At 45.2% G+C, this 553,843-nt stretch overlaps 9 protein-coding genes, 3 long non-coding RNA genes and 4 pseudogenes across 28 annotated transcripts; 8 read left to right on the top strand and 8 right to left on the bottom strand.

Moving 5' to 3' along the window:
• Positions 1-411: 411 nt before the first annotated feature.
• Positions 412-38,345, bottom strand: LOC104682870. Its single transcript, XR_004056993.1, has 3 exons — positions 38,006-38,345; positions 21,853-21,943; positions 412-840 (listed from the first exon to the last, which is right to left on the bottom strand). It is a non-coding gene; the product is annotated as an uncharacterized LOC104682870 (long non-coding RNA).
• Positions 38,346-38,597: 252 nt separating this feature from the next.
• On the top strand, positions 38,598-74,810 carry BRPF3 (bromodomain and PHD finger containing 3). Of its 4 annotated transcripts, none has more exons than XR_004056855.1 (13): positions 38,598-38,936; positions 42,256-43,729; positions 46,599-46,755; positions 49,234-49,365; positions 52,004-52,132; positions 52,432-52,744; positions 53,474-53,776; positions 55,779-56,285; positions 59,650-59,743; positions 64,193-64,290; positions 67,304-67,397; positions 70,946-71,100; positions 72,467-74,810. XR_004056855.1 is itself a non-coding variant. In XM_030928989.1 (13 exons), the coding sequence occupies exons 2-13, from the start codon at positions 42,282-42,284 to the stop codon at positions 72,648-72,650; spliced, it is 3,618 nt and encodes a 1,205-aa protein (XP_030784849.1). In that variant the 5' UTR covers positions 38,598-38,936; positions 42,256-42,281; the 3' UTR covers positions 72,651-74,810. The 4 variants fall into 4 exon arrangements, 2 of the variants coding, with proteins under 2 accessions (XP_030784849.1, XP_030784850.1); XM_030928989.1 differs by having other exon boundaries at positions 67,300-67,397; XM_030928990.1 differs by having other exon boundaries at positions 38,610-38,936; positions 42,270-43,729; positions 67,300-67,397.
• Positions 74,811-78,776: 3,966 nt separating this feature from the next.
• LOC115896931 lies at positions 78,777-90,934 on the bottom strand. Of its 2 annotated transcripts, none has more exons than XR_004056857.1 (5): positions 90,841-90,934; positions 90,481-90,662; positions 87,677-87,846; positions 79,723-79,850; positions 78,777-79,156 (listed from the first exon to the last, which is right to left on the bottom strand). It is a non-coding gene; the product is annotated as an uncharacterized LOC115896931 (long non-coding RNA). The 2 variants fall into 2 exon arrangements; XR_004056858.1 differs by having other exon boundaries at positions 87,677-87,857.
• Positions 90,935-114,567: 23,633 nt separating this feature from the next.
• On the top strand, positions 114,568-158,214 carry PNPLA1 (patatin like phospholipase domain containing 1). Of its 4 annotated transcripts, XM_030928992.1 has the most exons (10): positions 114,568-115,148; positions 136,384-136,541; positions 138,050-138,115; positions 139,184-139,393; positions 140,358-140,418; positions 146,959-147,567; positions 151,073-151,157; positions 152,360-152,485; positions 155,997-156,102; positions 156,818-158,214. In XM_030928992.1, exons 1-10 carry the CDS (start codon positions 114,944-114,946, stop codon positions 156,866-156,868), a joined length of 1,677 nt encoding a protein of 558 aa, XP_030784852.1. In that variant the 5' UTR covers positions 114,568-114,943; the 3' UTR covers positions 156,869-158,214. The 4 variants fall into 4 exon arrangements, with proteins under 4 accessions (XP_030784852.1, XP_030784853.1, XP_030784855.1 ...); XM_030928993.1 differs by lacking the exon at positions 155,997-156,102; XM_030928995.1 differs by lacking the exons at positions 155,997-156,102; positions 156,818-158,214 and having other exon boundaries at positions 136,384-136,618; positions 138,049-138,115; positions 152,360-152,489.
• Positions 158,215-159,817: 1,603 nt separating this feature from the next.
• BNIP5 (BCL2 interacting protein 5) lies at positions 159,818-181,151 on the bottom strand. The gene is made up of 12 exons (XM_010389683.2): positions 180,975-181,151; positions 174,323-174,936; positions 172,595-172,711; positions 171,000-171,064; positions 170,484-170,721; positions 169,286-169,417; positions 168,197-168,258; positions 167,366-167,606; positions 166,392-166,523; positions 165,231-165,295; positions 163,449-163,703; positions 159,818-161,450 (listed from the first exon to the last, which is right to left on the bottom strand). The coding sequence occupies exons 2-12, from the start codon at positions 174,930-174,932 to the stop codon at positions 161,415-161,417; spliced, it is 1,953 nt and encodes a 650-aa protein (XP_010387985.1). The 5' UTR covers positions 174,933-174,936; positions 180,975-181,151; the 3' UTR covers positions 159,818-161,414.
• Positions 181,152-198,427: 17,276 nt separating this feature from the next.
• Positions 198,428-232,605, bottom strand: ETV7 (ETS variant transcription factor 7). Of its 5 annotated transcripts, XM_030929030.1 has the most exons (9): positions 232,192-232,605; positions 230,224-230,359; positions 219,201-219,365; positions 216,766-216,891; positions 214,652-214,882; positions 212,266-212,408; positions 209,606-209,706; positions 209,368-209,492; positions 198,428-198,552 (listed from the first exon to the last, which is right to left on the bottom strand). In XM_030929030.1, exons 1-8 carry the CDS (start codon positions 232,195-232,197, stop codon positions 209,375-209,377), a joined length of 1,026 nt encoding a protein of 341 aa, XP_030784890.1. In that variant the 5' UTR covers positions 232,198-232,605; the 3' UTR covers positions 198,428-198,552; positions 209,368-209,374. The 5 variants fall into 5 exon arrangements, with proteins under 5 accessions (XP_030784890.1, XP_030784889.1, XP_010387987.1 ...); XM_030929029.1 differs by lacking the exon at positions 198,428-198,552 and having other exon boundaries at positions 208,892-209,492; XM_010389685.2 differs by lacking the exons at positions 198,428-198,552; positions 219,201-219,365 and having other exon boundaries at positions 208,892-209,492.
• Positions 232,606-235,445: 2,840 nt separating this feature from the next.
• On the bottom strand, positions 235,446-294,037 carry PXT1 (peroxisomal testis enriched protein 1). The gene is made up of 5 exons (XM_010389688.1): positions 293,683-294,037; positions 289,522-289,641; positions 271,263-271,440; positions 244,844-244,974; positions 235,446-236,734 (listed from the first exon to the last, which is right to left on the bottom strand). Exons 3-5 carry the CDS (start codon positions 271,312-271,314, stop codon positions 236,630-236,632), a joined length of 288 nt encoding a protein of 95 aa, XP_010387990.1. The 5' UTR covers positions 271,315-271,440; positions 289,522-289,641; positions 293,683-294,037; the 3' UTR covers positions 235,446-236,629.
• Positions 283,067-340,279, top strand: KCTD20 (potassium channel tetramerization domain containing 20). 4 transcript variants are annotated; one of them, XM_030929031.1, is made up of 8 exons: positions 283,067-283,169; positions 321,486-321,691; positions 325,632-325,905; positions 329,670-329,772; positions 330,141-330,261; positions 332,681-332,878; positions 335,661-335,771; positions 338,023-340,279. In XM_030929031.1, the coding sequence occupies exons 2-8, from the start codon at positions 321,532-321,534 to the stop codon at positions 338,313-338,315; spliced, it is 1,260 nt and encodes a 419-aa protein (XP_030784891.1). In that variant the 5' UTR covers positions 283,067-283,169; positions 321,486-321,531; the 3' UTR covers positions 338,316-340,279. The 4 variants fall into 4 exon arrangements, with proteins under 4 accessions (XP_030784891.1, XP_010387991.1, XP_030784892.1 ...); XM_010389689.2 differs by lacking the exon at positions 283,067-283,169 and adding an exon at positions 294,112-294,260; XM_030929032.1 differs by lacking the exons at positions 283,067-283,169; positions 325,632-325,905 and adding an exon at positions 294,116-294,260.
• A 4,780-nt stretch (positions 340,280-345,059) lies between these two features.
• LOC115897243 lies at positions 345,060-345,195 on the top strand (annotated as a pseudogene).
• Positions 345,140-398,403, bottom strand: STK38 (serine/threonine kinase 38). Of its 3 annotated transcripts, none has more exons than XM_010389690.2 (14): positions 398,084-398,367; positions 391,413-391,545; positions 376,455-376,506; positions 375,189-375,311; positions 373,100-373,183; positions 369,080-369,203; positions 366,697-366,851; positions 358,676-358,778; positions 357,756-357,817; positions 351,059-351,176; positions 349,588-349,711; positions 349,021-349,116; positions 347,945-348,039; positions 345,140-347,151 (listed from the first exon to the last, which is right to left on the bottom strand). In XM_010389690.2, the coding sequence occupies exons 2-14, from the start codon at positions 391,541-391,543 to the stop codon at positions 347,021-347,023; spliced, it is 1,398 nt and encodes a 465-aa protein (XP_010387992.1). In that variant the 5' UTR covers positions 391,544-391,545; positions 398,084-398,367; the 3' UTR covers positions 345,140-347,020. The 3 variants fall into 3 exon arrangements, with proteins under 3 accessions (XP_010387992.1, XP_030784895.1, XP_010387994.1); XM_010389692.2 differs by having other exon boundaries at positions 345,150-347,151; positions 391,413-391,548; positions 398,084-398,403; XM_030929035.1 differs by lacking the exons at positions 391,413-391,545; positions 398,084-398,367 and adding an exon at positions 385,231-385,350.
• A 23-nt stretch (positions 398,404-398,426) lies between these two features.
• LOC115896936 lies at positions 398,427-418,322 on the top strand. The gene is made up of 3 exons (XR_004056867.1): positions 398,427-398,484; positions 413,619-413,718; positions 418,264-418,322. It is a non-coding gene; the product is annotated as an uncharacterized LOC115896936 (long non-coding RNA).
• A 25,681-nt stretch (positions 418,323-444,003) lies between these two features.
• Positions 444,004-453,132, top strand: SRSF3 (serine and arginine rich splicing factor 3). The gene is made up of 6 exons (XM_010389693.2): positions 444,004-444,258; positions 446,506-446,713; positions 448,576-448,710; positions 450,865-450,903; positions 451,424-451,510; positions 451,666-453,132. The coding sequence occupies exons 2-6, from the start codon at positions 446,508-446,510 to the stop codon at positions 451,691-451,693; spliced, it is 495 nt and encodes a 164-aa protein (XP_010387995.1). The 5' UTR covers positions 444,004-444,258; positions 446,506-446,507; the 3' UTR covers positions 451,694-453,132.
• A 2,393-nt stretch (positions 453,133-455,525) lies between these two features.
• Positions 455,526-456,035, bottom strand: LOC104682879 (annotated as a pseudogene).
• Positions 456,036-495,599: 39,564 nt separating this feature from the next.
• LOC115897238 lies at positions 495,600-495,725 on the bottom strand (annotated as a pseudogene).
• Positions 495,726-527,166: 31,441 nt separating this feature from the next.
• Positions 527,167-533,429, top strand: LOC104682940 (annotated as a pseudogene).
• Positions 533,430-536,874: 3,445 nt separating this feature from the next.
• On the top strand, positions 536,875-545,396 carry CDKN1A (cyclin dependent kinase inhibitor 1A). The gene is made up of 3 exons (XM_010389694.2): positions 536,875-536,995; positions 542,114-542,563; positions 543,794-545,396. Exons 2-3 carry the CDS (start codon positions 542,119-542,121, stop codon positions 543,841-543,843), a joined length of 495 nt encoding a protein of 164 aa, XP_010387996.1. The 5' UTR covers positions 536,875-536,995; positions 542,114-542,118; the 3' UTR covers positions 543,844-545,396.
• The last annotated feature ends 8,447 nt before the right edge of the window (positions 545,397-553,843 follow it).

A 553,843-nucleotide genomic window follows, 5' to 3' on the forward strand; every position in this document is an offset into this window, starting at 1 on the left:
AGAAGCTGCCAGACTGTCTTCCAAGTGGCTGCATCATTTTGCATTCCCACCAGCAATGAATGAGAGCTCCTGTTGCTCCACAACCTCATCAGCATTTGCTGTTCTTAGTATTTTGGATTTTAGCTCATCTAATAAGTGTATAGTGGTATCTTGTTTAAATTGCAATTTTCTAGTGACATATTATGTTGAGAATCTTTTCATATGTTTATTTGCCATCTACATGTATTCTTTGGTGAGGTTTCCATTCAGCTCTTTTGCCCATATTTTAATCAGGTTGTTCATTTTCTTACTGCTGAGTTTTAAGAGTTCTTTGTATTTTAGACATACTGCCTTTATCAGATAGGTGTTTTGCACATATTTTCTCGTAGTCTGTGGCTTGTATTTTCATTCTCTTAATGGTGTCTTTGCAGAGCAGAAGTTTTCCATTTTAATGAAGTCCAACTTATCTATCTTTCTTTTCTTTTATGGATTGTGCTTTGGTGTTGTATCTAAAAACTCACTGCCACACCAAAGTCAACTAGAGTTTTTCCTATGTGATATGCTTACCTGAATGAAATGTTTAGCTTTTTCATTCTTCTTCACAGTATAACCCTCTTCTAACTTCATTTCAAAAATTTGTAAGCCATTCATTCTAGTTTTTCCGTATTTTAGCAGCCACATTACTAAATCACTTATTTCTCAGGTTCCAGTTTTCTTCCCTCTTGGGAAATCATCTCCCTGAGTCAGCAAAGGCCCATTACTTTTTTAGTTTTCTAGTGTCTCCAGTCTCATAGTTGTGTTCTCTGACTTTTGGATAGTCATCACTCTCCTCTTTAATCCTCAAAACATTGCCATGGAGTTCTAAAAGGAAGGAGAGCAAATGATATGGAGGTAGCAGTCGCCGATTTCCTGAACCAACCTCAGGAGATAAATGAGCAAACACTTCCCAAACTTTGCAATTCCCACCTGTTTGGCCCAAATTTATATGAAGTGCTCACTTGTCAATTAATAGCTTCTTCACTGATTTTTCTTGCAGCCTTAGTAAGGAAACTTCTTTTTTTTTTTTTTATTTTTTCTTTTAATGAGACAGGATCTTACTATGTTGGCCAGGTTGGGCTGAACTCTTGGCCTCAAGCAATCCTCCTGCATCAGTCTCCCAAACTGCTAGGATTACAGGTGTGAGCCACCACGCCCAGCCAGGAAACTTCTATAAGAAAAGGTTTCTGTTACAGAATGTATGTATTTATTTTTTATTTTTAAGATAGAGTTTTACTCTGTCACCCAGGCTGGAGGGCATGGCACAGTCACGGCTCATTGCAGCCTCAACCTCCCAGGCTTAAGCAATCCTCCCACCTCAGACTCCTGAGTAGCTGGGACTACAGGCATATGTCACCATGCCTGGCTAATTTTTTTAGTTTTTGTAGAAACAGGGTCTTACTATGTTGCCCAGGCTGGTCTTGAACTCCTGGACTTATGCAATCCTCTCGCCTTGGCCTCCCAAAGTGCTGGGATTACAAGCATGAACCACTACACCTGGCTCTCTGTTAGAGAATTTAAACTGACAACATCTCTTGCATCAAAGAAAATTTAACTAGTTTTTCCCATTTGCCTTTTCTTTGTGTAACGGAGTTCTGAATGGAATCAGGAATAGTAATTTGAGTTCTAAATGGCTTTTAACAATCACACTTTTATTTCATTTAAAACAGTATTTGTAAGAAATGTACACTGCACTCCAGCCTGGATGACAGATTGAGACTCTGTCTCAAAAAAAAAAAAAGAAAGAAATGTATTTGATAGACTTGTTAGGTAATTGATTTTGTAAGTAACTGCAGATTCTGATTAAGTATGCTTTTTTTTTTTTTTAAGACAGGGTCTCGCTCTGTCACCCAAGCTGGAGTACAGTGGCTCCATCTCAGCTCACTACAACCTCTGCCTCCCAGGCTCAAGTGATCCTCCCACCCCAGCCTCCTGAGTAGCTGGGACTACAGGTGTGTGCCCCCATGCCCAGCTAATTTTTGTATTTCTTGTAGAGACGGGATTTCGCCATGTTGCCTAGGCTGGTCTTGAACTACTGAGCTCAAGTGATCTGCCTGCCTTGGCCTCACTTACAGGCATGAGCCACCACAGCCAGCCTAAGTATGCTTCTTATAAAGATAACCCATCAAATCATTTGTAGTGTTTCTGTCTGAAATGTTTAATTTAGATAAGCTGTGATGAAGAGTGAGTATGAGTTTCCTAGGGCTGCTATAACAAATTCCTACAAACTGGATGGCCTGAAACAATAGAAATGCATTCTCTCACAGTTCTGGAGGCCAGAACTCTGAAGTCAAATGTCAGCAGAGTTGTGCTCCTTCTGAAGGCTCTAAGGGAGGAAGAATTCTTCCTTGCCTTTTCCTAGCTTCTGGTGGTTGCTGGAAATTCTTGGCACTTCGTGGTTTATAGCTGCATCACTCCAATCTCTGCCTGTCTGCACATGGCTGTCTTCCCTCTGTGTGTGTGTGTCTTTAAATCTCCTTCTCCTTATAAGAACACCAGTCACTGGATTTAGGGCCCACCCTATTCCAGTGTGACCTCACCTTAACTCGATCATGTCTCCAAGGATCCATATAAATAAGGTCACAGCCACAGGTATTAGGGTTTAGGATTTCAATTCAACACATAACAGAGCGAAGCTATAAGGCCTAGGGCATAAGAATAAAATTCAAAGGAGATATGCTAGAGAGAGAAAAACACAGACTAAAACATGCTTCAGGAAGAAGAATTGGAGGTATGCGTGGTGTGCGGTTATTGCTCTGAAGACAGGCTGCTTCAGTCTGAGAAAGTGCCTCTTGTAAATATACATAGAGAAGCGTAGTCTAAATATGCTTGACTTTAGCCTTGAAAAGGATAATTAAGAAAATAGCAAACCCAAATCATCAATATTGACTAACGGAAATTGTCAGAGAGAGTAAAAATTTAAAGCATAATTGCAGCTGAACATGGTGGGGTGTGAGAGGTGAGGTCTCATAACTGGCCACCAGTCAAGCAATAACAGGCAATGCACTGCCCCTACCTTAATTTTTCTTTCATTTTGTTCCTGTTTCTGTTTTGCTTCATTATTGATTGATCAGACATCTGGTAAACATTTATCATTGATATTATTGATTGGCATTTCCCTCCACCATTTGCTCAAGTCTCCAAAGTACTGGCTGTGCTATCACGGCACACAAGTCACCTGGGGAGTGCAGTGGAGAAAGACCTTGGGTCTGCACACGGATATTGTGCCTTCTGAGTAAGATTGGGAAGGTGAAGCTAAAACCTGCTGGTCTTGCAGTGTCTCAACTCTCTCACAGTGTTGGAGATTACAGTGGGTGGCTTTAAATGTCAAAGGTTATTAATTATAATAACAATACAATATTTATCATCTTTTGAATCGACAGATTTTTCAAATTCACTTATTAGTTCTGGTAGGGTTTAAAAAAATTTTTGGCCCCCCTATATCCCATTTCCACCTACACCTTACCTATTATTTTATTGTGAAGACTTCCTAAGCTTCCTTACGGGGTAGGAGGTAGGACTTTACTACAGGCCACATTGAAGACTGGCTGAAATAGGGAAGAGGTGAAAGCATCTCTCCAGGCTGGGCACAGTGGCTCACTCTTGTAGTCCCAGCACTTTGAGAGGCCAAGGTGGGTGAATGGTTTGAGCCCAGGAGTTCGAGACCAGCCTGGACAACATGGTAAAACCTCATCTCTACAAAACGTACAACAAATTAGCCAGGTGTGGTGGCACCCGCCTGTAGTCCCAGCTACTCGGGAGGCTGAGGTGTGAGGATTGCTTGAGCTCGGGAGGCAGAGTTTGCAGTGAGCAGAGATAGCACCATTGCTCTCCAGCCTGGGCAACAGAGCCAGACCCCGTCTCAAAATAATTTTTTAGAAAAGCACCTCTTCATAAGACATGCCCACCAGTGCCACTGACATGTCAGTTTACCACTGCCATGATAGCACCCAGAAGTTACCACCCTTTTCCTACAAATTTCTGAACTCACCCCTTAATTTGTATGTACTTTAAAGTGGGTATAACTGTGACTGCAGAACTGTCGCTGAGCTGCTGCTCTCAGCACACTGCCTGTGGGGTAGCCCTGCTCTGCAGGAGCAGTCATGGAGCTATAACCCTGCCACAGCTTCAATAAAACTGTCTGCTACCATCGGCTAGCTCTTGAACTTGAATTCCTTCCTGGGCAAAGTCAAGAACCTGCCCTGCATCACTTATGCAAATAAAAACAAACACTATTATATATTCTTATTCATTCCTTTGTTACACAAAATGTAGCATGTATGTTTTACACACTGACACACACTGCCAACCTGACCTTAGGGAGGTGTACACCAAATCACATCTTACTGTATTTTGCCAAATGCCTTTTACTTCAAATACCCACCAAAATATTGAGTATTATTATTTTTGAAAAAAAAAAAATCAAACCCAGAAGACACAACAGGTACACCTTTCCATTTGTTCAAATCTTTTATGTCACTCAGAAAATCGCACATTTCTTGTGTTAAACTTGTTCCTAGAAATTTTATCTTTTTGGTTACTATTGTTAAGTAAGACTTTTTCTATTAATCTATTGATTCCTAAATATTAATTTTGTAATCAGTCCCCTGACTAAAGTCTCTTATTATTTATAGTATTATTTATAGTAGTTTTCAAATTGGTTCCCTTGGGTTTTCCAGTTGAACCACTATATTATTATATCACTGTATTTCAGTGCTTGTGTTCAAGTAATCCTTATTTTATGTAATACTGGTCCCAAAGTGCAAAAGTAGTAATACTGATAATTCAGATATGCCAAAGAGATGCCATAAAGTGATTCCTTTAAGTGACAAGTTGAAAGTTCTCAACTTAATAAGAAACAAAAATCATATGCTGAGGTTGCTAAGATCAATGATAAGAACAAATCTATATATTGCCAGGTGCAGTGGCTCACACCTATAATGCCAGTACTTTGGAAGGCCAAGGCAGGAGGACTGCTTGAGCCTAGGAGTTTGAGGCCAGCAATGGCAACATAGTGAGACCTTGTCTCTACAAATAAATAAATAAATAGCCAGGGATGGTGGTGCATAACTGTAGTCCCAGCTTCTAGGGAGGCTGAGGCAGGAGAATTGCTTGAGCCTCAGTCCAGGTTGCGAGGAACCAAGATTGCACCACTACACTCCAGCCTGGATGACAGAGTGAGACCCTAAAATTAAACCTTTTAATGTGAACAATACAGGCCAGGTGCGGTGGCTCACACCTGTGATTCCAGCACGCTGGGAGGTTGAGGCGGGCAGGTCACTTGAGGTCAGGAGTTCAAGACCAGCCTGGCTAACATGACGAAACCCTATCTCTACCAAAAATACAAAAATTAGCTGGGCATGGTGGCAGGCGCCTGTAGTCCCAGCTACTAGGAAGGCTGAGACAGGAGAATCGCTTGCGCCTGGGAGACGGAGGTTGCAGTGTGCCAAGATTGCGCCACTGCACTCCAGCCTGGGTGACAGCGAGATTCTGTCTCAAAAAAATAAAAATAAATAAATAATGTGAACAATTAAGTGGCATTTAGTACATTCACAATGCTGTGCAGTCACCACCTCTCTCTCTCCAGCTCCAAAACACTTCATCACATTCCAAAATAAATCCTGCAATCTCTAAGCAGCTACTCCTGATTCCTTCCTACCTAAAGCCCCTGGCAACCCCCAAGCTTTCTACGAATTTATCTATTATGGATATTTCGTATAAATGGACTAATGCAATTTTGAATGCTAGCTTCACTTAGCATTATACTTTGAAGGTTCATCCACATTGTAGCACGTATCAGTACTTCATTCTTTTTTTTTTTTTTGGAGACAGAGTTTTCACTCTGTCATCAGGCTGGAGTACAGTGGCACAATGTCAGCTCACTGCAACCTCTGCCTCCCAGGCTCAAGTGGACCTCCCACCTCAGCCTCCCCAGTAGCTGGGACTATGGGTGTGTGGTACCACACATGGCTAATTTTTGTATTTTTTGTAGAGACAGGTTTTCATCATGTTGCCCAGGCTGATCTCGAACTCCTGAACTCAAGTGATCCACCAGCTTCAGCCTCCCAAAACGCTGGGGTTACAGGCATGAGCCACCGTGCCTGACCCCTTCATTCCTTTTTAAGGCTGAATAATATTCCACTGCATGCACATACCACAAATTTTTTATCCATTTATCCATTAGTGGACATTTGGGTTATTTCTACATGTTGGCTACTGTGAATAGTTCCATTATGAACATTTGTTTACAAGGATATGAGCATTTATTTTAAATTATTTTTGGAATATAGCTAGGAGTATAATTGCTAGGTTATTTGGTCATTTTATGCTTAACATTTTAGGGAAATGACAAACTCTAAGAGTTATTTGACTCAAATTAGGGGAGAGCAAATTCAGGCTGAAAGCACAGGGGTAAATGGATACTTCCTTAAAGGGAGATGTTTCAGTGGGGTTTCCTAGATCAATGCAGACATAATCATATTTACCATTTTTATAAATCTTGGAGAAGGGGTACAAAATTAAGTGAGTGTAACGATAACATAAGATGAAGTGCAGGGCAAAAGGAGACAGCCCTCGGGAAGGTGTCATGAAGCTGTATCATTGTTCAGAACATTAGAACAGTATGAACAAATGCGGAGAAAAGAGCACCACTACGGTGTGAGAATATGAATGCTGATACTCATGATACAGAAAACAGCTCTCAGTCATAATTGATTGTTCCCATTAGGAATACCTTTAGTGAATTACTGTACATGACCAGGAAGAATACTAGACAAAAGAAAGGGACAGTTTTAAAGAAAACTTGCAGTTATAACTCAGGCATACAAAAAACTGTAACTCTGTTTTTATTCTTTTAACTGATTCCACCCTTGCTGAGGAGTAACCGTTTTTTTCTGCAGCAATAAACACAAATTCTTGCCAACAAAATGTTCCTGTGTCATTCTGGAGTACAAACTGGTCTCTCCAGGTTCCCCAGGCTCTTTCGTGTTTATCTCAGTGTGGCATTTTTTATTGGAATAACAACAGACAATGGATTTGCCTGCTCTATCAGCTAGTTTAGACCAAAATGACTGCAAATGTGTCTAATTACTTCTTTGTTAAAGGATGTATTAGGCAAAGGGACTCAAGATTAAAAAAATATGAGACATGAGAGTCTTTCAGTCATTTTAAATATGAACCACTATGAACAGGAAGAGGCTCTTCCATGTTGTCTCTGGCTCTCTAACTAGACCCCTTTTAAGTGTTAGAAGGTAGATATCCAAACACAGAGGGTGAAAGCCTTTGAAACACCAATGTCAGGCTGGGCAAGGTGGCTCATACCCATACTCCTAATGTTTGAGGCCAGGAGTTTGAGACCAGTCTGGGCAACATAGGAGATCCTGTCTCTACAAAAAATACAAATGTTAGCCAAGCGTGGTGACACACACCTGTAGTCCCCAGCTACTTGAGAGGCTGAGGCTGGAGGATCTCTTGAGCCCAGGAGTTTGAGATTGCAGTGAGCTATAATTGTGCCACCAGACTCCAGCCTGGGTGACAAAGTGAGACCTTGTCTCCAAAAAACAAAAAACAAAAAAAGTAAGAGAAAGAAAAGAAACACCAATGCCAAATATTTCTAAAATTTGTATGGAACCAAGAAAGAGCCTGCATAGCCAAAGCAAGACTAAGCAAAAAGACTAAATCTGGAGGCATCACACTACCTGATTTCAAACTACACTATAAGGCCATAGTCACCAAAACAGCGTGGTACTGGTATTAAAATAGGCATATAGGCCAATGGAACAGAACTGAGAACCCAGAAATAAAGCCAAATATTTAGTCAACTGATCTTTGACAAAACAAACAAAAACATAAAGTGGGGAAAGGACACCCTTTTCAACAAATGGAGCTGGGATAATTGGCTAGCCACATGTAGGAGAATGAAACTGGATCCTCATCTCTCACCTTACACAAAAATCAACTCAAGATGGATTAAAGACTTAAATCTAAGACTTGAAACTATAAAAATTCTAGAAGATAACAGTGGAAAAATCCCTCTAGACATTGGCTCAGGCAAGGATTTCATTATCAAGAACCCAAAAGCAAATGCAATAAAAACAAATATAAATAGTTCGGACTTAATTAAACTAAAGAGTTTTGCATGGCAAAAGAAAGAGTCAGCAGAGTAAAGAAACAACCCACAGAGTGGGAGAAATCCTTCACAATCTATACATCTGACAAAAGACTAGTATCCAGAATCTACAACAAACACAAACAAATTAGCAAGAAAAAAACAAACAATTCCATCAAAAAGCAGGCTAAGGACACGAATAGACAATTCTCAAAAGAAGATGTACAAATGGCCAACACACATCTGAAAAAATGCTCGACATCACTAACGATCAGGGAAATGCAAATCAAAACCACAGTGTGATGCCACCTTACTCCTGCAAGAACGGCCATAATAAAAAAAAATAAAAAAAACCCAGTAGCTATTGGCATGGATGTGGCTATCAGGGAACACTTTTATACTGCTGGTGGGAATGTAAACTAGCACAGTCACCATGGAAAACAGTGTGGAGATTCTTTAAGTAACCAAAAGTAGAGCTACCATTTGATTGAGCAGTCCCACTACTAGGTATCTACCCAGAGGAAAAGAAGTCATTATACGAAAAAGATACTTGCACGCACATGTTTATAGCAGCACAATTCACAATTGCAAAATTGTGGAACCAACCCAAATGCCCATCAATCAACAGGTGGATAAAGAAATTGTGGTATATATGTGATGGAATACTACTCAGCCATAAAAAAGATTGAATTAACAGCATTTGCAGTGACCTGGATAAGACTGGAGACTATTATTCTAAGTGAAGTAACTCAGGAATGGAAAATCAAACATTGTATCTTCTCACTGATATGTGGGAGCTAAGCTATGAGGATGCAAAGGTATAAGAATGATACAACGGACTGTGGGGACTTGGGGAGAAGAGTGGGAGGAAGGCAAAGGATAAAAGACTACAAATATGGTGCAGTGTATAGTTAGTTCTTGAGTGATGGGTGTACCAAAATCTCACCAATCACCACTAAAGAACTTCTTCATGTAATCAAATACCACCTGTATCCCAATAACTTATGGAAAAAATAAAAATTTTAAAAATCCATTCTTTTGGCTTATGAATACATTTTCCTCCATCATCGAGAATGTATTATCACAATTTTGTGTTTTTATTTAATACTTTTTTCTGATAAAATGTTATAATTATTTGCTAGATTAGGGCAAAAAATGTTTCTGATATAATTATAGTGGCCATGTAAATGTAATAGGATGATGCTCTCTTCTCATACCTTCTTAAACCATAACAAATGGGAGAGTCGAGCTATTTTATCTTTCTACTAGTAACTTATACAAAATTCATTATCTTTTGCTCATTTTACAGTGGCAGATTGCTAAATATTGTGCCAGATAAAGAGGATTTTTAAAAAATGATAGGTTTGTGACCTGGAACACTTACAGACTGGGCGAGAGACTGGACAGTCAATAAGCACATAATTAGTTTTATATGTGAAGATATGATAGACACAGCTCTGGAAACATACTTACACAGTTCTATAAAAGCACAGAAGAGGGCATGTAACCCAGAACTGGGGATGGGGTGGGGAAAGAGGACTCAGGTAATGCATGGTAGAGAAGTGATGTTGGAATTGAGTTTGAAGGATACATTGTAGGGTGCCAAGTGAAGAAATGGTGAAAGACATTTTAGGCATAGGACTGACTTAAGCAATGGCACAGAGGCATAAAAATAAAGCATGATCATAGAATTTCAGAATATTCAGCAATATGCAGCACAGAACATGTGTTGGAAGAGGCACAAGAGGAGGATGGAGAAGTCTTTTTCAATATGTAGCTTTAAATCATTGTTTTTTTAAATCAGAAAGCTTTTGCTGAATTATAGTTGTTAGTATTTGTTATATTCCCTGATTTTTTAAAACCCTGGGACTCTTATTACATAAGTGTTGGCTCTTCTTTATTTTCAAGAGGAGAGATCTTCAATATTGGTTATTTTCTCTCAAATCCTTTTTTATCTTTCTTTTTATTTGCAAATTTTCTTTCTTTTCACATTAAGGCATCATCTATTGTGTTTACTCTACTTGTGTTTCTTTTAATTTGGTTTTCATTTATGAAACAATCTTTTATGTCTAATTATTTTCTCAATTTTGTCACTCATGCTGTTTTTCTAACTCTGATTTAGGGTTTTTTCATCCCATGTATTATTTTACTTGAATGTCTTTTAGCTTGTTTTAAAGTAACAAGTTACAGTTTTGATCTATTGCATACGCTCATCCTGGCGTGTGTTCATTAGTTGTAGGCATGTTATCCTATATGTTATTCTACTTTTATTATAATAATTTTGTATCAAATTGATCTGGATACTTTATGTTGCATTTTTTTTTCTTTTTTTTGAGTCAGAGTCTTGTTCTGTCACCCAGGCTCCCAGACTGAAAGGTAGTGGCAAGATCATGGCTCAATGTAGTCTGGAACTCCTGGGCTCAAGCAATCCTCCCACCTAGGCCTCCTAAGTAGTTGGGGCTACAGGTGCACGCAATGACGCCCAGGTTTTTTGTTTGTTGTTGTTTTTTTTTTTTTGGTAGAGACAGGGCCTCGCTATGTTGCCCAGGCTGGTCTTGAACTCCTGGCCTCAGGTGATCTTCCTGCCTTGGCCTCCCAAAGCACTGAGATTACAGGTGTGGGCCACTGCACCCAGCCTCTGCTGCTCATTTTTATGAGAGCTTTGTTTCTCTGAACTTTTAGAAGGCAGTATGGTTCAGATAAGGTGTTCCAACCTCAAAGAGTTCTTTCTTCTGTTTTTGTGTACTGTTCAAATAAATGGCAGCTTACTAGTTCTTTCTTCTGTTTTTGTGTAGTGTTCAAATAAATGGCAGCTTACTTTCTGGGATTTCCTGGCTCTATCTCCCTGACCCTCCAAATTTTGTTCTGCTCTTCCTTGTTTCCTTTGGTCCTGATATTGTCCCTGTCCTGCTGAATTTTAATTACACTCCCCAGTTTCTCTTCAGTGTGGAAGTCCTGTGAGGTCAGTCTCATGAGAATAAGGCGCTATACTTCCACAGCCTTCTCAGACTTTTCTGGGGATGGCCTTACACTTGCCAGTTAGTGGAGTGAGCAGAACTCCTCCTGGTTTCTGTGGCTGTTCTCAGAATGCCCTAGTTCACTTTCCAGTAATACCTTTTTGGGAACATTTTGGGGTTTTCATTTTCTCAGGTCCCCCAGGCACACCATCTTTCCTCTGCTTCCTCTCACACAGATGCTGATACTGTGGAGGTTTGGGGCTGTTGTTTTGGCCCACTCCCTGATATTTTCTGGGTTTGTCACCTAGTTTTTTTTAATAAGTATCATCTACATGGTTTTGGTTTCACTATCTAGTTACTCTGTCTTTATTTGAACACTAGGGGAAATTCACTATGCCAATCTCACACATTGTGTGATTCCATTTATATAACATTCTTGAAATGACAAAATTATAGAGATGAAAATCAGATTAGTGTTGCTAGGGCTTAGGGATGTTGCACAGGGCAGTAATGGGGAAGAGTGTTACGGTGATAGAATAGTTCTGTATGTTGAGTGAAGTGGTGGTTACATGAATCTATACATGTGATAAAATGGTACACACCATTTTATTTTTACCAATGTCAAATTCCTGGTTTTGATACTGTACTATAATTATGTAAGATGTAACCACTGGGGGAAACTGGATGAAGGATACACCAGACCTCTCTGTACTATCTTTGGAATTTTCTGTGAATCTATAATAACTTCAAAATTTTAAAAATGTTTAAAACAGGAGTGAAGTATTGATACATGCAATAACATAGATGAGCCTTGAAAACAGTATACTACATGAGAGAACCAGGCACAAAAGTCCACACATTGTATGATGCAGATTACATGAAATGTCCAGAACAGGCAGATCTATAGACAGAAAGCAGATTAGAGACTGCCTAGAATGGGAGATGAAGTCAGGGAGAGGGCAGAGTAGGAAGTGAATGCTAATGGGGATGAGGCTTTTTCTAAAATTCTAAAATTAGATAGTCATGCTGATCACTCAACTCTGTCATGCTAAAAAGTCACTGAACTGTATATTTTAAATGGGTGGATTTTGTAGTATGTAAGTTATATAACAACTCAATAAAGTTGTTTTAAACCATTAAAACTAGTACCCAGATGTAATGGCCCACCTCTATAATCCTAGCACTTTGGGAAGCCAAGGTGGGAGGAATGCTTGAGCCCAGGAATTGAAGACCACCTTGGGTAATATAGTGAGACCCTGTCTCTACAAAAAATAATTTTTTAAAATTAGCCAGGCATGGTGGTGCATGCCTGTAGTCCCAGCTATTCAGGAGGCTGAGGCAGAGGATCACTTGAGCCTAGGTGTCCAGGCTGCAGTGAGCCATGATCGCACCACTGCAATCCAGCCTGGGCAACACAGTGACACCCTGTCCCAAAAAGTTTTTTAAATACTGTCCATACCAAGTATTGGTGAGGATGTAGAAAAGTTAGAACTCTCATTCACTGTTGATGGGAATGTAAAGATGATAAAACTGCTTTGGAAAACAATTTGGAAGTTTCTTAAAGAAAAAAAAATTGAGCATAAGCCTGCCATATGATTCAGCCATTCCACTGCTAGGAATTTATCCAAGAGAAAGGAAACATATGCCCATAAAGACTTGTTCTTGAACGTTCATAGCAGCTTTATTTGTAATGGTCAAAAAAATGAAAACAATCCAAACGTGCATCCATGGGTGAATGCATAAATAAACTGTGGTATAACCATACAATGGAATACTACTAAGTGATGAAAAGGAATTAACTATTGATACATGCCATGATATGGATGAATCTCAAAATAATTATGCTCAGTGAAATAAGCCAGACAAAACAGTAATACTATATCATTTCATCTGAATATCATTGGTTACCAGGCAGGGAGGCAGAGGAAAAAAAAAAAAAGGAATCACACACTTTTGGAGCAAGCTTTTTGGAGGTGACTGTATGTTCATAATCTTGACTGTGATGGTTTCATGGGTATATACATATGTCAAAGCTTATACATTATATACTTTAAACAAGTGCAGATGATTTTATACCAAGTATACCTCAATAAAGCTGCTTTTAAAAAACTATGCTACCATCATCTTCCTAAAATCAGCAATCATGTTTTTAATTCTCAAGAATTATTTCTTGTTCTTTGTTAGTTTCACATTATAACTCTTTTTTAAATTAAAAAAAAAAGCTGTTATCTTTGAGAATATGAATTATTTGTTGTTGTTTCTAATCTATTTCCTGAATTGTCTCTGGTGTCAGATTTTTTTCTATTTTTTTTTATTTTGATTTTCCAATTGTATGCTATAGACCTTTCTCAATGTCTGGTGATCTTTGGTTTTCTACTCATATTGTAAAAATAGAAAAGAAGACATCTCACTGAGGACCAAGTATATGGGAGGCCTGTATTGCTTTGGGTAAAGTGCAGGAATCTTGCTTTACAATGAAGTTCTCAAATTCCAGAATGAGAAGGGCTTTAGGTGAGGTGCCGACATCACACTAGCTGCCTCCAGACTCTGTGTTCTATTCTTTTTAGAAAAATATTCTGTGCTGTCTGTGCTAGGACTTGGGTAGAAGGGATTGTCATTTCAATTACCCTCCTGTGTTTAGCCTCAACATTCACTTCCACTTTCATTACCCACTGAAGCAGTCTCTCTCCTCCCTTATCTGATGAAGCTGTCTCTCCCTTGCTTGAAAACACATCTATCCCCTTTCTTTGCAAGAGAAAGACAATCCTCTCTAACTCAAGGCAAATCCCAGTAAGCTTTTAGAGATAAAAGTTCAAGTCAAATCTAGGAAAAGCTTTACACACAAAAATAAATATAGGGATATTGTCCATTTATAGCAGAACTGGATTCTGTGTCTGCCCACCAAATAAGGAGGAATATACTTTTAGTTTGGGACTGAATTTACTGATGTGGATGTCCTTACGATTTTGGACTCATTATGCTAGCAGCAGGGCATAGTTCTAACAATATGCTCAGCTGGTTAACCAAAACTCAGACCCACCCTGGTGTTCACCTGACAATGCACCACACTAAGTTGAGGGGCCAGAAGTTTCTTGAAATAATGCAGAAGTACATAGGAAGCTCCTTCCCTTAGCATTTATGAGCCAGTGGATCCAACAGTGTTCCATAAATGAGTGGCAATTGTGAATGCGATAGGAAATCTGTGACAGGCCTCAACAGGAATTACAGCAGAGGTCCCTAGAGTAATGGAGCAAAGTCACTGCCTCATAAGCAAGTGATTCTTTTCACTTTGGAAAACTGCTCTAGCCATGCTCTGGGAATCTGGGGGAGTCCAAGGGCTAAGGTCAAAACTGCCCACTGTGAGTTGTCTCAGCTACCTAGCTATGAAGTTGGGCATTCTATGCAACATTTTAGCATAAGCTATAAGAGGTATAAAATGTAGAATGAGGCTCCAGCCATAGCTGAAGATACAATAAGCTGTCTGAATATAAGTAACACATGCTCCCACCATGCCTACTCTGGCAGCTTGCCTTAGAGAATAGCAGAATGCCCTGCTGAAGAGCCAGTTGTGCCAGGTGGGACAACACCTCATGAGGATGGGGCAATGGCATGCAGGATCTATTATATGTTCTGAATCATGAACCAATGTATGCGTATGTGTGGCTTCTCCTGTAATTAGAATATACAGGTACAGAAACAATGGGGTGGAAGTGGGATCGTACCTTTCACGATTAAGTCTAATGTGTTTATTACTCATCAAATTATTGCTTCTCTTCTCCATGACTTGGGGCTCTGCTGACTTGGCATTTGGGGATCCAAGAGATAACTGCTTCTATAAGAAGACAAAACAATGTTTCCACTGCTGGTCATGTGGGGCTCTTATACAACAGGCAAAAAAAAAAGAAGGTCATGATGTTGACTGGGATGACTGATCCTGAAAAATCTTGATCATCGTGGGAAAGAAGGCTGCTGCTTCAAAGTGGGGATGGGGAAATCTTTTTAAAATTTTGATATAGAGTCTCACTCTCTCACCCACGCTGGAGTGCAGTAGCACCCTCATGGCTCACTGTAGCCTTGACCTCAGGATAGGAAAATCTTAATAGAACTCAGGTCTGCTATTCTAAAGGAGGTCTTAAACAACCATATCCAGTGGAAAAAGTTAATGGAAGACTGCTATATCCCTGTAAGGACAGATTTACCAAGGAAGTAATTCTTATGAGGTGAGTTTGGTAAGAAACTCCAACTTACTGAGTTCTTTTATGAAGGCAAAGGGAACGTGACACAAATTATGGAGAGGAAAATTTATACATATCAACCACAGCCCCATAAGCAATTACAGAATAGGGACTATCACCTCTACCCATATTTCTTTCCTCATTGGGTATATATTTATACATTTTAATAAATTTTAAAATTCTTTATCCCCACTTATACTATTTATATTTGGTATGTAAAAGTGTTTATACAATTTCTTTTTTTCTTTTTAAAAATATCAGGTTTACTGAGGCCTAATTTCTTTTTTTTTTTTTTTAACAGGGTCTCACTCTGTCGCCCAGGCGGGAGTGCAGTGGTACGATCTTGGCTCGCTGCAACCTCTGCCTCCTGGGTTCAAGCGATTCTTGTACCTCAGTCTCCCAAGTAGCTGGGATTACAGATGCCTGCCACCACGCCTGGCTACTTTTTGTATTTTTAGTAGAAATGGGGTTTCATCTTGTTGGCCAGGCTGGTCTTGAACTCCTGACCTCAGGTGATCAGCCTCCCAAAGTGCTGGTACTTACAGGCATAAGTCACAGCACCTGGCCAAATTTTTTTCAAATATTTTAAATCAGCAATTGATTGAATCTAAAGATTCAGAACCTCAGAGGGAGACTATGTTGTCTTAAGAAGACTTACTGATTTGATTAGCTCAAGACATTTTAAAGTATGCATGGTAAAATTTTAATGGTAACCACGAAATAATAAAATTAGAATATATAATTTCCAAACCAATAGAGAGAAGATACATACAAAAGAAAGAAAAGAAAGGAAGAAAGAGGGGGGAAGGAGGGAAGGAGGAAAGGAGGGAGGGAGGGAGGGAGGGAGGGAAGGAAGGAAGGAAAGGCAAAAATCTAAAATGAGACAAGAAATGTGTATATGTGTGTGGTGGGATGAATATAGTGAAAAGGGGACAAAGCACATAGCAAGGTGATGGAAATAAGGCCAAATATATCATAATTACAATAAAGTTAGTGACCTAAAAGTGCCATTTAGGACAGAGATACTTAAATTTGAAATAAAAACAAAGTCCAATAATATACTGTACAATAGGCTCACTTAACGTAAGTCAACAGAGAGGTTGAAAGTAAAAAGATGAAAAAGACTAATCCAGACAAATACTAACAAAAGAAAGCTGAGGTAGTTAGTATTAACATTAGAGAAAATGGATTTTAAGACAAAAACATTATTAGGAAGGAAGAAGTTTGTTATATAATTTTAAAAATATGCCAGGGGTTTATAAGTACGCAAAAAATTGGTTAAAAAAATAAAAAAGATTTGAATAACACAATTAATTTGTTTTGTTTTGTTTTGTTTTGTGTTGTTTTTGGAGGCAGGGTCTCACTCTGTCACTTAGGCTGGAGTGCCATGGTGTGATCTCGGCTCACCGCAACCTCCACCTCCTGGGTTCCAGTGATTCTTCCACCTCAGCCTTCCCAGTAGCTGGACTACAGGCGTGTGCCACCATGCTTAGCTAATTTTCGTATTTTTTGGTAGAGACGGGGTTTCACTATGTTGGCCAGTCTGGCATGATTAGTTTTTGATCACACAATAGAACACAATAGACCCCTCATCTAAAATTTAGGAAATATTCATTCTTTTCAAGCACATGTGGAACATTTATAAAAATTAAATACCTACTAGTCCATAAAGTGTCAGCAAATTTCAAATAATTGCTATAATAATAACATTCTCTGATAATACTATAATTAAATGAGATGTTAATAATAAAGAAAAAGGCTGCCTGTGCTGGCTCACGCCTGTAATCCCAGCACTTTGGGAGGCTGAGGTGGGCAAATTACCTGATGTCAGGAGTTCAAGACCAGCCTGGCCAACATGGTGAAACCCTGTCTCTACTAAAAATACAAAAATTAGCCAGGTGTGGTGGTGTATGCCTGGAATCCCAGCTATGTGGGAGGCTGAGACACGAGAATCACTTGAATCCAGGAGGTAGAGGGTGCAGTGAGCCAAGATCACACCACTGCACTCCAGCCTGGGTGACAGAGCGAGACTCCGTCTCAAAAAAAAAAAAAAAAAAAAAAGAAAGAAAGAAAGAAAGAAGAAACTCTCCATGTATTTAGAAATTTAAAAACACACTCCTAAAAATGTCAATACTCCCCAGAGTGATATATAAGCTTAATAAAATTTCTACTAAAATCCCGCAAGGTTTTATGTAGAATACACAAAATGATTCCCAAATTTATGTGAAAAGGCAAAGGAACTAGAATAGCCAAAATAGTTTGGAAAAAGGAATAAAGTGGGGGAACCAGTCTTCCCAATTTCAAGAGTTTTGTAGAGCTACACCTATCATGACTGCGTGGTATTGGCAGAGGGAGAGATACAGATCAATATAACAGGATAGAGAACTCAGAAACAGACCTACACAAAAATGTCTAACTGATTTTTGACAAAGGTGCAAAAGCAATTCAATGACAAAAAGATAGCCTTTTCAACATATGGCACTGGAGTAGTTGAAGATCCATATGCAAAACAAACAAACAAAAATCCATGAACTTTGAAGTAAGTCTCATACTTTCTACAAATATTAACTCAAAATAGATCACAGACTTAAGTATAAAGCATAAAACTACAAAACTTTTAGGAAAAAAATTGGAGGCCAGGCGCGGTGGCTCAGGCCTGTAATCCCAGCACTTTGGGAGGCCGAGACGGGCGGATCACGAGGTCAGGAGATCGAGACCATCCTGGCTAATATGGTGAAACCCTGTCTCTACTTAAAAATACAAAAAAAACTAGCCAGGCGACGAGGCGGGTGCCTGTAGTCCCAGCTACTCAGGAGGCTGAGGCAGGAGAATGGCGTACAAAACCCGGGAGGCAGGAGCTTGCAGTGAGCTGAGATCCGGCCACTGCACTCCAGCCTGGGTGGCAGAGCAAGACTCCGTCTCAAAAAAAAAAAAAAAAAAAAGAAAAAAAATTGGAGAAAATATTTGAGACCTAGCACTAGCAACGATTTATTAGATTTGACACTAAAACGTAATTCATAAAAGGAGAGATCGATAAATTGGACTCTATAAAAATAAAAAAACTGTTGTTCTCTCAGAAACCCTGTTGACAAGATAAAAAGAAAGGCTAAAAACTGAAGAAAACCATATATCCAACAAAGGACTAGTATCCAGAATATACTCTCAAAAGAACTCTCAAAACTCAACAGTAAAAAATAATCCATTAGATGCCAAATGAGCACATATAAAGATATTTAATATCATTAGCCATTAGGGAAATGCAAATTAAAGCCACAATAAAATATCAGCATATACTCTCTCTAGTTAAAATAAAAAATTTTGACAACATCAAATGCTGGCAAGTATGCAGAGAAACCAAATCATTCATATATTGCTGGTGGGAATGTAAAACAGTAGAGTTGAATTGAAAAACAGATTGGCAGTTTCTTAAAAAAAAAAACAAAAAACAAACTAAATGAAATATGACTCAACAATTACACCCCTAGGCATCTATCTCAGAGAAATAAAGACTTATATTCACATAGTAACCTGTATATGAATATTCATAGCAGCTTTATCTGTAAATCCTTAAACTAGAAACAACTCAGATGTTCTTCAGTGGGTGAATAAAGAGTGGTACATCCATATTATGGATTATTCCTTAGCAATAGTAACAAATTATTGATAAAGGCAATAATCTGGATAAACCTCCAGGGAATGATGCTGAGTGAAAAAAAATCCCAAATGGTTATATACTGCAAGGTTCCATTTATACAATTCTTGAAATAACAAAATTATAGAAATAGAGAACAGATGAGTGGTTGCCAGGGCTTAAGACAGTTATAGGAAGGAAATGCACGTGGCTGTAAAAGAACAACACAAGAAGAGATCCTTGTGGTGATAGAGTTGTTCTGTATCTTGACTGCATTAATGTCAATAAGATTGGAGCTGCATTTAGAATGGTGGAGTAAGGATCGCCAAAAACTGATTTCTCCAGAAAAGCAATGAGAGCACTGGCAAAAAAATTGTTAAAATCAACATTTTTAGAACTCTGAAAATTAACCAAATGCTCACAAAAGTCTGAGGAGCATTTTTTCTCTCTCACACACACACACAAATGGCTAAATCTCATAAGAAGAACAAGCTTGATGGCATTTTAACTTGTCCTATTGCCATCCCTCTTTCTGCAGTTCCACAGTAGCCTTGGAAACCAACAACCTTCAATCATGGTAACTCTGAAAACCAGCAACCTAGCAGTCACTGAAGGGGGCAGAATGGGCTTGGAGTTCCCCTAAATGCTCATCTTCCATGAGTTATTCTTTGACTTGTCTGGCAGTTTCCCAGAAACCACAGGGGCTCTCAGGGTTGGTCTTTATTGGAACTGACTCAGGGTTAATTCACTGTGAACAGCCTTTTCTTTGGAGTATTTATTGAAAACGATTAGTGGCAACTGTTTAACATCTTGGGTGCCTGAGGTGATAACAGTTGAGGGAAGAAAAGATTATAAGGAAAAACTGAGGAATAAGAATTTTTTTTTTTGAGATGGAGTCTTGCTCTGTTGCCCAGGCTGGAGTGCAGTGGCACTGATCTCCGCTCACTGCAAACCTCTGCCTCCTGAGTTCAAGTGATTCTCCTGCCTCAGTCTCCTGAGTAGCTGGGATTACAGGCATGTACCACCATACCCAGCTAATTACTGTATTTTTAGTAGAGACGGGGTTTCGCCATGTTGGCCAGGCTGGTCTCGAACTCCTGGCCTCAAATTATCTGCCCACCTTGGCCTCCCAAAGTGCTGAGATTACAAGCATGAGCCACTGTGCCCAGCTGGATTAAGAAATTTATAAGTGTGTTTGGAAAGCTTATCAGATTCCTGGAAATGTAGACAACCACATGCATGTACAGGTGACCACACGCATGTACAGGCTGTATTCCTGCCCAGAACGATGTGTGTACCCAGGAACACACTTTGAGAAGACCTTAATCTCTAACCACTGGCAGACCTTGAGGTTCTGCACAAGCAGAAAGTAAAGACTAAAGCAGAGTTGTCTAGTGTATGGTAGAGCTTTATGGATATATCCCAACACACACACACAGACCTTTGGCAAAGGCTGGGAGACTTATCAATTCAAAGCATTTAAGAAAATATCTGTCCATTTATTACCTGATCACTAAGCTAAACAAGCAGAGACTATAGTGGCCAAACGTTATAAAGAATACAGACTTTACAGAATTAATTTAGGAAAGTAACTAGACAAACAGAAGCAAGAGCAATTGCAACAATAAATTCTGGGGAGGAAGGGGAATCTGATTTCTGGAGTTGTCACATTTTATTATTTAAAACAACCAGTTTTAAATAAAAGTGTATGAGATATGCAAAGAAACAGGAAAAATAACCTATACACAGTGGGGGCTGGGTCAGGGGAAGCAATGAATAGAAACTGTCAGGAAGCCCTGATGTTGGATTTACTAGACAAAGACTTTAAATAGGATAGTATAAAGATGTTCAATTAAAGAAAACTATATCTAGAGAACTAAAGAAGAGCATGAGAATAATGTCTCACTATAAAGAAAATATTGATAAAAAGATAAAACTATAAACGAGGACCAAACAGAAATTCCAGAGCTAAAAAGTACAGTAACTGAAATGAAAAATTCACTAGAAGAGCTCAATAGTAGATTCAAACTAGCAGAAAGAAGTATTAGCAAACTGGAAGAAAGGTCAATTGAGATGCCCCAATATGAAAAACAGAGAGAAAAAGAATAAAGAAAATGAACAGAACTTCAGAGATCTGTGAAACACCATGAAGTGTACTATCATACATATAAAGGAAATCAAAGAAGCACAGGAGAGTGACCTAAAAATAATACTGGAAGAAAAAAAGGCCAAAACTCTCCAAATTTGTGAAAAACATTAATCCTACACATTTAAGAAGCTCAGCAGACTCAAAATAAGATAAACTCAAAAAGATTTGCCCCTAGACACATTATAGTCAAATTGTTGAAAGCAAAGGACAAAGGGAATCTTGAAACTAGTGACAGAGAAGTAATTCATCACATATAACGGATCCTTGGTAAAACTAACAACTGATTTCTCATTAATGTCAATATCTTGATTGTGATATTTTCTATAGTTTTACAATTAGGAGAAATTTTACAAATTGGGAGAAACTGGGTAAAGCATACACAGGATCTCTTTCTATTATTTCTTACAGTTGCATGTGAATCTATAATTATCTCAAAATTTAATTTAACATACTCCTGAAACAATACTTGAGTCCAAGATGAAATTGTAATAAAAGTGTAAAAAATATTTAGAAGTGAACAATATTAAAAATACTAAGTATCAACACTTGGGAAACAAAACAGTAGTGGTAATTCAAGGTAAACTTATATAGTCTTGTATGCTTATATTGGAAATTAAATCCTGAAAATGACATAATTAAGCACCCAACTGATGACAGTAGAAAATAAAGAATGAACTCAAAGAAAGTAAAAGGAAGCATATAAAAATTATTAAAGCAACAATCAAGAACATACAATAGCCAGGCATAGTAGTGTATACCTGTAGTCCTGACTACTTGGGAGGCTGAGGCAAGAGGATCATTGGAGCCCAGAAATTTGAGTCCAGTCTGGATAACACAGTGAGATATCATCTATAAAAACAAAATAAAATGGTATTTTAAGAAATAATCTTAAAAAGTACGATAGAGGGGATCAATACCAAAAGCTTGTTATATAGGGAAGAAACTAATAAAACTGACAAACTACAGGGGGTGGGGGGAGGGGAGAAGAGAGAGGGAGAAAAAAATGTTAGTAATGCAGAGGGGGACATAACTACATATGAACTATAGACGAAAAAAATGTTTTTAAAACTTAGATGAACAAAATCTTAGGAAAACATACTTCAAGAAGAAATAAGTCCTATGACCAGTAAAGAAACTGAAGTTAGTAAAAATCTTCTTACAACGCAGCCATCAGGATTACATAATTTATATGATCTGAATGTCCCCTAAAACTCATGTTGTTTCACGTTGAAGCAGTCTCACCAATATAATAGTATTAAGAGGTAGGTAATTCGTCTGTGTCAAAACAGGGAGGATAATAAAACAAAGAGGTAACCCCTTTAGCTAATGATTAATTCATGAAATGGAGTCCTCATGAATGGGATTAGTGACTTTATAAAAGGGCCCATTCCTTTTGCCCTTTCATCTCTTCTGCCATGTGAGGACATAGTGTTCATCCCCTGAAGGAGGCAACAACAAGGGGCTAACTTGAAAGCAGAGACTAGGTCCTCACCAGACACCAAACCTGCTGGCACCTTGATCTTGGACTTTCCAGCTTCCAGAACTGTGAGAAAATAAATTTCATTTCTTTGTAAATTACCCAGTGTCAGGTATTTTGTTATAGCAGCAGAAACGCAGTAAGACAGTGAATTCTACCAACTTTTTAAGAAACAGTTTATTCCAATCTTATAAAAACTCTTACAGAAAATAGAAAAAGAGAAAATAAGCCCAACTCACTTATGAGGTAAATAAAACTTGATTCCCTAAACAATCAAATTATAGACAATCTCACTTTGGAGCCTATATGTAAAAATATTAAAGTATTAGCAAACCAAATCAGTGAGATATTTTAAAAAGGTAATATATAATGACAAAGTCAGGCTAATCCAGGGATGCAAGAATGGTTTAATATATATTATATATTTTTTGTAAGTAGAATTTTCCATTGCTAAGAGAATGGTTTAATATTAGAGAAACAATTCTTCACATTACAGATTAAAGGGGTACTTGATATGGAAAAAAACAAACTCAGCTTCTCCTACTATATCCTTACAACACAGAACACTTCTGTGACTCCAGATGTGCAGGGGTTTATACCCACACATCAAGCAACCAATCCGTTCTGCAGCAGATAACATCTGAGTGTCTTTTAGTTCTATTTGATTCTGACATTATCTACCTGGAGTTCTCTACCCATAGGTTGAGAGATCAGTCCCACAAGACTTCTCTCCACTTTGGATGCAAGTTACAAGCATAGATTGTGCTTACATTGTGCGACCTGAGTTTCTGACCAATTGGCTATAAATTGAGGGTTCCCATGACTCCCTCCTGGGGTTTGATTAATTTGCTAGAACAGCTCACTCAGCTCAGGGAAACATTTTACTTACATTTATCCATTTATTATAAAAGATATTGCAAAGGATATAGATAACAGCCAGATGAAAGAGATGCATAGGATGAGGTATGAGAGAAGGGGCATGGAGCTTCCATGCTCTCTCCAGGCCTGCCAATTTCCAGGAATCCTATCTGGAAGCTCTCTAAACCCAGTCCTTTTGGGTTTTTATGGAAGCTTCATTACATACACATGACTTATTAAATCATTAGCCATTGGTGATCAACTTGAGCTTCAGCTTCTCTCCCCTCCTCGGATATTGGGAGGTGGGCTAAATATCCCAATTCTCTAAAAATGCCTTGGTCTTTCCTGTGACTTGCCCCCATCCTGAAGCTACCTATGAGCTGACAGCCACTAGTCATCTCACTAGCATACAAAGCATCCCCTTATCAATTATGATTATAACCCCCTTATCATGAAATGCCCTCCAGAGATTTCAAGGGTTTTAGGGGCTGTATGTCAGGAAACAAGAATAAAGACCAAATATATACTTCACAATATCCCAAGGAGAAAACCAATTATTATCTCAATAGATGCAGAGAAAGCATTTTGTGATGATAAAACAATTAAAAGTAGAAACAATTTTCCTTAATTTATTAAAGAGTATCTAACATACCTTTATAGAAAACATCATTCTTGATAGGGAAATGTCAGAAGCATTCCTCTTAACTATGTAATCAGGGCTGGACATGGTGGGAGGCTGAGGCAGGAGGATTGCTTGAGCCCAGGAGTTCAAAACCAGACTGGGCAACATAGTGAGACCCTGTCTCTACAAAAAATATACAAATTTAGGCAGGTGTGGTGGCATGTACCTATAGTCCCAGCTACTCAGGTCGCTGAGGTGGGAGCATTGCTTGAGCCCAGGAGGTCAAGGCTGCAACGAGCCGTGATCACACCAGTGTACTCCAGCCTGGGTGGCGGAGCAAGACACTATCTCCAATAAATAAATAAATAAAATAAGTAACAAGATAAAGATTTATACTATCACTTTTTCTATCCAAAACTGTGCTAAAAGTTGGAGTGGGGTAGTGGAGACAGAGACAAAGACAGAGACGGAGACAGAGACAGAGAGAGAAAGAGAGAGAAATGATACCATATATATCCAGTGGACCCCAGTCTCTGGCTGGTCCCTTTAGACCCAGGCACCAGGCCTGCCTGCCCACTGATTCAGATACTAGGCCATGCTGTCCAGGGACTCCAGCAATAAGCCTTCTCATAGACCCCACCAGTTGGCCTGCCCAGAATCTCTGAACAAGCTGACTGGTGAAGGGCTTTCCTTGCTGAAGCCAGTGTGCAAAGACTGGAAGAGACGCCTACTTTTGCAAATGCACAGACATCAACACAAGGCAATGAGGATCAAGAATAATCAGGAAAACAAGATACCACCACCAAAGGAACAAAATAAAGTACCAGTAACTAACTCTAAAGAAACAGATCTATGAACTGCCTGACAAGAAATTAAAAATAATAATTTTAAAGTAGACCAGTGAGCTACAAGAGAATACAGACAACTAAGCAAAGTCAGGAAAACAAGACATAAAGAAAATGAGTGAGATGTTCAACAAAGATAGAAACCATAAAAAGAACTAAACAAATTCTGCAGCTGAAACACACAATGACTGAACTGAAAAAATTCCATAGACACCTTCAATAGCAGATTCCATCAAACAGAAGAAAAAAACCTGTGAGCTCAAAAACAGGACATTTGAAATTATTCAGCCAGGGAAACAAAAAGAAAAAAATAGTGGAAAAGAATGAAGAAAGCCCATGGGACTTGTGGAATACCATCCAGTGAACCAATGTATGTATTATGGGATTCCCAGAAGAAGAGAAAGATAAAGGGACAGAAATAATATTTAAAGAAATAATGAGAGAGAGCTTCCCAAATCTGGAGAAGGAAATGAACATCCAGGTCCATTAATCCCCCCAAAAACCCAAATAGTTAACGAGATTTTTACCGAGACACATTGTACTCCAATTCCCAAAGAGAGAATTTTGAAAGGAGCAAAAGAAAAAGACTTGTCACATCCAAAGAAACTCCATAACACTATGAGTGAATTTCCCAGCAGAAACCCTGTAGGCTAGGAGAGACTAAGATGATATATTCAAAGTGATGAAAGAAAACAACAACAATAAAAACTGCCAACTCCAGCAAAGCTATCCTTCACAAATCAAGGAGATATAAAGACTTTCCCAGACAAACAAAAGCTAAGGGAGTTCATCACAACTAGACCTGCCTTACAAATGCTAAGGAAAGTTCTTCAAAGTGAAACAAAAGGACATATGTCAAAGATACATCTGCACTCAACTATTCACTGCCACACTACTGACAATAGCCAAGATTTGGAATCAAAGTTTCCATCAATGGATAAATGGACAAAGAAAATGTGATAAACACACACAATGAAATATTATTCAGCCTTAAACAGAAGGAAATCCACCAGGAATGGTGGCTCACACCTGCAATTCCAGCAGTTTGGGAAGCTGAAGTGGGAGGACTGCTTGAGCTCAGGAGTTGGAGTTCAGTCTTGGTAACCTAGTGAGACCTCATCTGTACAAAAAATTTAAAAAAAAAATAGCCAGGTGTTGTGGCTCACACCTGTAGTCTTAATTACTTGAGAGGCTGAGGTGGGAGGATCACTTGAGCCTAGGAGATGAATCCAGCCTGGGCAACACAGTAAGACATCGTCTCTAAAAAATTTAAAGAAGGAAATGCTGTCACTTGTGACAACATGGATGAACCTTGTAGGGTCCCCAGTTTCCCCTTTCTTTCTTTGTTCTGACTCAGAGACAGAGTGCCTTGACCATTCTATGGCCTGGCGAGCTGCATGTTTTCTCCTTTGGGCTTGAACCCAAGCTGGGACCTTGAACATCTCCATGAACTGATATATTTGTTTAGGTTGTTGTCCAAAACACTGAAACATCAACATATTGCTAAATATGTAGAAAATAGCCTTGGCCCTGAGCTAAACTCCTTAAAACCCCATATAAGCTTTATAACCCAATCTCTTTGTTGACATACCTAGGTAGAACATCTTTTTTCTCACTGTCCATCATGAAGACTGCTGATGTACTCTGCATGTAAGTTCCCCTGATTAGTGCTTTGGACTGATCATTCTGGCATTTAATGCTTCTTTCTTTGGAATCCCTACTCTCTCCATGTCAGGATGGTTTGGCCAGTCCCTTGCAAGAACTTCTCTGCTGCCACTTTTGTGGGAACTTCAGCACTGGACTTGACTAGATAGAACAAATGTGGACGGCATTATGCTAAGTGAAATAAGCCCGAGATAGGCTTGTGGTAATCATTTCACAATGTATACAAATATCAAAACATCATATTGTATACCTTAAATATGTACAATTTTTACTTCTCAATTATGTCTCAGTAAAGCTGGGGGGAAAAAGAAATTAAAGGTCTAATGTCTGAAAGAGAGGATTAAAACTATTATTCACAGATACATAATTCTATAGAGAAAACTCTTAACCTGCCAAATTATTAGAAACAATAAAGGTTAGCAACGTGGCTAAATACAAAATGATATGCAAAAATAAATCATATTTTCAATACAACTAACAGGAGAAAAATTTAAGATACTACTTACAGGCAGTAGTGGCAATGATCAGGCTGGATAAAATTTGCTTTCTAGCTTCCTCCTCCAGTCTTCTGTCAATTCTGTGAGCCCTCCTTAAACCCTAGAATTTCCAATAAATTCTTTTTGTGCTTGAGGCACAAAAAGGTTGAATTAATTAAAAAAAAATTTTTTTTTTTTTAGACAAGAGTCTTGCTCTGTCACCCAGGTTGGAGTGCAGTGGCGTGATTTTGGTTCACTGCAACCTCACCTCCTGGGTTCACGCAATTCTCATGTCTGAGCCTCTCGAATAGCTGGAATTACAGGCACCCACCACTATGCCCTTCTAATTTTTTGTATTTTTAGTAGAGACGGGGTTTTGCCATGCTGGCCAGGCTGGTCTCGAACTCCTGACTTCAAAAGATCTGCCTGCCTCGGCCTCCCAAAGTGCTGGGATTACAGGCGTGGGCCACTGAGCCCAGCCTTGACCCCACCTTTCAAAAAAAATTAGATCAGTTGAATTATTTTTTTTCATTTGCAAGCACACATCCTGTAACCACACTATTTGATGTTTTATTTATTTATATTACTTAGTTTTATTTTATCTGAGACAAGGCCTAACTCTGTCACCCAAGTTGGACTGCAGTGGTGCCATCATGGCTCACTGTAGCCTCAACCTTCTGGACTCAATCGATCCTCCCACTTTAGCCTCCCAAGTAGCTGGGACTGCAGGTGGATGCCACAAGGCCTGCCTAATTTTTGTATTTATTTTTGGAGAGACAAGGTTTCACCATGTTGCCCAGGTTGGTCTCGAACTCCTGGGCTCAAGCAATCTGCCTGCCTCAGCCTCCCAAAGCACTAGGCTTACAGCTATGAGCCACTGCACCCAACCTTATTATTTTAATGAGATATTTGGACTAAAATACATGTGTTGGGGTCCCCAAGATCGCCCCCAAGTCCAGTGATTTTCTAGAAGGAATCACTGGACTCAGTAGTATACAGCTGTACTCATGACTGTGACACATTGAAAGGATACAGAGCAAAATCAGTAAAGGGAAAATACACAGGGAGTGAAGTCCAGAGGAAACCAGGCCCAGGCTTTCATGAATCCTCTCCCAGTGGAGTCACTCTTATCGGTTAGAGTGGTGGAGAACATGCCTAAAATCCAAGTCTCCAGATGCCAACTATGTGCCTGGTCTGGTTACCATCCTTGAAGGATCTGCTTACAAGATTGGCTCACTGTAACCTTGAACTCCTGGCTCAAGTGATCCTCCCACCTCAGCCTCCTGAGAAAACTGAGACTACAGGCATGCACTACCAGGCCTGGCTAATTAAAAAAAAAAAAAAAAAAGAAAATTGGAGATAGGGTCTTGCTATGGCGCCCAGTCTGGTTTCAAACTCCTGGCCTCAAGTGATCCTTCTACCTCGGCCTCACAAAGTGCTGAGATTACAGCATGAGCCACTGCACCCAGTCTATATTTCTTTTTCATGTGTGATATGGTCTGGCTGTGTCCCCACTCAAATCTCATCATGTAGTTCCCATAATCCCCATGTGTCATGGGAGGGATCCAGTGGGAGGTAACTGAATCATCCGGTAGTTACCCTCATGCTGTTCTTGTGATAGTGAGTGAGTTATCATGGCACCTGATGGCTTTATATGGGGCTTTGCCCCTTTTGTCCATTCTACTTATTGCTGCTGCCATGTGAAGAAGGATGTGTTTGCTTCCCCTTGTGCCATGATTGCAAGTTTCCTAAGGCTTCCCCAGCCATGCTGAACTGAGTCAATTAAACCTCTTTCCTTTATAAATTATTCAGTCTTGGCATGAGAACAGACTAAAACAATATGAGTTATCTTTCTTGGAATTAGTAATTCTCTGATTTAAAATTTTTATTTTCTATGTATACATTATTAAATCCATCCAGAAACTCTTCATCAATATTGAAAAACTTCCTCTCATATGGTCAAATGTATGTGTTTATCCATTCCGATTGTTTCTGGAGTCCTTTGTCTTCCTACTCCAATGGTTTCATTTTAGACCTGCCACACAATTCTCTTCCTTGAATTTCCCTTCATCATAATCCATAATCCTGGGGATATCTTTTGCTTCTTTCTTATACTGAATCCTGTATTAGTCCATTCTCACATTGCTATAAAGAAATATCTGAAACTGGTTAATTTTATATATATGCGTGTGTGTGTATATATATATATATATGAGGTTTAATTGAGTCACAGTTCTGTAGGCTATACAGGAAACATGGTGGCATCTGCTTCTGGGGAGGCCTCAGGAAACTTACAATCCTGGAGGAAGGCAAAGGGGAAGCCCACACTATACATGGCTGGAGCAGGAGGAAGGGTGGAAGCAGGAGCCACACATTTTTAAACAACCAGATCTCACGAGAACTCATTATTGTGATGATAGTAACAAAGGGAAGCAGAAAATCTATCCTCATGGTCCAATCACCTCCCACCCAGGCCCCACCTCCAACACTGGAGATTACGATTTGACATGAGATTTCGGCAGGGACTCAGATCCAAAGCCATTTCCTGGATCCCATGTATTTTACTTTTCTTGTTTCTTTTCTACCTCATTTTTTGTGAAAAATGTTATGCAGTTATTTCCTGAGAAAGTATAGATAAATGTGAAATCTTGAATGTTTGCAAATGTCTATACTATTCTCACGCTTGATATTTTGGCTGGGCATAGACTTTTCTATTGGAAACATTGTTTCTCAGCATTTGAAAGAGTTTTTTTAATTGCCTGATAGCTTCTTGATACCATTCTGATTCCTAGTTCTTTGTATCTGACCTGCTTTCTCTCTCCAAAAACTTTTTGGATTCTTTCCTTTTCTATCACTAGTGTTCTTGGTTTAGATATTTTTGCATTTATTGAACCAGAGCACTGGGGGAGCCTTTCATTCTGGAAACTCACCACCTTCATTTCTGGGAAAAATTCTCATCTCTTTCTAGAACTACTGTAAATGGAATGTTGAGCTTCTTAAATTCATCTTCAAATTCTCTTTTTTATTCTCTTTTCTGTCCTATTTTCCATCTCCTTTTCTCTCTGGGAGAGTTGTTAAACCTCACCTTCTAACTCTTCCATTACAGACTTTAAAATTTTTTCACATTTTTAATATTCAAGATTTGCTCTTTTCTGACTCCTTCTTTTCTGTCCCTTCTTCCTTCTTCCTTCCCTTTCTCTCTCTCTCTCCCCTCCCCTTGCTATCTTTATTTCTTTGAGACAAGGTCTCTGTCACCCAGGCCAGAGTGCAGTGCTGCGACCTTGGCTCACTGCAGCCTCAACCTCCTGGACTGAAGCAATCCTCCCGCCTCAGCCTCCCAACTAGCTGGGACCACAGGCACATGCCACCACACCTGGCTATTTTTTTTTTTTTTTCTTTGTAGAGATGAGGTTTCTTTATGTTGCCCATGCTGATCTTGAACTCCTGGGCTCAATTGAGCCACTCACCTCGGCCTCCCAAAGTGCTGGGATTACAGGTGTGAGCCACAGAGCCTGGCCTCCCCATCTTTTTTTTTTTTTTTTTTTTTTTTGAGATGGAGTCTTCCTTTGTTGCCCAGGCTGGAGTGCAGTGGCACTCTCTCTGCTCACTGCAACCTCTGCCTCCCTGGTTCAAGCAATTCTCCTACCTTAGCCTCCTAAGTAGTTGGGATTACAGGTGCCTGCCACCCCACTGAGCTAAATTTTTTGTATTTTTAGTAGATATGAGATTTTGCCATTTTGGCCAGGCTGGTCTCGAACTCCTGATCTCAGGTGATCCGCCCACCTTGGTCTCCCAAAGTGCTGGGATTACAGGTGTGAGCCACCACGCCCAGCATCTTTTTTTTTTTTTTTTTTTTTTTTTTTTTTTTTTAAATGAAGACGGGGTATTTCTATGTCACCTAGACTGGTTTGAAACTCCTGGCCTCAAGCGATTCTCCCACTCTGGCCTCCCAAAGTGCTGGGATTACTAGGCATGAGCCATCACCCCTAGCCAGCTACTCTTTGAGGCTCATAGAGATTTCTGTTTGTTTTCTTTGGTTCTCTATATTGTCTGTTTTCCCCGTTCTTTTTTCTTGGATTCTGACCTTCATGATACTTTCCTCATATATCTGTTGGTTTTTGATTGTTTATTCAATGTTAAGAGGTAATTTTTTTTAAAGCTGTTTAAAACTCTGTGTTGGGGTAGGGGTGGGGAATGCTTGATACCAGGTGAGCTTCAGCATAAGGCAAAAGGTGACAGCCTGGATGTTTTAGTGAAGATGTTCCATTGCCAGTATTCATAAATAGGTCTTTTCTCCATCTTCAGAGAGGAATCATGGAATTCTCTAACATTCTGTAATCCATTGCTTCTCAAACCTTAATACGCACATGAATCATGTAGGGAGATCTTAAAATGCAGATTCTGGTTTGGTAGATCTAGTGTGGGCCCTAAAATTCCACATCTTTAACCAACTCCCTGGAAATGTCAATACTATTGGTTCTTGGACAATAATCTAAGTAGCAAGGTTCTGGCTGTGGGTGGTGGCTCACCTCTATAATCCCAGCATGTTAGAAGGCCAAGTTGGGAGCACTGCTGTTCAAGACCGGCCTAGGCAACAAAGTGAGACCCTGTCTCTTAAAAAAAAAAAAAAAAAATATCGAGGCATGATGCTATGTACCTGTAGTCCCAGCTACTCAGGAGGCTGAGGTGGGAGGATCGCTTGAGCTTGGGAGGTTGAGGCTGCAGTGAGCTGTGATCACAGCACTGCATTCCACCCTGTGCAACAGAGCAAGACCCCATCTCAAAAAACAAAAACAAACAGCAGCAAAGTTCTCAAATAAACCTGGATTCCAGTGTTTTGCAATGTGATTGAGGGAAGAGGTAGGACCCCTAAGAATTTTGATCTATGAAACATTTATTTCAACTAAAAGGATGGACTGACTAGAAATGTTTTCATGGAATTTTCTCTTAGCCCCATTCTAGACCACCAGATTCCAGTAATTTGCACCAGATTCCCCCTTCCTCATCAGTCTAGGGAAGGACATGTGATGGTGATGATTGGGGCTGGGGGGAGCATCTTATTATTTAGTATGTAGGGTTTCCCTTTAATTTCCGTTTTCAGTGTGACACTTCATCCCTGTCTTCATTGGTTCCTGGTGGCCCCACGTCTAGAACTTCTTTAGTTCAATTTCTTGAGATAGTAAATCTCATCTGCTGTTCTTTTCCCTCATTCTCTTTGTTGTTGTGGATTTCATTGTCTTGTGGATTTCTTTTATTCTTTACTAACATTATTGAAGTTAGGGGAGGGAGTGGAGACAAATGCATGTGGTCAAGCCAGACATTTTAACCATCCAATCATTAAACTTTTCCAGACATGTCCCACTCATTGTGGACTACTCTTTCTACAGTGTACAATGTAAATTATAAATTGAATTTAAATTTGCCATCATTTCATTGTTTTCTATTTGTTTCACCTTTACTATATTTCCTTTTCTTTCCTTGACTTCTTTTAGGTTGGTCGAATTTTTTATTCTTTTTTTCCTCTGTACTAGTTTGTGAGTTGCATCCTCATTTTTTCATTCTTTTAATGTTAATGATTAGTCTAAAAATTGCAACAGGTATGCTTTATCTACTTAATTGTGGTAAAATTTATGTAAAATAAAAGATAGCTACTCTACAGTTTAAGTTTTGGCAAAGGCATGTACCTCTTTCTCCACCACTGCAATCAACTTACAGAATGTTTCTATCACTCCAAAAAGTTTCCTCATGCCCTTTATAGTCCCTCCTCCCCTCCACATCCAGGAAACCACCAATCTGCTATCATTATAGAGCAGTCTGCATTTTCCAGAATTTCATATAAATGGAAACATATTTTATTACTACAGGTATTCTTAAGTAATCAAAAGCTAATATTAATCCTTTAACTTTACCTTTTTCTCAGAGAGTATTTTAATCCTGGAATTCAATCCTCTAATTCACTGCTTCTCAACTTTAATATGCATATAAATCACTTACAGAAATCCTGTCAAAATGCAGGTTCTAGTTTACTATGTGCTATTATTTTTGTGTATTTTCTCTCCCTTTAGTAAAATTATGCCAAGAAGATGGCTACTTTTAGGGCTGGTACTTCTGCTAAAATATGGAATTATATTTTATGGTGTCCTGGCTTCACTCACAGTTAAGAGTTTAGGATTTAATAGAAATCCTAATTAAAGGTTGAAATGATAAGACATTAGATCAAGTTGAACAATTTATACTTGTCACGTACTACTTGCTTTCATGCTTGCTTGGTTTAGCATTCCACTGAGTATACGGTAAAATGTTCTAGCTAGAATTCAAGTTCAAAGAGGATAATGCAAGCCATACTGGATAGCTAATTTAAACCACACTGTATCACACTCAAGCCTGACTAGAACTTAAAGCACGGAAATTGAAGTCATTTCCCAGTTCTAAAAATCACCAGGGGCCGGGCGCGGTGGCTCAAGCCTGTAATCCCAGCACTTTGGGAGGCCGAGACGGGTGGATCACGAGGTCAGGAGTTCGAGACCATCCTGGCTAACATGGTGAAACCCCGTCTCTACTAAAAATACAAAAAACTAGCCGGGCGAGGTGGCGGGCGCCTGTAGTCCCAGCTACTCAGGAGGCTGAGGCAGGAGAATGGTGTAAACCCGGGAGGCGGAGCTTGCAGTGAGCTGAGATCCGGCCACTGCACTCCAGCCTGGGCGACAGAGCGAGACTTCGTCTCAAAAAAAAAAAAAAAAAAAAAAAAAAAAAAAAATCACCAGGGTCTCCTGCCCCTTCATGTCTAGCTCCCTACCCAACAGTCTTCATGCTCTGACTTTACCTTACCAGCCTTCTCTCTCATATCCCTCATTTTTGGGTCAATGGGTAACCCACTGTTTCCTGAATCAATCTTATGGCATTCCATGTGTTAAAGACAAGACAGCAGACCCCAAATGGAGTCATTCATGCTGAGAGGTTCCATGACACCAAACCAAAACCTGTATTTTAATGTAAGATCTGACCCTTCAAGAAATCAGGAGAGAGATGACAGTCAAATCCCATTAAACCAACAAGATTTCATTTATATTCCTATAAAGAAAAATAGTCTTGACCGATCTGCTATTTGCTCATTGTTCCTGATTCATTTCACTTTTTTCTGCCTATAAAATTCACCTACTTGTTTAGCTCATAGGAGCTCCTTTCTATTTTGTAGACTGGATGTTGCTCAGTTCATAAAGAGCTAATAAAAGCCAACTGGATCTTTGGGACTCATCTGTTGAAATTTTATTCTTTGATGCATTCTTTCTTTTCGCTCATGCTGGTGGCTCAGCCTGGACCACACTCCCTCTACCATGTTTCTAGCTGACACCTACCGGAGAGCTTTCAGGTGGAGCTCAGATAGCACTTTCTTCACAGAGCCTTCCTTCTTCTCCCAAACAGACGAGCTCACCCCCTTCTCCAAACTTTGCCACTTTGTTTGCATCTCTCTTGAAGTGCTTATATTGTGGCACGTTCCAGTTATAAATACCCTTGCTTTACACTGCGATTAGAATGTAAGTGCCTTCAAGTCTGAAAGCATACTCTTTTCACCTTTGTGGCCTTTACAGGCATAAAATAGAACCTTACCAGCAGCTCATAAATAATAATTGAATAAATACGTATTTCAGTGTGACCAAAAGAGGTTCCAGAGAACTTGAGCTGATTCCATCATTTCTTCAATCCTCAGGTTCCTACCTCCAATAGGAGCTCCCGAGCGACCCTTTGCCACCTCTTAATTTGCAATGATTGTACCAAACTGTGAAAACCTCCCAAGTTTGAACTTAGATTCTTCTTCAATCTTCTCCTTTATTCTTATGTTCAATCAGACAAAACAGTTGCTTTGTCATCTGATATCTGATTTGACCCTTCCTTTTCCTCTTTCTCTACCACATTTTCCATCATTCTGCTTAATGCCTTTTTATTTTCATAGTGCCTAATTACCTATAGTAAATTCTTCCAGGTTTACTGGATCTCCTGTTCTACTTTCTCCAATACATAAAGAGGATAACAACAACATTTTATAGAGTTAGTAAGTTGATAAATAAGATACGGTGTGCATATTGGACCTAGTTTGTACATGTACCTACTATCTCTTTGTAGAATCTTCTCCTGCTCATGTCCTCTGGTTTCAGGAGTTGATACATGACAAGCAGCATGTCCCTCTGGCCACAGTTATTGGCTCAGGATGGCTGAGAAATTGCAAGATACACTATGCTGATGACATAATTTGAGTCCCTTGACTTGATCTTGTCTATAGCTAGATGCACCCCTGGGCTTTCTGGTTATGAGAGTTGATTTCCTTTATTAAACTCACTTAAGCTGGTTTTCTGCTAAGTGCAACAAAGATCTTTAATAAATGAAGTATGTAAAGCACTAAGCACAGTACCTTGTACATAAGTGTTAGGTATTATTTTTATCATCCCTGTCCCCTTGCCATACCTCCTACCAAATTCAACCTTTTTCTTATCATCTGCCCATACATACCAGCTAGGATAATTTCCTTACTATTTCCTGCATATTTTCCCTTTGCCTGGACTGTCCGACAGGACATTTTACACTCTTTTCACCAATTCACATCCATCATGATTTAGAACTTGGCTTAAAGAAATCTCCCATTCTCCAATAAGCCTTCTTTGAGTAATGGTGGCTCCATACTCTTCACTGCCTTATCTATTTTTTCTTGTATGTGTTTTCCACTTATTTCTACTGTTCTGGATCGCACACTCCTCAAGGCAAGAAAAAATATATTCTATCTATACTTGTGATCATTAGTCCCTTTATAGATTGAGATTTTGTCATTATTTTCCTAAGAAACTTGTGCAGTATTAGACACACTCTAAGTGGTCAATGAATATGTTTTAGAAATACATAAATGGAATTAAATCTACAGGGTGTGGTACGTTATTCTATTTAAGACCTGTTGTTAACCTAGCTAAACTTTTCCCATTTTCTAAGCAAACTTTACATTCTTAAACCATTTTAATTAGTGTAAAAGTATCACAATGATTCCAACCTCAAATATTCCTCCCAACTGTGGTTTCAGAATCCTTTCAGTCAACTATCTAAGGAAGGAATATTCTATTAATTTAACAATCAGTCAAGGCCTATTTTTTTTCTCATCATCCACATGTTATTAATACAGTGGGTATTGTGTCTGACCCTTGAGAGGTTTCTTGGCCTGATAAACTAATGACAATAGTGAAGCATTAACAAAGATATCCTGAGATGCTGAAAAAAAGTGTGAGGGGGAAGTGTGAAAGAAAGAAGTGGGGAAAAGGTGATCTTTTTTTGTACTCATGTTTCTTTTAGTTTTAAATGGTAAAACTTTCTCTTAACCCAAATAAGTTGATTTCTATTTACAGCTGGACGATTTTTAAAAACAACTATTTGGAATCAAAGGTCCGCGCCCCTGTTTGTTGAATTTAATTGCTGTACGGTTTATTGAAAAGGTCAGGGACTAGTGAATTTAAACCGTTTAAAATAGCAAAAGATTAAAGTGAATTAAACGTAGTGCCTCTGGGATTTCTGATATATGTTCCAAATTTGTTTTTAATAACATAATTGTTCCATGTTACATTTAATATTCCATAACAGGGAACTGGTTACCTGTGCAGTTATGCTCGTAGAAACCAATTCCAAATGTCAAAAACTAAAGTGAGGGCAACTGTAATGTTATCATTAAAAAAGTAGAAATTGAAAATGGAAGAGAAACACTTAGGCTGAATAAGGTCTTAATATGAAAGCTTTAAATAGAAAAACCTGAAAAAAATCACACGCATTAGGTTGACTTAATGCCTTTTCAACAGCATTTAAATCATTATTTGACTTACAAATGGAAACCAATGCGCTTTCTCAAGGTATTTATCCATTCATTTTAGCGGAAAAAGATAGCTCCTGATCACACGAATGGGAATTGTGCTAAATAAATGTTGAGAACATCCATCAAGAAATAAAAGTTACTAGTCATATATATAAATGATTATTACATTTCATGTTTTAAAAGAATAAGAAATTCGATATTGTTTCTGTTAGTTTTCAGACTTTTGTTTTCTTAACTAAAAGTACTGTAATTGCCTCTGGGGCTTTCCCTTCCACAATTAATCATCTTTTTCTTCCACACCTTCCCTCCAAATGATTATTCCCCCTAGCTTCAGAACACTTGACATTAATTCATACTATTTCATCTTCACAGCTTTCAAAACACTGCCCTGCCCCTGCTTAGCTCCACAAGCCACCCCCCCTTGCATTTAAAAAATTGGTTAACAGAAGCATTTTTGTACTATCTCTTTGCCAGAAGGTGCTATTTACTTGGAAACAAATTAGCTTCCTTAATCAAACTTTTGAAACTCTCTATATTTAAATTCCTTAGTATAACAAACATCTATACTTCAAAAGTAGCAGTATGTTCACTTCAAACATTCAGAAAACTTGGATCCTAAACTTTATCCTTCATCCTCTTGACTCTAGAATACATGTCCTTGATCACCAGAACCAAGCAAGAAATTGAGTCTCACTAGCTACACCACAAGTGCTGGCAAACACTTTCAAACTGTCATTGATCTCCACATTTACAGGCAGCTTATCCATACGTCCTTTATAAACATCATTATTTTTGGTGCTTAAGACTTCAGTCATATGAGGTAAGCTTCCCAGTTTATAGGCAAAAGGAGGTGGCAATGGAGGCCTTCTCTCTCTCTCTCTCTCTCTCAGATCAAAACAAAAGCCAGTTTGGTCTGATGCTGCCATTTGTCAAGCATCTTTTAGAAAGCCGCCTAGTGCATTGAATTAACCAAGTCAGGTTTAAAGTGTTTCCCATGCCCACAGTGACAGACCAGCTATCAGGCATACTTAAGCAGACTGTCAAACTTTTATGTTTACTCTTTTTAAACGGAAAGTCAGATTTTTTTTTTTTTTAAACGAATGTCTGGTGCGGAACAAGACGCTCACCTGTACACAACAAAGGCAGGTCTTTCCCGGCTGTCCTCACTGGGGGGAGGGGACGGACAATCGCTAGACCTTTGTCCTCAGGTCCTGGGCATGGGGGTTGGGGGAGAAGCGACTTTCTGGGAGTCGTATAGGCACCTGCACCCAAGAAACTACAGACCGGTTTTGACCTCAATGACTGCCCTGGCTTAACCTTTGGAGAGGCCCTTTAGTTCGGGTAGGGGGCTTGCTGCTCCAAACAGTAGCCACGTCACCCACAAGGACTGGGGAGGAAATGACTGACTGCTCAAGAGTCAGGGACCCCTGTCTCTCCCAACTAGACCCGAACGTCCACAGCCCTCTTGTCGGGCTCGCCCCGTGGCGGGCAGGGCCGTCGTGCGCAGGGATCGCGGCGGGTGCAGACCCGGTCTCTGCTCGGTGTCCCCGCCGCGCCCGCACCGCCACCGTGAGGCCGAGCCGGGGACGGTGCCCCGTGGCGGCGGCGGCCCCTCCGCGCTCCTCTCCGCACCGCCCCGACCGCCGCCGCGCCGGGCACGGGCGGGGGGATTTTTTTTCCCGTTTCCCCCTCTTTCGCGCTCTCGCTCCTGTTCAGCGGGAGAGCCCGCAGAGTCAGGGAGGGAGCGAGGGAAGGGGTGGAGGTGGCGGGGGGAGGCCGGAGGGGCGGATCCTGCCTGGGGGCTGATCCCTCCCTCCCCTCGGCCGGGCTCCGTGGCGGCAGCGGCAGCAGCGGCGGCTCCATTCCCCTCCTCCCCCGGGAGCGGCGGCGGCGGCCGGGCCGGGGCCCCAGCGCGGGCCGGGAGGGGGCACTGCGGAGGCCACGGAGGCAGGCGCGGGAGGAGACCGCGCTCCGCTTCCCGGGCCGCGCCGACCTGCTCGGCTGCCAGCCCGCCCGCGCCCAGGGGCCCCGAACGGTGGGGCCGGGCAGGCGGCTGAGGTAATGGGGGCGGCAGCGGGGCCGGACAGAGCGGGGGCGGGGGCAGCGGGGCCTACGGGGACCAGGGACTGCACGGGGGGAAACCGGAGAAGCGGGGGGCTTTCCGAGCAGGGCGGGGGCGGTGCGAAAGCTCTCTCCTGGAGCGAGGGCGGCGGCAGGGAAGGAGAAGGCGGGTGAGCGGGGGAGCTGAGAAGCGAGGACCCCCTCCCGCAGCCGCCATCTTGTCTCCCCCCAAGCCCTGGATTCCGAGCCGCCAAGCCCCGCCCCCACCATGCCTTCCAATTGGCCTGGCCAGACGAGAGTTCCGCCCCTTGAGCGTCCCTTGGTCCCCTGGGTCCTTCTGACGGGCAGGTGAGGCGACCAATGGGCTCTCGCCTCTCTGCCCCGCTCATTCGCTGGCGCTTGCTTTCTCTGTCTGAGGGTCGGACTCCACGTCAGGCTGTCTCTGGTGCGCTCGCCCCCTCCCCTCTGAGGAGATGTTATTTCCCTCCTTTCTTCTCCGAGGGGTCAAGATTCTTCTGGAAGAGGTGCCCCCTTAAAGGAGCAGGAGCCTTGGCTGGGGTCCTCCTTGTCTCTTGAGTAGCTTGTGTGGGGTGCAGGAGATACAGTTTGATTGCAGAAGATCCTCATTCTTCGGGGACCTGGGTGGGGTGGGCGAGCGGAGGGTCGGGGGTGCCGAGAGGAAATCTGGGGGACAGGGGATGTTGGAGATATGTTGGAGGTGTGTATGTGGGAAGGGCTGTGTAGGTTGATAAACTCCCGCCAAAAAACTCGTCTAGACTGTAAGCTCCTTGTGGGCGAAACTCATTTCATTTCCCTCAGCAGCAGCCTTTCCTCCTCTAGAGTTTCTCCCCGGTGTTTGGAGGCGTGGGTGGGACAAAACACGTCTGTGTAGAGTCTTGCGTGGTCGAGAGATGCTTGAGCAATCGAGGAGGTGGCAGGTGGGGAGGGAGAAGATGGAGCGGCTTTCATGAAAGGGGGCGCCGCATCGCCTGTCTGCGCTGTTTGGGGTCGGTGTGGAGGCAGATGTCCTCACCTCTCCTAGGGCCTCGGTGCCTTTGGAGGAGTGGGTGACGAAGCAGGTCTGTTGGCTCTGTCTGCCCCCAGGGACTTGGCATTTTTAAGGAATCCAGTGGCCAAGGGCCTCTGGAACCCGGACAGAATTGCTGCGATGATTCTGTTTCCTTTGGCTCCAAATGGGGTGTGCCAGCCCGCCTGGCACTGCCCCTCAGCCAGATTGGTTTTTTGTTTGTTTCAGTCACACTTTGGGATTGGAAGGCCTTTCAAATAAGGATGTTAATAATACCTTATTAACAAGTAGCACCTTGAGAGCTAGATTGTATTACCTTCATTTTACTGATGGAGTATGGAGGCATAGAGAGCTTAAGGGACTTTCTCCAGGTTACAGAGGGCCAAGATTAGAACCTAGATTGCCCCAGAGCCTCTTCTTGTACCAGACCATAGCACCTCTGTGGTGTTCTTAATTCCCACTGAGAGGAATTGAGCATTGGAAGATCTGGGTTCAAATTGTAGCTTTATCACTTACTCGCTTTAGGTTGAGTGACATCTTTCTGAGCTTCTGTGTAGACAATAGTAGCTACACCATCTCCTAAGGTAGTTGTGAAAAATATTAAGAGGGCCTTGTAGTTTGGAAAAAGTGCTTTTATTATCACCGTCCCTACTTTATATAGATGGTAGACCCTGCAACCAAGGTGATGAATTGTTTTTCTCTTTGAAATCTTCTCCCTGTTCATATCCTTCCAAGTCTGCCCACACCATGGGGCCCTGTATCCCCAAAGGTCTCTCCTGGTGGTGACAGCCTTGGTAACTGCCTACCGCAGCTCCTTATGAGCTTGTCATCCAGAGAATGATTTGGGAAACTAGGACTTTCTCTTGGCTGTATAAGGATAGACTAGATATAAGTGTTCTAGGAGAGACTTTTGAGGTAGCAGAATGCATTGAGAATTTGCCTCAGATACTGCCCAGATCATCTTGGCCTTAGGTGAATGAAGGTCCTAGACAGGCCACTACAACTTCAGAGATCTCTTGGAGCCACTCTCAGAGCTTCTAGGGTTTGTTTCTGCCTTAAAATGTACTAGTTGGTGTATCCTGGATCGGGGTCCCCAACCCCCAGGCCGCAGACTGTGGCCTGTTAAGAACCAGGCCGTACAGCAAGAGGTGAGTGGCGGGCAAGCAAGCATTACGACCTGAGCTCTGCCCCCTGTCAGATCAGCGGCTGCATTGATTCTCATAGGAGCGGGAACCCTACTGTGAACTGCGCATGTGAGGGATCTAGGTTGCATGCTCCTTATGAGAATCTGACTAATGCCTGATGATCTGAGGTGGAACAATGTTCACCACCCACCCTCATCTATGGAAAAATTGTCTTCCACGAAACCAGTCCCTGGTGCCAAAAAGGTTGGGGACCGCTGTCCTGGATGCTGCCTTTTGTAGGGAATACCCTGCATACTGTGGTTTGAAGCCCTTAGACCATGTGTTATAGGCATTTCAAATGCCTTCACCCCTTCACCTCTAGGCAGGGTCAAGGAGTAGGGTTTCTGATCGTGGTAAGATGTATTGGGAGAAGACTCTAGACCTGTGACTTTTGATCCTCTGATGGGGCCCATTGTTCAGTACAGAGCTTGACAGTGGATGCTGTTCTTGTTTTCTTTTCTAAACCCTTAACTACTCATGACTTTTCCGTAGTTAGCTGTTGCACAGCTTTATGTACATCATTAGAACATTTAGATCTTTCCCCATGTTACACTGTAATAATCTGTTTACTTTTCTGTCTTTTCAGTTAGACAGGGCTTCTTGAGGGCAGGGATCGTGTGTGTTTGATTTCTCCTTTCATTCAACTAATACTTATTGAGTGTTTACTTAGGAGCTAAGCACTACTCCAGGAACTGGGGATACAGCAGTGAACAAGACAAACAAAAATTCTTCCCCTCATGGGGCTTGCATTCTAGTGGAAGGAAGGAAACAATAAACGTAGTAGTAGGTAAATTATGTAGCATGGTATAGGATGATGAGTGTTAAAGGGAAAAATAAAGCAGAATGAAAGGTAGATTGCTGGTGGAGGAAAAGGATTTGCAATTTTAGATAAAGTGGTCAGAGAAGGTCTCACTGAGTAGTGTTGTTCACTTGAAGAAGTGGAAGACTCAAAGGAGGTGAAGGAGCAAGCCATGTGGATGCCTGAGGGGCAGGTTGTTCAGACAGAGGGAAAAGCCAGTCCTCTTGGTGGATGCTTGATCATATAGGAGGATGAATGGGTGCTTAAGGGCATCCAACTCATAGTCTCCTGGCCTTCTCTCCTTAGGCCTGTCCTCTCAGTCCCCAGGTGCCATGAGGAAGCCTCGTCGGAAGTCCCGGCAGAATGCCGAGGGCCGGCGCTCCCCGTCCCCCTACAGTCTGAAGTGCTCACCCACCCGGGAGACCCTAACATATGCCCAGGCCCAGCGGATTGTCGAGGTAGACATTGATGGACGCCTGCATCGTATCAGCATCTATGACCCACTCAAAATCATCACTGAGGATGAGCTAACTGCCCAGGATATCACCGAATGCAATAGTAACAAGGAAAACAGTGAACAGCCTCAGTTCCCTGGCAAGTCCAAGAAACCCTCATCCAAGGGCAAAAAGAAGGAATCCTGCTCCAAGCATGCATCTGGTACTTCCTTCCACCTCCCACAGCCTAGCTTCCGGATGGTGGACTCAGGCATCCAGCCAGAAGCACCCCCACTGCCTGCTGCCTACTATCGCTACATTGAGAAGCCACCTGAAGACCTGGATGCAGAGGTAGAGTATGACATGGATGAGGAGGACCTTGCCTGGCTGGACATGGTGAATGAAAAGCGGCGAGTAGATGGGCACAGTTTGGTGTCTGCAGACACCTTTGAGCTGTTGGTAGACCGGCTTGAGAAAGAGTCATACTTGGAGAGTCGCAGCAGTGGGGCCCAACAGTCACTCATCGATGAAGACGCTTTCTGCTGTGTGTGCCTGGATGATGAATGTCATAATAGCAACGTTATTCTCTTCTGTGACATCTGCAACCTGGCAGTACACCAGGAGTGCTATGGCGTCCCCTACATCCCTGAGGGTCAGTGGCTATGCCGCTGCTGCCTGCAGTCTCCCTCCCGGCCTGTGGATTGCGTCCTTTGCCCTAATAAGGGTGGCGCCTTCAAACAGACCAGTGATGGGCACTGGGCCCATGTGGTATGTGCCATCTGGATCCCTGAAGTCTGCTTTGCTAACACCGTGTTCTTGGAACCTATCGAGGGCATTGACAATATCCCGCCTGCCCGCTGGAAACTAACCTGCTATATCTGCAAGCAGAAAGGGCTAGGTGCAGCCATCCAGTGCCATAAAGTGAACTGCTACACAGCATTCCATGTGACATGTGCACAGCGGGCTGGGCTCTTCATGAAGATTGAGCCCATGCGCGAAACCAGCCTCAATGGCACCATCTTTACAGTGCGCAAGACTGCCTACTGTGAGGCCCACTCGCCACCAAGTGCTGCCACTGCTCGGAGGAAGGGCGACTCCCCTAGAAGCATCAGTGAGACTGGCGATGAGGAAGGGCTAAAGGAGGGTGATGGAGAGGAGGAAGAAGAGGAAGAAGTGGAGGAAGAGGAGCAGGAAGGCCAAGGCGGGGTAAGTGGCCCCCTCAAGGGAGTGCCCAAGAAGAACAAGATGAGTTTGAAGCAGAAGATCAAGAAGGAGCCAGAGGAAGCAGGCCAAGACACACCCTCCACTCTCCCCCTGGTCACTGTGCCACAGATACCCTCTTACAGGTAAGCATGCCCAGAAGCGCTCCTTAGGGACTCATGGTTTCTTTTTGGGTTGGTGTTGGCCCTGTGCCAGGCCTTCCCTAAACACAGTTGGACACGATTCTCTTCCCCAAATTTAAACTTTTTTTTTTGACCCCAGGCTCACCTGGCCTGGTTTGTGGTTTTGATTGTGCCCTCAGAGTAATGTATTTCCTTTAGTTCAAAGTGAAATAAAACACTTAAGTTACTTAGAAACTCAGGTGACAGGATATCTTAGACAGTATTTTTCAATAGGGGCACTAAGTGACATTTTGGACAGGATAATTCTTCATTATTAGAACTGTCCTGTATGTTTCTAGATGTTTAGGATCTCTGGTCTTTGTAAATGCCATTTGCATCCTCTCCCCCATTGCCTGGTCTTTGTGACAACCTCAAACACTCCTCACACATGTTTTCAAAAACGCTTGGGGAGGGTAGAACTAATTACCCAGTGAAGAACCACTGTTTCAGAGGATTGGCATGGCCATCTGCTGTCCAGCAAGTTCTGTCCTGGGTATGAGGCGGTGGTGGTGTGCAGAGAACATGGTATTCCTCCTCTTGAAGCTTTAGATTTAGGGATAAGAGGATCATTCAGTTCAGCTGTGTAGCTAAGCTCTGTGGACCCCCATTGAGTCTGTAGAGAGCCCATGGTACCTGTTTTAAAATATCAGAGAGGCATCTGGAGCCATTGGAGGGATGGGAGCTTAGCAGAGAAGCAAGAGAATAGGGAAGATTTCCTAGCAGAGGCTTATCTTGGGTGGTGTTCATTAAACAGTATACACTGTTAGAGCAGGAAGGAGTCTTGGAGATTGTTCATCTGATGTAGTCCTTGCACCTTCTCCCACACCCCCAGATGAAGAAACTGCGAACACGGGAGGTAAAGTTGTTCACTCCTTTATTCATTCAATGATTTATTTTATTGAGCACTTAATACATGCCATGTCCTGTTCTAAGGGATGGAACCAGGTGGAAAGTGACAGACCCTATACCACAAGAGCTGGGTCTCATGATGCCTCTAGGTTGCATTCCTGTAGTCCATCTCTCTTGATGAGAAGCGTAGAGAGAAAGGAGTGCTGGGGAAAGAGTTGTATGAGAGCTATGAATAGGCAACCAGACTTGCCAGGCTGGGAAGAAGATATAAGTGCAAGATCGGAAGGGGGAGGCTCTTAGTGCCAGCTATTACCCAAGTTAGAATTTCAGTGACTCTGAATGTGTTTTCTAGTCACAGAGCTGTTCTAGGTTATTCTTTTTCCTGAGGTAAGTGGGTGGATGCTTGGTTCCCATCTGTAGGGAGGTTTTACCCTGAGGCTAGAATATTTGGTTGACATGTAGGTTGTTCTAGATGCCTCTTGCTGGGGCTAGCAGAGCTTGCTGACTAAGAACCAGACAAACCGACATTTGAAACCCATTTCTATCACTTAGTACCTGTGTGACCTTTGGCAAGTTGTTTAACTGTGCTAAGCCTTAGTTTATTTGTAAATGAACCCACCACATAGAGCTGTTGTGAGAAATAAATGAGATAATATAAGTAAAGCACTTAGCACAGTGTCTGGCAAATAGTAAGTGCTCAATAAATGGTGACTGCTGCTGCTGCTGCTATTTTATTATTACTATTCTTTTCCCTACCTGCACAAATGCTGTTGGGATCCTCCATGGCCAAGAGGTTGTAGACGGAGGGTGCTGCCTACATCTGGGCAGGTGTGCTTGGCATGGACATTGGTCGGGATCTCTCCTTTGGGGAAAGGCCTAGTTCTTGATTTTATAAGCTTGGCTTTGGGGCAGGAATATCTAACTGTGGAGAGGAGCAAGGCCTAGGTGAGCAATGTCCTGCCCAACATACCCATCCTTCTAAGGTGTCAGCTTATTTAGCTGTGCTTATCTTTGTTTCAATGGAGTGGCATGAAGAGAAAAAAGGAGAGGAAACATCACAGGAGCACTGAGGCCTTGTTTACCCTGTGGATAACCAGTCTGGGGATGTACCATGGTATAGCAGAGAGATCGTGGATTCAGGTCCAACCCAGATCCACCTTCTTATTAGCTGCATTAGTTACTTTGACAGTTTATTCAGCTTCTGTTCCTATGCTGCCTTTCCATCTTTTGTGACATGGGGATAATGATACCCACCTTGCAATATGGATATTAAAGACAGATATTATAGGCTTGCATTAGTTCCTCTCCTACCCCTTTTCCTCCCCCAAGGAGTTACTGGCTTAAACCCTAACCTTAAGACTTTTGAGTAGTTTAGCCAGCTGCATTTTCACATTTCCCATCCTCTTACATCTTTAGGTCCATTTTTTTTTCATTTGGTTCAAAATTAAACAATATTTTTAGGCTGCTGAGGTTTATACCATGAAAAACCAGAGGTCAAACAACTCTAAGGGGTTGCATTGGGCTCAACCTGGTTGTGGGCTACTCCCTGGTTTGATGGGACTCTCAGCCGCAGAAGGCAGGAAATAGTGGCCACATTAACCATAGCTTACCCAAGTTCCTGTTCCCTTTCACTGCTTTTATAAGAGGAGGGTGGGGGTATTGAGGCATAGGCTTGTTTCTCAGTCCATACCTGGAACGAAGAAGTCTAGGACCATAGGAAACGGGGTTCTGGGAGAGGGTTCTTTTGGAGGATTAGGACTGCAAGGCAAGAGGTGGAAAAGCAAATGAAATACCTCATGCTGAATCTGAGCTGCTTAACTTTACTGTCCTTTTCAAGCTTTTCTCTGAGGTGAGGTATTTGGCCATTTTATTCTGTCTTCCTGTATAAGGTTCAGAAATGAACCAGGGTCTGGATAGGATGCATGGGCTATAATCTGGGCTGCCTACTGACCCTGTCTTTCACTTCCATGTGCCTCTACTCAAGGTTGAACAAGATCTGTAGTGGTCTCTCCTTTCAGAGGAAAAACCAGTTTATGCAGCGGCTTCACAACTATTGGCTGTTGAAGCGGCAGGCACGGAATGGTGTCCCTCTTATCCGGCGCCTGCACTCCCATCTGCAGTCCCAAAGAAACGCTGAGCAGGTAGGTGCAGTGGTGATTTGAGACTAGTAGAGGGAGATGGAGAGTGAAGGAAAAGGAATGGTGGTTGGGGTGGGGCTGGCATCCCTCCTTGATCCCTCCATGGAGCCTTTGTCTACCTGTCTGGGTGGCCCATCCAGGAACAACCCCCAGCGCTACAGAGATCTTCAAGCAACTCCTTCTGAATGGACTGAGGCTTGACTTTGTAGAGAATTCTAGGGGAGAGTGGAGAGCACGCCCAGCTTTCCATGTATGTGGGGGAAATCCTGTAGATGTGGCAGAAAGCAAGAAGTAGGCTGAATGAGAGCCAGGGTGGCCACATTGTGTTAATTAGGAAAAGGCGCCCTTTCCTCAAGACATTATACTGCCATCTGCCAAAAAATGTTTCATAGTAAATACACAAATTTACGATCTAAGTTGTAGCACACAGCCTGTCCAATTGCGGTGGCTGTTAGCCATTAGCAACTGGAGTTTGCTGCATGTTTAATGTTTTCTGCTCCTAATTTCCCTTATTTGAACTATTTAGTTATTTCTCCCCCTTTACCTGTTCTATTCCTTCTGCCTTTAAGTGTTCCCACACTGCTGCTCCAGAGATGAAGCAAAGGTTTATGTGAGTCTGGTGCCTTCTGCATTCTGTCTGATCTCACTTTTGCCTTTTGTAACTAAACTCCTGAAGTATAAGCCTGTATCTGGCCCCCCTTGAACCTTTTGGTCCACCTGCTTCACTGAAGCCTCCCCTAAAACATCAGCTACCTTGTCCCAGGAAGTCTTTCCTTATATTCTCACCTGATTGATCATTGGGCTGCATTTGACACTACAAATCACTTTGTCTAAGAGCTTCTCTGTGATACCATTTCCTGCTGCGTCTACCTCTCTGACTGTACCCTATGCTGATCCCACTTCTTGCTCTTTAATGGTAACATTCCCAGTGGCTCTGTTATCTGCTTGTTTGCTTGGAGAACATGTCCACTCTCATAATTGACAATAACTGTATAATAGCAGCTCCAGGCTTTTTGTCTTGTCCTCATCCCTTTTTTCTGCCATCAGTCCCTCAGGGACATTTCCATGTGGATGTGGTTAACTTATAACTCAAATATTGGACATTAATTATCTTTTTTCCTCTCAGTAAACTTATTTTCCCATCATTATGGCTCTCCCCTCCCTCCTGACTCATATCAAGAGTTCCCTACCTTGGAGTTACTTTTGACTCTTTGCTCCCTAATGGGCCACTGTTGTTCATCCGTTAAGCTGCTTTGGGGGCTTTTTCAACATGGTTTTTTGTCTTCATTCTGCAGCTCTCCTGCTCATCCATGCCCTCTTAATCTCAGCAATAGCTTTCTAGGTGATCTCTAGCCTCTAATTCTTTCTTTGCTCTACAACTGGTAGTTTCTTATTCACATGCTGTTGGGATCCTCCATGGCCAAGAGGTTGTAGAGGGAGGGTGCTGCCGACATCTGGCAGGTGTGCTTGGCAGGGACATTGGTGGGGATCTGTCCTTTGGGGAAAGGCCTACTTCTTGATTTTATAAGCTTGGTTTTGGGGCAGGAATGTCTGACTATGGAGAGGAGCAAGGCCTAGGTGAGCAATGTCCTGCTCTTCCATTCTCTTACTTCCTCTTCCAGAGTATACTCCTCTTTCTAGGCAGGCGAAGTTAAGGCTCTTTTGCCTTACATTTGAAGCTTCTTATTAGCTGTATCCTTGGCTTTTGTAGTTCTCCAGCATCTCTGTTCTGGCCAGCCTGTTTTGCTTACTAAGCAAAGAATCACTAATTCTGCCTCTACATTTCTACCCCTTTCATCCCTTTGGTTCCAGGAGAGACCTTCCTTACTACTTTGTCCATCCATGTCTGTCACCTACCTATATGTAAAACTCTAGTAAGAGTCTTCACCAGGAAGCTTCTCTGATCTAACCTCCACCTACTCAGATCTTCTATTTTGTATCCTCTTAGCATTTATATTACTAGTTTTTATTATCTTTATGCTAATAGGCCCTTGTGCTTCAAGCTCTAGGTCTCTTCCCTTCCCCTGACTCCAACTGTAATCTTTTCTAGGGCAGGAATCATAATTTCTTTGTTGTTGTTTTACCAAAGTATGTTCAAGCTTATAGTAAGAACCTCACTTTGTTTTCTAGCCAAGTGAAAGCTCTAGGGTGAAATTCTTTTCACCCCTGAGGTCAGTTTTCTTATGAAATTCTTTCTGACCCAAAGGGCCATAGCTGTTCTCTGGTATACCTGGGGGTAGGGGGAAGTAGTCCCAGATCCTACTCCAGCAAAGGTTATTGCTTTATAATGAAGAAACAGTGCTATAATACTGGGGCAGCTCAGGAAGAAGGCATGAGGTAGAGAAGGGTGGAAGGGCTCTTGGAACTGTGGGTCAAGGAAGGGGACAAGACTTTTACCTGCTGCAGCCCCAGGAGGTGTGAACAGGGAGAGGACTTTTGCAAGAAGGAGGTTCCTAGTCCCTGTTCTCTTCCTTCCTTCAGCGAGAGCAAGATGAGAAGACAAGTGCAGTGAAGGAAGAGCTGAAGTATTGGCAGAAGCTCCGGCATGACTTGGAGCGGGCGCGGCTGCTGATTGAGCTGATTCGGAAGAGAGAGAAGCTCAAACGGGAGCAGGTAAGGAGGAGCCCCCAGCCCTAGAGCCCTAGTTCAAGGTCACTTTCTCCCACTATTAGTCTAGTATTGGGAAATCTGGGAGCCCCTGCCTTTTGCTAGCTTTCTTTCTCCCCTCCCTACCCAGGATTGTAGGCTCCAAGAGCTGCCTACTTTGTATTAGCTGTGGTGCTACTGATGGTTTCTATATTTTGGATTTCAGCTCCCGGTGGCCTCAAGCATAAGCTTAATATCATATGCCTGGGCCCGTCCCTGGAATTTCTGATTCAGGAAGTCTCAGAGGGAGCCTGGCCTTGAGGATTTTGGAAAGCTTCTTAGGCCATTCTAATGGGCATCATCAGTTGAAAGCCTCTGGCCTGGGAACTTCTGAGGGTTCCCACTTGACCCTTAAACACTTATGGTCTTGAATCATTTAAATTTTCTATTTATCCTCCGTTCTAGGAGATTTTAAGCCCCTGAGCATAGGAAATGTTGAGGTAGGTAGTGTAACATAGTGGTTTAGGAACACGAGCTATGGCCCAGACTTCCTGGGTTTAAATCCTGCCTCTTCTACTTACTACCTGTGTGACATTAAGCAAGTTCTTTAATCGCTTAATACATCAGTTTTCTCACCTGGAATATGGGGGTAATTATAGAGCCTACAACCTAAGGTTGTTTTGAGGATTAGAAGGCTTAGTCTATGTAAAGAATTTGGAACAGTGCCTGGCACATAGTGACAGAGAAGTGTCAGCTGCTGTCATTATTATTATCATCATCAATTTTTTGCTTCCCTGCAGTGTCTACTGCACATGGCAGAGAGCAAATACTATTTTTTTTTTTTTTTTTGAGACGGAGTCTCGCTCTGCCGCCCAGGCTGGAGTACAGTGGCTGGATCTCAGCTCACTGCAAGCTCCGCCTCCCGGCTTTACGCCATTCTCCTGCCTCAGCCTCCCGAGTCGCTGGGACTACAGGTGCCCGCCACCTCGCCCGGCTAGGTTTTTTTTTGTACTTTTTAGTAGAGACGGTGTTTCACCGGGTTAGCCAGGATGGTCTCGATCTCCTGACCTCGTGATCCACCCATCTCGGCCTCCCAAAGTGCTGGGATTACAGGCTTGAGCCACCGTGCCCGGCGCAAATACTATTAATTGAGTAGATGAAAAGCCAAAACTGTTCTCTCTGGGCTAGGAATAGCAGCTGTCACTCACATGCTTCAGAGGCCCAGGTTAAAGATGTTCCTTTCTTGCCGGACACAGTGGCTCATGCCTGTAATCCGAACACTTAGGGAAGCAGAGTCAGGAGGATAGGTTGAGTCCAGGAGTTTGAGACGAACCTGGGCAACAGGCAAGACCTGTTCTCCATAAAAAGGGGGGGGAAAAAAGATGTTTCTTTCTCTTTCTCCAAATTCTAATTCATTGTTCAGCCTTAGCACAACTCCTTTTCTAGCAGGCCAGTAGCCTGAGTTTCCTCCTCATAGCCTGGGCAGCTTATGCCATATTTACCATGGATGGCCATGGAGGACATCTCAGGACCTTCTTCAAGGGTTCAAAATGTCTATGCTATCCCAGGCATGATCCCACAGCTGAACTTCTTATCTCATCTCTGGTTCAGAGAAATGAGAGAGAGAAAAAGGCCCTGGTCCTGAGGAAGTAGGCAGGCCTGTTTTGATATAGCCAAAAGGTGGGAATTTTCTATAGTCTTAATTTGTGGCTTCCCAACTTTTCACATTAGGGCATATGTAGAAAATAGCATTTGTACAGCATACTACTGTAAATATATGAAGCTACTTGGCACTTGCGGGGGCAAACCTGGAGGCCCTGGTGACCCCATGCTGACCCAGATGCTCCAAGGGCTAATGGAATCAGTATCTCAGCACACTGAATGGGAAGTTCTGGTTCAAGCATATTTTACATCATCGTGTCCCTTGGACTAGTCAGACTTGGGTTCAAATCCTATCTCTATTCTCTTCTAGCCAGATAACCTTAGACTAGTAACTCTTGCATCATGCTGTCTCTAATCCTCAGATTCCATATATATATTTTTTTAATTTGTATTTTTTTTCTTTGAGTCCTTAGTGATCCTTGTTCTGATCTATATTTGTAAAATGGGGATAATAATTTCTGTTTCAGGGTTATCATGATGATTAATAGAGGTAATACAAGTATAGAGTTAGTGTGGCATAATGGTCAAGAGCACTTACTGTGGAACCACTGTCTGGTACTAAATTCCAACTCCGTTCCTTATTAGCTATGTCTTTAGGCCCGTTATTTAGTCATTCTGTGCCTTAGTTTCCTCTTTGTAAAATACCTCATCTGTTCCTACCTCATATACTCATTTATTTTACATAAAATGGTTAGAACATTACCTGGCATTTAGTAAGGGCTTTATTAAGTAAGTGTTAATTATTGTAATTGTAATGATAATTATTATTGTTACTATAAATTTTAGTGTGGTGTTTGGTACATACGAAACAATCATAAGATAGTAGCTGTTGGTATCATTATTCCTAGGCTGACGGTTGGGTGATAGCTCCTCATACTGGTCAGCTTAATATTCTATGAAAATTTGTTTTACATGATTGGTAAAAGTCAAGCTATCACGAAAAAGTTTCAGCACAGTTTTGCAGGGGATGTCCTGATCTGATCTCACCCCACCTTCCCCACAGGTCAAAGTCCAGCAGGCTGCCATGGAGCTGGAGTTGATGCCATTCAATGTTCTGTTGAGGACAACACTGGACCTGCTGCAGGAGAAGGATCCTGCACACATCTTCGCAGAACCAGTCAACTTGAGTGAGGCAAGTTCCCCCACTTTCCAAGTAGTAAATTCTTCCTGAACTGGAACAGGGTCTGAGTAGGGTAGGAAGGAGTTGGGCCACAGGGTGTACAAAACCAGGGGTAGGAGGGTGGGTCTGGCGAAGCTAGTAGACTTGCCCTTGATGAGGGGTCAGCAGGCCAGGGTGGGCCAGGACCATAGGACTCTGAGTTAGCCTGGCCTGGCCGAATCAGAAACCGAGGAGGCCAAGAGTATTGGTGAAGGGTGTGCCTGTTTGGCTAGTAAATGGTTGTTGTAATTGTACAGGTTTTATATGTTTAGGTTCCAGATTACCTGGAATTCATATCCAAGCCAATGGATTTTTCTACTATGAGGCGGAAGCTGGAGTCCCACCTGTACCGCACCTTGGAGGAGTTTGAGGAGGACTTTAACCTTATAGTTACCAACTGCATGAAGTATAATGCTAAAGACACAATTTTCCACCGAGCAGCTGTCCGCCTGCGGGACCTGGGAGGGGCCATCCTACGGCATGCCCGGCGGCAGGCAGAGAACATCGGCTATGACCCCGAGAGGGGCACTCACCTGCCCGAGTCACCCAAATTGGAAGACTTTTACCGCTTCTCCTGGGAAGACGGTGAGAAGCCTGGATGGGTGGGGAGGAGAGGGGCCAGGAGGAGGCACAGGACCAGAGTCTACAGAGTGAGGGATCAGGGTGGTCTTTGGGGCTATAGGTAGACTCCAGGAGCAAAGCTGAGGGTGAGCACAGACTGAGGTATACCTTTGTGGCTAGAATAGTTTTAAGGGTTAAAGTTTAACTAATGCACTCAGAACTTCTTAAGTGGTAGAAAAGGGGAATCAGGTACTAGTGGTCTGTTTGAAAAGCTTAAAGCCTCATCAGAGGTCTTCCTTTCTTGGATCCCCTCTGTATGGCATTGGAGCATGGGACAGGGAGAGTGCATTGCTGGTGTGTGTCTGGCTCATTCAGAAGATTGCAGGTGGAGGACCAGAAAAATGGAATTGCCTCTGAGCCCCACACGCTGCCTGTCCCTGCTCTCTGCTTCTCGATGGCAGCAGCCAGTCACTCAGGCCAGGGTATTGCCAAGCTGCCTCATGCCTGCTCCATGGAGCCCATAATCGTGACTGTGAACTGCTTCCTGCAGACGTTTCCCAGATTCTGACCTTGTCCCTGTGGCTGCCTTCTGGGCAGTGGTGTTGCAGGGCCAAGGCCCACAGTGACGCTGCTGGAAGCTGCTGGCCCAGGCATTCCAAGAGAGAGTTTTGCATCCGAAGGATTCGGCCCCTTTCTCTTGCCCTGTGCTGGGCAGGTCCTTCAGCCCCTTCTGTCCTCCCTTCTCCCTGGCAGTGGACAACATCCTCATCCCAGAGAACCGGGCCCATTTGTCCCCAGAGGTGCAGCTGAAGGAGCTGCTGGAGAAACTGGACCTGGTGAGCGCCATGCGGTCCAGTGGGGCCCGCACCCGTCGTGTCCGCCTGCTACGCCGGGAGATCAATGCCCTTCGGCAGAAGCTGGCACAGCCACCACCACCACAGCCACCATCACTGAACAAGACAGTATCCAATGGGGAGCTGCCAGCAGGGCCCCAGGGGGATGCAGCTGTGCTGGAGCAGGCCTTGCAGGAGGAGCCAGAAGACGATGGGGACAGAGGTGAGAGATAGTCACAGGCAGGCAGGGGGTTGGAGGGTAAAGAGAGATAAAGGCTAAGCTGAAATCTAATAATGGGGTATCCTTTCTGAGTTTAGATCTGACCCTTACAGGCAAGCAAAAGCCCTTGGAAGGGTCACATTTCCATGTATATGCAGGGATGATGTTCAAAATATTTAATAATCAATAGAGACCAAAATTTATCCATCTCAGTAAATGTTGGCTGTTATATTGGAGTGGGCTCCCAAAGGCCTCTGATGTGGGTATTTAGTTGCTGGACTGTGGGGAGTTTCCGGTGCTGCAGCCCAGCAGCTGTTTATTAGCCAATTAAGTATGTCAGTATTTTGCACCTGATACAGCCGTATTGTACATACCAGTTAAATATCCGCCTACCTTGTATCATCATGTGGAGAGACTCTTAGAGCAGGTTAGGTTGGGGTGTGAGGGGATAGCAGAGAAAGAAAGACCCCGGGCTTTTGAGCCACCTCATGGTTTTTACCCCATTTGGCTGAATCTATAGGCCCATCTCAAGTAGAGAGGCCAGACTATAAAAGATAGTTGGTTTCCACAGATTTTCTTAATCTTGAGAAAAGACAAAAAAGAAGAAAAGACAGCTGGGGAAGTGATTCTCAGAAACCCAGGAACGTTATAAGCTAAGCTGCTTCTCATTCTTCCCCTTCACTGGGGATGGAATTGTCTCCCTCATACCTGCCTTCGGATCTGAGCCTACAGGTTGGGAGAGCCTGTCACACACACAGTTCAAAAGGTTGGAAGTTACTTCCAATGAATAGGGGCCCCAATCGTAGGTAACAGCCCATTTTATTTTAGGTTGGCAGAGAATGGGGACATGGTTGAGAGATCATATTTGACATCAGAGGCCTTTGTGTCCATTGTAACTCCTCTGGACTCCCCATGTGACAGTCAGCATGCCACTTGTATCCCTACTTCTGGGGCTGTGGCAGTGCAGAGTTGTGCCCAGTAGGCCAACAGCATCGCCTAGAAAACTAAAAAAAAAAAAAAAAAAAAAAAAAGTCGTAGCCTCACCTCCCGTAGATTCAGTTAGGGATATCTGGGCTTTGGCCTGGAAGTCTCAATTTTTAAAAGTTTCAAGGTGGTAGGTGAGCAGACATGTTTGGCAACCACTGATTTAACTTACTTGGTCTCTGTTTTTCACATTTTTGAACTTTTTCTGCATACTGTACTTGCTGTCACTTGGGTGATGTGAAATAAAATCGATTGACAGATGAGAAAACTCTTGAGTCCAGTGAGAATTGTAGATACCTAATCTGTCAAGCTGAGACTTACCTATTTATTGATTAAGCATGTGACTTTCTTGGGTATAGAGCAATGGTTTGCAATCCTCACTTCATTAGACTCACCTGGTAAGCTTTAAAAAACAAATAGCCTATCGTTACAAATTTGGTTTCGGTTGGTATGGGATGGAGCCTAGGCATTGGAATTTTTAAGAAACTTCCTATGTGATTCTTATACACAGCCAGAGTTGAGAACTACTAGTGTAGATAAAACTTATTTCTCCTGGGGATGGGTACAGTGACTCATTGCTGTGATCCCAGCACTTTGGGAGGCAGAGGCAGGGGGATTGTTTGAGGCCAGGAGTTTGAGACCAGCCTGGGCAACATACTAAGACTCTGTTTCTACAAAAATTTTTTTAAAAAATTAGCCAGGCATGGTGGTGTGTACTTGTAGATCTAGCTACTTTGGAGGCTGAGGCAGGATCATCACTTGAGCCCAGGAGTTTGCAGTTGCAGTGCTCTGTGATCAGACCACTGCACTCCATCCAGCCTGGTCAACAGAGCAAGATCCTGTCTCTGAAAAAAAACAAACCTAATCCTCCTTTCTCTTTGCTTTAGATCTAAAACCTTGAATGCATCTCAAGCCTTATAACAGCCCATGCTTTTGGTCCTTGGTTATCAGTGTCAGTATCTAGCCTGTAGGAGCAGACTCTTTCTAAAATGTTCAAGCAGGTTCTCTTTTTTTCTAATAGATGACTCCAAACTGCCTCCTCCACCAACCCTGGAGCCCACTGGGCCTGCACCTTCCTTGTCTGAGCAAGAATCCCCGCCGGAGCCCCCAACTCTGAAACCCATCAATGATAGCAAACCTCCAAGCCGGTTCCTAAAGCCCAGAAAGGTGGAAGAAGATGAGCTCTTGGAAAAATCACCGCTGCAGCTAGGGAGTGAGCCTTTGCAACGCTTGCTCAGTGACAATGGCATCAACAGACTATCCCTCATGACCCCTGACACCCCGGGCGGTACCCCACTTAGTGGTGTGGGTCGCCGCACATCAGTCCTCTTCAAGAAGGCCAAGAATGGGGTTAAGCTACAGAGAAGCCCAGACAGGGCCCTGGAGAATGGCGAGGACCATGGTGTGGCAGGCTCTCCTGCCTCTCCAGCCAGCATCGAGGATGAGCGCCACTCCCGGAAGCGGCCAAGGAGCGGGAGCTGTAGTGAGAGCGAAGGGGAGAGGTCCCCCCAGCAGGAGGAAGAGACAGGTGACCCTGCCTGTGACTTCTCTTGATACTTCGCATCTGCTTTTCTGCTTTGCCTTGCCAATCAGCACCTTCCCCAATTGGCCATCTCTCTAATGGCCCCATTGGACAGCAATAGTAGCATTGAGGGCACCATAGCTCACAGTTGGGCCTGGCATGTGAGTAGCAGCCAAGGGAAATAGGCTTTGAGCAGGTATTTTCCAGAGAGCCAGATTGTGTCTGGGACTCTCATTGGCCCTGAGGGTAAAGCAATGTTGTATAAAGTAAAATGATTCTTACCTTCATTTCAGTTCATTCATCAAGTATTTGTGTCAGGCACCGTTCTAGGCATTGGGAGAAAAAATCAATGAGCAAAACAGACAAAAATCTCCTCTCTCATGGGGGAATACATTAAAAGCAAATGAGTAAACTGTATCTTGTATTAGAAGCTTTGGAGAAAGATCTAACAGGGAAGGAATGCTGGGGTGGTCTTAGGGTGGCCAGGTCTTCTAGGGAGGTAACGTTTGAGTAAAGATCTGAAGGAATTGAAGGCATGAGCTATTTGTATGTCTAGGGGAAGAACATTCCAAAAAGATAGACTAGAAAGTACATAGGCCATGGAGGTGGGAACATGCCTACATGTCTGAGGAACAGTGAGGGAACCAGTTTGGCTACAGCAGAGGGGGTGGAGTGGGGTGAGGTGGTGATAGAGGTAGGTAATGGAGGTTCCATTACTAAAGAGAATTTTTTTTTTTTTTTTTTTTAGTGGCGATAGGGTTTCACCTGTTGGCCAGGCTGGTCACCTTACCCCAAGTGATTTACCTGCCTCAGCCTCCCAAAGTGATGGGATTACAGGCGTGAGCCACCGTGCCCCACCTAAAGTGTTCTTCATATACATCCAGCAAGAGCAAGAGCTAGTCATGAGTAGGTGTGGGGAAGTAATAAAATAAGTCAGACTTAATTCCAGCTCTGGAAGGTTCACAGGCCACTGGGCAAATGAGTTTCTCAAAATGTAGAGAAATCACAGTGGTGAACAGTATGTTGTTATTGTCAGGTGAGAGGTAGCATTGCTAGAGGTGTTCAGGGAATTTGAGCTGTAGGAGTTGGCCTGAGCTGGCCCTGTGGGATGAGGGCAGACTGGCAAGGAATGGTTATGAAGGCCTCAGGCCTGGGTGTGTGGGAACAAGGAGGAGGACAGAATCTCTGTGAGGGACAGCTTAGAGAGGGGCTTCCCAGAGCATCAGGAGCCAAGACTGGATGGGTAAGATGGGACTGAATGTGAAGGACTTTGAAGCCGGGCAGAGTACTTAGGTCTTGGTGGGTTAGGGAAGACCCACTTTCTTGGCAGGGAGGGCTGCTCTTGGCTTTTGCTCTTTGTGTCCCTCATGTACTTTTATGTGGTGACTTTGGACTGTGTGGCCAGCACTTGCTTTTCTGTCCTCTTGCCTGACATTTTGTTTTCAACAATACCTTCCCATCTCATCTGGCCAAAACTTTTCTGTGTCAGGGGAGTAAGTTGGTATATAGAGGCAAGAGCCTAAGGCCTGGAGTTAGGCATACCTGCGCTCAAATCCCCAATTTCTTACTGGCTGTGTAACCACAGGAAAATTAGTTAACTTCTCAGCCTGTTTCCTTATTCCTAATAGGGGGTTTCTGATACCTACCTTGCAGGGTTCTAAGAACTAGAAATACCCTTTATAAAGCACTTGGCATATAGCAGTAGATGGTAGCAGTTACTGTCATCCTCTCAGCTGAATCAGGCTTAGCCATACAGTGTTGAGAACACTGCATTAAAAGAATGAGAGATCCTGCTATTGGGAAGTAGCTCTGTACATGAGGCCCATCCAACCTGAGGGGGCCTGTTGCTTGGAGATACTGCTAGAATCCTGTCTCTCTCTCACCATCCCAGTTGCCTGGCACTCAGGAATACTTCTACACAACCTTAGTTGAATCTCACAAAAAGAGGTGTTGATCCTTCATAAGTGAGGCACCCAAGACACAGATGGCTTCAGTGATTTAAATTGTGGTAATAATGTTAGAGGCAGAGCCAGGTCACAGGATAGACATTGTGGCTCAGACACCTGCTCTTATAGAAGGGACTTGCCTCACAGTTTTCTAGTTAAGGTGTCTGTAATTTACAGCTTTCAAATCAGGTGCCTGGTCCATCTCTGCACACCTCTTGGCTCAGCTGTTAGAATTATAGGACTTTTAGTGTGGTTGGCAATTAGATAAAGGCCAGGCACAGTGGCTCATGCCTGTAATCCCAGCACTTTGGGAGGCTGAGGCAGAAGGATTACTTGAGCCCAGGAGCTCGAGACCAGCCTGAGCAATATGGCAAGACCTGGTTTCTACAAAGTTAAAAAGTTACCTGGGCATAGGATGCATGCCTGTGGTCACAGCTACTCAGAAAGTTGAGGCAGGGGATCACTGGAACCCAGGCTATTGAGGCCCCAGTGAGCCTTGTTCACACCACTGTACTCCAGCCTGGGCAACAGTGAGACCCTATCTCAAAAAATAGAAAAATAGATGTGGATAGATCGGAGAGTAGAAGCCTTCACTTCAAGGTCACATACCTGGGATGACCAAACAGCCTTCATTCGCCTCTGAAGGACTCCCCACTGTAAACAGACCTTCTCTCATATATACTGAATAGTAAGTAAGTAAGGTATTATCTTCACTTCACAAAAGGAGGGTCAAGAGACCTCAAAGAAAGAGAAAAGGAACCTGTGTTTCAGAGCCCAGCCTAGAACCCCAGGTTCTGACTCTCCCTCCCAGGAAGTTCTGGGCTGCTTTAGTTCTGCTGAAGAGTACCCCCATCCTCAATTTGGATTAGCCCTGCAAGGTATCTCAGGGTGTGGTTGACAAAGGGCCCTTATCCTTCTCTAGTCTCTCTTGACACGACCCCCAAAGAATCAAACTAGCTATTGCCAGCTATGTGATGCATAGGTTATGTGAGTGTTTATCTGAAGAGGCAAGGTGGGTGGGCTCCTGAAAAAGGCAGAGAAGATTACCTGATAATTGAGATTTGAAATTAGAAGCAAATCCAGGGACTTGTGAGCCAGCCAGGGTGGGAGAAGTCTTAGTATCTCCCTGTGTAGCCAAATGACAGTAGCTGAGTGAGCTGTGTGCTATGGTTTCCTTAAAGTAAAAGCAGAAGGATGGGAAGGAAATTGCAGTGTCTGCTCCTTGCCCTAGCCAGCAATATTTCCCCCCAGACTTTTGTCTTGATCATATCTTCTTTATCACCCAAGACCCATTTCTCACAGGGAAAGGAATAGCCATCCTTTCCACTCCTCACTGAGCCCTCCTGAGGTGGCTGTCTCACCCTGTAGCATATGTTGGGAAGGGGGATTTCTGCACTCAGACTCACCGTGTGTGTCCTTGGCAGGCATGACCAACGGCTTTGGAAAACACACCGAAAGCGGGTCTGACTCGGAATGTAGTTTGGGTCTCAGTGGTGGACTGGCATTTGAAGCTTGCAGGTAAGAACACATTTCCCAAAGCTTTGTCAGCAGCTCTGCCACCCCTCCTTTTACTCTCCATTCAGCTACAGGTTGAACCTCTTCCTGCTTACCTTTTTCTCTCCCCCCACTCCTGCTATTTCCTGAGGCCTCTTATCTGTAACTCTGGGAGTTCCTAGGAAACAGGGTGACCCTTGACTCTCAGGTCTGATCTGAGAGAGGAAGAGTAGTGCTGATGCTTTACAGGGTTTGTGGGACTGAATTTGGACTCTAGAGTGTAGGGAAAGCTAAATCTCGTATTGCTCAGTGAAATTAACATTTGAGCCAAAGTCCCCTGCTGCCCCTACACACATACTTAGACAACCCAGCCTGTTAAAGACTTGGTTTTGCTCTTTGCCTTTTGGGGTGTCATAGCCTCTTTATAGAGGTGTGGTGTAGGTATATGAAATGACCAAGTAGGAAATTTAGAATTGCCTTTTTTTTTTCTTTTGAGACGGACTCTTGCTCTGCCACCCAGGTTGGAGTGGAGTGGCTCGATCTTGGCTCACCGCAACCTCCGCCTCCTGGGTTCAAGTGGTTCTCCTGCCTCGGCCTCCTGAATAGCTGGGAGTACAGGCACATGCCACCATGCCCAACTAATTTTTGTATTTTTAGTAGAGATGAGGTTTCACCATGTTGGCCAGGCTGGTCTTGAACTCCTGACCTCAAGTGATCTGCCTGCCACAGCCTCCCAAAGTGCTGGAATTACAGGTGTGAGCCACCGTGTCTGGCCTGTTTTATTCAGACAAAGGCCCCAAAGCTCTTCTACTATCCTTGAGCTGAAAAGGGATGGACTTCTTCCCATTCTTTTATCTGAAGGGAGGATTTCTCAGACCAGAATCTTAAAGTTTATTCCAGGCCCAAGAGTTTATGGAGCCCCTGTTCTGTGTTCTGTGTTCTGCAAGACACCAGGGTTGGGGGGGACTCTTCGAAATGAGAAACCCTTTGTGCCACAAAGGAAAAGTGACTTGTCCTGAAGGCTAATGTCATGACCCCACCACATGACTGCTGAATGGATCTTAGGTTCAGCGTAGGGGAGGAAAGGTCCCAGGGCAGCACCAGAAGACTATGTCTTTGTGTTTGAAGTGCTTCCAAGGCAGACTGGGCATGTGTTCTTTTAGGCATTCAGTCTGCCTGGGCTGTGGGACTACTGGTAGGGCTGAGGGGGTCCCCAGCTACTCGTTGGCCTGGACTGGTTCCCTGCTGTGGTTTCTTTGCGATTCCCCTACCCCCAGCCAACCCTCAAAGTTGCCCTAGCTTCCTATTGCAGCCTCCAGAGATACAGGGAAAGTAGATGGAAAAAAGTTATCAGGCACAGGAACGAGAAAGAGATTTCATAATCTTACAGGATGCTTCTGGCCTGGCCCTGGGTTGAAGTTCCTGACTCCCTTCAAAGATAAGGTACCTGGAAGCCCAATTTGTTGGGGTCAGGGTAGGATTGGACCCATCAAACTATCCTTTTTTAGCTTTTGACTAAATGTGGAGTGTGTGTTGGCCCCTTCTTCTATGACGGGCATTCTTTTCAGCTATGAGCCATAAGAGCAAGCAAGGCCAGGCTCTGGTTAGCCTGCTGATTCAGGTGGTGTGTTTGCCTTTCTGCGAACTCCACTGCAATGCCCTTGATTTATCTGGGGCTCCTTGGAGGAAGTGTGTATTAATATTTTAGGGTTTAAAATTTGGAGATTCAAGGGCTTCAACTGCAAGCGTTGTTTTTCTTTTTCCCCCCATACTGTGGTAATAAGTACATAAGGGAAAACCTTATTTATTAGACCAGAATCATGTAATCCCAGAATTAGAAATAATCTTGAAAGAACTGGTCACTAACCCATCCCCCACACCTCCTTTTTCACTTGCCCCTTGGTTTATCTTTTCTGACGATTTTCTGAGCAGGTTGGTGCTACACGTGCTTTCTATAGGTCACTCATTCAAATATTGATAACTGAACACCTACTGTGTGCCAGGTGCTGTTCTAAGCACTAAGGTGCCTGTTGTCATGAAGATTATCTTCTAAGGTGTCTGTTCTCATGGATATGGATGTTAAATCAGTAAATAAGATAATTGTAGGTTGGGTTGTCTCCTTAGGCCTGGGTAACTTGGAGAAAGGGCGGAAATGCAGGCCATGATTGAGTCAGTTGTGCTTTTTTCTACAAATCAGGAACATACAGACCTATTGTTGGTGTTGCATCCTATTTTATTGAGCTCATCCTTCTGAGAGCTCATCATTCTATAGTACAGTATTAGCAGTTTGTAATACTTTAAGTAAGACATTAAAATTTACTACCCTTCGTATGACAACAACTACAGCTGCTATTTATTGAATGCATGGTATGTGCTGTACTGAGAGCTTTATGTGTGTTCATTCATTAATCTTTACAACAACACATGGGGAGTGTAAGCCTCAGAGAAGTTAAGTAACTTGCTGAAGGTTACAGAACTGTTAACAAGAGCTGGGTTTTGAACCCAGATAGGCTCCGAGAGTTTAATTTCTTAACTACTTTGCTGTGCTCTCTTCTGTTGTATTTGAAGATGTCTCCCCAGATTCTTTTTTTTTTTTTTTTTTTTTGAGACGGAGTCTCGCTCTGCCACCCAGGCTGGAGTGCAGTGGCCGGATCTCAGCTCACTGCAAGCTCCGCCTCCCGGGTTTACGCCATTCTCCTGCCTCAGCCTCCCGAGTAGCTGGGACTACAGGCGCCCGCCTCGTCGCCCGGCTAGTTTTTTTTGTATTTTTAAGTAGAGACAGGGTTTCACCGTATTAGCCAGGATGGTCTCGATCTCCTGACCTCGTGATCCGCCTGTCTCGGCCTCCCAAAGTGCTGGGATTACAGGCTTGAGCCACCGCGCCCGGCCGTCTCCCCAGATTCTTGATGTGAACTTTGATTTGTTTTTCTTTTTCTCATCTTGATGTGAACTTTGAGAGGCTTTCCTGATAAAATTACTAGCACTTTACATTTGTACAAGGCCTCAGTGTCTCTAATACGTTGGCAGATTTCTGTAGGGTAAGTGGGAACTAAATCCTAAATGTAAACTGGGTATTTTTTGTTTTTTCCCAAACAGTTCCTAGTTTGACTAGCAATAAAAACTACCAACTTAACTACTGGTTACTGAAAAATTATGATTCACTGGGTTTTGGTTAAGCAAAGGTTTTCTTAGCATACAGTCCTGATAAAGTCAGTTCTGATTCAGTAAAACAGGAGTACCCTACTCTCCAACCAGTCCCTCCTCCTGGCTGCTGCTTATCCCACCAGGGGTTTCTTTAAGCATTTCTGCTTTTCTGCAGATTGATGACCTATTCTTTAAGCATTTTATTAGTAAAAAAAATTAAAGTTATATAGGAGTAATATTTTTTGAAGTTTGGATGGAAAAAAGCCCTAGCCATATCATTTTTGCCCAGAAGCTGTGGTGTACATTAGAACTGCATGGGGAACAATTTGAAAATACTGATGTGTGGGTGGGCTTCAGTTACAACATTGCTTTGGTATTGCTATTCTAATTTTTGCTTATCACTTTTTAGTCTTTGTGTAATATATATTTTGCCTGTTTGAAATAGCCATGAAAAAAAATTTTTTTTTTTGAGATGGAGTCTCGCTCTGTCGCCAGGCTGGAGTACAGTGGCGCGATCTTGGGTCACTGGAACCTCCAACTTCCAGGTTCAAGTGATTCTCCTGCCTCAGCCTCCTAAGTAGCTGGGAGTACAGGCACGTGCCACCACGGCCAGCTAATTTTTGTATTTTTAGTAGAGATTAGGTTTCAGCACGTTGGCCAGGATGGTCTTGATCTTCTGACCTCCTGATCTGCCCAGCTCGGCCTCCCAAAGTGCTGGGATTACAGGCATGAGCCACCACACCCAGCCCACTTTTTACTTTAAAAAATCCACTTCTCTCTATCCAAGAAAAACTTCACACATAAACCATTTGGAAGTGAGAAGTGCATTTTTTTTCCAATTTAAAAATGTCTTTTCTAATTAAGGAAGTATGACATGTCCACTTTAGAAAATTTGGCAAAGAGGAAAATTTTTGAATCTCAAAAATAAATTGGTTTCTAAAGAAGACGCAATGTGAACCAGAGCAAAGAATTCTGGGCAGATGTAAGATGGCCCCTGTCATGGCAAGGCTGCTTAGACTCTGGAAGGATTGGCAGATGACTGGTGTGACCTTTCCTTTGGATGAAGTCCAAGGTTCCTGAGCAGGGAATGAGCAACTCCTTCCAGGTTCAGTCCTTCCATGTAGATGAAATGGTTCCTCAAAACCTCATGGGAACTTTGCAGTCAAAAACATGGGTTAGTGTGAGTTTTTAGGGGAAGGTGAGAACTGTCCTCCCTGAAGAGTTTTTGTAGCTCCACTCCTGTCAGAGAGGGGAGAAGGGAGAAGGGGATTGGGCGTTTTAGTCATTGAAATTGCTCATTTCACCCCTCTCTCCCTGCTCTGTGTGCAGTGGTCTGACGCCCCCCAAACGCAGCCGTGGGAAGCCAGCCCTGTCTCGAGTGCCCTTCCTGGAAGGTGTGAATGGAGACTCTGACTACAATGGCTCAGGTGAGGAGCAGTGTTCAGGCAGAGCTGAGGGGGCCAGGCCTTCTGAGGAGCCAGCTCTTCAGGCTGCTGCACTGCTGGGGCTCTGTACCAGGCAGCCAGTCCCTGAGCTCCCCCAAACTCTTGGGCCCTTGGGCAGGGAGATGGCCCTCTCCCAGGCCAATCATACTCTTTTTTTTTTTTTTTTTTCTTTTAATTGCATCTTAAATTTGAATAGGTTATACATGCCCATAGTAATAAAAATCAAAAAAGTACAAAAGAGTGTATAATGAAAGCTAGCACTCCCCTCCCTGGAACATCAACTGCTAGCATTTTCTTTTATATCTTTCCAGAGGTAATCCATATGTATACAAGTCAAAACTTGCATGAATAATTAAGAGTGAGTAGAGAAGCCTAATATGCACATGTTCCTCTAAACCATTCCTTTTTTCCAGCTAGTAATATATCTTGGAAATCCTTCTGTGCTTTTTATTGGCTTCCCAGTGTCCCATTATATAGGAATGCCATCATTTGCTTAGCCAGTCCTCCAAAGGTGGACTTTTAGATTGTTTTCATTTATTATCATAACCAGTGTTGCAGTGAGCAACCTTATGCATAGATAATTTTATATCCATAGGGAGCCTATCCATAGAAGTGGAATTACTGAATTGAAGGAAGTGTATGTTTGTAATTATCATGGATACTGCCTGTCCCCATTCACAAACGTTATCAGTGATAGCCTGTATCACTGAATCTCGCACATACATAACCCTGTAGTTTTATGGGCCTTGTCTCCTTGGACAAAGGGAATAAAGGGCAGGGCAGGACCTGGGGGAGAGGCCTGGGGTGGGTGCTCAGGTGGGACAGGTACAGAGCAGGCTGTTCTCTGAGCTCACCTCTGTCCAGCCCTGCTCTACAGGGGTGTGTGCTCCCTGGATGCCCTGTCTTTGAAGTTTCCATCTAACACACAGGCTGCAGGGCTTCTCTTCCTTCTTTCCTTTACCCAACTACTTTATTTTCCCTTAGCATCAGTTTCTTTCTCGTATGTGTGTTGATGGATGCATGCCTGTGTGTTTCATTGCTTTCTGTAATTGTCAGTGCCCAAAAGGCCGGGCTCATGTCAAGATGAATTTGTACAGCATCTCACACAAAGCCAGGAGTGGATTGGCACACTTTGTGCTTCTGGTGGTGACATCTTATTCTTACTTTTAAAACCACATGCTTATTAAAATGATGCCAAAGGATATTGACCTCCCGTAGTTCCATCACCGTTAACATGATTGTCTTCATTTCTCTGTGTTGCCTTCTGTTTATTTTAGGCACATTTTTAACAAAATGCTGATCCAAACACATGCACTTTTGTATTCTACTGTTTTCAATTTTTTTTGTACTTTCTTCATGTTGACACATAATCTTTATATATCTCATGTTATTGGAACAATGTATCTAACAATGCATTATAATTTACTTAAGCATTCTATTGTTAGGCATTTGGGTTGTTTCCAGCTTTTAACATTATATGTAATGTAGTGAACCCATATTTTTGTTTAAAATCCTTTTATTCATCTTGAAAGTTATTTTTCTTAGAATAAATTCTCAGAGAAGGAATTTACTAGAACAGGTGGTTCATACATTTTTTAAATGGCTCTTCAGACATACTGCCAAATTACATTCCATAAGGATGGGTTTGGTCTGCAGTTGCATCAGTAGTATGTGATTGCACCAGTTTCTATTCAGTCTACCTCTTTGGTATTGGATTTTATCTTTTTATTGTTACTGCTAGTGATTCAATAGGTGCAAAATAGTATCTTATAATTTTAGTGCATTTTTTAAAATTACAAGTAGAGTTAAGCACAGTAGCTCACACCTGTAATCCTAGCACTTTGGGAAGCCGAGGTGGGAGGGTTGCTTGAAGCCAGGAGTTTGAGACCAGCATGGGCAACATAGTGAGATCCTATCTCTACAAAAAATAAATAAATAAAATTTTTTAAAAAGTGAGGTAGTAATATTTCTTTAGAAATTACAATTTCCACTCTGTTAGATTTGGACTTTTTTCTTTGGTTGAGTGTGGTCACCTGCCCATTCCAGTGTATAGATGGGGGGAGGGGAAGAGAGGTTCTTCTGTGTGTTCAGAAGCATCTGTGAAGCACTCATTCACATGTGCTAGTGCATTGAGTGCAGAGCAAAGTAAGATGAAAAGATGTAGTGCCTGCCCCAGGGATACCCAGTATCAGGTTCTGACAAAAGAAGACATGCGAAGGACTTGCAGACCGCTTAGCTCTGCTAAGTGCTGTGCATCCAGGTGACCTAGGTGGCCAGGTGTGACCCTGTCAGAAAAGAGCTCAGTTAGCAAGTAATTTTACCAGGATGTCTTCCCTGGCATCTTTGTCCATGAAGCCTCCATCATGAGGACTCCCCACTCAGGGAGGTGCAGAGAGCAGTATGTGGCATTGCCCAAGCTGGATTTTGGCCCTTCTCCCTAAGGCTGTGAGGATGAAGCAGTTACATTTTTCCAGGGAAAGCCATCTTAGGGGTTCTAGTTCAGAGGTCAGTAAACTATGGCCTATTGCCTATTTTTGTATGGTCCATGGGCCAAGAACGGTTTTTACGTTTTGAAATGATTGAAAAGAAAATCAAAAGAAGAATGATATTTCATAACGTGAAAATTACATGAAATTCAAATTTCAGTGTCCAAAACATAAAGTTTTATTGGGACATAGCCATGCTTATTCATTTATAGATTGTGTATGTGACTCCTTTCATGCTATAACAACAGCAGTGTTGAGTAATTACAACAGATGCCGTGTTGCCCACAGAAGCTAAAATATTTACTATTTGGCCCTTTACAGAACTAGTTTGCTGACCCCTGATCCAGTCTAACTTCTAAGGAAAGGAGAGGGAAAAGGAAGGGTGGAGGGGATGTTGTGACTCATTCCTGGGTTGCCCCAGTCAAATGGAGGCCACAGGCAGGCCTTTTGGGTACCATTCCAAGTCCCCTTTGGGTGCTGTCTCCTCCCCTCCCCCACCCCCCAGGCAGAAGCCTCCTGCTGCCCTTTGAAGACCGCGGAGACCTGGAGCCCTTGGAGCTGGTGTGGGCCAAGTGCCGAGGCTACCCCTCCTACCCTGCCTTGGTGAGTCTGCCCCAGACGCCACCCTCCTACCTCCCCTGCCTTGCCTTGGGGGCTAATCTGATTGGATTAAGCCAGCAGAGTATGGTGGGAGTCAGAGTGTCTTTAGCTGTAGAAGGGAGGGGGGTTTTGCCCCAGCCTGAGTGGGTCAAACTAGCAAGGCTCCCAGCTTGGGGCACTAAAAATAGGCTAAAAGTATGCAGATGAAGGCCAGGGTTCTTAGAGTTTTAATAGCATTTAATAGCATTTATTTATTTCCTTATGCATAAAAGTAACAGGGCCCATTTTAGAGAATCTTTAAAGCTACTGATAATGCTTAGACGTTTTATTAAATATTTGTCACGCTAAGTCCTTGAAATACTGAGGAAAGTATGTAAATACTTATTCCATTTTCTAAGGAAGAAAACTGATGATTTGTGGTCATTCAGCTAATAAATGACAGGGTTGGAATTTGAGCCCAGGGCTTAAAATGTGTGATGTCAAAGCCTGTGTTCTGAGCTACTGAGTTCAAAATCATCCACAGTCCTGTCTATTCAAGGATAACTTGGGGTGTATATCCACTTACTCTTTTATAGAAAATGTATAAATATGCATATATATGAGACCATACTGCTTTTAGCCTCCCTTTCACTTAACAGCATATCATGAACATGCCCATCTTATGCCATTAAACATTCTTTGTCAACATCACTTTTAATGATTGCATCGTCTTCAGCTGTATGCATGTACCATATTTTAACCATTCCCTAGTTGGTCACTTAGATTGTTTTGAATTTTTCACTATGATAAACAGTTGGCAATAAACATCATTGTAGCTTTACCCTTGTGCACATCCATGATTATTTCCTTACAGTGAATTCTTAGGAGTCCCTTCTTGGGGCAAAGTCTATGCAGAATTCTGATACAAGTTGCCAAGTTGCCGGAAGTTCATTTTGGTTTATACTCACACCAACAGTAACTAAACTTTTCATTTCTTTCATAGTAGCAGCAGCTAAAAATTCAATTTTTGCCACCTTGATTGTTATTTCTGAACTCTGTCTCAGTTGGGGAGGTAGTGTCCATCTGGCTCTGGAAGATACCACTGATACTAACTAAACCTTTGAGGCATGTCAGAATAATCTGGGGAAAATTGTAAAACAATACCCATATCAAGTCACCTCCACCCAAGCACTATCAAATTAGACTCTCTGAGGCCAGACTGAGGCAGCAATATTTTTTAGAAAACATCCTAGATGATCTGTAGCCAGGATTGGGAACTACCCCACCAACCTCTTACATGTATACAGGACTCTGGGTTTCTCCCAGCCCCTTCATATCTGTGACTTTAACAGCAGCCTTTTAAGATAAGGAGAGGAGGAATTCTGATCCTGTTTGGTCAGATAAGGAAATCATAGTCCAAAGAGGTTGTATTAATACAATTTGTTGGAGCCATATTGGAAACTATGTTGCCTACTCTACACCCTTCTTAGCAGTAGCAGGCCGAAAAATTCACACTGATCTAGCAGCTGAAGAGTTAGGGCCTGGGGCTGCCTGCCTTCACAGGGCTCTCTGCCCTGCCAGCAGTGAAACTACAGGACTCCCAGCTCAGTCATTAAAGAAGTGATTAAGCTGTGCAGGTTTGGATTTAAAAAACAAACAGAATACCTCACAATGCAAAAACACTAGTCTAAAATTCATCTTTTTTTTTTTAATTACCCTCTTAATTATACATTTTCTGTCATGATTAAAAAAATTCAGCCACCACCTGAACACAACCTGTGTTTTTATTTTGGTGTATGCTCTCCTAGTCTTTTTCCTATGCATTCTTCAGTATGTATTTGCATCCATAGATAGTGGATATAAAGTTTTTAATTTTTTCTGGCTCTTGTCTGTTTTTTTCCTTGTCTTTTAAACAGTTTTTCTTTTTTTTTTTTTTTTTTTTTTTGTAAGAGTAATATACTGCATTATAGAAGTTTGGAAAAACGGGGAAAAAAACAACACAAACCCCACCATTCTAGTGTTGACTCCAAGCATTTTGTATCGTTCTTTCTATTTATTGTTCACATATTCATATTATAGTTGTAATAATAGTGTATGTACACTTATGTTAAGTTTTATCACAAGCTTTGTTACCATGTTGTTTTACATTTGCATAGTATTCATTGAATGAATGGACCATTTATTATTTTGGGACACAAAAGCTCTCCTCAGATGGCAGACTTATCCACCTTGCTTTTGCCCTCAGGAAATTTTTCACAATCTACCCTCTGCAAGCACCCTGGGTTCCAAGGCAGGAACCAGCATGCCTTAGTCAAGAGGAAGCATATCAGAGTAGCCTCACTGTCTTGTTTGGTAATCAAGGAAGCTTACACGGGCTTGTATGGTGGTTCTTGTTAGGACTCTTTACTTCAATCCCAGGAGGGACAGACAGGCTGGGAGAGAGAGTTTTGATCAAATTACACACCTGGTGGGTGGGGTAAGGTGGTTCTTCCTTAGAGTAAACGCATAACCAGAACAACTGCTTTCAGCTGCTTATCTTAAGAGGGATGTCGTGAAATTGGCAGACATGCAAAGGTAAATAATGAGAGCAGTTTATTATGAGAAGGGGCCCAATGGGACAGCATATGGGAAGTAAGATTGCTCTGTCTCTGGAGAAGGCTGCTTCCTCAGTAAGTTCCCAGTCTTTGCTCCCAGAGCTATTAGCTGTCTGCTCTGGAAGCAGGGGCTGCGTAGGAGGCAGTGGGCTGTGGAGGCCCAAGCCTTGTCTGGTTTTAGTCCCAGTGTGGTTTTAGCCAGCTACATCCTGCTTCTGTGCTTGGTGTTTTCCTCTATCAGCTAACACTTGTCAGCAAACTTCAGCAAGAGATTGAAATGAGATGATGTGTGAATAATTAGGAGCTCCGGAAACTTTGAAAGTGCTCACTAGACCTGGATTTTGATTGTTGTGTTGATGCTGCCAGGCATTTTGCTGAGCACCTGCCTTCTCTGAGCCAGGCAAGGCGGGGCTGGATGCCAGAAGCAAACCTGAAGAAGGGCCCAGCTGCTGCCCTTGTGGAGCTTGTTGCCTCAAGGATTAATGCTTCCAGTGGCCCTTGTTTCCACCCACATCATCCCCCCTCTCCATCAACCTCCAAGCTCATTCTCTAGCTATACACTGAGCCTCCTCTTTGATCTTACCATGGAGGTGTCACAAATATATCTGGTCCATGTATCAGGAAGGATTGTAGTCAGACAGAAAGGTAGTGGGTAACCAGAGACCTTGTTAGAACCAACTGGATGGCCTTCCCGACGCAGAGCCTTCATGCTGTGGTACCTAGGGAAGGCCCCCGAGCATTTGAAGTGAATTGCAAAGGTACTAAAGGGAAATTGGCAGGAAAAAAAAAGTGACCTCTACTCTTCTGTCCTAAGGGACATTGGAGGAAGGGGTTTGCCTGTCTGGTCTGCACATCAAAGATATCCCACTCAGACCTGATACTCCCCTGGTGTAGGTGCTTCAGCAGTTGGTCCTGCAGCAGGGGCGCTGCTCACCCTGGCCTCCCTCACTGAGTGCCCATCTTCTATTCTGCCTCCAGATCATCGATCCCAAGATGCCCCGGGAGGGCCTCCTGCACAATGGCGTTCCCATCCCTGTCCCCCCGCTGGACGTGCTGAAGCTGGGAGAGCAGAAACAGGCAGAGGCTGGAGAGAAGCTCTTCCTTGTCCTCTTCTTTGACAACAAGCGCACCTGGTTAGTGGGTGCTGCTGTGAGGGGGCTGAGGGGCACGCCAGGGGTCTGTGCTAGTGAGGTACACAGAGGGGCCATGGATGCAGTTACCCTGGTCTCCACCCAGGTGAAGGGGAAGGCATTACTTGCCAGCAACAGACCTGTACTTGCCATGTTAATAGTAACTGAGGGGTGTTGCAGATCAGATTCCCTGGGAAACACTCTGAGGTCGAGACTTGCATCAGGAGGCTTATTGAGGAGAGCTGTGGAGTGGGAGTGATGCAGCACTGGGTAGAAGTTGCAATACAGCCCACTTGCTGTCTCACCTCATCCATTGGGCACATCTGGAGCTGGGTGGCTCAACAAGATAGAGATGTCAGGAATTGGGGCTGTGCCTTTTTGCCCTGTGCCAACTGGTAATTGAATGCCACTGCCCCGAGGGAGGGGTGTGGCCTGGGCCAGAGGCTTCCTTGGTGGAGGGTGATTCCTAGTGAGGGACTCAGATGAGAACCTGTCGGCTTCCCACACTTCCAGTAGCTTCTGGGAAGCATGTTTCCATCCTGAGGGGGGTTCTGGCCAGTGGAGTGTCCACTACAGGAGACTTGCTCATTTATGGTTTACAATACTTAAGGTTTCTCTTAGCACCAGCAAGAGAGTGCTTTCACCTTAGCTTCTATAGAGTGAGGAGGGAGAACTAGCTAATAAAAATAGTGATAATAGTAGCTGCCATTGAGTGCTTACTCCATGTACTTATGCAGATTGCTTTATATATCTGATCTCTTTTAATCCTCATTTAAGTCTTCATTAGTCCCCTCATAATCCATTTTGCAGATGAGGAAGTTGAGGCTCGGAAAGTCCAGACCCTGTAGCCAGAACTGAGATAAAAAACAAGATCTTGTTCCAAAGGCTGTATTCTTAGCCACATGTTATATTCACCTGGGAAGCTTTAAAAACACACACACAGTGTGCAGGACCCACCACAGATCAGTTTATCAGTTCCTGGCATCAGCTGTACTTGCTAGCCATTGCCCCCTAATTCTCCAAGGCAAGGTGAGGCTCAGAGCCCTCCAGGGTGGCTCAGCTGGCCCCAGAGGGCAGCAGGTGGGCCTTTCTTAGCCTATGGACCCTGACAACTCTCCAAACAGTGAGGGCCCAGAGAAGGACCTAGCTGCAAAATTGATTTCATGCCATTCCCCCACCCTACTCCTGCATATCCTGCTTGCTGCACTGACCTGCTAGGTTCTTGGTGGCCTCCTGCATGGAGTCTCCCAATTTACTTCCCTCTGCCCCGTAGTCTCTACCTGGTTTTGCTGGTCCTGGCCAAGTGGGGCCACAGGAGCCCCCTATGAGACCCACTACTGCCCAGCCTCTTACTGTGCTTGCATTTCAGGCAGTGGCTTCCAAGGGACAAAGTCCTGCCCTTGGGTGTGGAAGACACCGTGGACAAGCTCAAGATGCTGGAAGGCCGCAAGACCAGCATCCGCAAGTCAGTGCAGGTGGCCTATGACCGTGCGATGATCCACCTGAGCAGAGTCCGGGGGCCCCACTCCTTCGTCACTTCCAGCTACCTGTGAGGGCGGGGCTGGGCCTGCATCTGCTTGCCCTGCCTCCGTCCCGCGGGGCACAGAGAAGCCTCTTCTGCCCCTGCCAGATGTATGGCCGGCAGCTTCCCCCTTTCATGGTAGGCCAGGGACTGGGCTTCCTCCCCACTAGGGGCAAGGCCCCAGTTTTGACCAATTGCATGGTTCTCCTGGCAGGCCTGCTGTGTGCCAAAAACTCCCACCCAAGGTCCTTCAGGGGATTTTTTACTGAAGAACCAGTTAGAAGTAGAGCTGTGAGGCTTGGGCCCAACTTAGGAGATGGACCCTATCCAGATGGCAAGAGGTCCTGGGCTCCTTCTTGAGGGGCTGCCTGGCCCCCTCCATCCTACTCCCACTAACTACACCTCAGGGCGGGTGAGGTTCTGACACTGATCCCAGAGATGCTGTGGATATGCCAGGGTCCCAAGGGGAATCTCCCCAAGCTCACTGTCTCTCCCGCTTATCGCCCATTCTCACACCTCTTCCCTGTCCCATCTTCTGCACCCATTGCTCACCTTTTCTTTTTCTCTTGTGCCAAACTGACAGAAACCGTCACCACACTGGTCTTTTTCTTTAATGTCTCATTCCCCTTGAGGCCAGCTGCTATGCCAGGTGGTGTCTCTGCCAGGCTCCTCAGGGCCCAGACAGAGGCCAGCCCACAACCTGTGACCCCCTCCCCCAGGACATCACCTCCCACCCACAGACCTTCCCTTTTGCTGTCCACACAACTTCCCAGCTCTGCGAGTGTGCCCCCTGGATCAAGGCGGGTCCCCTCTTGTTTTCCTTTGCTGCCACGAGGTGGTCCAAGCCTCCAGAGTGGGCTCCTGTCAGGCTGGGTGTGCGAGTGTCCATCTGTCCACGTGGACGTCGAGGGTGGTTGGGATGGAGCTGTGCCCATCAGCGGGGTCTGCCCTCTTCCCCCTTTTTTCCTCTCTTCTCTCCTCATGGACTTTTTCTGCAATTGCAGTCTTAAGCTTCACTCTCCACCACCCGGATGGCATGGCGCCTGCCACCAAACATCTTCCTGGCCTGTGCTCTTCCCTGCCCTGCCTAGCCTCTGCTACTCCCACTTCCCAACTTCAGGGAATGCATTACTTTTATTTCAAACTCTCTGCCTCCTTCCTTCTTTCTCTTCAACCCCCTCCCCACCTTCACCTTCTCAAAAATGGAAGGAAAAAAACTGTGAACGGGGAATGCTGACTGACAAACCAACACAACTTTCAGAGGCTTCAGTGTCTGTTCTCTAGACATTTCTTTTCACCTCCTGAGCACCAAAGTTGCAGGGCCAGTTGCAGGCCGCTGACTGCCATGTTGATTTTTAACCTGATATTCTTTTTAATTGTTTTAAATTTTTCATAGGGGAGTTTTGGACAAAACAAAGTCACTGGGGAGATCACTGCCATTTTTACACACTTGACTTTTTAAAAATACAACCAACCAACCACCACAACTTCTTATACATTTGGGACATGAGCCAGAGTTTAAAAGGGAACCAACAAAACACTATAACTTAAAAGGATGGGGTTTTGGATTTTGTATAATAATAAAAACAATACAGCATATGGCTAGGGAAGGACATGGTGTATATAATTGTAAAATACTGTTCTAAATTATTCAGGCCTATAGTTTCCATTATTGGAGTCCTCCATTGTGTGGCCACACAGTGTCGTTGATTTAAAGGAGCCAGTGCTTCCCCTCTCCCCAGGTAGTTGGTCAGCTGTGGACTCTGTGACCTTTGTCTAAACCTGTGTTGTAAGATCTTGGGACTTTCTCCCTCTCTTTCTATGTCTATCTCTTCCCCCCAACACTTTCTCTTAGTCTCTCTTTATTTTTCAGTATCTGAATCTTTTAGTCTCTCTCTCTGAGTCTCATTTTTTAAAATGCTCTTTTAGAACGGGAAACGGCTCAGATCCTGCTGTGGCATGGGGCCTATGTGTCTCTGTCGCGTCTGCTGTGAAGCACATGATGCTCTATTTATTGTAGAAAGTGACTTTATTTGCTTTCTAGAATTGTTTATAACAGATGGTATAAGAGAGGTAATAAACAGAGAAAAATCTATGCTTGTAAAGAATACAAAAGTTAATTTTACCTACTATAATATGACTGTCTGAAACTTATTTTCTCTCTGAGAAATAAATGTTCTAATGGGCAGTAGTTGCTGTGTTGTGTTTAATCAGTAGGGACCTACCCCCTACCCTTCTCTTCCTGTTCCCTACAGCCACCTCTTCAACAGGCCAGGACCATTAAGAATGGGGTTGTTTAGCTGTTGCAGTTTCCTAGCTAGTGAGGGCTGTATCTTTTTATTTTTATTTTATTTTTTTTTGAGACAGGGTCTCTGTTGCCCAGGCTGGAGTGCAGTGGCATGATCATAGCTCACTTGCAGCCTCAATTTCCTAGACTCAAGAGATCCTCCTGCTTCAGCCTCCCCAGTAGCTGGGACTACAGGCAGGTGCCACCATGCCCAGCTATTTTGTGTTTGTTGTTGTTTTTAGTAGAGATGGAGTCTCACTGTGTTGCCCAGACTGGTCTCAAACTCCTGGACCCAAGCAATCCTCCCGGCTTGGCCTCCCAAAGTGCTAGGATTACAAGTGGGAGCCACCATGCCCAGCCTCTGTCTATCTCTTGGACCCCTGGGAGCAGTGTGAAGATGTTCTCTGACTTTGCTTCCCTCCTGCACAGCGCTGGCACCTTCTGGTAGCTATTGGAAGGTCTGTCCTACCTTCCCATGCCTCGCCTTCCCTGAGGCCATGTTCCTTTAGGAGCCTCTGCTCCTCATTCAGAAGGAGAGTGACTCTTTGCACACACCTGGCACCTACTTACAAGCTTGCTGAACTCGAGACTCTAGGATGCTCACACCTCCTGTTTCATTGCTGCTGTTTTAATTCTATAGATGGGTAGCTGGGGCACATACACAGAATATAGGTCTCACTCCTCTTAAAGCTGGAAGGCATCCTTGAGCCTACCTGGTCTTCATTTTAAAGACAAGGAAACAGACCAGCAAAATGAAAAGACCAAGGTCAGCCAGCTAAGAAATTGTGGCAGAATTCTGGGACAAGGATCTGACCAAGGCTTTCTTTATGGACTCCACAGCATTTCAAGACTCCACTGGCCTATTCTGTATCGTGTTCCTCTCTCAGTGGCTGTGGCTTTGGCATTTCTGGGTGGGAATGTCCTGAAAAGCAGAAGCAGAGGGGAGTTCCCAGAGACAAACTACTTAGTTGCTGGGCATAGAATAGCTTTTCCCCTGTCCCTACTCCTATCCCATTCTGGTCCTACCTGGCTCCTATGCTTGTCTCAGTGGTGTGGCTGAGGACTCAGGGGTCTCTTGATCACTTCCTCCATGGGGCCTTTGACAGCCTTGTCACTGAAGTCAAAAAAGTGTCGAAGTTCTCGTTTTGGCCTAACAAAGTACGGCCAATGTGCTGATAATCCTTGTATTATGTGTTGGGGCTGCAAAGACACACAGCCCTGGTCTCAAGACACTCACAACCTGATTTATAAGATACGTCTCACATAACTCCGCATAAGACCAGTGTGAGAGTCTCAGACATGTGGAAGCGTTTAGGAGAGACATGTTTGGTTGGGGAAAGCTTTCAGAAGCAGCAGTTAATTCAAGCCTTGACAAATGGGGTTAAGAAAGACTTTATGAATTGTAAGTTGAATTAAAAAGACATTCGCAAAATATTTACAAAATAGGGTGAAATTACAAGCTCATTCTATAAAACATTTTAGAAATAAAAGTGGCCAGATGGGTAGGATTTTAGCACGCGAGGCTAAGAAGCAGAGGCAAAGTCATGGCTCAGAGAGAGATTGTGCATATTCCAGCTCCAGTGACTAGCTGACCTCCCATGTGACTGGAAGCCGCCGAGGTGGCGAGCAGTATATTGGGCTTAAAAGCCCTGTCACTGTCCCTCACTGTGTGACCCTGGGCCTCTCTGAGACTCATGTAATAAAGGATCCCGAAGACAGGGCAAGGTGGGTGCCATTCATATATGGCAGGTAGCAGCATTCATTGAAAGATTTGAACAGGGCAGAGACTTGACCGGAGCTTGGCAACTAACTAAACTCAAAGTTAAAAAGCAGGAGTGTTAAGACAGGATACTGGGTGGCTGCTGGAGGGATCACTGTGGGTTTTGAAGGGAGGAGAAAGTATAGTTTTTTGATGAGTTTGTGTTGTCTATGGGACATCTAAGAAAAACCTCCAGCAAGCAGATGGGAGTTGAGCCCAGAGTTCAAGAGAAAGATGGGAGCAGATGAAAGAAATGTGGGCACACTGGAGACCACCTGGGCAGTTAGAAGAATGGCCAAGGTCAGCAAGGAAGGCGAAGGACAGACCTGAGGAAAGCCCCTTACATTTAAAGTCTGGGATTGGGGAGAGGGAGAGACAGCACTTTTGAAGGGTCTGTTCTCCAGGGAGGGCCTCACAGGGAATGTCAAGCCCTCATGCCACAGATGGAAGGGAGAGGCAGGTCAGATGTGCTCAGCATCACAAAGCAGGAAAAGACAGGGCTGGACCAGAACTCAGCACCCACCCAGCCCTTTCTGCTCTCCACAGACTTACATATTACTCAAAGTAGGCAAAAGTGTCCTTAATGAATTTTATCAGTGTTGGAATTGAAATTCATGAACTCAAGTCTAAAATGATACTGTGATATTGGGACGTGTGTTGGAGACACTCTGACTTTCAGAATAGAGAATCCCATTCTCCTAACAAGTTAAAAAAAAAAATCATTGAAAGCATTTGCCAAAATCCCTGGGCAGCTTGGCTGCTTCCATTAATGTATTAGATGCCATTAGCACCTGAGTGTGAATGTGCCGGTGTGTCAGATGGGCTCTCCTGACCTGGCTAGGCTCTGAGCTTCACTTTGAGAGAAGAGCAGGGGCTAGTGGCAAGACTGCCAAGATCGCAGCAGTGCTGAAGGAGAGATGGAGGGTGTGGGCCTTGACTACCCGGAGTCTGCAGGCCTCCCACAGTGTCTGCAGTAGGGCAGTAAGTGTGCAGGTTTCTGGTCCTGCTGGCTGCAGCCATCTGGCCTCTACTGAAGCTGGGATGAGGGAAGGAGGTCTTTGGAGGAGGGAAGTGGTTTCTCCAAAAGGTGGGGCAGAAGTTTCTTACCCTGTGGTGAGGAAGAAGGGCCAGGGAGTTACGTGCTGGGCTAGAGCTGGAGGGGAGTGTTGGCTCCGCCCTGGTGATAGGGGAGAGCGGCAGGGAAGTGCTGGGGAGAGAAGGGCCGGGCCCCTGGTGAGGGCGCGACATTCAGGCCTGGCCCACGGACCTAGGTGAGGACAGGCACTCTTGTTTTTGAGCCCAAATGTTGCATTTTCCAAGACCACTCTGACCCGCCACGCCCCCGACCCTGGGCCTATAAAAACCGCGAGACCCTATCGGGCACACACACAGGCGGCTGGAGGTCACGGGAGCGGAAGAACACACCGAAAGGCACCAGCAGATGCGGACAGGATATCCACGGCACGAAGACGTGGAATTTGGCGGAGGGGCGGGGGGGGGGGGGCGGTCGGAGTCCAGCTGCCGGGCAGCCCAGTTCCAGGGGAAGACCACTTTCCCACTCCATCCTCCCTCTGGCCTCCCCATTCACCTCATTAGAGCTACCTCCACTCAATAAAACCTTGCACCCATCATCCAAGCAAGCCCACAGGTGATCCTATTTTTCTGGTACACCAAGGCAAGAACCCAGGATACAGAAAGCCCTCTGTCCTTGTGATAAGGCAGAGGGTCTAATTGAGCTGATTAACACAAGCTGTCTGCGGGTGGCTAAACTGGAAGAGCACACTGTAACACACACCCACTGGGGCTTCCGGAGCTGTAAACACTCAAACCTTAGACGCAGCAGTGGGGTCGGAGCCCACGCTCCCCATGACCTGCCTGTCTGCATGCTCCCGCTAGGGGTTTGAGCTATGGGGCACCAAAGAAGTGAGCCACAACCCCATGGCATGCCCAGCGAGGGGGATAAGGGAACTTTTCCCATTTCACTGGCACCTGGGGTGACCTTCTGTCTGCCCTTTCCCTTCGAGGGTGGCAGAAGGTAATCGGGGATAGAAAGAAAAAACGTGTGTGTGTGTGTGTGTGTGTGTGTGTACGTATACATACATATTCTCTTCAACTTTAATAATAAGGCCAGAACTCACGGGCTACACGCAGTCAAACACTCTATTACTGAGCTCTACCCCCATCACAGGCTACACAGCGTCAAAAAAGCTAGTTGTCCCCAAATTTCAGAAGGGCTGTGGTGCTGTTTCCGAGATCATTTTGTGTCCTTTGCTTGACACCCGTAAGGCTGGTTGGAAGAGGGTGGATTCAGTTGAACTCCTGAAGCCGTGTCTCAATCCCTTCCTCTTCCTTTTGCCTGGTATTCGTCCCTTTGGGGGATGCAGAAGCCATACTGGGGATGCGACTTTGATGGTTCCTCATGGGCAGGGAGTGTCAGGTAAGGACCCAGGGGTAGACCCCTTCCCTCCAGCTTCACAGTCCTGGGTGACACCTGAAAGAGATTTTATCTAAGCTGGTCATGAAAGATTATAAAATTTGTGGGGATTTTTGTACGTAATGTGGGAAAATTTTTAAGTGCAAAGGAGACATTAAGAACTACCCTTATTCTGACCACGCAGAAATTACCATTTTAATGTAATTCCTTATGGTCTCTTGTTTTTCTAGGTAGAGCATGTATTTTAGTTTCTTGTACTGAGTAGTTGAGAAGTCTGTTAGCTCTCTGACATGACTGTGGAAGTTCATGGTGCAACTGGAATGCAAGTCCTCCCCACGCCTCCTCAGCCTAAGTCGGGCTTTTTCTCGCTTGCTGTGGATTGTGGACTGGCCTAAACCAAGCATTGCCTGTTTGTTTTTCTGTTTTGTTAAAATATCGCTAGTCTCCATAGCATTTGAAATTAGATGGGAGCTACGTATCTTCATCCTGACAACTTTGCTCTCTTGGGTCAATTTCCATGGAATTCAGTCCTAGACCAAATTCTGCCCCATGTACAAACACCTAATGAGTGAGGAAGCTACCGTATGGCCATATAATTCTCCTCTTGATTGAGAAGTTCCCACCTCTGCTTTCGGGTACAGCCATCAGCATTCAGGAACGAAGATCACTCCACAGCAGATACAACATGCTTCCGAGGGCAGGACCAGTTACTGGAGTAGTCAGGTCGGGAGCAGGAGGAACAGAGCTGGAACTTTGAGTATTTGCATGTTTTAGACATAGTTTTACATACAGTAACTCTGGCACAGAAATCTTAAGTTTAATCTCTATGAGTGTTTGTATGTATACCCACCCATGAAACTGGGACCCAGACCAAAATACAGAATGTTTCCAGTGCCCCAGAAGGTTCCTCATGGCCCCGCCCAGTCAGGACCCCCTCTGCAAGTGTAACTACCATCCAGACTTGCATTGCCGTGAGTTAGTGTTGCTTGTTCTTGAACTTCAGATTAATGGAATCACACAGCTTGTGCTCTTTTGTGTCTGGCTTCTTTCATTTAACAATATAGCTCTGAGCTCCACCCTGTTTTGCATGTAGCTATAGTTTGCTTTTTGTTGTTGCTGAGTAATAGTCCATCATCCAAACACACAGCAGTTTGTGTATCCATTCTCCTACTGATGGGCACTGGGTTATTTCTGGTTTAGGGCTGTTATAAATAACACTGCTGTGAATATTCTTGTACATGTCATTTGATGGACATAAGTGCTTGTATGTCCCAGGAATGGAATTACTAGGTCATGGGGCAGATATATGTTTAGCTTTAGTGGATTCTGCCAGTTTCCCATTTGGTGTTCAGTTTACATTCCCACCTGTATTCATCTGATCTTGCACAGCTCCCCACCTGTATTAGTCTGATCTCTCCCAGCTATAAATACATACCTGAGACTTGGTAATTTATATAAAGAAAAAAAGAGGTTTAATTGGCTCATGGTTCTGCAGACTATATAGGAAGCATGGCTGGGGAGGCCTCAGGAAACGTAGAATCATAGCCGAAGGGGAAGGCGAAGCAGGCACATCTTACATGGCCAGAGCAGGAGGAAGGGAGCAAAGTGGGAGGTGCTACACACTTTAAAACAACCAGATCTGGCCGGGCGCGGTGGCTCACCCCTGTAATCCCAGCACTTTGGGAGGCCGAGGCGGCGGATCATGAGGTCAGGAGACCGAGACCATCCTGGCTAATATGTTGAAACCCTATCTCTACTAAAAATACAAAAAATTAGCCAGGTGCTGTGGCGAGCACCTGTAGTCCCAGCTACTCCAGAGGCTGAGGCAGGGGAATGGCGTGAACTCAGGAGGTGGAGCTTGCAGTGAGCCGAGATCACGCCCCTGTACCCCAGCCTGGGTGACAGAGCAAGACTCTGTCTCAAAAAAAAAAAAAAAAAAAAACCAGATCTGAGTCATGATCCAATCACCTCCCACCCGGCCCTTCCTCCAACGCTGGGAATTAAAATTCAACGTGAGATTTAGGTGGGGACACATATCCAAGCCATATCAGAGTGTAGTTCCTCCACATCTGTGCCAACACACAGTACTGCCGGCCTGTGGCGTTTGCTCCAGATCCGCTTGTTGAGTGACTTCCATTAAGCTCCACTGTGCAGCAAGGCCTCTGTTTTCCTTTACAGTACTTTCTGGCTTTAGAGGGACAGTTAGGAACTGCCAAGGTGCTTTTCAACTGGGGAATCTTGATTGAGAGGATAGTGACGGGGGAGAGCTCCCTGGAGTGGATTTGCTGCTGATCCTGTCCTGGACGCCAGGGCATGAATGCACCTGGCTGTGCAGCCCGGGCTTCTCGTAGCACCCACTTCCGTACTATGGTGCCACCCAGATCCCTGCATGGGCTGTTTGGGAAATAGGGTCACACTGGGCAGTCCTTTTTAGTTCAGAGCAACACAACCTTTCCCACCTCATCCTCCCCGTCACTGCCATCGGGCTCTGAGGACCCACTTCTGCTCGACGGTTGCTTTTTTATTTTCTGTTTTTGTTTTCTTGAGATAAGGTCTCACTCGGTTGCCCAGGCTGGAGTGCAGTGGCTCGATCACAGCTCACTGCAACCTCTGCCTCCTGGGGCTCAAGCGATTCTCCCCACTCAGCCTCCCAAATAACTGGGACCACAGGTGTGTGCACCACCATGCCCAACTAGACTAATTTTGGTAATTTTTGTAGAGATGGGGTTTTGCCATGTTGCCCAGGCTGGTCACGAACTCCTGGGCTCAAGGGATTTGCTGGCCTTGGCTTCCCAAAGTGCTGGGATTACAGGCGTGAGCCACTGTGCCAGGCCTGAGGGACCCATTTTTGAATACAGACCTCAGCCTGTGTCCTGAGGTGTTAGAAAGGACCCCTGCGCATTGCACCCATTGTGTCCTTGTCTACTGGCTGATGCCCAAAATTCTACCCTTAGTGCTTCATGCTTTACCTCTCAAGGGCATGATCCTTGGGGACATGGCAGTGACCCTGGTTAGAGTGGGCCTGTTTTCCTTTAAGTGACTGGTATCCCAGTGTGAACAAAGGATGTGTGAGCAGGTTTTGATAAGGCAATACAGCAAGGACACTGAGTCCTTGAGGACAAGGTTTAAAAGGAGATGAAAAGGGCCTACTTGCTGCTGGCTGACCTTGGTGCCACAGACGCACATTTCAGTCATCAAGGATGAAGGCTCAGAAGACTCTGAAGCAACTTCAAAGGAATCGCTTGGATCACAGGTGGGGTGAAGGTTGGAGATAAGAAGGCAGGGCCAGGGAAAGAGACCCAAGGGAGCCTCGTTTGGAAGCAGAGCTCTGGAAACAAAAGACTGCAGAGCCAGGGTCAACCTGGGCAACTGTTTGAAGCCGGCCCCATCCTCAGGTACAAGAAAGAGCATCCTCTGGGTCTAGGCCTGAGTTGTGTGCGGAGGACACAGGCTTTCCTGGGCGGGCCCTCAGGCTTCTGGCTCCACTCGTGCCTGTGGCACACACACAGGTTTTGATAGCCAGAGCCTGGCCAGTCCTCCTTTTTCTGCTCCCTGTCCCTCCCGGGACCAGGACTTGGCCTCTCCCCTCCACCCTCCCTTCTCTTCCTCCTTCCCCTGTCTCCTTCTCTTTAAATTTTGTGATTTTTAAGTTCAATTGATTTATTGTCCCTCCTTGTCCCCAGCCTCCCAGTTCTCCTCCCCAGAGGAAACCAGTTTCACCAGTTGCATGTGTAACTTTCCAGTGACACTTTATGCACACGAGTGATGTGCATGTCCCCTTTCTCTCTACAAATGGTAGCATACTTTTTATACTGTTCTAGGCCTCATTTAAAATTTTAAAATTAAATATCGAGTAGATACAAAAATAGTATAGAATATATATACATTTTAAACACACTCACAATACAATAGGCCAGCATGGGTACCCACGCCCTGTTCTAGACAAAGAAGCTGGGCTTTTGAAACCATGTACCTCTCTCCAGCCCCACCTCCTCTTCCCCTAAATACTACCATGAACTTTACGCTTATCCTGCCCTTTTTGTCTCTTTATAATCCTACTGCTTGTTTATAATAGATTACGATAAATATGCTATATTTTTATACTAAATAGGATAAATGTAATAAACAGATAAAACGGACATAAATATATATAACACATTAATATGGTATACCGCCTCACTTTTTTGGATTATGAACAGAATAGTTTTCTACAGCTTGCTTTTATTTCACCCATAATTATAGTTCTGAAGTTCAGTGTACTGATATGCATGTCTGGAGTTAGTTCATTTTCACTCTTGTATAGAATTCCATTGCACGGAGATACTATGATTATCTTCATTGGACTATTTTGTTTATTAATAATAATTATTATTGTTTTCTAATTTATTTTTTGAGACAGGGTCTCACTCTGTTGCCCAGGCTGGAATACAGTGGTGCAATCATGGCTCACTGCAGCCTCAACCTCCAGGGCTCAAACGATTCTCCTACCTCAGCCTCCCAATTAGCTGGGACTACAAGCATGAGCCACCACACCTGGCTAATTTGTAAAACTTCTTTTATAGAGACGAGGTCTCACTGTGTTGCCCAGGTTGGCCTTGAACTCTCAGCCTCAATAATCCTCCTGCCTCAGCCTCCCAAAGGGTGGCTTATGCCTGCTGGGATTACAGGCATGAGCCACTGTGCTTGGCCTCACTGGACTATTTTAGGACATTGGATTGCTTTCAATTTTGGGCTTCTAGGAACAGAGCTGGTACAAATGTTCTTAATTGTTTCTTCTGGTGTGTGTTGGGGGGAATGTTGGGGGGTGGGGGGTGGGTAAGAACTTCTCTAGGGCATTTGCAAGGTCACTGGGAAAGTACATTGTCAACTTCAGTAGATAATGCCAAAGTTTTAAAAAGTGGTTATAACCATTCACACACCCGCTAGTAGTTTGAGCATTCCCCTGGCTCCACTTCCTCACCAACACCTGCAATTATCAGCTTTTTAATTTTGCAGACAGTTTTGTGTGAAATTGTAACTCACTGTGGTGTTAGTTTTCATTTCCCTGGTTATGCATGCTGCATTGTTTTACTTAAAATATATCTTGGTGACTATTCCATATCAGAGCAGTGAGGACTTCCTCCTCCTTTCTCGGCTGGAGAGTGTTCCATCGTCATATGAAAATCTTGTGGTCAATTTAACCCATTCCCTATTGATAGTCACTGAGTGGGCTCCAGCCTTTTGCAGTCGATTCTGCGATGCATAACTTTGTGTATAGATAGCAGGGCGCAGCTGCACATGGGGGTGTGGACATGTAGGCTTTTCACAGGAACTTCCTGAGATGCTTAGAAGAAAAGGAAAGATAGTGTTTGCTCCCCCTGGCCCTGTGCCTCCCTATTTTCAACAAATTCCCTTAATTCCATCAGTGCCCCAGGGTCAGAATGGCATCTGTCCTGTCCTGATTGTACTGCACCATCTTTTCTCTCAGGTGATGATGCTCCTCACCCACCCATGTCCCTTCAAGCCACCCCCACCTCCACATAGACTCCTCAGGAATTGTCTCTATCCGGCATCTCTTACTTTTTCTCTTTTTTCTTCCTTTCTCTCTTTCTCTCTTTCTTTCTTCCTTCCTTTCTTTTTCTTTCTTTCTTTCTCTCTCTCTCTCTTCCCTTTACTCCCTCCCTCCCTCCCTCCCTCCCTTCCTTTTCTTTCCTTCTTTTCTTCCTTTTTTTTTTTTTTTTTTTTTTTGATCAGGGTCTTGCTCTGTCACCCAGGCAGGAGAGCAGTGGTGCAATCATGGCTCACTGTAGCCTCAAACTCCTGGACTCAAGTGATCCTCTTGCCCCAGCCTGCCAAATAGCTAGGACTGCAGCTGCTCGCCACCATGCCCATCTATATTTTTTGTAGAGACAGGGTCTTGCTATGTTGCCTTGGCTGGTCTCAAACTCCTAGGCTCAAGCAATCCTCCCTGCTCAGCGTCCCCAGTCACTGCCAGACAACCTTCTTATGAACATCCCCATCTCGAGAATTCAAGTTAGTATTAACTGAGGGATTAGACTTTGCCTGGCCCTGAAAGAGAGAAAAATAAACTGACCGCCACTCTAGAGAGTGTTTAGTCTCAAAAGTGGGCACAGTAACACACACACACACACACACACAGACACACACACACACACACACAAAACCAACCAACCAAACAAAAAAACAGGTAAAGGCAGAGAAATCCCAACCCATCCCCTATGTGCTATGCCCTGGGCAAATCCTCTGATACACACACAAAACCAACCAACCAAACAAAAAAACAGGTAAAGGCAGAGAAATCCCAACCCATCCCCTATGTGCTATGCCCTGGGCAAACCCTCTGATACACACACAAAACCAACCAACCAAACAAAAAAACAGGTAAAGGCAGAGAAATCCCAACCCATCCTCTATGTGCCATGCCCTGGGCAAACCCTCTGACATCCCTCAGACTCAGCTTCTTTCTCTATGAAAAGGGACAATAACACTTACCTCTTGTGGGTGTGAGGCAGATGAGGGCCAATGTTAATAAACCACTCACATTCATGCACTCACTAGTCCAAGCTTTCATTGTTATCAAGGATAATTCTAATTCAAGCAGCTATGAAGAGGCTATGACAGACACAAAATCAGCCAGACGGGAGCCCACATTGCAGGGCAGCCCACATCGGAGGGCGTCCTGGAGGAGGAGATGATTGAGCTGCTTCTATCAAGGTAGGCATTGTATAGGCAAGTGGGAAAATGTGCATGAATGCATGGTAGGGGATGGTGTGAAGATTCTTGAAGGAGAGACCTGCAAAATCAGAAGCATGGAGAGTGAGGGAGGAAAGATTTGGACATGTTTGGGAACCAGTGTGTAAGTGGGGAGAGATGTGGATTGTAAAGGGTGTGGGACCTACTGCCCGAGAGGTGGCAAGCGCTCCATCTTTGAGAACTCAGTGGGCAAAACGAAGTCCTGGGGTGGGCCCAGGAATTGGCCCTGCACCAGAAATTCAGATGCACACTTGTGTTTGAGAATTGCTATTTTCATCTGAGGAAGGAGGTGCCGCCCAGGATGAAGGGATGTGGGGTTCAGTAGAGCAGGACCCTATTACCAGAGAGCCCAGCAGTTAGTCTGCAGGGGGCTTTGCTCTGGGAGGAAGCCTGGGGGCTGGTATCGCATTTGACTCAAGATACTCACCTCCCCCAACTCTGCTTTGATGTGGTATCCTGCAGGCATAAGGACTGCCATGGGCTGGTGCCTGGGGCATTGCATGAGAAACAAAAAGATGAATTGCATGTGCCCTCCAGGAAGTTTGGAAGCCGGTCTGGAGAGTGGGAAGCCAGGGCTGACTAAACATCTATAGCAACCATTTCCAGCTAAGAGCTTTAAACTCATTAGTCTCAATCTCCCAACAGTCCACAAGGGTTGGAGGCATTATGTAATTGTCATGCCCCTTTCCTGCACAGAGTGAGCCCCAGAGAGGCTCAGTAGCTTGGGCAGGGTCACACAGCTGGGAAGTAGTGGAGCTGGAATTCACAAGTCCATCTGATTCTAGAGCCCATGCAGTGTTTCTTTCTCTCCCTTCCTCTTCCACCTCCTCTTTCTCCTCCTCCTCCTTCCTCTCTCTCTCTTAGATATTGCATTTACATGGTCGCAAAACCAAAGGGTACAAAAGGATATACCGTGATAATCCTCCTCCTACTATTTCCCAGTTTCCTTCCTAGAGAAAACTAAGGGTACTCGTTTCTTGCAACTAGCTTTAGAATATTCTGTTCCTATATAGATGAGTATATTTCATAGATATTCTTTGCCGTTTTTTAGACAAAAAAAAAAAATAATAATAAAAGATGGCATCCTATATGTACTGTTTGGCACTGAGGTTTTTTTGTGTGTTTTCTTTTAACTTAGTATTTATTGGTAGTCTTTCTGTATCAGTTCATAAAGAGCCTTTCCTTATTCTGCTTTATTATCTGCATATTCAACTTATCCTCTATTTGGTTGATGTAGAGGGGGCTTCCGACCTTACGCAGTTACAACCCATTCTGTGTGAGCATCCCTGACTTCAGGTGCAGAAGGCATGAGCAGCACATTTGTCAGATAACACATCTGTCAGATAACACCCTAGAAGGGGAGATGCTGGTGCCACTCATTACCTTCTCCTCAAATCTGCTCGCAGACTTAACCATAATGACATTTCTTTCTTCTATAATCTGGCTGCTCAAGCATGTTCCTCTGACAGCACTTTCTCCCACAGACTCTGTTGCCAAACTTGGGTCTGCCCACCGGGTGCAGCAAAGCCAAGCACTGACATTGGGATTTGCAGCAAGAGAAAGTGAGGTATTTACTGCAGGGCACCAAGGAATGAGAGTCATGCCCATGCTTAAGTCCCGAACTCCTCAGTGGCTCACAGGTAAGGGTATTTAAAGGCAGGGAGGCAGAGGTTACAGGCAAAGTCATAAATCAATTCATGGAGGCTGTGCATCGGTATGACCTAAAAGGGTGGGACATCTTGAAGCAGGGCCCGCAGGTCATAGGTGGATTCAAAGACCCTCTGATTAGTGATTGGTTAAGGAGGCAAAGCTTTGTCTAAAAACCTGGGGTCAGCAGAAAGGAATGTTGAGCTCTGGCCTGTGGGCGTGACTTCCTCCAGGCCCCTCAGGAAGAAATGTTGAACAAAGAATGGTGGTCTGAGTTCAGTCCTCGGCTCCCAGCTGAAGTCTCCGTGCTAGTGGATGGCATTTTCCATTGATGGGGGCCCGGGTTTCTGAAAAACAACTCAGAAACGTACATTAAGATGTTATCTTAAGTTTCAATAGGGAACTAAGTATTTTGTGACTAACTTCCTTGGCTATTTTCTTAAAAAAGCTATTATTACCTTCTTGCTTATCATGTTCATTTACTCTCAGGACTAGCTAGGTGCCTGGAATTTCCCTTGAAAGAACTCAAGATTTTCCTTTATTTCCATTCCTGGCAAGGGAGGTATGCCTGGCAGGCCCTTAAACTCTGTCTCAACTCTGACTCTCTGGATGCTGGTCCTGCCTTCTGGGCACTGCTACGGGGAGGGGTGGGTGGCTCTGCCCCTGTGCCCAGCACACAGTAGGTGGGCGCTCAGCATGTGGGGAGCTGCATCTGCTCTTCTGGGGCATTGTCATTTACCTTCAAGGAGCATTTCCTCATTCGGTCCTCACAACAGCCTTGTGGGTACCTGGCAGGAACCGTCATCCCCACGTTACAGGTGGGCAAACAGGGGCTCAGGAACATCCTGATTTGGCCTTGGCCTCATTGGCTGAGGAGGAAATCCAGGCCCCCTGACTCCCCACACAGTCTCACTCCTCGCCCCGCCCCTCCACACTGCCTCCCAGCGGCTGCTGAAATGCAATTAGTCAAGGAAGGACCTGCTTTTCCGCTTTATACTGTCTTGTTATTCCACACACAGAAATACCAATGGCACAGGGCCATCTCAGCCTGTTTTTGTTTGCCAACAAACATGAGAAAGATTAGGATATCTAGCCAACATTTTGCGAGCCCTCACAACACTGCAGGCAGGTCTCTGTGCACATATGTGCTCATCTACTTCTCAGAAACAGAGGGGTAGGGGCTGGTATCACCCCTGCGCACAGATGAGGATAACGAGTAGCAGGGAGCAGAGCCAGGGTTTAAACAGATCCCACGGTTTTGGATTTTTTTTTTTTTTGACAAGGTCTTTCTCTGTCACCTAGGCTGGAGTGCAGTGGTACAGTCGTTGGTTCACTGCACCCTCTGCCTCCCAGGTTCAAACGATTCTCCCATATCAGCCTCCCAAGTAGCTGGGATTACAGGTGCATCCACCACCACGCCCAGCTAATTTTTGTATTTTTACATGTTGCCTGGCCATGTTGCCCAGGTCGATCTTGAACTCTTGAACTCAAGTGATCCACCCACCTTGGCCTCCCAAAGTGCTGGACTTACAGGTGTGAGCCACCGTGCCCGGCCAGATCCCATGTTCTTAATTCCTCCTATCAATCAATTACATTAGTTATATGATACTGATAAATTGTCATTATCAATATAATTCGAGCCTCTGCTGAAATGGTGGTGATCTACTTGGTATGATTTCAGAGACAACAGGAAGGTCCTTTACGCATAAGAAACTAGACGCCTTCCCACCCAGCTTCGAGTCACTCACAATTGCACAACTCGAACTCCATCCTTTTCGCCCATAGCTTTGAGCCCTGTTGAAACAAGATCCTGCCAGGTGTTTCTCAGTCTTCTAATGCTCAGGCCTGCTTTTCGTGACATAAACAGCTCTGTCCCTTTCTGTAGTTCTAATTATGAAAACAAAAGGTTCTTCCCACATGTAAAATTACATAGTACTCTTAAATATGTCTTCTCGAACTCCATTGCCCCATCCCAGACTCAGGACCAGCCTCCGTGCGCTTACTGCTGTCTCTGCTTTCTGCACTCCCTGCAGATTTTAGCTCCCATCTCATGTCCTCTCTCCAGCTCCTCCTGCCCCCTGCATGTTGGTTTCACCATCCACCTACCAGCCCCGCCGATGGTGCCCTGGCCTCCTAGTTCTTTGACCTCCTCTCCCCAGTGATCTTCTGGGGCTCAGCACTCAGGTTCACGGTCAAGCTTGAGCCCTCCAGAGAAGCCACTGTCAAACCTCTTTCTGGCTCCTACCTTGAAGCCATCGCCCCCTCAGGGCCCTACAGTCTACTGACCTCACCCCCGTTCCAATCCCTACTCCCTCCTTTACCAGCCTAAATTCCAGGGTTAATTATTCTAGTCCCTACCTTTTCTATACTCTCCCCTCTGCACCCCAAGCTGGACTGTACTCGCTTGGCAAAACCCCAATCCAGTTAGATCCAGCTCTCCGCCAGCTCTGCCTGCTCTACTGTGTGTCTTACTTGCTTGTTTTATTACCTCTGACGCCCCCACCAGCATGTTGACCCCACGGGGACAGGGGCTACGTCCCTGCTACTCTGCCCTAGCAGCCAAAGAGTATCTGGTACATAGTAAGTGCATATTCATTAAAGTGTAAAGTTGAAGAACGATTTTTTTCCTGGGTATGGAGAAGGATCTGAGAGCAGGTTTACCATAGTATCTGGAAAAAAGTAGAAGGTGGAAGTTGCATTGTGTCCAAGTGGGCTAGAGGAGGGTCGAGGAGGCAGGTATGAGGGCGAAGCCCAGGGGCTCCTTCAGTTTGCCCGAGAGAATGCCACCATTCTTTCCTAATTAGCTCTTTTTGGTCTGAGAGAAGATCTTAGAAGAGTATTTCATTCTTGGGCTCTAATCACAGGATTCTGAACCTTTACTAAACTGTTGCTTCCTCCAGTCTTGGTTACTCAAGGCTCCCGAGCCAACTTTTGGATGGCTGTGATTATCTGGGATGTCTCAGGAGTGACTAACCACTTACCTCTTCCAAGTTTTGAATTTTACAACAGGAAATTGAGCCCAGAGAACAGAAGGACACATGGGTGCTGCTGGTAGAGCCGGAACTGGAACCCAGATCTGCCTCCAGTCCCGGGCTCATCTGCCACCGTGTGCCATGCCCTCTCTCTGTTGTCACATGCAGTCACTTGCCTGATTGTCCACACCCTTAAAAGAAGCAGAGAAAATGTTTGGTGTAATCCACACTGAACACTCAGATGAACAATGCTGTGGGAGGGAGGGAGGGAGGTGGTTAAAAAAAAAAAAAGTAAAGGAGAAAGAAAAAAATGCAGCGGAGAACAGATTGAAGGACCCGACAAGGCTCTGGTGAACCTGCAAAACTTACTTCCTGGGCGACAGCATAGTTCTCGGGACTCTGCATGCAGCACCTCATCTACTCCTCCAGCAACCCTCTGAGGAAGGCTGTTATTATTATGTCTATTGTATCGAGACAAAAGGAAGTAAGGAAGTTGTGTAACCACACACATTGTTAGGAAGTGACAGAGCCTGAATTCAAACCCTGCTTGACTCGGGCTCATGCTTTATAACCTTATTCTTTAGGTGTCTTAAATGCTGCACCAAAATTGCTTTTCAATTTTTTTTTTTTTTTTTTTTTTGAGACGGAGTCTTGCTCTGGTGGCCAGGCTGCAGTGCAGTGGCGCGATCTCAGCTCACTGCAACCTCTGCCTCCTGGGTTCAAGCGATTCTCCTGTCTCAGCCTGCTGAGTAGCTGGGATTATAGGTGCATGTGACCACGCCCAGCTAATTTTTGTACTTTTAGTAGAGACAAGGTTTCGCCGTGTTGGCCAGGCTGGTCTTGAACTCTTGATCTCAGGTGATCCGCCCACCTCAGCCTCCCAAAGTGCTGAGATTACAGGTGTGAGCCACTGAACCTGGCCAACTTTTCAATTTAAGCAAACCTCCCCCCCCCAAAAGACTGAGTCCTTTTGAGAAGAACTTGATCTTCTGAAACAGGATGGGTGTGGGCAAGGTCGGCACTGCTTGTTGCACTGGATGCTGGCTGCATATCTGCCCCAGAGAGGCCCAACAGGGAAGGTGCAGAGACCAGGGGAGAGGGAACTTGTTCTCACAGAGTCCCACTTCATGCCATGTGTTTCCGTCCATTAGTGCTGCTTAATTTTCGCTAGGGGCCAAGTCATGGGGTCCCACAGCTAGGAGGTGGTGTAACCTGCACACTTTCTCCTCCAAGAGACTTCCCAAGGCTTGTGTTACACAGGACATGATTAAACGTTACTAATAAGGCATTTCTGGGTCATGAGCTTGGGTTGGAAGTCATCTCGGTACATCCCGGCTCTGACCTTACATTCTTCCTTTTATTTCCTGAGAACTAAAAAATATTATACACACTGGAGTTTCCACTGAGATGAATAAAAGAGTTGGAACCAGCTTATCATCAGGTTTTGACAAAAAAGGAAACAACTTGTTCTAATTTGCCAAACCTTAAGTCAAATACAGTTCTATTTTTAACCAAATTGTCCACAGGATTCCAAATTTGGCATTTTTTCTTTTTAAAGATTAGTGAACTGATGTGGAGTTTCTAAACAGAGGATGCCCAGTGTGGCAGAAAATTAAACAATGGCCTTGGTGTTGGGACTCGTGGGTTCTGGGCCTGGCTCTGACTTAAGCTTGTGCTGTGACTTGGAGCAGGTCACCAGCCATCTCTGGACCTCAGCTTCAGTACCATGGAAGTAAAGGGTTTGTGTGTGATGAACTCTCTAGGCTCCCCTGAGATCTAACTAACATTCTAGGATAGGAACATGGGCTCTGGACTTAGACCATGAGAGTTTACATCCCTGTTTCATCACTTACTAGCTGGTAAGTGAACAAGTTGGACAAGTTGCTTAACGACTCTGAGATCCAATTTCTTCATATGTAAAACAGAGGTTGATATTATCTCTGTCCTAGGGTTGCAAAGACAGAAGGAGAAAATTCATATAACTTGCTTAGCACATAGTTCAGGATGAACAGAAAACGTGTTCGATAGTGGTTAGTCATTACAATGATGAGTTCTTTATATGCTATTACAAATAAAGGAAGAAGCAGACCATAAAAATCTGAGCCTCCGGCCGGGCGCGGTGGCTCACGCCTGTAATCCCAGCACTTTGGGAGGCCGAGACAGGCGGATCACGAGGTCAGGAGATCGAGACCATCCCGGCTAACACGGTGAAACCCCGTCTCTACTAAAAATACAAAAAATTAGCCGGGCGTGGTGGCGGGCGCCTGTAGTCCCAGCTACTTGGAAAGTTGAGCCAGAATGGTGTGAACCTGGGAGGCGGAGCTTGCAGTGAGCTGAGATCGCGCCACTGCACTGCAGCCTGGGTGACAGAGCAAGACCCCGTCTCAAAAAACCAAAAAAAAAAAAAAAAAAAGAAAAAAAAAATCTGAGCCTCCGCCAATAAATATTTATCAAGCACATATTCCTGATTTGCGGTGAACGCTTTTGGTTGGCTACCCAAACCATTCCCAGCCCCTTCCTTGCCATCTGCAACCACAGAGATTGGAAATCCAGATATTCTCTTTCCTGGCCTTGTTCTGCCATGTGATCATGCTTTGGCTGTGAGATGTGAGCTACTGGGTGGCTTCTGGGAAGTCTTTTGTTCCCTGCTAAAGTGACAGTCCCAAGAGAAGAGCCCCCTGTGGTCCTTTCTGCTTCTCCCACCTTAAATATGAATACTGTATGTTATTTGGAGCTGTGGCAGCAGTCCTGTGATCATGAGGCACAGTCACAGGAAGGAAAGCCCAAAAGCTGAGAATATCACGGTGTAAGGCTGGAAAGAGCCTGGGTGCTGGGTGACATAGCTGAGCAGAGAAACCAACCCCAGCAGTTATTGGGTGTTAGACTTTTTGCTCTGTAAAAATACCACCACCACCCATGCTTATTTAAGCCAATGACAGTTGGGCATCTTATTCCTTGTAGCTGAGTTCATCCTCTCTCATACATCATTCGACAAATATTTATTAAGTGTCTACTAGTGCTAGGCACCATTCTAAGCATAGTTCGTAAGAAGAGATAACCATCTTTAAGGTTTATAATCTATTCAGGTAGATAGGCAAGTTGCTGTTTTAATGCAATAGAAATGTAAGAGGCAGGCTGGGTGCGGTGGCTCACACCTGTAATACCAGCACTTTGGGAAGCCAAGACGGGCAGATCACGAGGTCAGGAATTTGAGACCAGCCTGGCCAATATGGTGAAACCCCGTCTCTACTAAAAATCCAAAAATTAGCTGGGTGTGGTGGCACATGCCTGTAATCCTAGCCACTTGGGAGGCTGAGGCAGGAGAATTGCTTGAACCTGGGAGGAGGAGGTTGCAGTGAGCCGAGATCACACCACTGCACTCCAGGCTGGGTGACAGAGCAAGACTCTGTCTCAACAAAAGAGAAAAAAAAAGAAATGTAAGAGGTGGTACAACTGAAGTCTCTATATGTTAGCATGAGGGTACAAAGGAGGGGGTAGACTGTTCTGTCTTTGTTTATAAAGGCTTTTTTTTTTTTTTTTCAGACAGAGTCTTTCTCTGTCGCCAGGCTAGAGTGCAGTGGTGCGATCCCAGCTCACTGCAACTTCTGACTCCCCGGTTCAAGTGATTCTCCTGCCTCAGCCTCCCAAGTAGCTAGGATTACAGGCATACACCACCAGTCCAACTAATTTTTGTATTTTTAGTAGAGCCAAGGTTTCACCATGTTGACCAGGATGGTTTCGATCTCCTGACCTTGTGATCCATCCACCTTGGCCTCCCAAAGTGCTGGGATTATAGGCATGAGCCACAGCGCCCGGCCTTCAGAACAAAAGGCTTTCAGAACACATACTTCGTTTTGCTCACCAATGCATCTCCAGCAAGGAGAGAAGGCAAAGGGGCCGTTTCTAGTAGGGTAGGGAACCAACAGTTCTGTCTCAAACTTCCTTATCTTGGGTCTCCCAACCCCCTCACTTCATCCCTGATACTGCCACTATTCATTCATTCATGTAACTAAGCATTCATTCATTGCATTAGTCAGCTTTGGCTGGATCTTTTTGTTTTTTTGGAGACAGGCTCTTTCTCTGTCATCCAGGCTAGAGTACAGTGACGCCATCATAGCTCACTGCAACCTAGAACTCCTGGGCTGCTGGGGTAGGCTTCTCTGCTTAGCAATGTCATAGTAGATGCTTAATAAATATGTGTTGAGTGTGGTAACTGTCACTTCTGTTCTTCCTGCACAAAGGATGATTGCTCTTCTATGTTCTTTTGAAGCTAGGTGTAGCTATGTGACTTGCTTTAACCAGTAAGATGCGAGCAGGAGTGATGCATGTCAAGTTCAGGTGGAAGCATTTCAGAGCTGGCACAGGTCTTTTTTTCTCTTCCTCCTGTTGCCAGTGAAGGTTTAATTGATACCATGGCCAAATATATAGACTTGTTATTCCAAGCTACTGGCAGTTCAAGATTGTTTGTTACCACAACATAGCCAGGGGGTGGCTCACACCTGTAATCCCAGCATTTTGGGAGGCAGAGGTGGGAGGACCGCTTGAGGCCAGGAGTTCGAAACCAACCTGGGCAACATAGCGAGAGACCTGTCTCTAAATAAAAAAATGTTTTTTTTTAAATTAGCCAGGCAAGGTAGTGCAAGTCTGCAGTCCTAGCTACATGGGAGGCTGAGACAGGAGGATTGCTTGAGCCCAGGAATTCTAGGTTACAGTGAGCTATGATGGCATCACTACTTCAGCCTGGATGACAGAGCAAGACCCTGTCTCCAAAAACACAAAAAGACCTAGCCAAAGCTGACTAATGCAATGAATGAACGGTTAGTTAAATTAATGAACGAATAGTGGCAGTGTCAGGAATGAAGCAAAGGGGTGGGGAGACCCAAGGTAAGGAAGTGTGAGGCAGAACTGTCAGCTCCCTATCCTAATAGAAACTGCCCCTTGCCTTCTCTCCTTCCTCCAGGCAGAGACTGTCACTGTAGAGATGGAAAATGCCAAATGAGGGTTTTCCCAGCCCCCCCTGCAGCTCAGGCATGGATGCATGACCCAGTTCTAGCTGGCAGATCCTGAGGGCTTTCTAGAAAGAGTTTTTTTCTCCCCAATAAAACAAATAGTCTTGTTGTGTAATCCACTGCACATTGAGTTTTCTGTAACTTGCAGCCCAAAGCAGCCTAACAGAGACAGCACTGATTGCTGCAGTAACACAGGGAGAGATGAGGCAGCCCTGAACACAGACCTTCACGGAGGGGAGAGAGAGGTGGGGATGGAGTAAGGAAGGCAGGAAGCGGAATCGGTAGGACTTGGTGAACGATTGGGTTCAGGGGTTGGGCTGTGTGTGTGCATAGCAAAAGGGGTCAAAAAAAAACCCGGGCTGGCCGGGCGCGGTGGCTCAAGCCTGTAATCCCAGCACTTTGGGAGGCCGAGACAGGCAGATCATGAGGTCAGGAGATCGAGACCATCCTGGCTAACACGGTGAAACCCTGTCTCTACTAAAAAGTACAAAAAACTAGCCGGGCAAGGTGGCGGGTGCCTGTAGTCCCAGCTACTCGGGAGGCTGAGGCAGGAGAATGGCGTAAACCCGGGAGGCGGAGCTTGCAGTGAGCTGAGATCCAGCCCCAGCACTCCAGCCTGGGTGACAGAGCGAGATTCTGTCTCAAAAAAAAAAAAAAAAAAAAAAAACCCGGGCACATGTCAGGGAGCCCAAGGGAAGAGACAGGTACTTAATGAAGACACCAACTCCACAAGACAGTCTATCCGAGGACCGAAGTGTGCTGTAGGAGTTGTGAAAGGAGGGCTGAGGACTCAGGGGAAGCCTCGTGGAAAGAGCAGGACATGAAGCATGTCTGGGCTTCAGATTTGAGTGGATAGAAGAGATGGTAATGTCTAGGTAGGCCCTTCCTGGTATATCTTAGACCAAATGTTACAGCTAGTACTTCACAGAAAATCTTTGCCTTGCAATTTTCATTTTTAACTTTGTTTCAACCATTTTCATCTGTTGGACAGAAAGGCAATAGAGGGCTGGGCATGGTGGCTCAGGCCTGTAATTCCAGCACTTTTGGAGGCCAAGGCTGGTGAATTACCTGAGCTCAGGAGTTCGAAACCAGCCTGGGCAACATGGTGAAACCCCATCTCTACCAAAATACAAAAAATTAGCCAAGCGTGGTGGTGTGTGCCTGTAGTCCCAGCTACTCGGGAGGGTGAGGCAGGAGAACTGCTTGAACCTGGGAGGCAGAGGTTGCAGTGAGCCGAGATTGGGCCACTGCACTCCAGCCTGGGAAACAGAGCAAGATTCTGTCTTCAAAAATCAATCAATCAATCAATCAATAAAGGCAATAGAGGGGAAATCCAGTTCAATACCAAATATACTATGAATGTCAACATCATTTAAAATATGGCTACTCAACACAGCATTGGGTGGATACACTGTAGATCATTTTACTACTCCCTTACTCTGCAATGTAGCTTTACAATGCTTGAATAGTTAAAATAATGCTGCAGTGAGCTCTTTTGTTTACAGTTAGGTTATTTCCTTAGAATATATTTCCACAAATGGGATAACTAAGTCAAAGAAATATTGAAAACAGTGAGTCTCACCTAAGACACAACTGTTATAATTCTTGATAATTTTTTTTTTAAAGACAGAGTCTTGTTCTATCACAGACTAGAGTGCAGTGGTGCAATCAAGCTTACTGTAGCCTCAAATTCCTGAGCTGAAGCAATCCTCCTGCCTTAGCCTCCCAAGTGGCTGGAACTACAGGAATGCATCACCACACCTGACTAATTTTTTAAAAAATTTTCGGTAGAGACTGGAGCTTGATATTTTGCCCAGGCTGGTCTCGAACTCCTGGCCTGAAGTGATCCTCCCGCCTCAGCTTCCCAAAGTGCTTGGATTACAGATGTGAGTCACTGCTCCTGGCCAGAATTCTTGATAAATAGCAAATTGCTTTTCAGAATGGTTCTATCATTGCACATGAGAATTTTGTTCAACATTTAAAGTGCAAGACTGGCTCACCTGAACCAGGAAGAAGTTAATGTGTCTTTCGGCTGTATTCTCACCATGTGAGCTCAGCCCTCAGCACTGTCCTCATCTTAGATTCCTTACAGTCAGGGTATGCTGCTCCCATTCTGAGGTCGTATGGTCTGAATATAGAGCTAAAGTTGTAGCTACTGAGCTAGAAAGCAACATGTTTTCTCACCTTAAAAAAAAACCAAACAAACTTGCAAGCCTTTATTAAACAGCTAAATAACCATTAAATAGCCAAGTAAAGAATGCATCATGAATTGTTTTTAAAAATAAACCTTTAAGTAATACTTAAATTTCTTAAAAACTAATTGCTTCTGTTCTTTTCTGACTAATCATGAATTCTTTTCAATCACATTCTAATCTCATCCTGGTCTTGGTTCCCTAATTGATTAGATTGGGCCATCCTAGGATGGGTGGGTGGCTCACACCTATAATCCCAACGTTCTGGGAGACTGAGGTGGGAGGATTGCCTGAACCCAGGAGCTCGAGACTAGCCTGGGCAACATAGCGAGACCCTTTCTCAACAAAAAATTTAAAATATTAGCTGGGCGTGGTGGGGTGCACCTGTAGTCCCAGCTACACTGGAGGCTGAGGCAGAGGATCGCTTGAGCCCATGAGTTCAAGGTTGCAGTGAACTATGATCGCACTACTGCATTCCAGTATAGTCGATGGAGGAAGACCCTGTCTCAAACAAAAACAAAAACAAAACAAAACAAAAGAAAAAGAAAAGAATGTGCCATCTTAACTGGAGTGGACTTTAAAAGTCCTTGCAGGCTGTAGGGACGGGCCTAGCTTTCTCAACCAGGAATTTGTTATTGTGGCCATTGGGTCTACCTAACTCTGAGCCTTGGATTCAGGCCCCTCTCAGGGGCTGAGACCTCTCTAGGCCATTAGTAGACAGACAGGAGCGGCTGCTTGGGTGAACTGGATTATCATTTCTCTCCTTCTGGGGCACAGGACAGCCCTGGGCATTGAGAGAGGAGCACGATCCAAGTAGAGACTGCAAAAGGATGTTCAAAGGGATAGCAGGGGCTTGTCTCCAAGTTTAATGCATCAAATACCTGCATCATTGAAAACAATGACATAGTGCCTGGACAATGAATTGCAACTTCTTTCTCAACTATGGGACTAATCATAACTCAATATAATCTGTCACTTTACTTTGCTGAATCTTATTTCCTCTTCTATAAACAGAGGCTTTAAAAAAATCGAATGCCTGTAATCCCAGCACTTTGGGAGGCAGAGGTCAGGAGTTCGAGACCAGCCTGACCAACATGGTGAAACCCCTTCTCTACTAAAAAAATACAAAATTAGCCAGGTTCAGTAGCTCACGCCTGTAATCCCAGCACTTTAGGAGGCTGAGATGGGTGGATCACCTAATGCTGGGAGTTCGAGACCAGCCTGACCAACATGGAAAAGCCCCATCTCTACTAAAAATATAAAAATTAGCCGGGCATGGTGGCTCATGCCTGTAATCCCAGCTACTTGGGAGGCTGAGGCAGAAGAATTGCTTGAACCCGGGAGATGAAGGTTGCAGTGGGCCAAGATCGTGCCATTGCACTCCAGCCTAGGCAACAAGAGTGAAACTCCGTCTCAAAAAAAAAAAAAAAAAAACCAAAAAAAACACAACAAAACGAAATTGGCCAGGCATGGTGGCACACGTCTCTAATCCCAGCTACTTTGGAGGCTGAGGCAGGAGAATCACTTGAACTCAGGAGGCAGAGGTTGCAGTGAGCCAAGATTGTGCCACTGCACTCCAGCCTGGGCAACAAGAGTGAAACTCCGTCTGAAAAAAAAAAAAAATCTAACTGACAGCATTGCTGTGAAAGCCAAATGAGATGATTCTGTGAAGGTCTCTGAAATAGCAGGCTGAGAAATTAGTAGTAGTAGTTTTTTCATTAATAACAGTGCCGCTAACATCTCTATTGCAGTTTATAGCTTACAAGAGTCCTTCTCAAACTCTAACATGCATATGAAACACCTAGGAGTCTTGCTGAAATGCAGATCTTAGATTCAGTAGGTCTGGGCTTGGGCTGAAATGTTGCCGTTCACATACCACACTTGGAGTACCAAGAGTTTCCAGCAATTTGCAAACATGAAAATTTCTAACAGTAGGTTCCTAGCAGACTTCTAGTCACCAGTTGTTTGTGTATCTCACTTGTTATACGGTCAAAATAGCCTGGGCCTTTAATATCCTACAGGTGATATAATTGAATGATGCAGAGTTTTAAGGTAGGAACTAGGGTCTACACAAGATTTTCCTAAGTGTGCTTGATATGTCAATAGATGTTACTTTAAAAAGATGTGGTCAGCCAGGCATGGTGGCTCACACCTGTAGTCCTAGCACTTTGAGAGGCCAATGCAGGAGAATCCCTTGAGCCCGGGAGTTCAAGACCAGCCTGGGTAACATAGGAAGAACCTGTCTTAGGAAAAACAACAACAACAACAACAACAAAAACATGTAGTCACATACATTTGGCGAACCTTAGGTTAAACAAATCAAGCCAAATTCTTTACTTCTGTTATCACTTATGATGCTCTAAGAAGCTACCCCCACATTTATTTGTTTATTTATTTTTGAGACAGAGTCTCGCTCTGTCACCAGGCTAGAGTGCATTGGTGCAATCTTGGCTCACTGCAACCTCCACCTCCCAGGTTCAAGCAATTCCTCTACCTCAGCCTCCCAAGTAGCTGCGACTACAGGCACGTGCCACCAAGCCCAGCTAAATTTTGTATTTTTAGTAGAGATGGGGTTTCACCATGTTAGCCAGGATAGTCTCGATCTCTTGACCTCATGATCCACCCAACTCAGCCTCCCAAAGTGCTGAGAGTACAGGCGTGAGCACCGCGCCTGGCCTACCACATTTCTGAGGTTTGATAATTTCGTCTGAAATAGACAGTAGACAGACTAATAGGAGAAAAAGCATACCAATTTATTAACATGCAGATGAATGGGAGTCACACAAAGCTTGAAACTCAAAGAAGGGCAAGATGATTAAAGCTTAAATACCCTCTTCATAGGGGAGAGGAAGTAGGGGGATGTAGGCAATTTTAGAAGAAGAATAAATGATTTTTAGGGGAGATGAATAGTTCCAAAGAACAGAAAATAGCCTGGGACAAATTTTGCCTGAGCTCTGGGTGTGGTGTCAACTCTAGTCTTCCTTTTTGCAATATGCATCAATTTCCTCCAGTAGGTGACATATGTGGGGAAGGGATTCACAGCAATTAAGTATCTTTCAGAGGAACCTTTAGGTAGAGAACTTCAGAGAAAACCCTTCCCTGCATTTGCTGCTCCCCAGGTACTCTTAGTTTGAAGTCCAAAACAGCATATTTTAGGGTATCATTTTCTGAACCCTAACATACTTTCTTTCTCATATTAGTAACATAAAATCCAAACAGAAATTGCTTAAATAAGGATATTTTATTTTTCTCCCAATACAAGAAGTCTGGCAGCAGGGAAATTCTAATTAATCCAGTGGCTCAGGGACATGATTAAAGACCCAGATTCCTTCTATCTTCTTGCTCTGCCATAGATGGCACAGCACGTAGGCCTAGTCCTCAGTATGGCTATCCTTGTGACCAGAAGTTGACTGTAGCAAAATAAACATTACATCCTGATGATGGCCAAAGGCAAAAAATGGGTTATTGCTTGTTTTTTTTCTTTCAGATGTTGTATTTTTCAGTGCTAGAATTCCCACTGAGGTCTTTTTACAGTTTTTATCTGCTGAGATTTCCCATCTTTTCATTCATTGTGAGCATATTTGCATTTACATTCTTGAAAATGATTATAATAACTGCTTTAAAATTTTTGTCTGTTAGTTTTTATATCTGGGTTATCTCAAGGTTGTTCTCCATTGATTCCTTTTTCTCTTTTGTATGGGTCACATTTTCCTGCTTCTTCTTTTTTTTTTTTTTTTTTTTTTTTGAGACGGAGTCTTGCTCTGCCGCCCAGGCTGGAGTGCAGTGGCCGGATCTCAGCTCACTGCAAGCTCTGCCTCCCGGGTTCACGCCATTCTCCTGTCTCAGCCTCCCGAGTAGCTGGGACTACAGGCGCCCACCTCGTCGCCCGGCTAGTTTTTTGTATTTTTTTAGTAGAGACGGGGTTTCACCATATTAGCCAGGATGGTCTCGATCTCCTGACCTCATGATCCGCCCGTCTCGGCCTCCCAAAGTGCTGGGATTACAGGCTTGAGCCACCACGCCCGGCCTTCCTGCTTCTTCTAATGTTAAGCATCTTTGAACTGTCTCCTGAATATTGCAAGTGTACAGTGTAGGAACTCTGGATTTCTTTCGGTCTTCTAAAAAGTATTACTGTTTGTGCTTATTTGTTTTAGCTAGCAGTTAACTTGGCTGAACTCTCAAACTGCAAATGCTCTTCCCTCTGCTGAATAGGAGCCGAAATCTTTATTTTATTTTTTTATTTTTATTTTTGTAGAGATGAGGTTTTGCTACATTGCCCAGGCTGGTCTAGAACTCCTGGTCTCAAGCAATCCTCCTGCCTCAGCCTCCCAAAGTGCCTGGATTACAGGTGTGAGTCACTGCACCTAGCTGGGAGCTGAAATCTTAGTTTAGATAATTTAGCCTTAGCCATGCAGCTTGGAGTCTGTCCCACACATGTGGGGTTCAGAGATTTGAGCAGAGTCTACACACAGAATTTGAGGCTACTCATTTGTGGCTCCTTCTCCTTTCCAGGATTTCCTTCCTCACTTTCCAGCTGTGTAGTCACCAGAACTCTGTCCTCTGATTTTTCATGCCAGTACAAGTGTGAGCTTTATATCCTAGTTTTATCTACCCCACATGTCCCTGACTAGGGGCTTCCCTCAGCAAAAAAACTACACACAAAAAAAAATTCATTGCTATTCCCTTCTTCCAAGTATTGACTCCCCTCCAATATCCATGACTTTTGATCACTCTTCAGGGTTTTCATAGTTGCTTTTCATAATTTTGTCATGTGGGAGGTTTGTAGTCCCATGGGAGCTACTCAGCCACTACTGAATGCAAAATTTTTGTTAGTGTCTTTTTAAGGAGCGAAGACATCTTTCTCAGAATTCCCCAGCAGGTTTATTCTCTGTCTTATGGGCCAGAATTGTTTTCATCTGCTCTTTCTTAAACTCCTTTGTTCTGGGGTCTTTTTGTCCTGGGGAGCTTGGCTGCCCCGAAGAAGGTAAACAGAATTAGGACTTGTTTAGTTAGGAAGAAAGGGACCAGAATCCAATGAAACTTGCCACACAGAACTTTGCAGTGCCTTTAATATGAAGGTTTGCATTGTCGCTCTCCAAGTGCTTACCCCAATCTCACCTGCAATCGTCCTTAAACGTACTTATTTGATTTAGAAGTCTTTTATCCACAGAGATTTGTCAGGACTAGTCTGAACTTCTGGAAGCAGCAAGGTTTCAAGGCCACCCTTTGGTTACAATGCTCAGTGTGCTACCCCACTATGGCAGTCTGGCCAGCAGGCTCTGAGTTGTATCACCATTTCCAACTCATCATGTGTTATGAACCACAGCAATGGTTCAGAGCAAAACTTGAGGTCTGAACCAATTGCTGGAACAGACCCTCCTGGTGACTAAGTATTTTCTCAGTTTTACACAATCTGTTCCTAGAAGGTGGATTTCTCATGAAAAATCCAAAGACAAAGGGTCTTTCCTTGGAACTACAGCTAAATTTAGGACTCAGGGCTTTATTCTGCCAATTATATTTAAGCTAAACTAAGCTGAGGAGGTCGTCACTTTCATGGGGTTATTGCTTTGCAGGTTATCTAGGGAACTCCTCCAAAACCGTCAATTATCTGCTGAAAGCACTTAAAACTATGTTTAAAGAAAAAAAATATTGAAAAGGATATAAATATACTAATAAAGACTATTTTGATAAAGAAAGATCCCTGTAATCCCACCACACAATGGCTTTCATTGTACGGTCCCTCTCCACACACCCACATTTTTATGTGCTATATTTCCTTGATTGTAAAATGCTATCAGTTTTAAGATCCAACATTTATTTAGTAAAAGTTTTTCAGGAGAAAAAAACACTGCAAGAATCTAATAAGAATGACCATTAATACTATGCAGCCATAAAAAAGAACAAAATCATCCTTTGCAGCAACATGGATTTAACCAGAGGCCATTATCCTATGCAAATTAACTCAGGAACAGAAAACCAGATACCACATGTTCTCACTTATAAGTGGGAGCTAAACAGTGGGTATTCAAGGACATGAAGATGCAACAGTAGACACGGGGACTACTAGGGAGGGAGGGAGGAGGGCAAGGGTTGAAAAACTATTGGGTACTATGCTTAGTACCTGGGTGACAGGATCCATTGTACCCCAAACCTCAGCATCACAAAATATACCCAGGTAACAAATCTGCACATGTACTCCCTGAATCTGAAATAAAAATTGAAATTATTTAAAAAAAAATGAATGACCATTGAGGCCAGGCTCATACCTATCATCCTAGCACTTTGGGAGGCTGAGGCAGGAGGATCACTTGAGGCCAGGAGTTTGAGACCAGCCTGGGCAACATAGCGAGACCCCATTTCTACAAAAAATTTAAAAATTAGGCAGGTGTTGTGGTGTGCACCTGTAGTCCTAGCTACCAGGAGGCTGAAGCAGGAGGATTGCTTGAGCCCAAGAGTTCAAGGCTGCAGTGAGCTATGACACACCACTGCACTCCAGCCTGGGTGACAGAGTATGACCCTGTCCTTAAAAATGTAAAATAAGGATAAAAAATAATAAAATGGCAATTGATGGTGAGATACATCTTAATATCAGAAACCTTACAATGTGAGGGGAAAATATGTGCCTTAGGATTGAGAAATATATGGAAAAAGTATATTTATTTTACTTTACTATGTATCAGGAAGTGTTTTAAATTATTTAATTTTTGAATCAGAAGCACATTCACATGGTTGAACATTCAGAAGGTGCAAAAGTATTGTCAGGGACATGTTTCCCAGCTCTCCACCTCTTGGTCCCCTCCCCAGAGGCCACCAATGTTTTCAGTCTCTTGTGTCTCATTCAGAAGTAGTTTATCCTTATATCTGCAAGTGAAGTCTTACGTTCTTTGCTCCCTGTTTTACACAAATGGTAGCATATTATACACCCTCTTCTGAACCTCATTTTTTACCTAAAATATCATACAGATGAATCCACATCAGGTCTGTTTCAATTATTTTTCTTTTTCTAAGATTACATCCTAAGCATTTCTCTATCTTTCCACATGATTGTTTTCTGGGGCAGGGAGGAGGGTGCAGGCTGTGTCGCCCAGCCTGGAGTGCATGCAGTGGTGCCATCACAGTGCACTGCAGCCTCCACCTCCCGGGCTCAAGCGATCCTCCTGCCTCAGCCTCCCAAGTAGCTGGGACCACAGGCATGCACCACCACACCCGGCTAATATTGTGTGTGTGTCTTTTGTAGAGGTGAGGTTTTGCCATGTCCCCCAGGCTGGCCTTGAACTCCTGGGTTCAAGCAATCCTCCCTCCTCGGCTTCCCAAAGTGCTGGGATTACAGACACGAGCCACCAAGCTTGACCACGATCATTTTAATGATCATTTTTAATGATTGTTCAGTTTTGTGAGGTGACTAGACCACAATTTAATAAAAAATCCCTGTTGTTGGACGCTTAGGTTGTTTCCAGTGTTTTGCTATGACAGAGAGCACTGTGATGACCATCACTCATTCAACAGATATTTTTCTGACCACCGTGAATGGCGATCCTCCTGTTTACCAAAGTGTCTTCCCCAAGGGGCTTACAGTCAAACAGCAGGAACAGCCGGCGAAGTAAATAAGGCACAGAAGTGCTCCCATCCCGCAAAGAGCCTCTGAGGACAGTCTCGGCTCCCACGTGAGGAAAAGGGAGGAAAGTGTTGATGGGTTTACCTAGGTGTTCAGGCCAGTGTAAATTAACAAGTTAGGTTACAATTCATTCATCAGGCTTGAGAGTTTGGTGAATGTGTGTCCACCTTAGACGCAGTTCGAATCTTCATGCACTGACCATATCACTGTCCTAGGTCCTAGCTGCACTAAACTTACAAAAGTGAGAAATAAAGAATAAGAACAATTAACACTTTGTAAGCACTTGCCATGTGCCAGGGGAGGCAAGTTTAATTATTTTCCTGTTTTCTAGATGAGAAAACTAAGGCACAGAGATGTCAAATAACTTGTCAAAGGTGCAACTAACATAGCTGTGTCTTGAACTAAAGACAGCCGGACTCCCTAAGTGGCCATACTGTACCGCCCTGAGAAAGGCAGCTGGACTTAACCCTGGCGGCACATCTTGTCTTTGCTCCATGGATGCTGACCCGATCCCTTTCTCTTCTTTAAACCAGGGTAAACTCAGGGTGCCTTTATTTCTCATTTATTGGATGAACATTTTCCCAGGAGGAGCATGGCTTTTTTTCCTCTGGGGAGAATCACCTGCCAGAACCTTTGAGATTGGGATTCTCATCCTCTACTCAGGAGAGGGTGCAGAGGTCCTTCCAACCCTGCAGCCAGGCAGTGTGAGGACAGTGAGTGCCTAGGGGTGACCTAGACCTCACACAGTTGGTCCTGGGGCTACAGAAGCCCAGGCTGATCCTCTGGCTCAGACCGTCCCACCTTCCATCCACTTTCCCCTGCCCCCACCTCATCCCACCCCACTCCTGTCCCACAGACAACCCACCCATGCCCCCTGCTCCCACTCTGCCCTCAGTCTCCAGACAAAGCAAGCCTAAATCTCATCAGCCAGGCGGGGCTATGCAGCACATGTAATGAAACCTCCTGCTCCATTTCTAATAATTCAATTTCTTCATAGCTATTGGAACAAAAGGCCCTCTTCACCTCAGAATATTCCAAATGCCAAAACAAATAGCAGTGCACGGAAAATGTGACCATCCACAGCAATTCTTCTTTGTTTACTGCAATGGAAGTAACAATGAAAACAACATAAGAGGCTGGCAGTGAAAAATAGGTTTCCCTCCACTCGCAAGCCCCAGTCCCCTCCTCAGAAGTCACCATCCTCAGCAGTTTTATTTCTGAAATGTTACATGCATATACATAGAGAAGCTCTTCCCCTGCCTTTTAGACATAAATGGTAGCATACTATATTGCTTGAATCCTTGTTTCTTTATCATTATTCTTCCTTCTTACCAATATATCTTGGAGAACTTTCCCTATGAGCACACCCAGGTCCACAATTATTCTTTTCAATAGCTGTAGAGAATTGCATTATGTGGCTATACCATCATTCATTTAACTAGCCTGCCATTGATATACTTTTAGGTTATTTCTGGATCTTTGCTATTACAATTGATGCTGTATTTCAAAATCCTGTGCATATATTTTTGGAGGACTCCTATGAGTATTTCTGTAGAATAAATTCCTGCAAGTATTGATTTTTAAATAGATGGTGCCAAATTGCCCACCAGACTGCAAGTTTTTAAAGGAGACTGAATGAATAGCCTAGGCTTGACGGTCAAATCATTTAAAATAACCAAGACTTTATTTTATATGGGAGAGAATCCTGATGCCTTTAAAACATAAACCATTAACACAAAAACATAAACTATAAAAGAAAAGAGTGATACATATTATTACATTAAAATTTAAAACTGTGTTTTTTTTTTTTGAGACGGAGTCTCGCTCTGTCCCCCGGGCTGGAGTGCAGTGGCCGGCTCTCAGCTCACTGCAAGCTCCGCCTCCCGGGTTTACGCCATTCTCCTGCCTCAGCCTCCCGAGTAGCTGGGACTACAGGCGCCCGCCACCTCGCCCGGCTAGTTTTTTGTACTTTTTAGTAGAGTCGGGGTTTCACCGTGTTGGCCAGGATGGTCTCGATATCCTGACCTCGTGATCCGCCCGTCTCGGCCTCCCAAAGTGCTGGGATTACAGGCTTGAGCCACCGCGCCCGGCCAATTTAAAACTTTTGTATCATCAAAGACACCATTAAAATGTTGACTAAAAACCGCACACCGGGAGAGGATATTTGCAAGGCAGTCAACGGAGCCAATATTAGTACCAACGTCTACATGTTATTAACAAAAAGACAAACACTCCCCCTGCCCCGCGTTCCCAAATGGAAAAAGGCTAAGAACAAGCCATTCAGAGAAAAGGAAACTGGAACAACCAGTGAATGAAATGGTGCCCAGCTTCACCAAAAAATAAGGAAAATGTAAATTAAACAACAGTGAGATAGCATTTCACACCCTTCAGACCGGCAAAACATTTCAAATCTGGTAATAACAAGAGAAGTGACGTGATTAGGTCTCTTATACACACTCCGTGGGTGTGGAAACTGGCACGCCCCCTCTAGAGAGCAATTGAGCAGCTCCTTGTAGAAATGCCCACTGTATTAACCATGCTTTCTCATTTTGTGAATTTTTTTTTTTTTATTTTGAGACGGAGTCTTGTACTGTCACCTAGGCTGGAGTGCAGTGGCGCGATCTCGGCTCACTGCAAGCTCCTCCTTCCGGGTTCACACCATTCTCCTGCCTCAGCCTCCTGAGTAGCTGGGACTACAGGCGCCCGCCACCACTAATTTTTTGTATTTTTAGTAGAGACGGGTTTCACCATGTTAGCCAGGACGGTCTTGACCTCCTGACCTCGTGATCCGCCCGTCTCGGCCTCCCAAAGTGCTGGGATTACAGGCATGAGCCACTGGGCCCGGCCTATTTTGTGCATTTTTGATGTTCTGGCATTTGTGGTCTCACTGATGAGGGAGAGGCTGCCCCTCCCAGGGCTACCCCATTCTTAGAGATAGCAGAGGGCTGGGGTGGGTGGGGCAGCAGTGCCTCTCATATGTAAACTAGCCTGTCCAGAGCCCATGCTCTGATCCACCCTCTATCTGGCTCTTATACTCCAAGAGGCAAAAATCACCCAAAGCCAGGCACCAGTCAAGTAGAGACCACCCCTATGACCCAGAGCCCGCCACCTTGATTTGAACCAACCAGTCCTAAGCTGCTTCCCTGCTCCGACTTGCCTTTCCCATGGAAAACACCGTAAAGGCTCTGGGCTGTGCTCTCCTTTCGTCTCTTCTGCCCCCTGAGCGAACCTGGGGCTTCCCCATGTGGTCCTGCATGGCAAGGAAATGTAAGTACGTGTAATAGAAATCTCTTCAATGGCACTAGCCTCTCCATGTGGTAACTCAGTCACCTTCATCAACTGAAATCCTGTGGGTACCATTGATAAACCCACATTGTGACCTGAGAAATTCCTGTGCAGGGCCAAGGAAGGATGTACACAAGAGCATTCACTGTGGCATTGCTGGTTACAGCAAAACACTAGAAACAATCCACATGTCCATCAGGAGGAGAATGATACGTGTTGTCCCATGGTCTCATAATGGGTCACCAGAAGGCAGGAAAATGGAAAAGACTGGAGCCAGGGATCATAATACTGAGTAAAAACAGCAATTTGCAAAATAAATGCAATGTGTTTGTTTATGTGAAATTTTAAAAAAGATTTATAAAACAAGAGTATACATTGTTTATAAAACATATCCATGTACTGAAAGTATAAAAAACATGGAAGGGAAAGAGTCCCTTCAACCTGGAACACGGTTCTCATGGGAAGGAAAGTGAAGGATGATACTATGAGGAAACAGTTTGAGGAGGTTTCACCTTTACTTGTGATGTCTCATTGCTTTAAAACCAGGGAAATAGCTGAGCCAAATGTAGTAAAATGTCTGGCTGGTGGGTATATGAATGTTTGCTGCACTGGTTTGGGTACTTTATGCTAGAGCTCTTTCATTATGAGAAAAAAGATACTATTTAGGGTGCATGAATAATCTCAAGGTCCTACAAAATACCAACAGCTCAGGAAGCCAGCAGGCTTCTCAACTGTGCCCATCTCAGCTGTGTCAAACTTTCTCCTCTTTCCTTACATCATATCTTTAAAACTTCCTGACCTTTTGGAAATGTTTAAACACTTCTACCCCCATCATGGATATGTCTACATGTTCGGTCAAGTATTCAAAAATTAAGTCACACACCTCAAAAGGCCAGTGCTACATTGGAGGGCTGTTTAATTAGTTATCGGGACCAGGCATGGTGGCTCATGACTGTAATCCGAGCACTGTGGGAAGCTGAGGCGGGCGGATCACCTGAGGTCAGGAGTTTGTGACTAGCCTAGTCAACATGGTGAAATCCCATCTATACTAAAAACACAAAAATTAGCTGGGCGTGGTGGCACATACCTGTAATGCCAGCTACTTGGGAGACTGAGGCAGGAGAATCACCCGGACTTGGGATGTGGAGGTTGCAGTGAGCCAAGATAGTGCCATTGCACTCCATCCTGGGCAACAAAAGCGAAACTCCGTCTCAAAAAGAAAAAAAGAAAAAAGTTATCAGACCCCCACTCAGCCCAGACAAAAGGCTAAGAACAAGCCATTCAGAGAAAAGGAGGGGTAGGGAAGAGAAAAAAAAAAATCTACTTCTCGGCTTCTAACAAAAATAAGTTGGTAAACAATTTCTAAAAGTATATAAAAATTTTCAAATTAAGTTCTTCAGAATTTTCATGAATCAGAGTTATTTTACCTACAATAACAAAGTATCTATACCTTAAAGTATTTCTTTTGTTTTTACTAAAAGCAAAAGGCATTATTTCATTCATTCTCTCAAAATAAGGGCTACATTTTACTAGCAATATTTAAGAGCCCTTGCATTGGCCATGAGGTTTTTAGCAGCAAATATCAAGGGAACAGTGACTAAAAGCAAAGACATTGAGTTATCTGTCATAATAGGAAGCACACGCACGAATGGTGTGGGGGTTGGTGCAGTCACACAAGAATCTCATCCAGACCCAGGATTTTTCTTGCTTTTTCTTATACGATTTTTGGTGCCTTAGCCAGCGTTCAAATTTGCCCTCGATAATACCCACCCTCTGGTATCCACTTTTCCTAGATTTTACCAGGGCTGGTCTGGGTGACCAATAGAATATAGCTGAGATTACATCAGAGGTTAGGTTACAAAAAGGCTGCAGCTCCTGTCTTGGGTTCACATGCTCTCCTTCCCTTGTTCTCTCTCACTCTCTTCATCTCTCACTGAAGAAAGTCAATTGCCAAGTCATGAGCCACCCAATGGAGAGGCCCACTTGATGAGGCACTAAAGCTTTTGTCAACATTGACCAAGAACTGATACCCACTGGCAACCAGAAAGGTGGGTTTGGAAGTAGGTTCTTTAGCTCCAGTGGGCCTTGAGATGACTGCGACTCTGGCTATTAGCCTGAATGCAACCTTGAGAGACAATAGCGAGAACCACCTGCTAAGCCATTTGCAGTTTCCTGACCCTCAAAAATGGTGTGAGATAATACATGCTTGTTTGAAAGTGCCATGTTTCAGGGTAAATTGTTATGAAGCAATGGATAACCAATACACTCAGTGTGTCTGCCACGTTTCCTCTGATGGAGGTAAAACAGCTGTTATAGGTCCACACACCATATGCTCCCAGGACAGTGTCTCTGGCAGGAAGAAAAGGGGATGGAGCTACTGGGGTCTTCCTATGTGCCTTTTACCTTTTATCAAGGAGGGAAATCTTTCCAAGAAGCAATCCAGCAGAGTCCCTGTTACTTCTCATGTCTGGGGGTGGGGTCTGATGATCACCGTGAGCTCATGATTCACTCTTAGCTGAAACCGAGGACCAGGACTTTCAGCTGCTTTACAGGGAGGTGAGCAAGGAGCAAGTGGGCCAGAGACGGCTGCTGGTAACCAGCAACAGTCTCTGCCAGCCTCCCACGGGCTCCGTTTATCTGATTGTTTGCACCTGGCATCTTTATCCTCCGTATTTACTGTAAGCTGGACGTTAGGCCTCAATTAGATTCAGGTGACATCGTTTTGGCATGAATATTCACAGGTGATGTTGTGACCTTCCTACTCGACCAAATCAAGAAACTACCAGGTTCTTCACTAAAGTAACATTTTCAGGATGTAAGCAGAGGGTGATACCCCATCAGGCAAAAGCCAATCTGGAATCTATGTGCATCTTTCTCCCCAGTATCTGTCCTGGGTGGCTTTACATATCTTAAACTTATGGGAAGTCCAGGTTCCTCTAGAAATTCATTTTGGGTTGTCTTGTTGGAAGTGTGTGTGATAAGCAATCTGTTTCTCCCACGTGATTTCCTAGGATGGATGAGTCATACAAGCAGTGTTAACTTCGTTAAAAAACACCTGCGAAGATCATGCGATGACTAAAAATCAAATGCAGAGATGCTGGAAAGCGATTCTTCCTCGATGTCATTCGCTTGAAGTTCTTAGGGTATGAGCAGAAGGTCAGGAACGAGGGCGAATGAAAGGAACCTTCTCAGGAGTTTAGCACCCAGCAGAGGACAGGCTGAGGCCTGCTACTCACCAGCCCTTATTAGCTGTGGAGACCGGTCTGCCAGGCTCAGTCTTTGGGGTCCAGGTTAGCAGCTCCTTCACGGCCTTCCCAGGCACAGTCACGGATTTCTGGCTGACGTATTTGCATGGAGGAGGCTGTGTGGCACTGCTGTCTCCACGTCCACAGGGAACAGAAATGTATGTGCATTCGTGGAAGTCAGCCAGGTCCAAGGAGGTGGGGACAATGGGGGCCATGTCGGGATGTGCTGTCTCTGAACGGGTGGTGTGTCCCCAGTGGCCCCAGGTGCCTGCAGCTCATGTACAGCAGGTGGCCTTGCTTTCTGTTTCACTGGGATGACCCAGAAAAAGAAACTTATCCATAGCTGTCTTCCCCTCAACATGACCCCATGCCCTCCTCTACCGCTTACCCTTCTCTGCTGCTCAGTGGCAGGGGTCTCTGTCCTTGGTTCTGGTGCCATTTCTGCCCCCGCATGGACAGTGCCCATGTCTTGCTGTCATCTCAGATGCATCTTAAAGTAAAATCATCCTCCACCCAGCTTCCTCACATCTATCCCAGTTTCCCTAACTCTGCTGAAGACAGCCCTACTCCTCCCTACCCCCAGGCTAAAAGTGAGGCCTCAGCTTTGACTCACCCTGCCCATCCAACCAGTCCCTCGTCCTGAGAGTCTTCTGCAGCAATAACTTCATTAACTTGTCTTCCTGCAGCTGCCACCCTGGCCTGGCCACCATCATCCTAGGACACTGGGCCACCATCCTCCTTCCTCATTCTCCAGCCCCATTCTCATCTTCCTTCCAACGCTCTGCTGCTTGAGACCTCTCCAAGCTCCTCCTCATGTCGCATGTGGATCAAGCCTTCCCCTTTGGACCCTCCCTTTCTATTCCACCATATCTCTGGGGTCTATCTGTTCCAGAACCCTTGACTTTTACTACCCTCTGATAACCTCAGACGTGCCGTGTGCCAGGCATCCTACAGCCATTACCTTTAGCCTTTACAGCTACTGTGCAGCATAGGAATGACAGTATTGTCCCTTTCACAGATGAGAAAAACTGAGGCCCAGAGAGATCATGCACAGGTCATACTGCCTGTAAATAGCAGAACTGGGATCCAACGTCATGACTCAGAAGGGCTCTCATCCAAAGTCCTTCATCCTGTGAAACAGGTCCCATTACACTTCCCTCCTCTACCAGGGACTCTTGCTGTGCCTTGTCCCAGTGCCCTGCCTGCTCCTCCCAGCTGCCTCCAGTCCCGCAGCCCACACCTCCGCACAGCTCCTCAGATGTTCCAGCCCACACTGCTCAGCCCTGCCTCTTAAATTTTCTGGCAGGAATCTCAGCCCTGCACAGTTTAGTACTTAATTATAGATTGCCTTGTACGGTTCTCTGCTTATTTCACATTTGCCTGTCTTGTTCCCAAGAAGCCTGCAAATGTCTGATTTGGGGATGGAGCTTCTATGTTCTTTTGTCCCCCCAGGGCCCCGACACAGCATAGGACTGGGCACACAAACACTCAGTGGAGCTGACTTGACCTCCCAGGAAGGGGGCAGGGTCTCTGCTGTACAAAAACTGACTGGACTCCACCCTGACACACCCGCCCCCACCCCAGCAATATGCCTCAGATATCTGCACACACACGCACACATGCATACACACACACGTACGCACACACACTTTTTCTAATCTAAAGCTCTCTTTTCAACCTGAGGCAATGATATGCCTGGAATTACCTACCCAAGACGGAAAACTCCCTCCTAACTGAAGCCTGGCCTTGCGCTCATTGTGGAATTCCCATGCAGATCAGTGAGTCCACTAGAATGGTGCGAGCTCCCCGGAGCGGGGAAGCCACTGATGTCACATCCTGACAGAGAGGCTGGAGCTGGATTGGCACTTGGTGGAGGCCTTGGTGCCTTGATTCTGATTCTGGTCCTGTTGCTATGTGGTCTTTGAGGGGAGTGGGAGATGCAATCTTGCCGTCTTTGTTATATCTCCATGAGGGGACATTTTGTGGGTGTGAGGATCACTCCTCCCCATCAGGACCACATGATACAGCTCCTCAGGGGACAGAACCGCAGTCCCTAGAGCTAACCCTGGTCCTCTCACACCACCTCCCTTACCAAAATGTCTGTCTGCCCTGACCCTGACATCCCCACAGGTGACCTCCCCAGCTGCTCCTCCTTGGGGTTAAACATTGCTATCTCAAACTTCTCATTTCTGAGCGGGAGGAAGAGCACACAACACGAAGCCTCACACACTTAGAATGATCTAGATTTCAGGCTGATTTCTTCCTGCACACTTAGAAGATAGCATGAGGGCTTGGGGCTTCGCGAGAGGGTACTGACCAAGGTCACAGGGTCCGTGAAGGGCCCAGGAGCAGAGACAGAGAGAGGTGCAGAGGCAGTGGTGGGTGGGGCTCCCAAAGTCAAACTTCTCTTACAATTTTACCCAGGGCCGATGCTAACATGTAAATAAACAGACAAGTGAATAAACAAAGGGGTGTTTATATAAGAAAAACAAATAAAAATGCTTGTGTAACACATCACACATACCACACAGCCTGAAGGAGCCCAGGAGGGGCATCTCTTTGGGGATGTCCTAAAGAGACAGGGTGGGCACCGTCCTCCTGGAGGGAGGCGGGCTTGGAAGCCCTTCACTGCCGTAGGAGCATGTGAGGGAGGTGTCCACCGATAACCATCACGGAGGTTTTGCAACTGAATGTTGCAGCTGAGGACTGGGCAGAGCCTGCCTCCGTGGGCATGGCCCTGTGTCGGGGAGCAGTGAATGCGCCCTGGTGTACCACGGATGGGCAGAGGGCTGAGGATCCTGTGCCTGAGATGAATCTAGCCAAGAAATGAAGCCAGCAGGGGTCTCACAGGATCAGGACCCTGCTCACACACCGGGGGGCCATCTGCATCTCATACTGGGGCCCCTTTCCAACCTTTGGGGCTGCCTCCTGGCGGAGCTTAACAGGCCGAGGCAGCTTCCTGAGCAGCCTGAGGTTGCTCCAGCTGGGTAGAGACGGCCACATTCCAAGCTCCAGGGTGGCAGGGAAGCTGGGCAGGGAGTTCCTACAGGGAGCGGCAGCCCAGGCTCGGGCAGGCAAGCACTGAAGGGTGGTTCCTCCTTCCGCGGAAAGCCAGAGGCGGAGGAGATGGAAGAACAGGTGTTCAAGGGGGACCCAGATACCCCTCACTCCATCTCCTTCTCGGGCAGTGGATTCCTCTCCTTCTACCAGGCCGGGGCCGTGGATGCCCTGCGGGACCTGGCACCCCGGATGCTGGAAACAGCCCACCGCTTCGCGGGGACATCGGCGGGTGCTGTGATCGCCGCCCTGGCCATCTGCGGGATTGAAATGGGTAAGGCCTGTGTTCTGGGTCCCCTGGGAAGTCTCTTGGGGGATTCCACAGAGACAGAAGGAGCCTGAGGGAGGCTGGGGATGCTTTGGGGGACAAAGCCAGGCCTGGGTGGCAGGAAGGGAAGGGAAGAGCTGGTTGGAGTAGGACAGCAGCAGCTGTGACATTTGAAGTTTGGGGTCTGCAAGTCCCCAGTCTCTGACCTGCAGGGTGAGCCTGGACCCCTGTCCCTCTCCCTCAGTGCCCTTACCTGTGAGATGCTCTGTCTCCCAGCGCCTGGGAGAGTGAAGGGCAGTATCTCCCTCAAACGTTGACCATGGTGCTGTCAGAAGCTACACCGCAGCACAGTCATACATTGGGGTTCAGTGTTGCTCCTGCCTGGCCTCTTTCAAAATGAAAATACCCTTGGGAGAGGCAACTCTTCAAATCTCTATCACCCTGATTGGAATGTATTGTCCACCATTTCCAGGTGGCTGGAAAGACAAACGCCCCGAGGCTGGAAGGGTAGACAGGAGAGAGCCCAGAGTGGGAGAAGAATAGGAAGGGGTGGGGAGAGAATATAGAAGCTCCCACTTCACCTTCTGCCCTGCTGGTCCAGGAGCCCCAGTGAGAAGGACTGCTATACTGCTCACCCGGAGACAGAAACTGTCCCAGGCAGCAGATGCGTCTAGCAGCCCCGAGGAACAGGCCCAACAGCCTAGTGGGCTACCTTGGAGAGGCATTTATTCATTTACGCAGCTCCTGTTCTAGACGGGGCCATGTTCCAGGCACTGAGGACAAAGTCCCTGCCCTTCTGGAGTAGAAATTCTGGAGAAAAAAACAGATAACAAACATCGAAACAAGGCATCTTCTAGGATAAAGTCGGGAAGTGATATGATCCATGAATAAAATTAAAGCAGGAAAGGGACTGAGAATAAAATGGAGACTATTTTAGGAAGGTGGTCAGGGAAGCCTTTCTGAGGAGGTGACATTCAAGCCTAGAGCTGGGTATGGTGACAGAACAAGCTACTGGGAGCTCCTGAAAAGGAGAATTCCTGGTGAAGGAGCAGCCACAAAGCCTGTAGTATGGAAAAGGTGGTGGGAGGTCAACATGGGCCAGGTCGTGTGGCCTTAGTGGCAAGCTCTGATCTCACCTAAGAGAGGGAGCACAGGCGGCTGTGACAGCGGGTGGGGAGGGGCAGAGAGCGTGAGCTCCTCACGTGGGATCCCAGCTCTGCCGTTTCATGATGCGTGCCCAAAGCAAGTAATTGAACGTTCTGCGCCTCTGTTTCTCTATCTAGAAAAGGGAGATCCTAGTCGCGCCTGGTTCCCGGCATTGTTATAGCAGCCGTCTCCAGCCTTTTTGACACCAGGTACTGGTTTTGTGGAAGACGATTTTTCCACACACCAGGGTTGGTGGGGGATGGTTTCAGAATGATTTAAGCATATTGCATTTGTTGTGCAGTTTACTTCTATTATCATTACGTTTTAATATATAATGAAATAATTATACAACTCATCATAAGGTAGAATCAGAGCCCTGAGCTTGTTTTCCTGCAAGTAGACAGTCCCACCTGAGGGTGACGGGAGCCAGTGACAGATCATCAGGCATTAGATTCTCATAAGGAGTGTGCAACCTAGATCCCTCCCATGCACAGTTCACTAGAGGGTTCACGCTCCTGTGAGAATCTGGTGCCGCCACTGATCTGACAGGAGACGGAGCTCAAGCGGTAACGTGAGCAATGGGGAGCCACTGTAAATACAAATGAAGCTTCCCCTGCTGCTTACCTCCTGCTGTGCAGCCTGGTTCCTAACAGGCCACAGACCAGGGGCCATGGCCTGGGGGTTGGGAACCCCTGGTTAGAGAATTGGCTGAGCTAATATGAATCCCTGCTTAGAACAATACCTGGCACATGGCAAGTGTTCGGAATGTGGCAACCATCTGATTAGGCTTCTTAAGATCTCTGACCGATGGGCAGAGTGTGTTTGAGGGAGCAAGGTGGAAACTAGATGAGGGAAGAGATTGGGTTCAGGATGTGCTTTGAAAGTAGAGGCCATGAGACTTGCTGGAGGGCTGGCTAGGCTGTGTGAGGGAGAGGCTGCAGACAATAGCCTCCTCCCAGCCCAAGCAGGGTACTTCCTGGCTGGGGACCTCTATGCTGGGTGGAAAGTCTTTATTTTAAAGAATAGGCCGGGCGCGGTGGCTCAAGCCTGTAATCCCAGCACTTTGGGAGGCCGAGACGGGCGGATCATGAGGTCAGGAGATCGAGACCATCCTGGCTAACATGGTGAAACCCCATCTCTACTAAAAAAATACAAAAAAACTAGTCGGGTGAGGTGGTGGGTGCCTGTAGTCCCAGCTACTCGGGAGGCTGAGGCAGGAGAATGGCGTAAATCCGGGAGGCGGAGCTTGCAGTGAGCTGAGATCCGGCCACTGCACTCCAGCCTGGACGACAGAGCGAGACTCCGTCTCAAAAAATAAATAAATAAATAAATAAATAAATAATAGTAATGCCCATTCACTGAGTACCTCTAATATATAAGATTTTTTTTCTTTTTAATATCTCACAAGTAATAAACACATTTTTCTCACTGGACAAAATTCAAACAATGTGAAAATGTTTAAAGTAGAAAGTAGAAAGAGGCCAGGCACGGTGGCTCATGCCTGTAATCCCGGCACTTTGGAAGGCTGAGACAGGTGAATCAGGAGTTCAAGACCAACCTGGCCAATGGCAAAACCCCTTCTTTACTAAAAAAATACGAAAATTAGCCAGGCGTGGTGGTACACACCTTTGGTCCCAGCTACTCGGGAGGCTGAGGTGGGAGATTGCTTGAACCCCAGAGGCGGAGGTTGCAGTGAGATCGTGCTGCTACAATTAGGTAACAAAGCCAATTTAGGTAACAAAGCCAGACTCTGTCTCAAATAAATAAATAAATAAATAAATAAATAAATAAATAAATAAAGAGTAGAAAGAAAGCCTCCATTTGCCTGGGTGCCCGTAATCCCACCGTCCCTCCTTTAGCCAGTGCTAAGGGCTAGGCATGGATCTTTCCAGATCTTTTTAACACAGTCTTCTGTGAATGTAGCCGTTAATGGCTCTTCCACAGTGAACTCCAGGCCTTCAGAATGGGGCTAGGGTGACAACCCCCACTCTGTCCTGGAGTCACAGAATTCCTGCCTTGGAAACACCTGGTGCAGGGATTCTCCTTCCTTTTCCAGGCACCTGCGTTGCTCATCTACTCTCACTCTTCTGTCTTTATGTCATCTTAAAATATAGCATCTGGGCGCAGTGGCTCATGCCTGTGATCCCAGTACTTTGAGAGGCCAAGACAGGAAGATTGTGTGGGTCCAGGAGTTCAAGACAAGCCTGGGTAATACAGGGAGACTCCATCGCAAAAAAAAAATTAAAAAATTAAAAAAAAAATAAATAATAAAAAAAGAAGAAAAAGAAAGAAAGAAAGAAAAAAAGACTTTTCAGAACTAATTTAACTCATTCAGTTTGATGAATACCGCTGCAAGCCTACTTGGCCAGGCTGTGATGGTCATGGACAGCAGTGGTGGGAACTAAAACCTATAAAAAGGACATCAAGCAGTGGGGTGTAATCAAGGACTGGACTGTGGGCTGCTCATAATGATGGCAGAAGTCCAGGGAAGGGTGAGGGAGGTGTGTGTGGGACTCACTCTGTCCACTCAGCAGTACGTTTATGAGACTTGTCAGTGTCACTCCAGTCTAGTTCATTCACTCATTTTAACTGCCATACAATTTACTCTTAACTAGCACTTCCTTTATATCAGGCACCATTCTACCTCTGGCATATTAACTCATTCAGTCCTCACAATAGCCCTCCCAGGTGAAAACTGTTATGATCCCCATTTTACAGAGGAGGAAACTGAGTCACAGAAAATTTAAATAACTTGCCTACAGTCACACGGATAGCACTTGGTAAAGCTAGAATTTGAACCCAGTCTAGCCAGAGTCTACATTCTTATCCTTTAAATTGCCCTGCTTAACAATGCAATGTTAAGGGGTGCGGAGACAGGGTCGGGGAGTCTCTCTGAGCAGGTGGAATTTCCACACAGAACTGAAGTGGGTAAGAGAATGAGCCCAAGAATATCTTGGGGACAGCATTCTATGTAAAGCAAAAGTCCCTTCGTTAGTTAGAAGCCGAAAAGGAACCAGGGCTAGGTCTCCGGTTTTTCTTCAAGTCTCTGTATTCCTATGCCACAGTACAGTTAGTCATTTTATTGATGGATATGACCAATTTCCTTGTTGTTACAACCATGGTTGTTTGTGTCTCCCATGCTCACATGGAATGTATATCATTCTAGGGTATTTGTGTCATTAACTTTGTTATTGACTTTGATAAGTTACTCTCCAAAGCAGTTGTACCAATTTAATCACAAGCAGCAGATATGAGTTCTAATTTCCCCACAATGTCACACTTGAAAATCTTATGCCAATCTAACAAATGTGAAATTGTATCTCATCTACTGTATTTAATCTACCTATCCTGATTGCTAGTGATGTTCAGCATCCCCACGTACTTATTGACCACCAGACGTTTCCTTTTCTGCAACTTGCCTGCTCACCACATTTCCTTGCTTTTTCCTACTGAGTTATCTTTTTTCTTTAATGTGTAGATGTTCTTTGTATTTTCTGTACACTTATCATTCACCAGTTATTCACAATGCACCTCTCTTTTCCCACTCTATTTCTTGTATTTTTATTTTGCTTTGATGTCTTTAGTTACTCAGATTTTAATTTTAATACTGTCAAATGTATCCATCTTTTCATCTTACAATTTGGGTTTTGTTTTTTTTTTGAGACTGGGTCTCATTCTCTCACCCACATGGGAGTGTAGTGGCACATTCATGGCTCACTGCAGCCTCGAACTCCCAGGCTCAAGTGATCCTCCTGCATCAGCCTCCTGAGTAGCTGGGAACACAGGTGCATGCCACCATGCCCGGCTAATTTTAAAAATTTTTTCGTAAAGTCAGGGTCTCACTATGTTGCCCAGGCTGGTCTTGAACTCCTGGGTTCAAGCGATCCTCCCTCCTCAGCCTCCCAAAGTGCAAGGGTTACAGGTGTAAACCACTGCACCTGGCCATCCTCTTATATAATATGTGTTATAAAATATCTTTATCACAATTATTTCTTCTACATTGACTTTCAAAAGTTTTAACGTTTTCATATTTAGGTTAATTCCTCAGGAATTCATTTTGTTGATGGTTGAGGTAGAGATCTAATTTTTAAATTGTTTTGCCATGTGATAGCCAATTAGAGGCTATCTCGACACTTACTTGAAATGCTGCATCTGGAATATTCAAGTGTCTCTTCTATTCTGTTGGCTCATTTGTCTATTTCTGTTTTAATCATTATAGTCTTATAATAAGCGGTTCGTCACCTATGACAAGCAATCTCCTCCTTTTCCTCCTCCTTTTTTCTTCTTCAAATATTGCCTCCATTATGTTTGGCCCTTTCCCCGCCCCATGTGAAAAGCTCTGCTGAGCTTTTGACTGAAATTGCATCTTCCCATTTATAAATACAGTTGATCTTTCTATTCTGGTCTTTTATTTGTCCTTCAGTAAAGATGTTGTGTGTTTTATTAGATTTATTTTTCCCTTGTAGTTTTATTTTTTATTGCTATGGGAAATGGGATCTTTTTTTTACCTATAGCATTTTCTTCCTTCCTTCCTTCCTTCCTTCCTTCCTTCCTTCCTTCCTTCCTTCCTTCCTTCCTTCCTTCCTTCCTTCCTTCCTTCCTTCCTTCCTTCCTTCCTTCCTTCCTTCCTTCCTTTCTTTCTTTCTTTCTTTCTTTCTTTCTTTCTTTCTTTCTTTCTTTCTTTCTTTCTTTCTTTCTTTCTTTCTTTCTTTCTTTCTTTCTTTCTTTCTTTCTTTCTTCTTTTGAGACAGAGTGTTGCTCTGTTGCCCAGGCTGGCATGCAGTGGTGTGATCTCAGCTCATTGCAATCTCTGCCTCCTGGGTTCAAGAGATTCTTCTGCCTCAGCCTCCTGAGTAACTGGGCTTACAGGCACCCCTCACCACACGCAGCTAATTTTTGTATTTTTAGTAAAGACAGGGTTTCACCATATTGGTCAGGCTGGTCTCGAACTCCTCACCTTAAGTAATCCACCCACCTTAGCCTCCCAAAGTGCTGAGATTACAGGCATGAGCCACCACACCCAGCTAGCATTTTCTGAGGCCCTCCTCAAGGTCATGTCCCTACATTTGTAGCCAGCTTGGGGCTTTTCTGTCCTGAGATCCTGTGTTTTTTTCCTGTGAAAGCTGAGGTGGCAGAGGTGCATCTTCTGGCATGTATGCCCAGTTTTGCGACCAGGCCAGTTCAAGTCACATGCAAATGTTTGTAAAAGCACTTAACACAGTGCCTGGTTTTTACTAGAGAGGTGGTAACCTTCATTAATCCATTCATTCACCTAGGAGGGGTGGTCTCCGTGATTGCCACTGGGGGGTCCAGAGTTTCCAATCTTGTCAGAAGTGGGGTTGGAAACATGCCTTGAAGCTGCATTTGCATAATTTTGAAAAATAAAATGTTTCTTATTGAAGAATAGTGATTTGGCAGACTTAAAACCCTACTCCCACTTAAGCTACTTCTTGGCACCTTTCTCCCCATAAAAAACTGGCAAGCCAGTCTGTCCCTCCGTCCTTCCCTTCCTCCCTCCCTCCCTCCCCCTCTTCCTTCCTTCCTTCCTTCCTTCCTTCCTTCCTTCCTTCCTTCCTTCCTTCCTTCGTCCCTCCCTCCCTCCCTCCCTCCCTCCCTCCCTTCCTTCCTTCCTTCCTTCCTTCTGTGTTAGTTGAACATATACTAGGCCCTGCAGAGGATGTGAAGATATAACACAAAATGAAACTCTGATCCTGCTACAAGGAACTTACTCAAACTTAAAGGCAGCTACCAAATAGTTATAATGCAAGAAAGTTCCAATTGAGCCTGGTGCGGTGGCTCATGCCTGTAATGCCAGCACTTTGAGAGCCGAGGCGGGTGGATCACGAGGTCAGGAGATCGAGACCATCCTGGCTAACACAGTGAAACCCCGTCTGTACCAAAAATACAAAAAATTAGCGGGGCATGGTGTCGGGTGCCTATAGTCCCAGCTACTTGGGAGGCTGAGGCAGGAGAATGGCTTGAACCCGGGAGGCAGAGCTTACAGTGAGCTGAGATCGCACGCCACTGCACTGCAGCCTGGGTGACAGAGCAAGATTCCATCTCAAAAAAAAAAAAAAAAGAAAGTTGTAATTGAATGTTAGAGAATTATAAGGCATAGGAGTGCAGAGGGATGGAGAAAACACTTCCAAACATGGAAGGCCTCATAGAAGTGGCATTTGGGCTAGTCCGTGCTTGAAAGGTGAGTAGAAGTTGGACAGGTAGAGACAGGTTGGGCAGGAACCAAGGCTTCCAGCAAAGACATAGCATGACAACACAACAAAGCCACGCAGTGGGGAAACGTGATGCCTCCAGAGCATGGTAAATAGTGCAAGTCAACTGACGTCGGGAATTGAAAGGTGTAGCCTCTCCTGTGGTCCAAGTGCCCCCTGCCATGTCTGCACTCCAGCTAGTCGGAAAGGGAAAAGGGAAGGGCACAGTCCTTTAGAGCAGGACTTGGAGGTGACACATGTCCTGTCAGCTACATCCCATGGATTGGAATTTAGTCACATGGTCACACCTGACTGCAAGAGAACCTAGGAAATGTAGACTTTATTTTGGGAGGCCATGTGGCCAGCTAAAATTCGGAGGTTCAATTATGAAAGAAGAAGGGGAAAATGGGTATTGGGGACAACTAGCAGTCTGCGCTGCAACAACCATAATCAATGGCATGAGGATCCTGGAGAAACTCTGCCCCTGCCTGAGACCAAGACCATGACTTCATAATCACAAAGTTGGCCAGGTGCCGTGGCTCGTGCCTGTGAGCCCAGAATTTTGGGAGGCTGAGGTGGGAGAATTGCTTAGGGCCAAGAGTTTGAGGCCAGCCTGGGCAACAAAGTGAGACCCTGTTTCTACAAAAAGTAAAATAATTAGCCAGGTGTGGTGGCTTATCCCTACAGTCCTACCTACTCAGGAGGCTGAGGTGGGAGGATCCCTTGAGCCCAGGAGTCTGAGGCTGCAATGAACTACAATTGTGCCACACTGCACTCCACCCTGGGCGACAGAGTGAGACCATGTCTCTAAAAACAAACAAACAAACAAACAATCACAAAGTCAAGTCCAGTTTGTTGTCTGGGAAAAGGCTCAGCTCTGGCCCACCAGCAGCTGCCCTTCTGGCAGTGGGAGCATGAGAGCTTCGGTCTTGCAGCAAGGGGCCTGGGCAGTGTACCATGGCACCTACTGTTCCCCTGCCTAGAATGACCCTCTGCCCCCGTTTCAGAGAGAAAACCTTCTCCCCAGACACCATCCCATTTTACCCCACTCCATCTCTCTTTTCCATGATGTCCAGTTTGCCCATAAAATCTGTCCACCTATTCTAGCATTTGATGTTGTACAGTCTTAACTGTTACAGATACGGTGTCTCATTTCATCAACTAGGTTGGTTGAGCAATCTGAGATCTTGTGGGTCCTATGGCTCCCACAAACTGCTCATAAAACAAGAGCTCCTTGATAAACTCCTGGTGTTTGCTGGCTATTGACCAGTGTGACACTGAATGTGTCTTTGCAATTTGTATTTTGTAGTTTCCCTGGCTCTTGGATGATTTTCTGTAGTTATGGATATGGATAATGCTAGGATATTACAGTGTCAAGGTCAGCAAGTCCAACTCCCTCATTTTACAGGTAATTGTATTTAGACCCTGGGAGAGAAAATGACTAGTTGGAGACAGACCTCACTTAGGTCACTAGTTTCCAAACTGTGTTCCAGGGATCCGTAGGGTTGTGCAGATGGGGAGGAAAAGCAGGGGAGAGACACATCGGAAGCCCTGGCTGCACTAGTACAGCCCTGCTGTTGTCCATCTCATACATGGGGGATCTTTCTAAAATTATATTTGAAGAAAATCTTCCAGTAATTTCTTTTAAAGTTTGAGAATCACTGTTTGAGCCTGGTTCCCACAAGATGCAGACAAGGAGGTTGAGGATCAGATTTTGGCTGAATTATGGTGATGAAATAGATGATTCATTCGCTCATTCATTCTAGGTCCTGGGGATCTGGCGGTGAACAAAGTGGATGTTCACCCTCATGAAACTGACATTCTCTTGGTGAAATTAAACCGTAGAAAATTAAACATATAAAAAAGGCCAGCATGCGTGCTCAAAGGAGAAGATAAAGCAGGGAAAGGATGGGAGAGTGACACAAGGGCACAGTGTTGGGTGGGCTGGCCTGTGAAGGCCCCTCTGAGGTGGATGAAGCTAGGAGAGAGCCACGTGCACTGAGGGCAAAGAGTTCCAGGCTGAGAGATCTGCAGGGGTAGTTACCCCCCGGTGCAAACATGCTTGTGTTCTCAGAAAGGAAGGTGGCTTGTCCTTCTGGACAGGAAACAGGCTTCAAAGGGATCTTGCAAAACACGAGAGATCCAGAGGAGCTGTATGTTTTGCCCCCTGCCCCGCAAACGTGTGCACAACAGGACCCAGCACAACTGCTCCCGTGGAGACAGGGCACTGGAGAAGTATTTTGATCGGCCTCCCACACCCAGGCCAGTGCTACCTTTGGCAGCTCCTGCCCGTCCAATAACTGAAATTCTCCTGGGGTCCTGGAGCTGAGGCTGGCTGGTTATAGTCATTGATAGGTGGCTCAAGGTGTATTCTGGTCCACTGGGACTGGCACTGGGCTTCCTCTGTGAGAACCTCGCTTTAGTAACTCCTTTCCTTGGTCACTCATGCACCCGTCTTTGTCACTCAGTTGAGGAATGAGACATGGTCAGGATTGGTGGAGAATACAGTTCCCAGGAAGGAGGAGGGCTGGGGCTGAACTTCCAACTCTGCCCCTGAGTTCCGTGGGTTTTTGGCTGGCCAGGGACCCATCTTGCCCTTGGTTTTGCCATCTGTAACTTGGATAATTGGAAACACATCCCTTGGATATTATGGTGAAAGACAAAAGAAGTCATGGATGCATTCCTGGCCCAGTGCTTGGCAAATATTAGTCACAAAATAAGTCTTTGAAAAATGAATATTGAATGAATGGATGAATACGTGAAAATAAAATTACCTTGAAATAGAAAAGCATAGATAAAGCAGCACTTTCCAAACTCAAGAATGTCCCAGAGAACGAATTAAATTTTATTAAAACAAACAGGCTGGGTGTGGTGGCTCACGCCTGTAATCCCAGCACTTTGGGAGACAGAGGCAGGCGGATCACGAGTTCAGGAGATCAAGACCATCCCAGCCAACATGGTGAAACCCTGTCTCTACTAAAATCCAAAAATTAGCATGGTGGCATGTGTCTGTAGTCCTAGCTACTCAGGAGGCTGAGGCAGGAGAAATGCTTTAACCCGGGAGGCAGAGGTTGCAGTGAACCAAGATTGTACCACTGCACTCCAGCCTGGTGACACAGTGAGACTCCGTCTCAAAAAGAAAAAAAACAAAAAACAAACAAAAACAAAGATGACTGGAATCCAGCCTGGTCTGAGCAATGTTTTCCATGGTAATCATGAGCTCATCTGCACAAGGACTTGGTTTTTCTGCGGGAATTCTGTGTGGCCCCAGCAGTGGAAGGACCCATCTCAGCTAGTCTACACTGGCTCTGGCCAAACACCCTAGGATTATTGCTGACTTGGGAACACTTTTCATGTTAATTACTCTGTAGGTTGTATCAATTCAAGCTCTAAACCATATGTAATACAGATTTGGGTCTTCCATTTTTATGGGAGACTGTGTTTTTTCACCCAGATCCCTGTGCAGACACAAGCCACTGGCACCTTGCAATACCCAGGCAGCCTTTGGAGGGTCCTAGCTTTAAGCAGAAGTCTCAGTTCACCCAGCCCAATAATGCAGTCCCTGTCCCTGCCAGTTTCTGGTCTGGTAACAGTCCCCGCAGTTACCACATCATCAGTTTTCCTTCTCATGTCACTGACTTTCAGTTCCCTCTTCATTTCTTCCTTTCTCGTGAGTTCAACCATGTCTTACAACTTTGTTTTATATTTTATTTAATATTGCGTTTTTTATTGTTATAGTTGTTGTTTTTGTTGTTTGAGACAGGGTCTCTCTCTGTCACCTAGCCTGGAGTGCAGAGGTGCCATCATAGCTCACTGTAACCTCGAATTCCTGGGCTCAAGCGATCCTCCTGCTTCAGCCTCCTGAATAGTTGGGACTAGAAGCACGTGCCACCATGTCTGGCTAATTTTTTAATTTTTTTGTAGAGACAGGGTCTCACTATGTTACCCACACTGGTCTTGAACTCCTGGCCTCAATCGATCCGCCTGCCTCTGCCTCCCACAGTGCTGGGATTACAGGCATGAGCCAAAGCACCTGATCTCTTGTTTCTGAAGCTGGAGAGGTTCCTCTTTAGCTCAGCCCACCATACTACTGGAGCTGGAAGTTCCTTAAGACCTGAATGAGAACCTCCATTTTTTCCTGTTGCAGGTGTGTAGGTGAGTGTAAGTGGGTGTGTACGTGTATATGTTGCCCAGATGTAACTTGGATTTCAGTCCTGGCTGCTGGGTACACTTTCAGAATCAAAATGTCTTCATTAAAAATCACTCCAAAAATTAGTTATCTGAGATGGCAGTGTTTTCTCTAAAAAGGTATTCTGCTCAAATTCACATCCTAGTGTCTTTCGAATAACAGCTATTTACCAAGCACTTAGAATGTGCCAGGTCCCGTGCTAAGTGCTTCATATGCATCATTTACTCTAATCCCCTCACAACCTTATGAAGCAGATACTATATTTATATTCACTTTACAAATGAGGAAACAGGGATTTAGAGAGATTAGATGATTTTCCCAGGTTTATACAACAGAGCCAAGACTGGTATTTCTCTAAATGTCTACATTCTACATCCTCTCTAATCATGATTTCAGAAATTGCTTTGCAAGCAACATGACAGATTTCTTGCTACACTCCATGGGTCAAGCAATTATTTATACATTGGTTAAGAAAGTGAGATCAGGCCGGGTGCAGTGGCTCATGCCTGTAATCCCAGCACTTTGGGAGGCTAAGGCAAGTGGATCACCTGAGGTCAGGAGTTTGAGACTAGCCTGGCCAACATGGTGAAACCCTGTCTCTACTAAAAATACAAAAAATTAGCCAGGTATGGTGGCAGGCACCTATAATCCCAGCTACTCAGGAGGCTGAAGCAGGAGAATCACTTGAACCCAGGAGGTGGGGGGGTTGCAGTGAGCCGAAATCGTGCCATTGCCCTCCAGCCTGGGCAATAAAAGCGAAACTCTGTTTCAAAAAAAAAAGAAAAAAGAAAGAAAGTGAGATCGAATGGCATGACAAATACAAAAGGACTTTTTATACAATATTATGGAGATGGTGTCATTGTGTAGTTGTTGTTGTAACTCCCACTACCATGTTGGACCCAGTATCTTCCATCTCACTCAAAGGAACTTATGCTTTACATGTTTAAATCTCTCCATCCAAATGGGTAAAGATTCATTTCCCCCAAACAATCCCTTGGACTTTTTAGTAGAAGAACATTGAATGGAAGATCTGGTAAAGCTCTGAATGTGTTCGTTACACAGTAGGAACATCTATTTGGAAAACAACTCACGTAGGTGACATATGTTAATCCATCCCCCGGTATCAGAAGGTGCTAACTGAGCTCCTGTGAGTGCAAGACACTGTATCCCCAACAGCCTTGCTTGATCTGTGTGTATGTGTGTGTGTTATTTAATTTAATTTAATTTTTTTGAGACAAGAGTCTAGCTCTGTTGCCCAGGCTGGAGTACAGTGGCAAGATCTCAGCTCACTGCAACCTCCACCTCCCAGGTTCAAGCAATTCTCCTCCCTCAGCCTTCTGAGTAGCTGGGATTACAAGTGCCCACCACCACGCCCGGCTAATTTTTGTGTTTTTAGTAGAGACGTGGTTTCACCATCTTGGCCAGGCTGGTCTTGAACCCCAACCTCGTGATCCGCCTGCCTTGGCCTCCCAAAGTGCTGGGATTACAGGCGTGAGCCACTGCACCTGACTTGATCTGTTTTGTTTTGTTTTGTTTTTGAGACGGAGTCTGGCTCTGTCGCCCAGGCTGGAGTGCAGTGGTGCACTCTCCACTCACTGCAAGCTCCGCACCCCGGGTTCACGCCATTCTCCTGCCTCAGCCTCCCGTGGAGCTGGGACTATAGGTGCCTGCCACCGCGCCTGGCTAATTTTTTGTATTTGTTTTTTTTAGTAGAGACGGGGTTTCACAGTGTTAGCCAGGATGGTCGATCTGTGTTTTTAAAAATTTTAATAATAAACTTTTTATTTTGGAATAATGTCAGCTTCACAGAAAAGTCGCTAAAATAGTACAAAGTTCTGCATATCCTTCACCCAGTCTCCCCTAGTGTTAACATCTTACATAACCATGGTCCATTTGCCAACACTAAGACATTAATATTGGTACATTCCTATTAACTATACTGCAGACTTACTAGAATGTCACCAGTTTTTCTACTAATGTCTCTTTTCTGTCCCAGAATCCAATCCAGGATTCCACACTGCATTTGGTGGATCCATTTTTAAACCCACTCACTTAGTATTAAAATAGCATTGTTTTATTTGCTTCACTTTGGGCTCAAATTCAAGAAAAACAGTTGAGCTCTTTTTCCAATTCTAGGGGGAAGACAGCCAAACAAATGGTAAATAAACCTCCAGACTTTTTTGGTTCCCCTGAGTTAGGAGTTCACCCTTGAATCCTGTGGGTAACCCAACTCTGTAATCATGAAATCAGCACGTAAGGAAGAATCTCCTCAGTTGGGCGTGATGGTGCACCTGTAGCCCCAGCTACTCAGGAGGCTGAGGCAGGAGGATCACTTGAGCCTAGGAGTTCAAGTCCAGCCTGGGCAATGTAGTGAGACCCTATCTCTAAAAAAAAATTAAGAAAGAAAAAACAGAAAAAGAAAGAATCTCCTGCTATGCCCTAACTCAGAGTCTAGTATGCATCCCTATGGGAGCACAAGTTAGAAGCAGGGTTGATAGAGCACACTGCCTGTGGTTTGCCCCATCAGACCTGAAGTCCAGCTGAGTCTTAAGACTAGGGGGTGACTCAGTTCACAGCTGTGGCATCATCCCAGTGTCGCCTTGGTAGTGCAGGGAGAATCTATAGGCCAGGAGAGGCCACAGCCTAGATGGGAGGCAGTATTAATTCCTACCTTGGAGCAGGATCCCAAAAGGACTTCTGGGTCCACCAAAGAAAACAGAGAAAAGAGCAGGGGTAATGGCCCTGAATACATGATCATTTCCAGGGAACTTTCTAGATGCATTCCCTCTCTGCCTGTTTCACCTCAGGGTGATCAGTAAGAACCTGCAGTGGGATGTTGGAGGTTGTGCCTGAATTCTGGGGGGAAAAACTCATAGTGGGGTGAGGGCTGAGGCCCCAGGCCCTCTACCTGAGGGCAAGCAAAGAGTTCTATGGATACCTTGCTAGGAGCACAGGTGATGAATCAGCGGAAGACATTTCTGTTTCCATGACAACTGGATATAAGCCAGTCTGAACTTTTAAATCCAATTCTTTAGTAAACTCTTAGGGTTAGAAGAAGGTCTATGTGGAGGATTGTTATTATCCATTAAAAACATTGTTTTGTTTGGTTTGGTTTGAAGTGCTAAATAGGTCAGAGTTGTTTTGCTGTTGGTGAAAGCCTATAATGCATTCAGGACAGAGAGAAAAATGTGAGTTTTCACATACATTCTTGTTCTATTTCTGCAAACAGAAACTGCGTGACCTAGGTCCCAGGGTACGTCCCTCCTTTATCCATCCATCCATCTAACCAACCATCCATCCACTCATCCATCCGTCCGGCTGATATTTATTGAGCCTCACCTTTCTCCTGGGCAGGATTTCTTACCTGTAAAATGTGAGAATTCATTGGGACTCCTATTTCTGACCTAGGATCCCAGAATCTTAGGAGTCTCAGGGCAGTGTTTTGGGGGCTACCTTCCTAGGGCAGGTGGGGTGATGGGACAGAGTCTCAGAACAGCCTCAACCCAGAACAGCCACATTTTTTGTTGTTTTATATATTGAGTTTCCACTTAAGATTTCTTTTGAACAAAGGCTCCCTAACTGAAAACTCACTGCCCCAAAGGGTCTCTGTAAACCTTCCAGTAGTGGCACTGTAGCTTCAAGCCAAACTGTTTTTCAATCAATACCCCTGCAGTGTAGGGCATAGAAATAAAATGGTAAATAAACCAGGGTCACTGCTCCTTGGAGGCTAGCTGTCACTGTGAAAATAAACTGAGATAATAGGTGGGAAAGCCTGCTTAGGGAAATGATTGTTGTTAAGATGATAACAATTATTATTATTACGTTGGGGTCGGGTATTCAAGATATACCCACAGGAAAATGCAGATTACAATTCAGTCCGCAATTAGGGACCAGATAGGAGCAGCCAGTTCTCAGGTGCTCCATGCTGGGATTCTGAGCATTCGTCGGCGCCTCCCCAGGGGCTGCTGCGCCCCCTGCTCCGCGCTTGCCCACCACGCACGCTGCTCTGGGAGCAGGGCCGGCGGCGGTGCCTGGCAGTGATTGGCTGAACCGGAGGTTGTTGCTAGGCTACCAGTGTGCCCTGAGCCTGGGGCCCCGCAGTCCCATCCTCTGTGGCGGATCCATCCCTCACTGCAGACCTAATTGCGGCCCCCTGTGAACGGCATCCTCAGCAGCTTAAATTACCAGCCCCAAGAGCCCGTCTTTCTATGATTTTTCATTTAGCAAGAGGCCACATGGAGATGGGGAAGAGAAGCCTTCTGTTTTCATCCTCTGGGTCATCTTGAATAGCGACTTCTCTCTCTGGGCCTCAAGATCCCGCTTCAGGTCTAGAGTTCGTTCATTTATCCATTATTCATGCCTGCGTGCATGTTTCTTAAGTGCCGACCGTATTCCAGGCACTATATTGAGTGCTAGAGACAAAGGAATGAACAAGACAGAGACCATCCTTGCCCTCGTGTAGGGGGAGCATTATCCACCTAAACAAATAAACACATGTACAATTATCCCTTTTCTTCCCCTTTGATGATTTTTCTAGCCCCTCTTTCCCCCCTACTATATCTGTAGGATCCCCCAAGTTGACAGGAGAGGGAGTGTTCTCCCAGTCAGGCCTACACTATTCTGAAACTGGGGCACACCCTCTCGCTCCACGCTCGTATTTTGCTCTTGTGATTCCACACTTGAGCCTGACCACAGCTTGATAAGGATGTGGCGGCCGGGATCACTCTCTTCTGTTCAGATGAGTAGGCTGAGAGTCCGAAACATCCAAATGCCTTGTCACATAAGGAATGATTGCCATACCCAGTGTTTGAGCATTTACTGTATGCAGGCACTTTAAAAGCTGTCTGCCTCTTCATAATCCAGTAAGGTAGGTATTCTTAGACTAATTTTACAGGCAACAAAGTTGAGGATGAAAGATGTTACTTAAGTGGCCAGTGATGATCTAGATAGCATGTGGTGAAGCTGGGATTTGAACCAAATCTGCCCGGCTCCAAAGCCTAAGCTCTTTCCAAGAAATGGATGTGGTCACGGAAAGACTCTCTGATAAGCTGGGCACAGTGGCTCACGCCTGTAACCCCGCACTTTGGGAGGCTGAGGTGGGAGGATTGCTTGAGCTAGGGAGTTTGAGACCAGCCTGAGCAACAGGGCTAGAGACCCTGTTTCTACAAAATAAAAAGAATTATCCGGTATGGTGGCACATGCCTGTAGTTCCAGCTACTCAGGAGGCTGAGGTGGGAGGATGCTTTGAGGAGCCTGGGCAACAGAGTGAGACCCTGTCTCTAAAAAAAATTTTAAATTAAAAAAAGAAAGAGTCTCTGAGTGGCTGAAACTTGGAAATATAGCTTCCAAGTGCCCTTCAAAAATCTCCCGGTCTCAACATCTTTTTACATTTTATTTTTTAGAGGCAGGGTCTCACTCTGTCATCCAGGCTGGAGTGCAGTGGTGCAATCATGGCTTACTGCAGCCTTGACCTCCCGGACTCAAGTGATCTTCCCACCTCAGCCTCCTAAGTAGCTGGGACGACAGCAGCATGCCACCATGCCTGGCTAATTTTATTATTATTATTATAATTTTTGTAAAGACAGGGGTCTTGCTATGTCGCCAGAGCTGGTCTCAAACTCCTGGGCTCAAGCGATCCTCCCATCTCACCTTCCCAATGTGCTGGGATTACAAGCATGAACCACCACACCCAGCATTGACCCAGCATCTTATTTATTTATTTTTCTTGGCACATTAGACTCATAAAACCTGGTGAGCTGACCACACTAATCAATATTGTTAACTCTGCTGTCTATCCATCTATCTGGGATGATCTTGCCTTCAAGCTTTTATTGGGTAATTAAGTCAAGTAGCTCTTCCTTGGGGGCATCTCCATTGCTCTCAGGTTTTTGTATTCCTTTGTTCACATACTGAGAGGCTTGATGGGCATAGAGTATGGCCCATCTCTGCCCTGGAGGAATTTCCAGCCCTCAGGGGAAGTTTCTGAAGACCTTCCTATGGGCAAAGCTCAGTGATAGGCTATTGTCAGAGAAGGAGGAGAACTAGATTTGCCCTCAGAGAAACCCCTGCTCTGAGCAGAAGTGGATGTGCCTAGGGTGGGCTGAGGGGTGGGAACAGTCAACCGTGAGTACCCTGATCAGGACACACTGGGTCTGCGGTGCTGCTTCTAATAATCTTCTTGTGGTTAGTATGGGACTCTGTGTCTCAGAGCCTGGCAGCATGCAGCTCGGAAGGAGGCCTTTAAATGGGAGAAAGTGCTGGAAAATATGGTAATACATAAAGAAGTAAGCTAAATTTATCCCCTCTCTCAGCACCCAGCAATTGCTGTGCTTAACACTTAACTTTCTACCAACATGGATTTGTTTAACCAGATTAGTTGCTGGGTGAGAGAGAAAGGAGAGAGATAGACAGAGACAGAGACAAAGAGAGACACAGAGAAAGACAGTCAGAGACTTTGAAGACAGACAGGAACACGCACACATACACACCCACCCCCCTACACACACACCTGGAGAGAACTAAGAAGATGCAGAGCTAACAGTATTTTTTGGTGTGTGGCTTCAGCCAGCAGCAGCAGAGCTAGACTGAGAGAATCAGACAACTTCCTGCCCTCTTCCTCCCAGGCTACATGACTGGCTAGAGCATCGATAATTTCCAGATAGCACCATTTTCCGATGTCAGTTCTTTGGAATGTCGACACTGTTTCCATTATTTTGTCCAATGTTTTGTTCCTGTCACCCACTCCCACCACTGAATAGGTGAGTTGACTGTAGATGAATAATATACTAAAGCCACCATTAAAGTAAGCATTATAAGACTTTAAATATGCATGCCTTTGACCTAGCATTCTCACTTCTAGGAATTTATCCTAAGGAAAATAAGTATCTGGATAAAGAAGCTAGCATGAGATTGTTCATTGCATCATTTATTTAGAAAAGCAATGAAACAAACTAAATAGCCAACCACTCTTGGTTTCCTGATCAATAAATAATGGTATAACCTTACAACAGCTTTCCATACTGCTTTTAATATTAGAGCATAGGCTGGGTGCAGTGGTTCATGCCTATAATCCCAGCACTTTGTGAGACCAAAGTGGGAGGATTGCTTGAGACCAGGAGTTCAAGACCAGCCTGGGCAACATAATGAGACCCTATTTTTACAAAAATAAAAAAATTAGCTGGGTGTGGTGGCACATGCCTGTAATCCCAGCTACTCAGGAGGCTGAGGTGAGAGGATTGCTTGAGACAGGCATTCCAGGGTGCAGTGAGCTATCATGGTGTCCAGTTTAGGTGACAGAACAAAACTTTATTTGAAAAAACAAATTCGGTCATAAATGAATATTTGTTGACCTGGAAAAACATTCACAACAGATTAGGTGAAAGAAGCAAATTACAAATAGTATGTATTGTATGACCCTTTATAAGTATGAATAAAAATAAACTATATAGTTTAAGGAGACAGACCAAATGTTAGTCACTAGGAGGAGGGATTCCAAGACATTTTAATTTTTTTTTCTGCTTATCTGCATTTTTAAAAGTTTTTCCATAATGAGCATGTCTGATTTTTGTAATAAGAACAAATTTCCTTGCTTCCCTCCCAAGGGTGGCTTCTGCTGGGAGATCAGGCGTTCCTGGCTCCCAGGTATCATGGGAAAAGCCATTGACCCTTGCAAGGTGTTAAGCTGCTCACTAAGAATTCCCTGCCCCGGCTTGACTCCCCATCCCAGCTGGTCTTATGGGCGAGACCTCAGTGATCCAACACCTTGGTATCCAAATGAGCAGTTGCTGCATCACCTGTGAGTGGGTTAGCCTCTGCCCTCCCTTGAGGCCAGACACTGTTTACCACTGTTGGCACATGGTAAGTCTAACCTTACTAAAACTGTAGGGCCTTTCTGCCTCCCAGGAGCACCCTCCCCTGTAGGAGGGTGACAGCTATGATGCTCCATTGCTCAGGGCGGTCCCTACTACACATAAGCAGGTGTAATTCCGAAGGTTGAAAAAAAAAAAAAAAAAAAAAAAGGCTGTCACCATGGCAACCCAGGCTTGCTCAGCCTCTTCATTCCTGAGATCAGTCCAAATCCCAGGGAAAGAAGGTGGGGTATGGAGTCAGAAAAATCACTGCCTGGCTGCCTGACCTCAGGCAAGACGCTTAGCTTTTCTCTGTGTGAGTTTCTGCATCTGTAAAATGGTGCTGAAGCTTCTTATCTTACCTCCAGGACTGGGGTGAATAATCTGTGAACTGTAAAATACAAGAGGAGTAGGGCATCCTTAGTTTTGGCTTGTCCCCAAATTGCCATGTGACTTTGGGCAAATCACTCAACCGCTCTGTGTCTCAGCTGCTCTGTTTATAAATAGGCGAGTAAGGCACACTGATTACTTCCCAGATGTATTGCGAGGTGCCTGTGAGAATCCCAGAATCTCAAAACTGGAAGGAATCTTAGCCCTATCACTCATGCAGGAATCTTTTTGATAAACTCTCTGACAGAGGTACTTATCCAGCCTCTGCCTGGTTACCTCCCATGGCAGAAAACTCATGACCACACAGCTTCCCTTGTAGCCACTGCTACATGACACTAACTATAAGAAAGTTCTTCCCTATAGCGTATTATAGCACGTTTTATAAATAAATGTTGCTTAAAAAAGCAATCCTTTCCAGAGCTATTTTCATTCCTGATTTTCCCAAATGCTTGCACTGGATAGAGATGAGCAGTGGTCAGCAAAAAGCAGGTGTGGGCTCAGCTCCAGAAGAAGCTTTTGGCTTAGCATAGTAGAAGGAGCCCAGGCTCTGGGGTCACACAACCTAGGTTGAAAGGCTAACTTTATCCACTTACTAACTGGCTGACGCTGACCCTGGGAAAGTTATATTGCCTATCTGAGCCTCAGTTTCCTGATCAGTAAAAGGAAGATAGAAATACCCACCTCCTAGTATTGCTGTGGGAATTAAGCAAGTTATCACTTCTTATTAAGCTGACAACACAGACTTCCCTGGTGGGATTCTGGGGACTTGGGGTGGGGAACATTACACCCTCTTCTGCCACCCTGAATAGCACATCTGCCCTCTGAGCACATGGCACAGGCGAGCTTTACATACTCCATATCTCAGGGTCATCTCTCTCTCAGACCTGGACCAGGGCCATAAAGGAAAGATGACGCAATGGTTTCAAGACAAAGTTCACCTCCTCCACGCGATTCACCGGCCCAAGGCCAGCACCCCCTCCCTGCCCACAGACTCAGTGGGCACTAAGCAAGTATCCCAAGGCATCACTTGGGAACAACTTCCAACTGCACCAGTGTTTTCATAGGAATCTCATACAGGATCCCAGAAATGTGGTCTGGCAGTGGACTTCCAGGCAGAGTGACAAGAAGTTGTGGAAAGCTATTTGTGTTTGGGCTAAAGTGCTCCTTTAGCTGTTGATAAGAAGGTATCTGTCACGTAGCGACTCCTGGACAAAGGTCAGGACGCCTGGGTCCAGCTCCACCATCGCCTAGCTCTGGGCTCTCTGGAGCCAGCGACTTCCTTCCTCAGGGTCTTGCTTTCCTCACGTGCAGGACAGCAGGCCAATTCCCGGGGCTTTCCCAGCTCCCAAATTCTAGGTTTCCCCATTTGTTGGATGAGTTGGAGAAACCACCCTAGACCTCCCTTGGCCCCTGGCCACTGGGTGGCACCGACCACCCCCTCTTCTCTGCTTCCTTCGCAGATGAGTACCTCAGAGTCCTCAATGTGGGTGTGGCCGAGGTGAAGAAATCCTTCCTGGGGCCCTTGTCCCCATCCTGCAAGATGGTGCAGATGATGAGGCAGTTTCTGTACCGGGTCCTGCCCGAGGACTCCTACAAGGTCACCACGGGAAAGCTCCATGTGAGCCTCACCCGCTTCACGGACGGGGAGAGTGTGGTGGTTTCAGAGTTCACGTCCAAGGAGGAGCTCATTGAGGCAAGGGGGCTGCGCTGGGAGGGAGGGCCAAAGAGGGGGCGTGGGAGGGCTGCTCCTGCTCTCTCTCCACCGCCCAGCCCGATGCCTCACCCATCTGCCTCACTTCCCTGGTCCTTCCCTTGCTTCTTGCCCCCAGTGTCTCCCTGTGCAAGGTGCAGTGTTAGGTGAGATGGACACAGAAGCCCAGGACATACCAGGCTTGACCACCACCCTCAATGCTTCACCTTCACATCCGTCCTGCCCGGCCCTCTGCGCTAAGCCTAGAGCTTCACAGAGGCCCAGGTGTGACCTGCAGAGGGCCTGGGGCGCTTTCAGGGCCTTCCAGGCTGGGCTGCCCTGCGTCCTCCTTGAATTACTCCCAGTTTGTGAGAACAGTCAGGGGAGACAGGCCCCCATGTCCCCTTTCTGCCCCCTCACTTCTAGTGGCCCTTGATAAGGGATTGAATTGCTACCAAATCAGTTATCACTTAGAAAAGTGCATGCTAATCCTGAGTGCACTGCCCTCAGCTCATTAATATGCACTTTAGTTATGAACAATGATTGCTGGAGAGGGCTGCAGATAGGTCCCATTGTCTTTCGGGACAAAGGGGTTAAGCTGCATGGCTTCTACCCCACATCTCCACTCTCCTTCCTTCCCCACATACAGGGCCTTTGCCTCTGCATCTGCATCCCATACTGGCCTGGCAGTAATCCTGGGGATGAGGGATTAATAGGCAGTGTGCATGGACACCTCCTCCACTCCTCACGGCCCCTGGGGTTTATCAGCAGCTGGTTCTTCCAGATCTGCCTCCTCACACCCACTCCCATTCCGACTTCATCGCCCACTGCTGCAGTTTTCTCTCCCCAGCCCTCTCCCCCACCTTCCATTCCTACCATGCCAACCCTAGCAAACCACACACAAGCCAGACCTCTGGGCCTTCACACCTGCTGAAACCCACTCCCTCCTGCTAGGGCACTTGCCTTCATCCCCTCCCACCCTGCCTGCACCCCCTCTTGTGGAGCCACGGTGCCCATGCTCACCTCCACCAAGCCCCTGTCACCCCACTGCACCGTCACCCACTTGCTCACTCCCCCTTGTAGGGCATTCCCAAGGATGGGCCTCTCAGCCTCCTTTGCTGACACACATTAGTGGTTGTTGAATCCCACTGGATTCATGAAAGTTCAGCATCAGAAGGAACCCTGAAGCTATTGAGGACCCCGGCCCGCTTTAATGCTGGGATGTCAGGGCCAGACGGACCAAGTAGGTTACCAAGGACCCCATAAGTGAGAAGCAGACCAGGAATTGAACCCGGAGCTTTGCTTCCCAATGTGGCACCTTCACTTAGGATTTAAGGAGGTCCAGGCTGGTGGTGGATGGCCCAGCAGCTGATAGACGAGCCATCCCCACCCCGCCCCTGGGCCTCCGGCATCTCAGCCCTGTTCTCTCCATACAGGCCCTATACTGCAGCTGCTTCGTCCCTGTGTACTGTGGCCTCATCCCCCCGACTTACCGCGGTGTGGTGAGTGCTCCAGCATGGTGACAAGTGAACCGGGATCCAGGGGACCTCGGGTCCCTGTGACTCACACCTGGGGGAGCAGGGGGGTGGTCTCAGAATGCAGTGGGAGGACCTAGAGTTGGAGAATTTCTCGTGTTGTTACTCAGAATTCCCATTGTAGATGGCTTTCTGGGCCTTTAAGATGAACTTCTCCAGCTGGGGTGGGCTCCTCTCTGGATCCGCCTACCCATGCCGAACCCGGCAAATCAAGGTTCCCTAGGCTTGGCAGGCTCTCCCAGACTTCTCGGAACAGAGGAGATGGACCCTGAAGCGCTGGGACCTGGAACCTCAAAAGATGAGGATGTTTTCTGAGGCCCTCTAGGCCAGGGCCTTACAGACTTTCATGTGCCCGTGAATCACTCGGGGTCTCGTAAAACTACGCAAGTTCTGATCCAGGCAGTCAGCAGCAGGGCCTGAGGATCCGCCCCTAACCAGCCTCAGGTGCTGCCCATGCTGCTGGTGGGTGGGCCACACTCTGAGTAGTGATGGTCTAGCTCATGCCCCTTCCTCATTTTATATGCAGAGAAAGTTAGGGCCAGAGACTAGGATTCAGGTAGTTGATGGAGCCCGTATTGCACGTCAGCCAGCCTGAGAGTTAGAGTCTCAGTATTTGTCGTCCTTCATTCATAGGTGAGAAAACAGAAGCCCCAGAAAGGACAGGGCTTGTGGATGAACAGGTGGTGGGGCTGTGGCAGAGGGGCACGTCTCCTGCTTTACCCAGAGTATGGGTCCCCTGCACACAGAGCCCTGGGAGCCCCAGTTTCAGCGCCACTAAGATAGTGGAGGGAGGATCAGTGCAGGACAGAGCACCGGGCTGGGAGTCCAGAGGCCAGTGCGGACTCACCAAGTGACCAGGGGCACACCACACACCCACCAGGACCTCCATCTCCAGGCTTATCCTGAAGGGTCTTCTGGACCTTCCTTGATGGGCCCTTGAAGCTGGTACCATGTCCCATGGGCCATTTCGATGTACTCCGAGTGGGGCTGAGAACTCTGGCCCCAGGTGAGCATTTCTCACTCTGCCCTACACAGAGGTACATCGATGGGGGCTTCACAGGCATGCAGCCTTGCGCCTTCTGGACCGACGCCATCACCATCTCCACCTTCAGTGGGCAGCAGGACATCTGTCCCCGGGACTGCCCCGCCATCTTCCACGACTTCCGCATGTTCAACTGCTCCTTCCAGTTCTCCCTGGAGAACATTGCCAGGATGACCCACGCATTGTTCCCCCCGGACCTGGTGGTGAGAGGCAGGAGGGGTCTGGGGAGTAGGGGAAGGTACCAGGGACTAGGGGTGGGGTTAGAGAGCCACTGGGGCCCACTCAAATTCCATCTGAGTCTCCTCCCCTCAAATGATCCCTTAAACTTCCTCCTAGACCTGCCTACTGGCCTTGCTTCTAACTAGCTGTGTGACCTTGAACAAGTGCCTTAAGCTCTTCTGGCTTCAATATTCTCCCCTGTAAAGCGAGATGATGTCAGAAGTGCTGATAGAAATATTAACTGAATCCTTCCACTCAGACAGTTCATGTACCAAAGCAAGGGTCGGCAAACTGCAGCCCACGGGCCATATCCAGCCTATGGCTTGTTTTTGTACAGCCTGTGAGCTAAGAAAGGGGTTTCCATTTTTAGAGAGTTATGGGGGAAAAAAAGAAGAAAAAGAAAAAGAACATTAGGCAGAGACTGCCTGTGGCCAGCAAAGCCCAAAATAAGTATTTACTATCTGGCCCTTTACAGAAAAGGCTTTGTGGGCAATATCTCATGTAATCCTCTAGCATCCTCTGTGACCAATATTATTGCTGTCCCCATTTTGTAGATGAAGAAATTGAGGCTGTGAGAGGTGAGAGCAACACAGCCAATAAGGGGCAGCCCAGAGACCTGAACTCAGGCTCCAAACTTTGCTCTTCATATGGCCCCGATGCACCTCGTCTGGTTCTGCCATGAGCACCCAACACTTTCCTGCCCAGGGGAGGCTGAGGATCCACCATGAATAGTGTCACTCATGAACGCAGCATCACGGGGGCGTGTGACCAGGAATTGCTCCCCAATTCTTCTTAGCAGATAGTGAGGGATGGGACACTGGATGGGTACGTTTTGAAAAGTCCATCAAATAAAGTTCAAGAGCAATGGGAGTAGCAGCCCTGGATGGGGGGACTGTGGCCCCTTCATCACCGCAGCCTTGGTTATTCTCCTGGTGCCCCCGCCCCCAGATCCTGCATGATTACTACTACCGAGGGTACGAGGATGCAGTTTTGTACTTGAGGCGACTGAGTAAGTACTGGTGGGGCCCCAGGCAAGGGCAGTGTTGGAGGGTAGGGAGAGTTCAAACAGTAGAAGGGCTGAGTGGAGGGGTATTCCCCCCAAATTTGTGACCTGGAGACGCCCTTCACCTGGGAGAGCTGGAAATGGGAGTGGGGATCTAACAGGCTGCATTGCCCAGCCCAGACCGCTGGGTCTAGAAAGTAGGATCTCCATGTAAAGGAGGCTTTGGGGTTAACTAAGGGCACAGTGTCTAGGACAGTTGTACATGTATGTTTATGAATGTAAAAACTCTTATTTAGGAAATCCAGAGTTCAGATCTCCCTGGAGAATTCCATTTTCATGTCATTTCATTCTCTTCCACTTTATTCTCTTTCCAGTAAAATCGCATTATTAAGGTAGAACTGGATGTCACTAGTTTATATTTGTGTAAGACTCTGAGTGACCAGCAAATCACAGAGAAGAGCCTTTGCCCTGCGTAGGTTTGGAATGGTGGTCCCTCTACCTATATATTCTCTGTGCTTTATCAGGGTGGAAGAAACAATTCCAATGACATGTCTTTTATGGGCTAACTCCATGGCAAACATCTTTGTTACAAGAAATGAACAGAACTGGATGTGGTGGCTCATGCCTGTAATCTCAGCACTTTAGGAAGCCAAGGCAGGAGGATCACTTGAGCCCAGGAATTTGAGACCAGCCTGGGCAATTGTGAGACTCCCATGTCTACATGAAATTAAACAATTAACTGGGCATGGTGGCACATGCTTATAGCCCCAGCTACTTGAGGTCAAGGTGGCAGCGAGCCATGACTACACCACTGCACTCCACTCTGGGAGACAGAGTGAGACCCTGCCTTTTTTTTTTTTTTTTTTGAGACAGAGTCTCGCTCTGTTGCCCAGGCTGGAGTGCAGTAGCCGGATCTCAGCTCACTGCAAGCTCCACCGCCCGGGTTTACGCCATTCTCCTGCCTCAGCCTCCCGAGTAGCTGGGACTACAGGTGCCCACCACCACGCCCGGGTAGTTTTTTGTATTTTTTTAGTAGAGACGGAGTTTCACCATGTTAGCCAGGATGGTCTCGATCTCCTGACCTCATGATCCGCCCGTCTCGGCCTCCCAAAGTGCTGGGATTACAGGCAAGACCCTGTCTTTAAAAAAAGAAAGAAATCAACAAAAGCTTTGCCATATTTAGAATCAATTATTTTCAGAAAAAGGGATCACTAGGTCAAAGGGTTTACCTAATGTTACATCAGAAGCATTTTCCTTGTTGCCACACGTCTTTGTGACTGTCTTTTTTGGCAGTTGTATAATATTCCATCATAGCTGTACAGAAAAATGTGCTTGATCATTCCTTTGAGTTTCCAAATGTTTGTGATTATGAGTAATTCTGTGGCAAACTTTTTGTGTATGTAGCTTTAAAAAAATACTCTGTGGGTGAGATTAAGGGGTTGGATGAGATTTTCTTCCTAGGAGGTGTTCACTTATTTTTCCCTTCTTTAAAATTCCTTCCTGCTTCCCAAGCTTCCATTATCCTGTCTCTACTTTCTCCTGGGTCCTTTCTCCCAACAAGGGGGGTGGACAGGCTGGACAGACAGGAGAGCAGGATGGAGAAAACCTGGGCTCTAGAGGCAGGTAGCTCTAGGCCCCCACCTCACCCATAAGCTGTGTGACCTCCAGATAATAGCTTCCCCTCTCTAAGGCTTGGTTTTCTAACCTATGAAAAAGGGGGTTTAGATCCTAGCTCCTGACACCTACTAACTGTGTGATCTTGAGCAGGTAATTAATCTCCTGGGGCCTCAGTTTCCTCATCTGTAAAAGGGGCCTAATCATGGAACCTTATGGTTTTATTTTGAAGATTAAAGGAGCGAAGCCACAAGACCTTAGCACAATGCTTAAATAAATGGTAGCTCTCATGAGAAGTGCTGAGTCCTAGCCACGGTCAGTCCAGCCTACTGCTGGGTGAAACCTGATGGTGGCACTTCAGGAATCCGCCCCCAAAATTGAACCAGTATATGGATGGGGGCAGGTTTCATCAATGGCCCTGGAATCACTCCAAGTAGGAACAGATACAACTCCTAAGGGAGAAAGGGTCTCGTGCTGACTACCAACTATTTTTGCTTCCTCTTCCAATTTGCCAGTGTATGGCATGGCTTTTTCAGCATAGATTTCACCTCCACCACCTTAGTCCTCTTGGATTTGGTGGGAGTGGATTTTTCTCCCTGCATCAGATGTAAACAGGAACTACTGACACATACTGAGAAATTGCAGTTGGTCTCCAGAGCCACACTCTTATCCCTTCCTGCCATCTGGGAACAGAAAATGGGAGTCCACCCGGCCTCCCTCAGGCTGCTTTCTGGGTTGGGGGGTCACCTCCAGTAGGAAACTACACCCCAAAAGGTGTCACCCTCCACTCCTCAGCTCACATTCTCACAACCTCTTTCTCCTCCCTCCCAAGGGAGGAGAATTAATTATTCCTGCTGCCAGGCAAGCCACTCTCTCTACACTCGGCCCATCCTGGCAGCGGCCTTCTGCCAAAGGGAAGGGCAGTGCACGCTGGCGTGCTTGAAAATCCACATTCCCCACACAGATGTATGAACGTGGGTGCTGAGTGAGGTTGGAGCTCAGAGGATGCCATGTCTAAAATATCCATCCGGCATTCAGGCATGCCTGGCCAAACCTCTCTTCCGCCTTCCTCCCTGACTCCCTTCTTCCCTCTCACAGTTTGGTAAGTGTCTCCCTCTCTGTACACACACACACACACACACACACACACACACACCCCTGTGAAACCATCACCACAATTAAGATAGTGAATAATTCGTCATCCCCAAAATTTCCTCATGCCCTTTCATGATCCCTCCCACCTTCCCTCACCCCCTGCCATTCCCAAGCAACCCCGATCTGCTTTCTGCCATCACAGATTAATTCACTACAATGTGAACTCTTTTTTTAAAATCTGAATTCTTTCACTCTGCATAATTATTCTGAGATTCATCCATGTTGTTGAATGTATAAATAGTTTGTTCCTTTTTACGTTCTGTGCCACTGTATGAATGTACCACAGCTCATCTACCAAAAGAGTTGAGTATACCACTGTATGCATATGCCATAGCCCATTTACCCATTCCCCTGTTGATGGACATTTAGGTCATTTCCAGATTTGGGCTATTATGGATAAAGCTGCTGTGAACACTCATACATAAGTCTTGGTGTGGACATATGCTTTCATTTCTCTTGGGTAAATACCTAGAAATGGAATGACGGGATTGCGTGGTGCATGCATGTTTAACATACATCCACAAATATTTTAATTGTGGTAAAAAAAAACACGTAACAAATTTTAAGCACGCAGTTCAGTTGTGTTAACTATGTTCGTATTGTTGTGCAGCAGATCTCTAGAACGTTTTCATCTTGCAAAACTGAACCTATACACACATTGATCAACAACTCCCCCTTTTGTCTTCCTCCAGCCCCCAGCAACCACCATTCTACTTTCTGTGCTGATGATTTTGACTACACTAGGTACCTCATATAAATGGAATCATGCAGTATTTGTCTTTTTGTGACTGGCTTATCTCACCTAACATAATGGCCTCAAGGTTCATCCATGATGCAGCTGTAGCATGTGACAGGATTTTCTTCCTTTTTTGAGACGGAGTCTCCCTCTGTTGCCCAGGCAGTGGCACGATCTTGGCTCATTGCAACCTCCGCCTCCTGGGTTCAAGCAATTCTCCGGCCTCAGCTTCCTGAGTACCTGAGACTACAGGCACGCACCACCATGCCCGGCTAATTTTTGTGTTTTTAGTAGAGATGGGGTTTCACCATTTGGCCAGGATGGTCTCGATCTCCTGACCTCATGATCCGCCCGCCTTGGCCTCCCAAAGTGCTGTGATTACAAGCGTGAGCCCCCGCTCCCGGCCGATTTTCTTCCTTTTTAAAGCTAAACATATTCCACGTTTTCTTTGTCCATCCATCTGACAAAGGACACTGGGGTTGCTTCCATCTTTCAGCTGTTGTGGATAATGCTGCAGTGCCCATGGATGTATACATGTCTCTTCCAGATCCTATTTCAATTCTTTTGGATATATAACCAGAATAGATGTTTGACTTTTTAATAAACTGCCAAATGGTTTCCCAAAGCAGTTGTACCATGTTTCATTTCTACCAGCAGTGGATGAGCGTTCCCATTCCTCCAAAACTTTTGGTCTTTTTGATTAACACTCAGAATTTTTCATTTTAGCCCTTCTAAGAGGTGCATGTCAGTAACATATTGTGGTTTTAATCTGCATTCCCCTAATGACTAATGACTTTGAGCATCTTTTCATTTGCCTGTTTGCCTGCCATAGATCTTCTTTGGTGAAGCATTCGTTCCACTCTTTTGCACATTTCTCACCTAGACTCTTAATAAGCTTTGTGTTTTTAGGGTAGTTTTAGATTTACGGATAACCTGTGAAAATAATACAGGGTGTTTGTCTCACATCTGTTAGACGTCACAGAATGGTACGTACATACCATGGTATTCAGTCCAGTACATTCGTTACAACTTATGAACCAATCTTGATATGTTTTTAAGTAAAAGCCATTGCTTATTCAGATTTTCTTAGTTTTTACCTAATTCCTTTTTCTGTTCCAGGAACCCTCACCCAGGGATCACATTACATTTCGTTGTCACATCTCCTAGGGTTCCTCTTGCCTATAACAGTTTCTCAGACTTTTCTTATTCTTTTTTTTTTTTTTTTTCTTTTTTTGAGACGGAGTCTCATTCTGTCACCCAGGCTGGAGTGCAGTGGCGTGATCTCAGCTCACTGCAAGCTCCGCCTCCTGGGTTCATGCCATTCTCCTGCCTCAGCCTCCCGAGTAGCTGGGACTATAGGCGTCCGCCACCATGCCCGGCTAGTTTTTTGTATTTTTAGTAGAGACGGGGTTTCACCATGTTAGCCAGGATGGTCTCGATCTCCTGACCTTGTGATCCACCCGCCTCGGCCTCCCAAAGTGCTGGGATTACAGAGACTTTTCTTATTCTTGATGACCTTGACAGAGTTGACTATCGGTTAGGTATTTTGTAGAATGTCCCTCAGTTGGGGTTTGTCTGATGTTTTTCTCATGATTAGGCTGGGGTTGTGAATTCTGGGGAGGAGACCACAGAGGTAAGGTGCCATTCACGTCGCATTACCTCACGGGCACATGCTGCCAACATGACGTATCCCTGCTGATGTTGACCGTGACCGCCTGACTGAGGTAGCGTCCATTGGGTTTCTCCATTGTAAAGTACTCTTTCTCCCTCTGTCCTTACTGCAGTCTTTGGAAGAAAGTCACTGTGCACAGCTCATACTTAAGGAGTGAGAAGTTATGCTCTACTCCCTAAAGGGTCAAGTATCTACACAAATTATTTAGAATTCTTCTGCAGGGGAGCTTTCTCTCTTCTCCCTGATTTACTTACTTAGGTAATCACATGTTGGTATCAGTGTGGACTCACGCGTATGTTACACTTTGGGTCATTGTTCAATACTACTTTATTTTTTTCCTCAAATTGTTCCAGCTTTGGCCATCGAGAGCCCTTTCAGTCGGCTCTTTTACACATTTTAAAAACTGAATTGTTTGTTTTCTTATTTTATTTTATTTTTTTGAGACGGAGTCTGGCTCTGTCGCCCAGGCTGGAGTGCAGTGGCCGGATCTCAGCTCACTGCAAGCTCCGCCTCCCGGGTTTACGCCATTCTCCTGTCTCAGCCTCCCGAGTAGCTGGGACTACAGGCGCCCGCCACCTCGCCCGGCTAGTTTTTTGTATTTTTTAGTAGAGACGGGGGGTTTCACCGTGTTAGCCAGGATAGTCTCGATCTCCTGACCTTGTGATCCGCCCGCCTCGGCCTCCCAAAGTGCTGGGATTACAGGCTTGAGCCACCGCGCCCGGCCGAAAGTATAGTCTTCCTTTTACCTTTCTCAATGAGACTTACAACCACAGTGACCTTCTCAGAACTAGCCTCAGCTGGTTGCCTCCCCTGCCTAAGAGTCGTGCTACAATAATGCTTGCCATGAAAACCAAGGATCTTAGCTGCTGCCTACAGCCCTGACATGGTCTGGCCCCTGCCGCCTCCTCAGCCTCCTCCCCCAGCACGGTCCCCTCACCCCACGCTGACCTTTCAGGCCCACCACCTGGTGTGTCTTCAAACTTTGTGGCCTTTGTGTGTGCTGTTCCCTCTGCTGAAACACCCTCACCACCCCGCCCTGACCATCCTGGGCCACGTGCCCTTCAGATCTCTGCTCACTGCCAGTCCCTCAGATGACCTGCCCTCTCTCACAGCACCACACTCCTCTCTTCCTGCACTTGCCTCAGTTGAAACTCTAGATGATTTGGGTGGGCAACGCCTGCTCCCCCACACTACACCATAAGTGCCAGGAACCATCACGTTTGTTTTCACTCACTATAAATTCAAGTAAGTACAGAAAGACCTTTGAAAAGCACTGATCCTGTTTAGGAAAATAACTCAAGAAACCATTTTCACAAAAGCCATGCTGTTGCCTGGGCTGAGTAACACCCCATGCTGTTGTTTCTCCTAGATGCTGTTTATCTTAATTCTCCCTCCAAGAGAGTGATTTTCCCCCGGGTGGAAGTGTACTGCCAGATAGAACTCGCCCTTGGCAATGAGTGCCCTGAACGCAGTCAACCAAGCCTTCAAGCACAGCAGGCCAGTCTGGAAGGAGCCCCACGACCTCACACGGAGTGGGTTCCCAAAGGGGATGGAAGAGGCGGACATAATCCGCCTGCGTCCCCACCTGTGCAGACACTTGAATCCACATGTGAGTCACCTGTTTCAGCACCAGTCTCTCCACTTGAGCAGCCACCTGCACAGCCACTGGCCTCTTCAATGCCACTTTCTCCAACTATCATGCCACCTGTATCATTCTCAGCTGTGCACAAGCCACCCAGTTCCATACCTGGCTCATCACTGCCCACCACACCACCTGGACTGTCACCTGTGTCACCTCAGCAGCAGGTACAACCATCTGGATCACCACCCAGATCTCTACACTCTCAGGCACCCACTTCACCCAGGCCATCCCTGGGGCCTTCCATTGTGGGGACACCTCAAACTCCACCCCGAGGTTCTTTTTCAGCCTTCCCTGCTCAGCCACCTGTGGAGGAACTAGGCCCAGAACAGCCCCAAGGTATGGACCCTGCTGGCTTCTTACTGCTTTCTCATTCCTGGAGCCCCTCGGCAAGAGAGCAAGGACACCAGGGCCGATAACTGCTTCTTTAGGGGTGCATGGATGAAGTTAGCAGTGAGCTTTAGCGTCTCTGCCCATTATGAGGACAGTCCGCCACAAGGGGGCAGTATAAAGGACATTGGTTCATTCCCTTGGTGCAGTGCTTCTCAAAGTGTGGTCCCCGCACCGGCAGCAAAAGCATCACCTGGAAACTTGTTAGAAATTATAATCCTCAGGTCCTATTGCAGACCTACTAAATCACCAGCTTTGGAGGTGGGGCCCACCTGTCTTTTTTACAAGCTCTCCAGGTGATTATTTTGCCTGCTCACATTTGAGATCACTGGGCCAGTAGATTTTTACTGTGAAACCTGCTGTGCTGGTGCTACTCAAAGAGTGGTCCGCAGACCAGTCCAGCCCTCAACTGTGTGTTACTAGCCCACCACGGAGTGAATGCAGAAATTAAGAGTAATCATTTAGAAACGTTTATAGCACTAAGGTATTGCCACAACATCCTGGAGCTTGACCATTTTTTACTAATTCATTTGCATTATATTTCACAAAAGTACGAGTTTGTTATAGACTACAAAGAAATTTTTTAAAAACTGGTCCCTTACTACTACAGATGGTTTCAGAAGCACCACTATACAGGCTGCAAAGATAAACCGTTCTCAATTCCTTACTCAGGAAATCTCCCTTTCAGCAGAGGAGATAACACAGATACTAAGCTCAAAAATACAGTCGGGGCTGGGTGTGGTTACTCACACCTGTAATACCAGCACTTTGGAAGGCCAGGGTGGGTGGATCACCTGAGGACAGGAGTTCAAGACCAGCCTGATCAACATGGTGAAACCCCATCTCTACTAAATACAAAAATTAACCAGGCATGGTGGTGCATGCCTGTAATCCCAGCTACTTGGGAGGCTGAGGTAGGATAATCACTTGAACCCAGAAGCTGGAGGTTGCAGGGAGCCGATGATTGCTCCATTGCACTCCAGCCTGGCCAACAAGAGTGAAACTCCATTAAAAACAAAACAAAACAAAACAAACAAACAAACAAAAACAGAAGTATACTGTGTACTATATAACTAACAAAAACACAGTGTTGGAGGGTATTTGTAGAGAATAAGACCACTTCTCTCTGGGGGAGCATGAAAAGCTTCTTGGAGGTGACAGGTGAGTTTAAATGGGCAGGATTTTGAACATCATGGTTTGTGGGACATATGGGATGGAGTAGAAAGAGCATTTCCGATTTTGTTTATTTAAGATGCTCAGTTGCAGTGCAGGGATGTGCAGGGCACTTTCAAGGTACTTTAGGAAGGAGAGGACATGTGTGTGGCCACCATGGATGGTCTGGGTGGGGACAGAGGGACAGAGACCCAGATGAGGGACTGAAGCCAGATTGTAGGGTGCTCATGGTCCTCAGCCAAACTTCCAGAGCTATTATAGTAAACGTCACAGATCAGCAATGTCTCCTCCTCTGGGAATTAGCCCCAAGTTGGCAGAGATGCCCTTTCCTTGGAACAGGTTTACTTTGACTCTTTTAATGAGATAGAAACAAAAGGCCATTAAGAAAATGAGGCTGTGGCTCATGCCTTTGAGAGGCAGAGGCGGGCAAATCACTTTCAGTCAGGAGTTTGAGACCAGCCTAGCCAATGTGGTGAAACCCCATCTCTACTAAAAAACAAAAAATTAGCTGGGCATGGTGGCAGGTACCTGCAGTCCCAGCTACTCAAGAGGCTGAGGCAGGAGAATCACTTGAACCAGGGAGGCAGAGGTAGTAGTGAGTAGAGATCTTGCCACTGCACTCCAGCCTGGGCGACAGAGTGAGACTCCGTTTCAGAAAAAAAAAAAGAGTCAGAAAATTGGTCACAGTGTTTTACCTGCTCTCTTGTTTCCTGTTGAATGCAAAACATTTGTTTTACATTAATCATACCTGTGCATGAAGGTGGCCATCTTCATGTACCTGAGCAGTCCTGGGCCCCAAATTGGCATCCTCACTCATATTGGGGGTAGATAGAGGGCATATATAGTCTAGTGATTCTCCACTGGGAGTGATTTTGTCTCCAGGAGACATTTAGCAATGTCTGCAGACATTTTGGTTGTCACTTAGTGGTTAGAGGCTGGGGACACTGAAAAATACCCTGTAATTCACAGAATAGCCTCTGTACAAAGCGCTAACTCTTAGTGTCAATAGCATGTACTGAGATTGAGAAACCATGTTATAGCCTACAACTGAGCCTCCACGGTGACATCCTAGGCCATCTATGCAAATTAGGCAGAGCTGAGGCGCCCTAGAGCCAGCTTATCCAACATGCGGCCCAGGATGGCTCTGAATGCAGCAGTCTGTAAAAAATTCATAAACTTTCTTAAAACATTGTGAGATTTTTTTTTGGATTTTTTTTTTTTTTTTTTTTAGCTCATCAGCTATCATTACTGTTGATGTATCTTCTGTGTGGCCCAGGACAATTCTTCTACCAGTGTGGCCCAGGGAAGCCGAAAGACTGGACACCCTGTCCTAGAGCGTAGTAGTATCAGTCATTTAATGATGGCCATTGGTGGCGTTGGGGAACAGGAAAATTGTGAAAAGCCCTAGGAAAATCCAAAAACAGAAGGACAAGCCTCATTGTGAATAGATTTGGGAGAGTTAGGGACATACAACAGGCCTCTAACAAAATAACTTCAGAGGAACCTACATATATTTTATATTACTTTTATTTATATATAATACATAATTACATATTAACCTTCATATATTATGTACCCCCATACTCATTAGAAACATGCAAAAAGCTCACTTAAGAGCAATGGTTGCGAAACTATTAATACTCTGTTCTAAGAAACAAGCAAAAAGCATTACATGAAGCATGTGATGGAAAGTCCAGCCCCCTCCAGGGGATTTTCCTGAAAATCTTCCCTAACACACTGCTTTCTGTGAGGGAGCTATTTTTTTCTTTTCCTTCTTTTTTTTTTTTTTTTTTTTTTGAGACAGTATCTCACTCCCAGCTCACTACACTCTCAACCTTTGGGGCTCAGGTGAGTCTCCTGCCTCAGCCTCCCACGTAGCTGGAATGACAAGCATGCACCACCACACCCAGCTAATTTTTGTATTTTTAGTAGAGACAGGGTTTCACCATGTTGGCCAGCCTGGTCTCGAACTCCTGGCCTCAAGTGATCCACCCATCTTTGCCTCCCAAAGTGCCGGATTACAGGCGTGAGCCACTGCACCTTCCCCTGGGAGTGGTTTCTGATGTTCCACCAAGGGTCCAAGTCAGCCCCTCCACAGATGCCGCAGGCCTGCATTTCAGTCAAGTCCCACAACATGACTGGTTGTAAAGACGAGAATTTGAGGACAAGAGAGTTCTTTGCTGTTTTTAAACCTTCTCATGTACTTACTATTGCTATTTCAAAAATGACTCCATATCCCCCCTCCCCATCTCACTCCCGTTTCCTTTATTTGTACTTTTAGCTGTAGCTCCTCTTGTCTCTTCAAATCCAAAAAGCGCCGTGCCTCTGGTTCACGTGAAGGAAACCGTCAGCAAGCCTTATGTCATGTAAGTTTCTCCTTCGTGGAGCACGCTCTTTCCTTTGGGCGGGAGAAGGGAGCCCAGCTAAGCCATATCTTCCACCGCCTTAGCTGCCCCAGGAACCCTGGGATCCTTTTCTGGTGTGTGTGATTGTGTGATCACAGGTCCACCCCTTTATGTCTCACAAAGCCGCCTTCTCTTGTTCAGTGAGGGCGGCGTGTGGGGAAGGAGCCCGTCCATGTTGATGTCATTCTCTTCTCCTGCACACTGGGAATGCACCTTCTCTGAGTGCGGTGTGAGAATGCGCAGCCCCTGCCCTCGTATTTTATTCTCCAGTGATACCACAGTTCAAGAAGGCCTGCAGGCATCCTACCTCCCAGCCTTAGGCAGCTCCTGCATGGCATGAATTAAGAATCTCTATCAAAGGCCTTCCTTACTCGAACTATTTTCTATTAGCCTCATAATGACCGGATAGTCCTGGACTGTAGACTGTCCCCAGAAAATCTTTTTTATTATGCACATCAAGTGTCTGGGTTGTGCAACATACACTCCATTGTATCTTTGCAATTAACTCTGAGAGGGCCTGGGGTTCTGCATTTTTTTTAAAACATCCCTGAGGATCACATTACCCAGGCTCCCTTGCTGGCTGAATGCCGTTTGTACTGGCAGTGGGGGAGGCACCGCAGGAGATCAGAAATTGGGTCGAGGGTATTTCTCCCCACAACCCCAGCCCCGCTCTCATCCCTCCCTGCCTTGGGACCACTCTGGCAATGGCTGGGTTTCTCCATGACCACAGCTGCAGGTATTGAGAGAGCAGGGCCCGAGGCATTCTTGCTTTTAATGTTTGCACTCTCTCTCACATCAAGCATATTAAAATTTACCTGCTTCCCACATTAAGTATAATTTTAACCATAAAACTTTTTGAAAGAGTTTGTATGAATTTAACAATTTTGAGCTTAGGCATAAGTTATGCATTTTGTTCACATAATTTAAACCTTTTTGCATTTACATATAGCTATATAAAAGTCTGAGTTTCAGTTGACTCATGGGCATGATGTTACTTAGATAAATATTCATTGATTATATTTTTAAAAGTTTGCTGGGAAATCCGATGCTCAGCCAGGGTTGAGAACCACAGCACGGGTGTGTCCACTTGTGGAGCTGAGTAGGCCCGGATGTTGCAGGGCCCAGGCCAGGCCCATAATGAACCACTTAATCTCTTTGCCTAGGGAGAGCCCTGCTGAAGACTCAAACCGGGTGAATAAGGTCTTCAAGAAGAACAAGCAAAAGACAAGTGGCACCAGAAAAGGTTTCCCAAGACATCCGCGATCCAAAAAACCAAGCGGCAAAGTGCAGTGAGCATGACTAATGTTCCTTAAATCCCATGGAGAGGAGCAGCTTTGGGAACTGTGTTCAGGGAGATTCTGAGAAATGGAGGGGAGAGTAGGGGAGTAGTGGAGGGGTGGGAGATTAGGCTTTGGAACAGACACATCCGACATAAAATTCCTGCTCTGCCACAACTCCACTCAGGGATCATGGTTGGGACACTTGCTCTCCCTGAGCCTCCATTTCCTGTAAAATGGGGATGATACCACTTCACAAAGTTGTGAGAGTTTAATGTGATCAATGATGTAAATTGCCTCATAGAATGCAGAATGTGTAATAGCTCACAATAAGTAGATATTATGTTTACATAATTCCCAGAGGTTAGCTGGTTGCCTCTCCACTTCTGAAGAAATGCTACTTAAAAACAAAACTAGACAGGCCAGTCATGGTGGCTCTAAACCTCACCTAAACCAAGTTTTAATTTTTTTTACTGAGTCATCATATTTTAATTAAAGGCTCATGCAGGTATACAAACACACTCCCAAATTCAAATGACAGCCTCAAATTCAAACCAAGCCAGGTATTATTTACAATTATTTCATTGGGTTATCAATGTATTCTCTGAATTGGCCAGGCATGGTGGCATGTGCCTGTAGTCCCAGCTATTTGGGAGGCTGAGGCGGGAGGATTGCTTGAGCCTGGGAGTTGGAGTCTGGCGTGGGCAACACAGTATTCTCTGAATGGAACAGACCCACACTGCTATTTAATTTGCTTCAAGTCTTTGTTGGTCAGAAAAACCTCTAATCATTCTGAGCAACATCCTTCCTGGTTGTTCTTGTCCCAAGTGGGGTCCCTGGATGGGCACAGGGATTTATCAGACAGACAAGGGTCAGAGGCTCCCCTGGTGGCCAAAGACCCACCTCGAAGTCTAAGCAATGCACTAGGTGAGTGGTGGGAAGCAGTATGGTAGGAGGAGATTCTCAGAGCTGCCGCAGGAAGTGGAACAAACCACATGTTCTTTCTGGATGACAGGTAGGTAAGGACTGTGCAGGACGGCAGCTAGAGGTCCCTGGGTTTATGGGATCAACAATCCCAGCCTGGGATTCTTCTCACTCATTCTTGATCTCTAGCCCCAACGCTTTCCTGACCTTTGAGTGTCCTTATCTCTGTCTCTAGGAGCTCATGGTCAAGTTCGGCCGTGGGAAGCCAGGCAGGTCTGCGGTGGGTGTGGGGAGCCTCCCTGGGGCTAGGAGCACTATCTGGAAGCCAAGCCCAGGTTCCAGTTCCTTGATTCCAGGGCCAGCTCTCTTCCCACTGCAGCAGAGAAGCAGGTACTGTAAAATTCAGCAAGAGCCACTTTGGTCGACAAACCTTCTGGGAATGAAGGTGCTTTACAAAGAAACAGGCTGTGATAGAAACAAACAAGACAACATTCATAAACTGTGGGAAGCACTGTTGTCATTGGGTCACACCTCCTGCACCAGGCAGGTGGTTGTCTGCTGCGTTCCTTCACAGAACAGATGATGAGCCTGCCTGGAGGTGGCAATTTACCAACTGATGGTCTTAAGCAATTTCAAAGACTGGGGTAAGGGGTAGAAAAGAGAAGCTCAAAAATGTTAGGGATACAGAAGCGGAGAGTGATTCAGGAAGAGGAGAAACCTGCTCATTTCCTCCCAAACTACAACAACTGTCACATCCATGGGCTAGTCCTGTGCAAATTTCCAGTCCCCAGCTGATATCCCTGCTGACAAGCAGAGAGAGGCTAGAACAAAAGCTAAAGTGTAGATGTCCCATACACTAATCAGTGTTGTTTTTTAATCAGAGGTCGAAATTCATGCTCTGATGCAAATTGTATTAGTCAGTTATTGCTGCTATTATAACGTTGCATAACAAACAATCCCCCAAATCTCAGTGGATTACAAGGACAAACATTTGTGTTTCTCTTTCATGGGCCTATGTGTTGGCTGGGATAGCTGTATTTAGCCTGCAGGCTGGGTTAAGTCTGCTCCAGGCCCCTTTCATTCTAGGACCAGCCGTGCTGCCAGACTTGCTCTTCTCCTGGAGCATGGGTGGGTGTACATATCAGGCTAGCTTTCCTCTGCTAGCCTTGGCTCTCCTCCAGTAAGAGTTCAGTGGTCATCTGACTCTGGATTGTGTCGCTGGCCTCAAAGTGAAGAGATGGACTGAGAAATTGAGAGGCTGCCTACAGGCTACAAGTGGAGAAGGAGGACCCCATCTTGCCCCCAAATCCTCCTAATTCCTACCAAGTCTGTGAGACGCTGCAAGTTTCCACCGTAAGAGATCCTTTTCTTTGAGTTTCTATGGAATTTCCCCCATTACAATGTGAGTGTAATAATAACAGCTACAGCTTACATAGTACTTATGTGCCCAGCACCATGGCACAGAGAGGTTAAGTAATATGCCCAAAGTCACACAGTTGGTAGGTGGCAGAGCCAGGATCCCAATCCAGGTTGTCTGTCACCAGTGTCCTGATGTTCCAACTCAGTGATACAGCCTACGAGGGTGGTAGGAGCACTGGAGGGGGAGTCAGAAGTCACAGAGGTTAGCACTGGTTTCTCCTTTCTGGCAAGTTACTTAGTGGGAGTTTCAGTTTCTCTCTATAACATCGGCCCTGCCTTCAACCCATGGTTATTTGGGACTTAAATGAGAGGCTGAATGTGGAAGCGTCCTGTGTAATTCTGGTAATAAAGACATGTCAGGACCTTATGACCAGTGCCCAGGCCTGTATGGCACATTTGGGAGGGTCCCGGGCAGTGTGTAGACTGGGGCACCAAGACAAAGGAACAGAGAGAGGGTATCTGAATGAGTGGTTCCTCCTAGGAGCTTTTAGGAATGCAGATTCTTGGGCTCACCCTGCACTTGCTGAATAAGAAACAGGGCTGTGGCCCAGCAGTGTGTATTGTTCATGGTCCGCCAGATGACTGATGCACACTGGAGTTTGAGAACCACTGGATTACTATGGAAGAGAAGCACAGAGGAGAGGCAGCTAATTCGCTCTGTTAGCTTGGGGATCTCAGGGAACCTGGTGGAGGTGTGGAAGAGGAGCAGAAGTTAGTCAGACTGAGGATGGGGGTGTGGGAAGGTATTCCAGGCGCATGGGATGGCCCAGAACAAGGAAATAGTCTATGCAAGCAGTTAACTGCGGTTGCAAGGATGGAGGTAGCGGAGAGGCCTGGAAGTGAACTTGGAGATGTGGTGGAAGGTAGGTCAGGTTGGCTTGAATGACCGGCTAATGAGGCTGGACTTCCCATGTGGCACTGGGGAGTCAGTGCAGGGTGTAAGCAACAGAATGATAGATTTGAAATTTATGGAGATTTGAAAATTATCCAGGAATGCACAAGTCCACATCCCAGTGTTTTTCTGGGCTCTGCAAGTGTTTTCCTCCATTTTCCTAGAGAGGGCAAGTTACTTGCCCAAACTCATACAGCAGGTGGAGGTAGGGCTTGGAAATGAGGCCTTCTGATTCTCCCTTTTGTCTCCCTTCTTTTCACCTGTTCTTCCTCGGCTTCTCCTATCCAGGTCTGCTCCCTGCCCACTCCACTTCCCTCTGCTCTCCACTTCTGAGACAGTTTGGCTCACCTACAGACCTCATCCCAGCCGGATCCAGGAATGCAGCTGCCCTGAGGTGTGGAATTCCTTAGGATGACCTTGGAAGACAGACACTGCTTGTTCTGTTCTGGGATGCTGTGGTGACTCCTGGGTCTCATTGATCCAACTCCTCTTCTTCTCCCACCTTTCCCTTCCTGGTCACAGTCAAGGTCAACACTAGCCCAGGCAGCACCTTGTGTACTAAGAAAATAGCACTCCTTCCTGGAGAACCTGACTACCAGCCACTGGAAAATTGTCATAATATACTGATTTTGTTAGAGTAAGATACTTGACTGACAACTGCTAAAAAACTACAAAGAATATGCAAAGACATGCATAAGTCTACAAATCACCTACCCCCTTTGTATGGCACTATATCCTTGTATAGCGTAAACTCTGCACAACTGTACTCAGCCATCCGGAGACCACTCCAGCCCTACCCCCTTCCTAAAAAAACAAGTATCAGTTGAACTTTCATACATAGAATTATGTTTCAAACACTCTTGTATCACCTCCCACTGGAGATTACATTTGCGAGCAGCAAAAGACCCTTGGGTAATGAAATAAACCCCCTAACTGGCTTTTGGTGTAACTTGAGATTTCCAATTTCCATGCATTGGCTATAAAAAGCCTGGCTACTTGCTCAGGGCTGCCCAAGGTGTATGAACCTGTAAGGGTGATCCTTGGTGGAACTAAGGTTAGGGAAGTCCTAGACGGGGGACTCAGAAATGACAAATCTGTCCTTTTCCTAGGAAGCTGTGAGCCATGAGAGACAACTGGAGCTGGAATGGGAAAGAACCTGAGGATCCTGAGGCCAAGCCTACTTCTCACTGCTGTCGGGCACACTCCCCTGACTCTAGGCCTTTTTGAGGACCAGGGACAAGACCTACTGCCAGTCCCAGTGGTGCACAAGATCTGTTTCCCTTCCAGGGTGAGCATCTCAGCTTCCCTGCGATCCTTTCAACCCTTCCACTACCCTACTCTGGACGGACTGATGGACACCAGCACTGATCCACGCTCATGGACCTTCCTCCCAACCTTGGCCTGAGCTTGCTTCTTTGAGATGGGCCAGATCATTTCTAGTCTCCCCAGGATCCTGCCCAAGGGCAAAACTCTTGGGGGCCCACCAGGACTGAGCCAACGACACACTCCCTCTTTCCTGTGGTGGCAGGAGCCCAAGTTCTATTGTCTGGTTTTTAATTCCCACAGTGTACTAACGGCTTGGCCTGAGCTGGTCACTGGAATCGCTGGCTGAAATTGCTCAGGCAGCCCAGGCATCGAGATCTTTAGAGCTCCCTCGGGATTTTGTGGTGCTGCGGTGTTGAGATAGGCTGCTGTGGAGCCCTGGGTGGCTGTAGAGGAAGAAGAAGGCCAAATGTCCCTCCCCTGCAGCCAATGCAAATGAGGGCTGACTCTCTGTCTGCTGTTCACACCTCAGTGAAAATGTTCCATGAGGAAGACAACTTCAGCCTCAATTTTTCCAGCCTGTCCAGAAAATAATTGCCCCCCACCTCCCCAGAGAGCAGACAATCTCCAGTCCCCGCCGGGCCCAGCGAGGAAACCCCAGCTGCCCACAGGCCTCAGGTACATTTGCTTACCAAATCCTGAAATGCAAAACCCAGAATGAATGGGTGGAGGACGATGCTAAACTGGCCTTAGGAGCCTGAGGATGCCATATGCAAATTTAAGCCTGGTGGGGTTGGGGATTTAGGGGCTTGGGGCTCAGCTGCGGCAACAGACCCCACTTAACATGGCCATTTCAGGGAATAAAATGTACCTTTGAGACCCTGAAAAGGGTCAGAGTCCCAGGGGTCTTGCATCCTCTGCCTACTCTGGTTGATCTGTGACCAGACCAGTCAAAGGAAGCAGCTGGAGGTGTGTGCTGGGGGGAGACTGACCAGAGAGGCCCGCCTGGCCGCAGACCTTTCTTCCAGGAGTGGCCTCCATGTTTGCAGAAGCCTGAGGCCTGGGAACTAGTGGGAGGAGAGTGTCCTCTTTTGCATAGCCCAGGAATGCTTGTTCCCTGGGACCCATGGAAGACTCGAACTTAATCGTAATTATTGTTTCAATTCAAAGTCTATATTTAGAGCTCAGATGTTTTTAATGTCATTTATGTTAAAGTATTAATACATCCACTTGCATATTTCCCTTCACTTGGGTTAATTATTTTTCTTGTTTTGAGGTAATTAAAATAATTGTTCTTACATTAGTTTCAGAGTTGCCAGATAAAAGAGAGGACATTTTATTAAATTTGAATTTCAGATAAACAATGAATAATTATTTAGTAGGAGTATGTCCTCAATATTGCAATTATTTATAATTTATCTGAAATTCAAATTTAACTGGGTCTCCTGTATTTTTATGTGCTAAATCTGGCAACCCAAACTAGTTTCTTTCTCCGTTTTCTCTTTTTTTTTCCTAATCAACACGAATGGATTGTTACATGTCAGCCGCTGTGCTTTGAAACTGGGAGGCCTCGCTTGTACCTGGGGCAACACCAGAATGCTGTCTTTTTTTCCAGACAAGCTCCTCTGACTGATACCCACAGCACAACCCCGCTGTAACCCAGCTAACACCTCCAGTTCACACCTCCAGTTCACACCTCCAGCTCAACCAGTTCTCAGCTGACCCCAATATCTCTGACTCACCCACTTAGGCTTCTGACTTCTCAGAGGGAGGGAATTAGGTTAATTATGTTGTGATGTTACTTGCCCACCTTTTTAAAGCCATGCAAAGCAGCAGGACCTCCATGCACCTCAGTGCTCTTATAAAAACCATCTGCGTTGCTCTACATACTTGCCAGCACTTGGGGGAAAAAAACAAAAACATCTATGTTGGGAGTCGAGGGGCCCCACCCCTCCACAGCATGGTGCCCTATATTCATATTGGCACAAAAGCCCCATAACCAGTGGGGCCTGTGAGCATCCTGAGGGCAGGGGTTGTGTCTTTTGCGTTTGTGTATTCCACACAGTTAGCACCAGAGCTGGTACATAGTAAGTGCTCAATAAACATTGGTTGAATAAATGAACTAATGGATAAGATCGTAAGTGGAGGGAAGGGCACTAAAATAGGAGTTATCAGAGCCTGATCCTGGCTGGGTTCTCTCTGTATCTGCCTGTGTGACTGTGAACAAGGCGCTTCCCCACTCTGAGCCTCTGTTTCCTCATCTGTGAGAGGAGGATAATAATGTTGCCTCCTCCTGCTATCCTTGGAGCATTAGGGTGAGCCTTCGGGGACTGAGGAACAAATACTCATGTGTCACCTGAGAGAGGAGAAAGAACATCATCAATATCTGTCCCTGGAGACCACATTTTATGGACCAAAAACCTGGTGCTGTATTCTAACAATTTTTTATCTTGGCTCTGAGTGATAGAATTTAAATACCAGATTTGGGGGACTAATAAGAGACAAGGTAGAATCAGTACTGCTCCTGATTTTCCTGGACATACTATGAACTGTCACATTGAGAGTCACTGAGTTGTAGAATGTCAGGTCTGGAGGGCAAGTATCTTGTCCTCAGGGTCACCCAGCCTGGGGGCAGCTAGACTAAAACCCAAGTCTCCTGACACCCAGGGCCCAGGACACTTTTTTTTTACTGCATCAGCGAGCTGGCACTCCAAGGATGGGACACCTGGAGGGGATCCAGGCAGGGACAAGGAGGCCAACCCCACAGCCTTGCAAGCACCAGACTGTCATAGATGTGGCAGGTGGGTATCCGTCTTGCTTCCATGATGAATAACCCAGATCACACCTTTGTGCAAGTTAATTTCTTTATTTGCTCAGATAACACAGTTCAAAAATGAGACTCAGATGCCAGCATCAGAAGCACATACCAAATATTCATAGGGCTTAAAGAACATCATTCCGAATAAGAAACTATGTACAAAAGGTTCCTGACCTTCATTTCATAACTTATTCTGACCCTTCATATTTGGGTGCTGTGATCGTGAACACTGCCTAAAACAAATCCACAAATAGCTCACCTCTCCCCCACTTCTCAGAAGCAGCAATAAAAACTAAATGGCTTTCCAGATAGGCTGAATTGAGCTTATGGAGCCAGTGCCTCAGGTTGGAGGCCAGTCCCATGTAAGCACCCAGGGCCTCTCTGCCCTAGGCTGCTCCTCCTCCCCAGTCCTACCCCATGGTGTGACAGCAGGTTCAACACGGCAATACCATGTCCCCAAGGGTCACAAGATCTCACTTGCCATCCAGGTTTAACACCCTTTCCCCCGTGACCACATGTTCTGGGCAGTGTCCAAGGGTGCCGGCTGTCTGTCTACAGTCTTGTCCTTCCTGCACATAGATATGAACATGTGGCAAATTTCACGCCTGAGTCAAGCTGTTGAAACTGTTGAGTCGTACAGAAGGCAAAGCCTCTGGCACCCCCACACTTCACCTTTGTGCAAATACAAAAAGCAGCCCTTTCTCAAGACGTGTTACTGCTACCAGCTGCAAAACTGTCATCATAAATCTACAAACACACAATGTCTAGGATATGAATAGCACCTCCTGGAGTATGGTGCTCTTGAGCAGTGTAGCCCTGTACAACAATCCATGGCAGTCTAGCCCATTGAAGCCCTCCTCCACTTCCTGAAAACTACCCAAAAGAAGCTATAGTACATACATGGACATGGCACTAGGTAATTTTCAGAACTCTTCACACTTATTTTCTCACTGACTCCTAGCCAATCCCATGAGATGGGAGAGGTGCAAGGTCTCAGCTCCATTTCTCTAGTCACAGAATGTCAGAACACAGGGTTAGAAGGCTTCTGAGAGACCAAGGATCCGCAGTCTCTAGGTCTTTCCATCTGGGGCCTGCAGATTTCCTGGGAGGCATCTGCAAGTCCATATGAGCACGAAGAACTGCCAGTCAACTGAAGAAATGATGGGAAACACTTCGAAGCACATCTGCTTGGATGCATGTGAATGTTCTGGTTGGAGATTAAATAAAAATTTAGTTTAAAAACTAGACTCGGTTAAAACAAACATCGGAGAAAATATCAGTAAGCCTTCTGGGTGGGATTCTAGACTCCAAATTCCGGAGAGGAGTGGGGATGTGTGGAGGGTCACGCAGCAATTCTGGGGTAGGTCCAGCAGGTGGAACCCTGGTCTCCTCACTCCCAGTCCAGTGCTGATTTCCCCAGACATGGCCTCTGTGTCTTGCCTTGTGGAAGAATGCTTTGTGCTTCTCAGATACTAGGGTATGGACACAGAATGGTTGTCTGCTCTTGTCTTCCATCACGTTTGTGAAGCAGGGATTGGGACACCACAGAGCATCTTCAGGGTCTCCTGGCTAAAGCTGCAAACCATTCAGCTAGTTCAAGAGAATTTGAGTGCAAGACACAGCTTTCAATCTGGACTTTGAATCTCAGGACTTGTGATGTCCTGGGAAGAGAAAAAGAACATAGATATTAGCCACAGCTCAATTATTTATGGGTTCACTCTGGAAACAACAGACTTCCCATTATCCCATTGACACCCCACCCCAGCCTCCATCTCTGGGTCTTTGCTCTTGCAACACCTCCTGCTGACATTGCTCTCCTGATCCTTTCTCCCCAGACAGCCCCCCCATTCTCAAAGGTCAAAATCAGCACCTCCACCTCCTGGAAGGCTCCCAGGACCAACTTGCTTCATGGGCCTCAGTTACCACTCATTTGGCATTTGGTTGCTATTTAATTTTGTCATCAAACAGTTGTCTTTTCCATTGGCAGACGAAGCTTTGAAGGCAGAACCTTCCACAGAGCCTCACAGCACTTGGCACAACTAAGCACATAGGAGGCTGTCAATAGCTACCAGTTAAATGAATGAATGAATGAATGAATGAATGAATGAATGAATGAATGGTTAGTAAAACCAGAAGATGGAGTCAGGGCAACTGAGGATGTCAGAACTGATGTTTCTATAGTATCTTTCACAAATAACTCAGATCAACCTGTAAGCTATTACCTAACCCACCCTAGAGGGCAAATTATCTGTAACATTCTTATTCTCTCAGAGAAGACAGTGAGGCCAAGAAGAGAGACAGGTCTATGGTAAGGAGGATTTCCCACCAGGAAGATGAGCCAACATAGAGCAGAGCATTCGAATGACAAGATACAACTATGATGAAATAAGCCAGCTCTCTTGAGAGACTTTTCAAATGGCTTCTAAAGGTAATTCCAAGAAAGACAGAAGTGTTTCGGGTGATAGCAGCATCATCGCAGAAGGGTCTGGTCTCCCAGGGGACCACTTGGATGTAGAAGTTTTGGTCCTGTTTGTCCAACACCAGCAAACAGAACATTTCATTCCTGTAAAGTCACACCTTCATTCAGTGGCTTCTGCACTGTGGATCTGGGTCAAATGTTTGTAAGCAGGTTATGTTAAGTGAATTAGAAAAGGATGAAGAAATCTTTATCAGAGTCCACCAGAAAATATGAGAGATCAGAATTTTTTAAAAATCAGGCCAGGTGTGATGGCTCATGCCTATAATCCCAGCATGAACCTTGGCCTTGGGAGGCCAAGGTGGGAAGATTGCTTGTGGCCAGGAGTTCAAAACCAGCCTGGTCAACATAGTGAGAACCCATCTCTATACAAAAAAAATAAATAAATAAAAAATAAATTAGCTAGGCATGGTGGCATGCACCTGTAGTCCCAGCTACTTGAGAGGCTGAGGTGGGAGGATCATCTGAGCCCAGGAAGGTTGAGTCTACAGTGAACAGTGATTATACCATTGCACTCCAACCTGGGTGACAGAGCAAGACCCTGTCTCAAAAAAAAAAAAAATTAGTGACAAGCATCATCTCTGAAGGGAATATCTCAGGGACTTGGAGGAGGGGAAATTATTAGGGAAAGCATAAATGCACTCAGAACAGTGAAGGTGACGTCAGGAGAGAGGCTGTTCATTAAGCAACCAAGGCCAGGTCAGTGAGTGATCGCCTCCTGGAAGCCTTCCAGAACCAACAGCCCATGGAGCCTTCTTGTCTACCTCAGCCACCCCTTATTTGATAACCTTAGTTTATTATTTACATTTTATGACAGCCTAGAATTGAGAAGGCAAGCAACAAAGCCCACAAAATAATAACAAGGCAAGCTAAGATCATAGCCCGTCCAATATGCCATTCTATCAAAAAAGCATGGAAATGTACATGTAATTGAAGACTAAAGCCAAATAAAGAAGATGCTAATTATGGAGTAAAATCAGTGAAGTTTCAGAAAAGAAAAAGGTCGTCATGGTTTAGAATTGTCTCAGAAGGCCTCAGTGAGGAGATGGCATTTGAGATAGACCCCAAAATTCTGAACTGAGCAGGGGAGGGGAGAGGAGAATAAATAGATCCCACTGGAGGCCAGCTGTGAGCCTGCTGTCACTTATGCCACATCGCCATTGTCTTCCCTGCCCTCTCTCACCGGCTGGTCCTCCCTGTATGGGAACCGGGTGCAATTGTAGTGGTCTCTTAGGCCCATGAGGATGCAGATGGCGTGGCTGTTGTTGCCAGCAAATTTGTTAGCTAAGCTAACATCAAACTGGTAGAGTCTCCTGGCGCGGTTCCTGTCCAGCTTAGAGGAGTGGGCCACCTGGCTGCGCAGGGTGGCTACCAGCTTGCTGAGGGAGGAGTCCGAGAACTCATAAAAAAACCTCTTAAAGCTGGGGTGGCGCCTGATCTGGAAGCGGAAATGAAAGCAGGTCATTAGTGTTGCTGGCAGTATCCCTCCCGCCAACTGCCCCTCCTGCAACTCCATGCAGCCAGGCGGGGCACCTCCTCGTCCCTGGGATGAGCTCCGCTTGTTACATCCCTCCACTGCCCCTAGCCTCTCAGAATCTGTTCTGCAAGGTACAGCTCAAAGCAGCAGGACAAAGTAGAGGGCAAGGGTGGAAGTACAGGTCTTTAGACTCAGATAATTCAGAAGCAAACACCCCACAGAGCCTTCTCATCTACCCTAGCTACTCCTTATTTAACAAGTAATCTTACTTTATTATTTAAATGTATGACAGTCTAGAATTGGGATGCTTGAATTGCACTTACTAGGTGTGTGAGCCTCTGGTCATCTGTAAAATGTAAAATATCCACCCAGCCCCAGGATTGCTGGGGGGGATTGGAGGGGGAATGAAATGAGAGAGTTTACAGAAACGATTTAGTGCTGAGTAGATGTTAGAGGAGTTTTAGTTCCTTCTAAGCCTCCTCCAACAAGCTCCTTTCTGTTAATAACTAAATGAGTTCCCCAGAGGCAGACCCAGACACAAGGACTTGGGTATAGGCATTTTATTCATTAAATGATCCCAGGAAATGCTGATGGGAGAAGGAGACCTGGAACAAGAACAGGAAGGCGGCCCAAGGGGTGGCAACTGGAGCTTAATCCACTCAGGGCACCTTGGAAGCCAGCTGAGAACACGTTCCTCAGTTATACCCCACAAAAGCGAGGGAGCTGGGGTCTCTATCCACCGATTCCCACCAGCCATTGGTTGAGGGCTGCTCATGGGGAAGTGGAGGCTGTTAATTGTGCCCCCGACATGGGTTGCAAAATGGCCCTGTGTCCTCAGGTACAAGGAGGCAGGAGCTGGCAGCTGGACGGGCCAGTGTGCACTCTGGTGGTGAAGAGAGGCACTCAGAGCATCCGCTATGCTGATTACTTATCTTTAACCTGAACTCTTCACATGTGATCTGTGTTTGTCTCTCCAAATAGACTGTGTTTTCCAAGGGTGGGGAATCTTCTGTTATAGACTGCCTATCAGAGGAGGAAAATCAACAAGCTTGAAAGAATGGGAGACCAAATAAATGCTGAAGGGTGTGGCAAGACCAAGAGTGAACCCGGAGACCACAGAGAATGGAATCAGCTGGGCGGGTGGGGCCAGGTGTGGGCGGAGGAGGCTTCTAAGGATGGGGGACATGAGCCGAACTTTAATAGCTGATTTGGACAGGAGTGGTCCTGGCTGGGGCAGGGAGGCCAACACGAGCATTGTGTTATTTTAAACAGTTCCCTCATCTGCTACATGTCTGGCGCTTTCTACATACGCACTAAACTTGGTCAAGGAGGTAATCATCTCTCATTTTGGAAAAGAGGAAACCGAGACTCAGAAAGGTGAAGGGACATGCTCAAAGTTGCCCAGAGGTGCAGACTTGGGGATGGAACCCAGGTCTCAGCTGTGGGTAGATGAGGCCCTGGGGTTGGCTTGTGCTGAGTGGTGCTTACCTGTTGCCCCAGCTGGCCATCCACTTCTTGGAGAAGCTCCACAAGCTTCTGGATGATGATCTCCTCTAAGGAAAAGAAAGGAGGATTGAGTGACTGTCGACTGGGTGATGCCCAGTTCCCTTCCAAAAACAAAGTGCTGCAACGACACATCCACCTGGGAAAGACAGTATTTTCTCTCTAAAACCCAGCACACACATTAGTTATGATGGACCAAGACAATTCTTGCTTTAAACTAGAGCTGGAGTGTGAGAGCCTTGTTTGGGTTCCCTTTATAGAAACAGAAGGGACTTTGGCTTGCTGGGTCTCACCTGTAACCACATTCAGCTTCATTTGATAGGTGGGAAACTGAGGCCTCCCAGTGTCCCTTATCTAGGCTACAGAGTAGCACAGTCAAGAATGGGAGTTTGGATGAGGAGCAGCACATCAGAATGCAGGGAGGGGACATGCCAGGGCTACTGACCCATTAGGAATGCACCCGTCCACTTGGGTTCTAAGCAGCGATGTGCCAGGGCCTGCTCATACTAAGTTCACTGTAAATATTCAGGAAATTTGTGGACTAGTTGTCTTGTTTTGTTTTAGACAGAGTCTCACTCTGTCACCCAGGCTGGAGTGCAGTGGTGCGATCTCGGCTCACTGCAACCTCCGCCTCCTGGGTTCAAGTGATTCTCCTGCCTCAGCCTACCGAGTAGCTGGGATTACAGGCACACACCACCATGCCAGGCTAATTAATTTGTGGACTAGTTGTTACAAACTGTTAGCAGCTTGAAATCAGCCACAGTAAAAATATTTATGCCATGGAAATCTGCAAATGCTACAAAGTAGGGCATCCTCCTCCCAATGGAGAGCCTGTCTGTCAGCACACCACTGCTTATGAGACCTGGAACAAGCTAGGAATTTCATATGAAACATTCAAGCAAATGAATGGGGGGTTTTAATTACATCCCACAGGATAGACAGGTGTCCTCTACCTGCAACTCTGCCCCAACAGCCCCAGTTTAAGGCCAAGCCTGTGCCCTCTGCCCCATCCTAGAGTCTCCTGGGGTCTTTGCCTGCTGCCTTCCCCATTCCTTCCTCAGAACCCTCCCCTATTCAGCCTGTGAACTCCATGTGGAAGAGAAGTGCCCGGGAAGCTGTCCAGGTAAGCGCAGGGGTGGTACTGACTAGATTCACATGTTCCATTCGGCTGAGATGCCCCTTCTGGCGTGTGGCCTCTGGCCTGGGAAGGTGCTTCTGAGATCACAACTGGCTCCCCTTCTGCGGGCAGGGGCTCCCGGCCTGCGAGATCTTCTGGATCTAGGGCAAAAAAGAGTTGTTGAGCGTTTTGCAGAGAGCTGAATCTAGTTCCTGACAAGATGTTCGGAGGCACGGGCATCAGTGGGGGCTGGTTTCCAGGCTCCTCAGTGGGTTTCCTGTCCCCGGCTCTGTCGCAGAGGAGTTCGTGGTGCACTCCTGGCCTTCTCCAGAAACCTGACTTTTGCCCACCAACCCTTTCTGCCTCCTCAGTCTAGGAGGGGCTCAGTTAAAACAGGTGTGCCAACAGGGTCCACCAAACGAACCCTTTCCCTCTGCCAGGTTTTCTGGGTCTCTTAGCCTGTCTGAACCTCACTTTCTCCAAGTGTTAAGTGGGAGTGATAAGATTGACCTCACAGGGCTGCGAGCAGGTTAAATGAGATAATATGTGTGCAAGTAGCACGTAGTAGGCACTCTGTGATGTCAGGGGAATTACCGTCCACCAGTGACCCTCATGCTTTGGTGGAGTGAAAAAACAGGCCCACACCATCTCCTACTTCATCAAACCCAGGTCTCTGTGCTTTTCTATGAATTGGCCAGGTGATTCTGATGCACAGCGGCACGGATCTCCCACCACATTTGTTGTTAAGTGTTTGCATGTGGAGAGGGAGGGGAGGGCGTGTGCTGTGAGCAGGGGCTACTGGGGGTGGGGTCCTGCTGGCAGCTAGCCCCTCACCTCTCCCCACACTTCCACACCCCCCACTCTGCTCAGCAAGGAAATAAGCAGGGCTTTCAGCAACAGTGGACATCCCCCACTATGCCAGCCTGTCAGCGACAGACAGGCCACACAGCAGCCCTGCCCAAGAGGAAGCCTCTGTTACCATGGCAACACCAGGCCTGCTCACCAAGGCTGCTGGAGGTGGAGGGCCGATGGCCACCGACACACAGGGGCAGAAAGCTGGGCCTCTTGGGCCGTCGGGCCTCCGGGCTGGCAGCCCCTGCTGCCCCGGGTCTCCTGGGTTCCTTGGAGCTGTGTTTCTTATGGTAAAACGCTCTCCTGAAGCTCGACTTTTTTTCTAAAGATTTCCTTCTGCAGTGTGGGGCCGGGTTTTCTGTACCCACCTCTTCCTCCTGGACTTGAGGTTGCTGTGGGGGAGATGAGAGAAACTGAGTCGGGGCCCCTGACCTTGAGGAGATCTCAGGTGAGCTGGGTAAAGAGACCCACGGCGGGCTAGGAGGTGTTGCCCAGAGAAGAGTGGTTGATGTTCAATGCTGGGGAAATATGTGTGGTCTGGAGGGGGCTGGGGAAGCTTCAAGAAGGAGAGACGGGGTCCTGGTGCAGTGGCTTATGCCTATAATCCCAGCATTTTGGGAGGCTGAGGCAAGTGGATCACCAGGGGTCAGGAGTTCGAGACCAGCCTGGCCAATATGGTAAAACTCTGTCTCTACTAAAAATACAAAAATTAGCTGGGTGTGGTGGCGCATCCCTGTAGTCCCAGCTACTCAGGAGGCTGAGGCAAGAGAATCACTGGAGCCCAGAAGGTGGAGGTTGCAGTGAGCCATGATCGAGCCACTGTGCTTTAGCCTGAGCGACAGAGCAAGACTCCGTCTCCAAAAAAAAAAGAGGGCCTGGAGTAGGGCTTTGGCAGGACACAGAAGAGTGCGGCAAGGACAGGGAAGGCAGGGTTGGGGAGCCCACAGTGAGGTCAGGGTTAGGTAGGGAGCGTCTTCCTCACCTCCTCCCCGCGCTGTTCTTCCAAATCTTGGAGCATGGAAATGATCTTCTGAATGAATTCTTCTGAAAAAGATCAACAGGCATGGTTACACTTCGGTGCTAGAAAAGCTCTTCTGTGGTCAGTCTTCATTTCCTAATGCCCTGGTGGTTCCCTGGGTGATTCTCCAGGGGGCTAAAGAGCTGCCAGAGGTGGCCTGCGGGTGGAGCTGGTTTCATGGGATACATATTCACTTTACCGATGAGGGCCTCTAAACAGACGCCCAGGAGGAGCCCCTCAGGGCCATCTGGAAAGGCCCCTTCCCTACAGGTGCCCTCACTCTGCACCTTCTCCCTGTCCAGGCAGAATCCCCCTTCAAGGCATATTTTCTATGAAAAGCGAACAAGGCAGAATGGCAGGGGGTAGGGGGCAGAGATCTTTCCAGGTCTTTTCAGACCTGCCAGTGATTTTATATATATATATATATTTCTAGACCTGGCTCTGCCAGTGGTAGAATAATAATTACAGCGATGGCAGCTGCCATTAGCTGAGCTTCCCTCCTAAGGCTCCTACCCCCTCCCTATCCTCTTTACTTCTGAGCTCTGCTCTCAAGCTGGGTCACCCAACAATGACAATAAGAACAACAAATGGCACCTAACATGTATTAGCCACTGTCTAAGACAGGGGCTGTCCTAAATGCTGCTGACAATTCTAGAAAGTAGGTACTTGCTATCCCCATTTCACAGATGAAGAAACTGAGACCAGAGATGAAGTAACTTGCCCAAGTCCACACGGCTCAAAGGGGTCAGAGCCCAGACTCAAACCCAGGTCCATAAGATCACCCCATTGGCTGAGCACTTGTTGTGGGCCTCCCATTGCCTCCTGTCTGCCTCATCAGGGCGAGCACCAACACTATTGCCATTTATCGAGGTTTAGTCAGGCAGCCTGGCTTGGGCCTGGGCTCTGGGCCCCAAGCTGCCTCCCAGCCTGCTGTACTCAAAGGGAGGTCTGGACAGGTCACTGCCTCTCTCTGGCTCTGTGTCTCTTTGCAAGTAGGGGAGTCAGAGCAGAAATTTTGCAAGGGGTGTCTGAGAAAAGGAGAGGAGTACTGACTGTATTCCGAGGCTCTGTCCAGCTGAAGCTCCTCTCCAGGTCCCCAGCTCTCTGATGGGGTGGGAAGCACGAAGGGACCTGCAGCCCCAGCCTCTGTAGATGGAGCCTCCTGGACTTCAGGCTCTTCCAAGCCTGAGAAGCAGAAGGAAAAAGGGGGTGTGTTTTGTCGGTCTGCGGCTGTCAACTATGCACAAAAGCTAGCACAGACTCTAAAGTGGGTTCCGGGGCTGGATCACACTAAGGCCTTATGGGGCTGGAAGACAGCTGCTGGGCAGGGCTGTGTCTCTGATTTACTGGCCCAGACCAAGCTCCCTTATCCCTTTGTGCTTCCATAGAACTGGCTTTCCTGGGCTTTGTTGCCCTCTCCTCCCTCCACCGTTTTGACTTGATCCACAAGTTGAATAGTAGAGGCCTGTCATGTCCCATGACATGAATCAATGAATCACAGCCAGAATCCCCCTGCATGAAAATATCTCCCACATGGCCTGAAATTCCCCTCTTTGGTGTTAGGCATCACCCCTCCTTTCTAAGATGTAAAGTTTCCTGGCCAGGATGACCTAACAGGATGGCCTGTTCTCCCTGATGCCCAGGAAGAAATGACTCATCTGATCCTTTCCCCCTCTAGCTCTGGCCCCATCATCCATGGGCCACGTGACCTTGAACACATTGTTTTACCTCCCAAAGCCTCAGTCCCTTCATCTGTAAGGTGGGGATAATAGTTGTACTTCATCTGATGGCTGTGAGGACTGATTGAGTTATAGATATGCAGCAGGGAAATGTCTCACTTTACAGGTGAAGAAACTGAGGCACAAAGATGGGGAATGACATAGACAATATGCTAGAACCCAGGTCTCCTGCCTCCCCTGCTCCAGCTCCTTCCTGCACACACTACTTCCCTCCCTGCCAGGGCGCAGAAGCTGAGGCAGCCAAGAAATGTGGATGGTTGGGGAATCACGGAACATAATTTCCATCAAGGGCTTCTTGGGGTTGCCTAGACCTCGCTGAGGTTTTGTGTGTGGAGGTGACCCGCTGGCATTCTTTCTCTCTTCCCACAGTCATCCTCACACCGCTCAGGGCAGAGTGCAAAAGTCAGACCAGGAGCAATGCAACCTTTAAAGTGGCCAATTCCATCCCCGGGGAAGGTTCCAGAGCTGGAGGCAGCTGCAGGGTTGCTATGGCAACTGCAGAGCCTGCTCACCATAGCTGCTGGAGATGGAAGGCCGATGGCCGCCAACACACAGGGGCAGAAAGCTGGACTTCTTGGGTGGCCGGGCCTCCGGACTGGAAACATCTGCAGCCCTCCTCTTGGCCTCCTCGGAGCCGTGTTTCTTAAGAGAAAAGGTGCTCTTGAGGCTTGTCTTTTTCTCTTGGGATTGCTTCCTAACAGCTAGTGCTGGGTTTGGCAGGGCCACCCCCAGCTGTGAGATCAGAGATTGCTGTTGGGGAGAGGAGAAAAACTGAGTCAGGTTCATGACATTGAGGAGAGGGGGAAAGCTCTCTGGATGCAAAGTGAAGCGTAGCCAAGCTGCAGGATGGCCCCAGGAGAGGGGAGGCAGCAGAGGCCAGAGCAGGGGGAGGGCTGACTTCTGAAGCTGCAGAAGGAGGCTTCAGGGAAGGAAGGGACTAGAGCCCGGCCTGTAAGGACAGGTGGAGCTTGACAGAGGAGGAGGAGAAGGCAGAGAGCCCCTGGAGACCTGCAAAGTTTACTCCTCACCTCTTCTTCCCACTGGTCTCCCACTCTTTTGAGCAATTCCACAATCATCTGAATGATAGCATCCTCTGGAAGAAAGCAAATGCATCCGGTTATTCTTTCTAAATGCACAGACAACTCCTTCTAAATTACCGTCTTGGACAGTTCTCTTAAACAACTCTTTAGGCCACACAGTGGAGGGAAAGCGCCACATCCCAGGGGCAGGTCCTTCTGAGAGAAGGCTGGAAGATCCACGGGGAAGGCACTGAGCCAAACCATGACACTTCATGCAGGAAATTTCAGGTCAGCCCTTTAGGCATTCAACTTGTGCCCCACTGTTTCCTCTGAAAGTCACAGATCTTGGAGCATCTACTTTGGGTTCAGTAAGCTGTGTGACCTTGAATAAGTTTCTTAATCTCTCTGGGCCTTTATCTCTCCCAGTGAAATGTGGGTCATAATTTTTGTCCTGCCTCCCCCAGAAGGCTGTCAGGCTGTCATATGAGGGACTGGGCTTGAGAACACTTTGCAAGGCTAATGCTGATCTTCCAACCTGCAAAATTCCAGTGGGAAAATGGTGGATACCTGGCCTCACTAAGGTGGAGGATGAAAGGGCATCAGCAGGCGTGACACAGAGAGAGCCTGCCGTGCTGATGCCTCAGCCACACCCCCATGTCTGCACAGAGAAGCCACTGATGGTGGAAATGGTTTCCTTTGATACTCCGGTCAGCCTTTTCAAGGACAATGTGCCCACACCGTCCTCTGATAGGTACCAGCTGATGAGTTTACGTGAAAAGAGATGCAAACAAGGTTCCCTGTTCCGAGGCTGTCTGTGGGTTTGCCTTTTTTTTTTTTTTTTTTTTTTAACTCCTAACTTCCCTCTCTCACTTCTCTCTCACTTATAAATTGTTTGGCTTTTGTTGCTTGACTCAGCTACCAGCTGGTTCCCTCTCATGTAAGAAAACAATTAGCTGCAAAATGACTAACTCAATGCTTTTTAGTTATTCTTTGACACATGTATAGCTCCTTCATTTCACATATTATAAAATATGCTCATCTTTTTTACAGGGAATTAGATGAATAGGGGATTATTCTCAATTTATTAGGAGCACTCTTGGTATTGTGGTTTTGTGTGAGACTGTACTTATTTTTTGGAGATACATGTTTAAGTATTTAGGGATGAAGCATGATTTACTCCAAAATGATTCAGCAACAAAATGATACGCACACAAAGCAAACTGGCAGAGTGTAAACAACTATGAGTATACAAGTTGTGGCAGAGTGTAAACAACTGTGAGTATACAAAGCATTGAACTATACTTTTCACTCTTCTATATATTTTTTAAAGTAAAATACATTTTAAAAGACTAAGAAAAGTTCCGTTTTCATTAACACATAAGGCAGAAGCGTTTGCCAGCAGCCTTTCCAATTCCTTAGCCTCCCTTCTGTGAAATTCTAAAATAAGCAAACGTGGCCAGAAGCACCAAAGAGGCAAGAAAGGCCAGTGCATGTATTTTGAGAGCCACCATCCAAGGTCTCAGTAATCATTCAGAACAATCCATCTCATTCAGTAACAGCCACCTCAGTCAGAGGCAAAAAGGTCACTAGAGATTCCGACTCACTATCAGGCTTTTTGAGCTCCTCTTCTTGCTGGTGACCTGTGGCGTGGGGAGAAACATCCAAAGCTCCAGCACCATCCACTTTGATGAGGAAGGAGTGGCAATCGGAATCTTCCCCACCTGGAATAGAGACGAAAGCAAACGGGTATGTAGGTGTGTAAGTGCGTGTGTCAGTGACATTCTCCCGACTTTGTTCATCAACACGAGAAAACAGCACAGAATTCATAGTGCAACTGGCACTGCTGCAGCCTGCTCTAGGCCTAACCAAAAAATCAGAAACCCACTAAGGTTTTTATCTGAGAAGAGGCGACTTCCACCAAGACACCTCTCTTGCTAACCCCCTCCCTGCAAATCCTCAATCTTCTCCCCATCATAAACACCGAGTTTTGAGTGCCACAAGGTAGAGCCCCCCTCCCTCTAGGTGCCAGTGGGTATTCAGCTCCAGAGCCTTGCGAGGCAGAATAGGAAGGCACCTTGGGAGCCAGCACCCTCATTTACCTGTGGGGAATCAAAAGTTCCAGAGGTTCTTGAGCTCAAGCTCAAGGTCACACAGCAAGTTTACTCCTGATGGAGCCAAGTCTAGAACCAAGGCCTGGAAGCACATAAGCACCAGTGGGGTGGGAATAGGGCTTCTCTCCCCACCTGACTCCCTGCCTTCTCCTTTCTCCTAGGTCTGTGCTCCTGAAACTAGAGGAGTTGGCAATAACAGCTATTGTGCACTGAGCACTTTCCTTGTGGGCTGTGGCCACTCCATGAGACAGTAACTATTTATCTTCATTTTATCCATGAATAAAGTTGAGGCTCAGAGAGGAAACCTGCCTCCCTGGGCCACACAGCTTGTGAACGGCGGCACTGCGAGTGGTTTTCCTTGGAGCACTCAGCTGTGGTGCTGTTCTACCTCAAAGAAATGTCACAATGGGCCAGGCGTGGTGGCTCACACCTAATCCCAGCATGTTGGGGGGCCACGGCCCGTGGATCACTTGAGTCCAGGAGTTCAAGACCAGCCTGGCCAACATGGTGAAACCCTGTCTCCACTAAAAAATACAAAAAACTAGCCGGGCGAGGTGGCGGGCGCCTGTAGTCCCAGCTACTCGGGAGGCTGAGGCAGGAGAACGTTGTGAACCCGGGAGGCGGAGCTTGCAGTGAGCCGAGATCCGGCCACTGCACTCTAGCCTGGGCGACAGATAGAGACTCCGTAAAAAAAAAAAAAAAAAAAAAAAAAAGCAAGCAAGCAAGAAAGGAAGAGATAAAGAATGGAAGAGAGAGAGAAAGAAAAGAAGAGAGGAAGAAGAAGGAGGAGGAGAGGAAGGAAGGAAGGAAGGAAGGAAGGAAGGAAGGAAGGAGGGAGGGAGGGAGGGAGGGAAGGAAGGAAGGAGGGAGGGAGGGAGGGAAGGAAGGAAGGAAGGAAGGAAAGGAGGGAGAGAGGGAAGGAGAGAGGGAAGGAGGGAGGGAGGGAGGGAGGAAGGAAGGAAGGAAGGAAGGAAGGAGGGAGGGATTCACAGTGGTGCGGAGGAAGGAAGGAAGGAAAGGAGGGAGAGAGGGAAGGAGAGAGGGAAGGAGGGAGGGAGGGAGGAAGGAAGGAAGGAAGGAAGGAAGGAAGGAAGGAAGGAAGGAAGTCAGTCAGTCACAGCGGTGCGGCCCCTGACTATTCTTGTCACTCTGTGGAGAGGCTCCTGGAGCAAGTTTAGAGCACCCTAGAGGTTTCCATAGGAACAGGCACGGTCCACTCACCCCTGCGAGCTGGGCCCAGGTCAGCCTCCCCAGAGCGTGAGGCAGCAGCCGCCTTGGACAACCCTTCCTCTTGGCCTCTGGCATCCTGGTCTTGAGCTGCCTTAGTCACCTCGGCCGCATGTTTCTTGTGACCTTGCTTCTTGCGACTGGCCTTCTTGTCGTGGTGGGCTCTCTTCCTGAGGGCTGGCTCCCCTGCTGCTTCCAGGGGCTCCAGAGGCTGGGAGAGGCCCTCCTTCCCCCTTGGCCTCCTGCTGGCCTTTTCTCTGGGCTCCTCAGGGCCCGTCCTCACGAAGAAGTTCAGCACCGTCTTCAGCCACCCCTTCTTGGTGTCTTGCGAAGGCCTCTGCTCACTGGGGAGAAACTCTCCGGCCTCCTCGGGAGTGGGGGCTGCAGTGGTGGTGCAGTGAGCCTCTGCAGACGGAGCTGGGCTGTCTGAATGGCTGGCCCAATCACTGGTTGCCCAGTGAAGCGCCTTCCTGGAGGGGGCAGTGGGCAGGGAGAGGCAATGGCAGTCCCACGGCTCCAAGCCTTTCCCGGGGGCCAGCGGCCTGTCCAGAGACCTGGCTTTCCTCTCCGCCAGGGGCTTCCTTGGGCACCTTGGATTCTCCATCGGGCTACAACGACAACAAACAGCTCCCTTAGTTTTTTTGTTTTTGTTTTTGTTTTGTTTTTGTTTTTATGACGGAGGCTCGGTCTGTTGCCCAGGCTGGAGTGCAGTGGTATAATCTCAGCTCACTGCAACCTCTACCTCCTGGCTTCAAGTGATTCTCCTGCCTCAGCCTACCAAGTAGCTGGAATGACAGGTGTCCGCCACCACACCTGGTTAATTTTTGTATTTTTAGTAGAGATGGGGTTTCACCATGTTGGCCAGGCTGGTCTTGAACTCCTGACCTCAGGTGATCCACCCGCCTCGGCCTCCCAAAGTGCTGGGATTACAGGCGTGAGCCACCTTGCCCGGCCCAACAGCTCCCTCAGCAGAGGCCTCCTGGGCACGCCGAAGTTGGCTCCCAGCACTGACCAGTGGACCCATTCATCCTGCCTGCTAACGTGAGTAGTGTCAACTTCCCATGTCAACAATTTCTCAAAGCTGTTGTCTTGTGCCAATTCCCCCAAAACCCTCGGGGAATGGGGGTCATTATTCTCATTTTCCAGAGGATAAAACTGGACCACAGGAAGATCGTGCTCAGATCTCAGGGCTGGTCAGCTGCACCTCCAGAGCCCCTGAAAGGAACACAGCCCTGTCCACACCTAGGTTTTAGACTATCAAGACTGATTTGGGACTTCTCCAGAACTGCATGATAATTAATTCATCTTGTCCAAAGCCACTGGGTCTGGGGGCTTTTGTTACAGTAGCAATGGAAAACTAATACAGCTGGAGCCAGAGGCCTAGTCCTGCCCCTCACTAGCCTTGGGACTTTGGGCAGCTCAGGCACCTTTTCTGGCCCCGCATTCTCATCTGAAGCATGCCCGAGCCCTGCCCTCTCTCACAGGCTGTCGTGAATATTCCATGAGGCAGCTCCGGCATTGGCAACTCTTTTCTTCCAGCTGCTCAAGCCAAAAATGTCAAGTCACCCTGACTTCTTTCTTTTAAAAAAAAATAAATAATTTTAATTAGAAAATAGATATGGGGTCTTGCTGTGTTTATCTGGGCTGGTCTCAAATTCCTGGGCTCAAGCGATCAACCTACCTCCGTCTCTCAAAGTGCTGATTACAGGCATGAGCCACTGCGCCCGGCCTCCTTTCTTTCTTTTACTCCCACATCCACCCATCAGCAGAGCCTGTTGGCCTCACTCACATAGAGCCTGTCCTCACCCCGACAGCCCCCTGTGGTCTCTAGGTCTCCATCTGCACTCACCTGAACTGTTATCACCACCTCCTAACTGACTTCCCTGCTCTCCTCTTGCCCTCCCCAGTAACTTCTCCACTTTGCAGCTATGGGGGCTTTTAAAACAAAAGTTACTTCCCTTCTTCCAAGGGTCCCCTTTCACTTAAAAGTCTTTACAGCAGCAGGCATGTCCCACACGTACCAGCCTCCATCACCCCTCTGACCACGTCTCTCTCACTCCACTCCACGCACACAGCCCTGCTTGCTGTCCTTCAGGCCCGCCCACCTCAGTGCCTTCACACTGGCCAATCCCTCTTTCTAGAACATTCTTCCCTCATGGAAAGAATGAGTTTGTTCATGGTTTGTTCCCTCACTTCCTTTGGGGCTGTACTCAACTGTCACCTTCCCATCGAGGCCCTCCCTGCCCACTTCCCATCAGCACACCATTTCCCCTCCTACCCTATGGGCTGGTGGTGTGCAATGTCGTGTCTTTATGTGTTTAGTTGTTTCCTGTCTGAGTCTCTCTCCATCTCCTGTGTCTATTTTGCTAGGTCTTCTATCTTTGAGTGCCCAGAACAATGTCTAGCATATCACTGCTACTCAATAAGCACTTATTATCTAGCATATCACTGCTACTCAATAAGCACTTATTAAACAAATGCATAGATGTATAACACATTTAGTAAATGGCACAACACATAAGGTATCTTTGGATGTGTAGTTAACATGAAATCACTGCTTTCAGGCCAATTTCATCTTAGAGCAGCAGGGGCTCTTCCATTCTCCATCCAGAATGAAGCAGCGGCCAATGGAAAATGACAAAAAAAAAAACCCTTTCCCTCCCGGGCAGCATTTCAAGCAGGACTGGGTGTGGGCAGTGCACTTCATTTGTGTGTCTTTAATTTAATCTAAAACTCTTGGGGCTTTCCAATTTTTCCAGAGTTGTTCAGAAGGCCTCTTCCCTTCAGTGGAAGGTAAAAGAAAAATAAAATATGGTTTTGAATGCCAAACCTGAGCCCCTGGAGAGTCCTATGGAGTTTAGGACCACAGGTTGCCTGCTCTAATTTGTCATTATAGCTTTAGCATGCATTGACCAAGTAATGTTTAGTGGTATGGGATGTACTCTAAAATGTATTCTATTGCTATGCTCAGCTTAGAGGCAAAAATAAGAATCTATAATTGCAATTTCTTATGTGTGGGATCCACAGGAAAGTGAAGATACAGAGAAAGAAGAAAAGAAATGGGAACACACATATTTGAAGGTGACATGAACATTTGGGATGCCTTCCCTCCTCCAAGCACCCGTCTGGGAAGGAAACCAGACGGTATTGCAGCCCCAGGTCGCCGAGGCCAGAGGCCATTGGAGCCAAGTGTCCACACGTGGATGACCTTGGAGGAAATGAGAAATCAGGCCGGGGTGGAGGCAGGCAATTTAAAAGGACTTATTTGTTATTTAATGTTCCTTAAAAGGAACATCTGGGCTACATAGAAACTTTTCGCAATATGTATCTGTACCTTATATGGAAATTCACTAATATTCCTGAAAGACTCGGAGACTGGCTGCCTTACGGTTGTGTTTCTGAAGACAACACGGGGTAGGATAAGGAGAAGAAGTCATAGAGGAAAATATTTATGTTTGTTCTCACTTATTTCTCTCAACAAACATTTAATAAGCACCCACTCTGCACCAGAAATTATGCTCGGTGCTAGGGATACAATCATGAACGAGATGCACTGTGTGCCTCCAGAGGGAATATTCTGGTCTTCTCTGAATGTGCAGGAATAAGGATGTGAGTACATAGTGATGACAGCAATGTTCCATTCCCCTGCATCTGCTGTCTCTTCAGAAGCACATGGTCTTAAAAGAAGATAAATTTAGGTTGAAGTTCTATGTGATTTAAGATCATATTTAAAGAAAAGTAAGCCGAGCCAGAAATATTTACTGAACAGTGTCAGGGTTCTCTCTGCATTTTCCATATGTTCCTGTGGTCAGGGCAAATTGGATGGGGTTGGCAGAGAAGCTGTTCATTAACAAAACCACAGAACCAGGGCACTCTTGTTCAGCTCAGCCTCTCTTCCGTCTGCACAGATTTGGCTCCATGGGACCCATCGCACGGAGGGCCAGCGCTTCCTTACCCAGTTAACGGGAAGAGAGACGCAGTCATCTTTTAAAGAGCTGTCATTGCTATGGAAACGGTTTTCGCCACTGCCAATGGCGGCAGTATCCTCCTAACGCATTCCAAGGACACGCTGCTCCTCCTGATCAGAACATTAACACAATCCCACCAGCACATGCTTTCCCTGACGTGTTTTCAGGAAAGCTACTGTGATTTGGCCGCCCCCTCCCTGGAATAACCAGTGCCCTGAGCCCACGGGGAGATGAGAGAAACTAAGGCCAGGAGCCCCGCAGCTGCTGCTGCAGCCCAGAGGCAGGAAGGGGGCCGGGTGACGCCCAGCCTCTGCTATCCAAGAGTTTCCCCAGTGAAGAGATTCCAGGGTCTCCCAAGGCTTCCTAATTCCAAATCCAGTGACCTCTTCCCATGCCTCGTCCTCCCTAACGTGCTGTAGCATTTGATACCAGCCCTACTTCCTTCTTTTCTCTTTCCTCTCTGGGTGGCTTTGACTGTGCTCAGTCCAGCTTTCTCCTCCCTCTCCCCCACTCCAACTGCTCCTCCTCTGTAATGTTTCAAAGATCGTCTTCAGTTCTGGACCAGGGATTGAGAGAGTGCGGGTGACTGGGGAAGACACACCCACAGGCCCCCAGGAAGACCCCTGAAGAACCTCTGTGGATGGTGTGTCCTCAGACTTTTAAAGTCTCTAAGCCCTAGGAAGCTTGTCTTTTAATCCTAATAACCTCCCCTTTCCTACATGTGCCAAAATTAAACTGTTCAAGACTTTCCAAGTATAAAATTCTGCTATCCAGGATTTATCAAAGCAAGATTTTCCTTTCTTCTTCTTTGTTTTGTGCCCCAGGTGCTCAACTACATTCAGCCCGACCACCAGGGAATCCCACCCCGCACAGGCTATGCTCCAGACCAGGAACCCTAAGCCAGAAGCGCGGCCTCACTATGCAGAAACCCAGCTGCTCTCGTAAACTTGTTGTGGATGTCAGAGCAAAGTCCAAATCAGCTCAGAAATACCCGAGTGATCTACAGATCACAAGACTTCTTCTGATAAGATGTGACATTTACTGGTGACATGTCCAGCAACAGTGACAAAGAACCAGAGAAGGCTCACGAAGCTGACCCTGAAGTAGGAAGTTTGCCTGCCTTCCCCAAGCTTGCTGCTGTGTATTGTTTACTTTCTAAGTTGCACAGTGACCTCATCTCTATGCTGTTTGCTAATTTGTTCACCTGGCTGCGTTACTCTCTAACTGCTCTGGTGCCTTTCATGGAGATAACTTTGCGGCTCCCCTTTTCCACCCATGATTCACACAATAGAAACTTCACAGAGAGCCACCCTGCGGCACACCCACAGCAGCACCCTGAGGGATAGAGTGTGTGGCACACACACGTGGACCCACAGTCAACACCACAGACATCCACGTGTCACCAGAACACACTTGTGCACACCACAGACCTTCACGGACTCAAGACGCCCTGTATTTCTCCTGTCCCAAGTGTAAGGGAATAATTATATGACCAAACTCACTACTTGCCATCGGTGCTAACTCTAAGTTCCGTGAGAGGGGACCTGAGCCTGGGAGGCTCTCGGTGTTCGTGAAACAAACAAATGATACACAGGCATGTGCAAACCCAAACCAGCTCACCTTCATGCAGCCACCCGGCGTCCAGAGAGCCCTTTCCTTTACATGATCTCACTCCATCTTTGCCAAGGGCTGTGACTCAGATGGGCTAACAGTGGTGCACTGAAGCTCTCAACCATTAAGAGACACGCCCCAGGTCACATAGCCAGGAAGCAGAGAGCTGAGACTCAAATTCACTTCTCCCAATTCGAATCCTGTCTTCTCTACTGTATACCAAATGGCCTCACGTAAGCATAGATACACATGCACACACATACGGACTTAGAGGGGAGAAACCTGCTCTTTCACACTGATGGAAATAACCACATTCACATACACGCCTACAGTGACCTGTGCACACAGAGTCACACAATCACGTGTGCCTAGGTATAGATACCCATGCCCTCCCCACCCCATTCTGTCTATCCAAGACCACGGGCAATGCAACATTGCGTGAGGAGTCGGTCAGGACTGTGGGTTATAATCCACCCCCAGCCTCTAAATTCCCATCCAAGAAAGCAGTAGACCATGAGTTTTTTTAATAAGATCTCCCCATTCTTGGACTAACTTCCGAAACCTTAAAACTCATAGAATCTTACTTCAACCATAGGTAATAATAACACCTCCCATTTATCGGGGGTTCCCTCATGTACCTTCACATAAAGTCTAGAACTCGACCTCTACCACATCCTATACGGAAACTAGCAGGTGAGCTATGTAATGCTGCCCCATCCTACAGACAAGAAAACTGAGGCCCAAGGAAGTGAAGTTCCTTGCTCAGGGTGCCAGCTAATAAACAGGACTGGGGCTTGAATACAGAGTTTTAAGTCCAAGTAAGCCCAGAACTCTTTGAGAAACACCCCATTGAGATAATGTCACTGAACCCTGCTTCATCTTTTTAGACATAAGAAAACTGATTCCCCCACCTCCACCCCTGCTGCCTCTCTGGGAGGGCCCAGTATGCTGGAAGCAGAATTGGAACTGGACTCTTGGTTTGACTCCCAGGACTAAACTCCTCTGAGGACCCCAAGATACATACCCACTGCTCCAGCCCCTAAAGGAGAGGGTATTGTTCAACCAACCTTGGACCACAGAAATCGCTTTTGTCCTGAACACCCGGGGCTGGGATCTTCAGACAAGAGGTCTCTGTGTTAGGCTCTCCTCCCTGTCAGCTGGAAGTTGTGTCCAATGAGAAGTCAGACCCAGCTCTCCCAGGGAGAAGATGCCACGACTTTGATGCTGGCAATTTTCTGAGTGTCTCAGAAGATGTTTTGGCCATCCATATATATAGTATCTCCCAGGAGCTGAGCTCATGGCAGCCAATCCAGAGAGCCATGGGCTGGCTCACCTGCCTCCACCTGTTACCACCCATCCCAGGGCTGCTCCCCGCTCCTCCAATGATAGGAGGCTTAGCTCAGCTACCCTGGAAAAAACAGTTTCACTTGACAACTTCCTTATTGCACCCAAACCTCAATAAGAAACCAAAGCTCAGAAAATAACCTAAGGTCTGGCTGGGGAAAGCCCCACCTGTAGAGTTGAAAACAAGCCTTAATGGGAAACACAGGTTAGGGGAAGAAAGTGGAGGTAGCTTTATTGCCTTTACAACATCCCTCAGTTATCTTTGAAGATTAGTGGGTACCTAGAAAGAAAGGTCAGCGATGGGATACATACGTCCCTTGACCTGGAGACAACCCAGAAGGAAGAGCCCACAAGAGCCATGTGCTCCAGATCTGCTGCGCCCGGGAAGGGTTGCCATGGATCTTGAGAGAACATTCTAAGAAGTCCTAAAAAGTGAGATTTCCACTTTCTGTAATGCCTTATTTTAAAAAATAGAGTGTAAATACATGTTTATAATCAGAAAAGAAAAACTAGTTTTATTAAAATGAAAGCAAAGGCCGGGCACGGTAGCTCATGCCTGTAATCCCAGCACTTTGGGAGGCCAAGGCAGGTGGATCACATGAGGTCAGGAGTTTGAGACCAGCCTGGCCAACATGGTGAAACTCCATCTCTACTAAAAATACAAAAATTAGCCGAGTGTGGTGGCAGACACTTGTAATCCCAGCTACTCGGAAGGCTGAGGCAGAAAAGTCACTTGAACCCAGGAGGCAGAGGTTGTAGTGAGCTGAGATCACACCACTGCACTCCAGACTGGGTGACAGAGCGAGACTCTGTCTCAAAAAAAAAAAAAAAAAGCTAAGAAATTCTATTTTGGTTCATTAACACAGGGAGGCATTACAAAGTAAATACGGATGCACCAGACATCTTTTTTTCTATGTATTAACAGTGCCTGGTACTTGTAAGTGTTCAATAGAGGGCCAATATTTTATTATGGGCAACAGAGTTATTAATGCTTCATTCATTCTGTCAACAGGTTTTGGATCCAGCTATGTGCCAGACACTGTCTCAGCACTAAATTTAGAATTTGTTAGTCAAGAAGTCACCCAGCCTTCAAACAAAGGTTAAATAATATTACATATTTTTTATTTATTTAATGAAACTATTCTGTCAACCACTTCTTCCAGGCCCTGTGTGTATTGTATGTGTTCTTTCTTATTCTGAGGTGAATATGCCCGGCCTGGCCCAGCCCTCACAGAGTCCACAAAGTAGTTAGGAAGAGAGAAGCACACAGAGAAATCCATACAAGCAAGCAGAAGGGAATGGGAAGTTGTTTAATGCATACAGAGTTTCAGTTTGAGAGGAATGTTGTACTACCACCTCCACCATTGAACCATCTCCACAACTTTTGAGATGTGGAGGATTTTTACAAGACAAACTCAAACTCAACTTTTGAGTTGTGGAGATGGTTCAGTGGTGGAGAGTGGTACAACAATCAAAATGTACTTAATGCCACTGCACCGTACACTTTAAAAAAGTTAAAACAGTCAACTTTATGTCATGCATATTTTACCACAATAAAAAGAAGGAGAGGGGTGGAGAGCCACATGGGACACTGTGCAGGCACCTCCCATGTACCCAGCAATCCCACCTGCAGGTACATGCGCTCCTAGGTTCTCACAGGAGGGAGAGCCATCATGGGCCGCTCTGGGCATTCTACACCTTCTCCATCAGGGGTCTGGGGGGGCAACCTAGCCCTGCCCTCAGTGCCTGCCAAAGATCATGTCCTGGGCTGGAAATCTGGAGACAGACTCTGGCAGCTGCCTGACCCGGGGCCAAGGTCGGCTACACTATGTGTGAGCCCCCATGCAAAATGAAAACAAAGCACCCTTGCTCAAAAAGTATTAATAGTTTCAAGACAGACAGCAGAACTTTAAACCAAGCACCAGGCCCTTCTGAGTATACACCCTGTGCAACTGTCCAGGTCACACAGCCTTGAAGGGGGCTCTGAAGGTGACAGTTCCCAACTATGTGCTGGGAGGGAAGATGGGAGAGGGAGACAGAGGGAGATTGAGAGAGAATATTTTTGAAATGTTTATATAAGTATAATGTATAAAAAGGTGCACAGATCATAAGGAGATAGCTCCATGAATTTTCACAAAGGGAATAAACCTGTGTAAACCAGCACCCAGACGAAGAAAGAGAACATTCCTGGCACCCCAGAACCCGCCTTGTTCCCCTCATGACTCCCAGAGTAGATTAGTTTGGCCTATTTTTGAGCATCATCGGTCTGCATGTTTTCTTTTCCGCCTGGCTTTTTTCACTGCATGTCTGCGGGACTCAGCCATACTGCTGTGCTGTCATTCTCAGACAGACAATCCCAAGTGTCAGAGCCAGTGCAAGGTAAACAGAATTCTCATATGCTGCTGGTGGGAGTGGAAAATGGTGCAACTACTTGGAAAAATCGGCTGGCAATATCTACCAAAGCTGAACAAACACCTGCCCTATGACCCAGCAATTCCACCCACGGATAGATACACAACAGAAATGCATTCCCATGGTCCCCCCCCCAACAACTTTTATATGAATGTGTATAGCAGTGCTGTTTGTGATAGCCAAACCCTCAAAAACTTGAAACGACTTAAATGCCCATTAACAGGAAAATGTATAAACAGTGGCATATTCACAAATTTGAGATTTTGTTGTTTTTTGTTTTTTCCCGGAGAGTCTGTACATTTGTTTAGAAAGATTTTTCACCCCCTTGTGTGGCCTGGGTGTGCAGCGCGGAGCACGGAAGATAAACGTGGTCTTGGATAAAAATGATGGTAGCCAACGGAGAGGGGTGGGTGGAACACAGGGCCCCAGTCTCAGGAGCGCAGGATGTGTGGTTCTGAGTAACAAACCTCAGAAGGATTTTCACAGGGCACCCTCTAACCTCTCTGAGTGTGAACGCTGCTTCCCAGAAATCTGTCCCCATCCCGGCAGAATTATCTACACATGGAAACGAGTCCGGGCCTTCATTTGCTCTGCGGCTCCTGTTCACCGCAGAGCAAAGAGCAAGCCGGTGAACTCTCACTCCTTTCCCGGGCCACACCCTCTGCCTGGCGCCTGGTAATTCGAGGTCCAGCCTCCAACCCACCGGCCTTCCCTAAGTCTCCTTCCCTGTCCTCAGTGAGAGGTACCTGAAAGACTATGACCTCACTCCTTCTCAAGCCCCATCAGGACCCAGGAACAAAGTCCCCAGCCCGAAAATAGCCTCAGAATATCCCCTCGGTTGCTGTGTGCGAGGCCTGATTTAGGTCTTGTGCCGGAAGTGCTCGGTGAATCTCAGTTCCCCTCCAGGCTCCCCTGCCTCGAGGCTCCCAGCGACTCCTAGACTCTCCTCTCCCTCAGCGGTCTGCGGGTCCGCGCTGCAAGTGGGGGCCTCGAGTGCGCATCCCCATGGAGTGGGAAAGCGGTGGCTTTGACATTAGGCAGACCTGCGCCGCAGCTCCGGCTGCCTACCCCCAGGGGGCGCGCTGGGGATCGCAAAGACAACGGCCATTTGCAAAATGGTTACCAGACCTTAAGCCCGTAGCAGGACCTTCTAAATACGTGATTTTTGCCCCCACAATAATGTTCATAAAGCGCATATTGCTATTTTACAGACCAGGAAATTAAGGCTCAAAAAGATAAAATAGGCCGGGTGCGGTGGCTCACACTTGTGATCCCAGCACTTTGGGAGGCCAAGGCCAGCAGATCACTTGAGGCCAGGAGTTCAAGACCAGCCTGGCCAACATTTCGTATATTCGTAAAAATACGAAAATTAGCCGGGCATGGTGGCGTGCGCCTGCAGTTCCAGCTACTCGGTAGGCTGAGGCAGGAGAACTGCTTGAACCTGGGAGGCAGAGGTTGCAGTGAGTGAGCCGAGATGGCACCACTGCATTCCAGCCTGGGCGAGAACAAGACTCCATCTCAAAAAAAAAAAAAAAAAAGAGTAAAATGCTTAAGTGATACTAGTAAATGGCAGATTAAAACCTGCCAGTCAGCCAGGCCTTGTGGCATGCAACTGTGTTCCCAGCTACGCAGGAGGCTAAGGCAGGAGAATCTCTCGAGCCTAGGAATTCTAATCTGGCCTAGACAACATAGCAAGATCTTGTCTCCAAAAAATAAAAATAAAAATCTGCCAGTCTCCGAAGTACACTCCACTGTTCTTCTGAACCTCAATTTTCAAACTATTACAATGGGAATAAATGATACCAACCTCGCGGGAAACTGGAGTGAGGCAATGCAGTGAGCACTTGGCACAGGATGCTGGTGGGCACCTGGGTAGTGGGAGCATTTGCTGTAGAGGAGCCCACAGTGAGGTCTCATCATGGGACTGGGGCCCACAGCTCTCTCACAGAACTTGCTCCAAGCCCAACACTGTCACATGGCTGAGCCCAGTGAGGATAATTCCCCAAATTCCTCTTTCCTGGGCCCTAAGGTGGACATTGGTCTCCTCAACCTCCAGTGGCTCCGGCAAGTCCTCTCACACTGTGCCAGTAAAGGAAGCACCTGGTTAAGGCAGGGTTTCTCAACCTCAGCTCTGTTGACATTTTGGACTGGACACCTATTTGCTAGAGGGGATGGGGGTTGTCCTGTGTATTGTAGGATGTTTAGCAGCATCCCTGGCTGGCCTCTACTCACTAGATGACGGTAGTACCCCACCCAGTAGTGAAAACCAAAAATGCCTCCAAGTCCCCTGGAGAGCAAAATCTCACCCAGCTGAGAACTATTGGCTTAAGCAATAACAACATGCAATGATCTCAGGTTAACTAGGAGTCCCTGAAGGCAGGTAGTTCCAGGTTTGGGGCAGCAGCTTGATGATGCCAACAAGCACCAATGTTGTCCTAATGCTCATCACTTCATGATCACAAGATGGCTGCCACAGATCCCACTGTGCCACCACCACAGTCCCACTCAAAGGCAGGCAAGAGGGGGAAAGCGATGGTGTCATTTGTGGCATCATCTGTAATCTAGAGAGTTTTCCTAGACACTTCTCAGCAGATCTCCCCTATGTCTCATTGGCCAAAACTTGGATATATATCCAGTCCTAGCAGCAAGGGAGCTGGGAAAATGACTAAGTGGCAAGGGGGAAGAGGGATGGAAATGGTGGGCCCTCCCTGACCTGGCAGAAGAGACACTCCTCATACTTGCAGAAATTATTTTTAAATCTATCTGCTTTCCCTCACTAAGCCTTCAGGACAGGGATCCACATGTTTTTCTCTGTATCCTCAGAACTTAGCCTCGTGTGCAGCACTTAGAAGGTGTTTACTCCATGCTCGTTGAATGAATGAATGAATGAATCGATCAATTGATCAATCATTTGACCTTCCCCCTTCCTTGCTTATATCACTAAGAGCCCTAAGTAGGTGATTATTTATCTATATGCAAATTAACTTGTCTAATTACAAATAAGCCTATGATACAAATAATAATGCAAACATCTCCCAGTTTCTCCAACAAGTCCTGATCCCTCTGGCCATTGAATATGCTGTTCCACTTGCCTGGAACATTCTTTCTGCCACCTCTAACCTCCCCTCACCCCTCTTCAGCTGGCCAGCTCCTTGTCACTCCTAGGTCTCAGCTTAGATGTCACTGCCTCTGGGAAGCCCCCCCCCGCCGATCTCCTCAGTGTGGCTCCAGGTCTTGGTCGCCTGTGCTGCGCCATCCTAGCACTTATCACCCTGTGTTGTGACTGTCTCCCTAGCAGGACAGGAAATGCCCATGGAGACCAGAACAGCTTGTCCTTCACCAAAGTTTAAGTTCTCCGTAAACTTTTATTGATTGAATCATTTATGCCAAGGGTTGGCAAAGCTGCTCTGCAAAGTGCCAGATAGTATTTTCAGCTTTGTGGGCTGTATGATCTCTGTTGCAACCATTCGACTCTGCGGTTGGAGGGAGAAAGCAGCCATAGCTGATACTTAAACAAATGAGCATGGCTGTGTTCCAATAAAACTCTATTTGTGGGCACTGAAATTTGAATTTCATATGAATTTCACATGTCATAAAATATTATTCCTTAAAAATTTTTTCAACCATATAAAAATGTAAAAACCATTTTTAAAGGCTCACAGGTTGTACAAAAACAGGTGATGGACCTTAGTTTGCTAACCCTGATTAATACTGAGAGTCACATGTTTGGGATTTTCTAGGTCATTCTCAAAGATACAATAGGATCACATAGAGCAGTAATGCACAGTATTTCTGAAGATCAAGCAGTAAGTTAAACTTGAAAGTGCATTAAATGACTTAGCCATCACAACCCAGAAGACTGTGTCTTAGGAAATCAAAGATTAAGATTAATTTAAGACTGGAGCTGGGCACAGTGTCTCACACCTGTAATCCCAGCACTTTGGGAAGCTGAGGTGGGCAGATCACTTGAGATCAGGAGTTTGAGACTAGCCTGGTTAACATGGTGAAAGCCCATCTCTTCTAAAAACACAAAAAATTAGCCAGGCCTGGTGGCAGGTGCCTGTAGTCCCAGCTACTCAGGAGGCTGAAGCAGGAGAATCGCTTGAGCCCAGGAGGTACAGGATGCAGTGAGCTGAGATCGCACACTCCAGACTGGGAGGCAGAGTGAAACTCCATCTCAATTGAAAAAACTAAAAAAAAGATTAACTTAGACTTGGAAACTGTTACTATCAGGGAACCATATCAATAGGTTCAAACAAAAATGTTTGATAATTTCTATATGCAATTCTGTTGGAAATTTTTAAAAGTAGGCAGAAGGATATTTCTTTTCCATAAGAATAATTTCTCTGAAATGATATTCAAAACATTATCTAGATTAATGAAAGTAGCTGGGATGTCCCAGTCAACATCTTTCTCCTGGCTCTCAAACATCAGACCCCAAGTTCTTCAGTTTTGGAACTAGGACTGACTCTCCTTGCCCCTCAGCCTGCAGATGGCCTATTGTGGGACCTTGTAATTGTGTGAGTTAATACTTAATAAACTCCCATATATATATTCTATTAATTCTGTCCCTCTAGAGAACTCTGACTAACACAGTGGCCATTGGAAAATTTAAAACAAATTAACTGAGACTAGTTGTCCTTAGGGCATAGGAGTGAGGGTGGGTTCCCATAACGCTAGTTTGTTGTTGTTGTTTTGTTTTTGGTGTTTTGTTTTTTTGAGACAGAGTCTCGGTCTGGCTGGAGTGCAGTGGTGTGATCTTGGTCACTGCAACCTCCACCTCCCGGGTTTTTAAGCGATTCTTCTGCCTCAGCCTCCTGAATAGCTGAGACTACAGGTGCCCGCCGCCACGCCCAGCTAACTTTTTGTATTTTTAGAAGAGACGGGGTTTCACTATGTTGGTCAGGCTGGTCTCAAACTCTGGACCTTGTGATCTGCTCGCCTTGGCCTCCCAAAGTGCTGGGATTACAGGTGTGAGCCACTGTGCCTGACCTGTTGTTGTTTTTAAACCAGATTTCCTGTGTTGGCCAGAACATTCACAGGGGCATAGAACTTCCATGCACTGCTACAGCAGGAGGGTATATGGACCCAGCAATTCCACTCCTGCATGTATATTCCCAAAAAATTCTTACACAAGCCAGGTGCGCTGGCTCACGCCTGTAATCCCAGCACTTTGGGAGGCTGAGGTGGGCAGATCACCTGAGGTCAGGAGTTCGAGACTAGCCTGGCCAACATGTTGAAACTCTGTCTCTACTAAAAATACCAAAAACTAAATTAGCCAGGCATGGTGGCAGGCGCCTGTAATCCCAGCTACCTGGGAGGCTGAAGCAGGAGAATCACTGGAGGCGGAGGTTGCGGTGAGCCAAGATGGTGCCACTGCACTCCAGCCTGGGTGACAGAGCGAGATTTGGTCTGAAAGAAAAAAAAATTAGTTACCAGTGTTTCTCTGGCTCTGTCCCCAACCAGGTAAATTATAGAAACAGGCCCTTTTTGTCAAAGGCTGTTTGATTCCAGGAGTACCTGCCACAGTGACAGTTTCCAGTCACTCTTCCGCACGGAAAGATTCCTTCCCATCCACTCTGGGTTTCACACAACAGGCCCTCTCAGTATCACAGAGAAACTCCAGCTGCACGACCAGGCCTCCTCTGTCACATGAAGCTGTGACTCCAGTTCTGTGGAGACTGAGCAAATCCAGTTCAATCCCTGACACTTGGGGAATGTGGAGGGATTTCCCCACCAGCACAGGCCTGGGAATGACCGAGCACAGAGGAGGAGAGAGGATTCCAGAAGGAGTTAACTGTCTGCCCCAAATGCCCATCTACTTCTCTTTCCATTGAGCATCACAGTTTCTTCTGCAAATGGGCCTCATTATATCCACCCTCCAGCCAGGTGTGAACTGACTGAGAGTAAGTTGAGTCCTAGGAGTCAGGATTCAACTGCCAAGGCGGGGCTTGGACGTCAGGCCAAATTGAGGACTAGGTAAAACCAGGACAGGGCGAAGCAGCTTTCCATAAGACACGCCCATCAGTGCGCCACGTCAGTTTACCATTGCCATGGCAACACCCGGAAGTTACTGCCCCTTTCCGTGACAACTACCTGGTGACCTGGAAGTTACCACTCTTTTTCTAGAAATTTCTACAGAATCTGCCCCTTAATTTGCATATAATGCAAGTGGGTATAAATATAAATGCAGCCCTGCCTCTCAGCTGCTGCTCTGGGAACACTGCCAATGGGGTAGCCCTGCTCTGCAGGGAACAGGACCTCTGCTGGTGATGTACACTGTCACTTCAATAAAATTTGCTGTTTTAACACCACCAGCTTCACTTTGGATTATTTTTGGGGCAGAGCCAAGAACCTTCCTGGGCTAAGCCCCAATATTAGGCTCACCTGCCCTGCATCAAAAGGATGTAATTGAGGCCTCTGGAGCTGGGACTGCTTTTACAGATACGAGATTACATGAAAGGTTAGGCAAGGAGAGGTTGGCCGCCATCACGCCACAGCCATGACTAATTAATCACTGTAGCTTGAGGGAAGGAGAGCAGCAACTGGCCTCAGCTGTGTCGGGTCCCTCTCGGTCATGGCCGGAAGAATGGCCCCCAATAGGATACGTCCAAGTCCTAACACTCAGAACCTGTGAATGTGACCTGATTGGGAAAAAAAGGGCCTTCACAGACATAATTAAGGATTTCAAGATGAGATCATCCGGGATTTGGAGGGGGCATAAATCCAGTGAGAGTGGTCCTGAAAAAAAAGGCAGGAGGAGACCTGAGGGTCACAGAAACACACAGGGGGAAGATGGCCACATGAAGATGGGGGCAGGGATGGGAGTGATGCAGCCAAAAACCAAGGCATGCCGAGGTCTGCCCACCAACCCCAGAGGCCAGGGGCTGGGAGAGACACAGGAAGAGACTCCCTGTCAGAGTGCCCAGAGGGAATCAATCTCTGCTTGATTGTGGACCTCCTGTGAGATGATTAATGTCCATTGTTTTAAGTCCTCAAGTTTGTGGTAATTTGTTACAGCACCCCAGGAAAATAACACTCTCTCTCTCACACCCAGCCACTCAGCAGACTGGGTCTCCAGGTCCTGAAGCCCCCACCCAGCTCGCTCAGGCTCGTGGTTGAGCTGCCTGTCAACCAGAGTGTCTCCCTTCCTGCTGGAGGGCAGGGGCCCTCAGGAGCACTGACTTTGATCGTCCTGACTGTCCCTCAGAAGGGGTGGGTGCCAGGCAGGTGGCAGAGCCTGAAGATCTTCCATCCTGTCACTCTCAAAAGTGTTCCCTTTGTGGCCCTAAAATATAAGCAAATAAAATGATGTAAAATAATTAATCTTGAAGTAAAAAATGTAGAACCAATGCCGAGGCTGATCCCTAAAGCACCTCCTCGCCCTTTTTCCTACCCTTGGTGACTTTTGTTCTTAGTTAGCTCTGACCTTCAAGTCCAGGGTGAGACCAGGTTTCCACGCACAGAGGTTGCCCACAAGGTGAAACTTGAGGGCCAGGCCCTCTGAGCTCAACAAACTGCAATTCCCAGGAAGTATGATCCGATGGCGGGATCTCAGGCACTAGGCCCAGGCAGGAAGGGGCTGTATTTCAGGGAAGGAGCCATATTTCAGGGAAGGGGCGGGCCCTTGCATTAGCAGGTGACAGTCCTCTCAGTTGATAAGAACACCCCATTAACCAGAAAATGGGCTGTCCAAGACAGACTTTGGTCTTATCAAAACAGGAGCAGACAGCCTGTCGAAACAGCTTGCTGGGAGCCAGGCTGTTGTACTGCAACAATTAGTACATGCCTGTGTCTCATTTACAACACCAGAGGCCCCACACTTTAGCGATGGCCACTGAGGGTTTTGTTACCGTGGTTGTTGTTTGCCACTTTCCTGCCTAGGAATAGCCCACTGTTTAGAAAAAGCTCTTCCAGGATATTTTTTCTACGCACATAGCATCATATTATTCCTCTTTTTTTTCTTTTAATACAGGGTCTCACTCTGTTGCCCAGACTGGAGTGCAGTGGCATGATCACACCTCATGCAGCCTCAACCTCCCCTCACCTCAGCCTCTCAAGTAGCTGGGGCTACAGGCAAGCACCACCACACCAAGACAATTTTTTTTTTTTGAGACGGAGCCTTGCTCTGTTGCCCAGGCTGGAGTACAGTGGCACGATCTCGGCTCATTGCAACCTTCACCTCCTGGGTTCAAGCGGTCCTCCTGCCTCAGCCTCCTGAGTAGCTGGGACTACAGGCATGCACCACCATGCCCAGATAATTTCTTGTATTTTAGTAGAGACAGGGTCTCACCCTGTTGGCCATGATGGTATCGATCTCTTGACCTTGTGATCTGCCTGCCTCGGCCTCCCAAAGTGCTGGGATTACAGGCGTGAGCCACTGTGCCTAGCCACTAATTTTTTAAATTTTTGGTAGAGATAGGTTTTGCCATGTTGCCCAGGCTGGTTTTGAACTCCTGAGCTCAAGTGATCCACTCGCCTCACCTCAGCTTCCCAAAGTGCTGGTATTACAGGCGCGAGCTACTGGCCTGGCCTCTTTGTTGTTAGTGGTGTTGTATTTGTTCCAGTGGTGGTGGCAGTTCCCAAAAAATATTATCCTAAGGGAGCTTTTGGTCACAGAGTGGGGAAGAATCCCTTCTCTCTTCCAAGTCCTAAATAATTTCTTTTTTAAAACTTAGTGAGGGAAGGGGTTCAGAACTCCAAGAGACCATCACTTCTCAGGAAGGGGGGTTTCCACACAAGGGGACATTAGGAATAATTGCATTTCACCCACAGGAACTTCTCAACCTTCCGCTGATGACTTTTCTCTTTGAAACCTTGCAAAGTTGGAGTGGAACTTGCAGCCCCTATTCCCACTCCAGCTTAGGCAGACAGGGATAGGGTAAGGGGACAAGGAGGTGAACCCAAATCAGCTTGTCCCCAGCAAGATCACTCACTGCCTCTCTCCCCAAGGCAATGCTCCTCCCCTTTGTAATCCCAAGACAGTTGACAACATATCCAAGTCCAATTCTTTTTTTTTTTCACTTGGGGCACTTGAGAGGTAAGTAAAATTCTCCTGACATATGGAAGAGACACAGACTAGAGAATATCCCATAATTTTAGTCTAATTCCTTGAAATAATTTACAGAAATTCTATTATATAACAAAAGCAACTATGCCTTGCTGTGCCGTGTTCTCTGAATCATGATTCATTTTACCAGCTCCACATGTTCACAGACAGGGCAGCATCACCACTTGGCAGATGGCCCAGGAGCCCCAGCCTTGCACCTGCAGGGGCATCACGTGTCCTTCCCCATCAGTTCTTGCAGATCTTCTCTTTATGTGAGCTGCAGGGTTTTCCACTGTATTTACTTACCCAAACCCCATTGCTAGACCTTTGGATTTTCCCCATGTTTTGTAAGAATAACCAATGCCCCAGAGAACATCTCTATAAATATATGTCTGCACGTATGTGAGAAGTTTTGTGAAAGTTGTATTCTCAGAAACAGAATGTCTGGGTCACAAGGGAGACACACTTACAACCTGGGTAGGCCCTGTTGAATTCCCTTCCAAAAGTGCATGCCTCTTTCCACCACCAGCTGTGTCAATGAGTGTGGCTGCTTCTTCACCCTCACACTCACTGTGGACACTGTGGAGCCTGTTCATTGCTATCCATCAGATGAGCCACTCTTGTCTTAATTAGCCTTCCTTTCTTTCCTTCCTCTCCTTCCTTCCTTCTTTCCTTCTCTCCTTGTTTCTTTCTTTTTATTATTATTACTATTATTTTGGTAGAGGCAGGGTCTTGCTATGTTACCCAGGCTGGTCTCCAACCCCTGGGCTCAAGCAATCCTCCTGTCTTGGCCTCCCAAATTGCTGGGATTACAGGCGTGAGCCACCGGGCCGGACGTGATTTGCCTTTCTTTCACAGTGAAGTTAAGCATCTTCTCAAATGCTTCTTGGCCTCTGAGTTTGTTCCTGAGCAGCAGATTCTTTATTGGGGGGAAAAAAATCCACTTACAAATTCTATTGTTTCCTCCTGGAAGTGCTCATTATAACCAAGAGAATACGTGGAAGCTGTCTTCCTGTGGCACACAGACCCTTCTCACCTCACAGGGAAAAGGAAACTGTTGGTGTCAGCACTCACCAAACGCCACATGCCAGGAGCCGATTCCAGGACTGCTCCACAGGAAGCCACTTCTCCAGCTTTTGAGGGCACCCGTGTTCACAGACAGGACTTCAGAGGTCAACTTACAGACGCCACAGACAGGAGGAAGTCACTTCACAACGCAAATATAGTTTTTATACAGACAAAAATAAAAGGATTGTCAGTGATCTCAAGTAAGTACTGAACCAAAGTACATGTTAAAATCTTGACGTAAGGTCCTGGTGGGTTGGCTTGGACCACACCATCAAAGGCCCTTTTTCTCCCTCAGAGGCGGGAAAACTGAAAAGTAAACTCCCCTGGCCCCTTAGCAGCTGGAGTTTCTGATGTGAATTAGGATCTGACAATTCGATGCCCTGGTCCGGGTTACCTCTCAAGTGCTCCAAGTGAGAAAAAAAAAATTGACCTGGATGTGTGGTCAACTGTCTTTGGATTCCTCACCCAGGAAGTGAGGTGAGGGCATTTTCCTGCGGATCCCGTGCTGCTGAACAAGCAAAGTCAAGGAGAAGCTGCGCATTCCAGCAAGGCTCGCGTGCTGATACACCTCCACGCGCGGCGAGGTTCCCCCCGCCCGCATCACTGCTGCGGTGCTGAGGTTCCGGCTCATCCCAGGACCCCCACCTGGAACCCGCTCCTCCCCTCTTCCAATGACTTTGTAAACTCCTGATGCCTTTCCTGCTGAAATTAGCTGCTGTGGTTTCCTCCAGCTGAACCGTGACTGATACAGCTCACAAATATGCTTTATCTTGACGGAGGCAGCCATGCAAGATAAGAGAAAGAAAAGTCTAGACAAAGGGCAACACAGGCATGAATCACGCTTATTAGGGTTTTCCTAATAGCACTTTAATTAGATACCTCGTCCCTTTAGACAACGTGAAAACTAAGCAGAGGCAAAAGAATGAAACAAAAATCATCTGTTATTCCACAAGAATCAAATATTGATGAGAAGAAAACAGCCAGCCCCACTGAGATGCTGGGCCTAGCAGGCCAGCTGCTGTTCATCCGAACGCAGACTCACCAGCTCAGCTGAGGACAGCCTGGGCTAATCTGGGTTCACACTTGATACCTGATGTGAGACTGCAGAGGAGCTCCCAGCTCCTTTCCAAGAGTGAGGGGAAAAGTTGTGGCAACAAAACGCGATGGTAATGACTTATCTCATTTTTCTCCTGGCAGAAAACTTGAATACCAGAGCATCCAGTTCTAACCCACAGACCTGGCAGCCAAGTGGGAGGCTGAGTGTCTGTACTTTTTCTGCCTCCAGTCACCCTCCCTGAACCCCTACTGACCACCCACCATGCCTGGAGAGGGTCTTCCGTATCCCTCTAGCACATGCTAGAACCTGAAATCTATTTGTACTTATTTAAACTGGGCCTATTCTTTCCACCTTCAGTCCAAGGTCAAAGTCGTCTTCCAGAGACTTCTTTCCTTCTTTTTTCCAGAGAAAAAAATGATAAAACTACCTATCATTTACTGAATATTCACAGCTACCAAGAAGTTAACCCTCATAAGAACTTCACAAAGTAGGAGTTATTCTCATGTTATAATTGTGAGGTTCAGAGAGATTGAGTCCATTTTCCAACATTTCACAGTTCATGAGACATGGAAGCAGGATGCAAACCCACAACCGTCAGGTTCAAAGCCTGGGTTCTCAATCCTCATGCTACATCCCACTTTGCCAGGCCTAGGAAAGTGCCCCTGATTTGCTACCCTCTTTGGGGACGCTGCCACTCTGTGCAGAGCCTCTGTTTGCTCATAAATTTGTTTTTTGTTTTTTTAATAATAACTCCATTGGGATCTCATTCACATGCCATAAAGTTCACTCTCTTTTTTCACTCTGTCACCCAGGCTGAAGTGCAGTGGCATGATCTTGGCTCCCTGAAACCTCTGCCTCCTGTGTTCAAGCAATTCCGTGCCTCAGCCTCCTGATGTAGCTTTAATTGGAGGCATGTGCCACCACATCCAGCTAATTTTTGTGATTTTAAGAGAAATGGGGTTTTGTCATGTTGGTCAGGCTGGTTTCGAACTCCTGGCCTCTAGCAATCCACCTGCCTCGGCCTCCCAAAGTGCTGGGATTACAGGCAGAGCTACCACGCCTGGCTAAAATTCACTCTTTAAAAGTGTACAATTCTGTGGGTTTTAGTATATTCACAGAGATGTGCATTAATCACCACCACTGCCCACTTCCAGAGCATTTTCATACCCCTGGAAAGAAATCGCATACCCGTTACCAGTCCCTTCCCAGGCCCTCTCGCCCCCAACCCCAGTCAACCATTAATCTCCCATCTGGCTGGGTGGATTTGCCTCTCTGGACATTTCATATAAATGGAATCATACAAGCACATGTTGTGACTGGCTCCTTACACTCAACACTATTTCTTCAAGGTTCACCCGTGTTACAGCATGTGTTAGAACCTTATTCCTTTTTCATGACTACATAATGTTCCATTGTGTGGATAGATCACATTTTGTTTATCCATTCAGCAGTTAATGGACATTTGGGTTGTTTTCGTTTTGGCAACTACAAATAATGCTACTGTGAACATTTGTGTACAAGTCTTTATGTGGACATATGTTTTTAATTCTCTCGGGTATATAGTTAGAAGCAGGATTGCTGGGTCATATGGTAACTCTATTTTAGCTTTTTGAGAAATTGTTAAGCTGTTTTCCACGGCAGCTGCATCATTTTATGTTCTCACCAGTAATGTATGAGGGTTCTAACTTCTCCACATCCTCTCCAACACTTGTTAATGTCCATCTTTTCTTTTTTTAAAAAAAAATTATAGCTCTGCTGTTGCCAGAAAAAGAGTCCCAATCCAGACCCCAAGAGAGGATTGTTGAATCTCACACAGGAAGGAATTCAAGGCAAGTTACAAAGTACAGAGAGAGGATAGTTTATTGAAAGCTACTCAGTTACAGAATAGGGCATCCTCAGAAAGCAAGAGGAGGAACATGCCATCTCTGTCTTAATCTCTTCTCATACAGGAGTCTCATCTATGTAAAAGCTAAGATAAATTGTGTCTATGCGTGGGTGGGCTGACAGCATGATAAAATTTAGTACTTTGTTGATTTAAAGAAAGTTATTCTTGGCGTTTTAGTGCTTAAGTACATCAAAGCATGACTATAGTCATCTTAAAAGCATATCTTGTTAAGGATAGTGGGACATCTGGACTTTTTGTTATTGTAGGAGTGTGTGCTTGCAGGTATTTTTAAGGTGTTTCCTCAACTGTAAACATCTTAGGACCATGAGTCATGACTAGCAAGGAACGTGCCTTGATACTTTTAAGATGGAGTTGATTTTAAAATGATGTCACCGTGGCTCTCCTATGCTTCTGTTTCCCTAACAATCTTAGTGAGCAAGAAGTACTATCTCATGGTAGTTTGTTCTTCATTTCCCTAATGATTAATGATTATTGTGGTTTGGCTGTGTCCCCTCGAACCCGTGCCAATTTTCATCTTGAATTGTAGCTCCCACAATTCCCACATGTTGTGGGAGGGACCCAGTGGGAGGTAATTGAATCATGGGGGCAGGTATCTCCCATGCTGTTCTCATGATTGTGAATAAGTCTCATGAGACCACATAATTTTATAAAAAGGAGTTTCCCTGCACAAGCTCTCTCTCCCCTGCCACCATGTAGGTTGTGACTTGCTCCTCTTTGTGTTCTGCCATGATTGTGAGGCCTCCCCAGCCATGTGGAACTGTGAGTCAATTAAACCTCTTTTCTTTATAAATTACCCAGTCTTGGGTATGTCTTTATTAGCAGCGTGAAAACGGACTAATACAATGATGTTAGCATTTCTTCATGTGCTTGTTGGTTACTTGTGTATCTTCTTGGGAAAAATCTCTATTCATGTCCTTTGCCCAATTTGGGGCTATTTGTCTTTTTATTATTGAGTTGTAGGAACTCTTTATCAGTCCTAGATACAATTCTCTTATCAGATATATAATTTGGAGACATTTTCTCCATCCTGCGGGTTTTTTGTTTTTGTTTTTGTTTTGTTTTTTTTTTGCTTTCTTGATGGTGTCCTATGAAGCACAAAGGCTTTTAATTTTAATGGAGTTCAATTTATCTATTTTTTTGTTTTATTACTTTTTCTTTTTTTTTTTTTTTTGAGACGGAGTCTCGCTCTGTCACCCAGGCTGGAGTGCAGTGGCCGGATCTCAGCTCACTGCAAGCTCTGCCTCCTGGGTTTACGCATTCTCCTGCCTCAGCCTCCCGAGTAGCTGGGACTACAGGTGCCCACCACCTCGCCCGGCTAGTTTTTTGTATTTTTTAGTAGAGACGGGGTTTCACTGTGTTGGCCAGGATGGTCTCGATCTCCTGACCTCGTGATCCACCTGTGTCGGCCTTATTACTTATTATTTTGCTGTTATATTTAAGAAGTGATGGCCTAATCCAAGGTCATAAAGATTTACTCCTATGTTTTATTCTAGGAGTTTTACAGTTTTAGCGCTTACATTTATATCTTTGACATATTTTGAGTTAATTTTTGGATATGGTGTAAGGTAAGGGAACAACTTTATTCTTTTGCATGTGGACACCCATTGTCCCAACACTATTTGTCGAAAAAATTGTTCTTAATCTATATCCTTATGCCAGTACCAATCTGTTTTGAGTACTATAGCTTTGTAGCAAGTTTCAAAATCAGGAAATGTGGGTCCTCCAACTTTGTTTTTCTTTTCAAGACTGTTTTGGCTATTTGGGGTCACTGGCAATTCCATATGAATATGAAGATCAGCTTGTCCATTTCTGCAAAAAAAAAAAAAAAAAAAGCAGTTGGAATTTTGATAGGGATTGCATTGAATATGTAGACCAATTTAGGGAGTATTGCCATCTTAACAACCCAACAACATGTTATATCTGTCCATTTATTTAGATTGACTTTAATTTCTTTCAATAATACTTTGTGGGTTTCAGAGTAGATGTCTTGTGCTTTAAGTTTATTCATGTTTTATTCTTTTGATGGTATTGGAAATAGAATCATTTTGAATTTCATGTTCAGGTTGTTCATTGTCATAGATAGAAATACAATTGACTTTTGTAGGTTAGTCTTGTATTCTGCAGACTTATTGAACTCATTAATTAGTTCTCGTAGTTTTTTTTTTTTTTTATTCCTGAGGATTTTTATACACAGTATCATGCTATCTATGAACAGAGATAGTTTTACTTCTTCCTTTCCAACCTAGATGCTTTTTATTTCTTTTTCTTGCCTCATTGCTCTTACTAGAACCTTGCAATATTAGGAGAAAAGCATCTAGTCATTCACCATTAAGTAGGATGATAGCTGTGGGGTTTTCATAGATGGTCTTGATCAGGTTAAGGAAGTTAATTTCTAGTCTTGGTTTGTTGAATATTTTTTATGATAAGACGCTTGGATTTTGTCAAATGCTTTTTCTGTATCTCTTGAGATGATCATGTGGGCTTTGTCTTTAATTTTATTAGTGTGGTATATTACACTGATGTCCATAGACTTTTTTTTTTTTTTTTTTTTTTAGACAGAGTCTCACTCTGTCATCCAGGCTAGAGTGCAGTGCCATGATCTTAGATTACTCCAACTCTGCCTCTTGGGTTCAAGTGATTCTCCTGCCTCAGCCTCCCAAGTATCTGGGATTACAGGCATGCGCCATCACGCCCGGCTAACTTTTGTATTTTTTGGTAGAGATGGGGTTTCACCATGCTGGCCAGGCTGGTCTCGAACTCCTGGCCTCAAGTGAATCGCCCACGTCTGCCTCCCAAAGTGCTGGGATTACAGGTGTAAGCCACCACAGCCAGCCCACAGGCTCTTAAAATATGGATTTGAGAGAAAACTAGAATCATATCCAAATGTCAGGACTTTAATCCCTGCAGGAGGAGACGCTACACATGACATTGTCGATTGATCCTGGGAATATGTGACACCACTCAGTTTAATATCCTGAGCTCCAGTGCAGTCATTCGCTCTGATTCATCCCAGAACAAAGACGTCTTAAAAACCTCTCGTTACAGGAACTCTCCCCCTGAGACAGAGGCAAGTGGTAGGACTGGCAGTGAACTTAAAGGGTATCAAACAATCCCTTGACTAAAAATTGTACCTCCTCAAGAAATAGACCTTTCATAATTGTGCAAGACAGAAACCACAATTCAAACCAACATAAGTGAAAAGGAGGTATATTCGAAAGCCATTGGGATTGTCAAAGAATTGAAGCAATTACAGCTATAAAAATATTACATGTGGCTGGGCACAGTGGCTCATTCCTGTAATCCCTTCTCTTTGGGAAGCCAAGGCAGGTGGATTGCTTTGAGCTCAAGAGTTTGAGACCAGCCTAGGCAACATAGTGAAACTCCATCTCATTACAAAAATTAGGCAGGCGTAGTGGCACACTCCTGTGGTCCCAGCTACTCAGGAGGCTGAGGCTTGAAAATGGCTTGAACCCAGGAGGCAGAGGTTGCAATGAGCAATGATGGCACCATTGCACTCTAGCCTGGGTAAAAGAGTGAGACCCTGTCTCAAAAAAAAAAAAAAAAACCCACAAACAAGCACATGTATCCCAAACATATATACAACTATTATATATCAATTTTTGAGAAGAATTGAAGAAAGATCTGCAGGGATCACGACAACTCCAAGAGTCCCAAGTTTAGAAGTGGAGACCAGACCCTCCAGGGACTTCTTCTCACCTTTCTGCCTCTCTGGTGTCCCCTCATGGCAGAAGACACAGCTACCACTAGCTTGGGGTAAATTCCCAGTCAGATACAGAAAGAGAAATCCCAGGGAAGGACCCTGATTGGCCTATCCTGATCATGCACCATCTGGACCAGTTGCTGTGGCAACAGAAATGGGCTTCTCTTAATGGCCCAGCCTGGGCTACAGGGCCCTCCCCAACTGCTGGGAGCAGGACACTGTGATGGAGTAGGAAAAGAGTTCCTCCCAGAGACAAAGTTATTACCAGGAGAATGGTAGATGGAATGATGGGCTGATACCTGCATTACTTCACTGCCAGTCTCTCCTAAGGAGTAAGGCATTGTCCTGTGAAGATGCATGTTTCAAGTAGAGATACACTATGAAGGGAAATTTGAGGGATGCCATCACCACCCATGAACACATCATCACAGGTTAATTCATCAAAGTACTATCCATAACGCAGAGAAGCAGCTGTAAAGGACTGGAAGCCAGCATGGAGTTTTGATGGGAAGTTGGGAGAAGATATATGGCAGACAGTGCATTACAAATTATCTCTTTTTTTGGATCCACAAGGAGAAACCTGTGTTTGAATCTACATGTAGGAAGCCAGGTATCTCAGGAAAATCAAGATACCATTTGCCACTGAGGGAGCTACTGAATGTCAGTTGAACAGATTTCAACTGAAAGCCTAAAAGGTCCAGGGGAAGGAGCAGTGACATAGCTTGGAAAGAATGGCTGCACGGAGAGGGCAGTGCACAGGAGCTGTGGCCTTAAGTAGGAGAACATAGCCAACCTATGGGAGCCAGCAGGGAGGGACTACAGAAATAAAATACCTTGGCAATCTCCAACCAGAGAGTTCCTTGACTAAGACCAACCAGGAGCCAGAGGACAGGAAGCCCATTGGTGCAATCCATACATGACAGTCTCCTGGCCACAGAGCAGGATGAAGAAGGGTGGAGAATGGTATAAATAAGGGGAAAAGTCACTCAAAAGGAGCAAAGAACATAGGTGGAATATCACAAGCCTGAGTTCTGACAACGAATATGGGCAGAAATGATGGGTGCCTCCCATAAGAACACCTCCCCGGCCACGTGTGCTGGCTCACGCCTGTAATCCCAGCACTTTGGGAGGTCAAGGCAGGCAGATCACCTGAAGTCAGAAGATCAAGACCAGCCTGGGCAACATGGCAAAACCCTGTCTCTACCAAAAATATAAAAAATTAGCCAGGTTTGGTGGCACACGCCTGTAATCCCAGCTACTCAGGAGGCTGAGGCACGAGAATCTCTTGAACCTGGTAGGTGGAGGTTGCAGTGAGCCAAAATTGTGCCACTGCACTCTAGCCCTGGTGACAGAGTGAGATTCTGTCTCAAAAACAAAAGCAAAAACAAACAAACAAAAAAACACCTCCCCAATCCTTCACCCTTTCTCTTCCCTACCTGCTGGCTGGGTGTCAACCCCCCACACAGAAGCCACATAAAGGGGACAGTACAGCCTCCATCAGCCTGGGTCCCCAGATGACTTCATGGAGAAGATCCCTCCCCACCCACCAACCAAACTTTAGGTGGCCAAGAAAACGAAAGTCTATCACATCAAGCCACTGAGATTTCAGTTGAGATGCTATGGCCAGCATGACTCTAACTGATACAGTAGCTGCAGATGACTAAGGCTGGCCTCCTTAAAAGGGAAGCTGGACTTTGGTCAGGACATGTCTTCCTCACTCAAAAGTTGAGTGAATTAATTTGTTTTGTCAGAAAGGCACTTCATCTTGCTCAAGATAAAGATGTGGTTGAGCTGCCAAGCTTTTGTTTCTGTTATTTCACTGGGGGCCTTCTGCTGCTGGCTCTCGTTCAGGTCTCCTGCTTTGTCATAGGCCCTTTTTCCTTGTGGTGGCCGATCAAGACCTAGCTTGGTAAATTACTCACTGGTCAATCAGGAAAAAAATAATGTTCTTATTGCAAATCACTTTAGAGTTTGCAGAGGGCTAGAGTTGGCATATTCTGTCCCTAAGGTTGGAGGGGTCCCTGGCTAAAAGCCCAGAATCCCAGACTCTCAAGGTCCCCCTGGTGTTCAGTTTCCCCATCCCTAAAACCCTAAAACTGGGTCAGTTCACTGACGCTTGTGGGGGTGGTGGAGAAGAAAGTGCCTTTGTTGGTGCTTTAGAAGCTCTCTAGAGATTTGCACGCCACATTCAGCCACCCACAATCAGCTGTCCCCTAAGAATCTGATATGCACTCCCCACCCCACACCACAGGTCAAGAACCTGAGCTTGTCACTGGCTGGAGCATATGATCATGTGACTGAGGGGAAATCTCTTCCTGCTCAGAATTGCTGGAATTTTAAGAGCCATATTTAGAACTCTGGGGCTTTCCAGCCAGAGCACTTTCAACAATACAGCATGCTTCCTTGAGTTGGGATGTTTAGATAGGCCGGATCTGGAGAGCTGAGGTCTCTTCAGGAGACTTTATGATCTCAGTGGTCTTAGCTGATGGCTCCCCCAAAGGAAGAGGATGGGAGAGGGGAGCTCTAGGCCAAGGTGGTCTTCCCCTCCCAGCCTGTCTACATTATTCATATCCATTAAGATTGCATTGGATTGCACATAACAAACTAACAACAGTGTCCATCTTTCATGGTGTGACCTGCAGGTTAAATAGAAAGGGGATAGGCCTGGCGCGGTGGCTCAAGCCTGTAATCCCAGCACTTTGGGAGGCCGAGACGGGCGGATCACGAGGTCAGGAGATCGAGACCATCCTGGCTAACACTGTGAAACCCCGTCTCTACTAAAAAATACAAAAAACTAGCCGGGCGAGGTGGCGGGCGCCTGTAGTCCCAGCTACTCGGGAGGCTGAGGCAGGAGAATGGTGTGAACCCGGGAGGCGGAGCTTGCAGTGAGCTGAGATCCGGCCACTGCACTCCAGCCCGGGCGACAGAGTGAGACTCCGTCTCAAAAAAAAAAAAAAAAGAAAGGGGATGGACAGGCCGAGTGCAGTGGCTCACACCTATAATCCCAGCACTTTGGGAGGCCGAGGTGGGCAGATCACCTGAGGTCAAGAGTTCAAGACCAGCCTGACCAACATGGAGAAACCCTGTCTCTACTAAAACTACAAAAATTAGCCAGGCGTGATGGTGCACACCTGTAATCCCAGCTACTCAGGAGGCTGAGGCAGGAGAACCACTTGAATCCGGGAGGCGGAGGTTGCGGTGAGCTGAGATTGCACCATTGCACTCCAGCCTGGGCAACAAGAGCGAAACTCAGTCTCAAAAAAAAGAAAAGAAAAAAGAAAGAAAGGGGACAGACAGATTACAGGGGAGAAAATGACATAGATAAAGCTGACTTGTTCCTACTTACACATTTTTACATCTCCAACAGCTCAATTTAAATTTGGCCGCTCTCACTTGATTCTATTTTATTTTCCTTCACAGCACATATCACCACCTGCCATTACATCCTGTATTGATTTGTTTATTTATCTGTCCTGGTCACCACGATATTCCTGTTCCTAGACAGTGCTTAACCTACAGTAGGTGCTCAATGAATGTTAACTAAATGAATGCATTATTTCATTTGAAATTTCTCAACAACTCCATGTGCTAAGCAGGGCAAAGGATGTTGTCTTTCATTTTACAAAAGTGAAAAGTGAGGCCTAGAACGATAGTGTAACTAAAGCCAGCAGAAAATTAAGGAAGCCTCAGTCCTTTTTTTTTTTTTTTTTTTTCCTTTTGAGATGGAGTCTCACTCTAATGCCAGGCTGGAGTGCAGTGGTGTGATCTCAACTCACTGCCTCCACCTCCCGGGTTCAAGTGATTCTCCTGCCTCAGCCTCCCAAGTAACTGGGACTACAGGCATGTGCCACCATGCTCAGCTATTTTTTGTATTTTTAGTACAGATGGAGTTTCACCATGTTGGCCAGGATGGTCTCGATCTCTTGATCTCGTAATCTGCCTGCCTCGGCCTCCCAAAGTGCTGGGATTACAGGCGTGAGCCACTGCAGCCGGTCAGTCTTTTTGATTCCTAATCAGGTCTATATGGGTAGGGTGAGAGTAGAGAGGCTTTGACACACCCCTAGCAGATGTCCCAGATGTGAAAGAGGCCTCATCTAGGCCCCTGCTGACAAACTACTCAAGGATAAAGTGATCATAAGAAGAGGAGATAAGAAGTTATTCCCAATAAAGAGACTGGGAAAATAGGAATTGCAGAAACCAGTGGCCTGTGGGTTAGGAGAGGAGGCTGACACTATCAATGGACAGTTGGCTTTTTGGTGCCCCTCAATTCCACCCCCACCCCTGCCACTTACTTTGTCCCCTGGAGGTGTGAGTTCCCCGTCACTGGAGGTATTCAAGCAGGGCCTGGATGTCTACTTACAGAGCATGCCTGAGCTGGAGAGTACACCTCCCCATGAGAGAAGGCAGGCTTGCTGTCCATAGAACATGCAGCCAGCCACCGCCCGGCCCCACACTAATACAAAAAGAGGCTTTTGCACCACCTAGTGGACATGGTTTTAAACTGCAGGCCTTGGCCAGGCGCGGTGGCTCAAGCCTGTAATCCCAGCACTTTGGGAGGCCAAGACGGGCGGATCACGAGGTCAGGAGATCGAGACCATCCTGGCTAACACGGTGAAACCCTATCTCCATTAAAAAATACAAAAAACTAGCCGGGCGAGGTGGCGGGCGCCTGTAGTCCCAGCTAACCGGGAGGCTGAGGCAGGAGAATGGTGTAAACCCCGGAGGCGGAGCTTGCAGTGAGCTGAGATCCAGCCACTGCACTCCAGCCTGGGCCACAGAGCGAGACTCTGTCTCAATAAATACATACATACATACATACATACATACATACATACATACATAAATACATAAATAAATAAACTGCAGGCCTTTCCGTGGAGAGAAGGCCACAGCCCAGAATCCCATTTCCCGTGCAGTCTCCCTGACCCCTCAAGGATCGGAAGGCCCACAGCCCCGCTGTGCTTCTAGACCTCAGCCCTCCAACAGGGAAGTTGGAAAAAGAGAGCAGAAACCTGTGATTCTCCGGAGGGTGACGCTCCCTGGTGCCTCTCAAGCCAAATTCACCGGCACCACTTTGTCCAGCACTGTCCCCAGTGGGTGCACTTCTCACGTCATCTCTCCCTGGGGACTGCAATGGTTTGCTCATCTGCTACCTCTGTTTCCCCTACTTCTGTGCAAACTTTCCAAGCCAGGGCCCTATTCCCCTTTGTTTACTCACCACCACTCCCCATCCCTGGTATATGAGCAATTAACTCACAAGAATTTTGGACTTTAAAAAATCAAGATCACGATTAAAATATTTCTCAGTTGCATACACTGGTTTCAGAACAACCTGCTTTAAACTCCTCACTCAGGTTCTGGGGCTGTCCCATTGGTGGCTTAGTTCCCGCTGAGGTCCTTTGAGGGCCGAGGTCTCACTGAGGGAGCTCGCCAGCAGCGCAGGGCCCTGACACCAGCATTCAGCAGGCTCCCTCTGAGCCCACACCGCCCTCCCATTTACCACCAGATCTGGACATTTCTGCGGTACAGGCCCTTGCTCTGTAAAGGTCTGTGTTTTCTGTGTGTCTCTACAAACCTTTTGTGAGAACATTTGAGTAGAAAATGTGGATCACTAACATTGTGGGACCAGAGGAGGGAGCCAAGGAAGACTATCACCCTGGGATCCTCTGGGACAAAGAGGATGGGTCCCTGGCATCGGCCCAGGCTTCCTGCAGTACGAGCCCAAGACCCAGCAGAGCCACCAGGATTAAATCAAGTGTTAGATCTGGAACTTTCCTATGAGGGAAAAAGCCTTTCTAGGCAAGAATACACCTAATAGAGAAGATGAAGACCAGAGCTCATGCTCATGGGTTCATGCTGTAAATGGCTCAACTGGACCAAGACAGTGACTTGTATCATTTGTTTCATTAATGAACTTTTTATTATACTTATTTTTTCATTAATTCTTTATCAATTGTCTTTGTTGTCAATTCTTTAATTGTAATGTAATCTGACAAAAAGAGCACTGGCTACTTTTTCAAACCATGAGAATGTATCTCCTGCTTTTTAAAATTCTTTGTTGGCCGGGCACAGTGGCTCACACCTGTAATCAGCACTTGAAGAGGCTGAGGCAGGCGGATCACCTGAGGTCGGGAATTCGAGACCAGCCTGGCCAACACAGTGAAACCCTGTCTCTACTAAAAATACAAAAATTAGCTGGTGTGGTGGCGGGTGCCTGTAATCTCAGCTACTCAGGAGGCTGAGGCAGGAGAATCGCTTGAACCCGGGAGTCAGAGGTTGTGGTGAGCTGAGATTGCATCACTGCACTCCAGTCTGGGTGACAGAGCAAAACTCCACCTCAAAAAAAAAAAAAAAAAATTATTTGTGAGAAGTCCACTTTGACATATGTCATTTTCAACGTCCTGCCACTTTTCAGGACTTTAATTGTATGAAAAATGGATATAAATGCAATGCCTCACCTGGTACCCGGTACATAGCAGGTATTCAATTAATGTTTGTAGAAGGAAGGCCTGAATGAACCCCTTTATTCCTGGCACCCAGGGGCCCGTCCCCAGACCAGGGCCTGATCTCCCTGGGGAGATGGAGAAAAGGTGGCATGGCCCCAGGGCTGAGTGCAGAGTTCTGGAGTTGGGATCTCCGGCAGTGGTTCACGCTTACTCTCCTAGTAACCCACCCCTGGCCCTGATGGTCTCGGTGCTGGGTGAGATTCATCACCTGAGTTAAGTCCTCGTCCCTGAGAAATGTAGCTGTTGACATCCGTCAACCCACCAGCAGGCAAAACACCACTTATAACTGAAAGAAGTGATCTAGGAGTCCATCCTCCCGCTTCATCGTGGACCCAACCACAATGCCGAGATGAGGAAACGAGGTGACTTCAGGAGCCAGGAAGCTGGGCTGGGCCATGTGATCTTGGGCAAGTCACTTCTCTCTGGCCTCAGTTCCCTTCTCTGTAAAATGAGGGCCTGAATAAATTGATTTCGACAGTCCCTCCTGGGCCAGGTATGCAGCTCTGGGTTGAGGAGGTGAGAAGAGAGGCCATGGTGCATGGGCTCATCCCAGAGCAAAGTCAAGGAGCTGGAACAGTCTCAGAGGGAAAGTGAAAGGGGCAAAGCATTTTCCCATGGATCCTTTTTCCAAAGCTACCTGCCTGCCCCTGCTGGTGAGGACCATCGAGGGTTCCAGATGACACTAAGCCTGGAGTTTCCCTGCTTGTGGGCTATCACAGCTCTGAGCCCCAAAATCCGAGAGTCCTTATCAAGAACTTCTCTGCAGTGACTCAAGGCCAGTGCAGGCTCCAGCAGAGACAGGGGGATTTCCTGACTGGCTGGGGGCAAGAGGCTGAGGTAGTTTCCTCCTTCTGAGAAAGAAGATGTGAATCCAGGGAGTTCTATTCTTGGTTAAATGAAAATACTCCCTTCTCCTCCCCGAGCTTTACCTGAGGGCTTGCAAGGACAGAGGCTCTGGCCCTCAGGAGGCCCCAGTCAGTACTTGGGGCTGGGACACAGAGGGAGAAGCTGACCCACTGGACTGAGGTGTTTTCATGCTTCAGAGCAGCTTCTGGTCTGCAGAGATTTCTCAGCTAACACAGGTTAAGCCCTCCCCACAGAGCAGGCAAACATTAAGCATTTCACAAGTATGGCCTTATGGAAGCTTTCTGACAACGTGGAGGTCAGGTGAGGAGAAGGAGCCCCATTTTACAGACGAGAAACCTGAGGCCCCAGAGAGGTGGAACACCTTGCCCAAAGTTCCACAGCAGATACAGGGACAGGAGCATAGGAAGCCACAGGTACGGGGGTAGCGGGGACAGTCTTCACTGGGTCATAGTCACTGAAAACTGAGGATGGGGGGCTGGGTCAAGTGAAATGGACAATTCAGTGAAGATGCCAAGAGCAGAGAGGTGGGGCTGGGGCCTGGCTAAGAAGTGCCCACATACAGTCAGAGGTGCTGAAAGAAAACAGGTCGAAGCCCTGGGTTCTGGAGAGGCAGGCCAGCTCCGCAGGCCTCTCCCTCAGTGTCCTCACCTTCATGCCTGAGGGAGGTGCCGAGTGAATTAAATGAGATAAGATATCCGTGAGGCCCTTAGCACAAGGCCTGGCACATAGCAAACACTTAAGAAACATCGACTGGACGCAGTGGCTCACGCCTGTAATCCCAGCACTTTGGGAGGCTGAGGCCAGAGGATCACCTGAGGTCGCAAGTTCGAGACAAGCCTGGCCAACATGGTGAAACCCTGTATCTCTACTAAAAATACAAAAATTAGCCGGGAGTGGTGGTGGGCAGCTGTAATTCCAGCTACTCGGGAGGCTGAGGCACGAGAATCTCTTGAACCCGGGAGGCAGAAGTTGCAGTGAGCTGAGATCGTGCCACTGCACTCCAGCCTGGGTGACAGCGCAAGACTGTCTCAAAAAAAAGAGAAAAGAAAGAAACGCCAGCTAGCATTGTTTTTATTATTACTGAGGCTGTCCATGCTGCCTCAAAGCACTGATACTTTTTCCCATTTCCTGCATCAGCCCTGAGGTTGGGGTTTTCAGGAGCAGCCCCTTTCACAGGTGAAGAAATCTGAGGCTCAGTGAGGGACCTCATTCCCTTCATCCTGGAAATTCCATTTACAGGGGTGGGGCTGGATGCTCCATCGGTGCCTGGCTTCCTCTCCCGGGGCTGCAGCAGGAGAGAGAACACTCCCCTGTACCTACCCCATTTAGCCCCAGGATTGCCCTGCCCAAAAGATGACACTCCCACCCCCAGTGTCCTGGATGGGAGGCCTCCCAGCCCTCCCAAGCAATGGCTGTAATCCTGTGGGTACAGAGTCTGGCTGGGGATCCTGCTGCTCTGCTGGGAGGAGGAGGCTGCCTTCATAGGAGACTCGGTCCCTGCCCCATCGGTACCGGGTGCCCAGAGTCCACCTGCTCCTCACGGAGAGATTTCTGGCCTCTCGTCCTTGAACTCCATTCTGTCCTGCTTGTGGCTCTCCAGCGGCTCCAGGTGGCTGTCCTTGTCCTGGCTCATCTTTCCTGGAGTCTTTAGAAATCTAGAATTCAGGCCCCAACTGCAAATCAGCTCCTGCCCCAGTTGCAGGGGGATTTCAGCCCACCCAACCCCAGTTCTGTGTCCCCCTTTCACCACATCCCCTAGGCTACTCACCTGAACAGGAGCTTCTGCCCTGGTTCCTTCTTAATGATATTAAGCTTATAATAGTGGCGCAGGGCACGAGACATCTTCTCATAGGTCATGTTCACCCGGTTCTGGAAAGCAAATCAGCCCCCACATCAGCCCTGCTCTCCATGTCCCGCTTCTTCCAGGCCTCACTTTCCAACCTGTAAGGGAGCGGGGTGGACTGGACAGCTTCTTAAGCCTCTCATTCCAGGGATCTGTGAGGATTTATGAGTGCTCACTTGAGTTTGGAAGGAAAAGGCAGGGGAAGGTTGGGGAAGAAATGATGGGGCTGGGCAGGGTGGCTCACTCCTGTAATCCCAACAGTTTGGCAGGCCTAGGTGGGCAGGTCACTTGAGGTCAGGAGTTTGAGACCAGCCTGGCCAACATAGTGAAACCCTGTCTCCACTAAAAATACAAAAATTAGCCAGGCGTGGTGGTGCATGCCTGTAGTCCCAGCTACTCGGGAGGCTGAGGCAGGAGAATCCCTTGAACCTGGGAGGCAGAGGTTGCAGTGAGCTGAGGTCATGTCACTGCACTACAGTCTGGGCAATAGAGTGAGACTCCATCACAAAAAGAAAGAAGAAAGAAAGAGAGAGAGAGAAAGAAGAAAGAGAGAAAAAGAAAGAAAAAGAAAGAAGAAAGAAAGAAAGAAAAAGAAAGAAAGAAAGAAAGAAAGAAAGAAAGAAAGAAAGAAAGAAAAAGAAAGAAAGAAAGAAAGAAAAGAAAGAAAGAAAAAGAGAGAAAGAAAGAAAGAAAAGAAAGAGAGAGAGAGAAAGAAGAAAGAGAGAAAAAGAAAGAAAAAGAAAGAAAGAAAGAAAAGAAAGAGAGAGAGGGAGGGAGGGAGGGCGGGAAGGAGGGAGGAAGGAAGGAAGAAAGGAAGGGTTCTCTTGCCTACTTGACTGAGAACATAGTGTGGGAGTGAACTGTATGTTACTTTTAAATAGCAAATATCACAACAGTAACAAATATATATATTTCTTTTATATATATATGTGTGTGTGCAGGAAATGCAATCAGAGAGACAGCATGGTGGGGTGGCATGGATGGCCTTGCCAGGCCACACCCTGGATGACTTTGGCCAAGTCATTTCTTTCTTTCTCGGGGATAGGCAGTGTGAGGTAGAGCCAAAGAGCCTGGGGGTTCGCATCAATTTCAGCCCCAGCTCCAGCGCTTGGCAGCTGTGTCACCTTGGACAAGTTTCTTGACCTCTCTGAGTCTGCTTCCCCAGCTACATAATGAGAAGAACACCCATCGCACAGGTCGAGGATTAAATTATTTTTTTTTTTAATTTTTTTTTTTTGAGACGGAGTCTCACTCTGTCGCCCAGGCTGGAGTGCAGTGGCCGGATCTCAGCTCACTGCAAGCTCTGCCCCCCGGGTTTACGCCATTCTCCTGCCTCAGCCTCCCGAGTAGCTGGGACTACAGGCGCCCGCCACCTCGCCTGGCTAGTTTTTTGTATTTTTTAGTAGAGACGGGGTTTCACCGTATTAGCCAGGATGGTCTCGATCTCCTGACCTCATGATCCGCCCGTCTCGGCCTCCCAAAGTGCTGGGATTACAGGCTGGAGCCACCGTGCCCGGCCGAGTATTAAATTATTAATAGCTAATCCATGAAGGCAATTAGCACAGTGTATGGCATGTAGTATGTGCTCATTAAATGGAACTGGGGCTCTCTGGGCCTGTTTTCCTCCCTGTTCTATATGAGGATTAGACCAATACGTCCTCTGAACTTTAGTCATCTGCATCCTTCCAGCCACCAGCACTGCTAAGAGCAATAGAATATTGCTCTTAGCTCTTGAACCCACGGCCTGGGTTCAAGTCCCTGCTCTGCCTCTTACATAGCAGGGGATGGGTAAATTTAGGGCAAGTTGTTAGCCCTCACTGAGCCCCAGTCTCCACATTTGATAATACCTTTTACGAGGTTGGTATGATAATTAAATGGATTAATACAAGCGGAGCTCTCAGGGCAGTGCCTGGCAATCAGGCACTATTACATCTTAGGAAAAGCTATAAATCGATGATTATCATTATCATTAATAGTTTTCTTTAAAAGATTTTTTTTACTTAAAGAAACCTATTTATTTTAAAAGGCTACATTCCTTATATCACTGCTATAAATCATGAGATGGTCACGGTAGATACATTTTGTAATCCTAATTCAAAAATAAATAATTATAAGGATATTAAACCACCTAAGATCATCTTGCAGACACCCATTTAGGTACAGGCATTCCTCCTCATGGGAATGCTGGCCTCAGTCATCCCCAGGCCTTTCCAGCCCTGACATCGGATGCTCCTGTTGGGCCTGAGACCTGGTTTTCTGTCCAGCTCCCCGCAGGAAAGCAGCTTCCTCATCTGGCCTAACTGTGCAGTTCATGTAAACATGCTTCTAAAGGCTAAAATGCTAAGCAAAGGTAAGATTAAGCAATGAGAAGACACAATTGTTCAGTTTCAGAGACATTCCCCGTCCATAAGAGGTAACTGCCTGTCCCTCAACAGCTCCCCAAATAAAGTTATCCTGACACTTCTGGGGCTGCTGGTGAAGGCGCCATCAGCTGAGGATTGTCCCGTAGTGCTAGACGTCCACTCTGACCCCCAACTCTGTCGCCTTATGGTTACGTCGAGACCATTCTGCCGGCCAAGGCTCACCTTGTGATTTCCCCAGAGTCTGGCGAGCCCATTTGGATCCACAACTCGGAAGATCTTGGCGTCCTTGTCTTCCCACCTGATGTAGGGCTCATACCGGGGGTCAAGGAGCAGCTGATACACGTAATCCCACAGCAGCCGGCAGTCTGCAATTTAGCACAGGGAGTGCAGGCAGCTTTACTGGAGCTGTGAGGACAGGTGTTGGAAAGGCGCCCTTGGAGGCCTCCTGGCCAGGGCCCTGGGAGCACCAGCAGGATGGTGAAAATGATGGTATCAACAGAATCGGCCACTAACGGGACTCCTCATGCATTGTCTCATGAGTCTGGGAAGTGGCTACCTTTATCCCCAGGAAGAGGTGAGGAAATGGGCTCAGAGGTGCAGAGGTGTCTAAAGTTGCCAAGCTCCTAAGTGCAGGCAAAGCGAGGAGTCTGACCGGCTCCACCCAACATCAGAGCCACGTGAGGGAAGGTGCCGGGCTCACAGGCCGAGTGGCCGGGCCCCTGACCGCAGGTCCCTCTCTGCCCCTGGCCCACTCAGCCCCCTGGACTTCTATTAATTATAACATCCACCCCTTCAAGTTCCCTAATGGTGAAGTTCAGGAAAACCAAGCATGCCATTGGGAGGGTAAGTGGGCATTTGGGAGCAACTGTGTGATCTTGAATCCCAGGACCTGGGCCTGTCAGCTGGGTCACTGCAGGCAAGTTACACAACTGTCTCTAAGCCAGTTTCCTGGTATGGGGTGGTGAGGGAATTAGGTAACATAATAGACCACAAAACCCTCAGCACAGTGCCTGGGATAGTGTAAGTGGACGAAGAATGTTAAGCATTATAATTGAAGAATACAGTAATTGCAAGAGGCTGAAGTGGGAGGATTCCTTGAGCCCAGGAATTTGAGGCAGCAGTGAGCTATGGTCGCATCACTGCACTCCAGCCTGGGCGACAGAGTGAGACTCAGTCTCTTTTAAAAGAAAAAAATCCAATTATTGTGGATCATTGTGTTTTTTATTGATACATAATATTTGTACATATTTCTGGTGTACATGTGAGATCTTGTTGCATGCACAGAATGTGTAATGATCAAGTCAGGGTACTTAGGACACTATCACCTCAAGTATTCATCATTTCTATGTTTTGGGCCAATCATTGTTTTTTAGTGACTTCTAGTCATTTCCAACCCAAAAGCCAGGCTTCTGCCCACTCTGTGGCTTCATAGAATAAATGTGGTATGGACATAACGATGGGAACGATACTCTGGGCACTAGGGACCACTACAGAGGAAGAGCCAGGGCAGAAAAACTACCTATCACAGGCTGGGCGCGGTGGCTCACGCCTGTAATCCGAGCACCAAAGGAGGCTGAGGTGGGTGGATCACCTGAGGTCAGGAGTTTGAGATCAGTCTGTGGCCAACATGGTGAAACCCTGTCTCTACTAATAAAACAAAAATTAGCCAGGTGTGGTGGCGGGCGCCTATAATCCCAGCTACCCGGGAGGCTGAGGCAGCAGAATTGCTTGAACCCGGGAGGCAGAGGATGCAGTGAGTTGAGATTTTGCCACTGCACTCTAGCCTGGGCAAAAAAGCCAGATTCCCGTCTAAAAAAAAAAAAAAAAGAAAAAGAAAAGAAAAACTACGTATCAGGTACTATGCTCAGTATCTTGGTGACAGGATTATTCATACACCAAAACTCAGTGGCACGCAATTTACCCATGTAACAAACCTGCACATGTACCCCCGAACCTAAAAGTTGAAAAAAAAAAAAAAAAGAAGAAATGCAGTGTAAATATTATGACTAGAAAAACACCCTTCAGCTTACCTGTCAGTCTGTCAGGTTGTCTGCCTGCTAATCCTTTAACAATGAATGCAGAGTGGAAGTGTATCATTTGGTTAGTGCTCAGGCTCTGGAGCCAGACTGCCTGGGTTCACATCCTAACTCTACCAGTGCTGTGTGATCTTGGAGAAGTTACTTAACCTTTCTGTGCCTCAATTTCCATATCTGTGAAATGGGGCTAATAATAGTACCAAACTCAAAAGGCCATTGTAGAATTAAATAAGGGCCTGGGAACCACGCCTGGCACATAATGAATGCTCAATTATTTTAAAATAGATAAAGTTTTAAAAGGCAGGTGTGGCACTCCATGCTAATGTGAGTGTCAGAATATGACTGGTAAATTGTCCCTCTGTGGGAGACAGAGTGAGGCTTGGTGATCCCAGGTATCACTGCCCTCTGTAACCAGATTGTGGCCAGCACACAGGACAGTCATGCTACTCCGAAATCCCCCAGCCACAGACCTCCCATCACCAGGTCAAAATAGCCCTGTCCTTATCACTCATGACTCTGGGACTCAGACTCAGGGCGCCTTCCCATGGCCAGAGGAGCAGCCTCCCACTCACCAGCGATCCTGCCGTCAATGGGGGCCCGTGGCATCGCAGGGAAGGAACAGACCCCCTGGGTCCTGCAGGCGAGCTCTGCACAGTGACATAAGTTGAGGGACTCCTCCTTGCCAGGGGTCCACCTGGCCAGGCCAGGGTCATCCAGATGGCCAAAGGAGCTGGTAAGCCCTGGGTCTGGTGGCTGCAGCAGGTGGCCCCTTCGGGTGTCCATCTGAGAAGGGCCAGTCACCTCTGCAAGCAGATGAGCACCAGTGGTAGCAGGCAGTGGGCCCCAAGCCTCCCCAACTCAATCCCTCAATGGTGAGCCTGGGAGTCCTTTGGGGCAGCGCTCCTGATGCTCTCCCTCTGTCCAGCCCCCGGTTAGAAGGTCAGGGAGGTGGTGGGAGGCAGTGGGTGAGAGCCAGACAGTCTAGGTGCTAATCCCAGCTCCCACACAAGTAACCATCTGTCAAGCCTGTTCCCGCATCTGTGAAACTGGCTGCAAACCCGAGCAGTGACAGAGCCAGGTCTAGAACCCAGGGGCGCTGTATCCCACCTCCTCTCCATTTGCCCAAGTATTTATTGAGAGCCTTCTATGAACCAGGCATTGTTCTAAGAATCTTGAGGATATATCTCTGAGCCCCCAAAAGCCCCTGCCCTCAGGGAGCTTATACGCTAGTTGAGAGCAGGGGAGATGGACAGTTAAAATAAAAAGGAAACAGAAACAGTATACAATGTGGGGAGAACAAAATAAATAGCCCTAAGGCAGAGAGGCAGATCTGGGAAAGGAGCAGGAGTTGCCACTTCTGAGAGGCTGCTCAGGCCTCCCTGACATTAGCATTTGAACAGACCCGAAGGAGGTAGAGGAGTGAGATCTGTGGGTTTCTAGAGCAGGGAGGGGATGCCAGGCAGAGGGAACAGTAATTGCAAAGGCCCTGGGGCAGGAGCATCTCAGGCTTGTTCAATGAACAAGAAAGCCCGTGTGACTGGAGCAGCAGGAGCAAGAGAGAGAAGCCTGGAAGGGGAAGGCAGGGGCAGGAGTCAGCGGAAGAACTGCACTTGGACTCCGAGTGAGAAGGGAGCCGCTGGAAGATGCCGAGCAGAAAAGTGATGTGACCTACTTCTGAATCTCCCTGCGCTGTGGAGAACAGATCACAGGAGGTCAAGAGCAGAAGCAAGGAGACCAGTGAGGACGTTCTCCAGAGGCAGAGGGGACTGGAACGGGGCAGCAGGGGAGGAATGAGAAAAGGCTGGATTCTGGATAGATTTGAAGGTAGGGCGGACAGGATTTGTGGACAGTTGGGATGAGTGGGGGTGGGGGTAGAAATGACATCTGAGCAATTGGAAGTGTGGAGGCGGGGTTTGCAGGGCTGGGGAAGACTGAAAAGGGCAGGATATCAGGCATTTGGTTTAGGGGCTGTGGGGGTTGAGGTGCTTACTAGACGCCCCAGTGGAGGGGTGGGGCAGGCAGCATGGGTGCACATATCTGGAATTTGGAGAAGTTGAGGCATATATTGGAATCATTGGCACCACATGGTGTTTAAGATCCAGGATCAGATGAGATTTCCCAGTATCTGAGTGCAGATAGAGAAGCAGAGAGGTCCTCTGACCCTGGGGTACCCCAACTGCTAGAAGCAGGGGAGAAGAGTAGAAACCAGAAGAGAAGGTCGAGGAGACACCAGTGGGGTAGAGGAGATCAGGTGAGTGGGGTGTCCTGGAAGCCAAGGGAAGAAAGAGTTTTGGGGGAAGAAGCGGTGACCCCCAGGGTGGAAGGCTGTGAGAGGCCATGGTAAATCAGGACTGAGAATGGCCATGGCATGGACATCCTTATTTTCAGGTTTCTGGAGACCCTGACAAGAGCGGTTTCCACAGAGGGCTCCAGAGAGGAAACTGAGACATGATACAAACAACTCTTTGCTGGAGAGAGCAGAGAAACGGGGAGGGGGGAGACAAGGAGGGTGCAGCACAGAGGGAGGGCTGCCAGGAGCACCCCAGAGCAGGAGGTGGGGGCGGGGAGGGAGGGGAGCTTGCCCACACTGGCCACCTCCTTCATTGCTTTGCCTTGAGGATGTCCTGCCCTCCCAGTGAGGCTGATTTGAGGGAGGTACTCAGAGCACCACAAACAGCTTCCTCACCTTCTGGGGAGACAGGAGAGTGCTGGGTGGGCGTCTTCAGCCTGAAGGCCCCTCCAAAAAAAGGCCCACACACAAGGGCTCGCCGCTGGGTCTTGATGTACTGGAGCAGCTCATACAGGACGTCACCTGGACATGGGTGGGAGGGAGGGCAGGCTGCTGAACAGGCCACGTGGGGAGGGCCAGCCTCGTCCCCCTGCAGCCACCTGCCTCAGGGTGAGGGCTGGCATGTCCTGTCACAGCTTCGTGCTGCTGGCGAAGGGGTTCCTGCCGCAGCTAACAGGAGGCTGGGCTGGCGATGGGCAGGGACGCTGCTGCTCCCGTGGTGGATGAATTTTAGAAAGACATCCTATCCTGCCAGTAGACGTGGCCGCCTCCAGGGCATGCAGCTTGCAAGGTCAGGCTGCTTCTCAACCCCCGCACACACCCTTGGCTGAGGGCTTGTGCACAGTGCATAAACTGTACAACTGTACCTCACGTTCCTGGGGACAGAGACAGTTCTAAGGCTCATGGGATTCCAAGCTTTTTTAAAAGTCTGCCCCTGCCTTCCAAGGAGCAAAGCTGTCTTAGCCTCTTCCTAAAAGGCAGAATTAGTAGCCGCTTCAATAAATGGTTGAAAAAAAGAAAGGCCAGGTGCAATGGATCACACCTGTAATCCCAACACTTTAGGAGGCAAAGGCAGGAGGATTGCTTGAGCCCAGGAGTTTGAGACCAGCCTGGGCAACATGGATAGACCCTGTCTCTACAAAAAGTTTAAAAGTCAGCTGGGTATGGTGGCACATGTCTGTGGTCCCAGCTACTTGGGAGGCTGAGGCAGGCGGATCACTGGAACCCAGGAGGTTGAGGCTGAAGTGAGCTGCGTTCACGCCACCAAACTCTAGTCTGGGCAATAGAGTGAGACCCTGTTACAAAAACAAAACAAAACAAAAAAAACACAGAATTGGGCTCTGTCCATGGTCCCAGAAATTTCCCTTGACTCAGACCTTGGGCTAAGGTGCTGATAGTAGGACAGGAAAGAGGGGATCCATGGGTAGAGAGCCAACCTGGGGATCCCAGGCACCCAGCGGGATACAATGTAGAGAGTGGTTACTCGAGGACCAGGAGTGCCTGTAGGAAGATGGAGAGATGAACAAGGGCATGAAGGGGACCAGCCCCAAGCTCACCTGCTTCCCCGCTTTGCCTTGGCACAGGACCATTAGGGCTGTGAGGAAGCTGAAAGCCTTGTCTCTCTATCCCTGCCTTCCCCTCACCTCCCACTAGAGCTCTTGAATCCAAACTCTCAGAGGGACGAAAGTTCCAGCAGCTGCTACAAGAGGCTCATGGAGGGAAGTGGGTGATAGAACTTGGGATGTCAGCCAGGAGCGGTGGCTCATGCCTGTAATCCCAGCATTTTGGGAGGCCGAGGTGGGCAAATCACCCGAGGTTGGGAGTTTGAGACCAGCCTGGCCAACGTGGCGAAACTCCATCTCTACCAAAAATACAAAATTAGCCAGGCATGGTGGTGGGCGCCTGTAATCCCAGCTACTCAGGATGCTGAGGCAGGAGAATTGCTTGAACCTGGGAGGCAGAGGTTGCAGTGAGCCAGGATCGCGCCACTGCACTCCAGCCTGGGCGACAGAGTGAGACTCTGTCTCAAAAAAAAAAAAAAAAAGTAAAAAAGAACTTGGGATGTGACATGAGACTGGCTGTGCGTGTTAAAGAGAAAAGGAGCAAATCAGCAGATTTCAGAACGTCTCTTTGCCACATACACTGTGGGCCTGCTTGACCAAAAGACAGGGTACACAGAAAACATCAGCGAATTCTTTAAAAAAGACACCAAATCAGCAGAAACATAAGAGCCACCTGAAAACAAGCCAAGTAAGACTCAAATGCGATTCTAGAGATTCCTGGAAGGCCCTGCTGCCGGCTACCACTGGCCACCCTCCCTCCCAGCACCAGTCCCTCCCCACAAACTTCGTGCTGCTGAAACACCATAATCTGACGTTCATTCCTTTGCCCTTAGACCCAGTTTCTGGTTAAAATCAAAAGTCATATTGAGAGTCAAGGCTTTTGCTGTTACCAGCCATTTATACCTCAGTGTGAATGAATATTTGATCTTTCTCTAGTTTTTTTGCTCAGTAGGGGTAGGGGGTGGGAGGCAATAGGATGGAAGTGGGTAAAGGAGACAAGGGCCACAGATAAGGGGAAGAGAAAGCGAGACAGCAGAACAGGCCCCTACAGCTCTGAAAACAAGTGGTCAAATGGACTCCCTCACCGAAGGCCTGCTCTAGCTAGGACCCACCAGACACACGTGTGTGCAGAGGGGCATCTGCAGTGCTGGAAATGAGCATGATTCCCCAAAGAAGACCTGTTCCATCTCCCTCCCTAGATCCCCCTGGGGTACCTGTCCTGGCCTACCAGGGTTCCCACTTAGAGGAAAACCTGTGAGTCTCTCTGACCTGAGCTGGGTGCGCGGTGCCGGAAGTCGTCCTTGGTGAGGATACAGAGGGCACGTCCATTCATCTCGAACCCGTGCTCCGTGGTGCATGGCAGAGAGTACTCCTGCTCTGCCCAGCGCAGCCAGTGCATCACGTCCTCCCTGCTCCACAGTGCAGGCTGGATGCCTGCAACCAGCAAGAACCAGTCCCATCACTCCCCGTAGGCCTCCTCAAAGAAGCCTACCCTGAGCACTCCATCTGAGCAGATGCTCCCCTGTCCTGGCTCCCAACCCCCATCATCTTCTGTCCCTGGCACCTGTTCCTTTCCTTCCTAGCACCTTACCTTCTTTGTAATGACGTTTTACACGGGATAGAATCATGTGTTGGTGTTTATCATTATATATGTATCATGCATGTATTCACTTATTTATTGTTGGTACCTCCTTCCCACCTGTTTTCCAATCATTCATTCAACAAGTGTTTAACGAGAACCTACTATGTGCCGGCACTGGACTAGGTGTGCTGGAGCACACTGTTATGTATATTCAGCACCTAGAACGGTGCCTGGAACACAAGGTGCTCAAAAAACACATGTTGAGTGATTACTTGAATGACTGAATAGTCCAATGAAAGGGATGTTGGCCGGGTGCGGTGGCTCAAGCCTGTAATCCCAGCACTTTGGGAGGCCGAGACGGGCGGATCATGAGGTCAGGAGATCAAGACCATCCTGGCTAACACGGTGAAACCCCGTCTCTACTAAAAAATACAAAAAACTAGCCGGGCGTGGTGGCGGGCGCCTGTAGTCCCAGCTACTCAGGAGGCTGAGGCAGGAGAATGGTGTGAACCCGGGAGGCGGAGCTTGCAGTGAGCTGAGATCCGGCCACTGCACTCCAGCCTGGGCGACAGAGCAATACTCCGTCTCAAAAAAAAAAAAAAAAAAAAAGAAAGGGATGTTACTGGCCAGGCGCAGTGGCTCATGCCTGTAATCCCAGCACTTTGGGAGGCCAAGGCAGGCGGATCATGAGGTCAGGAGATTGAGGCCATCCTGGCCAACATGGTGAAACCCCATCTCTACTAAAAATACAAAAATTAGCTGGGCATGCTGGCATCCGCCTGCAGTCCCAGCTACTCGGGAGGCTGAGGCAGGAGAATGGCATGAATCCTGGAGGTGGAGCTTGCAGTGAGCCGAGATCGCACCACTGCACTCCAGCCTGGGTGACAGAGAGAGACTCTGTCTAAAAAAAGAAAAAGGAAGGGGTGTTATTATTCCCCAAATGAGGCAATGAGGCTCCCAGAGGTTAAGTGACTAGTCCACACTCTTACAGGAAGCATGAGGCACAGCTGGGATGTCTGGCTATTGAATTTTTCTGCTCCATTGTGCCAACTTGGAATCAGGTTTGCTCAGGGAACAGCCCAGGGGCAAGGGAGCCTCCTACACTCACCTTCAGTGCATGTGTTTTTATTTCTGGCAGTAGCCAGACAAGTGGCTGCTGATTCTCCCCACGTTTCCACTCTGCCTGGGACTGCTACGCTCCTAATGCCAAGTTTTGGGTAGTGTTTAGCAGGGCTACGTTATGACTTTATGAGCCCTTGACACATTTGCCTTTGCAGGCAAAAAATATTTAAAATAGACTGAGTGCAGTGGCTCACACCTGTAATCCCAGCACTTTGGGAGGCCAAAGTGGGCAGATCACTTGATACCAGGAGTTCGAGACCAGGCTGAGCAACTTGGCAAAACCCCATCTCTCCAAATATACAAAAATTCTAGAAAATTTAGCCGGGCATAGTGGTGCACACTTGTGGTCTCAGCTACTTGGGAAGCTGAGGTGGGAGGATCACTTGAGCCTGGGAGGTCACAGTGAACCATCATTGCGCCACTGCACTCCAGCCTGGGTGACAGAGTGAGATCCTGTCTTAAAAAAATACGTAAATTTAAATCCTATTTTATGACTGCAATGGTATAAAGACTCAGAGCTTACTGGGCTCAGTTCTACAGGTAAAAAAGTTGAGGCAGAAGAGAGAACCAACTGTCCAAGGCCACCCCTTGGCAATGACAAAGACCAGACCAGCCTCTGCTCCCTTATACTCAAAGCAACACAAGAAATGAACTTAATTTTAACATTTAAAACAAAGGAGATCTGCATCCTTCACTGTTCATTCAGCCAATATCTAATGAGCACCAGCTTGTGTCAGTCACCGTGCAGGGCCAGGGACATGGCACAGAACCAGGCTGGCAGGAGGGAGGAGTCCCACAACCAGTAACTCTAATGATAGTCCTCCCGACGGCATGCGGGGAGTGCTCACTGTGCCGAGAAAACAGAAAGCAAGGCACTAGAGCCCAGGTTAAGAGTGAGGAGAAGTTTCCTTTACTTCTATTTTGGGACCTAAAAATGAATAAGAGAAAAGAGTAAATGTCTGAAATTGCCGAAAAAATGATTTAAGACGGGAAGAAAGAATACATGTGAGAACTAGCCTCTGTGGTACTACATATGACAAAGCCATGTAACTAAGATTGAAAGGTCTTATGCTAAGATTGGCAAGTATCACTGGAAAAAAGGTGGATCCCAGGAGTAAGTAAGTGTTCATGCACGCAGACATGCATGCAAATGTGTGTATGTGTATTTGGTAAAGTTAATACATGACAGAGGTAGGATTTTAATTCAGAGGGAAAGGATAGTTAATCTAATATGAAAAGAAAAAAAAAACCTGACTCTCCACCTGGAAAAAAATATATTTGGGTCCTCACCTCCTGTTGTAGGAAGTCAGGACCCCAAACGGAGGGACCGACTGAAGCCATGGCAGAAGAACACAAATATAAATTGTGAAGATTTCCTGGACATTTATTAGTTTCCCAAATTAATACTTTCATAATTTATTACACCTGTCTTTACTGCAATCTCTGAACATAAATTGTGACGATTTCATGGACACTTCCCCAATCAATACCCTTGTGATTTCCTATGCCTGTCTTTACTTTAATCTCTTAATCCCATCATCTTTGTAAGCTGAGGAAGATGAATGTCGCCAAATTGTAGAACATGGGTGTTTGAACCATATGAAATCTGGGCACCTTGAAAAAAGAACAGGATAACAGCAATCTTCAGGGAGCAAGGGAGAAAAGATTTGGAGCCTGACTGCTGGTGAGCCAGGCGGAACAGAGCCATATTTCTCTTCTTTCAAAAGCAAATAGGAGAATTATCGCTGAATTCTTTTTCTCAGCAAGGAACATCCCTGAGAAAGAGCATGCGCCCTGAGGGTAGGTCTATAGACAGCCCCCTTAAGGTGGCCGCCTTTTACGGTCGAAGTCTAAGGGATGAAATAAGCCTCGGTCTCCTGTAGCGCTCCTAGGCTTATTAGGATGAGGAAATTCCCGCCTAATAAATTTTGGTCAGACAGGTCGTCTGCTCTCAAACCCTGTCTCCTGATAAGATGTTATCAATGACAATGCATGCCCAAAACTTCATTAGGAATTTTAATTTCGCCCCATCCAGTGGTCCTGTGATCTCGCCCTGCCTCCACTTGCTTTGTGATATTTTATTACCTTGTGAAGCATGTGATCTCTGTGACCCACACCCTATTCGTGCACTCCCTCCCCTTTTGAAAATCGCTAATAAAAACTTGCTGGTTTTACAGCTTGGGGAGCATCACGGAACACGCCAACGTGTGATGTCTCCCCCGACACCCAGCTTTAAAATTTCTCTCTTTTGTACTCTTTCCCTTTATTTCTCAAACCAGCCGAGACACTTAGGAAATAGAAAAAAACCCACAATAAATATCAGGGGTGGGGTTTCCCCCATAACCTCCCACCATTCACATTCACAAAAATCAATTGTAGGTAGATTAAAGGCCTAAAGAATAGAACAATACAAATCTTAATAGAAGTAGAAATCAAAAACCCTATGCACTCAATAAGAACAGAAGGGACCTCAACCATGACAGGAAACACAGAGGCTATAATAAAAACGAAACACACATTTGACTACATTAATTTTCTGTGTTTGCTGCAAAAGATACCATAAACAAAACTAAAAGAAGATAGATTTCGGGGAAATATTTGCAATACAGATGACAGATAAAAGGTTAATGCCTCGTCAAGAGCATCTGTAAATTGATTTTTTTTAAAGACAAAAAAATCTTCCCAGCAATCCCAGCAAAGCAGGATTTCTCAGCCTCAGCACTATTGACGCTTTGGGACTGATAATTCTTTGCTGTGAGGGCCTATCCTGTGTGTTGTAGGATGTTTAGGAATACCCTAGTCACTATCCACTCAACGCCAGCCTAGTTCCAACAACTAAAAATGTCTCCAGACACGGCCAAATGTCCCCAGGGGGAAGGGAGCAGCAAAATTGCTGCCAGGTGAGATCCCCTGCAGCACAGCAAATCCATCAATAAGCATGTGACAAGACATGTCACCTCAATAGTCAGGGAAAGGTACCATCAGAGAAGAATAAGATATCATTTAATAGCAGGAGTGCAGGGAAAAGGATGCCTTGCTGGTGAAGACAGGAATTTGGAGCCTCGCTGGGAGATGAGTCTGGTGATACATGAGATGCTGAAAGCTGACTTAGTGTAAAATGTGGAGGCCACATAATGGGCAGATTCCTGAGGGGTCGAGGGCAGGCCTCCACAACCAGCCAGGGCTTCTACGGCTAGGGGGTCAACCGCCAATTGCATTGTACCTGAACTCATATTTTTTGTGTAGTTCCCCTAGTTCACCATACTGGAGGCTGTCAGTCTGAAAATTCAAAACTATGATTCCTGGCCAGTTGTGGTGGCTGAGGCCTGTAATTCCTGCAGTTTGGGAGGCAGAGGAGGGAGGATCATTTGAACCTAGGAGTTTGAGACCAACCTGAACAACATAGTTAGACTCTTGACTCTATAAAAAAAATTTTTTTTTTAATTAGCCAGGCATGGTGGTGCATGCTTATAGTCTCAGCTACTCAGAAGGCTGAGGAGGGAGGGATTGAGCCCAGGACTTCAAGGCTGCTATGAGCTATGATAGTGCCACTGTACTCCAGCCTGGGCAACAGAGTGGGACCCTGTCTCCAAAAAAAAAAAAAAAAAAGAAGAAGAAGAAAGAAGAAGAAGAAGAAGGTTGGGTGGGGTGGCTCACGCCTGTAATCCCAGCACTTTGGGAGGCTGAGGCAGGCAGATCGCAAGGTCAGGAGTTTGAGACCAGCCTGCCCATCATGGTGAAACCCCATCTTTACTAAAAATAAAAACATTAGCTAAGCATGGTGGCACGTGCCTGTAATCCCAGCTACTTGGGAGGCTGAGACAGGATAATTGCTTGAACCTGGGAGGTGGAGGTTACAGTGAGCTGAGATCAAGCTACTGCACTCCAGCCTGGGTGACTGAGTGAGACTCCATCTCAAAAAAAAAAGTGAAAACATGCAACAGCAACAGAAAGCATAGATGATGTTGCCAGGCCACTTGTAAATAATGTGACCTAAATGACAGTACCTCAGTTGCATCATCGGTAAAACCAAGGATGATGAAAAAAACTGTACTGTCCACACAGGGCTGTCACAAGGATGCTATGAGATAATCCATTTAAAGAGCAGCATCTGGCATGTGGGATGTGCTTTTTGACATACATGGAGCTATAGATGTCAATGATGTAATATGTGTAAAATGCGTAGCACAGGGTCCAACCCCTGGCGGGTATTATCTAAGGTCAATCACCCTCAAGAAGTCTCCCTGACCTAGTTGCGGGGATGAGAGCAACTGGGACTCCCCTTCCCAATCTAAGGTGAATGTGGGACTTCCCCTGCAGATCGGGCCCCGACCTCTCCCTCTCTTGGCAATAATCCACTGCATTTTTACTTCTTTCCCATTAACTATCTTTGTCTCTCAAGACTACAGGCAAATGTCACCTTGTCACCTCACTCTCCTGGCCCAGTGGCCTGCTTACTGAGGATTTCCAGCTTGGCCAGCTCCTGACTCCCAGCTCCCAAGGCAGATATGGACAGAGCCCCCTGGCTGGGGCAGCAAGAGGAGCTGCCTGTCCAGGACACAATTGGAGGGCTCAGGTGTCTCCCTGAAGAGTCAACACTGTGTCCCCTACCTCCTTCCAGACCAGAGCTAGGTGTGGGGGCTCCCCTCCACCTCCCAGCTGTATCACCTCCACTGCCCTTATCTGTGGACATAGTGCTTCTTTATGTAGTCACCTGAATCCCCAACTAGAATGTAAGTTCCAGGAGGCACAGACTTTGCCTGTCTCAGTCACTGTGGTCTCTCTAGCCCCTACAGCACTGCTTGGCACATAGTAATTGCTCAACAAAAATAAATTGCTTACATAAGTGAGTTGAGCAAAGCAGTGTGGAGTCACCCCCAGGGCTTCCTTGCCTGCCCCTTCTCCAGCCCCTGACTCCCACCCCGACTGGACCTCTCTTTCCACAGCATCCCTTTTACTCTCTTGCTGAAGAAACTATTGCTCCCAACTATCAAGCCCATCAAGTCAAAACCCTTCTGTCCTGGTTTCAAGACCCCTCAAAGTGCCCCTCCCCACCTGACCAAAGCTATTTTCCACCACTTCCCACCACACTCCTGTAGTTTACTGGGTCTAGTGAGCTCCAGGAGCCATAGAGCCTGACCAGCATTCAGCAACCAAATCAGAATGAACAGCTGGCTTTTCCCTACCTTGCAGGATCCTCTTGCAGGAAGAATGCAAGAGACAGTTAAAGTGCTTGGCTAGTATGCTAAAAATGGGAGCTATCATAACCTGAGGCTAGAGGCAGTTTCTCAAAGCAAATGGCAGCTGTGGGGTCTAAAGGATGCCGGTTCAAATCCCAGCTCCACCATTTTACTGGTGGGTGGCTTTGGACAAGATGATTCACCTAAGGCCCACTTTTCACAAATGTAAGGCAGAGATAACAAAAGAAGCTACTTTCCACACCTACTGAATATATTCAATCAGATAGAAAATACGGTATGCCCATCACAATGCCTAGTCAAGAGTGAAAACTCAACCAATGGCCTTTATGCTGATTATCAACATCCTCCCTGGCGGAGCTCAGCCTGAACACAGAGAGACTAGCTTGCTTCTCTGCCATGACTACGGCTTATCAATTACCATGTCCTTAGTTTATTGTATGTCATTGTGTCTCCAGAGACCCCTTAAATCTGTCACCCCATTGCTTGGCCCTATTCTTAGCCGATAATCCTTTTCTTGGTAATCATACCAAGCTTTATGGTCATCACTGTGGGGTGCGGGGCCAGTGCATACAGTTCACATTGTGTACTGCACAAAGATACCATCAGAGGAGGGGAATGGGAGGATGGAGGTGAAATCCAGCCAGGACTTTGATTGGCTTCTCCCCAAAGGAGGGGTCTTTCCAATTTGCACAAAGGTACATATGATCTAGCCCTGACCTTGTGTTTAGTGGGGAGAGAGGTTCTTTATCCTCATATTAATAGTTTTTGCAATTCCCCATCTGTTTGTTTGGGCCCTCACCGCCATATTCCTTTTCATTGCCAGGTGATGATGTCACTGTCAACACTCACACGTTCCAGTGAATTAGAACATTCGCTTTTAATCTCCATCCCCCCATTCCACCCCACCTCTCTGGTGTTTTACACCCACATCCATCTGGTTTCCTGCTTCTCATATGCCATGATCTAGGGCAGCATTTCTCAAACCATTTTGACCTCAACTCATGGTAAACAAATACATTTTGTACCCCCCCACACACACATATATAAATAGCCTAAACAAAGTAGTCACAAATCTCAGCTACCTTTACTATTTATAATGCGCCCTGATGTGTTGTTCTATTTCAATTTTTTAAAATATTTATCTTGGTCTACTAAGTTGATTTCACTTCCTTAGTAAGTCTTGACCAGCATTTTGAAAATAAATAAAATGTGGTTCTCAAACCAGCATCAGCATTACCTTCTGCAGAGTTTATTAGATTCTGCAGAGTTTACTAGAAATCTGCAGAATCTCAGGCCCCATCCCAGACCTACTGCTGAACCAGAATCTGCACTTCAGCATGGTTCCCAGGAGATTCATGTGCACATTAAAATCTGAGAAGCCCTGGTCTGGAATACCAGGAAGCCACAATTGTTAACGTTGATCTATTAAATGAAGTGCCCAGGAACTCTCTCACACGTGAAGGATGTGAACTTGAGCATGGGCACCCAAAATCTGTTCAAGCTTCCCAAAGGCCCATTTCTTCTGCTTTACACTTCCAGGGAGTCACAGAGAGGTATTATCCCTCTCCCTGTGATTCTGAATATAGGGCATGGCACTCTAAGTCTCTTCTCGTGGCTTATTTACAGCTAGGAGCTTTGAAAGTCAATTTCAAAACACAAAGAAGTCTCATTTCCTCTGCATCCAAAGCGAGAAGTTCACAGACCTTTTCTCTGGGGAATAAGCTCCAGGGAAAAGAAGAGATGCAGGACCAAGAAGTAAGAGTCCTGGGTTGGAGGCCTAGTCTGGCCATTAGCATCACAGATGACCCTTGCCCTCCCTGAGTCTCAGTTTCTCTGTCATTGAATGAGGCCATGGTGGTGACCATCTCTGAACTGCCTCCTCTCAAAATTCTCCCAAGTTGTCCCTTGAGGGTACATCACCTCCTCCCAGACTCACTCCTCTGTGACATCAGCCCAGTTCTGAAAGTGGTCCTAGAGTCTGCACTGCCAGCTGTCCCTGCCCTGTAGCTGCATCCCCCCATAGCTCCTGACTCACTCTGGCCTTGGGCAGACCCTCATGGCCATGGACCAGGGATGGGGAGGTGAGAATCCTCTTTTGTTCCCCATTTCCATACAGGGAAGCATAGTTGTGAATCTCCATGAGTCCCACTCCTCCATCCCAGTAGACCTCGTGTCCCTTGCCACAACCCGGGATATCACAGTTGTCCTCACAGTGGACTTTCCACTGCTTTACTACACATCTTTGTCAGGAAAATCAACGCCAAAACAGTGAGCTCTGCAGGAAAATAACTTCCGTGTTCTTCTTAGCGTCAACTCACAAGGCTAAACAAGATCTGTTTTGTTTGTTCACTTCCTGCTGAGGCAAATCAGTCCTGACTGCTAAAAGGAAGGCTGGAGGTAGGGGAAGGAATGGGGTGGGTGATGGGGTATAAACAAGCGAGATGGACAGAGATGGAAATCCAGCTTCCAGAAATTTGGGAAACTGGGCTGAGATCACCCCCAACAGGGCTGAAAAGTCGAATCCTCATTTGGTGTCAGCAGTTGGCTTGTTTGGGATGCTGTTGACAGGAAAATGAGTCATTTGGCATCCCCTATCTTTTAAAACTGTCAGATATTTACTAAGGGCCAGAACTGTATTGTCTGAATATTTACAGATGTTCCAATAAATATGAGTCATGGAATCTAAGATGACAGGTATAGAAGACGCTGCTGGGGCCCTGCCCATAGGCCCTGCCTCTCACCTCCGCACTCTGAAGGCTGCCAAATGCCCCATCTGACTCTGCCTTGGGTTCTTTCTGGCTGCAGGAAGCCCTTAGCCAGTGTATAGGGTAACTTGGAAATGCTGGAGAGCCAATACCCCTGGAAACAGCATTCATCCTGTCATGGAAGGGAAGTGAGTGGATAACCCCCTTACCCATTGGTTGGAATAACTTAGGATTCACTGTCCCCAGAGACCCCATGGTGCTAACTGGCCCAAAAGAACACCTCTGGGATTTCCTTCTCTTCTTTGTCTTTCTTCCCCACTCCTCACCAGTATTTTAGGGTTTGCTCCTGGGGAAATCTAACCCAAGGCAACAGAACTGGTAGCTCAGGAGTTCTAATCTAGGAGAAAATAGGCCACGATGACCTGCACCCTGAGTTATGCAACCAGAGAATAGGCTGCCTCAAGAGGGGAGGAAATGCCTGTCCCTAGAAATGTGCAGGAATATCTGGTGACCATCTCAGAAGGGCCCACAGAAGTGATCCTGCGTTGTTTGGAAGTCCTGGTGTTCTTGACAGAGATCCCAAGTCATTCATGCATTCATTCATTCAGTAGATATTTAGTGAGCTTCTGAGCTTAGGAAGTTTGGTCTTAGGGAAATAGGATTTCCCAGGGCTCAGAGAAGAGTTGTGGGTCTTGTGCTTGAGCTTCACTATTAGAAAGTATTTCTTAGAAGTTGTGTTAAAATTTCTAACCTTGGCCGGACACGGTGGCCCACACCTGTAATCCCAGCACATTGGGAGGCCAAGGCAGGTGGATCATGAGGTCAGGAGTTTGAGACCAGCCTGGCAAATATGGTGAAACCCCATCTCTACTAAAAAATACAAAAATTAGCCAGGTGTGGTGGCGCACTCCTGTAGTTCCAGCTACTCGAGAGGCTGAGGCAGGAAAATCGCTTGAACCAGGAAGGCGGAGGTTGCAGTGAGCTGAGGTCATGCCACTGAACTCCAGCCTGGGCAACAGAGCAACACTCCATCACAAAGGAAAAGCTAAAGAAAACTCAGCAAAGAAACAGCAAACAGAGGGAAGGTAATTTAATTTTGGGACCTGGCCAAAATTAAATTTTTGATTGACAAATTATAAATAATAATTGTACATATTTATACAGTACAAAGTTATGTTATGAGATATATATATAATCTTGGCCAGGCACAGTGGCACATGCCTGTAATCCCAGCACTTTGGGAAGCCGAGATGGGAGGAATGCTTGAGCACAGGAATTTGAGAACAACCTGGGCAATATAGACAGACCCTGTCTCTTATTTAAAAAAAAAAAAAAATTAATTTTAAGGGCCAGGTATAGTGGTTCACGCCCGTAATCCCAGCACTTTGAGAGGCAGAGGCGAGAGGATAGCTTGGCCCAAGAGTTCAAGACCAACCTCGGCAACATAGTGAGCTTTCCATTTCTACTAAAAATTTTAACATTAGCCAGTGTGCCTGTAGTCCCAGCTATTGGGGAGGCTGAAGTGGGAGGATTACTTGAGCCCAGGAGCTCGAAGTTGAAGCTGCAATGAGCTGTGATTACACCACTACACTCCAGCCTAAGCAACAGAGCAAGATCCTGGATCTAAAACAAAATAAAAATTTACTTTTAAAAACTCAGCTTTTCTCCTCCCCTCTACTTACGGAGTCTTCCCGGCAGCTTGCAGATTCCCCCTTCACCCAGCAGGTTAACTTGAGCTTCACATCTGCCTTGCACGTGGGTGCCTAGGGGAGGCATGGCTGCCACAGGGCTTATAGGAGAACCAGCCAATTCTCCCTCCTAGAGAGAGAAAAACCAGGACAGTCAAAGAAGAGCGTCTTGGTGAAGGCTCAGCCATCTTTAAATGTCTTAAGAATATTTTTGGAAGGGAAAGAGTGTTTATCTATGCCAATAGACTGCATCAACCTCAAAGGTAGGAACCATGTATATCTTCAACTCAGTACCATCAACATCTTGTACCCAGTGGGCACAATAAATGACATCCTTCCAATTCAAGCTTTCCATGCATGTGCCTAACTCCAAGAGGGATCCCCTGTTAAGACTTGTATGATTGAAATCTGAGAGCCTAGGAATACTCACTGGATCCTTGGTGAGGACAACACAGGAAACCTGAGAGGCCAGGATCAAAAGACCTTAAATCAGAAATAAACAAACAGGCCAGGTGCGGTGGCTCACACCTATAATCTCAACACTTTGGGAGTCTGAGGCAGGTGGATTACTTGAGGTCAGGAGTTTGAGACCAGCCTGACTAACATGTGAAACACCGTCTTTACAAAAAATTACAAAAATTAGCCGTGTTGATGGGCACCTGTAATCCCAGCTACTCAGGAGGCTGAGGCAGGAGAATCACTTGAACCCGGGAAGCGGGAAGTTGGAGTGAGCCAAGATTGGGCCACTGCACTCCAGCCTGGGCAAGACAGCAAGACTCTGTCTCAGAACAAACAAACACTATTTTCAAAAGAGAAAAAAGGATAAATTTCTGAATCCTAAGGTCTCACCACGGGAAGCCTGTATCTTTACAATTCAACAATCAGCCTGGCCCCCAGAGATGACGGGGGTTCATCCATCCAGATGAGAAAATGAAGAAAGTGGCAGGATTTTGTAGGAATAGGAGGCTCCTTGGGGCTCATGCCCAGCCACAGGCTGCCACAGCACGGAAAGGAAAAGCGAAACCAGTTCCATCAAGTCATTTTTCACTCTAGGATTGTCAAAAACTTTACATTCATCTCTTGGGATCCCAGGAGAGAGAAAGAATTTGGATCGGAGCCAGCAGAACCCCAGAAGCCTTGGCTGCTGCGAAAGGGGATTCAACACCTTTCAGGGTCGTTCTCACTTCATTTCATTTCCAGCCGGACCCCCTTTGGTGCTGTTTCCCAAGTAATCAGACCTCAGGGGCTGCCTCCTAATGGGGAAAGGAAAGCTTACCTTGCTGGAGAAGGGGCTTAAGGCACAGGACTTGCCTAGAACTTGCAGGAGGCTCTTTGTTTACTCCTCTATCCCCATCCAAGTAAGAGGAGCGGGGAATTCCGGGGCTATAACTGCCTGGGAAACGCCAGCCACGGAGCTGCTGAGGATCAGACTCCTGGGTTTCAGCATGGAGGCCAGGGAAGGGTCTGATAAACGGGTATGGGTCTTGGCGAGAAGGGAGTGGAGAAAGGCCTTGGAGTGGGATGGGGCCCCAGCTCTGGGGGCAATTCCGAGGCTCCCAGGAAACCGGCGAGTGGGGAGGGGCTGCTAACGAGGGGCTCCCTGCGAGAATGCGTTCACCAGCTGTGAGGACCCGGCTTGCGCAGGAACTTCCAAGGACCTCACATTTGGTTGGTGTAGGGGCGACCAGTGGTAAGGGGGCTGCAGAAAGGGCCTGCAGGGGCTGTGCATGATGCCTTCAGAGCTGTGTATGACACTGAGAGAGTCAGGGGCGGTGACCCGCCTCTGGAGGTGGAAGGGGAGGTGAGTGGGATGAGTGTGAGGTTTAGGAATGTGTTGGAAAGAGAGATTCCCGCCAGGTAAAAGGTCTGATAAAATAGGTTTGGAAATCTGGATGGTGGGGAAAGGATGAGGGAGCAGGTGGCTCCGCGTGCGCGCTGCGTGTTCAGCCTCCAGGCTCTTACCTGCATTACAGGTGGAAGTGAGGAAGCCACCGGCTTTCTGTCGTGAGCGCTCCCCTGGCTGTGGCTGCTGGGGCCCTAGGCCCGCTCTCCCAGTCCTCCTCCCCCAAACCCCTAACCTGGCTCCGAGAACTGGAAGGTCGCGTGGGAGGAAATGTCTTTCGAGAAGCGCCAAGGCGTGTGCGCCCGGGTCCCCCGCAGGCGGGCAGGGGCGCCAGGCGCTCCGGTAATCGCTATCCTTCCGGGAAACGAAAACGAAAGAGCGGGATGCGGTTCCACTCGCGCCGCTGCGGGCTAGGGGCAGGGCAGGGGCCGGCCCCTCGGGAGCGCAGCCCTGGGGCGCTTCCCGCTTGCCAGCCTGGGAGGCGTGGGTCCTGCACACAGCCTCCTGCCGGCGGACAGCCCCTCTGGCGACCAGGCCTTGGCTCCCACTAGGGCAGAGGTGGGATTCTGCAGGATCTGAGGAGCTAAGGGGACCCCTAGTCCTGAGCTCGGGACCAGCTGCCTCTCTCATGGTCCCGAGCCCAGGAGCAAGACCCTGTGAGTCCCCGCACAAGGGATGGGAAGGGGCCTCCCATGGGGTGTTCCTGGGCCTGGTGCCTTTCCGTTTAGGGGTGGATGACCTTCCCGGCCCCGATACTGTTTCGGTCTGCCGTTTGGCCCCGCGGAGGCCCCACAGGTCCGGAACTGTAGCGCCACCATTAGAGCGGCTGTGCTCTCCTAAGCAGGGCCAGACTACTCGGAGATCCCGACTGACACCTTTTCCTGGGCCTCTGAGTGCTCCAGAGTTGGTGCCTGCCCACCCATCACCCTTTCCATCTGTCTCAGCTCCCCCTGTCTCGAGAGGTTGTGCGCATAAAAACAAACCAGCAGACACTGAAGAAAAGGAAAGAAAAGCATTAGCAACCTTCTGCTGAAAATCTGACGGTGTAGACCCTGTTACAAAGTAGGCTTAGCACTGACATATTATCACAAGCTCTAGGCCAGCAATAAGAAACCAGTAAGAACAAGGCCAGAAACCCAGTAGAAAAAAAAAAAAAAATGAGCAAAGGATATGAATAAACAGTCCACATAAAAGGAAATGCCAAGTGGCTCCTGAATATGCGAAAAGATGCCCAGGGCGCAGTGGCTCATGCCTGTAATCCCAGCACTTTGGGAGGCCAAGGTGGGAGGATCGCTTGAGCCCAGGAGTTGGACACCAGTCTGGACAACATGGTGAGATCCTGTCTTTACCGAAAATTTTAAAAATTTTGGTGGGGCTACACCTGTAGCCCCAGCTATTCAGGAGGCTGAGGTTGGAAGATCGCTTGAGCCTGAGAGTTGGAGGCTGCAGTGAGCCGTGATTGTGCCACTGCACTCCAGCCTGGGCAGCAGAGAAAGAAAAAGATGCTCAGACGAACTCACTATTTCCAATGTGCAAATTAAAGTTATTCTGAGATAAAAATTTTTACCCATAAATGTGGCAAAAATTTAAAAGCTTAATAACATAATCTGCTGGAGAGGCTGAGAGGAATAGGCACTCCACTGGGAGTGTAAAGTGGTGCAACCCCACGGCAGGGTCTGGCAAAGTTGCAAATGCATTTTCCTTTCACCCAGCAATCTGCCAACCAGAAATTTATTCAACAAATATCCAAAGTATACATAGTTACATATTTCATTATGGTTTATAATAGCAAAGTATGAGAAATAACGCAAGGTGTCCATAAAAGGAGGCTTGATAAAGTAATGTGCATTCATTTGTTTTGTTTTAATTTTAATTTTCCTTTTTTTTTTTTTTTTTTTTTTTTTTTTTTAGAGACAGGGTCTCACTCTATCACCCAGGCTGGAGTGCAGAGTGCAGTGGTGCCATCAAAGCTCACCTTAACCTCCAACTCCTGGGCTCCAGTGATCTCCCACCTCAGCTCGCTCTCCAAGAGGCAGTATGGCGGCCGGGCGCGGTGGCTCAAGCCTGTAATCCCAGCACTTTGGGAGGCCGAGGCGGGTGGATCACGAGGTCAGGAGATCGAGACCCTCCTGGCTAACACGGTGAAACCCCGTCTCTACTAAAAATACAAAAAACTAGCCGGGCGCCGTGGCGGGCGCCTGTAGTCCCAGCTACTCGGAGGCTGAGGCGGGAGAATGGCGGGGAACCCGGGAGGCGGAGCTTGCAGTGAGCCGAGATCGGGCCACTGCACTCCAGCCTGGGCGACACAGCGAGACTCCGTCTAAAAAAAAAAAAAAAAAGAGGCAGTATGGCATAGTGGATAATAATCTAGACTTAGGAACACCTGCCTGGTTTGGAATCCCAACCATATCATTTACTAGCTGTGTGCCCTTGGGCAAGTTTGTTAATCCCTCTACTGCCTCCCTCTACTAACTACTGCCTCAATTTTTTAACAGTGAAAAAGAGCAAATAATAACACCTGTCTCATAAGGTTGTTATGAATAAGTAAGTTAACATTTGTAAAACACCCAGAACAGTGCCTGACCACCCATGCTAAGTAAAAAAATCAAGGTACGAAACAGTGTGTATTACACACTACCTCTTGTATGTAAATATGTGTGTATATGTGTGTGCGTATATATATGTAAGTATTAACTAGTGTTTATACAAAGAACCTCTGGAAGAATACATAAAAACTAAAAAGCATAACTGGAATTTAGAGTAGAAAATAAGAGAAAGGGTTTTTGTTGTAAACCTTTTCATATTGTTGTGATTTTTTTTTTTTTTTTCTAAGACGGAGTCTCGCTCTGTCACCAGCCTGGAGTGCAGTGGTATCACCTTGGCTCACTGCAACCTCTGCCTCCTGGGTTCAAGCAGTTCTCCTGCCTCAGCCTCCTGAGTCGCTGGGACTACAGGCGTGTGCCACCACGCCCAGCTAATTTTTGTATTTTTAGTAGAGATGGGGTTTCACCATGTTGGCCACGATGGTCTCGATCTCATGACCTTGTCATCTGCCCACCTCAGCCTCCCAAAGTGCTGGGATTACAGGCGTGAGCCACTGTGCCCGGCCTTGTTTTGATTTTTGAATCATATAAATAAAAACCTATTCAAAATAAATTTTAAAAAGAAAGTTTTAAGGCTAGTCTGCCAGAACCTAAGTAATAATAGAAATAAATAGGCACTGCCTGAGACAGACTAAAAATGGAGACATTTTCCTTTGGAAGGACAAAGTTGATGGTATGTATAATCAAAGTCTACAAACCAATATGAGCAAGAATAAGTGGCTAGATCCTGCCATGGGGTTCCTCCTTCAAGAAAGAAATATGCACAGGGGTTTCATGCTCAATAAAATAACTATTTCTTTTTTAGAATTTTAAAAAATAACACCACTATGAAGAGCTCAAGATATATACACAAACTTTTAATTTATAACAACAAACTTTTTAAATATTTATAATTATTTTAAAGGAGGGGAGAGAGGGACTATGAGGTAGACAAAAACGTAAAAGGAGAAAAATGGAGGTGAAAGAACTGTGTAAGAGCGTGCAGGAGAGAATGAGTGAAATACATTCAACAGGCAAAGGGCCCACCAACCAATAACAGCAAAACCATCCAGCAATAGGAACAGAGAATTTTTTGCCTTGTGATGGATTCATAACTCTTTCAGGTCTTACACTCTTCTAGAAGGCAGGACTGTTGGCCAAGGACTAAGCACTCCCAATTTTAAGCAGGCAAGCCTAAAAGAGGATGGCAGAGCAGGGAAAGACACCTTGGAGCAGGGTCGAGTGGTATGGGAAAACACTGGCGTGCTGAAGGAAGACCTGAAGGGGGTCACAGAGGAGTAAGAGGATCAAAGGTGAGACAAGAACGTAAATGTTGTAGAATCAGAGCCTGAGAAGGAAACATCCATTGGTGCTAGTGGTAGTCATTGGGCCTCTAGGCATGGAAATGGGAAGGTAGATGAGATGAACCATATGTTGGATTTGAGTATTAGAGACAAATGTTTCACTTCGATTTTCCAGAGAGGGTTGGAGCCAGGACTGGGGCAGGGAGGTGACATTTCACTGAGAAGGAGAAACTGGCACTGCAGATCTGGACATGAGTAACGAGAGTGGAACCAACAGGTCACCAGAGGGCATGGTGCCCGGGTAGTGGCCCAGGAGAAAGTGCCCATTTCTGTGACCTTTAGTTTGAGGATGAGATTCTCTTTCATTCCTGGAAGGAAATGTTCAAGGTTTCCTCACAAGGAGCCCTGGGACCATCCACAGTACTGGCATTTTCTGGGCAGCAAGGCTTCCTGGGGTTTACTCCTTGGGCTTTACCATGACGTGATCGCAGACATCTCATAGCTAGTTCCTCCGAAGAGACGAATGGCTCGTGAGCCTGCAGTTCTTCAACAAACCAGGTGTAGACCAACAGTGATGGGAGACAAAGAAGGGTGTTCTTCCCGTCTGTCCCAGTGGGATTCATGTTTCTCAGAGGGTAAAAAGAAAGCAGAACTTGACCTTTACTTTCCTTTTACAGCAAATGGTTGTTCCAGAAAAAATGCAACAACACCTGAACTCTTCTAAAGAAAAAGAAGACAAAACCATCTAGTGCATCTCTGACATCCTGTTGAAGATCCTATTTGAAAAAAAGAGAGACAGAGAGAAAGGTTTTGTTTTTAAGTAATAGAATAATCCAAAGTTAAAAATTCAGCACAATGGAAAGTATTAATTCGATCCATGCTGCAAACAAGCTTCTTGGGCTGCTTTATGAATTGTGTGAGCTGAAGGACAGCACCTTCCATATGGCCATATCCTCACATCGCCTTGGAAGTTTGCTTATCTGACCATCTTTCCCATCTGGCTTCAAACTTCTGGGCTCAAGAGATTCTCCCACCTCGGCCTCCCTGGTATCTAGGACCACAGATGCATGCCATCACATCTGGCTAATTTTAAAAAATATTTTGTGCAGACAGGGTCTCACTATGTTGCCTAGGCTGGTCTCAACAAATTGGGGCTCATCAGCAAACTGGGACACTCTTTTCAGGGCTGATAACCTATTCCCCTGGCTTCCCAAAACACTTTCTTAGTCCTATCAAAGGGGTAAGCAAATTTGCCTTGAGGCTAGAAGAATGGAGAGAAGACTGGGCATGGTGGCTCCCGCCTGTAGTCCCAGAACTTTGAGGCCAAGGCAGGTGAATGGCTTGAGCTCAGGAGTTTGAGACCAGCCTGGGCAACATGGTGAAACCTCATTTCTAGAAAAAATTAGCCAGGCATGGTGGCACACACCTGTAGTCCCAGCTACTCAGGCGGCTGAGGGGGGAGGATCACCTGTGCCTGGAAGGTCCAGGCTGCAGTGAGCTGTGATTGTGCCACAGCGCTCCAGCCTGGGAAACAGAGGGAGATCATGTCTCAATAATAATAATAATAATAATAATAACCGTAATTAATAATGTCTAGGACTTAGATGGGCCAAGAGGTGAGGTGAATATTAAGTACTTTGGAGCAGAAAGTAAAAACTGTTTATGTCAGAACATCAGAAAAAGACTGTGGGTCAGACACAAATGCTCCCCCTGCCTGCCCCCTGAGCACAGCTCCCTCTGTGGACTGTTGAAATGTGGCTCCTTGGCTCAGTGCCCTCCAATGGCGCCACCTCACTAGAAAAAAAGCCCTTGTAGTGACCTCAAGGCTGTACCTAATCTGCCCACCACCCACCCTTCTGACCATATATATATATATATATATTTTTTTCATATGGATTTTCACTCTTGTAGCCTAGGCTGGAGTGCAATGTCGCACTCTCGCTCACCACAACCTCCACCTCCCAGGTTTAAGCAATTCTCCTGCCTCAGCCTCCTGTGTAGCCAGGATTACAGGCATGAACCACCAAGCCTAGCTAATTTTTTTTGTATTTTTAGTAGAGACAGGGTTTTTCCATGTTGGTCAGGCTAGTCTCGAACTCCCAACCTCAGGTGATCCGCCCTCCTCGGCCTCCCAAAGTGCCAGGATTACAGGCATGAGCCACCATGCCTGGCCCTGACCATATCTTTTATGACTTTCTCCCTCACTCAGCTTCAGCCACACTGGCCTCCTTGCCATTCTTCAAACACACGAGATGCATTCCTGCCCCAGGGGCTTTGCTGTCCTCCTGCCTCCAATCCTCTGTCTCCTCCCCGATACCCACAGTTCAGTCCCATGCTTCTTTCAAGGTTTTCCTCAGAGGTCACCTTCTTTATGGCTCACGCCTGTAAGCACTTTGGGAGGCCGAGGCTGGTGGAGCACTTGAGCCCAGGAGTTTGAGACTAGCCTGGCCAACATGGTGAAACACCCCTGTACTAAAAGTACAAAAATAGCCGGTGTGGTGGCATGCCTATACTCCCAGCTACTCGGGAGGCTGAGGCGTGATAATTGCTTGCACCTGGGAGGCAGAGGTTGCAGTGATGACTTTGTGCCACGGCATTCCAGCCTGGATGACAGAGTGAGACTATGTCTCAAAATAAAATAAATAAAATAAAATAAAATAAAACAAAGTCACCTTCTCAGTGAGGCCTTCCCTTGACATCTCTACTTAAAATTGCAAACCCCAACACTCCTTATCCCTTTCCTTGCTTTACTTTTCTCCAAAGCATGTATCACTATCTGATAAACTACCTACTTTATTTGTATAGATAGTGTTTGTCTCCCTTACAAACTCCGTGAGACCAGGAATATTGTCTCTTTGATCACTCCCATATCTCCAGTACTTAAACAGAGCCTGACATACAGTAGGTGCTCGATAAAAGTTGAAGAAATGAATGGAGGAAGGAATGGAAAACCATTAGCAGTAGGCTAAGGAACTTAGACTTTGTCCTGCTAGCAACTGAAAATCATTAAAGGATTTTCTCCCCCTCTTATAGTTGATATCAGCTAGGAAAATGGAATGAGTTTCCTTTCAGCATGGCAGACAAGAAAAAGTATAGAACACTGAGTCAGATGCTCATATGTTTAAATTCCAGTCTTGTCACTTAGAAGCTAAGTGCCCTTTGATAAGTTTTGTAATCTCTCTGAAACTCCACTGCTTCTCCTGAAATACCTGTGACAGCAGTTCATAGGGTTACTGGGAGAATGAAATGAAACATGAAAAAGTGTCTCAAAAGGTACCCGGAAAAAATTTTAATAAATGTTTGTTTCCCTCCTTTCTTTCTAACAAACTGAGAAATTCCCTATGCATTATGACATCAGTCAGATTCCCAGAGGAAACAGATGGCACATCCAAATTAGGCTAACTCAAGGTGAGTTAAATAGAGAGACTCTACAAAGGTGTGGAGAAACCACAGAGGATGGGGCAGTACCCAGACCCAGTGACAACAGAGTTGTCACCACTCCTAGGGGCGTAAGGACAGGGAGGGAGCAGTTTCCAGAACCCAGAAGGAGAGAAAAATTTCAAAGGCATATTTAAAATTCTAAAAGTGATGAGAAGCCTAACTATTTTAAAACATGCCTTATATGTAGAAAAAGTATATGTCCCGGGCTTTAAAAAAAAAAAAAAAAAAAAAAAAGATAAAGAAAAAAAAAACATACTTGAACCAAAACCCCACACAACTCAATGGCAAAATAGAAGATTTTTTTTTCTTTTTCAGATTCAGGGTCTCTCTCTGTCACCCATGTTGAAGTGCAGTGACACAATCATAGCTCACTATGGCCTCGAATTCCTGGGCTCAAGCAATCCTCCCACCTCAGCCTCCCAAGTAGCTGGACTACAGGCACACACCACCACACCTGGCTAATTTTTCAAAAAATTGTTTTGTAGAGACAGGGTCTCACTATGTTGCCCAGGCTGGTCTCAAACTCCTGGCCTCAGCCTCCTAATGTGCTGGGATTACAGGTGTGAGCCACTGTGCCCAGCCTAAAAGATGTTATTTTGAGAAACACAGAACACTTTTGAAAAAGACAGAGCACTTGCTTAAGTAAAAGGAACAAGAGAGCAAAAAATTTGGCAGCTCAACAACAATCCATTTAGCAGATAAAAATACAACTTAATGAGCTGCTTGATAGGCAGTTCCAAGAGCAAGAATAAAAGTTTCTTTAAATACATCAATGGCAGGAAGGCATCTAGAGAATCGATGTGACTGCTTGATTAAACAGAGTACAAAAGGTAAATAAATGATGACTATATATGAAAGAAAGTTACCACGCCAGACTTGAAATTCTGTTAATTTCCTTGATTCGAACTTCGAAGCAGCAAAGCCTTCAGCATTTCAGAGCCAAACTTAGAAGGATTTGATTTTTTTTTTTTTTTTTTTTTTTTGAGACAGGGTCTCGCTCTGTTACCCAGGCTGGAGTGCAGTGGCACGATCACAGCTTACTGCAGCCTTGACCTCACAGGCTCAAGCGATCCTCCTACCTCAGCCTCCCGAGTAGCTGGGACTGTGGCCACCACACTCGGCTGGAATTTTTCAAACTATTATTTTTTAAATGTGTTGTGGTCTTTTTAAAGGTGTTCTAGGCTGAGTGCAGTGGCTCATGCCTATAATCCTAGCACTTTGGGAGGCCGACGCAGACAGATTACTTGAGCCCAGGAGTTTGAGACCAGGCTGGGCAACGTGGTGAAATCCTGTCTCTACAAAAAAAATACAAAAAAATTAGCCAGGTGTGGTGGGCAACTGTGGTCCCAGCTACTCTGGAGGCCTAGGTGGGAGGATTCCTTGAACCTGGGAAGTTGAGGCTGCAGTGAGATAGTGCCACTGTACTCCAAATTGGGCAACAGAGTGGGACCCTGTCTCAAAACAACAACAACAAAAAAGGTATTCTAAAGTGCAAGTTTATAGGTTTATAGTACAGAACAAATGTCTAGATCGAAACTAGCTTTGTAAAGTCCTGCGAGAAAAGCTGGAGCAGGCTTAAGGATAGCTATACAGATCAGTGGAACAGAATTGAGAGTACAGAAAGAAACTCTCATATTTACAGCCCATTGGTTTTCAACAAGGGTGCCAAGGATGGCAATGGCTGCTGCCCTCATGCTGGCTGCAGCAGGAAGGTGCAGCTTGGGCCGCATGCTCCATGGAGCCAGTGGGAGCCCCACCCCTTCTGAGTTGGGGCAGGAGCTCCCTGGGAGACACTCTGGCCACCCTCCCAGTTGCAGGACCCAGGCATTTCTGCAGCCTGCACCCTTGGGGGCCCCAGGAAGGACCTACCCCTACCCCTGAAGGCTTAGGGGTGTCTGCTCCCACTGCCTGGCCTCTCTCTGCTCCCAGAGCCTGCTCCAATCTCTGAGTAGGGGTTGGGGCCAAGTCCCTCATGGCGCCGGAGGCAGATTGATTCCTGGGTGGAAGGGAGTGGGTCCCCAGTGAGACCCCACCTTCAGGTCAGGGAGGGTCTAAAGGCTGGGGGCTAGGCTGCCAGTCCTGTGCACCAGAGTGGGGACTGGTGGTGCCCCTTCCAGGCCCACCCATGGCCACCCATGGACCAATCAGCATGCACTGCCTCCGCTCTGAGGTCCATAAAAGCCTTGGGCTCAGCCAGAGCAGGGCAGATGATGTCCTCAGGAGAAAGAGGGTAGAGAGACAATGGGATGATCAGCTGCAGAGAGAAGCTACCCTCTCTGCTGACAGCTGGAGATGAGGGAACAACAAGTTGCAGAGAGGAACTGCTCTCTCTGCTAACAGCTGCAGAGATGACCTGCTGGCAGAGAGGAGCCACCCTCTCTAGGGCCACCTCTCCACTGAGAGCTGCAGACATTGGGAGGACTAGTTGCAAAGAGGAGCTACTCTCTCCAGGGCCTCCTCTCTGCTGAGAACTGAACACTCAATGGATAACCTGCCTACAGAGAGGAGCTACCCACTGCGGATCTCCTCTGAGCTGTTGTAACACTCAATAAAGCTCATCTTTGTCTTGTTTACCCTTCACTTGTCTGCGTACCTCATTCTTCCTGGATGCAGGACAAGAACTTGGGGAAAAGATGCCATGGCCACAGAGATTTCCGGCCAGAAAATTGCACCCCAAAGATCCCATAACACCAAAACAATTTATAGGGAAACAATCGTCTTTTCAACAAATGGTACTCCAGACACAGTGAGATGTACCTATAGTCCCAGCTACTCGGGAGGTTGAGGTGGGAGGATCTCTTGAGCCCAGGAGTTTGAGGCCAGTCTGGGCAGCATAACAAGACCCCGCCTCAAACAAATAAACAAACAACAACAAAATCCAAATGGTGCTGGGACAACAGGATACCCATATGCAAAAAAATGAAGATAGACTCTTAACTAAAATGTATGTAAAAATTAATTTCAAATGGATCAAAGACCTAAATTTAACAACTAAAACTAAAAAGCCTTTAGAAGAAAACATAAATGTGGCACCCAAAGCAAAAGCACTAGCAACAAAAAGAAAAGTAGATAAATTGAACTTCATCAAAATTTAAAACTTTTGTACTTCAAAGAACACTATCAATAAAGTAAAAGGACAACCTACAGAATGGGATATAATATTTGCAAATCATATATCTGATAAGAAACTTAAATCCAGAATATACAAATGACTCCTAGGCCAAGGCAGGAAGATCATTTGAGCCCAGGAATCCAGGACCAGCCTGGGGAACATAGTGAGGCCCTGTCTCTACAAAAAAAATAAAATAAAATAAAAATTAAAAAATTAGCCAGGTGTGGTGGCACATGCCTGTGGTCCCAGCAACTCAGGAGGCTGAGGTGGGAGGATCAACTGAACCCAGGAGTTCAAGGCTCTGTGAGCTATGATCACAGCACTGCACTCCAGACTAGGCAACAGAGCAAGAACCTGTCTCAAAAAAAAAAAAAGACTCATATAATGATAAAAAGATAAGTAGTCAATTATAAATGGGCAAGGATATGAATAGACATTTCTTCAAAGAGAAAAATAACCAATAATCATATGTAAAGATGCATATTATTCATCAGGGAAATGCAAATCAAAAACACAATGAGATACACTTCATACCCACTAGGATGGCTATAATCAAAAAGATAGTTAATAACAAATGTTGGCAAAGATGTGAAGAAACTGGAACCCTCATACTCTGCTGGTGGACCACAGTGTATAATAGTGTAACCACCTTGGAAAACAGTCTGAAAGTTCCTCAAAAAGTGAAACACAGAGATGTCACATGACCCAGCAATTCCATTCCTAGGTATGTACCCAAAAGAATTAAAAACATGTCTACACAAAAACTTATATACAAATGTTCATAGCATCATTATTCACAATAGCCACAAAGTGGAAACAACCCAAATGTCCAACCACTGGTGAATGGATAAGCAAATGTGGTATATCTGTATAATAGAATATTCAACTGTAAAAAGAAGTAAAATACTGATACATGCTACAACGTGGATAAGCCTTGAAAAAAGTATGTTAAGTGAAAGAAGCCATACACAAAGTTCCATATTGTGTTACTCCACTTATGTAAAATGTCCAGAACAGACAAATCCACAGAGACACAAAGTAGATTGGTGAAGCCGGGCTTTGCACTGGCTGTTCCCTCTGCCTGGAACACTTTCCCACTCCAGGTGTTCCCATGGCTAGCTCCCTCATTTTCAGTCTCTGCTTAAATATCACCTTCCCAGAGACGCCTTCCCTGACAGCCTATTGGAAGTCACTCTCCATCAATCAGTGTGCCCTGATTCTGCTTGGAGTTCGCATCCCTGTCTGACTTGGCTGTTTACTGTTCATCTGCCTTGTTATCTGCTCCCTCCCCACATCATTTCTATGAGACTGCTGCTCACTGCTGTAGCCACCAATGCCTGGAACTGAGTCTGACATTCAATAAATATTTGTTGGAATGAAATTGGCCTATCAAATAGTTTATTTGATTGCCTATGTTCTCTATGTTTATTTTCTCTTTATTTCTCTCTTGCTTTATTTTATTTTATTTTTTGGGACAGAGTCTCACTCTGTCACCTAGGCTGGAGTGCAGTGGCACAATCTCGGCTCACTGCAACCACTGCCTCCCAGGTTTAAGAGATTATCCTGCCTCAGCCTCCCGAGTAGCTGGGACTATAGGTGTGTGCCACCATGCCTGACTAATTTTTGTGTTTTTCAGTAGAGACGGGGTTTCACCATGTTGGCCAGGCTGGTCTCGAATTCCTGACCTCAAGTGATCTGCCCACCTTGGCCTCCCAAAGTGCTGGGATTACAGGCATGAGCCACCGCACCTGGACCCCTCTTGCCTTTATAGCATTATTGTTGGGATCTTCTATCCATGTTTTGTCTCCAGGATGCTTTATCTGAGGAAAAGGCTGTGTGTTGTCCACATTTGGACCTGAGTATAAAAGAGGACACGGCACTCCCTGTGGCATGCATGGTGGAGGACAGCATGGTGGAAGCTGCACCAAGAAAGCTTCACAGGATAGTTGAATCTAAGAGCAAGAAACTGGGCTCTGAGGGGTCTGCCACCCCGTCTGTCACAGAGCGCATGTGATCACACAAATCCCCTGAGGAATGCGTAAAAAGGTAGATTCTGATTCTGACTGTGTGGGCTGGAGTCTCAGATCTTACACATCTAACCAAGTGATGCTGATGCTGCCAGTCCACAGACCACAGTCTGAGTAGCAAGTATGAGATTAAATGCCAGCTTTGGCTCAGGTTCACAATGTTTAGATCTAATATTTGGTAATCCAGACAGTACTAATCCATTAATTCTGACAATTCCTGGGCATCTCAGACACTTGGCAGCTGTGGTTTTGTTTGCTCTTTCCTCCTACCTGACAGGCCCTGGCTGGGGAAACTGAAGCCTCACCTCTCGAACCATCCTATGATCAATACTGTCCCCAATGTGTCTCAGCTGCATGGCCAACTTGTGAATTATTTGCTCCTGCTGATGCTTCTGACCAATGCTATGCTCCTTGGGCTGAGAAGGTAGATTATGATCTGCATTGAGAAAAAAAGAGATAATCCCACTTAATTATCTGTAAAATCACCACTAGTTACTAAAAACTGTCTTAGAAAATGAGAGGGTTGGCTGGGTGCAATGACTCATGCCTGTAATCCCAGCATTTTAGGAGGCCAAGGTGGGTAGATCACTTGAGGTCAAGAGTTCAAGACCAGCCTGGTCAACACAGTGAAACCCAATCTCTACTAAAAATACAAAAAATTAGCTGGACATGGTGGCGGGCACCTGTAATCCCTGCTACTAGGGAGGCTGAGGCAGGAGAATCACTTGAACCCAGGAGGCAGAGGTTGCAGTGAGCCAAGATTGCACCATTGCACTCCAGTCTGGGTGACAAGAGCAAAACTCCATCTCAAAAAAAAAAAAAAAAAAAAGAGAGAGAGTTGAAATTCAGTTCTTATAATAATTATCAAAAAGTAAAGCCTATCTATTGGAACAGATCAGCTCTCTCCAATAGAAATATAATTCAAGCCACACATGTAATTTTAAATTTTCTAGTAGTAAAATCAGGTAAAATTAATTTTAGTAATTTATTTTACCTAAATCAATATATCCAAAATATCATAATTATAACATTAATCAATATAAAATGATTAATGATGTATTTTGCATTTTAAAATTATACCTAAGTCTTTGAAATTCAGTGTTTATTTTGTACTTACAGGACACTTCAATTTAGATGCTAACTTTTCACCGGAAAATCTTGATCTATACTTAGATTTCATGAAGTTGACAGTTTAAAAAGTAGATTCATGCCAGACGCCATGGCTCACATCTATAATCTCAAAACTTTGGGAGGCCAAAGTGGGAGGATCACTTGGGCCCAGGAATTTCAGACCAGCCAGGGCAACATAGTGAGACCTTGTCTCTACAAAAAATTAAAAAATTAGCTGTGCATGGTGACTGACACCTGTAGTCCCACCTACTCGACTGAGGCTGACATGGAAGAATTGCTTGAGCCCAGGAGGGGAGGCTGGAGCCAGCTATGATCACACCATTGCACTCCAGACTGACCAACAGAGCAAGACCTTGCCTCAAAAAAAAAAAAAAAAGATTCACATATCCAGGTCATTTCAAACATACTTAAAAGGGCTCCAACAATTAAATCAATTATCAGTTTTCAAATTTAAATTAATTAAAATTAATTAAAACTTAAAATTCAGTTCCTCAATTGCACCAGCCACATTTCAAGTGCTAATAACCAAATGTGGTTAGTAGCCATTGTATTGGACAAGTAGTAATAGATCTTTATAGCTTTTCAAAATAGATTTTTCCACTATATATATAATATATAACATATATATTATATGTGTGTGCATATATATAAAATGGAAAATCTATTTTGGATAACTATATATAAAAATTCTGTGTGTATACATATATATATATATATATATTTTTTTTTTTTTTTTTAATAGACACAGGGTCTTGCTTTGTTGCCCAGGCTGGTCTTGGTTTTAAACTCCTGGGCTCAAGCGATTCTCACACCTCTATCTTCTGAAGTGCTGAGATTACAGGAATGAGCCACTATGCCCAGCCCCATTTAATATTTTTACGCACTCTCCTTGATGAGCTCTCCAAACTTTATTTGCTTCCAGCAACCAATGAACGTTTTTAAGCAACACTCTAAGTTAACACTTGGTAGGTGCTTTGGGGAAGGTCTAAAGAATACAACAAGGTTTCTGTCCTTTAGTCACTTAGAACCCACAGGTTAGAGATGATACAATTCCCAGTGCTTTAGGACTACAGAAGAGAAGGAAATGAATTTGGGCTAAAGTAGACATAAGTATGGCTTCATAGAGAAAGCAAGAGTTGTGTTGAACCTGTTTCATTTCAATAAAATTGGAGAACCTTTGATTTTCAGCCTTGAACTCAAAGAGTCGAGTGGGAGAGACACAAACTACAATTCAACATGTTAGAGTAAGAATGAGGTTTGCACAGATGGGTCAGGAAGACATCCCAAACGAAGTAGGTGATATCTGAGTTGAGTCTTGAAGGATGAAGGATGACTAAGAATTAGCCTGGAGAAGATACAGACTGGGGAAGAGCCAGCTGAGAGAGTGCAAATAGGACATTCCAGGCAGAAGGATCAGGTGAGCAAAGGCTTGGGGGTGACAGACAGGAAGGTTTTATGCATAAACTCTAAGTAGTGCTGTTGTTGAAAGGGAGGGACATAGGAGACAAGGCAATAGAGAAGGCACAAGAAGAGGCTTCAACTTTATCCAGTAGAGATAAAGGAGAGCTCCCCGAGGGGAGACTTTTTAAACTCCCAATGCTCAGGCCTCTTTCCACTCCAGTGAAATTAGGAGCCTTGGAGTTGGATCAAGCATCAGTAATTTTCTTTTTCTTTTTCTTTTATTTTTTTGAAACAGTTTTCACTCTGTCACCCAGCAATGGTGCTATCTCAGCACCACCGTGTCCAGCTGATTTTTGTATTATTAGTAGAGATGGGTTTTCACCATGTTGGCCAGGGTGGTCTCAAACTCCTGACCTCAAATGATCTGCCCAATTCAGCTTCCCAAAGTGCTGGGATTACAGGCATGAGCCACTGCACCTGGCCAGTACTTTCTTTAAGCGCCACAGGTGGTTCCCATGTGTAGCCAAGTTTGAGGATTGATGGTTTAGAGAGGTTGAGTAACTTGCCTAGGGTTTGAAAGCCAGTGAATGTAAGCCAGGATTTAAACTCAAGTACGTCTGCCTGCAAAACTCATGCACTTAACCTTAGCATGGAGCCTGAACTAAAGCAGTACTAATAGGGATGTAATAGTGGAAACAGATTATATATTTAGGAAACAGAATAGGCTGGGATTTAGTATTAGCTAGGGAAAGGGAGGAAAAGGGAAACTTCCACTTTTCAGGCTTGAGATATTGAAATGGCAAAGGCAGCATCAGCCTGTACAGAGAATGGGATGGAGAGAGGGCAGGTGTGGAAGGCAGAGGAGGCCAGTAGAAAGAGAAAGAAGAAAACTTGAGTTCATTTATAAATTTTAGGTACCGACTAGGCATGGTGGCTCATACCTGTAATCCCAGCACTTTGGGAGGCCAAGGCAGGCAGATTGCCTGAGCTCAGGAGACTACTCTGGGCAACATGGCTCAACCCCATCTCTACCAAAACTATAAAAAATTAGCTGGGCATGGTGGCACACGCCTGTGGTCCCAGCTACTTGGGAGGCTGAGGCGGGAGGATCGCTTGAGCCCAGGACGTCGAGGCTACAGTGAGCTGAGATTGTGCCACTGCACTCCAGCCTGGGTGACAGAGAAAGACCCTGTCTCAAAATAACTAAATAAATCGTAGGTACCTTTATGACATTTTAGCAAGCATTTGGATAACATTCGGAGCACAGAGGATGTAGAACTTAAGATAAAGATTTAAGAGTCATTCATTCATTTATTCAATAACAATGTAGGAGAGTGGTTGTGATTGAGGGAGAGTTAATACAGGTGATGACAGGACCTCTGGATAAGACAGATGGTTAACAAGATAGGCAAAGGAACAAAAGTCCACAGAAATGACTGAGAAGAAATCAAAGAGGTAAAAAGGGAACCAAGAAAATGATGTCAGGAAAGGCATCTTTCAAGTCTTGTTGAAAATGTCCTTTTAAAATGTATTAATGGACACTGTTACTTGGTTAACTACAGTATAAGAACACAGACAAGGCCGGGCGCGGTGGCTCAAGCCTGTAATCCCAGCACTTTGGGAGGCCGAGACGGGCGGATCACGAGGTCAGGAGATCGAGACCATCCTGGCTAATACGGTGAAACCCCGTCTCTACTAAAAAATACGAAAAACTAGCCGGGCGACGAGGCGGGCGCCTGTAGTCCCAGCTACTCGGGAGGCTGAGACAGGAGAATGGCGTGAACCCGGGAGGCGGAGCTTGCAGTGAGCTGAGAGCTGGCCACTGCACTCCAGCCTGGGCGGCAGAGCAAGACTCCGTCTCAAAAAAAAAAAAAAAAAAAAAAAAAAAAGAACACAGACAAGGGTCGCATAACTGTGTTTCAGTCAACCACAGATCACATATACAATGGTGGTCTCATAAGATTACAATGAAGTTGAAAAATTCCTATCACCTAGTGACATCATCAATACATTACTTATGTGTTTGGTGATGTTGATGTAAACAAACCTACTGTGCTGCCAGTCACTCAAGCAATCCTCCCAACTTAGCCTCCTGAGTAGCTGGGACCACAGGTGCAAGCCACCATGCCCAGCTAAATTTTGTATTTTTTGTAGAGATGGAGTCTTGCCATGTTGCCCACACTGGTCTCAAATTCCTGAGCTCAAACAATCGACCTGCCTTGGCCTTCCTAAGTGCTGAGATTACAGGTGTGCACCACCGTGCTTAGCCTGTTATTTTAGAGTATACTCCTTCTACTTACTGAAAAAAAAACAAAAACAAAACAAAACAAAACAAAAACGGCCGGGTGCAGTGGCCCACACCTGTAATCCTAGCACTTTGGGAGGCCAAGGCGGGTGGATTACGAGGTCAAGAGTTTGAGACCAGCCTTACCAACATGGTGAATCCCTGTCTCTATTAAAAATACAAAAATTAGCCGGGCGTGGTGGTGTCCACCCATAATCCCAGCTACTCAGGAGGCTGAGGCAGAGAATTCCTTGAACCTGGGAGGTGGAGGTTGCAGTGAGCCAAGATCGTGCCACTGGACTCCAGCCTGGGCAACAGAGCAAGACTCCGCCTCCAAAAAAAAAAAAGTTAACTGAAAACAGCCTCAGGCAGGTCTTTCAGGAGGTATTTCAGAAGAAGGCATTGTGACCTTCCCACGGGACAAGATATGGAGGTGGAAAAGAGTGATATTGATGATCCTGACCCTGTGTAGGCCTAGGCTAATATAAGTGTTTGTGTCTCACTTTTTAACAAAACGTTAACAAAGTAAAACATAAAAAATGTTAATAGAAAAAATCTTATAAAGATGTAAAGAAAATATTTTTGTACAGCTGTACAATGTGTTTGTGTTCAAGCTGTGTTATTACAAAAGAGTTAAAAATGTAAAAGTTTTAAAATAAAAAGGTATAGTAAGCTAAAGTTAATTTATTATTGAAGAAAAACTTTTTTTTTTTTTTGAGATGGAGTTTTGCTCTTGTTGCCCAGGCTGGAGTACAATGGCGCGATCTCGGCTCACTGCAACCTTTGCCTCCTGGGTTCAAGCAATTCTCCTGCCTCAGCCTCCCGAGTAGCTGGGACTACAGGCACGCGCCACCACACCTTTTTTGTAGATTTTTAGTAGAGATGGGGTTTCACCATGTTGGCCAGGATGGTCTGAAGAAAAAGTTTTAAAAATAAATTTAGTGTAGCCTAAGTATAGTGTTTATAAAATCTACAGTAGTGTACAGTAATGTCCTAGGCTTTCACATTCACTCACCACTCACTCAGTGACTCCCCCAGAGCAACTTTCAGTCCTGCAGGCTCAATTTATGGTATAAAAAATAACCACTTTTTACTTTTTATACAATATTTTTACTCTATCTTTTCTATGTTCAGATACACAAACACCATTGTGTTATAATTGCGTACAATATTCAGTACAGTAACATGCCGTACAGGCTTGTAGCCTAGGAGCAATAGGCTATACCATCTAGCCTAGGTGTGCAGTAGGCTATACTATCTGAGTTTGTGTAAGCGCACTCTCCGATGTGCACACAATGACGAAATCACCGGATTTCTCAGAACCTGTCCCCATCATTGACACATGACTAGTGTAATGATTTGAGTATGTGTGATAATAGTGATGATCCAGAATCCTAAAACACAACTTAAGGTCCTTGTTTTAAAGATGCCAATCACTATCTGATTTGCCCACACCCCCTTCCAAGAGAATCTATCTTGTTGCCTAAGCAATCAGGTTCTTTCCTACATGTTCCCACCACAACCCCAGGCCAAAGTGGATTGGATCAGAGGTGGACACCTGACCCAAGGACAAATAATCCATTGCCTGGCCAAGTACTCACAACCTAGTCCCAAAAGGAACAGGGTCAGTGAGGTTCCTCTCTGCTCAATAGACTCGGGAGACTAAGGGAATGGGTAGCATTGGGATCACAAATGCCACAGGACTGTGTTGGAGCCATGATGAGTTGAAGCCACTTGCAAGTAAAAATTATGAAGAGGAAGAAAGCATTGAAAGGACAGGGGATGCTGGTTAATAGAGGAGAACTGAACAGGTAATCAGAAAGAAACCAAGATTCAAGAGGCCAGGTGCGCTGGCTCACGCCTGTAATCCCAGCACTTTGGGAGGCCGAGGTGGGTGGATCACAAGGTCAGGAGTTTGAGACCAGCCTGGCCAACATGGTGAAATCCCATCTCTACGAAAAATACAAAAATTAGCTGTATGTGGCAGCACACGCCTGTAATCCTAGCTACTCGGGAGGCTGAGGCAGGAGAATCGCTTAAACCTGGGAGGCAGAGGTTGCAGTGGGCCGAGATCACACCACTGCACTCTAGCCTGGGTGACAGAGTGAGACTCTGTCCCAAAAAAAGGAAAAGAAGACTCAAGAAAGACTGGCCCCCAGTGCCAGCCTGCCTCAGAGCCCAAGCCCTTCAAGTTAAGTTCATTTTCATAAGCATCCTCACCAGAAACCACATCTTTCTGGAGGTGACTGAAGTAGATTTCTCTTCCCTGCAGCTAAACATCTTAAATATCTATATCCATTATTTCCATTGTCCAGAGCTGTCGAATGTACATAAAACTGTAGGAGTATACGTTGGCTATAAATCAGCTTCAGCACAGACTCTGGAAGTGAAATTTAAAAATTAACTTCGTGATACTATTAGGTTGTGTTTTTAGTTCTGGTCATTTGCCACTCCTCATAAAAGTTCAATGTAAAACAGATTGAAAGCTGTGCAGTACTCAACCTATATATGACATTATTTGCTAGCTAAAGAGAGTTGGTGCACTCGCCTTATAGACATTTATGCACTAAGATAGCTATACCACCATATTGTAAGAAACATTGTAACAGGGAAGAAATCATTAGATCACAGTTCTAAAGTAGTCACATATTGGAGGCAAAAAAAAATTCCTTTAGCAAGATTATCAAAATGAATGAAAAAAGTAAAACTCTATTATTTTCCAAGTATTAAAATATTAATATCTAGGAGAAAAAAGTTTTTCATTTTATGTAATAACTGTTACTGAAAAGTTGTGGGAATATGTATACATCCACACACAATTCTCAAGATAAAATCATAGTCTAAATGGCCCCGTAAGGAATTTGGAAAAACTTCACGGTTAATCTTTTTTTTTAGATGGAGTCTCATGTTGCCCGGGTTGGACTTGAACTCCTGGGCTCAAGCAATCCCCCTGCCTCCGCGTCCGAAGTGTGTGATAATACTGATGATTCAGAATCCTAAAACACAACTTCAGGCCCTTGTATTAAAGGTATAGCCTATTGCTCCTAGATAAAGATTCTCCCTCCAGGAGAATCTATTCTGTTGCCTAAGCAATCAGGTTCCTTCCTACATGTTCCCACCACAACCCCAGGCCAAAGCAGATTGGATCAGAGGTGAACACCTGACCCAAGGACAAATAGCTGGGACTTTAACAAGCCCCACTACCAAGCCCAGCTGGTTAATCTTTTTTTTTTTTTTTTTTTTTGAGACGGGGTATTGAGTATTGCTCTGTTGCCCAGGCTGAAGTGCCATGGTGCGATCTTGGCTCACTGCAACCTCCACCTCCTGGGTTCAAGTGATTCTCCTGCCTCAGCCTCCCAAGTAGCTGGGATTACAGGAGCCCACCACCACGCCGGGCTAATTTTTGTATTTTTAGTAGAAACAGGCTTTCACTATGTTGGCCAGGCTGGTTTCAAATTCCTGACCTCAGGTGTTCCGCCTGCCTCGGGTTCCCAAAGTGCTTGGATTACAGGTGTGAGCCACCATACCCAGCCTTTTTTTTTTTTTTTTTTTAAATACAGGGTCTCTCTCTATTGCTTCTCTCTACTTCTCTCTGTTGCAATGGCACAATCACAGCTCACTGCAATCTCTCAGGCTCAAGCAATCCTCCCACCTCAGCCTCCCAAGTAGCTGGGACTACAGGCATGTACCACCATGCCCAGCTAATGTTTTATTTTTTGTACAGACAGTCTTACCATGTTGCCCAGGCTGGTCTAGAACTCCTGGCTCAAGTGATCCTCCCTCGTCAGCCTCTCACAGTACTGAGATTACAGGAGTGAGCCACCATGCCTGGCCTTGGTTAATCTTTTCTCAAAAAAGAAAAAAAAAATGTTTGTAGGCCAGGTGCTTTGCAGCATTTTGGGAGGCTGGGGTGGGAGGATCCCTTGAGCCCAGGAGTTCAGGACAAGCCTAGGCAACATAGGGAGAGCCTGTTTCTACAAAAAAAAAAAAAAATTGTTTTGATTAGCTGGGCATGGTAGTGCCTGTAGTCCCAGCTACTTGGGAAGCTAAGGTGAGAGGATTCCTTGAGCATGGGAGGTCGAGGCTGCAGTGACCCATGATCATGCCACTGCACCCCAGCCTAGGTGACAAAGACCATGTTTCAAAAAAAAAAAAAAAAAAATCCTTTGTAAAGGAAATAATCAGCCTCAATGTGTTGGAACTTTAAAAAATATTATCATATGTTGCGAATCCTATGTCAGGACCTCCCACCACCTGTCTCTTCAGTTGCATTTAGGAAAGCTTTGGAGCAAACATGCTGTGAAGATTTATAAGTGCCTTTCCACTGCCAGGCATAATGTTAATATTTTATTTTCTCACATGGTGGTCATCCATTTACACTCCTGATTTTGTTCACTAAAAATAGGGATCCAGGGGCTTCTGGTTCAAGACTGAGGACAAGCATTGGTTTCTCCATCTCTCCTAATCTCCCCCAAGACCTCACCAAAATGAAAGTATGAAAAAGAACAAGGTCAGAACACCGAAGAGAATGGGAGGCAGGTCAAACAACAGATGAGAGACCTATATGTGTTTCTGGAAGGCAGAAAGCAGACGAGACAAGCTGCAGATAAACAAACCAGGAGAGAAAGCACAGAGAACGCACCACAGGGGCTCCTGACACTTGGAAGCCCATCTACTCCGCCAAGACCCAGAGACTGGAAGAGGGAGACGCACCCTTGACTGGAAGTCTGATGGGGACCAACTGCACCACTTGGTGCCCCCAGCTCACTGTACCCAGCACAGAGTTCAGGCAAATAAAACAAAAGAAAAGAGAATTCAGACCAGGCAAGGTAGCTCAGGCCTGTAACCCTAGCACTTTGAGAAGTTGAAGTGGGTGGATCACTTGAGGCCAGGAGTCTGGGGCCAGCCTGGGCAACATGGCGAAACCGTGTCTCTAGAAAAAATACAAAAAAGTAGCCAGGTGTGGTGGTGTGTGCCTGTAGTCTCAGCTACTCAGGAGGCTGAGGTGGGAAGATCACTTGAGTCTAGAAGTTTGAGGCTGCAGTGAGCCATAACTGTGCCACTACATTCTAGCCTGGGTGACAGAGCAAGACCCCGTCTGGAAGGAAGAAAGGAAAGAAGGAAGGAAGGAAGGAGAGAGAGACAGAGAGAGAGAGAAAAGAAAAGGAAAGAAAGAAAGAAGAAAGAGAAAGAGAGAAAGAAAGAGACAGAGAGAAAGAGAGGAGAAAAAAGAAAGAAAGAAAGAAAGAAAGAAAGAAAGAAAGAAAGAAAGAAAGAAAGAAAGAAAGAAAGAAAGAAAGAAAGAAAGAAAGAGAAAGGAAAGAAAAGAAAAGAAAAGAAAGAAGAAAGCAAGCAGGCAGGCGGGGGGGCGGTGAGGGGGCACGCAGTGGCTCATGCCTGTAATCCCAGCACTTTGGGGGGCCAAGGCGGGTGTATCACTTGAGGTCGGGAGTTCGAGACCAGCCTGACCAACATGGAAAACCCCTGTCTCTACTAAAAATACAAAATCAGCCGGGCGTGGTGGTCCATGCCTATAATCCCAGCTACTCGGGAGGCTGAGGCAGGAGAATAGCTTGAACCCAGGAGGCAGAGGTTGCGGTGAGCCGAGAATGAGCCATTGCACTCCAGCCTGGGCAACTAGAGTGAAATTCAAAATAAAAGAAGAAGAAGAAGAAAGAGAATAAAGAGAGAAGGAGAGAAAGAAAGAAGGAAGGCAGGAAGGCAGAAAGAGAGAAAGAGAGAGAGGAAGAGAGGAAGGGAGGAAGGGAGGAAGAGAGGAAGGGAGAAAGAAAGAAAGAGGAAGGGGGAGGAAGGGAAAGACAGGAAGAAAGAAAAAAGGAAGAAGGCAAGAAGAAAGAAAAAGAAAAGGAACGAAGGAAGCAAGGAAGGAAGGAAGAACGGAAGGAAGGAAGGAAGGAAGGAAGGAAGGAAGGAAGGAAGGAAGGAAGGAAGGAAGGAAGGAAGGAATCCAGGCTATTCTTTAATGGAAGAGGTCAAACCCTGTGGTGAAAGCAGAAGCTTCTTTATGGATGTTGGCGCCTCAAATTAAAGGTCTCTTTGTTCTGGCATTTGGGGACGTGGAGCTAGAAACTAACTCATCTCCCTAAATCCCAGACAACTCAAAACCCTCCTATGCACTATTTGAGCCTCCATTAGAGAGAGTCCTGGAGAGGCACTCAGCTATAGTGGTAGAATTTTGAAGCCAGAAAACTTGGGTTCAAATATAAAATCTGCCACATATTAACTATGTAACCTGCCACAAGTTATCCATTCTGTCCATGCCTCAGTTTCTTCATTTGTAAAACGGCAATAGTAATGTATTATTTCATTCATTCTAAGATTTTTGATACATGCATAATCAGTATGTGTCTTATAACCTTATAAAGGCACATCATACTTCAACAGCATTATTTACCTTTTTAGTAGTAAACAAAATAATGGTTCATCTTACAATTGATGGAATAGTAAACTTAATGAAATACCATGGCCAGGCACAGTGGCTTAATGCCTGTAATCCCAAAACTTTGGGATGCCAAGGTGGGTGGATCACCGGAGGTCAGGAGTTTGAGACCAGCCTGGCCAACATAGGGAAACCCCGTCTGTACTAAAAATACAAAAATTAGCCAGGCATTGTGGCACGCACCTGTAATCCCAGCTACTTGGGAAGCTGACGCAGGAGAATTGCTTGAACCCAGGAGGTAGAGGTTGCGGTGAGTCAAGATCCCACCACTGCACTCCAGCCTGGGCAACAAGAGTGAAACTCCATCTCAAAAAAAAAAAAAGAAAAGAAAAGACCATAGTAACTACCTCATAGAGGAGTTGTTGAGATGACTTAATAAGTTAATATATTTAACTTACACAGAACAGTGCCTAGAACGCAGGTAAACACTGTATAAATGTTAGTTATTACTACCCACCTGGGGGAACAGTTCTCACATAACAGCAGAAAAAACCCACACTAGCTACCCACTGTATCTTTCACTAAAATAACAAAGAATTACCTGCAAGGTGGCTCATGCCTGTAACCCGAGCACTTTGGGAGGCGAAGGCAGGAGGATCACTTGAGGCCAAGAGTTCAAAAGCAACCTGGGTAACATACTGAGACCCCATCTCTACAAAATAAAAACAAACAAACAAAAAATTAGCCAGACATGGTGATGTGTGTCTGTAGTCCCACCTACTCAGAGGCCGAGGTGAGAAGGTCATTTGAGCCCAAGATGTTGAGGTTGCACTGAGCCAAGATCTTGCCACTGCTCTCCAGCCTGGGTAACAGAGTAAGACCTTGCCAAAAAAATAAATACCAGATAAACAAAACGGTAATCCTGAAGAAAACACATAATTCAGTGAACAGAAAATAATGTTTGCAAATTCTAATGTATGTGTTTAGAGAGGTTTTTAAAAATAAGAGTGGAGCCAGGCTCAGTGGCTTATGCCTGTAGTCCCCGCACTTTGGGAGGCCAAGGCGGGAGGATCGCCTGAGGTCAGGAGTTCGAGACCAGCCTGGCCAACATGGTGAAACCCCATCTCTACTAAAAACAGAAAAATTGCTGGGTGCGGTGGCTCACACCTGTAATCCCAGCACTTTGGGAGGCCGAGGTGGGTGAATCACCTGAGGTTGGGAGTTCAAGACCAGCCTGACCAACATGGAGAAACCCTGTCTCTACTAAAAATACAAAATTAGCCAGGCATGGTGGCGCATGCCTGTAATCCCAGCTACTCAGGAGGCTGAGGCAGGAGAATCGCTTGAACCCGGGAGGCAGAGGTTGCGGTGAGCCGAGTCGCGCCATTGCACTCCAGCCCGGGCAAAAAGAGCGAGACTCCGTCTCAGAAAAAAAACAAAAAACCAAACCAGAAAAACTAGCCAGGAGTGCACCTGTAATCCTAGCTACTCGGGAGGCTAAGGCAGGAGAATCGCTTGAACCCAGCAGGTGGAGGTTGCAGTGAGCTGAGATCCCACCACTGCACTCCAGCCTGGGTGACAGAGCAAGACTCCGTCTCAAAACTAAAAACAAAAATAAAAAAATAGGCCGGTCACGGTGGTTCACGCCTGTCATCCTAGCACTTTGGGAGGCCAAGGCGGGCGGATCACGAGGTCAAGAAATCCAGACCATCATGGCTAACATGGTGAAATCCCGTCTCTACGAAAAATGCAAAATTTACCTGGGTGTGGTGGTGCGTGCCTATAGTCCTAGCTACTAGGAAGGCTGAGGCAGAGGAATCGCTTGAACCTGGGAGGCAGAGGTTGCAGTGAGCCGAGATCGTGCCACTGCATTCCAGCCTCGTGACAGAGCGAGACTCCGTCTCAAAAAAAAAAAAAAAAGAGACTCTTGAAATCCTGGGTTCAAGCGATCCTCTTATCTTGGCCTCCCAAAGTGCTGGGATTACAGGCATGAGCCACTGCACCTGGCCTGTTTAGAGAGAGACTTAAGACAATATTACGTTCATAAAACAAAAGAGAATGCTATGAAAAAAGAAGATTCCTAGAGCAAAATCTTTCAGATTTCAAAAATATGATTGCCAAAATTAAAAATACAATTGATAGCCTGAAAAAAGTTAAGTCAAGGAAATCTCAGTGAAAAAAAAAAAAAATCAGAAGTTGAAAAACATGAGAGAAAAGATAGGCAATACAGAGGAACAACATGGAAGGACCGGCATCTGATTAATAGGAATTCCAGGAAGAGTGAAACAGGAGGAAATAAACCAACAACGCAAAACAGCTTCCCAGACCTAAAGGGCACAAATATTCATATTAGAAAATCCTACCGAGTTCTCAGGACAGCAAATGGGGAAATAAAAACCTCACCCTTTGAACATATTGAAATTTCAAAACACCAAGGATAAATATAAGGAGACTCTTTAAAGCATTTGAGGAGAAACAGGAATTCATTCGGCAACAGACTTCCCATCGACAACAATGGATACTAGAAAATAGTGGGAGAAATTTTTTAATGCCCTCAAAGGTTTTATAAAAAATTATTTTCAATCTAGAATTCTATGCCCAGCTAAACTGTCAATAATATGTGAGAGGTGGGGCCAGGCACAGTGGCTCACCGTAATCCCAACACTTTGAGAGTCTGAGATGAGTGGGCTGCTTGAGCCCAGGATTTTGAGACCAGTCTGGGCAATATAGTGAGACTCCGATCGGTACAAAAAATTTAAAAATTAGTCATATGTAGTGGCATGAGCCTGCAGTCCTTGATACTCAAGAGGCTGAGACAGAAGGATAGGTTTTCAAGCTAAAGATCACTTCACTGCACTCCAGCCTGGGAAACAGGGTGAGATCTTGTCTCTAAAAACATAAAAATAAAAATAAAAAACATGTGAGAATTGAATGAAGACATTTGCACACATGCAAGGACTCAGGAATTTTTCTCCCATACGCCATTTGTTAGGAATTCTCTTGAGGAAGTATTCCAGTAAAACACAATAAATAGAGTAAGACTAAGTTAAGAAAGAAAAAGCCACAAGATTTAACAAAAGGTGGGTCCAACTATGCGTACGGAAGTCCCAGGATCTCAATGGTGCAATGTGCCTAGAGAGTAACCAGATTGGAGTAAGAGAACTACTCTCAAAGGGAAGTTCCCAGTGGAAAGGGAGACTTGGTGGAAGTGATTGTATGGTTTAGAACCTGGGGAAGTTTGAGGATGTAATAATTACAAATCACATGGATGAGAGGAGGAAAGGAAATGAGAAAGTCCGGAAAACAATAAAATATCATATAGGAAGCTTATAGTCCAAATATGAAGCAAATTAAAATGTGGCTGAAGTTTAAACTGAAGGGATTGTTTTATACTTCCTTCCAAAAAGATATTCCTACGTGTTAAACCTGGCAGCACTTTATCTGTATAACTAGGCATAATTTTAGGTGATTTTTCTCAAGGTAAAGTCATTCCAGGACATAGAGTCTTCACTGCTGGTAGCCACCACCCCCAAGTCCCAGACTGTTAAAAGGAATTTCAAGAAAGTATTTGAACATTACCTTTGGAATGTTGACACAATGTGGAAAAAAATGAGGTTGAAAGTACTGGAAGTCTTGGCCTCTCCACATTCTGGGCCATCTGCTGAAGATTGGAAAATATATGTCTCCCTTTCTCAGAGACAAACCACCTCACCAGAACTGAAGGCTTCATGTCAAACTCAAAGTGACCTCTTCTTTTAGTTGAGGAAAGTGGTTTCTTTTATGAGGATTTTAGAGCATTAGCTAGTGCTTTAAATTCAATCGCTTTGAAGTTGCAAATATTTCAAGTACAAAATCAATAGTTATGGCACCATCTCAAAAGGCATGTCCTTTCATAATCAAACTTATTACAGTTAAAAGTTTAATTCTTAACAATCTTTGTCCTGAATAATAATTTCAAAAGAATTTGCTTAAATTTAGCAGGCCTACAAATCAGTCTCAGGAAGGCTCAAAGTCTCTTGCCAAGGACAAACTGATCCTTTAAAAAGAATTGCTGGCCAGGCGTGGTGGCTCACGCTTGTAATCCCAGCACTTTGAGAGGCTGAGGCAGATGGATCATCTGAGGTCAGGAGTTCGAGACCAGCCTGGCCAACATGGTGAAACCTCGTCTCTACTAAAAATACAAAAATTAGTCAGGCATGGTAGCATGTGCCTGTAATCCCAGCTACTAAGGGGTGCTGAGGTAGAAGAATTGCTTGAACCTGGGAGGTGGAGGCTACAGTGAACTGAGATCGCACCAACTGCACTGCAGCCTTGGCAACATAGTTAGACTGTGTCTCAAAAATAAATAAATAAATAAATAAATAAATAAATAAATAAATAAATAAAATAAAACAAAAAGAATTGCTGGTATAACCCAGGCTCTAAGTATCAGAAAAGAGAACTGGTCTTGCAGTAGGGATGAATGGAAATTTTCATGACAGTGAGCATGAATTTGAGTTACCAAACAGGACTTGGCATCAATATGTGTAGACTGCTCTTCTAAAGTGTCCTGATGAAGGAATGAGAGAATTGGCAGTAGCTGAGGAGGAGGTGTGTTGCAGGAACTTTCTTAGTTGAGTCTTGAGCAGGTTTGCAGATTGAGGAGAGGAATTAGATCAGGAGCAACAGAAAATGGGAGATACAGTAGGGCAAATTGTTGAGGTGAAGTCCCAGAAGTTAAGGAGGAATGTGAATGCAAATATGAGGATTAGTTTTAAACAGGAGGAGGGTTCCTCCTTCCTTTGAGACAGGACAGGAGATAAGATATGATGCTCATTTAAGGAAGTCTGGAAGAAGTGAGGAAGATTCAGGTATTTACCCTTGATGACATCAATTTTGTATATGAAACAGGAGACTGGTCCATCTGCTAAGAAGGAAAGAGATCCTGAAGTGTTTGAAGTTAGTCACTACCAGAAATTTAAAAAGTGGCAGGGCAGGGTGGCTCATGTCTGTAATCCCAGCACTTTGGGAAGCTGAGGCAGGAGCATCACTTGAGCCCAAGAATTTGAAACCAGCCTGGGCAATATAGACCAAGACCCTGTCTCTAACAAAAAAAAAAAAAAAGAAAGAAAGAAAAATAGCCAGGTGTGATGGAGTGCACCTGTGGTCCTAACTACTCAGAAGGCTGAAGTGGGGGGATCGCTTGAGCCCAGGAGCTGGGGGCTGCAGTGAGCTATGATCGCGCGACTGCACTCCTGCCTGGACAACAGACAAAGACCCAGACCCTATCTCTAAAAAGAAGAAATAAACAGAAATGGAAAAAAGAAAACTGACAAGACCCAAAGACCACCCTTATTCCTCCCCAAAACAGAGAAGAGAAAAATATGTATTTGACCTTGATGTGCATTATCTTTTCATCTGGCAAGGGTCCTAAACTTGTACCTAAAGAAAAAAAATTAATGCTATCCTTCTGTAGAAAATGGTGCAAGTTCTGTCTCAACCACTTTCTGACTTCCTGTTCTTAGATAAGCCTCAACTTCTCCGTGCCTCAGTTTCCCCATTTTTAAAAAGGGACCTTCTGATCATTATGACAATTAAACAATGATGTTCATAAAGTACTTACTGTACAATAAATCCTGTATTATATAAATGTCAGCTACTATCATTAGACCTGGTAATAGACACTATATAGATACTATAATGTAAACCAAGTTTATTGGTTTGTAACTTTAAGAAACAACTTATGGATAGCATGGAAGAGCTGATTGTGGCTGGAGGTCAGAATGCAAATGTTAACAACTTCAAAAATGTAAGAATTAAAAAATATAGGGAGCAAATAGCAGGCTCCAGAAGACTGGGTGAGAAGACATGGAAGTTAGTGTCTTCATCTTACAAAATAAGAGTTCATGTGATATTGCTGAAAATGGATCGAATAAGAAATAGGAGTGCAAATTATTTAAGTTTATGAAGACAACAGAAAGAAGTATTAAAATAATTTAACGGCCAGGCACAGTGGCTTGCGCCTGTTATCCCAGCACTTTGGGAGACCAAGGCGGGCAGATCACCTGAGGTCAGGAGTTCGAGACCAGCCTGGCCAACATGGTGAAACCCCATCTCTACTAAAAATACAAAAATTAGCCGGCGTGGTGGTGGGCACCTATAATCCCAGCTACTCGGGAGGCTGAGGCAGGAAAATCGCTTGAACCAGGGAGGCAGAGGTTGCAGTGAACCAAGATTGCGCCACGGCACTCCAGCCTGGGCAACAGAGCAAGACTTCGTCTCAAAATAATAATAATAATTTAACATCAAATATGAGAAAAAGGAGGGTGCGGTATGAGCTAAACCTCATCTGTCATGTCAAGGAGTCAATGGATGATATGAATTTGATTAACCAAGAGATAGCAGGCCAGGCATGGTGGCTCACTCCTGCAATCCCAGCACTTCGGGAAACAGTGGCAGGAGGATCACTTGAGCCCAGGAGTTTCAGACTAGCCTGGGCAACATAGTGAGACTTCATCTCTAAAAAAAAAAAAAAAAAAAAAATCAAAAACTTAGCCAGGCATGGTGGTGCATGCCTGCAGTCCCAGCTACTCGGGAGGCTGAGGTGGGAGGATCACTTGAGCCCAGGAGGTCAAGGCTGCAGTGAGCTGAGATTGCACTAATGCACTCTAGCCAGGGAGACACAGTGAGATCCTGTTTCAAAAAAAAAAAAAAGAAAGTAAAGAAAAGAAAAGAAAAAAGAAAGAGAGGAATAAATGTAAAGGCACATTATTTAGAACACTGGTTCAGAATGCTGGCTGCACAAGACAATCAGCTTGGAGGCTTAAAAAGTAATTTTGTTAGTCTGGGAATGAGACTACACATAGGTTTTTTGTTGTTGTTGTTGTTTGTTTTTTAAGCTCCCCAGATGATTCTAACACGCACCCAGGGATAAGAATCATGGATCTAGAAAACCGGAAAACATGACCAATTAAGGAATTTCACTTCTAGTAAAGGAATGGTGGGATGGGGTGGAGGTGTAAAGGACAGGCTGGATACTGACTTTGTATTCATTCATTCATTCAACAAATAGAGGGCTTTCTATGTGCCAGGCACTGGTCCAAGTCCCTTTTCACCATATGCTCTCTGTACTAGTTGATCTGTTTCCGTGAACCTGAGTTGCTTTGATTTTAAAATTAATGCAACAGGCCGGGCGCGGTGGCTCAAGCCTGTAATCCCAGCACTTTGGGAGGCCGAGACAGGCGGATCACGAGGTCAGGAGATCAAGACCATCCTGGCTAACACGGTGAAACCCCGTCTCTACTAAAAAATACAAAAAACTAGCCGGGCGAGGTGGCGGGCGCCTATGGTTCCAGCTACTCGGGAGGCTGAGGCAGGAGAATGGCAGAATGGTGTAAACCCGGGAGGCGGAGCTTGCAGTGAGCTGAGATCCAGCCACTGCACTCCAGCCTGGGCGACAGAGCGAGACTCCGTCTCAAAAAAAAAAAAAAAAAAAAATTAATGCAACAAATATACAGCATCATTATACAAATCCACACTTTTAAACACATTGGGCAACTAGTGAGAACCACTTCTGCTGAGTGGAAAAGGCAGCCACCTACACAGAGTGATAGAGATTGAAAAAAAAAAATCACCTTTCACCATGCGCAGCCAGGCTGCAAGCTGACTGGGAGAAGACAAAGGGAAGAGTGCCTAAGAGCACTGGAGAGTACCCACTCACTTCCACCATTACACTCCCACTCTTCTCTAGAGGCCACTGAGCCACAGCTGCCAGCTGGGTTCGAAGATCTCTGACAGTAATGGTCCCCAAAACTCCAGGACCCTATGATAGAGTAAAGAGTGGCAGAGGGAAGATAGTGTGGGGCAGGGAGGGCCAGGGCATTAATTCACTTCAGCCAAGGGTAAGTCCCTAAATCGGTGGCTTACAGCCTTCTGATCAAAATTGCAACCCTATTGCCTGTCATTTCAGTTTTCTATAAAATTGTATCTTGAAACATAACACATACTCCTGAGATCCTCACTTCAAACCATTTTGAAATAACACCCTAATGATTAGTTGACAATCACCTGAAAAAAAAGTGAGGATATCAATGAGGGTCGAGAGCTCACCCAGGAGAGAAGGTGCTCACACAGGAATCAACTGGGAAGACTGAACAAATTTCACCTACTTCCAAATGGGCTAGGCCTGCCTGTGCCAATCAAAAGCATATTGATTTGTAACTATTAGTTTAACAGAATAACTAACTAATCATAACTATCACTTGAGAAATACAAACTCTAATATCTGCATCAGGAAAGTGAAATACAAGTTGGGTAAGTTTCAATAATGGACACTGGGAGAAATGAAGGAGCTACAAGGAAACCAACAAGCCTCGGGCAGCTCAGTGATCAGGGCAGTCAGGTAGGCAAAGAGGCAGAGGAGGAAGGAGACAGGAAGGAAAGCAGTGAGTGTGCCAAAAGCAAGAGGTGTATTTTGCATGTTGAAACTTGACATAGTGATTATTTATATTTTGTGCCTGTCTAAACAATAGTTAGAGGGCATGTATCTATTTCATAACTCTAAGACCTAGCTCAGTGCCCTATACATAGGAAGTACTCCATAGATATTTGTTGATTAGGTTAGAGTTGGATGAAAAAGGCCAGCTACTCGGTAACTTTATCTAAAACCAGCACTACCTTTCCATTTGTCTTGAAGTCAGCTCTCCTGTCATTTAAAGTTGTAAAACAGCAACAATAATGCACATTCATATATTTAAAGCTCTTGGTTTAGAACCAGGTGAAATATTTGGCCTTTGATCAACAATGGTCCCCAAATCTCCAAGACCCTACAACAGAGTCAAGAGTGGGAGGGAGAAGATAGTGTGGGAAGAAAGAGCCAGGGTCTCAATGCATTGATTCACCTCAGCCCAAGGGTAAGCTCCTAAGTAGGTGGGTTTAGGGCTAGGCTTTTCACTGTACATCTTTTCATTTATTTATTTTTCTAAACAAGAAAATCTAGTTTTTAAGCAAACACTTATATAGCACTTACAATATGTCAGCCACTGTTGTAAAAGCTTAGAGATACTCTCACAATTGCTGGTGGGAGTTTAGATTGGTACAACCTGTGTAGGGAGCAATGCTATCTATTGAATTTTACAAACAGAAATATGTTTAAGGTTATCTGTTACAACATTGGTTTCAATATTAAGTAATTGGAAACAGCCCAAGTGTAAGTCAATAGGGAACAGTTTAAATAAATTATGGTATATCCACACAATGGAATACTATGCCACTGTAAAAAAACAATGAGGAAGTTATTTAAGCATTAATGCAGAAGGATCTCCAAATCATATTAAGTGACAAAGCAAGTAAGAATTGTGTGTTTAATACGATACTTTTCATCCAAAAATAGGAACAAAAATCCATATTCACAATTGTCCATGTTTGCATAAAGAAATTCTGGAAAGATACCTGAGAATCTAAGAACAATAGTTGCCTAAGATAGGGAACTAGGGGAGTGAGAACTGAGCAGATGGGGGACAAGAATGAAAGAGACAGTCTTTGCTGTATGCCTTTTCATATTTTTTATTTTTCTAGCCACGAAAATATATTTTTAAGAAACATATAGCACTTACAATGTGGTATGAAATTAAAATCGGTAAGTCACTTATTAATTAATACTTATTCAAAATTTGAATTTAGAAGTATCTCAGGGCCAGGCGCGGTGACTCACACCTGTAATTCCAGCACTTTGGGAGTCCAAGGCGGGTAGATCACCTGAGGTCTGGAGTTTGAGAACAGCCTGGCCAACATGGTGAAACCCCATCTCTACTAAAAATACAAAAAAATTAGCTGGACATGGTGGTGTGTGCCTGTAATCCCAGCTACTGGGAAGGTTGAGGCAAGAGGATCCCTTGAACCCGGGAGGTGGAGGTTGCAGCGAGCTGAGATTGTGCAACTGTGCTCCAGCTTGAGCAACAGATAGAGACTCTGTCTCAAAAAAAAGTACCTCGCAAGTGTCATATTGTGGTTATGCAGAAAAATATCCTTGTTCTTAGAATAAAGCAAATGGGGCAAAATTAAACAACAACAACAACAACAACAACAACAAAAACCAACAAGGCCAGGTGTGGCTGATGTCTGTAATCCCAACATTTTGGGATGACAAGGCAGGATCACTTGAGCCCAGGAGTTAAGATGAGTCTGGGCAACAAAGTGAGATGCTATCTCTATAAAAAACAAAAAATTAGCTGGGCCCAGTGATGCATGCCTATGGTCCCAGCTACTTGGGAGGCTGAGGCAGGAAGACCACTTGAGCCCAGGAGTTCCAGGCTGCCATGAGCTGTGATTGCACTACTGCACTTCAGTCTGAGCAACTGAGTAAGACCCTGTCTCAAAAAAAGCAAAACAAAACAAAACTGACTAATCTGTGGGAAGGGTTTATGAATAACCATATAGTTAATTTTGCCACTTTTCTGTAGATTTAAAATTTCCAAGACAAATATTAGGGGAGAAAAAGTATCTCAGGAAAGTTCTTAAAACTTAAATAGAACTTTTTAGTTTCTACAGACTTATAAAAATATTTTAGACAGTGTGTTTTGCTACATTGCCCAGGCTGATCTCAAACTCCTGGGCTCAAGCAATCCTCCCGTCTCAGCCTCTGGAGTAGCTGGGATTTCAGAGGCAAGCCACTGCACTAGTTTGTTTTCTACAAACTCTTTAGACTGTTTTTCAAGGCCCTTGGAATGTATTTCAACCGACTGGTCCAACCTCCTTACTATTCTTTTAGAACCTTATGCTCTAACTAAATTGTATCTTTATCTGACCAAATCTTACCTCAATGATTTTTGAAAATTACTTTCGCTAAGATGTCTTTTTTGAGTCTTCCAAAATCATGTGATCTCTCACTACTTTGTCTATAGCACTTTTGGTTCTATTGGGATATATCATATCCTACGATTTGTTACAGTCATTGTATATTTTTCTTATACAAAACAACAGATAATGCATATTAGACTGTATATTAATATGTATTGTATATTAAATGTATATTGATATATTAGATATGTATACTTACCTATTGGGTAACACTGTCTTTAACAATCATTGTAGGTTACAACCAGGCACTCCCTAAGAACTTGGAATTAAGAGAACAAATGTCTTCTGAGAACTGAGGGGCAAGATGAATGTATGTATAGTGGAAATGGGTGAGGTGGGCAGTCATTGGAAGGGGAGAGGCTCCCAGTGCTCCCTTGTGCAAGCTGCTCCCTCTGTCTGCAACCTCCATCCCCCTTAACCCCTTCAGGTCTCATGTCAGGGGTTGCATCTTGAGGCAAGCCTTCTTTGATCTCCCTGCTAGGTCAAATCCCCCATTATGGCATCTAGACCTCTCCTTAGCACTTACCACATTGTATTTAACATTGATACGTGCAATTAACTACTGTCTGCTTCCTTTACCAGACCATATGCTCCATGATTGAAGGAACTGGTACTGTTTTTATTTATCATTGTCATCTCAGTACCTAGCACAGTGCCTGGAATATAGTAGGTCCTAGTATTTCTGGAATGAACGAATTAAAAAAGAAAATGTTTATCTAGAGGAGGAAGGGTTGGTAAGCCTTCGAAGCAAAAAATTTAAAAAAGCAAAAGTAAGCAAAGCATCCAAGCACTCTTAAAGAGAAAAATAAGTTAAATTGAACTCTACTGAATTCTACAATTATATTTCCCATTTATACTACTTACACACACATGCACACACATTTATTTAGTCCTTTCCTTTCCGTAATTATTACACTTCTGGCCCTTGTTAAATCATTCCATTCCCGCACAGCAATGGTGCGCAGGGCCTCCTTTTGCTTTTACTCATCTTTGTTTCCCTAGGAGTTTCTAATTTCCCTTAAATGATGTGTATCAGGATGGTTGCTCCGGATTTCCCACGACGCTCAACTCTTCTAAGAAAAAGTGGCTTTGAATTCCCCAGACAAAAATTATGTATTTTCCCCCCGAAGAGTTAGGTTTGTATGTGTAGAGCGCCCCCAAAGAGATAAATCTTGGCTTCAGCGAGTCACATTCCTGCCAATGAAAGCCTGTGATTTCCATTTTCAGTCTGTCTGTGTCACAGCCCCGGAGAGAAGCCACTGAGGGGAGAGGTGGACCTCCTCAATCTTTCGCTTCCTCAGTAAGAGTTTTCCTCTGGACAGTACTCAGGCATTGTCTCAGGCTCCCCGCCAGAGAGCGCCCCCAGGTCCTCCGAGCGACCTCGCGCACCCGTGAGATCCCCACTCCCGCCCTCCGCTTTCTGTGAAGGAAAAAGCGCGCGCGGACGAGCAGGTTAGGCGATAGAGGTCACGTGGGCCAGCTGTGGCCAATGGGGAAGGCGCATGGTGGCGCGGCCGACGGCGGCGCGCGCGTAGCTCGCCTCGGGCTACTGGCGGGAGCTGGAGTCAGGAAGGCGCGGTACCGAATTACGGGCACTAGCGTTATTCTATTCGTCCTTGGTTACTCTGTCTGGCGTTCTCGACGCCGTAATAACAAGTTCGCTCCCCCTCATTCCGCACATCCCTCATTTCTTCAGTGGAATCATAAAGATGAAGGGGAGAAATGCGCTGCTGCCTGAACAGAAAGGCAACCTAGGTCTCCTGGGCCAGAAGTGGAAGGACATGGGAGGCATCTCTTTATTGGGAGATCTCTGGTTTCTAATTGTTTGGGAGGCATTGAAAGCACATTGGTGGCTCACCAGACTACCAGTCACTAATAAGATTTGACATATAACTCGCGTATGGTAAAACGAGAGTTCTAGGTATGAAAACAAGCATGTACTTTAGCTAGTGGGTTGTTACTCTATAAATCAAGGGCAGCAGCGTTAGTAACTCTTCACCTGCGTCTTCTTTTGGAGTGAAACTGTAATTAGAAAAGCATTTGAGGCAAAAGTAGCAACGCTCACAGAACACCTCGGAAGACAGCGATCAGCTTCACAAGGAATCTGAGGATCAGGAGGTGGAGTGTGAAAACATACTGGAAAGGGTTTACAATAAAATATAAAATCTTAGAATAGTGGCGACGATTGCACAACTTGGTGAGTATACTAAAACCCTCTGTACTGTGTACTTTAAAAGGGTGAACTTTATGTTAAGTGAATTACGTCTTAAAAATAAATACAAGTGGCCGGGCGCGGTGGTTCAAGCCTGTAATCCCAGCACTTTGGGAGGCCGAGACGGGCGGATCACGAGGTCAGGAGATCGAGACCATCCTGGCTAACCTGGTGAAACCCCGTCTCTACTAAAAAATACAAAAAACTAGACGGGCGAGGTGGCAGGCGCCTGTAGTCCCAGCTACTCGGGAGGCTGAGGCAGGAGAATGGCGTAAACCCGGGAGGAGGAGCTTGCAGTGAGCCGAGATCGCGCCACTGCACTCCAGCCTGGGCGACAGAGCGAGACTCCGTCTCAAAAAAATAAATAAATAAAATGCAAAAATAAATAAATACAAGTTCCTAGAACGTGTTCATCATAGGTGACACAATCTCAGACTTTGGGGAATAATTGTTGACAACGGAATTAACAAATGAAGATTCGGGCGGGGCGTGGTGGCTCAAGCCTGTAATCCCAGCACTTTGGGAGGCCAAGGCGGGCGGATCACGAGGTCAGGAGATCGAGACCATCCTGGCTAACACGGTGAAACCCCGTCTCTACTAAAAATACAAAAACTAGCCTGGCGTGGTGGCGGGTTCCTGTAGTCCCAGCTACTTGGGAGGCTGAGGCAGGAGAATGGCGTGAACCCGGGAGGCGGAGCTTACAGTGAGCTGAGATCGCGCCACTGCACTCCAGCCTGGGCGACAGAGCGAGACTCCGTCTCAAAAAAAAAAAAAAAAAAAAGAAGAAGATTCAAAATTTCAGTCAATTCAGTGCTTTCTAAAAAATGGATACCAGGCTGGGCGCGGTGGCTCACGCCTGTAATCCCAGCACTTTGGGAGGCCGAGGCCGGCGGATCACTTGAGGTCAGGAGTCCAGCCTTGGCCAACATGGTGGAAACCCCCGGTTCTACTAAAAATATAAAAATTAGCCCAGCGTAGTGTCGGACGCCTGTAATCCCAGCTACTTGGGAGGCTGAGGCAGAAGAATCACTTGAATCCGGGAGGCGGAGGTTGCAGTGAACCGAGACTGTACCATTGCACTCCAACCTGGGCGACAAAGTGAGATTCTGTCTCAAAAAACAAAACAAAACAAAAACAAAAACAAAAAAACGTATTTGGTGTGGTGGCAAGCAACTATCAGGATGCTTGAAATTTCCACTTTCTCAGGAGGCATGTAATTATTTTAAAATTAGATATTAGGTTGAAGTTAATGTTCATAATCCCTCTCGGGTAGCTAGCACATTTTTTATCTAAGAGTCTGAAACCTCATAAATTTACCTAACACTGCCCTTTAATGCCCTTCAAAACATAAAACTTTACTTTTCCAGCATTCTGGGACATTTAGGAATCACATTTTTGCAACGTAAAATTTCAAATTTATCTTTCCTTCATGTTCTCTCTTCTAGTGGCAAAATCAAGAAGAAATCCAATCTGAATGTTCCCTACCTTAACAATACAGACACTATCAGGTCCAATTTAAAGACTAATTTCTAGCCGGGCGCGGTGGCTCAAGCCTGTAATCCCAGCACTTTGGGAGGCCGAGACGGGCGGATCACGATGTCAGGAGATCGAGACCATCCTGGCTAACACGGTGAAACCCCGTCTCTACTAAAAATACAAAAAAAAAAACTAGCCGGGCGAGGTGGCGGGCGCCTGTAGTCCCAGCTACTCGGGAGGCTGAGGCAGGAGAATGGCATGAACCCGGGAGGCGGAGCTTGCAGTGAGCTGAGATCTGGCCACTGCACTCCAGCCTGGGCGACAGAGCGAGACTCCGTCTCAAAAAAAAAAAAAAAAAAAAAAAAAAAAGACTAATTTCTATTAAAAGATAAATTTGATCTATTTTTAGCCCATTTGGGATTACCTTAATTGGTCGTCACAGCAATGATTCAGGGCTAATAGAAACCAAAGAGATTTAGTACCATGAAGCAAAGTCACTTTTATATTTTTGCCACCTAAGAACCGGGATGAATAGATTTTCTTATAGTTCATATTTAAATAATATACTTAATGTGATTCAGGCGCAGTGACTCACGCCTGTAATTCTAGCACTTTGGGAGGCCTATGAGGGGGGATCAGTTGAGGTCAGGGGTTCAAGACCAGCCTGGCCAACATGGTGAAACCCTGTCTCTACTAAAAATATGAAAAAATTAGCCAGGCGTGGTGGCGGGCGCCTGCAATCCCAGCTACACGGGAGGCTGAGGCAGGAGAATCACTTAAACCCAGGAGCCAGAGGTTGCAGAGAACTGAGATCGCACCACTGCACTCCAGCCTGGGCGACAGAGTGAGACTCCATCTCAAACAAATAATAATAATAAAATAAATAAATATATATATATAATGTCCAATTTTATGGTCTTAATATCAAGAAAAACACATGCTAAGTAAACTATTTATCTTAGTTTAATCCAAATAAGATCTTACCTGGGTTCCTTGACATTGCTGGAACTGGCTGGGAGCTGACAAGTTGGGTCATGTATGCCTTCTGAAAACTGTATTTTACCCACAGTGATTTGCAACAATTTGTTACTTTGGGAGGTGGATTGAGAACTTCTTTAGTTTCATAAACAATGCCATCATGTTTTTTCTTCTTGTTTTTTCCCTGTTGAAAAACATATTTTCAAAAGCTTTCCCCCATTTCTCAGTTAAATATTTGGTATTTTGGATAAATATTAATGTTTTAACAATATCAGCAGCATTTATTCCACATATAAGAGAGTTATGGATTAGAGTAGAAGCTGGACCAGAGTGATCCCTAAGGTCTTTTTCAATTTAGTTAAACATCTTTCTAGGCTGCTCCATCCTTATCACCTATTACACCTGCCTGCATCCTTATCTCCCGTTAGTCTTTCTTCTCTCTCTCTCTCTTTTTTTCTTAGATGGAGTTTCGCTCTTGTTGCCCAGGCTGGAGTGCCATGGCGCCATCTCGGCTCACTGTTACCTTTGCCTCCTGGGTTCAAGCAATTCTCCTGCCTCAGTCTCCTGAGCAACTGGGATTACAGGCATGTGCCACCACGCCTGGCTAATTTTGTATTTTTAGTAGAGACAGGGTTTCACCATGTTGGCCAGGCTGGTCTCAAACTCCTGACCTCAGGTGATCTGCCCGCCTCAGCCTCCCAAAGTGTTGGGATTACAGGCGTGAGCCACGGCGCCTGGCCTTTTTTCTTTTCAAGAGCCACATTCTATCAAGGGAAGTTGTAAATTGGTACACTGAGAAAAAAAGAGAAAAATTGGTATAGCCAAAATAAAGTAGATCAAAACCTAGAGAGGTGGAGAGGGGTGGAGATGGAATACAACACACTCTTTGTCCTATTTCCTTGTGGGTGTGTGTGTTTCCTCCCCAAAATAATTCTCATAGCCCTCTTTGATCCTTCATACACACACATTCTGTCTCTGCAGACACTTATATGAAGATTACTCTTCTGCCCCCTTTCCCTTTTCCCCTCCAATATTGTAGAATAAATCCAAATGAGATGAAGAATTGCATTAAGACTTTTTTTTTTTTTTTTGAGACGGAGTCTTGTTCTGTTGCCCAGGCTGGAGTGCACATCTCGGCTCACTGCAATCTCACCCTCTCAGGTTCAAGCGATTCTGCTGCCTCATCCTCCTGAGTAGCTGGGATTACAGGTGTGTGCCACCATGCCCAGCTAATTTTTATATTTTTAGTAGAGACGGGGTTTCACCATGTTGGCCAGGCTGGTCTTGAACTCCTGACCTCGTGATCTGCCCGCCTCGGCCTCCCAAAGTGCTGAGATTACAGGCGTGAGTCACCATACCTGGCCGCATTATGACTTTTGTTGTCTTCCTGGGCATTTAATTCTTTTGACTTGAAGGGTGGCCACAGGGTTCAAAACTTTCTATTCTACCTCCTAAATCTACCTGCTATTCTAACTTCTAAATCTAAGTTACTGCAAAGGGAAAGAATGGATAAGACCACAAGGAGCTGCTGAGATAATAGAGGCAGACTTCAGGAGCCTTACATCAGTGCTGTCTAATACAAATAAGTGAACCACATATATGGTTTTAAGTTTTCTAGTAGCTACATTTAATAAGTAAAAAGAAGTGAGTGAAATTAATTTTAATGATATATTTTATTTAATATATCCCCAAATAAATCCAAATATTGTCATTTCAACATGTAATCAATATAAAAAATTAATGAATTATTTTACATTCTTATTAATTTAAGTCTTCAAAATCTGGTATGCATTTTGCACTTACAGCACATCTCAATTCAGACTAGCCACATTTTGGGTACTCGGAAGCCACATGCAGTCAGTGGCTACTGTACTGTACTTTACCGGACAGCCAGCCATACAAACCAAGGGGAGAAAGACTGTCAAATAGAATCGTGACTCATCGTTTTTCAAATGTACCACATTTTCCAGTGTAGAATGCTACCTCAATATATTGCTTAAGTTTGTAGTTCAGGCCAGACTGGGGGACAGAGAGCTGAGAAATGAGTTGTTGTGGGTTTCTGGGCATTTTTAGTGCCTTGGGCAGCCTGGCATTTTAACTGGACTCATTAGGCAAACTTCTGACCCTAATTTGATTTGTCAAGTAAGACATGCTGTTCAGCTCATGTGTCAGAGCCAGATCAGACCTGGATGAACTGATAAAAGCATTAAAATTCCTGGCTGGGTGCGGTGGCTCACGCCTGTAATTCAGCACTTTGGGAGGCCGAGGCGGGCGGATCATGAGGTCAGAAGATCAAGACCATCCTGGCTAACATGGTGAAACTCCGTCTCTACTAAAACTTCAAAAAATTAGCCGGTGTGATGGCACGCGCCTGTAGTCCCAGCTATTCAGTAGGCTGAGGCAGGAGAATGGCTTGAACCCTAGAGGCGGAGGTTGCAGTGAGCTGAGATTGTGCCACTGCACTCCAGCCTGGGCAACAGAGCGAGACTCAAAAAAAAAAAAAAAAACTGTTCCTAAATGAGCAAAGTTGATAATCAAGATGCAGCTACCAGGCAAGGTTCTTACCTGAAAGAGCTGGCTGACAGCTTTACCCATCAGCCTATTGTGAAACTGTCATTTTGTACTAGTCATTCATGTAATATTGCTAGACAACTGAGAATAAAATATCTAACCACAGCCTTTTAAACTATCAAGAATGTTGGATTTTGTTTTTCCCAAGTAGGTTTTTATTATAATTTCCCTCAAACAATACTGCAGTATGTTAATAGGTATTTATTGAAAATAATTAATGCTAATTATATTTTTCATCTAAAACCTTTTTTTTTTTTTTGAAACGGAGTCTCTCGCTCTGTCACCCAGGCTATAGTGCAGTGGTGCCGCCAAGCCCAGCTAATTTCTGTATTTTTAGTAGAGATGGAGTTTCACCAAGTTGGCCAGGCAGGTCTCAAACTCCCGACCTCAGATGATCCATCTGCCTCGGCCTCCCAAAGTGTTGGGATTACACGCATGAGCCACCGTGCACAGCCGAAAACTTATTTTAAAATATATGTCAGGACCAGAAGCAGTGTGGCTTATGCCTGGAATCCCAATACTTTGGGAGGCCGAAGTGGGCTGATCGCTTGAGCTCAGGAGTTTGAGAATAGCCTGGGCAACATGGTGAGATCTGGTCTCTACAAAAAAATACAAAAATTAGCCTAGTGGTGGCACACATCTGTAATCCCAGCTACTCGGGAAGCTGAGTGGGAGAATCACTTGAGTCTGGAAAATTGAGGCTGCAATGAGTCATGTTTACACTACTGCATTCCAGCCTGGGGTACAAAGTGAGACCTTGCCCCCGCCCCCCAAAAAAAGAAAGAAAAAATATATACATATATATGTACATAAATGTCAGAAAAACACTATGCTGTTTCATGTAACTGTTAGTATAACTGGATAATTACCAGGCCAGGCACAGTGGCTCCCCCTTGTAAACCCAGCACTTTGGGAGGAAGAGGCAGGTGGGTCAATTGAGGTCAGGAGTTCCAGAACAGCCTGGCCAACATGGTGAAACCCTGTCTCTACTAAAAATACAAAAAGTAGCTGGGCCTGGTGGCACATGCCTGTAATCTCAGCTACTCAGGAGGCTGAGGCAGAAGAATAGCTTGAGCCTGGGAAGCAGAGGTTGCAGTGAGCCAAGATGGCACCACTGCACTCCAATCTGGGCAACAGAGTGAGACCTTGTCTCAAAAAAAAAAAAAAAAAAATTGCATAATTACCCTTAAGAAATGTTGGCCCTACCTAAAAATATTATATATAACCAGGAAATCTCAGAATTCATGAAAGCATGAGAATGTATCTGCACATGCTTCAGCAACCATTTAGTTGATGTATGTTGTCTATTTAATAATTACTGGTTTATGTTAGGTATCTTGTCTTATTATTATCTTCTTTTTCTTTACTTTCTTTTTTTTTTTTTTTTTTTTGAGATGGAGTTTCACTCCTTTTGCCCAGGCTGGAGTGCAATGGTGCAATCTCGGCTCACTGCAACCTCCACCTCCCAGGTTCAAGTGATTCTCCTGCCTCAGCCTCCTGTGTAGCTGGGATTACAGGTGCATGCCACCATGCCTGGCTAATTTTTTATTTTTTGTAGAGATGGGGTTTCACCATGTTGGCCAGGCTGGTTTCAAACTCCTGACCTCAAGTGATCCACCTGTCTCGGTCTCCCAAAGTGCTGGGATTACAGGCGTGAGCCACCATGCCGAGCCAAGTCTTATTATTTTGATATATATTTATGAAAGCTTTTACTTAATAAAATAATTTATTTTATCTTCTTTGTGGGTTGTTCTGATATAAAGCTTAAAATACATTAGAAGTAAAGCTTTTGGCCAGGCATGGTGGCTCACACCTGTAATCCCAGCACTTTGGGAGGCCCAGATGGGTGGATCACTTGAGATCAGGAGCTCGAGACCAGCCTGGCCAACATAGCAAAACCTTGTCTCTACTAAAATACAAAAATTAGCCAGGCATAGTGGCGCGTGACTGTAGTCCCAGCTACTTGGGAGGCTGAGGCAGGAAAATCACTTGAACCCAGGAAGCAGAGGTTGCAGTGGGGTGAGATTGCACCAATGCACTCCAGCCTGGGTGACAGAGCGACACTCCATCTCCAAAAAAAAAAGTAAATCTCCTATCATTTCTTTTGTCAGTTAATTATTAATTCATCTATGCATTCATATTTTACTGTCTATGTGTTGTAGGCTAAATAACAGCCTCACAAAATATCCACATCCTAATTCCCAGAACCTGTGAATATGTTACCCTACCTGGCAGAATGGACTCTGTAGATGTAATTATATTAAAGCTCTTGAGATGAAGAGATTATCCTGGATTAGCTGGGCCCAACCTAATCACATAATCCTTAGAAAGGGAGGCAAGAGGGCCAGATTCACAGAAAGAAATGTGACAATGGAAGCAGAGGTCAGAGTGACATGAGAAGAATCTATAACCCAAGGAATGCAGGCAGCCTCTAGAAGCTGAAAAAGATGAGATGGATTCTCTCCTAGAGCCTCCAGATGGAATGCAACCCTGCCAACTCATTTTAGACTTCTGACCCCTAGAACTGTAAGATAAATTTGTATTGTTTTAAGCCACTAAGTTTGTGGTCATTTGTTACAGCAACAGTAGAAAATTTATATACTATGTTAATCTCAGTGCATAATATTGTTAGTAAATTGTCATTTTATTTTATTTTTTATTTTTTGAGACAAAATCTTGCTCTGTCACCCAGGTTGAAGTCGCAATCTTGGCTCACTGCAACCTCCACCTCCCGGACCCAAGCAGTTCTCCTGCCACAGCCTCCTGTGTAGCTGGGATTACAGGCGTGAGCCACCATGCCTGGCCGTAAATTGTCATTTTAAAAGTGTTCATTGTAAGATAAATTTGAAAATGTAATTATGGAAACACTATACTATAAAATGGGCTCTTGTCCATAGCAATAAACAGATGATAATAATAACTAGGAATGCTGAACTCTAAATAATTACTTATTAGTGATGGCAACTGTAAATTAAGCTACAAATCTTTACAGCAATCAATATATGTTGGTTGACAATGAAAAATATATATTGATCTCCTACTGAATACCAGGCACTGCTCTGGACCCTGGGGATACAGCAGTGAACAAGACACACATGGTTCCTTTTCTTGTGGAGCTACAGTCTAGCAGAAGAAAGAGGCTATATTAGAGTCATGTTGGGTGTTACAAGAGTACATCGGCCCAGCATGGTGGCTCATGCCTATAATCCCAACACTTGGGAAGCTGAGGTGGGCTGATCACTTGAGATCAGGAGTTCAGGAACAGCCGGGGCAACATGATGAAACTGTGTCTCTACAAAAAATAGAAAAATTAGCTGGGTGTAGTGGCATGTGCCTGTGGTCCCAGCTACTCAGGAGGCTGAGGTGGAAGGATCACTTGAATTTGGGAGGCAGAGGTTGTAGTGAGCCATGATTGGGCTACTGCACTCCAGCCTGGGCAATAGAGTGAGACTCTGCCTAAAAAATAAATAAATAAATAAATAAAATAAACATATATATATGCCAGGCGTGGTGGCTCATGCCTGTAATCCTAGCACTTTGGGAGGCCGAGGTGAGGGTATCATTTGAGGTCAGGAGTTTGAGACCAGCCTGGTTAACATGGGAAAACCCCGTCTCTACTAAAAATACAAAATTTCCGGGCATAGTGGTGGGCACCTGTAATCACAGATACTCAGGGAGCTGAGGCGGGAGAATCGCTTGAACCTGGGAGACAGAGGTTGCAGTGAGCCGAGATAGTGCCACTGCACTCCAGCCTGGGCCACAGAGCAAGACTCGTCTCAACAAATTAAAATATAAAATATACATATATACACATACAGATAGATGGATAGATATAATATATCATGAGGGGTGGACCTAACCTAGTCTAGGTGATCAGGAAGGACTCATCTAGGAATGATGTTTAAGTTAGGACCTAAAATTTGACTTGGAATTAGCCTGGAGGGAGGATGAGCAAGGGAAAAAGAATGTCCGGGAGAGCTGAACACCAAATGCAAAAGTCCAAAGGTAGTAAATAATTCAAGGCATGTAAAGAACTAAAAATAAAAACAGAACTTTCAATTCAAAATAGCTGAGATATTCCCCACGCAACTCTCTCAAAAATAACAAGTGGGGGGAAACACCCAGAAACACTCATTTCATTTTTCTTGAACTGAGACTCACCTCAAACCACAATGCCTGAAAATAGAAAATGGACGGAGGCTATTAAAGGACTTAGCAGATCCAAGGAAGGTCAAGCCTAAGTGCTTAGAGAAGGAGAAACCAAGGAGAAGCAAGGCACGTCTCCCTGAGGAGCCCTGGAAAGACTCAGGTATCAGAAGCAGTGAAGTGCAGAGGGAAGTTAAAGGAAGGGAGATAGATGGGAGAAATGTAGTGCTTCAAAAAGGAGACTTGTTTGAAAATCTGTTTAAGAAGTAGTCAGGTCTCCCAGAGCCCCACCCTATCTAATGTAATCAAGCTATACTTTTACCTCCATAGGAAACGGGAAATGCCATCTCTGGAGAAAGTAAACTAAAGGAGTTATAGATAGTGGTACACTTGGCATAGATCAGAGTGGGAGTCAGACATATTACTGAAAAGAAAACACCCAGGCCTCTTCTCCTGCATAGATATAGAACTTCATAGCCAGCTTCTACTCTCTAGCAGGAAAAAAAAACAAAACAAAAAACGTACTTCTTAGGAGAAAAAAACCTGACATTTTGGGGGCTCCCATAGAAAAAGCCTCCAGTGAATTCTTTCAATTGATAAGATGCAAACATATACTTAGAATTTCCAATTAGCTTTTAGGACTTTATTCTTTTTTTTTTTTTTTTTTTTTTTTTGAGACGGAGTCTTGCTCTGCCACCCAGGCTGGAGTGCAGTGGCCGATCTCAGCTCACTGCAAGCTCCGCCTCCCGGGTTTACGCCATTCTCCTGCCTCAGCCTCCCGAGTAGCTGGGACTACAGGCGCCCGCCTCGTCGCCCGGCTAGTTTTTTTTGTATTTTTAAGTAGAGACGGGGTTTCACCGTGTTAGCCAGGATGGTCTCGATCTCCTGACCTCGTGATCCGCCCGTCTCGGCCTCCCAAAGTGCTGGGATTACAGGCTTGAGCCACCGCGCCCGGCCAGGACTTTATTCTTAAAATATAAACATACAAAAATCATCAGCTACTAGAGGAAAATCTGCAATATAAAAAAAAATTCTAAACCTCAAGCATGGAAGAATCAGGGGCGAAAACAATCACAGAAAACTGAGACAATGCAAGGAGCATAAAAATACTTCAAAGGAATTATATCATCAGAGAAATATTATATCCATGAAACAAGAACAGGATGCTAAAAGAAGAAACATTCTAAGAATAAACAAGAGCAGCTGGAAATTACAAATACTATAATTAGAAATCTGTAAAAATATATACATTGTGAAAGATAAAGACAAAAAAAAAGGCTCCAAAAGAGAATGACCTTGGAAATTCTTACAAGTCAGGAAAAGTCATGAGAAGATTCTACAAGAAAACTGCTCTGATGTCCTTAAGAAATCATTGTCATGGGGGAACAAAATGGTAGGCAGATGGGGAAGGGTTAGGGTTAGCTAGGCCCGGCGTGGTGGCTTGCGCCTGTAATCCCAGCACTTTGGGAGGCCGAGGTGGGTGGATCACGAAGTCAGCAGATTGAGACCATCCTGGCTAACACGGTGAAACCCGTCTCTACTAAAAATTACAAAAAAAAAAAAAAAAAAAAAAAAAATTAGCCGGTCATGGTGGTAGGTGCTTGTAGTCCCAGCTTCTCGGGAGGCTGAGGCAGGAGAATGGTGTGAACCTGGGAGGCGGAGATTGCAGTGAGCCAAGATCGCGCCACTGCACTCCAGCCTGGGCAACAGGGCAAGACTCCATCTCAGAAAAGAAAAAAAAGAAAAGAGGCTAAAGAGATAAGAAAATCAAATGTAATTTTGGAGTGAGATGTCATATTGTCTGCCACTTACTTTCAAATAGTTCAGCAAAATAGACAAATATAAAAACAAAGAAAATATGAGAAAATGTTAGCAATTGTTTAATCTATTATAAGTAGTGGATATACTAGTGTTGGTTGTATTAGTCTTAAATTTCCTTTATATTTGAAATTTTTCATAATAAACAGCCATAGAAATAAAGCAAATATTGGGAGCGCACTGCAGTGAGCTATGATCATGCCAATGCACTCCAGCCTGGTTGACAGAGTAAGACCCTGTCTCTAAAAGAAAAAGAAAAGAAAAGAAACAAAGAAATGCAAGAAAACATCCCAGAACAAAAGGACATATGTCTCCAGGATGAAAAGGCCCAGCACGACGAATGGAAAAGACCTAAACCAGTATATACACACACATCTTGGAATGTACACACACATCAAAATGTTGATGATTATTGCATCTAAGTAGTGGGTATACTTGTTGAAATACTATACCCTCAACTTTTTATGTTTGAAATTTTTCATGACAAAAAAGTCATGAGAGATCTAAAATTTAATCAAATTTTATGTTAATGTCTCTAAGAATTGTGGCCTATTTTGAAAAGCAATAAATAAATTAGTTGAATCCAACCAAATGAGGTAGCCATTATAGGTTCCAATCGGATTGGAACATTAATGACATAACTGAAATTCTTCTTAGTTTTGGTGAAATAGTTGGGTTTATAAAGGCCAAATAAAATCAAATCTATACTTGTAATTTCCAAGAGAAGTTGGTTTATAAGAGAACCAATAATCATGCATATTTATAACATTATTAGGTCTATAATAGATGCTTAAGTACTTGAGAAGGTTTGTCAGACAATTCAGATATATAAAGAAGAAATAGGCCAGGCGCTGTGGCTCAAGCCTGTAATCCCAGCACTTTGGGAGGCCGAGACAGGCGGATCACGAGGTCAGGAGATCGAGACCATCCTGGCTAACACAGTGAAACCCCGTCTCTACTAAAAAATACAAAAAACTAGGCCGGGCGCGGTGGCTCAAGCCTGTAATCCCAGCACTTTGGGAGGCCGAGACAGGCGAATCACGAGGTCAGGAGTTGGAGACCATCCTGGCTAACACGGTGAAACCCTGTCTCTACTAAAAAATACAAAAAGCTAGCCGGGCGAGGTGGCTGGCGCCTGTAGTCCCAGCTACTCGGGAGGCTGAGGCAGGAGAATGGCGTAAACCCGGGAGGCGGAGCTTGCAGTGAGCTGAGATCCGGCCACTGCACTCCAGGCCGGGCGACAGAGCGAGACTCCGTCTCAAAAAAAAAAAAAAGAAGAAATAAAATATTTGAAATGCCTGTGATTTGAAACGATTTGTCTTTAGTTAAGCGGCAAAAGTCCCTTTTCAATTGATTGCTAAAATTTGCTAGCCTTTTAACTAAAACAATAAAATGTATCAGCTGAAATGTTGTAATTTTCTCTTTATGCTTCTTTTTAACAGCTTAGGGAGATTAACTTTTCTGAAAGGTACTTTTATGTGGTTGAAAATCACCCTTGAAGGTAATAAAAAACTCAATTGTCACAGAAGACAAACATGGACAATAAAAAAAGATAAGATTAGAGTACCTAGAAGTTACAATATCTGAATAATAAGAATTCCAGAAAAGAAAAAAAAAAAAAACTAGCAAAAGCTGTAGAGAAGAAATTATCAAAGGAACAAAGGTGTGATGGCTCATGTCTTTAATCCCAGCATTTGGGAGGCTGAGAAGGGAAGATTGCTTCAGCCCAGAAGTTGGAGAACCACATCTCTACAAAAAATTAAAAAGATTAACCAGACCAGGCGCAATGGCTTACGCCTGTAATCCCAGCACTTTGAGAGGTCAAGGCAGGAGGATCATTTGAGCTCAGAAGTTCAAGACCAGCCTGGGCAAGATAGGTAGACCCCCATCTCTACAAATTTTTTTTTTTTTTTTAAATTAGCTGGACATGGTGCTCTGCTCCTGTAGTCCAGCTATTCAGGAGGCTGAGGCAGGAGGATACTTGAGCCCCGTTCCAGGCCGCAGTGAGCTATGATCATGCCACTGCACTCTAGCCTGGGTGACAGAGTAAGACCTTGTCCCAAAGGAAGGGAAGGGAGGGGAGGGGAGGGGAAGGAGGGGGGAGGGGAGGGGAAGGAGGGGGGAGGGGAGGGGAAGGAGGGGGGAGGGGAGGGGAGGGGAGGGGAGGGAAGGGAAGGGGAGGGAAGGGAAGGGAAGGGAAGAACAAATGCAAGAAAACATCCATAACAAAAGGACATATGTCTCCAGGATGAAAAGGCCCAGCACAACAAATGGAAAAGACCGAAACCAATATACACACACACATCTTGGAATTCATCAGTGATAAATCCTAAAATCTTCCAGATTGAAAAAAATAAATTAAGAACAAACTCGATGGCACTATTGGAAGTTAGAAGACAGCAGAGCCTTCAAAATCCTGAGAGAAAATGTTTTCCAATCTAGAGTGTACACCTACTCACACTAACAAACAAGTAAGACTAGAATAAACCCCCTTTTCCTGCAACACCTCAAAAAATTAACCTCCCTTGCATCAGGAAGCTGGTGGAGAAGGGAAGGGCTCTACAAAAAGAAAGGAGTAAGTCAACAGAGATGAAAGCAGGGATCCTGGAAAACAAGACTGTGCCATAAACTTTTTAAAAAACAAATTGTTTAACAATGATTGGTTTTTAAATGATGTGCCTGGATTCATTTAATAAAAATTAATTTTAAAAAAGAATGTAAGCCAGAAAAAAAACACAAAAAGCTTAGCATGATTGGAGAGTACTAAGTGGCACAAAATAAGAAAAGATACATAGGCAGGGGCCAAATCATGCAGGGTTTTAGATTTTGTCCTTAAAAAAAGTGAGAAACTCTTTAAGGAATTTAAACAGAGGGATGACCTGATGGGATTTCTGTTTTAAAAGATCACTTTGGCTACTGGATGGAGGTGGTTTGGAAGTAGGCAAGAGACCATTGTAGTAATTCAATAATCCACTAGGGTAGAAGCACTGGAGATGGAAAGGAGATAAATTTTAGAATTAGGAACTAGAATTGATTGATTAGAAAATGGGATGATAAGTAGAAAATAATCATGGATAATGCCAGGGTTCTGATGATCCCTTAAGTAAGTGGATCGTAGTGGCAGTTACTAAACCAGAGAGCACCAGCATGAATTAACATTTTGCCTTGTTTGGTACTAGGTTTTATCTGGGGGAGGGATGCAATGGCAGGAAATGATGAGTTCAATTTTGGATATACTTAGTCTTTGAGGTATGTGAAAGTCATTCAAGTAAAGATGTTAAGTGGGCATTTGCCGACCTGAATTTGGAGCTCAGAAGAGAGGTCAGGCCTGGAAAAACAAATGCGAGTCGTTATCGTAAGGAATATGAAAAATGCCATGTAAGTAAAAGGAACACTCTTGTGTTCATTAGGAAATATTTATTAAACTCTTACTATGTGTCAGGCATCAAACTAGATGCAAGGTTACAACAGTAAACAAAAATTTCACAGTATGGGATATTTGATAAGTAGACTTCAACTAGGGTGTACTAGTCTCTAGGGGGCATTGTTCAAAATGTTGGGGTGCAATTGTACAGTTACATTAATGTGAGGTTATATTCAAATATAGAGACCAGGTGCGGTGGCTCACGCCTGTAATCCTACACTTTGGGAGGCTGAAGTGGGTGGATCACTTGAGGTTAGGAGTTCAAGACTAGCCTGGTCAACATGGTGAAACCCCCATCTCTACTAAAAATACCAAAATTAGCCGGGCGTGGTGGCACAGGCCTATAATCCCAGCTACTTGGGAGGCTGAGGCAGGAGAATCACTTGAACCTAGGAGGTGGAGGTTGCAGTGACCTGAGATTACACCACTGCACTCCAGCCTGGGTGACAGAGCGAGACTCCATCTCAAAACAAACAAACAAAATAAAAAAACCCCAAATTTAATAGGTAGAGTCAGGTATGTCAGACCTCCTCCAATGCCTGTAAAGGTCCTGCCCTCCACCAAAAAATTGTCCTACGTTCTGTATTTTGACTGTCCCTCTGGATATTCTCATAGGCAAAAAATCCAGTCACAATGATCTGAATCTAGAACTTGTCTGTTTCACATATAAACAAAAAATATTTTTTGTATGGGTTTTATATATACCAGATTTCCAGGAATGCATCTATGGTATAAATCAAGGGAAACTTGTACTTTTGTTATTGTTGTTTAATGATTTTCTGAATTTTACCAAGATTTGTTCATTGTATCAGAAAATCAGATCATTTACCGCAAGACCACACATGGTACTTGAGTTACTAATTTGAATAGTATATGTATGTATATGTATATTCTCTCTATACATACCTGATTACTGGCCCCATTTCTTTACCCCTGCCTGTGTCCACACCTTTGCAGTGGCTTCATGAGACAGAGACAGAAGAGACAATGCACTATTTCAAGCCTGGGTCTGAAGAGGCCTGGTTAATTTCTGCTCGCTCTTTTGCACCTCCGCTATCTTAATGAGAAGAGTTTTCTCTTGGTGGTGCTGCCCCTTCGGACTGAGCCCCAGGCTAGAATGAGAGATTCTTTATTTCAGCTCTTGTTTTCCAAATTTTCTAAATGAGCATAAATTATTTTTATTATCAGAAAGAAAAGAAAACCCAAGTTACTAATAAATGAAATTCTATTTGGGGTTAGACCATGAGTAATGCATTTTTTTTTTTTTTTTCTCCCAGGACATGCATTTATCAGGGTACTCTGCAGTCAGGGGTTGGGTAATAAATACTTGTTGAATGAAAAAAGGAACTCCTTTAACCTATCCCTCCTGGCTTCCACTGCGGTTCCCCTTTGTTCTAGTCTTTCTCTCCCTTCTAAGACCAGCTTCTTCCTATTCTGGACCACTCTGTTTCTCTCGTCCATTCTGATTCCTCCTTCTCCTTCTCTAACTCTCTGCAACTTTTTTTTTTTTTTTTTTTTTTTTTTTTTTTTTTTTTTTTTGAGATGCAGTCTCGCTGTCTCGCCCAGGCTGGAGTGCAGTGGCACGATCTCGGCTCACTGCAAGCTCCGCCTCCCAGATTCACGCCATTCTCCTGCCTCAGCCTCCTGAGTAGCTGGGACTACAGGCGCCCGCCACCTCGCCCGGCTAATTTTGTTTTGTATTTTTTAGTAGAGACGGGGTTTCACCGTGTTAGCCAGGATGGCCTCGATCTCCTGACCTCGTGATCTGCCTGCCTCAGCCTCACAAAGTGCTGTGTTTTGTTTTTTTTTTTTTTTTTTTTTTTTTTTTTTTTTGAGATGGAGTTTCGCTCTTGTTGCCCAGGCTGGAGTGCAATGGCGCGATCTCAGCTTACCGCAAGCTCTGCCTCCCGGGTTCAAGCGATTCTCCTGCCTCAGCCTCCCGAGTACCTGGGATTACAGGCTTGTGACACCACACCCAGCTACTTTTTTTTTTTTTTTTTTTTGAGACGGAGTCTGGCTCTGTCCCCCAGGCTGGGGTGCAGTGGCCAGATCTCAGCTCACTGCAAGCTCCGCCTCCTGGGTTTACGCCATTCTCCTGCCTCAGCCTCTCGAGTAGCTGGAACTACAGGCGCCCGCCACCTCGCCCGGCTAGTTTTTTGTATTTTTTAGTAGAGACAGGGTTTCACCGTGTTAGCCAGGATGGTCTCGATCTCCTGACCTCGTGATCCGCCCGTCTCGGCCTCCCAAAGTGCTGAGATTACAGGCTTGAGCCACCACGCCCGGCTACTTTTTGTATTTTTAGTAGAAACAGGGTTTCTCCATGTTGGTCAGGCTGGTCTTGAACTCCTGACCTCAGGTGATCCGCCCGCCTCGGCCTCCCGAAATGCTGGGATTACAGAAGTGAGCGCCCGGCCTGCAACTCTTTTTTCTTTCCCTTCTCCCCAGCTCTACATTTTTCTTCCTATGTTTGTTTCTCTCCTTTTCTTTTTTCTTCATATATATATATATATATATATATTTTTTTTTTTTTTTTTCCCTCTGTTTTTGAGATAGAATCTCACTGTGTCACCCAGGCTGGAGTGCAGTGGTATGATCTCAGCTCACTGAAACCTCTGCCTCCCAGTTCAAGCGATTCTCCTGCCTCAGCCTCCTGAGTAGCTGGGATTACAGACATGCACTACCATGCCCGGCTAAGTTTGTATTTTTAGTAGAAACGGAGTTTCTCCATGTTGGTCAGGCTGGTCTCGAACTCCCGACCTCAAGTGATCCACTTTCGGCCTCCCAAAGTGCTGGGATTACAGGTGTTAGCCACTGCGCCCAGCCTAAGCCCTGATTTCTACATCTGTAATATGGAACTAATGAGGCTTGCCAATTAGAGCTAGTGCCTGCCCACCACATGGGATGCACTCAACAAATGGTAGGTATCATTTGATCTAAACTTCCCCATTTTTAGATAAAAGTGGATGAGACCAGAGAGGCAATGACTGATCTAAAGGTGACCAGGCTGTCAGATTTTCTTAGTTCCTATTCAACTTACTCTCACCTGGATCCTTCTTAAAGTCAATTTTGAAGTATATGGTTCCCATTCCAAGGTTGAGTATTCACTAATTTTCAGCATCATATGAACCTGCTTCCATTTACAGTAAATAAAAACCAAGAGAGACCAACCCACTTACTAGCTTAAGCATAGAGATTCAAAGCAAGAAGAGGAACTTTCCAAAAGCTGTCAGCCTTATTCATATGTTGCTATTATGTAGTATATTAAAAATCAAAGAGTAGTTGAGGAAGCAATGAGCTAGCAATTCCTAATAATTCCTTCCAGATTCAGCCTAGGACATTGACTGTGTGTGTGTGTTTGACAATCTTTTAAGAATAAGAATCTGTAAGGACAATTATTTAGTGTATGATTTTTAAAAGGCACTAAAGAGGACACATTCAGTAGAAAACCAAATATCCCCTTAAGAAGTGATATTTAGGCCGGGCATGGTGGCTCACGCCTATAATCCCAGCACTTTGGGAAGCTGAGGCGCGTGGATCACTTGAGGTCAGGAGTTCAAGACCAGCCTGGCCAACATTATGAAACACAGTTTCTACTAAAAATACAAAAAATTAGCTGGATGTGGTGACAGGCACCTATAATCCCAGCTACTCAGGAGGCTGAGGCAGGAGAATAGCTTGAACCAAGGAGGTGGAGATTGCAGTAAGCTGAGATCATGCCACTGCACTACAACCCCGGCAACAAGAGTGAAACTCAGTCTCAAAAAAAAAAAAAAAAAAAGGTGATGTTTAATTCTCTTTAGTAATTCTATTGTTATCATGATTATGGATAAAAGAAAAAAATATTGAAAATATTTCATCACTGTAACATGTTTTTATTTTCATTAAAGCTGTATAACAAGCCAGACATGGTGCCACGTGCCTGTAATCCCAGCTAACCAGGAGGCTGAGGCGGGTGGATCTCTTGAGTCTAGAAGTTCAAGACCAGCCTGGGCAATATAGCAAGACTCCATCTCAAAAAACAAACAAAAAAACTGCATAACAAATGTTAAGAAAACTAACTGGTATATTTTGATATGCAAACAATTTAAGGTCGACATTAATGAGGACAATTTTACCTCAGGAAAAAGATAATATTAGTTTGGATGGGGTGTATATATCATATTAATACTAGTAGTACCTTACATTTCTCTAGAGCGATCTAAATTTCTGGCGCAGTCTCAGCTCACTGCAAGCTCCACCTCCAGGGTTCATGCCATTCTCCTGCCTCAGCCTCCTGAGTAGGGGGGACTACAGGCGCCCGCCACCATGCCTGGCTACATGTTTTGTATTTTTAGTAGAGACGAGGTTTCACCGTGTTAGCCAGGATGGTCTCAATCTCCTGACCTCGTGATCTGCCCACCTTGGTCTTCCAAAGTGCTAGGATTACAGGCGTGAGCCACTATGCCTGGCCAATGCTTTCTTTTTTCTTTTTTTTGAGAGTCTTGCTCTGTCATCCAGGCTGGAGTGCAGGGGCATGATCTCAGCTCATTGCAACCTCTGCCTCCTGGGTTCAAGCGATTCTTCTGCCTCAGCCTCCCGAGTAGCTGGGATTACAGGAATCTGCCACCACGCCCAGCTAATTTTTAGAGGTTATAAAATACTTTTGCATACATTTTGATTTTTTCTTTTTCATAACCTCATGGCAAAGGTAGGTCAGTTACCTACAGATTAGCAAACCTAAGCTTCTGGGTGACTTGTTTAGTCAGTAAGTGTGAAATAGCCTCAAACACAGGTCATCTGGCTTGTTTTCCAATGTTTTTTTTCACTCCATCATACTGCCTTATAAAAACGATATAACTTTTTTTTTTTTGAGATGGAGTATTGCTGCAACGCCCAGGCTGGAGTGCAATGGCACGATCTCGGCTCACTGCAACCTCCGCCGCCCAGGTTCAAGCAATTCTCCTGCCTCAGCCTCCCGAGTAGCTGGGACTTACAGGTCTATGCTACCATGCCTGGTTAATTTTTGTATTTTTAGTAGAGACAGGGTTTCACCATATTGGCCAGGCTTGTCTCAAATTCCTGACCTCAAGTGATCCTCCTGCCTCAGCCTCCCAAAGTGCTGGGATTACAGGCGTGAGCCACTGCTCCTGGCCATCACTTCATGTTTTTAATGCTTCCCTTTTCATGTACTTTATATATATATTCACAAACACTGACTTGTTTCCAAGTAGGCATTACAACTCTGAATAAGCAAAGAGAAAGCGCTGTTTGGGCTCTTAGTTAATAAGCTGAATAAGTCTTTCTGAATTTACCTAGTTCTTATTATTTATCTTATTGTTTATGTGTTTGTTCCTTATGATGAAGTTTCTTACAGTGGACATAGAGGCCAGGAGGACACATGTTTTGATAAACAGATTTTCCATGTTTCCAATTGTTCATAGTTTGGGGAAAGGAGGAGGACATGATTTGAGCAAAGTAAAAGAATCTCATAGCGAGCTGCCAGCTCTTACTAAACTACATAATTTGTCAATATTTTAATAATTTGACAGTACTATAATATAATCAAGGTTTCTAGAATAAATCATTTTCACTTTTCACTACTGAAAGCATAACCTAGATCTTTTCACTAATCTCATTCAGCTATAGGAAATGCTGTACTCAACCACATCCAGAATGTAGTAGAATAACTCTAGAACTAACTCTAGGATAAAGATATGTTCTTTATTCTTTTCTAAATAAGTCTTATGGCTGTGTCTGATAATTGTATGTTTGTTTATTTATTTATTCCAACGATAACTGTTTGTCCTGAATTGTATGTTTTCCGAAAAGGAAATTATATCATAGTCCTTAGTTATTTCATGCTGGTCTCAAAACTGTTTATAGACTACTATGTTTCATCTCCTTCCGCATTATTTTGAATTCCTAGGGATCAAATGACTGAAGTAAAAGTAGGTTCTGTTTTATTAATGCTTCCTTTTTATTATTATTATTATTATTTTTTGAGACGGAGTCTCGCTCTGTCTCCCAGGCCAGAGTGCAGTGGTGCGATCTCGGCTCACTGCAAGCTCAACCTCCTGGGTTCACGCCATTCTCCCGCCTCAGCCTTCAGAGTAGCTGGGACTACAGGCGCCCGCCACCACGCCCGGCTAATTTTTTGTATTTTTAGTAGAGATGCAGTTTCACCATGTTAGTCGGGAAGGTCTGGATCTCCTGACCTCGTGATCCACCCACCTCGACCTCCAAAAGTGCTGGGATTACAGGCGTGAGCCACCAGGCCCGGCCGGATTAGTGCAACAACATGTTTTAATGCAATAAATTCAGACTTACTTTTCCAAGTATGTTGAGCCCTGCTTATTTTCTGTATTTTCATGCTTGAGTTAATAAACTGCAAAGTTTCCCTCTTTTGTTTGCTTTGTTTTCCTTTATATACCATTTGTTGGAGGTTCTCTATTTTGAAAGAGAGGGGGATGGAAAGTAAATTATCCCCTTGGGCTTGCGAAATAAAGTTTACCTATCTACTAAATAAATATCTCATAGCTTTCTGTGGTGGCTCAGTGGGTTATCGGAACCTTTTTTTTTTTTTTTTTTTGAGACAGAGTCTCGCTGTCGCCCAGGTTGGAGCAGTGGTGTGATCCTGGTTCACTGCAACCTCCGCCTCCTGGGTTCAAGCAGTTCTCATGCCTTAGGTTCACTGCAACCTCCGCCTCCTGGGTTGAAGCGATTCTTCTGCCTCAGCCTCTCGAGTAGCTGGGATTACAGGCGCACCACCGCGTCCAGCTAATTTTTTGTATTTTCAGTAGAGACAGGGTTTCACCATGTTAGCCAGGCTGGTCTGAAACTCCCGACCTCAGGTGATCCGCCCACCTTGGCTTCCCAAAGTGCTGGGATTACAGGCATGAGTCACCGTGTCCTGCCTATTTTCTTTTTCAAATGCTGTTTATTTAAAACTCATATAAGGTGGCTGGGAGCGGTGGCTCACGCCAGTAATCCCAGCACTTTGGGAGGCAGAGGCCAGTGGATCATCTGAGGTCAGGAATTGGAGAAGAGCCTGGCCCAACCTGGTGAAACCCTGTCTCTACTAAAAACATAAAAATTAGCTGGGCACGGTGGTGTGTGCCTGTAATCCCCGTTACTTGGGAGGCTGAGGTAGGAGAATCACTTGAATCTGGGAGGTGGAGGTTGCAGTGAGCAGAGATTGCACTCCAGCCTGGGCGACAGAGGGAGACTCCGTCTCAAAACATCATCAACAACACTCACATAAGGCTGAAAAAGAAAAGAAAACTTCTAGGCATTCTCAGTATTAGGTTTAAGAATGAGACTTGTATGTTCATAAACAAGAGGTCATGTGAGCTGTCAGGGCCGGTATATGGGATAGGAAGGCCAGAGCCCGTTTGTAAACCAGTAACAGGAATAACAAGAGATAAACATTATCAGTTTACGCCCAGCTTTCGCCGAAACCCAGGGTAACACATTTCCACATTTTCTGACTCCCCTATCCTGACTCCCCACAGGACTTTGAGACCAGCCTGGGAAATATAGTGAGACTTCCTCTCTACAAATTAAAAAATTAGCTTCGCGTGTTGGCCTGCACCTGTAGTCCTAGCTACGCAGGAGGCTGTGGGAGGATCACTTGAGCCCAGGAGGCTGAGGTTGCAGTGAGCCATGATCCCACCACTGCACTCCAGCCTGAGTGATAGGGCAAGACTCTGTCTCAGAAAACAAAACCAACATTTAGCAAATGTAATTACTTTGAGAGAGATAGTTCAAAATCTGGGGATTTTTGGTTAGTTTTTACATTTACTACATAAGATTAGTCAGTAGAAATGAGAATTAACTTTTTGTACAACAATTTACAATAGCTATTATTTTTAAAATATTTTTATTCTTAAGAGTCAACCTTAAATTAGTTGTTTGGAATTGTCACTATTTAGTGTATGACGAACAAGAACTTTGGAATTAGATGACCTGAGTTCTCAGCCCACAAGTACCTCTAGTAGTTTAATGAATACTTCATATTTATGTCTTGATTTCCTCATTTGTAAATAAGAGTAATAAAATCTATCTCCTATGGTTACTAAGAACCCTAAATGATATAAAATGTTGGGATGAGTGCTTTGTAATTTTACTGGTATTAGATGCTGTTTAAGGAGACTTAAATAATTCAGCAAATCAGATGAACTATATTGCCATTATGTCAACTGAAAACTCCAAGTCTACCAATCTGACATTAGAAAGGGTTTCAGTAGGGGGCTCAGTGGCTCATGCCTGTAACCCCAGCACTTTGGGAGGCCAAACTGGGAGGATTGCTTGAGCCTAGGACTCCCCCTTCCCACCCTATCTCTACAAAAAAATTTTAAAAATTAGCTGGGTGTGGGGGTTCATGACTGTAGTCCCAGCTGTCTTGGAGCTTGAGATGGGAGGATCACCTGAGTCCAGAAGGTCGAGGCTGCAGTGAGTGGTGATCACACCACTGCACCTAGCCTGGGCAACAAAGGGAGACCCTGTCTCAAAAAAAAAAAAAAAAAAAAAGTTTTGGTTTCAGATATAAATACATCTCAGAGACTCGGGGTCTTGAGATACCTACATTAAATTAGAAATAAAATGATAAAAGTCAGCAAACACGTATGCTTTCTGTGAATATACATTTCTCATATCCTGTCTCCTTGAAGTCTGCCCAAAAAAGGTACCCAGTCTGATATGCTGTTCATTATATGAAATTTTAGCCAAAAGTAGAGCCATTAACTATAAATTAAAAGTCATGTTATCACTTATTTATTTTGGATGATGGATAACAAGTGTTTATTATATCTTTCTGTATGCTTTAATTTCCAAAATGAAAGTGTTTAAAAAAATAATAAGATCCAGTAGTTAGCCTGATTCTCCAAACTTCAGGCCAGATTTTTGTATACCACAAATCTGCAGCCAGTGCAGTGGCTCATGCCGGTAATCCCCAAACTTAGTGGGGCAGAATCTGGAGGATAGCTTGAGCCTAGGAGTTCAAGACCTGCGTGGGCAACAGAATAAGAACTCCTTTCTCCACAATAAGAAAAAAAAAAAAAAAAAAAGAAAGAAAGAAAGACAATATACAAATCTGCAGGAAGGAATCTTTCCAGAAAGGAAGAATTTGTTTCAAGAACTGTTTTGCAGGAATATCAGAAGGGTTTTTTTTTTTCTTTGACTCAAAGGCTATAACACTGTACTTTATAACAATGGAAATAAAGGCATTAGTTTGAACAATCCTCTATGCCGCTACTATTGTAAAGTTTGGAGCCTATAACTCACTCAAATTGGTTTATAGCCATGTGTTTACCAAATCTTTTTTCATATTCCTTTTCTCCAGGCATGCAGGAATTTATATCTCACAGCCTTCTTAGAGTCAGTCAGGTTGAGTCGGGTGACTAGTTCAGGACAGTGAAACACGTCAGCAGAAGTGAAAAGGCCACTCACTTCTGGCAGAGGCAAAGGAGAGGCCTTACAGGATTCTCCAATCTAGCTCTTCTGCCAGCCCGGAAGTGCTAGGATGGCAGAGCCAGAGACGCAAGCAGCAGGGAAGCTGAGTCACCATGGGGACGTGAGACTGACTTACAGATGACGAGTGCAGCCTCACAGCCTAGCCCATGTTGAGATAAACACAATACAGTCCTGCATACTTTACAGTCGTAAACAAGGAAGAATAGAAATGGAAAATGACCCTCTATGCCTCTAAGACCAAATGATAATGAAACAACTTATGTCTTCAGTTTTGAAAATTAAAGTTTTTGACCCTGATAAAACAAGTTTGCTATATAAGTATCCGTTAACCGTGTGAAACCTACTGAAATGAGTCAAATTATTTTCTTACATTCCTTCCACTTCAACACCAATTTTAATCCTTAGTTCCAAATTAGTTTTTAGAGACTCTTGTAAGGAAAAGGAAAATCGACCCAGAATTTTTAAAATTGTGCTATTATTAGTTTATATAGCTTTCAACAATTTACAATAGCTTGCATAATTAGTATATTTAATTAGTATATAGAGACACATATATATATATATTTGAGAGAGAACTTCACTGCAACTTCCCAGTTGCCTCCTGGGTTCAAGTGATTCTCCTGCCTCAGCCTCCCCAGCAGCTAGAATCATACAGGCGCCCGCCACCACGCCTGGCTAATTTTTGTATTTTTAGCAGAGACGGGGTTTCATCATGTTGGCCAGGCTGGTCTGGAAACCCCGACCTCAGGTGATCCGCCCGCCTCGGCCTCCCAAGGGCAGGGATTACAGGCGTGAGCCACCGCGCCCGGCCTAGTGTAATTTTCTAAAGAACAAAAGCCACTAGAAACCATGACAATAAGAACTTCCTTTTGGGTTTTCCAGCATTCTGTTTATAGGACATGGACCACACATAGATGTTTTTTGAATGCTGAAATATTTTACTCATAACACAGTTTTCCCAGTAACTTGCTTCCGGTTGATTTAAAATTTGTAATACAACTTCGTCATAGCAGGTACCTTCATGAAACTCAATATTTGAAAAAAATGTGGAGTTTTTTCCCCTTTCTTTTGACCAGAATGTATGTCCAGGGTAGTGACTTTCGAGCAAATGCGTTTAAGCAACTTCAGTAATCTTACTACGCTGCCCCCAATCCCGCTCCAAGTATGGGGAGATCAGGGTTCCACATTTTCGGGTAAGTATCAGCCGTCCTGGCGCTGCGCGAGAGCATTCTACAATTCCGAAAACTACTAACTTTTCCGTCTGCAACCTTTAATAATTGAGAGGGTATGCGCAACTCAGAAAAGTGCGCCCGCTGCGGTCGGGTGCAGAGTGGACTGGAGGAAAAGAGACACCCATTTACAGTGCGGCCCCGGGCGGGGTCCCCCGACACGGCCTTCCCGGCGTGCCACGCGCGGAGGGGACTCTTAACGTGAAGCGCTGGGTGACTCAGCCGCGTGGCCGCGCTGGCTGGGGCGGGGGGCGCGCGCCGCTGCGGCACAGCCGGTCCCGGCCTGCGGCTTCTGGCTGCGCGATCTGCGCGCGCCTCCCGGGCGGATTCCATTCCCCAGCGCGACAGCGCGGCGGGGAGCGACGAGTAAGTGGCGGCGCGGGACGGTTTCGGGCGCGAAGACCGGGCAGGGCGAGTGTGGTGGCGGGCGTGGCCCGAGTCTCCCCTTTGTGGCCGAGGGGGCTTCTCCTCCGCACGCGGCGGCGGCTCGGACCCCCAAGTCAAAAGGCCGGGGCTAAGCTGGGCGCGAGGAACCTGTCGGCACCGGCGTGATGGGGTCCTGTTTCCGCGCGGAGGGCAGAGTCTGGTGATCCTGGGGAGGGAGGCGACGCTGCGCCGAGGTGGTGGGCACAGCTGAAGTATCACTTGACAGCTTTTTGCAGGCCTCGGGTGGTTCATCCCGAGAGGAATAGCGAGAACCTGGAGTGTTGGTTGGCAAAACATTTGCAGACGCGGTTCTTCTGGCAATTAATTGGCTCCATTAAAAATTAGGTAGTTGGTGGGACTTCCTCCTGAACTCTGGAGCCGGGTGCATTTTGCCCGGTCTTTTCAGCCCTGTTTCCGCGTCTTCCTTCCCTGCCACCCGCAAATTGCCCGCTTTCATCCGTGACTCTGAGTGCAAAAGCGCTGGGGAAAGCCTTAACCAGCAATTTTCTTTTAAATAAAACTTTGCTTTTTATAACAGTGTCTTCAGGTTTACAAGCCCAGTTCTGCACTATGAGAAAACCTCTTCTATTTTGGAGTTTGTGATTCTTTCTGAAAATTCTTCGGTTGAAGAGATTTATTTTAAAATAAGAATCTAGTGAACAAACTAACATGATAAACAAGGCTGTAAAGGAACTAGTGTTTAACCAGCTTATGAAAATACGTTCCAGAGTCCTTAGTTTTGTTCCTGTTCGCTCTGTGAGAAATTGAGGTATTTTTTTAATGGTCTCCAAAACAAAGTGTTGTAGTAATGTCTGTCGGATGTGATGATCCAGAGTCAGAGGACTTCCGCTCAAGGCCCCCACCTCAAACCCCAATTCCTAGGCCATAGTTCTGAAACAGAAGATTGTTCCTTAGTAATAAGGTTGCAGTACCGTAGCACCTCTTCCATAAATTTGATTCTAGAGATTTGTGATGAGTCCCCGAGTCTGGGATTTAAGCAGGCACCCCCACTCTTGGTCCAGCGACCACACGCTGAGAAACACCACCTTTAGGCTGGGCTGCCCAACAACCTTAACCCTTTGTCGATATATTCCTCCCCAAACCTGTCGTAAACCAGTCGCCTGCCCCAAACCAGTCCTAGGACAAGAAGCCCTAACTCTCCAGAAGCCAGTATGAGAAAACATAGTGCTTTTTTTTGACCCTGGCACGGGGTAGGAAATGATTTTCATACGTACTCCGATATTGCTCTGGTGGTTTAGAGATAGCCCATTTATCTCTTCCTTCTGAGGGCTGCTTCTAGTATCGTCAGAGCTTAATGCCATCAGGCCAAATCTCCTCCGCCCAGCTTACTCAGTCTCCCCATGGAACCAGGGCAGCCAATGCCATATAATTCCCATGGCCTTGACTGTCATATTATCCGGTATGTAGCAGTACTAGTAGCATTATGAGGGCTTTCAGTTCAGCTGGACATTAATTTAGTCATCAAATATCTGCGTAATGCCAATTTTCCTCAAAGCACTGTCATAGGCCGTTTTATCAACAGCATAGCGATATAGACATATATATCTTGGCACAGAGTTGCATTGCTTCTCTGAGGCAGAAATGAAGGTTGAATAAACTCCACTGCTGCCAAAAGATTCTCTTTATTCATCCATAATTCATTCCTTCCTATTATTCCAGAAATACGCGTACTATTCCAATAATCTCGTTTTCCGTAAGAAGTTAAGAAATACATTGGATGAGGTTAGTAGTTAGGTCAGTCTTAAATTCTGTAACGGAAGTCGGGCATGGTGGCTCACGTCTGTAATCCCAGCACTTTGGGAAGCTGAGGCAGGTGGATCACCTGAGGTCAGGAGTTTCAGACCAGCCTGGCCAACCTGGTGAAACCCTGTCTCTACTAAAAATACAAAAATAAGCCAGGCATGGTGGTGGGCACCTGTAATCCCAGCTACTCGGGAGGCTGAGGCAGGAGAATCACTTGAATCTGGGAGGCAGAGGTTGCAGTGAGCCGAGATCGCGCCATTGTACTCAGCCTGGGCAACAGAGCCAGACCCTGTCTCAAAAAAAAAAAAAAAAAATTCTGTAACAGAGACACCTAATAACTTTGGTAAGGACAATAATATACACATTTTTGTATTTCTTATTCCCCTTCAAATAGATGTGTAGAGATGAGGTTAGAATTAGGCCATGTGTTTCTCTGACTTTTTTCCTTTTTTTGGTGTCTGATTTCTCTTATTGAATCTTTTTCTGTTGATTCATAAAATGTCATGTCTTCCTTCTGTAGCCCTGAGCTTCCTGATTGTTGTGTCTTCCTCTCCCCTTCAATCTGATCTTCCTGCCCCTCTTTGGCTAAGTGGAGTAAAAAATTGAGGGGAATTGTTAGAATACCAAATGATTTTTAGCTGGAAGATCCAGAGTCTTAGATATATGAGGCTTAGAGATATAAAGGAGCCTATTACAAATTTATCAAGTGCAGTCCTCTCAGATAAAGAATCTGAGAGATGAGATTGCAGAGTGAGGACTTCTGGCTCCTAGCCCAGTGTTCTTCCCACCAAATTATCTCAAGAAAAATGCTTCAAAAGTAGAAAAGGTCCAGAGAAATTATAAGTAGATGGAGAAAATGGAGAGACTTTCATGTGACTACAAAATCAATATTATCTTATCTGGAAAAATGGAGATTGAAGGAGGATATAATGTAACCATATAAATCATAAAAAGTGGGAGTACTACTGCTAAGGAATTCTTTGAAGCTTGAAATAAGTAGTGAAAGGACAAGAGCAAGAGATAGCTATCTTGTAAAGCCCAAGAAATGTTATGAACTAAGTTTTTTTTGTTTTTTTTTTTGAGACAGCGTTTCGCTCTTGTTGCCCAGGCTGGAGTACAGTGGCGTGATCTCGGCTCACTGCAACCTCCGCCTCCCGGGCTCAAGTGATTCTCCTGCCTCAGCCTCCTGAGTAGCTGGGATTACAGGCGCCCACCACCATTCCTGGCTAATTTTTTGTGTTTTTAGTGGGGACGGGGTTTCACCATGTTGGCCAGGCTGGTCTCAAACTCCTGACCTCAGGTGATCTGCCTGCCTGGGCCTTCCAAAGTGCTGGGATTACAGGTGTGAGCCACCGCGCCAGGCCTGAACTCAGTATTTTTAAAAAAGATTAAATAAAAGCTTAGATAACTACTTTGGTGATTTTTAAAATATGTTAAATGCTTGAGCAATGCCCAGAATCTTTGGAAGTTGTCATCAAGAGTATAACTATTGTCCTTACCAAACTTACTAGGTACCTCTGTGATAGAATTTAAGACTGATGGCTGGGTGTGGTGGCTTACGCCTGTAATCCCAACACTTTGGGAGGTCATGGGGGGAGGATTTCTTTGGCCCAGAAGTTCCAGACCATCCTGGGCAACATAGGGAGACTCTGTCTGTATTATTTTAAAAATTAAAAAGTGAACAAAGAATTTAAGACTTATCTAACTACTAACCTCATCCAATGTGATCTTTCTTAACTTATGGAAAATGAGATTATTGGGAATAGTACCTATATTTCTGGAAGAGTAGGAAGGAAAGAATTACGGATGAAGAAAGAGGGCCTTTTGATGTTTTAGCTTGGAATCCCCAAATTAGACACTGTAGGATTGATTGCTCTTGTATATTCATGAAAGTAGTAAAAATAAAAATAAAAATAGTAAGGGCTTAATAATTAGTATACATTCTATACCAGCCACTTACTAAATGGTTTACATCACTGTCACATTTAATTATCTCCTTTCTATAGATAAAGACTCTAAGACACAAGAGATTAAGTTTGCCCCAAATAATGTACCTAATAAGTGGCTGAGCCTGTAGTAACGTTTAAGTCCACTTGACTTCAAAGCCATTAAAATATATGCTCAAGAGTGTCCTAGTTGTATTTCGTTGCGAAGTGGTTAAGAATGTGGGTTGTGGGCCGGGCGCGGTGGCTCACGCCTGTAATCCCAGCACTTTGGGAGGCTGAGGCAGGTGGATCACGAGGTCAGGAGATCGAGACCATCCCGGCTAACACAGTGAAACCCCCGTCTCTACTAAATATACAAACAAATTAGCCAGGCGTGGTGGCAGGTGCCTGTAGTCCCAGCTACTCAGGAGGCTGAGGCAGGAGAACGGCGTGAACCTGGGAGGCGGAGCTTGCAGTGAGCCGATATTGCGCCATTGCACTCCAGCCTGGGCAACAGAGCGAGACTCCGTCTCAAAAAAAAAAAAAAAAAAAAAAAAGAATGTGGGTCGTGAAGTTAATGTTGCCTGGGTTCAAATCCTGACTCTTCCATTTACTAGCTTGGATAAAGTACTTTATCAGTTTCTGTCTCTGAAACAGACAATAGTAGTACCTACCTATCCCAGGATTTTTAGGATTGAGTTAATTCATGTAAAGTTAATAGAACTGTGCCTCACAAACTGTAAGTTTTCAGGAAATGCTGGCCATTAATGTTTTAAAAAATATTTTTTAGGCTGGGCAGGATGGCTCAAGCCTGTAATCCCAGCACTTTGAGAGGCTGAGGTGGGCAGATCATTTGAGGCTAGGAGTTTGAAACCATCCTGGCCAACATGCCAAACCCCCGTCTCTACTAAAAATACAAAAAATTAGCAAGGCATGGTGGCATGCGCCTGTAATCCCAGTTACTGGGGAGGCTGGGTCATAAGAATTGCTTGAATCTGGGAGGCAGAGATTTCAGTGAGCCAAGATCGCACCACTGCACTCCAGCCTGGGCGATAGAGTGAGACTCTGTCTCAAAAAAAAAAAAGAAAAAAATTATAATTTTTGATATACTGTTGTGCTTAGAAAGGAAAACATATTTGTAATTTATTTCACGGTGGGTGCTGTAGCTCATACCTATAATCCCAGCCCTTTGGGAGGCTGAGGTGACATCACTTGAGCCCAGGAGTTTGAGATCAGCCTAAGCAACATGGCACAACTCTGCCTCTACAAAGAATATAAAAACGAACCAGGTGTGGTGCTGTGCGCCTTTAATCCTAGCTACTCTGGAGGTTGAGGTGGGTGGATCGATTGAACCCGGAAGGTGGAGGTTACAGTGAGCTGAGATGGTGTCACTGCACTCCAGCCTGGGCGACAGAGCACCTCCTGTCTCCAAATATATATTTGTATATATATTTGAAATAACTGAGGTTTAATGATAAGTATAGATATAAAGTAAGCTTTATCTCTGCCCTTACTAAAATAGGAACATTACTAAAATTTTGGAAAGCATTGGAATGTAGTGGAAAGATCCATGATCCAGGTCAGATGATTTGCTTCTAGTTGTCACTGTCACTGCTAGCTCTGTGATTCTAGGTTCAAAATTTCTGTTTTATACAGAAGGTTGTGAGGATCAAATGAAGTGACAAATAGGAATGAAATTTGAATTTTATATGCTATACAAATGTAAAATACCATCTTAAAAATCATGGAGGAAAGTTACAATGAATTATTGTTGCATAGATTATTGGAAGTTCAATTTCCTTAAAATAAAATAGGTAGTAACTTACACCTCTATGTGAAGATCACAGTACATATCTTAAAATTATCTAAGACATCCTCCATGTGTTCTCAAATCTCTTTTTTACAGGGGGAAGGTGAAATTTAATTTTTGCAGTTATATCTGTGTATTGGTTTGCTAAGGCTGCCAAAGCAAAGGACCACTGTCTGCGGGGTTTGAATAACAGAAATTTATTTTCTCACAATTTTGGAAGCTAGAAGGCCAAGATGGTGTCAGGAGGTTTATTTTCTTCTGAGGCCTCTGTCTTTGACTTGTAGATGACCATTTTCTTCTCCCTGTGTCTTTGTATCCGGAATTTATTCCTTCCGGTGGGTTCTTGGTCTCACTGACTTCAAGAATGAAGCTACGGACCCTTGCGATAGTGTTACAGTTCTTAAAGATGGTGTGTCCGGAGTTTTTTCCTTCAGATGTTCAGATGTGTCCGGAGTTTCTTCCTTCCGGTGGGTTCGTGGTCTTGCTGACTTCAGGAGTGAAGCCACAGACCTCCGCAGTGAGTGTCACAGCTCTTTTTTTTTTTTTTTTTTTTTTTTGAGATGGAGTCTCTCTGTGTCACCCAGGCTGGAGTGCAGTGGCGCGATCTCGGCTCACTGCAAGCTCCGCCTCCCGGGTTCCCGCCATTCTCCTGCCTCAGCCTCCGAGTAGCTGGGACTACAGGCGCCCGCCACCATGCCCGGCTAGTTTTTTTTTGTATTTTTAGTAGAGACAGGGTTTCACCATGTTAGCCAGGAGGGTCTCGATCTACTGACCTCGTGATCCACCCGCCTCGGCCTCCCAAAGTGCTGGGATTACAGGCTTGAGCCACCGCACCCGGCCGTCACAGCTCTTAAAGGTGGTGTGTCCGGAGTTGTTTGTTCCTCCCGGTGCGTTCATGGTCTCGCTGACTTCAGGAGTGAAGCCGCAGACCTTGACAGTGAGTGTTAAAGCTCTTAAAGGTAGTGCAGACCTAAAGAGTGAGCAGCAGCAAGATTTATTGTGAGGAGCGAAACAACAAAGCTTCCACAGCGTGGAAGGGGACCTTGAGTGGGTTGCTGTGCTGGCTTGGATGGCCAGCTTTTAGTCGCTTATTTGGCCCCACCCATGTCCTGCTGATTGGTCCATTTTACAGAGTGCTGATTGGTCCGTTTACAAACCTTTAGCTAGACACAGAGCGCTCATTGGTGCGTTTTTACAGACTGCTGATTGGTGCATTTAGAATCCTTTAGCTAGACACAGACCACTGATTGGTGGGTTTACAATCCTTTAGCTAGGCAGAAAAGTTCTCCAATTGCATTTACAATACTTTAGCTGGGCAGAAAAGTTCTCCAAGTCCCCACTCGACCCAGGAAGTCCAGCTGGCTTCACCTCTCATCCTCACATTGTCATCCCTCTGTTTGTGTGTTCTAATCTCCCCATTTTGAGGACACCAGACATATTGGATTAGGGCCCACCTTAATGACTTCATTTAACCTTAATTACCTCTTTAAAGGCCCTGTCTCCAAATATAGACACATTCTGAGGACTAGGGGTTAGGGCTTCACATATGAATTTTGAGGGAGACACAGTTCAGCCCTGACAATCTGTTTAAGAAGTTATGTGTTGGGGCTGGTGCAGTGGCTTATGCCTGTAATCCCAACACTTTGGGAGGTGGAGGCAGGTGGATCACCTGAGGTCAGGAGTTCTAGACCAGCCTGGCCAACATGATGAAACCCTGTCTCTACTAAAAATACAAAAATTAGCCGGGCACGGTGCCGCGTGCCTGTAATCCCAACTACTCGGGAGGCTGAAGCAGGACAATCACTTGAACCTGGGAGGCAGAGGTTGCAGTGAGCTAAAATTGTGCCACTGCACTCCAGCCTGGGCGACAGAGCGAGACTCCGTCTCAAAAAAAAGGTTATGTGTTGGGTACTCTGAATGCTCCCTTGCCCTTATCACTATGTCCTATGCCATGAGGCCCAGGCAGCATTCGTTTTCTTGTGACTGGCTTTACCTGTTCTTCAGAACCATGCTTACTTTTGTATATCCTAAGAAGATATTATGCCTCTGCATAAATCATTGTGTTATATTTAAGATTATCCTGTTAGCCTACTGAATAATGTGCTTGAAAATCTATTCCATACATTAACCTAAATTCCTAATTCATCTGTTAAGCACATTTCTTCTTCAATCTAGATGGAAGAATGTCAGACTATTTTATGTGATAATATATTGTTTTCTGATTAAACTTTAAAAATTTTCTCTTAAAACTGCTTCAAGCAGTTTAAAAATTTATTTTATTTTATTTTACTGTTTAAGAGATAGAAGTCTTGCTATGTTGCCCAGTCTGAAGTATGGTAGCTATTCACAGTCTTGATCCCACTACTGATCAGCACAGGAGTTTTGACTTGCTCTGTTTCCAGCCTGGGTCAGTTCTTCCCTCCTTAAGCATCCTAGTGGACCCCTACTCCTGGGAGGTTACCATTGATGCTACATTTGGTGCAGACACCTGATTGATACAGTACACTACAGCCCACAACTTCTGGGCTCAAGTGATCCTCCCACCTCAGCCTCCTAAGTAGCTGGGACTACAAGTGTGCCACTGAACCTAGCTACAAGCAGTTTTTAAGAAACTGTTCCAATGATTCCAACATTTTCTTGAGAAGGTATCTGTTTTTAGAGATACTTTTCATTTTTCCTTATTTTAAAGGTAATAATACATTCATTTTAGAGCGTTTAGAATATTCAGTAAGACAATAACTTTTTAAAAGAAAAGTCACGTGATTCTACAGTTAAGGGAGAATAATCTTTTCCATCTTTTTTTCTGTGGATACATTTATTGTTTCAATCTGCCTTTTAAAAATCTAATACATCCATACTATTTCATGCTATTTCAGTTATTTTCTCTTTTTGAAATAAGGTCTTGCTCTGTCACCCAGGCTGAAGTGTAGTGGCAAGATTTCAGCTCACTGCAACTTTGACCTCTGGGTTTAAGCAGTCCTCCCACCTCAGCCTTGCACAAGTAGTTGGGACTACAGGTATGTGCCACCACACCCAGCTAATTTTTTTACTTTTTGTAGAAACAAGGTCTCCCTGTGTTGTCCAGGCTTGTCTTGAATTCCTGGGCTCAAGCGATCATCCTGCCTTGTCCTCCCAAAATGTTAGGATTACAGGCATAAGCTGCTGCGCCTGGCCCTATTTTAGTTATTTTCAAACAGATTTCTATTTATTTATTTAGAGACAGAGTCTCACTCTGTCACCCAGGCAGTGCGGTAACGCAATCTCAGCTCACTGCAACCTCCTCCTCCTGGGTTCAAGTGCTTTTCATGCCTCAGCCTCCTGAATAGCTGGAATTACAGGTACGTGCCACCATGCCCAGCTAATTTTTGTGTTTTTAGTAGAGACGGGGTTTTGCCATGTTGGCCAGGCTGGTCTCAAACTCCTGACCTCAAGTCATCTGCTCACCTTGGCCTCCCAAAGTGCTGGGATTACAGGTGTGAGTCAGTGTGCCTGGCCTATTTTTTTCATTGGTGAATCATATGAATTGAATTTTGAATGTTAAGCCAATCTTTGCCATAATGTATAACCCTTTTTTATGTGGCTGGATTTGGTTTTCTCATAATTTGTTTAGGATTTTTGTGATTACGTTCATGAGAAAGTTTGATATAATTTCTTCCTTAAAAGTGTGGGAAAATTTGCTAGTCAAGCCATTTGATTCTGGAAAAGTTTTAATTATCAATTAAATTTCTTTACTAGATATAGGACTTTGCAGATTTTCTAATTTTTCTAAGTCAGTTTCAATAAATTATGGAATATTCATTTCATCTGCAAATTCTAATTTACTGGCATAAGTTGTACAGAATAACTGCTCATCTTTTTAATCTCATGGGATCTGTAATGATAGTCTTTTTTCATCTGTGATCCTTGTAATGTGCATCTTTATTTTCTTTCTTTTTTTTTTTTGAGATGGAGTCTCGCTCTGTCGCCCAGGCTGGAGTGCAGTGGCGTGATCGTGACTTACTGCAACCTCCACCTCCCGGGTTCAAGCAATTCTCCTGCCTCAGTCTCCTGAGTAGCTGGGACTACGGGCACACACCATCACACCCGGCTAATTTTTGTGATTTTAGTAGATACGGGGTTTCACCATATTGGTCAGGCTGGTCTCGAACTCTTGATTTCAGGTGATACACCCAGCTGGGCCTCCCAAAGTGCTAGGATTACAGGCGTGAGCCACTGTGCCCAGCTTTTTTTTTTTTTCTTATTTGAGTCAGAGTCTTGTTCTGTCCCCCAGGCTGGAGTGCAGTGACACGATCTTGGCTCACTGCAACCTCCATCTCTGGGTTCAAGCAATTCTCCTGCCTCAGTCTCCCAAGTACCTGGGACTACAGGCACCCACCTGCCTGTAGTCATGCCTGGCTAATTTTTGTATTTCTGTAGAGACAGGGTTTCACCATGTTGTTGGCCAGGCTGGTCTTGAACTCCTGACCTCAGGTGATCCGCCCGCCTTGGCGTCCCAAAGTGCTAGGATTATAGGCATGAGCCACCTCGTCCAGGCTACTTTATGGTGTTTTGTTTTTTTTTAGATGGAGTTTCGTTTTTTTTTAGATGGAGTTTCACTCTTGTTGCCCAGGCTGGAGTGCAGTGTGCCATCTTGGCTCACTGCAGCCTCTGCCTCCCAGGTTCAAGTGATTCTCCTGCCTCAGCCTCCCGAGTAGCTGGGATTGCAGGCATGTACCACCACGCCTGGCTAATTTTGTATTTTTAGTAGAGACGGAGTTTCTCCACATTGGTCAGGCTGGTCTCGAACTCCCGACCTTGGGTGATCCGTCCACCTTGGCCTCCCAAAGTGCTGGGATTACTGGCATGAGCCCCTGTGCCCAGCCTACCTTATGGCTTTTTACCAGAAAAGTTTGCCACCCCATTCTACAGTGTTACTTTTAGGCTCCCAGTGGAAAACTTGGGGTATTTCACAGGATCCTTCCTCCTCTGCAGACCCATTCCAGTTTTTGTCTCTCCACCACCTTGATGCTGACAAAACCTCTGTTTAACTTCTCAACTTTTGGGCCGGGCATGGTGGCTCACACCTGTAATCCTAGCACTTTGGGAGGCCGAGGTGGGCAGATCACCTGAGGTCAGGAGTTCGAGACCAGCCTGGCCAACATAGTGAAACCCTGTCACTACTAAAAATACAAAAATTAGCCGGGTGTGGTGGCACATGTCTGTAGTCTTGGCCACTCAGGAGGCTGAGGCAGGAGAATCGCTTGAACCTGAGCGGCGGAGGTTGCAGTGAGCCAAGATCATGCACTCCAGCCTGGGTGACAGAGCGAGACTCCATCTAAAAAAATAAACAGGCCGGGCGCGGTGGCTCAAGCCTGTAATCCCAGCACTTTGGGAGGCCGAGACGGGCGGATCACGAGGTCAGGAGATCGAGACCATCCTGGCTAACATTGTGAAACCCCGTCTCTACTAAAAATACAAAAACTAGCCGGGCGAAGTGGCGGGCGCCTGTAGTCCCAGCTACTCGGGAGGCTGAGGCAGGAGAATGGCGTAAACCCGGGAGGCGGAGCTTGCAGTGAGCTGAGATCTGGCCACTGCACTCCAGCCCCGGCGACAGAGTGAGACTCTGCCTCAAAAAAAAAAAAAATAAATAAATAAAAAATAAACAAACAAAAACAAACAAAAAACTTCTCAACTTTTTAGCAGCTGCTTTCTACTTAGCTTTATAGTCTTTTGGCAGCTGCTTCCAAATTGGCAAATATCTGGAGGAGAAAAGTGGTACAGAGTGTTGGGCTTACCTTAATTTATTTGCTTTCTCTATTAGCGTTCCACCAAATCAGTAGAACCAGTAGTGTGTATTAGGATATTTATTGCAAGGAATTGGTTCATACAGTGTTGGGGACTAGCTAGGCAAGTCTGAAACCTGTAAGGCAGGTTGCAGCCAGGAGGGGCAGGCTGGAACTGTCGGATAGGAGCAGAAGCTACAGTCTGCAGGCAGAATTTCTTTTTCCTCAGAGAAGTTTCTGTTCTGCCCTTAAAGCAACTGATTGGGTCAGGCCCACCCAGATTATCTAGGATAATCTTCCTTACTTAAAGTAAGTAACTATAGACTTTCATTGTATCTACCAAATACCTTGACAGCAACACTTGTATTAGTGTTTGAATAACGGGACTGTAGCCTAGCCAAGTTGATACATAAAATTGATCATCACATCCTCTCTGTAGGAATTGACTTCTTGAGTCTGGGCCACTTTACTAGTTGTCTGATGCCTTCAAACAGATGTTTTTTTTTTTTTTCTGTTTCACTCAGCTTTAATGAGCGCTCTCCAGTAGGAGGTTTATTCTAATAGAAACTTGCCCATTGGTAGCAGCAGAAATCCCAGTGTTCTAGAAAATATTCTGAGGCCAGATGCAGTAGCTCACGCCTGTAATCCCAGCACTTTGGGAGGCCAAGGCAGGAGGATTGCTTGAGACTAGCCTGGGCAACAAAGCAAGAACCCATCGCTAAAAAATTAACTTTTTTTTTTGAGACGGAGTCTCGCTCTGTCCCTCAGGCTGGCGTGCAGTGGCACAATCTTGGCTCACTGCAACCTCTGCTGCCTGGGTTCAAGCGATTCTCCTGCCTCGGACTCCCAAGTAGCTGGGATTATAGGCGCCCGCCACCACACCCAGCTAATTTTTGTATTTTTAGTAGAGACAGGGTTTCACCTTATTGGCCAGGCTGGTCTCGAACTCCTGACCTTAGGTGATCCACCCACCTTGGCCTCCCAGAGTGTTGGGATTACAGCCTTGAGCCACCATGCCCAGCCATTTTTTTTTTTTTTTTTAAGAGATGGGGTCTTGCTCTGTCACCCACAGTGGCATATAGTGGTGCTATCACAGCTCACTGCAGTTTTGACCTCCTGAGCTCAAATGACCTTCCTGCCGCAGCCTCCTGAGTAGCTGGGACTATAAGTGTGCACAACCATGCCTGGAAAAAAGATGGTAAAGAGCCTGTGGAGCCTGTAGCCCACTCCTGAGTAGCTGGTACTACAGGTGTGCACAACCATATCTGGAAAAAAGAGATGGTAAAGAGATGGGAGTCTTGGTGTGTTGTCCAGGCTAGTCTCATGTAATCCTCCCATGTTGGCCTCTCGAGAAGCTGGGACTGCAGTCATATGCCACCATGCCTGGCTAATTTTTTTTCTTTCTTTTTGTTGAGACGGGGTTTTGCCATGTGGCCCAGCCTGGTCTGGAACTCCTGGTCTCAAGCGATCCACCTGCTCAAAGTTCTCGGATTACAGGTGTGAGCCACCATGCCCGGCCTAATTTTTTATGTTTTGGAGAGATGGGGATCTCACTGTGTTGCCAAGGCTGGTCTCAAATTCCTGGGCTCAAGCAGTCCTCCCACTTTGGCCTCCTAAAGTACAGGGATTGCATGTGTGAGCCATTGTGGGCTGTATTCTTGAATTAATGAAGATACTATATAGTCCTTTAAATCACTCATCTGATGCTTTTCAGAGATTCCCACATTACTTTCCTCAGTCATATTGTGGAATTGAGAATTGGAATGGTTTCTTGTAATTTTACTAATGCTGAGCATTAAAGAAGGCCTTGCTACTTTTAAATCTGTATCCTAATCAAATATTGAGGCCGGGTAAGGGGCCTCACGCCTATAATTCCAATGCTTTGGGAGGCCCAGGTGGGATGATTGCTTGAGCCCACAAGTTACAGACCAGTTTAGGCAACATAGTGAGACTCCCATCTCTACTTAAAATAGAATTTAAAAAATTAGCTGGGCAGGGTTGTGCATACCTGTAATCCCAGCTACTTGGGAGGCTGAGGCAGGAGGATTGCTTGAGCCCAGGAGTTGGAGGCTAGAGTGAGCCATGATCTGCCACTGCAAAAATGTCAAGAAGTCTGGAAATAGTGTTAAATGCAAAACTGTGGCAAGAATTGTAGATTTAATATGCTGATCAAAGAAGGGAATTTATGGTACTTGTCTTTAATATTTAAAGGGTTGGAAGTGATGGAAGGATATGTTTTTCCAGGGGATAGGATTAAACTAATGCATGGAAGTCATGGTGGGTGTAATAGACTATTTTTGGATATTTTTAGGTAGACTGGGATGAACTAGTAGAGGTGTTTTGTAGTCTTGGGTGGAAGGTTTGGGATCCCAGATTTTGAGGTTCATGATTGGTAAAATTGTGGCGGGTGGGTGATTGGGAGACCATCATAAGGTTGCTGGCATTTTATTTTGTCATGTAAGGGCATTAAAAAATCTAGCCTTAGTTGGCCGGGCGCGGTGGCTCAAGCCTGTAATCCCAGCACTTTGGGAGGCCGAGACGGGCGGATCACAAGGTCAGGAGATCGAGACCATCCTGGCTAACACTGTGAAACCCCGTCTCTACTAAAAAATATAAAAAACTAGCCGGGCGAGGTGGCGGGCGCTTGTAGTCCCAGCTACTCGGGAGGCTGAGGCAGGAGAATGGCGTAAACCCGGGAGGCAGAGCTTGCAGTGAGCTGAGATCGGGTCACTGCACTCCAGCCTGGGCGACAGAGCGAGACTCCGTCTCAAAAAAAAAAAAAAAAAAAAAAAAAAAAAAAAAAAAATCTAGCCTTGTATTTCGAGACAGGGTCTTGCTCTGTTGCCCAGGCTGGAATGCAGTGGCATGATCATGACTGACTACAGTCTCAGCCTTCTGGGCTCAAGCCGTCCTCCCATCTCAACCTCCCGAGTAGCTGGGACCACAGGCATGAGCCACCATGCCCACCTAATTTTTTTAATTTTTATTTTTGTAGAGAAAGGTCTAGGCTGGGCGCGGTGGCTCATGCCTGTAATCCCAACACTTTGGGAGGCCGAGGTGGGCGGATCACCTGAGGTCGAGAGTTCGAGACCAGCCTGACTAACATGGAGAAACCCCGTCTCTACTAAAAATTAAAAAAAATTAGCTGGGCGTGGGGGTGCATGTCTGTAATCCTAGCTATTCAGGAGGCTAAGGCAGGAGAATTGCTTGAACCCGGGAGGCAGAGGTTGCAGTGAGCCAAGATGGTGCCACTGCACCCCACCCTGGGCAACAAGAGCAAAACTCCATCTCAAAAACAAAAAGAAAGAAAGGTCTTGCTATGTTGCCCAGGCTGGTCTCGAACTCCTGGGCTCAAGCGATCCTCCTGCCTTGGCCTCCCAAAGCCCTGGGATTACAGGCGTGAGCCACGGTATCTGGACTATTACATTTTTAAAGAAGGCATTTTTGGCCAAGTGAGGTGGTCATGCCTGTAATCCCAACACTTGGGGAGACCAAGGCGGCAGGATGGCTTGATCCCAGGAGCTTGAGACTGGCCTGGGCAACATAGTGACACCCTGCCTCTACAGAATTTAAAAAGGGGAAAAAAAATCAGCCAGGCGTGGTGGCACGTACCTGTGGTTCCAGCTACTTGGGAGGCTGAAGTGGGAGGATTGCTTGAGCCTGGGAGTCCAAGTCTGTTTTTTCTTTTTTTATACTGACCACTATACTAATGAGGGAAAAAAATACATTTTTAATATTAAAAAAGAAGTGAAGATGGCCGGGCGCCATGGCCCACACCTGTAATCCCAGCACTTTGGGAAGCTGAGGTGGGTAGATCACTTGATCAAGGTCAGGAGTTCAAGACCTGCCTGGCCAATGTAGTGAAACCCCATCTCTACTAAAAATACAAAAATTAGCCAGGCCTGGAGGCATCTGCTCGTAATCCCAGCTACTCGGGAGGCTGAGGCAGGAGAATCACTTGAACCCGGAGGCAGAGGTTGTAGTGAGCTGAGATCATGCCACTGCACTCCGGCCTGGGCGATGGAGTGAGACTGTCTCAAAAAAAAGAAAAAGAAGATATCATTTAGGTACAAAGGATAGCCCTTCCCAAGGAAGCCTTACACTAACATATACCATAATTAATTTTTCACTTCGTATTTTAACATTTTTAAAATCAGGATGCATATATATATATATATATATATTTAATATAATAGTGCTTCTTTTTCCTAAAAAGTTATTAGATTGATGATGTCTTAGTGTCAAGTGTCTTAGGACTCAGAAAATGGTGTGTGGGTTACATTATCTACATTGGCCTGATTTTTGACAGGACTGCATGAAAGCTTTTGACAGCAATTGGTGCTGGTCCTTGAACTAGATGACCTTTACACTGTCTTCTGACAGTGATTTGTGGATTGTCTATAAACATGAATTTTCTACATGTTAGCTCTGTTACTACAGTACTGATTTATGGATCTGTCCTCTAAAGCCTTCAGCTCTTTTCTTGCCATATAAATGCTTAGCTCTTTTCTATAAAATAATGTACTGTATTGGCTAATATACTTTCAATTTTTTAATTGCACTGCTTTAAAAAATGTTATTACTAATAGTATATCCCTTGGATTTCCTAAAAGTTTGTCTTTAAATTATTCTTTACAGCCTATGTAGTTGTTCCTTTAGAGAGTTTTAGGTAATAGCCAAGTAGAGGAGTATCCTGGACATTGAAGACGTTACCCTGGAAATTCTATTGTATGTTGACCAGCTTTTTCGTAGGAGTTGTGAGCTTTCTTTGACCTCTTATGTGCCTCGGATTGTTCTCCTTAAGGTTTCATTAGAATGACCTTAACTAGGCCGGGCGCGGTGGCTCAAGCCTGTAATCCCAGCACTTTGGGAGGCCGAGACGGGCGGATCACGAGGTCAGGAGATCGAGACCATCCTGGCTAACATGGTGAAACCCCGTCTCTACTAAAAAATACAAAAAACTACCCGGGCGAGGTGGCGGGCGCCTGTAGTCCCAGCTACTCGGGAGGCTGAGGCAGGAGAATGGCGTAAACCGGGAGGCGGAGCTTGCAGTGAGCTGAGATCCGGCCACTGCACTCCAGCCTGGGCGACAGAGCGAGACTCCGTCTCAAAAAAAAAAAAAAAAAAAAAAAAGCATGACCTTAACTAGTTAAGTTCAATCAAAAGAGGAAGCACCCCACATGGAAATTGTAGAATTCCATCTAACCAGTATTTAGGTAATAAAGTTGAAAGAAGTTACAGCAGAATTAGATACCTTTTTTTTTCTTTTTCCTGAGACGGAGCCTGTAGCCCAGGCTGGAGTACAGTGGCGTGATCTCAGCTCAGTGCAACCTCCACCTCACAGGTTCCAGCAATTCTCCTGCCTCGGCCTCCTGGGTAGCTAAAACTACAGGTGCCCACCACCACACCCAGCTAATTGTTTTGTATTTTTAATAATGACAGGGTTTCACCATGTTGGCCAGGCTGGTCTTGAACTGCCATGCTGGTTAGGCTGGTTTCGAACTGCTCACCTCAAGTAATCCACCTACCTCAGCCTCCCAAAGTGTTGGGATTACAGGCGTGAGCCACCAAACCCGGCCTCACAAATAGATCTTAATTTGAACTCAGATTGTAAAATCAACCCCCATCTGGCGGTATTTGATTTAGAGGCTCTGTTGTAGCAATTATTCAAAGAGGAAAGGTGCTAGATGTGCCCATTATCAGCACAGAAATGTTATATGTCCTAGACCCAGGTCTTCAGCTTGAAATCATATTTCCAGTCCTGTAAAACTTACATAGAAATGTTGAAGTGAATTATACCTGTAAGAAGCAGTGGCACTGCATGGTGGTAAACAGCATAGACTGTGAAGCCAGAAGCCTGGCTCCACTGCTTGTTAGCTTTGTGACTGTGGGAGCTCTCCTTAACCTCCTTCTTCCCTCAGTTTTCTTATGTGTAAAATGAGGGTAACAATGGCATCTACCTCGTAAAGTTTTTTGAGTATTAAATAATATTTATAAAGTACTTAATATATAGTGCATGATATGTGTTAAATCAGTAAAGTTTAAGTCCATCTGGACTTAGGATGTGATGTCTGCAGTAATTTGACATATGAAAGAATCCAGCAGATTAATTTGTGATTCTCATTTAAGATATGTTCTTGAGTAATTGGGTTTAGATTTGATTATTAGTTTAAGAATGCCAGAAAACTTTGCTAAGTTTGAAAAGTGTTGTAATATTTAGGACCTTTTTATGTACACTATATTTATAAGTTTAATTTTTTAAACATCTACCAGAGCTTTTTGAGTACTTACAGATTTGCTTGGTAGGCATTTGAAGTGCTAACATAGGAAAAGAGCATATATTAAGCTAAATGTACTGAAGATGTTTGATGGGAATGCCAAATTTAGGGGATTCATGTTTTATATTTAAACTGGAGGTGGGTACAAGAGTTTTTATTATATGGTTCTTTAAATCTTTTTATATGTAGTACATTAATTTTTTTTTTTTTTTTTTTTTTTTGAGACGGAGTCTCACTCTGTTGCCCAGGCTGGAGCGCAGTGGCCGGATCTCAGCTCACTGCAAGCTTCGCCTCCTGGGTTCACACCATTCTCCTGCCTCAGCCTCCCGAGTAGCTGGGACTCCAGGTGCCCGCCACCTCACCCGGCTAGTTTTTTGTATTTTTTTAGTAGAGACAGGGTTTCACCATGTTAGCCAGGATGGTCTCGATCTCCTGACCTCGTGATCCACCCGTCTCGGCCTCCCAAAGTGCTGGGATTACAGGCTTGAGCCACCGCGCCCGGCCTAATATTTTTAAATTAGGTAATTAGGCTGATACAGTTATAAAAAATATTTAAGGGTCTTTAGACTGTTAATATACTGAACTTAAGGTCTTAATGTAAATCCAAGTAACTCATATGGTCTTTTATGTGCACAAAAGCTGTCTTTCTTTTTTTTTTTTTTTTTTTTTGAGGCGGAGTCTCGCTCTGTCGCCTGGTCTGGAGTGCAGTGGCCGGATCTCAGCTCACTGCAAGCTCCGCCTCCCAGGTTTACACCATTCTCCTGCCTCAGCCTCCCGAGTAGCTGGGACTACAGGCGCCCGCCACCTCGCCCGGCTAGTTTTTGTATTTTTAGTAGAGACGGGGTTTCACCGTGTTAGCCAGGATGGTCTCGATCTCCTGACCTCGTGATCCGCCCATCTCGGCCTCCCAAAGTGCTGGGATTACAGGCTTGAGCCACCGCGCCCGGCCCAAAAGCTGTCTTTCAACGTAAGTTATATTGACAAAAAAGTTCTGAGGGTAGTAAGTTAGTGTCAAATAGAGGAGACAGGAAAATTTATCCAAGAAATTCTAATCTTGTCACTCTGTCATTGTACTTTTATCTGTCATCTTGTTAGCCTGGCCTGTGATTTGTAGAGAAGAAGGAAGGAAAAGGGAAGTGGAGTCAGAGGAGTACCAGCTTTCCTGTGGAACTGTAATGCCTTCTTCTCTCCTACTTCTCTTGTTACGATTTTTTTCGAAGGTAGAAATGAGGAACAGAAATGGTCCTGTCCACAGATATCCTTTGAATTTTCTGCCTTGCCAAGCTTGTGTAGTTTTTTGCCTTAAATTCTATTTTGTAGGCTATTAATATAGCTTCACCAACTCTCTTTTGGGTATTTGCCCCTTTTCCATCCTTCGCCATTTTTCTGTTGTGTTAGTTTCATGTATTTTCATAACCCCTGTGGAGTATTATGATAACTCTTCGTAGTCTGTTACAGATAGTTTTTCAAGTCTGTTGTCTTTGTTTACAGGATCCTTTGCCATACAAAAGTTTTTAAATGTTTTGTGGTCAGATTTGTCTTTCTCATTTAGCTTTTGGGTTTTGGGTCTTGATTAAAAAGGCTTCCCAACCCCTAGATTGTAATCTCCTTGAACATTCTTGGAAAAAAATATTGTTGTGATTCAACTTTTCGTCCATGAAATGAAAAGATTATACTGGAACAGCAGTTCCCAGACATCGCCAGTCAGTGGGAGATCACTTGAGGAGTGTGTTACAAATTCAGATTCTCCAGACCCAACTAAAGACGTATTGAATAAGAATCTCTGGGGAATGGGGCCCAAGAAGATGTTTTAACAAGTTCCTCTCAGTGATTCTGATTATCAGCTGGATTTGAGAACCACTGGACAATATGATCACTGAGGTCTCTTCTGATTCTAAAATATCACTTCTGTATTATGTAACTCTTAAATAATACATTATCTCAACAACTAGATTATAAGCTCTTTGAAGGTGAGCAAGACTGTGTCTTAGGTAATACCCTTTTCTTTGCCATCAGCCCAATAAGATCCTTACTACCTCACTCCGAGACAATTTTAGTAACCTCCTCTTATAGCCCCCTCCAGTCTGTTTGTGGTCTTACTTATCTTAAAGCAACATTTTGAACGTGACACCTTCCTGCAGAAGCTTTGGCTACAAGACAAAATCCTATTTTACCTTATAATCTAAGTGCCTCTGTAAACTGGCCCCAACTTTTCGTCTTTAGCTTTACCCAAGGTAGTGTGTACAACTATCTAAGCTGTGCTTTATACAGCTCCTTAGATGACGATGTGCATGGTCTTCCCTGGAATTGTATGATATGGTAGTAACCTTGATTTTTCCCACCCTTTTGCATTAATCCTTCACTCTAGCCTGATTGGTTTACTTTCTCTTTCATATACTAATAAAGCCTTGTTTATTCTTATTTACCTGCCAGTTATTTGTCATTCATCTTGCCTGGAATGCCCTTTTTCCCTTTTCTGTATCTAATCTCTGCATATTAATAGCTACACAGTGGAGTATTATGCAGACATAATAAAGAATGAGGAAGATCTGTATGAACTCCCATGGAGTGATCTCTAGGATATACTGTTAAGTAATATAACAAGGTACAAAAAAGCGTATTTTATTTGGTAGAATATGGTATTCTATCTTTTGTATAATAGGAAAAAGGAGTTAAGAATATATGTATATGTACACATATATTTGCTTATATCTGCAAAGAGAAACATACAAAACATACAAAACATGCAAGATAAACTAACAAAACCAGTGCTGTGGTTTGAATGTATATGTCCCTCCAAAATTGTTATGTTGGAACTTAAACCCCCAAGGTGATACCATTGAGAGGTGAGACCTTTAGGAGGTGATTGGACCTTATAAAAGGGGATTGAAGGAACCTAGCTAGCCCTTTTCCTTCCATCATGTGAGGATGTCTAGACACCATCATCTTTGAGGAACAGGACCTCACCAGACACCGATTTGCCAGCATCTTAATCTTGCTTGGATTTCTTAGCCTCCAGAACTGTGAGAAAAGAAATTTCTGTTCTTTATAAATTGCCCAGTCTCAGGCACTTTGCTTATAGCAGCACAAATGGACTAAGACAACTGGTTATCTGCAGGGAATAAACAGGAGCAGATTGAGAGGGAAAGGGGGAAGGGCAGAGACTTCTCTGAACATTCCTTTTTTATGGGTCTTCAACTTCTGAACCATGTAAATGTTTTACATATTCAGGAAATACATTTTAAAAATAATGGAAAAATGCAATAACTGAATATAAAGGGAAACAAATGAACCTACCTTACAGAACATACAGAGAAAAAATATACAGTAACTTTTGAATATAGCATGCTGACTGTACATCCTTAGTGGGATATACTTTAAGGATAAAAAGAACTGCCCCCCCGATCAAAACACCTAAACTTACTAGGTTTATTGTTAGTAGTAATTTGACATTATAATTCTGAAACTAGTCTATGAATCAAGAATTTCAGTGTGAGGGAAAAGATACACTAATATAAAATGAGTTAGGAAAAACCAGTATTAAATTTGAACGGAAAATATCAGTATAAACTCGATTGATGAATGAATAAGAGAGACTAGGTCTTGCTCTGTCACCCGGGGTTGGAGTGCAATGGCATGATAATGGGTTACTACAGCCTTGACCTCCCAGGCTCAAGTGATCCTCCTGCCACAGCCTCCTGAGCAGCTGAGACAAGTCTACATCATCACACACCCAGCTAATTTCTTATCTTTTGTAGAGAGACAGTACTTTTGGAATATGGTAGCCTCTTACTGTGAGTTAATAATAGTACTAGAAGGAGGTCTTGCAGACATTTTAGATTTCCCCCATCCCCCTCTGTTTCCCCTCCCCCAACCTTCATCCCATTTTAACCTATTCCCAGAAATTCTGGGTGTCACCAGACAGCATTATGTGTAGCAAAACAGAAAACCTGCTTAATAGAAAACATTAGCAGAGTTCTCATTAGCATGCATAAAGAAAAGCACAATGAAACTAGACCAAGTGGTTTTCACATAAGAACAGACTGGAAGGGCTAGGATTTTTCAGTTTGGAATAAAGGTTTGGCAAAGATATAATTACTTCTTAAGTTTGATTATGGGGTATGGGTTAAGGGCAAATTAGCTTATTTACCAAATTCTGTGGCATCCTACTTCATCTTCACCTTCCACTTCCTACACAGAGTGGAGATATGGTCCTAAGTATAAATAAGGGTACTGCCTTTTAAAAGATCATGCCTTTGCACTATTAACTTATGAAACGGTGGCTCACGCCTGTAATCCCAGCACTTCGGGAAGCCGAGGCGGATGGATCACGAGGTCAGGAGATCGAGACCATCCTGGCCAACATGATGAAGCCCCATATCTACTAAAAATACAACAAGTAGCCAGGTGTAGTGGTGCGCACCTGTAATCCCAGCTACTTGGGAGGCTGAGGCAGGAGAATCACTTGAACCGGGGAGACGGAAGTTGCAGTGAGCTGAGATCGTACCACTGCACTCCAGCCTGGGCAAGAAGGGCGAGATTCCATCTCAAAAACAAAAACAAAAAAACAGTATTGAAAGCATTATGCTTTTGAGATACATCAATATTATTGCCCCCACCCCATTCCAACTATTTTTTTTTTTTTTTAATCTGAGTAGTTCAATGGTAGGATATTGAATTTAAGGGAATAGTGATCTAGGTAAATATCTTGTTTTCTTCAGAAATAATTGACTAGGAGAAACTGCAAATAAGAAAACATATAAATTTATTATCTACAGGTTATTGTGGATTCATACTCAAGATGACTGTTCTAGAGAGAAACCAGTGCATTCTTTTTTAGGTGCAAGGAATATGTGGAGATAATTTCACTATCAAAGACTGTATATAAATTTTCCAAGATGGATAGATGATGGTGCTAAAACTGTTTTGCTGTTCCAGGTCAGTAAAATCAAGATTCAACAAACCATGGGCCTTCATGAGAAGCCTGTGAAATAAATAATAAAATATATACTCTTAAAATATATAGCTCTTTAGAGTATGTAAAATGCTTTTACAGAATGTATGGAAGTGAAGCATAAACTGGCTTGCTGGATGTTAAGTTTTCTTTGCTTCACAGCTGTATATTCTGGGTTCCATTATTAATATATTTTTTAACTCTTGCTGCTTTTCCAAAGCAGTCTCTTCAGTTACTGTTAAGCTATAACAGAGGGTGGTGAACCTTTGATTCTTGCACATTGCTGTGACCTTCAGAGTTCTGTTGATCAAAAAATAGTTTGGCAGCAATAGAGAATTATATTGTTGGTGAAGTGCTTTGTTTGTTTGTTTCTTTTTTTGTGAGGCGGAGTCTCTCTCTCTCACCCAGGCTGGGGTGGTCTCGGCTCACTGTAATCTCTGCCTCCCGGGTTCAAGCGATTCTCCTGCCTCAGCCTCCTGAGTAGCTGTGACTACGGGTGCGTACCACCACACCCAGCTAATTTTTGTATTTTTAGTAGATACAGGGTTTCACCATGTTGGCCAGGATGGTCTCAATCTCCTGACCTCGTGATCCGCCTGCCTCGGCCTCCCAAAGTGCTGGGATGACAGGGGTGAGCCACTGTGCCTGGCTGTGTTTTGCTTCTTTTCTTCTTTCTCTTTTTTTTTTTTTTTTTTTTTTTGAAACAGAGTCTTGCTCTGCTGCTCAGGCTGGAGTGCAGTGGTAAAATCACAGCTCACTACAGCCTCGACCTCCTGGGCTTAATCATCCTCCTGCCTCAGCCTCCCAAGTAGCTGGGACTACAGGCATGCGCCACCACGTCTGGCTAATTTTAAAATTTTTTTTTAGAGATGAGGTCTTACTGTATTACCCAGGCTGGTCTTGAACTCTCAGGCTCAAGAGATCCTCCTGCCTTGGCCTCCCAAAGTTCTGAGATTACAGATGTGAACCACTGCGCCTTGCCTTTTTTTCTTTCTTTTTTTCCCCCCCTTCAATCCGTTCTGAGGACCAAGATTCATTTGTGGAATGGCTACAGAAGTGAACCAGGGTAGGCCATGAAAATATCCTTCAAAGTTGAATGAAGCATCCATGCTGGAAAGGGAATAGAACCTTACTATTATATTTAAACTGCCTGTTCTGGTTTGTTGAAGAACTTGGTGTCAGTTTGCTTCTTAGGTTCCACAGGTCAAGAGATTTTTGTTCCATCCATTCTGGGATTTTAGAGGAAATAGAGTTTATAGGGGACTTTGGGAAATGCTGGGTTAGGTGCTATCTGAAAGTATGTGCCATTAAACATTAATCCTGGGTTGGGCGTGGTCTCTCACACCTGTAATCCCAGCACTTTAGGAGGCTGAGGCAGGTGGATCACCTGAGGTCAGGAGTTTGAGACCAGCCGGGCCAACATGGTGAAACCTCGTGTCTACTAAAAATACAAAAATTAGCAGGGTATGGTGGTGGGTGACTGTAATCCCATCTACTCGGGAGGCTGAGACGGGAGCATGGTGTGAACCTGGGAGGTAGAGGTTGCAGTGAGCCGAGATCACACCATTGCACTCTGGCCTGTGCAACGAGTGAGAGACTCTGTCTCTGAAAAAAATAAAAAGGAAGAAATCCTTCAGGATTTCTTCCTTTTCTTTTTTTTTTTTTTCACACGGAGTTTTGCACTTTCACCCAGGCTGGCTCACTGCAACCTCCACCTCCCAGGTTCACGCCATTCTCCTGCCTCAGCCTCCTGAGTAGCTGGGACTACAGGTGCTCCCCCACCACGCCCGGGTAATTTTTTGTATTTTTGGAATTTTTTTTTTTTTTTTTTTTTTTTTTGAGACGGAGTCTCACTCTGTCGCCGGGGCTGGAGTGCAGTGGCGGGATCTCAGCTCACCGCAAGCTCCGCCTCCCAAGTTCACGCCATTCTCCTGCCTCAGCCTCCCGAGTAGCTGGGACTACAGGCGCCTGCCACCTTGCCCGACTAGTTTTTTGTATTTTTTAGTAGAGACGGGATTTCACAGTGTTAGCCAGGATGGTCTCGATCTCCTGACCTCGTGATCCGCCCGTCTCGGCCTCCCAAAGTGCTGGGATTACAGGCTTGAGCCACCGCGCCCGGCCACAATTTTTTGTATTTTTAATAGAGATGGGGTTTCACCGTGTTAGCCAGGATGGTCTCAATCTCCTGACCTTGTGATCTGCCCACCTTGGCCTCCCAAAGTGCTGGGATTACAGGTGTGAGCCACTGCGCCCAGCCCTGAAGGATTTCTTGAAAAAACAAATTCTGAAACCAAATCCATTTGGGAAAACTCTGCAAATTGAATCCTCTCTTGGAGTTCCATAGTACACTCTGATCTTACTTATCAAAGCATTTGTTTGTTATAAACAACTTAAATATTCATAGGGAGGAGAGTAAAATTGTATTAATAGAATATTATACAGCCCTTAAAAACAAATGAACTAGATCGCAATCTTCAATTGTAGATGGTTCTCAAGAACATTTAGAAAAACATTACAGAATGAGAATGATGCATATAGTGTATAATTTGTGTTTTTAAAAAACTATATGCTTTCCCCAGTATATCTGTATAATAAATATGCATTTTAATAAAGTCTAAAAGGATTCATACCAAGTAATGATAGTTACTTGGAGAAATGACTGGGATTGGGAATGATGATCAAAAGGTCCTTTTTCGCATTATCTATAAGGTTTGAGTTTTCTTGGGAATATATTTGTGTACTACTTACAATAAAAATTAATTAAATGCAATACCTTTTAAGTGCTGAGAAAGTTACTTTATTTTCCCTCACTGGTGATACCTACCCTGCTAAACTCCAAGTACATCCATTTATTAATTCACCATATACAAATTAAACTGATTTTGGAGCCCTGGTTTTATAAACTAGGACATTTTTTATTCCATGATAACAAAATGATTTTCTTACATTATGAGATTAAATTAAGTGGTTTATACAGTCTAGTCCATGCAAGTTCTCAAGAGGCAGGCTTAGTCAAGCTTATTGTGTATCGGTTCAAGAGATCTTTTCGAGTGCAACAAAGAGAAGTTTGAACTTGGTTCTTGAGCAGCTAGAGGAGCTGTAAGTAGATTGGAACATTATGGTTCAAAACCAGTTAAGATTAAAGAAGCAGACCGTCTTTGGTAATGTTCTTTCCAATTCCATGGACCTCGTTCTTTATCTTACTCTCTAGACTTGATTTTGACATCTGAGCCAAACTTGAAGGCATTGGTGGTTCTGTTTGACTTTACCAGTCGCCAAGCATCAACTTTAAATGGCTGCATTTTTGTAATATAAATACTTTTTTTTAAGAAAGGATAATTGTGAAAAAAGCTGTAGTCACATTGAAGGTTTTCTATCAATACATTCACTTTATCCCTTCAATTTGCTTTATAAGAGCCATTGTCTGAGAAAGATTTCATCAACTGAAAGTATCTCTTCTTTAGCATGATTTATTTTCAGGCGTATTCCTCTATCCATCTTATCAAAGTGGTCATTTTTACATTTCATCTAAGTGAAAACTTGGACCAGGGCATAAACTGATCAATTTTATGCTAAAAATATTTTAATATACATTATGAAGGGATTAAAAATTTAATTTACATTACAGATATTATGTTTATTTTTTATAGATGTTTATTGGCACCTACCACATGCTTGGTATGCCAGGAAATTCAGAGTATTAAAATGCATTACTGCCCTTAGTGAGCTTCCTGTTTCCTAAAATATTGTTACGCATGTTATCCATATGCATACAAATTACTGATGATTGAAGATGATTCTTCCACCAGAATGCCAGTGGAAACTTGTACAGTGTAAACTGTGAAAGTGCTAAGTAGAGTGAACTTCAGGAATATTTTGAGTAGTTTAGCCACCATCGAGGATGGAGGGGTTGCAGGGCATGATTAACCAGCAGAAAGTTATGAAGACCCCTCTGTGGCTGCTGTGGCGTCTCCATCCTGCCTGATCATTGGGGGTCTTGCACATGGCAGTTACATAGTGTGTGTTGGTCATGGGGACTTGGCACTGCTTTCGAGAGAGATGAATGACATGATTAGCTTTGTAGTCAGTGTGATTCTGAGGTGGGGTTTCGGGATTGAGCATAAGGTATACAAAGTGAAAGAGAGAAAAGGGAGATAAAAAAGGAGAACTTGAGCACTACAATCAGAATTAGCTTTTTTCTTCAGCTCAGATGATTCTCATACTGGCTTTAAGGTTGTGTTGTTTTTTAATATCCTGGTGCTTAATTGTTGCAAAAGCATATTGTCAATTTAGAAAAACATAGGTTTTCTTTAGTTGAAATTTGAACTCCCTGCTACCCTATGTCTCTGTAATATGAATACCACAAAATTATTGTACCACCATTTAATGTAGAATTGATCATGAATGTGGCCGAAGTCAGTGAATTTGATGTCTGTTCATGGATAAAATTATTCCCTGGTAACAAGTTTATCTGCATTCTTAGTGATTTGATAAAGACCATTTAAATCAGCCCAATTCCTATTAATCTAAAAATCACAAAAATGTGTAAGATGCCTGTTTCTCCTGAGAACAGGAATGCTAGCTGTCAGTTTTCTAGTCTGGCTTTCATATCATGGAAGTCCTTAGAAATCTGTTTTTTGAGTTCTAAATCATGCATATTCCTGTGTTCCAGGATTTCTCTCTGATCAAACGGACAGTTCAGGACTCAAAATCTAAGGATGAATGTTCACCGTGGCAGTGACAGTGACAGGTTATTGCGGCAGGAGGCCAGCTGCTTAGTGGATGATACTTCAGCTGCAGCTCAAGAAAAAGAAGCAAATAGCCTGGCTTCATCTGGTCCTCATAATCTTACTTATCCTCTAGGTCCCAGGAATGAAGGTACAGTGGTTAGCTCTTGACTTAATTTGGGGGGCTTTCCAATACCAAAGCATCTGCTCTACCCAGAAGGCATGAATGTGTTTAATCTAAATAAATTACGCAATTAATTGCTTAGCTTGCATATCACAATTATATAAAGCTGACCTTCACAGAAAATATCCACTTATTTAATCAGTCTAGCACATCTAATGTGGTGATAATGGTATTAAAGCAAACAAACAGCCACAGGTTTGGAGTCAGAAGACATATTCAACTTCTAACTCAGCTGCTTATTAGTTGTAACCATGGATGAGATCCTCAGTCTTTCTGAGCCCTGCTTTTTCTTTTTTCTTTTTTTTTGAGATGGAGTCTCACTCTGTCACCCAGGTTGGAGTGCAGTGGCGTGATCTTGGCTCACTGCAGCTCTGCCTCCCAGGCTCAAGTGATCCTCCCACCTCAGCCTCATGAGTAGCTGGGACCACAGGTGTGTATCACCACACCCAGTTAATGTTTTATATTTTTGGTAGAGACAGGGTTTCACCATTTTGCCCAGGCTGGCAAGCCTCACATTCTTTTTTTTTTTTTTTTTTTTTTTTGAGGCGGAGTCTCGCTCTGTCACCCGGGCTGGAGTGCAGTGGCCGGATCTCAGCTCACTGCAAGCTCCGCTTCCCGGGTTTTACGCCATTCTCCTGCCTCAGCCTCCCGAGTAGCTGGGACTACAGGCACCCGCCACCTCGCCCGGCTAGTTTTTTGTATTTTTTAGTAGAGACGGGGTTTCATCATGTTAGCCAGGATGGTCTCGATCTCCTGACCTCGCGATCCGCCCGTCTCGGCCTCCCAAAGTGCTGGGATTACAGGCTTGAGCCACCGCGCCCGGCCGCCTCACATTCTTAATCTGGAAAACAAAGCTATTAATATTCTATTTAGGCCCGGTGCGGTGGCTCACACCTGTAATCCTAGCACTTTGGGAGGCCAAAGCAAGTGGATCACTTGAGGTCAGGACTTCAAGGCCTGCCTGGCCAATGTGGCAAAACCCCCATCTCTACTAAAAACACAAAAATTAGCCAGGCGTGGTGGCAGATGCCTGTAATCTCAGCTACTTGGGAGGCTGAGGCACGAGAATCGCTCGATCCTGGGAGGCGGAGGTTGCAGTGAGTCTAGATCACACCACTGCACTCCAGCCTGGGCAAGAGAGGGAGGCTCTGTCTCAAAAAAAATAAAATAAAATAAAATTATTCCTACCTCACAAGAATAGTAGATTAACAAGTTAATAGATGTGAAAGCTCCTGATAAACTGAGATTCTTTTTAACTTTTAAGTAAAACAATAGCACCAATAATAGCAACTACCATTTATTGAGCATTCACTGTACTAGGAACTTTACATACATTCTTTAGATCAGGGGTGGCAAACTGGTCAAATCTGTTTTTGTAAATAAAATTTTAATGAAACAGCCATCATGTCCATATTGTCTATGGCTGCCTTCCTGCTACAGTAGTGGCAGAGACTGACCACAAGCCTAAAATACTTACTTTGTGGCCCTTTATGGAAAATTTGCTGACTCTACTCCAGATTAGTCCTTACAACTATTATCCTTGTTTTACAGATGAGGAAACTGAGGCTTAGAAAGCTTAGGTAACTTGCCCAGGTTCACATTGCTAGGAGGTAGTGGGCTGAGATGATTTCTATATGTGTATTAACTGACAGAAAAGCATATCCATTAGGGAGAACTTATGCAAGGAGTCTCTCTTCCTACTCACCCATTTAAGCAGGATAGAACCTGAGGTTTCTTCCTTGGGTTTAGGAATAAACCCATTTTAATTGCTTCATTATTGGGGAGAAATCAAGCATTATAAGGAACTGAATTAGTAATTCAGGTATCTATTTCTTTCTTTCTTTTTTTTTTTTTTTTTTTGAGACAGAGTCTCGCTCTGTCGCCCAGGAGTGCAATGGCACAATCTTGGCTCACTGCAAGCTCCGCCTCCTGGGTTCACGCCATTCTCCTGCCTCAGCCTCCTGAGTAGCTGGGACTACAAGCTCCCGCCACCACGCCTGGCTAATTTTTTGTATTTTTAGTAGAGACGGGGTTTCACCGTGTTAGCCAGGATGGTCTCGATCTCCTGACCTCGCGATCCCCCCGCCTTGGCCTCCCAAAGTGCTGGGATTACAGGTGTGAGCCACCGCGCCTGGCCCAGGTATCTATTTCATTTTTAATAAACAGCACCTCAAGTGTGAAAGCCTATCCTGGTGATCAAAGTGTTTCTTGCTACAAGCTTGCCTGTGGGTTACCTGGAAGCATAGCTTTTGGTGTGCAAACATGAGACCACATTGAAAGTGTATGAGAAGCTATGGGATGTGAACTCTGAATAGGTTTTTGGTCTATATTTTTGTTGCCTTTTATCTACAAACAAATGGGAAAAAAAACTAAGTGTCCTCTGCCAAACAATTTATTTGGTTGTCTTGAGTGTAGGAAATCAGACTAATTTCCCAGAGGTCATGGGCATTAATCATGTTCCTGAATTTGTTTACAAATTTTATAAACATGACGGGTGGGAATAATTCAGTTGTATTGATAACATTTTTTTCTTTTTTTTTTTCAAAAAGGGCTTGAAGAAAAGGTAGAAAAATGTTAACAAATCTTACCAAATGTAGGTGATAGGGTGTATGTATTAAGTTTGTGCTTCCCTACGTTTGGAATTTTTCATTAAAAACCTTTTTTACATTAAAACAAAATAGGGCTGGGTGTGGTGGCTCATACCTGTAATCCCAACACTTTGCAGGCCACACACCGGGCCTATTTTTAAGTGCTCTCACAGCCTTAATTTCAGTTTATAATTGAAACAGCCCTGTGAGGTAGATGGAGTGAACATTATTTATCCTCATTTTACAGATGATGGGCCAGGTAGAAAAATTAAATAACTTAACTGGCCGGGCACGGTGGCTCATGCCTGTAATCCCAGCACTTTGGGAGGCCGAGGCGGGCGGATCACAAGGTCAGGAGATCGCGACCACAGTGAAACCCCGTCTCTACTAAAAATACAAAAAATTAGCCTGGCGCGGTGGCGGGCGCCTGTAGTCCCAGCTACTCAGGAGGCTGAGGCAGGAGAATGGCGTGAACCTGGGAGGCAGAGCTTACAGTGAGCTGAGACTGCACGACTGCACTCCAGCCTGGGCGACAGCGAGACTCCATCTCAAAAAAAAAAAAAAAAAATTAAATTAATTGCTTAAAGAAAACAGCTTTTTGGTGATACTGAGAAACAGATTTTACGAATGAATCCTAATGCCATTTGCACTGGAACTTCTCTGCTGAGAGTAAGACCTGCCTTTTTGAAAAAATAGTGTAGGTGATGTTAGGATTCTCCTGTACATAGTGAAAATGCCTTTTACTGTGAATTTCTAGGAAAAGTAATATATTGGAAAATTAAAGATTATCATTATCTCTTCTGGGAAATAAATTTTAAAACAATTTTGAAGAATTTGAAAATGAATAGTTTTGGCACATATTAGTAGCAGGTTCCTTAAATAAAACACAGGAAATATAAAAGTATTATTTAGCAATAGAAGTGAAAACAAGTAAAAAGCAAATGCGTCTGAATCAACACCAGGGAAGGTACAGGGAATAGCAGGGGAGACTGATGGGCCCCCACATAAATTCTTCTCTACTGTTTTTCTTAACCATATACATAGTTTACTTTAGAAAATTTAAATAATATTCAAGTGTGGGCATTCTGCCTTCTTCCCCTCCCTCCGCCAGCCCTCACATGTACCTGGAGGAGATCCAATATGAGTCTCTAGTTTATTTGCTTGCTTTTTACTAGCTGTAGGAAAGAGGTTTTTTGCCTGTCAACACCTAAAATTTGGGGTTTTTTTGGTGTGTTTGCTTGTTGTTTTAAAGAAGATAGGGTTTTTCTCTCAAGGCTTTTGCTCTCAAGTTGTTTTGGTTTCTTTGTATGTTCTTTTAGACCTCTCACTTGACTATGCCTCTCAGCCAGCAAATCTTCAGTTCCCTCACATAATGCCCCTTGCTGAAGACATCAAAGGTTCTTGCTTCCAAAGTGGGAATAAACGGAACCATGAACCTTTTATTGCTCCAGAAAGATTTGGAAACAGTAGTGTGGGCTTTGGCAGTAATTCCCATTCCCAAGCACCAGAGAAAGTGACGCTTCTTGTAGATGGCACACGTTTTGTTGTGAATCCACAGATTTTCACTGCTCATCCGGATACCATGCTGGGAAGGTAACTGGTAATTTTCTTCCAAATTCCCTCTGTTCTCTATAAATGGAAATACCTGCTGTTTATCTTGCATTAGATATAACAATAAAAAGCATTGTATAGGCTGGGCGTGGTGGCTCATGCCTGTAATCTGAGCACTTTGGGAGGTCGAGGCAGGCAGATCACCTGAAGTCGGGAGTTTGAGACCAGCCTGGCCAACATGGTGAAACCCCATCTCTACTAAAAATACAAAAATTAGCTGGGTGTGGTGGCAGGTGCCTGTAATCCCAGCTGCTACTTGGGAGGCTGAGGCAGGAGAATTGCCTGAACCCGGAAAGTGGAGGTTGCAGTGAGCTGAGACTGCACCATTGCACTCCAGCCTGGGCGACAGCAAGACTCCGTCTCAAAAAAAAAAAAAAAAAAAAAAAGGCATTGTATTTTTATTTTTCTGCCCTTATACATTTGTGAAGGGAAGGCAAGCTGGCAAAAGCCTAATACGTGTTGGTATTTCAGGGTGGGGAGAGTACTTCATTTACAAAGCCAGTATAGTAAAATGAGCCCCACAGAAGAAAATCTATTTGGAAACTATGAAAAAATAACCTGCTAAATCTCATTCTCTGCTCCTCTACAAATTCACTCTAAGTAATGTTTTCAGAGTTTCATAGGTCAAAGATGCTGGGGTAAGGTGAGACCTAAATCTTGCTCCCTTTTTTAAAATAAATAAATAAAAAACAGTATTAGGCAAATGTTCTACATGGCACAAGAACAAAGCCATTTTACTGAAAACCATTTCCCTGCCATCTATTGCAAGTTTTCTGCTTGGCAACAGATGCTATGCTGTCATTTTCTAATGCTTCCATTACTATTCACGTTTTTTGAAATGTAATCTTTAAGTGGAGTCTTTAAACCTAGTTGCTTTGTTGTTTGTTTCATGATTGCCCTCTTTATTCTTCATGGTCCATTCTCTGTGCTGCTTCATTCAGATTTATCCTCTTCTTAACCATCTCTGGCCCTCAGATTTTTAAGGTTAGAGTTTAGGAAATGGAAATAGCCTACTAAGAAGGAAAACTGTCCAGGAAGGAGTCTCAGAGCCTGGGCTAGGAGTTAAGAGATTGTCTTTTTGGCCAACCATAGACCTTAACCCAAGGAAGAGCAGATTGGGGTAAGAGTAAAAATAGTAATAATAATGATATTATACATGTAGATTTGGCTTTTGATCATTTTCATCTACTTAGAAGTAGATTTTATTTTGTTTAGAGATCTAACCTCAGGACTTTGAATTAATTTAAACTGAGTTAGAAATTCGAATCGATCACACTAATTGAATTATAGGCTAAATAGAATCCAGCTATTCAAATATATGTGTATTTGAACATATAAATTCACAGTGAACTACTTTTTTTTTTTTTTTTTTTTTTTGAGATGGAGTCTCGCTCTGTCACCGAGGCTGGAGGGCAGTGGTGCAATCTTGGCTCACTGCAACCTCCGCCTCCCGGGTTCAAGCAATTCTCCTGCCTCAGCCTCCCAAGTAGCTGGGATTACAGGTATGTGCCACCACACCCGGCTAATTTTTGTATTTTCAGTAGAGACAGGGTTTCACCATGTTGGTCAGGCTGGTCTTGAACTGACCTCGTGATCCGCCCACCTCAGCCTCCCAGAATGCTGGGATTACAGGCATGAGCCACTGTGCCTGGCCACAGTGAACCACTTTTTAATTAGAACCAAACCTGTGTACATATTTCTTAAACATCTGAATTAAGATAAAAGTAGAACATTAACACATTTTCCAGATTGGCCCTGTATTTTTTTTATCAGGCTTGAATTCCTGTTCTCAGTGTGGGTATTACCAGCATTCCTACCCCCTGAAAAAAGTGTTTCTCAGTGCAGGCTGGCTGTTTTAGGTATGTTGCCTCTGAAAGTAGTGATCAAGAGAAGAAAGGCAAATGTTTTCTGGGTAATAGATTCTTGGGTAAAACTGGTTTTCTGAATCTTGGAATGCGTTGTTCCATGAAGAAGAGAGTCTGGTTCTTTATCTGTATGGTTCATTCAGCTGAATTGGCAAGGTCGTAAATTCTGTAAGTTATTTAGATTTGTTCTATTCTGTGGCTACCTGTCCTGTGATTATATACAGTACTTCTGAGCCTAGCCAGTGAGCTTACAGATGTGGGCCACTAGTCACAAGGGGAGAAGCTGAGAGAAAGAGAATGGATTAATGCAGATCCATGCCATTACTAAATACCCTGAGCTGAAGTCCTACTGATGATAAATAGGGAGGATTATATTTACAATATGTTCACTATTTTTATTCAAAGCTCTCTGAGCTAGACTTCATTCAACCAGAGCATTCCAGAAAAACATCTGCATTCTTTGGAGGCTACTTTTATCAAGATGGATTTCTTATGTGTGGTACAGTTACTTGGGAAGCATGTAAAATTGAATCATTTTCTTTCTTTCTTTTTTTTTTTTTTGTTTTTGAGACAGAGTCTTGCTCTGTCACCCAGGCTGGAGTGCAGTGGCACAATCTCGGCTCACTGCAAGCTCTGTCTCCCGGGTTCACGCCATTCTCCTGCCTCAGCCTCCTGCACAGCTGGGACTACAGGCGCCCACCACCTCGCCTGGCTAATTTTTTATATATTTTTTTTTAGTAGAGATGGGGTTTCACCATGCTAGCCAGGATGGTCTCCATCTCCTGACCTCGTGATCCACGTGCCTCGGCTCCCAAAGTGCTGGGATTACAGGCGTGAGCCACCGCGCCTGGCTGAAATGGAATCATTTTCAGACCTTTGAAAAGCAGCCAGTTCAGGCTGGAGGACAACAGTTGTGAACAGCTGAAGAGCAACACTTCCCAGCAGTTTAAGGAAGGAAATGGCAGTAAGCCCCCATTTGATTGGGAAGTCAAATCTTAGGCTGGTTGAAGACAGCAGCTGCCTGCCCTATCCTTTGTGTTATCTAACCATTCCACAGCTCATACACAGAAGTGCAGCAGGAGTGGAAGTCATGGGGTCATTTAGACTGCAGGGGATCTGACAGAGGGAGGAAGGATGGGGAGAGGCGAATAAGAAAAGCTCTCCTCCATGTTCCCTCATGACTTCTGAGTTCATGCTAACAGCAAGCCTGTCTCTCTGAAATGCAGTAAACTGCTGATAAGCCTAATGCCTACCCTCTTCTACTTGATCTGAAAATCCCATCATTAGTTATTCTTTGTATTGAGTAAGGCCATTTTCCCCCCAGAGCTCCACTATTAAGACATACCAGGAAAGCATTAACATAGCTGCATCTAACAGAAGATGAGATGTTGAAAAGTAAAGTTCAGAAATATTGATGAATGGCATATTAGATAGGTCAATGTTGACAGACGAGGAGACAGGAATAAAAAGGAGCTTAGATGCTGTCTTCCTGAGCTGTCAGTATAGAAAAGCAGGTTCTTGGGCAGTGGGGAGGGCATGAAAGGCCACCATCTCCACACAGATATTTTCCACTGGCCACCTCTGCTGTTGCTGTTTACTGCATTTACTGCCAAAGAAACGCACTACAGATGAACTTGGTGGACTTGATCCTTCATTCTTCTTTGCACACAAATGCTTAAAGCAGTTGCCTTCTTTTCCTGTCTGAAGGGAGTTTCCTAAGACTTGAGTTGTCTTGTAGGCATTGGGTCCCAGTGCTATGTTTTTAATTTATACCATGAGAGAGTGGGATGGAGTCTTCCAGAATGAGGTGGAGAAGGGAGAAGTCTCATCTGTGAAGAATCATGCTGGAGAAGATAACATTATTGCCTGGATATCTTTCAGGATGTTTGGACCAGGAAGAGAGTACAACTTCACTCGGCCCAATGAGAAGGGAGAGTATGAGATTGCTGAAGGCATCAGTGCAACTGTATTTCGCACAGTGCTGGTGTGTGGTAGCCTTTTTTGTTACATTCTCTTCCCCAGGGGCATGTGTGATCAATAGCCTTGAGAGTTCCATCAACTATGTTATTGACTTTAGGGTCTCTGGTTTCCAGTTGTTTCCTTTCTCCCTTTGTTTTCTGTTCCTGTAACTTTTAAGTCTTTGCTTGTTTGTGTGTGAGCTCTATCAGTTACCAAGTTCTGATTAAACAAGTCAAGATAGCCAGGAGCTGTTTTGCCATCTAATGAATCATCCAATTTGGTGATAATTCCGGTAGCTCATTGCTTTAACAGAACCAGGAATGCATAAGGGATGAAGAAGTACTTTTTCTTCTTGTTCTTTGCCTACATTTTTTCTTCCTAATCTATTTACAGGATTATTACAAAACCGGTATCATCAATTGTCCTGATGGCATCTCTATCCCAGATCTTAGAGATACATGTGATTATCTCTGCATTAATTTTGATTTCAACACTATCCGATGTCAAGATCTGAGTAAGTACAGGAGCAGCCGCCAGCTGCACTTAAGCAGCTGAACTTTGTGTTTTCTTGTAGTCACTGATTTTTTTTTTTTTTTTTTTTTTGAGACAGTCTCGCTCTGTCGCCAAGGCTGGAGTGCAGTGGCGTGATCTCGGCTCACCGCAACCTCCACCTCCCAGGTTCAAGGGAATCTCCCTGCCTCAGCCTCCCGAGTAGCTGGAATTACATACGCCTGTCACCACGCCTTTCTAATTTTTGTATTTTTAGTAGAGTCAGGGTTTTGCCATTTTGGCCGGGCTGGTTTTGAACTCCTGACCTCAGGTGAGCCGCCCGCCTTGGCCTCCCAAAGTGCTGGGATTACAGGCATGAGCCACCAAGCCCAGCTGACATTTTCTATTATTAAACAGAAGGAGTTTCACGTGTAGGTTGAAAATCTTCTGCAGAGGCAGAGATGTGATACTAACTAACCCTTTTCCTCTTTTGGTTCAAAGCACTGTGAGGAACTGGAGCAGACAAAGGAAAACAGATAGTAGTTTCTAAATGGAGCTTGACCCGTGGGAGACCAAGCTGACAGCTTCCCTCTTGGGACTTTGGTGTCTCAACTCTAACAAACAAGGATACTGATTGTCCAACATGAGGAACAGTTCACTAATAAAGTCAAATAGCACAAATTGGCCAGGTTCTCCTGATCATTATATTGCCTTTTTTTTTTTTAGATTTGAGATGGGGTCTTGCTGCTATGTTGCTCAGGCTGGTCTCAAACTCCTGGCCTCAAGCAGTCCTCCCACCTCAGCCTCCTGAGTAGCTGGGACTACAGGTACATGCCACCACACCTGGCTATTATTATTATTTTGTTTTGGAGACAGAGTCTCGCTCTGTCACCCAGGCTGGAGTGCAGTGGCACAAGCTCAGCTCGCTGCAGCCTCCACCTCCTGGATTCAAGCAGTTCTTCTGCCAGAGCAGCTGGGATTACAGGTGCATGCCACCATGCCCGGCTAATTTTTGTATTTTTAGTAGAGATAGGGTTTACACCATGTTGGCCAGCCTGGTCTCGAACTCCTGACCTCAAATGATCTGCCACCTCGGCCTCCCAAAGTGCTGAGGTTACAGGCGTGAGCCACTGCGCCCAGCCTATAATTATTAACTTAGTGTTTGCTAAGTGCTTTATAGATACGGACTTGCTTAAATCTTTTTTTTTTTTTTTTTTTGAGACGGAGTCTCGCTCTGTCGCCCAGGCTGGAGTGCAGTGGCTGGATCTCAGCTCACTGCAAGCTCTGCCTCCCGGGTTTACACCATTCTCCTGCCTCAGCCTCTGGAGTGGCTGGGACTACAGGCGCCCGCCACCTCGCCCGGCTAGTTTTTCTTATTTTTTTTTTTTTTTTTTTTGAGGCGGAGTCTCGCTGTGTCACCCAAGCTGGAGTGCACTGGCCAGATCTCAGCTCACTGCAAGCTCTGTCTCCCGGGTTCACGCCATTCTCCTGCCTCAGCCTCCCGAGTAGCTGGGACTACAGGTGCCCGCCACCTCGCCCAGCTAGTTTTTTGTATTTTTTAGTAGAGACGGGGTTTCACTATGTTAGCCAGGATGGTCTCGATCTCCTGACCTTGTGATCCGCCCACCTCGGCCTCCCAAAGTGCTGGGATTACAGGCTTGAGCCACCGCGCCCGGCCAGTTTTTCGTATTTTTTAGTAGAGACGGGTTTTCACCGTGTTAGCCAGGATGGTCTCGATCTCCTGAACTCGTGATCCGCCCGTCTTGGCCTCCCAAAGTGCTGGGATTACAGGCTTGAGCCACCGAGCCCGGCCATAAATCTTTAACAATCCTGAAAGATGGGTGATAACCTCATTTAAGAAATCAGCTTGTTCAGAGCTCTAGGCATTAAGACTAGGATTAGAACTCAGATTGTCTGACTGCAAATTCCATGCTCTTATTACCTGGGCTTCCTGAAATTATTTAAATAACTATTCTTTGAATTTCATGATACATTTCCCTGCATGTTACATGAAATACATGTGATTTCCTTACTGAGTGTATTACACATTTAGAGTAAGTCCTTTGGTGTCACCAAAATTCAGATTATTCCTCTATTATGGTACTCTAACTCCATGAAATCAGGATCCAAACCATCTTCAGAAGAGGTACTACAAATGATGATTTCATCTCTTACAGAATTAACATTTATGGTCTGACCTTGTATGTCCAACAAAACCCCAACTTATCAGAATGCTCAAGGATTATTAAACATGAGTAAATTGAAGAGTGGTAGAATAGGAGACATACCTTAACAAAGCTTAATTATCACCTTGGAGCAGGAAACAATCTCTTTGCCTTTAAATGTGCCACTTGTCTGAACCTCATCAGTGATAACAGCCATTCCCTCATAGTCTTTTTCTCTCCAGTAATATGTGCATGTTCACCTACATTTTCTCTCTGCAGGTGCTTTACTCCATGAACTGTCCAATGACGGTGCTCATAAGCAGTTTGATCACTACCTCGAAGAGCTGATCTTGCCTATTATGGTGGGCTGTGCCAAGAAAGGAGAGCGAGAGTGCCACATTGTTGTGCTGACGGATGAGGATTCTGTGGACTGGGATGAAGACCACCCTCCACCAATGGGGGAGGAATATTCCCAAAGTAGGAGTTTCTGGCATGGTGTAGATGTTTTCAGCAAGAAACTCCCTACCTGGAGTAGCAGCTTGATCCTAGAACCAATGTGAATATCAATGTTGAGCCTGTGATGAGCACACTCACCTGGATGACAAATCCCTAGTGATACAGGTCTAGCCTTTATGCTGGGGAACACAGGGAATGTTGTTACACCATTCACTCTTTCTCTGGTGTCTCGTATTGTGTAAGATACTGAGGCAGCACATTAAATGATGGTGTCATTCTTCTCTTAATTCATTTTAAAATCCTTTTGAATTGGTAATCAATTCAAAAAACATAACAGGATATACACTGAAAAGTCTTATTCTCACTCCTGCCCCATATATCCAGTTTTGCTTCTCAATTTCTTTTACGGGCTTCCAAGTATATTCAATCTACATAGATAACCAATTACTTGTTTTCTCCTCCTTTTTCACGTACCATATTATACCACTGTTCTGTGCCATATGTTAACAAAAATCTTTGATATTATGGGGCGGGCGCAGTGGCTCACGCCTGTAATCCCAGCACTTTGGGAGGCCGAGGCGGGAGAATCACGAGGTCAGGAGTTCGAGACCAGTCTGGCCAACATAATAAAAGCCCGTCTCTACTAAAAATACAAAAAATTAGCCAGGCATGGTGGTGCGTGCCTGTAGTCCCAGCTACTCAGGAGGCTGAGGCAGGAGAATTAGGTGAACCTGGGAGGCAGAGGTTGCAGTGAGCCGAGATCGCGCCATTGCACTCCAGCCCAGGTGACAGCGTGAGACTCTGTCTCAAAAAAAAAAAATCTTCGACATTCTTTTTCTGGGGCTCTATAGTATTCCCTTGCACAAATGTGCCATAATTGATTTAACCAGCCATTACTGGACATTTAAACTATTGGCCAGGCGCAGTGGCTCATGCCTGTAATCCCAGCACTTTGGGAGGCTGAGGTGGGCGGATTGCTTGAGGTCAGGAGTTCACAACCACCCTTGCCAATATAGTGAAACCTCGTTTCTATTAAAAATACAAAAATTAGCTGGGCGTGGTGGCTCATGCCTGTAATCCCAGCTACTCAGGAGGCTGAGAGGCAGGAGAATCACTTGAACCCAGGAGGTGGATGTTGGATGTTGCAGTGAGCCGAGATCACGCTACTGCACTATAGCCTGGGTGACAGAGCGAGACTCCATCTCAAAAAAAAAAAAAAAATTGTACCTTTATAATTTTGATAGATGTTGCCAAATTATGCTCCATAAAATCTGTACCAATTTACACTCACAAAACAATACATGACAGGTTTGTTTCCCACCCCCTCACCAAAACAGTGGCTTTTTTTTTTTGAGACAGAGTCCTCCTGCCTCCTAGGTTCAAGTGATTCTCATGCCTCAGCCTCCCAAGTAGCTGGGACTACAGGTGTGTGCCACCACGCCTGGCTAATTTTTGTATTAGTAGTAGAAACAGGGTTTCACCATATTGGCCAGGCTGGTCTCAAATTCCTGACGTCGAGTGATCCACCCATCTCAGCCTCCCAAGTGCTAGGATTGTAGGCGTGAGCCACATGCCTGGCCAACAGTGGCTTTTGAAAACATTTTTTTACAGATAGAATCTTGCTCTTTCACCCAGGCTGGAGTACAGTGGTGCAACCATGGCTCACCGCAGCCTCAAACTCCTAGTCTCAAGTGATTCTCCCACCTTAGCCTCCAAGTAGCCTGGGCTGCAGGTGTGTGCCACCATGATTGGCTAATTTGTGTGTGTGTGTGTGTAGAAATAGGGTCTATGTTGCCTTGCCTAGGCTAGTCTCAAACTCCTGGCCTCAAGCCATCTTCCCGCATCTGCCACCCAAAGTGTTGGGATTACAGGTGTGAGCCACTGTGCCTGGCTCCAAAAGTGTTTTTAATAAAGACTTTTATCTTTGCTACTTTCTTAATAGGTAAAAAACTGCAGAATCTCATGATTGGCATGAGTTTTAATTACATTTCTTATTTCATGAGTGAGGCTGAATTTTTTTTTTTTTTTTTTTTTTTTTTTTTTTTTTTGAGATGGTATCTCCCTTCTCTTGGCCGGGCTGGAGTGCAATGGCATGATCTCGGCTCACTGCAACTTCCCGCCTCCCAGGTTCAAGTGCTTCTCCAGACTCAGCCTCCCAAGTAGCTGGGATTACAGGCACCCACCATGACGCCTAATTTTTGTAATTTTAGTAGAGACAGGGTTTTACCGAGTTAGACAGGCTGGTCTCCAACTCCTGACTTCAACTGATCTGCCTGCCTCAGCCTCCCAAAGTGCTGGGATTACAGGTGTGAGCCACCACACCCAGCCAAAACCTTATCAATTTTCAAGAGCCATTGTAATTTCCTTTTTTGTTAATGGTGTTTGTGCCTTTTGCCCATTATAAAATCAGATTGTTAGTTTTTTACTTAGTGATTTGTGAAAGTTCTATTTGTGGCAGCTCTTTCTAATTAAGGAAATTAGCCTTTTATGAGTTGCAAATATTTTCTCATTCAGTTGTCTTTTTAGCTTTGGTAAATGGTAGTTTAGGCTATGCAGAGATGTTATATTTCTATAATCATCAGCTTTTATGACTTCTAGGTTTAACGTTGTACCCAGAAAGTCCCCACCCTGAGACTATAAAAATTTCTCTTATGGTTTATGTATTATTTAACATTTAATCTTTGATCCATCTGGATTATTTGGGATTAGTGGTCAAGTATATCTTTCATTAGTTTGATTCTGTTAGCTTATCTTTCCTCTTAGGTCTTTACTCCGTGCCTAACCCCTATTTTTTCTTTTACAGTTCTTTATAGCTCCAAGCTCTACAGATTCTTCAAATATATTGAGAATAGGGATGTTGCAAAAACAGTGTTAAAGGAACGGGGCCTGAAAAACATTCGCATTGGAATTGAAGGTAAAAAAAAAAAAAAAAAAAAAAATCCCAGTCAATATTTAGGTTGGGTCTATGGCCACAGCTTATGTCCTCAAAATTTAGCCTCCAGAGGGCCTAGAGAATAGGCATACATGAAAACCACATTCTTACTCAAGTTTGAAGGGTTCCTGTTTTTGTTTTTGTCATTTTTCTTTTCATTTTATCTCCAGTTGAAAATGGTTCAGAGCAGCCACAGAAACAAGTTGGAGTTTACTACTTCAGGATAAAGAGCAGTGAGGGCAAAGGACAGTGGTAGGGAGATACAGCAGGGTTTGGGGGCTCACCAGGTGAGAGCGTCGTTCTGCCACCAGTCTTGGTGAAGATGTTTCTGGCATCTGGAAGGGTCCTTCTGAAAAAATAACTTGGGGACTCACAATTTAAGATTATTCCAGCCAGGCGCAGTTTCTCATGCCTATAATCCCAGCACTTTGGGAGGCCAAGGCAGGCGGATCACTTGAGGTCAGGAGTTTGAGACCAGCCTGACCAACATGGAGAAACCCCATCTCTACTAAAAATATAAAACTTGTATTTTTGTATGGTGGCACATGCCTGTAATCCCAGCTACTCAGGAGGCTGAGGCAGGAGAATCACTTGAACCCGAGAGACAAAGGTTGCAGGGAGCTGAGATTGTGCCATTGCACTCCAGCCTAGGCAACGAGAGTTAAACTTCGTCTAAAAAAAAAAAAGAAAGATTATTCCATACTTTTGAGGAATGTCTGAATATATTAACAGAACTACTTTGAATGATCTTGAGCAGTGGCTCCCAACCTGTGGTCCCCATGGAAGGCTCTCAAGAGACTGATTCCTGGAGAGTGCTAAAGTCATCTGGTCTCCCTTATGTGGATCTTTTTTTTTTTTTTTTTTTTTTTTTTTTGAGATGGAGTCTCACTCTGTCGCCCAGCTGGAGTGCAGTGGCACCATCTCGGGTCACTGCAAGCTCTGCCTCCTTGATGCACGCGATCCTTCTGCCTCAGCCTCCTGAGTAGCTGGGACTATAGGCACTCGCCACCACGCCTGGCTAATTTTTTTGTATTTTTAGTAGAGATGGGGTTTCACCATGTTAGCCAGGATGGTCTCGATCTTCTGATCTCGTGATCCGCCTGCCTCGGCCTCCCAAAGTGCTGGGATTACAGGTGTGAACCACCATGCCTGACTTCCTATGTGGACCTTTGTTTTACTCTTGTGCTTTGCTACTCTTGTTGCCTCATTTCTGCCAACAGAACCCGTCAGAGCTTCATTGTGTCTGACTTAAGTTGAATTTAAAGTTGGAAGACTTTTTTTTTTTAAGAGACAGGGTCTCACTCACTCTTCTGCTCACACTGGAGTACAGTGACACAATCATGGCCCACTGCATTCTTGCCTTCCTGGGCTCAACTGGTCAGCCTCCCGTGTAGCAGAGACCACAGGCACGCACCACTGTGCTCCATTATTATTATTTTTAATCTTTTTTCTAAGAGATGAGATCTCCCTCTGGCCCAGACTGGTTCTGAACTCCTGGACTCAAGTGATCCTCCCGCCTTGGCCTCCCAAAGTGCTAGAATTACAGGTGTGAGCCACAGTGCCCAGCCTTGGAAGACATTTTTGAGATTATTAAATCTCCTCCTACTCGGTCTTTCACTTGTCTGTTAGGTGCATTTCCCAGAACAACCCATCAAACTGTTTTACCATTAGAACATTATGCCATACATATTTAATAGATAACGGCCTCCCTCTCCTGCATGCCTTCTAGTTAATAGCCTTTGAAGCTACTTTGACTATTTTTCCCATTTCCATGTGACAGACTTTCACATATTTTAGGCAGCATCTTTGTTTTTTCTTTAGGCTAAACATTCCACATTTCCTTAACTATTCTTATATAGTATGCCCTCTAAGCAACAGAATTAAGAGGACTAGGGTAGCCATGCCTTGGCAGGATTTTTGTTCTATAGTATTGTTGCCAGCAACAACAGGCTCCTGAACTAGTTAGAGGCTTCTCTCCTTTCCATTAGAAGGGATAGAATTCTTGTTACTTCTCAGATTAGTTCCTTCTAGGGACAAGACCTACTATCTGACTAAAAAGAAGTGAACATGTAGGTGACTGGGGCTGGGAGAGCATGGGGCAGGGACTGGTCACTTTCCACATATTTTCTGTGCTGTGATTTTGGGAGAAAACTGATGTGGTTACAAAGGAGAAAGTAGGACAGCAGAGTGAGCACAATGTGTTAGTCATGAGAATGGCCTTTTTCTGTTGCAGGTTACCCTACCTGTAAAGAAAAAATTAAGAGAAGGCCTGGTGGCCGGTCTGAAGTCATCTATAATTACGTACAACGCCCCTTCATCCAGATGTCATGGGAAAAGGAAGAAGGGAAGAGTCGCCATGTGGATTTCCAGTGTGTTCGAAGCAAATCCCTCACGAATCTGGTAGCTGCTGGAGATGATGTCTTGGAGGACCATGAAATATTAATGCATCACCCACCCCAAGTGGATGAACTTGACCGGCTAAATGCCCCACTTTCTCAGATGGCTTCTAACGACTTTCAGGATTAGGGCCAGCTGTGGGTCTACCCCTTGTGGGAGCCCATCTCACCCAGGATGCCTGCAGCCAGCCCTCCCTCATGATTTGTGTCACCCTGAGTAGGAGACATGCTTCTCCCCTATCCTTTTCCTTTCTCCCATAATTAACATGTGTCCTTTTCAGTAAGTCTGTGCCTCTGGCAGGGGATGAAGAAGTACTCAAATTAGCTACCATCTTTGCAGCAGCCCTGGTAACTTGAAAAATTTCGGTCTGGTGCTGTTCACTGAGTCTTTGTGTAACGGCAAAAGCAGGAAAGGAAGTCAAGACTGTTGCCTCGTGTTTAGCAAAGCAGTCCTTATCCTTTATACTCTGTTCTTGGGTTTTGTTTTTGTTTTGTTTTCTACCAGGCAAACTGCTTAGTAGCAAAGGGACCAAACTTAAAAGGTGACAATCTCTAACTTTTAAAAACAGGCACCAATCAGATGCTCATTAGAGGTTAATGAAGATGCCATTCTTGGTGGCCTCTGCACCCAAATTGCATCTGGAAAGAACTAGGGTCTCGTGCAGAATGTCCAAAAGGAAATTCCTAAGAGGTTAAATTCAGATTTGCGTCTCATTAACGCAGTGAACAATTCAAAACCACAGATTCTTTGGCAGGAAGGATAATGGAATAACAATGTTGATGACACCTTTTTAGCTTCAAGGTTTTGGAGTCTAAAAACAAATGGATGATTCATTTGGAATGAAACTCACAACACAAGTAGAAGAACCTCCAAATCAGGCCAATTGGGTTATCCTGGCTTGGAATCTGGTGTGAAACCATAGGTCTTAACACTCTGGAGCAGCACATTGCTGTGGATGTGGCTAGGAGACCTTAGATATGGCTTAAAGGCTTTTAAGATGAGGACAGAAATTGCTCACAATTGCTCAGTTTCTCAACAGAAAGACTTGTAAGAGTGCCAGCATGGGGTGTATGGAGTGAAGCTGGGTGGGAAGCATCATCTGCACAGTCGCTGTCCTAGCAGGGTTTTTCTGTATCTTTTCATACCATGGGATTTTTGGATATCAGTGTATTTTGGTTCTTGAAATAGCCTAATAGCTGCTCACACATTGGGTAAGAAAATTATACTAATGTCATCCCTAAAGGAAGGGTGAGTTGAATGGAAATTAAGCCCAGTCATTTTATTTGATCTATCAGCTCTATTATCAGTGCATGATCACCCAGATCACCCTCCTCAGGCCCCACAGTGCTGAACCATCTTCCTTCCTCTTCTTCATGGCTATTAATAGTACGGCTAAATTTAGAGTCCAGAGCCAGATATAAGTATTTTGGGATTATCTCCCAGTTTGTGGTAGAAGCTGACTGGAATACAGGTTGAGTATCTCTTATCCAAAATGCTTGGGACCAGAAAGGTTTCAGGTTTCAGATTTTGGAATACTTAACAGTTAAGTACCCGAAATCTGAAAGGCTTTTGAACATCATGTCGGCACTCAAAAAAAATAAGATTTTGGAGCACTTCAGATTTTGGATTTTTGGATTTGGGATGCTCATCCTGTGCAGGAGAGGCTACTCAATTCCATGTAATGACCTAGTCATAATCATCCAAAGATAAAAGCCGGGTAGATATTGAAAGCTCTTTCCAGGGCTGAAGAAGTGTTCTTATGTTCTCTACATGTGACTGGCATCACTGTGGAAATTAATACCGTTCTTCTCTAGGATGTAGTAAGTGGTTAAATTGAGCTATCCCCCACCAGATGACTATTGGCATCCATTTGCAAAGCCAATGGCCTAGATTAAGGGTTAGGATTATGTGTAGCTAGAAGGCAATTTTATTTCTATGAAACTAATTGGCTCATATTTGAGGTCAGGTTTGGCCTTGACCTTACCAGTACATTTATACCCACTACCAGTTGACTAGCCCAGATAATTGTTAAATGGTGCTTCCTTTCTGCTTCTCAGTAGACTTTCATGCCATTACAAAGGAAATTTGAATTACCTAGTGTTTGTATATTCCATGATAAGTATGTATAACTTCTGTTTTACAGCTTAGGTATTGTTAACATTTAAGTGTAAACATGCCACAACACACACTTAAAAATGAAAACTAGTTCTTGCTTAGGGAAAATATCAGGTATGAAGTATGGCATATACTTGACACTATTCTGTGTAACCCTTTACTTTGCTCAGGCTTTCCAGATTGAGGTCTTTTTTCCCCCAAATTAGGTTAACATGCATTTAACCCCAACCTGTGGGGTTTGAGTAAGCTGGAAATCTTTGACGGTAGGCTTTCTAGTGTCACGAGGTGGTGGTGACTGAAGGAAAAGCTGGGATCACAGGTTCCTTCTGGTGGAGAGGAAGGTTTATGTTTATGCCCCTCCCATCACCCTCCACCTGGAGCTCACCCATGCCTGCTCCATTCCCAGGGGCAGGCCATTCTGCAAAAGCAGGACTTCTCAGTCCTTACAGAAACAAGGGCTGGGTTGAGGTCACCCCCTTCATAGTTGGTTACTGGTCAGATGGGTAAGAGGCATTTCTAACTGTAAAAAGGTGGAACTTGGGTTTGGTGTTTTCTTCTAAGTGCCTAAATAAAGCAAGCCAGGCTGTTGACAGAGAAACATTTTCATAAGAAAATGGTTTTAGCCAGAGTAATCGGCAAGCCGAGATTAACCCGAATCTGAAGTTTAGAATCTTGAGTTTGCATCTGCATCATACCATGCTGTTTCGATGAGGAAACATTTGCCACTGAGAAGTTGGAGGGTGGGCAAGATGACAGTGTTAAAGTGAGTCAGATCATCTAATGGTTTCCCCTAAGCCCTGGAAAGGCTTATAATGTATTGTTAACATTTGAGTGTTCTGAAGTTAAAAAGCAAGGGTTTTTGGCCAGGCCTGGTGGCTCACGACTGTAATCCCAGCACTTTGGGAGGCCAAGGTCGGCAAATCACTTAAGGTCAGGAGTTTGAGACCAGCCTGGCCAACACAGTGAAACCCCGTGTCTACTAAAAATACAAAAAAATCAGCTGGGTGTGGTGGCGAGTGCCTGTAGTTCCAGCTACTTGGGAGGCTGAGGCAGGAGAATTGCTTGAACCCGGGAGGTGGAGGTTGCAGCAAGCCAAGATCGTGCCACTGCACTCCAGCCTGGGCAACAGAGCAAGACACTCTCTCAAAAAAGAAAGAAAAAAAAAAGGTTTTGGCTGGGTGCAGTGGCTCATGCCGGTAATCCCAGCACTTTGGGAGGCCAAGGTGGGAGGATCACTTGAGGTCAGGAGTTTGAGACTGGACTGGGCAACATAAAAAATAAAAAAATAGCCAGGCATGGACATGGCTGTAGTCCCAGCTACTCAAGAGGCTGAGGCAGGATGACTCCTTGAGCTCAGGAGGATGAGGCTGCAGTGAGACATGATGACGCCACTGCACTCCAGCCTGGATGGCAGAGCAAGACCCTGTCTCAACATTTTAAGTCAAGGGTTTGTAGTAATGTATTCAATGCCACTTCTCGCCATCACTTTGCAATTGTTGAAATGGGTATACTGAGCTCAGAAAGCAAATCTGATGCCTTCATGGGAGACGGAGCCATATTTGTGTTCTGGGTGGGATCACTAGTGCAGGAACACATTACATTTTCTTCTGAAGGCAAAATGCTTGTAGGTTTTGCCTCTTTACGTTGTATTTACTTTTAAAATTGCACTTGTTCACCTACCAGTGTTTACGAAATCCTGTATTTGGGATGCTTTTTCTATAATAAAATATTATCATTTGAGTGTCTGTTTTTTTTTTTTTTAGCAGAAAGTAAAATTAGAAATGAAGATGTTGAGCTGGGCGCGGTGGCTCATGCCTGTAATCCCAGCACTTTGGGAGGCCAAACGGGTGGATCACTTGAGGTCAGGAGTTCAAGACCAGCCTGGCCAAGATGGCAAAACCCTCTCTCTCCTAAAAATACAAAAATTAGCCAGGCGTGGTGGCACATGCCTATAGTCCCAGGTACTGGGGAGGCTGAGGCAGAAGAACCACTTGAACCTGTGAGGCGGAGGCTGCAGTGAGCCAAGACTGTGCCACTGCACTCCAGCCTGGGTGACAGAGTGAGACTCCGTCTTAAAAAAAACAAAAGTAGGTGGGTCTCTGAGGACTTCACTGCCAAGGTGGTAGTTGAAGCCACAGTATGGAGATCACCAAGAGATCACATGACTGAAGACGGCAAAGGCACCAGCACCAACATTTAAGTGTTGTGGAACTAGTAAGGAAGTCAGGGAGATGGAAGGAGAGTTTGTTTTAAAGGTTAACTGAATGCAGCAGATCAAGATGAGGACTGAAGGGAACCCAATGGATATGGCAGAACACCAGTGACTAGAGGAGTGATAACAAATACAAGCATGTTTTACACAGCAGATAATTAATACTAACATTTCACACATGGGGCAGAGACCAGATGAGCATGAATTAAAGTGGAGAAGTGAGAAACAAAGTAAAAGTGACTGCAGAGTATTCCTTATGCTCTTCACAAAAGTAATACCTATTCATAGATCCATGCCTCCACCACAACACAGGAGCATAATGACCAGCCTACAAAACCCTGGACTGCTCACTTGTTTTCCTTCTGCTAAATCACTGCTGCCTAAATAAAAACATCTCTAGGATGCTTCACTAAGCTACTCAGAACTCTGGGTTGGCTTGTCATCACTGTCACATCAACACTAATATAAATAAGGTGATGCTACATTCCATTAAGCCACTTGGAGGGAATTCTTTCAAACTGATCTGCAATTCAGAACCACGGTGAGCTCCCTGTTGCCTCACCAGACTGCCTGGAACTGAGCTCTGTACGTCACAGACGCTTGAATGTTGCTTGGGCAAAGTGTCTTATCTCTGAAAACGCGCGTGAAAAAGCATCACGGAGGCCGTTTTTGTCAGTGTTGGCTTTGATGGATCATTCCAGAGAAATATGCTCTGTAGGAAAGAAAATATCATTCACTGAATCCTTCTGAATTCAATTAAAAACACCACTTGGATTACACAGAAGCCAAGGAGAACCAGGACAAGGCGATCTAAAAAAGTGCTTTCCAAGGAAGTAAGTCTGACAGAGCATTACCTACTGAGGGCAGAGGGGGACTCCTATTAGGCCATATAGATGAGTTTTCAAATTGGCAATCTGTTTTGCAGAACCTGAGTATTAATCCTGAAGCAACTCATGTGAATCTTACTTCTGACCTTTTGTTTTTTTTGAGGCAGTCTCACTCTGTCACCCAGGCTGGAGTGCAATGATGGCACGATCTCAGCTCATTGCAACCTCCACCTCCTAGGCTCAAGTGATTCTCCCACCTCAGACTCCTGAGCAGCCGGGACCACAGACACGTGCCACCACACTAATTTTTTGTATTTTTGGTAGAGGCAGGGTTTCGCCATGTTGCCCAGATTGGTCTTTAACTAACTGGGCTCAAGCGATTCACTCACTTCAGCCTCCCAAAGTGCCGGGATTAAAGCGTGAGCCATCATACCCAGCCCTTTGAAAGTAATTCTAAGGGCAACAATGGATTAAGCTGGTAACCACCCATCAACACTCAGAAAAGCAGCCTGGGTAATTGAGATGCAGGGGAGGGGAGTATGAAATAAATGCCAATCAACCAAGCCAACTAAAAAGAAACAGGTACTGAAGAAAATGGTGATGCACTCCTGAACTGGGAGACCGAATGATATGATTTTGGTTTCACTTTAGTATGCAATAGTTACATATTATTTTCTCACTCCCCCAATGAGAGTAGGAAACAGAATTTCTGTGAACAGGATCAACACTGAGCCAGTGTTGCCCAACATGTTTCTTAGGATTCATAAGCCTTAGAAAGACATTACCCATTTTGGCTGCATTTAGCTTTCTCTGCCTGCAGTTTCTACTCTAGTTGGTCTTTGCCCCTCCCTTCTTGACTCCTTGAGGTGCTTTTCCCTACCCAGAAAGGGGCTAATAAGTGGGGCATATGGGACTCCTCCAGTACACAACATCTCAGAGACAGAACCCTGCTCTGATGGACACAGGGCTGAACAATTCCTTTTTTTTTTTTTTTTCTTTTTTTGAGACAGAGTCCCGCTCTGTCACCCAGGCTGGAGTGCAATGACACGATCTCAGCTCACTGCAACCTCTGCCTCCCGGGTTCAAGCGATTCTCCTGCCTCAGCCTCCTGAGTAGCTGAGACTACAGGCTCGTGCCACCATGCCCAGCTAATTTTTGTATTTTTAGTAGAGACGGGATTTCACTGTGTTAGCCAAGATGGTCTAGATTTTCTGACCTTGTGATCCCCCTGCCTCGGCCTCCCAAAGTCCTAGAATTACAGGTATGAGCCACCGCACCTGGCCAACATTTCCATCTTATGAGCTCATGAGATTCCTGGTTGACTGCAGGCTGGGAAAAAATGGGGCTAGGCTGTAAAGGGCTGTACAAAAGGTCCACAAGATGACAGCACTTTTGTCAGGATATGCCCTTGGCCTTACTGTGAGGGGAGGGCCCACTGCCCTGCAACACTGAGGTGGGTGGAAGAAGCACATGCAGTCGGGGCAAGAGAAGTCTCTTCATATGCACAGTGATTCAGGAGACTAGCTCCCTAAGAACAAAAGTCAGTCCCAGCTTCCCTGAGATGGAAAAGCACTTTGCATGAAGATGGTGATACAGTTTTGAAATTAACACTTGAAATTAGGCGTTCTAATGGTTTGTGGACAAAGGGGTTAGTTAAAAGCAGCCACCAGCACTCTGCCTCTAAGTTATATGCCACTATTTGCTTTAAATCACATCACAATCCCTTCTTGGCCTTTTTGCTAAGATCAAATGCAGTATCTGTTCTTATCAGTTTAATAAATCACATCACATATTTCCACTACTGTTTTCACACAGTTTATTCATAAGTTTAAAAGTTAAAATGTGGGCATTTTCCCCTAAAACAAATCATCCCCTGCCACTCCCCCACACAAAGACTCTCCCAACACTGCAGTTACTTCTCTTTACCCAGGCTTACTACACATTCTTGCAAAACACACAGGAGTCAACACCCCAACTATTTGGTAATACAAAGAGACTACAAAGTTACACAAAAGAATCTCATTTACTTCCTTTTCACTAGCAGGCTATGAATGAAAGACTGAGAGGCAAACACATCACCTTCATCCAGAGTTGAGACTTCCCTAACCTTTTTTCTTCCTCTAAGAGGTTAAAACCCAAAGCAGTTTCACTGACAACCGTAACTCTGATATTCCATTTTTCTCTTCTGAATGGCTAAGCTAGGACATACTTTCCTTTCAAAACTGATCTTCACAACCTCATTACTGGCAGAAAGCAGGCTCCCAGCTGCAGCTCGGCCACAATGCTCTGCAGCAGGCGAAGTTCCCACACAGGTGCAAATGATGCTTTAAGAGTTATCAAAACGTTTTAAAAAATAATACATTAATATGGAGCCTCCACATTTTTCTGACAAAATTCCTCTAAAGGTGGTGGCAGCTGTGAAACAGAAGGCACTTTGTGCTATACAATTCAGAGGGTCTCTCATGAGAGAACGCCACAGCAGAGAGACCCAATCCGCCTAAGTTGCAGGCGACCCTTTAGGGTGGGGAGGAGTATCCCCCAGGAAGGCATCTGCAAAGGAAAAAATTGTAATCATGATTCCAAGGCAAAATGGCTACTTAAAGTTGAGAGAGAAGAAATACCAAGAGAGAAGACAAAACATGGTTGCGCCAAGGACTAAGGAGTGAGCTTTAACAAGGACTTGTCAGCTGGCTCTACTTCTATTGGGCTGGTTCCTTTACCATTTCCAAAGAGGTTCTGGAGACCTTGCAGGAACAGGAAAAGCACCTTAGCCAAGAGGGTTCCAGGCCTCCTGCCTAGGCCTGGGCTCTCTTTATTAAGTTCCCAGGAATAAACTGAGTTCCCGTTTGCAGCACGTGCAGGTATTGCTGGTCCACGGCAACATCTGTCTTAGGGATTTTCTGGTACAGCCGTGAAGAGAAAGTGAGGGTTTTCCATATAATCCGGGATTCCTTGGCAATGCCCAAAGACTTTCTGGGCCTTCTAAGAGCAACAATGGATCAAGCTGGTAACACTCAGAAAAGCAGCATGGATATTTTAGATGGGGGACAGGGAGGAGATAAATCAATGGATTGACAGTCTTTATCTTAGTACCATAAATAAAGTGCACCATGAATGGAGGCTATAAGCCACTCGCCTGAGGCTGAGGTATGGGTAGAAACTACCATCACCACCCTCAGGGTGGTGGATCATTTCCTTCAGCCAGAATCCTGGCTGCTGAGACTGTCTTTATTGCTTTATTTCCTTAGTACTATGGAACTTTTAGCTATAAAGGAAATACTTGGTGGGCTTGGCAGAGAGCGTGTCACAGGAATTGGCTGATATTCGATGACTATATAAGACAATCTCAATAATGTTGGATGATGGCTGTTTTTTCCCTTCATTCTGATGAACGTAGGAAAACTCAAGTTGTTTTTAAAACATCTACCAAATTGGCTCATGATGCTTCGAAAGAAGCAGGATAGCTGTTTATGGCCGATGCAGTAGAAATGGTTGTCTTTGTTTACAGTTTTTCAGATGCATTATGGAAGAAAATCCTCTTACTATCACATTTCAGGAGACTTTACTATGACATACTGGTGGGTTCCATCAACTTCTTGGAAGCTCTTCAAGAGTGTGAGAGGAAAAGCATGATGTTGCACAAAGAACTCTGTTCCATGTAGGATTCCATGGCAAGAGAATTATTTTGCTGCTTTCATGTAGGAAGGTATTGCCCCCCTTGCAGTCAGGCCCTCAAAGCGCTTGTACGTGTAATTGATGAAGACCCAGTCTTTGTTCTTGTAGTCAGTCTCAGGGTGATTACTTGTGGCCACTGGGAAAGAAATAGATGTGAGAGTTGATTCACTGCTTTACCTCCAAAGGACTACTCACGGTGCTGAAGACGGCGCTCTGAAGAACATACCAGTTTCTATTTGGCAAAGCTTATTTTTCACTCTATGAATACTCTTTTTTTTTTTTTTTGAGACAGAGTCTCGCTCTGTCGCCAGGTTGGAGTGCAGTGGCACGATCTCGGCTCACTGCAACTTCTGCCTCCTGGGTTCAAGCGATTCTCCTGCCTCAGCCTGTCAAGAAGCTGATACTACAGGCATGCACCACCACACCCAGCTAATTTTTGTATTTTTAGTAGAGATGAGGTTTCACCATGTTGGCCAGGATAGTCTCGATCTCTTGACCTCGTGATCTGCCCACCTCGGCCTCCCAAAGTGCTGGGATTTCAGGCATGAGCCACCGTGCCTGGCCTCACTCAATGAATTTTCTACATTGTCTTGCTCATGTTCTTTAAATCTTGTATTTCTCCACAAATTTTTTAATGTTATATTTTCCCATTCCTATCATTTCAGATTACCTAACACTTAGTAAATAACAAAGGAACAGATTTTTGTAACTTACCCAGTTGAGCAGTCTAAACATGGGAGCTGATATTCATTTTCCATTCACCAAGGTTTCACCACTACCTAGCATTAGAACTGGAAAAGTACTTACAAAGAACCTGAAGAACTGAAGTTCCTCTCCATGTTCACTACCCTGACTTGCAAACATCATCCCAAAATTGGGGGTAAATAATGTGCTTATAAGGCAGCAGGAGACAATGCTGGTGGTGTTACCTGTTGGCTTAAGTATATCAGATTCTGGAAACTCATCGAAGTTTGAAGTATCATCAATGCTTTTGATTTCAATAGATATTGCAGCAGGTCTCTCTCTGCCAAGAATACACATGCCAAAAATTACTAAGTTAGTAATCATATGGATCATACCACTCAAGTCTTTCTCCAAAAAAGACCCCTGGTCTGACATGAGAAGACTCTTCACTGGCAGGCAGCATTTACTTTCTCTGAAAAACTTACAAAAACTGACCAACCAAGCCAACTGACTGTACCCAAACAAAGTAAATTATGATTTAAAAAAAAACTCAATCATTCACAGCTAGAAAGAAAGACAAGAATAACTAAAACTTGAAGTTAGTGCAACTCCCCCAATGGCCTGTCCTGTCTACTAAAGAGGGAAACTGAGCCTCTAAATGTCCCCTTGTGTAGGGCTCTGCCCTTCCTCTACTGGAGGTGCCAACGAGTAGGATAGCTAAAAAAGTGGCAAAGGTAAAAAATTACAAGCAGCACATAAGAACACAATTATAAAATAAATGAAAACTTCTTCACCTTCTATTTAATAACCAATGACTGCTGAATGAGAAGGTCTGGACTACAGCAGGTGGTCTAGGCTCTCATGGCTGTTGGCCGTAGTCTACAACCCCCACCATAAAAATTTTCACTCTCCCCTTTCCCTCTCCACTTCCACCCCTCCAATCTTTCCTCCACTCCTTTCTCCCTTCTCTATGTTCCAGTGATACCTTCCACCCTGTGGGCAGGAACAGGCCCGCTGGTGGGCCCTAAGAGGTTGCTGAGTTCTAGGTAAAGGGTAATACACTTCCTAGATGCTCCCTCCACCACAAAAAACAAAGTTCACTTCACTTTGTAAATAACTGCTAGATTCAATATATTCCATGTCACATGGCTGACAAAAAACACAACGCCCAATCACCACGAATGAAAATCAGGAAAAGATCCTAAATCTCTAAGAAAGCTCTCTTCCCTTACTTGGCTTGCCAATGATGGTCCTTCCAAATTATTATTAAGTAAACTAGAGACTTTCTGAAATCACTTTGAAAGTGTTTATATGGATATACCTGATATGTTCCCAGTCAACGCCTTCAAAAAAAGAGTTACTTTTTATTTCCTCAACTCCAGGAGCTCCAATTCTATGTTCCCATTCACAGCAGAATCTGGAAAAGACAGAGGCCTTTCAGCACACCTCAAGCAGTCTCTTTAGAAAAAGAAAAACTTTTTTTTTTTGAGACAAGGTCTCACTCTGTCACCCAGGCTGGAGTGCAGTGGCACAATCAAGGCTCACTGCAGCTTCAACTTCCTGGGCTCAAGTGATCCTCCCATCTCAGCCTCCCAAGTAGCTGGGACCACAGGTTCCACCATGCTCAGCCAATTTATTTTTTTAGAGGTGGGGTTTTGCTGTGTTGTCCAGGCCAGTCTCAAATTCCTGGGCTCAAGTGATCCCCCTGCCTCAGCCTCCCAAAATGCTGGGATTATAGGCGTGAGCCACCATGCACAGCCTTTTTATTCGTTTAAAGAGAGGAACAGGAGGAAATAGAAAGCAGATTCAGGAGATAACAAGTTTAAAAAAAAATGGAATTATTCATATAAAAAGCTGAGAAAGAAGGTGGAGGGATGTTCTCTAATACCTCAAAATTAGATCCTTGGCCTTCTCAGAGATGGGAACTTCCGGAGGAAAAGTCAAAGTTTCTTTCCAGTTCATCACCTTCTTGTATGTCTCTTGAGGGGTCTCAGAACAGAAAGGTGGGTAGCCTGTAATAAAAAGGAACTTCGGAGCTTTTACACTCCAGAACTTTGAATCTGACCAGGATTACTCTCCTTAATACAATTCTGTATGTCTTTTTTTTTTTTTTTTTTTTTTTTTGAGACAGGGTCTCACTCTGTTACCTAGGCTGAGTGCAGTGCAATCATGGTTCACTGCAGCCTTGAATTCCTACCTCAGCCTCCCTAGTAGGTGGGACTACAGAAGAGCACCACCACACCCAGCTGATTTTTCATTTTTCTTTTGTAAAGACAGAGTCTCACTATGTTGACCAGGCTTGTTTTGAACTCCTGGGTTTAAGCGATCCTACCGCCTCGACCTCCCAAAGTGCTGGGATTACAGGCATAAGCCACTGTGCCCGGCCCGATTCTGTATGTCTTTATTGACTACTGGATTACTCTGTATGGCCATCCCTCCATGACATAGACAGGATTTCCACTTATCCCAGAAAATATCTAAACCTATTTTTCATTTTCCCCCAAACTCCCAGACCCAAAGTGAAATCATGCTTCTGGTACCACTAGGAAGTCAGCTAATAGGTAGAGCTGGGAAAAGAAAGGAGGACATAAATAGAATTGCAGGTGTGGGAATCACCATGCCCAAAGAAGAAATGAAAGGATGAAACAATATCATTCCAGAAATACCCTTCTATGGGTAAAGTACCAAATAACGTGAATAAGAAAAAAGCATAGATTTTAAAAAGGACCACCATGCGTCTTTTTGAGAACTACAGGCAAGAAGACAAACACGCACACACCCTATCACCCCATCTTCCCTCCAGATAGTGTACGCCCACCTCCACAGGCATTGTTCCCATGTTCCTGAAGCCAAAGCAGGCAGATAGACTCACTCGGAACCAACAAGGATATACTTGCTCGCTGGCATATGACCACCCCCACAGATGCGTCCCATAAACACAGAGATACACCAATACAATAAGAGGGAGAGAGGCCACAGGGTCCCATGATTTGAAAGCTTTGACAGAGGAAGGGGGCAGCATATTAGAAAAGTGAGGCAACGCCCAGTTAAAATGCTCTGCATACAACGGATGTTAATAAGTGCTAGTGACTGAAAGAGCTTCCAGATGGAGGAGAAGAAGGTATAAGAGAAAGAAAAACATAAAAAATGATCAACAAAGCAATTGCAGGATGCCAGTAAGCCTAAGAATGGAGTGGGATACATCTTACTGAAAGAGTTGTCATCTGTCTAAAACAATTCACTTTGAAAGACAAGTGGGGAAATCACTTAGATCACTGCCAATTGAAACAGAGGCTGATATCAATGTAGAAGTCTGTCACGGATGCACAGAAAAAGTCCTCTGAAACCATGCAACTTACCGATGAGCATCTCATACATGATCACCCCAAGCGACCACCAATCACAGAGCTTGTTGTACCCGGTCTGCATGAACACCTCAGGAGCAATGTAGTCAGGAGTGCCTACTGTGGAGAAGGCCTGAAACATGGACCACACATCAGGGAGGCCCAGCCAGGCAGGAGATGCCCAGAGTTCTGTTCTAGAAACCAAAGGCTATGAATACCACCAGAAGCTACCCCCAAGCTAAATACGCGGGACTGCCCAGTAGCTTAACGGCAAGCTTGATTTGCCAAAGCACTTTCCAAAATGAACAAGAAAGCTTTGTTAATGAGGTGGGAGACCTTTCTTAACTATCAGTCACTACGGCGAAGGCATCTCTGTCATAATAACTAATATTACAATTCTCTGAGCACCCATTAAGTACCAGGCTCTGTACTTTATATATAGAGTTATATATACATATATATAAAATTTCATATACATGAGTTCATTTAATCCCGACAAAACTTTTCCAAGGAGGACCTTATTAGCCTAACTTTGCAGATACAATTTGATGCTCAAAATGGCTTTGCCCAAGACCCCAGAACTAGTTAGGTGGTAGAGCCCAGTTTAGAGATTAAATATCTGGCCGGGTGCGGTGGCTCACGCCTGTAATCCCAGCACTTTGAGAGGCTGAAAGGTGGGTGGATCATGAGGTCAAGAGATCGAGACCATCCTGGCCAACATGGTGAAACCCAGTCTCTACTAAAAATACAAAAATTAGCTGGGCATGGTGGGGTGCACCTGTAGTACAAGCTTATCGAAAGGCTGAGGCAGGAGAATCGCTTGAACCCAGGAGGCAGAAGTTGCAGTCAGCTGAGATCGTGCCACTGCACTCCAGCCTGGTGACAGAATGAGACTCTGTCTCAAAAAAAAAAAAAAAAAAAAGGTAGAAATTATAATATCTTACTCCATCCCTCTTTCTATGATACACATTCTTTGATCTGACACAATCATAAAGGGAAGCTTTATGATCAAAAGCTAAAGTTATATCCTATAAGTTAATGTTTATAAATACCTATTTACCAAACTTAATTGTTTTTGTACATAGTTCTTGGAGGACTGTTCTCTTTTTCTAAGAGATGGGGTCTCCCTTTGTAGCCCAGGCTGGAGTGCAGTGGCACAATGATAGTTCACCTCAAACTCCTAGGCTCAAGAGATCTTCCCATGTCAGTCACCAGAGTAGCTACGACCATAGGTGCATGCCACCACACCTGGCTAATTTTTTAATTTTTTTGTAGAGATGGGGTTTTGCCATCTTGCCCAGACTCCTAGGCCCAAGTGATCCTCCCACCTCAGCCTCCCAAAGTGCTGGGATTATAGGTGTAAGCCACCATACTCGACCAAGAGAAACATTTTCTGCATTCCAGTATTCTACTCTAACATACCAGGACTGCAAAATAAGAGGAGAAAGTACAATCAAAGCCTCCTAATGTACTTAACATCTGAGGGCTTACCATGTGTAAGGCTCTGATCTAGGTGCTTTAAATATTATATATTATATAAATTTTAAAATTACAGTTGTATTGTTTTTTAAAACATTATGAAATATTACAAACATATACAAAAAAGGAACAGACAATACAGACCCATTACTCATATTAAAGAGATTAATAAATTGCCATATTTGTCTCAGATCGCTTGTCTTTTTTTTTTTTTTTTTGAGATGAACCACACCTGGCTAATTTTTTGTATTTTTAGTAGAGACAGGGTTTCACCACATTGGCCAGGCTGGTCACGAACTCCTGACCTCAAGTGATCCACCCGCCTCCGCCTCCCAAAGTGCTGGGATTACAGGCGTGAGCTGCCGCACCCAGCCCTGTTTGTCTTAACATTAGTTTTGAGATTTATTCACGTAGTTCACTCTAGTTCACTCACTTCTCAGCTGTATGCTATACTGTTATATAAATTAATCACAATAGTTTTTATCCCTTCTTCTGTAATGGACAGTTACATTGCTTCCAGTATTTCACTATGACAAGTAACTCCTGAATAAACATTCTTGTAATACCTTCTTGGGCATTGTGCAAGCATTTCTCTAGAGTATAAACTAGAATATTGCTGAGCCTTGGGTTATAAGCATCTAAACTTGAGGTATCTTCCATGTCCTCCAAAGTAGTTAGTCCCTATTTAAACCAGTCCTGGTGGGGATTAGCTTCTGGTGCTCCACATCTCACCAAGACTTGGCTTTGTCAGATTTTTTATTTTTATTTTTACCAATTTGATGAATATGAAATGGGATCTTTTTTTCTTTTTAAGCGATGGGATCTTGCTCTGTCACCCGGGCTGGAGTGCAGTGGTATGATCATAGCTCACTGCAGCCTTGAAATCCTGACCTCAAGGGATTTTCCTGCCTCAGCCTCCTGAGTAGCTGGGACTGTAGGGATGTGCCAGCATGGCTGGGATCTTGTTTTAATTTGCATTTACTTTATTTCAAGTAGGGCTGAGCACACACTCGTATTTTAATTAGCCATCCAGGTTTTTACTATGAATTCCTGTTCAGATCCTTTGTCCACTAGTATTTGCTTAAGTTGTGTTGTCTTTTTTCTTATTGATTCATAGGAATTCTTTATGAATTCAGGACATTAATCTGTTTAAGATATTTGTATACTGCAAATATCTTCTCCCAGATTGAGGCTTGTTATTTTTATTGTGATTTTTTTTTTTTAATGAAGTAGTATTTGTTACCAAAATATGTCACATACATACATGTGTTAATTATATACATTATCAAATTATAATGCATAATCATGAAAATGAATACCCACGAGTTCAACTGAAGAACCAAGTAATAACAATATTATTAAAGCTAAACATGTACTCCTCCCCGTCTCTCCTGCTTCTCTTAATCACTATGCCGAATTTCACGTTTTGTCACTCCTTTGCTTTTAAAAAGAATTTTGCCAGGTATCTCTCTAAATGAGATTTTATTTTTGAGCTTTATTAAAATGGTACCATTCTATATACAGTCTTCTGTTATTAGATTCTTCCTCTCAACTTTATGTTTCTAAAATTGATTCACGCTGTCACATGTAGCTGTAGTTCAATTATTTTTACTGCTGCAAAATATTCTATTCCAGAATGTAACTATTTTCCTGTGGATGGACACTGGGTTATTCCCAGTCTTTTGCTATTATGAAAATGCAATAAACATTCTTCTGCATGTCTCCTGGTTCACATGTGCAATTTCTCTAGGGCTTATGACTAGGGGTAGAATTGCAGCGCTGTAGGGTGTACACACGAACTCTGAGAGGTAATTCCAAAGTAGCTGTACCGTGTGGCTTGTCTTTTCATTTCTTTGTGTCTTTTGATACACAGAAGGTTTTTTTCCTTAAAGTAGTAAAATAAACCAAATTTTTCCTTTATGAGCTGTACTTCTTGTATCTTATTTAAGAAATCCTTCTTTACTCTGAGGTCATAAAGATACTGCCCTGTATTTTCTTTAAAAATTTTTAAAGTTTAATTTCCCATCTAGAATTGACTTGCATATACTGTACGGTAGGGATCCATTTTTTCCATATAGCTAAGTGCATGCATGTGTGTATATATACATGTATAATATATATTTAAATGCAGACATTAAATAACACAAATACCAGTGTTGTCTTTTGTCTTTAAGTTTTAAAGACTGAAACGTGGATTAGGCCTTCTCCAAGAATTTTCATTCTAATCATAAAGGTAAGAAATTACAAATACCCTTTAATTTAGAGATAAGGTTTACTCTACCAAAGATGAATGTAAATCTAAGCAGATCTTACTTGTTCAAAGATTTCCATGATAAAACCAGAGGTCTACTGCCAGAGGAAAAGAACTCCTTCAAGCTACCAATGCATTAAAATAAAGACTCAAGAGTTATAAAATATAGCAAACAGCAGGCTCAAACCTGTGAAGGTAAAAGTATTGCTCTTATTCCAGAAACTAGAATCTGCCGTAGGAGCTCACTCGTATTTTACCACACGTTTTACCACACCGTCTGTACCAGGTGTGTCCTTTCCAATCTAAGGACTGCCCCCTTCCCAAACCTTTGTTGTTTTCCACACCAGGGTGTCCTCCAACTCCAACCTCATAAACCTGTACTCCAGTTTTTCCTTTTCTTGTCTGGGTATTTCAAGTGTCAATGAAAGCTGCAATCTGGAATAGCTCCGTCAGTTGTTAACAGTCATTTCAACCAAATGTGTTCTAACCTTATGATTTTGTGTCAGGGTTTTAAGAGAAATAAAAAAATTTAATTTCCTAATCACTTCTGTAAATCCTACCCTAAAAAAATAAACTGACCAAGATTGGATGCCTATGTATCTATTATATTTTATATCTGCGATTAACTTAAAGCTGACTCATATTAATCAGGTACTGGGGCCTAAGGTTATATAGGACCACAAAACAATTTAAAACATTACAATATTATTTAAGCAGCCAAGGAATGAAGCTAAAGCCTCTACTTTTTTTAGTGATTCCCAATGGACTAAAAAGTAATAGGCTGGGTAGGAATTACATATGCTAGGCTTAACCTAGAGCAGTAAATTTATATTAAGTATTAACGAGTATCAATCTTCAGCTAGGTACTAGCTAAATGGGATCACTTAGAAAAGGTCAAAGTAACACAGTTAATTAACATTTAGAAGACTGAGAGGTGGCTTCATTTTCTTCAAGTTATGAAAAGAGATAATATGAGGATGACCTTAATTTACACTTTCCCATTTCTACTGCATATAGTATAAAAAGGCAAGAACCTTAATCATAGCATCAGGGCATTAAGTTTATTGAGATTTTCAAAAATGTTTTTAACTATTAAATGACATTTAACTGCAAGCACGAAAATTGTGAAATTGCTTTCCTTATAGAACTACAGAAATGATTCCTCTAATCAGCACAAGACCCTTGGGTGCACATCAAAGAGCACAAAGCTTGTCTTGGAATATAAGGGACAATTCAAGACACTTAAGCCTTATCCCCAAAATACTCGTTAGTACAGGAGCCAAAGGTTAAATGCTGGCCTGCTTGGAAAAAAAAAAAAAGAAAGAAAGAAAGAAAGAAAAGAAAAGAACAGAAATCACAGATTCCTTACCTTCTGTTTCCAAAAAATAGATAAATATTAGTTGCCCAACAAAGCAGGAGCTATTATTTAAGACATAACCTCTTCAGTGGAAGTTCTCAACATTCACTGCACAGTAGAATCTGTCTTTTAAAAATCAGATACGATACGATACCCAGACTATATCCCAGACCAACTGAATCATAATCTCTGTGGGTGGAACCTGGACATCAACATGTTCTGAAGTTCCCCAGGTGATTCTGTTGTGCAGCCAAGGTTAAAAACTACTTCTCTGTGGAGAGACATAATAGAAGCACCTGACCAAATTCGTTCCTGACATTCTCTAATCCTCAACAAGATACATAAAATATTTTTCAACCACATACAGAATTCAGAAGTTTAAAGAGTAGCAGAGTTCCCAAGGAAGGGAGACTGTTTTGTAACTAACTGTACTAAACTGAAGATTTCCCAAGTAAATGTTGTCTGAGGCCCCACTGATGAGTGGGCTTCGAATAAATCAAAACGAATGCACAACTTTCCTTTGACTCTTTCTTAAACCATCTCATAGGTTTCCATTTTCACATGTAACTGACATCCACCTATTAGTGACTTACTAAGACTGTTATTAAAGGTACTCTAGAGAACTGTAAATCAGTATTTCACTAGGAATTCTGACTGAAACACAGTATTTGGTAAACTTGCCAAGTTGCTACCATGTATGTGGACAAACAGAAGTGCTGCCATTTCTAGACAATACATTTGCATGACCATCATTCCAAGTTAGTCAGTTTCCCATTGCTGCTATTCTGCTTTCCAATGACCAAATGTTAGTTTGGCTTTATCCATCATCAGTTTCATTTGCTATGGGTTTCCTGCAAAGCTTAAGAATGTAGTGATATACATTTCTATTATCTGGCCAATAACCTTCCAGTAACTGGACACTGGAACATGTACACTGTACTTCAAACAAGAACCAATTAACCAGCTATTGCTAAAAAATAAATTCTGCCTAGACAGCAATATTTCACTGGTAAATTTGTACTTCCAACATACTATCAAGGTAAACACGATGTTTCTTATTTTTCAGCCTGTAGGACCTAATTTTACATGGGCACAAAGTCAAATGCATATAAATAAGCATTCCCCTTATATTTCTCTCCAATCTTTACAAGTAAGTTCTTTTTCACATCACAAAGTCAGAAAGTGTGAGGCAAATGAATTGAGGAGTCTTGACTTACCCTTGCCCGACTGGATCAAAATTTTTAAGAAGTTTGAGAACTGATGCCTGAAAACTCTAGGTAGGTATTTGTAGTTAGTTTTGAGAGATCTCCAGCTTAAATACAACCCCCTTACCACTACAAAAATAGAGAAAAGGTGGGGCAGGAAGGAAAGGTATTGTTACCAAGCTAAAAGGTCAGAATGAGGTCACCCACGGAAAATGTCACAATGAAAACAACCTAATATTACCTGTCCTCCTTCAAAAGATTCCTTTGGGTCCTACCAACCTAACGACAGCACTCTCTTTAGGTAATCTTAAAAGCAAGGGACACATTGCAAATATCTGTCAAATGCAAATTTATGTGCAAATCTTTAGAACTTATACATACTTGGTTTGTAGCATTTCAGAAGCCACAGATATTACTTACTAGCTGACGTCTATTTCTTTTCCAGGTTTCTGCTTTCCTTTTGGAATTCATGTTCTGGAAAGCTGAAAGTAGAGAATACAAGCTGCAGTCAAAGTTCAGACCAAACTGTTTACTACTTTTTTTAGTAGGCTCTTTCAAGTCATATGAAACCCTGAAGTCTTGCTTTTTTTCTACTCATACATCAAAAGCTCCAGATGACACATATCCTAGTAAGTTTACAGTAAGCCCAAATCAGAGGCTGTAAAGCATTAACTTAAAAGACTCACACAAAGTTGTAAAAGGTACTCCCATGTGGATCAAGTGGCCACAGAGGATACAGGACTTAATCAGAATTACAGGGAATTCAGTCTCAACTAGAACCGAGGTCCTAACGTGGACCTACAACAGTCACAATTTCTCAAAATTACCATCAATTTTCCAAGTAGTAGTAACTTATATGATCAGGGACATCTGAATTTATAATACATGATTTGACATAAGCTTTTCTAGGATGAAATGTAATTTTACTACACAGTTGTCAATGATTTCATAGTGTTCAAGTGGAAGTGACAGTCATAAGGATAAACTTCTTTCTGTCATGAAGGAAAGAAGTACCCAGGATAAATCTAGCCCAGAGCTGTTCCCAGGAGTGTTTCCTCTACTATTTCTGCTTGCCTGTCCCATACTCATCCCCAGTGACCTTCCCAATAGACCTCTAAAGAAGATCCCTTTCAACCTCTGCCTTCACACATTTGGTACCATTCATTCATCTTGCCTCACCAGACAACACAAATCACAGGCAAACCTGGGAAGGTATTTTTATTCTCTACACACTCATGCTGTGAGAATCTCCTATCTGTCCTGCATAATTTGGTTACAAGGGAAACAGCTCTTCTAGGCCCAGTTAGAACGAAAAGGCTAACGTAATTGTTACCACTTACTGAAATCACTGGGGAGGCTGTGGTTCAGATTCCTATAAAATTCTGTCCTATGTGCTTTTTTCAGTCCTGTGCAAAGACCAAAGTCAGAAAGTTTCACATGGCCCTATGGGGAAGAAACAAGGTGATGGATGAGTATTCTTGGAGGTAGAACAGAACATTACCTTCTACTCCTTCCAGCATCCATTACAGCTCTACAGCCACAGTACACTGCTCCTTCTTTTATTATAGGAAAAATCATGTAATTGCAGAAAAATTTTTTTTAAAATCCCAAGTCCTATTATACTAATAAAGTTATTTTCATTTCTGCATATCAACTTTGGTTTTATCCAAATACTGATTTTTAAACATCGTTGACCCCTCCTTAGCATCTAGAGACAATTTTATTACTTCTTTAACTCAATCAAATATTTCTCTCTGTTTCTATATGGTCTTGTTTTTTTCTGAGACATGGTCTTGCTGTGTCACCCAAGCTGAAGTACAGTGATGTGATCATGGCTCACTGCAGTCTCGACCACCCAGGCTCAAGCAATCCTCTCATCTCAGCTTCCTGAGTAGCTGGGACCTCAGGTGCGTGCCACCACATCCGACTAATTTTTTTTATTTTTTGGAGATATAGGGCTTCCCTATGTTTCCCAGGCTGGTCTCAAACTCCTGAGGTCAAGTGATCCTCCCATCCCAGCCTCCCAAAGTTCTGAGATTATAGGCATGTACCACACCTGGCCAAAATTACCACTTTAAAGGTCTCCATAATACTCAATTAACTTGGCACTTCATTGTTTACCTTACCATCCCCTTAATACTGGATGTGCATTCCATTTTCAATTCTTAGCTCTCATACAACATGGATTATCAGGTGCTCTCTGACAGAGTCTATATTCCCAGACCTAACCGGGCATGATTCAGGATGACTTTAATAAATGATTGTTAAATGAAGAGTAAATCTTTTCAAAATTGTTCATATAGCTTTTCCTCCTCTTATTCCATTGGAATAAATTCCAGCAGTCAACTATTTCAAAGACAAAGGGAATAAATATTATTGGATAGTCCTTGATAAATGCTACTGCCACGAGATCCTTGGGCTTCTAGCCGGAAGCCTCTGTGGTCATTGGTGCCTTTTGCCCGATTTTTACTCAGGTCTGCTGGGCTCATTCCGCCCACTCAGCCTGGCAGGCTTGTGCTACCAGCCCGGATCTCAAATCTGCCAAGGGCAAGACAAGCAGAGTGGCAAGGAGTGTGTGAGTGCAGGGTCCAGCCACCGCACACAGCCAGGCACACTGGCGGCCACTGCACACAGCCAGGCACAGCAGGCAGCTCCAGGCGCCAGTACAGGTGCTGGCTCCATGCAAGCCTGCAGTTGGATGAGATGCACTGCAAGTGGCTTCTGCTGTGGGCACCTGCATATGGACGAGGCGAATGCAGTGGCACCTGGAAGCTTGGAGATGCCAGAAACTGCAGAGCCCTAAAGAGGGTGTCACAGCCCTGGCTCAGGAAGCCCCTAGGTCTGGGCTCCCGGAAGGGCCACAGCGCTTCTCTCCTTCTTGTTGCCTGCAACACGGCGAGCAAGGGAGATATATTTCAGCCCTGTTCGTGTTACAACTCTTTCAGCCCCACCATTTGGCAGGTCCCAGGTTTTTGTCCCGCATTCAGGAAGAATGAGGTATAAGGACAACTGGAGGGTGAGCAAGGTGAAGAGGAGCTTTATTGAGTGACAGTACAGCTCTCAGGAGACCCTAAGTGGGTTGCTCCTTTCCACAGGCAGGTCATCCCATCTGTAGGGGTTCGGTAAGTGTGGTGGGAAAAATTGTAGAAAGACGGAAACCTTCTTAGAAGGCTGGGAAGTTTTACAAAAGCTTCAGAAAAGGATTTGGCTGAAGGCATTCAGATTCTCTTATCCGGTGCCTGAAGGCTTAGGTTAGATAACAAGGGGATGTAAAGAAACTGATCTAGATAAGTTAGTTTACTTAGGCCTCAGAACCTGGCCTTTAATAATCCAAATGCAGGACTGCTCTCTCCGGAGATGGGGTGGCGTTGGGGGTGGGGAGGGGGACAACCATGTTAATTACCCACAAGTGTGTTGACTGAAGGCCTTTGTCATTAAATCTGTACTAAATAGTTGCCCGCAGCACCAGCTTTTCAGGGCCGAGGCTGCTACAACACTTTCTGCAGGCAGCCCAGTCCCCTAGCCCGCTCTTTCACTGGGTATCTGTGTCAGAGTGCATTTTTTCATCCATCACTGGGGTCGCAGTCTGCAGGTTGGACCCGGCACCCATCAAGTCTGTAGCCCTTAGGAGACCTGGAGCAGATAGCTCCTTTCTGCAGCAGGTTGTCTGATATCTGCCAGAGTCTGAGTCCAGGGTTTTTATGGGTTTCAAAAGAGAAAAAGTGTGTGCTGACTGGTCCATGGGCAGTCACAGGCAGGCCCGGAAAAAACACCACAAGTTCTTACTCTGGGCCATAGAGTCCAGCCCGAACTGACAGCCTGGCCCTCAGGCTTCAGGCCATCCCTGGCTTGAAGGTAGGGCTTCACCAGGGACCCACCCTTTTCCACCCAAGAGCCTGTCTGCCTCTTATGGCCATCAACCATTTTGTCCACAGCACCAGGCTGTTGGTGCAAAGGAGCATCTACAGACCTGCACCCAACTGCCCTCTTCCCCTGCTTGGCCTCCCTCTCATGCTTCTTGGCACCCAAAGTCCAGAGGGGGCTGAGGCTGCAGGGGGCTGGTGCGTCAGCACCGCCCCAAGCGTGCGCACACCTGATCAGGTCTCAATAGAACCCAGGCTCAGCCTCAACTTTGCTCTGAAATTGGAGTGGACACCAGGAGCACAGAGAGGTCAGGCAGCAGGAACAGGCACTTCCAAGGTCATGGGCTTCCCAGGACCCTGTGAGCGCAGGGATGCCCAGGTCTGCAGCTGTGGCTGGGCAGCTGCAGCTGTGCCTGAGAGGGCAGGGCTCCCACTTGTTCCCTGCTCCTGCCAGCTCCATGGAGCACACAGCCCTGACTGCCTCCCCCACTGCAGCTGGCATCTTCCCAGCAGAGGCTCCAGACAGGCCACCGCTGCCATCATGACAATACTGTATTCCAATCATAAATCTCTAACTTTGTAATTTTCATAAAGGAAAACTTACACCTTCTATGAGTCAGGCACCTTGATCGATGCTTTAATTGTGTTGTCTCATTTAAAACCCTTAAACTGGCCAGGCACGGTGGCTCAAGCCTGTAATCCCAGCACTTTGGGAGGCCAAGATGGGTGGATCACGAGGCCAGGAGATCGAGACCATCCTGGCTAACACGGTGAAACCCCGTCTCTACTAAAAAATACAAAAAACTAGCCAGGCGAGATGGCGGGCGCCTGTAGTCCCAGCTAGTCGGGAGGCTGAGGCAGGAGAATGGCGTAAACCCGGGAGGCGGAGCTTGCAGTGAGCTGAGATCCGGCCACTGCACTCCAGCTTGGGCGACAGAGCGAGACTCCGTCTCAAAAAAATAAATAAATAAATAAATAAAAAATAAAACCCTTCAACTACACATCACAGACTTAGAGCTGTTAAATGGCTTGCCATTAAAATGGCAGAACTGGCCAGGCGCGGTGGCTGACGCCTGTAATCCCAGCACTTTGGGAGGCTGAGACGGGCAGATCACGAGGTCAGGAGATCAAGACCATTCTGGCTAACACGGTGAAACCCCGTCTCTACTAAAAATACAAAAAAAATTAGCCGGGCGTGGCACCATCTTGGCTCACTGCAAACTCTGCCTCCTGGGTTCAAGAAATTCTCTGCTTCAGCCTCCTGAGTAGCTGGGATTACAGGTGCCCGCCATCAGGTCTGGCTAATTTTTTTGTATTTTTAGTAGAGATGGGGTTTCACCAACTTGGCCACGCTGGTCTTGAATTCCTGACCTCATGATCCACCCACCTCGGCCTCCCAAAGAGCTGGGATTACAGGAGTGAGCCACCATGCCTGACCTAAGTATCTTTTTTTGAAGATTTGCAAGTAACTTATTCTACAAGCCAAGGAAGTTTATAGTTCTCATGATTACATATCTCACCTGGACAACTCGAAGAAAGGACTAAGAAAAATTGTTTTTGGCTGGACACAGTGGCTCACACCTGTAATCCCAACACTTTGGGAGGCCAAGGCAGGTGAATCACCTGGGGTCAGGAGTTCAAGACCAGTCTGGCCAAACAGGGTGAAACCCTGTTTCTACTAAAAATACAAAAATTAACTGGGCATGATGGTGCACGCCTGTAATCCCAGCTACTCGGGAAGCTGAGGCAGAATTGCTTGAAACTGGGAGGCAGAGGTTACAGTGAGCCAAGATCACATCACTGCACTCCAGCCTGGGTGACAAAGTGAGACTCCACTTCAAAAACAAACAAAAAAAAAAAAAAAAGAAAAACTTTTTAAAAGCAGTTCCTGGAGCAAATGCTATTCAAGCTTAGCCTTTCAGGGAATTCTATAGCTATTCTGAGTATGCAACAGGAACTCAAAACTCCTACGTTTTTAGGACTATAATCTATGTGGCAGAACACAAATCAACTTGCTCATGAGAACATTTTACTACAAGCGTGAGCTAGCATAATATAAAGGGCAAACCTGCACCTAACAGGATCCCGCATTCCTCTTCAGTTAGACCAAGTTCTCAAGTTCTTTAATATGGTTGTTGGATCTGAACACAGACTACAGGGGACAAAGAAGCCAGCACTAAGGTACCTAGGGCACCAACCAGAGCATCTGAACTTTGAATCACACAAGGTAGGGCCAGTGTTTTATTAAAAATATATCTGATATTAATGACATAGGAAACATCTAACATTAATATTTTAATGTTTACACAGAATACAAAGCTATTTACTTTTAGGATGCTAACTTTATATAAATGATTGACACAAACAGAAAGACATCAAAGTGATTACAACGAAATGGTTATCTTTCGGTAATGAGATTATAGGTAATTTTTCTTTTTCTTTTTTTTTTTTTTTGAAGATGGAGTCTCACTCTTGGCCAGGCTGTAGTGCAGTGGCACAATCTTGGCTCACTGCAACCTCCGCCTCCCAGATTCAAGCCGATTCTCCTGCCTCAGCCTCCCGAGTAGCTGGGATTACAGGCACGTGCCACCACACCCGGCTAATTTTTTAGTTTTAGTAGAAACGGGGTTTCACCATGTTGTCCAAGCTGGTCTCCATCTCTTGACCTCAGGTAATTCACCTGCCTTGGCCTCCCAAAGTGCTGGAATTATAGGCGTGAGCCGCCACACCCGGCCAGCATAATTTTTCTTCTTTAATACTGTCTGTATTGTTCAAATTTTCTACCATGTTAATGTTTTTTATTTTTTTAGACAGAGTCTTGCTCTGTCCCCCAGGCTAAAGTGCAGTGGTGCGATCTCAGCTCACTGCAACCTCTGCCTCCTGGGTTCAAGTGATTCTCCTGCCTCCACCTCCCAGGTAGCTGGGATTACAGGTACCTGCCACCGCACCCAGCTAATTTTTGTATTTTTAGTAGAGACAAGGTTTTATCATGTTGGCCAGGCGGGTCTTGAACTCCTGACCTCGTGATCCACCCACCTTGGCCTCCCAAACTGCTGGGATTACAGGTGTGAGCCACAGCATCCCGCTTTTTTTTTTTTTTTTTTTTTTGAGAAGGAGTCTTGCTGTGCCACCAGGCTAGTGCACAGTGGTGTGATCTCGACTCACTGCAACCTCTGCCTCCCGGGTTCGAGTGATTCTCCTGCCTCAGCCTCCAGAGTAGCTGGGACTACAGGCACACTCCACCATGCCCAGCTAATGTTTGTATTTTTAGTAGAGACGGGGTTTTACCATGTTGGCCAGAATGGTCTCCATCTCTTGACCTCATGATCCGCCTGCCTTGGCCTCCCAAAGTGCTGGGATGATTACAGACGTGAGCCACCACGCCCGGCCCCAGCCTTTTTTTTTTTTTTTTTTTTTTTTAAACCAACCTCTTCCCATATCCCCATCTCTGCTACACTCCCTAGCCTTTGGTGTCCACTATTCTACTCCACTTCTGTGCATTATAATGAAGAAAAGAGCAGGTGGTGGCTCGCACTTGTAATCCCAGGACTTTGGGAGGCTGAGGCGGGAGCATCACTTAAACCAGAGAGTTTGAGATCAGCCTGGGCAGCAAAGTCAGACCTCATCTCTAATAAAAATTAAAAAAATTTAAAAGGCCAGGTACGGTGACTCACGCCTGTAATCCAAGCACTTTGGGAGGCCGAGGCGGGCAGATCACAAGGTCAGGAGATTGAGACCATCCTGGCTAACATGGTGAAACCCCATCTCTACCAAAAATACAAAAAATTAGCCAGGCGTAGTGGCAGGCACCTGTAGTCCCAGCTACTTGGGAGGCTGAGGCAGAAGAATGGCGTGAACCCAGGAGGTGGAGCTTGCAGTGAGCCGAGACTGCGCTACTGCACACCAGCCTGGGCGACAGAGTGAGACTCCATCTCAAAAAAATATATATATATATATATATATAGCCAGGTAGAACGGCATGCACCTGTCGTCCCAACTGCTCAGGAGGCTGAGGCAGGAAGATCCCTTGAACCCAAGAATTAGGGTGCAGTGAGCTATAACTGTGCCACTGCATTCCAACCTGGATGACAGAGTAAGACCGTCTCAAAAAACAAAAATGAACAAACAAAAAAAAACAACTTTAGGTTTTTCAAGGACAGCAAAGCAAGAAAGTTATCAAAAGACAGCAAAGAAAAATACCCTAGAAAATAAATTTACTTTTCACCTTACAAGAAAATTCAGTCAAGACGACAACTCTGCTTAACAGAAAACAACATTCTAGAGTTTTAGAGGTGAAAAGGATTTCACGGGTTTCCTAGATCTCTATTTTCACTTTACGGAAAAGAACAATGAGATCCAGGTGGTAAAGAGATTTGCCAAGGGTTATCTAGCAATTTAGCTGGCAGCACAGCGATTATCTTCTAATTTGCTGTAAGTTTAGGAACTAAGCAAGGAAGCTTATCTGCAAGTCTAAAAATAAATATAAACAGGCCATTTAAGAGGCTGGGCAGGGGCGTGGTGGCACACACCTGTAATCCCAGCTACTCAGGAGGCTGAGGCAGTGAGAATCACTTGAACCCGAGAGGCAGAGGTTGCAGTGAGCCAAGATCGCGCCATTGCATTCCAGCCTGGGCAACAGGGCGAGACTTCATCTCAAAAAAAAAAAAAAAAAAAAAAAAAAAGAGGCTAGGCAGGACCCTTCTTTAAGCAGAGAGCATGATTTGGAATCTGGACTTTGTTACAGGTTCTTGTTGTTATTGCCTCACTTCCTGCTTCTTGGCTGGGTTCCTCATTAACTGATGAGGTTGCCCAACAGAAGGGCTCTAGATAGGTGATGTATTAGTAGCACAGTTAATTATATGCTAAGAGAAAATGACTATCTTTGGCTTTATTACAAAATTACCCTCTACATCAGTTTTGTTCTTATTTTCAAGAGTTTCCTTTATTTATTTATTTATTTATTTATTTATTTATTTTTATTTTTTTTTTTTTTGAGACGGAGTCTTGCTCTGCTGCCCAGGCTGGAGTGCAGTGGCCGGCTCTCAGCTCACTGCAAGCTCCGCCTCCCGGGTTGACGCCATTCTCCTGTCTCAGCCTCCCGAGTAGCTGGGACTACAGGCGCCCGCCTCGTCGCCCGGCTGTTTTTTTGTATTTTTTAGTAGAGACGGGGTTTCACCGTATTAGCCAGGATGGTCTCGATCTCCTGACCTCGTGATCCGCCCGTCTCGGCCTCCCAAAGTGCTGGGATTACAGGCTTGAGCCACCGCGCCCGGCCTAGTTTCCTTTATTTTTAAGAGAAGGTTCAACCAAATTATAGAATCATAGCCTTTCAGAGAAAGGAAGTGACAGCAAACTTACCTGTTTAAAAAAAAAAAAAGAAAATCATGACAAGGTAGGTCACAGCTCACCCACTGGGATGACCACAGGGGTGCAGGTGTTAAAGCAGAGGCTGCTCAGATCAGTAAATGTGCATAGTTCATGCCAATGTCCCCCCATACCTTGCTGTCCAAAAGAAGGTTGTCTGGTTTGATGTCTCTATGGATGAATCCAAGTTGATGAATAGAGTCTATGGCTAACACTGTTTCTGCTATATAAAACTGAGTCTCCTCTTCTGTCAGAGTGTCTTTTTTCATCAACAAGGTCATCATATCCCCTGGAAACAAGAAGATACAAAGCCGCCACCACACACACACACACACACACACACACACACACACACACACACAAACAACGTACGAGTGAGTACCAATTTTCAGATATGTCTTCCCTATCTGCCAACATAAGGCAGCTAAACAGACCTCTTCTGTGTGCCACAGATAGACTCACATTGCCAACATGGGAAGAAATGGGATTTTCACACCTAAGCTAGCTAAAGTTGACCACTAATGTATGATTTGTATTTTACTTTTGAGAGAAAAAGAAAATTTCTCCCACACTTTAAAAAACAACTATATTTGCTTAGGATAATTTTTTGGACTCGGGGTAAAAAGCTACTTCACTTTTCACTTCGCCTGAATAGATATCTGCAAGCTTTTCTACATCTATAACTAAATGGCACTTCCACATAGGTTGTATTGCCATTGTTATAGAGAGGCTGAAATGCCAAATAAAAATGTAAACACTTGAGGAGGCTGAAAACAAGCTTTCCAACTTCTATTCACAGAACACAAACAAATAAAAAGGAGGGACTTGGGTAGCAAAGCATTAGTCAACAAAAGCTAAAAATGAACTGAAAATGCTATACACTAGAATGTGCAATAACTGCCTCCTAGAAGAGTACAATGAACATCTCTCAAGGTCAGTGTTTTTTTTTTTCCTCTAGTGTGTTATTGTAGGTATTTAAATGGACACCAGTACCCTTTATGTAACTTTTAAAACACAGTATCGGTATTCTAGCAGTTAAAAGGTAACCTCATTAGCTTTCTGTAAAGTCAAAATTTCATCATTTCTAATACCAGCAACATAAAATGGCAGAGAAAGATTCAGATCCTAACTCAACAGTGAGAAACGCAAAGAAAATATGTATAAGGAGTCTAAAACTAAGAGAAACAGGATTCAGTTTAGACTTCACATAAAACCACTTAGGTTAGAAAACAAGGAAAAGAGAAAGAAACCTCTGATTTTAACAGAGCATCATGCTGCTTTTTCAATTTCATTTCATTTAGAACATTATGTTTTTTATTATTGGAGAAAAGTAGCTACTTTTCCCTCAGGCAAAAATTAAACCGTTTATTAAAGTGCTCTTTTTCAGTCCAAGACATAAAAAATATGATTCCCTAATCACTCCTGGCAGCCCTTCAATCTGGAGTCCCATCAGACACATGGAGACAGTGCACTTGGGCTGCTACCCCAGTAAGGTAGCTATACGGCCTGAGTTCTGTGGCTCAGGAGAGCAGCCAATGGGGCCTCACCTGTGCAAGTTTGCCCGGATGATTGGGGAGCTCAGGCCAGATGCTCTATGGCTCTGGAGGCCAGCTCCACCAAGTGCAAAGGACAGGGTCCAGGAGACATGAGAAGCTACGGAAGATGGTACAGGTTAAGGCTTGAGGGCACGTTAGGAGCTGGTAACCAAGTTGGCTCTTACTCCAATTTAAGAACTAGCATCTAAATGTTAAAAAAGTTTCTCCTCATTCTACCAGACTCTTTTCTAACATTAATCAATTGTTTATTTTTTATTAAATGTATTAAATATTAAAAAGTATTGATGACCCTAAATCTAAGGGTTGTCACAAAATCAAAATATTATGCCACAATATAATTATTGTGGAAAAGGTTCTCTTTTTTTTTTCCCACCAGAGTTTGCTCAGAGTTCATCTGCTCACTGGGAAACAGACTGCTTTCCTCAGAACAGATGGCATGTTCTGTTCCGGGTTTACTTTGGAGCTGTCTTAGGAGATGTTTGTGCTGAGTTACTAAAACTTAAAATTTCAGAAATGAGAAATTGATTCTGGCTACTAATATAGGTAATAAAAAATTCACTCCTTATTAATATGTTATACAAAAAGAAACAAAAAGTTGGAGCAAATAATGTTATAGCTTCAATGTTATCACTTGGGTTATTGATCATATATGATTCCCATTGACAGGAGAGCAGGCAGAGCACCCTGTTTATTCCTATATATTTTAAAAAGAGGAAGAAAAGAAAGAAATGTCCATCTGAAATCATGTGAATGAATGAAAAGGTTACTTTTATGGCACTAAGATTGTAGAAAGGCACCCCAGCATAAGACAGGTTACTGACTTCCTTTATAGACCTAAAAAAGGATATAGAAAGCAACTCTGTGAGTACATTTAAAAGTAGAAAGGAGGGTTAATTGTGATGTGAGAGAAAGAAACCACAGAACAAAAAGAAAAAATGACCTTTCATCGTCAAGTAATTACCTCCAGGCAGGAACTCCATGATTAGGTAGAGGTTTAGCTTATCCTGAAAACTATAGAACATTTTCACAACCCACAAACTGTCTGCCTCCACTAGAATGTCACGCTCCGCACGAATGTGGCCAACCTGGAGGTATATGCATTTGATTAATGACAAAGCTTGCTCTGCTTTATTAGATTGTATATTTGCTTAAACAATTTAAATACTGTGTTTAAATACTGTTTTGAGTATTTAATCGTGATGATACAAAAGATCCAATTTCTGCTTAGGCAAACCTACTAACTCAAAATCGACATTTGACTTGAAGGTATTCAGTGATGAAAACTTGAGTGATGAAAGGCTTTAAAAAATGGCAAAATGAATGGCTTCAATGCAAACAGCAACTTTAACATTGCTATTAACTGAATCTGATTAGTTAAAATTACTATTCTTTTGCATACAGTTTTGTCTAATAATCTTTTATGATAAAAATAAGTCCCCAAAATGAGACTCCTTCCTCAGATCTGCAATAGTATCTGCCATGACAGTGAGCTCACTGAAAATTCTAGAATGCTACAATACCACAGCATTTAGTTCACTGTTGTGTGCTCAATCTTTACTGAATTGAAATATAAGAAAACCTAAGAAAAGTTGTAGATTCAAATTAATGACATTTCCAGTTTTATACTTTCACTGAAATATCTAGCTAAAGAGACCAAGTTGTAGAAAGTTTGAGAGAACTGGAATTATTTTGTTAAAGCAATGCTTTATTATCAAATTTACCTTATTTAATTTAAATGCAGAACAGTAATTAAACATCACTGCATATTATCAAATTCCCCCCCCAAACTTTTTTTTAAAACGAGATGGGGTCTCACTCTGTCACCCCGGCTAGAGTACAGTGGCGTGATCATAGCTCACTGAAGCCTCAAACTCCTGGTCTAAAGTGATCCTCCTGCCTCAGCCTCCTGAGTAGCTAGGATTACAGGTGCATGCCACCATGCCTGGCCCCTCATCTCTTTTTTAAGTGTCACAAGGTCTAAATTGGGTTGATTCAGATCTAAATTTATTAAGACTCAGTCCAATACCTGAGTAGTGGTTTTGGTCTTAATATATGCTACAGGTCTTGACTTTTTACAATATGTTCTGAAGTAAAACATGTACCAAGATTCACAAATTGGCACTTCTGTTGGCAAATTTAGTCCATGGCTGTTGTTTGGTTTAATACAATGTTTGATACGATGGTTTGTTTTATTGATATGTCTTTAGGGAGACAAGGCACTCTTCCATTTCAACACAGATCCCACCCTCTCCCCTGGTCTTATACCTAACTTGCTTCAGGCTTCCCTGCTAACTCTTGGGGGCCCAGAGGCATTTGACTTTATGTATTTGAGTTTTCAGTGTCTACTAAAATCGTTCTTTGGGGAATTTTTTTAAAAGCTGCAACTGTACAGAAAACCTACATCTTTACATCTGTACTTATGGTATTGGGGTGGGAAAAAAATGGACAATAACGGTGAAAAGAAACAGTGCTATGAAACACAATGAAGCCAAGTAAAGCATCTGCCTTTACTTGATCTTAATACACAAGCAAAGCTTTTGGGAAACAGCAATGTTGCTTGCTGCCCCACAGCCATGGCTAGGACCCAGTCACTATAAGACATGAATACACTAGAAGGCAGCCTTCATCTGCCTGTCTCCCCTGGCTCCCATTAAGGTCCCTACCTACTGCAGGGAGCCAAAGAAAAGGGGAGGCACTACAATTACCACTTGTCATTCACCCTGGAGGACAGAATGGTGACCACAACATTTCCTGTTTGTCAAGGGGAAAGCTACTGTGAGCACACCTTGCCCTTCTCTCTTAAGGCTGAAACAGTAGCTAGAAACCTCATGGTTTGAAAGTGGAGTTGGCTGAATATAGATTAAGGGAGGGAAGAGTCTGAGGTGCAATTCATACAAAAAGGTTATCTTTTCCCTATTCCATAAATATTTAATAAGGTGGGGGGGGGTTGTTGTTATCCTATGCCCTAAGAAAGCAGAAATAAAAGCCAGTTTTTTGTCCCATCAATAACTATATACTGGCATCACAACTAAAGGTTTTCCTTTTGCACTGGAAGAGAAACATCAGAAGCTAGCTAGATGTCATATCTTACCCTTAAATTTTTCCAGGTAGCAAAAATTTCCATCATGTGGAGCAGAAAAACAACCTGAACTCTCAGTGGGTAGCTTTAATTCCTACCCAGTTTATTTAGTAAAAGCAAACAAAAAAGCAATTTTACCTCTGTACCTGTACTTTGTCAGCCCTACCCCAAAATGGTGATGGATGTGCACTGGTCTACTTACATCTTTTATCTAGCAAAAACCCAATGCATGCTTCTTCAAGATGGCTGAGCCAGGTAGAGTCTGTGGCCAGAGACTTTAACTGGCTCATAATGAGATCTGTTAAGTTGAGGAGGTGAGTCCTCAGCTAAGGTGAGCTAAACAATTTAAGTTAATGTACCATTTAATCCATAAGCTAATGCATCATTTAAAATGTTAATTATAATAGACAGTTCCTTTACTTTCATTTAGAAAAGTTTTAGAAACTGATTTTGAAGGCACAGTATTTCAGAAAAGGCTTTTTACACATTATGTCTGGACCATCCTCTGTTAGAAACCACGTGGGGCACCTGGTATACATAAATTACTAACTCTGAAAATCATATGTACTTTGTTTTGCAGTTTTACTCTGACTGCTAATATTTGATAAAAAGAGGCCTTAAGCCTTGGTTAAAACTGTAAGAAATACATCTTGCAAAAACAAAACTCACTCATGAGATGCAAACATACTAATTAATGCAGAAGCCTTATACTTTCCTTCTCAAGATTAACTGAAACTTTTTCAGTGCCTACACACCCATACCACAAACTAATTTGTAGATAGTATGTAAGTAGGCCGGCTTACTGTGAACTTTGAAGAAGGCTGGTGTTAGCAAACTACAGTGTCTGAAGACTTACTGCCCGGGTATTTGATACTCTCAACTGAAATTCCTGGGAGTCTAAAGCTTCTCGGTAACACATGAAAATTCAAGAGAAAATAAAAATTCCAAATTTTGGGGTGGCATTTAAATGAAGACAGGGAAGACCAGTGATTATATCTCCTCTCAAGAGGTAGAAAGGATTGGATGTGGGGCCAATCTCCATCCTTCCTCTTTGGCTCTAAATTGGGAGTTCTCCTTGTCACAGGGTCTCCATGTTCCTATAACATCCAATCTTCTACAGGACATTTGCAGTTATCACCCACTGCAATCTGTTCTTAAGCAACCAGCTACATTAGACTAGATTTATAGAAAGTCTATTCTTGCTTTTTAAAATATCCTTTCCAATATTTAAAACCTTATTTATTTTGCATAAGGCACTTTATAAATCGATTTACAAACCAGGTTTTGGTTTTAGAAAGTATCTTTTATCATTAAAAGAGAATTTGCATTGTTCTGCCATTTGCATTATATTTTTCAAATTCATTCAGAAATTGGAAGGCTGGTCTTTTTCAGGTACTGATGAGCTACCTAGAAGACTCAACTTTGGTTTAGGTAAACAGAATGAAGCATATAAAGACACATTTTTGATTATAAATTCCAAATTCTAATTCCTAGTCCTTAGTTATGAGATACACATTACAATTTCTATTTCTCAGCATTTGGTAAGAAACACACTACCATACCACGTATGACCTCAAAAAAAAAAAAGGCTCTCAAAATAAGGACATCTTGTGATCAATTGGAAGACACAAGTAACAGCTGCTTTTCAAATAGATTCTCAATTTCTAAAAGATTGCATATAACCTATACGAATTATTTGTGATTTTAAATATGAACTGCTTCTTTGTAGGGGGAAAAAGGTAGTATTATATATATACTCATACATCACAGAGCTAAAGAAAACTGTAATAAAAATATATATTTCAATTAAACAAAAAGGTAAGTTTTAGGAAAACAAAACTTAATTATTAGCTTATTAACAAAAATTAATAAGCTAAAAGCACTGCTACAACTGTGCTTTACCTGCTCTTTTTCAAGCATATCTGCTTTACGGAGTATTTTCATTGCATACACATGTCCCGTATCTTTCTTCTGAACAAGCCGTACCTAAAAAGTTACAAAAGAAATGCCAAGTCAAAAACTCATACTACCAAGCTAATGCTTTCATGTGTTACAGGATGCAATAATTAACTGAAAAAGTATTATAATTTTAACATGAGCAACTAGTAATAACAAAGCAGAAGAAAATGCTTTTCAATGTTCCAAAATGAATACATTACACACAGTAAAGTCGATGCTGGAAACATCCTCAAATACCTCTACATCTGAACAGCTTTGGTTCCTTAGTAGAACAAATCAATCTAATTTAAAACCTTCAATTTCAAATTTAAGGACTTGTTATACCCCTGACATATGTCATCCAGTCAGCTCAGAAAATCTAAGTAAATGATTACAACGATGTTTAATTAAAACAAAAGTAGCGGTGCATGGTGTTGTATACCTGTAGTCCCAGCTATTCGGGAGGTTAAGGTAGGAGGATCGCTTGAGCTCAGGAGTTATGAGCTAGGGTGTATTATGCTGATCAGGTGTCTGAACTAAGTTCAGCATAATATGGTGAATACGGTGACCTCCCAGGAGTGGGACTGGGGTGTGGGGGTACCAGGTTGCCTAAGGGAAGGGCAAACAGGCCCAGTTCAGAAATGGAGCAGGTCAAAACTCCCATGCTGATCAGTAGTGAGATCGTGCCTGTAAACAGCCACTGCACTCCAGCCTGGGCAACACAGTGAGACCTTGTCACTTAATCAAAATAATAATAACAAAGTAAAACTTCATGCATAGGAAAAACGTCTGGAAAGAAAAGCAAAAAATTCAGGCCAGTCGCAGTGGCTCACACCTGTAATCCCAGCACTTTGGGAAGCTCAGGCAGGTGGATCACCTGAGGTCAGGAGTTTGAGACCAGCCTGGCCACCATACTGAAACTCCGTCTCTAATAAAAATACAAAAATTGGCTGGGTGTGGTGGCAGGTGCCTGTAACCCCAGTTATTCGGGAGGCTGAGGCAATAGACTCACTTGAACCCGAGAGGCAGATCTCGGCTCACTGCAACCTCTGCCTCCTGGGTTCAAGTGATGCCCCTACCTCAGCCACCTGAGTAGCTGGGATTACAGGCGCGTGCCACAACACCCGGCCAATTTTTGTATTTTTAGTAGAGACAGGGTTTCACCATGTTGGTCAGGCTGGTCTCGAACTCCTGACCTCGTGATCCACCCACCTTGGCCTCCCAAAGCGCTGAGATTACAGGCGTGAGGCACTGCGCCTGGCCCCGGGGTACCAGGTTTTAATAATATACTGCTCCTTTTATACTTGCAACTATTGCGTCAGTAGGTCGTCTACTTTGGGCATTTTTCATTAAAGGGAATGACCTTGCATGGGCTCTTTCAAACTCTCCCCAACCGATTGCTCTTGTGCCCAAGCAGGATCATTTCCAAGAACTTGTGGGGACAAAGTCGCAAATGCTTTCAACTCTCCACCACTACCTACATAACTCCTTTCTGTAAATTCTGCCTCCTAGGGTCATCTTTTTAGAGCTGTATCAATCTGGTGGGGAGAAATAAAGGGTGGAGATACACTGTTAATTAGTTAGTTTCCTTCTGGAGAGGCAGTACAGTACTGGGAAAAGCAAGCGCTTTGAGTTCAGGAAGTAGGGCCCAACTTTTGGTCCCAGTGCTCAATGGCTGTGTGATAATAGGACATTATATATACCTTTACAGTCTTAATTTCATCATCTATAAAATGGGTTACTGTCCTGATTATGGGGAAAAAGCAGCCTGTAAATAATAAATGTTGATTTCCTTCTACCTTTCAACTCTCCCACTAAGTCAATATTTAAATACCAACATCATCTCTGGCAAAATAGAGAACAGAGATCTGGGACCTTGGAGAGAAGAAAAAAAGAAAGCAGACAGACAAAGCAATTAGGATGTGGCGATGGCATGCCTGACCCATGTAATTCCATACATTTCAGTTATATCAACAATCATGAGTTGATGATAGGTTAGAAGCTTTGAGGTTTTGCGATATTTTTGTACTTGACAAGTAGATGTGATTTTTACCTCACCAAATGCTCCTCTGCCTATTACTTTTAAGGACTCAAAATCTTCCAATCCAAGTCTTGTTCTCTTCAAACGAAGAAACTCTGTTTCCTTCCGAGCATGTGCTGATCTCCGGAGTCGTTTCTAATATTTAAATAAGGAAGGGAGGAGAGGGGAAGGAGTTGAAATTCTGAAACTCCATAACAAGTCATGTTTGTGACTTACCCAGCTGGAAAACAGGTCCACAGTGGACTAGGGATAATCTTTTCACATATGGAAGCACCCCAGAAGGATTCTTAAGAGGTCACTTCTCCATTTCCCGGCCTTTAGACACAACATCCAAGCCACACTGAACAGATGAGTGCCTCCTCTGGGAACTCTGACTAACCTACTTCAGCAATCCACTATCCTAACATTTTTGGTGAAGGAAGGGATAAATAATCAACAACATTTTCCTTTATCCTGTTTAATATAAATTAAAAACACGTTCTTATCTTTCCCTCTGGGTTGGTTACACATTGTATGCTCTAACTTTCTGTTATTTCTACAAGTACTGGGTATTTTTCACCACTGTCCTGGGTTCTGTAGGCCAATCCTATTTTCGAAGGGATTTCCACTGCCATTCCAGTTCCTTGCACAGTCCCTTGTTAACTATATTTTATCCTACTATATCTGTGGGCACTGGGTGGAAGGGCTGATTTGAGATGGATATTTTGCCTTAATAAAGATTTCAGGAACATGACACACGGGGGCCTGTCGGGGCATGGGGGGAAAGTGGAGGGAGAGCATTAGGACAAATACTCATGCATGCAAAGCTTAAAACCTAGATGACAGGTTGATAGGTGCGGCAAACCACTATGGCACATATATACCTATATAATAAACCTGCACGCTCAGCACATGTATCCCAGAAAAAGTAAAGTAAACAAATATTTCAAAAATTTGCCCTACTCTTAAGGAGACTTTTCAGTCTATAAAAATTCTATAAATTCTATAAAAATGCTATAACTTGCTCTTTTAAATTTTAATTTGATTTCATCCCTTCTTTCTCTTGGAATTCTAAATCTAGTTTACTATAACTGCATCTAGAGAAGCCTTCCTCTCCTAGTTACTTAATAATTAATCTGTCCCTCTGCATTAACACCCAAATCCAGAAGCACACTACCCCTCAAGTTCCTCTGTTACTGGGCCGAAACCCTTCTCATGTGTAGCAAGGCTAACAACTTGCTGGACAAGATACAACCTGCCATGCTGGGTTTTAAGGAAGATACTGCCAATATTAATTACCTCTTCATCTTTTAGGCCTTCTTCTTCCATCACCTTTTCTAACTTCTTTTGTCTAAAACAAACAAAAACAAAACACACATGAAATCACATCTGAATAACTTTCTGAAAACTCTATAACTTTAATATTGTAATTGCATTTTAAAAAATGACACAAACAGGTAAATCTCAAAATGTCTCATTAAAACAAAAAAAATTACAGTTACGAAGACAAGTAAAAAGATTTCCATCCTTTGTTAGGTCTACTGTTTTTGGCGGGGTGGGGGGAGGAGACAGAATTTTGTTCTGTCACCCAGGCTAGAATGCAGTGGGGCAATCCCACCTTAGCCTCCCAAGTAGCTAGGACTACAGGTGCATGCCACCATACCTGGCTAATTTTTAAATTTTTTGTAGAAATGAGGTCTCACTATATTGCCCAGGCTAGTATCAAACTCCAGCTTGACCTTTCAAAGTGTTGCGATTACAGGTGTGAGCCATCATGCCCCATCCTTAGGTCTACGTTTTTTAAAAGACTGTCTAAGACGTTAATGCAACAAAGAATCTTGTTTCAAAAAATGTCCTCTCTCGGTTTTGGCTTTTTTTTTTTTAATTTTTTTTTCAGTTATTTCCTCCTTACCAAACCACAAAACAGCTGGTATTTGATAAACTCTTTCATCATGGTGTTTCTTTCCCTCTCTCTGACTGAAGTCTACTTCCTTTATTTCTGCATCTTCCTCCTCCTCCCTGCCATGAGCAAAGGGTAACAAACAACAAAGGTAAAAGCAGAATTTGGAAAATTAACAGGAAAAAGTGATCAAAAAGGTGACTGGCACCACTATCAAAACATCATACATCAGACTGGGTGTGGTGGCTCATGTCTGTAATCCCAGCACTTTGGGAGGTGAGGCGGATAGGTCACTTGAGGTCAAGAGTCCAAGACCAGCCTGGCCAACATGGTAAAACCCCCTCTCTACTAAAAACATAAAAATTAGGCTGGGTGCAGTGGCTCATGCCTGTAACCCTAACACTTCTGGAGGTCAAGGCAGGTGGATCACTTGAGGTCAGGAGTTTGAGACTATAATAGCCAACATGGTGAAATCCCGTCTGTACTAAAAATGCAAAAATCAGCCGGGCATGGTGGCATGCCCCTGTAATCCCAACTACTTGGGAGGCTAAGACAGGAGAATCACTTGAACCAGGGAGGTGGAGACTGCAGTGAGCAGAGATCACGCCACTGCATTCCAGCCTGGTGACAGGGTGAGACCCTGTCTCAAAACAAAAAAACAAAAAACAATAAAACAAAAAAAGGCCAGGCATTGTGGCTCATGCCTGTAATCCCAGCACTTTGGGAGGCCGAGGAAGGTGGATCATAAGGTCAGGAGTTCGAAACCAGCCTGGCCAACATGGTGAAACCCCATCTCTACTAAAAATACAAAAATTAGCTGGGCGTGGTGGCAAGCGCCTGTAGTCCCAGCTACTTGGGAGACTGAGGCAGAAGAATTGCCTGAATCCGGGAGGCAGAGGTTGCAGTGAGTCGAGATCACGCCACTGCATGCCAGCCTGGGTGACGCAGCAAGAATCTGTATCAAAAAACATATATCTGTATCTCTCTATGTATGTACATATGTATATTTGTATATATGTATACACACACACACATATATATACACATATATATATAAATTAGCTGGGTGTAGTGGCAGGCACCTGTAATCCCAGCTACTTGGGAGGCTGAGGCACAAGAATCACTTGAACCTGGGAGGCAGAGGTTGCAGTGAGGCAAGATCGCACCACTGCACTCCAGCTGGGATGTCGGAGTGAGACTCTGTCTCGAAGAAAAAAAAAAGTTCAGACATCAGACTTTTGGAGTACTGAACTTTAGAAAGTGCATGCAATAATGTTTTTGATCTATAGTCTCATAAAACTAAAAGAAGCAAGTAAAACTTCCTTACAACCAATTCCACAGAACCTTCATTTACTTAGCACAATAAATGAAAGTACACGGGCTAGAATCTCTCCTCCACCACTCATCAGCATTCCAGATAAACAGGCAATATATACAAACAGAGCAAAGAAGGATAAGAGTGTACAGTATGCTGGCCAGGCGCGGTGGCTCTAGCCTGTAATCCCAGCACTTTGGGAGGCCGAGGCAGGCGGATCACGAGGTCAGGAGATCGAGAGCATCCTGGCTAACACAGAGAAACCCCATCTCTACTAAAAATACTAAAAAAAAAAAAAAAAAAAAAAAAAAAATTAATGGGGCATAGTGGCAGGCACCTGTAGTCCCAGTTACTCAGGAGGCTGAGACAGGAGAATGGCGTGAACCCGGGAGGCGGAGCTAGCAGTGAGCCGAGGTCGCGCCACTGCACTCTAGCCTGGGCAACGAAGTGAGACTCCATCTCAAAAAAAAAAAGAGTGTACAGTGTGCTGCAGACACAGCACGTAGTCCATTGTGGCTGACACACACAGCACTTCAAAAGCCACACCAAGAAGGTTGGATCTCATTCTGTAGACAACTGAGTGCTAAAAGAGGCTTGTGTGCAAAGGAGTGATGTGATAAAATTTCTATTTCAGAATGATAACCAGCAGTAACGAGGATCTGATGGACTGGCAGGGAAAGCAACTGAGAAAGATCAGAGGCCAGTTGAGAGTTACCGTAATGATTCAGATGTACAGTAAAGATCTGGAACTAGGGCAGGAAAACCAGAATGAAGCGAATAGAGCTATTGCAAAGATGACCAACTGGCAATAGGAGTCAAGAGAAAAGCCTTAGAATTTGTCTAGAGGTATATGATGCCACTAATCAAGACAGAAAACGCAGAGAGAGGAACATGAACAGTTCTCCCAGTTCCCGCAATAGTTTGGGATACATGTGCATCTATGTGTACACATGTATTGGAGAGAAAAGGCTGTACTCTTAGTAGTTTCAGGAGTGTAAATTAATTCCACTGCAGCGGTTAGGTAGTTGAAGCAGAGAAGAGTAAGAAAAGCCAAAGCATAACATGCTAGGCAAAGCTCTAAGAACACAGCTGTGGTCAGCTCTTTTTGTGCCTTGAGTACTAAACACCATCACACCTCCTGACTATACGTTTTTGAATGACTACATCAGAATGGGCTACAAGTCCAATGCACTATCCACTGTGTCACAAAACTGGCTCCTTCTGATTATATTTTAAATCTAAATACAAATTAAGAGGTTTTGCACAGCTTTACTGAAGTGTAATTAAATTTGTTGCAGCAGAACACCTGTCTGAGAGTAACGTTAACTCCTTGAACACAATTAGATTATTTCATTAGAGAAAGTATCCAGAAAAAAATGCCTATCCATGTTAACGATTAGGACCAGGTCCACAAAGACCCTGAGGACACCAAAAACAGCAAGGACGGCCTGAAATGACTTAAAAATGACATCCTCTGTGAGATGATATCAAAGGAATTACTGTTAACTTGGTTAGATTCATGGTGGCATTTGCATTATGCAAGAAAATGGCCATATTTTTGGAAATGCATACTTGAGAGTATGTAGGATTAAAATGACAGATGTTTGGAATTTACCTTAAAACACAATAGCAAGAAAAAACAAAACGGGATAGATGAAGAAAAGGTACCAAAGCCCTAAAATTATTAAATCTGAGGGATGAATATATTGAAACGGGGTCACTATATTATTCTATCTATGTTTAAAATTGTTCATAGTGAAAAAGAACAGCAGGACTCTCCACACAGGCATGTTCTCTTATAGGAGTGCCAGGTTAACACTCCAGCCTTTGGTGGAGCCACTCTTCCCTTCAATTCCAATGTTCCAAACCAGAACCCTGGGAGAGAAACCAAGTCACTTTCACACTTAGAGGCCATACCCAGCCTCACCCCAGTGATGCCTTCCATGTGTTCCATTTATTTTCGTGTGTGTTCATTTCCTGTATGAGAGAGTGGTAAGACCTTCTGAAGGTAGGGACTATATTTGAATTCCCCATCTCCACTAAGAATAGTGCTTTGTACACAGCTACTTTCTAAATGTATGTTGCTAAATTTTAAAAAGTCAGAATGTATAGCAATGTGCAGACACATTCATGACTACTACTTACAATTAGCCCCTTTTCTACTTTAGGGTCCCCTCTTAGCATAGCCTGATTCAGAGGTAGCAGGAATGAGAGAATTGGGCTATTCCACCCTAACTGAAAATAGATAGTATTTTGGTGAGACACCGAAAACCAGGAAAAATAGTGTATTTAACAGAAATAGGGCCAGGCATGGTGGCTCACACCTGTAATCCCAGCACTTTGGGAGGCTGAGGCCGGCAGATAGCCTGAGGCCAGGAGTTGGAGACCAGCCTGCCCAACATGGTGAAACTCTGTCTCTACTGAAAATACAAAAATTAGCCAGGCGTGGTGGCACGTGCCTGTAATCCCAGCTACTCAGGAGGCTGAGGCAGGAAAATCTCTGGAACCTGGGAGGCAGAGGTTACAGTGAGCCAAGGTGGTGCCACTGTACTCCAGCCTGGGTAACAGAGAGAGATTCTGTCAGAAAGAGAAGAGAAGAGGGGCGACAGTGCGAGATTCTGTCAGGAAGAGAAGAGAGGAGGGGAGGCGGAGGGGCTGTGATTATATCTCCATGATTAAAAATGCCTAAATTCAGAAAATGCCTAAGAAATAATTTTTTTTTTTTTTTTTTTGAGACAAGAGTCTTACTCTGTCACCCAGGCTGGAATGCAGTGGTACCATCTCGGCTCATTGCAACCCCTGCCTCCCGGTACAAGTGATTCTCCTGCCTCAGCCTCCCGAATAGCTGGGATTACAGGTGCCCACCACCACGTCCAGCTAATTTTTGTATTTTTAGTAGAGATGGGGGTCTCACCATGTTGGCCAGTCTGGTCTCGAACTCCTGACCTCAAGTGATCCACCCACCTTGGCCTCTCAAAGTACAGGGATTACAGGCGTGAGCCACCACACCCGGCCTTTTTCCTTTTTTTCTTTTTTTTTGGAGACAAGAGTCCGGCTCTGTCACCCAGGCTGGAGTACAGGACACGATCTTGGCTCACTGCAACCTCTGCTTCCTGGGTTCAGGTGATTCTTGTGCCTCAACCTCGCTAGTAGCTGGGATTACAGGCATATGCCACCATGTCCGGCTAATTTTTTGTATTTTTAGTAGACACGGGGTTTCATCATGTTGCACAGGCTGGTCTTGAGCCCCTGACCTCAAGTGATCCACCCACCTCGGCCTCCCAAAGTGCTGGGATTATATGTGTGAGCCCCTGCACCCAGCCAGAAATATCCTAAAATTAGCACTACACAGATTCTTTAAAATCTCCACAAATTATTTCAATTCTACACTCTGGTTTGACTGATACCTGCTCAGTGAAGACCATTAGGAGGTCTGGACTTACTCATTCTTGAGGCTTAAATAAAACTGACACGATCACTAATCTGACTGATTACTAACTGATTAGTAACTGACTGATCACTGATAATAATCACGTATCTCTACTTAGTATTAGATAAGACCAAATGAGGAATTTCTACAGTTAAGAAAACATAGATGAGAAAATCTAAGAGGAGTTGCAGAACATAGAAGTTCTCAGTAAAATGTATGAAAGACTATTTGATTTGGGGAGAAAAAAGCTTACCATTATTATTTATTAAATTGGGTGTTTGTGGTTTTAATTAACCCACCTAAACAGTATTCATGAAGAAAAGGAACAACTGAAAATATTTTGTAAAAGGAAATGCCTGTTTCCTCAGATTTGATTTCAAACTGCTATGAATTATCTAAAACATTATTTTTTAATGAATAAGTAGACAACTGTCAATACCTACTAGGTACCTAGGATCACATACAGAACGAATACAAGGAGAGCTGCTGCTCCTAGAGAAGGTCACAACCGAGGCTGCCATTGAAGGCAAAACACAGACTGAAGGAATACAGCAGATGCACTTGCCCTACTGAGTGCTTATGATCTAACAGTGGTATTAATAGACCATCAGGGTGGCATTCTGCAGCACTGTGTGATGAACACTAGATTCAGGGGGTTTAATTATTTTTAAACCAATCTATAGAAGCTGCTATAGTGTTTCTGTGAAACTGCTCAAAGTTCTCATATTTTATGTTTATACAGGAAACAATTCCCAGATGAATTTTATTCTTTCTTCTATCTCTGGGCTTTGGACACATATGCCCCTGCAGTAAGTCCTTTGCTTCAACTATAACCTAGTGTTCTACTATGATGGAACAGGGCAAGAGTTGCACAGCAATGCTAGGAATAACAGATATTTTAAAGGCACCCAGACAAGACGCAAAAGAAAAAAAATGAAAATTTGTATTACTACTTGGTCTCAAAATTTACTGGCCCAAAACTTATTATTTCAAATCTCCATCATGTATTATCTCTTCATTATCAATTGTCTCATATCATTAAAACTGTTTATTTATCAAGGTCTCGCAATGTGTCCATCTAGAACATTAAAAAGCTTGCAAACTCAGGCCAGACAATCATGGCTCATGCCTGTAATCCCAACACTCTGGGAGGTGGAGGATGGCTTGAGCCCAGGAGTTTGAGGCTGCAGTGCGCCATGATCACATCACTGCACTCCAGCCTGGGTGACACAGTAAGACCTTGTCTGTAAAATAAAATTTAAAAAAAAAAAAAAAAAAAAAAAAAAAAAAGCTTCTTAGTTTACTTCTGAGGTAATTCTTGTCAATCCCTTTTTAAAAATTTTTCTAGGAATAATAAAGCCTGACAGTTTTATTGAGCTGTATCAGTAAATCCAAAACCAACTAGCAGTTCATACAAAAAAGAGGGTTCTGGCCGGGCATGATGGCTCACACCTGTAATCCCAGCACTTTGGGAGACCAAGGCGGGCGGATCACTTGAGGTAAGGAATTCAAGACCAGCCTGGCCAACATGGTGAAACCCTGCTTCTACTAAAAATACAAAAATTAGCCAGGCATGGTAGCCCACGTCTGTAATCCCAGCTACATGGGAGGCTGAGGCAGGAGAATCGCTTGAACCCAGGAAGCAGAGATCATGCCATTGCATTCTAGCCTGGGCAAAAGAGTGAAACTCCGTCTCAAAAACAAAATGAAAATACAAAAATTAGCCTGGAGTGGTGGCGCGCTCCTGTAATCCCAGCTACTCAGAAGGCTGAGGCAGGAGAATCGCTTGAACTCAGGAGGTTGCAGTGAGCCAAGATGGCGCCACTGCCCTCCAGCCTGTGCCACAGAGTGAGACTCCATCTCAAAAAAAAAAAAACAGAGGGTACTCAACAAAAAAAGATCCACAAGGATATATTAATTCTGAAAGGCTCAAAGTACTAGTGCATTGTTGTTTTCTTAAAGAGATAGATGGTATCTTGTTCAGCTGCCCAACCTTGAGTGCAGTGGCACAATCATAGCTCACTGCAGCCTCAAACTCCTGAGCTCAAGAGATCCTCCCACCTCAGCCTTCTGAGTAGTTAGAACTACAGGTGCACACCACCACACGTGGCTTACTATTCTTTAATAAAAAAAAATGGCAATTTGATAAACAACCAAAAACAAACATTCTAACCCTCTTAAATATCTAACATTCTCTTCTCACTGTCTTTTGATTAATTTGGTCTTTCAAAAAAAGCAAAACCACCAATGCTTTTTTTGTTTGTTTTTTGAGACAGAGTCTCGCTCTGTCGCTCAGTCTTGAGTGCAGGTGGCGCGATCTTGGCTCACTGCAAATTCCACCTCCTGGGTTCACGCCATTCTCCTGCCTCTGCCCCCCAAGTAGTCCCACCACCACACCCGGCTACATTTTACATTTTTAGTAGAGACAGGGTTTCACCATGTTAGCCAGGATGGTCTTGATCTCCTGCCTCGTGATCCACCCACCTCGGCCTCTCAAAGTACTGGGATTACAGGCGTGAGCCACTGCACCCGGCCTCCAATGCTGTATTTTTTAAATTTTGTTTATTTTTATATAACCCTCTCTGCTTCTGGAACCACTGAAACTTTTAGATGGCTTTTCTATCTTAAGAATCCAAAGAATGCAAAGCACTGCTGTCTGCTCATTTTGGGGTACAATCTTAGTGTTAATCACAATGTATCATTTATTAATAATGTAAACAAAACCATACATCATCTTGTTCCTGCAGAATGTGATACATACCAATAATAAACCATAGCTAAGGCAGAACCAGTAGGATAAAACCCAGAGGACTATTACTAAACAAGTGGCTAAATCAAAACTCATAACCATTTGCTTTATAATTACTACCCCAGTAGCTATGATTTCAAGAAGTGACTGTATTTGAAATAACTACCTCCACAGGTTTCACCTGCCTAAAGATATCCTGTACAGATTTACGTTTGAATTCCCCATGATCCTAACACGAGACACTGTGCAGACACTTGTTTACTCCACTGAACAGCAGCTAGCCACCACCAAGCATAAAATATCTGACTATTCCACATACAGAACTGCATATTTAAGGTCAAATTATATATCCCATGCAAATTATCATTTACACCCTCATGAAGAACAGGATTGCAAAGATCCTTATCAAAATATTAGCATATCAATCCAGCAACATAAAGGAGATAATACAATGTCATCAAGAGGTTTTTACCCCTGAAATGTAAAGTTAGTCTAACATTCAAAAATCAGTCCATGTAACTCACCATATTAAAAGAATAAAGGAGAAAAACAATATGACCATTATGAGGATGCTCAAAAAGCATCTGAAAAAAATTCAACACCCATAATAAAACAATAATCAAAATGAAACAAATGACAAAAATAAAAAAAAATAATGAAAAGAAAAAATTCAACACCTACTCATGATAAAAATTCTCAGCTTCTCAGCCAAACTGGAACATAGGCTCACACTTCCAATTCCAAAACTTTCTGAGGCTGAAGCAGGAGGACTGCCTGAGGCCAGGAGTTCAAGATAAGCCTGGTCAACATAGTGATATCCTGTCTCTACAAAAAGGTAAAAAAAAATTAGCCAGGTGTGGTGGCACATACCTGTAGTCCCAGCTACTTGGAAAGCTGAGGTGGGAGAATCACCTGAGCTCAGGAGGTCAAGGCTGCAGTGAATCATGATTGTGCCACTGCACTCCAACCTGGGTTAAAGCAAGACCCTGTCTCTAAAAAAACAAAAAAAAAATTTTTAACCCAAATTAGAACATAAGGAAACTGCCTCAACCTATAAAGGGCATCTTTGGTAAAACAGTGAGCATGTTAGCTTTAAATCAAGAAGAAAACAAAGATATCCACTCCCACTACTTCTATTCAACATTTTACTGGAATTCCCAGCTATTGCCCTAAGGCAAGGAAGGAAAAAAGAAAAGAAAGAAAAAAAAAAAGGCCAGCACGGTGGCTCACGCCTGTAATCCCAGCACTTTGGGAGGCTGAGGTGGGTGGATCACAAGGTCAGGAGATCCAGACCATCCTGGCTAACACGGTGAACCCCCGTCTCTATAAAAATACAAAAAATTAGTCGGGTGTGGTGGCGGACACCTGCAGTCCTAGCTACTCGGGAAGCTGATGCAAGAGAATAGCGTGAACCTGGGAGGCAGAGCTTGCAGTGAGCCAAGATGGTGCCACTGCACTCCAGCATGGGTGACGAGCGAGACTCTGTCTCAAAAAAAGAAAAAAAAAAAAGAAAAAGAAAAAGAAAGGTGAGTAGATTGAAAAGGAAATAAAACTGTCTCTACCTGAATATCACAAGATTGTTTACATAGAAAATTCTAAATATGCAAATAAAAAAAACCTAGAATAATTAGAAACTTACAGAATACAAGATCAATATACAAAACTCAGTTATGTCTATATACTAGCAGCAAACAACTGGACAGTGAAATTCTATATAGCATCCAGAAAACCCCCAAATACTATAAATAGACTAACAAGACATGTAAAATGCACACACTAAAAATTACGAAAACACTGTCGAGAAAAACTAAAGAAGACCTTAAAAATGGAGATATGGGCCAGGCGCAGTAGCTCATGCCTGCAATCTCAGCACTTTGGGAGGCCGAGGTGGGTGGATCACCTGAGGTCAGGAGTTCGAGACCAGCCTGCCTAACATGGGGAAACCCCGTCCCTATTAAAAATACAAAAAATCAGCCGGGGTGGTGGCAGGTGCCTGTAGTCCCAGCTCCTTAGGAGGCTGGAGCAGGAGAATTGCTTGAACCTGGGAGGCAGAAGTTGTAGTGACCCGAGATCACAACACTACACTCCAGCCTGGGCAGCAATAGCAAAACTCCATCTCAAACAAACGAACAAGAAAACAAACAACAACAACAAAAAACAGAGATATGCAATGTCTGCATAACAGAAGATTCAATAATGTTAAGGTGTCGGTTCTCCACAAATTGATCTACAGAGTCAATGTAATTCCAACAGTAATTCCAGGCCGGGTGCAGTGGCTCATACCTGTAATCCCAAAACTTTGGGAGACCGAGGTGGGTGGATCACAAAGTCAAGACCATCCTGGCCAACGTGATGAAACCCCATCTCTACTAAAAATACAAGAATTAGCTGGGTGTGGTGGCGTGTGCCTGTAGTCCCAGCTGTTAGGGAGGCTGAGGCAGGAGAATCGCTTGAACCCAGGAGGCAGAGGTTGCAGAGAGCCGAGATCACGCCACTGCACTCCAGCCTGGCAGCAGAGCAAGACTTCGTCTCAAAAAAAAAAAGCAACATAATTCCATTGGGCTTTTCTGTAGAATAAGATGACTCTAAAATTTTTAATAAAATGCAAAGAACACAGAATATTCAAAGCAATCTTAAAATAAAATGACCAAAGCTGGAGGACTTACACATTACCTGACTTCAAAACTTACTACAAAGCTACAGTAATCAAAACAGGGTGATACTGGCAAAGGATAGACGAAGAGATCAATGGGACAGAGAAAGAAAGCCCAGAAATGAATTCACACCTATATGTCACTTGATTTTCAAGAAAAGTGCCAAAGTAATCTCATAGGGGAAGATCTTTTCAACAAATGGTGCTAAAATAACTGGATATCAAAAGGATAAAAATCAATCTCAACTCCCCATCTCATATCATACACACCTATTAATTCAAAATGGATCACAGAACTAAATGTAAAAACTAAACCTAAAAAACTTCCAAAATGGAACATACGAGAAAGTCCTTATGACTTGGGGATAAATAAAGGTTTCTGGCCAGGCACAGTAGCTAACACCTGGTAAGTCCAGTACTTTGGGAGGCTGAGGCAGCAGGATCGCTTGAGGACAGGAGTTCAAGACCAGCCTGGTCAATATAGCAAGACCTTGACTCTAAAAAAAAAAATTAGAGTTTTTTTAAATTTTACTTTTTTTTTTTTGAGACTGCGTTTCGCTCTTGTTGCCCAGGCTGGAGTGTGATGGTGTGATCTTGTCTCACCGCAACCTCCGCCTCCCGGGCTCAAGCAATTCTCCTGCCTCAGCCTCCCAAGAAGCTGATATTACAGGCATGTGCCACCACCACACCCAGCTAATTTTGTATTTTTAGTAGAGACGGGGTTTCTCCATGTTGGTCAGGTTGGTCTCGAACTCCTGACCTCAGATGATCCGCCCAACTCGGCCTCCCAAAGTGCTGGGATTACAGGTGTGAGCCACCATGCCTGGCCCCAAATTAGTTAATTTTTTAAAAAGAGGAAAGGTTTTTTTTAGAAAAGTCACAGAATACAATAACCATTTTAAAAATGCCAAATTTTATTTCATCAAAATTTAAAACGTCTGCTTGCCTAAAAACTTTGTTAACAAGAAAGCCACAGATTGGGAGAGATTTCTTATGAAACATTCACATGAAAAAGGTCTGATATGTAGGACAAACAAAGACCTCCTGCAACTCAATAACAAAGTCAACTCAATTTTTTTAAATGCTCGAAAAATTTGAACAAACATTTCACAAAGGAAGATGCACAAATGGCCAAAAAGTACATAAAAACGTTCAACATCATTCGTCATCAGGGAAACGCAAACTAAAAATCACAGTGAGGTATCACTAAATATCCACCAAAATAACTAAAATACTGACAACACAAATGTTAGCAAAAATGTAAAGTAACTGGAACTCTCATATATTAGTAATATTTTGGAAAAAGGTCTAGCAGTTTCTTATAAAACTAAACATATACCTACGTATATGATTCAGAAATTCCACCTCTAGATGTTTACCTGAGAACTGAAAACAAATGCTCACAAAACTGGTACAAAAATGTTCATAGAAGTTTATTCAAAATAGCCAAAAATTGAAAAGAACCCAGGTGTTTATCAATAGGAGAATGGATAAACAAACTAAGAAGATATAGTCAGAAGACAGAATAGTACCAACAATAAAAAGGAACAAATTATTGATGCATACAGCAACACAGAGGAACCTCAAAAACATTACGCTGGCAGGTGTGGTGACTCACACTTGTAGTCCCAGCACTTTGGGAGGTTAAGGTGGGAGGATCACTTGAACCCCAGAGTTCAAGACCAGCCTAGACAACAAAGTGAGATCCTGTCTCTACAAAAAAATTTAAAAATTAGCCAAACGTGGTGGCATGCACCTGTAGTCCCAGCTACTTGGGAGGTTGAGGCAGGAGAATAGATTGAGCCTGGGAGGTCAAGGCTGCAGCAAGCTATGACTGTGCCACTGCACACCACCTTGGGCAACAAAACAACACCCTGCCTCAAAAACAAAAAAATTATGCTAAATGAAAGATGCCTTGCTCAAACAAGTACATACTACGTTTCCATTTATGTGTTCCACTTGCATGAAATAGGCAAAACTATGATAGAAACAAAATCACGGCTGGGCATGGTGGCTCACGCCTGTAATCCTGGCACTTTAAGAGGTGGAGGCAGGTGGATCACGAGGTCAGGAGACTGAGACCATCCTGGCTAACACGGTGAAAACCTGTCTCTACTAAAAATACAAAAACAAAATTAGCCAGGCATGGTGGCGTGCGCCTGTAGTCCTAGCTACTTGGGAAGTTGCGGTGGGAGAATGGCATGAACCCGGGAGGTGGAGCTTACAGTGAGCCAAGATCGCGCCACTGCACTCCAGCCTGGGCGACAGAGCGAGACTTCGTCTCAAAAAAAAAAAAAAGAAAGACATAAAATCACAACAGTGGTTGTCTAAGATGGAAGAACCAAGAGGCATGAAAACTTTCTGGGAGAGGTAATGTTCTCTGTTTTGATAAAGGTTTAAGTTATTCAAGTGTATGCATTTGTCAAAACTCATAAAATGGTAACTCTCAACTTGTGAATTTCATTGTATATAAATTTTACACCCTTCCCCAAAAAGTATAAATATTGAACTCTAGTTAATGTTATATAAGCAGAAATATTCAGAAGTATACTGATGTCTACAACATACTTTGAAGTGAGGCAAAAATTAAGATGGACTGGCTAGGCACGGTGGCTAACACCTATAATCTCAGCACTTTGGGAGGCCAAGGCAGGTGGACCACGAGGTCAAGAGATCAAGACCATCCTGGCCAACACGGTGAAACCTTGTCTCTATTAAAAATACAAAAATTAGCTGGGAGTGGTGGTGTATGCCCATAATCCCAGTGACTCGGGAGGCTGAGGCAGGAGAATTGCTTGAACCCAGGAGGCAGAGGTTGCATTGAGCCAAGACTGTGCCACTACACTCCAGCCTGGGTGACAGAACAAGACTCTAAAAAAAGGAAATTAAGATGGATTAATGAACAGATACAAGAATGGATAGATGGACACGTAGTTAAACAAATACCATAAATAATCACTATAGACTCTAGATGATATATATGTATATATTCACTGTTTAATTATTACAAGTTTTCTGTCATTCTGAATACTTTCACAGTAAAATATTGGGAAAAAAAAATTTTTTTTTTTTTTTTTGAGACGGAGTCTTGCTCTGTCGCCCAGGCTGGAGTGGCTTGATCTTGGCTCACTGCAAGCTCCGCCTCCCGGGTTCACGCCATTCTCCTGCCTCAGCCTCCCAAGTAGCTGGGACTACAGGCGCCCGCCACCACGCCTGGCTAATTTTTTAATATTTTTAGTAGAGATGGGGTTTCACCGTGTTAGCCGGGATGGTCTCGATCTCCTGACCTCGTGATCCACCCGTCTCAGCCTCCCAAAGTGCTGGAATTACAGGTGTGAGCCACCGCACCTGGCTGGGAAAAAATTTTTTAATTATGAGTTATGGCCAAGCGTCTCTACTAAAAACACAAAAATTAGCCAGGCATGGTGACTCACACCTGCAGTCCCAGCTACTCAGGAGGCTGAGGCACAAGAATCGCTTGAACCCAGGAGGTGGAGGTTGCAGTGAGCTGAGATCATGCCATTGCACTCCAGCCTGGGCAACAGAGTAAGATTCGATCTCAAAAAAAAAAAAAACAATAAATAAATAATGAGTTACTAAGTGGACAGTATATACCAGATTAGTAATAACATAGCTGATAGTACAACCATTAACTAAGTGACTACTATGTGTGAAACACTATGGTATATACTCATATATGTTATATCTAACCCCCAACGCAATCCTGCAAGGCAAGTAGTATTAACCCCATTTTCCTGATGAGGCAACCAATTCAGAGACTAAGGAACTTATTAGAGCTTCATACAGCTGTGTAATGAAACTGGCAGGACTCTAAACCCAGGTCTGACTCCAAAAGGGCTGCTCTTCCATTATACCACACTGCCTTAACAATTAACTCTTAGGATTGGGCCTATTTTTCTCACTGTTGCTCAGGCTAGCCTCAAATTCCTGGGCTAATGCAATCCTCCCACCGCAACCTCCCAAGTACCATTTTTTTTCTTGGATTTCAATAGAAGTTTGTGTTATTGACTTGTAGGCATAAGTGGCTTAATGGTAGGGACTTTGAAAATCCCTATCACTGTCATTCCATTGTGATAGTCTATAATAAGGCTGCTACTATTCTTGTCTCCTTTCAGCATTATAAGTGTTTTACAATACAAGAAAGGAATGCCACAATCATGACACAATTTTTTCAAACAAAATTCTTTACCTCATTTCTCGTTCTTCATGTTGAGCGATAAGGTTGCTATAAAAATTCTCCAGTGTCACTTTGGTCATTGTCACCCTTTCCTTTGTGTGGTTACTCATGGATGAGCAAGGTGTTGAGCCTGTCATTGCCATGGCTGCTAGAAACAAAGAAAAGAAGAGGTATTAAATTTGGAGTTAGAATCCACCCATTGTGAACTCTCCTACCTTACTGGTAGGAATGTAATTTGGTGCAAGTTTTCTGGAGGACAAATAGGTAATATGAAACAAAAGCCAGACAAAGAGAATACTTAGTGAAAATAAATATAAATTACTGCCCTATGACCCAGAAATCCCACCCCTAGGTATAAAGACTAGAGAAACCATCACATAGGCTTCTAAAGAGACAAACACAGGATGTTCAGTACAGACAGGATGTTCACTATGCCTTAATTTGTGTTATGGGAAGTTGGAGGCACTTAAGTAAGAAAATAAAGAGCTGTGGCTGCACAGGAGATACCATGCAACGATCAGAAAACCAGAAGCAACTCTACCTGTACCTGTAAGTCACACAAATGTATCTTTTTTTTTTTTTCTTTTTGAGATGGAGTTTTGCTCTTGTTGTCCAGGTTGGAGTGCAATGCAATGATCTTGGCTCACCACCACAAGTGATTCTCCTACCTCAGCTTCCCGAATAGCTGGGATTATAGGCATGTGCCACCATGCCCAGCTAATTTTGTATTTTTAGTAGAGACGGGGTTTCTCCATGTTGGTCAGGCTGGTCTCAAACACCCGACCTCAGGTGATCCGCCTGCCTCGGCCTCCCAAAGTGCTGGGATTACAGGTATGAGCCACCGTGCCTGGCCCACACAAATATGCCTCCCTCCCTTCCTTTCTTTCTTTCTTTCAAGACGGAGTCTCGCTCTTTCGCCCAGGCTGGAGTGCAGTGGCATGATCTCCGCTCACTGCAACCTACACCTCTCAGGTTCACACCATTCTCCTGCCTCAGGATCCCCAGTAGCTGGGACTACAGGTGCCCGCCACCACGTCCGGCTAATTTTTTGTATTTTTAGTAGAGACAGGGTTTCACCATGTTAGCCAGGATGGTCTCAATCTTCTGACCTCGTGATCTGCCCACCTCGGCCTCCCAATGTGCTGGAATTACAGGTGTGAGCCACCGCCTGTATTTCAAATATTTATATTTGAAAATATAATCAAAATGTTATTAGTGGCATACCTGTAGGTAGTGAAAATAGGAAATTTTATTCTTGCTTGTGCTTTTTCCATGTTTTTCTTTTTTTTTTTTTTTTGAGATGTGGAGTCTCACTCTGTCACCCAGGCTAGAGTACAGTGATGCGATCTCAGCTCACTGCAACCTCTGCCTCCCGGGTTCAAGCGATTCTCATGTCTCAGCCTCCCAAGTAGCTAAGATTACAGGCACCAGCCAACGAGCCCAGCTAATTTTTTTGTTTGTTTTGTTTTGTATTTTCAGTAGAGACTGGGGTTTCACCACACTGGTCAGGCTGGTCTCAAACTCTTGACCCCAAGTGATCCGCCGAACTTGGCCTCCCAAAGTGCTGGGATTGCAGGCAGTGAACCACTGCACCCAGTCCATATTTATCTGTATTTTCTTCCATGAGCATATACTGTTACCAATAACTTTTTATCCACAGTTAAAAGAAAAATCTATGATTAAAATGGTAATCTACTGATACATACATGCTCTGACACAGCCTTAAGGTATTTGATAAATGTTTGCCGTTTATTTGAATTTACAAGTTAAAATAAAGATGTACGTCTTAAAGGGAGCAATATGACAAAAAAACCTGAATCACAATTCTAGTGGTAGAAGTAGCAATATCTTAAAAACGAGAGATCTTAACTTCCTCATTTTACACAAGAAAAAAATACCACCAATGGGTTTAGATAAGTTACAGAATATTTTTTTCCTAAATTTAAAATCTCATTTTCAACCAGTTGTGTGGCACACGCCTGTAGTCCCAGCTACTCCAGAGGCTAAGGCAGAATTGCTTGAACCGGGAGGCAGAGGTTGCAGTGAGCCGAGATCACGCTACCGCTCTCCAGACTGGGCTACACAGGAAGACTCAGTCTCAAAAATAAATAATAAAATCAGCTGAGCACGGTGGCTCACACCTGAAATCCCAGCACTTTGGGAGGCCAAGGCAGGCGAATCACCTGAGGTCAGGAGTTGGAGACTAGCCTGACCAACACAGTGAAACACTGTCTCTATGAAAAATACAAAAATTAGCCGGGCATGGTGGCAGGCGCCTGTAATCCCAGCTACTCAGGAGGCTGAGGCAGGAGAACTGCTTGAACCCACGAGGCAGAGGTTGCAGTGAGCCGACATCATGCCACTGCACTCCACCTGTGCGATAGAGCGAGACTCTGTCTCAAAGAATAAAAAAATAAATAAAATAAAATCTCATTTTCCTCCAGATATTTCAGTTAACCTGTATTATCACACTTGGCCAAACTGTTCACTAACATTGACTCACTCTAGCATTGGCAATAGCACTCAATTTTATTTTTTTAATTTTATTTTTTTTGAGATAGAGTCCCGCTCTGCCACCCAGGCTGGAGTGCAGTGGTGCAATCTCAGCTCACCGCGAGCTCTGCCTCCGAGGTTCACACCATTCTCCTGCCTCAGCCTCCCAAGTAGCTGGGACTACAGGCGCCTGCCACAATGCCCAGCTAATTTTTTCTATTTTTCAGTAAAGATGGGGTTTCACCAGTGTTAGCCAGGATGGTCTTGATCTCCTGACCTTGTGATCCGCCCACCTCCGCCTCCCAAAGTACTGGGATTACAGGCGTGAGCCACCGCACCCAGCCAATAGTGATCAATATTTTATTTTTACCATTCCTACCTCCCACATGATCTACTTCTCTGTCTCTTCATCCTAATATAAAGCTGAGTAAAAATTAGGAGAGGCTGAACACTGTGGTTCATGCCTGTAATCCCATCACTTTGGGATGGTGAGGTAGGGAGATCATTTGAGTCCAGGAGTTCAAGAGCCCAGGAGTTCAAGACCAGCCTGGGCAACATAGCAAGACCCTGTCTCTACCACCCCCTACAACCGTGGCAAAAAAGAATCATGAGAGACAAAGGGCCATTTTTCTTTCTTTTTTTTTTTTTTTTTGAGATGGAGTCTCGCCCTGTCACCCAGGCTGGAGTGCAGTGACACAATCTCGGTGCACTGCAACCTCCGCCTCCTGGGTTCAAGTGATTCTCCTGCCTCAGCATCCCAAGTAGCTGGGACTACTAGGACATGCCATCACCCCCAGCTAATTTTTAATAGAGATGGGGTTTCGATATGTTGGCCAGGCTGGTCTTGAACTCCTGAACTCAGATGATCTGCCTGCCTGGGCCTCCCAAAGTGCTGGGATTACGGGCATGAGCCACCTGCACCCAGCCAAGGACCATTTTCAAAGATAGTGCATTTTAAGAAAAGCTTTAAGGTTTTCCCCTTAATACTTAGTAGCTTTTTAAATTGTTTTGTGGATTAAACTAAGGCTTATAAAACACTTGTTCAAAAAAGCCTTAAATTTATTTAAAAAGCAATTATTTAAAAAGATACTCAGACAAAAATCACATAAATAATCCCTTCAGAGCAGAGATTCAAAACCAAGGCTCTACTTGAGAGTCAAACATTTTGATTCATCATGTGCCAAAAAGATCAGTAAAAACAAATTTAAGACACTGTATTGAGAGCTACCTTACTGTAAAATATCACATTGTTTTCTATGGGGAAGTTTCAACTAATACCAAAGCAAACTCAAATGTTTTACAGTATCACTAAAAGATTTAAAAAAAACAAAAACAAAAAAAAAAAAACCCTCTGTTTGGTTTGTGAAGCTTGGGTGTGGTTCCTTATTTGTCAGCCTGTACCCCCTCCACCCACAATGAAAACCACATGCACTCTAAGTGTGTTTGGTGAAGAAATTTAAAAACCAGATCTAAAAATATGTCAAAAGCAAGTGAGAGTTTTGTATTTCCTTGTCTGAAAATTCCTGAAGAAATTACATATATGTAGTTACATTTTAACAACTGAAATTACTTCAACATAAAAATGTAACCATTTACCAGGGCACTGGTGCATGCCTGTAATCCCAGCACTTTGGGAGGGAGACGTAGGAGACTGCTTGAAACCAGTCTGTGCAACATGGACAAAAACCTCGTCTCTACAAAAAAAATACAAAAAATTGGCCAGGTGTGGTAGCACACACCTGTAGTCCCAGCTACTCAGGAGGCTGAGGTGGGAGGATTGCTTGAGCTGGAGAGGCAGAGGTTTCAGTGAGTTCGGCTTGTGCCACCATACTCCAGCCTGGGACAGAGCAAGAACCTGTCTTAAAAACAGCAACAACAACAACAAACAAAACACAACAATCTGCTAATATTTAACCCTAAGGCAAACAGTGCCATCCATATAATAGGCAGTTAATAAATGTAAGTTGAACAAGTTCGTGATTTTTAGTTGTCAACAAAGCTAAAGAATAAAGATGGCTGGACATGGTTGCTCATGCCTGTAATCCCAGCACTTTGGGAGGCCGAGGCAGGTGGATCACCTGAAGTCAGGAGTTGGAGATCAGCTTGGTCAACATGGTGAAAGCCTGTCTCTACTAACAATCCAAAAAAAAAAAAAAAGCCAGGTGTGGTGGCGGGCACCAGTAATCCCAGCTACTTGGGAGGCTGATGCAGGAGAATCGCTTGAACCCTGGAGGCAGAGGTTGCAGTGAGCCAAGATCACGCCACTGCACTCTAGTCTGGGTGGCAGAGTGAGAATCCGTTTCAAAAAAGAAAGAATAAAGACTACATTTACACTGATGGGTATATCAAAAATGTTTTGACTAATTTAAGTAGCTGGCATTACTACCTAAACTTTTAAAAAGATCAAAAGGACACTAAATGAACTCAAAGATGCTCAAATATTAGACCAACAAATTCTTAAGCAGAGTGTTTTTCAACTTTTAGAGTTTCTAATAAAATGATAAAGATTGCACTCTCCTTCCCTTTGACCTTTCTTTAAACCCTCCTCCACTTCCTCTGTTGTAATATAAAAAATTTAGCCTAATTCTAATATCCTTTAATCAAAAGATGTAATTAATATTCCTTTATAGCAATTCATAGGTTTACGGGGTCGGCCAACTTTTCTTAAGACAGGACTATCCCTCAGGCTTTCCATAATTCAAGCCTTCCTGCCCTGACCTAGAAGCCATCGGAGGCCTTTGCCCTATTTGTTTCATTCTTCAGCTCTGCAAAATTAGGAAATAACAGGAGGCTGAGAAATTCTTCAAAGTTTTAAAAATTAACAAAAGGAATTGATCCTCATAAAAGTCAGACTAAGGCCTGCAAACTCAAAAGGAAGTCAAATGAAAAGCATTATGTGATTCAATCTATATGGTTATGCCTGGCTAACTGATTGACTTTACAATAGTACTCTGTGATCACTATAAACAGCCCTCTCGCAACAATCTGGACTTTATTTCTTTGCGGCTGACAACCCATTATCTTTCATTTGGACGATTCAACATTGAAGCTAAGATTACTGCTTAAGCCGCATGTCTAATTTCTCCCACTGAACTGTAAATCCTACTGAACAGTAATCTCTACCTACACTAGAAAGCAAGCACCATGTCTTACACTTGTTTTAATGTTCGTCCCCCATTTCATGCATAGTGCCATGCACTTAGCACCTTAAGAAAGATTAACTAGGAAAAATACCCATTTTTGATGGCCATTCCTAGCGTGAGGTGTTTATGTGTGATGTTTATGTGTGACGGGGGATAGGGCTGGGACATGAAATGGTTTGCTATAGCGTTCTCTCCTCTTACGAGGAAGCTGGTATCTAACATTTACGGTGGGGAGGAGAGTCTGTTATCGTGGTGGTGGTTGTTTTATGTTTAGGGAAACCAAATATACTGCCTGGCTAATTCAGAGGCAGGGTGAGTTGAAAGGGTGGAGACACTCAGGGTCTACTTCACTCCAACCCTCCTCGGTGCATTTCAAAAAGAACAAGTTTCTCTCCGTGTCTTTTAGTCGTTTCAGAGTGAACTGAGAGATCTGGTCTCTCTGCCGGCCGTTCTGCCCGCTTTCTGACACAGACTTTCCGCTAAGCCCTTATCGACTTTTTCCTTTCCTCTGGCTGTTGCTTTTCCACTCTCTTCTTAAGAAACTTCCCTGCCTTTTCCTGTGATTTTAAGCTTATCTGAAGCCCAGTATCTTAAGACTAACGGAGAAAGGAGCCGACTCAAAGATACCACACCCCAAGGGGGCTTTCGACATCTCTGCCTCAGACTACAGTTCACAGACCCCAGAAGAAGGAAAAGGAGATGAAAACTGGTGATGACCGAGATCCCTGAGGGACTGACTGGTGGCAGGGAGCAGACAAAGGTGGCAACATGGAAAGGAGAGCCTGGCTCCCGCTCCAACTGCAGGAGAAAGAGAAAGGACGGGGTGGAGAGGCTGGGACTGGGAAAATGTGGAGGGCCAACAAGGGGCATCTGGAGACCGGGTAAGAGGGCTGAGGACAGGGGAAGAGAGGGGACGAGAGGCTGAGAGGTTAGGGCTTGAAAGAGGGCGTCGGCGAGGAGAAAGCCCGAGGAGTCGGCGGTTGGGGAAGGAGGAGATAAAGGAAGAACCCTGGGATGGAGTGAAGACGTCTGCAGCAAGCAACTCACCAGAGCCCCGGGAGAGGCAGGACTGGGGGCGGCGGAGAGCCGCAGACGCCCCTTCTGCCAGTAGTCTCGACGGGAAGGCTGGCGAAGCCCCGGCGGCGGCAGACAACGAGCCAAAGACGGGAGGGGACGCGTGAGGGTCTCTGAGACAGGGGGCGACCGGCGGTTGCGGCTGAGGACAACAGGAAGCGTTCCAACTGCCGGAAAAGACGGGAGCGCTAAGGGGCCAAGGAAGCCCGGTTCCCCGCCGCGGAGACGGGCTGGAGCGGCAACCCGGGGCCGAGACTACGCATGCGCGACTTCCCGGTGCGGCCGGGATTGAGGGACTGCGCGTGCGTGGCCCCGCCTTGCCCCTCCCTTCACCCCCTGCCCGGAGCTGGCGGGACCTGGGCGAGGCCAGATGTGTGAGTGTGGGGCGGTCGCGAAGTAGGCTGGGCTGAGGGGGAAGTTCCCTTGTTTTCTTTTATTTTACTTTTTACTTCGAAATAATTATGGACTCACAAGAAGTTGCAAAATTAATATATACAGGTTCCGTATACCGTCACCCACCCAGCTTACCTCAACATTTTTCATAAGATACAACATTCTCAAAGCCAGGAAATTGACATTGGCACAATACAATTAACTAAACCAATACAATTAACTTCATTACAGACCATACTCGGATTTAACCTGTTTCGCATGCAGTCATGTGCGTGTGTGTGTGTGTAGTTATATGAAATGTTATCACCTGTATAGTTGCCACCTACCCCTCTACCCCCTGTAGAGCAGGTCTGCTGGAGCCTTTGGCCCCCCTCCTCTTCCTCAAAGTAAGGACCTTACCTAGGATAAGTGAGCTCTCATAGGTTTGGGAGGTTGCCCAGAGGGCGACCCAGTGTGAACAGAAGAACGTGCTTTTCAAGGCCACCCAACTCTTATTCTGTACTAGCTTTAGGGGGTAAAGAGGTCCCAAGTTTAATGGCCTTTGGGCACTCCTCGTTTCTTGAGAATGGAGCACAACGCCCTCAACTACAAAGTGTCAGGCTCCTGGAAACTAAGATGAATGAGACATGGTCCCTGACTGCCTGCAAAGGGGCCATCTAGGGAGAGAAGGAAGCATGTGCTGCGAGTCATTAATTCATTTCATCTTCAAAGCCCAGTTTCCTTTTGTCTAGCCTCTTACAAAAATCACTTCTGGTCAGGCACGGTGGCTTGTGCCTGTAATTCCAGCACTTTGGGAGGTCCAGGTGGGAGGATCTCTTGAGCCCAGGAGTTTGAGACCAATCTGGGCAACATAAGGAGACTCCACCTCTAAAAAAATGTTTTTAGTTGGCCAGCATGGTGGCACGTGCCTGTGGTCCCACCTCCTGGGGAGGCTGAAGCAGGAGAACTGATTGAGCCCAGGAGTTCAGGGCTGCTATGAGCCATGATCATGACACTGCACCCCGGCCTGGGCAACAGAGGGAGACCCTGTCTCAGTCAATCACTACATACATATCAATCAATCACTTTGCCTTTCGTTCTCTCTGCCCAGAGGCCCTTCTCCCCAAATGCCTGTTGTCAAAGTCCTACCCATCCTTAAGCTTTTAATAATAGTCCAAGATGTTTGCATAATGCTTTACAGTTTACAAACAACTTTCACTTACTTAATCTCACTAGGTCCTCACTTTGGCAGTGACACAGGAGGTTTTGCAGATAAAGTAATTGACCCTCAGAGAAGCTAAGTGACTTGCCTGAATTCCCACGGCTAGTAAGCCAAGTAACCAAGAGGGGAACCCCATTTCCTGTCTGCAAATCCAATGTTCTTTCTCCTTTTCCCTTTCCTTCCTCCAAAGCCCAGCTCAAACCTTATCTTCCTCCTGGAGCTTTCCCAGTTTCAGAAGAGGAATTTCACTTGCTCTTCTCTCCTCCTATATATATGGGTTTTTGTTGTTGTTGTTGTTTTTGTTATTGTTTGTTTGTTTTTTGACAGAGTCTTGCTCTGTCGCCAGGCTGGAGTGCAGTGGCGCGATCTCAGTTCACTGCAACCTCCACCTCCTGGGCTCAAGCGATTCTTCTGCCTCAGCCTCCTGAGTAGCTGGGACTACAGGCACGCAACACCATGCTCAACTAATTTTTTTTTCTTTTCTTTTCTTTTTTTTTCTTTTGTATTTTTAGTAGAGATGGGGTTTCACCACATTGCCCAGGATGCTCTCGATCTCTTGACCACGTCATCTGCCCACCTCTGCCTCCCAAAGTGCTGGGATTACAGGTGTGAGCCACTACACCCGGCCCTCTCCTATATTAATTTATCTGTACCACAACTCAAATAAGCACTAAAGTTTTCCTTAAAACAGCCCAGCCAAATTATGCTGCTCTTTCTGCAGGAACCCAAAAGGTGACATTTTACCAAGATTCCAATAACTATAATGGACATTTGTCATTCTTTTTGGCCACTCAAGCATCTGAATCCCTTTCCTGTCACCACCACCACAACTGAAATCACTTATACCCATCCTAGACTGTGAGTTAGAAGTTAGAATGATCTGACCTGCATAATTCTGATGTTGTCACATCCCAGTGTTTGTTTGTTTGTTTGTTTGTTTTTTGAGACAGGGTCTCACTCTGTCACCCAGACTGGAGAGGAGCAGCACAATCGTAGCTCACTGCAGCCTCGAATTCCTGGGCTCAAGCAATCCTCCCACCTCAGCCTCGTGAGTAGCTGGGACCAGAGGTGTGAACGACTTTGCTCAGCTAGTTTTTTAATTTTTTGTAGAGACAGATCTCACTATGTTGCCCAGTCTGGTCTCAAACTCCTGTTCTAAGGTGATCCTCCTACCTCAGCCTCCCAATATGCTAGGATTACAGGCATAAACCACCTTACACAGTGAGTCGAGCTTTATTTTAAATTTTGATATTTTGTTCATCATGGAATTTTTGCATTCATTTTGATTTTTGAAAAACATTGCATTAAAATAGTCTTTATCTTGATTACTGAGTTTTTTTGTGCCCAAGGTAGGTGTCTTGCTCACCTGCTCAACTCACCTGTTCTTTGTCCCAAGAATCACCTGCCTATCCTTTATCAAGCTGACCTATGATTGCTTCACCAGCCAAAACTGAGCCGCTTGGAAAGAACCACAACTCTTTTTAAAAACAGGCATCTTACCCCCTAGCAGTGTGTGCCCCACCCAGTGGGGCAGTGGCATCAATTGCCTCTGAATATTCCTTTCATAAGAGGACAGGAACTATGCTTGGGTGCTTGCTAGCCCAGTGCTTCTCAGACTGTAACATGCACATAAATCTCCTGGGATTTGGTTAAAGTGCAGATCTGGCTAAAGTCTGGAGCAGAGCAGAGCTGAGATACTGCATTTCAAACAAGCCTCCAGGTGATGCTATCACTGCTGGTCCATGTACCACACTTAGAGTAGCAAGGAACTTGAACATATATCCAAGTAAAAAGTAAGAAGGAGAAAGTGCCCATATTCCAGCAGCCGTAGGTCCCAACCAAGGCTAAGAATAGGGTGAAGCATGTGAGGGCATAACATTTAAGAAGACATTCACTTTCAGGTGCTACTCCTGCATTTGCAGAACCCTGAGAGTGAGGGCAGCCTTACATTGAGTGTCCTAGGAACCTTGCTTGCCTTAGCCTAGTCCCACCCTGGTAACATAACCACCAAGTAACATTTTGGTGGGTATTCCTCCAGACTATCTTTTTTTTTTTTTCTGAGACAGGGTCTCGCTCTGTCACCTAGGCTGGAGTGCAATGATGCAATAACAGCTCACTGCAGCCTTGACCTCCTGAGCTCAAGCAATCCGCCTGCCTCAGCTTCCCAAAGTGCTGGGATTACAGGTGTGAGCCACTGCACCTGGCCTTGAGACTAGTGTGCATGAGTGTATATGTGTGTGTGTGTGTGTGTGTGTGTGTTTTAAAACAGAGTCTCACTGTGTTGCCCAGGCTGGACTGCAGTGACACAATCATGGCTCACTGCAGCCTCAACCTCCCAGGCTCAAGTGATCCTCTTGCCTCAGCCGCTCAAGTAACTGGTCTACAGACATGCACCGCTACACCTTGCTAATTTTTAAATTTTTTGAAGAGATGGGGTCTCCCTATGATGCCCGTGCTGGACTCTAATTCCTGGGTTCAAGTAGTCCTCCCACCTTGGCCTCTGAAAGTGCTGGGATTACAGGTATGAGCCACTGTGTCCAGCTGAGACTACTTTCTAATACACATATAAACACATGGAATTGTAGTATATATGCTTATATTGTATGTAATTATATCTACACATATCCGGTATTATACTGTTATTTGTTCATTTATATCTAAATTGTGATGTTTTAAATCTTTAAGCTCTATTTAATCTCACAAATGCATTTAATCTTGTTCCTCTAAAATATGCCCAGTGGCTTTCTCTGAGTGGAGGAATTATGAGTGGTTATATTTTCTTCTTTATAATTTTCTGTACTTTCCAAATTTTCTACACTGGACCCCCATAACTTTTTAAGTTTTTATTTTTACCAAAGTAATACATGTACAGACTTGAAAAAGATTAAATGATCTACAAGACTCATAATGATAAACAGCAATTCCTTGCCCCACCCACTCCCACTGGATTCACTCAGCAGAAGCAGATGCTTTCCAAGCTTTTAGTTGTTCTTCTGCCATTTATCTCCTTGTTTTGAAATAACATTGCTATTTCTTAAGTTTTTATTTTTAAATATTTTTAATTTCCTCAATTAAGATGAGAATTTAATTCACTTATACCACAACTTCTTCTACCACGCCATCCCTCTTAAATCAATAGTCGGTGTTTACAATTGAGTCAGATTATCTTCATGTACCACTTTTTGTTTTCCCTGGAGTTAACAATTGCTTCAGTTTTTTTCTCTTACATAATTTCATTTTGAAATAGCTATCACTGACTTCTCTGCAAGCTCTTTGTCAAAACTGAAAAAATGTTCTCAGGTTATGGTCAAACTCACAATTAGTTATCAGCTCCATTTTTTTCTCTAGGCTCATCCTCCCGGGAACCCTCTGTATTAGTCAGGGTTCTCCAGAGAAACAAAATCACAAGGCTATATAGAAAGTATGTAGAGAATATATAGAGATACAGAGATTTGTTTTAAGGAATTGGCTCATGCAATTGTGGGGGGTGGAAAGTCTGAAATTTGCAGGGCAGTGTGGAAACTTGAAAGAGTTGATATTGCAGTTTTAAGTCTGAAATCCACAGGGTAGGCCAGCAGGCTAGAAACTCAGCTGGGATTTCTATGTTGCCATCTTGAGATAGAATTCCTTCTTCCTCAAGAAACCTAAGTTTTTGCTCTTAGGGCCTTCAACTGATGGGGTGAGGCCCACCCACAGTATGGAGGGTAATCTGCTTAATTTAAGTTCAAATGAGGACAGGTGCAGTGGCTCACACCTGTAATCCCAGCACTTTGGGAGGCTGAGGTAGGTGGATCACGAGGTCAGGAGTTTGAGATCAGCCTCGCTAACATGACAAAACCCCATCTCTACTAAAAATACAAAAATTAGCCAGGTGTGGTGGCGCATGCCTGTAATCCCAGCTACTCAGGAGGCTGAGGCGGGAGAATTGCTTGAACCCAGGGGCAGAGGTTGCAGTGAGTCAAGATCATGCCTCTGCATTCTAGCCTGGGCGACAGAGCAAGACTCTGTCTCAAAAAAAAAAAAGAAAAAAAAAATTAAATTAAGTCAAATGGGCTGGGCACAGTGGCTCACGCCTGTAATCCCAGCACTTTGGGAGGCCGAGGCGGGCGGATCACAAGGTCAGGAGATGGAGAACATCCTGGCTAACGCGGCGAAACCCCATGTCTACTAAAAGCACAATAAATTAGCCGGGCGTGGCGGCGGGCGCCTGTAGTCCCAGCTAGTCGGGAGGCTGAGGTAGGAGAATGGCGTGAACCCGGGTGGCGGAGCTTGCAGTGAGCCGAGAGATTGCACCACTGCACTCCAGCCTGAGCCACAGAGCGAGACTCCATCTCAAAAAAAAAAAAAAATTAAGTCAAATGATTATAAATGTTAATCACATATAAAATATACCTTCACAACATCTACACTAGTGTTTGACCTAACAATGGGGCACGATAGCCTAACAAATTTGACACATGAAATTAACCACCCTCTGTCCTCCTAAATAATCCCTCCCCAACAATATTTTGTTTTGTTTTGTTTTCTCTTCAGTGTCCCCACCTCCTGCTTAATTTCATGGCCCTCCCTTTATTTATCAACCGTAGCTTTCAGCAGGTACTCCTAGGTGAATTAAGACAACCCATCATCTGGGCAAGGTGGCTCACACCTGTAATCCTAGCACTTTGGGAGGCCAAGGCAGGAGGATCGCTTGAGCTCAGGAGTTCGAGACCAGCCTGGGCAACAATGGCGAAAGCCCATCTCCAAGAAAAATGCCAAAAAAGAAAAAGGGTGGTGGCTTATGCCCGTAATTCCAGCACTTTAGGAGGCTGAGGCGGGCACATCACTTGAGGTTAGGAGTTGGAGACCAGCCTGGCCAACACGGTGAAACCCCTTCTCTACTAAAAATACAAAAATTAGCAGGGCGTGGTAGCACATGCCTGTAATCCTAGCTACTTGGAAGGCTGAGGCAGAAGAATCTCTTGAACTCAAGGAGGCAGAGGCTGCAATGAGCTGAGATTGTGCCACTGCACTCCAGCCTAAGTGACAGAGCTAGACTCCATCTCAAAACAAACAAAAAAATTAGCTGGGTGTGGTGGTTCACACCTGTAGTCCCAGCCACTTTGGAGGCTGAGGTTGGAGGATGGCTTGAACCCAGGAGGTCAAGGCTGCAGTGAGCTGAGATCGCACCACTGCACTCCACCCTGGGTGACAAAGTGAGACCCTGTCTCAAAAAAAAAAAAAAAAAAAAAAAAAAAAGACAGCCCATCAGGGAGTTGCGCTAGGGTAGACAAAGACAAAGTGTTAAAAAAAAAAAAAAAAAAAAAAAAACTGGAGCCAGGTGCAATGGCTTATGCCTGTAATCCCAGCACTTTGGGAGGCTGAGACAGGCGGATCACGAAGTCAGGGGATCAAGACCGTCCTGGCTAACACGATGTCTCTACTAAACACCCTGTCTCTACTAAAAATACAAAAAAAAAAAAAAAAGCCGGGCATGGTGTCGGGCTCCTGTAGTCCCAGCTGTGCAGGAGGCTGAGGCAGGAGAATGGCGTGAACCTGGGAGGCAGAGCTTGCAGTGAGCCAAGATCACGCCACTGCACTCCAGCCTGGGAGACAGAGCAAGACTCCCTTTCAAAAAAAAAAAGGGCCGGGCGCGGTGGCTCACGCTTGTAATCCCAGCACTTTGGGAGGCCATGGCGGGCAGATCACAAAGTCAGGAGATCGAGACCATCCTAACACGGTGAAACCCTGTCTCTACTAAAAATACAAAAAATTAGCTGGGCGTGGTGGTGGGCACCTGTAGTCCCAGCTACTTGGGAGGTTGAGGCAGGCGAATGGCTTGAACCCGGGAGGCAGAGCTTGCAGTGAGCCGAGATTGCACCACTGCACTCCAGCCCGGGTGACAGAGCGAGACCCCATCTCAAAAACAAACAAACAAACAGAAAAAAACATTGGTTGAGCATAGCGGCTCACGCCTGTAATCCCAGCTATTTGGGAGGCTGAAGCAGGAGAACTGCTTGCTTGAACCCGGGAGGCGGAGGTTGCAGTGAGCCAGGATCGCGCCACTGCACTCCAGCCTGGGTGACAGAGCGAGACTACATCTGAAAAAAATAAATAAGTTAAAAAAAAAATGCCACAGGGTGGATGGGAGAGTCAGTGGGCACATCCTCCACCCCAATCCAGCTGCCTCCTCACCTCCATTTCTTTCCCACTGTTCTAGGAAAACAGAGGGAGAGTCCTGAGTCCAGGCAGTGTACAATCCAAAGTAACTGCCAATAACCAAGTCTGGCCAGGAGAAAAAGAATTTATTTGCAGCTCAAGCCCTTCAGGGAAGTACTAGTATGATTAGCTGGGCCTGCAACAGCTGCCTGGCTGGTTGTTTTTATCCTGATGCTTGAACTACAAGCCTGGAAACTTTCGAGTAAAGAAAGCACTAAATGCAAAAATAGCATTTCATATTGTTTCTTGGTTTCAGACTTGGAGATATAGCAACACAGAAAACAATGAGAACTTTGACTATATGTTTGTGCCTGCTTAGAGATTTTTTTGCTGTCTTTAAATTGAATGCTTAAAGATGGGACAAAAATAATTGAGAAGTCTTAAGAGATACACATTTTAAGTTAATTTTTTCCAAATGACTGTGTGTATATGTTGTGATGAGTCAATGTTTCTTTGGGAATTGAGGGTGAAAAATCTCGAAAACTAATAAAGGATGTTAAGTGTGGCAGGTCCAGTGCCCAAATGACACGTAACTTTTCCCACCTACCCACTGGGGATTGCAGATATTAGGAGGGAGGGAATATATATACACACACACATATATAAAATATATATATATGCAAATGTAGACTCAAGGCCTTGGGGGGAAGGAAAGAGAATTAAAATTTCTGAATAAAAATTATAGTTCTGAAAAATTCTGAAAGCCAGAAGTGAAAGGGATAAGATGTCGGTTGACCTAATTATGCTTAGATGGGAACCTCCCTGTAAAACAATAGAGTTTCTGAGACTCCCACTGTTGAAAGAAAACTGGTGGGGTAGAGAGCTGCATGAATCACGAGATTCTCAGCCTCCCTTAGGAACGTGCTAAACCTCCCATATTTGCAGAGGCCCCAGAATTGTCTTAACTGCCATCTGATAACTGATCTCATAAATTTCCTAAAAATGGAAGCATTTGGATCCCATTTGTTCCAAATAGAGGTAACAGCTCTCTCACTCGCTTGCTCTCTCTTTCTCTCTCCCCCCAAAGTATTTTATATCCTTAAATGTGCAGAATGCTGGGTTAGGTAAAAGTTACATGTTTCTTTGTTGCAGGATTTCTCAGGACCTTTAATTGCATTCTGACCCTCCATCAGGAACACTTATTGTACAGGATTTCCCAGATGTATTTGAGATGCTTTGTGGAGAATGATTAACATTTCCCTAAACTCATGCTCTCAGGAACCTGGATCTAGATAATCACCATCAGGGTGTGGGCTCAAGAGAAAGGGGCCAAGAAGATCACCTGCTAGTTCTCATGTAGTTACAAGTCAAAGGAGCAAATGGAGGCCCAACTGCCTGTTACTGTCTCCTAGATGTCAAAAAAGACCTCGTAAATTTCCTTTTCATTCTAAATTGCTAATAAATGGTTTCAGAATCCAATCATATCAGAGCTAAGAGGGAACCTAGAGATCACTTCATCTAGTCCTTTTATTTTACAGTTGTTGAAACTGGCTTAAGGAGAGGAATTAAGTTGCCCAAAATTACAACGTTAGTTAAATTACAAAACTTGATTAGAATCAGGTTTCCTGACTTCCTGTCCGCTGATTTTTCTCCTGCCCTATGGTACCTCCTCGTATGACTGAATTCACAGACTAGCAATGGGCTGTTATCACAGAATTTTGACAAATTTGCCTGTAATTAAAAATGAGATTTAAGCCCAGCTGATGGCCTGTGTTACCTCAAACAAATCTCAGTAAGACAAAACTTCAATATGACAAAATATTCTAGATAGTCATTGGTATTTGAAGCAGTAGAATTTGATCTGTGATTTCAACACACGATTTTTTTTTTTTAATTTTTGAGACAGAGTCTCACTCTTGTTGCCCAGGCTGGAGTGCAATGGCATAATCTCAGCTCACTGCAACCTCTGCCTCCTGGTTCAAGTGATTCTCCTGTCTCAGCCTTCTGAGTAGCTGGGACTACAGGTGCCCGCTACCACAGCCAGCTAATTTTTTGTATTTTTAGTAGAGACGGGGTTTCACCATGTTGGCCAGGCTGGTCTCCAACTCCTGATGTCAGGTAATCCACCCGTCTCAGCCTCCCAAAGTGCTGGGATTACAGGCGTTAGCCACCGTGCCCAACACAGGATTCTTAATTTGTCTCTGAACACAGTCTCATGATGTCGTTCTTGAAAACTGCATTGTGGGTCATAGAGATGGCATGGTCAATCTCTCTTTTTAATGTTTTTGTATTCTTTTAAATAATAGATCAAGGATTATAAAAGATTAAAAGTGAAAATCTCATTTCTACCTCTGTCTCGCATCCTTTCATTGTTCCCCTTCCCTCTCTGTACAGTTTCCCATTTGTTTTTGTGTATCTTTCTGGAGTTCTTCATGCAAGGAAGCAAATGTAGAGACTTATGTTTCTCACTTTTTGTACACAAAATGGCACAATCTTTTTTTTTTTTTTTTTTTTTTTTTTTTCTTGAGACGGAGTCTCGCTCTGTCGCCCAGGCTGGAGTGCAGTGGCCGGTTCTCAGCTCACTGCAAGCTCCGCCTCCCGGGTTCACGCCATTCTCCTGCCTCAGCCTCCCAAGTAGCTGGGACTACAGGCGCCCACCACCTCGCCCGGCTAGTTTTTTGTATTTTTAGTAGAGACGGGGTTTCACCATGTTAGCCAGGATGGTCTCGATCTCCTGACCTCGTGATCCACCCGTCTCGGCCTCCCAAAGTACCGGGGATTACAGGCTTGAGCCACCGCGCCCGGCCAAGCACAATCTTTTTATTAGGCAAGTCTCTTCCCGTTTGGACCCTCATTTCCTGATTTCTGAAGAAAGGAGATGGAAGGCCAAGGCGGGCGGATCACGAGGTCAGGAGATCAAGACCATCCTGGGTAACACAGTGAAACCCCGTCTCTACTAAAAATACAAAAAATTAGCCAGACGTGGTGGCATGTGTCTGTAATCCCAGCTACTCGGGAGGCTGAGGCAAGAGAATCACTTGAACCTGGGAGGCGGAGCTTGCAGTGAGCCAAGATCGCGCCACTGCACTCCAGGCTGGGCAACAGAGCAAGACTCCATTTCGGAGAAAAAAAAAAAAAAAAGGAGATTGCTCCAACTCTCCACAGTCCCTTCGCTGAGATTCTCAGATGCTGGGGATGCATCAAGCCCTGGCACTCACTCTGCTTCTCTCAACAATGTTTGGCTTTTTGGAAAGTCACACTTGTATGGCTGGTTTTGTCAGTGACCTCAAATTTAAGCACTCGGGGTGTGGTTTGCAGACACTGGTATTTCATGCTTTAAGAAAATCCAGTACACAAATGTCAACATTTCCAAAGCAAATTAGGGAGTGGCTGTTTGCATTACAAATGAACCTTGCAAAAATGATTCACCAAAAGTTTTTTTTTTCTGTATTTGCATATATTTATTCACTAAATAAATAATACCTGGTACAAAATTCAAAAAAGTATACAGTGAAAACCTTCCACCTTGATCTCCAGCCACTGAGCTCCCTTCCCCATGGGTCACCTCTTACCAGTTTCTTCCACATCCTTCCGTATTCTTTGCATATGCAAACATAGCTATACATATTTTTTTTAATAACACTCTAAACATACAATTTTGTACCTTATTATCCTTTCCTGAAAAATATACCTTGGAAAACCTTCCAGATCAGGAGAAATGCCTCAGTCCCTTTTTTTTCTTTTTTTTGAGATGGAGTCTCGCTCTGTAGCCCAGGCTGGAGTGCAGTGGCGTGATCTCGGCTCACTGCAACCTCCGCCTGCCAGGTCCCAGTTCAAGCAATTCTCCTGTCTCAGCTTCCTGAGTAGCTGGGGATTACAGCCACACGCCACCATGCTCAGCAAATTTTTGTATTTTTAGTAGAGACAGGGTTTCACCATGTTGGCCAAGCTGGTCTTGAACTCCTGACCTCGTGATCCGCCCACCTCGGCCTCCCAAAGTGCTGGGATTACAGGCGTGAGCCACCGTGCCTGGCCCCCTTCTTTTTTTTTTAAGGGCTTCATAATTTTCCATTGACAGATCAGAATGAATTTTACCTAAACAGGGCTGTTTTCACAGTGAACTCAACTATTCCATTGACAGTCTGATTTAATTCCTTGCTGTCAACTATTCCATTGACAGTCTGATTTAATCACTATTTTCAGTTGCACTCTATTGCAGGAAACAAGATTCTCTCAGGGTGCTTCCACTTGTGCACAGTGCACAATGAGCAGGCATCAGTGTCTACAAACAGATGTGCCAACAGAAACTCACAAGTGTTTTCACCTCTGAAACCTTAGGATTTAATCTCAGATTAAAGATCCTCAGTTTAATCTTCCTAATTTTTAGAGTAACTTTTTCCATTTCCTGATTTTTAGAAAGAGGTTCCCTCTCTCTTTCTGTCCTCATTACTGAAAGCGGAACAATCTAATGCTGCTTTTATTTTTTCTTTTCGGCTCCAAGCTTTTAAAACCAGCCCCATTCTCCAAGGTTCTTGCTTAACCCACTGAAGACTACTATCAGCTTTTACCCTATGCTGGTCCTCACCTCCGCCCTCATAATAATAAAACTCTTCCACAGTCACATTCAATATCAGAATAGATATTGAAAAAAAGAATTTTGATCAGAGGCAGGGGATGATGAGATATTGATCTCCCAGCCCTCAGGGCAGCCAAGGGGCTCAGGCAGCCTTGAGTAGCCTCAACATTCGTTTACCTCTGGGGATGTACAAAGGGTCTGACTTTTCATGTGTGACAGTGAAAGAGGTTGAGACGCTCTAATGAGCACCATGAGAGGAAACACTGTCATTAGTGTTTGGCACATGGTGTGTTCTCAGTTGATACGTGATTGATTGATTGGCTAGTTGGATGACATAATCAGGAGCTATGTCCTCAGTAAATAGTAGATATTATGATTATTGCCATGACGATATCTTCTCACTGTTCTTTGTACCTCAACCCAAAGAAAGAAGAATACAGGATATCCAGTGGATATTTTACTTAATTAATTATTATTACTATTCTTTATCTATTTATTTGAGACAGTGTCTCACTCTGTTGCCCAGGCTGGAGTAGAGTGGCATGATCTTGGCTCACTGCAACCACCGTCGCCTGAGTTCAAGCGATTCTCCTGCCTCAGCCTCCCGAATAGCTGGGATTACAGCCATGTGCCACCATACCTGGCTAAATTTTGTATTTTTAGTAGAGATGGAGTTTCACCGTGTTGGCCAGGCTTGTCTCGAACTCCTGACCTCACGTGATCTACCCACCAAAGTGGTTTACCCTCCCAAAGTGCTGGGATTATAGGCATGAGCCATCACGCCTGGCCTGTTACTATTATTTTTTTAGAAACAAGGTATCACTCCGTCACACAATTTTTTTTTTTTTTTTCCTGAGATGGAGTCTTGCTTTGTTGCCCAGGCTGGAGAGCAGTGGCACTATCATCGGTCACTGCAGCCTCGACCTCCTGAGGATCAAGTAACCCTCCTGCCTTAGCCTCCTGAGTAGCTGGGACTACAGGCACTACCACCGTGCCTGGTGAATTTTTTTTTAATTTTTTGTAAAGACAGAGTCTCACTATGTTGCCCAAGCTGGTCTCAAACTTTTGGCCTCAAGCAATCCTCCCACTTCTGCTCCCAAAGTGCTGGAATTACAGGCATAGGCCACCACGCCCGGCCCACCGGATATTTTATAATTCTAATGCTAGTTGATTTTTTATTTCCACTTACTTAAAATACTCACTTCCCTTAGTTCTGGGACATGGTACTCTCCTGCTTTTCCTCCTGCCTTCTGACTCTTCACAGATTCTTCTTCTTCCACGGGGTCTTTAAATGTTGGGGTTTTCCCAAGTTTGGCTCTTCAGCCTCTTCCATCTCCCTGAGCTGAGTCAATACTTCCCAAGACTCGAGAAGACAAACTATTCTGATGAATCCCAAATTGACATGTTCAGCCCATACTCTTCTTCTGAGCGCCAGACCCATGTACCCAGCTGCCTCCCTGTCCTCTGCATGAATTGACTGAGATGAAACATTGACCACCGAAAGGAACGAGCGCTTCAAATAGAAACACTGGAAAAGTATAGGAAGATGAAGTTTTTCTTATACACCTAGAATTTGTAACCACTGTAATGGCTAGTTCAAATCCTTTCCACCTTCTTCAGTTCTTTGGTTTTGCCAGCCCTTCCAACCCATCCACACTCCTGAGTCCCCTCCCCAGTTAACAGATCCTATCGCCTCCCATGTCACAGAGAAAGTAGAGGCTGTAGACAGCTCCCTCTTCTGCCACCAAATGTACAGGCATCTGCCTCCACTCCCATTCTTTTTTCCTCCCTTTTAGGCCACGCTCCTACCTCGGCTTTGGCTTGTGTCACTTCCTGGCTCTTTAGGAGTCTCCATCCTGTCTTTTACCTGCCCTCTGGACAGGCTGCTTCCTCCTAATATTTGTACATATGCAAAGGCTCCCTATCGGAAAAGCCTGTTCCTTTGACCTCAAGTCCAGCTTTCGCTACTGCCATTCACCATTTCTTTCACAGCCAAATTTCTGGGAAGAGTTTTCTCCATTTACCATCTCTGTTTCTACACCTTCCATGTGTCTTGACCTCCTACAATTTTGACTTCTGGCCAGGCACAGTTGCTCACACCAGTAATCCCAGCACTTTGGGAGGCCGAGGCAGGCGGATCATGAGGTCAGGAGTTCGAGACCAGCCTGGCCAACATGGTGAAGCCTCGTCTCTACTAAAAATACAAAAATTAGCTGGGCATGGTGGTGCACACCTGTAATCCCAGCTACTTGGGAGGCTGAGCCAGGAGAATTGCTCAAACCCAGGAGGCGGAGGTTGCAGTGAGCCGAGATTGTACCCCTGCACTCCAGCCTGGGCAACAAAGCAAGACTCCATCTCAGGAAAAAAAAAAAAAAAATTGCCTTCTTCCCACAACCTGCTCCAGCTGTACTTGACAAGGTCAGCACCAGTGTCCTCCATGGTATTTCAACCAATGGGCTCTTCTTGGTCTTTATTTTGCTTGGCCTCTCTGCAGCATTTGCTGCCACGGACCGGTCCCTTCCCGAAGTTCTCTGTTTACTCATCATCTTCCTCATGACAATGTTTTTAAAATGGTTCTGAGTGGCTCACCAGGTAATTGCCAGCCCAGGGACTGGATTTTCTTTCTACCTTCACAAACATCTAGTTATATCTAACTCACCCTTCAGGTCTCTGCTCAGGGAGCCCTTCCCTGTCCCCCTGGACTGGTTTGCATGGCTTCCTGGGCTTTGCCAGCGTAGCAATTATCACAGATTGCAATTAGATGTGCTAAGGTCATTCTACACTCCCAGATTTTCCCCTGGGTTGTATTTCATTTCCAGGGACTTCCCTGATGGCAAGACATGGGGGAGGGTGGCTTTCTGCTCCTGCGTATCATCTGTTTTACTGGCTGGGCTGAAATGTACTGAATGAGCACCTGTCTTCGCGCACACTAGATTAAAGTGATCTGAATGTTCCCCCTCATTCTCACGAATTTTCATTTTTTCCCTGTTTCTTTGTTAATGGACTGTTTGCATGCAAATTTCCCTGTGTTTTTCCAGACATTGTCCAAAGTCATAATTGGAAATTATTAAAGCAGCAATCCCCCATGGTGGCCTGATAGTGGCCACACACCCTCCTTGTACAAGATTTCACCTAACAACCACTGAAGACGCCAAAACAGTTTTCAGGGAATTCCTCTCATCCCCATTCCTAATTCCCAGGTGCAGTTATGTTGGGGCACAGCCCAGGGCCTGGGAGCCACAAGCTTCTGAATTCTCCAGTCACCTTCCCCTCAGTCCGAGGACCTGATCTCATCTGGAGGTAGATTCCTGCAAGCTTCATGTGTTGTCTTTGAGTGTGAGTCCTTTCTCTTTCCCACAGGATCGTGGCCCAAAAGCCAACAAAAGACTCCTTTCTCTTTGGTTTCACATTGTCCTAAGTTGAGACAACTTAGTTCACTGGGGAAAGGCTGTGGAGAAAAGAAAATCCTGGGGATGAAACCCATAGTTGATATGCTAAAATGGCATCAGGGCACCGTGTGTGTACTGTGGATATTGAGAATCTAGGGAAAACGGGCTTGGAGACAATAGATGAATCCAATTCTTACTTCTTAAGAACATGAATCCCCATGTTCTTAAGAAGTAAACAAATAGGTATAGCAGGAGGAGAAAGGATCATTTTGCTAGAGATTAGAAAAAGAAAGTCTTGGCTGGGTGTGGTGGCTCACGCTTATAATCCCAGCACTTTGGGAGGACGAAGAAGGCAGATCATGAGGCCAGGAGTTAGACACCAGCCTGGCGAACATGGTGAAAACCCGCCTCTACTAAAAATACAAAAATTAGCCAGGTGTGGTGGCGGGTGCCTGTAATCCCAAGTACTCGGGAGGCTGAGGCAGGAGAATTGCTTGAACCCCAGAGGCAGAGGTTGCAGTGAGCCGAGATCTCGCCACTACACTCCAGCGTGGGTGACACAGCAAGACTCTGTCTTGAAAAAAAAAAAGAAAAGAAAAAGAAAAAGAAGGTCTGTTTCATCTTCAATATTACAGAGAGGAATTTCTGAGGAGAAATGGGAATATTTTGTGATTGTTGAGTAGCAAAGGGTATAAGTCATTTGTAAATATTAACAAAAATAAGACATGTAGTGATGCCTAAATATAGCTAGCAACAAAGTTAATAATCACCCACAGATGTCCCTTTAATTACCTAATTAATCTAATTGCCTCCTACCCGTCTTACGACCTTTCTCATCCACATACCCCAGTTATTGTTTCTTATCCAAACAAAACCCAATCACGCTAAACAAAAAGCCTACAGATAACCAAGAGAAACCACAAGGTAGGGAAGGACTCCTGTCATGTTTTTTTTGAAATCTGGATTAAGATACCTCCTTTTTAAGAAACTCAAACCCTAGGCAGAGAATATAAGATGTAAGTGGAAACTTTTCTGCAAATACTCTTGGTTCTCTAGGGGCAGGAACCGACTCCAGGGGCCTCTTGCTTTTAGATAATCCCTCAGGACACAGCACAACAAGTGCAAGAGTCTGCCTGCAGGTGACTAAGAACTTGAAGCTGCAGGATAGTGTCTATCCAGCTGCCTTCTCTCGCAACACCAAAATGCACCTTGAAATCTGCCTTCCTTAGGCTGAGAAAGACTACAAAGGTGTGAAATGGTTAAATATCTTTTCTTATTGACATCTACATGGTAGAAATCTGGCCTTTTGAGGCTCCTGCAAATGACTCTCTCCCATAATACTCTATCTGCCTTTGTTTTTTTTGTTTATTTTTTGTTTTTTGAGACATTTTTGCTCTTGTCGCCCAGGCTGGAGTGCAGTGGTGCAATCTCGGCTTACTGCAACCTCCACCTCCTGGGTTCAAGAGATTCTCCTGCCTTAGCCAAATAGCTGGGACTATAGGCACCCACCACCAAGCCTGACTAATTTTTGTTTTTGTTTTTGTTTTTGTTTGGAGACGGAATCTCTCCCTGTTGCCCAGGCTGGAGTACAGTGGCAGGATCTCGACTCACTGCAACCTCTGCCTCCCGGGCTCAAGCGATTCTCCTGCCTCAGCCTCCGGAGTAGCTGTACTAAAAATACAAAAAAATTAGCTGGGCGTGGTGATGGGTGCCCTGTAATCCCAACTACTCGGGAAGCTCAGCCAGGAGAATTGCTTGATCCTGAGAGGTAGAGGTTGCAGTGAGATGAGATCGTGTCACTGCAACCAGCCTGGGCAACAAGAGTGAAACTCCATCTCAAAAACAAACAAACAAAAAAACTGGCCTCTAATTGAAGTATTTTATTATTTATTACCATTATTATTATTGTCAACAATCATATATTGAGTGCCTGCTCCATGAACATTGTACTAGGCCCTTCAGTTAGTTTGTCTCAGTTGATCTTCTGACAACCATGAGAAACAGGAATTTTTACCCTTATTTCAGAGGTTAGAAACTGAGTGTCAGAAATGAATGGCAGACAGACACAGATTAACCAGAAAGTGAATGAAGCTCAAGCCTCAGGCACTCTTCTTTAGATAGGCTCTATTCAAGGCCCTATACCTAATTCTGTATCCATCATTTTGGTTTTTTTGTTTTTGTCTTTGTTTTTTGAGACAGGGTCTTGCTGTGCTGCCCAGGCTGGAGTGCAGTGGTGCCATCTTGGCTCACTGCAACCTCTGCCTCCTGGGTTAAAGTGATTATCCTGCCACAGCCTCCAGAGTAGCTAGGATTATAGGCACGCGCCACCACACCTGGCTAATTTTTGTATTTTTAGTAGAGATGGGGTTTCACCATGTTGACCAGGCCGGTCTCAAACTCCCGAGCTCAAGTGATCCGCCTACCTCACCCTCCCAAAGTGTTGGAATTACAGGTGTGAGCCACCATGCCTGGCCTATTCTTCTTAAGAGGAGCTTTCAAAATTGCATAAGCTTTAGTCCCCAAGGATCTGGATCTGTCCCTGGTGTGGAGCCAGTATTTGAACCCAGCATTATCTGACTTTGAAGTCTGTGCTCTTTTCACAGTAGTACTGTTCATCATGAAATAGAAAAGTGAGAAAATACGACCTCTGCTCCCTAAATCTGCTGTAACTTGAACACTCCAATAAATTTAACAGACCTCTCTGTTAAAATATTACTTGCATCACCCCTTTGGAGGGTCAAATATGTATTAGCAGATATTTATGTATTTGTTTATTTTTGAGATGGAGTTTCACTCTTGTTGCCCAGACTGGAGTGCAATGGCATGATCTTGGCTCACTGCAACCTCTGCCTCCTGGGTTCAAGCAATTCTCCTGCCTCAGCCTCCTGAGTAGCTGGGGTTACAGGTGCCCGTCACCACACCGAGCTAATTTTATGTATTTTTCAACAGAGACGGGGTTTCACTATGTTGGCTAGACTGGTTTCGAACTCCGGACCTTAGGTGATCCACCCACCTCGGCCTCCCAATGTGCTGAGATTACAAGCATAAGCCACTGCACGCGGCCCAAGCAGATATTTATTTATCAACATGTGCCTGATGGGATGAGAGAGCCTCTGTGAGACAGAACAGACTGTTCAAAGGACAGACTTTGGACCTGGCTCCCTGGGTTGGAACCCGGTTTCTCCTACTTAGCAGTGTATGCTTAGGCAAGTTATTTAACCTCTTTGTGCCAGAATTTTCTCTTCTGAAAAATTGGTGCAATAATAGTTCTTACCTCATAGGGGTTTGTATGTGTCTGTGTGTACACATATTAAATTAGTTTTAAAAGAGTTTTCCAAACTGCAGGTCAAGACCCATTAGTGGGCCATGAGATTGATTTAATAGATTAACCAGATTTTTTAAAAAATAAAATAGAATTGGATAGAATATAATCAAATACAAGAATTCAGAATGTGTTACATAGTCAGGGCAGGTAATTATTTTCTGAAAGCTTTTATTTCTGTTGTGTACAGTATGAAAGTATGTGCAGGCTGGGCATGGTAGCTCACAACTGTAATCTCAGCACTCGGGAGGCCAAGGTGGGCGGATCACTTGAGCTCAGGAGTTTGAGACCTGCCTGGGCAACATGGCAAAACCCCATTTCCACAGAAAAATATGAAAATCAGCCAGGTGTAGTGGCGTACACCTGTAGTCCTGGTTACTCAGGAGGGTGAGGTGGGAGGATGACTTGAGCCTGGGAGGTTGAGGCTGCAGTGAGCCAAGATTGCACTACTGCACCATGGCCTGGGTGACAGAGCCAGAACCTGTCTCAAAAAAAAAAAAAAAAAAAAAAAGAAAGAAAGAAAAGAAAAGAAAGTATATAAGTATGTGTGTATGCATGAGTGTACTGCATTGCTCTATAAACTGTATTTTTTTTCTTTTGAGACAGAGTCTCGCTCTGTCAACCAGCCTGGAGTGCAGTGGTGCGATCTTGGCTCACTGCAAGCTCTGCCTCCCAGGTTCACACCATTCTCCTGGCGCAGCCTCCCGAGTAGCTGGTACTACAAGTGCCCACCACCACACCCGGCTAAATTTTTTGCGTTTTTAGTAGAGATGGGGTTTCACCATGCTAGCCAGAATGGTCTCGATCTCCTGGCCTCGGCCTCCCAAAGTACTGGGATTACAGGCGTGAGCCACTACGCCCAGCCTGTAAACTGTATTTTTGATTGTGAGTCACCATCGAAAAATTTGAACACCTCTGAATGAATACAGTTAAAGCAATTAGAAGTGTGCTGGACACATTGTAAGAACTTGCTAAATGTTAGTTATTATTACTAACCTGCTAGACACTGGGGTATACATAGATATGTTTAATGTAGTCAAAATGCTGTATTTGTATTATCTGTTAGCTCGTGTAATTCTAATATGCTTTTAAAAATAATGGAGTTTTTTCTTTTGTTTTGTTTTTTTGAGACAGAGTCTCACCCTGTCACCCAGGCTGGAGTGCTTTGGTGCGATCTCGGCTCACTGCAACCTCCGCCTCCTGGATTCAAGTGATTGTCCCACCTCAACCTCCTGAGTAGCTGCGATTACAAGCATGTGCCACCATGCGGGGCTAATTTTTGTATTTTTAGTAGAGATGGAGTTTCACCATGTTGGTCGGGCTGGTCTCAAACTCCTGAGCTCAGTGATCCACCCACCTCAGCCTCCCAAAGTGCTGGGATTAGAGGCATGAGCTATTGTGCCTGGCCAAAATAATGTTTTATTATTATAAAATCATGCATGTTCAGGATAAAAAGTTAGAAAAATCCAAGCAAGCCAAAATAAGAAAATGTCATTATCACATTACCAAAGATTCCACTGCTAACAGCTTAGCATATGTGACTCTGGACCTTTTTTCTTTTTTTGAGATAGAGTCTCACTCTGTCGCCCAGGCTAGAGTGCAGTGGTGTGATCTCGGCTGACTACAACCTCTGCCTCCTGAGTTCAAGCAATTCTGTAATTGCTATAATTGCTGGTGCCTATAATCCCAGCCTCCCGAGTTTCTGGGATTACAAGTGCCTGCCACCACGCCTGGCTAATTTTTGTATTTTTTGGTAGAGATGGGGTTTCACCATATTGGCCAGGCTGGTTTCAAACTCCTAACCTCAAGTGATCCACCTACCTCGGCCTCCCAAAGTGTGGAGATTATAGGTGTGAGCCATTGTGCCTGGCCTGGACTTTTTCAATGCACTTTTTATTACCCAAATAAAATCATAAGCTTTGTACTATTTTGTAACCTTTCTTTTTTGATCAACAAACTCTTCCTTTTCACTCTTGTAAACTTTCACTTTATCTAATATCTATACCATATTCAGATCTCCCCCAAAATGTCCTTTATTATTATTATTATTATTTTGTCTGTTTGTTGTTTTCTTTTTTTGTTTTTTGTTTTTTTTTTGTTTGAGACGGAGTCTCGCTGGGTTGCTCAGGCTGGCTGGAGTGCAGTAGCGCGATCTCGGTTCACTGCAAGCTCTGCCTCCCAGGTTCATGCCATTCCCCTGCCTCAGCCTCCTGAGTAGCTGGGACTACAGGCACCCACCACCACGCCCGGCTAATTTTTTTTCTTTTTTAGTAGAGACGGTGTCTCACCGTGTTAGCCAGGATGGTCTCCATCTCCTGACCTTGTGATCCACCTGCCTCAGCCTCCCAAAGTGCTAGGATTATAGGCATGAGTCACCGTGCCCGGCCCCAAAATGTCCTTTAGATCAAATGTGTTGAAATCAGTTTTTGTTGTTGTTGTTGAGATGGAGTCTCTCTGTCGCCCAGGCTGGAGTGCACTGGCGCAATCTTGGTTCACTGCAACCTTCGCCGCCCGGGTTCAAGCAATTCTCCTGCCTCAGCCTCCCGAGTAGCTAGGGCTACAGGCTCGCACCACCATGCCCCGCTAACTTTGGTATCTTTACAAGAGACAAGTTTTCACCATGTTGGCCAAGCTGGTCTGGAACTCCTAACCTCAGGTGATCCATCCACCTCAGCCTCCCAAAGTGCTGGAATTACAAGCATAAGCTACTATGCCCGACCTGAAACCAGTATTGATGCAGGACTATTAGTTGATCTAATTGTCATGGCCTTTAGTCTCTTCTAATCCTTTTGTCATGATATTGACTTTCCAAGAGATCAGGCCAGCTGCCCTGCAAAATAATGTTTCACCTTCTGTATTTGTCTGTCTGCTTACTTGTGACAAATGTTTATTTTATACCCTACATTTACTGAAAATTGAAGGTTATGGGCCAGACGTGGTGGCTCATGCCTGTAATCCCAGCACTTTGGGAGGCCAAGGCGGGCAGATCACAAGGTCAGGAGTTCAAGACCAGCCTGGCCAAGATGGTGAAACCCCATCTCTACTAAAAATCCAAAAAACAAATTAGCTAGGCGTGGTGGCGGGTGCCTGAAATCCCAGCTACTCAGGAGGCGGAGGCAGAAAATTGCTTGAACCCGAGAGGCGGAGGTTGCAGTGAGCCGAGATGGCGCCACTGCACCCCAGCCTGGGTGAGAGAGCGAGACTCCGCCTCAAAAAAAAAAAAAAAAAAAAAAGAAAAGAAAATTAAAGGTTATATCTAAAGGTGTAAGAGATTCAATTTAAACATCATGGCCAGACTGTGGTCTCAGTGGTGTTGTCTATTCATACACATCTTCAGAAGACGCCTCATGGCTAGACTCACAGGGGTGTCCAAACTTTTGGCTTCCCTGGGCCACGTTGGAATTAGAAGAATTGTCTTGTGCCACACAAATAATACCCTAATGATAGCTGATGAGCTAAAATAAAAATCACACACAAAAATATCTCATCATGTTTTAAGAAAGTTTTCAAGTTTGTGTTGGGTCACATTCAAAGCCATCCTGGGTGGGTTGCACAAACTTGGTCTAGAGCCATTACTGCTGCTACAATTGAACTGGGCTTAGGGGAACAATAGTGTGTTTCCCACTATACATTTGCATCCACTTCACCCTCAATTTGAAACTAGAAGTGAAACAATGTGGTATTAATTGGCACTGTTTGTATGCCTAGTTCTCTATTAACCATTCATTTATTTTATATTTATTTATTTATTTATTTATTATTTATTTTGAGAGACCAGTTCTCGCTATATTGCCCAGGCTGGACTTGAACTCCCAGGCTCAAGTAATCCTCCTGAGTAACTAGAACCACAGGCATGTATCATTGCCCAGCTTCATTGAATTTTTAGCAGCTTTATTGTAGTATAATTGACACACACCAGCCTGAGTAACATAGTGAGACCCCATCTCTAAATTAGCCAGGTGTAGTACTGCATGGCTGTAGTCCCAGCTACTCAGGAGGCTGAGGGAGGATCGCTTGAGCCCAGGAGTTTGAGGCTGCAATAAGCTGTGATCAAGCCACTGCACTCCAGCCTGGGTGACAGCAAGATCCTGTCTTAAAAATAATAATATAGTAATAACTGACATATAAGGAATGGCACATTTTAAAAGTGTACTGTATTAATTTATATTGCTGATGTAACAAATGATCACAAACAATGGTTTATAACAGTACAAATGTATTATCTTATAGTTCTGTAGGATTAGAAGTTCAACATGGATCTCACTGGGTTCAAATCAAAATGTCAGCAGGGCTGCATTTCTAGGCTGAGGCTCTGAGGTAGAATTTATTTCTTGCTTTTCCTAGCTTTAAGAGGCTGCCCACATTCCTTGGCTCATGGCCCCTTCCTCCATCTTAAAAGTTAGCAGTGTTGCATCTCTCTGATGATTCCTTTTTTCTTTTTCTTTTTTCTTTTTTTTTTTTTTTTGAGACAGGATCTGTTGCCCTGGCTGGAATTCAGTGGCACAATTACAGCTCACTGCAGCCTTCACCTCCTGGGCTCAAGCAATCCTCCCACCTCAGCTTCCCGAGTAGCTGGGACTACAGGTGTGTGCCACCATGCCCAGCTAATTTTTGTATTTTTTGTAGAAATGGGGTTTCACCATGTTGCCCAGAGTAGTCTCACACTTCTGAGCTCAAGTGATCCACTTGCCTCAGCCTCCCAAAGTGCTGGGGTTATAGGCGTGAGTCACCACAAATGGCTTTCAACTCTGTTTTTGAAGCCTTTCAACTAATTGAATCAGATCCACTCAGACTGGATAATCTTTCTTACTGAAAGTTGACTGATTATGGAATTTACAGCTACAAAAGACCATCATAGCAACACCTAGATATATTTGGCTGAATAACTGGCACTATAGCCTAGCTAAATTGACACTTCAAAAGGATGATCACAGGTACAATTTGATACATTTTGATATATAGTCATGCAGTGCGTGACAACATTTCAGTCAATGACAGGCCACGTATAAGATACATTTAGGCTACACTAGATTTATTTAATTTTTTTTCTTTCTTCAGTAATAACCTTACCTTACTATAATTTTTTTTCTTTTTTACTTTTTATACCTTTTTTTTTTTTTTAAGAGACAGGGTCGGCCGGGCGTGGTGGCTCAAGCCTGTAATCCCAGCACTTTGGGAGGCCAAGACGGGCAGATCACGAGGTCAGGAGATCGAGACCATCCTGGCTAACATGGTGAAACCCCATCTCTACTAAAAATACAAAAAACTAGCCGGGCGAGGTGGTGGGCGCCTGTAGTCCCAGCTACTCGGGAGGCTGAGGCAGAAGAATGGCGTGAACCCGGGAGGCGGAGCTTGCAGTGAGCTGAGATCCGGCCACTGCACTCCAGCCTGGGCGACAGAGCGAGACTCCGTCTCAAAAAAAAAAAAAAAAAAAAAAAAGAGACAGGGTCTTGCTCTGTTGCCCAAGCTGGAAATCAGTGGCACGATCATAGCTCACTGCAGCCTCGAACCCTTGTGGTCAAGGGATCCTCCCACCTCAGCCTCCGGAGTAGCTGGGACTACAGCATGTGCCACCAGGCCCAGCTAATTTTTTTTTTTTTGGAGAGATGGGGTCTCCCTGTGTTGCCAAGGCTGGTCTCAAACTCATGGACTCAAGACATCCTCCTGCCTCGGTCTCTCAAAGTGCTGGAATTACAGGCATGAGCCATAGTGCCAGGCGTGCTACTTTTGTAAGTAGGTTTGTTTACACAAGCATCACACAAACACATGAGTAATGCATTGCACTACAACATTACAATGACTATGACATTACTAGGTGATAGGAATTTTTCAACTCCTTTATAACCTCATGGGATGAACCACCATCTTTATTTTTTTGAGACGGACCTTTGCTCTTTTGCTCAGGCTGGAGTGAAGTGGCGTGATCTCAGCTCACTGCAACCTCCCCCTCCCGGGTTCAAATGGTTCTCCTGCCACAGCCTCTCAAATAGCTGGGATTATAGGTGCCCACTATCGTGCTGGGCTAATTTTTGTATTTTTAGTAGAGACGGGGGTTTCACCATGTTGGCCAGGCTGGTCTCAAATTCCTGACCTCAGGTGACTCGCCAGCCTCGGCCTCCCAAAGTGCTGGGATTACAGGCATGAGCCACCATGCCTGACCATTTTTTTTGTGTGCGTGTGTGTGTCTTTTTTTTTTTTTTTCTTTTTTTGAGACAGAGTCTTACTCTGTCACTCAGGCTAGAGTGCAGTGGTGCAATCTCGGCTCACTCCAACCTCCGCCTCCTGGGTTCAAGCGATTCTCCTGCCTCAGCCTCTGGAGTAGCTGGGATTACAGGTATGCACCACCATGCCTGGCAATTTTTTTTGTATTTTTAGTACAGATGGAGTTTCACCATGTTGGCCAGGCTGGTCTCGAACTCCTGACCTCAGATGATCTGCACACCTCGGCCTCCCAAAGTGTTGGAATTACAGGCGTGGGCCATTGCACCTGGCCTGTGTAACTACATTCTATGGTGTTCCCGCAGTTGAGGAAATCATCTGACAATGCATTTCTCAGAATGTACCTCCGTCCTTAAGCAATGCATGACTGTGTGTGTGTGTATGTGTGTGTATTCCATCACCCCCAATAGTTTTCTCTTGCCCCTTAATAATTCTTTGCTTCAGCCGGCTATGGCCAAGATGGCGAAACCCCGTCTCTACTAAAAATACAAAAAGTAGCCGGGCGTGGTGTCAGGCGCCTATAATCCCAGCTACTTGGGAGGTTGAGGCAGGGGAATCACTTGAACCCAGGAGGCCGAGGTTGCAGTCAGCCAAGGTTGTGCCATTGCACTCCAGCTTGGGCAACAAGAGTGAAACTCTGCCTCAAAAAATAAATAAATAAATAAATAATAACAATTCCTTGCTTCTGCTCCTCCCACTCCACATCTTCAAATAGCCACTAATCTGTTTCCTGTCACTGTAGATTGGTTTGCATTTCTAGAGTTTTATGTAAGTGGAATCATACACCTTTCTTTGACTTCTTTCACTCAGCATATTTTAAGATTGATCCATGTTGTTGCATATAATAGTTCATTCCTTTTATTGCTAAGTAATATCCCAAATATACCACATTATCCATTTACCTACTAAATGATATTTGGGTTGATTCCTTTTCTTTTTTTTGGCTATTACAAGTAAAGCTGCTATGAACATTCATGTACAAGTCTTTGTGTAGACATATGCTTTCATTTCTCTTGAGCAAATATCAAGGAGTAGAATGCCTGGGTCACAAAGTAAGTGTATGTTTAACTTTTTAAGAAATTGCCGAACTGTTTTCCAGTGTGGCTGTACCATTTTACATTTATACCAGCAATGCTTGAGGGTTTCATTTCATCCGTATCCTCACCAGCACTTAGTATGGTCAGGCTTTCACATTTTAATTTGACCTAAATAGGTAGGTCACCTCATGATTTAAAAACCTATGGACAATCCTTGCTTGAAGGATTACAAAATGCTTGCAAAAAGCTTGCAAAATGCTGATTTTGTATTTCTAACATTATTTCTCTATGGATTACCTGGCATTCTTTGATAAAATAGAGCCTTCTTTCATCAACCGATATGATGTAGTTACCCTAAATATATTTCCCACTGGAAAGAAAGGTAACATGTCTTTTTAATTACCAGTTTTCAAAATAAAGAGTTGTTTTAATCTTCACACACCTTTTTGATTCAGGTGGGTCATTCTTTTTCTCTCTCTCTCTCTCTCTTTTTTTTTTTTAAGACAATCTTGCTCTGTCACCCAGGCTGGAATGCAGTGGTGTATGATCTTGGTTCACTGTAACCTCGACCTCCCGGGTTCAAGCAATTCTCATGCCTCAGCCACCCGAGTAGCTGGGATTACAGGCATGCCCCACCACATCCAGCTAATTTTTTGTATTTTTAGTAGAGACGGGGTTTTGCCATGTTGGTCAGGATGGTCTCGAACTCCTGGTCTCAAGTGATCTACCCACTTCGACCTCCCAAATTGCTGGGATTACAGGCGTGAGCCACTGTGCGTGGCCCTTATTTTTCATTTTTATTCTTTTTTGAGACAGGGTCTCGCTTTATCACAAAGGCTGCAGTGCAATGGCACAATCTTGGCTCACTGTAGCCTTGACCTCCTGGGCTCAAACAATCCTCTCACCTCAGTTTCCCAAGTAGCTGAGACCAGCACACCTGACTAATTTTTGTATTATTTGTAGAGATGGGATTTCACCACATTGCCCAGGTTGGTCTCAACTCCTGAACTCAAGCAGTTTCCCTGACTTGGCCTCCCAAAGTGTTGAGATTACAGGCATCAGCCCAGCTTTAGGTCATTCTTGTTTTCTCCTTTTACAATACAAAATATATGACAATGAGACTCAAAGGAGTTTAAAGAAGTTGCTTGGTGGGGCGCGGTGGCTCACGCTTGTAATCCCAGCACTTTGGGAGGCCGAGACAGGAAGATCATGAGGTCAGGAGTTCAAGACCAGCCTGGCCAATATGGTGAAACCCTATCTCTACTAAAACTACGAAAATTAGCTGGGCGTAATGGCCAGCACCTGTAATCCCAGCTACTTGGGAGACTGAGGCAGGAGAATTGCTTGAACCCGTGAGGCGGAGGTTGCAGTGAGCCAAGATCACACCACCGTACTCCAGCCTGGGTGACAGAGCAAGACTCCTTCTCAAAAAAAAACAACAAAAAAGGAGTTGCTCAAGGTTTTAATCCCAGCCAACAACCAAGAATCCTGATAAGAATTTGCTTCTAAAATAAAAGCTCAGTTGGGTGCAGTGGCTCACATCTGTAATCCCAGCCCTTTGGGAGACCAAGGCAGGATCACTTGAGGTCAGGAGTTCAAGACTAGCCTGGCCAACATGGTGAAACCTTGTCTCTACTAAAAATTCAAAAATTGGCCGGGCGCAGTGGCTCAAGCCTGTAATCCCAGCACTTTGGGAGGCCGAGACAGGCGGATCACGAGGTCAGGAGATCGAGACCATCCTGGCTAACATGGTGAAACCCCGTCTCTACTAAAAAATACAAAAAACTAGCCGGGCGAGGTGGCGGGCGCCTGTAGTCCCAGCTAGTCGGGAGGCTGAGGCAGGAGAATGGCGTAAACCCGGGAGGCGGAGCTTGCAGTGAGCTGAGATCCGGCCACTGCACTCCAGCCTGGGCGACAGAGCGAGACTCCGTCTCAAAAAAAAAAAAAAAAAAAAAATTCAAAAATTAGCCAGGTGTAGTGGTACACGCCTGTAATCCCAGCTACTTGGGAAACTGAGGCATGAGACTTGCTTGAACCCAGGAGGCGGAGGTTGCAGTGAGCCAAGATCGTGCCACTGCACTCCAGCCTGGGTGACAGAGCAAGACTCTGTCTCAAATAATAATAATAATAAATAAAATAAAAGCTCTCAGTTGCCAAGGTACTTTGAAGATTTGTAACTGCATGCCTGTTACTGGACACCTGCTTCCTAGTAACATGGTCAGAGTCTAGTGAGAAACGTTCACCTCCCTGCCATGAACTCCCTCATCTGGGCAAGGCCTCTACAGTCCTGTGTCTCACAGGCTGTTGTGTTCCCCTTTCCAGCACCTACTGGCATAAGACAGAAACTGAACACTATTAACCAACAGGCCTTTCTCATGAAAGCCCTGTTCATTGTTTTCTGTTTTTCTTTCAGAAATTAAAATTAATTAGACCTCCTGGGCTCTTTTCCAAGCAAGAATAGAGGTAGAAAATAGTGGCCGGGCACGGTGGCTTATCCGTGTAATCCTAGCACTTTGGGAGGCCGAGGCGGGTGGATTGCCTGAGCTCAGGAGTTCGAAACCAGCCTCGGCAACACGGTGAAACCCCGTCTCTACTAAAATACAAAAAATTAGCCAGGCGTGGTGGAGTCCACCTGTAATCCTGGCTACTTGGGAGGCTGAGGCAGGAAAATTGCTAGAACCTGGGAGGCAGAGGTTGCAGTGAGCCGAGATCATGCCACTGCACTCCAGCTTGGGCGACAGAGCAAGACTCCATCTCGTTAAAAAAAAAAATATATATATATATATATATATAGTAGCAAGTGGCAGAAAAGCCAGGAATCTAAAAAGAGGGACTAGATGGTAGAGTCAGCGAGGGACTCAGAAGCTAAGCGGGAGGGAGTTTCTGAGCCTGCCCTGGCTCAGAAGGCTGCCTGTGGGGGAAAAAAACAAAGAAGCTAAAGGGTAGACAGGGTGATGGGAAGGCTCTGGAACAGAGGTAGCAATTATTAAAATATTCAAATAGTTGTGTGTTCATTGGTAGATAGCAGCTGCTCTGAGACCTCACGCCAGTGCTTATCTTCCACCCACCCCGCCACACCCAGTCTCTTCTCTTGCCACCCTCTGATGACTGTTTTGATTAGTTAGGGTCCAGGCTGAACTGTGGTTAAATATTTTGAATAACTTCCCTGGGTGTGGACACAAACCGGATTGGAATTCTAACTAGTGTGACCTGGCAACGGTATTCTTTTTTTTTTTTTTCTTTTTGAGACCAGTCTCCCTCTGTTGCCTAGGCTAGAGTGCAGTGACGTGATCTCTGCTCACTGCAACCTCCTTCTCCTGGGTTCAAGTGATTCTCCTGCCTCAGCCTCCCAAGTAGTTGGGACTACAGGTGCGTGCCACCACGCTAGGCTAATTTTTTTGTATTTTTAGTAGAGAGGGGTTTCACCACATTGGCCAGGCTGGTCTTGAACTCCTGACCTCATGATCCATCCGCCTCAGCCTCCCAGAGTGCTGGGATTACAGGCATGAGCCACCATGCCTGGCCTGGCAACGGTATTCTAATTTGAACACAGTGTCACCAACCACTGTTTGCGAACATTCAGACAGCCTCAACTCTGTCTACCCTTGGGTCACAGACTTTTAGGTACTGGTGATGTCATATGTATTTCTCACTGTTGTGATCAAAAATTTGAAAAATCCAGATTAGAGTATTCCAGGTACAGGGAACTGAATGCAGAGAACACACAGCTTGTTTCTGGAGAGGAAATATGAGATGCCTTGGAGGTAGGCAGGGGCCAGGTATGAAGGCCATGAGCCCAGTGGAGAGTGCCAGGAGGCAGTGACACTCTGATATTGGACACAGAATAGAAAGATGGTGAATTGGGGGTCTGAAGCATGTTGGGGACGTGAAAAAGAAGCATGTGTGTTGGATGTATGGCTCGGGGTCGGGGAGAGCCCCCACTCCTCCAAAGATAAAGCAGAGAACAGAGGTCCTGAAAGCAGATGAAGTCCCTCATGGAGAGAGGCACACAGGGAGCTGGGAAGGCGCATGGGAGGGAATCCTATGGGCCCCCTGCATTAGCAGGCAGAGGAGGAAGAGCACTCTGGAGGGCACTGAGGAAGAGGTGCCCGAGAGATGGGAACGTGGAAACTGAGAGGGAGAATTAACCAGCTGAGATGCTGTGGGTCCAGTAAAATAAGGACTCAGACATCTGCTGGGCCCCAGAGGCAGTATGGGTCTATGGTTAGGTAGCCTGACTGCAGGGGTCAAATCTAGCTCTGGTAATTCTGAGCTCTGTGACCTTCGGCAAGTGTTTTAACCTCTTGTGCCTCCATTTTTTTCCTTTATAAAATGGAGATAATAACATTTACCTGAGTTTCAAGGATTAAATGTGTGTGTGTGTGTGTGTGTGTGTGTGTGTGCATGCGTGTGTGCATGTGTAGAGGAGGGAGTGAGAGAAAAAGATAGAGACAGAAAGACAGCCAGAAAGAGACGGAGTTTGAGAGAGAGATGCTCTGAACCAGGTTTAAAAAGTAGTAAATGAGCCAGGCGTGGTGGTTCACACCTGTAATCCCAGCATTTTGGGAGGCCAAGGTGGGCGGATCACCTGAAGTCAGGAGTTCAAGACCAGCCTGGCCAACATGGTGAGACCCCATCTCTACTTAAAATACAAAAAATTGGCTGGGCGCGGTGGCTCAAGCCTGTAATCCCAGCACTTTGGGAGGCCAAGACGGGCGGATCACAAGGTCAGGAGATGGAGACCATCCTGGCTAACCCGGTGAAACCCTGTCTCTACTAAAAAAAAAAAAAATACAAAAAACTAGCCGGGCGAGGTGGTGGGCGCCTGTAGTCCCAGCTACTCAGGAGGCTGAGGCAGAAGAATGGCGTAAACCCGGGAGGCGGAGCTTGCAGTGAGCTGAGATCCGGCCACTGCACTCCAGCCTGGGCGACAGAGCGAGACTCTGTCTCAAAAAAAAATAAATAAAAATAAAAAAATAAAATAAAATAAAAAAATTAGCCAGGCGTGATGTTGCATACCTGTAATCCCAGCTACTTGGAGCCTGAGGCAGGAGAATCTCTTGAACTCAGGAGGCAGAGGTTGCAGTGAGCCGAGATTGCATCACTGCATTCCAGCCTGGGTAACAGAGTGAGACTCCGTCACAAGAAAAAAAAAAAAAAAAGTAGTAAATGGGCCAGGCACAGTGGCTCATACCTGTAATCCCAGCACTTTGGGAGTCTGAGGTGGGTATATCACTTGAGGTCAGTAATTGGGAGACCAGCCTGGCTAACATGGTGAAACCTGATCTCTACTAAAAACACAAAAATTAGGCGGGCATGGTGGCAGGCGCCTGTAATCTCAGCTACTCAGGAGGCTGAGGCAGTAGAATCGCTTGAACCTGCCATTACTGGGCATATACCCAAAGGATTATAAATCATGCTGCTATAAAGACACATACACACATATGTTTATTGAGGCACTATTCACTTTGTTCCAAAGATTTGGAACCAACCCAAATGTCCATCAATGATAGACTGGATTAAGAAAATGTGGCACATACACACCATGGAATACTCTGCAGCCATAAAGAAGGATGAGTTCATGTCCTTTATAGGACCATGGACGAAGCTGGAAACCATCATTCTGAGTAAACTATCACAAGGACAGAAAACCAAACACCGCATGTTCTCACTCATAGGTGGGAACTGAACAATGAGAACACATGGACACAGGGTGGGGAACATTACACACTGGGGCCAGCCGAGAGGTGGGGGGATGGGGGAGGGATAGCATTAGGAGATATACCTAATGTAAACGATGAGTTAACGGGTGCAGCACACCAACATGACACATGTGTATATATGTAACAAACCTGCACATTGCACACGTACCCTAGAACTTAAAGTAAAATAATAAAAAATAAAAATAAAAACAATGGAATACTTAAAAAGAAAGAAAGAAAAAAAAAGAATTGCTTGAACCTGGGAAGTGGAGGTTGCAGTGATCCAAGACTATGCCACTGCATTCCAGCCCAGGCAACAGAGAATCTTATCTCAAAAAAAAAAAAAAAAAAGTGATAAATGCTACATACAAGCTTATGCTAAATTATGACAGCTATCACTTGCTAGGCCTGAGTTTTCTTGGCTACAAACTAGATTAGTGTGTAAACTCTAGAAACTCAGGGAAAAAAAGAAAAGAAAGAAAACCATACTGGAGCTAAATAGACAAATATCTTTCAAAACACAGAATTAAGCACACACTAAAGATTGTGACATCTTGACATCTCTACTCTGCCCTCTTCAGTTGCTTCTTGTGGTTGCTTTTGAGGCTAAACTTACTTCCCTGTATTTGTGAGTTCCAGAGTGCCAGCTAGGGTCACCGAAACAAAGGTTTCTCATCTTCCAGCTGCACAAGCAATCCTTTTATTCTAGCCTGGATCCTTTGCCAGACGTCTTCGTAGATCTGAGAACCAAATAAGGTAACACACACGAGGCAGGCATTGAAGTCCAGGCGCCACTGAGGGGGAAGGGAGGGTGGGGCTGAAAACGAAACCGGGAAGAGTCTTGGAGCTCAGGAACTGTGCTGCCTCAGAGAGCCCAGCACACGAGGAAGGACATCTGTCCATGTAACATGGTGTTCCTTAGGGCTCCCTGGAGGAAAGGGGGGGCTGAAAAAGCAAACAGACATCCCCCAGAGACACCAAACGCAGGCAATTTCCAAGCATTGTTGCTTTCTTTTTCTTTTTTTTTTTTTTTTTTTTCTGAGACAGAGTCCCTCTGTTGCCCAGGCTGGAGTGCAGTGGTGCAATCTCAGCTCACTGCAGCCTCCCTTATGGCTAGGCTCAAGCGATTCTTAGCCTCGTGAGTAGCTGGGACCACAGGCATGCACCACCATGACCAGCTATATATATATTTTTTTTGGTAGAGAGAGGGTTTTGCTATGTTGGCCAGGCTGTTCTCAAACTCCTGAGTTCAAGCAATCCAGCCACCTTGGCCTCCCAAAGTACTAGGATCACAGGTGTGAACCACCGCCCCTGGCCCAATCATAGCTGCTTTCTACTCCTCAAGTGGACACCAGGCTCCAGAGTCTCACCTGGAATTTGAATCCCACCTTCATCCTTTTTTTTTTTTTTGAGACAGAGTTTCACTCTTGTTGCCCAGGCTGGAGTGCAATGGCACGATCTTGGCTGACTGCAACCTCCGCCTCCCAAGTTCAAGCAATTCTCCTGCCTCAGCCTCCCAAGTAGCTGGGATTATAGGCATGCACCACGATGCCTGGCTACTTTTGTATTTTTAGTAGAGATGGGGTTTCTCCATGTTTCTTAGGCTGGTCTCAAACTCCTGACCTCAGGTGATCTGCCTGACTCGGCCTCCCAAAGTGCTGGGGTTACAGGCGTGAGCCACTGAGCCCAGTCCCCACCTTCGTCCTTTATAAACTGTGAGACCTTGGGCAAATTACTTAACTTCTCTGTTTCCTAGTTTTCATTTGTTTCAAGTACTACAATTACATTTTATAAATCAAGTACATTCCAAGAAAAACGACAGGGTGAAAATTAGTGTGTGTCGGGGTGGGGTGGGGTGTGGTTGCATGTGGAGAAATGTGTTGAGGGGGGCGGCGTGTCAGGAAAGTAGAATTACCCAAATGTGCCCAGAAAACTCCCACACTTTGGTGTTTGTGAGATTACCATTCCCAGATTGGGAGAAATAAGATAATTAACTGACAATAGTTGGAAACTAACTGTGGACCAATTTAAAATGAAAGTTGTAAAGCCAAGCCATTCTTTTAGGTGTTTTGGCTCTCTACTTCAGTAGAAAGAACTTTTATTAATTTTGCACCAAAATCTAATCATAGAAAATTAGGCTGGATATGGTGGCTCAAGCCTGTAATCCCAGCACTTTGGGAGGCCAAGGCGAGCGGATCACTTGAGGTCAGGAGTTGGAGACCAGCCTGGCCAACATGGTAAAACCCCGTCTCTACTAAAAATACAAAAATTAGCTGGGCATGGTGGTGGTGCCTGTAATCCCAGTTACTGGGGAGGCTGAGGCAGGAGACTTGCTTGAACTCAGGAGGCGGAAGTTGCAGTGAGCCAAGATTGCGCCACTGCACTCCAGCCTGGGTGCAGAAGTAAGACTCAGTCTCGAAAAAGAAAAAAAAAAAGAAAGGCTGAGGCAGGAGGATTGCTTGAGCCCAGGAGTTGAGACCACCTTGAGCAATATAGTGAGACCTCGTCTTTACAAAAAGTAAAAAAATTAGCTGAGTGTGGTGGTGCATGCCTGTAGTCTCAGCTACTCCAAAGGCTGAGGTGGGAGGATTGCATGAGCCCAGGAGGTCGAGGCTGTAGTGAGCCGTGATTATGCCACTGCATTCCAGCCTGGGTGACAGGGCAAGATACTCTCTCCAAAAAGGAAAACAAGAAACAAGAAAAACAAAACTTAGACCAAACAGAAAACAGGAAAAAAAAAAAAAAATTCCTCAACTGTCTTATCATCTAGAGGTAAGTGTTAAACTTTCATACCTTTTTTCTGTGTCTATATGTATGTACATAGGGACATACATATACACATATAAATACTGTATATTTGGAAAGCGGATCATGCCTGCATTGTTCTGCACCCTTTGAGGGGGAATGGTGAGAAGAGCTCTGAATCGCCAGAGGTGGTGGCTCACGACTGTAATTCCAGCACTTTGGGAGGCTGAGGCAGGCAGATCACCTGAGGTCCGGAGTTCAAGACCAGCCTGGCCAACATGGTGAAACCCCATCTCTACTAAAAATACAAAAAATTAGCTGGGCATAGTGGTGGGTGCCTGTAATCCCAGCTACTTGGGAAGCTGAGGCAGGAGAACCACTTGAACCCAGGAGGCGCAGGTTGCAGTGAGCCGAGATTGTGCCATTGCGTTCCAGCCTGGGCAACAAGAGCAAAACTCTGTTTCAAAAGAAAATAAAAGAAGAGCTCTGAATCTTCTCAAAACCTACTCAAGGCTGGGAGTGGTGGCCCATGCCTGTAATCCCAGCACTTTCGGAGGCCAAGTCAGGTGGATCGCTGAGCTCAGGAGTTCAAGACCAGCCTGGGCAGCATGATGAAACCCCCATCTCTACAAAAAATAAAACACACACACACCCCAAAAATTAGCTGGATGTGGTGGCGCAAGCCTGTATTCCCAGCTGTTTAGGAGACTGAGGCAGGAAGATGGCTTGAGCCCAGGAGGCAGAGGTTGCAGTAAGCTGAAATTTCACCAGTGCACTCCAGCCTGGGTGACAGAGTGAGACCCTTCTCAAAACAAACAAACAAACTCACTCAATGGCCCCTAGCCTTGCCAGTTTCCTTACATAAATCCTCTTTTGCTGATTCAATGATTTCTAATATTTTGATTCTGTAATATACTTTGAGATGACTAAACTTTCACAGGACACAACATGGTAAATGACAGGAAGTATAACTTAAATAGAATCATAAACTATAATCCAAAATGACGAGCCCTCATATGCTGACCCCATCCTTAAAATGTTAAAACAAAAACAAATATCAACAAGAACACTTTGTAAAGCAAGTTGTAGGTTTCTGGCTACAGAATAACGATCTGGGTAAATTTGTAATTTAAATTTTGAAACGTGACAAGCAATCAGATGCTATCAAGATGTTTTTGAATAGAACAGAAAGAAACAGGGAGTAAAGGTACAATCACTATGGGTCCTTGCATCAGTCTCTGTTCTAAAACCAAGGCTTACAGGATTGTGGCAAAGTCTCTGGGGAAGGCTGTGAATGAGAGCTTTCATTTACTCATTTTTTGATGAACTTTTTAAAAAATTGGGCTGGGCAAGTGACTCACGCCTGTAATCCCAGCACTTTGGGAGGCCCAGGTGGGCAGATCACCTGAGGTTAAATTCAAGACCAGCCTGGCCAACATGGTGAAACCCCGTCTCTACTAAAAATACAAAAGTTAGCCGGGCATGGTGGCACTTACCTGTAAGCGCCTTGGGAGGGTGAGGCAGGAGAATCATTTAAAACCCTAGCTATTCGGGAGGCGGAGGTTGCAGTGAGCTGAGATTATGCCACTGCACTCCAGCCTGGGCGACAGAGTGAGACTCCATCTCAAAAATAAAAATAAAAATACTTACGAAGCAATAAGGGAAATTTGAAAACTGATTGAATATTTGGTAATAAGGAGATATTGTTTATTATTTTAGGTATAATAAATTTGAACTCCTGACCTCAGGTGATCTGCCCTCCTCAGCCTCCCAAAGTGTTGGGATTGCAGGTGTGAGCCACTGCGCCCGGCTGAAATTAATTTTAATATAGTTTACTTTTATTTTTTTTATTTTTTTTTTTTTTGAGACAGTGTATTGCTCTGTTGTCCAGGCTGGAGTGTAGTGGAGTGATCTCGGCTCACTGCAATCTCTGCCTCCCGAGTTCAAGTGATCCTCTCACCTCAAGCTCCCTAGTAGCTTGGACTACAGGTGTTTGCCACCATGCCTAGCTAATTTTTGTACTTTTGATAGAGACGGGGTTTCACCATGTTGCCCAGCTGGTCTCAAACTCCTGAGCTCAAGCGATCTGCCTGCCTTGGTCTCCCAAAGTGCTGGGATTACAGGTGTGAGCCACTGTACTCAGCCCTTAATCTAGTTTTTTAACTCAGTACATCAAAACTATTTGAACTTGAAATCAAATGAAATAATTTATTATTTTTTTAATACAAAGTCTTTTAAATCCAGCATGTATTTTTCATTTACAGCACATCTCAATTAGGACTAAACTTGCCACAGGTACCTGTGGCTACCATATCAGACAGCACAATCCTAGATCAATTCTCTAGCCTTCTCAGCCCTGCTGTGTGCCCTGGCCAACCAACCTCTAGACTTGTATCACTCAGCTCTCTTGCCCTCAGGCTTCCAGTTGGTTTTGAGCAAAAGATGTCACCATTAAAAGATGGGACAATGGAGAGAGTGGTTCTAGCCCCACACCCCCAAAACTGGGCTGCCACAGTTCCTCTATCTAAAGCTATAATAGCTCATCTCCCATAGCTACAGCACCTGGCTGCTTTTGGTAACCCTGCTCCCTTCCTTGCCCCATTGGGCCTAAGAGCTGCCTTTGGGATTGTCCTGCCCACACCCCTGTACATAATTCCCTATATGGTTAACCCTTTAAGTGTGCCATCTGTTTCCTGCCAGGATCTTGACTGAACCATGTCGTTAGTGAACTATTGTGATGGTTCACGTTCTTTTTTTTTTTCTTTTTCTTTTCTTTTTTTTTTTTTTTTTGAGACGGAGTCTCACTGTGTGGCCCAGGCGGGAGTGCAATGGCACAACCTTGGCTCACTGCAACCTCTGCCTCCCGGGTTCAAGAGATTCTGCCTCAGCCTCCAGAGTAGCTGTGATTACAAGTGTGAGCCACCATGTCTGGCTAATTTTTGAGTTTTTTTTTTTTTTTTTTTTTTTTTTTTTGAGATGGAGTCTCTCTCTGTCACCCAGGTTGGAGTGCAGTGGTATGATCTCAGCTCACTGCAACCTCCGCCTCCTGGGTTCAAGCGATTCTCCTGCCTCAGCCTCCCTAGTAGCTGAGACTACAGGTGTGTGCCACCACACCAAGCCAATTTTTTGTATTTTGAGTAGAGATGGGGTTTCACAGTGTTAGTCAGAATGGTCTCGACCTCCTGACCTTGTGATCTGCCTGCCTCAGCCTCTGAAAGTACTGGGATTACAGGCGTGAGCCACTGCGCCCAGCCAATTTTTGTATTTTTTAGTAGAGATGGGGTTTCACCATGTTGGCCAGGCTGGTCTCGAACTCCTGACCTCAGGTGACCTGCCTGCCGTGGCCTCTCAAAGTGCTGAGATTACAGGCATGAGTCACCACGCCCAGCCTGTGAAGGTTCATACTCTTTAAGATTTTCCTTCATGGATACTTGAAGTCAATCACAATACTTAAAACATTAAATATTTTATTATTTATTTATTTGTTTTGAGACGGAGTCTCACTCTGTTGCCCAGGCTGGAGTGCAGTGGTGTAATCTTGGCTCATTGCAACCTCTGCCTCTGGGTTCAAGCAATTCTCCTGCCTCAGTCTCCTAAGTAGCTGGGATTACAGGCACGCACCATTATGCCTGGCTAATTTTTGTATTTTTAGTAGAGACGGGGCTTTGTCATGTTGGCCAGGGTGGTCACGAACTCATTAAAAGATGAGACACCTCAGGTGATCTGCCCACCTCAGCCTCCCACAGTGCTGGAATTACAGCCAATTTTTTTTTTTTTTTCTTTGAGACAGGGTCTTGCTCTGTTGCCCAAGTTGGAGTGCAGTGAAACAATCATAGCCCACTGCAGCTTCAAACTCCTGTACTCAAGAGATCCTTGCCATCTCAGCCTCGTGAGTAGCTAGAACTACAGGCACACAGCACCACTTTGCTAACTTTAAAAAAAATTTTTTTTGTAGCGATAATAATAAAACTGCTGGTCTCAGAACCCCTGGCCTTAAGCGATTATCCCATCTTGGCCCCCCGAAACATAAAACATTAAACCAGGCTGGGCATGGTGGCTCATGCCTGTAATCCCAGCACTTTGGGAGGCTGAAGCGGGCAGATAACGGGGTCCAGAGATCGAGACTATCCTGGCCAACATGGTGAAACCCCGTCTCTACTAAAAATACAAAAATTAGCTGGGTGTGGTGGCAGGGGCCTGTCGTCCCAGCTACTTGGGAGGCTGAGGCAGGAGAATCGCTTGAAACTGGGAGGTGGAGGTTGGAGTGAGCCAAGATCACACCACTGAACTCCAGCCTGGCGACAGAGCAAGAATCCGTACCAAACAAACAACAACAACAACAACAAAAACATCAAACCTTATACAAAACTCTTAGTGCCTGGCCATCAGTAATTTATTTCTTTTCTTAAAATATTTTTTTTTGTGAGACAGAGTCTCACTATGTGCCCCAGTCTGGAGTGAAGTGGTGCAATCTCAGCTCACTGCAACCTCTGCCTCCCAGGCTCAAGTGATCCTCCCAAGTCAACCTCCTGAGTAGCTGGGACTATAGGCGCACAACACCATGGCCAGCTAATTTTTGTATTTTTTTTGTAGGTGTTCGGGGGCCTTTTGCTATGTTGTCCAGGCCAGTCTCAAACTCCCGGTCTGAAGTGGTCCTCTCGCCTCAGCCTTCCAAAGTACTAGAATTACAGGCACAAACCACTGTGCTCAGCATTTTTTGTTTTTAATTTTAAATTTAAAAAAAGAAAAAATATATATATATATGCGGCCAGGTGCGGTGGCTCACACCTGTAATCCCAGTACTTTGGGAGTTGGGAGTCTGAGGCGGGTGGATCACTTGAGGTCAGGCATTCCAGACCAGCCTGGCTGTGATGGCGAAACCCTGTCTCTACTAAAAACGATTAGTTGGGTGTTGTGGCAAATGCCTGTAATCCCAGCTACTTGGGAGGCTGAGGCAGAAGAATCACTTGAACCCAGGAGCCAGAGGTTGCAGTGAGCCAAGATCACACCACTGGGCGGCAGAGTGAGACTCCGTCTCAAAAACAAACAAACAAACAAATCTTAGATGTAGTGAACTGGTAACAGGTGAATTTTAGAATTGGAAGATAACTAAGTACCACGCTCTCAACTTGAGATAGTGAGAAGTCTGTGTCAGAATAATTTTTGTATTTGAAATCTTGGCTTGGTGTGGTGGCCATTTTGGGAGGCAGAGGCAGGAGGATCACTTGAGCCCAGGAGTTCGAGACCAGCCTAGTCAACATAGCAGGACCCCCACCTCTGTAAAATAAAATATTTGGAATCTTTCTGATGGCAAGTGACAAGAAAAAACTTAACTCAAAGTGGCTTAAGCTACTTTGAGGAAACTGTAGGAACTTGTATGGTGACCTCTCTGTGGTGGGGAGTCTGGTTCCAGGACCCCTGAAGATACCAAAATCCAAGGATGCACAAGTCCCTTATATAAAATGTAGTATTTGCATATAATCTATGCACATCCTCCCTTATAATTTAAATCAAATCTACATTAATTATACCTAACACAATATAGGTAAATGGTTGTTATGCTGTATTGATACTGTTGTATTATTTTTTATTCTTTTAAAAAATATTTTTGATCTGCAGTTGGTTGCAGGAACCTGAGGATACAGAGGGCTGACTGTATGTTCAAATAACTAGGAATTCAGGCTGGGCTTCGTGGCTCACACCTGTAATCCCAGCACTTTGGGAGGCTGAGGCAGGCGGATCACCTGAGGTCAGGAGTTGGAGACCAGCCTGGCCAACATGGTGAAACCCTGTCTCTACTAAAAATAACAAACATTAGCCAGGTGTGGTGGTGCACACCTGTAATCTCAGCTACTCAGGAGGCTGAGGCACAAGAATTGCTTGAACCTGGGAGGCGGAGGTTGCAGTGAGCTGAGACCTCGCTGCTGCACTCCAGACTGTGCAACAGAGCAAGACTCCAACTCAAAAAAAAAAAAAAAAAAAAAAAAAAGAAAGAAAGAAAGAAAAAAGAAAAAGAAAAAATAATTGAGAACTCAGAAAGTGGAGCTGGGTTCAAGGCTTCTTAAACAAGACTCTCCATGGCTCCTTATTTCCCACCTTGCAGTTCTCCTTCCCACTGTGTTAGGTCTACCTCAGGCTGCTTCCTCCCTCCTGGAAACAGGCTGGCTGCCCAGCTCAGGACTGTGCTAATCAGGGGAAATAGCACACCTCTCTCTGGTTGGCCTATGAACAGTGCTGGACTCAGCAGCTGACTGGTCTGACTGGATTACTCATCCTCATTCCTATTGGTGGGGGAGGTGCAAGGGAGGGACTAAGAACTTGGGTGATTTAATTAATCCAGAAAGGTTACCTCCCTACCCCTGAAAAAGAGGGGTGTAGGACCCAACTACATTCAAATCAATAATATGTACTACTGTGAGAAGGGTGGTTTCCCAAAGAAAATCAAGAGATATTCCTACAACATGATTCCCATTCTGTGTCTGTACCAAAAACTCTGATATGTCTCCTTGAAGCTTCACGTATTTGAGGGTCCAGACAAGAGTAGTGGTCATATAAGTTTAAAGGAAGATTAAAATACTCCACAGGACCAGGTGTGATGGCTCACATCTGTAATCCCAGTACTTTGGGAGGCCAAAGTGGGAAGATCACTTGAAGCCAGGAGTTTGAGACCAGCCTGGCCAACATGATGAAACCCCATCTCTACTAAAAACACAAAAATCAGCCCGGCGTGGTGGTGCACACCTGTAGTCCCAGCTACTCGGGAGGTTGAGGTAGGAGAATTGAGTGAACCCAGGAAGTGGAGGTTGCAGTGAGCCAAGATCGTGCCACTGCACTCCAGCCTGGGCAACAGAGTGAGACCAAAAAAAAAAAAAAAAAAAAAAAAAAAAAAAAAAGAAAGAAAAGAAAAAAAAAACCTCTACAGCAAGTGGACAATTTAGTTGTCTGAAGTTGCTAGAAGATGAAAAGCTGTGGATGGCCAGAGGAAGTTCATAATGTTTTCGTTACTAGAGGTGGAGGGATTAAGAGAGTTCCACTGAAAGACAACACACTTGACTAGCACCACACACACACACACACACACAAACAAACAAAAAACAGGAAAAGTGGTGGGAAAGAATGGGAACATGAGATGGTAAAAGTTTTAAAAGGCCAGCATGTATTTATTTATTTATTTATAAGACAGGGTCTCATTCGACTGCACTGGAATGCACTGGAGTGCAGTGGCACGATCTTGGCTTATTGCAGCCTCAACTTCTCGGGTTCAGGCGATTCCCCTACCTCAGCTTTCCGAGTAGCTGGACTATAGGTTCCCATCACCACGGTTAATTTTTTCTATTTTTAGTAGAGACAAGTTCTCCCCATGTTCCCTAGGCTGGTCTCAAACCCTTGGTCTAAAGTGGTCCACCAGCCTAGGCCTCCCAAAGTGCTGCGATTATAGGTGTGAGCCACTGCACCCAGCTGGCCAGCAGTTTGAAAAGCAGTGATTGTGCCAGATGATTTACATACATCATTTCTCTTAATTAAATAATTTAACAGCCCAGCGCGGTGGCTCATGCCTGTAATCCCAGCACTTCCGGAGACTTGCTTGAGGTCAGGAATCTCTGGAGTTGGATTGGTCTCAAACAACTCTCCCAAGGCAGTAGAATCGTTTGTGGCCAGGAGTTCAAGACCAACCTAGGCAACAAAGTGAGACTCCGCTACAAAAAGTCAAAAAATTAGCCAGGCACGGTGGTTAATTTTAACCTATGAGGTCCAGCCCACGAGGTCCAGGTTGTGGTGCGTGAAGTTTGCTCCACTGCCCTCCTGCCTGAGTAAGAGAGTAAGACCCTGTCTCAAAATAAATAAATAAATAAGTAAATGAAAGAAACGAAAAAAGAAAAAAAAAAAAAGCCCAGGTGCTGTGGCTCACGGCTGTAATCCCAGCACTTTGGGAGGTAGAGGATGGTGGATGGTTTTGAGCTAAGGAATTTCAGACCAGCCTGGGCAACATGGTGAAATCCTGTCTCTACAAAAAATACAAAAATTAGCTGGGCGTTCGTGCTCGCGCCTGTGGTCCTAGTTGTTGGGGAGGCTGAGGCAGGAGAACTGCTTGAGCCTGGGAGGTGGAGGTTGGTGTGAGGCGAGAATGAACCACTGCACTCCAGCCTGGGTGACATAGCCAGACCCAGAGTCTCAAAAATAAATAAATATAGCCGGGCGCGGTGGCTCAAGCCTGTAATCCCAGCACTTTGGGAGGCTGAGACGGGCGGATCACGAGGTCAGGAGATCGAGACCATCCTGGCTAACCCGGTGAAACCCCGTCTCTACTAAAAATACAAAAAACTAGCAGGGCGAGGTGGCTGGCGCCTGTAGTCCCAGCTACTCGGGAGGCTGAGGCAGGAGAATGGTGTAAACCTGGGAGGCGGAGCTTGCAGTGAGCTGAGATCCGGCCACTGCACTCCAGCCCCGGCGACAGAGCAAGACTCCGTCTCAACAAAAATAAAAAAATAGGCCGGGCGCGGTGGCTCAAGCCTGTAATCCCAGCACTTTGGGAGGCCGAGACGGGCGGATCACGAGGTCAGGAGATCGAGACCATCCTGGCTAATACGGTGAAACCCCGTCTCTACTAAAAAAATACAAAAAACTAGCCGGGCGACGAGGCGGGCGCCTGTAGTCCCAGCTACTCGGGAGGCTGAGGCAGGAGAATGGCGTGAACCCGGGAGGCGGAGCTTGCAGTGAGCTGAGAGCTGGCCACTGGACTCCAGCCTGGGCAGCAGAGCAAGACTCCGTCTCAAAAAAAAAAATAAAATAAAATAAAAAAAAATATATAAAAATAAATATAAATAAATAAATAAAAATAAACAACTATGTATTGCTTGACTGCTGTGTCGTTTCCAAGCCCTGGGGATGCAGGTGTGACCACAATTGGCCAAAGTGACAAAACCTAACAGCTGTAACCCTGCAAGACTGGGGTTATTTTATACAGAGGAAACACAGAAGTTAAACATTCTTCTCAGGACGCTTCAGCTAGTAACTAGCAGTAGGGGCTGGGGCCAAATCCAGGACTGCCTGACTCCAGAGCCTTTGATTTGATAGAAGGAAAGAAAATGAAAAAGAGAAAAGCTTACATACAGGAGGGGAACAAATCAAGGCAAATGTAAGTGAGCCAGAAAAAAAAAAAAAAATCTAGATGAGAGAGAAATAAGAAAAGGTTTGCTAGGAACCCCTTCCCCCCTTTTACGGGTGAGGAAACTAGGCTGAGATGTAATAAATCTGTATTTTTCCTTCGCTACAGATAAACCTTTAGAACCACAATAAGAGGTAAGGCTTCGAAAGAAAAATACCTGGGAAAGTTAAAACATAATAATTGGCTGGCCAGGTGTTGTGGCTGAGGCCTGTAATCCCAGCACTTTGGGAGGCCAAGGCAGGCAGATCGCCTGAGGTGGGGAGTTCGAGACCAGCCTGACCAGCATGGTGAAACTCCGTCTCTACTAAAAATACAAAAATTAGCTGGGTGTGTTTACAGATGCCTGTAATCCCAGCTACTCGGGAAGCTGAGGCAGGAGAATCGCTTGAACCTGGGAAGCAGAGGTTGCAGTGAGCTGAGGTCGTGCCATTGCACTCCAGCCTAGGCTACAGAGCGAGACTCTATTTCTAAAAAAACAAAAAACAAAAAACGGAAAAACGTAATAATTGGCATATCTTTCAGCTAAGAGGGAATAAATAAAAACACAGGTTCTTTTTCTCTCTCTTTTTTTTTGAGACGGAGTCTCGCTCTGTCACCCAGGCTGGAGTGCAATGGAATGATCTCAACTCACTGCAACCTCTGCCTTTTGGGTTCAAACAATTCTCTCTCAGCCTCCTGAGTAGCTGGGATTACAGGTGCGTGCCACCACGCCGGACTAATTTTTGTGTTTTTAGTAGAGATGGGGTTTCACCATATTGGCCAGGCTGGTCTTGAACTCCTGACCTCAGGGGATGGGCCTGCCTTGGCTTCCCAAAATGCTGGGATTACAGGCGTGAACCATCACACCCAGCCTTTTTCTCATTTTTTTTAGAGCAGATATAACAAGTAAATTTAGCAATACGTCAGACTAGACTGAAAGGGGTTTAGGGTGGGGGTATATTTGGGGGCAGGAGACTAGCTGAACTGTTCGGGAAATCTTGGTGATTTTTATTTTCTTCCTTTTTTTTTGACACGAAGTCTCGCTCTGTGGCCCAGGCTGGAGTGCTGTGGGAGGATCTCAGCTCACAGCAACCTCCACCTCCTGGGTTCAAGGGATTCTTCTGCTCTCAGCCTCCCAAGTAGCTGGGATTACAGGCACCCGCCACCACGCCCGCCCAATATTTGTATTTTTAGTAGAGACGGGATTTCACCATGTTGGCCAGGCTGGTTTTGAACTCTTGACCATGTTGGCCAGGCTGGTTTTGAACTCTTGACCTCAAGTGATCCGCCTGCCTCGGCCTCCCAAAGTGCTGGGATTACAGGCGTGAGCCCGGCGCCCGGTCCTTGGTGATTTTTCTAAGCTAATCACAGTCTCTCTCCCCTTAGAGTTAATTATTCTTGTGGCTCTGTCTTCCTAAGGGAAGTGGTCCGAACAAAATACATGCCAGGCAGTGCAAGAGCTGCTAGGAGAAAGGCCCGAGATACCCCTCCGGGCATTCGCTTGGGGACCCACAATCTACATTCAGTCTTCTTCAGAAACTTCCTTTTCCCGGTGTTTGCTAAAGGTGATAGTTTCCAGGTCACCTGACCGGTCTCCTTTGCTGTCAGCGCCAAGTCCTGCAAGTTTGCGTGAGAGGCGAGAAACCAGCAAGAGTTGGGCAAACTTTCCAAACCAGGATTTTCCTTCAGGGTGGAATCTAGGCGGCCACAGTCTGGTGCCAGCTGGGTCACTAACAGCTCCGTGACCTGTTTGTAAACGCGATGCTCTTAGTTCCAGCCTAACCGCTCACAAGGGTGAAGCACTTAATTCATCTCTTAATCTTGTTAGGAGCCAACGGCTCCTATTAGTGTTTGGGCGTGACGGGGACGGTGCTGTTTATGAAGTCCCAGCCCATTTGGAGGTGAGGAAGAGGGGTCTGTGGGTAACTTTAAGGTCGACAGACCGGGAAGTACGCTCGAGAGAGCGCCAGGCCTGCTACAACGAGCGCGCGCCGGCGCACTTCTCCACCCACCTGGTGAAACCGCCAGAGCGCGCTCCCAGCAACCGCGGCTCTCGCTGCGTTTGTAGCGTCACGGCCTCTTCTGCTTCTCATTGGGCGAGTCCGTCCAATCATGTGATTCCAGTATGGCGTATAAATAAAGGCGAGGAGAAGGCGGTGGTCCGCCATTTCGTGGACGCCGGGTGAGCGAGAGCATTGCTGGGTGTTGGGCCGGAGAAAAGCTGGAAGACCCATCGGAGCGTGTAGATTTGAGCCGCCGCATTTCTTAACTCTAGATCTCGGTAAGAGACCAGCGAAAGAGGGAGTGAGGTGGAAGTGGAATTTAACCGTACCAAGGAGGAGCCAGGCCCAATGGCGGCGCCAGATTGAGACAAAGAGGCGCCGCCGCCATTTTGTGACGTTCAGCACGGGGCGGTGGCGGGGGTTCCCGGCCCATCAGAGGGTTTCCTAGTCTTGAGGTGGAGGTGTTTATATTCCTCAGTGGGTGATGAGCCAGGATAGGGGGTTACCCGGGAGTTGGGAACCACAAAGGGGAGCCGGTAGCCGAGTTGTATTCCAGGTCGCGGCCTTTTTATTTTTATGGCGCCTTTTTTTTTTTGGTCCCTCATTTAATTGGGAAGCTTCTCGGAATGCTTTTGTAAAGTCACTAACCAAGACTGCACCTTTTAGTTCGTGTTAAATGGCCCCCATAATCACCTTTACTTTCATGTAGTTTCAGTTTTTGCAGCCTGAATCTGATCACTTTTTTCTAAGACCGAACGATCTTCCTTGAACTTAAGATTCGTTCTTTCAGCCGCCTCCCATTAAAATGTAGGCTTAAGACAGGTGCCAGCAGTGGTTTTAAAAATTTTCACCAGTGGTTTGATCTTATAACTCTTGGGCACAGGGTGTGGTCACAGCAAGTAGGATGTGTCTGGACTGGATATTTTAATTAGACAAGCCCAGAGGAAGAAGAACGTCGTGTTTATGGAAAGCACTTCAGCTGAATTATTGAGTATATGGTTTTTAGGTAATTGAAACTGGTCTACAAGTTTATCAGATTCATCGCCGAAGTGACGACTGAGTAATAAAGCTTTATCAAATGTAGGTCCGCCAAGGAAAAACAAGTCCCCAAAGTGCAGTGAATTTTTGAGTAGCAAATACCTCTTTGTAATTTTATATTAAAGTGAAATTATCTTAAAGTGGTATTTAGTATAATCAGTGTTGTGTAATCATCACTTACACGTAGTTCCAAAACATTTCCGTCACCCCCCCCCCGCCCCCAGGAGACTCCTACCCATTGAGCCCTTACTCCCAGTTTCCCTGTCCCACTTCCTCCGGTCACTAGCCACCACTAATCTCTCTCTGAACTTAGCTATTTTAGATATTTAGTATTTATGAAATCGTGTATTTTTATGTCTGGCTTTTTTAGCGTAATGTTTTCAAGATTTTCCAACGTTGGAGCATTTGTCAGTACATCATTCTGAACAATACTCATTTTATATCTATACCACATTTTGCTTATCCGTTTCTGTTGATGGACATTTGGGTTAACACCTTTTGGCTACTGTGAATAAGTGCTGCTATGAGCTTACATTAAAAAAAAAAACAAAACTGGAAAGTTGGTCTCGTTGCTTGAGAAATTTTTACTGCATAAGACTTTGGTCTATTTAATGACATGTGATAGTAGCCTTGTTCCTATGATTCCAAATGACCAAAATAGGCATGCATTTATTTATTTTTACTTTTTTGACGATGGAATCTCGCTCTGTCGCCCAGACTGGAGTGCAGTGGCACGATCTGGTTCACTGCCACCTCCACTTCCCGGGTTCAAGCGATTGTTCTGCCTCAGCCTCCCGAGTAGCTGGGACTTCAGGTGTGCGCCACCATGCCCGGCTAATTTCTGTGTTTTTAGTTGAGACGGAGTTTCACCATATTGGCTAGGCTGGTCTTGAACTCCTGACCTCGTGATCCGCCTGCCTCGGCTTCCCAAAAGTGCTGGGATTACAGGCGTGAGCCCGGTCCATGGGCATTTTTTTTTTTTAAATGAAAAGTTGGCCTTAACTTTTATTAAAGCTGATAAATTTTGGCTTATGTAGGCACTTTGAATCCCTTTCCTGGTAGTGTAACCTTAAGGACTAGCTTTCTTCATCATTGTTGTATTTGGTTTTGAGTCCCCAACAGAACTCTTTTATACTTTTCTAGAAATGCTTTATTTTGGGGATTAAATCAAGTAACAGGTTAAGTCTTTAACTCACTGCCCAGATGATGGTAAATGCTCCTCCAGTGTTCTCACGTTCCAAGGAAGCTGTTTTTTTCTTCACTAATTGCTGGCTTCCTGAGGGTTAGGAGAGTAAAAGTTAGGAGGGAACGGGGGCTTAGCAGTAACATTTCTTGTTTGGTTTCTAGCATTTTGGAATTAAGTTTTTTTTCTCTTTACATGCTACCTTAAACTCTTTTGTGCACCCTAATGGAATTCTTTCTAAGGATCTGTGGTTTTAACTGTAGATGTTTAGATAAATGAATATTTTTGGTATTTTTCATTACAGAAATGCATCGTGATTCCTGTCCATTGGACTGTAAGGTTTATGTAGGCAATCTTGGAAACAATGGTAACAAGACCGAATTGGAACGGGCTTTTGGCTACTATGGACCACTCCGAAGTGTGTGGGTTGCTAGAAACCCACCCGGCTTTGCTTTTGTTGAATTTGAAGATCCCCGAGATGCAGCTGATGCGGTCCGAGAGCTAGATGGAAGGTAATTTAAATTGATACAAATGTATTGCTTGTGTTTTTCATATTTAAAATCTACAGGATATGTGGCTCTTAGATCTGGCTTTTCCAATCACTGGCCAATTGTATCTTTAGATAAAATTGGGATTTTTTTTTTTTTTTTTTTTTTTGAGATGAGTCTTGCTCTGTCACCTGGGCTGGAGTGCAGTGGTACGATCTCGGCTCACCGCAGCCTCCGCCTCCCGGGTTCAGGTGATTCTCCTGCCTCAGCCTCCTGAGTAACTGGGACTACAGGCGTGTGCCATTATGCGGGGCAGATTTTTGTGTTTCTAGCAAAGATGGGGTTTCACCATGTTGACCAGGCAGGTCTCGAACTCCCGACCTCAGGTGGTCTGCCTGCCTCAGTCTCTCTCCCAAAGTGCTGGAATTAGAGGTGTGAGCCACTGTGCCCAGCCAGGATCAAATATTTTTAAGAGTAGTTGTGAACTGATACTTGTTTAAAAATTTGTTCACAAAATGGTTACACGGGTTTGTTGTATCTTTACTTTTATGTGTTTGAAATACTTATTCCAGAAAGTGAATCAGTTACTATTTCCCTTTGTGTTAATAGTGTCCTGTTACCTGGCTAAGTAAGGCCGGAGTATTGACCTCTATGCCCCCTCCCCCCTTTCCTCATCTTTGGAAATATAATGGGAAAAAGGGTCTGAGTGTTCACTGTAAAGCTGCATGAAAGTTTGGTCAATTCAAACAGGTCGTAGTAGAGTTTTCCAGGGCTCACCTCTTCCCAATCACTGTCCAAATATGATAGCTTATCTAAATTTAATGACTGGTTGTATGAAGGGTGAGAAGTAATGGTCTTTTCTACTACTCTGAGCTATAATTTCTTTTTTTTTTTAATGTATATTATTTAAAAAATAATACAGATGGCGGTCTGTGTTGCCCAGGCTGACTTCAAGCTCCTGGGCTCAAGCCATCCTCCTACCTTAGTCTGTCTGAGTGCTGGTATTACAGGAGTGAGCCACCTCACCTGGCCACAGCTGTAATTTGTTCTGTGCTGACTATTGAGGGGAGAGGGTACTGTAAAATGGCCAAAATGGTTGTCTTGTCTTGAGCCCATTTTTTTGCCTGGAGTTGGGCGGGGGGGAGACCGATATAGCCTGACAAATAACTGAAATAAATGCTGGGACCTCAAAGGAAGAAGTCATAATGAAGATACAGAAGAACTTGTTTTTCAAGGATAAATGGATCTTCACACTTAAATTGCAACTGTTAACAAATTAATATTGAGCTCAGTAGTCAGACTGGCTCTAACAATTAGGCGATAAAATAGAAGTTGGCTTCCTTGTGAATTGGTACTTTAGAAGATCCTATTTAATTGTTTAATTTGAAATTAATTGAAATTTTAATTTGAAACTGGGAAACAAACTTATTTTGTTTTTCAAGACATAGTCTTGCTCTGTCCCCCAGGCTGGAGTGCAGTGGCATGATCTTGGCTCACTGCAACCTCTGCTTACTGGGTTTGAGTGATTCTCCTGCCTCAGCCTCCTGAGTAGCTGGGATTACAGGCATGTGCCACCACACCTGGCTATTTTTTGTATTTTTAGTAGAGCCAGGGTTTCACCATGTTGGCCAGGATGGTATCGAACTCTTGACCTAGTGATCCGCCTACCTTGGCCTCACAAAGTGTTGGGATTACAGGCGTGTACCACTGTGCCCGGCCAAAGCTCACTTGATGTTAGTAAAAATAAGGGAGCTAGAAATTTGGTATTAAATTTCACACACACTCAGATGTGTTCTTTGCAGAATAGCCAACTGGGAGTACTTTTGGCTTTAATATACATGTCAGAAACTTAGGCTGTTTTAAGTTTAATATCTTTGCTTCCTCAGAACACTATGTGGCTGCCGTGTAAGAGTGGAACTGTCGAATGGTGAAAAAAGAAGTAGAAATCGTGGCCCACCTCCTTCTTGGGGTCGTCGCCCTCGAGATGATTATCGTAGGAGGAGTCCTCCACCTCGTCGCAGGTACTTGAGAGAAAGCTTGTTTAGAGGTATTGGTGTAATGGAGTAGCTAGTAGGAGCAGGTATTTCTCTTAAAAGTTTGTTGGTGGGTTTTAAACTTTGGAAGAATCGGAGGTTTCTATGAAACATTTGTTGGGTGTAGTTTGGGGTATGTGAGTTGTGCTGAGTGTTGGCTTTTGTCTTTAGGTCACTGTTCATGTTGGTAGTCAGTAACTTCTATCTTGGATCTGTCTTCTAGTTCATCTTTCTAGTTGCATCTTTCCAAATCTTCCCTTATACTTCAATTTAGGCCTTTTTCCATTTCTTGGCTCCATAATGACAAACATTACATTCAACTCTAGCTCTTCACAAATTTGTGTTTTCTACTACTAGCACAATTGTAATATTTATCAAACAGGCAGCTGTTTTAATGTTACAACTGGTAAAGTAGAAATCATTCTGAAACTAACTTAAGTCACTGACCAATAAAGGGGGCTAAAAAAGAAGTAATCCCAGTCATCTGTTCTTCAATCCCAAATAGGAGAAAATTCAGTTTTTTTATAATTGAAAATGGCATCATTCTTGGACCAGGCAGTATTGTCTGGTTGCTAACTCCACATCTCCTCAGACCTCCAAAATAGTTTCTATAGGACTAAATTTACCTCTTACAGGTGAGTGGAGTCCTTCTAGGAGACAGGAGTTCAAAATCTTGCCCCTTTTGCTATTTTGAAAAACAACAGCACACTGTTGCCCATCATAATAAAGAGTATTTGTTAGCTAATAGATGGTTGTACTGATGGCTTGTTTTTCATTTTTTTTTGTGCTTTTTGGTCCATCTATTAATAAAAATGAACCCCGTTACAGAGTCACCATCATGTCTCTTCTCACCACCCTCTGAATCTGCATTAGCCAGTCAACTAGCCCTTTCAGCGTCATGTGACCAGCGCGCCCCATTCAGCTTGGCTGGTGTCGTTTCACATGACCCAGGCTGGCCAGTCGTCAGGTTGCACCGCCCTTTGGTTCCCGAGCATGCTGTTTTCTCTCAGCCTTCTCTCCAACCTTAACCAAATCGGCAGCAGCCACCTCGACCGCCCACACATTCCTGGCCAATCAGCTCAGCTGTTTATTTACCAAATGTCTTCACAACAACTACAGCAGCAGCCTTCGGCTAACAAAAAAGCAGGAAAAATCCACAACACCCCCTTCGCCAACCAACTAAATCCAACGCAACATCTGGCAAAACCTTTTCAGCAAATTCTTCCTGGCCGTCAGTCCGGCAGCCTCACCTCACCATTTCTAGCTTGTTGAAACCCAAAACTAGTAAGTTTTTCCTGCTTATACAGTTTACTGCTGGTTAAAATAAGGAGTAAGCGGCTTAAAGTAATTCTTTTTTCTGGATCAAAGGCTGGCTGTGCATAATTGAATGGTAACGTACATATATATTGCTTGAAAAACTTTTAAGGGTGATAGGGAACTCGTAATGTAACTAGACCTTCAAGTGAAACTTATTTGCATGTGCGAGATGCCAAACTAAAAAATTTTAATATCTCTAACAGATTAGCTTTCTTTTCTGGCAAAAATTTGTTGAATCCTATCACCTTTAAATGGTTTTACTAACAGTTTCAAAATTTAAAATTTTGGGGTTGAAGTGTGGGCCAAGCTAAGGTAATTTTGGTAAGCCTAAACACACTCTTAAATGTGACGATCACAAATGCAGTTCTAATGTACCACTTAATGGCATCAATATTTACACCTACCGCGTTTTCACAAGATTACACTATCCACCTGGTACCTAAGTCTTGTCATGGACTTACAGGTTTGCATGGGTTCCAAATACTGGTTTATGGTACTGTTTTTGGAACTACTTGTGGGACTATATTTTGGTGTGGTGTTTGGGTAGTGAGGTTAGTTTGACATGAAGTTTTGCATTGGACAGATCTGCTGTGAAGCATTCTTTGTTAAAGTGAATCCATGGTTGGAATACCTGCTTTTCACTTGAGCTTTTTGTTCCTTAATCCTTCTGTGCCTTTTTTTTCTTTTCTTTTTTTTTTTTGGACGATGGGTGCCAGTTCTTCGGCACATTCACTGGGCCCAACAGTGAGATTGAAAAGTTGGGAAATGCCTCACGCCATAAATACTAATTGATGATGAGCCTAATTTTCCCGTTTCTGCTTTTAGATCTCCAAGAAGGAGAAGCTTCTCTCGCAGCCGAAGCAGGTAAACGACTACCTTTTTTGGCTACATTCTTAGAAATGGCAGTGTTTCTGCTGTTCTTAAACTTTTCCAGATGGCTTGGTTAATGGGAATAAACCTTGGCTTTAATAGTGAATCAGATTGTAAGGATGAGTCACTTTTCTTTGAGTTTTCAAAGACTTTTTAGAAAGTATTTAGTTTTTTTAAAAAAGAGGGTCTGTCACCCAGGCTGGAGTGCAGTGGTGTGATTATAGCTCACTGTGTCCTTTAACTCCTGTCCTTGGAGTGATCCTACCTCTTCAGTCTCCTGAGTAGCTCAGACTACAGGCACATACTGTCACACCTGGCTAATTTATTTTTTGTGGAGATGGGATCTCACTTTGTTGTCCACTCTGTTCTCAAATTCTTGGCTTCAAGTGAGCTTCCTGCCTCTGCCTCCCAAAACATTGGAATTATTGGCGTGAGCCACCATGCCAGATAAAGAGAATATTTATGTATAATTTTACCATACCTCATTGGTCCTAATGTGTTTTCTCTCGTTTAGGTCCCTTTCTAGAGATAGGAGAAGAGAGAGATCGCTGTCTCGGGAGAGAAATCACAAGCCGTCCCGATCCTTCTCTAGGTCTCGTAGGTAAGATCTTAAGATAACTTATATTTAAGAGTTTGTATACATAGTATGCTAAGACCTTTTTTGTAAGCCATAAATTTTTTACTTTAAAAGTCTTTTGATACGTCACTAAGTGTCACCAAGTTACAAATGTAATGTTTTGTTTTCTGTTTTTTTAGCCGATCTAGGTCAAATGAAAGGAAGTAGAAGACAGTTTGCAAGAGAAGTGGTGTACAGGAAATTACTTCATTTGACGGGAGTATGTACAGGAAATTCAAGTTTTGTTTGAGACTTCATAAGCTTGGTGCATTTTTAAGATGTTTTAGCTGTTCAAAATCTGTTTGTCTCTTGAAACAGTGACACAAAGGTGTGATTCTCTATGGTTTGAAATGGATCATATGAGGCATGTAATACCAAGAATTGTTACTTTACAATGTTCCCTTAAGCAAAATTGAATTTGCTTTGAACTTTAGTTATGCATAGACTGATAATAAACCTCTAAACCTGCCCAGCAGAAGTCTGATTTTTTTTTTTTTTAATACAGAAACAACTGGCAAAAAAACTAAGATTTACTTTTTTTCCATAGCTGGGATATAGGATGCAGCTGCAGTTGAATAAGCAGTCTTTAAAAACTGCTGTGAAACACAAGCCATCAGGTAAAAAGAAACGCTGAACTATTAAATTAGAGGTTTTTGAAAAATCCAACTTTCATCCTGGGCAGAGGTTGCCTAGTTGGTATAGAATCTGTTATTCAAGAAAGTTTACCTTTGCTTTAGGTCATAAGTTCCTTATTTGATTGCTGTATATGGATACATGGCTGTTCGTGACATTCTTTATGTGCAAATTTGAGATTTCAAAAAATGTCCTGCCAGTTTAAGGGTACATTGTAGAGCCGAACTTTGAGTTACTGTGCGAGATTTTTTTTCATGCTGTCATTTGTAATATGTTTTGTGAGAATCCTTGGGATTAAAGTTTTGGTTACAAATTGTTGTTTAACTTGAAAGCCTGTTTTTCCTTGCAAACTCAAATCTGTGAGCTTGGTACCAAGTCCAGGTATATAACATTCCTATTGGAAGCCATACTTATATTTTCTTGTAAAGTGCTTTTGAATTAATAAAATATTAGCATAATGGTGTAATAGTCAGTTGAACCCACTGTTAACCATTGTTCTTATCCCATGGGAAGCAGTTGGTTACATGATTCTTATTTTATAAGAAACACAGCTGAGGCACTATGGATTAGTCTTCTGAAGTGAAGGGAATATAGATGTCACCTAAGTGATAGTTAACACTTTTTTTTTTTTTTAAAGGAGTAGAAGCCAGTTCAGGGTCCATGTTATTTAGTGACCAACATTTTAAAGTATAGCAGCAACCTGGTACTTAAACACAAAGTAAATTGCCCATTAACAATGGTTTTTATCTTTAGCATGAAAACTTTCCACAGGTCTAAAAATTGCTTCCATTTTTTAATTTGAGGTGTTGCATGGGAATTCTAAGCTGATCCATCATGATGTAAAGTTCACAATACGGTTCAAATGTAACAGTGCAGAATTGAATATGGAGGCATGCATAACCTTCCTCTTAGAAAATGGGAGGAGTTGTAATTTCAAATTTTTGTGCAATTAGATTAAATCATAATGCAACAGTCTTGTGGCTTAGTTTCCTTACATATGCTCTTTCAAGATAGTTTTGGATTATGCTGTATTGACTGTCTTAAATATGAAAGATAAGTCATTGCATTAAGAGTTCAAGCTATATGAATATATTAAGATATATGGCCTAAACAAATTATTAAATTATTTCCACCTTTTACACAAATCTCGCGGGTTGAATTGGTGTCAGGAAGATTCAGCCTTGAAGTTAAGCATGTTAACTTTAAGAGCTGAGATCTAGCCACTTCACTCCAGCCTGAGTGAAAGCATGTTCAAGAAAGACACTTTTCAGACTGCCTGTTGATATACTGCGAACTCTGGCATTGGGCATTTTATCTTTCAGTATTCCCACATAGCCTAAAAACTGTTCCTGTTAGGAACAACGCAAGATAGCTAAGAAGTTACGGAAGCCACGCAATATGTCAATTACGTTGCTCTTATAAATGGACAACTTACATGGGCATTTTTTGGAACTATATGCCCAAAATATGCAGGCTCTTAAATTGGAAGGGTTTCTGTAAAAAGGACAGTTAGTTATGGGTATAATATGGCTAAGAGGAATAATACAGAACCTGAAATAAAAGTGACTACCAGGGAGTTACCCTGACTTAAGTGACTTACAGTCCCAGTTTGCAGTTACTTTAACTAGAAGCCCTAGCACAACCTCAAGACTTAAAAACTTTAGAACATGGAAATTGTTAAAGCTTTGAATTGCACATTTAGATTGTGGCTCTTTGGAAGTTTTAAAGTTCCTGTAATTTCAAAAATAATAGGTCACACTAACCAGTCTTGTCCATATTCTGGGTTGAGTGTAAAACTGAAAGAAATCACAAAACAACTCAGACCTGTGGTTTAAGGATTAAGGTGTTCACTAGAAATCATTATTATTAATACTTGATGGCAATGTAAAGAAACATTAAGGATTATAGTTGGTTACGTTTTCAAAGATACTGACTGGACGTGGTGGCTCATGCTTGTAATTCCTAGCACTTTGGGAGGCTAGGGCGGGCACGAGGATCTCTTGAAGCCAGGAGTTTGAGGCCAGTCGGCCCAGCATGGCAAGATTTACATTTCAATTTTTCTTCTTTTTTAAGGAATATTTAGCTTGATCTGGTTCACAGTTTATTGTGGGTTGCTTCTGACCTCCCACGTCTTTCGCAGAAAGTTGAAAATCAGGAAGTTGTAGTTGACCAAGCACAGGTACCCTGTATCTACCATATGAGTATCTTAGAGATCCTTACAAACATGTGATCTGTCAATGTCCACGACACCCCCACCCTGTTAGACTGCAGTCAGTCGCTCTCACTCAAACACGTATGTGAGTGGGAAATCCAGGTTATTACTATAGATTTTAGTACAGTGCTGCTTAATTAGGAATTTTGTTGGATTGAAGAGGTATTTCAGAATAGATAGAGCCAGACTCCTGGCTCATTGACTTAGTTTTTCAGGGTGACCTAACCTTGTGTAATTTTGAGGAGTTCTACATGATAAATACTCGTGGTGATGTGAGAACCACTAGTTTAGCATATTGTCCAAGTATGTTTTCAGAGTTCTGAATGAGATTTAGTTGTCATATCTAGTTGGTGGTAATCTCTTATAGTTGTATATTTTTGTATTGCCAGATTGTTGCCTTCTGGTTTTCCATCTTTTCGAGAAAGATTTCTAATTAAAGTTACTGAAGAAAAACTGGGTTGGAAGTATATTTTTCACTAAATAATCCAGTAGTGTTGAATTTGATTTTATATGTCCACACTAATTTTTTTCATCCTGTTTTATTAAGGATTCATTGGGTACCTGAAGAGAATGCAGCTGTAGACCCCTTAAGGTTCTGAGACCAAGATCGTTGAAATTTGTTTTGACTGAACACGATGGCTCATGCCTGTAATCACCATACTCTAGGAGGTTGAGGCAGGCGGATCACTTGTGGTCAGGAGTTAGAGACCAGCCTGGTCAACGTGGTGAAATCCTGTTTCTACTTAAAAAAATTAGCCAGGCGTGGTGGCAGGCGCCTATAATCCCAGCCACTTGGGAGGCTGAGGCAGGAGAAGCGCTGTTCCTGGTGGTTGGAGGTTGCCGTGAGCTGAGATCTAGCCACTTCACTCCAGCCTGAGTGAAAGTGAAACTCCGTCTCCAAAAAAAAAGAGAAAGAAATTTGATTTGGTTAGCCTAGTATAATTGCTTAGTTTTGTCCATGCAACTTTCCCCTTGTTGGACTGTAGTACTTCATAATACAGTATTTAGATTCTCATTTAGTATCATGTTTTCTATGGATTTGATGAAGGTACCAAAAATGATTTCCTAAACTAACACATGAAATATATGTGCAAAACATTGCTTTTTTTTTTTTTGGCTGTAAGTTTGTTCAATGCAAAAGAATCCTCTCCAATGTTACTGAGGTGGCCGACCACGTGGTCCATGACCAAATCTGCCTCTAAACTGAGAGTTCGGTTGCTGACCCAGCCCCAGCCTCGGCTTTCTTGTCGGCACCAGGTGGCACAGCACTCCTTCTGTAGGTATCTCTCTCAGCTTCCCCTCTTGTGAGTCTTGCAGGTTGCTCACCCTCCAGACCTTTAGGCCGAGGCCTGCCAGTCTGTGGACAGCTATGGCATAGGGTGGCAGGCACAATCTCCGGGGGCAGATGAAGGTAACCACGGAGATACCCTCATTGGTAAGGTACCAGTAGAAATGTCTCCAGGCAAACTGTTCCTTCACATAGCCTTGGACTTGAGAGACTGCATGGCCTTCATGACATGAAGGTTGGGCACATTTTTGTCTGCCAGCTCCGGGTGCTTAGGCATGTGGACATCCTTCTTGGCCACCATGACTCTCTCCTTAAAAAAGTTCATAAATGGCAATCTGGTTCTTAGGCATCAACATCTGGCGGGTCTCCGCCACGCACTGGCTTCATCCTCCCACTCTTCCTCTGACAGTCTTCGCCAACCAGCGGCCCCCTACCCCATAAAATAAGCCTCCAACCCCTGTTGCTACTCAGAAATGGGTGTGGGGGGAGTGGGAGAAAGGCCCCCTGCCCGCATCCTGGGGAGGAGCAGCGGCTAAGGCAGCAGGATGGCCCGGGTGGGAGCCGATGGAACTGGAACTCCACCAACATTGCTTTTTTAATCTTTAGTTCTTCCTCATTTCTAATGTAAGGCATTGTATGGTGGTTTTACTACAAAAGATGTAGAATATGGCCATGTAGTGCCTCACTGTAAGTTATTACATGTGTCTTGAGCAAATGAAAATATCAAAACATTGATACTTCTCCCTAATCATTTGGAAGGTCCCGAGATGGAGACTATTTACAGGGCAAAGTTAAACCTTCCGGAAAAGTCTATAGGTTGGAGTCCGCTTTTGAAAGCCTTGATAATTTGTGGTTGGGCACCTTTGTTTCAGTATATGCCTCATTCAGATTTCATCTGGGGCAAGTTAGCATTCTTGTTTGTGTTTTGTTTTTTGAGACCAGTGTTGCCATGGCTTACTGCAGCCTTGGCCTCTTGGGCTCAAGCATTCCTCCCACCTCAAGTCTCCCAAGCAGCTAGGACTATAGTCAGACACCACCGTGCCCAGCTAATTAAAAAAAAAATGTTTTTTAAGAAATGTGGTTATGTTTCCCAGGCTGGTCTGGAACTCCTCAAGCTATCTTTCTGCCTCAGCCTCCCAAAGTGCTGGAATTACAGGCCTGAGTCACCTTGCCCTGGCCAAGTTAGCATTGTTTACTGTTTTTTTATTTGCTCACAAAGCCCCAAAATGTCAAGCTAAGGGGAATGTTGTTGAAGTTGTTGCCTAATGCTGCCTGGAGCAGGGCAGCGGTGGGAGGGGGTGGGGTGGAGATGTGCAATTTATATTGGTCATTTGGAGAAGGAAATCTTCGAGTATTTAAAAAAAAAAAGTATAAGTCTTGAGACATAGACATTTATTTTTTACTTAATTTTTTTTTTTTGAGTTGGAGTCTGTTGCCCAGGCTGGAGTGCAGTGTCTTGATCTCGGCTCACTGCCACTGTTGCCTTGTGGGTTCAAGTGATTCTCCTGCCTCAGCCTCCCGAGTAGCTGGGACTATAGGCGCGTGCCACCACGCCCAGCTAATTTTTGTATTTTTAGTAGAGCCAGGGTTTCACCGTGTTGGCCAGGCTGGTCTTGAACTCCTGATCTCAAGTGATCTGCCTGCCTCGGCCTCCCAAAGTGCTGGGATTACAGGCATAAGCCACCGCGCCCGGCCTAGAAGTTTCATTTTTGAAAGAATAACTCCTTTGGGAAACAATTCTAAATCTTAAGTTCAGGCAGCTGGTAACTTTTAAAAACCTCATCCAACTGGCTGGCTGCCACCAGAATCTCATAATTACATTTATTTTTAGTTTAGATAACACTACCCATGTTATGTTTTCAATGAAAGTATTTTATAAATACAAATTGTTGATTTGTCATTCAATTTTTTCATATTTTTCTCTCTCACATGTCAAAAGACCATGACACAAGCCACTTAGTGAGGAATGGGATACGGTGATAAATCATAACAACAGCTCAATATCTAGAAATAAAAGCATAATATTTGTGTTTGACTGGAGTGCAAGTTTGGGCTGTTGACCTTTAGCAATTCATTTTCACCCCAGTTTTTTTGTTGTTGTTGTTGGTTGGTTGGTTTTGAGAGGGAGTCTCTGTCACCCAGCCTGGAGTGCAGTGGTGTGATGTCAGCCCACTGCAACCTCTGCTTCGCAGGTTCAAGTGATTATCCTGCCTCAGCCTCCCTAGTAGCTGGGATTACAGGTATGAACCGCCATGCCTGGCTAGTTTTGTGTTTTTAGTGGAGAACGGTGTTTCACCCTATTGGCCAGGCTGATCTGGAACTCCTGACCTCAAGTTATCTGTCTGCCTTGGCCTCCCAAAGAGCTGTGATTATAGGTATGAGCCACCATGCCTCGTCTCACCCCAGTTTTTTAATTTTTGTATTTTTGAAGCACATTATTGCTCTGTCACCCAGGTTGGATGGAGTGCAGTGGCACCATCATATCTCACTGCAACCTCAACCTCTTGGGCTCTAGTGATCCTCCAGCCTCAGCCTCCTGAGCAGTTGGGTGGCAGATGCTTGCCATCACACCCAGCTAGTTTTTTTTGAGATGGAGTCTCGCTCTGCCGCCAGGCTGGAGTGCAGTGACATGATCTGGGCTTACTGCAATCACCACCTCCCGGGTTCAAGCAATTCCCCTGCCTCAGCCTCCTGAGTAGCTGGGACTACAGGTGCGCACCACCATGCCCAGCTAATTTTTTTGTATTTTAGTAGAGACAGGGTTTTACCGTGCTGGCCAGGATGGTCTCGGTGTCTTGACCTCATGATCTGCCCTCCTCGGCCTTAGTGCTGGGATTACAGGCGTGAGCCACTGCGCCCAGCCCCAGGCAGTTTTTTGTAAGATGATATTTCACTGTTGCCCAGGCTGCGCTCAAGGACCCCTCCAGCCTTGGCTTCCCAAAGTGTTGGGATTATAGGCATGAGCCACTGCAACTGGCCATCCCAATTCCAGAGCTCACATTCAAATGATAAGGAAAGACTAACGAATCTGAGGTGAAGAGGAAGAAATAAATGCCTTAATCATGAAATACGGATTTAGAGGCAGAAACAATTGAGAATGTAAACTGCACTAGGATTGCGGTAAAATGGTTTATTTAAGCCATGAGTTTGAAGTGGGTCCAAATCTGATTGGTTTTTTACTTTCCTTCAGCCATGTACTTGAACAAGCATGTTTAAGATAACTTGTCCAGCTTTAATACTAACAGGAAAACCAAGAAGTTGGGAGTATTAGAGTGCATCGATGAAATAGCTGGCTCACTCATTCTAGCTGCTCGGAGTTTAATGAGCAAAGGTTTATTGAGCTGGCAGTCTTGGTTAGATTTCGGTTGGCAATATATAGCAATCCATTTGACATGAAATTGGCCTCAAAGAGTGAGGTTTGAAGAGGTCACGTGCTTTGCAAGTTGGAGTATGAACACGCTGACAAGGAGAGGGCTAAGAACAGAATCATTGAAAGGATCTACCTTAGGCCAGGCGCTGTGGCTCACACCTGTAATCTGAGCACTTTGGGAAGCCAAGGTGGGTGGATCACCAGAGGTCTGGAGTTTGAGAACAGCCTGACCAACATGGAGAAACCCCATCTCTACTTAAAAAAAAAAAAAAATTAGCCGGGCATGTTGGCATATGCCTGTAATCTCAGCTACTGTGGGGAGGCTGAGCCAGGAGAATCGCTTGAACCTGGGAGGCGGAGGTTGCAGTGAGCTGAGATCGCGCCATTGCATTCCAGCCTAGGCAACAACTCCGTCTCCAAAAAAAAAGTATCTGCCTTTTAGGTTGCTGGACGTTTCAGTGAAGACAGCTGGAGTGGTCAGGAAAGGAACTATGTCGCACCACTTCTGCCAAATGAGAGCCATTTTCTTTATTTTTTGATGATAAAGGTTTTTTTTTTTTGGTAGAGCCATTTTCATATGTGCTGTTGAACCACTTGAGAGGTATCTGGTGTTTTTTTAAGTAGAGACAGGGTTTTGCCATGTTGGCCAGGTTAGTCCTTGGACTCTTGGCCTCAAGCAATTCACCCGCCTTCCAAGGTGCCGGGATTACAGGCGTGAGCCACCGCACCCAGCCCGAGGTTATCTGTTAAAAGGGCAGAAAATGTTCCATATGCCTTACATGTCCGACTAAATATAAATAATGATTGTATTTAGAACCCAGGGCAGCCTTGACTCCAAAACCCTTGTTTTCTGTTCCATTACATTTTAACTTTCTCATCCCAATCATAAAATGCCATTTTGTTGCCACTTGTTGATTGTCAGGATTTAGAGCATGGCTTCTCAATTATAAAGCATGCTTATAGTAAAAAAATTGTACAAACACTGGAAAATAATTACCTCCTCCAGTCTTTTATAAAGGTAACTTAAGACTTTTGTGTATTTTTCTCATGTCAACTCATCTGTAATTGTGTATTCTAGAAGTTATGCATTTATGATGAGCAAGTATTTATACAGATAGAAATGCTAATCATTGTATCCTTCAGCTTCCTTTTTATACATCTGAAGCATGTAAATCTAAGGTGTATATATAGTGTATAGACCTATAGTATATGCTATTATATGGGCAGGTACCGTAATTGTTTAAGCAGTCAGTTAAGACGTTTCTTTCTTTCTTTTTATTTTGCGATGGAGTCTTGCTCTGTTGCCAGACTGAAGTGCAGTGGTGGTGATCCTGGCTCACTGCAGTCTCCATCTCCTCGGTTCAAGCGATTCTCCTGCCTCAGTCTCCCTAGTAGCTGGGACTGCAGGTGCGTGCCACCACACCCAGCTAATTTTTTGTAATTTTTTAAGTAGAGACGGAGTTTCACCATGTTGGCCAGTATGATCTTGATCTCGTGATCCGCCTACCTCAGCCTCCCAACATGTTGGGATTACAGGCGTGAGCCACCGCACTTGGCCGTTTTTTTTTTTTTTTTTTTTTTTGAGACGGAGTTTCACTCTTGTGCCTCAGGCTGGATGGAGTGCAATGGCAGGATCTTGGCTCCCTGCAACCTCCACCTCCTGGGTTCAAGCGATTCTCCTGCCTCAGCCTCCCGAGTAGCTGGAATTACAGGCACCCGGCTAACTGTGTGTGTGTGTGTTTTGAGATGGAGTCTCTCTCTGCTGCCCTGGCTGGAGTGAAGTCATGTGATCTTAGCTCACTGCTACCTCTGCCTCCCGGGTTCAGGCATTTCTTCTGCCTCAGCCTCCCTAGTAGCTGGGACTACAGGCAAGTGCCACCACTCCCGGCTAATTTTTTTTAATACTTTTATTGGAGATGGGGTTTCAACGCATTGGCCAGGCTGGTCTTGAACTCCTGACCTCGCAATCTGCCCACCTCAGCCTCCCAAAGTACTGGGATTACTGGCATGAGCCACTGCACTCGGCCAACTTTTGTGTTTTTGAGATGGAGTTTTGCTCTTGTTGCCCAAGCTGGAGTGCAATGGCGCAATCTTGGCTTACCGCAACCTCCGCCTCCCAGCTTCAAGTAATTCTCCTGCCTCGGCCTCCCAAGTAGCTGGGATTACAGACATGCACTACCATGCCTGGCTAATTTTGTATTTTTAGTAGAGACGGAGTTTCTCCATCTTGGTCAGGCTGGTCTTGAACTCCCGACGACCTCAGGTGATCTGCCCACCTCAGCCTCCCAAAGTGCTGGGATTACAGGCATGAGCCACTGTGCCCGACCCATTTTTTGTATTTTTAGTAGAGATGGGGTTTCACTATGTTAGCCAGGCTGGTCTGGAACTCCCGAGTTTATGATCCACCCGCCTTGGCCTCCCAAAGTGCTGGGATTACAGGTGTGAGCCACTGTGCCTGGCAAGACGTTTATTGACAGGCCTGCCTAGCTGTGTCCTGAGGGATGCCAAAGGGCTGCACAATTTAATACAACAATGTTGCTGTGTCAGGGAAGATGAAGCTGTGCTTGTGGATCGGTTGGCATTGTTTCAGTCTGTCCATGTTACTAATCTCGTGGGCATGATTGAAAGCTATAACTAGCTGCTGTTGCTACAGTAGTCTCCTGGGTTTCCACTCTAGTTTTAACTGTTGGACATGCTAGGGCAACACATTGGTGAGTATTGAGTTTTGGATGAGAACTGGTAAACATCAAACAGGGAAGACTTAAGTTAGCTTTCAGTCTTACAGAGAGAAGTATACAAACCTTTTCTCTCTCTCTCTCTTTTTTTTTTTTTTTCCAGAGATTCATGAGCTCTTTTGTTTCAAAATGATAGCCCTGGCCGGGCGCGGTGGCTCAAGCCTGTAATCCCAGCACTTTGGGAGGCTGAGACGGGCGGATCACAAGGTCAGGAGATCGAGACCATCGTGGCGAACACGGTGAAACCCCGTCTCTACTAAAAAAATACAAAAAACTAGCCGAGCGAGGTGGCGGGCGCCTGTAGTCCCAGCTACTCGGGAGGCTGAGACAGGAGAATGGCGTAAACCCGGGAGGCGGAGCTTGCAGTGAGTTGAGATCCTGCCACTGCACTCCAGCCTGGGCGACAGAGCGAGACTCTGTCTCAAAAAAAAAAAACAAAAAAAACCAAAATGATAGCCCAAGTTAGGAGACTGTTGTGTCTTATTTCTGAGTTGTTGGTGAAAAACTAGTGGTCAAAGTTAAGTAGACAAATTTAAGTGATCACTTATTTGGTAATTAAAGCTCTTTTTCTTCCCAGCATTTTGGGAGCCTGAGGCAGGTAGATTGCCTGAGCTCAGGAGACCAACCTGGGCAACATGGCAAAACCCCGTCTCTACAAAAAATACAAAAATTAGCTGGGCATGGTGGCATGTGCTTGTAGTGCCAGCTACTCAGGAGGCTGAGGTGGGAGGATCGCTTTGAGCCCAGGAGGTAGAGGTTGCAGTGAGCACAGATTGTGCCACTGCACTCCAGACTGGGTGACAGAGTGAGGCCCCGTCTCAAAAACAACAAAAAACAAAAACAAGCTCTCTACAGCAGCTGGCAAACTGTTGACCTGGAAGAAAGCTCCATTCCTTTCCTCAAATAATTTTGATTAATTCTCAACAGAAGTGGATGGAAGGAAAGGTTTTTACTTACTCTGTGTGTCATCCAAGACTGGTACCTGAACCAGTGCCAGCTCTTGGGTATGACAGCAGTTGGCAGGGAAAAAATGATTGAAAAGGGTGTTAGTAGTAAGGTTGATGTGAGCAGCTCCATTTATTGAGGAAGAGATTTAAGTTCAGAGGGGCTTGGCAAGTTGTCTAACTTCGCAGCCCAGTGGTGATTGAGCTGAAACTGTAAACTTGGTTGCAGGACTAGGTGTAGATAAACTGGAAAGGGCTTCAGAATCGATAGTCCAAATTCTATGTTTAGAGATGAGAAAGTGGATTTGTTCAAGGTCACACAGGGACACAGTGGCAGAGAAGGGCTCTGGTGCCTCAACAGCAAATCCAGGGCTTATTATAGGGAGCAGTGTAATGTTAAGGCTGTCAGGCTTGGAAACAGCAGCCCAGATTTGAATCCTTGCTTCCTTACAGCTCTGTGACTTTGGGCCAGTTGTGTAATCTTTGGGATTTCATTTTTCTCATCTGTAAAATGGTTATAATAGGAAACAACTATCCCCTATTGTTAATATCAAGAATATAGTGTAATGCAAGTAAAGCAGTCAACACAGGGCATAGCACACTGCTCAGTAAATAATAGGTGTTCTGTGCAGGCTTGTGTTGGCATGCAGTAAGCACTCAGCTAATGGCTTAAGAATGGCTGCTTTGGGTGCTGGGCAGGCAGAAATGACCCTAATTTGCCTGCTGGGAGTGTGCTTCCACTGACTTGCTCCTCCTTAACCACTTTTGAATCTGTCCAGTTTCGAAGAATCTGTCCAGTTCCAAAGAGGAAGGGGGACTACTGAGTCGAGTGGTCCAAGGTCAAGAGGGACATTTGTGGATAGGCAAGTTTGGGCATATGTTAAGAAAGGGGATTCTGAAGGGATAGGCAGGTAGGAAAGATGGCGTGGGTTAACACTGCTAGATAGCTGTTTTAAAACAGTGTTTCCAGTTAGGCTGCCTTGAGTTCAAATTTTTGTTTTTTGGCTGTGTGCTGAGGGCAGATCACTTCCTTAGTTTCCTTGTTTGAAAAGTGGGGGGATAACAACATACTTCACAGGGTATTCATGGTGTCTTCTCTCCACTTTGCTGCACATTGGAATCACTTGGAGCACGGTGGCTCATGCTCGTAATCCCAGCACTTTGGGAAGCCCAGGCGGGCAGATCATTTGAGGTCAGGAGTTCGAGACCAGCCTTACCAACATGGCAAAACCCCATCTCTACTAAAAAAAAAAAAAAAATTAGCTGGGCGTGGTGGAGCACGCCTGTAATCCCAGCTACTGGGGAGGCTGAGGCAGGAGAATTGCTTGAACCTGGGAGGCGGAAGTTGCAGTGAGCTGAGATCATGCCACTGCAATCCTGCCTGGGCAGTCAAGATTAAAGTCTGTTTCTGATCCCACAGAAGTGCAGTTGGTCACTTTGATGCAGTCTGTCATAAGGAAGAAAAACACCCTTTAATCTGAGGAATGTGATTCCTTTTAAATTATTAGGACCAGAGAGGCATTTAACAGCAGTCCTGTCTTCAATCCCTCCTTGAGGTAAATAATTACCTCTTGAAGTCACTTGCCATGTGGGTTCTAGACTGTGACGCCAAGTAGCCATAAAATGCCATCGTCCTAAAATTCAACAGTGGATAGCCAATCACTAACCAATGTTATTTCTGTAAACCAATGAGCATTCATGATGAACAACTTTTGTAATCACCTGTCTTCTGATTCATCCTTTTTTCTAGAAAAACTTGAGCCTGTCCTTTGATGGAATATTCTCCAAGGCAACCTGGAAGTGTGTCTCAGGCTGCAGTCTTCAACCTTGGCCCAAATAAGCTACCTTGACCTGCTGTTTGCCTTTTTACCCTAATTCTCCCCAGGCATCCCTAGATAGGAAACAAGCCACATCTCTGCCCTCAGCCTGGGACCCTGCTGCCTGATACCAGCCCATCCCTGTTTTTGCTCCATAAACTTGCTGGGAAAGGTACCTAGTTCTGTTTCTCTAGAGGCTGTGGTGCCAGACTAGAAACTACCAGTTTCCCGGGCGTGTGCCTTGGTGTCACCAAACAGCCAGATGAGACTTGTCACCAGAAAATGCTTTCCTTTGCTCCTTTGTTAAACACACTCATATTGCCAGTACTGGGGATATATCCCTGAGCAAGGTGTAGGAAAGAAAAAGTAGACAACCAGCTAGGAAGAAAACTGAAGTAGAATTAATAGATGCCAAGCACATGAATGATGCTTTTTTTCCATCAACCTTGTGACATTGGAATTATCTCCCATTACTCAAGAAGCTCAGAGAGGAAAAGTGGTCTTGACTTATCAGACGTGGGCCCCTTTTTTGTAAAAAAAAAAAAAAAAAAAAAAAAAAATTTGGTAATGACCCTTGGCTCTTCTGAAGTGAAATCCATTTTCTATATGGATTATAGAAATGCAAAGCCTTAACAATAATATAAAAATACACAAAAAGCAGTTTATAAAATAAACGTTCTGTATGTAAATATCAGATATGAGTGTACCAGAAGATGTAAGTGAGGCTGGGGCATGATGGCTCAGGCCTGTAATCCCAGCACTTTGGGAGGCCAAGGCTTGTGGATCATCTGAGGTCAGTAGTTTGAGATCAGCCTGGCCAACATGGCAAAACGCCGTCTCTACTAAAAATACAAAAACTAGCTGGGCATGGTGGGCGCCTGTAATCCCTGCTACTCAGGAGGTTGAGGCAAGTGAATTGCTTGAACCCAGGAGGGGAAGGAAGTTGCAGTGAGCTGAGACTGTGCCACTGCACTCCAGCCTGGGCGACAGAGCGAGACTCCATCTCAAAAAAAAAAAAAAGATGTAAGTCAGATGCTTGAACCCACTTGAAGCCATTTTGTGCTTCCATGTGCCTACGGAGTGTACGGGAAAATTAAGAGTGGAGGCACATGTAGAAAACCACAGTGGAGACTCGAGTCAGCAAGTAATGATAGAAAAGTTATTTGACTGTAATAGGAGAAAAAAGCCAAAGAGAAGTGGGGATAACATAGCAGGACAAACAGACTGCTGAACTGGAGAAAATGAGGAAGTGTGATATTTTTCACACATAAACTGGGCCTTAAAAGTTATGTCAAATAACTCCCGTTTTAACATGGGTGGTATAATGATGTACGTATCTTGGAGTTAATGAGGATTAATACAGGCATTCCTTTTTTTGCACTTCAAAGATAATTGTGTTTTCACAAATTGAAGGTTTGTGGCAACCCTGCATCAAGCAAGTCTTTGGCATTATTTTTCCAACAGCACGTGCTCACTTTGTATCTCTGTGTCACATTTTGTTAATTCCTGGAATATTTCAGACTTTTTTTTTGAGACAGAGCCTCAGCCTGTTGCCCAGGCCGGAGTGTAGTGATGCAATCTCTGCTCACTGCAACCTCAACCTCCCAGGTTCAATTGATCCTCCCACCTCAGCCTCCTGAGTAGCTAGGATATGGGTACAGACCACCACACCCAGCTGGTTTTTCGTATTTGTTTTAGAGACAGGGTTTCACCATGTTGCCCAAGCTGGTCTCAAGTTCCTTGACTCAAGCAGTCTGCCTGCCCTCGCCTCCCAAAGTGTTGGGATTATATGTGTGAGCCATTATGCCTGGCCTCAAACTTTTTCATGGTTATTACTATACTTGTTATGATGATAAGTGATCTTTGATGTTACTATTGTGATTTGTGGGTGGTGGGGGGTGCCGTGAATCACACCAATATAAGATGGTCAACTGAATAGATAAATATGTGTGTTATTACAAAAATTAGCCGGGTGTGGTGGCAGGTGCCTGTAGTCCCAGCTACTCTGGAGGCTGAGGCAGGAGAATTGCTTGAACCCTGGAGGCGGAGGCTGCAGTGAGCTTAGATCATGCCACTGCACTCCAGCCTCGGTGACAGAGTGAGACTCCACCTCAAAAATAAAATAATAAAATAAAGATAAATGTGTGTTCTGCCTGCTTCACCAACCAGGCTTTACTCGTCTACTCTGTCGTCGGGCCTCCCTATTCCCTGAGAAACAATATTGATATTAGGCTAATTAATAACCCTACAATGGCCTCTTAAGTGTTCAGATGAAAGGAAGAGTGACACATCTCTCACACTGAATCAAAAGTTGAAAAGGAGTAAGCTTAGTGAGGAAAGCATGTCAAAAGCCTAGATACACCAAAAGCTAGGCCTCTTCTGCCAAATAGCCAGCTGAGTTGTGAATGCAGAGGAAAATTTCTTGAAGAAAGTGAAAAGTGCTACTCCAGTGAGTACATGAATAAGTGAAACAGCCTTATTGAAGAAAACTTTGGAGCTAGCAGAGGTTGGTTCATGAGGTTTAAGGAAAGAAGCCATTTCCGTAACATAAAAAAGTGCAAGGTGAGTTGGGCGCAGTGGCTCACGCCTGTAATCCCAGCACTTTGGAAGGCTGAGGTGGGTAGATCACCTGAGGTCAGGAGTTTGAGAGCAGCCTGGCCAATATGGCAAAATGCCATCTCTACTAAAAATACAAAAATTAGCCGGACATGGTGGTGCACACCTGTAATCTCAGCTACTCGGGAGGCCAAGGCAGGAGAATTGCTTGAACCCAGGAGGCAGAGGTTGCAGTGAACCAAGATCATGCCATTGCACTCCAGTCTGGGTGGCAGAGCAGTACTGTCTCAAAAAAAAAAAGCAAACCAACAACAAAAAAACAAAAAGTGCAAGGTGAAGCAGCAAGTGCTGATGTAGAAGCTGCAAGTTATCCAGAAGATCTACCTAAGATAATTAATGAAGGTGACTACACTAAACATCTTCATTGTAGAAAAAAGCCTTCCATTGGAACAAGATGCCATCTGGAACTTTTCATAGCTAAAGAGAAGCCAATGCCTGGTTTCAAAGCTTCAAAGGACAGTCTTAACTCTTGGTTTTTGTTTTGTTTTTGGGACAGGGTCTTGCTCTGTGGCTTAGGCTGGAGTGCAGTGGCACAAACACGGCTCAACCTGGGCTCAAGCGATTCTCCTGCCTCAGCTTCCCGAGTAGCTGGGACCACAGGTACATGCCACCATGCCCGGCTGATTTGTAAAAATTTTTTGTAGAGCTGGGGCCTCACCATGTTGCCCAGGATACCAGCCTGGTGAGACCCCATCTCTCCAAACTCCTGAACTCCTGGGCTCCCTGGCCTCCCAATGTGCTGGAATTGCAGGCATGGAGCTTCCACGCCCCACCCAGGCTAACTCTTGTTGAGGACTAAGGCAGCTGGTGGAAGCCAATGCTTATTTATCGTCCTGAAATTCTCAAGACCCTCAATTGTGCTAAATTTACTCTGCCTATGCCCTATAAATGGAACGAAGCCTGGATGACAGCCCATCTGTTTATAGCATGGTTTATTGATTTTTTTTTTTTTTCCAGACGGAGTCTCGCTCTGTCGCCCAGGCTGGAATGCAGTGGCACAACCTTGGCTCACTGCAACCTCTGCCTCCCAGGTTCAAGTGATTCTCCTGCCTCAGCCTCCCAAGTAGCTGGGATTACAGGCGCTTGCCACCACACCTGACTAATTTTTTGTATTTTCAGTAGAGATGAGGTTTCACCATGTTGGCAAGGCTGGTCTTGAACTCCTAACCTCAAGTGATCCGCCTGCCTCAGCCTTCCAAAGTGCTAGGATTACAGGCATCATCCACTGTACCCAGCCAGGTTTACTGAATATTTTAAGCCTACTGTTGAGACCTGCTCAAAAAAGATTTATTTCAAAGTATTACTGCTCATTGACAATACACCTGGTTCCCCAAGAGCTCTGCTGGAGATGTACAAGGAGATTAGTGGTTTCATACCTGCAAACACAACATCCACTCTGCAGCCTATGGATCAAGGAGTCATTTCAGCTTTCATGTCTTATTAAGAAACACATTTCATAAGGCTATACTGCTATAGATATTTATTCCTCTGATGGATCTGGGCAAAGTAAACTGAAAATCTTTTGGAAAGGATTCCCTGCTCTACATGTCATTAACAATACTTGTGATTCGTGGGAGGTGGTCAAAATATCAACATTAGCAATTTGGAAGAAGTTGATTCCAACCCACATGGAAGTTCGAGACTTCAGTGGAGGAAGTAATGACAGATGTGGTGGAAAAAATAGCAAGAGAACTAAAAACGGAGCCTACAGATGTGACCGAATTGCTGTAATCTCATGATAAAACTTGAACGGATGAAGACTTGTTTCAGTGGATGAGCGAAGACTGGTTTCTTGAGATGGAATCTATTGCTGAAGGTGCTGTGCTCATATGTTGAAATGACAACAAAAGATTTAGAATATTGCATAAACTTAGTTGAAAGAGCAATGGCAGAGTTTCAGAGCATTGACTCCAACTTTGAAAGAAGTTCTACTGTGGGTAAAATGCATATAGCATCAGATGCTACAGAGACATCTTGTGAAAAGAAGAGTCAGTTAATGTGCATTATTGTCTTATTTTTGTCTCATTATTGTCTTATTTTAAGAAATTGCCACAGCCATCCCAGCCTTCAGCAACCGAAATCCTGGTCAGCAGCCATCAACACTGAGGGAAGACCCTCTACCAGCAAGGTTATGACTGGCTGAAGGCTTATACGATTGTAAGCATTCCTGGGCTTAAGTGATCCTCCTGCCTCACCTCCTGAATAGCTGGGACTACAGGCTCACACAACTATGCCTAGCAATTTTTTTTTTTTTTTTTTTTGAGGCAGAGTCTTGCTCTATAACCCAGGCTGGAGTGCAGTGGCACGATCTCCGCTCGCTGCAAGCTCTGCCTTGCGAGTTCATGCCATTCTCCTGCCTCAGACTCCCAAGTAGCTGGGACTACAGGCACCCGCTGCCACACCTGGCTAGTTTTTTGTATTTTTAGTAGAGACGGGGTTTCACCAGGATGGTCTTGATCTCCTGACCTTGTGATCTGCCCACGTCGGCCTCCAAAAGTGCTGGGATTACAGGTGTGAGCCACCACACCTGGCTTTTTTTTTTTTTTTTTTTTTTTTATCTTTTTTGAGACAGAGTCTCATTCAGTCGCGCAGGCTGGAGTGCAGTGTGTGATCTTGGCTCACTGCAACCTCTGCCTCCTGGATTCAAGTGATTCTCCTGCCTCAGCCTCCCAGGTAGCTGGGATTATAGGCAGCCACCACCATGTCCTGCTAATTGTTGTATTTTTAGTAGAAATGGGGTTTCACCATGTTAGCCAGGCTGGTCTCGAACTCCTGACTTCAGGTAATCCAACCGCCTCGGCCTCCCAAAGTGTTGGGATTACAGGCATGAGCCACTGTGTCTGGCCTGTATTTTTTTTAGAGACAGGGTCTTACCATGTTGCCCAGGCTGGTGTCAAACTCTTGGGGTCAAGCCATCCACTTGTTTCGGCCTCTCAAAGTGCTGGGATTACAGGCATGAGCCACCATGCCCAGCCCCTGTACATTTAAAAATACATAATGCTTTTGCACACTTATGGTACAGTGTAAACATAACTTTTATATACACTGGGAAACAAATTGTGTGACCTGCTTTATTAAAGTGGTCTGGAACTGAACCCATGTATAGCTGAGGTATGTCTGTATGTGAAATGTGCACATAATGTTTCCTTGCACTAAGTTCCCCATCTTTTGGAATTTTTTTTTTTTTTTTTTTTTTAAGATGGAGTCTCCCTCCATCACCCGGGCTGGAGTGCAATGGCGCGATCTTGGCTCGCTGCAACCTCTGCCTCCTGGGTTCCAGCGATTCTCCAGCCTCAGCCTCCCGAGTAGCTGAGATTATAGGCACCTGCCACCATGCCTAGCTAATTTTTTTGTATTTTTACTAGAGACGGGGTTTCACCATGTTGATCAGGCTGGTCTTGAACTCCTGACCTCAGGTGATCCACCTGCCTTGGCCTCCCAAAGTGCTGGGATTACAGGCGTGAGCCACCACGCCCAGCCAGGTTTTGAAAAATTTAAAGCACTTCTTATGTTTTATACCTGTAACGGATTCAGTCTTGTGGGCATGGGCAATTCTTTGTGTGCCAGACATTTAATATCTTTGTCCTCTTCACCCTACAGCCAGTTAAGCTTCCTGGCCAGTGTGACAATCATTTTTAAAAAAAAAAATTGGCTGGGGACACTGGCTCATCCCTGAAATCTCAGCACTTTAAGAGGCGGAGGTGGGAGGATTGCTTGAGCTCAGGAGTCAGTCTGGGCAACATAGCAAGACCTTGTCTCTACTAAAAATAAAAAATCAGCCGGTTGTGGTAGCACGTGCCTGTTATCCCAGCTACTCTGGAGGCTGAGGTGGGAGGACCGCTTGAGTCTGGGAAATCAAGTTTTCAGTAAGCCGTAATTGCATCACTGCACTCCAGCCTGGGTGACAGTGAGACCCAGTATCAAAAAAAAAAAAAAAAAAAAAATGCTCAGCCACCCACTAGGAGGCAGTACTACCCCATCAAGAATGGGCCAGACTTTTTGCCTGAGGTTGCACATCTCTTCAGGAATTGAGTCTGCATTGACTTTTCCACCATGACAATAATAACACATTAACAAAGATAATGGTAACAATAATTACTGATACTTGAGCTGTATGTATCAGCATTTTGCTAAGCATTTTACATATACATACCACCCACTCACTTAAACCTAACCACTTGAGGGAGGCTCTGTTACCCTGTTTTGAAACCAAGGCTTAGATCCAAGACCCATGTTAAGTGCTTTGTGAGGAAGGGGTTTTACTGAAGTGCTCAAAGAATGGGATTTGGATAGGAAGTTGGATATATGAAGAGCCAAGTGCATAAAAACACAAAGGCAGGAAACTAAGAGGTTCCATGTTGACAGGTGTAAAGCCCTATGAATTTGTTCAGAGCTTTAGAATGGCAGGTAGACTAGTAGAATGTCAGAGCTACAGGGACCTTAGAGATCATCAGGGATGGTGATTTCCTTTTTCTTTTCTTTTTTTTTTTTTTTTTTGAGACTGAGTCTCACTTTATTGCCCCGGCTGGAGTAGAGTGACATGATCTCGGCTCACTGCAACCTCTGCCTCCCAGGTTTAAGCAATTCTCATGCCTCAGCCTCTTGAGTAACTGGGATTACAGGTGTCCACCACCACATCTGGCTAATTTTTTTTTTTTTTTTTTTTTTGAGACTGAGTCTTGCTGTGTCGCCTAGGCTGTAGTGCAGTGGTGCAGTCTCAGCTCACTACAAGCACCGCCTCCTGGCTTCACGCCATTCTCCTGCCTCAGCCTCCCTAGTAGCTGGGACTACAGGCACCCACCACCATGCCCGACTAATTTTTTGTATTTTCAGTAGAGATGGGGAGATGGGTTTTCACCGTGTTAGCCAGGATGGTCTCGATTTCCTGACCATGTGATCTGCCCGCCTCGGCCTCCCAAAGTGCTGGGATTACAGGTGTGAGCCACTGTGCCCAGCCAATTTTTGTTTTTTTAGTACAGACGGGGTTTCACCATGTTGGCCAGGCTGGTCTGGAACTCCTGACCTCAGGTGATCTGCCCACCTCGGTCTCCCAAAGTGTTGGGATTACAGGCGTGAGCCACCACACCCAGCCAGGGATGGTGATTTTCAAACTTTAAATATAGTTAAAATTTTTGGAATGAAATCTTATGTAGCATACATAAAACAGCTTAAAAATGGTACAACTATAAAAAGTATAGGTTCTAATAGATAGTATTGGCTTATAAAGACAGGAAAAATCCAATTTCCTTCTGTTATTTTGGTTGTACAGAGAAGTGCAAATGGTAACATTTTTTAGCACTTTATTTTGCAATCCCTGAGGTGACAGGATAGGAAGGTCCACCCCACAAACAACCTAGAAGCACAAACAACAGAAGAACATCACCCCAACATGTTTATAGGCATTTGGTTGAATAGGCTTTATGTGGGGAAAAAACCAGAAAACTTAAAAATTGTTAGATGTATATATATTTTTAACTCAACCAAGTGCCTGTGAGCCCTCTGCAGCCATAGTGGGAGAAGTCCTTATACTGCCCACACCTTCATGCTACAGATGAAGAGCCTGAGGCCCAGGGAGGAGGAGCGGGTGGCTGAGACTCAGGGAGCCTAGGGGGGCCATCTCCAGGGGCTCGGCCTCCTGCCACCCCATCCAGTGCTCTTTCTGAGTGACCAGTCATGACATCTGGTATGGCAGTGTGCCAGAGCCTGGCTGTTCAACCCCTCACCCTGAGAGGGCTCTGGCCACTTGCCAATCTCCCTGGCAGATAAAGCCTCAGACAGATGGCAAACAGTACTTGGCTCCAGGAATCAATTCAGGTCTGATTCACCAGCGGTTTGTGCCCGAGCCAGCCCTACAGGCTGTCTCCTTTCCACTCTTCTATCACTCACTACCCTCACTGTGGCCAGGTTGGGAGTCTTGAGCAACAGGCAGGTACCTGTGATCCTGAGAATTGCACTGGCTTTTTTGAGACTTTTTTGAGGCAGAACTTGTCTGCCTCATTCCTCTGGGTGGCTCAGAGCGTGACCCCATCAGCTGCAGTTTCAGTATCAGGGTGGGGCAGTGGTGGAGGGTGGGGCACCGTGTTACCAGGGCTAGCCCTGTTGGCTGCAGACACATTGGCAACAGGTGGTGGTTCAGGGGCACAGAACAGGTGGACTACATACCTCCAGGATAAAATGCCATTTAATGGCATTTGCCTTTTGAAAGAAGCAATCTACTTACAAATGGCAGGACCCTTTTTATTTTCTTTTTTGAAAAAAGCATTTTATTAAAGCATTTATTAAAATTTTATTAAGTCCATATTTGGAGATATGTTTTAGCAAAGTATAATTAGCATTTTTTGTTTAGAGGATGAATTGTGTTGCTACTCAATAGAAGAAGAAGATGACATGCAGACAGTGCTTTTATATAGAAACATGTGTTTTTGTTTTTGTTTTGGTTTTGAGACAGAGTCTTGCTTTGTTGCCCAGGCTGGACTGCAGTGGTGCAATCTTGGCTCACCTCTGCCTCCTGGGTTCAAGTGATTCTCCTGCCTCAGTTTCTCAAGTAGCTGGGGCTACAGGCGTGTGCCACCATGCCCAATTTTTGTATTTTTAGTAGAGACAGGGTTTCGACATGTTGCCTGGACTGGTCTCAAACTCCTGACTTCAAGTGATCCACCCACCTTGGCCTCCCAAAGGGCTGAGATTACAGGCGTAAGTCACCTCACCTGGCAGCAGAAACATGTTTTAAAAGTACGCTCAGGCCAGGCATGGTGGCTGTCACCTGTAATTCCAGCACTTTGGGAGGCCGAGGCAGGCAGATCACGAGGTCAGGAGATCGAGACCACCTTGGCTAACACGGGGAAAACCTGTCTTTACTAAAAGTACAAAAAACTAGCCAGGCGTGGTGGCAGGTGCCTGTAGTCCCAGCTACTCAGGAGGCTGAGGCAGGAGAACGGCATTAACCCGGGAGCAGAGCTTGCAGTGAGCCGAGATCCCACCACTACACTCCAGCCTGAGAGATAGCCTGGGAGATTCGGTCTCAAAAAAAAAAAAAAAAAAAAAAAAAAAAAAAAAAAAAAAGTACGTTCATACACTGAAACTTTTCTGACTGGACACGATGCTGCTATTTAATAATAAATTTTCTTGATCTTAAAAGAACCCAGAGCAGGTCCCCCGGGAGCAGGTTCCTAGCGTATCACCAGTGGGGAGGGCTTTTCTCAGAGGCTCTGAGTCAGTGTCTCAGCAGAGGGAGGAAGCTCTGCTGTCTCGGAGTTGCCGTGCTCACCTTGCTGCTGCTGCCACACATCTGTATGCCCCTTCCTGGTACAGCACCATCACTTCAGGCTCTCGTAATAGTGAGGGCTTGACTCCTTCGAGAACCTCAGTCTCCCCAGCTGGAAGTGGCAGCCATAATGCCTCCCTTTCAGGCTTGTTGGGACAAAAAGATGAAGTCACATAGGTAAGCATCAACAAATGTGCCTGGCACAGAAGAGGGCCCTGAAAGTTGCCAGGGTCAGCGTTTTCCTTCACATTATCAGCTCTGCTCCACCCCCTTTAATTACTCACTTTTATAATAATTCAAAGGTAACCCATGACCATGGTAGGAAAATTAGAGAGCACATATAAGCAGAAAAAGGGAAAAGGTGACCCGATAGCTTCTGGGTTTTCTAGCCTATTTTCTTTATTCTGGGTGCTTGGTATGGGAAGTTTCTTCATTTGTGTTTAGAGGGTGTTGTAGAGATGATATCATGGTCCCACTTTGCAAACGAGACAACTGAATTCCAGAAAGAGGAAGTGCCTTCCCCAAGGTCATGCAGATAAGGTTAAGCTGGGTTGAAACCGACAGCTTGAGTCCAAGCCCAGCACCAGAATATCAGGACTACAGAGGCGTTGTACATGGGTGGGTCACAGGTACCTGTCCCTGAAAAGCCCATGATACGGTATTTCCCTTGAAGTACTTAAACATTCGCCACTGAAGACATCCTGCTTTGTGACTTGCCCCATCCTGAAGTCCTGGGAGTGGACAGTTTGTGAATAAACCGCCCTGACTAGGTAAGGGGTGTTGGCCCCTGAGTTTTGCTCCCCCAGGGACATTGAGTATGCACCGTCTGTGGATTTGCCAGCATGTAAGTGCTATCATCCTGGGCTTTCCCTTCACTTTTTTTTTTTTTTTTTTTGAGACAAGGTCTTGCCCTGTCACCCAGACTGGAGGAGTACAGTGGTGTGATCTTGGCTCACTGCAGCCTCTACCTCCTGGGTTCAAGAGATTCTCCCGCCTCAGCTTCCCAATGAACTGAGATTATGGGTGTGTACCACCATGCCCAGCTAATTTTTGTATTTTTATTAGATACAGGGTTTAGCTATGTTGCTAAGGCTGGTCTCGAACTCCTGGCCTCAAGTGATCAGCCCTCGTTGGCCCCCCAAAGTGCTGGGATTATAGGCATGAGCTTGGCCTCCCCTCACTTTAAGGGATGCTCCTTACCCTGTTTTTGTTTTTGCTTTCTTCTGGTCTTTTCTGTGGCAACTGTCTTGGGGTTCCCAGCAAATATTTCCATTTTTTCCTAAAAGAAGTAAGCATGCACATTTCACTGGCTAAAGTACACTCCAGTGTTAAAATTATGCATAGAAAATGGGTGAAGTCACCCTGGCAACATGGCAAAACTGCATTTTTACAAAAAATACAAAAATCAAGGCCATGTGCTGTGGCTCACGCTGTAATCCCAGCACTTTGGGAGGCTGAGGCAGGCAGATCACTTGAGGCCAGACATTTGAGACTAGCTTGGCCAACATGGCGAAACCCTGTCTCTACTAAAAATACAAAAATTAGCCAGGCATGGCCAGGTGCAGTGGCTCATGCCTGTAATCCCAGTACTTTGGGAGGCCACGGCCAGTGGATCACGAGGTCAGGAGCTCAAGACCAGCCTGACTAATATGGTGAAACCCCGTCTCTACTAAAAACACAAAAATTAGCTGGGCGTGGTGGGGGGCACCTGTAGTCCCAGGTACTTGGGAGGCTGAGGCAGAAGAATCACTTGAACCCGGGAAGCAGAGGTTGCAGTGAGCCAAGATTACGCCACTGCACTCCTGCCTGGGCAACAGAGCAAGACTCTGTCTCAAAAAAAAAGAAAAAAAGAAAAAAAGCCATGCGTGGTGGTGCACGCTTGTAATCCCAGCTGCTTGGAAGGCTGAGGCACAAGAATCACTTGAGCATGGAAGGTCAAGGCTGCAGTGAGCTGTGATGGCGCCACTGTACTCCAACCTGAGTGAAAAGCAAGACCCTGTCTCAAAAACAGAAACAAAAACAAAGGATGAAGTCACGTAGATTTTGGGCAAAGAGCAAGACCCTGTCTCAAAAAACAAAACAAAACAACAACAAAAGACAAAGGATGAAGTCACGGAGATTGTGGGCAAATTGTTTCCCAAAATCTGTTAGCATAATTCTACAGAATGTCAAAAAGACAAAGACATCCGCCAGTAAACCCTAATTGTTTGATGGTTGTAAGTAATCACTTGAGATGTGACCCCAATAGGGCCCTGACCAAGGGGAAGGTGGCATACCCACCCATCTCCTGTGCCAACATGGGGTTCATATCTCCAGGTAGCCCTGAAGCGAGGGTCAGGTGAAGGAAGTTGGGATCATCATTTACTCAGTTTACCCATCTGTAGAAAGGGGGTATTTGGGCTGAAGGTGGCCCGTAACTCAGAGGATGATCTGTCCCCTCTTCACACTGCACCCTGCAGTGAGGGGAGAAATGACTGAGTCTCAACCAGTGCTTTAGGCAGCGGGGGTCCTTGATAAGGACATAAGTCTGCCACACTGGGACTAGATGGTCCTCAAGGTCTTTTCCAGCACCGATATTCTAGGATTCAGTGACTCCAGAAGAACAATAAGGCCGTTGTGAGGAGGACAGATCCAGAGGATGATCTTCCTGGAGGGGAGAGGAAAATGTTCAGTCCGTACAGTGGGTGATGGTTCATCTGAAGTGGCATCAGGCTGTACAACAAGCAGGGATTGTTCTGCAGGGTTCAGGCGAATGTTAGTATTTGATCAAGATTGGAATATTCTCCTAAAACCTACTTGATCCTCACAGAAAAGTTCCTATCCCCATTGTGCAGTTGTGGAAACTGAAGCTTAGAGATAGAAAATGAGACCCCAGGGTGAGGCAATGGATGGCTAGGACTAGAACCCAAGGCGGGCTCCTAGGGCTCCTGCTTTTCCAGCACGCATCTACCATGCATATGTGCTACTAACAGGCCTGGCGCTAGGATTCACATCATTTGAGAGGCTGCTTGGTGAACATGGACACCCACGAAAGCCCTGGAGAAGGCAGGTTCTTTCTCAGAAATGGCCAGTGGGTGTCAAGGTCACAGTGTGGGAGAAAGACCAAGGAGGACTGAAGGCCACCCAGGCCAGGATTCATCTCCAGCAGCCTGTGGGTGACCGCTCGTCACCTAGATCGGCATCAGGAAGGTTCTGAACAACACCTCTAGGGAACACATGGGGATCGAGGTCCTACGACCGTCTCGGGATCTGAAGATCTAGATTTGGCTTCTGGCAGTATCATGATGCAAGCCTGGGCAAGTTACTTTGTTCCCTGGACCTTGTTCTCTTCATCTGTAAAATGGAACTAATTATATTACCTCATAGGGCTATTACAAAGCCTTAAAAAAAAAAAAAAAGCATCCAAAAACAATGTTTACTGAGCACTAGTAGTGCCAGGCACTCTTCAGTTGTATTAACCCATTTGATCTCCATAATTTTTTTTTTTTTTCGAGACAGAATCTTCCCTCTATCGCCTAGGCTGGAGTGCAGTGGCATGATCTCGGCTCACTGCAACCTCCACCTCCCAGGTTCAAGTGATTCTCCTGCCTCAGCCTCCCGAGTAGCTGGGACTACAGGCACATGCCACCACACCCAGCTAATCTTTTGTATTTTTAGTAGAGACGAGGTTTCATTGTGTTACCAAGGATGGGCTCGATCTCCTGACCTCGTGGTCCTCCCACTTTGGCCTCCCAAAGTGTTGGGATTACAGGTGTGAGCCACCGCACTGGGCCCACAAAAATTTTAGAGAGTAGGTGCTATTGCTATCCCCATTTTAGGAAACACAGAAGTTGGTTCCAGCCACAAGGAAGTGGCTTCATCCATCATCAAGAAGTTGATTCCAGCCCACATGGATGGCTTTGAGAGTTCAACTACTTTAGTGGAGGAAGTAATGAAAGATGTGGTAGAAATAGCAAGAGAACTAAAAGTGGAGTCTGGAGATGTGACAGGCTCTAATTTTAGTTCTCTTGCTATTCCCACATGTCCATGGTCCAGGATCTTGAGTTTATGTTCAGGAAATAAGAGTCAGTGAAAATGTGCAGTCACTTTCATAATCATTAATGAGGAGATTCTCAATAAACTCTTAAGGTGCCACCACACTCCAACATGTTTTATCCATTAACCCTGTCCCCCAAAACATAAAGTAACACGTTCAGTTTGTTACAGAAATAGTAATAAGGCGACACTATGCAATACTATGTGTGCTGTGCAACACTTTGCAATACTATGTGTACTGTGCAACACTATGCAATACTATGTGTACTGTGCAACACTTTGCAATACTATGTGTGCTGTGCAACACTGCAATACTATGTGTACTGTGCAACACTATGCAATACTATGTGTACTGTGCAACACTTTGCAATACTATGTGTGCTGTGCAACACTATGCAATACTATGTGTGCTGTGCAACACTTTGCAATACTATGTGTGCTGTGCAACACTATGCAATACTATGTGTGCTGTGCAACACTATGCAATACTATGTGTGCTGTGCAACACTTTGCAATACTATGTGTGCTGTGCAACACTATGCAATACTATGTGTGCTGTGCAACACTTTGCAATACTATGTGTGCTGTGCAACACTATGCAATACTATGTGTGCTGTGCAACACTTTGCAATACTATGTGTGCTGTGCAACACTTTGCAATACTATGTGTGCTGTGCAACACTATGCAATACTATGTGTGCTGTGCAACACTTTGCAATACTATGTGTGCTGTGCAACACTATGCAATACTATGTGTGCTGTGCAACACTATGCAATACTATGTGTGCTGTGCAACACTTTGCAATACTATGTGTGCTGTGCAACACTATGCAATACTATGTGTGCTGTGCAACACTATGCAATACTATGTGTGCTGTGCAACACTTTGCAATACTATGTGTGCTGTGCAACACTATGCAATACTATGTGTGCTGTGCAACACTTTGCAATACTATGTGTGCTGTGCAACACTTTGCAATACTATGTGTGCTGTGCAACACTTTGCAATACTATGTGTGCTGTGCAACACTTTGCAATACTATGTGTGCTGTGCAACACTTTGCAATACTATGTGTGCTGTGCAACACTATGCAATACTATGTGTGCTGTGCAACACTTTGCAATACTATGTGTGCTGTGCAACACTATGCAATACTATGTGTGCTGTGCAACACTTTGCAATACTATGTGTGCTGTGCAACACTATGCAATACTATGTGTGCTGTGCAACACTATGCAATACTATGTGTGCTGTGCAACACTATGCAATACTATGTGTGCTGTGCAACACTATGCAATACTATGTGTGCTGTGCAACACTATGCAATACTATGTGTGCTGTGCAACACTATGCAATACTATGTGTGCTGTGCAACACTATGCAATACTATGTGTGCTGTGCAACACTATGCAATACTATGTGTGCTGTGCAACACTTTGCAATACTATGTGTGCTGTGCAACACTATGCAATACTATGTGTGCTGTGCAACACTATGCAATACTATGTGTGCTGTGCAACACTTTGCAATACTATGTGTGCTGTGCAACACTATGCAATACTATGTGTGCTGTGCAACACTATGCAATACTATGTGTACTGTGCAACACTTTGCAATACTATGTGTACTGTGCAACACTTTGCAATACCAAAATCCATGCCTGCAAAGCACTGCACAAGAACACATACAAATAAAGGATATACTAGAATGGCTGCCTGTGGGGTGGGGGCATGGAAATGACAATGGAGTGAGGGGGGAATACATGAAGCAAGAGGTGACTAGCCAGGACCAATGATGACAGCCGGCCTTCACCTGGGGAATAGGAGGGACTCATCCCACTGCACCTGAGGACTAAAAATAAAATGGAATGGAAACAAGACCCTGGATGAAATCACTCGGCCTGAAATACACTGGCCCTGGGCTCAAAGAGGAAAGGTGGGGACACATCCTGGGCTGCCTCATCAAACCAGGAGTCTGCAAGAGCGTCCCTGTGTGTGTGTGGAGGGGTGAGGACAAAGGGAGGGTCAACCACGCCCAGTTCTGTGAGCTCAAACAGCAGACCAAAGGCCACAGGCAGACCCTCCAAGGCCTTAGGGAAGGAGTGAGGAGAAAGGCCTGGGTGGTCAGTGTCAGAGGTTGCAGTCACCTGCTGTCACGCCTATTTCATCAAGGTTTAGCCAAATGCACTATTAGGATGTCAAGAAAATATGGATATAAGGCAACAATCCTATGATTATATGATGACTGTAGGCTTGATCATCATAAGGGTTCTGCCATATGCTGGTCCAGTTGGCGCGCCCACCCGTCTCTCGTGCCAGTGGAGTGTGCCTGTGAAACAGCAGTCAGCTCTTCTGGTGGATCTGAGGATCAGGGTGAAGGAAGAGAGGATCTTCATTTAGTTTGTCCCTCTGCAGGAGGAGGGGAGTTGGATACAAACCTTTCCTAACAACCTGCCTGGCTACTGGAACCTTCCTGAGAAATGCGGTTAACCTCTGGGCACAGAGCCCGCAGTTCTGGGCTCCCGTCACAAGGGGGCAGGATGGGGGAGGAAAACAGGTTCTCAGTTCCAGGCCTTGGACCCGTCAGGTTTGCTGGCAGGGGCAGGAAGCAGGGTGGGGTGGGGAGTGTGTGGTGGTTGATGAGGGAACCAACCATCGTCCTGCAACAGTGGCTTGTTTATCAAACATGAAATGAGGGAAAAGCCTAGTAGCTCCATTGGATTGGGAAGAACAGCAAAGAGAGACAGGCGTCATTTTCTAGAAAGCAATCTTCACACCTGTTGGTCCTCACCCACTGAATGTCCTCACCCAATCTCCAACACAGAAATAAGTGACCGTGTGTGCACGCGGGTGCATGTGTGAAGATATGAGTGCGAATGTGTCTATATGGGAACATATGTGATTGTATGTGTGTAATTATGTGTGACTGGCAGTGTGGGGAGTGCTGGTTGAAGTGTGGTGTGATGTGAGTACGCATGAGTGGCTGTGTGTATGACTGTGAGGGGAGGCGGAAGGGGAGAAGCAGCAGGTTCAGGTGTCGCCAGCGAGGCTGGGAGGAAACTATAAACCTGGGCAATTTCCTCCTCATCAGCGAGCCCTTCTGGGGCAATAGGGGCAGAGCTCAAAGTTCACAGAGATAGCGCCTGGGAGGCACGAGGCAAGGCGGAGGTATTGCGAGGTGGGGCAGAGGGTCTGACACTTGAGGGGCTCTGATGGGAAAGGAAAGGCCCACACTGAATTCCACTTAGCCCCAGACCCTGGGCCCGGCAGTACCGGCTTCCAACCATACCAACCATTTCCAAGTGGTGCTGGTAGAAGTTAACCTCTCTTAGCCTCAGTTTCCCCACCTGTAAAATGGCAGAAGTAACCAAGCTTACCTTCCTGGCAGTGTGTGAGGATGAAAAGAGCTACGTACATGATGCACTTAGAAGAAGGTTTAGAGTGTGTGTGGTACTCGTCTGGTGGATGTGGAGAAGACATTCTAGGCAATGAGGCCTGGGGAGAGTCTGGCCCATGGCTTCCACTCAGCAAGGTCAGTCTCCTGTCCTCTGCACTCCCAGCCTTCCAGAGAGGACCTTCCCAATGGCGAAATGGGCTTTCTCAAGAAGTGGTGAGGGTCCCATCCCTGGGGTGGGGGCACGGGTGGCAGAGGACAAGCCTGCCTGGAGGGAACTGTCAGGCTGATTCCCAATCCAACTCTAGCTTCCAGCACCTCATCCTCCAGGCAGTCTTCATTCTTGGCTCTAATTTCACTCTTGTTTTCTTTTTTCTTTTTTATGGAGAACTGGGTGGGGAGCTTTTGGTGTCACTGGGGATTGCTTTGAAATCCCTCTCTGCCTCACACTGGGAGCTGGCTTGAGTCAACTGGTCTCCATGGAATTTCTTTTTTTAGTGTGTAAACAGCTAAGTTTTAGGCAGCTGTTGTGCCGTCCAGGGTGGAAAGCAGCCTGTTGATGTGGAACTGCCTGGCTCAGATTTCTTGGGCAAACAGATGTCGTGTCTCTCAACTCACCGATTAGGAAGCCCAGAAAATGTGGCTTGGAGACCACATGTCTGGTTATGTCTAGTAATTCAGATGGCTTCACCTGGGAAGCCCTTTCTGAATGTCAAAGCCACAAGATAAAGGACGTATATATAGTAGCTAGTGTGCTCCACTTCTTAGGGGCCGTCCCTGGAGGTGGTGAGCACTAAGTGCCAGGAAGAGAGGAAACTCTGTTTTGGAGCCAAAGCATAAAAAAAAAATCTTAGCCACAGACCACTGAACATTTGTTTTGTGTAGGTTCTGAGCCCAGGGAGGGCTTCTGAGGGGAGGGGCCGCTGGAGCTGGTAGGAGTTATGTGAGATGGGACAAGGGCCCTTTAAGAGGTGGGAGTGGCATGAGCAAAGGCAGAGAGGTGGCAATGTACAAGGTATGTCGCGGGAAAGAGTTTGGCTGGAACAGAGTTCATAGAACAGAAAAATTCAATACTATTAATTGAGCCTCTGCTACATGCTCAACATTGTTCTAGTCACCAAGATAGGTTTGGTATACAAAGCAAAATCCATCCTCTATGGACATTTTAGTGACTAACAACAATATAAATAATAAAAATGAACAATTATTGGGAGCTCAAAACATGTCAGGCACTATTTTAAGTATATATTTATTCATTTAATCCTCAGAGCACCCGCCTTAAATAGTGGCATTATTATTCCCATTTCACGGATGAGGAAGTAAAGGCATTGAATGGTGGAGGCAGAATTCAAACCCAGAGCCCATGTGGTGACCATGATGCTCCCCTACTCCACGACCCTCAATAAGAAAGTGGCCAAAAGTCCAGTTGGCCAGGGAATAAGGGCAGGTCTGGAGAGTAGTGAACTCTGGGCAGGTGGGGAGCTGGTGGTTTTGGAAGATTAATCTGGAAATGTGTGGAGTTGATGGGAGGACAGGTAGCTGGAGGGATATGGGGCCTCATTCGGGAGCAGAAAAAGAGTGAAGACAGAGAAGAATCAGTATAAGGGCTTGGAACATTTCTCAGGCCATATCTTAACAGGAATTAGTGAACTTGGCAGAAATCATTCCCTCCCTGGTCAAAGTGGACTGATTACCAGTTCACCGTGGGTTATGCTTTTTATTTTTATTCACTGAAATTCATGAGGAGAGAGAGGGCCTTTCTGGGGCTCCCAGGCTTAGCCAGATGATGTGATGATTCTTTGCATAATGTCCAGCCTCAGGCCTTCTCTCCGGATTCTCTCAGCCGATCCCCAAACTTGGTGTTTAGGTGAGTCATACACGCACTCCCATTCCCCACTCTAACCCACCCCCATCCCCTCTTCCCTTCTCTGCATGGCTGGGCCTTTCACATTTCTTTTTTCTTTGAGATGGAGTCTTGCTCTGTCACCCAGGCTGGAGTGCAGTGGTGCGATCTTGGCTCACTGCAACCTCCGCCTCCTGGATTCAAGTGATTCTCCTGCCTCAGCCTCCCGAGTAGCTGGGATTACAGGTGCGCCACCACACCTGGCTAATTTTGTATTTTTGGTAGAGACAGGGTTTCATCATGTTGGCCAGGCTGGTCTTGAACTCCTGACCTCAGGTGATCTGCCTGCTTTGGTTTCTGAAAGTGCTGGGATTACAGGCATGAGCCACTGTGCCTGGCCCACATTTCTTTTTGAGAAATCCGGCCACCAGACCCTTGGTGGCCAGTCTGCAGATCCCTTGCATGGCCAGAGCCACACTTTTACGCAGGTGACACCACTGCTCTTGTCTCCCTGTCTGCCCATCACTGCCACACCTGATCCAGACTCCCACAAGCACAAGCCAGACCCCTGTTCCAGCCTCTTCCAGTTTTCCTCCATGTTTCCTGAATGGATATAGGATCTCACTGTGCCTTAGGTAAGAGCAGCCAACTTTATTTTTTGGCTGCTGTCAGTTCAGCCTCTTAGAGTGCCCCTCCCCACACCTTCACACGTACCATTGGGCACATGGCTTTGCCAAACCTCCTTTTCACTGTGCACTGCCTGGAAGCCCAGAAGGGCCTGGACCCTCAGGCACCTTGTGACCCTACCCACCAGGGTCCATTCTTCCCTGGAGTCCCCCCTGCCCTACTCTCTCCCTCCCACCCTAGCTCTGCTCTGTCCCTCCAAACTCAACTCCAACTTCAGGAACATACCTCCCTCCGGGCCAGGGCAGGGACAAGGGGTTAGGTGCTCCCATGAGCTGGGAACGACGTCAAGAGCTGATTTCAAGATTGTTCTTTAAGAACTTCCTCAGCCTGGCTGGCATAGGCCTTGAGGGCTGGGAATTCCCGCCTGGGAATCTTTCCAATATTCTGCCAGCTGTTTCTTCTCTTTCAGTGGTTTTATTATTTTTTTCTTTCTGTTCCAACTCCTCCTTTCGCTTTCAGTACGGGAGCTCAGGCAGAATGGTGGAGGAGGGTGGGGACCTGGCATTTGCTGAGTTAGGAGCTGTGGCCAAGGCCAGCTGTGCCAAGGGAGAGGACAGGATACAGGAGGAAATGGGGCTGGGTGCAGCGGCTCGCGCCTGTAATCTCAGCACTTTGGGAGGCCGAGGCGGGTGGATCACCTGAGGTCAGTAGTTTGAGACCAGCCTGACCAACATGGAGAAACCCCGTCTCCACTAAAAATACAAAATTAGGCCAGACACGGTGGCTCACACTTGTAATCCCAACACTTTGGGAGGCCAAGGTGGGCGGATCACGAGGTCAGGAGTTCAAGACCAGCCTGGCCAACATAGTGAAACCCTGTCTCTACTAAAAAAGCAAAAATTAGCTGGGCATGGTGGCACGTGCCTGTAGTCTCAGCTACTCGGGAGGCTGAGACAGGAGAATCGCTTGAATCCAGAAGGTGGAGGTTGCAGTGAGCTGAGATGGTACCACTGCTCTCCAGCTTGGGCAATGGAGTGAGACTTTGTCTCAAAAAGGAAAACAACCACCACCACCACAACAACAAAATTAGCCGGACATGGTGGCACATGCCTGTAATCCCAGCTACTCGGGAGGCTGAGGCAGGAGAATCACTTGAACCCGGGAGATGAAGGTTGCAGTGAGCCAAGGTCATGCCACTGCACTCCAGCCTAGGTGACAGAGCAAGACTCTGTCTCAAAAAAAAAAAAAAAAAAAAAAAAAAAAGGAGGAAACAGGAGTGGAACAGAGGAAGTGAGACCAGCACCAGGGCGGCCTCTTGTTTTTCTGGGGATTTTTACGTCATTCAGCTCTGGGCATAAGGCCTTGTTTCCCGAAGGGCCCTGTCAAAAATGCACATCTATTACTTGGGAGCATGACACATTAACCCAGTAACTCCAATTCACATATCAGATGTGCTAGCTGTTGCCTACAAGCAGAGATCAAATAGAAGGGGACAGGGAACTGCTAGATTTCGAGGGAGAGTGTGGGAAGGGTTGGGGGCGTGTGGAGTACTCGCTTGGGGAGATGCCACAGAGCTCTGAGCAGCTAGAGGACAGTGAGGAGGTAACAGACACCTGGGAATTTGGGCCAAAAGGATAAATCCCTGCCTGGGAAGCCTTTTGTTCACTGCATAATAAGGCTCCAAGAGGGAGTAGCGTCTCTTGGTGAGATCATCTCCTTGGTGTGATATTGGCACCATAGCACCTGACCATGACACTGGGTCTCCAAGGTGGGTGGGTCCCTTGGACAACTTCCTGGTGAGACAGCCACTGGTCTCCAGCATCAGATAAAGATTGAATTCAGCCACATGTAACAGAAAAGGCAAGTCAGTCGCTTAAACCAGAGAAAGTTTGATTTTTCTTTCACATAAAATAATTACGGAGGCAGACAAAACTAGGACTTATGCCAGGGCATGGTAGCTCGCTCACACCTGTAATCCTGGCATTTTGGGAGGTCAAGGAGGGAGAATTGCTTGAGCCTAGGAGTTTGAGACTAGTCTGGGCAACAAAGTGACACCCTATCTCTACAAAAAGTAAAAACAAAAAAAATTAGCTAAGGTGTGGCGACATGCACTTGTAATCCCAGCTACTCTGGAGGCTGAGGTGGGAGGAATTCTTGAGCCCACAAGGTCAAGGCTCTAGTGAGTGGTGATCCCACCACAGCACTCCAGCCTGGGCAACAGAGCAAGACCTTATCTCAAAAAACAAAACAAGGTCAAACGCAGTGGCTCATGCCTATAATCCCAGCACTTTGGAAGGCCGAGGCAGGTGGATCACGAGGTTTGGAGTTCGAGACCAGCTTGGCCAACATGGTGAAACCCCATCTCTACTAAAAATACAAAAATTAGCTAGGCGCGGTGGCAGGTGCCTGTAATTCCAGCTACTTGGGAGGCTGAGGCAGGAGAATTGCTTGAACCCAGGCAGCAGAGGTTGCAGTGAGCCTAGATAGATCCACTGCACTCCAGCCTGGGTGACAAAAACAAAACAAACAACAAAAACCAAAACAAAAACAGAAACCAAGACTTAAAGGAGCAGAGACACTCCTGGACCATTCACCTTTTTGACTCCACTTCCTGGCATTTTTGCAAGCAGGTGGCTGACTCCATGTGGAGCTTGATAAATGAACCTTCCCTGGGCTTCCTTTCGTCCTAGTCTTACTTCCCCACATTACCACTTGTGCTTCCTGAGCTTACCTCCAAAATCCTTGCCTTGGGGTTGGCCTCCGGAGGATCCCAAACCAAGATGCTTATATTATTGAGCACTTACTGTGTCCCAGGCGCCTCACAGGCAGGCATTGTCTCAGTTTTTCCTCAAACCTGTGTGGTGGGATGCCATGAAGTCCCATTTTAGGGATGAAGCTAAAAAGTCACCCATCACTAGAGCCAAGACTGAAACCAGGCTGATCATTTTGTTGTTCGGTTGTTTGTATGTTTGTTTTTGGAGGGAGGGTCTCCCTCTCACTCTGTTGCCCAGGCTGGAGCGCAGTGGCACCATCTCAGCTCACTGCAACCTCCGCCTTCCAGGTTCAAGTGATTCTCGTGTCTCAGCCTCCCAAGTAGCCACCACACCGGGCTAATTTTTTAAGTTTTAGTAGAGACCGGGTTTCACCATGTTGGCCAGGCTGGTCTCGAACTCCTGAACTCAGGTGATCTGCCTGCCTCAGCCTCCCAAAGTGTTAGGATTACAGGTGTGGGCCACCTTGCCCAGCAGGCTGATCATTTTGTGATATCTCCTTAGAGCAGATACCTAGACCTGGATCCCTGGGTCATAGCAAGTACATTTCTAGACTTTTGACCTGTTCTGCCAAACTGGCCCTGAATTAAGTCAAACCCACTTGTCTCCCTGCCCCACTGGCAGTGTGGGGGCCCCTCACTTCTCATGTCCTTACAGCCAAGGGCTCTCAGCTCTTTCCAACTCAGGCCCTGTGAGGACATTCCTCTGGAATACATCTTTTAAAAAATACAGAGCATTAATATTAACTAGCTGTATACTAGCAGACGTGCAATATCTGTCTGCAAGTTGAACTGAAAGGGTGTGAAACCAAGTGGATGAGCTCCTGACCTGAGAACAGTTGTCTCCTCGCTGCCCTCCTGGCTTGGCTGGGGGTGCAGCTTCTGCCCATCTCCCCTCCCTGGAGCCAGGTGGACAGAGGGGCATGGGTGGGCAGATGGAAAGGGAGATGAAGGGTCGAGGAGTAAGGGCACGGGGATGGGAACTGTGTGCTGTGGGCCTGTGGAGGGGATCTTCGATTGAACAGCTTTGGTCCCTTCCAGCACATTCCCTTTCCTGGCAGATATACTGCTGCGGTAGGGAGTGAGCTGGGAGTGTGACAACGCCCCCATCTCTTCCCCTTAGATGTCTGAAGAGCCAACCTGCCACTCCCGCATTCCAGGCATGTCAAGTTGGCATTCCAAATGCTAGGGGTGGCAGGAAGGCATGTGAGCAGCTGGAGAGGGGCATCGGAACCTGCTTCACAAGCATGTGCAACTGCTACTTCAGTGTCCCTAGAGAGCAGAGAACCCTACACAATGGCTGCAGGACGGGGCGTTCCCACCTTACCCCGTCTTATCAAACCCCCTCACTGGGCTTTCCAGCTTTCCAAACACTTTCACATCTGGGAATGGCTTTGATCCTTTCACAGCCTGTGAGGAGGGCTGAGCCACAGGATATTATTACCACAATTTACAGATAAGGAAGCTGAGGCTCTGATTAAAACGATAGTTCAAAGTCACATGCTATAGCTCAAGACTTCTGCAGCCTCTCCTACTAATAACCATATCGTGGTGAAAATACGTTCCCTGAATGTGATTACATGCCGGGCACTGTATGAGGCTCTTTATCCAAGTTATGCCCTTCAGTCCTCCCAAAACCCTCTCCGGTGGAGAGTCAACTGCATCTGACAGAGCTGGGATTTGAACCTGGGCTGTTGGACTCCGTACCCAGGCAATCTCAAAGTACAGTCCCCAAACCAGGAACATCAGCTGAGAACTTTTGAGAAATGCACATTCTCAGACCCCACCCTAGACCTGCTAAGAAACTTGGGGGGAGGCTCTACAGCCCCTGGTTTAATATGCCCTCTGGCTGATTCTGATGCACTCTCAAATTTGAGAATTGCCATGAAAATACAGTCTTTAATTGGGTGGATTTTTTTTTTTTTTTTTTTTTTTTTTTTTGAGATGGTGTCTCGTTCTGTCACCAGGCTGGAGTGCAGTGGCACAATCTCAGCTCACTGCAACCTCTGCCTCCTGGGTTCAAGTGATTCTCCTGCCTCAGCCTCCCAAGTAGCTGGGATTACAGCCCAAAAATCACGCCCAACTAATTTTTGTATTTTTAGTAGAGACAGGGTTTCACCATGTTGGCCAGGCTGGTCTTGAACATCTGACCTCAGGTGATCCACCCTCCTTGGCCTCCCAAAGTGCTGGGATTACAGGCGTGAGCCACCGCGCCCAGCCAAATTTCAATCTTGACTACACAGTAGAATTACCTGGGGAACTTTAGTGACATAATGACCAGTGCTGTCCAGGATGAGATTAGAAGCTCTCCAGATGAATGTAATGAGCACGTCACTCCGTTGACATGCACTGAGGACAATAACCACTGAAGGCTCCCTGTTTGACCAGAATGTTGTAGAGGAGCAGAACAGGGCAGCCTGGTTCATTTGGCTGTTCCTCAGTCCTGGTGGGAATGAGAGAAGACTTGGAGTCCAGAAAGGAGAGAATCTGAGGCCCTTCTTCTTCTTCATTATTATTATTATTATTATTATTATTATTTTTTTTTTTTTTTTTTTTTTTTTTGAGATGGAGTCTTGCCCTGTTTCCCAGGCTGGAGTGCAGTGGTGTGATCATGGCTCACTACGGCTTCGACCTCCTGGGGCTCAAGTAATCCTCCTGTCTCAGCCTCCTGAGTAGCTGGGACTAAAGGCACAAGCCACTACGCCTGGCTGTTTTTTTTATTTTGTAGACATGGGGAATCTTGCTTTGTTTCCCAGTTTGGTCTTGAACTCCTGGGCTCAAGTGTCCTCCCGCTTCAGCCTCCCAAAGTGATAGGATTACAGGCATGAGCCACTGCACTCGGCCGTAGCCCCCACTTCTTGAGAGGCCTCCGCGAGGGCCCAGGAAGCCTGAAGCCCTGATGAGGCCCAGAGACCATGGCCGTTTGTTTTGGCATTTGCCCAGCAGACAGTTCTGTGTGGAGCTGTGGCTCTTTTGTTTGTGTGGTTTAACTGTTGGCCCAGTTTTTCCAGAGCTGATTAGATATCCCCGTGAGCAGCACATCCATTTCTAGTCCACAGGATTCCTGAAAAAGGGGCTGAAACCACTGTTTCTCTTAGCCATGAGGCAAGTCAGAGGTAGAGGGGGCCTGGCTCCTGCTTCTGTTGTAACACTCTGAGCCTTGAGTTTGAGGATTCAGTGAGTCTGTTAGTCAGGGTCCAGTCAGGAGACAGAAACCACACCAGTGTTTTGTTTGTTTGCTTGTTTTTGAGACAAGATCTTGCTCTGTTGCCCAGGCTGGAGTGCAGTGGCACGATCTGGGCTCACTGCAGCCTCAGCTTCCTGGGCTCAAGCCATTCTCTCACCTCAGCCTCCCAAGTAGCCTGTGAACATGATTACATGCCGGGCACCGTATGAGGCTAATTTTTGTATTTTTTGTAGAGACTGGGTTTCACCATGTTGCCCGGGCTGGTCTCAAACTCCTGGGCTCAAGGGATCCACCTGCCTTGGCCTCCCAAAGTGCTGGGATTATAGGCGTAAGCCACCGCGCCCCGGCCCACACCAGTTATTTTAACAGCGAGAATCGAATGTGCAGAATTGTTCATTAGGTACTGAAGAACTGAAAAGGCAAAAAGAGAACGCTGAAGCATTATGGAAGTCACAACCGCAGGAAGCAGGCAGGGCTTCCCTAGGGCTGGAGGAACAAAGGGAAACAGTGAGAATTGTTAAAACTTAGAAGCTTGCAGGAGTGCCCACAGTGCTGAAACTCAGACCTTTGGGGGTAGGTTGCCTGCTGGTGGTGCTGGTATCTCTTAGGGGAAACCATGAGGTTGGTTCTGTGAGTACTGGAAAAAACACAAACTGGAATCAACTGCTGCTCCTTGAGTGAACTGCTGCTGTCAGATGGAAAAAACGTTTCTAGGGTAGGGGCATGTCGGGGCAGTTGGGTTTCCAGCTGTCTCATTCCTCCCTGCCCTTAGGGTCTATCCCTTTTCACCTGCAGGCTCACACTCCCCTCTCAGTATTCTTTTTTTTATCCAGGACCTACCCCAAACTTTGCTGGTTCAATCAATAATGTGCTTTACTGAGCACCCTATTAGGCTGCACCCGCCCTGGGGTCTGGGTGCCTCAGATGTAGATATGGTAACAGCATCCACATTCATTGGAAAACGTAGTGGCCCACCCTGCTCTAAGCATGTCATATGCATGAATACACTGACTATTACCCTTATTTTACAGATGGGGAAGCCGAGGCACAGAGACGTTTAGCAGCTTGCCCAAGGTTATTCTTTCGCTAGTAATTGGCAGAGCCTGAATATGAACCCAGGCAGAGTGGCTCCACGACCTACATTCTTCACTAAGCCCCCTCATTGCCTCAAGACCTGGAAAGGCAGAACTGTACGCAGCTGACCACAGCACGGGGTGGAGAATGCCACTGGGAATGGATGGGAGGGCCTCACAGAAGTGGTAGCTCATTTCATGCATTCATTCAATAAATCTTTTTTATTTTTTTTTTGAGACGGAGTCTCTGTTGTCCAGGCTGGAGTGCAGTGCTGTGATCATGGCTCACTGCTACCTTCACCTCCCAGGTTCAAGCGATTCTCCTGCCTCAGCCTCCCTAGTAGCTGGGATTACAGGCACGCACCACTATGCCTGACTAATTTTTTAATTTTTTGTAGACACAGGGTTTCGCCATGTTGGCCAGGTTGGTCTCAAACTCCTCACCTCAGGTGGTCCGCCCGCCTCAGCCTTGGGTGGTGGGGGGCTGGGGGCATCTTTCACCCCAAGTAGGCAGGTCTGGGACTATAGGCATGAGCCACCGTGCCCGGTTTCATTCAATAAGTCTTTAGACTGGGGTGTGATGATAAACAAAAGCAGACATTCTACCTGCTCTCAGGAAGCTTCTAGTGGAGACACAGATATCATTCAAATTTTCTTTCTTTCTTTTTTTTTTTGAAACGGAGTCTTGCTCTGTCGCCCAGGCTGCAGTGCAGTGGCCGGATCTCAGCTCACTGCAAGCTCCGCCTCCCGGGTTTACGCCATTCTCCTGCCTCAGCCTCCGGAGTAGCTGGGACTACAGGCGCCCGCCACCTCACCTGGCTATTTTTTTTTGTATTTTTTTAGTAGAGACGGGGTTTCACCATGTTAGCCAGGATCTCCTGACCTCGTGATCCGGTCGTCTCGGCCTCCCAAAGTGCTGGGATTACAGGCTTGAGCCACCACGCCCGGCCTATTCAAATTTTCATATCTGAAGAAAGCAAGCTCCAACCAACAGGTTCTTGCTGTGAAAATTGTAATCATGGGGGTTTGTTGTAAACATAGGAATGAGAGAGACTGCTTCCTGGAGGAAGTAATGATTGCACTGGGACAGAAAAGATGAGTGGGAGTTAATTCAATGGAGAGAAGAAGGAAAAGAAGTCTGGTCAGAGGGCACAGCATGTGCAAGGCCCTGGGGTGAGGGTTGGGGTCATGGTGAGTGTGAAGACAGCTAGTCCTGCTCCTGAACTCTGGCCAGCCCTCCCTGGCATGCAGCCCACCTGTCAAGACTCCCACCACTCCAGTTTGGAGCCCTGTAGCCAGCCCTTCCTGCATCATGCTGGAGGCCAGCCATCGCCTTCTAGTTGGGTCCCAGCCTCCCACAGCTCCAAGGAACAGGGCGGGCTCAGGGGACTCTTGAGGGAGGCCTGAAAAAGCCCCAAAGCTGGAAGCTGCTCCGGGGACAATAGGGGCAGTCCTTTGGGATAGAAAGTGGGGTAAGTTCCCAGTGAGTCTTTGGAGAGTAACTGAGTGCACCATATAAATGAAGCCTCAAGGGAGGAGGGCTCGAATAGTCACCCCACCCCACCATGAGGGCTTTGACTAGGAGACTTGCAGTACTGAAGGCACACGAATTAACTCCCACTCCTTGACTGCATGGGAGGGCGATGATGAACGCAGGCCAAAGACAAGGCTGGAGAGGAACATCGCTGTTTGGGGCAGCTTCTCAGCCTGACCTTTTCAGGAGGCCACTGGGCCTTTGGAGAATGAGGTTCTGAGGAGTCACACCGTGTCTTTGTGTGGGATCCAGAGACCCTTTGGGATCAGTGGACAAGATCCTAGACTCCTACTGGTTCAAAGAGGGGAGAGGCAGAGAGCAGAAGGAAGAAAGGGAACCACCTCTCCATTGGTTCCCTGTGCCTCCTCTCCGCCCTGTTTACAGAAAACAAAGTGCCTTTGGTTGACTCTGGACCGATTCCCCCAAAGCAATTAGAGCAACCACTGTCAATGCTCCAGGAAGAACAGCTTCCCCCTCCCCCATCGTGCCCCCTCCCTCCAGGCAGCAGCTGAAGGCCCAACTGGGGGCCCCATGCTTGTGTCTGTTGGGATCTGCATGCCTGGCCTGTCCCCAAGCCCCCTCCCCCACTCCAGCTAGCACTGAAAGGGTGCCCCATAGCTATTCAAGTTTCCATGGGCTCAATCTAATCAAGCATTGAGGACTGTGTCATCCTCATTACTCTCCCTAGGAGCATCTGATTAGGAGGAACATCACTGAATGGGCCCCTCTGATTCCCAATGGGAAATGAGCCCCTCCCTGCCTGACCCCCCATGCCTGAGGTAGGCCTTTCAGCAGAACCACCCGACCAGAGCCTCCGAACAAAGATGATTTGGATTCCCTGAGCCTTCTTTCCAGGGCAAGGGTGAGGGTGTGTGCACAAATCCCTGTTGTGCCCTGTTGGGTTGGGGGGCCTGCAGGATGCCACCACCCATCTGCCATGCTGATTAGGTCCTGGGGCTATTAGAGAGGAGGACCGCTAAGGGGCGGGATGACATGACCCGGGGGCCAGGGGCTTAGGCAGGGACTCAGCGCCTGACAGGAGAGGTGACCCCCACTGATTTGTTTGGAGCCCCAGCAGCACCACTCACCGCCATCTCTTCCACCAGCCTCATGTACCGCTTGGGTGGCGGGGGCCTGGGGGCATCTTTCACCCCAAGTGGGCAGGTCTGGGAGTGAGTTGGAGCCAGCTCACATAGGCTTGCAAGAGCAGATGGTTAAATATTCAGGAATTAGCAGTGAGCTGGTTGTTAAACACAGCCATAACTAAAATTAAATTAAATTACATGAACAGTGTTTCTCAACCTTTTGTTCATCATTGCCTCCTGAGAAGACTTTCAAGACATTTTTCTCCTCCAATCTCCTACCATCACTCTCCCATAAACATTTAATATCACAGACACTACATATCTGCTAAAGTACTGGATATATATCTGTGCTTTATACATAAAAGGATTAAGTATTTTGCTTTTTCTTTTTTTTTTTTTTGAGACAGAGTCTCACTCTGTTGCCCAGGCTGGAGTGCAGTGGCACGATCACGGCTCACTGCAACCTCCACCTCCCAGGTTCAGGTGATCCTCCCACCTCAACCTCCAGAGTAGCTGAGACTAAGGCGTGTACCACCACACCTGGCTGATTTTTGTGTTTGTTTGGTAGAGGCAGGGTTTCATTATGTTGCCCAGGCTGTTCTCAAACTCCTGGACTCCAACGATTTGCCCTCCTCAGACTCCCAAAGTGTTGGGATTACAGGTGTGAGCCACTGCACCCAGCAAGATTTTTTGTTTTGTTTCCCCACCAAGAATCAGTTTTTGCCCCTGTTGAGAATGCATGCTATAAACTCAGAATTAAATAAATTATGTTCAAAACAAAGGTAACATATACTCACAGCACAGCACTTCCTAGTTGCTTTGCTGCACTTTACTGTTACTGATTCTTTTGGGGTAATGGATCTGCCTTTTTTCCTCTGGAGAGCTGGATGTGCAACACTTACCAGCCCACCACTAAGCGGGTCTTTTGGTGAAATAGTAGGCAGCATGAGAGGTGACTGATTTTAGTCAAAGAAAGATGGGTTTGTCTAGCAAAAACCTCACTCAAAGAAACATGGGAGGACCTGGAGATTTCCAGTGGATGCAGGGAAGAAAGGAAGAGGAGCCGGAAGACAGAAAGGACCCTCTGGTGCTGACTCCACATTGGCAGAAGGGTGTCTCTTGTGGAAAGTTAAAAACAGCGGGAAAAATATACCGTGCCCTCATGCACTAGGAGTGTTTGTAACTAGCAATTGCTTGTTTCTTCCTCAGGTACACACCTTATACACCTTTAAAGGTCAGGGGCATAAGACTGAGACCCACCGCCCCACTTCCTCCCATGGTCTCGTGTCTAGAGGGTCCTATGGATACCTGGAGATCTTCATTCTGAACGGCGCACTAGGCCGGATGGGGAACACGGAGGAATGAATGGCACTGCCTGGCCTTGAGAAGAGGGAGAAGAAGCCTTCACATGAGATAAACATGCGAGCACTGCATCACTTCCTCCTCTCCAGGCCTCAGTCCCCTGGCCAGGCACCCCAATGACCTGGGAGGAGTTCTCAGTGGACCCTTTCAGCTCCCACCGCCCCAGCCTGGAAAGCTCTCCTCTTCCTCCCATCTGGACAGAGCTATGAGGCCCGGCCTAGGCACTTCCTCCTGCCACTCCTCCAGCTTCATTCATCTCCTGTCCGCATAGCAGGATGGCCTTTTACTTTCTTTGAATTTGTTTTCATTTGGGGAAATCGCAGGGGTCAGCACATCCAGGGTGTGATGGATAAGCCTCGCCCTGGGAAAACCGCTTTCGTGATCATAGTATCTCCCCTGCCAGGTAAGTATAGGATGGCCTTTTAAAACTTAGCCCACCTGCTTCAACCACAGCAAGGCGACATGTGAGGGGCAAAGTGTGAACCCAAATGCTGCGACATTCCTCCTCAGCTGGGAGACCACTGGCCATTACCAGCTGATCCCAACACCAGCCTCATTTTTTTTTTTTTGAGACAGAGTTTTGCTCTGTCACCCAGGCTGCAGTGCAGTGGCATACTCTTGACTCACTGCAACCTCCGCCTCCCAGGTCCCAGCAATTCTCCTGCCTCAGCCTCCCAAGTAGCGGGGACTATAGGCATGCACCACCATGCCTGACTAATTTTTGTATTTTTAGATCAGGCTGGTCTCGAACTCCTGACCTCAGATGATCCACATGCCTTGGCCTCCCAAAATGCTAGGATTACAGGTGTGAACCACGGGCCCAGGCCTCCTCTTTTTTTTTTTTTCTTTTTTTATTTGAGACAGAGTTTTGCTCTTGTTGCCCAGGCTGGAGTGGAGTGGTGCGATCTCAGCTCACTGCAACCTCCGCCTCCGGGGTTCAATTGATTCTTGTGCCTCAGCCTCCCGAGTAGCTGGGACTACAGGCATGCACCACCATGCCCAACTATTTTTTTTTTTTTTTTTGTATTTGTAGGACAGACAGGGTTTCACCATGTTGGCCAGGCTGGTCTCGAACTCCTGGTCTCAGGTGATCCGCCCAAGTCAGCCTCCCACAGTGTGGAATTACAGGCATGAGCCACCGTGCCCAGCCTCTCTCTCTTTCTCTCTCTTTCTTTCTTCCCCTTTCTTTTTCTTTCTTTCCTTCTTTCTCCTTCCTTCCTTCCTTCCTTCCTTCCTTCCTTCCTTCCTTCCTTCCTTCCTTCCTTCCTTCCTTTCTTTCTTCTTTTTTTTTTTTTTTTCTTTTTTTTAGACGGAGTCTCGCTCTGCCGCCCAGGCTGCAGTGCAGTGGCCGGATCTCAGCTCACTGCAAGCTCCGCCTCCCGGGTTCACGCCATTCTCCTGCCTCAGCCTCCCGAGTAGCTGGGACTACAGGCGCCCGCCACCTCGCCCGGCTAGTTTTTTGTGATTTTTTAGTAGAGATAGGGTTTCACCGTGTTAGCCAGAATGGTCTCGATCTCCTGACCTTGTGATCCACCCGTGTCGGCCTCCCAAAGTGCTGGGATTACAGGCTTGAGCCACCGCGCCCGGCCTTTCTTTCTTTCTTTTTCTTTCTTTTCTTTCTCTCTCTCTCTCTCTCTTTTTTTTTTTTTCGGAATCTTGCTCTGTCGCCAGGCTGGAGTACAGTGGCTAGATCTCGGCTCACTGCAACCTTTGCCTCCTGGGCTCAAGCGATTCTCCTGCCTCAGCCTCCCGAACAGGTGGAACTATAGGTGCCCGCCACCATACCCAGCAAATTTTTGTATTTTTAGTAGAAACGGGGTTTCACCATGTTGGCCAGGATAGTCTCGATCTCTTGACCTGGTGATCCACCCGCCTCGGCCTCCCAAAGTGCTGGAATTACAGGCGTGACCCACTGTGCCTGGCCTTTTTTTTTCTTTATTTTCCAAAACTGTTATCTTAGACTCTTCATCTTTAAAATAGGAATAAGGCTGGGTGTGGCGGCTCACACTAGTACTCCCAGCACTTTGGGAGGCCAAGGCAGGCGGACTGCCTGAGGTCAGGAGATCGAGACTATCCTGGCACACATGGTGAAAACCTGTCTCTACTAAAAATACAAAAATTATCTGGGCGTGGTGGTGGGTGCCTGTAATCCCAGCTACTCAGGAGGCTGAGGCAGGAGAATCGCTTGAACCTGGGAGGCAGAGGTTGCAGTGAGCCAAGACCACACCACTGCACTCCAGCCTGGGCAACAGAGCGAAACTCTGTCTCAAAAAAAAAAAAACCCAAAAAGTAGGAATAAGGCCTGCCGCACCCAGGCTAGGGTGAAAACACATGAGCTAATGTGCTGCACACATAGTAGGACACTAAACTGTGTCCCCCAAATTCATACATTGAAGTCTTAACTCCCAGTAACTTTGAATGTGACTATTTGGAGATAGTGCCTTTAAAGAGGCAATTAAGTAAAATGAGGCCTTCAGGGTGGGTCCTAATCCAATATGGCTGGTATCCTTCTAAGAAAAGGAAGTGTGAACATGTAAGGAGACCCCAGGGGTACACATGCACAGAGGGATGACCGTGAGGAGGCAGTAGGAGGACAGCCGTCTGCAAGCAGGGACAGAAGCCTCAGAAGAAACCAACCCTACTGGCACCTCGATCTTAGACGCCCAGATTCCAGAACTGTTAGAAAATAAATTTCTATTGTTGAAACCACCCAGCCTGTGGTATTTTGCAATGACAGTCCTGGCAAAATAATACAGTCCTTCAGAGGCACCTATTCTTTCTGCCTTTAACTTGCTTTGGCTTTGTTTTATGTGTGGCCTTGTTTCATTTGCTTGTAAATGACTTGAGGGCAACATCCAGGAAGGAGTATTTTTCCTGTGTCCCCACAGGGTGCAGTTCAATGCCAGGCACTAAGTACACAGAATCAGACCTTTGTCCTCACTGCCAGCTTTGCCCTCCTGCTGACAAGGGTCGGGCGGGGGGACCCAAGCTCCTATCTACCAGGGTGCTTTTCAAAATTCAAGTCATGGAAATAATTTAGGGAGCCACTTCGATACTTTTTGGAAATAATGAGACAGAACAGCAGATAATAGAAAATGCCAGGGTGTTTCACGGGCAGTAAAAGTGTTACTTCATGCAACTTTGTTTGATTTTACATATTTTTAAATAAAAAGAATAATTACAAATTATCCTAAGAGCTATGATCATGTTCGTGTGTCTGGTTACTGCATTGTGGTGTTAAATACATTTCTTTAAAAAAAAAAATAGAGACGGTCTCGCTATGTTGCCCAAGCTGGTCTTGAACTCCTGAGCTCCTGTGATCCTCCTGCCTCAGCCTCCCAAAGTGCTGGGATTACAGGGGAGAGCCACTGCACCTGGCCTAAATGCATTTCTTACTGTGAGTTTCAGCCCCCAAATTTTGAAAACACTGACCTACCAGTGTTTTCCAATTTCCTTTAGAGTGAGTTTGTGGTTAAAAAGCTAGTCAGGGCTGGGTGTGGTGGCTCACACCTGTAATCCCACCACTTTGGGAGGCCGAGGCAGGCGGATCACCAGGTCAGGAGATCGAGACCATCCTGGCCAACATGGTGAAACCCCCGTCTCTACTAAAAACACAAAAATTAGCTGGGCGTGGTGATGCATGCCTGTAATCCTAGCTACTCGGGAGGCTGAGGCAGGAAAATCGCTTGAACTAGGGAGTCAGAGGTTGCAGTGAGCTGCAAGAAATTGCGCCATTGCGCTCCAGCCTGGCGACAGAGCGAGATTCCGTCTCAAAAAATAAAATAAAATTAAGTTAAAAAATAAAGCTAGTCAGCTCTTGGGGAGGCTTGGAGTCTATGGGAGTGAGGGCTGGGCCTCCAGGGCAACGACTTGAAATGGATCTAAGTCACTCTGTCCAGGCAAAGAGCCATGGAGCCCTGTCCTTGGGTTCTTTCCTCTCTGTGTCCTGGGGCAAGTGACATGACTTCTCTGTGCCTCAATGCCCCTACCTGTAGAAGGGATTTAAAAAATCTATCGTAGGGATGCTGTGAGGATTACCAGGAGCCGAAGTACCTGAAGGCCTTTGCTGATGTCAGAGGTAGTTTGTTATTTCACCATTTCATGCACGTCTGTCTGCTGTAGGAGGTGAATTGTTTTCTTGTTCTTCCACCTCAGGAGAAAGGAAGACACATGTCCCTCACCCCTTGGAGTCCCTGGCTGGGGCTAGGCCAGGGGCTCAAGAGTACCCAGAAAAGTATTTCAAAAGCTCAATTCCAAGGTGAGACTCTCCTAAGGATTTAATGCAGGTAAAATCAAGTTCTGGAAAACTTTCAAAGCAGCTTCCAGAGGGGAGTCAAAGTCCTAAGAGACCAGGAGGAGTCGTCCACCAGCCTCTGTCCAGGGAACAGGGGATCCGGGCTGGCTGCCACCCCTTCCTACTCTGTTCCCAGGAACACTGACCATGAGCTCTGAGTCACTACTAGAAGCCACCCTGGGCCCATGGGGAGCACAGAGCTGGGCCCACGGGGAGCACAGAACTGGGACAGCTCTCCCTCAAGGTGGTCCTTGGGCTTGGTTGCCCAGCAACCCCAGCGTGCAGCAGGCTGCTTTTCCTCACACCATGCCTCCCTTTATAGGGCTGACAACACTCTGAAACCCATGCTGGCAAACCTGCTTCCAAGCAGGGAACTTGGACTTAAGTGGAATATCAGGAATTCCTGGAGGATTTACAATCCAGAAACTGGGACAGGTGTAGGTAGATGACTCCCACCCACGACCCCAGCTCTGAACCTGCCTCCAGCTCTGGCACAGTTCTCTTCTCTTTGGCTTCCCAGAGCCACATCTAGATCACCATCCCCACCCCCATCCCCTCGTTCAGAGCAGAGAGCACTGGGTACAGATACATTTCTTTAAAAAAAAAAATAGAGACAGGGTCTCTCTATGTTGCCCAAGCTGGTCTTGAACTCCTGTTTCCAGATCTTGCTCGGCCTCTTACCCTCTGTGTGACCTCAGGCAGCCCACTTCACCTCTCTGGGACTGAGTTTCCTTATCTGTAAAACAGGGGTGGATTTGATTGGTTTTTGATTTTTTTTTTGTAAGCGTTATGTATTTTACCGTTCTATCTAAAATTCTAGGACATGAACCAGAGGAGCTGAAACTATGCTGGTTTCCTTCCCCAAATAGAGAAATGGGTACCTGCATTCCTGGGGATGCAGCTGGAGTTTCCAAACCGTCAGATCAATTTCCGAGGCTTGGGATCTGGTTGGTAGGGCAGGGGATGGGCATCCTTTCCATGGCTCACACCAGGAGGGTGCGGACTCTGGACTGCAAAGGGTGTGCCCTAGTTTGCAGCAGGCAGGGAGAATGGTTGTTTCCCATACAGCAGCTGCATTCCACCCCAGAGTGGGGAAATGGGGAACTTCTCTTGGGCAGCTCTCACTAGTATCCTCCCTTCTTCACCTCTGTCTCAACTCAGAGGTCCTCTGGCTTATTTGGTGGAGATGCTCATTGCCCAGGGTTAATCAGAGGACCTCCCAAACTCCACTCACTCAGATCTGCCTCCAGATCATTCCTGATCTTCACACCTCCTTACCAATCAAACTGATTTTTAATTCATTAATTTTTAATTTTTTGGGGGATGGAGTCTCCCTCTGTCGTCCAGGCTGGAGTGCAATGGCATGATCTCGGCTTACTGCAACCTCTGCCTTCTGGGTTCAAGCAATTCTCTTGCCTCAGTCTCCTGACTAGCTGGGATTACAGGCACCAGCCATCATGCCCAGCTAATTTTTGTATTTTGTAGAGACAGGGTTTCACCACGTTGGTCAGGCTGGTCTTGAAATCCTAATTCGCCTACCTTGGCCTCCTAAAGAGTTGGAATTACAGGTGTGAGCCACCGCGCCTGGTCTCAAACTGACCTTTGTGAGTCAGGAAGCCAGCAGACATTTAGCTCCTCTGACTCAGAATTTCATATGATGAAATTCATCCTCAAGAAAAGTTGCTCACACCTGTAATCCCAACACTGTGGGAGGCCGAGTTTGGAGGATCACTTGAGGCCAGGAGTTTGAGATCAACCTGGCCAACATGATGAGATCTCATCTCTACAAAAAATACAAAAATTAGCTGGGCATGGTGGTATGTGCCTGTAGTCCCAGCTACTGAGGAAGCTAAGATGAGAGGATTGCTTGAGCCCAGGAGGTCAGGGCTGCAGTGAGCTGTGATTGCGTCACTGCACTCCAGCCTGGACGACAGAACGAGATTCTCGGTGGATGGTCCAATCTGGTGTCTTTCCCTCTTTCCTCCACACCAGACATTCAGTTATTTAACCTTTCACCCATTCAGTGTGTACTGGGCACCTGATCCATGCCCTGCTCTGCTGGGTGATGGGATAAGGAGGTCAATTCCTCCGTGCGTGTTTAGGGCCTGATGGACAGTAGTAGGAACTCTTCTTACACATCCCTTCCTTCTCGCCTTTCCTACTCCCAGCTTCCAGACTCACTTCCAAGGACAGCACCTGTGTCTTGTGCATCTTTGTTTCTCAGCACCCAGCAAGTGTCTGTCACCTAAGAGGCCTTTGACATATTACAGATTACATTTGAGTGGACAAACAGAGGAGGTGGTTTATGCCCGAAGCTAAGTCCTAACTTTGTTCTTTATGGACAACAAAAGATGGAGAGAGTACTTATCCGACAGAAGACGATTTGGCCATGTCTATCAAAATTATAAATGCATGCACTTTCTGACTGACAGTAGTTCCACTTTTATTTTATTTATTTGACAGATGGATGCTCACACATGTGAACTGATATATATGCCATGGTAGTCACTGTAGTATTGTTTGCATCAGATTGGAAATAACATAGCCTGAGCAACATAAACCCTGTCTCCACAAAAAAATTTAAAAAATTAGCTGGGTATAGTGGCGTACACCTGTAGTCCTAGCCACTCAGGAGGCTGAGGTGAGAGGATTGTTTGAACCCAGGAGTTGGAGGCTGCAGTGAGTGATGATCGTGCCACTGTACTCGAGCCTGGGTGACAGAGTGAGACCCTGTTTCTTTAAAAAAAAAAATTGGAAGTACCTTAAATGTTCATCTATGGGGCCTACTTTAATAAATCATGGTACACCTATCTATATAGAACAGACCCCAACACTATTGTAAAAAAAATAAGAAAGCTGTCTTGAATGTAAATAGGAAGACATTCAAGATACACCTTTGAGTTTAAGAGTTTAAAAGGAAGGTAAACCCAGGCACAATGGCCTTCACCTGTAGTCCCAGCTACCTGAAAGGCTGAGGTGGGAAGATTGCTTGAGCCCAGGAGTTTGAAATTATCCTGGGCAACATAGTGAGACCCCCCCAGCTCAAACTAATTTTAAAAAGGAGAAGGTGAGGACAGTGTATATAACTCATTATTCTTTGTGTAAAAAATGGGGAGATGGGCTGGACGTGCTGGCTCACACCTGTAATCCTAGCACTTTGGGAGGCCGAGGCGGGCGGATCACAGGTTAGGATTTTGAGACCAGCCTGGCCAGCATGGTGAAACCCCGTCTCTACTAAAAATACAAAAACTAGCCAGGCGTGGTGGCGTGCACCTGTAGTCCCAGCTACTTGGGAGGCTGAGGCAAGAGAATCGCTTGAACCTGGGAGGCAGAGGTTGCAGTGAGCTGAGATCATGCCACTGCCCTCCAACCTGGGTGACAGAGTGAGACTCTGTCACAAAAAAGGAAAAGGAGTGGGGAGATAAGGAAGGAATACACTTAAACACACCTGCATTTGTCTAGATAAAGCATAGAAGGAAGAAGGATCTTTCACGGAGGACATAGAAGAAACAGGTAACAGTGGGCACTTTAGGGATGAAAAATGGGCTAGTGGGAGAATGGGGTGGAAAGAAATCTTTCCACTGAATCGCATTTGAATCTTTTGAATATGGTATCATGTAAATGTGTTATCTATTACAAATAAAAAAATTATAAAGACTGAGGCAATATGGAAAAATGCCTATAAGTTGGAAATGGATTAAAAAATGATGTACTATATATTCAGTAGGATTACAACCATATGTAATAAATGCATGTTAAAATTTCTGTCTAGACGAAACATTCTAGGGAATTTTTCTTTCTTTCTTTTAATTTTTTCCATAAATTTCAATAATATACATATGTTGTTCTCATTATTAGAAAAAAATTAGTGACATAGGAAATACTAAGAGAATTGTCCATTCTGCATAATCTTAATTATTATTATTATTATTTTATTTTTATTTTTTTTTTGAGATGGAGTCTTGCTCTGTCGCCCAGGCTGGAGTGCAGTGGTGCAATCTCCGCTCACTGCAAGCTCCGCCTCCCGGATTCACATTATTCTCCTGCCTCAGCTGGGATTCCCACGTAGCTGGGACTACAGGCGCCCACCACCACGCTCGGCTAGTTTTTTCTATTTTTTTAGTAGAGACGGAGTTTCGCCGTGTTCACCAGGATGGTCTCGATCTCCTGACCTCGTGATCTGCCTGCCTCGGCCTCCCAAAGTGCTGGAATTACAGGCGTGAGCCACCGCCCCGGCCTATTATTATTATTTTTTGAGATGGAGTCTCGCTCTGTTGCCCAGGCTGGAGTGCAGTGGTGTGATCTTGGCTCACTAAAACCTCTGCCTCCCGGGTTCCAGCAATTCTCCTGCCTCAGCCTCCCGAGTAACTGGGATTACAGACACGAGCCACTATGCCCAGCTAATTTTTTGTATTTTTAGTAGAGATGGGGTTTCACCATGCTGGCCAGGCTGGTCTCGAACTCCTAATCTCGTGATCCACCCACCTCGGCCTCCCAAAATGCTGGGATTACAGACATGAGCCACCTCGCCCGGCCTGCATTATCTCAATTATTAAACAAGGTATTGGAAAAGACTGGAAGGAAATGTGCAAGATGTTCCCAGTGATTGACTCTGGGTATCAGATGATAGGTGATTTTAAGAATATTGCAGTGATCTTGTGCTACTTTCATCATGGATGGACAGAAGGACTGAAGAAAGGGAAAAAGGAAGGGAGGGAGAAAGAAAGGGAGGGAATTAGTAAAGGGAATTCTTGAAAATAACAGTTGTGTTAGGGTAGTAAGATTATGGTTATTTTTGTTGCTTTGTTCAGTTTTCCAAACTTTTTATTATGTGGTTTTGTTGTTATTTTAGCAGGAACAAAACCCTCACTGTTGCAGAGTGAGATTCCACTCCCGAAGTCCTGCTGATTTGTGTTAAAGAGTTAGAGCTCCTAATTGCTTGTTATTCACTCCAAGTAAGGAGGCTCAGGAGTTACTTGGGTGAAAGGAAATTGCCACCAGTAATATGTTGCTGGGCAAAGAAAGCAAAATATCAGAACACCCTTAAACCCTCAAAACGTCTTAGCAAACACTTCATGGAGCCCCGGTTGCCAGGCTTGGTGCTGGGGGAGTACAAAGATAGGAAGACCCAGTTCCTGCCCAACGTGAGTGCCAGCCTTCTATGGCATCCTAGGGCAAGGGGCATCCTCAAGGAGGTCTGAGCAGAGGCTGCAAGACCAAGCCCTGTAGGAAGTGGCCAACTTTACCAATGGACAAAATTAGGCCTGTCCAGGGATCAAAGCCTCATTGGTCCTCACCTGCCTTGCCATTGTGAGCACATGTCCACCCAGAATCTTCTTGGTGGAAAAGCCCACCTAATGATTACAAAGCAAACTGCCCAACGGTTTTGGTCATCCAAACTCAAGAGACTTGGATTCTGGTTCTGAATCTGCCATTAACCAACTATGAGATGTTCAAAGAATCATTTCACCTTGTGAGTCTCAGTCTCCTCAATCTGTAAAATGCAGAGAATCATAATAATAATGAATCATATCTGTTCTTTCCACCTCACAGAGTTTTTGTGATGATCAGGTGATGTAGTGTACATAGACGCACTGGTTTTTTTTTTTTTTTTTTTTTTTTTTTTTTTTTTTGAGACAGAGTCTCCTGTTGCCCAGACTAGAGTGCAGTGGTGCGATATCAACTCACTGTGACCTCTGCCTCCCGGGTTCAAGCAACTCTTCTGCCTCAGTCCCCTGAGTAGCTGGGATTATAGGCATTCACCACCACACCTGACTAAGTTTTTTCTTTGTATTTTTAGTAGAGACAGGTTTCACCATATTGGCCAGGCTGGCATCGAACTCCTGACCTCAAGTGATCCACCTGCCTCGGCCTCCCAAAGTGCTAGGATTATAGGCATGAGCTACCACACCCGGCCATGAAGCACTTTAAAAGTGTAAAGGGGCTGAGGCAGGTGGATCACCACAGGAGTTCGAGACCATACTGGCCAACACGGTGAAACCCTGGCTCCACCAAAAATACGAAAATTAACTGGGTGTGGTCACGGGTGCCTGTAGTCCCAGCTACTTGGGAGACTGAGGCAGGAGAATTGCTTGAACCCACGAGGCAGAGATTGCAGAGAGCCGAGATCATGACACTGCACTCCAGCCTGGGCAATAAGAGCGAAACTCTGCCAAAAAAAAAAAAAAAAAAAAAGTGTAAAGGATGTCAAATGATGAATGGATACATAAAATGTGGTATATCCATACAACATAATATTATAAAAAGCCATAAAAAGGAATGCAGTCCTGATATATGCTACAACATGGATGGACCTTGAAAACGTCACACTAAGAGAAAGAAGCCAGACACAAAAGACCACATATGTATGATTCCATTTATATGAAATATTCAGAATAGACAAATCCATAGAGGCACAAAGCAGATTTGTGGTTGCCAGGGGCTGGGAAGGGGAAGGAATGGAGAGTGACTGCTTAATGGGCGATGGGCAAAATTCCTTTTGAGGCGATGAAAATACTCAGGAACTAGACAGTGGTGATGATTGCAAGACACTGTGAATATACTAAATGTCACTGGATTGTATACTTTTTTTTTGCTTGTTTTCTTTGTATGAATTGCACACTTTAAATGGTTAAAATGGTAAATCTTATGTCATGTGTCTTTTGTCACAGTTTTTAAAAACTGAAAAAAAGTATAAATGATGGCTCAAATCTGAGTTTATTATGATTATTATTTCCACAATTAATAATCAAAAGAATAAGTGTCCAGAATTTCAGAGTTCTTCCTCTGTTTTAGGGCAGAGAAAGAAATGAAAAACAAAGCAAAAGGCAATCCCACCCTGAAAGCGTGCAGAGCTCCAGAGACAGGCACTGTGCAGGCTCAGCCCAGCAGAAGTGTGGCCAGAGGGGAAACCCGGAGTGGCGAGGCCAGGGAGGCACACTGACCTGGGAATTTCAAATTCCATCTGCGTGGGCTCACCCTTTAATTTGGTGGCTGTGTGATCCCTTGGGAGAGATTTAATCCCCAGCTTCCTGCGCCCACACTCTTTCCCAGCCAGATTGGAAGACCGTGCTTCCTGGTTCCTGCCTGAGGGCAAAGGGGCAGATTCCTGAACCAAAAGGGGCACACACCTGGCTTAGTGCCTGAGTGACCCCAGGGCTGGAGGCACTCTTGGATGAAGACTTTTTGGTGACAATGATGATGCAACATTTTTATGATGATGAAGTGACATAAGAGCAATTTATCCGCAGGACGCTCAGATGCACAAAGAAGATACTCTCTTCCTGTTACTAATCCGATCTCTCCCAGGAACCGCGCTTCTGGGTGTTGGAGCTGGGAAGGGAAGGGGATGACTTGCCAAGTAGGTGCCTTGATCTACTCCAATTTGAAGTGTATCTAACAGGTAAACACTCAGTCGCCACATGAATAGGGACATTTCTCCCTTCCCTACCCCCTTGTCCCCATGCCACTTTGGAGAGCGGTCACACATGGAACCTACCGCTTCCCTGCCTCTTTCCCTTCTCCCCCTACAATGCACCGGGACCTGAGGAGCAGACCCTTTGTCTCTGCCTAAGACACTTTGTCTCTTCCTAGGCTTCTCTGACCAGAAGCAGCAACTGGGGCACTGGTTTAAAATATTCATTCCCAGATGGGTGCAGTGGCTCATGCCTGTAATCCCAGCATTTTGGGAGGCCGAGGTGGGCTGATCATTTGAGGTCAGGAATTCAAGATCGGCCTGACCAACATGGTGAAACCTCGTCTCGACTAAAAATACAAAAAAATTAGCGGGGCATGGTAGCACGTGCCTGTAGCCCCAGCTAGCTACTCAGGAGGCTGAGGCAGGAGAATCACATGAACCCGGGAGATGTAGGTTGCAGGGAGCCGAGAGACAGAGCGAGAGTCTGTCTCGTTACAAAATAAAACAAAACAAAACATAAAATAAAACATTCATTCTCTGTGCCTCCCCTGGAGAGTCTGATTAAGTAGATTTGAGGAGAGACCCAGGAATCCATGTTTTTTAGTTCTGTCCCAGAAAGTTAGAGACACACTGCGCTGTGCCAGATACTGAGTTCTCTCTAGCAAGGCTTTCAGTAACCTCAGTGGCTAAATCCTTCAGGCCGACTTGTTCAGGGAACAGGAAGTTCAAACACTGTAAGACAAGTCCCTTTGCCTCAAAGCCTGGCTTTCAAGATTATTGTTTACAAAGAGCTCCCACCCCACCCCACTGCCAGATAAAGGAAACTTGCTAGTTGAGGGAAAGCAATGACTTTGTCTTTCAAACTGGTATCTGTTCCTCCTTTAACGCAGGGAACCTGTTGATTTTGGGCTGGGGAACCCCAGAGGCCAAGGTGACTAAAGGAGATATGCTTTCAAAAATGTATTTTAAAATATCCCTTCACTAACAATAATATCTAACATTCATTGAGAATTTACTATGTGCAAAGTATTGTGTTACATGCACTCATGGATTCTCCCCTTTAATCCTCACAACCTTATACTGCTATTACCCCCAGTTTACAGATAAGGAAAGTGTGAAGCATATAGAGGTTAAACAACTTGCCTGGGATCACTGTCCTTCCGGGAAAAGCCAGGATTTGAGCTGAATCTGTGTAACTCTAAAAGTTCTCTGAGATCCCCTTACCTACTTGATCCTACTTGATCCTCCCGCCTTAGCCTCCCAAAGTGCTGGGATTGCAGGTGTGAGACTATGCCTGGCCTTAGCCTTTAATTTTCAATTCCTACAGATCTGCAGGGGCCGGGCACAGTAGCTCGTGCCTGTAATCCCAGCCCTTGGGGGGCTGAGGCGGGCAGATCACTTGAGGTCTGGAGTTCGTAGGATCTTAGAATCACTAAGATTCCCTTACCTACTTGAGTTTGAGGCCTCTTGGAAATCATCTGGCCCAGCTTTCATATTTTATAGCTGTGGAGATACAGGCTTGTACCCAGTAGGAAAATGACTTGCCCAGGGACACACAGCTAGTCAGCAGCAAGGCTGGAAATAGAACCCAGGCCTGGACTCCTGATCTACTGCTCCTCCCTTCAGCCTTGGTGACTCCATTCTGGCATTTGATGTGCCATCCTGGACATTTAGGAATTGCCACTGTTCTGAGCCGCTGAACTCCCTGAGGAATGTGGAGGTCTTCAGGGGACTGAGGTCTGCCCCACAGGTTTCACAATTTCACTGAGTTCTTAAGACGAGTGGGGCCCATCCAGGGCATTGCTTCAATGTCATTGCACCATAAACTCTACGCCTTGATTTCTAATGTGCACATTTCTTGGTTATGAGTCTGTAAACTCTTTATAATCTAATTCTTTGTTTTGCAGATTTTTTTTTTTTTTTTTTTTTTTTTTTTTTTTTTTTTTTTTTTTTTTTCACAGAGTCTCGCTGTCTCACCCAGGCTGGAGTACAGTAGAGTCATCTCGGCTCCTTGCAACATCTGTTTCCCGCTTTCAAGAGATTCTCATTCCTCAGCCTCCCAAGTAGCTGGATTACAGGTGCCCACCACCACACCCAGATAATTTTTGTCTTTTTAGTAGAGATGGGGTTTTGCCATGTTGGCTAGGCTGGCATCGAACGGCAGACCTCAAGTGATCCACCTGCCTTGGCCTCCCAAAGTGCTGGGATTACAGGCATGAACCACTGTGCCCAGCCCCTGAAGATTTTTTGGAATTGAAAATTGAAATTTTGGCCGGGCGCGGTGGCTCAAGCCTGTAATCCCAGCACTTTGGGAGGCCGAGACGGGCGGATCACGAGGTCAGGAGATCGAGACCATCCTTGCGAACACGGTGAAACCCCGTCTCTACTAAAAATACAAAAAAACTAGCCGGGCGAGGTGGCGGGCGCCTGTAGTCCCAGCTACTCGGGAGGCTGAGGCAGGAGAATGGCGTAAACCCGGGAGGCGGAGCTTGCAGTGAGCTGAGATCCGGCCACTGCACTCCAGCCCGGGCGACAGAGCGAGACTCCGCCTCAAAAAAAAAAAAAAAAAAAAAAAGAAAATTGAAATTTTGACCTCCAGTCAAAAGACTTCTGGGATCTTTGTCCCAGCCCATTTCACAACCTGAAAGGGGGAACTCTGACTCCCCAGTAGAAGAAGAAAGGGAGTTCACACATGTTTAGCGAGTAGCTGTGATAAACTTGAGCCTGTGTTAAACCTTTGGACAGAGTTACTGCGTTTAATTCTCACCCTTGCCCTGCAAGGTTGGTACTTTTTATTTTTTTATTTTTTTGAGACAGAGTCTCACTCTGTCACCCAGGCTGAAGTGCAGTGGCACAATCTCAACTCACTGCAACCTCCACCTCCCGGGTTCAAGCAATTCTCCTGCCTCAGCCTCCCAAGTAGCTGGAACTACAGGTGCCCACCACCACACCTGGCTAATTTTTGTATGTTTAGAGACAGGGTTTCACCATGTTGGTCAGGCTGGTCTCGAGCTCCTGACCTCAGATGATCCACTCGCCTCGGCCTTTCTAAGTGCTGGGATTACAGGCATGAGCCACCACACCCAGCCGGTCGGTACTATTATCTTCATTTTACAGATGAAGAAATCAAGGTTCATATAGCTTTGCCTCAGGTCTTACAGTTTTTAAATTAGGTGACCTGGTACTTGAGTTCAGAGCCTGTTGGACTCCAGCAATTCTGTATCTAGGACATCATGAAGCCTTAAAGAGTGAAAGGTTATCTGCAAGTCTTAGTAAAGTTCTCTCTAAATCAACTGCAGGAGTTACTTGGGGGACTTTTTGCCTTTAGGCTCATCTCCTTACCTACTGGTCCCAACATCTGCTGCCAGACATGGTTCCCCTTCATCCACCCTTGCTCCAGATCCTTCCCTGGGTTGGCAGTTCCTGATTATGTCCTGCTGTTATCTGGAGGTCACACTTGTGCCCATCTCAGCTTTCATTTTCTGGTGTAGAGGAGTAAACAACCTTAATGGGGAGGTGTCCTGAAAATGTCAATCACTGCATGTCCCACCCAAATCCCTTCTAGGGGACTTCTCACTTCCAAACAGGACCTCCAGGGCCCCAGCTGATTGCTCTGTGATGGACACCTGACCAAGGTCAGTTGAGGTGTAATTAGTCCAGCTACTTGTGCTTTATGGGACCTTGCTTAGCAAAGAGGAGCTGTGTTAATTAGACATCTTTTTGGAATTTTGGAACTGGGCACTGATCAGTAGTGGCACCTGTATCATAGGCTGTGATGTACATAGGGAACTAGAAAGTGGAAAAGGGCCTAATGAACCAGTGAACTGATGAATTAGAAAACCAAGCCTATGCCTATGAAATGAGAAAAGAATAGAGTATATGTGCAGAGGCTAACAGAAAAGTTATAAATACTTGTATATGTGTGTGTATATATATGTGTGCGTGTGTTTGTATGCATATATACATATATGTGTGTGTGTATAGTGTGTGTGTATATACATACACAACAATTGCCATGAGGCCATGCTGTGCAGAAGTTGCTGTTCTTCGATTTCTGTGAGGCCCTCTGAATCCTTCCATAAAGCCTAAAACCCCCCTTTCCTGAGATAATGGATGGGTTTCTTTTTTTCCTTTTTTTATTTTTTGAGATGGAGTCTCGCTCTGTCACCTAGGCTGGAGTGCAGTGGCGTGATCTCAGCTACTGCAATCTCTACCTCCTGGGTCCCAGTGATTGTCCTGCCTCAGTCTCCCAAGTAACTGGGATTACAGGGATGCACCACCAAAGCAGGCTAATTTTTTTTTTTCCTTTTCTTCTTTCTTTTTTTCTTTGAAACCGAAGAGGCTTCGTCTAGAGTAGGAGGAAACTTGAAATAATTTACAAGGCTTGAACTTCTTTACAACTGACAAAGGAACCTCTGGGTTAAGGGTTCTCAAAGGACTCCAACCAAACCAACACGTCACATGGAGCAGCTTTTTTTTCTTTTTGAGACAGAGTATTGCCCTGGCCGGAGTGCAGTGGCGTGATCTCGGCTCACTGCAACCTCCGCCTCCCAGGTTCAAGGAATTCTCCTGCCTTAGCCTTCCAAGTGGCTGGGACTACAGGTGCCCGCCACCACGCCCGGCTAATTTTCTGTATGTTTAGTAGAGACGGGGGTTTCACTATGTTGGCCAGGCTCGTCTGAAACTCCTGACCTCAAGTGATCCTCCCACTTCGGCCTCCCAAAGTGCTGGGATTATAGGCGTGAACCACCACTCCCAACCCTGGAGCAGCTTTTAAGCACAGTAAAAAGTGGTGTCATATAGTTATCTATTGCTGTGAATGATACCACGGCAAACTTGGAGGCTCAGATAACGACCATCACTTCTTTTGCTCATAAACACTTGGGGCAAGGCTTGGTAAAGATAGCTTGTTTCTACCACTTGGCATCAGCAGGGGAATTCAAAGGCTAGGGTGGAATTATGGAAGCCTCGATCACTCACTCACTTGCTCCCATTTGAGGATTAGTGCTGGCTGAAAGGGGCCCTGGCTGGGGCTGTCCGCCAGACACCTACACATGGTCTCTCCATGTGGTTTCTCCTCTTCCTTGTGGCATGGTAATTGGGTTCCAAGAACAAGCATTCCTAGAGGACTGGGTGGAAACCATATCACCTTTTATGACCCAGCCTTGGAAGACACCCGACTTAAGAGGAGAGATCATAAATAATGGGTGGAGTGTTAACATTACATTGCATGTTGGATGGGAGATATTGCAGTGCTTGTTTTTGGAAAATATAATCTGCCACATATAGCTAATGAGCTACAGATGTTAGGAGGATGGAGAGCGTTGAGAAAGCCCCTGGCCCACATGCAGACAACTGCATATAAAATGTAGCAGCAGATTAAGAGGCTGATAAAGTGCAGAGAGGAGACAGAACTCTAAAAAGGATGTGTGACACACTCAGTGCAGGTGCAAGCTGCCTAGCAGACCTCAGTAACGCCTGAAACTCTCACTATTCAACAGCAAAGAATGTTGAACCTGAGCCCTCTGTTAGGAAGGTAAACATGGGGTAATATATTTTGGAATGATTTACATCAGAAATTATTAAAATAATGTTTTGGGTTTTAAATGGATGACTTCAATGACATGAGATTAACTTTCCCTTATAATGATAGATAAATATTACTACAATATCTAATAATTATTTTATGTTTTACCTTCCAGTGAGAAAGAGCAACCTACTTTATAGGCCTTTTCTTTTTTTTTTTTTGAGACGGAGTCTCGCTCTGTCACCCAGGCTGGAGTGCAGTGGTGCGATCTTGGCTCACTGCAAGCTCCGCCTCCCAGGTTCATGCCATTCTCCTGCCTCAGCCTCCCGAGTACCTGGGACTACAGGCACCCGCCACCACGCCTGGCAAATTTTTTGTATTTTTAGTAGAGACGGGGTTTCACCATGTTAGCTAGGATGGTCTCGATCTCCTGACCTTGTCATCCGCCTGCCTTGGCCTCCCAAAGTGCTGGGATTACAGGCGTGAGCCACCGTGCCCGGCCTATAGAACTTTTTAAGACATCATTCCAGGCCAGGCGCAGTGGCTCACACCTGAAATCCCAGCACTTTGGGAGTCTAAGGCGGGCGGGTCACTTGAGGTCAGGAGTTCGAGACAAGCCTGACCAACACGGTGAAACTAAAATTTTAGTCTCTACTAAAAATACAAAATTAGTCGGGCATGGTAGCACACATCTGTAATAACAGCTACTTGGAGGCTGAGGCAGGAGAATCACTGGAACCCAGGAGGTGGAGGTTGCAGTGAGCTGAGATCACACACTGCACTCCAGCCTGGGTGACAGAGCGAGACTCTGTCTCAAAAACAAAAAGAGATATCATTCCACCATCTTCCAGCCTCTACTGATATCGAGGATAAGTCTGTTGTTACACTATTTGAGTTCCTTTGTAGGTCATCATCTTATTCCCCCAGAGGCATGTAAGATTTTTCTTTTTGTCTTTGGTGTACTGCATTTGCTCATGTATGTGTATCTACCTGTGGAATTAGAAAAATGATTCTGCTCAGGGCTCAATATGATTCTTCATTCTGATGATACGTGTTCTATAATAAAGAATGTGTCCTGTATTTCCTGGGAAGGAGCTTCTAAACCCTTGGAATTTCTGAAGAAATAGAAATGTCTTGGCTAATAATGGTGGTGCCCTCAGACCACAGCTGGATTTATGCTAATGAGATGACTCAGGGTAAGGGCTGGTCACACCAGAATGACCAACTGTGTGATTTATTACAGGATTGGAGATTTGAGCCATGTGATGTCAGCCCAACCTCCTTCAGGGAAAGGGGATTGGATTGAGTTCAATCTCATGACTAATGATTTAATCAATTATGCATACGTAATGAAACCTCAAAACCCTGGACACCCAAAGCTTGGGTGAATCTCCTGGTTGGTGAACACATCAATGTGCTAGAAAAGCAACATGTTGACTGGGTGCAGTGGCTCACACCTGGAATCCCAGCACTTTGGGAGGCCGAGGCGGGCAGATCATCTGAGGTCAGGAGTTTGAGACCAGCCTGGCCAAGATGGTGAAACCCTGTCTCTGCTAAAAAAATACAAAAATTAGCCAGGTGTAGTGTCGCAAACCCGTAGTCCCAGCTGCTCAGGAGGCTGAGGCAGGAGAATTGCTTGAACCCAGGAGGCGGAGGTTGCAGTGAGCCAAGATTGTGACACTGTACTCCAGCCTGAGCAACAGAGTGAGACTGTCTTACAACAACAACGACAACAACAACAACAACAACGACAACAACAGCAAAAAAAAAAAAAAAAAAAAGAGAGAGAGAGAGAGAGAAAGAAAAGCAACGTGTCTTGATTTTACAGGGAGAGGGCATGGAAGCTCCATGTTTGGGATGCTCCCAGACCTCACCCTATGTTTCTCTTCATTTAGCTGACGCTGATTTGTATCCTTATAATAAAACTGCAATTGTAAATATAGCACTTTTGTGAATTCTGTGAATTATCTCAGCAAATTATGGAAGCTGAAAGGGTTGTGGGAATCCCTGAATTGGTAGCCAGTTCATGAGAAGTGTGATTGGCCTGAGGATCCCTGATCCTGCAGCTGGCATCTTTGTAGAGCAGTCTTATTGGGGACTGTGCCATTAACCAGTGGAGTCTGCATTAACTCCAGGTGGTTACTGCCAGAATTGCACAGGAGTAGGGCTTGCATCTTTCTTCACTTTGGAAAGATTTATGTTAGACATATCTGCCCAGTAAATACAATACTGGGTTACTGAAAAACTTGCAATGACTCTTTGTTGCCTCTTGTTCCAATGGGAGTGCATCCTGGCCCCTCTGCCTAGCATCAAAGACATGCCATTAACTATGGAAGAAATAATGTCTTACCTTTAATGCTAAAAGAAGACAGTATAAAAAGAGGCATTATTGGTGCTCTGCCCAGATCTTCTCAGATCTCTCAGGTTCCATTCTCTCTCCCAGTTTCTGTGTGATTTTGTTTCTAAGAGCCATGCACCTGTGACTCTTTTTGGAGGATTACTCCAGGGCTACTGGAACTGCTTCACCCGGGTTCAGAAACTAGTTGCTTATGTCCCCTTGGAGCAGTACTTAGCCCATCTTAAGTACTTAACCAATTTGACAGCTGTGGAAACATGAAAGCCCACCTTCCTTGCCTTGAGATAAACTCTGAGGTGTAATTTAAACTCCAGGCAGGCTGAGCCCAGGACTTTGCCTGAAATTATAGCCTTTCTTGGCTTCGTCTTCTCCTCTGTCCTGCTCTCCAAACTCCTTTTATGGATTCTCCTAGGAACACTTCCTTAATAAATCACTTGTCCACAGTCCCTAACTCAGGGTGCACTTCTGGGGAACCTATCCTGAAACAGTTCCCAATTATTCACTACCAAACAGGTTGCCATGTGACTTGCAGCGCCTGGGAGGAGGAGGAATCTATTCCTCAGCCCCCACTGAGTCAAGCTCGGCCATGTGATGTGGTGCTTTGAACAATGGAATGTGATTAAAAAAAAAATACTGTATGCCATACATTACTTGACTCTTCAGATTCATCACATGCTACTGGAATTGGTCTTTTCTTTTTCTTTTCTTTTTTTTTTTGAGATGGAGTCTCGCTCTGTCGCCCAGGCTGGAGTGCAGTGGCGCAATCTCAGCTCACTGCAAGCACCGCCTCCTGGGTTCATGCCATTCTCCTGCCTCAGCCTCCCAAGTAGCTGGGACTACAGGTGCTCGCCACCTTGCCCGGCTAGTTTTTTGTATTTTTCGTAGAGACAGGGTTTCACCATGTTGGCCAGAATGGTCTTGATCTCCTGACCTCATGATCTGCGCACCTCAGCCTCCCAAAGTGCTGGGATTACAGGCGTGAGCCACCGCGCCCAGCCCTGGAATTGGTCTTTTCTCTGGGACCATGACAGGGCTGTTCCTTCAGCCTGGGTCTCAGAACAAGACAGGTCAAGCAGAACCACAGCTGACAGACAGCTAACATGTAATATGAACAAGGACAAACCTTTATTATTTTAGGACACAGATTTTGGGATTGCTTCTGCAACCTAACCTAAAAAATATAATACAGGCAGCATAGCATAGCAGTCAAGAGCATGCACCCTGGAGTTACATAGCTTGGGGTCAAAGCCAAGCTCTACTACTTACTAGCTGTATAACCTTGGCCAAGTTACCTGAGCCTCAGTTTCTCCATTTGTAAAATGGGGATATTAATGATATCCACCTCATAAGGTTATTGTGGTGATCAAATGAATTAACATATATAAAGTGCTTCAAATAGTGCCTGGCATATGTTTAATAAATATTATCCAAAGTGCTACAGTTATGAACTGACATGGTTCATTCCCAAATTTCCAGTGTTTTCTCCTACAACCACTGAACTTGTTGGTTGCCTCCTATAATGGATTGAATATTTGTGTCCTCCCAAACACTCATATGTTGAAATCCTAACCCCTAATGTGATAGTGTAAGGAGGTGGGGAGGTTGGGCCTTTGGGAGGTAATAAGGTCACGAGGAAGGAACTCTCATGAATGGGATTAATGCCATTATAAAAAGGATCCCAGGGAACTCTTTGACTCTCTCTTTCTTTCATATGAGGACATAACAAGATCACAACCCAGAAGAGGGCCCTTGTCAGAACCCAACCATGCTGGCACCCCCATCTTGGACTTGCAGTCCCCAGAACTATGAGAAATACATTTCTGTTGCTTATAAGTCACTCAATCTATGGTACTTTGTTATAGCAGCCTGAATCGATTACCCAGCATCCCTTCCACTCTTCCCACAACTCTCAATTTGTATTTGGGGATTTATATGGTTCTGAGGAAACTGATTTCATTGAGACTTAATGTGGCCTCATATGAGCCAAACAACCAGTAGTGTGCTGGTAAACCAGCTCCCAGGAGGTTGGGGAGGGAAGCCCAAGTTTCCATGCTGTAAATTCTCCCTCATGGACAATGTCAAGCTACCAGTGGCTTACCAACTGGCTGGGCAAAGTTCCCAAATATTTAACAATTGCCTGGTAAGCCAGTACTAGCAGGCTCCAGCACACCACATGCCACCTCTCCAGCCATGAGTAAGTGCAAGCTGCTCCAATCAGTGTGATGCTCAGGACTTTAGCAACTCTCATCAAACACAAACAATTCCCTTGCATGTTTCATTTGCATGCAGATGCGTTGGTGCTGTGCTTTACGCATGCTCCGTGTGCAGCCAGCAAGATGTGATGGGGTGTGCAGTGGTGTGTGGGCTTTGCTGGTCATGGAGAGATGAGTGTCATTTGTGTGTTGCATGTGGAGGTGAGTGCTAGTGTATCTAAAAAGAGCTTTCCATATGTATTAGGTTGGCCATACAAAATTTCAAGTATTTGATCAGTATTGATCTACATCAAGGGCAATTTCATATGATTCCACCTAATAGACCAAATACACATGAAAATAAGTCAGGAGGAGGAAGGATGGAAGGAAGAAGGTGGAGGTGGAGGAGCAGGTAGATCCTACCAGAAGCAAATCCAAAGTATGAGCATTTGGAGTTTTTAAAGTGATGTTAATCCCTCAATCCAAAAAAGTATTAATTTTGGACAATTCACAACTTTACTGTCCTAACTCAACTACATACCCTCTTGGAAGCATCATATTATACCGTACAAGCTTACCTAACACCCTCATTCTTCCAGCCTTGGGGAGAAATTCAGAAAGGTCTCTGGGGAAAGATTTTGGCGAGCACCTGATCGGTTTTGCGGGGACCCTCAGGGTCCCGCTATCCAGGGAGCTCAGTTTCCCCACGGTGTTTTTCTCCTGTCAATTCGCTGGCAACCAGCGAACGTTCGAGACTCGGGTGGGGCGGACTCCCTCACCTCCAGGACCCCCAGGGAACTCAGCGGTGCGGGAAGCGGGGGATAACGACTCCCATGGGGGATAACAACTCCCATCTAGGCGGTTGGGAGGATGAAATGAGGAAATACACGGACGACAGGAGCCACAATGCTTTGTTTTTTCGTTTTTTTTTTGTTTTTTTTTTGAGACCGAGTTTCATTCTTGTTGCCCAGGTTGGAGCGCAATGGCATAGTCTCAGCTCACTGCAACCTCTGCCTCCCAGGTTCAAGCGATTTTTCTGCCTCAGCCTCCCGAGTAGCTGGGATTACAGGTGCCTGCCAATACACCCAGCTACTTTTTTGTATTTTTAGTACAGACGAGGTTTCACCATGTTGGCCAGGCTGGTCTTGAACTCCTGACCTCGTGATTTACCCGCCTCGGCCTCCTAAAGTGCTGGGATAACAGGCGTGAGCCTCCGCGTCCGGTATTCCCAATAGTTCCCTGGTTGGTTAGGAGTCACTGTTAAGTAGTAAGAGGTAAACAGCGGCCGGAGCTCAGGAGGCAAGCAGCGACCACAGCGTCGCCGCGGCAGGGTCCCCGGGTTCCCGCCTCCCCCGCGGTGGGCGTGGCCGCTTCCCAGAATGCCCCGCCTCCCGCGGCGCAGCAGCTCCGGCGCTGGACTCCGGCCAGGTCACACCGCCTGAGGTCACACCGTCTGGGCCCCCGCCGCACCTCAGCCCTCAGCGCCTTGCTGCAACCCACACATGTGCGTAGCGTGCAGACTCGGACACCCCACGCCCGGCACGGATACACTAGCACTCACCTCCACACATAACACGCAAATGACACACGTCTCTCTGAGCCCAACAAAGGCCACGCACCACTGCACACCCGACATCTTGCTGGCCACACAAACGCATCTGCATGCAGATGACACACACATCTCAGCCTCCACACCAAACACAACTCACAATACATATACAACACTCAACTCTGCTCACCAATAACATGAATATGTCCCTTGACACACCAAACACAGCACACATAATACACACATTAGTGCTTATACATGCACACACTACAAACACCTGCATTTAGGCAAAAGACTACACGAGTCACTAGCACCCACATACCGAGTTTCACACCAGACACATATACACCACGGACATTATTCCCTCCTCACACAAATGGCATGTACATTCCACACTATACCAAATACAAAACATACACTTACACCACTGCTGAAAAAACACATTCGTCGCACACAAATGGCATGCGTATGAAGGTTACCCATGTACACTAAATCCAACACACCATATATACAAGCCCTAACACATACATGCATCTTACAAACAACGTGGACACATACATAGCAAAGTAAATCCAGCACACAAATCCAAATGTGCCACCAGATCCACCCTAAACCCTCTACGCCAAACATGAATAATCACACGTGTAACCACACCTCAGCACACACTACTTATATGTACCATGCCAAACAAAATCACACCCACATCTGACCTACACCTCCCTACATACACCTAGAATGACCAGCCATCCCTGTGTGCCCAGCACTGGCACGGTTTTAGCACTGAAAGTCCTGTGCCCTTGGAAGCCCCTCAATTCTGTGCAATCCCGAACAGTTAGTCACCCTATACATTGTTTAGATGAATTATGCCTGGGACCCCAGTAAACACCAGTTATAAAACCTGAGCTGCTGCCAGGTGCAGGGCTCACGCCTGCAATCCCAGCACTTTGGGAGGCTGAGGCGGGTGAATCACCTGAGGTCAGGAGTTTGAGACCGGCCTGGCCAACATAGTAAAACCCCATCTCTACCAAAATACAAAAAGTCAGCTGGGCATGGTGGTGCACGCCTGGAATCCCAGCTACTCGGGAGGCTGAGGCAGGAGAATCGCTTGAGCCTGGGAGGGGGAGGTTGCGGTGAGCTGAGATTGCGCCATTGCACTCCAGGCTGTGCCACAGAACAGGACTCTGTCTCAAAAAACACAAAACCTGAGCTGCTGTGCGGGAATAGAGATGGGAGCTGCAGTGGCCCGGAGCTAAGGGAACCCAGGTGTGCCTCCCTGAGTACTAAGTCCCCCACCTCCTGTCTAGAGGGTGAAATGTGTTTCAGGGAGGAAACGCCTTAAGAACAATGAGGAGCTGTCAACACCTTCCAAAAAAAGGAAAGAAGCAGAGAGGCCTAACCACACCTGACTTTGGGGTTTTACCCTTGGCAAAGCACTTTTACTGTACTTACCTCATCTGATCCTTACAAAAACATATGAGCATAGGTGCTGTTATGGCAGCGATGCCAGAGAAGTCCAGGTCAGACAGATCAGGTCTGGGAGGAGTCCTATCCCCCTGCTTCCCCTACCCAGACTCCTCCTCTCTTGTCAGCTGTCTGCACACCCCGCTTTATTTCCCATCCTGGCTGAGACACCGTGGTTGGAATCAAGAAGCCACCCGTCTTGAGCTACAACCTTCAAAAGCCTTTCATTCCCTCCTAATAGGGCAAGGCGCCAAGGCTGCCCCACCCTAGGGGTGGATTAGGCCTCCGCCTCCCTGTTGGGGTTTAAGGTACATCAAAAGAACTCCCTGCACCAAAATAGCACTTGCAGGCCCTGCCTGGTAGCCTGAAATGATACCAGGAGAGTCCCCTTTTAGGTTAAGGCTTTGTACCTCAAAGACCCATGTTCAAAATGCACCTGTGTCCCTGGGAAGGACTCCCACGCTGCAGCCTCCAGCACCTTCACTGGCATTGTCTTGCCTGTCACTCTGTGCATTGCAACAGACATTGCCTAATGCCAGCTTGCTGACAGAATTAGATTGTCTCTAGCAAGACCTGTGGGAATGGGGCACAGGATAGAATAGTTCTGATCCTGGGTGAGGGATGGTGTGAGAAGGGTCAGTGACTTAGTGAGGGGGAAACATGATAGAAGAGGTAGAGGGTGCTGAGAAGCATGGGACATGTCCTTGGCAGAAGTGGAGGAGACCTTGACTCTAAGAAGGAAAGTAGAGGGATTACACAAGCTTTCCAGAGATGACAGGAAGTAAAAAAGGGTTCAGCATATAGGATGGGCATATTTTGGGGAGTAGGGGTCTGTGCCTGAGGAGGGGGCTATTTGTGGGGGGCATTCTGGTTCATAGGTAATCACAGAGCACTCCTCTGGGGAAGTTGAGGGAAAAAAATGTAATGGCATGGGAAAATGTTTGTGATCTGTTGATAAGTGAAGAAAAAACAGAACATAGAGTAGGATCCCTATTTTGTAACAATAGCTGGAAAGACATCAAAACATTAGTGATGCTTATCCCTGCTGTATCAAGGGTGACTTGCATTTCTTCTTGGAGCCTTTCTAAAGTCTTCAGATGTTCTTCAATGAACTTGGAATATGATTTTTTTTTAATATCATGAAAAGGGTTGTTTCAGAGGAGGATTCATTGATTATTTATTGAGTGCTTATTAAATTCTCCAGTGATGACACCACATGTGATGTGGAGGCTGCAAGCCATAGTCATTGTTGCTCTTAGCTCTAGACATGGTACAGAGGTACAGTTCAGTGCAGAAGGACATGGACTCTGGAACTACACTGCCTGGTTTCAAATCCTTCTTCTGCACCTGTGTGACCTGGGCAAATGGCTTGACCTTTCTGTGTCTTAGTCGCCTCATCCGTAAAATGGAGATAGTAACAGTACCTGTAACAATTAGTTGAGCTGATACATGTGAACACTCAGAAGAGCAACCCATACAGGATAATCACAACCTGAGTGTCAGTGGTTATTGTCGTTAGTGGTTAAGAGCTTTGCCTCTGGAGCCAGCCTGTCTGGGTTCAAATCCTTGCTCTGTTTCTGTCTGGTTTGGGAAGTGGTTTCATCTCTATCTCTACCTCAGTTTCCTAATCTGTAAAATGGGGATAAAAGTAATGGTGCCTCATTCCCGAAATGAGTAATGGTGAAAATTAACCAAGTAACTATGGATGAAGTACTTAGAACTGGGCCTCAGTAAGTGTGAACTACTTTAATTTTTATTATTACTCTTTATTTATTTATTTATTTTTTGGATACAGAGTCTTGCTCTGTCGCCCAGACTGGAGTGTAGTGGCACGATCCCAGCTCACTGCAACCTCTGCCTCCTGGGTCCAAGCCTGGGTCCTGTCTCAGCCTCCCAAGTAGCTGTGATTGCAGGCGCCCACCATACACCCAGCTAGTTTTTGTATTTTTAGTAGAGACAGGGTTTCGCCTTTTTGGCCAGGCTGGTTCTTGGACTCCTGACCTCAAGTGATCTGCCCGCCTCAGCCTCCCAAAGTGCTGGGATTACAGGCGTGAGCCACTACGCCCAGCCTGTTACTCTTGGTGGAGGCAGAGAATGAGGGTGAGGAATCGCACAGCACCCTGTGTAGTGCCAGCCTGGGGTCCAGGATGCATAGATGGTTGCGGTGGGCACTGCAGGATGGCCCCATTCTCTCTCTCTTGCATCTCCTCTGTCCTCCTTCAGCCCGGGCTATTCTGGTCCTTCAAGTTTTAGCACTGTGGCCCCCCAGGTGTTACCCACGCCCCCCAGAGATCGCTACTTCCCTGACCTTTATTCAGCCACACACAGAGGTGGGTTGATGGTGAAACTGATGAAACGAAGCTTCTAGGACCCTCATTTGGATGGAGGCGCCCAGTATAATTGCCTTCTTTTTCCTGAAGAAGGCCTCTATCATTGCATAAACTTCAGCCCCACCACACATGGATGGATCTTCTCTTGGTTTTAGGAAGGGGGCTCCCAATTCAGATTTCCACAGCCCCATCAGCTGAAATCTAGCCCCTTTCATTAACTGGACCTGGCCGACCAGAGACCTCCCTGGGTGGTATTTTTGCCCATGTGAGCCTACATATAGATGGATAGTCTCCGACTTATGGTGGTTTGGCTTATGAATTTTTTACTTTATCATAAAATTGAGGAACACTATCTATCTATCTATCTATCTATCTATCTATCTATCTATCTATGTCTATATCTATCTGAATATATTCTTGTATTGGTTCTGTTTCTCTGGAGAACCCTGACTAATACAGTAGGTCTGAATGTAAGTTGTCTTCTTGTTTGGAAAAATCATTCTGAATGGGAGTGACTCTTTGTGATGTAGGTGCATGGGCGGGGCAACTGGTCTGGGAGACCTCAGTAGGTCTTGTTTCTGCCCCCCAACTTCTGAGCAGGCTTGGACTTAAACTTTTGGTCATAAACAAGCATTAGGAATGAAGATCACTGCCTGGGCGTGGTGGCTTACGCTTGTAATCCCAGTACTTTGGGAGACTGAGGCGGGTGGATCACCTGAGGTCAGGAGTTCGAGACCAGCCTGTCCAACATGGTGAAACTCCATTTATACTAAAAATACAAAAACTTTAGCTCGGTGTGGTGGCGGACACCTGTGATCCCAGCTACGCAGGAGGCTGAGGCAGGAGAATCGCTTGAACTCGCGAGGCGGTGGCTGCAGTAAGCCAAGATTGTGCCACTACACTCCAGCCTGAGTGACAGAGTGAGACTCTGTCTCCAAAAAAAAAAAAAATGAAGATCCCATTCCTCCTCTGCCCTCTCTCCATGTTGTTAGTGGCATGTAAAACTATATGTGTTTGTAACAACAAAAAACTGGAGACATCCTAAATGTTCACCCATGTGATGAAGTCCAATGCAGCAACAAAGGAAAGGGCAGGATTTCTATGTACTGATGTGGAAAGCTACTAAGATAAATTGAGTGAAAAAACAATGTGCGCAACACTGTGTTTCCATTCAAACAGATTAAAAATATATGTATATTGCCTATAGGTCCCCAGTCCCTCATCCACAATTCCCAAATCCAAAAGACTCTGGAAACCAAAACTTTTTTTCTTTGGTTTGTGGCAAATTTATTTGGTAGCAAAACCAGAGCTAAAAGAAAGTGAAACCATTTGCAGTTTTTAATTATCCCTGTTAGTATGAATACATTACAGCCCACACCTAATGGGACCTACTGCCTTGGTTTGCCTAGGACTGAAGGGGTTCCCTGGACGTGGAACTGGAACAGTCTGGGGCAAACTGGGATGACTGGTCTCCCTAGGTGGAGCCTGCTGGTGTTGTGGAATACAGGCTATATGCACTTTATTACCTGTCTAAAATGGGAAAAAAGTTCTAGATTCTGCAACCCATCTGTGCCCAAGGGTTTTAGCTGAAGGACCTGGATGTTCTTAGACTATCTCTGGGAGGGGGACACAAGCCAGCAGCCACAGCCTCTGGGAAGAAAACGGGTAGCTGGAGGGTAGGGGTAGGAGGGAGAGTTTTCACTGAATAGCCTTTTGCATCTTTTGACTGTGGACCATGGAATGTATTATCTACTCAAAAAATAAATACAGGAAACTATGGGCAAACAAAACGCTCTGCACTTTTGACTAAACTACAAATAGAAATTTAAAGTTTTTGGAAAAATAAATTACTGTGATGCTGTCAAAGCAATGCTTGTCTTTTGGATTCTGCTAATTCCAATGTATCCTGTTCTCAGAGCCATTTGTCTATTGAACCCTAGTCTGGGAGTCTGGCTTTTGGTTTTCTGAGCTCAGAGGGCTGTGTAGGTCTCTCCTAGAGTAGCAGGTAGACTAAAGCTCTTAATTCAGCAGCACGCACCACAGTCAGGGGTGATTTTTTTTCCTGGTTGGTAGTTACTGTTATTTTGAAAAAATCCAGAACAATCATGAAAAGCAAGTAGAAACAGGCTGGGCCAGCTGAGAGTGACCATATGCCCTGGGTCTCTTGGTGATATAATTAGCTGTTTTCTTCCACCGTTGAGTGGGTGGCTTACTCTTCTGGCACCCAGCAAGGCCGCATGATGATGCAACAATGCAACAAAAGGCAAGCCCGGGCAAGGCCAGCGGGAGATCTGGCGGCCAGAGTTGCTGATTCGAGGCGATGCACGGGTGTGGGGAGGGCGTTTCAGGGCTGCAGGGAAGTGGGAGGCCCCGACTCCCCAGGAGGCAAAACTGGCCTCCTGCTCACTCAGCCCTGAGCCTTTCCACCCCAAACCCTGACTCCTTCCTTCCTTCCCTCCTCCCTGCTCAGTGGCAGAATCTATTCCTAGTTCACTCACTCTCCCAGGGGTGAAAGGGTCCATTGAGACTTCTAGAAGTGAGATAGGGGGGCCTGTGCAAGGAGAGACTAAATCAGGTTTCCCAAGCCTTGAGGATGGAGGGTGGGGAGCTTTCAATCACCTGGGGAGATTTTTTTCAAAATATCTGTACACTTGTGCAGCCGGCGGTCCCTCATCCAATTTTAATTCAGTAGGTTCAGATAGGGCTGGCACATGGACTATATATTTTAATTGTGTTAATTATTATCTAAGATGTTATTAACAATTTTAAAATACATATTAAGAAGAATAAGCCTACTTTACACCCCAAAATAGATAGGTTGTGCACAGCACAGCTCCAGGGAGTGCTGTCCACCCAGACTTCCTAATGGTGCCCTGGAGGGGGTAACACAGTGGACCTGCTCCTCTCTCCAGAGGCAGCCATTGCCACCGTTTCTTGTCCCTCTCTCTCTCTCTCTTTTTTTTTTTTTTTTTTTTTTTTTGAGACAGGGTCTCACTCTGCTGCCCAGACTGGAGTGCAGTGGTACAATCTTGGCTCACCGCAGTATTGACCTCCTGGGCTCCTACCTCAGCCTCCCCAGTAGCTGGGACCACAGGCATGTACCACCACACCTGGCTAATTTTTGTATTTTTTTGTAGAGACGGGTCTTCACCATGTTGCCCAGGCTGGTCTCTAACTCCTGGGCTCAAGTGATCCACTTGCCTCGGCCTCTCAAAGTGCTGGGATTACAGGAGTGATGCAGTATGCGGCCCCTCTCGTGTCTTCTTGCAGAGAGAATCTATATGTATACAGGACCTGAGCATTTGGCACAAGGGGTTCTCCCACCCCTATGTTGAGAATCACTGAGCTAGAGGGAGGAAGGTCCAATGGGGGTGATTTCAGGCATATTCAAAGGGGAGAAAGGAGAATTGGGCTTGCCCTGAAGTCTCACTGCAGCAAGCCCCCACCCTCCCGGAGTCCCACACACCCCATTAAGAAACTGTCAGGCCGGGCACAGTGGCTCACACCTGTAATCCCAGCACTTTGGAAGGCTGAGGTGGGTGGATCACGAGGTCAGGAGTTCGAGACCAGCCTGGCCAATATGGTGAAACCCTGTCTCTACTAAAAATGCAAAAATTAGCTGGGCATGGTGGCACGTGCCTATAGTCCCAGCTATTAGGAAGGCTGAGGCAGGAGAATCGCTTAATCCCAGGAGGCGGAGGTTGCAGTGAGCTGAGATTGCACCACTGCCCTCCAGCCTGGGCAACAGAGCAAGACTTCGTCTCAAAAGAGAAATAAAAGAAAGAAAGAAAAAGAAAAGAAACTGTCAGGGTCTATGTACCTGCATTTCTGGCAATAAAAGAACTTTTCTTCTTAATAATCCTTCTACCAGGCCTTCAGGGGATTTTCAGGTGGATTTGCTGACTAAGGGATTTTCTTGCATTTAAGTCCAGTGACTTCTCAGACTTTGATGTTGACTAATTTAGAAAGAAAAAGGAAAAGCTGTGTACCAGGAGGAAATGGGGTCCTGCTGTGTAACTTTAGTCTCACTGTCTCTTTGTGGCCTGGTTTCCTCCTTTGGGAACTGAAGAGGATCATGCCTACCTCATTTTTCTCAGTCTCTCTGGGGAATGGTAAGATTATAGCTATGAAAGCACCATTTTACACATGCAGATATTGAGGTCCAAGTTCATGTTCTGCCCAGGTGGCATTCTTCTTATTCTTGTGGCCGCGTCCAGAGACTCAGCAGGAAAAGACCCTCTTACTGGAAGACAGGGGAGAGGAAGGAGTCCTGTCTGCTGTGCTCCCAGCTGTGATGGAGATGGCTAGTGGGTCCTCACAAATCTGCACGGCCCTCCGGGAACTACATTGACCTGTGCATCTGGGGTGCATCCAAGTTCTCACCAATGGAACGTGGGTGGGAGATGATGCCAGTCCCTTCTGAGCCTGGTGTGAAGAAATGCACGTGGCTTCTCTGGCACTTTCCCCTACCTGCAGCTGGAATCAGAGATCACGAGGCCCCAGGGAATGGTGGAGCCACATGGTGGAAAGAAACTAAGAGCCTGAATCACCACATGGAGGGCAGCCACCTGCCCACCTGAATACCTCTATTGGATTCATATGTGAGTGAGAAATAAACTTGTATTGGCTTGTCACTAAAATGTGAGAGTTTGTTTATTACAGGAGCGAATGTCGTCCTATCACACACCCTGACTTTTCTTCGTAAGTCCAATCCTAAGCTGCTAGGATGGATGTTGGAGGAGACATCAGCAATGATTCCTCCCAGCAGGTACAGGGTTGTTAGAAACCACTGAGGATAGGGAAGAGGGAATAACACCTCCTCCCTGGCTCTGAGCTTGGCTCCAGTGTGACCACTAGCATTTGGGGCATGGGGGTTGCAGCTGTCACATTCCACAGTGGCCCCAGTGGCATTACAATTACAGATGACACTTAGAGCCACTCTAGGGAAGCAGAGGCAAGGACAAGCAGCTGATGGGATGGGGAGCAGAAGGGCTGGGGCCACAGCCAGAGCCCTGGATCTGCCCTGACCCCAGTCTGTGTCCCCTCAGCCGAAGCCAGCACTTCCTAGGGGCTCCATTTCTCTGTCTGTATGAGAGTCTAATACACCTGTCCTGGATGGGGGAGGGAGGAGTGTATGGACGGTGAGGAGTGAGAGAATGGATCTGAAACCTGACACCAGTGAGATTCCACACTGCTGTGCAATCAGAGGCCCCGAACCCAAGCCCCTCAGCCTATGCTGAGGCTTTTTCTTGGGAGGGGCTTAAAAAATATGTTAGGGAAGAAAAAAAATCAAAGTGCACAGTTCCTATTATTTTGGGATCATCCAGAAGGCTGTTGTGGGCTAAGGGGCCTGGAGAGGGTGTCTTGGGAGCTTTGAAGGCAGCTCAAAGGACTGAATTCAGAATCTGTGAGCAGCTCCCTTTGCTGCCAAATGTCTATTCTCAGGTGTCACAATCGTTGAAATTCCTCCATTAGGGCTTCATTTCTTTGGATTACTTTTTGTTTCTACACAAAAATGCAAGCAATGGTAATCCCCAATGTGTTCAGGGTTCTAGACTTGTTCCAATAATCCTAAAAGGCACAGATAGACAGTGAGGCCCAGATACCTGGTGTGGCTGCTTCTTCAATCATGCTTCTTCTGAGAGTGATTATGGGGCAATTCGACTCCTATATCCAGAAACTCTTACATATGTGCCCTAGAGACATGAATAAAAATACTTTTAGTAGCCCTATGTATAATAACAAAAACTGGCGATAACCCAAATGCCCATTGATAGGAGAACGAATAATTGGATATTTAAAAAAGTGAAAATGGGCCGGGCATTGTGGCTCATGCCTGTAATCCCAAGACTTTGGGAGGCTGAGGCTGAAGTTTGAGCCCAGGAGTTTGAGACCAGCCCGGGTAACATAAGGAGACACCATCTCTATTGAAAAAAAAAATTAGCCAGGCACCTTGGTGTGTACCTGTGGTTCCAGCTACTTGGGAGGCTGAAGTGCAAGGATTGCTTGAGGCTGAGAGGTTAAGGCTGCAGTGAGCCATGATCACACCACTGTACTCCAGCCTGGGCGGCAGAGTGAGGCCCTGTCTCAAAACAAATAGGTAAATAAAAATAAAAATCGGAAAATGATTGAACCATGTTTAAATTATATATTGCTGCCTAACAAATCATGTTAAAACACAGTGACAACCACGATCATTTATTTGCTCACATTATATAATTCAGTCAGGGGTTTGGCTCCACCTGTGGAGGTTCAACTGGAGGTGGGGATCGACTCTCAAGATAGTTCTCTTATGGCTGGCAAGTTGATGATGACTGTTTGCTGGGAGATCTGCTGGAACTCTTAGCTAGTGGGCCTTGGTTATCCTGCATGTGACCTCTCCACAAGACTTCTCACAGCATGTTGGTCTCAGAGTAATCGAACTTCTTACATGGTGGCTTAAGGTCCCTAAGAATCCAAAAGCAACAGAAATTATTATACCTTCTTAAGGCTTAGGTCTGGAATGGGCACAGGGTTACTTCTGTCCCATTCTATTGGCTAAAAGAGTCACAAGCCAGAAATGTTCAAGGGGAGGCAACTACAAAAGAGTGTGAATACCCAGAGGTATACCTCACTGGGTGACATTGACTTCCACAAACCACAACCACCCACAACCATATGCATAAATATTAGGTTAGGTTATGTTTCAGTATCAAATAACCTCTACATTTCAGTGACTTCACACACAAATGGTTACTTTTTTCTTATATACATATCCCATAGAAGTTGCTGGGGCACTCTGCTCCGCACATTCACTCAGGGATCCAGGCTGATGGAGGCTCCACCATGTTGTAGTGGCACCATTGCACCATCTGAGACACGAGACCTCACTTTTGCCACAACTGTGAAGGACAGAAAGGCTCGAGAATTTCACCTGGCCTTAGCTCTAAAAAGATAAATGTCACTTATGTTCACATTTCATCAGCTAGGACCAGTCACATGACCCCATCTACACTGTAAGTGGGGCTGGGAAATGGAGAACATCTGGAAAAATGGCTGAGCATTACTGTCTTGGCCACATGTGATAGAACTATTTAAAACAAAAGAAAGTTGTAGATAAAATGCAAGGTAGTGTTCGCTTTGGGGTAGGGGTGGAACACACAAGAAAGTATCAGTGATTTGTAATATTCTAGTTTTTGGTTTGAGTGGTGAGTGTTAATTATTTTTTAAAACAAATGAATGAATGAACAGACAAATGAATAAATGAAAGACAGGGCTCGGAAGCAGCAGCACTGAAGCCTAACCTCAGAGTACAGGCCAAAAATGACCCTTCAATAAACATTCACTGAGTTCCCAGCTGAAGCTGGTAGACCTCTCCAAAGTACAAAGATGAATAAAATATGGGCTCAACCCCTCCAGGTGCCCAGCTCAGAGGATTCAGTAGACACATAAACCAAGCAGGTGGGCAAAGCACAGTGGAGAGTCTTGCTCAGTGGGAGCTCTGGGAGCTAGAGGGAGCCCGGAGAAGGCCTCACCCCAAGTCACATGTGTTGGGTCATGAAGAATCAATAGGAATTCAAAAGGTGGAGAATGCAGTGGAGATGGGGCAAGTTGGTCAGCGACACTCATTTTACCAAGAGAGAAAGATTTGTGCAAAGGCACAAAGAGGCCTTCACCCCTCAGTTGGTCTGTGTTCACAGCATTTCCTCACTGCCTTCTAGTCCCTAAATGATCTGATCAACTTACTCCCTCTGCACTGCACCACCCAGAACCTTCTGCAAGAGCCAGGCACTTGTCCTTCACAGTGGCTGCCATGAGTGTTGGCTGCTGATGCTTACAGCCAAGTCCTTCCCTGGCCTTAGAGGAGGAAGCTCTCTTGCCTGAGGTCATGCACTCCCCTACTGCAGGGGCAGCCACATCCACATCCAGATGACTGTTTGGAAACCCAGGGTGTAAGGACCTAGCTCTCACGCTTCAACTCAGCGAACTCTGCGGGACCATCCCAGCTTCAGGGGTCCTGGTGGGATCAGCCAAGGCCTCTCTGGGCCTCCAGCCTCCAGCAGACCCCAGTTCTTCTCTCTGCCCAATTCTGTTGCTTTTATATCCAGACAAGTGTTGATTGTGAATGCACTCCCCAATAAACTTCCTTCAAGCAAAACTCTTATGTGTTTTCTGGGAAACCTACCTAAGATATCCACTAAAATACAGATAATTACTAAATTCCAAGGGATGCCTTTCCTAGGGATGCACAGCAATTATCATTATAACTAATATTCATGGAGTGATTTCTATGTGCCAGGCTAAGCACTTTGCTTTTAAGATCACATTTAATGAAGAACAGAGCCTCATAGTAAGAATACAAGTCTTTTCTTTTATTTATTTATTTATTTTTTTTGAGACAGAATTTTGCTCTTGTTGCCCAGGCTGGAGTGCAATGGCGCAATCTTAGCTCACTGCAACCTCCACCTCCCAAGTTCAAGCGATTCTCCTGCCTCAGCCTCCCAAGTAGCTGGGATTACAAGCATGTACCATCATACCTGGCTAATTTTTGAATTTTTAGCAGAGACGGGGGTTTCATCATGTTTCATCATGTTGGTCAAGCTGGTCTCGAACCCCTGACCTCAAATTATCTGCCTGCCTCAGCCTCCCAAAGGGCTGGAATTACAGGTGTGAGCCACCATGCCAGGCCTATTTATTTATTTATTTATTTTTGAGACAGAGTTTCGCTCTGTCGCCTTGGCTGGAGTGCAATGGCGCAATCCTGGCTCACTGCAACCTCCGTCTCCCAGGTTCAAGCAATTCTCCTGCCCCAGTCTCCCAAGTAGCTGGGATTACAGGTGCCTGCCACTATGCCTGGCTAATTTTTTTGTAGTTTTTAGTAGAGACGGGTTTCACCATGTTGGCCAGGCTGGTCTTAAAGTCCTGAACTCAGGTGATCCACGTGCCTTGGCCTCTCAAGTGCTGGGATTACAGGCATGAGCCACCATGCCTGGCCAGGCCTATTTATTTTTATTTTCAATTTTTTTAAAGGCTAGTCAAATAAAGCAGTGGGAGTGGAGAAGGAGCAAATAAACCTGTAACTGGTTGTGATCAATTAGTTGTAAACACCACCGCACTCAGACCAACCTAAAAAAATGAATTTCTAATGGTGAAATTTCAGGCTTAGGCAGTAGTAAGCTTGGGAATCTGGAGGTGTTTGTGTTGCACAAATTCTGTCACAAATTTCCCTGCCTTAATGTATGCTCAGTCCTGATCCTTATGTTGACTGGGTAAAGCCCCCAGCAGGTCAGGGTGTTAGTTCCCAAAGTCATTCTTCTAAAAAAAAAAAAAAAGAAAAGGCCAGGCATGGTGGCTCATGCCTGTAATCTCAGCACTTTGGGAGGCAGAGGCAGGTGGATCACCTGGGGTCAGGAGTTGGAGACTAGCCTGGCCAACATGGTGAAATCCTGTCTCTACTAAAATACAAACATTAGGCGGGGTGAGTCGTCATCCGATGTCTGGCCGTGAGATGTTTCGGGAGCTGGGGTCTCTCCCCCGCAGACGTGATGAAGGGCCTTGTTTTAGGAATCTATTCCAAAGAAAAAGAAGATGATGTGCCACCGTTCACAAGTGCAGGAGAGAATTTTGATAAATTGATAGCTGGAAAGCTGAGAGAAACTTTGAACATATCTGGACCACCTCTGAAGGCAGGCAAGACTTGAACCTTTTATGGTCTGCATCAGGACTTCCCCAGAGTGCTGCTAGTTGGCCTCAGCATAAAGGCAGCCAGAATCGACGAACAGGAAAACTGGCGTGAAGGCAAAGAAAACATCAGAGCTGCTCTTGCAGCGGGATGCAGGCAGATTCAAGACCTGGAGCTCTCTTCCATGGAGGTGGAACCCTGTGGAGACACTCAGGCTGCTGAGGAGGGAGCGGTGCTTGGTCTCTATGAATACAATGACCTAAAGCAAAAGAAGAAGATGGCCATGTCGGTGAAGCTCTATGGAAGTGGGGCTCAGGAGGCCTGGCAGAAAGGAGTTCTGTTTGCTTGTGGGCAGAACTTGGCACGTCACTTGATGGAGACACAAGCCAACGAGATGATGCCAACCAGATTTGCTGAAATTATTGAGAAGAATCTCAAAAGTGCTAATAGTAAAACTGAGGTTCATATCAGACCCAGGTCTTGGATAGAGGAACAGGCAATGGGATCATTCCTCAGTGTGGCCAAAGGATCTGACGAGCCCCCAGTCTTCTTGGAAATTCACTACGAAGGCAGCCCCAATGCAAACAAGCCACCTCTGGTGTTTGTTGGGAAAGGAATTACCTTTGACAGTGGTGGTATCTCCATCAAGGCTTCTGCAAATATGGACCTCATGAGGGCTGACATGGGAGGAGCTGCAACTATATACTCAGGCATTGTGTCTGCTGCAAAGCTCAATTTGCCCATTAATATTACAGGTCTGGCCCCTCTTTGTGAAAATATGCCTAGCAGCAAGGTCAGCAAGCTGGGGGATGTTGTTAGAGCCAGGAACGGGAAGACTATTCAGGTTGATAACACTGATGCCGAGGGGAGTCTCATAATGGCTGATGCGCTCTGTTATGTGCACACGTTTAACCCGAAGATCATCCTTAATGCTACCACCTTAACAGGTGCCTTGGATATAGCTTTGGGGTCAGGTGCCACTGGGGTCTTTACCAATTTATCCTGGCTCTGGAACAAGCTCTTTGAGGCCAGCATTGAAACAGGGGACCGCGTCATGGAGGATGCCTCTCTTCAAACATTATACAAGACAGATTGTAGATTGCCAGCTGGCGGATGTTAACAACGTTGGAAAATATAGATGTGCGGGGGCATGTACAGCTGCGGCATTCCTGAGAGAATTCGTGACTCATCCTAAGTGGGCACATTTAGACACAGCAGGCATGATGACCAGCAAAGATGAGGTTCCCTATCTACAGAAAGGCATGACCGGGAGGCCCACAAGAACTCTCATAGACTTCTTACTTCGTTTCAGTCAAGACAGTGCTTAGTTCAGATACTCAAAAATGTCTTCACTCTGTCTTAAATTGGACAGTTGAACTTAAAAGATTTTTGAATGAATGGATGAAAATCTTTTAAAGGAGACAAAGGATGGTATTTAAAAATGTAGAACACAATGAAATTTTTATGCCTTGATTTTTTTTTTTTCACTTTACACAAAGATTTGTGTTTTTTGTTTTTTGTTTTTTTTTGTTTTGAGACGGAGTCTCGCTCTGTCGCCCAGGCTGGAGTGCAGTGGCGCGATCTCGGCTCACTGCAAACTCCGCCTCCTAGTTTCAAGTGATTCTCCCTGCTCAGCCTCCTGCATAGCTGGGACTACAGACGCCCACCACCACGCCCGGCTGATTTTTGCATTTTTAGTAGAGACGGGGTTTCACCGTATTGGCCAGGCTGGTCTCAAACTCCTGACCTTGTGATCCACCTGCCTCGACCTCCCAAAGTGCTGGGATTACAGGTGTGAGCCACCACGTCCAGCCAGTATGTTTTTAATTGAGAAGCAAAATTGTACTTCAGATTTGTGATGCTAGGAACATGAGCAAACTGAAAATTACTATGCACTTGTCAGAAACAATAAATCCAACTTTTTGTGCAAAAAAAAAAAAAAAATACAAGCATTAGCTGGGCACAGTGGCACATGCCTATAATCCCAGCTACTTGGGAGGCTGAGGCAGAAGAATTGCTTGAACCCGGGAAGCGGAGACTGCAGTGAGCTGAGATTGCGCCACTGCTGACTTGGTCTCAAAAAACAAAACAAAACAGAAAAACAAAATGAAAACAAAAAGCCAAGGCTGCTTCTGCTCAATAATGTTCTATCTTTGTTCCGCCTCTTCTCTGGGGTCTCACTTCTTGGGAGCCTGTGTGGAGGTGAATTCCTCTGAAAGCTGACTGCCCCTATTTGGGACTCCCCAGGCTCTTTCTGAGAAATGGTGACATTGTTCCTAGCACTTCCTCTCCTTTCCTAGGCAGCTCCTGCAGCCACCACTGAGCCTTCCTCACATCCTCCTTCCTCAGGTTTGGGCTTTCCACCTTTCACCATTCCCCTACCCCACGCTGCTCCACCACAGTCTGGGGAGGGGGCTGGTCTGGGCGCTCTTGTTCCCCATGCTGAGCCTCCCTCCATCCCTATGCTGCCTGCTTCCTGGGAACATGCTTGGGCAGCAGGCTGTGGCTCTGATTGGCTTTCTGACCGTCAGGAACATGTCCCAACATGTTGAGCTCTGGCATAGAAGAGGCTGGTGGCTATTTTGTCCTTGGACTGCCTGTTTTCAGGTGAGGAAGGGGATGGTAGGAGACAGGCGACCTCTAGAGACCCCAGGTAGACCTTGGCCTGTTACACTGAATAGGGTATGTGATCTGCCGGCTGATGCTTGGGACAGGGCTGGGATCTGGTGCATGTGTGCTTGTGTGAATGTGTGCTGGGAGTCAGATTTTGTGTGTGACTTCTAACAACCTACTCCCTTGCCTTCCTCAGGGCAGAGGTCCTCCCTTAGAGTGTGTCTGTGTACACATTCAAGTGCATGGTTGCAAACTTTTTTTTTAAAGCACTGAATAGTACTAGACACTTAGTAGGTACTTAAGAAACATTGAATGTGGTGGTGGTGGTGAGCTAGAAAATATAAAAAAAATTCTTTCCCAAAAACAACAACAAAAAGAATTATTTCATTGTGAAGCTCAGTACCACAAAACTTTAAACAATTAATTACAAGCCTTTATTAAAAAAAATTTTTTCCCCCAAAGTAAACAGACAATGTCTAGTCTATTTGAAATGCCTGAAAGCAGAGGGGCTTCAGGGCAGTGGGAGGAGATGCCTGTCCTCTGCTGGACATTTGACAACCCACCCTTTGGATGGTTTGGATGTATAGGAGGGAAGGTGCAGACAGCAGTGGGGCTTAGAGTGGGGTCCTGAGGCCGTGCTGTGGCCTTTCTGGGGTTTAGCCACAATCCTGGCCTGACTCTAGGACCAGGCAGGCCAAGGGGGTCTGCTGCTGTGTCCTCCCACCCCTACGGGCTCCTATCCCCACAGCAGAGGAGAAAGAAGCCTGTCCTCCCCGAGGTCAGCTGCGTTAAAGGAAGAAGACTGGGCATGTCTGGGCAGAGATTTCCAGACTCTGAGCAGCCTGAGATGTAAGTGATTGTAGCTGCTCCAAGCCTGGGTTCTGTTTTTTAGTGGGATTTCTGTTCAGATGAACAATCCATCCTCTGCAATTTTTTAAAAGCAAAACTGCAGATGTTTCAGGCTCAGAAAGGAGACAAAGGTGAAGTCCAAGGGAGGGCAGGGGTGTGGGGTAGATGGGAGTGGATAGACATGTCATTCATCTCTGTGTCTGTCAGAAGCACCAGTAGACACTTCCAGAATTGTCCTTTATTTATGTCATCTCCATAAATCATCTGCAAATGAGGGTTATTTGGCATTTTTGTCATTCTGGAGCCACAGAAATAAAGGATGACAAGCAGAGAGTCCTGGGCAGGAGGCAAAAGGCCTGTGTTCCAACTATAGTCATTTCTTTGCTGCATGATCTGAGTTAGGTCACTAGACTTCTCTGAGCCCCAGTTTCCCCAGAAGTGTACAGGGGCTATGTGGGGAGTACTCAGGAAACAGACAACTCACTCGTCAAATCCTTCCCTTCCTGGCCAACAAAGCTGCTGCAACCACAGGGGTTTCGTCTGTTGAGGTGAGTGTAGGGTGTACAGAGATTGGTTCAATGTCCAATTCTTCCGTTTCCCTGGAGATCAGGTGGCCCTTTTCTGGTAGTGTCTCCAATTCCCTCATTCCTGGAAGCATGTGACAATCAACAACTTTGTATACTTAAGTTCAGTGGACCTCAATTTCCTCATCTGTGAAATAAACGGGACTGGAAAAGCATTCTGGCCTCAAGATGCTTTGCTGGGGTGTCTAGGTGCTCCAGATGCTCCTGGGAGAGGTGACCTAGTGAGGGATCAATGGGAATAGAGGTGATACTATGGAACTTTTCTGGAAATTGCAGAGAGGTGCATCGTTTTTATTATTTATGAATTTTTATTTATTAATGTCATCCTCCTGGTCTTTTCAGCTGCATTGGGTAAATCCTTGCCTGCCAGGTCGGACTCCCCGACCCCCAGAGTGGGTCAACGGTGGGCCAGAAAGGGGGCTCATTCTAACAGTGCTGTGTCCTCCTGGGGAGTGCCAACTCATTCTCCAAGTAAAAAAAGCCAGATTTGTGGCTCACTTCGTGGGGAAATGTGTCCAGCGCACCAGCGCAGGCGAGGGACTCGGGGAGGAGGGAAGTGCCCTCCTGCAGCACGCAAGGTTCCGGACCGGCTGGTCTGCTGGAACTCGGCCAGGCTCAGCTGGCTCGGCGCTGGGCAGCCAGGAGCCTGGGCCCCGGGAGGGCGGTCCCGGGCGGCGCGGTGGGCCGAGCGCGTGTCCCGCCTCCTTGAGGCGGGCCCGGACGGGTGCGCTGGTATATCAGGCCGCGCTGAGCTGCGCCAGCTGAGGTGTGAGCAGCTGCCGAAGTCAGTTCCTTCTGGGGCCAGAGCTGGGCGCGGATTCGCCGAGGCACCGAGGCACTCAGAGGAGGTGAGAGAGCGGCGGCAGACAACAGGGGACCCCGGGCCGGCGGCCCAGAGCCGAGCCGAGCGTGCCCGCGTGTGTCCGTGCGTGTCCGCGAGGATGCGTGTTCGCGGGTGTGCGCCGCGTTCACAGGTGTTTCTGTGGCAGGTGAATGACGGGCGTGGGTCGGTGCGCACTCGGCTTGCGCACACGGTATCTGTAAGTGCGCGGGTGACGGGGGTCAGGATGTGCCGGAGACCCCGGGCAGAGAGCGGGATTACAAGTACAGGGCTCTCGGGCCACGCTCCCCGCCCCTGGAAACCCAGCTGGGGCGAGGGAGGGCGTGGACCGGACAGCTCTGGGAGCTCGCCTTTGGCTGCGGTTGGCTGCAGGCCCCAGGCGCAGTTTGCTCGCGGCCTGGGGATGAAGTCCGTGTCCCTGGAGGGGCCCAGGAGGGGCGAGGAAAGCGGAGTGGAGTAAATTCGTCTAGGATCGGTCCTAGGCGGCTCTCGGCTCCAACTGGCGCCGCCCTGGCCCAGGTCCCAGGTTCAGGTCCTCTACGCCACTGTGTCCACCACCTGGCTGGGCACTGAGGTCAGCGCGGGCTGTTTCCCGGCCCTTGGGAATGTGCCAGGACACGTCCCCTAAGGACAAGCGAGGAGGTGACTCATTGTGACAAGGAGACCCCAGGGAACGGACTGTATGAGGTCAGAACCCCGCCCGGGAAGGGGCACAGTGGGACTCCCAAAGCCCTCTCCCCTGCCCCTTCGCGGTCTCCGTCCTCCCATCGGCACAGTGACCTATTTGGCTGGAACAGCTTGTTCCCAGGGAAGCAGGGCACCGGAGGTCCAGGACACCGCGTCGGGTCCCCGCTTCGCGGCGCGCCCTAGGAGTTGGGGAGTCACGACTCTGCGCTGGGCGGGCTCCAACCAGCCTGTCAGTCGGGGAAGGGCAAGGGTCTCCTCTAACTCTTTCCCACCGCGGCCGGGAGAATCACAGGCCCAGACTGCCCTGGGGTCGGGGCGCTGGACTCCGGGACGAGAGCGGAGCCCACGCCTGGGTGGGAGGTGGTAAGGGGTCAGGTCTTTGCGGGGTGGGGATTCTGGGGGGCACGACGCTGCTCAGGGCCTCCATCAGCTGCCTCGGTGGCGCCCCGACCTAGCTCAGATTCCCTCTCCGAAAGCGACAGGGCTGAGCTGAGCAGGGGGGCGAGTCGCCCCCTGGGGCGCCGCCGCCTGGCGCGGATCACAGCGCGTCCTTTCGGTCCAGAACCCCTGGGGGACACTTGCGCCCTCTTCGTGAGGAAAAGCATCTTGGAGCTGGGTTTGGAACTTGGGGCGCCCAGGCAGCTTCCCCTCTCCTTCCCTCCCTCCACGTCGCGTTTCTGGGAGGACTTGCGAGCGGTTTTGTTTTCGTTGCTCCCGTCTATTTTTATTTTCCAGGGATCTGACTCATCCCGTGCTTTGGGCGTGGAGATAAGGTGGAGGGGCCGGCTCCCAGCGCGCGCGCGCGCGTGTGTGTGTGTGCGCGCGCGCGTGTGTGCGTGTGTGTGTGTGTGTGTGTCAGAGACGGCACAAGAGCGCGCGGTTTCCCAACAGCGGCGGGAGTTTCGGAAGCCTGGCCGGCTCAGCGTGACGTGTTCGCGTCGCCCCCCCCACCCGTCCCCTCCCATGCTCCCCCTCCCCACCCCAGGGTGACGCGCAGCCGGAGTGGAAGCAGAGTTTTGGCGGGCGAGCAGCGCCTTGCAGGAAACTGACTCATCACTACTCCCTCCCGCGGTCCGAGGCTCTGCCCACGCACCTCCCACCCCGCGCGTGATTTCCTGGAGGCCGGCGCCCCCTCCCGGCCCTGGCGGGAATAGCACACTGGCTTTCCCGCGGAGTGGGGCTGGCCGGCGCGAATCGCCGCGGCTGCTCCTGGTCTCATCCGAGAATAACCCCTATGCCATTACCACCCCTTCAAAGGAGCACTCCTTAGATTCAACAGTATTTACTGAGCTCTTACTGGAAATTAAAATATGGCTGAAGTCTAAGGCAGCAAGGCCAATAAAGGAGGCTATTTTCAGTTGTTTGTAAAACACGGGTTTACGTTTCTGTTTTCTTTGGGCTGAAAGTTATTATGACAATGAGCATGAGAGCAGATTTTGATGGGGGAGGAGAGGCCTATAAGAGCCATAAGAGAAGGATGGGTGGTAGAAGAGGAGAGGGTACCTGCGTAGATCCTAGTCCTGTCTTGAGCTCCCGGGAGCCAGGGAATATCCAGCTCCTTGATGAAGCCCTAGGCGGGCTCCTCCTCCTTGTGCCTATGATGTATTGAGACCAAGAATGTCCATTTCAAACAAACCAGTGTGTCCCCCTTTGGCTGGCACCCCAAGAGTGCTCATCGAGGAATGGTGCCAAACACTTGCTTGAATCTTCGATTTGGATTAAGTTGGTCTCAGGAGGCAGGGCCTCAGCAATCTATATTTTGAAAAAGCTCCCTAGGTGCTTTTTTCTTGCTTTTTTCTTTTTTTTTTTTTGAGACAGAGTCTCACTCTGTCACCCAGGCTGGAGTGCAATGGCACCATCCTGGACTCAAACAGTCCTCGTGTTTCAGCCTCCCAAGTAACTGGGACCACAGGTGTGACCCTCCATGCCCAGCATTTTTTTTTTTTTTTTTTTTTTTTTTGAGACGGAGTCTCACTCTTTTGCCCAGGCTGGAGTACAGTGGCACGATCTTAGCTCACTGCAACCTCCGCCTGCTGGGTTCAAGCAATTCTCCTGCCTCAGCCTCCCAAATAGCTGGGGCTACAGGTGTACACCACCACGCCTGGCTAATTTTTGTAATTTTAGTAGAGATGGGGTTTTGCCATGTTGGCTAGGCTGGTCTTGAACCCCTGACCTCAGATGATCTGCCCGCCTTGGCCTCCCGGAGTGCTGGGATTACAGGCGTGAGCTACTGCACCCAGCCACCCAGCTAATTTTTATTTACTTTTATTTTTAGTAGAGACAGGGTCTCGCTGTGTTGCCCAGGCTAGTCTTGGACCCTTGGGCTCAAATGATTCTCCCATCTCTGCCTCCCAGAGTGTTAGGATTACAGGCATGAGCCACTGCCCTGGCCTCCCCAAGTGATTCTGATGGGCCTCTCTGGTTAAGAAACCTCAAAATTAGAGAGGGAGTGGGGTTCAACACTAGAGCACAGGACTCAGGGCAAACAGGCCTGGGTTCAGATCCTGGCTGTGCCACTTGTGAACTGTGTAATGTTGGTCAAGTTACTTAACTTCTCTGAGACTTGGTTGCCTCTTCTGTATAAAGGGAGCTAATAGATATCCACTTTTTAGGAGGACTGATGTTTTTAAACTGCTTAGAACAGCCCTCAAACATAAAAATATATAAATAAATCCCAACTCATGCCTAGGGGAGGGTGGACAGAGGTTATTTGAGGGCTCTGTCCACTGTACTGGGTGACCCCTTTATGGGACAGTGGCCTTTGGCCTTTTCAGCTGTATGACTTAGAGGCAAGTCTCGTATCTCTTCTGTCTCCTGCCGTTTAAACTTGGTGTGAAGTTACCAAGAGCCTCCTCTCCCAACCAGCTGGGACGTGAAACTGTGGACTCCACTGATCACAAGCAGTGGGGTGAGGTGGGGTGGAGCAGATGTGGCATGTGTCCCGGGCTTCCTGCCTCAGGAGGACTCAGCAGAGCTTCCCCCGCCAGAGCCTGCAAGTTGGGACTTGTCCCTAGGAAAACCCAGTTGCTGCCAAGGTCGTGCAGTCACTCAGCCCTGGAGTCAAGCCAGAGCAGGCAGGTAGGTGCCAGGGCTCCCTCATGGGCAAACTCACCCTCCGTTTTCCCTCTCCTGAAGTGGGAGGAGAGGAGCCAGGTAGACCAGCCACCTTTAATTTTCTTTGCCTGCAAAACGGGTTCCTTGGACACAGGCAACACGGGCAGAGGCTGCCAGGTGTCTAGACTTCAGATCACCTGATGTGCCTGGCAGGATGTGGCTCAGCCTGGGAGAAATCATCCCTTGCGCTGCCCCGCCCTGCCACTCCTTACCCCTAGGCCACCCGCCTGACGACATCCTTGGGAAAGGCCCGCAGCCTACAGCACCTGTCAGCCGCTGTCTGAAGGAGGTAGTTGGCAGGGGGAAGTGATAGGGAGGAGGCTCAATAAAACTGAAGGCGGAGAGGAATAATCATACTTCTGTTTTCCATGCACTTCTGTATACGAAGTGCTGCTGGCACGTTACCTACATTAACTCAGTTAATTCTCATGTCTATCATCTGAGACAGTCACCATTACTATCCCCATTTTATAGACGAGGAAAATAGAGCTCAGACAAGTTAAGTTGCTTGCCCAGGGTCACCTAGTAAAACCTGGACTCCAACCCAGGTGATCTGACTCCAGAGCTCTCCTGCTTAACCACCAAGACACAGCCTTTCATTCAGCTCTTCTGTCTGCCTTGCTGCATGGACTCCCTGATCAATTGCTTGAGTATGTGTCCGTAGCCATGCTCTTTAAACTTGTACATGGCCCCATTTGTGGGTGAAGAAACTGAGACCTAGAGATATTAAGTGGTTTTTTAAAGCTTACGTAGTAACTGGCAGAGCTAGGACCACAACCTGGGTGCTTTTTGCTCCAAAGTCCAGGGTAATTTTACTTGGTCCAGCAGGGTTACCCTACTTGGGGATCTGGGTAGGGGGATTCAGGAGGCTGGAGGAACTGTCAGACTGTTTCTTCTTCTGAGAATTGACCTCCTGGCCACGGCTAGGATTAGGAAACTGCTGGACTCTGGCAATTCACATGTATTTGGGGGGCAGTCACACCCATGAGGGACACCTCTGGGGGAAAACACATTGATTTTAGCTGAAAATACCTGGTGGCAAACAGGACCCTGGTCCTTGCTCTTGCAATAAATTTGCCTTTGTTGACATTAGCTTGCCCTTCAGTTGCCTGCTCTGCCAGTGACCTTGGGGTGCCAGGCTGGCTGCGCTCTGCTGGTGGGGGTCAGGCCTCCTGTGGGAAGGAGGCAGGAAGACCAGCTGGAAGGAGTGAGAGAGACCCTCTGGTAGGAAGACGTCACCTGAGGTGACACAGCAAAGCCCGGTCAGGTAACATAGTGTCCAGTCTCCACGGTGACCAGGACCTTCCTTGTGTCTCTGCTGCAGGCGCCATGTCAGAACAGGCTGGGAATGTCCGTCCGAACCCATGCGGCAGCAAGGCCTGCCGCCGCCTCTTCGGCCCAGTGGACAGCGAGCAGCTGAGCCGTGACTGTGATGCGCTAATGGCGGGCTGTATCCAGGAGGCCCGTGAGCGATGGAACTTCGACTTTGTCACCGAGACACCACTGGAGGGTGACTTCGCCTGGGAGCGTGTGCGGGGCCTTGGCCTGCCCAAGCTCTACCTTCCCACAGGGCCCCGGCGGGGCCGGGATGAGTTGGGAGGAGGCAGGCGGCCTGGCACCTCGCCTGCTCTGCTGCAGGGGACAGCAGAGGAAGACCATGTGGACCTGTCGCTATCTTGTACCCTTGTGCCTCGCTCAGGGGAGCAGCCTGAAGAGTCCCCAGGTGGACCTGGAGACTCTCAGGGTCGAAAACGGCGGCAGACCAGCATGACAGGTGAGGACATGTACAGGGAAGGACATTGTAAAGGACCAGGATTCTCAGAATCCATGGTCCAAGGGCTGACCTGTCTGGTCCTAGTCCAGAGTGCTCCTTAGGTAGAAGGAAACAGGCCCAGAGAGGGGAAGCAACCTTCCTGAGGTCACACAGCAAGTAGGCAGCAAAGACCAACTAGCTAACATTTACTGGGAATGTTCATTATGCCAGGCCCTTTGCCAAGCTTCTAAGGTAGATTTATTTAGTCCTTATAGCAATGTTATACCATAAGACATTCTTGTCACCCTCCCCACCTTTCTTTTTGAGACAAGTGTCTTAACTCTGTTGGCCAGACTGGAGTGCAGTGGTGTGATCATGGCTTACTGCAACTTCAAACTCCTGGGCTCAAGCGATCTTCCTATGTCAGCCTCCTGGGTAGCTGGGAAGCTGGGACTACAGGCGCACACCACTATGCCCGCTAATGCACACCACTATGCACAGCACTAATTTTTTGAGTTGGGGTAGAGACAAGGTCTCACCATGTTGCCTGGGCTGGTCTTGAACTCCTGAGCCCAAGCAATCCTCCTGCCTCAGCCTCCCAAAGTGTTGTGATTACAGGCATGAGCCACCGTGCCTGGCCCCTTGCCATCCTTTTAGGGCAAGGAAACCAGGCTCAGAGAGGTAGAGTGATTTGTCTAAGGTCTCAAAGGGAATTTGCAGTTGGGTCAGGACTGATTATAATAACAACTACTAACGTTTGTATGGGCCCAGCATTGTGCTGAACACTTTCATGGATTTCGTAACAGAATCCCTAGATCACCACTGTCCAGTAGAACTCTGCAGGGATGGGAGTGTCCAGTGCAGGGGCCACGAGCCACATACAGCTGTTGTGCATTTGACACACAGCTCATGTGACTGAGGAACTGAATTGTTCATTTGATTTGATTTTAGTCTGTTTAAACAAGCACACGGAGCTAGTAGTGGCTCCTCTACCGGGCAGCTTGGCTTAGAACAGACCCATGGGTGCAGGTGTGGTGACTGACGAAATCACATCCGTGAAGCATGGTGGGACACTCCGTAAATACCCCTTAAGAGACAGAGTGGGCATTCCCCGAGTTCTTCCTATCCTCAGCAGTCGGCCCTGTCGGCCGCAGGGAAGGGTGTCCTGGCCTCCGGCTGTCTGCCTTGGGTGGGCAGCTCCGCCGCGTCCTCTTCCTCGTGGCCTGGCTGACTTCTACTCTCTCTCCTCAGATTTCTACCACTCCAAACGCCGGCTGATCTTCTCCAAGAGGAAGCCCTAATCAGCCCACAGGAGGCCCGCAGTCCTGGAAGCGCGAGGACCTCAAAGGCCCTCTCTACATTTTCTGCCTTAGTCTTTTAAGTTTGTGTGTCTTAATTATTATTTGTGTTTTAATTTAAACACCTCCTCATGTACATACCCTGGCCGCCCCCTGCCCCCCAGCCTCTGGCCTTAGAATTATTTAAACAAAAACTAAGCAGTTGAATGAGAGGTTCCTAAGAGTGCTGGGCATTTTTATTTTATGAAATACTATTTAAAGCCTCCTCATCCCGTGTTCTCCGTTTCCTCTCTCCTGGAGGTCGGGTGGGCCGGCTTCAAGCCACCTACTTCCTCCTCCCCGCTCATCCGCTGGGTGGTACCCTCTGGAGGGGTGTGGCTCCCTCCCCTCGTTGTCACAGGGGGTTATGAAATTCACCCCCTTTCCTGGACACTCAGAACTGAATTCTTTTTAATTTGAGAAGTAAACAGATGGCACTTTGAAGAGGCCTCACTGAGTGGGGGCACCATCAAAAACTTTGGAGTCCCCTCACCTCCTCTAAGGTTGGGCAGGGTGACCCTGAGGTGAGCACAGCCTAGGGCTGAGCTGGGGACTTGGTACCCTCCTGGCTCTTGATACCCCCCTCTGTCTTTTGAAGGCAAGGGGAAGGTGGGGTCCTGGAGCAGACCACCCCACCTGCCCTCATGGCCCCTCTGACCTGCACTTGGAAGCCCGTCTCAGTGTTGGACCTTTTCCCTCTTTGGCTCCCCCTGTAACTTTTGAGGAGCCCCAGCTACCCTTCTTCTCCAGCTGGGCTCTGCAGTTCCCCTCTGCTGCTCTCCCTCCCTCTTGTCCTTTTCCTCCAGTACCCTCTCAGCTCCAGGTGGCTCTGAGGTGCCCGTCCCACCCCCATCCCCAGCTCAATGGACTGGAAGGGGAAGGGACACACAAGAAGGGTGCCCTAGTTCTACCTCAGGTAGCTCAAGCAGCGACTACCCCCTCCTCTTTTAGCTCTGGGGTGAGGGTCCCGTGTGGTGGCACAGGCCCCCTTGAGTGGGGTTATCTCTGTGTTAGGGGTGTATGCCATCATACACCCCATGGGAGTAGATCCTTCTAGGAGGGAGACACTGGCCCCTCAAATCGTCCAGCGACCTTCCTCATCCACCCCATCCCTCCCCAGTTCATTGCACTTTGATTAGCAGCTGAACAAGGAGTCAGACGTTTTAAGATGGTGGCAGTAGAGGCTGTAGACAGGGCATGTCACGTGGGCTCCTATGGGTCTGGGAGTGGTTGTCTTTCCTGGCACTAACGTTGAGCCCCTGGAGGCACTGAAGTGCTTAGTGTACTTGGGGTGTTGGGGTCTGACCCCAAACACCTTCCAGCTCCTGTAACATACTGGCCTGGACTGTTTTCTCTCAATTCCCCATGTGTCCTGGTTCCTCTGTCTCTCCACCTAGACTGTAAACCTCTCGAGGGCAGGGACCACACCCTGTACTGTTCTGTGTCTTTCACAGCTCCTCCCACAGTGCTGAATATACAGCAGGTGCTCAATAAATGATTCTTAGTGACTTTACTTGCAATATTACTATTGTGGTCATTATACCTTATTATAAGAATAAATAAATGGGCTTTTGGGAAGGGTTTAATCATTTAAAAAATAATTTTAAAAAATAAGCATTTAAATTTAGAGAATGCAGAAAACTTAGCAAACAGAAAGACTATGCTGCAGAAAACAAACAACAACAAAACAAAAACTACTGTCACACCTCTGCAAAGATCACCACTGTCAACATTTTGGTTTGTTATGTAATCTTTTTGTAAAGAATATATTACAGCTTAACATCATTACTCATCAGATAAATGCAAATTAAGATACCACAATAAGATACCACCATATACTTACCAGAATAACTAAAATTAAAAAGACTGACAATGCCAAGTGTTGGCAAGGTTGTAGAGCAATTGGAGCTCTTATTTAAAAAACTGTTTGGGGCCGGGCGCAGTGGCTCAAGCCTGTAATCCCAGCACTTTGGGAGGCCGAGACGGGCAGATCACGAGGTCAGGAGATCGAGACCATCCTGGCTAACACGGTGAAACCCCGTCTCTACTAAAAAATACAAAAAACTAGCCGGGTGAGGTGGCGGCGCCTGTAGTCCCAGCTACCCGGGAGGCTGAGGCAGGAGAATGGCGTGAACCCGGGAGGCGGAGCTTGCAGTGAGCTGAGATCCGGCCACAGCACTCCAGCCTGGGTGACAGAGCGAGACTCCGTCTCAAAAAAAAAAAAAAAAAGAAAGAAAGAAAGACACGTAAGAATGTTCTACACAGTGACTCACACCTACAATCCCAGCACTTTGGGAGGCTGAGGCAGGAGGATGACTTGAGCCCAGGAGTTTGAGACCAGTTTGGGCAACATAGCGAGACTCTATCTCTACAAAAAAAAAAAAAAAAAAAAAAAAAATTAGCCAGGTGTGGCAGAGGTTGCCTGTAGTCCCAGCTACTTGGGAGGCTGAGGTAGGAGGATCACTTGAGGAGCTTGGGAAGTCGAGGCCACGGTGAGCCCTGACTGCAGCACAGCACTCCAGCCTGGGCAACAGAGTGAGACCTTGCCTGTCTCTCTCAAAAAGGAAAAAAAGAAAGAAAAAACAAAAAGAATGTTTCCAGCAGCATTATTCTTAACAGACCCAAGCTAGAAATAACTAAAATGTCTATAACAGAATAGATATGCAAATTGTGGTATATTTATATAGTGGAAAGTTGTCCAACATTAGAAAGAACAAGGTACTGTTACATGCATCTTCTGGTTATCTATTAATAATTAACCACCCCAAGACTGAGTGGCTTAAAACAATAATCATTTATTTGCTCCCAATACTGCAATTTGGCCCAGACTACTTTTCAAATGTGGAATAATTCTCTGCTGGACAGGGCAGAGCTTTCTACTAGAATGATAGAGTTCTGAAACGAGACTCTCCCCGCCAGAGGGGACTTCCAGGGACTTCACACTGTCTGCTTCTCCACAGATAAAAGTCCAGGACCAGGGCATACGCTGGGGCATGTGACCCAAGTGCTTGTTCCATAGCCTGCACCTGTTCCAGAACCCTCTCTCGCTCCGGCCACCACTTAAACATGGCAGCTTACCAGATCATTCAATAAATGAGCTGGAGTGGTCTTTAGTACACTGCCTCTGAAATCCAAATTAAAAAGTGATAAGAGGGGGTGGGGAGCTGGGGGAGGGATAGCATTAGGAGAAATACCTAATGTAAATGACGAGTTGATGGATGCAGCAAAACAACATGGCACATGTATACCTATGTATCAAACCTGCACGTTGTGCACATGTACCCTAGAACTTAAAGTATAATAAAAAAAAAAAAAAGAAAAAAAAGTGGTAAGAGGTGCAAGATACACTAAGTTGTCCTTTACCACAGAGGGAATGACCCAGCAATGCCCCAGTTTATTTGACCACTTAAAACTTTACAAATTTGATAGATCTCTAAATTGTTGTAGGGAAAGTGGATGTGAACCCCTTTTGATCCCCTTTCCTGACATGGATTGAAAAGAACACACTTGTCGCAGTATTGGCTTCTTACCATCAGAGGCTGTGTAGACCATTATAGTAAGGATACTGTATCTGATCATGGCTGTGATTAGGGCTGCCATGTGGATAATCACCAATCACCATGCTTCAGTTGGTTTTGATAGGGACAGTATGGGGTGGAACCAATGGAGATACTATAGGGACCACCTCAGTATCCTTTAAGTCTCTGAGGGTATCACTAATTTCTACCCACCTGGGATATGCTATTACTTCTGATTTATGACCTTGACCAGCGGGATAATTTTAGAGACTTCTACTTGGTCTTTCTTTCCATAATGGCTCTTATTCCACAGATGAGAGAGAATGTGAGAACGTGACAGAATGTGAGAGTTCTGCCATCTGCGAAGTTATGCATCCCAATTTGCACTCAAGGGCTAGGAAATAACCACAGAGTAGGTCCACGGACTCACTGGGAGATGAGCTTGGCTAGAACTCTATTTATCATCTGGCCTTCTATGGCGCCCCCTCTCTAAAAGGAGGCTATAATGGCATTTTGGGTCACCTGGAAGCAATGAAAGCTCAGACCCTTTATCTAACAGACCTCAAATGATCTGGTTATTCCCTGTTCCACACTGTACAGCTATTCTGGTAAATAGCCAGAGGGCACTTTCGGGAAGAATCAAGGAAACATTTATTTTATATATTTATAGTGGCATTATGGATCTTTCTCTTCCATCAGTGTGTCCTGGGTCAGAACTGGCTCAATGCTGGAAACTAGGTAAGATATTGCAATTTTCTATCTCGGCAGGTGACATCAGCCTCTGATCACTCACTCTTGATTTTTGTGGTTAAGTCAGGCAAGACTCTCATTAAATGCTCAGCTCTCTTGCCCTAGGGACTCCACTGCTGCAGAGCCCTGCAGATCAAGGAACCCTGGTCACCATTCAGGACTTGCTGCCTGTCATTGTAATTGTGTCCACCTTGCCTCTCATGATTAAGTGGCCCTATGTGGTCTCTGCTCTTCCAGAACCTTAATGTCTCCATTGACAGTGGCCATGGCATTCCATGGGAGTATCTCCTCTGTCAACCTGGGCTATGGCGGACAACCAGCACTGAGCTCCTTTCACTAGGCACTTCTTTATTGCTTTGCAAAAGGAAGGCCTTTTGGGCCCTCCTCCCTGAGCCTTCTAATCCCTCATTAGTACTCTTCGAAGGCTGTTTCAGCATTGCTGCCTCACTGACTGTCAGCCATCATTGTGTCTAAACCTTAAGGATCAATTCAGTAGTGTGTTAAGACCAGCTCCAGAAATTAAGACTAAATTCTGAGTCAGAATAAGGGTCCCTCCATAAAACCCTCTTTATCTAGCTTTGTATTCCTCAGCTCCTCCCGGCCCCCATCCCACATCCTCAAGATCTCCTCCTATATGTGTTTTCCTGTTCCTACTAATATATATCAACCAGACCTGTAGTTTTTGTTGTGAATAAGCTATTTCCTCCAGCAATGGGGACTATATACTTTCCTGCTTGGGCAATGGTAAGACCTGACCCTAATTACTGGTCTAGAACAGGGGTAGGCAAACCATAGTTCATGCACCAGCTGCCTATTTTTGTATATAAAGTTTTATTGGAATGCACACACACCTATTTGTTTACCTATTGTCCATGGTTGTTTTTGCACTGTCGTTTTAAGAGCAAAAGTAGAATCGAATAGTTGCAACAGAGACCACGTGGCCTGCAAATCTAAAATATTTACTCTCTTGCCTTTTAAGAAAATGTTTTTTGATCCTGGTCTAGAGGCAGTGAGGACAAGAGGGAAGGATCTTGAGGAAGATAAGCATCACCTTGTGAGACATTCACCTCAAGTGAGTCCTTAGTGTGGTCTTCAGGTTATGGGAGATTGTTCTCTAGTAAAGGAAGGGGTCCTTCCACAGGCCTAGAAGGCTCAAGGAAGCTGAGGGTACAAGCTTCTCAAGTGCATCTATCCAAATATCTCCATTCAAGTCCTAGTGCCCCATTCTTTCCCTATCAGAATTCTGACCCTGGGGTAGTAGGTCTGCTGAGGCTGTGCTTTTAGTCTCTCTTGAAGCTTCACCCCTTTTACAATCAGATCCTGGGCCTGATTTTCAGCACAGCCTACTCTTGGGCCATGAGAGATAAGGGTCATTTAGAATGCTGTTATGGAGTTCTCCTGTCTTCACAACATACCCTGAGTTGTCTTTCTTCAAGGCTTCTAGGGCAAATAACAAAAGCCAACCAACCCCACAATCCTTATCATTACTATTGCCCTGTATCTTTCAAGTGTTAGACTTCTGGCATAAGTCAATGTTGCTCCTGAAATTTTACCTGTGCCTCTTCCCAACCCACTACACACATTGTGGACATTGTGGTGCTGTAGTCTGCCAAGGGTTATCACCACCTTACTCACCACCAGCATTTGGGTCCACGTTGTCACTTCACTGGTGACTTCTGTTTTCAGAAGCCCATCCGGCTTCTGCCATTTCTGGAAACTGTCTTAGTCACCCCTACCACCCCCACTCCCCAAACAACTTGAGACAAGGACTTGTGTGCAGGTGGATCACCTGGGAGGTAGTCCCTGGAGGCACAGCAGGAAAGTAGAGAATGTGAGAAAGGAGAAGGCCAATAAAGGTGTCAGTGAACAAGTTCCACTGTGTGCAACTGGGGCTTAAACCTGCTAGGGAGCCTCGAGGAAACCGTGTGGAACATACCCTACAATTTTCTCTCTGGAGTACTTATCTGGCTACCTAGGGTACGTATCTATGGACACTGTCCATCACTGATAGGGCTGCCTCCAGGGCCTAGTCCAGATTGCTCCTCACAGGGTGGAACAAATTCCTGTAATGCTGAAGAAAACCAGAGGGATGAAGACATTTGAGGTGGGAAATTGTTAGCCTGCCAGGAACTATCTACCAAAGCTTTAGGTGAACATAGATATGGGCCAGATAGTGCCTGAGCTCACACCCCTAGGAAGTGGTGAGGGGCCAGAATGTCCACGCTGATGACTCCAGATCACACTGCCTGCTCAATACACCAGAAAGGGGAAGTGCCTCGCCCAGGGTCATTGCCGCTGTGACAATTCTAAGAGGACGTTTGCAGGGACCTATCTGTTTCTGTGCACCTCCTCAGTCTTTGATGTAATTTAGGTTTTCTCAATCTTACGTAAAGCGCTACCCAAATGCAGCTTTGAAGCAAGCTCCCTAATCCTGGTTTCCTGTGGGACTGCCCACCTGCCTAAGCTTCTTGAGCTATTTTGGAGCCAGTAGCCGGAGGCAGGGAGGCTCAGGTCCTAGCTTGCACCTCAGCTCTCACTGCAGGGCCCCAGAATGGAGAATATCTTGCTTCAGGATTTAACAAGCTGTGAAGAGTCTTTAAGCACCTGTAAGGAATTAAAAATTAGTGAGTGTGAAAACTTTCCTAATTGTAAAACAGTTTCACTGCCCTTGATCCTTGTCCATTGATTCTATTTTTGCAAAACCTAGTTCTGAGCACAGTGTTTTTCAGTTCAGTAACATTGTATACAACAGTTAGCTCCATCGTTTCCAAACGTGCCTGGATCTAATTTTTTTCCTAGCACTTGGTATGTCCTGGCAGGTTTTTTCCCTGGTGCTGGTGCCGAGGACAAGGCCAAGCTGAGTTCTCACCATCTGCAGGACTCCTTGGCACTCTGGCTCCACCCGAGAGGGTGTGACCACTCTTGCCTTCTCCATGTCCCTTTTATTTCCATGGTGGGGAGCAGGGCCGGTGAGGGTTGGGGGACAAATAAACTGAGGATGCCTTGAGATCCTGAGGGCTGGGTCTTAAAAATCCAACCTCACTCTGTTCTTAGAGGAGTGGAGAGAGTCCTTTGCTGGAAAGAAGGTCCTGGATTTGTTGCATTTGCCCAAATACAGCAGCAAGCCCTATTGGCCCTATTTTCAGTACATATCCCGAGTCCAGCCACCTTTCATCATGACCTCCACCACTGCCCTCCCTGGCCAAGCAACTGTCTCTTGTCTGGATTATGTTAACTCCTCACGGGTCTCCCTGCTGCTGCTTTTGCCTAGTACAGTCTCTTCTCCAGAATGAAAGCAGCGGGGGGCGGGGGGATCCCTTTCAAACCTAAGTCGGTTCCTGTCGCCCTCCAAATGGGCCCATATTGTCTACGGGTCCTGCCTGTTACCTCTGTCTCCATCTCCGCCGCCCGCCGGCACTTCCCTCCCCCGCGTGCTCCCTCCACAGGGCTCTCCTCGCTGCTGTTTCGATTGCACACAAAGCCTGCTCCTGCCTCCGGGCCTCGGCATTCGCTGTTTCCTCCCCCTCTACCCTCTTCTTCCAGATCTTGTTTCTCACTTGTTCTTTCCAGCATCACCTCCTCAGGCCTCCCCTGAGCACCTCATCTAAAATACACCTCCCACCACCGTTCTAGCCCTTCAGTCTGCTTTGCTTTTCTTCCAAACAATTACCACTGTTTGGCATTATATTACATATGGCTTGTTTTCCCTACAGTTTTCTACATTTTCATATTTGCTACATTTTCGTATTCTACACTTTCTACATTTTGTATTTCGTAGCACAGTGTCCAGCACCTAGAAGTGCTTAATAAACATTTGTTGAATAAATAAGCCGGGTGCGGTGGCTTGTGCCTGTAATCCCAGTACTTTGGGAGGCCGAGGCAGGTGGATCACTCGAGTCCAGGAGTTCCAGACCAGCCTGGGCAACATGGTGAAACCCCTATCTCTACTAAAAATACAATAATTAGCTGGGTGTGGTGGTGCGTGTTTATAATCCCAAGTACTTGGGAGGCTGAGGTATAAGGATCACTTGAGCCCGGGAGGCTGCAGTGAGCTATGACTGTGCCATTGCACTCTAGCCTAAGCAACAGAGTGAGACCCTGTCTCAAAAATAACAATAATAAAAAATAAATGAGTGCTTATTTAGTTCAATAAAGCCTCAGAAACTGAGTATCAATGTCCTCAGATAGTTGGTTGTGATAATATTCATTTGTTTATAAATTAAATTTATTAATTTTAAAAACTTTTTGTTTTGAAATAATCTTATACATCCAGAAAAGTTGCAAATATGATAAAATAATCCCCATATACCCTTTACCATTGTTCCTAAATGTTAACATTTTACCATGTTTCCTTCATCAGTCTCTCTTTGTATATGTACACACTATTTTTAAGTTTCTTTTTGAATAGGTAATGTATACAGATAGTAAAAACATAAAATACATTAAAAGTAAAGAGTGAAACATAAATCTGCCCCCCTCCTCCATCCCAACACTTCTATCCAGCCCAGCTCTGACTAGTTTCTTGTATATCCTGTCAGAAATATTCTATGCATTTACAAACATATATGAATGTGTGTGCTTATCTATTATTTTTCCTTTTTTGAGACAGGACCTCACTCTGCCACCCAGGCTGGAGTGCAGTGGTGCAATCACAGCTCAGTGCAGCCGTGACCTCCAGTGCTCAGGCGATCCTCCCACCTTGGCTTCCTGAGTAGCTGGTACTACAGGCATGCACCACCACGCCTGGCTAATTTTGTTTATTTTTTTTATAGAGACAAGGTTTCACCTTGCTGCCCAGGCTGGTCTTTAACTCCTGACTCAAGCAATCTGCCTGCCTCAGCCTCCGAAAGTGCTGGAATTACAGGCGTGAGCCACCTCACCTGGCCTGTATTAGTCCATTTTCACACTGCTATAAAGAAATACCGGAAACTGTGTAATTTACAAAGGAAAGAGTTTTAATGAACTCACAGTTCCACATGGCTGGGGAGGCGTCGGGAGACTTACAATCATGGTGGAAGGTAAAGGGGAAGCAAGGACCTTCTTCACATGGCCGCAGGGGAGGAAATTATATAAGCACAGGAAAAACTGCCATTTATAAAACCATCAGATCTTGTGAGAATTCACTCGCTGTTACAAGAACAGCATGGGGGGAACTGCCCCCATAATCCAATCACTTCCTTCCTTTGACACATAGGGATTATAATTCGAGATGAGATTTGGGTGAGGACATAAAACCTAACTATATCACGGCCCTTATCTATTGCATGTATTTCATACACACACATACACTTTTTTCTTCATAAAAAGCATACTATCCTCACTGTTCTGCACCTTACTTTTTTCATATGACACAATATCTTGAAGGTCATTCCATATCAGTCCACCTGGATCTTTCTCATTTTCTTCACGGGTGCAGAGTATGCCAATGTTCGGATGTATCAGAGCTCATTTAACCACCTCCCTGCTGATGGAAATTTAGATCATTTCCAATCCTTTGCTACTACAGACAATGCTGTAATGAATATCCTTCATACTGTCATATTGTATATCATCTGTGGAACCAATGACTGAAAGTGAAATTGCTGGGTAGAAAGATTTTTGCATTTTAAATGTTGACAGATATTATACATTTCTTTTCATGAAAGGTGTACCAGTTTATATTCCTGCCAATATTGTGTGAATGTGTTTCCTACATC

Source organism: Rhinopithecus roxellana, chromosome 4 (genome assembly GCF_007565055.1).
Source record: "Rhinopithecus roxellana isolate Shanxi Qingling chromosome 4, ASM756505v1, whole genome shotgun sequence".
Classification (NCBI taxonomy): Eukaryota; Metazoa; Chordata; class Mammalia; order Primates; family Cercopithecidae; genus Rhinopithecus; species Rhinopithecus roxellana.

Excerpts from the sequence above, each read along its gene's own strand:
- PNPLA1 (XM_030928992.1), top strand. The coding sequence starts at position 114,944 with ATGGAAGAACAGGTGTTCAAGGGGGACCCAGATACCCCTCACTCCATC. Across the intron at positions 138,116-139,183 it reads CCCCGACTTACCGCGGTGTG|AGGTACATCGATGGGGGCTT; the intron begins GTGAGTGCTCCA and ends TGCCCTACACAG. Across the intron at positions 147,568-151,072 it reads AGGCCCAGAACAGCCCCAAG|CTGTAGCTCCTCTTGTCTCT; the intron begins GTATGGACCCTG and ends TTGTACTTTTAG.
- CDKN1A (XM_010389694.2), top strand. The coding sequence starts at position 542,119 with ATGTCAGAACAGGCTGGGAATGTCCGTCCGAACCCATGCGGCAGCAAG. Across the intron at positions 542,564-543,793 it reads GCGGCAGACCAGCATGACAG|ATTTCTACCACTCCAAACGC; the intron begins GTGAGGACATGT and ends CTCTCTCCTCAG.
- SRSF3 (XM_010389693.2), top strand. The coding sequence starts at position 446,508 with ATGCATCGTGATTCCTGTCCATTGGACTGTAAGGTTTATGTAGGCAAT. Across the intron at positions 446,714-448,575 it reads GTCCGAGAGCTAGATGGAAG|AACACTATGTGGCTGCCGTG; the intron begins GTAATTTAAATT and ends TTGCTTCCTCAG. Across the intron at positions 451,511-451,665 it reads TCCTTCTCTAGGTCTCGTAG|CCGATCTAGGTCAAATGAAA; the intron begins GTAAGATCTTAA and ends CTGTTTTTTTAG.
- BNIP5 (XM_010389683.2), bottom strand. The coding sequence starts at position 174,932 with ATGGAGAATCCAAGGTGCCCAAGGAAGCCCCTGGCGGAGAGGAAAGCC. Across the intron at positions 172,712-174,322 it reads CCTGGGCCCAGCTCGCAGGG|GTGGGGAAGATTCCGATTGC; the intron begins GTGAGTGGACCG and ends TCTCTATTCCAG. Across the intron at positions 167,607-168,196 it reads AAGAACAGCGCGGGGAGGAG|CAACCTCAAGTCCAGGAGGA; the intron begins GTGAGGAAGACG and ends TCTCCCCCACAG.
- BRPF3 (XM_030928989.1), top strand. The coding sequence starts at position 42,282 with ATGAGGAAGCCTCGTCGGAAGTCCCGGCAGAATGCCGAGGGCCGGCGC. Across the intron at positions 56,286-59,649 it reads CCAGCAGGAGGAAGAGACAG|GCATGACCAACGGCTTTGGA; the intron begins GTGACCCTGCCT and ends TGTCCTTGGCAG. Across the intron at positions 71,101-72,466 it reads TTTGACAACAAGCGCACCTG|GCAGTGGCTTCCAAGGGACA; the intron begins GTTAGTGGGTGC and ends CTTGCATTTCAG.
- PXT1 (XM_010389688.1), bottom strand. The coding sequence starts at position 271,314 with ATGACCCAACTTGTCAGCTCCCAGCCAGTTCCAGCAATGTCAAGGAAC. Across the intron at positions 244,975-271,262 it reads AGCAATGTCAAGGAACCCAG|ATCATAATCTACCTTCTCAG; the intron begins GTAAGATCTTAT and ends TTCTCAATGCAG. Across the intron at positions 236,735-244,843 it reads ATCATAGGATGGTTCGAGAG|GATCTTCAACAGGATGTCAG; the intron begins GTGAGGCTTCAG and ends TTTTTCAAATAG.
- ETV7 (XM_030929030.1), bottom strand. Across the intron at positions 219,366-230,223 it reads CAAGCTGCCGGGAAGACTCC|GCATCCAGCCTGCACTGTGG; the intron begins GTAAGTAGAGGG and ends TGCTGGTTGCAG. Across the intron at positions 209,707-212,265 it reads GACTCTGGGGAAATCACAAG|AACCGGGTGAACATGACCTA; the intron begins GTGAGCCTTGGC and ends TTTGCTTTCCAG.
- STK38 (XM_010389690.2), bottom strand. The coding sequence starts at position 391,543 with ATGGCAATGACAGGCTCAACACCTTGCTCATCCATGAGTAACCACACA. Across the intron at positions 349,117-349,587 it reads GCCAAGGATCTAATTTTGAG|ATTCTGCTGTGAATGGGAAC; the intron begins GTATTAGAGAAC and ends TGTCTTTTCCAG. Across the intron at positions 347,152-347,944 it reads TGATATACTTAAGCCAACAG|TGGCCACAAGTAATCACCCT; the intron begins GTAACACCACCA and ends TTTCTTTCCCAG.
- KCTD20 (XM_030929031.1), top strand. The coding sequence starts at position 321,532 with ATGAATGTTCACCGTGGCAGTGACAGTGACAGGTTATTGCGGCAGGAG. Across the intron at positions 325,906-329,669 it reads CCGGATACCATGCTGGGAAG|GATGTTTGGACCAGGAAGAG; the intron begins GTAACTGGTAAT and ends GATATCTTTCAG. Across the intron at positions 335,772-338,022 it reads CATTCGCATTGGAATTGAAG|GTTACCCTACCTGTAAAGAA; the intron begins GTAAAAAAAAAA and ends TTTCTGTTGCAG.